Source organism: Xyrauchen texanus, chromosome 20 (assembly GCF_025860055.1).
Source record: "Xyrauchen texanus isolate HMW12.3.18 chromosome 20, RBS_HiC_50CHRs, whole genome shotgun sequence".
In the NCBI taxonomy this organism is placed as follows: Eukaryota; Metazoa; Chordata; class Actinopteri; order Cypriniformes; family Catostomidae; genus Xyrauchen; species Xyrauchen texanus.
In genome coordinates this window covers 42,490,489-42,975,389 of record NC_068295.1, presented here as the reverse complement: position 1 = coordinate 42,975,389, position 484,901 = coordinate 42,490,489, and the positions used below count along the sequence as shown (strand labels likewise).

General features: G+C 41.5%; 5 protein-coding genes and 1 long non-coding RNA gene across 15 annotated transcripts; 3 read left to right on the top strand and 3 right to left on the bottom strand.

The window, feature by feature from the left end:
• The first annotated feature begins 33,803 nt into the window (after positions 1-33,803).
• LOC127660419 (uncharacterized) lies at positions 33,804-34,412 on the top strand. The gene is made up of 3 exons (XR_007972639.1): positions 33,804-33,941; positions 34,119-34,139; positions 34,300-34,412. It is a non-coding gene; the product is annotated as an uncharacterized LOC127660419 (long non-coding RNA).
• A 20,946-nt stretch (positions 34,413-55,358) lies between these two features.
• LOC127660858 (slit homolog 1 protein-like) lies at positions 55,359-265,175 on the top strand. 2 transcript variants are annotated; one of them, XM_052151304.1, is made up of 37 exons: positions 55,359-55,814; positions 67,976-68,047; positions 93,238-93,309; positions 99,111-99,170; positions 157,215-157,286; positions 157,380-157,451; positions 158,389-158,460; positions 162,038-162,201; positions 164,723-164,870; positions 167,750-167,821; positions 168,561-168,632; positions 171,415-171,486; positions 172,068-172,211; positions 172,748-172,911; positions 206,583-206,606; positions 208,049-208,193; positions 208,310-208,384; positions 208,462-208,605; positions 208,710-208,853; positions 221,799-221,965; positions 222,510-222,642; positions 232,851-232,919; positions 233,048-233,119; positions 233,208-233,279; positions 234,440-234,511; positions 238,126-238,289; positions 239,205-239,329; positions 239,408-239,505; positions 242,755-242,894; positions 243,058-243,151; positions 243,414-243,551; positions 247,427-247,655; positions 248,264-248,394; positions 248,479-248,633; positions 249,377-249,665; positions 249,771-249,982; positions 263,293-265,175. In XM_052151304.1, the coding sequence occupies exons 1-37, from the start codon at positions 55,618-55,620 to the stop codon at positions 263,529-263,531; spliced, it is 4,584 nt and encodes a 1,527-aa protein (XP_052007264.1). In that variant the 5' UTR covers positions 55,359-55,617; the 3' UTR covers positions 263,532-265,175. The 2 variants fall into 2 exon arrangements, with proteins under 2 accessions (XP_052007264.1, XP_052007263.1); XM_052151303.1 differs by having other exon boundaries at positions 99,099-99,170.
• A 2,757-nt stretch (positions 265,176-267,932) lies between these two features.
• Positions 267,933-289,732, bottom strand: LOC127660944 (uncharacterized). 3 transcript variants are annotated; one of them, XM_052151439.1, is made up of 7 exons: positions 289,619-289,726; positions 284,815-284,880; positions 274,962-275,041; positions 274,520-274,652; positions 273,454-273,765; positions 273,035-273,140; positions 267,933-272,863 (listed from the first exon to the last, which is right to left on the bottom strand). In XM_052151439.1, exons 1-7 carry the CDS (start codon positions 289,698-289,700, stop codon positions 268,471-268,473), a joined length of 5,172 nt encoding a protein of 1,723 aa, XP_052007399.1. In that variant the 5' UTR covers positions 289,701-289,726; the 3' UTR covers positions 267,933-268,470. The 3 variants fall into 3 exon arrangements, with proteins under 3 accessions (XP_052007399.1, XP_052007400.1, XP_052007401.1); XM_052151440.1 differs by lacking the exon at positions 284,815-284,880 and having other exon boundaries at positions 289,619-289,732; XM_052151441.1 differs by lacking the exons at positions 284,815-284,880; positions 289,619-289,726 and having other exon boundaries at positions 273,454-273,544.
• Positions 289,733-302,735: 13,003 nt separating this feature from the next.
• LOC127660465 (nuclear valosin-containing protein-like) lies at positions 302,736-337,826 on the top strand. Of its 5 annotated transcripts, none has more exons than XM_052150722.1 (23): positions 302,736-302,902; positions 303,524-303,594; positions 303,680-303,732; positions 304,032-304,119; positions 304,298-304,358; positions 304,465-304,632; positions 304,723-304,855; positions 312,994-313,070; positions 313,169-313,303; positions 313,381-313,482; positions 313,634-313,751; positions 313,884-314,028; positions 316,311-316,494; positions 318,499-318,720; positions 319,105-319,209; positions 319,325-319,387; positions 322,944-323,063; positions 323,981-324,080; positions 327,227-327,333; positions 327,415-327,491; positions 327,905-327,993; positions 328,665-328,744; positions 337,705-337,826. In XM_052150722.1, exons 1-23 carry the CDS (start codon positions 302,843-302,845, stop codon positions 337,747-337,749), a joined length of 2,403 nt encoding a protein of 800 aa, XP_052006682.1. In that variant the 5' UTR covers positions 302,736-302,842; the 3' UTR covers positions 337,750-337,826. The 5 variants fall into 5 exon arrangements, with proteins under 5 accessions (XP_052006682.1, XP_052006680.1, XP_052006681.1 ...); XM_052150720.1 differs by having other exon boundaries at positions 318,496-318,720; XM_052150721.1 differs by having other exon boundaries at positions 304,462-304,632; positions 304,726-304,855; positions 318,496-318,720.
• Positions 336,296-396,389, bottom strand: LOC127660475 (sphingolipid delta(4)-desaturase DES1-like). Of its 3 annotated transcripts, none has more exons than XM_052150737.1 (4): positions 396,132-396,389; positions 394,773-394,858; positions 353,871-354,613; positions 336,297-338,850 (listed from the first exon to the last, which is right to left on the bottom strand). In XM_052150737.1, the coding sequence occupies exons 3-4, from the start codon at positions 354,585-354,587 to the stop codon at positions 338,704-338,706; spliced, it is 864 nt and encodes a 287-aa protein (XP_052006697.1). In that variant the 5' UTR covers positions 354,588-354,613; positions 394,773-394,858; positions 396,132-396,389; the 3' UTR covers positions 336,297-338,703. The 3 variants fall into 3 exon arrangements, with proteins under 3 accessions (XP_052006700.1, XP_052006697.1, XP_052006699.1); XM_052150739.1 differs by lacking the exon at positions 394,773-394,858 and adding an exon at positions 374,882-375,054; XM_052150740.1 differs by lacking the exon at positions 394,773-394,858 and having other exon boundaries at positions 336,296-338,850; positions 396,132-396,219.
• A 55,776-nt stretch (positions 396,390-452,165) lies between these two features.
• LOC127660473 (F-box only protein 28-like) lies at positions 452,166-483,202 on the bottom strand. The gene is made up of 5 exons (XM_052150734.1): positions 483,016-483,202; positions 482,327-482,436; positions 468,811-468,949; positions 455,321-455,516; positions 452,166-454,754 (listed from the first exon to the last, which is right to left on the bottom strand). Exons 1-5 carry the CDS (start codon positions 483,196-483,198, stop codon positions 454,297-454,299), a joined length of 1,086 nt encoding a protein of 361 aa, XP_052006694.1. The 5' UTR covers positions 483,199-483,202; the 3' UTR covers positions 452,166-454,296.
• Between the last annotated feature and the right edge of the window lie 1,699 nt (positions 483,203-484,901).

The following is a 484,901-nucleotide window of genomic DNA, read 5'->3' as shown; positions in this document are numbered from 1 at the left end:
CGTCGAAGGCTTGAGTGGCTCGAGAGGTGGAGCCGTAGGAGGCTCTGGGGGCAGAGCCGCAGGAGGCCCCGGAGGCGGAGCCGCAGGAGGCTCGAGAGGCGGAGCCGCAGGAGGCTCGAGAGGCTCTGGGGGCGGAGCCGTAGGAGGCTCAAGAGGCTCTGGGGGCGGAGCCCTGGGTGGCTCGAGAGGCCTGGAAGGCGGAGCCCTGGAAGGCTCGAGAGGTTCGAGAGGTGGAGCCCTGGGAGGCTCGAGAGGCTTGAGAGGCGGAGCCCTGGGAGGCTCGAGAGGCTTGAGGGGTGGAGCCCTGGGAGGCTCGAGAGGCTTGAGAGGTGGAGCCCTGGAAGGCTCGAGAGGCTTGAGAGGTGGAGCTCTGGGAAAATCGGAGGGCGGAGCTCTGGAAAGCTCGGGAGGCTTGAGAGACGGAGCCCTGGAAGACTCGAGAGACTTGAGAGGCGGAGCCCTGGGAGGCTCGAGAGGCTTGAGGGGCGGAGCCCTGGTAGGCTCGAGAGGCTTGAGAGGCGGAGCCCTGGAAGGCTCGAGAGGCTTGAGAGGTGGAGCTCTGGGAAGCTCGGAGGGCGGAGCTCTGGAAAGCTCAGGAAGCTCGGAAGGCGGGGCTCTGGAAAGCTCAGAAGGCGGAGCTCTGGAAAGCTCAGAAGGCGGAGCTCTGGAAAGCTCAGAAGGCGGAGCTCTGGAAAGCTCGGGAAACTCGGAAGGCGGAGCTCTGGAAAGCTCGGGAGGAGGAGCCCTGGAAGACTCGAGAGACTTGAGATACTTGGGAGGCGGAGCCCTGGAAGGCTCGGGAGGCGGAGCCCTGGAAGGCTCGGGAGGCGGAGCCCTGGAAGGCTCGGGAGGCGCTGGCTCTAGGACGGGCATGACCACTGGCGCTGGCTCTTGGACGGTCCTGGCTACAGGCGCTGGCTCAGGGACGGTCGAGGCTACAGGCGCTGGCTCAGGGACGGTCGAGGCTACAGGCGCTGGCTCAGGGACATCTGAGGCGACAGGCACTAGCACACTGACGTTTGAGGCTATCGGCACTGGCTCACTGACGTCTGAGGCTACAGGCTCTGGCTGGGTTACCGTGGTATGTGCCGGCTTGGGTTCGCCGGGCGCTGAGGGCAGAGCCAAGGGGGGTTTAGGGCATGGGGCTGCGGCAGGCGGAGGCTGGAGTGCAGAGACCTCTCCCTTTCCCCTCTTCCTCCGGGCTGATGCGACTGGCGAAGCTGGGATGCTGTTCCTGGACAGCGTGGCTTCAGGCTCGCTGGCCGTGGTTGACGAGGGCTCAGGCTCGCTGACCGTGGTTGACGAGGGCTCAGGCTCGCTGACGGTAGAGGCCGTAGGCGCTGGTTCGCTTACTGTGACATGCGTGGCTGCTGGCTCGCTCACTGTGACATGGGTGGCCGCTGGCTCGCTCACTGTGACAAGCGTGGCCGCTGGCTCGCTCACTGTGACAAGCGTGGCCGCTGGCTCGCTCACTGTGACATGCGTGGCCGCTGGCTCGCTCACTGTGACATGCGTGGCCTCTGGCTCGCAGACCGGGGCAGGCGTGGGCTCTGGCTCGCAGACCGGGGCAGGCGTGGGCCGGGAGGCGGAAGCCTGTCTTTTCCTGCTCCTCCGGGCGGACTGTGCAGGTTCAAGGGAAGCCACTGGCGTGGGGGGTTGCTCGCTGACAGGTGAGGCTGGTGTGACAGGGAGCGGTGAGCTGCACGCTAGTAGGGTCGTCTCCAGGTAGTCGCGGAGAGTGCAGCCGGGCGTTGCCTGTGGCACCCGCTCCCTCAGAGAGGGATTTAAGCTGTCCTTAAAAAAAAAACACCAATGCAGAGTCCGAGAAGTACGTAAAGGTCGCCAGGAGGAGAAAGTAGAGAGCGTGGTCTACCAAAGGCTGGTCTTCTTGCCGCAAGTTGAGCAGCCGGCATTTGGCCCGTATAGCTGCTGGATCCATGTGTGGTCTATCGTTCTGTAACGCTTGAGTAACGAGGCAGACGAGGAGATGCGGATCCAAACGCAGTTTAAACTTTATTTAATTAACAAACAGGTAAACACAAAGGAACAACCCACAATGGGGAAATCAAACATAAAAACTGTTAACTAAACACGATGTAAACAAACAGAGGACTCGGGAAGGAAACACACACCAGGCTAACATCAAACAACGATAGACAAGGACTGAACAAAGAAACAGGGTAAAAATACATAAACATGGGAAAAAGGGGCCAATGAACGAACAGAACTCAAACAAGATAACAAGGTGATTAACAGAAGCAAAAGGCAAACTAATGAGGACAGGTGAAAACAATGACAGAAAACAGGAACGCTAACAAAGAGACTATGGAGTTACATAAGGGACTAAAGTGAAAACTAAGAAATGCAAAAGTGACAAAAATGGCAAACAAAAGGGCAACAGTGAAACAAGACAGGGTATACATAACACAGACCAATGAACCAAACAACATCTCCATGAACATACCTGATCGATCTTTTGCATGTCAGCACTTCACAGTAACTGATCATAAAAATGTATATGTAGCTTATATAGAAGTGTGATGTTGTGCCCAGCAGCAGGGTTAAGTTAAGTATTTGCACTGGTTTCCTTTATATTGTTTGGTATTGATACAGTGACAGGTGAGCATGCATGTTATCAGCTAGTGTAAGACCATTTTCCATTGCCTAGGATTTTCTGCTGTGGTGCTGCAAAATCAGGATTAGAATGGAATGACTGAGCAAGTGACCAATCGTTTAGCTAACCATGTTGAAAATTCTGAGCCAGGAACAGTTTGTAACTGAACTGCAAGGGATCGTGCGCAAGTGAAAATGCGAAAGTACCATGGTGTTTTGTTTGTTTTAGGACAGTGTTAGTGATTTTTTTAGAATTCCGGACAGTAAATAATATGGTATATTATTATGAATATGGTAATCATTCAGTGCCTTGGTATATATCAAAGTGCAGTCATTGTACTATGGTATTGCCACAGTACTTTTTTGTAAAGGTCAATGGAAAGTCGTAGGATGATAAAGGAGTCGTCAACAACGGCCCAAAATGTGAGCAGTATTCTTGATGTTCAGGGAGGTTTTGAAACATAATTAAAGGGCTAAAAGTTATAAGATGTAGTGTCTACTTATTATACTTACTATATACCCTAAAACAAGCATACTTTATATTATAAAACACATATGCTGCATTCACATCATGTTGGAATTACCGTTATTATGAGTTTCTGAAAAGTGTTCACATCTTTGTTGAACCTGTAATTCTGAAAGTTACAGTTACCAGGGCACCAACTTACCCTAGGGGGGCCACCAGAAACTCCACAGGCTTTCCTTCCTTGCACTTGCGGAACACAGACGATCGCCTCGCAACACGCCAGATTATCCCTTTTATTCTATTACCACCATTTATAAAAGCAGTAAGCCACTTGTGACTGTATGTTAAAGTGATTTAACCCAGAGGTGTTTCTGGGCATCATAATTCGTTTTTTCTGTGGTAAAATAACTGAACTTCACACACCTGCTCATTGCAGATTACTTTAAAATATCCATATAGGCTTATTTATGAATACAACCACTCAGACTGAAGATTACTAATGCATACTTTTAGACCTTATAAGATACATCTCTACCGTTGTGCTGAACTTTTTTTTTCACATTGTCGGAAATACAACCCAGGAAAGATCCTTTTGTGGACTAACTGGTTTTCTGTGGCAACCAGATTATAAATATAGACTCGCTGCACTTTAGCTTCCTGAGATCATTGGCCCATGTTATTGACAATCTCCTCCACAGACACTCCCTCACTTCACTTCTTTTGTTACACATTTCATCTGTCATTTTTCTCATCATTCCTTATTTATTCTGTGTCCTTCAACCTTAATTCTAAAATACTTTGTTTTTCTCAAACTCCATTTACAAAACAAATGCCATGATGGAATGCCATGGGATTGAATGAGGTAATCACACAGTACCATGTTATTAGAATCTTTGCTGCACTGCATGTATCCTTTGTGGAGAAGGCAATCCCAGAAAGCATCTAAAAAAAAATCTATCTAAGATGGGTGTGAAGAATGTTGATTATAAATAGAGCAATATTTTTTCTAAACTTACTCTTAAAGGGATAGTTCACCCAAAATTCTAATTATCTCATCATTTACTCACCCTCTTGCCATCCCAGAAGTGCATGACAAATTAAGATTTTAAAGAATATTTCGGCTCTGTAGGTCCATACAATGCAAGTGAATGGTGCCAAAATTTTGATGCTCCAAAAAGCACATAAAGGCAGCATAGCAGTACTCCATAAGACTCCAGTGGTTAAATGCATATCTTCAGAGGTGATATGATAGGTGTGGGTGAGAAACTATATATTTATAACAATATTTAAGTCCATTTATGATATAAATTCTTCACCCTGCCCAGTATGCATAAAGAATGTGAATCACCAAAAACACAAGAAGAATGTGAAAGTTAAAATGGAGACTGAGCAGGGAGGAGAATTTATAGTAAAAATTGACAAAAATATCGATCTGTTTCTCACCCACCTATCATATCGTTTCTGAAGACATTGATTTAATTACTGGAGTCATATGGATTACTTTTATGCTGACCTATGTGATTTTTGGAGTTTCAAAATATTGTCACCTGTTTATTTAAATTGTATGGACCTTTACATAATTGCATGAAGCGTTAGTCATGCATCGAAGTGGCACTAAGGGGACAATCGTGTCTGACATACATGGGGGTGGGGCCTCGCAGCTCCTGGTTCCAGTCCAACCCGACACTCGTGGCGGCCCGGGCAAGCATGGTGGTCAGCTCTGCTTCAGCCTCAGACTGGGCGGGCAGACCCGAAGGTGGCAGCCCAGTCGAGTCATCGGAGTATGGCATCGCCAGCACGCTCTCCGATGCAGCGATCTGGCCATGAGGTGAGCTGGTCTCATCTCAGTGTTCGACAGGGGCAAACGTGCTGGGGAACGAGAGGTCTGTGGGGGTTTACCCGGCAAGACCGCGCCCATTGAAATCCACAAATCGCCTCCAGCACCAGCAGAGTACCCATAGGTAGAAGGCACGGTACGGGGGGTTTGAGGGGGCGGCTGGAGCGGCTTTCCCGCAGAAGAAGGAAAGCCATGACCGCAACGATGCCATGGTCATGTTCTCGTAATGAGAACGGGTGAATGGGATTCAGCTAACTGACACAACCGCTCGGCTCCGAAGAAAAAATCTGAATGAGTGGCCGCATTCCAGCTCCTTTTATACCCGTATGTCTGGGGGAGTGGCATGCAAATTCCACTCACCAATTCTCATTGGCTTTTTCTCAAAGATTGGAGGTATTTGGGGCTCCCAAGTGCGACCTCTAGTGTCACTACATCGAAAAAACTTTGCGTGAGTGACAAAAGGGGAATAAGGTTTCATGATTGTTTCAGCAGTTGTGTTTTTCACATCACATTTGCTGCTTATGATATAATCGGTTAGGTTTAGGTTTGAGGTTAAGGGAAGGGAGGTAGCTTTTGTTGAATTAAATCTCAATAGAGCATTAACCTTAAAAACCTAATTTGTTTGGGAAAAAACTGAATTTGCTTTTACACAATATAGTGTTAAGTAAAGGAAACTTTCAGAATATTGTGCAATTATTGTGTTCTACTACAGGTCAAATAATCAGCAACACCTCAAAAGCAATATCCTACAATTTAATAAAATGTGTGTAAAAAACAGTGCATTTTAACTACAATAAAATCAATATTAAATCTGATTGGCTCACTAAAATAATCCATACGACTCCAGTGGTTAAATCCTTATCGTCAGAAGCGATATGATAGGTGTGGTTGGAAATCAATATTTAATTCCCTTTTTACTGTCAATCTCCACTTTCACTTTCACATTCTTCCTTTGTTTGAAATTTGTATTCTTCATGCATATTATCACCTACTGGGCAGGAGAAGAATTTATGGGAAAACTGACTAGAATATTTATCTGTCTCTCACCCACAAATATCATATTTGCTTCTGAAGATAAAGATGTAACCACAGGAGTCTTATGGATTACTTTTATGGTACATTTATGTGCATTTTGGAGCTTAAAATTTTTGGTACCCATTCATTTGCATTGTGTTCATCAGCAGAAAGAAACTCAGACACATCTGGGATGGCATGATCATGAATAAATTATGAGAGTTTTATTCTATTCTCAGTGCAAAATCTAAACTCAGTCCATGCATTCTCAGTTTTGGGAGTCTATTGATCACTTGAAATACTAGCCATGATTTGTGTGTCATATGTAAGGAGCTTGTCACTGTCATAAAAAATATCCCTGACATTCAACAAGGACGTATTAAAAGCGCAAAAGAAAATAAGACAAAAATAGTCCATATTTCTATTTTTCTAATGCATAGTTTATAGCCCATTTACACTATGAAATTCTTATGAATGGGCTGTTTTCATTTATATCACCGTTGCTTGACAAGGACAGGAATACAATATAAGCACACTATACATAAGAACATAAGAATTAAATAGCATTTGACCAAACCCATTCTCGCTTAGCGCACACTATATTGCCAACCCACTAACACCATGACCAAAACTTCTTGGCCATACCCACTGACTTTGCACGTGTGACATACCGCATTGCGCTGTGCTTAAGACATTTTTATTTAAAATGCGATATCACAAATTCCCAAGATGAAATCTGCACGCCATTTGCTGAATTCAGCATGCAAACCTAATGAGGTTATGTGACAACAATGTCTACTACTGTTGATAACTGGACGCCACTCGCTGAATTCAACATGCAAACATAATGCGTTCATGTGACAACAATGTCAAAGTACCTTCTGTTCTCTTAAAAATATTTTCTGAAGGCTAATGATTCCTCACCATGAACCTCTACCGTTCTGAGGTGAAATGTCCACTGTGTGGCACAAAAAGCTAAATTTTCTCCAAAACAGATGATTTTTTAAGGTTAACGCTCTATCGAGTTTTTTTTACCCTGAATCTTAAACCTAAACTGAGAGCAGTTGCTGAAGCAACCATGCCATGCACTATAGTAAAAGTGTTTAGATGTCATAATATTGCATTGTTTGAGAAACAGTGAGAAAATGACTTGTTTTTGAACTGATAATCTGCAGTTTTACTTGTGATTTGTGTGACAGTGAATAAAAGTCATAGTGCCTCTAGTGTTCATTTTACTAGGGACTTTCACCACTGATACGTACAACGATTTTTCAAAAACATATGTATAGTAATGTGATTCTATGAGGTCGTAAACTACACATTATGTAATTATAAACATTTCAAACAGTAGTGTTCCAAAATACGTACATTGGGCCTCATTCATGAAACGTGAGCAGAACACATTTTTGTGTAAATCGTTCAGAAAGCCATTCTGACTTAAATTCTCGGATTCATGAAAGCATTTGTATTTTCTAAATGTTATTTGGTACCACCAAAATATACACCTGCTCCTGACCATGTGTAAGCCATGAAATAAAGTGAAATGATTAAGTAATTAAAAAATATAAATGAGTAGAATTAACTTGAACAAATAACATAAATTAGTAAAAAGTAGGCTGTTGTGTTTTATTTTTTTAAAACATAGGCTATAATGTAATTAAAAATGTTAAAAGATGCTTGCATTTACTTCTTTAAAACCTTGATGAACAAATATTTGAAAAAAAAAATGATGAAGCTAAATTGGGAACAAATTATTAGTGTATAGTTTATTTCCAACTGTTCTTCATAAAGTTTATCTTGTTTTTTTCGAACAGAAGTACTATGTATGACATGTCATGTTCATATTTTGTTCTTAAAACAATCAATACCTTCTAATATTTCTAGTTCTTAATTTGATACGAGCTGTACAATTTAGGTTTCACTAATCAATAAACCGCCTTCAGTTGGTAACACATGGTCTATGCTACTGCTGTTAAACCTAAATAAACATGTCGCAAGCAAGTGCACACACAAAATAATGAATTTTTCCATCCATCCATCCATCCATCGTCAACCGCTTATCCTGTGTACAGGGTCGCGGGGGGCTGGAGCCTATCCCAGCTAACATTGATCAGCATAATGAATTTTTTATTTTATAAAATTATATTTATTGAAACTTTCGTAGCTTGCAAATAAATTAGGTTGAAACGTTTAGCTTAAGACCTTCTTCAGGCATTCGATTCTTATCTCTGAAGATTCTTCCTGTTGAAATTGATGTATATCACTGTTACCATCAAGATTTAAGAACGTTCTCCAATGATTCTGGGTATGCTCTCAACTGAACCAAATAAGGTTAATGGTGGTGGACCTCCTCCTGTTGGCGTGAACATGGTGCATTTGTTCACTAGAGCTTCATGTCAAACAATTTTTATTGACCTCTTGGACTGTTTGAGTCACAAAAGATCCCCCAATGACTGCAAAAACATGTGAAGATAACAGTTACCTCACTTTCTTTGAGACAGAACACACGTGTTTGGTAAATAAAAATGTTACGATGTGCATGTACTTATTCATAAAAAAACTTGTGTTACTGTTACGCATAGATGTTAAAGCTTCCTATTCGTATGTATTAGTAAGTCTGATGCCTTCCTTACATGTCTTTTCATGGATGTAGATTATGGTAATTGTGAATGAGCAGGCATGTACGCTCTATTTACGAATGTTTGGAATTCACTAACATAAACACGTTTAACTAACAAATATGGATTATATGCAGCATTGGTGAATTTGGAGGAAAGTTTTCAGAAAGGTCCATTTTACACCAAATTACTAATATATTTATGTTATTTTCTTTTCATGTTTAACTTATTGAGTGGCATCCAGTTATCATCTTTATTTATCTAAGTTATTTAGCATTTTTTGAATCCACATTTGTGTAAACTCCTGACAGTCTGATCAAATGCTGATTAAATTGTAGCATATATTACATCTGTCACGATTCACTGTTGTCCGCCCTGTGTTTTGCCTGTCATCTGTTCCCCATGGACTACACTTCCCATAATTCCCTGCTCTCATCACTGCCAGCTGTCTTTCATTGTCTTCACCTGTGTTTCATTAAGTCATTACGCACTGTGTATATAATGCTCTGTTGTATGCTTGTTCTTGGTTAGTTGTTCTGTAATGCAGGGAAGAAGTCAAGAAAGTTGGATCTAGGTGCTGCGAATTATTTTAATGAAAAATAACAAAAACAAACGACTGGTAAACACAGGAACAAAGAAAACATCCACGATGGGCACAGGCAAAACACGGTAGATCTGGGTACACACATTTAAATTCAAGACAGCTGGCACTGATGAGAGCAGGAAGTTATGGGAAGTGTAGACCATGGGGAACAGATGACAGAGGCAAAACACAGGGCAGACAACAGGGAATCGTGACAACATCTAGTTTAAATGGAAATGAAGTTGTAAACTTTGCGGATCTCTGCATATTTTGACAAATTATGTAATCTGGTGATTTCCTGCATACAGAAAATTCACATACTATGCACAGTTTACACATTTAATACTGCATTAATAGTAAGTGTAGTATGATATTCCACACATAGCAAGCAATTCACTGGTGAATGTGAAACTCAAAACATCTGTTTCATCCAGTATTCAAATGAATTGTGAATATGACTACACCCACGCATTGTAATTCCCTCAACATCTGCTGAAGCAATTATCATGTCAAAAGTGTTTCATTAGCTTTAATTAAAACATTTCAATATCTTTTCATACTGGTTGGCCAGAGCTTATTTGTGTTTTCTGTTTAAGGATGTTGTCTAATAGTATCACAGGATAAAAAGGACATGGTACTAAGACCTTGTGAAAGCAATCTGTTTAAGACAGCTGATCATATTTTGTTTGTTTCAACCGAATTTTCTCTTGTTGGATGTATTTTTGGAAACTGCACACAATATCTAAAGGTTGTTTCACTGTGTGTTCATTAACACCGATAGCAACGCAAAAATGTGTTTTTCTTTTTCTAGTTGGCATACCAGATTTCCGTACAGTTTTTTAGAAAACAATTGTGGCATCAACAATGCCAGATAGGAATTTAATGAATGTAGTATTAACGGCTATAATGAGTGATGATTCCCTTTCTGGTGCTAAACAAGTTTTACCCTACCTGTACTGTGTTCCATAAAAAAAAAGAAATTGTGCTTTGGAATGTATCTCTTTTACTTAATGTTTTCCTTAAATGTTGGGATTTGTAACACATAAAACTCCACTGTTATTGAAAATGGCATGCCAGTTCCACTTGTGAAAATAAACTTTATATGGAGAAGCATGCCTTGCCTCAAAAGCAGTTTTGAAATGTATTTTGATGATTATACTTATGTGTTCAAATAACAAGTAATTGTAGAGTAATAAACAAAGAGAATAAAATGTTAATGTTTTTACTTTCAAGACAATATCTTGAAAAGAGGACCAGTGTGATTTTCAATTTGTTGTCTGAGATGATTAATGCATTGGGTCTCTTTCGGTGTGTTTAAGGTTGCATTTGTTTTTTTGACACCGAAGGGCCCACAGCAGCTTTAGTGTGTTTCATAGAGCAGTCTGAGTTTGTTTTATCTGTTCTCGCTGAAGGTGTTTGTTGTAATGCATTGCACTTGTTAGGATAGTTTTCGATAAAAGATGGCATACTGCAGATTGTGTTGCTATTTGTTATAAAGTATAATGTTGACACACATGAAAGCATAAAACGTCTCAGTTACTAATGTAACCATGGTTCCCTGAAAGGAGGGAATAGACACTACGTTAGTAGCTGATGCAATGGGAACTCAGGAGTAGCATTTCGTTCCCTCCTTTCAGGCAACTAAGGTTACAGTGGTAACTGAGACGTTCCCTTTCAAGTCAGTCAGTAGCTGACGCTATATGAACCGTATACCACAGTGCCATGCTACTGATTTACATCGACAAGGCAATACCTACAAGCCAAAAGAATAGTTGAAAGTCATAAACCTAGTTTCCCCTTCATACTGAAAAATAAGAAGGAAAAGGAAAAACTACAATAACCAAGTATGGTTAGGAAATAAAACGTCATGGATACTGTTGTAACCTCCCTTCCCTGATGGAGGGAAAGAGACGTTGTGTCGAATTTAGTGACACAAGGGGTCTTTCTTGAGAGCCTTGTGTACCTCTCGATTTGAGAAATGCCAATGAGAAATTGGCAGACAGAATTTGCATGTCCCGCCCCCGGACATACGGGTATAAAGGGAAGCAGATGTGCATCTGTCAGTCAGGTTTTTCACTGAGAAGCTGAGAGTAAGGTTCGGCTGTTTACAGTGGTAGGTCTAGTGTCGTGGCAAGGGGGACACAAGTTCTCGTTCCCTCCATCAGGGAACGGAGGTTACAACAATAACCATGACATTCCCCTTCTGTCACTCATTCGACATTGTGTCGAATGTAGTGACACAAGGGGTCCCATTTAAAAACGGCATGCACTAGGCAGAGTTACGTGAACTGCTGACACAGGTGCAAGAAAGCTACTGCGTGCTCGAAGCAGCTGTATCGGCCACACGTAACCCTCCCCAACGCCCCCAGAAAAAGGTGTCATATACAGACCTTAGGTTCCCGGCACTCCTAAGGGGAGAACAGGTGGCATGACTATGATGGGAGCAAGCTGACCAGCCACTGACTTTTCTCTCTCTTTGTTTCTCATCATAGAGCATAAAGCGGCTGGGTCTTAACACTTATGAAATGTGTTGGGAAAGGCAATCTTTTCCATTCCTATTCTTTCAGGGGGAAAAGACCCTGAGGAGGTAACATGTAGCCAATACGTCACATGGGTTGTCAAGCCACACATGGAAGTGGCGCAGTGGTAGGTCCTACCTGGTGAGGGAGGAGCTCTACAAACACCGCAACCGGGGGCAGAGGGACTGCCCAAGAGAGATGCTGGTCTGCCGGCAGGGGGACCATACCGTGGAAAATACATCACAGGGAGTTGCCTGAAGAGAGAATTAGGCCTGTGGAGCCCTACCCCAGTACAGAACACTCGTGGCTCATAGTGGGTTTGGTCGCAAATTCCTCTGCTGAATTCGCAGGCCAGAAGGCTAGGATCCAGGAAGCGAGAGCTTAGTGGCTAACCTGGGAGAGAGAGCGCACTGGATCACTTTGGTGAAGGGCGTTAGGTGCAAGCGGAACACCCGGTCGGCTGTTCCGTATTAACGAGTTCTACTGGCTCGGACCTGACAAAAGAAGGGACGAGACCGACTCAACCCTGAGATTGTACAATGATAGAGGATTCAGCCTCTGGGTGCCTCTAAGGAACCTGATAATCAAGTCGTGTGTGCCCAAGGACTTGCTGTCCACTGCGTCGTGGTGGGCCACGATAGCGCCTACATACACCTTCAAGGTGGAGGGGGACAGCCTCCCCTCCAACCTCTCTTCCAGAAATGAAAGCACTGACCGAACTGCGCATCTCTGCGGGCCTTCAGACCGGGAAGAACACCAATTTACGAACAACTGCCACTTTAGGGCATAAAGCTGCCTGGTAGAGGGAGCTCTGGCTTGGTTGACCTGGGGGTGGAGCCTCCACTCTCTGCCGAGCGAGACCTGTTGCGACATTACATCCGCTGTCATGTTGAGGTTGCCCAGGATATGAATTGTGTGCAGCGACCTGAGTTGCTGCTGACTCCAGAGGAGCAGATGGCTGGCGAGTTGTGACATATGACGAAACCGTACACTGCCTTGGTGATTTATGTACGCTACCATCGCGGTATGGGAATTGGCGAGTGGTATTTGCATGCCACTCCCCCGCACATATGGGTATAAAGGAGCTGGCATGTGAACCGCTCATTCAGATTCTCTTCAGAGCCGAGCGGTCACTATTTAATTGAGAAATAAGGGAGCTGAATTCCCAAGGCTTCCATTCACCTCTGCTGGATTCTGACAGCGCATTACAGCAGCTTCTCCCCCTCTCTGCACTGGTGCACTGCTGGGTGCTTCAGCAGAACAAACTAAATAATTCCTAAAAGAGTATATTCTAAAAGAGCGGCACACAGGGAAACGTCTTTTTAAAGATTCCTTTCCGTCTGTGTGTTATTCCTGGTTGCGCTCATTATCTCTCACCTTCTGACGGCAACGATAACTGTCTTCCGTGCATGGCCGCTGCCCAAGTGGAGAACACACCTTCGTAAGAAAGCAAGCCACCCCAGCGGCTCCCTGCCTCAGTCCTTCTACCTATGGGTTTGAGACCAGCGCGGCTAGCACTGGGGCCAATTTGGGGACCTCAATGGGACCACCTATGCCGGGTAAATACCCACAGACCTCCCATTCCCCAGCACGCTCGTTTGCCCCGATCAGGCTTCTGGAGCGAGTTCGACCTCTTGTCCCGGGCCCACGAAGGTGATGAGCTCTCGAGCGCAGCATCGGAGAGCAGGTTCTTCCTGTTGCACTCAAAAGCCTCGACTGGGTTTCCTCCATGGGGTAAGGTTGCCCAGTCACACGCCGATGCGGTAATGACGGACATGCTTTCCCGGGCAGCCGCGAGCGTTGGGCTAGAATGGAACCCTCTGATCTCCCCTGAACCCTCGCGGCTCAATGATTGGTTCCTGGGCCATTCGCAGCCACAACCCGCCCCGTACGTTTTTCCCGGAAGTGCATGAAGAGGTGACAAGATCATGGACGGCACCTTTAACTACCCGGTCACAAATTTTCAGCTTCCCCACCCTCACTACCCTCAATGGTGGGGACTACTCGCCGATGCCCCCAGTGGATAAGGCGCTGCTCGCGGTGCACCTATGCCCGCAGAGCGCCACCACCTGGCGCAGGCACCCGAAGCTCGCGTCTAGCACCTGTAGGTTTACGTCGTCCCTGGCGGCCAAAGCCTATGGTGACTCTGGACAAGCCGCCTCCGCCATGCACACCATGGCTCTCCTGCAAGTCCACCAAGCCAAGGTGCTGAAAGAGCTGCACAAGGGTAGTTCCGGCCCTGGGATTGATGCATAATAATGGAGAAAGCCGCTGAAGTGCACCGTAAATACAACAGCAGACAAGCATCAGAGGAAACAGGAACAGGTGTGTGACTCGCAGCTGACTGCAACATGACCATCGGCTCCGGGAAAATTTCTGAATGAACTCGACGTATTTGCCCGCTTTTATACCCGTATGTCCGGGGCGGGGTATGCATATACTGTCTGCCTAATTCCCATTGGCCTTTTATCATAGATAAGAGGCATATTCGGTGCTCAAGAGAGACCCCTAGTGTCGCTTCTTCGACACAACGTCGAGAGAGCAACAGACAGGGAACTATAGTTCATACAGTATACAAATTATTTTGTCTATGGAGAGTCCTCACAAAGATAGCCGTACCAACTTGTGCCTGTATATAGGTGGGGTAACTACCCACACACCCCCAAAAACCTACCCCCACCCACTCACAAACACACATGCGTGCACAACACATAAATTACTACATTCTACATTTATGTACTACATTCTACTACATAAATATGGTATATTCTAGTATTTAGTTTTTATAAAAGTACATTTAACAGTAAAAGTACATTTGCCAACTGCATCGTAGTGGGTTTGTCTCAAATATCATGCAAATGATTGTAACACACTCAACAGTTTTTTAAATTTCCAATTAAGGTTCAAAACACTGTAAAAAAATAAAAGCTTCTATTATATTATGTTTACTATGCATTATAAGCTGACAATTAATGAATTATAAAAGAACTCGCTGCACACCTTTATAAAAGGTGTCAAATTTAACTGCTTTTAGTCACTTGAATATTCTTTACCCTGTGTCAGAATTGGATGTGTGCGATGTACAGTACCACACATACTTGCCTAAATTATCAAATGTATCCTTTATCTTTCAGAAAAAGCAATCAGAAACTCTACATTTGTTCTCTAAATACTCTTAGCCCACCTCCAAATGACCCTCAGTGACCTTGACTGCAGCAGTTCATCTGTTTCATTTAATGACTACAATTAAGAGGTGAAATCATGACATGGCATTGATGAGCAGGATGAGGCGTGGCTCCTCCTCTGGGAGACCAAAGTTGGCAGTGCATGCTCTGGGACGGACAAGGCTGGAAACGCTGGCTCTGGGATGGACGAGATTGATAACCCTGGCCCTGGGACAGAGGAAGCTTTCAGCTCGTTGGCCATGGCATGCTTGGGCATTGACTCGTTGGCTGTGGCAGGCATGAGCATTAGCTCGTCGACAATGATGTGGGCCACTGGCTCGTCAACCATGACATGGGACGCTGGCTCGTCGACCATGACGTGGGACGCTGGCTCAGCATCCACCTCCCCACAGTGAACGTAGAACCAGTGATCTGCAGGGCTAGGTCGATTTACTGAGCTCATTCAGCCTCAAACAGTCTTTGAGGGCCACCTCATTAAAGTCCACCTCGCTTGCCAGAGATCAGAAGTCCCCCACATATTCCTCCAGGGATCAATTCCCCTGACATAGGCACAGGAGTCAGACTGCTGGGTTCATGGTTGGTGGTCAAGTATTATGTAAATTCTTGCTGGTGCTGACATTGACGAAGACTAATAACCTTAAACCAATGACAAGAGAGGCAAAACATACAGATACCTTTTAAAATGTACTCTTTATTTATATTAATACAGAATTTTTCGATTAAGCTGTATTTGCACCCATTCTCTAGCACTGTACATTGTTTACTAAATAATAGGTGATATTATTTTAACTCAGGAGACAGCACACAGCGGAAATTATAATTCTGTGGATGATTTAAGTATTCAGTTATAACATGTTGGAAATAGTGAATGAATGAACTATTTCGGACACAGCCACTCTTCTCCATATGATCGCCTCAAGCCTGCACATTTCTCACTTGCACGCCCTGCGCACCTCACACATGCTGCCTGTTCGCACTCTAGTTGTGAATTATACGAACAGCAAAGCAAAAGGCATATTTACACTAAACTTGGATGTTCACATGGATTTATACAGTTAATCTGTCCAAAGTAGCTGTGATAGTTGCCAATATCCCTGCGAGGGTACGAGGTAATGAGTATATACTGCTCAAGACATGCAGGATGCGGGGCAACACACTGATCGCTGCACTGATTTAAAAATTTACACTTAAAAACTGATGTCTCAAGAGCCCGTATTTACAGAAGCACCCTGAAAATGACCATCACCATGTCACAGAAATGACCACGTTATCCATTAGTCACAATTTACCTTATTTTAATCTTGAAATATCCGCCTGTCTTGGTGTTAAATGAAGGCATTGCATGACGAAACTATACCGTTTTCACTCTGCGGAGCGAAGAAAGTGTTTAACTGTGAAGATCATGATGCTGCAGCAGTGATGGACTTTGGACTGAATGACAGTCTGTGACAGCATGCGCAGCTTTGTGAACTTCCACTGTCGTAAAAGTCCCATTCAATAATCTCTCAATAAATTGCATATTAATTCAAATTAATCCCAGTAATGTAACTACAGGAACGCTACCCTTTGTATCGAAGTAAAAGTTAATTTTTTTCATAAAACATTTACTTGAGTGAGAGTAAAAAGTGCCCACTTTTAAACCTACTCTAAAAGTACTTTTTTATCCAAAAAGTTACTCAATAAATATAACTGTACACCAACTGACTTAAATTAGTAATGAGTTCACTCTCAGTGTCCCACCACAGTTTCATAATGAACCAAAAATATTTGTACACTACTTATAATAACATTCTCTAATGTTCTCTAATGTTGTGTTTTGTGTTGTTGCTTCGGCAAAGCATCTCTCACTCCCTGTCAGTCAGCTTTTTAAAACTACTTTTGAAAGTTACTTGTTAGAATATTGCATTACACCTTAAAAAGTAACATAAGTTATAAAGCGTTACATTTCTTTTACGTTACTTTTTCTCACTGCCCCTTTCCCTTCAGATATGCTATGCATTCCATACAAATAAGCCATGGATTGCATACAAGAGACATTACAGGTCATGCTAGCTACTGTACAACACTCATAGTACAGTACAACATAGTAAACAAACAGATATTTAGAAAGAAGGTCTTCACTTCATATTCATAATCAGCAGTCAATAACATGAATATGGACATAAGTGACTGACGCCGTACGAGGCATAGACGTGTGAACGGCGAGCTTTGTGCACTTTGCTAATTTTTAACACTATTAATGTCATAAACCGGTGAATTCTGTTTCATAACTGTTCTAAGAGGACAATATGTCAAAGAATTGAAAATCCTTGGGCTCTGGAGACATTAAAATCCCAGAGCCCGGGAGTCGTTTTGGTGAAGATATTAGGGAAATTCTGCGAGAAATGTTGAGCATGTCATCAGTGCTGATGAAGGTTGTTGCTGACTTGGAGGATCTTGCTGTAATATGTTGATCGATCACTGCCATGGAGACGAAATTCACTGAGTGTGGATGTCGAGAATCAGATCGATTATTTGGAGTCATTGGAGAGGGAATTATCTGCTAATCCGCTAGCGACTAATGTGGAATTGGAGCGTGTCTGGGAGAAGTTGGAGGACTTGGAGAACCGTAGCCGGCGGAATAATATCTGTATTGTTGGAATTCCTAAGGCCGAATAGGGTCAGGATATGGTGAAATTCCTGGACATGCTTTTTCCGAGTCTGCTAAACATAACAGGTCATAAGCTGGAAATCAAACAAGCTCACAAGGTTCCGGCTCGGAGATTCGCTGAGGAAGACAAATTTGGCCAAATTTCAGACAAATGGCCATATTTCTGAGAGCATACAATAAAGATCTTTTGTTACACGAGGCAAGGAGTAAAGGAAGGCTTTCTTGGATGAACCACAGCATTTTCTTGTTCCCAGACTTCGACAACAGAGAAACTTGATCAATTCAAGGAATAAGAAATGCTTATATGGAAGGTTGCTTTTGTATTGATGTTCCCGGCCAAATTGAGAATGGATGCTAAGGATGGCTGTAAACTATTCACATGTCCCCAGCAAGTGATGTCCTTCATAAAGTAAATGGAGGTGGTACTCATGTTGCAGTTGAGTAGACCGACTCACTGAACATTCACTTGACTGTCCAAGGAAACTGAGCGCCTTTTTCGTTGCTTTTTGTGCTGGTTGGCTGGAGTTTGTTTTGTGGAATAACACTTCTTCGGAACAGTTTTGAGGATGAATCTGCACATTCTTTGTGCTTATGTCTCCTATTGGCTCGAGTTTGTGTTGTGGAGTATTTCTTGCAAGTCATTGGCGTGATTAGGTCATTTGCTGCACTCATGTAGCAGCCGAATGGGCTTGCTCACTGAATATTAATTTGACTGTCCGAGGAAACTGAGCACCATTTTATTTTTTTGTGCTGGATCCGCCTAGCGGCTGGAGTTTGTTTTGTGGAGGAACACACCTTTTGGACAGTTATGTGGTTGAATCTTCAAGTTCTTTGTGTTTATTCTGCCTATTGGCTGGAGTTTGTTTTATAGATTATCTTTTGTTGTGTAATTGTAACTCACAACATTGTTATCTAAAAACCGGACTTGAGCAATCTGACAGCAAAGTTGTCACAGGGGCTCTCTTAGGCGTACATGGACTGTTTGAGTTTAGAGGGATGGATGCTAGTTGGCGCTTTCGTGAACAGGGTTAATGTGCACCTTTTTCTTTTTTCTGTTTGTTTGGTTGGGGGGGGTTGTGGTTTGATTGTTGCACTCATGTTGGAATGTATTCTTTATAATTTTGTTTTTGATACACAAAAATGGCAAATGTTAATATGACTGGATAGTCTCTCTCCACATGAAATGTGAATGGGCTGGGGCACCCCATAAAAAGAAAGAAGGTTATTTATCTTCTAAAGTGTAAGAAATATTATATAGTGTTTCTTCAAGAAACACATCTTTCCCCAATGGAGCTGAAAAATTTGGGAAGGTATGGGGTGGGCATATTTTCTTTACTGCTGGCTCAAGTAAGAGAAGGGGAGTCATTACACTGATAAGTAAGCATCTAAAATTCAGATTAAAGATAAATTCATTATTGTTTTAGCAGAAATTCAGGGGCAAAGTCTTATTTTGGCTAATATTTATGCACCTAACGCTGAAGGGATGTTGCAAGCTGCTGGCACCCCTCATGTTATTATTTTGGGAGGAGATTTTAATCTTTTAATGGACTCAGTCCTTGATCATAGTGAATCAAAAGTGTGTAAGCCCCCTAGAGCAACATTGACGCTTCACAGGATGTGTAAATATCGTCATGGTTACTGTTGTACCCTCCGTTCCTCGATGGAAGGGACAAGACGTTATGTCGATTGAGTTACACAAGGTGCCTCTTCCGAGAGCCTCACATATCTCTGAACTTGAGAAAAGGCCAATGTCAAATTGGCAGACAGAAATTGCATGTCCCGCCCACGGACATACAGGTATAAAGGTGAGCAGGCGAGCGACTGTCAGACAGGTTTTCACTGAGGAGCCGAGAGTAAGGTTACGGCACATTACAGTAGTAGTGATAGTGACGTGGCAAGGGGAACACAACATCTCATACCTTCCATCAAGGAACAGAGGTTACAACAGTAACCATGACGTTCCCCTTCTGTCACTCACTCGACGTTGTGTCGATTGTAGTGACACAAGGGGTCCCACTTCAAAACGCCATGCATTACCCGTGTTATGTGACTGCCGAGCCTGGTGCAAGCAAGGTAGTGCTTAAAAAGCAGCCTGGGCTATCTTAACACTATAGATGCATCGGGGAAGGCGTCCTTCCCCGCAAGCACCTGGTCCCTGTGGGCGCATAGTATCTCAAGAGTGTGCTAGGATATGCCAGTCATCAAGGTAATTGAGTATGCAGATGCCCACTTCCCGCAAGGTGACAGGGACAGGCCGAAGGGGATGGCCATCGAACGCGAACCGTAAGAAGTTCGGTGTCGAGGCAGAATGGAGACGTGGAAGTACCTTCAGGTCTACCGTCACAAACCAATCTTGATGCCAAACACAGGTTCAAATTTGCCTCTGCGTGAGCATTTTGAACGGGAGTCTGTGTAAAGTCCGGTTGAGAACTCGCAAATCCAAGATTGGCCGCAACCCACCACCTTTTTTGGGTACAATGATGTAAGGGCTGTAGAAACCCTTCTTCATCTCGGCTTGAGGGACAGGCCCTATTGCGTCCTTGAGTAGCAGAATGGCAATCTCTGCTTGTAAAGTGCTGGCGTTTTCGCCGCGCATTGGGGTGGAGCGAATACCGCTGAAATGAGTCGGGAGTCTGGCGAATTGAACCGCATAGTTGTGTTGGATGGTCCTGGCCAGCCATCATGACGGGCTGGGAAGCACAAGCCATGCGTCTAAACTCTGTGCAAGCAGGACTAACTGGTCGGTCGTTTTGCACGTACCGGGTGGGGCCTCATGGCGTGGGGAGCTCTGCGCACCTGGCAGGGGGTGGGCTATGGACAGAGGAAGAGGTCCTGTAGGAATGTCTTCGAGACTCATCAGCGCTGGCCTTCGCGTCTGGGCAGTCATGGGTCCAGAGGCTTGATGGCCGTGTCTGGGGAAAGTTTTGGTGCCGGGGTGCTGTGAGAACGGTGCATCGGCCTGATGACACAGGAAGTGAGGACATTTTTATTTTATTGACAATTTGGGTACCGCAGCCCAAAGGGGGTGTGGTGAAAGAAAAAGGGAGAACTGAGGATTCTCCTGCCAGCCCTCCACCGGGGACGGAGTGGTCTTGCTACCAGCTCCGGAGCAAACGTCTGGCTTCCTGGGTGCACTGTCTCAGGAGCATTTAGGGGTTTTACAGGCCCTAGAAGAGGGCTGAGAGCTGGGCCCAGTTTGAGGCGGAGCTGGCGGTGGTTTCTTTGCAAGGGGACGCCCACAGCGAGCAGACAGGGGACAGCCTGCGCTGTGACGGCACGGAATTATGTGAGAGATGGCCTCCGTCTTACTTCACTGCCGAAAACTGCAGGGCGAAGTTGTCGACGGTGTCACCATAGACACCGAACTGGGAGACGGAGGGAGTTGAGAAACCGGGCTTTGTCAACGTTGCGCATCTCAACCATGTTCAGCCAATGGTGGTGTTCCTGGTCCACGAGGGTGGCCATCGCCCGCCGGAGTGCTTGCGCTGTGACCTTCGTAGCTCTGAGAGCGAGGTAGATGGCAGAGCGAGGTAGGTGCCACTGGACAGGCCGCCTCCACCTTGCATGCCATGGCTCTCCTGCAGGTACACCAAGCCAGGGCACTCAAAGATCTGCACCAGAATAGTCCTGATCTCGAAGCTCCTGCAGCACATCAGGATCAGGACTACCCTGGTGCAGATCTTGAGATCATACAGTATGCCTCATTCATCAAAAAATCCAAAGCACAAGAACTTGTGGAGTTGGAAGGGAACATTAAAAAGTGCAGAGGCAGTTCTGAAGCGCCGAATGTTGTATGATGGCCTCAGAGAATTGACCCGATTTAAATACAGATATAATACCATTTTGTCGCTGAAGGTGGAATTTTGGCTATTCAGGGCAATACTTTGAGTTGGGGACAATGCAAAGAAGCTTTTGTTGATATATAAAGCAGAGAGAGTCTTTTTCTACCATTCCCACAGTGAAATCTGGTGGTGGTGAAAGGTTTTCCTCAGCCATTGATATTAATAATGCTTTTAAAGAATTGTATCTTGATCTCTATAGTTACACGTCTTTGTCTACTGATGAAGATATTAGAAACTTTGTGGAACCATTAGAACTTCCTAAACTGATGACTGAGCAAAATAATTCTCTTGATTCTGAGATAACATAGGCGGAGCTTGGCAAGGTAATTAACGCCTTGCCTACAGATGGCTTTGCCGCTGAATTTTTTTAGGTCTTGTGCTACAGAAATGGCTCCACATTTGCTAGAAGTTTATTTGGAATCATTTAAGAATGGAAAGCTCCTGCTAAACATGACACAAGCCCTGATCAGCCTGATCATCTCTTATACATATAGATCAGGTGGGGTTTATTTGGGGCCACAGCTCTTCTGATAACATTAGGCATTTCATCTATCATTTGGTCAGTGGTGAATGATCAGACTCCGGTCACTGCCATCTCAGTTGATGCCGAAAAGGCATTTGATTTGGTAGAATGGGATTATCTTTTTCAGATTTTGGAAATATATGGGTTCGGGAATACTTTTATTGGATGGATTAAGTTACTTTATAGACACACGGTAGCAGCGCTACAAACAAATTGATTATTTTCAGATTATTTTACTCTGGATAGGGGCACCCAGCAGGCTTGCCCTCTTTCCCCATGATTGTTCTGTCTTGCCCTGGAACCATTAGCAGCCAAAATAAGAAGGGAAGATGAATTTCCAGGGTTGTTGGCGGGAGGTATGGCGCATAAGCTTTTGCTTTACACTGATGATATTTTTTTATCTGTCTCTGACCCTACTGGATCTATGCCTTACCTCCACTGAATTATGAATTCCTTTTCTATGTTCTCAGGATACAGAGTCAATTGGTCTAAATCTGAAGCTTTGTCTCTGACAGCATACTGCCCAGTAACGGCTTTTCAGCCAGGTGCTTTTCAGTGGCCTAAACAAGGCATTAAGTATTTGGGCATTTTATTACCAGCAAATTTGTCTGATTTAATTAGAGTTAAGATTGACCCCTTAATAAAATGTTTTTCAAGCAATGTGGGCAGGTGGGCTTAATTACATTTATCTATTTATCTTAATGTTATTAAAATGAATTGTATTCCAAAACATTTTCCAAAAACAAACTTGTTACAATCTCTTCCTGTAGATGTCCCCCTCTCTTATTTCAAGCTATTTGATAGCATAGCGAAGCCCTTCAATTGGAATGGTAAGCGTCCCAGATACATTTCAATAAGTTACATAGGCCAATTGACAAAGGTGGGCTAAGATAAGATATTGTTTTATTATTATGCATTTGGCCTCACACATTTGGCTCATTGATATCTTCCACCTGAGAGAGTCTCTCCCTGGTTTTGTATTGAACAGGAAGTTCTTGCCCCTATTTCGCCATTGCAAAACCAAATCAAAATTAAGTTACAGCCCGTTGTCTCCCTTGGTGTGGACAAAAGTGTCAAGAGTGTTTAATGCAGATATAAATAATGATTCTGATTGTATATGTTTTGCTTTTTTTTTGTTTAATAGATGAATCAATAAAACATTTTAATCACAAAAAAATATGGTAAAAAATACAAATAAAAACAGTACACTTGTACAAATGTTTTTATTCTTGTTGGCAGTTTTTAGCAGCATTAATATCTTAAGGAAAATTATGAAAATATATATTATTAATGTATATGACAACATATATTAATGGGCTAAACATAATAAGCAGAATGAAGATTTATATTATATACCATTATATAAGAATTAAAAGTATTATAATAGTTGTAATTATTAATATTATTATCCTACATGTAAGATAAAAGAACAAATTTGACGAAGTTGTTTCTGCATCATCTCCAGTGCTCTCCGATGCTCCGTATATACGTCTGCATCCTAATTCACTCACCCATTCCGTTCACTGCTTGCTTGATATAGGGCACTCACAGTGTTATGTTTACCTTGTCTTGTTTCACTGTTGCCCTTTTTGTTTACCATTTTTGTCACTTTTGCACTCCATAGGTTGTTAAAAGAATTACACTTCCCAGTATCCACCTGTCATCATCACTGCCATTTTGTTCATTGTTCTCACCTGTGTCCCATTTAGTCATCACTCCCTGTGTATTTAAGCCCTGCTTCTTGTTCTCTCCTTGTCTGTCGTTGAGTGTTGTTAGCCTGGTGTGTTTTCCCTGCCCGAGTTCTCTGTATTTAAGTTTCCTGTCTCCCCATTGTGGGTTTTTCTTTTGTGTTTATTTGTTTATTTGATCTTTCAATATAGTCAACTGCGTTTGGATCCGCACCTCCTCGTCTGCCTCGCTGCTCATTCATTACAGAACGACAGACCACTATGGATCCAGCGGTTCAACGAGCGAACTACGACCTGCTCTGCTTGAAACAAGAAGACCGCCCTATAGAGGACCACATCCGCGACTTCCTTAAGCTGGCGAGTATTTCGGATATCCCGGACTCCTCTCTGGTGGTCTTCTTCAGGGGCAATCTGCACCCCGCACTGAAGGAGCGGCTGCCACAGGCGACGCGTGGCTGGACCCTCCGTGACTTCCTGGTGGCGACCCTACTGGTGTGCAACTCACCGCTCACGGTGGGCGTTGCTGAGAAGGACCCTTCCTCACCGTCCACAGTGGTGTCTCTTCAGCCACCCCCGGCACCCCCTGTAACACCAACTCCACCTGTCAATGAGGTCACCTTCACGTCTGTCGTCTTCCACGAGCCAGCGCGGCCCTCTTTGTCTGCCCGGAGGAGGGAGAGAAGACGGGCTTCCGCCTTCCGGCCCACGCCTGCCCCGGTCTTCGAGCCAGAGAACACGCCTGCCCCGGTCTTCGAGCCAGCGCCCACGCCTTCCACGGTGAGCGAGCCAGCGCCCACGCCTTCCACGGTGAGCGAGCCAGCGCCCACGCCTTCCACGGTGAGCGAGCCAGCGCCCACGCATGTCACTGTGAGCGAGCCAGCGCCTACGCATGTCACTGTGAGCGAGCCTGCGCCAACGCATGTCACTGTGAGCGAGCCTGTCGCCTCAGAAGTCAGTGAGCCAGTGCCTGTCGCTTCAGAGGTCAGTGAGCCAGCGCCTGTCGCCTCGACTGTCCCTGAGCCAGCGCCTGTAGCCTCGACCATCCCTGAGCCAGCGCCTGTAGCCTCGACCGTCCAAGAGCCAGCACCAGTAGCCATGACCGGCCAAGAGCCAGTGTCAGTAGCTATGACCGTCCAAAGGCCAGCGCCAGTGGTTGCACCCATCCAAGAGTCAGCTCCGCCTTCCGAGCTTCCCAGAGCTCCGCCTTCCGAGCTTCCCAGAGCTCCGCCTTCCAAGCTTCCTAGTACTCTGCCTTCTGAGCTTTCCAGAGCTCCGCCTTCCGAGCTTCCTAGAGCTCTGTCCTCCGAGCTTCCTGAGTTTTCCAGAGCTCCGCCCCCCGAGCCTCCCAGGGCTCCGTCTCTCAAGTCTCTGGAGTCTTCCAGGGCTCCTCCTCCCGAGCCTCCCAGGGCTCTGCCTCTCAAGTCTCTCGAGCCTCTCGAGCCTTCCAGTGCTCCGCCTCTCAAGTCTCTCGAGCCTTCCAGGGCTCCGCCTCTCAAGCCTCTCGAGCCTTCCAGGGCTCCGCCTCCCAAGTCTCTCGAGTCTTCCAGGGCTCCGTCTCTCAAGTCTCCCGAGCTTTCCAGAGCTCCTCCTCCCGAGCCTCCTGGGACTCCGCCTCTCAAGCCCCTCGAGCCTTCCAGTGCTCCGCCTCTCAAGTCTCTCGAGCCTCTCGAGCCTTCCAGGGCTCCGCCTCTCAAGCCTTCTAGGGCTCCGCCTCCTACGGCTCCGCCTCCTGCGGCTCCGCCTCCCGAGCATCCTACGGCTCCGCCTCCTGCAGCTCCGCCTCCCGAGCCTCCTACGGCTCCGCCACCCGAGCCTCCCACGGCTCTGCCTCTCGAGCCACCTACGGCTCAACCTTCCTCGGCTCCACCTCTAAAGCCCTCCAGCTCACCGCCTGAAGAACCTCCTACGGCGCCACCTCCCTCGGCCCCGCCGCAAGAACCACCCTCGGCTCCGCCTCCGGAGCCTCCCTCAGCCTCGCCTCCGGCGCCCCTCCCGGCTCCGCCTCCAAAGCCTCCCTCAGCCTCGCCACCGACGCCTCCTAGTTCCTTCCCGGCTCCGCCTCTCCCGGCTCGGCCTCCTGGGCCTCCCTCGGCACCGCCTCCTAGGCCTCCCTCGGCTCCGCCTCCTGGGCCTCCCTCGGCTCCGCCTCCTAAGCCCCCCACGGTCCTGCCTACACCTCCTTCGGCGCCGTCTCCCAAGTCTTCTACGGCTCCGCCTCCAAAGTCCTCCTTGGCTCCGCCGGTCCCTATCCGGCAGCCACCACCCAGGTCCCCCAAGCCTACCCACATCCCGTGGTCAACCCCCAGGCCTCCTGAACCTATCCTTGCCCTGTGGCCAGCTCCCAGGCCTCCTGAGCCCATCCTTGCCCTGAGGTCAGCTCCCAGACCTCCTGCACCTGTCCTTGCCCTGCGGCCAGGTCCCAAGCCTCCTGAACCTATCCTTGCCCTGTGGCCAGCTCCCAGACCTCCTGAACCGGTCCTTGCCCTATGGCCATCTCCTAGGCCACCAAAACCGGCCTCTGTCCTGTGGCCTCCTCCTAGGCCCCCTGAGCTGGCCCTTGCCTTATGGCCAGCCCCCGGGCCATCCAAACCTGTCCCTGCCCGGTCGATACCTCCCTGGCCCTCTCAACCTGTCCCTTTGTGCCCCCAGGGACTGCCTAATTGTGCCCTCGTGGACCGTCTCATTGCCCCTCGTTGCCCCCTTGAACTGCCTGTCTACCCCTTGTTGCCCCCTTGGACTTCCTGCCTGCCCTCTGTGCCCCTTGGACTGCCTTCTTGTTCTTGTACCCCCCCCTCCCGGTCTGCCTGTCTGCCCCTTGTGCCCTCATTTTGTTTTTTTGTGGGTTTTCCGTCCTTGGTTTTTTTGTTCTTTAGGATCGTCTGGAATCCGATCCTTTGAGGGGGGGCTCTGTTATGTTTACCTTGTCTTGTTTCACTGTTGCCCTTTTTGTTTACCATTTTTGTCACTTTTGCACTCCATAGGTTCACTTTTGTCCCTTGTTTAGCTCCACTAGTCTGTTGTTAAAAGAACTACACTTCCCAGTATCCACCTGTCATCATCACTGCCATTTTGTTCATTGTTCTCACCTGTGTCCCATTTAGTCATCACTCCCTGTGTATTTAAGCCCTGCTTCTTGTTCTCTCCTTGTCTGTCATTGAGTGTTGTTAGCCTACAGATACAGTACTGATAAAATGGAAACTAAGTCACTTTGAATAATTTGCCAAATAAAGCGCTGTCAAGATAGCATTGAGCTGCTTTGAATAAAGGTACATAGTGATCTCTTAAAAGGCATTTGTGATTAACAAATGTAAATAACAGCAGGTTGGACCATAGTAAAACATTTAAGCAGACAGAATGTGTCCTATGCACGTTCATGGCTGAAGTCTCTGCAATAATATATGCAAGGCCCTTTGTCCCAATCCCCTCAGATCCTGATTCACCTCTCTTACTGACACCTGCAATGCTTCTGACTAAGAAGGTCGGTGCATCTCCACCTCCTGGAAACTTCTCAGGTGGAGACCTGTTTAGAAAACAGTGGAAACAGGTGCAGAGGCTTGCTGATAACCTTTGGTATCGTAGGAGATGTGAATATCTCTCAACTCTGCATAGTCGTCGCAAATGGAATAGTTCTCAATTAAGTGCCCTTAATACAGGTGTATTATATCTTTTGAAATGTATTCCACTACATATTACATAATACATTCTGTAAAATGTAATTTGGAACATATTCCATTAGATTACTCAAGGTCAGTAAAATATTCTAAATACTCTGGATTACTTCTTCAGCACTGGTAGATTTTTTTCATTTGTTTTGACTATAAAAACTATGCCAGTTAAAAATACATTCACTGAAAAAACGAAATATTTTATGTTGTGTTCTTTCTAAAACAAGATCAATCAAACCGATCTTTTTTAAGGATTTTTGGATATTTTTACAGGAAAACAATACAAAAATGATTGGGGTTTAAGGGTTGTCGAATGCGACTAATTCCATTATACGTTTCATTACTAATAATGTACAATAAGGACAGATTAATTTAGTTCATAGCTCACATATTTTTAGACCCTAAATTCCCTTACATATAATGGTGTGAGAATGAGGGCACTTTAAATTTCCCTTCTAAATGTCACATACCAAATATCTTACAACATTGTGATAGAGGGTAAACCGGCCAACAGAGTCTTGTCCTGTCTTGACATGGCTTGTACCTAGAGCTCTGCAATATATACAGACATGAAGGGTCTAATTCTCCTGATGTTGTAAATGTGTACCTGCAAGACAGGGCAGTTGACTAGATGTCCCTGCTGAAAAATCCAGCTAAAACCAGCCTAAGCTGGTTGGCTGGTCTTAGCTGGTTTAAGCTGGAAGTAGCTGGTTTTAGTTGGTCTCCCAGCCTGGCTTAGCTGGTTTTAGCTGGTCTCCAGCCTGGCTTAGCTGGTCAAGCTGGTCTCCCATCCTGGACAAGTTGGTGGGCAGCTGGTCTCCCAGCCTGGTTTAGCTGGTTTTAGCTGGTCTCCCAGCCTGGCTTAGCTGGTCAAGCTGGTCTCCCAGCCTGGCTTAGCGGTTTTAGCTGGTCTCCCAGCCTGGCTTAGCTGGTCAAGCTGGTCTCCCAGCCTGGCTTAGCTGGTCAAGCTGGTCTCCCAGCCTGGCTTAGCTGGTTTTAGCTGCTCTCCCAGCCTGGCTTAGCTGGTCAAACTGGTCTCCCAGCCTGGCTTAGCTGGTCAAGCTGGTCTCCCAGCCTGGCTTAGCTGGTTTTAGCTGGTCTCCCAGCCTGGCTTAGCTGGTCAAGCTGGTCTCCCAGCTAAAACCAACACTGACCAGCTAAGACCAGCCTGACCAGCTAAAACCAGCTAAGACCAGCCTGGCCAGCTAAGACCAGCCTGACCAACTAAGACCAGCTAAGACAGTACCAGTTACGTAATTTTTCTGTACTTTTTGGTAATTTCATGACTTACTAACTAGTAGCGTAACTACTAACGTCGCGAGGCCCGTAATTTCATTACCATTAAATTACCAATTCACAACGTTGTCATTACGGGCTCCTAATGTTGCAAGATAACCAAGAACGTTTCAGTTACGTAATATATTCGTAATTTTGTGTGCAATTGTATGACTTACTGGCAATGAGACTGCAATGTCCCAGGCCCGTAATTTTACCACCTTTCACGTAATAACTCATGACAAATTGCATTTGTTTGTTTGTTTTTGTTGCTGTAGCATAACACCAAGTGTTGTACATCTGGAAGACAGTTACATTTTGCAAAAAGGGGTCATATGAAGTAAAATGTTAATAGTAATGTATTTCATGCATTCTTTGTTTTGTATCCGTTTGCTTTACAGTCTCAGACGATTAATTATTTGGACATTACATTTTTTAATCCTCTGCAACAGAATACAAACCACAATTTGGGATCCTGACATGTCAAATTCCTATGCTATGTGGAGGTCCTCTGGATAAAGACAACACACATTCAACTTTATGAAGGCACTTTATTTAGACCAGGATACACAATTTCTGTATCAAACAGGCTTCTTAAAGGTTGCAATATATTTATCACTTGATATGAGCCACATATTAATTTGATACAGGTGTGTAATCCTTTGTAGTAACTTGTAAAAAAATGGCCAACTTAACCCCCTATTGTCTGACCTAAATTTAGGCAATGTATAGGATCTTCACACGTAAGAATGCCCACTGACATTTTTTCCATTCCCCCACACATTAACTTTGACATTAACTGTCAAGGATACAGTAGCACATTTAATGATAACAAGGCAGTAAGTATACTGTATGATATGACATTTTGAAAAGGAACCACGATGCACAAAATTGCTATGTACACAAATTTTACTTAAAGGGATACACTTTAATGATTGCAGGATCCGTACCTTAATGCGCGCACGCAGCACAGTCTGCGCATGCGCATTGTCTTGTGATGTTAGAAACATAATTAGATTTAAAAAATAAAATGCTTATAGAATCCAAAAAAAAAAAATAAAAATAAAATAATGTAATGCAAAGGAAAACAAAATATCAAAATTTCCGTTCATAAAAAAAGTAGCTTGATTACGTCGTTTAACTTCTTTTTTTTTTTTTTTTTTTTTTTTTAAATAACCGTTGCCTGAGGCGCGAATTCCGACAGTGACCACACGCTGGAAGACACAAGGCGATTATGTTCGCGTTCATTAAATGGGTGGAGGATGAAAAATTAGCAATTCTGCCCACTGAACATATTAGAAAATTTTATGAGGATGAATACACAGCGGGAATGGACGAAAATTACGTTTACTTGGTGGAGTTGCGCCAAGGCGTCAAAGAGCCGAAAGGGGGGTGGGTGGCCGGCCTATGAGGCCTCCATCATCAAGATAGCAGGTGCCTATTTTTATTATGCTATTTCCAATATAATACTCTTATATTATCATCTATTATTCTGTATACCGTTTGTAGATTTATAACAAAACGTCAGTAAACTATTAATTTTTTTATTTTTTATTTTAGATAACATCAATTAATAGGTAGTAGGCCTATGTAGCGTTATTCTACCTCCTCAGAAAGGGAAAGAACTTTACAAATGAAACTTAAGGAAATTGAAGAACAGCTACCCAAGTCAGACACTGAAGAGAAAGAGTAAACCTTCAATGAATCTCATAGAGGCCGCAGAGATGAGAGCAGAACCAGCAGCCAAGAAAAAGGTTAGTGTTGGTCAGAACGTGTGTGTGTGTGTGTGTATATATATATATATATATATATATATATATATATATATATATTTACATAATTATAATTACATATAATTGTACTTGTTTACAGTCAATGATGTATGTTTAAGGTACACCTCACAGACCTACCAAATGATCTAAAGGTATGGAATGAAAGAAAAATTCTTCTACAGCGTGTGATAAATCAGCCGAGAGAAGAGAACACGAATCTAAATAAAGAGAATGAGAGGCTGAAAAATGAAATGCTTGAACGTAAGTACTGTACTATATATATATATATATATATATATATATATATATATATATATGTATATAGTATTAGTACAGTGTATATATATATATATATATATATATATATATATATATATATATGTGTGTGTGTGTGTGTGTGCTTACACTAACCACAGTTTGGTCTTTCAACTGTTTTTTGTTTTGTTTGGTTTGTTTTTAAATTTTTTTCAAAATATATTCACATTTAATTGTACTTTCACAGAAATCCCAACTCTCCTTCTGGCTATAGACCACTTAGGGAGGTTAGAATTGTTTACATAATATAAAGCACAGACTAATGACAATGTTCCACATTTCCTTGCCTTTTTAAACTTAAGACCTTTAGAGTTTTTTGGTTGCTCAGTAGTAATATTTCTGCCTATTTATTTCAGCCCATGAAATCAAATGCAGATGTCCCTGAAATAAGATTTAAATCTAATTCATTAATTTGTTTGTCATTATCATTGTTGTTGTTGTTGTTGTTGTTGTTGTTGTTGTTGTTGTTGTTGTTGTTGGTGGTGGTGCAGTTTACAATAGCTTGTGGAGTCTGTTGCAGATGTTCATGATGTACATTTTACATGTTGTTCATATCTATGAACATATGTTATAGATAAAAAACAAAACAAACTTGTGCATTGTACTCAGGACCACGATCACGAACGGATGGATGGGGCGGGGCCCTTGCACTGGGCCCCGCACCATGCTTGTGACGTCCCTGATTGTTCTTGCATCTGAACAAGGAATAGTCTGCTTTCTAAAGTTTTTTCTGATGTACAGTATTAAGTGACTTGTTTCTAATATATGAATTTCTCTCTTACAAATGTCAAAGATTCCATCTCATGTTCCCATCTCACATGCTCATAAAGTAAGTATTTGCTGCTTTTTATGTAATGTCTGTGCCACATGCTATTATGTCACATACTGAAGCATAACTATTAAAATAATGACTGTTTTCTTGAGATCATTAGATAAACTTATATTGTAACAACAATTGTCCAGTACTATTGCTAACATATATCCATTTACTGTATTAATTTTAGCCTTTGGAATCAAATGAAGATTTCCTTGATGTAAGTTATGCATTTTTAACTATTGTTTTTATTATAAATATACTTGTACAAGTTAGGAACATTATTCATAGCATCCTAGTGATTTGAACATGACTGTGGTAGATAAAGATTAGTTCACCTAAAATAGATACTCTCATCATTTACTCACCCTTGTGTTGTTTCAAGTTTGTATGACTTTTTTTCTTCAGCATAACAGCAAGATATTTTCTGATGGAGATATGGTGAGTATATGCATATACAGTGCATCTGGAAAGTATTCACAGCTTCACTTATTCCACATTTTGTTATGTTACAGCCTTATTCAGAAATTGATTAAATTAATAATTTTCCTCAAAATTCTACAAACAATACCCCATAGTGACAACGTGATAGAAGTCTGTATGAAATCTTTGCAAATTTACTAAAAATTAAAAATAACAAAATCACATGTACATAAGTATTCACAGCCTTTGCTCAATACTTTGTTGAAGCACCTTTGGCACCAATTACAGCCTCAAGTCTTTTTGAGTATGATACTACAAGCTTGGCACACCTATTTTTAGGCAGTTTCTCCCATTCTTCTTTGCAGGACCTCTGAAGCTCCATCAGGTTGGATGGGGAGCGTCGGTGCACAACCATTTTCAGATCTCTCCAGAGATGTTCAATCGGGATCAAGTCTGGGCTCTGGCTGGGCCACTCAAGGACATTCACAGAGTTGTCCTGTACCCACTCCTTTGTTATCTTGGCTATGTGCTTAGCGTTGTTGTCCTGTTGGAAGATGAACCTTCGCCCCAGTCTGAGGTCCAGAGCACTCTGCATCAAGGATGTATCTGTACATTGCGGCATTCATCTTTCCCTTGATCCTGACTAGTCTCCCAGTTCCTGTCACTGAAAACATCCCCACAGCATGATGCTGCCACCACCATGCTTCACTGTAGGGATGGTATTGGCCAGGTGATGAGCGGTGCCTGGTTTCCTCCAGACATGACCTTTGACATTCAGGCCAAAGTGTTCAATCTTTGTTTCATCAGACCAGAGAATTTTGTTTGTCATGATCTGAGAGTCTTTCAGGTGCCTTTTGGCAAACTCCAGGTGGGCTGTCATGTGCCTTTTTCAGAGGATTGGCTTCTGTCTGGCCACTCTACCATACAGGCCTGATTGGTGGAGTGCTGCAGAAATGGTTGTTCTTCTGGAAGGTTCTCCTCTCTCAACAGAGAAACGCTGGAGCTCTGTCAGAGTGACCATCGGGTTCTTGGTCACCTCCCTGACTAAAGCCCTTCTCCCCTGAACGCTCAGTTTGGCGGGCGGCCATCTCTAGGAAGAGTCCTGGTGGTTCCAAACTTCCATTTACAGATGACGGAGGCCACTGTGCTCATTGGGACCTTCAATGCTGCAGAGATTTTCTGTACCCTTCCCCAGATCTGTGCCTCGATACAATCCTGTCTCGGATGTCTACAGGCCATTCCTTGGACTTCATGGCTTGGTTTGTGCTCTCACATGCACTGTTAACTGTGGGACCTTATATAGACAGGTGTGTGCCTTTCCAAATCATGTCCAATCAACTGAATTCACCACAGGTGGACTCCAATCAAGTTGTAGAAACATCTCAAGGATGATCAGTGGAAACAGGATGCACCTGAGCTTTTGAGTGTCATGGCAAAGGCTGTGAATACTTATGTACATGTGATTTTTTTTTTTTTCCTTCTTTTTTTCTTTTTAGTAAATTTGCAAAGATTTCAAACAACCTTCTTTCATGTTGTCATTATGGGGTATTGTTTGCAGATTTTTTAGGAAAATAATGAATTTAATCCATTTTGTAATAAGGTTGTAACATAACATAAAATGTGGAAAAGTGAAGCGCTGTGAATACTTTCCGGATGCACTGTAGACATACAGTCCTAGTGCTTAACACATGCACAGAGCACTAGGTAGAACCAGGAAGTTATTTAATTAATCATGATCATTAAGTTGATTGCTGATGTCAAGATTTACAGTAGAGGTATATTTTGGAGGAATGTTTTGGTCTGTTCTCACCCAAAATCATAAAGACATTTGCTTCAGAACACATTTATTAAACTACTGGAGTCTTATGGTTACAATTAAGCTTTTTGTCTTTTTCAGAACATGAAGCTCCTATTCACTTGCATTTTATGGGTGTATTCACATCATACATCCATCAAAATATAAGTCACATGACTTAAAAGCAGTAATGTTTAGATAGTTGGGCAAAGTTCTGATATTCTGATACTTCTACAAAGATTTTATGATGCTCAGTGTTATGTGTATTGTTTTTAATCTATCAATATTTTGCTTCACAGGTGCCAAAGGCTCCATCCAAGTCTTCTCTGTCTGGTTCTGCCAAAGTAAGTATTTTGTTTTCACCTTGCAAAAATACATTGTGCAGTTACATCAGTGTCATTGCTTTGTTAATTCTTAATAAAGTGTGTAAATGTTTGTAGGTAAGCTCTTCCTGTCTGTAAACTGTCCGTCTGTAATAACATTTAATTTTATTATTTTTTTGTCATTTTTACTTTTATTAGTGTTGCAGTGATGCTAATTATGTAAGTACTTTTTGCTGAGGATTTAGGTCTGTACATACAGATTTGTTATGCATTTCTGTGATGGATGAAATGGCTGAATAAAAACTTAAGTTGAGTTTTAAATAATTTATTTGAAAATAATGTATATTGTAAATCTCTTTTTATGTGATCACAACCACAGGTGGAGTTAGCACATGGCACAGGTATAACCATTCTAAAGCATCAATGGACTTCTGCCGTGCAGACCCAAACAGCCACTTCAATGGTACATGTTCTTTTAATGGCCTCCTTCCCATTGGAGATTCTGATCCACAGCAATTTGAAAGGTAAACAGTTTCGAAGGCCAGGTCATAGTTTAAAAGTTGCTAAATCTAGCAACAAAATTGTGAAGTTTGCATCAATGCTTAAGCCTGCTCTACGCAGCTGCTTGTTAGGTTCGCACACAAATTATGTCATTGCAGCGTTGCTGGGTAAAAACTACAGAGTAGTTTAAAAAAAGGCTAATTCTACCTCTCCTTCATTATTTTCTTTACTGTCCAAAACATCCATCAAATCCTATACTATCCCATACTATAGTTATTTTTCTTCAGTTCCACTGTTAAGGTGAACAAAAATATTTGGAAATTTAAAACTAGTTTGAAGACAATGGTGCATGCCCTCTGTACCCTATACAAATGTTCATGTATCGTGTATTGTCTTTTGTAGGAGGAATGAGTAAAACTGAATGAGTAAAACTGACTGTGGTGCAGAGAGAAGGAATGCCCTTGACAAGGACACCATGGCAGCAATATATGGCAAGTCAATAGTTGCTGTGCGTCATACTGTTTGAGTAGGTACTACATTTGTATTTGAATTTACTTCACAACCATTAAAAATGTATGTTCTATATGAATTAAATTTTGACTTTTTATTTATTTATTTTTTTAAATACTATGAATTCGGACATACTACCATGTTGGCATACTTTTTTTCGAATACTGTATAGTAGATAAGTATTTGATTTTGGATACAGAGTTGGTGAAAGGAAAATTTACTAGAAAAATTCAGTTAAAGGATTAATTCAACCAAAAAATTTAAACAATTTCAGAATTTACCCTCATGTTGTTCCAAACCTGTAAGACTTTAGTTCATCTTCAAAAACACAAATGAAGATTTTTTTTATTTTTTATGAATTAACTTTTTGAAGCGTTAAATTGGTAGTTAAATTGGCGTGGACTGTCAATGGAGGGACAGAAATCTCTCAAATTTCATTAAAATATCTTAATTTGTGTTTTGAAGATGAACGAAAGTTTTATGGGTTTGGAATAACACGAGGACGAGTAATTAATGACAGAATTTTCATTTTTGGGTGAACCATCCCTTTAAAATATAGCTGTGATTTTTGTCTCTTACAGTGGCAGTGAAGAAGTTTCCCAATGTGTCCAGAGGAGCTTTGGGGTTTGCAGTGAATTCTAAGATGGGGAACTGAGATGGCTTGAAAAAAGTTAATTTTTAGAAATTTAAAGTATGTTCGTTGCTTGATTTTTATTCAAATGTGTTACATACATGTTCACATTTTAGACATCATATAAAGATTTTCTTCAAATCTTACATGTGTGTATTTTCTTGTATTGAAATATATGGAGGGCAAAATATATTTTTAAATGCCTTTAAAATATATTTAAAATATATTTTCAAAAATGCCCAAAAAAGTATTTGTAGATGTATTAAGACAAATATTTTAGCAAATATTTTTTTGTATATTTTGAAAAGACTCATTTGCCCAAAAGATAGTTTTGGGCAAATGAGGACAGAAATTAGATTGGTACTGCAAGTCCGCCCATATAATATTAATTAAGATTAAAATTACCAACTGGTTACCAACACACAACTATTGATTCACGACGTTGCCACAACGTTGCTACGACAAACAGGCATCGTCACAAAGTTACGTTGTGGCGACGAATCCAGGAATTTCACTTTTCCGGTTGTCACGACGTAACTACTTACGTTGCCACGACGAAAGATTCGTAATGTGATTACGTTGCCGTTACGTAATGGTCACGTAATTTGGCTAGCTGAGAAAGCCAACACTGACCAGCTAAAACCAGCCTGACCAGCTAAGACTAGCCTGACCAGCTAAAACCAACACTGACCAGCTAAGACCAGCCTGACCAGCTAAGACCAGCCTGACCAACTAAGACCAGCTAAACCCAACACTGACCAGCTAAAACCAGCCTGACCAGCTAATTTGGTCTAATTTGGGAGACCAGCCTGACCATCTTAGGCTGGTTTAAGCTGGATTTTTCAGCAGGGGTGGCGGTAAGGTTTAGATGGTCATCAAATACCATTCTGGTTGGCGTTAGTATTGTTGAACCAAAATTATTTTTGAGGTTGTAGACGAGATGAGGTGGCAGGGATCACACTGTCTTGGCAATGTTGAGCTGAAGGTGGTGTTCCTACCTCCAGGCCAAAATATGTTAAAGGCAGGCTGAGAAACAGGTGAAGCTGCATTTCATCTTTGTAGCAGTGATAGGAGAAGCCATGCATCTTCATGAGGGGTCGGAGTGATGTAGTGTAGATCGTGGGGGTCCAAGCACTGATCCCTGAGGAGCACCAGTTGTTGGCACAAAGATTAGAAATTATGCAGAAGTTTAGAATGCAAAGAGGATTTAGTGTGAATGTCACACATGATTCCAGATTGTTCTTCACCCAGTAAATTTTTTTTTTTTTTCCTTTTTGCTCTAGTAAGGTAAGGCTCCATCGGGCCTTGTTAAAACTGTGTTTATTACATTTACTTTTATCCAAAGCGATTTACAGTGCACTTATTACAGGGACAATCCCCCCGGAGCAACCTGGATTAAGTGTCTTGCTAAGGACACAATGGTGGTGGCTGTGGAGATCGAACCAGTGACCTTCTGTTTATCAGTTATGTGCTTTAGTCCACTAAAGCTGTTGTTAACTGTTACTATACTGTTGTAAATTTTTCCTACAATACTTAAATATGCAGCCTATCGCAACAAATTTACTTGCATGGGAAAGAAATGATAAAGTGAGTGAGTGACTTCGCAATCATTTTATTTCCAAAACATTGAAATGTCTTGGTGATTACAATCTATTGAACAGTAACGTATATGAGGAAGGAACATAAATGGCACCTGTTTAGTAGAGTGACCCAGTTCTTTTGAAAACTCTCTCTATCTCGCTCTCTCTCTCTCTCTCTCCATGATTCTCAGTGTTGCTAAGTTTTTTAAAGCACATTTCAGGAAAACAATTTGCGTGACTGATGGTTCAGCTGCAAGCACTCATACTCTGAATCTAGGCTGACCGTGGGAGCCTAGCATTAGCCAGAAGCACAGACACACACACACACACACATACTGAAACTCAAATGCATCGTCACCCATTTTTCCTTGTTTTTCTATAACCAGTACCCAATCCACACCAATTTTCACCTGTTTTTACTATTTAATTTACATACAGCCAGTTACATACATATAGAGACAGGCCATTTTGAATATGCAAAATAGACACTTATAAAGGAGTTGCTCACCCCAAAATAAAATTCCTGTCATTACTTGCACTCATGACATTACAAACCCATATGCTATTATTGTCTCTGTGAAAGGGGAAGTTTTGAAGAGTCTTTACACAGCTCGAGAGGTCATTTGACTATGTCTGTCATGCTGCATAAAGGGCACCCTAAGTGTATCATAAAATATTTCTGTGCTACATTTCAAGTCTTCTGAAATAGTTAGAAAGCTCTGTGTGAAGAGCAAACCAAACTTTTAATCGTTATTCACTGATATTTTTCTCTCTGCACCCCACAAATCTCATTCCCTACTGGGCAACACTTTATAATAACTTTCATTAATAAATCATTAACAAACATTATATGATGCTTAACAGATCATTGATTAATATATATTCAAATAGTTAGAACAATTTTGTAATGTGCTTCTTTACCAATTAATTTAACTAAAACTGAATAATGTTTTCCTGATCATTAGTTGATGTAAATTAAAATACTTATTATTAAACTTGCAATCATATATTGTCTTGCACTTTTCATTTACAATCTTAACATCCACAAATAATTTGAACAAATGTTCAATAATGAATAACAGATAAGTTGTTAATGTATATTTAAATGCTTACAGCCGTGGCTAAAAGTATTGGCAGTGACATACATTTTGTGTTTTGCAAAGTTTGCTGCTTCAGTATTTGTAGATTATTTTTTCACATGTTTCTATGGTATACTGTAAAACAATGATAATCATTTCATAAGTTTTAAAGGCTTTTATTGGCAAAAACATTAAATATATGCAAAGAGTCAATATTTACAGTGTTGGCCCTTGTTCTTCATAATCTCTGCAATTCGCTCTGGCATACTGGATATCAGCTTCTGGGCCAAAACCTGACTGATGGTGATCCATTCTTGCATTATTAGTGCTTGGAGTTGATCACAATTTGTGGGCTTCTGCTTGTCCACTCGTCTTTTGAGGATTGACCACAGGTTCTCTATAGGATTACAATCCGGGGAGTTGCCTGGCCACGGATCCAGAAATTAAATGTAATGATCTCCGTGCCACTTCATTATCACTCTTGCCTTGTGACATGGTGCTCCATCATGCTGGAAAATGCATGGATCATCACTGTGAGAAATAGGCCTCAGATGGAACAATGTGACCTTGATCCTTGCTTATCTGCTTTTTATGTTTTTGGTTCTGTCTTGAGCAAAAAATTTACTTGATAATAATGCAATTCTGTAAGCGAGAGGAAACAACCCCATATATGGAGGATTGAGAAAGTTCGAGGTGGGGGTTGTAACCAGCCTTGTGTGACAAGAACCTTATAAACCCCTTGTTGCTTTTAATAAATCGAAGAACTGCTTGTGACATTCTGTGTCCATGTATTTCTTCCCACCGGTGAATTCATCTCCTGATCGAAGAGTGACTGCGAGGAAGGCAGAATAAAGCATCCAAATCGTATTTTACTAACAATCACCAAATTGCTCCTGGATCTTTGGGATAAGTTGCTCTTGCAGGACGTTTTGATACCATTCTTTATTCATGGCAGTGTTTTTAGGCAGAATTGTGAGAGCCCACTCCCTTGGATGAAAAGGAACCCCACACATGGATGGTCTCAGGATGCTTCACTGTTGGCAGGACACAGGACTCATGGTAGCATTCACCTTTTCTATTTCCAGATGTCCCAATTAGTCTGAAGGGGGCTTTATCAGTGAAAATAACTTTGCACCAGTCTTCTGCTGTCCAATCCTTGTACTTCCTGCAGAATTTCAGTTTGTCCTTGATGTTTTTCTTGGAGAGAATTGGCTTCTTTGCTGCCCTTCTTGACACCAGGCCATTGTCCAAAAAAGCCTTCGCCACACTGTGCATGCAGATGCACTCACACCAATCTGCTGCCAATATTGAGCAAGCTCTGCACTGGTGGTGACACGATTCCATAGCTGACTCCTCTGGAGGAGATGGTCCTGGTGCTTGCTGGACACTCTAGGACATTCTGAAGCCTTCTTCACTGCAGTTGAACCTCACTCCTTGAAGTTCTTGATGATCTGGTAAATGATTCTTTCAGGTGCAATATTCTTTGCAGCAATTTCCTTGCATGTGAGGCCATTTTGATGCCAAGCGATGATGGCTGCATGTCTTTCTTTAGAGGTAACCATTGCTAACAAGAACACAATGATCGGAAGCACCTTTTATATCAATCAGTCTCGGACTGCACGTAGCCTCCCCAGATTCCCTAAAATGTCATGTAATTCACATCACATCCGTTCCTATTCTTTCAGGGGGAAAAGACCCCATGGGGGCCACACCTTGCCCTGAAGGGGAGGGTAAAAAAGTGGTGAATAAATCATATGGGCCTGAGGGTGCACATGGAAGAGGCATGGTGGTAGGTCCTGCCCTTCATAAGGGAGGAGCTCTACAAACGCAGCGACCGGGGCAGAGAGGAATCTGCCAAGAGAGACGCGGGTCTACCAAAGAAAAAGAAAGGGAGATTGTAATGCGGAAGATACATCACAGGAGATTACCGGGGTGGAGCACTTACCCCAGTACAGGGCACATTAGCACACATACTGGGTCCGACTACAAATTCCTCTGAATTCGTGAGCCAGAGGGCAAGGAGGAAGGACATCCAGGTTCACAGATCGGGAACACGCATGGGAGAGAAGAGCGCACGGCTTTACCTTCGTGGAAGGGAATGGCGCAATACACAAGCAGTACACCCGGCCAGCTGCCCCACATAATGAAACTTACCTGTTGTACCTGAAAGAACTCAGGACGAAACTGGCTCAACTTGGAGATTATAAGATCTTGCAAGGTATTGGGTGTTTGCCCAGCCCGTTGCTCTACAGATGTCTGCTAGAGAGGTGCCATTGCCCAGTGACCATGAGGTTGCCACACTCCTTGTAGAGTGTGCTCGAAACCGCAAGGGGGACTTTCGCTGACAGAGAACACTCGCAGGTCCCTGACATGGAGATTCCAGAGGTCTGGGTGTGGGTGCCGGATGGTGCCCCATCCCTGAGAAAGAAGATCCTTCCTCAGGGAAATCTGCCAGGGAGGTGCTGTCGCGAGGAGCGTGAGGTCCGAGAGCCAAGTCTGGGTGAGCCAATACAAGCAACAAGAATGACTTGTTCCACATCCTCTCTGACCTTGCACAGAACCTGTTCAAGTGGGCTCACTTGGGGAAATGTGTATTTGCACGTCTGTACCGAGGGGAGCTCCCGTCAGCGCATACCAGAGCGGGTAATGGGAGGATTCCCGGGAGGCGAACAGGTCTACCTGTGCCGAATCGACTCCATATCAGCTGAACCACCTGGGGGTTGAGTCTCCACTCTCCTCCGAGCGTCACCTGCCATGACAGAGCATCTGCTGTGATGTTGAGTCACCGCTGACTCCAAAGGAGTTGGTTACGGGCGAGTTGCGACATACGACGCAAGTGTAAACCACCTTGCCGATTTATATAAGCCACTGTCAACGTGTTGTTCATCCGGACCAACATGTGCTTGCCCTGAATCAATGGCAATAGCCTCCGTAGGGCGAGTAGTACTGCCAGCAACTCGAGGCATTTGATGTGCCAACGCAGGTGAGGTCCTGTCCAGGTCGAATGTGAGGCGTGCTATCATTGACACCGAGTCTAACTCCATGCCGAGAAATGAGATGCTCTAAACCGGGGAGAGCTTGCTCTTTTCCCAGTTGACCTGAAGCCCTAAACGGCTGAGGTGCGCGAGCACCAGGTCCCTGTGTGCAAACAGTAAGTCACGAGAGTGTGCTAGAATCAACCAGTCATCGAGGTAATAGAGTATGCAAATGCCCACTTCCCTTAGCGAGGCAAGGGCTGCCTCTGTGATCTTCGTGAAGATGCGAGGGGACTGGGACAAGCCGAAGGGGAGGACCTTGTACTGATGCGCACGACCATCGAACACAAACCGTAGGAAGGGTCTGTGTTGAGGTAATATCGTGATGTGAAATTACGCATCCTTGATGTCTACCGCTGCTAACCAATCTTAATGCTGTATGCACGTCAGAATGTGCTTTTACATCAGCCTCTTGAACAGGAGTCTATGCAAGGCCCGGTTCAAGACTCTCAGGTCCAAGATTGGCCACAACCCACTGCCCTTATTCGGAATGATGAAATAAGTGCTGTAAAAATCCCTGTCTCACTTCAGCTGGAGGGACCATGAACCCGGCGTAAGACGGTGACTGAGGAGAAGGATCTCTGGGGGTGTGGTTTGTGTGATGCAGCTGGGAACGTGACTGCATTCGTGAGGCTCAGGCTGCAGATGCTCAGTGACCGTGAGCACCGGCGGTGTAACCCGAGAAGAGAGGAAACTGCTCTTTTTTTTGTGACAATGTGGGTGCCGCAGCCCACCTGGGATATCACGGCATAACCCTCATCCGCTCCGTCGTCGAAGGGTAGTGAGAGTGGATGAGCTAAAGGATCGTGTTTGGGCAGTGAAAGGTGGCCCCGATTACCTTGTCAGCTTGTCGTGCACCTCCGGTAACAAGGGGACTGTGGAGGGGAGTAGCGTGCCGAACCCATGAACCAGCCGTCAAGCCGTGAGTGTTCAGGGGCGGGTGGAAGGTTCCACTCAAGCCCAACACTTGCGGTGGCTCGGGCTAGCATGGCGGTCAGCTCCGCGTCAGGCTCAGCACACCCAATGGCGCCCGCCCAATCGAGTCCTCTGTGTCCGACATCACCAAGACGCTCTCCAATGCAGCGATCGACATTGTGACAAGAAGTGTGGCACTTGTAGCAATGACAGCTTTGCAGATCCTTGACATTCTAGCTGTCAGTTTGCCTAGATACTCAGGTGACATTTCACCCCACACTTCCTGTAGCACTTGCCATAGATGTGGCTGTCTTGTCGGGCACTTCTCATGCACCTTACAGTCTAGCTGATCCCACAAATGCTCAATGGGTTTAAGTTCCATAACACTCTTTTCCAATTATCTGTTGTCCAATGTTTGTGTTTCTTTGCCCACTCTAACCTATTCTTTTTGTTTTTCTGTTTCAAAAGTGGCTTTTTCTATGCAATTCTTCCCATAAGGCCTGCACACCTGAGTCTTCTCTTTACTGTTGTACATGAAACTGGAGTTGAGCCTGTAGAATTCAATGAAGCTGTCAGCTGAGGACATTTGAGGTGTCTATTTCTCAAACTAGAGACTCTGGTGTACTTATCCTCTTGTTTAGTTGTACATCTGGTCTTCCACATCTCTTTCTGTCCTTGTTTGAGCCAGTTGTCCTTTGTCTTTGAAGACTGCAGTATACACCTTTGTATAAAATCTTCTGTTTTTTGGGAATTTCAAGCATTGTATAGCCTTCATTCCTCAAAACAATGATTGACTGATGAGTTTCTAGAGAAAGCTGTTTCTTTTTTCCAGTTTGGACCTAATATTTATCTTAAGACATGCCAGTCTATTGCATACTGTGGCAACTCAAAAGCAAACACAAAGACAATGTTAAACTTCATTTAACGAACCAAATAGCTTTCAGCAGTGTTTGATATAATGGCAAGTGATTTTCTAGTATCGAATTAGCAATTTAGCATTACTCAAGAATAAAGCGTTGGAGTGATGTCTGCTGTCTACATTTGATCAAAAATGACTTATTTAAAATAGTGATGGTGCTGTTTTAAACATCAGTAATGTCCTGACTATACATTGTGATCAGTTGAATGCCACTTTGGTGAATTAAAGTACCAATTTCCATTCAAAACAGCAAAATCTCTACATTATTCCAAACTTTTGGCTGCCAGTGTGTGTGTATATATATATATATATATATATATATATATATATATATATATATATTACACATTTTATGAATTATTTATCAAAAAGGTTTATGACATTTTTAAGCATTCAAATGTACTTAAACAAATGTTCTGTTAATCATTATGTCACATTTGTTAATATAATTTGTTGATGTTACAAATTGGAAGAAAGTGCAAGATATGCGTGAAAGTATAAAAAGTATTGGAAGTATTGAAATTTACATTAACAAATAATAATCTGTTAAGCGTGGTCAAATTTATTTGTAAACTGTGACAGGGTGGAGGGCCTGATAAGGGACCGGGTGTGTATAATCACGACCCGGCCCCACCCTCCACCCTGTCACATAAACATTGACATAATAACATAATAGGTGCATTATCTCATATTTCTAACTATTTGAATATACTGTACATTGATTAATGATCTGTTAAGCATTATATAATATCTGTAAATTATTTATTAATGAAAGTTATTATGCATTGTTACTACTGTTTAAATATCATTGTTAATCAAAGTGGTAACATTATAGGATTTAAACAGATTAGCTTGTCAAATGTTTTTAAGTGTTTTGCAAAAACCTTGAAGGTGTAAGTGGAGTACTTACACCTGAGTGCAAGCGGTACACCCGTCAGTTGTTCCACGTTACCGAGTTCTACCGGCTGGGACCTGATAAAACACGGGACGAGACCGACTCAACCCTAAGATTATAGAATCTCACAAAGGTATTGGGTGTTGGCCAGCCAGCTATCTGCTATGGAGGTGCTGTTGGACAGTGCCCACGAGGATGCCACACTTCTGGTCGAGTGTACTCGAACCCGCAAGGGGGCGGGCACAGCCTGGGTCTGGTAGGACAAGGAGATGGTGTTGACGACCCAGTGGGCTAACCTCTGTTTGGAGACAGCGTTCCCTTTCCGCCAAAGCAGACAAAGAGCTGCTCAGAACACCTAAAGCTCTGCATGCGGTCCAGATAGATAAGCAAAGCACTCCCGCAAACAGCAACAAAAAGGCTGGTTCTACCTCCTCCCATGAAAGCGCTTGCAGGTTCATAACATGATCCCTGAAGGGGGTCGTAGGAACCTTGGGCACGTAGCCCGGTCACGGTTTTAGGATGACATGAGTATCTGCCGGATCGAAATCCAGGCAAGTGTCGCTGAGAGAACGCTTGCAGGTCCCCAACCCTCTTGATGGAAGCTAGTGCTATCAGAAGGGGCCGTCTTCAAGGAGAGGGCCTTGAGGTCTACTGAGTCAAGCGGCTCGAAGGGGATTCTCTGAAGGCCCGAGAGGACCACTGAGAGATCCCAGGAGGGGAACAGGCTTGGCCGGGGAGGATTCAGTCTCCGGGCACCTCTAAGGAACCTGATAATCAGGTGTGCTTACCCAAGGACTTACTGTCCACTGCATCGTGGTGGGCCAAAATAGCAGCTGCATACACCTTCAAGGTGGAGGGGGACAGCCTCCCCTCCAACCTCTCTTGCAGGAATGAAAGCACTGACCAAACTGTGTATCTCTGCAGGTCTTCAGTCCGGGAAAAATACCAATTTGTGAATAAGCGCCACTTTAGGGCATAAAGCTGCCTGGTATAGGCATGGTTGGCTTGGTTGATCGTGTCTACAACTGCCGATGTTAGGTCACTCAGATCTTCCGCATCCCGTCCAGGGGAATTCCCCAGGGAGGTGCTGTCGCAAGGAGCGTGCGATCTGAGAACCAAGTCTGAGTGGGCCAGTAAGGGGCCACTAAAGTGACTTGTTCCCTGTCCTCCCTGACCTTGCACAGCACCAGTGCAAGAAGGCTCACTGGGGGAAATGCGTACTTTCGCAGCCCCCGGGGCCAGCTGTGTGCCAGCGCTTCTGTCCTCAGAAGGGCCTCCATTAGTACCAGACCGGGCAGAGGGAATTGTCTTGGGAGGCAAAGAGGTCTACCTGTGCCTTGTCGAACCAGTCCCAAATCAGCTGGACCACCTGGGGGTTGTGCCTCCACTCTCCGCTGAGCAAGACATGTCGCGACAGCATGTCCAGTGCCGTGTTGAGGTTACCCGGGATATGGGTTGCGTGCAGAGTCGCTGCTGACTCCAAAGGAGGAGATGGGGGGCAAGTTGTGGCATATGACGAGAGTGCTATCATTGTGGTGCTGTCTGAACAGATCAAGACGTGCTTGTCCCGAATCAGCTGGAGAAACCTCCGCAGGGCAAGGAATATAGCCAGAAACTCTAGGCAGTTGATGTGCCAACGCATAGGTGACCCTCTCCAGGAGCCAGCAGCTGCGTACCCGTTACATACGGTGCCCCAACCCAGTTGAGAGGCATCTGTGGTGAAATAGGTACGTTTTCATAATTCGTAAGTTTCTTTTTCTTACCTACACGATTAAAATGTTCTCCTGTTACATCTCTGATAATTGGGGCCTCCAAGTGTCTTTGAGTGTATAAGGGTATCTTTTTAGACCAAGGTTACCAAGGTTATTTTTCTCCATTAATCTACATCTTATGTAGTTTTGTGTTCCTTGCCACAGTCGCCTACAGCTTGCTCACTGGGGTTATTAATACAATTATCATTAAATTATTTTTAAACACTATTAAAAATCGTATTTTATCTAAATTACACAATGATGATTAATCGACTTTATAGACATTACAGTTTTATCGTCTGTTAATGCTGATATTCTGTAAAGCTGCTTTGAAACGATGTGTGTTGTGAAAGGCGCTATACAAATAAAATTGACTTGACTTTAAAAAAAAAGTGTGTTCCACTTCAAATTATATGCCCTTCCCTCGCTAACTGTCCTCTGTCTCGTAGACTTGGATCTACGTCCAGGCTTACCTTGCGAGAGTGCTCACTATTGGCGGAAACCATGCAATGGGTTTAACTGAAACACCCTAAGCCCTTGATCACCTGCTGCTTGCTGAGGGCTGATGTAAACTTGTGGAATTATTTAGTGATTTTTGCACCTGAGAAGACAGCATTTTGAAGCAATCACAGATTTAGGTAAAGTTTAGTTGTAATTTCAGAGTCTTATGTATAAATCTGTTCTTTTAAGAAGTATATTATTTATTTATTGGAATGCATTTTTAGAAAGGATTATTCATGTTTTATAAAAACAAAATGGTAACATCACAAGGAACACATAAGCTATGGCTGTATAACAAACAGTCAGTTTAAGGTTGCTACAAGTTTTATAAGGTTAAATCTCAATATAACTTTTCTGAACTGCTTAACTGACCTAACTTCACTTTCATGATACATAAGATTTGTGTGGGTTGGGGTATTTTCAGTGCGATCTGTGCTGTGATATCACAATCGAGTTGCATTGTCATGAAGCATACATCAGAGTTGTCTCATCCCCTCAGTCAAAATCGAGGAGTTGAGATTCTGTCAACAGAAATTTCTCTCATGCTTAGGGAACTTAGCAAGTGGATGTTTAAAGTAAATTGGAACGCAGTCTTATTCGGTGGCTTCAGTGTTCTGACGGAAGTTCTAAAACAACTTACAGCATCTTTAAATTGCCCATCAGTGGAATGCTGCAGATTGCGTAAAACCTTGTGAAAAACTTGTTTAAAAAAAAAAAAAAAACCTGTATCTGTTCAAAACTGCCAAAGCTCTCTGTACTACCCACAAAGATGTAAAACTTGTGCAATTTAATCTAATCTTAAATGGAATTGAATCCCCAGACAGCTGGTATAACAGGACATGCATGGAAGACCTATGTTAATGAGTTTCTTTTGACATGCTGTGCTATCCCCATGTAGTAACAAATGTGTCATCTGCTGAACTCTTGGATGGCTGGTCATTTCACAAAGGTTAACATTCAAGTCCTTCCTACATCAACCAAAGGCAGTGGTGATATCAGATACATGTTCTGAAGCACCAGACAAAAGCAAACATAGATAAACATCAAAGTGCTCAAGAACCATCCTGTCATCCTTTCCAAAACTATACAACATATAGGCTCATAAAAACGATATAGAAAATATTTATAGAAAAAAAGAGAAGTAAAGATATATGTTGTTGTTTTATGTAGTTGCTGCTTGTATAAAATTGCTTATTATTTTTATAAGGGTGGAGGTTAACACGTTGTAACTGTTTAAAAAAAAAAACATTCTAATGATTATTGGCTGCTGTATGTATTGTTCCAAGAAAGTCTTATTCATTTTGAAAAAAGGTAAGATGTGGTAATTGCAGTGCTGTGCCACCAGGTGGGAGAAGAGGATTGCCTTGTTACGGTATGTAGGTCAAGAGAATAGAGCAGATAGTTAAAAGGCATACAAGAGGTAAATTATTGAATTATACATACATGTGCTATTTCCTACATGTGTCTTTATTCCTACTTTATTCTTCCTAAGAACAAAATACTCAACAATAGTGACTTGTAGCGGTAACATAAACCTGATTGTCATCAAATGTATACATTCAAGTAACATTTTTATCGATTCATAGATATCTCAAAGAAAAAAACACAACATATATATGTTGAATCGCATTTAACATTTAACCCCTACTATTACCCCTCCCCCTCACAATCACCAACCTTACCCTGACACACAAAAAAACTAAAAAGAAAAGAAAAGAATCATGTGTAATTCAAACTAAACTACTCTCTCCATCACACTTCCCCGAGAGTCTCCCAAAAACACTAAGCAGTTGCCACACTTCCTATCAAACAAATTCTGAACCCCCATCTTTCTGCTTGACCCCTCTTCGAAAGCAGCCACCCTCCCCATCTCCTCACACCACTCCAGGAATGAGAGTGCTCCATCCGACTTCCATCCCCTTAAAATAGCCTGCCAACCAATCATAACACTGGTTAGAACCCAATTTTGTACGTGTTAATACCCCAAATTTATGACCACCCCATCTCCCAAAATAAAGAGTCTGGGGCAAAATGAAATTTTGAGTGCCCAAAACGTCACACACAAAACTCTGGACCTTCAACCAGAATTTTACCACATCTTCTGATTGGCATCGCCAGCAGGTGGGTGTGTCTTTAAGACCAAGTGTATACAATCTAGAGTGGGTCCAATTGAATCTATGTAAAATCTTGAATTGCATAAGGCACACCCTTGCATCTCAAGCCCACACTCTCTCCTCCAATACCAAGTTTAAATAGTTTTCCCATAATCTCTTGACAGAAGTTAAAGCTCCACCCCCCAGACTCTGAATTAGCAAGGATACACTGATGCCTCACGACCTTTTCCAAAAGCAGTAATCACCTCTCACGGAGTATCTGCCACTTTAGGGTTATGTGTGCTACTTCCAAAAACAATACAGTGCTGGTGGCACAGCTGTAAATACCTATAGAACTGATATCTAGGAATCCCAAAACGTTGAACCAAATTTTCTAAGGATCTCAACACTCCTCTCTCATATAGGTCACCGAGCGTAACTCCCCTCACAATCCACTCTAACCTGCAGAAAGGGGTCCTATTAATATATAATTTATGGTTCAGCCATATGATTGAGTCTAAATTTAAATAAATGTCCGAATTAAACACTCTGGACACTTTGTCCATACCGAGTGCAAATGCGAGATAATAGAGTGTAACTTCTCCGATTAGTTTGATAGAAAGGCTTTGCAATGGCAAAATAGGGGCAAGAACTTCCTGTTCAATACAATACCAGGGAGAGGCTCTCTCAGGTGGAAGTGATCAATGAGCCAAATGTGTGAGACCGAATGCATAATAATAAAACAATCTTGGGTAGGTCTAGGCACCATTGTCAATCGGCCTATGTATATTATTAAAATGTAATCTAGGACACTTACCATTCCAAATGAAGGACTTCGCTATGCTATCATATTGCTTGAAATAAGAGAGGGGGACATCTACAGGGAATTTCATTTAATTAATTTCGGAATACAATTCATTTTAATAACATTAACCTTCCCAATCATAGATAAATGTAATGAAGCCCACCTGCCCACATCGCTCAAACCTTTTTGTTAAGAGGTCAAAATTAACTAACTAAATCAGACAAATTTGCTGGGAATAAAATGCCCAAATACTTAATGCCCTGTTTGGGCCACTGGAAGGTGCCTGGCTGGAAAGCTGTTACTAGGCTGTTACACTGTCAGAGACAAAGCTTCAGATTTAGACCAATTGACTCTGTATCCTGAGCACTTTGAAAAGGAATTAATAATTCTATGGAGGCAACACATAGATCTAATGGGGTTGGAGACAAGTAATAAAATATCATCTTCATAAAGCAAAAGTTTATGCGCCAAATCATCTTCCCTTCTAATCACGGCTGCTAATGGTTACAGGACAAGACATGCCGGGTGCCCCTATCCAGAGTAAAATAATCTGAAATTAATTAAATAATAGTTTGTACCGCCACTACTGGGTGTCTATAAAGTAACTTCATCCAATAAAAGTATTCCCGAACCTGTATATTCCCAAAATCTTAAAAAGATTATCCCATCCTACCATAACAAACACTATTTCAGCTTCAAGTGAGATGGCCGTGACTGGAGTCTGATCATTTACCACTAACCACATAATATTGATGAGATGCCAAATGTTATCAGAAGAGCTATGGCCCTGAATAAACCCCACCTGATCTATATGTATAGATGGCATAACTAAATCGGTTAGCCAGAATTTTTTACAAAATATTTACGTCTAGCTGGATTAGGGAAATTGGACGATAACTCTTACACTCACTTGGATCGTTGTCCTTTTTAAGAATCAGACTAATCCGGGCTTGTGTCATGGTTGGCGGAAGATTTTCATTCTTTAATGATTCCGTATAAACTTCTAACAAAAGTGGAGCCAGTTCTGTAGAAGACTGGCATGCCCTGAATAGCCAAAACTCCACCTTCCGTGACAAAATATTATTATATATGTATTTGAATCAGGTTAATTCTTTGAGGACATCAGACGACATTCGGCACTTCAGCTCTGCCTCTGCACTTTTAACATTCCCTTCCAACTCCACGAGTTCTCGTGCTTTGGATTTCTTGATGAATGAGCCATACTGTATGATCTGGCCCCTAAGAACCGCATTAAGTGCCTCCTAAGCCATGTCCAAAAAGGATACTGAGGACCAGTTGGTCTCCACATAGACATTAATTTCAGCCTTTAGCATTTGTTGGAATTCAGGATTTTGAAAAATGGATGGAACGGCAACTATATGATTTCTTTTTCTTTGTATGTGGCAACACCACCAATCTCATCAGGCGTGACCTGAGACTAAAATGTTTCCCTTTGAACAATCAGCAACAGATGAGATGAGGGAATGAATAGTCGCTAACAGATGGGTTCAAAAGTCTCCAAATATCTGTAAGACCAAGCTTTCAACCCAATAACATAATATTTGTAAAAAATAAATTGTTGCACTGTTACGTCCCTATTTAATCTAGGGTTGAAGGAACGTGTAACAGAATAAAATCAAAGAAATAAATGATGTAATGTGTGGAGGCAGCAAAGTTCATCTCCCAACCCCAATACTTTAACAAGGATAACCCAAGACAAACTCAAAAGCAAACAAGGGGTTTTATTCTTATGAGTGATGGAGGATTTCAAGGCTTCAAGAGGGGGAAAAGGAAAAATAACAAACATAAACCCTCTAACTATTAAGGGGGAAAACTAACTAGGCTACACAAGAAAAGAAAAGGAAAACTACAATAAATACTCTAACTCCCTGACTAACTTAACCAGGAGAAAACAAGATACAATAAAAAAAAACACCCACCTCTCTACCAATCCTTTCTCCAAAGACTTAACATAGTAATACTAATAATAAAGACTTTAACACAGATAAATATTAGTAAATAATAACTTACAACATAACAAGAAACTCTTGTTGTAGGCACCAATTACCACAAGAGTGTTCAACAAGATGACACTGAAAAGGATCAATCAACTAAATATAATTAAAAAGAACATTTCAATAGAACTTCGGGGTTGAGATTTGGAACCACACGATGCAGCCTCCACACACACACACAGGTCTATGGAATCATGCTGCTTAAATCCCCACAGCTTCCTCTCCTCCTCCTCCAATCACATCAGGTTACCAATCATTGGAGTCAGGTGGCAGCCATTACTTCCTGCTTATGATACAGAGAGGGAGAGAGAGAGAGAAACGGGAAGAAAGAAAAGAAAAAGAAACAACAAACCCAATGCGTCTTTGGACGTAACATGCACTTTAATCTGTTTTGAATACTATTCTGATGCTAGTGAAACTTTGTATTATGGCATTTTTCGTGCCACTGTCTCCTTAAGATGATTTGCTTATGTTTTCCTCTTTTCTGAGTACATGTTTTATGAGTAAGTGATTGAAATATTTGCCAACTACTGTATAGACTATAGATAGACAGACAGACAAGTAAGCTTGTAAAGGTATAAGGATGGGCAAGGAGGAGGTGGGAACCAGCTGAACAGTCAACATAAACTTTTAATGGTAAAACTCAACTTAAAACAACATAAAATATAAGACAAACAGACACACACAACGAGTATCGGGCTAGAGTTTAACCCTCCGCCCCCGTGCCTTTCTTCCCGGAAGTGCATGAGGAGCTGACGAGTTTGTGGGAGGCACCTTTCTCTGCCCGGTCCCAATATCTCAGTTTCCCTGCCCTCACTACCCTTGATGGCATAGCTGCTAGGGGTTACTCGGCGATGCCCCCAGTTGATAAGGTGCTCGCGGTGCACCTGTGCCAACGTAGCGCCTCCACCTGGAGAACAAAAGAGCAGTTTCTTCAGTCCCTGGGTCACATAACAGGTGTGTTCGGCCGTCACCCCGACCACTGGCTTATCTCTCTCTCTGGCGGCTGCCTGTTCTAGGGGGCAGCTCCCCCACCCCAGCGCACCAAGCACCAGACGGTTTCAATGGACTGCGGGGACGAAACACCACCTCCCCCCTCCTCGACCGATCCGCCGGTTAGCACCAGAAGTCAGGTAAGTGCTTTGATGTCTTTCGACTCAGCACCGCCACAGGGCTCAAACCTCATCAATGTGGCCTCCCTGGCTCCGCCCCGCCGCTCCGCCCCACCCACCGGTACATCCAACTAAATTATTCCCCTGGTCCCCTCGTCCGGAGTCTGGACGCATGGCTCACACTTTCCAATCTGTCACGATGGCTGAGGGACACAGGGACCTGGTGCTCGCGCACCTCAGCCGGCTTGGGCTTTGGGCTTCCTCCCGGTTCAGAGCATCTCTTTTCTCGGTTTGGAGTTGGACTCAGTCTCGATGATGGCACGTCTCACAAACAAGCGCACCCAGCCGGTGCTGACCTGTCTGAAGGTGTTCAGACAGAAGACCGTGGTTCCACTGAAACTATTTCAGAGGCTCCTGGGGCATATGGAATCCTTGGCGATGGCAACACCACCCTGGTTGATGCATATGAGACCGCTTCAGCACTGGCTCAGGACTCGAGTCCTGAGATGGGCATGGCGCCACAGCACACATCGTGTGGCCATCACGCCGATCTGTCGCCACCTCTTCAGCCCTTGGAATGACCTCGCATTTCTACGGGTAGGGGTTCCCCTAGAACATGTCTTTTTGTAGGTGACCCCTAGTGTCACTACATCAACACAACGTTGAGTGAGTGACAGATAGGGAACGTCCTGGTTACTTTTGTAACCTCCGTTCCCTGATGGAGGGAATGAGACGTTGTGTCCCTCCTGCCACAACGCTGAACTACCCGCTGAAATGGTCAGGACCTTATTCTCGGCTCCTCAGCACAAAACCTAATGAGTGGTATTTTATACCTGTATGTATTATTTGTATGCAATAAATGCAAATCACTTCGTAGAGGTTAACAGCAGAGGTCTGACATAAAAGTATATCTATATGAAGATAATGATTTCGGTGATGTCAATTAAAAGAATTACATAATGGAAGTTGACTACCCTGTTATTAAAACTCTTATGTCTATTACTCCAATATGTAATACACGTCATGCATGTATTACAGAATAATTATTATTTGTATTAACACCTTGTGTACATGTGTCGTGTGGCTAAGACATCCTTTATGCATTTTTTACAGGAAGCTTGACAGATTTGGTTAAATCTACACAGCGTAATGTAACTATTCAACCGAATCTAATGCAAATTCGTACATTTTTAACAAGTTGGCAATTTCGTATGATTTCCTTTGTATGAATTTGTAGGATTTAATTGAGTGCAAATGCTCAGTTTGTAATGCGGAAGCGTGAGTTACAAGCGCTAGGTGTCAAGGACATGCTTATTAATATTATCCCCTTAACCAAACCCTTTATCTAAACCTAACCAATCAGTAGAGTGTGTAAACATGATAGGAAGATGTTGTGTGTGACAGAAGCAAGAAATTGTCACGTATTATATGGTGACTCATAGCAGTAACATTAGATGCCCAGAGACATCATTGGTTGTTGCGATAGCCGTACGAATTCAAACAAATTCATATGTGTGCATGACTTGAAATAGTTCTAAGAAGGTAAAAAAAATTGCAATTGATTTTTGCAAATAATTTATACTGCCTGTTAAAAAGGACATACTTGCTTCTGTTGTGTTGTGACTTGAGACTTTAGAACCTGCAAAGAGAACGTTACAATTTTACCTTGTGACAGTTGGTGGTTTAGAGCATTTTGGAAAAGAGATTAACTGATGTGTATTAAGTGGTCAAGAGTTTTGAATAAAGTGTACTTAGTATTTAACTTTGTTTTGTCAAAATTGCTATTTTACATTTAGCCACAAGGAAAAACAGTGGAGGAATTTGTCTTGGCAGTAAAGTAAATGAGATCGTTTGGAGAGGTCTGCCTTTAGTCTGCATATCCTTTTGTCCATTCAGATGGAAAAAAAACTAAACAAAACAATTATACATATATTTATTTATTTATGTATTTGTGAACAGTGAAACTTAACTTGAACAAGTGGAACAAGACAGAATAGTGTGCCATAATGTATTTTCATCATGTTTTGTTTTTGACGTTAAAAAAAGAAAACCAGAAAAGCCTATTCTGAAATATATACAGTATTCAGAGTGGTTGGACAGCATTATTAAATTGCATGCTGAAATCTTTGTATTTATTGTTATTTTTAGCTTTTGTTTGCAAATATTGTACTAATTTTCTTCTAGAAAGAATGTCTTTGATTTTGGAAAGCGTAGTTTTATTGGGGGTGCTATTTTACTCCGTATTCACTGTGATGGATTGAAAAGTATGGTGCTGTATGTCTAAGCAACAATTAGACCTTTTGCTAGTGTGAGTACGGCTGTAAAGTGTTTTACAGTATGTTGACAATAGCTTTTGCAATCCAAGTCTTACTGTCATTCCAGGGGTTGTAGTAGCATTTTTCTTTTGTTTTTTCTTTTGTTTTATTAAATATTACAAACTATGGATTACTATTCCAAAACGGCTAGCCATTGAATTTACTTTTATTTAGTGTCATGTTTAAGTTTCAGCCATGTGGAAAAAAAAGTACCAACTTCATAACAAATATCCCAGACACAGATGAAAAACTTAAATTTACATTTAAAAGTATAACGCTAAGACAATTTACTCATATAAAGATCACTTCAAAACTTTGGTCAAGGTTTGATTTTCAGTAAAGAAGTCAAGCAAAAAAAATTCTCCTCTGTTCTTCCCACAAAGGCTGTCATTTTTCTCTCTGCGTTTCCAACCTTCCCCCATCTCAAAACATGATTATACACTGCTCTTTTGGGGAGGGGAGTGATGGTAGGGGGTATGGGCACCCTGTCCTTCCCCAATGGACCCTCTCCCCTGGCCACTCTCTTTAAAGGGGCCGTCGCTTGAGGCTTGGCTGCACGGGGAGTTGATTGCTGTGCTGTGTGTAGGGGCTCCTGTGAGCCTGAAAGAGGGAAGAGAGGGGAGTTTAAGTTTCTCAGAGGGGTGGGGGAGAGCGGGCTCTCTCTTGGTGAGGGTTTGATAGGAGGGGTGTTAGAGAGGGTAGGGGGGTGGGAGGAGTCCTAGAACTGCTATTTGTAGATCCTTGTGATGGATTACTGCTGTGTGTGTGTGTAAGGGAGAAGGAGAGAGATTTTTTGTTCTTTTGCTCTTCCATATTCCCTTTCTTCAGGCAGTAAGACAGCAAGCAGAGCTCCCGGAATCAAAACAGCACAGTGAGCACGTTATACAGAAGGAGCAGAGCAACTCCACCAAGAGAGAAAGGAGAGTTTGTGCAGAAAGTGAATCGTGAGAGCAGGGCAGGAGCAGATTTTTTTTTCTCCTCACATTCTGGAAACAGGAGAATACTAGCCTGAAAGCCCACGTCTGAAGCGGTGCAAGATCATGCCTGCAAGACGAAGATACTCTGGAGGCAGCCTGGCAGAGGCATGCATCCGAATACTGCTCCTGTGCGAGGCTGCCTTCAGCAGTTATGCCATGGCATGCCCTGCGCTTTGCACTTGCAGTGGTACCACAGTGGACTGCCATGGGCTGGGGCTCAAAACCATGCCCAGGAATGTACCCCGAAACACAGAGAGACTGTGAGTAGACACTTTGTCCATCTTTATGTTCGCATGTGGGTGGGTGGGTGGTTGTTAGGGGTGTTGTCTGCATCCGTACGAAGAGGAATTGAATGAGAACAATAGCTCAATGAGGCACTGGTGTCCTGGACAGGTACAAACAGACACACAGTGCAGATGTGAGCAGGACACACTGGAGGTGCTAAACTTTGTCATCAGTATCAGGAAGATAGCAGGAAGTCCTCCAGCTGTTGAGAACAGAGTTTTCATAATCACTCTTTCTTAGAGTCATAAGAGAACTCTGTAGTGAGTTTCAAACATTCAGATGAGATCATGCCAATATCAAATGATAGCCACATTAAATTATGTAGAAAATGAAGGTAAGCATGAGCTTATGTTTGATGTGCTATCTGAAGGAGGCAAGGAGCTGTTCTATCTTGGGCTGTGTCATTCTTTTAAATGTTACTCTTATAACAGTTCTAAGGAAATAGAAGATCTCTTATGAATTATACATGTCAGAGAGGCACAGTGCGTCAATAGTGCCTCCTTTAGTGGAAAAGAATATAATAAGTTTAGGAAATTCACATTTGAAATTGTACTGTATGCATTTCAAGACCCAAGGAACCTGTCATTCAGCAGATCTAGTCCGCTCGGATACTTAAAGCCAGCTTTAAATATACAGTGAACTAGATCAGTTAGGAATGAGACTTTGGTCCGATTTCAGCTGTTCATCATCAACTGTTTAAGGTCACTTAATAATAATAAATATATATATATATATATATATATATATATACCAGTGTCGGGCCATGCATTAAAAGTCTAGGCCTTCAGTGTGATTCATGCCATTAAGAAAACACAGTTTCACAATGAATAAGACACCCTATGGCTTTGGGCATCATTCATTATGTAGCAGCTAACTTGTAATACCAATACAATAAAAACACGTCCATGCACAAAAACCAGAACTTCAAATGACATTTAATGCTCAAGCAAGCCTAATTTTAACTGCAGCATGACTGTTTTGTGGAATTAACGTCTCCCGAACAGACATTCAAAAATCATAATTTTTCATATGCATTTTTGCACTACCTGGAAAAATCTATCTAATAATATGTGCTTGCAATAAATTTCCTTTTGTCTGGGTACACGGTTATGCTGCATTCCATGCAAGTTGGATCTGGGATATTCCTACTTGATATCTCTGACCATAAATGCATTTAATTCCCCGATATTCAGAACTGCAATGCTCCCGTTAGTTTAGCAGGGGTTTGATTCTCATTAGAGATGTCTCCTAGCAACCCAACTGATAAACAATGCTGTAGCACTAACATTTGTGCTTCAGGTGTACAATTATTAAGAGATTATAATGTTTTATACACCTGTTTCTGCAAGAGTTTGTTAAACAAACTTTAATATAATTTAATATCACATCGATATTACTTAGTAAATGTAATATTTATCACTTTGTATATCTCCCTGAGTGTCGACATCTTTGTGTGACATCATGCCTGCATCTTTGAGAATTTCTGCACGAGCCTACAAGTTGTAATTCTGACTTAAAAATGCATTCCAAAGCACTTTTCCTTGTAGGAAGTAGTAAGATCTGACTTTCCGAGTTGAATGGAATGTAGCGCTTACGTACTTTTCAAAACTTGATCCGACACTGAATGCTCAAGCAGCCTAATTAACACTTAGAAAACTCCTGATATTGCTATAACAATGCAAAAAAGCACTTAAGTAAAAATCAGTCCTCCTTTCTTGTTTAATAAATGAAGCAATCACAAGGTCATGAAGAACATCTTGTGTTTTTAAATCCATAAGGATCTCTTAATCAACGGCAATAGTGGCAGTAATGACAGACGACACGTCAGCAAGATCTCGCGCTCTTCGCTTTCAAATTACGTCACAAGTGTGATTGTGTTTCGCAAGCGAAAATGCCACGACCGGGAAATATCCTAAAGATCACACCCACCAAGAACAAATAAATCAAACTAATTGGCTGATGAATCTGACAATCTGACTATAGTTGCTCATTCACTTGCACTGTAGAGGGATTCTGTGGAAATTCTGAAGGCCTGACGGGGTGGAGCTCAGACTCTCGCGCTGCTTCGACTAATGAGCTCGGCTTTGTACATGTGATTTTTGAAACAGCTGTCACACTTCTCTTGTAAGCATCAAGAAATAAATTCTGATTGGATAAACTTTTTTGTTTTTCTCTATTTGTTTGTAGATTAATTAAGAGTGGAAATTGAATAAAAAGGTCAATGAGAATGAAAGGATGAAAACATTTATTTATTTGGCATGTTAGGCCAGCAGAGAAGGCTTTCCTGGCCCTGAGAATTCACCACTGATATATATATATATATATATATATATATATATATATACACACTTAGCACTTTATTAGAAACACCTGTACACTTTTTCATGCAATTATCTAATCAGCCAATCATGTGGCAGCAGTGCAAAGTATAAAATCATGCAGATACGGGTCAGGAGCTTCAGTTAATATTCACATCAACCATCAGAATTGGGGAAAAATATGATCTCAGTGATTTTGACTGTTGGTGCCAGACGGGCTAGTTTTAGTATTTCTGTAACTGCTGATCTCCTGGGATTTTTATTCACAAAAGTCAAGTGTTGCCAAAACCAAAAAACATCAAGTGAGTGGTAGATCTGTGGTCGGAAATGCCTTGTTGATGAGAGAGGTCAACAGAGAATGGCCAGACTGGTTCGAGCTGACAGAAAGGCTACGGTAACTCAGATAACCACTCTGTACAATTGTAGTGAACAGAACAGCATCATAGAATGCACAACATGTCAAACCTTGAGGCAGATGTGCTACAACAGTAGAAAACCATGTCAGTCACTTTATTAGGACCATAGTGTTCCTAATAAAGTGCTTAGTGAGTGTATATATACAGTGCATTCAGAAAATATTCAGACCCTTTCTTTTTTTTTTTTTTTACATTTTCTTATGTTACAGCCTTATGCTAACATGCTTTAAATTATTTATTTTTCAACATACACTCCATACCCTATAATGACAAAGCAAAAAACAAATTTTTGATAAATTTGAATAAGAAAAATCCACTCTTGGAACGTTTCTAGTCCAATCAGATTCATGGACCACAACTAACTGGTGTGTGTGTGTGTGTGTGTGTGTGTGTGTGTGTGTGTGTGTGTGTGTGTGTGTGTGTGTGTGTGTGTGTGTGTGTGTGTGTGAGCGTGTATTTATCACTTTGTGGGGACCAAATGTCCCCATAAGGATAGTAAAACCCGAAATTTTTGACCTTGTGGGGACATTTTGTTGGTCCCCATGAGGAAAACAGCTTATAAATCATACTAAATTATGTTTTTTGAAAATGTAAAAATGCAGAAAGTTTTCTGTGAGGGTTAGGTTTAGGGGTAGGGTTAGGTTTAGGGGATAGAATATAAAGTTTGTACAGTATAAAAACCATTATGTCTATGGAAAGTCCCCATAAAACATGGAAACACAACTGTGTGTGTGTGTGTGTGTGTGTGTGTGTGTGTGTGTGTGTGTGTGTGTGTGTGTGTGTGTGTGTGTGTGTGTGTGTGTGTGTGTGTGTGTGTGTGTGTGTGTGGGTGTGTGGGTGTGGGTGTGGGGGTGTGGGTGTGGGGGTGTGGGTGTGTGGAGCGGTAGTGTAGCGGTTAGCGCGCCACGCTACGAACCTGGCGACCCGAGTTCGATTCCCGCTCATGGCCAACACCAGTGATGATTATCTGAACTGGCCCAAGTACTTTTACAAGGCAAGAACAGCCCTCATTTGAGAACTCAACATGGTTGAGGCTTTGTAAACTTAATCCAATCTTACACTACATGACTGACAGTCCTGTTTTTTGTTGTGCTGGTACCTGACAGAGGCCATGTGTTCACTGGTATTAAGATGCATTTTGGGTGATCTGATCACAAACGTAAAAGCAAGACATCAATGTTACACCTGGTCGTTTCTTTTGACCGCACATGTTCAGATTTTGAGAACGAGTCTCTAATTTCATGAGGACATACATCGATCATTACATCTGTGTTTTACTAAATGATAATAAAGCGCAAAAAAGTAAAAGACAGCACTAGTGCAGTACCTGTAATTAAGCTTATAATGTTGTTAATTTTTGTTCATGAATTCTCTTTTTTAAATTCACATCATATGTTTTTTTCCCTTAAATCCACACACAACCGGTGAAAAAACGGCCATTATAGCTGCCTTTAGCGTCATCCTATTTCTAAAGGAGTGCCCAAAAGGCATCTTAAAATTAATATAATGTCTTTCACTCGTCAAGACAATGTGCACACCTGAAGACATCTAGATATAAAGCAGTTTGGAAAACTGTAGCATCTAGGACTCATCTCAGCCTGCCGCAGGAGTGCACACGCAACAAGACATGAGATTCGAGACTTCTCGTCACAGACCAGTCGCCGACTTAAAACATCAAAGGAGACGAGATTGAGTCATGTAGTGTACACTAGGCTTAACTTGTTTGATTTGGACAGACTATTTGTTGGGGGTGGGAGAGCAGCACAATTCTATTTGCACTTGTTGTTCTATCAAAACCAACCTTTTGGATGTCTTTGATGGATTCAGTTATAGCTCTGTATTCAGTGATGGGAAGTGTGAAAATCACACTTCCCCCTTTTTATTCCACCCCCAAAGGTTTCCCCATTGTCCTGCAGTTCTGGTCTCAAACAACACATGCTCACAAAAAATGACTTTCTGCACTCATTCATTCTTTCTCATTAGACAAATTGTGCAAAAAAATTTTAGATAAAAAATAGAGCAGTGATAGGCAGGCATTATGAATCGTGTAAAGTAAACTGTTTTTCTATCAGGCTCTCTGTGCTTGAGATGAGTATTTTTCTATGTCTTGGCCTATCTTTCCCCCCACATGAGCTCTAAAGCAAATGTCCAGAGATTTAGCCCTGCCTGTTTTTTCTATGCTAATGAATTTATTTATATACACTCTGAAGCTGCAACGCTTGAGATCAAGCAGCACTGATGTGTCAATAGTGAGTAATGTGATTGAGAATTCTTTTTAAACCAGAGCGATCGCTCCGAGTATTGGGCCGCTTACGCTGAGAACTCCAGTACTGATGTACTCAAGAATTCTCTATGCTGGCCAAATGTCCTTGTGCGCTTCCCACTGATTGCTTATTGATTGTCTTGAAAGTGGACGCAGCTAAGGGAGCGAGAAACACAATAGGCTTTTTTTCTGGATCTCGGTGAGAAATCTCATAACCAAGATGAGATTAGCTTGTCAATATAAAGCTTTTATGGTGTGAGTGGTCTTTGTGTTTGTCTGAACAGTACAGAAATACTGTTTCAGATGGGTGGTGCTTCCTGAAAGTCCATTGTATTTCATAAACAAATTTAAAAGCATCAGCATGGGATTTTGTGATGTTGAAAGAATCAAATGGCATGATAAAATCTTTTGGTTTACATGTTCTGATAATTTAACTAAGAAAAGTCGAAATGGGTGAACAGTCCACAATGGAAGAGATTGTTGACAATAACCTTATTTTTAAAATAAAGGTTGGAATGTTGGGCATAAGTGACTGTTATAGGTGGGAGAAAACCTACATAACATACCATTAAGAATTAGGCTATTGGATCCAGACCCATTAATACCCAATAATTGGCCCAGCAAGCCCTGTGTTAGAACATCAAAGGCGTTCCATAAAACGTGCTGCTTTATTTTTATTTGTTTGCTGGATAATGAGGGGTTGCCTTTATTCTCCCAACTCAACTGTGTTATGACAAAATGGTTATAGCACTTTGAAAGTAGTAGTTTTTGCTCTTTAAGCTCCATCACAGTGAAGTTTTTAGTGATATGAATGAGCTGTAATGAGCACGCTTTGTTTTACTCATATCAGACTATATATGGGGACTGTGTTTGTTAAAACATAATTAGATATGCTTGATAACTTGTATTCATTGTAGAATACCTAAGCAAAGTACAAGAACAAACCAGAACAAAGCTTGAATAAAAGATGTTAATGCTAACTACATAAGTTGAACAATTTAAGCTGCACCTCTTCAGATCCTAAACCCATCATGGGTTAAATAGATTCAGTTTATGAGCACTTCCCTGTGATAAATCTATATATTTTTGTATCCCACACATTTGTATGTTTGACATTGTGAATGTGACTATAGCTGTGAGTAACTTTGCCTACCCACACGTGGTCCAGATAATCTAATGACTTTTACACATTTGGCAGACACTTTTATCCAAAGCAACTTACAGAGCACTTATTACAGGGACAATCCCCCTGGAGTTAAGTGCCTTGCTCAAGGACACAATGGTGGTGGCTGTGGGGCTCGAACCAGCATCCTTCTGATTACCAGTTATGTGCTTAGACCACTACACCACCACCATGTTTCAAGATGTTGAACAATGACGCACTTCCTTCCTCCTTCTCCATGTGACGCGTGACCTTACCAACAATCTTACGTCATCAGTCTCATGAGCGCGCGTCACAGAGATGTACGGAAGTGAACATTTGTAGTTAAAAAGTATATAAGTATTGTTTTGTTTCTAAAAATAATCAGTTGTTTGGGTTCAGAGGAACTTTATTTGTCGACTGGAGTCGTGTGGATTATTTTGATGCACCCTAAATATGCATTTTGGACCGTCAAAAAATGGAGTACATTAATTTGCATTGTTTAAAGGAGGAGGCCTGAAATGAAATCCAAAAAATCTTAAATTCTGTTTTGATGAAGAAAGAAACTGAGGGTGATTAAATTATCAGCAAATTTTCATTTTTGGGTGAACCAATCCTTTAAGAGTTCAAATGCTGATGCCCCTAACAGGGCTTTGTGATAGACACTGTTGATGTAAAAACTACATCAGGTCTAATAAGCAAAAAAATAACAGGTCCCATTACATTTGTAATTACAATCAGACAGACAGACAGGCAAATAGATAAGGCCCTTTCCCACCTACAGTCCCAGTACTCTTACGAGGAACCGTGGAGACCTTTCCTCTTTTGTGTTCCGACTCATATTGACGTCATCTATCAAGCATTTTTCTTGTGATGATATTTGCACGCGTGATTCAATAGCAACAAAACCGAAATCAACAACACTGACAGAGGATGCCAGGATCGGAGTTACACATTTGTTAGAGCTGTTTTACACAAGCTTTGGCTGCATCCGAAAACGTAGGCAGCTGCCTAATCAGTTAAAAATGACAGCGTTTTTGAATGAATGGAACTCTGAAGGAAACTGGTCTCAGAGTTTAAAAAGCACCTTATTTCATCCTACCTCCATATACAGCCCCCTGAAGGCAGAATTTCCCAGTTTTCTGTCACAGTATGTGTCTTCATGTTACAGTTTAAACTGGGCACAGAGCTGAGCGCATGGAGCACTGTGCTGCTTGAGCCGCAGTGAGAGGCGGTCAGACTACCACGCAGCACATGTTGAAATCAGCAGACAACATGTTGAAGCACAATAAACCTATTTATCAACACAATCTTTAATAATAAAGGCTTTTATGACTCAACATAAATTACTGTACTGAAATAATCACTCATTGCTGGCTTAAAAAATATGTCTTGATGCAGGTTACCACAGTAAAAATATTAAAGGGACAGCTTACAAAATGTTTTATTTTGTCATCATTTACTCAGTCATGTTGTTCCAGTTTCTTAAAGTGACAGCAACACTCTTATAAATATGTTCTTCAATGTTTTTGAAGCACCTAAGGAACAGCAAAGAGTCCTCTTTTATATCAAGAACCATGTTTCCATCTATAGGTTTTTTGCATTGTCTGTATTATTCTTTGGAGATAAAAAAAACGTCTAGGTTACGGATGTAACCTCCGTTCCCTGATGGAGGGAACGAGAAGTTGTGTCGAAGAAGTGACACTAGGGGTCTCTCTTGAGAGCCTTTTGCATCTCTGATCTATGAGAAAAGGCCAATGCGAAATTGGCAGACAGAATTTGCATGTCCCGCCCACAGACATACGGGTATAAAGGGAAGAAAATGCGTCTGTTTCATTCAAGAGTTTTCTGAGGGGCCGAAAATGAGGTTCGGCCGCAACAGTGGCTCGGTTCAGAGACGTGGCCGGGAGGACACAACGTCTCGTTCCCTCCATCAGGGAACGGAGGTTACATCCGTAACCTAGACATTCCCCGTCTGTCACTCACTTCGACGTTGTGTTGAAGAAGTGACACTAGGGGTCCAATTTAAATCACGCCATGCTCTGAGCCGTGTACGTGTACTGCTGACACAGGAGCGGGCAGGTATTTTACGTGCCAAAGCGACAAGCTGTGCCAGGCTGCATGTACCCTTCCCCAACGCCCCATAAAATCGTCAAAGCCTTCTGGTTCTTTACCCCCGACAGGGGGGAACAAGGCGACGTGCCAAGCATGGCAGCAGGCCACGCCAGCCGCGCCTTTTCTCTCTCTATGTTTCTCGCATAGAGTTAAAGCGGCTGGGGCCATCTTAACGCTATCATATGCATCGGGGAAGGCGATCTTTCCCAGTTTTCCTATTCTTTCAGAGGGAAAGACCCTGCGGAGACCACACCTGCCCAGACTGGGGGAGGTAAAGAGTGGTGAAATACATCACATGGGCTTTTAGGTCACATGGGGAGAATGGCGCGGTGGTAGATCCTACCTCATTGGGAGGGAGGAGTTGCTACAAACACGGCGACTGGGGGTCAGTGAGGATTGCCCAAGGGAGACGCGGGTCCGCTCGCAAGGGGACCGTACCACGGAAAATACACACAGGGGGAAAGTCCACATCCTGTGGAGCACCTATTCCAGTACAAGATAAATTGAGTACCCGCATTTGTCTTGGTCGGCGAATTCCTCCGCTGAATTCGCGGACCAGAGGGAGGAGTCATCCAGGGAGCCGAGTTCTTGGGATCTCCTGGGGTAAAAGCGCACGGTATTACCTGAGTGGAGAGAAAGGGCGCTAGGTGCAAGCGGTCCACCCAGTCAGTTTGTCAGCGTGTACCGAGTTCTACCGGCTCAGACCTGAGAAAACACGGGACGAAACTGACTCAACCCTGAGATAGTAAAATCTTGCAAAGGTCTGTGTTGCCCAACCCACTGCTCTGCATATGTTTGCTAGGGAGGTGCCCCTGGCCAGTGCCCATGAGGATGCAACACTTCTTGTTGAGTGTGCTCAGACCCGCAAGGGGGGGACACGGCTTGTGTGCGATAGGCCAACGTAATGGCGTCTTCTACCCAGTGGGAAAGCCTCTGTTTTGAGACAGCGTTCCCTTTCCGCTGTCCACCAAAGCAGACAAAGAGCTGCTCAGAACATCTAAAGCTCTGCGTGCGGTCCAAGTAGATATGCAAAGCACGTACCGGACACAGCAACGAAGGGGCTGGGCCTGCCTCCTCCCAGGACAGCACTTGCAAGACTGTGTCGTGGTGGGCCACGATAGCAGCTACATACACCTTTAAGGTGGAGGGGGACAGCCTCCCCTCCAACCTCTCCTGCAGGAATGAAAGCACTGACCTAACTGCGCATCTCTGTGGGTCTTCAGCCTGGGAAGAACACCAATTTGCGAATAAGCACCACTTCAGGGCGTAAAGTTGCCTGGTAGAGGGGGGCTTGGGCTTGGTTGATCATGTCTACGACAGCAGGGGGTAGATCAGTTAGATCTTCCGCATCCCATTCAGGGGCCAGATGTGGAGGTTCCAGAGGTCTGGGTGTGGATGCCAGAGCGTGCCCCGTCCCTGAGAAAGAAGGTCCTTCCTTAGGTGGATTTGCCAGGAAGGGGCTGTCGCGAGGAGCACGAGATCCGAGAACCAATTCTGAATGGGCCAGTAGGGAGCCACTAGAATGACACGAGAATGACCATCACTTGCCCGAGTGACCGCGCTGTGACCTTTGTGGCCCTGAGGGCGAGATTGATCGCTGAGCTCAGTTCCTGCAGCACGTCGGGATCAGGACTACCCAAGTGCAGATTTTTAATAGCCTTGGCCTGGTGGACTTGCAGGAGGGCCATGGCGGAAGCAGCCTGTCCGGTGGCGCTGTAGGCTTTGGAGGTCAGTTAAGACGTCATCCTACAGACCTTGGAGGGGAGCACAGGGAGACCCCGCCAGGTGGCGGCGTTCTCAGGGCACAGGTGGATCGCAACCGCTCTGTCTACCTGGGGGACCGCCGTGTACCCGTGGGCTGGTCCGCTGTCGAGGGTAGTGAGAGCGGATGAGTGAGAGGCACGGTGACAGGTGGAGTAGGGTGTCCTCCACGAACTCGTCAGCTCATAATGCACTTCTGGGAAGAAAGGAACTGGGGGGGCGCGGCTGTTGGCGGCACACAGACCCGAGGAACCAATCATCCAGCCACGAAGGCTGTGGGGAGGGCAAGCATGTCGGACATCTGGGCGTCAGCTTCATACTGGGCGGGCTGGCCCGAAGGCGGCAGCCCAGTCGAGTCATCCGCGTCTGACGCCGGACCACTCTCCGATGCAGCGGCGAGCTCATCCAACTCGGGGGGCTCAAGAGGATAGGCAGGCTGGCCGTGAGGCGAGCCGCTGTTGCCTCGAGCCCGGACGAAAGTCAACGATTGTGTCAGGGAGCGGGTGGTTCGTGGGGACGTACCCGGCGAAACCGAGCCCGCTGCCATCCACAAATCGCCTCCATCGCCAGCCGGGTTGTCCCTTGGGAAGGAGGAGCGACGCGGGGGCCAGCTGGAGTGGAAGGAGGAAGGAAAGCCGCAATTGCAACGTTGCAATGGTCATGTTCTCGCAGTGAGAACATGAGCCATCCACAAACGCTGCCTTTGTGTGATCGCTGCCCAGACACAAAAGACGTGTCCTGAAAAGTAACGTGTATATTGCTCTTTTAGAGAAAATAACTCTTTTAGAGAAATAAACTCTTTTACTGAGCTGTCGAAGCGCCCAGTGGCAAAATCCAGTGCAACAGTTTCCCCATCTGAGTATTACAACACAAGAAGTTCTTCTCAATAACGACTCCTGATTTTTACATACAGTCAATGTAGTGAAAGATAAATTAGGATGGGATTTGTTTAGTGAGGGTTCCAATCTGAATATATGTGTACTGTATGTTGGGCCATGTTTTGGAGGTGATTTCTAGATTGTGTCTTCAATAGAAAACCTCTCTTGAGTAAACTCTCTGACTTGTGCTGTAGTAACTTTGCTTTGGCTGTCACAGGTAGTGTTTATTTTAAGAAATCTGGTTGGCTGGTATCTGGTGGTCTCCCAGCCTTGTCAGGATGGTCATTTTGATGGTTTTAGGTATTTTTAAGTTGGTCAGGTTGGGAGACCAAACTGTTTAAAGTGTGTGTGTGTGTGTGTGTGTATATGTTTGAGCGTGTATTTATCACTTTGTGGGGACCAAATGTCCCCATAAGGATAGTAAAACCTGAAATTTTTGACCTTGTGGGGACATTTTGTCGGTCCCCAAGAGGAAAACAGCTTATAAATCATGCTAAATTATGTTTTTTGTAAAACTGTAAAATGCAAAATGCAGAAAGTTTTCTGTGAGGGTTAGGTTTAGGGGATAGAATATATAGTTTGTACAGTATAAAAACCATTATGTCTATGGAAAGTTCCCATAAAACATGTAAACACAACATTCAGTTGTCAGTAGATGAGCTCCTGAAGACCATCAGTAAGGCTGAACTACACACCAATAATAAACAAAAAATGTACAGTTTATATCAGGAGATCAGGCCATGGATAATGAATAGCAGCCCATTATTTATATTTCTCTGGCTGTGCACCTGTGTATACATCTGTCTACAATCTCTCACTGTCTCTGCTGTGATCCCAGGAGTGGTCATTAGAACCAATAGAAAGTACATGACTATGGATCCAGGAATCATAGGAGATTTGAGTGAGTGTGTTTCTTTCAGTGATTGGGAAAGAGCTTTACAACAAAAAAGAAACACATGTTCAGTCCCTAATAATGAGCAGACATTTGCTAAGATCCCACGCAGAGTTTTTTGAGCAGCCATGCTGTAGTGTAGTATATGATGATATGTAAAGGGTCACCAACTTCTCTTGGTCTGTATATCCCCTGAAACCTAAATGTGTTGATAATGATTTTAAAACGTAGGTACCTCAGAACCTTTTATGCCTGCTTTATGACACTTGTTGAGCAAACTAAGCCGTTACGCCAGTGTTATAGCTATACCTGAAATGAGTAAATGTACTCATATCTGATGTTTCATTTACAGAGAACTGAATGGAAACAACCTCACACGAATCAACAGAAATGACTTTTCTGGACTGAAGTACCTGCGAGTTTTGTAAGTTGTTCTACTCTGCACATACATGGTTAAAAAAGTATTCTTATTTTCTTAATTCAAAATGTTGCATTCTGTGAGGCCAGGAGCAGCTCACTGTGACGTGCCTAGTTGTATGGTGATAAGCTGTTATTTGTAAAGCATTATGGAAAAATGAACCTTAAAAATCATGATTCCATCTTGGTGAAATCTAGGGACATTTTGAACCATAAAATTCCCCAAACATTTAAGAGCTGTGGCACATTGTTTGTATTCATGCTGTTGACACATAAGAATCAATGTATCTCTTCCCAATTATCTCCCATCAGCCTTTAGTTGTCTGTCTAATAAAAAGTACAATTAAAAAAGCACACTTTCAGCATAATGCAGCCTGTGGAGCAAAGTATATTCAATATAAAATAAACAATAAAATAAATATACAAATACATTATTCTGTTAATTATCAGGATTGCGCTGCATTGAACACTGTAAAAAATTGCTGTAAGTTTTACAGTAACCTTTTACAATAATATCCTGTATTCTACACTGTTAAAATCTTCTGTAAAATTACTGTGAAGTTACTGCAAGTTTGGGATCTTACAATGATATTATACCTATGAGGAATTGCACTTGAATAATGTACAGTAAATATGTATACTTGAGCAATGTATTGGAGCTTTATTGGGGCATACACCAAAGTTTTGTATTAAGAATAAATATAGGTCTCTTCTCTATATAGTGTTGTTTTGTTCTAAATTGTTGTATTTTATTTGAAGATTCCATTATTGCGATTAGTGCTACCTTGGGCTGGGACCTTGGAACTTACTTATTATTATGTATTTTTCCTCCAGCCAGTATAATTGTGTTTCAGTTAAACACAATTTGATGCCCTGTCCTATTTGGAAGAGATAAGCTAACCTTAAAATAAACTATAAGTCTGATCATAGCTTGCAATTTCTACTATATGTGTTTTCAACCAGGCACATACAAATCTCAAAGCTAAGAATACAAAACTCAACAATGGTGACAATCAACAAATATACTTTCAGATAAATGTCAACTCTGAACATTACAAACAGGGCTGGGAGGGTTACTTTTAAAATGTATTCCACTACAGATTACAGAATACATGATGTAAAATGTTATTTGTAACGTATTCCTTTAGTAATACTTTGAATTACTACTTCAGTACTGGTAGATTTTTTTTTCATTGTTTTAACTATAAACTATTATACGAGTGAAAAAACTACCAGTACAGTAGACAATATGCACATGATAGAAATACATTCTCTGAAAAAAGCTTATATATCTTATGCAGACTTGCTTCTAAAACAAGATAAAGCAAATTGGTCTTGTTTTAAGGATTTTTTTATATTTTTACAGAAAAACTAAAAATTCTCATCAAGAATATGATTTTTGCCCTAATATCAAAGGTCTTACTAGAGAGAAAAAAAGATCTAAAGCTAATTCATAAATCTAAATCATTATTTTGGAAAACCCATTGACATCACAATTTTTTTTTAAATATAAAAATACAGTTACAATAACAACTCACGAAAAAGCATTACAAGGAGTATTATGTACAAAACCTTAAATTATAATGAATTTGCAATATAATAAAGAAAAAGAAAAAACATACATAGTTGCAAAAACAGATTTTAACTAAAACTTGTCTCGTTAAAATAATGTAATAAAGAGCTCCATGATTTAGTAAACAGGTTGGGCTTCTTTCTGATTTCAAATGTATTCTTTTCAAGCTTAAGAACAGACAGTAAGTCCAAACCCCATTGATGATAGGATGGCAGAGATGTTAGCTTCCAATTAATAAGTACAAGTCGTCCGGCCAACAGTGTAGAAAGTACTATATTATCCATCTTTAATTCTCTAATGCTAGTTTAAGGGTCTGGAATAACATAGAATAGAGCTGGCAAGGGGTTGGGTCTATTACCGTAGCAAAAATGTCTGAAAAGCAGCAACATTTTCCCCCCAAAACATTAATACTATGGGTCAGGACCAAAATGAATGAAACAAAGAGGAACTATGTATTCTTTCTAAGATAGAGTCCCAGGTGTCACTGTCCAGTGTCATCTTTAAATCATGCTTCCAAAGAGACATTAATGGCCCCATTTAATGTGGGGGGGGGCTTGCTTTCTATTTATTATACTGTTAGGTTCTAGAAATGGCACCCCTTTTACATTTATGCTGATCTAAAATGCACTCAAGAATGCTGTTGGGTGAAATAAAGGGATTATGAAATCAGTGAAATATTTACGAATTATAATCCAGACTTGAAAATATCGGAATAAGTGTGCATTAGGTCAGTTCAATATTTCTTTAAGTTGGTCAAATGAAGCAAAATTGTCAATAAACAACTGACCAATGGTAACTAAGCCTTGTGCTCTCCAGATATTAAAGGCCCCATCAAAAAGAGAGGGTGAAAAAAATACATTGCCAGAGATGAGTGCAGCTGGAGAGAGACCCTTGAGTCCTTTTGCTCAGCGAAACTGGGACCAGATCCTCAAACAATGCTTAACCGATGGGTTCTTAATCAAAATACAGTAAGTGGGAGGAATAGAGTAAAGAAAAGATGTTTGTGGTGCTGGGGTAAAAAATATAGCTTCCATTTGCACCCAGAAAGGCTTACACTGCTTTAGGTCATATTGTACCCAGTACAATACATTTCTGAAATTGGCTGCCCAATAATAGGTTTGAAAGTTCGACAAAGTTAAGCCACCCAGCTCTTTCAGCTTAATAAGGTGTTTCTTGTTTATTTGCCTCAACTTATTAGTCCAAATAAAAGTTCCGCCCCCTCGAGCTCGCACGCTCTTTTTGCTCGCTCGAGCCCTCACGCCCACTTTGCTCCTACTCGCTCACATGCTCGTAGGCAATCTCCCTTCCTCCAGTTTCTCACGCGTTTCCAATCCCCCAGAACATTATGACCACCTGCACTCGCGTCATCTGCACTCCTGCACATTAGTTTCACCTGCACTCGTCTCATCACCTGTCATGGTTTACACCTGCACTTGCCCCTATATATATCACTACCCTTTCGTCTCACGGTGGTTGGTTAATGTATTTAGTTTCCCGTGTCTTTGCCCCCGCTAGTCTCGTCTAGTTTTGACCTCCTCTCGTTCACCTCTTAGCTTGCCAGCTCCCCTTGTTCCCCTGTCTTTTGCTCCCACTTGTTATTCTTATTCTGATTACCCCGGCTTTGACCCCCTATGCTCTCGTTGACCACTCTCTCCTGGATTTGCCCCTTTACCCTATCTTGATTCCCCGGCTTCGATTTAACGCTCACCCTGACCATTCTTCACTGGATTTGCCCTGTTGTTGTACTGTTGCCTGCTTTGTTGGAATAAAGCAATTTTCTCCGACATTGTGACTGTCTCGTCTTGTGTTTGTGTGTGCGGGTTACAAAATAACCAACCTCACCGAAGACAGTCACAATGCGTCGTGCTGAGGATTCGCACAGCTCACTAGAGCGGAGGAACACGTCACATTCAGCTTGAGGAGCTACGGTGTGGAAACTTGACCAAGCGCTCGCGGCCCAGGGGCAGCAGGTATGTTCTATGTCTGAAATTTTTCACCCTGTTTCACCTGTGTCTGCCCCTGAGCCCGTTGATGCTTTCCACGCATCCGCGAGCGCCGTATGCTCTCCATCCCCTGAGAGGTTTTATGGCTCATCGGACGCGAACCAAGGGTTTTCCGTGCAAGGCAGTGGTTATGTAACTCATAACCCCGTCCTTGACATTATGGAGCCAGCGGCCCAACTCTTGGGTTTGCGCCAGGGGAGCCAACCCTTGGAGGCTTATATTATGGATTTTTGTGCCCTGGCGTACCAGGTGAATTTTGATGAGGTGGCTCTGAAAGACATTTTTCAATTTGGACTGAATGAGCCAGCATCATCATTCATGCCTGGTGGTCGCTGCTCTCTCAACCTGGCTCAGTTTATTGACCTTGCCCTACTGTACGCTGGTTCCTTGTTTACTGTGGGGGAGGCAGAAACTGAACCAGCGTTCCATACCACGGCCCCCGTCTTGAAGCCTACCACTGTCACGGCCCTAGTCCCGAAGCCTGTCGTGGCCCTAGTCCCGAAGCCTGACATGGCCCTAGCCCCGAAGCCTGACACGGCCCTAGCCCCGAAGCCTTACACGGCCCTAGCCCCGAAGCCTTACACGGCCCTAGTCCCGAAGCCTGTCACGGCCCCAGTCCCGAAGCCTGTCATGGCCCCAGTCTCGAAGCCTGGCACGGCCAGAGAGTCAGCGCCCATGCCCGCCACGGCCAACGAGCCAGCGCCCATGCCCGCCACGGCCAACGAGCCAGCGCCCATGCCCGCCACGGCCAACGAGCCAGCGCCCATGCCCGCCACGGTCGGCGAGCCAGCGCCTGTAGCCTCGACCGTCCCCATGGCCACGTCCCCTGTTGGCCGAGGACGCAAGAGAAGGAAGAGGGTCCCTTCTCCCCAGTCTCGTCTTGTGCTCAAGACCGCAGAGGTTCCCTCAGAGTCTTCTACAGCTCTACTGACCTCTGCTCCGCCCTCAGAGTCTTCCACGGCTCTTCTGGGTTCTGCTCCGCCCCCAGAGTCTTCCACGGCTGTGCCGGGTTCTGCTCCGCCCCCAGAGTCTTCCACGGCTCTGCCGGGTTCTGCTCCGCCTCCAGAGTCTTCCACGGCTCTGCCGGGTTCTGCTCCGCCCCCAGAGTCTTCCACGGCTCTGCCAGCCTCTGCTCCGCTCTCAGAGTCTTCCACGGCTCTGCCAGCCTCTGCTCGCCCGTCAGAGCCCTCGCGGCCTCCGCCTCTCGAGTCTCCCAAGGCTCCTCTCAAGCCTCCCAGGGCTCTTCCTCTCGAGCCTCCTAAGGCTCCTCCTCTCGAGCCTCCCAGAGCTCTACCTCCCAAGCCCCCCAGGGTTCTGCCTTTCAAGTCTCTCGAGCCTCCCAGAGCACCGCCTCTCAGGGCTTCTCCTCCCGAGTCTTTCAAGGCTCCTCCTCCCAAGCCTCCCAGGGCTCCTCTTCTCGAGCCTTCCAAGGCTCCTCCTCCCAAGCCTCCCAGGGCTTCGTCTCTTAAGTCTTCCAGGGCCCCACCTCCAGAGCCTTTCAGGCCTTCGCCCCTAAAGCCTCCTTCAGCTCCACCTCTAGAGCCTTCCAGAACCCCACCTCCAGAGCCGCCTACAGTGCCGCCTCTGATGGCACCGCCTTCCCCGGCTCAGCCTGGACTTCCTGACGCTCCGCCCCCTCGAGCTTCCACGCTCGTTCCGCCCCCTCGAGCTCGCACGCTCTTTTTGCTCGCTCGAGCCCTCACGCCCACTTTGCTCCTACTCGCTCACATGCTCGTAGGCAATCTCCCTTCCTCCAGTTTCTCACGCGTTTCCAATCCCCCAGAACATTATGACCACCTGCACTCGCGTCATCTGCACTCCTGCACATTAGTTTCACCTGCACTCGTCTCATCACCTGTCATGGTTTACACCTGCACTTGCCCCTATATATATCACTACCCTTTCGTCTCACGGTGGTTGGTTAATGTATTTAGTTTCCCGTGTCTTTGCCCCTGCTAGTCTCGTCTAGTTTTGACCTCCTTTCGTTCACCTCTTAGCTTGCCAGCTCCCCTTGTTCCCCTGTCTTTTGCTTCCATTTGTTATTTTTATTCTGATTACCCCGGCTTTGACCCCTTACGCTCTCGTTGACCACTCTCTCCTGGATTTGCCCCTTTACCCTATCTTGATTTCCCGGCTTCGATTTAACGCTCACCCTGACCATTCTTCACTGGATTTGCCCTGTTGTTGTACTGTTGCCTGCTTTGTTGGAATAAAGCAGTTTTCTCCGACATTGTGACTGTCTTGTCTTGTGTTTGTGTGTGCGGGTTACAATAACACGCACCCTACATTCCAGGTAGGGGAAATGTAAATAAAATAATAAAAGAAAAGAAAAAAAAATTATAATAAATATTAGTAATAATAAATAAGTGAAAAATAATATTAATAACAAATTTCTCTCTCCAATACGAATCTTTACTCTTATCTATTAGTTGTTACCAGGATTTAATTATAATGCCTCCCCATTAGCATAAGGAGAACAGGGTAAATCTTAATATAGTCTAAGAAAGGTTTCCAAGACTTTTGAAAAGATTTGAGGGATCCAGAAAGTGAACATCTTAACTTCTCGAATCTTATACAGCAAAAAATGTCTTGGATCCACCTATCGTATGTTGGGGAGGCAACATGTTTCCATTTAAGAAGAATGGTTCGTCTGGCTGGGAGGAGGCCTCGGGGAAGACCCAGGACTAGGTGGAGAGATTACATCTCCACACTGGCCTGGGAACGCCTTGGGGTCCCCCAGTCAGAGCTGGTTAATGTGGCTCGGGATAGGGAAGTTTGGGGCCCCCTGCTGGAGCAGCTGACTAAAACTGTAGTAAAAGCAATAACCCGGCGAGATGAGGCAGTTAAGTCAGGTCTCAAGGAAATGCTGAAAGGGCTGTCAATGGGTTGGGATCCAGGTCTATGTTAAGAGCATTTTTAAGCGTATCAAAAACATTGGACCAAATGTCTGCTAGCCGGGGGCAGCTCCAAAACATATGAAGGTGATCAGCAGGAGACTGCTTACAGCAGTTACAGGCATCACTCTTATCTGGAAACAATTTGGCCAATCGGGCATTAGTAAGATGGGCTCTGTGGAGCACCTTACATTGCAGTAGACCATGCCTGGAACATATTGATGAGTAGTGAACAAGTTCAAAATGCCACTACATTGTTCATCAGTAAAAACTCCTAAGTCCTGCTCCCAAGACACTTTAAGGGAAACAGTAGGGTCAACGTTAAGAGTACTTATTAGGTTATAAATAACTGAAATAAAATGTTTCTGGCCTGCATTTAAGGTGAGAAATTGATCAAGGAGGCATTCAGGAGGGCGATTGGGGAAGTGGGGAAACAACTTTTGAACAAAGTGTCTAACCTGACAAAAACGAAACAAATGACTACTGGGCAGATTGTATTTAGTAGACAAAAGTGAGAAAGATGTAAAGACTCCATCTACATACAGTTCCTTAAGCGTAATAAGGCCATTGACTGCCCAAGTGCGGAATGCAGGGTCAGAGCAAGATGGGCAAAAAAGGTAACTATTTAAAATGGGTGTATAGATAGAAGCTCTATGCAAATCGAAATGTTTCCTGAATTGGACCCAGATTTTAATAGAGCTAGTGACAACTGGATTAGTTGAGATTTTGGTAAAGGCTAAAGGAAGCTGAGAGCAAATAACAGAATATAAAGTTCCTTTTGATAATGCAACCTCTATGTGGGCCCAAGAAGGGCAGGTTTCAGCGTGGATAGGGCTATTCCAGTAGAGAATCTGGTTGATAATACAAGCCCAGTAATAATGTTGGAAGTTAGGAAGTGCCAGGCCTCCTTTAAACTTAGGAAGTTGAAGAATTGATATTTTGAGACGCGCCGGTTTGTTTTCCCATAAAAAGGAACGCAAAGTGCCATCAAATTTAGTAAAAAAATACTTATTAATGCAAATTGGAATATGTTGAAAAATTAAAGGAATTTGGGCAAAATAACCATTTTAACAAGATTAATGCGACCGACAAGAGATAAAGAATGCAAGGTCCATCTAGACAGGTCTAAATTGTTTTATCCACAAGTGGTTGAAAATTCTTAACAAATAAATTATTATAAGAATTAGTGAAAAAAATCCCAAGATATTGGAATCCACCTAGTGCAATCTTGAAGGGAAAAAGAGTGTATGAGAGCTTCCTGGCCTGAGCATTAACAAAAAAAAGTTAGCTTTTTTGCAAATTTTTTCTTGTAACCAGATAAGTGTTTTCCAACACTAAAATTTCCAAAATAATAGGCAAGGAACAGGCATGATTAGAAACGTACAATAAAAGATTGTCAGCATAAAGAGAAAGTTTATGAACTAGACCGTAATGGGAAATTCCCTCAAAACCATTGTGGCTACGAAGCCAGATAGCAAAAGGCTCTATAGCAAGATTAAAAAGTAAAGGGGAAAGAGGGCAACCCTGACGTGTCCCACGGTGAAGAGAAAAGAGAGGTGACCGCAAGCCATTAGTGCGCACAGAGGCGACAAATACAAGAGATAAAATTGGAATCAAATCCAAATTTCTCCCAAACAAAAAAAAGATAAACCCATTCTACCCTATCAAAGGCTTTTTCAGCATCTAAAGAGAGGATGATTTCCGGTGAATCCGATTACCCGTGACCACAACGAAATGGCCATTGGGGTCAGATATGGTATTGGCCAGCTCAAACATGACATTCTTATGAATAATAATAGTAGACCCACAAGATCTTTGGGAGAATTTAGAATGATGGGCCGATGGTCTAAGGGCCATCCAAGCCCTCTTGATTCAGAGCATGTCAGCAGTTCGCAGGTGTGTTTCTTGCAGAAACATAATATCGGCCTAAAGATGTTGCAAATGCAATAGAACTTTACCAACCTTAATACTGTTATTCATTCCCTTGACATTCCAAGTGATTAGCCACAGTCTGTGGCCTGTCATTGAAGGAATATTAGCTATTCTATGGAATTAGTAAAGTTGTGATATCGATCTGATAGAATACACTCTGGCTCCAAAGAAAGGAAAAAGAGTAAAGAGGAAGCACAAAGGAAGATGGAAGAAAGCAGAGAGAGCGAGAGAGAGAGAGAAAAAAAAAGAGGACCCCCCCCCCAATAACTGAATTAACTTGACTGAGCACTCAGACTCAACATCTACTAACACTTCAATCTTACATTGTCTTGCTCCCCTAGTTAACAATAGGTGAGCCCCAGAAAAGTAAAAAACAAAAAAAAGGTAAAAAAAAAAAAAAAACATTCACCAATGAGTCAACAGGTTGTCTTATACCTTGATGATTAGTGACTGAGGAGGGCGCTCGTGCAAAAAAGGCGCAAAAAGGACAAATAGTCCTTTAATGGAAAAAATAGTAAACATAACAAGGAACCATGCAATGCTAAACAAACAAGCCTTTATATCAACTGAACATGTGAACAGTCACTAAATATAAAGAAACGATGGTATTACCAAAATAGAGGTCCATCGCGGTAAATGACCAGCTGTCAAACTTCTAACCAAAACGTTCGAGGCATTCCGTTAGCGTTTGAAACAGTATATAAATGCCGGTGTCCGTAGGGCATCGCGGTGGATACGATAAAAATAAACAAACCATATTTACGAGCAGCTGGCTACTTATCAGATAGTTTGGGTGAATGATACAAAAGCGGAGATACGCCGATGAGCCAACCCGAATATTCGCCTCTGCCACCGAGGAAAACTACCTCCTGTCCCCATCTTTGGTCCTGATGTTTGGTCTAAGTCCCAAGTTGTAGAGGTCCGTCATCACACTCCGATATTTAGATCGTTGTATTATCACTTCAGGTGCGTAGTCCTCATATATGGTAGCTACCCTGGAACATGAGCTTACCTCTTTTAGCTCGAGCCTCGCGAACAACCAACTCTTTCTGCTGATAACGGTGAAGCCGAATGATGACAGGCCTCGGCTTTCCTCCAGCTGCAGGTTTACTGATGAGAGCCCTATGGGCCCGGTCGATCTCCAGCGGTGAGGAAAGAATATCCTTCCCCATGACGTCCAACAGGAGTTGTGAAAAGAAGGCCGATGGACGAGGGCCCTTAATCGATTCTGGTAAGCCAACTATTCGAATGTTGTTGCGGCGGCTACGGGACTCAAGATCAGTAACCTTTTGCTAGCAACTTAGCATTACTATCAGATAGAGCGGCACACGATGCTTCCAGTGCAAGCATGCGTTCATCCAAGACATTAGCGTTAGATTCCAGTGCATCAATCTTGTGGGTATGGTCGGAAACCGAAGTTTGAACACTATCTATCTTTGACTCGAGTGAAGAAATACTCAACTTGAATTTTGCTGATAGAGCATGCCGGTGTTGATCTAAAAGCTTAGCAATCGCCAATACTAAGCTCGTTGGTAGCGAGGTCTGTTTTAAGGTCTTTCCTGCTTTGCTTAGTCAATTTGGTGGTCATACTGAAACTAAGTTATACAAGTTTCCTAAGTACGATCAGATTAAAATGAAAATAAACGCATGAAGGGGCTCAAATGGTCAAGAAAAACACAAAGTGTGGGGAAAGACACAAACATCTGACTATCCCCGAAGCCTCCGACTATTGACAACTTTGAATTGGAAAGCTGAATATGAGATTTTCAATGCAGCAAGGTTCACTGGAATTAATTCACTCTTAGAGAGATATAGTTTATACCCTACACAGGTGCAAAATGATTCCAATATTGAAAGCACTCTGGAATTGATTCAAGGGGATTGGATAAAAATAAGAGGTCATCATCTGCGAATAAGGAAATCTTTTGTTCTAGATTAGCACGGGAGATACATTGTAACTCTGTATCAGCACGCAGTGCAATTGCTAGGGGTTCAATGGCAATTGTAAATAAAAGCAGAGAAAGGGGACACCCCTCCCTTGTGACCCGACACAGAGAAAGAGGTAATGTTATTGTGTGTGTATAGATGCTTTAGGAGCAGCATAAATCTTCTTTATCCACAAAATACATTTGGGACCCACTCCGAATCTTTCCAAAACATTAATAAGATAGTCCCACTCGAACGCAGGACTCTACATTTAGGAGCGGATTTGGTTATTATCAATCAATAATCAATACAATGGAGTCAATAAACTTCTGACTTACAACTACAAACTAAACAGTTAAATGATTAGATATAGTAACCAAAAATAAACATATAACACATGAGGAAGGTATGTGTGTGTGTGTGTGTGTGTGTGTGTGTGTGTGTGTGTGTGTGTGTGTGTGTGTGTGTGTGTGTGTGTGTGTGTGTGTGTGTCATGCAAGATTTCCGGCCAGAGAGTATAGCTGCGAATGTGGGCGGATAGAAGCCGGTTAATGGCGTCTGCCCGTTTACTGCGTGTCTCTGCTTGTACGATAACTTGGGGACAAAGCTGAGTTACAAAGTTATCTACTAGTCAAATGTTTGTCAGGGTTCGCGCATGTGTGTGCGGTTAGTACGACAGAGAGAGAGAATAAAGTGGTGGCGCCGAAGCCAGTTTCGCGATCATGGGATAGAAGGCAACTGTTCACTCAGAGACGCGGTGAACGCCTCCTAACCCGTCCCGCGGTCTTTGGTCCTTTAATGGATAAACACAGTGTGTCGTGTCATACGCGATGGTGTAAATACGCAAAAGTCCAACGTGGTTGGATTACAACACAGCAAATCTCATTTGTGATAACAGTATGTTACAGTAATACCTTAAGTATTATTAACAGCTATGAGCAATGACTCAGGGGTCCGTATACTGTACAAGCAATAACCTTGATACACAAGAATAACACACTTTAATATTCTATCTCTGCCCAGACGTAACCTCTTACTTGAACCGCGTGAGGACGTAGGTTGAATGTGTGTTCATCCGTCGTTTGACTCAGACTCGGTTCCTCGAGGCTCAGGTGATGACAGGAGGCCGTTTCCTTGCTCTGTCGGCAGGCGATACAGCTGCTGATTCTCGACAGGCTGGTGGAGAAATCAGCAACGTCGACTCGATTGAAGATGGAAGAGAAATCTTCTTTCTTCACATCTGCTGGCAAATGGATGAAGATGTGGATTGCTCGGCTGTCTCCTTCGAATCCGTTAGTGTTCGGTGGAGCACAGAGTATTCTCAACTCATCCAGGCAAGATGGAGATTGTATGGCCACAGTTTCAAGTCATACATTACTTCCTTGTGCAACGAGGCTACACCTGAGAGCAGCGATGAGCTGTGTCTACGTATGGCATGCAAAGTCACTGGAAGCAATGCTCAGAAGGACCTCAGAGGTATTTCTATTTACATCTGTATTAGGCCTGCCTTTGTCTTGTATCTGAATACATGAGGCCCAACACAGTCAAACGCATTCTCCTGTATCAATTGAGACCACAACTTCGGCATCATTACAATGGGGAAATATAAAAAATTAAAATGGCACCTGATATTGAAAAATATTGAAAATCATGATCCATGGAGAGTCACGTGATGCCATGCAAGGAGAGGATGTTTAAATGTCGAGGTCTGCATACTTTCCTAGTTTTAATTATTTTTATATTTAAATCTGGATGAGATTCGATATACCCTGATACATACCTGTGCTTTGAAGACAACATGGCAAAGAAATCCTCAGGCTCTGGAGATATTAAAAGACACTTACGTGCTCAAGCTGAAACCTCTGACAGGCCCGCAGACCAGGGACTCGGTTTGGATGGTGCGGTGGGAGAAATCCAGCGTCAACTGGTGAGCATGTCTGTGATACTGACGAAAGTTGTTGCTGACTTGGGGATCTTGCTGAAATGTGTCAATCGATTGCGGTGATGGAAATGAAATTTCCTGAGTTGGTTAAAATATTGTCGGAGGCTGAGAGAAGGGTTGATTATCTGAAGTCGTTGGAGAGAGAAATTTATTATCCTTTATTTTACCAGGATAGTCCCATTGAGATAAAAATCTCTTCTTCCAGGGAGTCCTGGCCAAAATGGCAGCACAAAAAGTTTCACATATACAATACAAACAAAAAATCGTACATAGAATGTAACCCAGCACTCATAAAATAGCAACAAAAGTTACTTTACAAAACATGCACACGTTTCCTTTAAATTGGTCAATAAAAGATTTTTAAAACCGTTTAAAGAGGGGAGAGTTTGTATCATTATTATACTCTGCAGCTCATTCCATAACCAGGGGCATAGGAAGAAAAGGCAGTTTTACCAAGCTCTGAACGTACTCTAGGAACCTTTAAAAGCAGTTTTGCACTAGATCTAGTGCTATAATTACAAATACAATAAGATAATAGACGACAGATATAAATTGGTAATTTGCCTAACAATGCCTTAGCAATAAACATCAACATGTGTATTTTTCTCCTTTGAAACAAAGAAGTCCAACCCACCAATTCATATAAAGTACAATGATGAGTGCGTGAGGAGGCACTCGTCACAAAGCGTAAGGCAGCATGGTAAACACAATCCAATCTTTTTAGTGACGATGAACCTGCATGCATATAAATCACATCACCGTAATCCAATACTGATAGGAAACAGCTTTGAATAATTCTCTTTCTTGCTTCAAAAGGAAAACATTTCTTTAAACGAAAGAGGAAACCCAGTTTTGGTCTAAGCTTTTTCAAGAGATTTTCAATATGTACATTAAAACCTAATTTTTCATCCAACCATATGCCTAAGTATTTATAACAATTTACTCTTTCTATACAGTCCCCTGTAAACTTAAAATCGAGCGATCTGTGTTGATGGAACAACGGGTGAAAAGCATATAATTAGTTTTTTTCGTGTTTAAAACCAGTTTCAAACTTGACAATGACAGTTGCAAAGACCGAAAAGAATCTTGCAGAAGCTCTATGGCTTGATTCAGAGAGTGTGCTACTGTATAAATGATTGTGTCATCAGCATATAGATGAATTCTAGCTGGAGTTATCCCATAACCTAGGTCATTGATATAAATAGAAAATAAATTTGGTGCTAAAACAGAGCCCTGTGGGACACCTTTTTTAATTGTTTGTTCTGCTGAAGTAACATTTTCAACTGAGACACACTGAGTTCTTTCTGATAAGTAGTTTTTAAACCAATTTAGAGCTGTTTCACTAAAACCCACACAACTAAGTCTCTGCAACAAAAGTTTATGATCTACAGAATCAAATGCTTTGGAGAGATCTACAAATAAGGCTGCACAATGCTGTTTACTATCCAAACATTCAATAATATCATTTGTAACCAGCATGGCTGCTGTTATAGTACTGTGACCTGATCTAAAGCCTGATTGGAATTCATTCAAAATTTTATTTTCAGTTAAAAACTGCTTTACTTAAAATATATGTGTAACGACCCTTACGGGAAGGAGGACATGAAACGAGTCTTCAACCAAAGGTAAGGCTTTAATTGCCGTCTTTCTTATTACAATACACTACAACACAATACAATATAATATAATACAAGTGCACTGAGTTGGCTTGTCGGGGCTCTCCCCTACTGGAGGCTCTGTGTCTGTTTTTATGCCGCTCTCCTCGTGCTCAATGGAATTAGAGACAGGTGTTAGGCATAATTTAGCTCAGGTGTAAGCGCCCTTACCGCTTTCCTCTCCCGGACGGGCGCTTGACCACGCCCCCGCTGCCACATACCCCCACCGCCCGACTCAGGCCGGGGCGCCATCCGGCCTGTCTACCACTCCTCCCCCATTTCTGGAGAGAAAGTCGGTGACAGCCATCTGCACCCCCGGTCTGTGGACCACCTTGAACTTAAAGGGCTGGAGAGCCAGGTACCAACGGGTGATCCGGGCGTTAGTATCTTTCATGCGGTGGAGCCACTGGAGTGGGGCGTGATCCGAGCAGAGGGTGAAGGCCCGCCCCAGCAGGTAATACCGGAGGGTGAGGACCGCCCACTTGATGGCCAAACACTCCTTCTCCACGGTGCTGTATTTAGTCTCCCTCAAAGAGAGCTTCCGGCTAATGTACAGCACTGGGCGCTCCTCCCCCTCCACCACCTGCGAGAGTACGGCCCCCAGCCCTCTGTATGAAGCGTCCGTCTGCAAAATAAAAGGGAGAGAGAAGTCAGGTGCATGAAGAAGCGGCCCCCCCCACAAAGTGCGGCTTTAATCCGCATAAATGCCTGTTGGCACTGCTCCGACCATTGAACCGGATCTGGAGCCCCCTTTTTAGTGAGGTCAGTCAGCGGGCTGGTGACGTCCGAATAATTAGGCACAAACCTTCTATAATAGCCAGCCAGCCCCAGGAACTGCCTCACCCCCTTTTTGGTCTTAGGTCTAGGGCAAGTCGCAACCACCACGGTCTTATCAATTTGAGGACGCACCTGGCCATGACCCAAGTGGAACCCCAGATACCGTACCTCCACACGCCCAATCGTGCACTTCTTAGGGTTTGCTGTGAGCCCTGCCTGCCGCAGCGATCTCAGGACGGCCCTCAGATGTTGCATGTGCCGCTGCCAGTCATTGCTATAAATGATAATATCATCTAAATAGGCAGCGGCGTAAGCGGTGTGAGGTCTGAGGATCCGATCCATGAGTCGCTGAAACGTGGCTGGTGCCCCAAACAAACCGAAAGGAAGCGTCACAAATTGGTGTAATCCAAACAGCGTCGTGAAGGCTGTTTTCTCACGGGACATTGGTGTCAAGGGGATCTGCCAATAACCCTTTGATAGATCCAAGGTCGAATAAAATCGAGCAGTACCTAACCGATCGAGCAGTTCATCAACACGGGGCATTGGGTACGCGTCAAATTTAGACACCGCGTTGACTTTTCTGTAATCCACACAGAATCGAACAGATTCCCATCACTCTTAGGAACAAGAACAACCGGGCTGGACCAATCACTGTGGGATTCCTCTATTACGCCCATATCAAGCATTGCATCTAATTCCTCCCGAACTATTTTCTTTTTATGTTCGGGTAAACGATAGGGGCGGCAACGCACCACCACGCCCGGCTCGGTCTCGATGTGGTGCTGTATGATGTTTGTACGCCCCGGTAGAGGGGAAAACACATCTGCAAATTCCTTTTGTAAATCGGAAACCTCTGTGAGTTGACGCGGTGAGAGGTGGTCTCCACAAGCAACCGGGGTATTGAGATTGCGGGCTTTGTTTACCTCCGGTCCGAGCTCCGCCCTCTCCGGAACTACCGTGTCCAACGTCACAGAGGCCGCCTCTTCTCTCCACAATTTCAGGAGGTTGAGGTGATAAATTTGGCGTGCGCCCCCTCTATCGGTACGTTTAACTTCATAATCGAGATCCCCTACTCGTCGTGTGACCTCAAGGGTCCTTGCCACTTGGCGAGTAATTTAGAGCTCGATGTCGGGAGTAATACGAGTACCTTATCTCCCAGTGCAAATTCCCGTAGCCGAGCACCCCTGTCATACAGCCGGCGTTGGCGTTCTTGAGCCTGGAGCAAATTCTCCTGTGTTAGTCGCCCCAGAGTGTGGAGTTTTGCTCTAAGATCGAGAACGAACTGAATTTCATTTTTGCTATTAGAAGGTCCCTCCTCCCAAGCTTCGCGGATGACGTCAAGGACCCCGCGTGGGCGTCGCCCGTACAGCAGCTCAAACGGGGAGAACCCTGTGGAGGCTTGCGGGACCTCTCGTACTGCGAACAACAGGGGGTCTAACCACTTATCCCAATTTCTAGCGTCATCGTGTACGAATTTACGAATCATGTTCTTGAGCGTTTTATTAAATCGTTCCACTAGGCCATCTGTCTGGGGATGGTAAACGCTAGTGCGAATCGACTTCATGCCCAAGAGCTCGTAAAGTTCGCGGAGTGTTCGTGACATGAAAGTCGTGCCTTGATCGGTGAGGATTTCTTTCGGAATCCCCACCCGGGAGATTATCTTGAAGAGTGCCCCTGCAACACTACGTGCGAAGATGTTGCTCAGAGGCACTGCTTCCGGATATCGCGTTGCATAATCCACTAGGACTAACACGAAGCGATGTCCGCGTGCTGACCGTTCTAATGGCCCGACGAGGTCCATACCAATTCTTTCGAAGGGGACCTCGATCAATGGTAGAGGGCGCAATGGCGCTTTTGGGGTGGCCGGTGGGTTTACCAGCTGACATTCACGGCACGCCGCACACCACCTGCGGACGTCACCGCCAATGCCCGGCCAATAGAAACGGGCTATTAGACGGAGAAGTGTTTTTCGTTCCCCTAGGTGACCGGCCATAGGATTATAGTGAGCCGCCTGGAAAACCATTTCCCGGCGGCTCTGTGGAATCAATAATTGTGTCACTTCCTCCTTTGTTTGAGCGTCCTGCGTCACTCTATATAGCCGATCTTTAATCATGGCAAAATACGGGTATGAAATGGCGATGCCCGGCCGGAGCTGTTGACCATCGATTACTCTCACTTGGTCAAGAGCATGTTTAAGGGTTTCAGTCCCGCGACTGCTCTAGAGGGAAGTCCCCCCCAGGGAATTCCCTGAGAGGAGGGGTGGCCACCTCGCCCCTTCCCTCATCATTCAGAGCAACCGAGGACGGCCCCGGCTCCGCCTCCCCTGCCAAAGCATCGCACACCGCACACCTCTTTATGCAGGACTCATCCGCGCAAATACCCTCCAAAATGTCTCTAAAATTAGGCCAATCAGTACCCAAGATTAGCGGATGAGTGAGGCGGAACTAACCGCTGCCTCCACACTATGGTTTCTTCCCTGAATTTTATCGCCAAAGTCACCATGGGATACTTGTGAACATCCCCATGCACACACCTCACCCTCACCAGTTTAGCTAAACCCAAAGCCCCGGGCTGAACCAAGCGTTGGTGGATGGTGGTCTGATTGCAGCCGGTATCCAGCAAAGCTTGGTAAATACCCCCCCTGATCCTTACCGGAATCCGGTATGCTCCAGCCCGATCGGGGGCAGCCTGTGGGACGTCGGAGACCCGCACCACCGTCCCCACCTCCATCAGCGGACATTGATCCCGGAAGTAGTCCGGGTCCCCGCACCTCCAACAGGCCGGCCCAGGCGTTACACCCGCACTTGTGCTGGCGGACACCCCCACCTGAGGAGGAGAGCGGCTGAAGGACGGGGAAGGAACATTCTCCCAAGGCCGGGAAGCTGGTCACACATACACTCCACGCCTGCGCGGGGCAGGAACGGGCCCTGGGGAGAGAACAGAGCGAGATAACACAGGGGAGGGGGAGGAGGGGGATGCAGACACAGGGGAAGGGGAGAGAGAAGAAGAGGGCTCGTCTGCCCTCAGGATCACCGCCAAATGGTCCTCCGCCAGACGAACAGCCTCCTCCAGCGACGCCGGGTGGTGGCACTGGACCCACTCCGCCGTCTTCCGGGGCAGCCGTTGGACGAATTGCTCCAGTACCACCTGGTCGATCACTCCCTCGATGTCGCGGTCCCCCGCGAGCAGCCACCTCCGACAGGTGTCCCGGAGCCGTTGCGCAAACGCAAACGGGCGATCAGACATTTCTATCTTCATGCCGCGGAAGAGCTGGCGATTCTTTTCCGGGCTCCGACCGACCCGTTGCCGTATGGCTTTCTTCAGATCTGGATAGGCCAGGAGGTTCTTCGCCGGCAGTTGTTGTGCCGCAAGTTGAGCTTCCCCGTACAGGAGGGGGATTAGGCGGGCTGCCCACTGTTCGAGCGGCCAGCCCCAGATTTCTGCCGTGCGCTCGAACAAATCGAGGAAGGCCTCAGGATCATCTGCTGCCCCCATCTTCTGTAACGTGGGCGGGGGCAGCGTAGCGCGGGTGTCCGGGGTCGCGGTTGTGGCCGACGTGGTCTCCTGGCTGAGGAGGCTCCGGATGGCGTGCCGGTCCTCTGCCTGAGCCCGCATGACTTCAAAAAAATGGCGATCTTGGTCCTGCCGGAGCTCAAGCAGGGATTGCTGGTGGCTTTGATGTAGCGTCGCGAGGGACTGGAGGACCTCCGCCAGCTGGGAGGACTCTATGGAGCGACCTTTCTCCATGCTTGGAATTTTTTATTTTTTTTTAATTCCTGGGTTTCGGCACCAGTGTAACGACCCTTACGGGAAGGAGGACATGAAACGAGTCTTCAACCATAGGTAAGGCTTTAATTGCCGTCTTTCTTATTACAATACACTACAACACAATACAATATAATATAATACAAGTGCACTGAGTTGGCTTGTCGGGGCTCTCCCCCACTGGAGGCTCTGTGTCTGTTTTTATGCCGCTCTCCTCGTGCTCACTGGAATTAGAGACAGGTGTTAGGCATAATTGAGCTCAGGTGTAAGCGCCCTTACCGCTTTCCTCTCCCGGACGGGCGCTTGACCACGCCCCCGCTGCCACAATATGCTAATCCACTAGTGACCAAGATAGACATGGAATGTATTTTGCAACATTTGGAAGACCTTGAGAATCTGAGCCGGCGAAATAACATCCAAATTATTGGAATTCCTGAGCATGAAGAAGGCCGAGATATGCTGAAATTCCTAGACTAGCTCTTCCCGAGTCTGCTCGACATAACAGGCCATAAGCTGGATATCGAGCTAGCTCACAGAATTCAACAAGAGAGAAACGTGATCGATTCAAGGAATGGTGGTAAAATTGTTACCTTGTTCATTGATATGAATAATGCTTTTAAAGAACTCTGTCTTGATCTCTGTAGCTCCATGTGTTCGTCTACTGATAAAGATATTAGAAATTTTGTGGAACCATTAGAACTACCTAAACCAGGGGTGGGCAACTATTTTGGTAAAGGGGTCACATCGGGCTTTAAGTAGTGCATGGGGGGCCACATTGTATTCCTTTTGAGATACAATGTTCTGCATTGATTTGGTTTTTGTAACTTTTAAGCCCAGAAATAGTTGTGTACACAATTTTCTGAAGTGTATCTGTGACTATTGGGACTATTCTGCAATTGCCTAAAGTATTGTATTGCTCTACAAAGGTAGATACTTTTCTATCAGGCAATAAAAAACAGAATAAAGGCTGAGCTTATAAATGTATTTTACCATCTCTACTTCCCTGTTAATTTATTATTCAATTTAACAATCTATATACATCAGGGGTCTGTTTTAATAAAAAATAAAAATAAAAAAACATTTATAGAACTTTTAATGTTTGGGCAAAGCAGGCGAGTTTACTTGCTAAAAGGGTTATGATGCGGGTCTCCTCGATGGATTGAATTTCAGCACACAACTGAATTAAAACAGGCTGCATGACTATGATAAATGATTACTCCAAGAGTTAGATTAACATATGACTAGTTAATTAGTCTAAATCCGAAGCTTTGGCTCTGACAGCGTACTGCCCAATAACGGCTTTTAAGCCGGGTGCCTTCCATTGGCCCAAACAGGGCATTAAGTATTTGGGCATCTTATTCCCAGCAAATTTGTGTGATTTAGTTATTTAATTTTGACCCCTTAATAAAAAGGTTTCAAGTGATGTGGGCAGGTGGGCCTCATTACATTTATCTATGATTGGGAAGGTTAATGTTATTAAAATGTATTGTATTCCAAAATTCAACTACCTGCTACAGTCTCCCCCTGTAGATATCCCCCACTCTTATTTCAAACAATTTGATAGTATAGCAAAGTCCTTCATTTGGAATGGTAAGCATCCCAGATTACATTTCAATAAGTTGCACTGGTCGACTGACAATGATGGGCTAGGCCTACACAAGATTACGTTTTATTACTATGCATTTGGTCTTAGACATTTGTCTCATTGGTTGCTTCCACCTGAGCGAGCTCCTTCCTGGTTTTGTATCGAACAGGAAGTTCTTGCCCCAATTTTGCCATTGCAAAGCCTTTCTATTAAACTAACCGAAGAAGTTAAGTTACACCCTGTTATCTCGCATTTGCACTCGGTATGGACAAAAGTGCCCATAGTGTTTAATTCGGACATTAATTTTATTGTTGCCTTGAGCATAAATCCACTTTCTATATTAATAAGTCCACTTTCTGCTGGTCAGAGTGGATTGTGAGGGAGGTTAATATGCTTGATGACCTATATGAGAGTGGAGTGTTGAGATCTTTTGAAATTATGGTTGAACATTTTAGGATTCCCAGATCTCAGTTCTTTGCCACCTGCTCTGTACTTTTTTTGGGAGTAGCATACCCCCCCTAAAGTGGCAGATACCCTGGAAGTGGTGATTACTGCTTCAGAGTTTGGGGGACAGAGCTTCAAATTGTCTCGTGTGATTATAGGAGAAAGATTTAAACTTGGTATTGAAGGAGGAAGTGTGGGCTAGGATTTTAAAAAATGTCAAGTCTGCATCTAGAGATGCAAGGGTGCATCTGATGCAATTTAAGGTGTATTTTGTATTGATTCTATTGGACCCTCTCTAGATTGTATAGGCTTGGTCTTTAAGACACACCCATCTGCTTGCGATGCCAATCAGAAGACGTGGACACAACCCATGTTTTTTGGGAATGTGTTATGATCCAAGAATTTTTGTTGAGGGTTCAGAACTTTATGGGTGACGTAGCGGACACTCAGTTTTTATTTTGCCCCAGACTCTGTATTTTGGGTGATGGAGTGGTCCTGAATAAGGGTGATGGATATATGGAGATTTTGGTCCTGACCGGCATGATAATTGGCAGGCGGGTAATCCTCAGGGGATGGATGTCGACTGGTGTGCCCTCATTTCTTGAGTGGTATGACGAGTTGGGCAGGGTGGCGGTGTTTGAGGAGATGGCATGTAGAAGGCTAGGCAACCTGGATTTGTACATCAGGAAATGGGGCAGCTATTTAGCCTTTTTAGAGGGCTCTCTGGGAGGGGCAGCATAGAGAGACTAGGGATATCATGTGGTTTGATTTCGCATTTTCTGTTGTATCTATTTGTTTGCTGCATGGAATCAATAAAAAAAATGTATAACAAAAAAAAAGGATGCAATTGCTTCAGCTATTTCCTCAATTTGTATATCCTCATCTATGAGATCACTAATTGTCAATAGTAAGGAAACTTATTTTATCAGAAAAGTTATTCAAATTAACAATTAACAATTCGGATATAAATTAACATAGAGTTGTTGAAATTGAGAGTTTATCTCTATATAATCAACAGTAGTAGCTCCTAAAGATAATCAGTTGGGTTATCAGACGTGACATCTCAGATTTATGAATTTGATGGGCTAATAGCTTACCCATCTTATGGACTCTAGGACCCTATGTTAAGCACGTAATAGCAAATTCTCAACCTCATCAGTCGATAATAAGTCATATTCTGTCATAAAAAAAAATATATATATATATAAATTATGTTAAAAACGTATTTATTTAAATTTGTTTCATTATTTGTCTTTATCTTATTTATGTATACATTTTGGATGGTTTATACATATTTTTTCATTTTTATTTATTTTATTTGTTTCTTTTTCTCCTTTACCTGTACTTGTCTTTTTGATTGTATTCATACATTGTTTGAACTTATTGAACATTTATATAGCAAAAACTCTTCTTTCCTGCAATCCTACATTCAAAATAGTATAAAAATGACACTGCTAAATAAACATGTGCGGACATGCCCTGTGCAATGCTGTTCTGAGAAATGTAGCCCTGGAAACAAAATAATCAGGAGTTTAAATTGCAGAATATTAAACAACCAGCAGGGGGAGCAAAAAATGCTACAACAATTAACCTGGCAGGGCCAGAACACTTCCTATCTGATATTTTAAAGAGGTAATTTACACTAACTGATATTGGACTAAACAGTTTGGTCTTTTGAAAGGAGCTCTTATTAACTTGACACAGTGTCTAAAAATGTGCCTGTCCTGCTTGAGACACTTAAGAAACCGCGAGACGTGGTGCAGCAGTCAAGGACATTTATCCAGTGCGTGTTTACACAGTAAAACAATTAAAAACAGAGCAGATGCATGCAAGAACACGTTCAATGTGAACGGCCCCTAACTCATCTTTTCACACGTATCTGTGAGTGAAAGTGCGTTGGCGAAAGAAGTTCGGATGGCCTAAAACCCGAAACCAACTTGAAAAACTGACCCATCCCGACCCAGCTGCTTCTAACGTGAACCATGCGCGTGTACCCAGAACAACTTGTCACAGCTCAAGCAGTTTTTGCTGAGCTTTCCTACCGTGGCGGAGGCCCCCCAACTTCTGGGGGCCCATGCAATTATGCGGTTTGCGTGGTGGTTAAAACCGCTACTGGCGGTGTGTCCTGACAATTTCAGGAGGAAAATCAGAGAAGACGAAAACAGATTTGTCCTTGAATTTGAGCTGTTTGCCCTGGCTCACCTTTTGCAGAATATCCTCTTTAACATCATAACGATGAAAACAAATTGCGAACTTCATTGGTTGTGGGCCTTCCAGACCCTCTGGGATTCCTACCAGATGGAGGCTGCGTCTTCGGGAATGGCACTCTAATTCGATGCATTTAGTTTGTAAAGCAGCTATCTCCTTCTGGAGAGAAACAACATTGGCTCGAGTGAGTGTAGACTGGTTGTCCAATCCAAGGTAGCAGTCTCCAGACAAGTTATAAGCTTTCAAGGATGAGAGTGCATTATACATTTCTTCTCGAATAGAGGACATTTCACCTCTAATTGCGGCGGCGTGTGCATCAAGCTTTTCATACACTCTCCAGTATTTTAATTGCAGCCATAATCGCAACGCTCTCAGGTGAGGACAGCTCATCACATTTAGCTGATTCCGGCGATGAGTCAAATCAGATAAAGGCAAAAAGATCAGGTACAGTTGTTGTAGGATTGTTGTAAAATGCAAAAGCATTGTATACCGTATTGAGGCAACTTTTAAAAAGTGGTTTGCAGAGCTCTCAACTTTGTGACCTCCCATGGCAGACGCTAAACCGGAACTGCCTAATGCTGATTTTCTTGATAAAAAAATATAATAGTGCCTGGTACAGGTGTATTTAAGGGCTAGAAATAGCATTTTAGCTTAGCATAAAGCTAAAAGTTCACATGACAATTTACACATTTCTGTTTTATTTCTATTTTTGCTGTACCAAACAAACTTACAGTACGACAGAGAAGTACTACTAATATTTTGTATTTTAAATACATAATGTCAAGAATGATAGAAAGAGGGACCAAATGCTGGAGGCAAAATACTGGGTTTTATTAAAATAAAAACAGAATACAAACAATCCTTTGACAATGGAGGGAAAAAATAAAGACAAGAACCATGTACTTATTATGTACATGTTTTTGCATTTTAATAAAATTGAAAGTACTTGCATTTAATTACATTTGTAGTTACACTGTTAACTTAACCCCTAACCCAACTCTTACTCCTAAACCTACCTGTACCTCAGCTTCAGTAGCAGCAAATGTGGGAATTTCGCAAAATAACATGTAGTAAATGCATAGTCTTGTATGTATTTAATGTTAGGAAACACGTGGGAAGGAGGAAAACAAAAGCACATGGACAACCTGAGAGAGAGTTGGAAGAAATGTTCACAATCCCGCCAAATAACAAATAAAACCTGACAAAAATGACACGAAATTCCATTACATATATTCCGTTACTGCCAAACACTGACTACAAAACAAGTAACTACTGTAAGTGTGACAAAAAAAAGCTAAATAAACCAGCAAATAGTAAAGAACATGCATCTGCTGAATGTATTCAAGCATTCTCGCAGTGCATGCTGGGAACACAAGCCAACACACTGTTGTTCCATGAACACCACACTATTACAATTAAAGCGTAAATATAGTAAGAGATTACTGTACTAAAATGCAGTTATGAGTTTAATATGCAAAGGCTTTGTGCAGCTGTACTAATTCAATATCATACTGAAATGCACTGCTGCCAGTAACATACTGTACAATCCTTCTGCCAGAACTGTACTGTAATTACTTTGAATAACAGTAGCCAATATTTGATGAATACAATAAAAACTACATTTGAGCTTTCCATTAAGTCTGCTGTATATTTGTTATAAATTGTTGGTGAAATTGCTGCCAGTACTTTACTGTAAATCTAGCAGGTTTTTTTTTTTTTTACAGTGTACTACACATGATTTATATATAATGATCATCTTCAGGCCAGATAAATCCCATGATTTCTGTTGTTTAAAAGCTGGTGGCCAAAGACTTCAATCTTTGATGAATTTGCCCCATTTTTTTGATTGCTTGTGACATATATTTATTTATTAAATTTGTATTTATTTTAAGTTTAATTTTATTTATTATAATTTTTTAATTTTTTAGGTATACTATCTGTTTGACTTCCTTGAAATCTCAAGAGCAGACAAATATCTCGATATTGCTTTTTATAAATGTTCACAGAGGAAATAAGAACTAGTCAATGAAACCAACTCTAACCTACATTTCTGAGGTTCTCTCTAAGGGTTTTTCTATTCTCAGAGGTATGAAAAAAAGAGTCTTCAAAAATGTGACCTAAAAAAATCCCTGTGGCAGTTCTGGATGAATCTACTACAGTGACCATAAAGAACCTTCTGTTTTAATATCAGAATTGCAGTATTTAGTATCCCTGATTATATTGAGGGTCAATGGTCCAACTCGCCATTTTTCACGGTTCACACAGCAGTGTCTTTTTTATTCTAGAGCACAAGTTCCACAGTCACAGGCTCTTTTCCTGGCTCCATTCCTTCCAAAACTCCCTTTTGCCAAGATTCCATCATCTCCATGAGACCTCAATGCATCTGTATTAGTCCACAAGCCTGTGTGTCCACTAGCCCACCAGCAACCAAGCTTTCATATCTCACCTGCTGGAGTTTTAATTTGTTTCCTGTGTCTTCACTTCTTTAAACAGGCAGCTCATGGAGAACCAGATCGGAACTGTGGAGCGTGGCGTGTTTGATGACATGAGAGAGCTGGAGAGACTGTGAGTGTTGTGGGGATCAACATTAACTCAGTATTAGGATAAATTATAACATTTACCTCATTACAGAGGGCAAATCCAGAAACAAAATAAAAAACAACAACTCTCCTGGACTTAAATGTTAGTTAAAGCTGAAGTGTGTAATTTTTTAGTTGTTAAAATATTTTTTAAATAACAGACTACAAGTACGCCAATTGTAGTAGTGGTGCAATACAAATTGCTCTGTTTGTTTTGAGTGGCTGTCCAGCCCAACACAGCAACATTGGCTTGACTAATGGCATGAGTTTGGGGCGGGACTATCTGATGTTTGATAATAAAAGAGAGACTGGGGAGTGTTTGAAAACAATATTTATTTTTGCATTCTTTTTAGTGAAGCTAGTGGCACAGAAATTACACACTTAAGCATTATTGCCATCAGTCTTTTAAGATGGTTTTAGAAATCCATCAGGATCTTCCTGTGACTTTATAATGAGTGTTTCTCTGGTGTGTTAGTAACATCTGGTTCCAGATGTCTTCTTGAGCAAGACACAGAGCGCTCTCTATACTCCAGGGCAGTTGAATGTAACTTGATTACAAAGTAATCTAATTTCTGAAATGAAATTACTCTCAAAACCAGTGTAAGGGAATACTTTTTCTTTTTTTTTAAATCAGATTACATTTACTGACTTTGTAACATTGCAGTTATATTACTTGGGTTACACGTTTTAAAATATAATTATTTATATGGTACAGTACACATTTAAAACATGATTTACATTTATATATTTGTTTGTATTTCTCAGACAGCAGATGGGTGAAAGCCCCTAACGACTGATTGTAAATTAGAAACCCTATGCCTTGTATTCAAGAGGAAATACAGACATCACTTTGATAATATTTAGTCATTTTCAAAAAAAAATCTATCTATTACAGCCAGTTTGTTGTTTAGTAGATGCTTTTATCAAATGAATTTTGCAGTACACCTAAAGTAGGTTCCCCTTCTGTCACTCACTTGATGTTGTGTCGAATGAAGTGACACAAGGGGTCTTTCTTGAGCACCTCGTGTACCTCTGAACTTGAGAAAAGGCCAATGAGAAATTGGCAGACAGAATTTGCATGTCCCACCCCCAGACATACGGGTATAAAGGGAAGCGGTCGTGCGTCTGTCAGTCAGATTTTTTCTTCGGAGCGAGCGGTTGTGCAGCAGCAAGCTGAAGTTCACTACTGTTCCAGCTCTGTTGGCAAATCACTACTGTTGGATCTATGGCGCATTACCAGTTGCTTTCTCTTTCTCTGCACGCTGTGCAGTCCACTTCTGTCTGAAAGAGTGTTCTCTCCTAAAAGTGTATTTTCCCTCTAAAAGAATTTGTTTTCACTCTCAAAAAGAGCATTACATAGCAGGCGTTGAAAGTCCTTTTCAGGACGTGTCTTTTTAAAGATGCCTATCCGCCTCTGTGTAGTTCCTGGATGCGGTCGATATCTCTCCAAGACTGATGGTCATAGACAATGCCTTGTGTGCCTGGTTAGCGATCACACTTAGGCAGCATTTGTGGATAGTTCATGTACTCACTGCGAGAACATGACCATGGCAGCGTTGCGGTCGCAGCTTTCATTTCTCAAAATGAATGCCACTTCAGACGCCCCCTGCATTGCTCCTTCTTCCCACAGGATTGAGGACAACCTTGCTTGCAATGGAGGAGATTTGGGGATGGCAGCGAGCACGGCGAGCCCGCGTTCTCCCTTGAGCCCCCGGAATTGGATGATGACGTCAGCGCTGCATCGGAGAGCAATCAGGCGTCTGATGCAGAGGACTTGACTAGGCTGCCACCTTCGGGTCAGCCCGCCCAGTCTGAGGCCGACGCGCAGATGGCCGACATGTTTGCCTGGGCTGCATTGAGCGTGGGCTTGGACTGGAACCCTCCATCCTCCCCACAGTCTTCACGGCTTGATGACTGGTACCTCAGGTCAGGGCACACTTACGGGCAGAGATTACAACTCTGCTACTCAAGAACGCGATAGAGCCCATCCCTCCAGCCGAGATGAAGAAGGGTTTCTACAGCCCTTACTTCATTGTACCCAAAAAAGGTGTTGGGTTGCGGCCAATCTTGGACTTGGATTTCTCAACCGGGCTTTACAAAAACTCCTTTTCAAAATGCTTATGCAGAAACAGATTTTAACCTGCGTTCGGCATCAAGATTGGTTTGCAGCGGTAGACCTGAAGGACGTGTACTTCCATGTCTCCATCTTGCCTTGACACCGACCCTTCGTACGGGCCGCATTCGACAGCCAGGCGTATCAGTACAAGGTCCTCCCCTTCGGCTTGTCCCTGTCCTCTCGCATCTTCACGAAAGTCGCAGAGGCAGCCCTTGCCCTGCTACGGGAAGTGGGCATCCACATACTCAACTACCTCAATGACTGGCTAATTTTATCTCGCTTTCGAGAGTTACTATGCGCTCACAGGGACCAGATGCTCAGGCACCTCAGCCGTCTAGGGCTTCAGGTCAACTGGGAAGAGAGCAAGCTCACTGCGGTCCAGAGCATCTCTTTTCTCGGCATGGAGTTGAAGACTCAGTCTCAATGACAGCATGCCTCACGATCGAGCGCACACAGTCGGTGCTCAAATGCCTCGCTCTCTTCGAGCCTGGTACAGTGGTTCCTCTGAAACAGTTCCAGAGGCTCCTGGGGCATATGGTTTCCTTGGCCGTGGTCACGCCACTGGGGTTGATGCATATGAGACAGCTTCAGCACTGGCTTCAGACTCGAGTCCCGAGATGGGCATGATGCCACGGCTCATACCGTGTGTTAATCACCCCTTCCTGCTGTCAGATTTTCAACCCTTGGACAGACCACCATTTTCTGCGCACTGGGACTGAGTCCCCCAGACGAGTTGCTGGCTGTATTCTTTGCCCTATGGAGGTTTCTCCTGCTGATCTGGGGTAAGCACGTCTTGATCCATTCAGACAGCACTGTCACGGCGTGCGCTCTCATCATATGTCACGGGGCACCCTCTGGCATCCGCACCCAGACCTCTGGAACCTCCAAGTCTGGCCCCTGGAAGGGACACAGAACCAAACAGAGGTTAGCTCACTGGGTCGTTGACACTATCTCCCTGGCCTACCAGACCCAGGCCGTGCCCGCCCCTTTGCAGGTTCGAGCACACTCGAGGAGAAGTGTGGTATCCTCATGGGCACTGGCGAACGGCATCTCCCTAGCAGACACCTGCAGAGCAATACCTTTGCGAGATTCTACAATCTCAGGGTTGAGTCAGTCTCGTCCCGTGTTTTGTCAGGTCTGAGCCGGTAGAACTCGGTAATACGGAACAGCTGACCAGGTGTTCCACTTGCACCTAGCGCCCTTCACCAAACTGATCCAGATGTCCTCCACTCTCTCTCCCGAGTTAGCCACTAAGCTCTCGCTTCCTGGATGTTCTTCCTCCCTAGCCTTCTGGCCTGCGAATTCAGTGGAGGAATTTGCGACCAGAACCACTACGAGCCACAAGTGCTCTGTACTGGGTAGGGCTCCATAGGCCTAATTCCCTCTTCAGGCAACTCCACGATACGCTCCCCCTGTCGGAGGACCCGCATCTCCCTTGGGCAGTCCCTCTGCCCCCAGTTGCTGTGTTTGTAGAGCTCCTCCCTCATCAGGTAGGACCTACTGTACCACCGCGCCACTCCCACATGTGGCTTGACAACCCATGTGGCGTATTGGCCACATGTCACCTCCCCCTAGCCTGGGCAGTATGTGGTCTCTGCAGGGTATTTTCCTTCTGAAAGAACAGGAACGGGAAAGATCACCTTCCCCAACGTTTTTCATAGCGTTAAGATAGCCTCAGCCGCTTTATGCTCTATGACAAGAAACATAGAGAGAGAAAAGTCCGTGGCTGGCCAGCTTGCTCCCATGAGAGTCATGTTGCCTGTTCCCCCCTTAGGGTTGCTGGGAACCTAAGGTCTGTATATGATACCTTTTCTAGGGGTGTTGGGGAAGGTTACGTGCGGCCGATACAGTTGCTTCTATCACGCAGTAGCATGCTTGCACCTATGTCAGCTGTTCACATAACACGGTCTAGTGCATGGAACTTTTAAACGGGACCCCTTGTGTCAATACATTCGACATAACGTTGAGTGAGTTACAGAAGGGGAACGTCATGGTTACTGTTGTAACCTCCGTTCCCTGATGAAGGGAACGAGACATTGAGTCCCCCTTGCCACAACACTAGACCTACCACTGTAAACGGCCTTACCTTATTCTCAGCTCCTCAGGGCAAAAACGTGACTGACAGGCGCACGCCCCTTCCCTTTATACCCGTATGTCTGGGGGCAGGACATGCAAATTCTGTCTGCTAATTTCTCATTGGCCTTTTCTCATGATCAGAGGGACAAGATGCTCTCAAGAAAGACCCCTTGTGTCACTACATTCGACACAACGTCTCATTCCCTCCATCAGGGAACGGAGGTTACAAAAGTAACCATGACGTTCAGTTCACCTCTACTGAGAATGAGACTAAAGACTGATTTATGCTTCTGCATCGAATTTACGGCGTAGGCTCCGCGTAGTGGATTTTTGCAATAATATTTCTACATCGGTGTCTGCATCGTTCTGCGATCACACAGCCAAAATGCTAATTATACAGTCATAAATAAAGTAATATAATTTGTGGATTCAAAAGTATTTTTTAAAATTTAGCATTAAAAACTAATTCAACGTATGTGAACATGCTGAAATTTAGATACGCTACATATTATTTATTATACATGTTGTCTGGATTGCAGGGAACAAATAAAGGAGAAAAATACTGTATGCTTTCCCTTGAGTTTTAAATAATAATAAATAAATATTTTGGCATACTTTTGATGTACCGTGCTGAAAAAGGAATCATTAAATTAATTAATAACTATACCTTGCTTGGCGAACAATAAATGGGCATCGTTTTAAAGACTTTACAATGCATATAGGCAATATAACCAACTTTTACCAGGTGCTATTTAATTTGATGACAAATAAGAAGATCTATTTCCAAAACGCATGAAATATAATTATTTACTGTACACAATACTGTCAAACATACAGTCAAATCATCGTGCAGATTGGAAAATTCACGAGTAGAATACAACATATATTATTTCACATATCAAATTAATATCAAGTAAAAGCCCTGAGAAAAAAAGCTTTTAGAGTTTATATGCTGTAAACCTATATCGTTTGTCGTGTTTCGCTTGTAACTTCATGTAACACAAAAAGAACAAAAACAGCTGATGCTCCCAATTGAGACAATGACTTTAATGGTCACGAGTCCAAATACAATGTGATTTGATTCATAGATATTGAAATAATCTAGGTAAAATGCTACCTCAGATATTGTTGCCATCATTCTGGGGTGCGGCGGCCTCTGGAGACAAAGTGCACCAATCTCAGACATTGTGGTCTGCGTCGACGTGACGCGCAGTTACGCAGAGGTGCCCTTCAGGCTACGGCATATGCTAAAGCATAGGTTTGATGCAGAAGTATAAATCAGCCTTAAGTGTCTTGATCAAGGATACAATGATGATGGGTTGCTTCTTGCAGGGCTCTAACCACCAACCTTCTGGTGAGCAGCCCTGAGCTTCAGCCCCTATTCTGACTTTTTGAGGCATTTACTGAGATCTTTTTGCAAAACAATCCTTCGATCATAAATATGAGTTTGCTAACCTCAGTCAGTTACACACTAGTTGCTCAGTCTGTGTGTGTGTGTGTGTGTGTGTGTGTGTGTGTGTGTGTGTGTGTGTGTGTGTGTGTGTGTGTGTGTGTGTGTGTGTGTGTGTATCTTCTTTTCTAAGCCGCCTGAACAGGAACCAAATTCACCAGCTTCCAGAGCTTCTGTTTCAGAAGAATGCGGCTCTGTCGAGACTGTAAGTCCCTTTTTCTACATTTTGTGGCTTGGTTTTCAGGTCACTGGGATGATCTGCTGATTGTTTCAGTTCATGTCATAGATTTATTATACACAGTTATAAAAATCACATTCTAGAGTGAAAGACTGTCAGTTTAAGCTTTTAGGGCTCTTCTTGGAAAGAGACACACTGTTGTGTGCCGTTGGGAATATGCAGACTGACTGATTTTTCCTTCCTTTGTAAATTGGCACAAGGAGATTTCATAAGCTGTTGCTTTTGTACACAGTAAAATGTACATAGTGAGAGCAACATAGAAACCATAAAACCATCTGAAGGAAGTGGATATTTAAAAAACTCTGAAATATTCAGAACGAGTGGGGCATGGAATTCAATGACATTGAGGGAGACAGTGGGATAGATGAAAAGAGGTCAAAACACAGAGTTCTCCATGTACAGTATGTACAACAGATTCTAAATTTCGCTTGTAATATTCAGGAACAGGATTCACTGTGAAATATTAAAAATGCAGAGGCTTTGACTGAGCGGGCAGCAGGAGTGACAATTTTTCAGAGAAGGAAAAACAGCCCCATTCCTCTGGACTGAAATAATGAGCAACTGTCTCTACTCATAATAACCTGCTCTGTTAAACACGCTTGTTTTGAGAAATTATGGATGGATATGACATGCATAAGTCATTACACAATTGTCTGGTTCTATAAAAATGTACATGATCAAGGAATGTGCGAGCTGTGAAGAAATCGTGGGTTTATTATTGAGACATGAGAAACTGCAGACTGCTCGGTTTCTGCTTTTCTTCTCCACCAGCCAATCACAAAAACTTAGTGCCAACATTTTTATATATTCTAGATGTAATGAGCTCTGAAAACCCCTTTATAGAGCTCATACCCAAAACATGTTTTATTTTATTGCTTGATGTCATCGAGCATACCGGATTACATGGGAAGTGCCAATAAAACAGTTTGACAATGGCCTACAGCATTTTCACATGCCTATGACCTATCTGGATTACACATGCAGCAGGAAGATGAGTTACCTGGTCTCTTGTTAGGGTGCATTCTTAGCAACAATCCTCTCCCAAAAAAACATTACTTTTTCCAAGGTCCGAAGGAATCAGCACTCTTATTGTACAGGCATTGGAACTACAAATGTAGGCCTCTGTATCACACACAATTGCTTGCATGACTCATTAGAGTCTTAATCAAACCGCATATCCTTCCAATTTCAAAGTGTTCCGTTTTCAGACTGATCTCCTGCAAATTCTTGCAAAATGACATTACGTATGGTGGCAATTCCAAGGAGAAATGTCCTCTGTGCTAACTAAAATCGGGTAAAATGTTCACCCATACAGATGAGGTTTTTACGGTTAATGCTCTATCGAATTGTAATTCAACAACACCTACTTCCCTTCACTAAACCTAGACCTAATCAGTAGTGTCATAAAAGGCAAATGTGAGATGAAAAATGCTGTTACTGAAACAATCATATCATTGTATAGTATTTCTTTGACACTTTTGACTCACATTCTGACTTGCGTGTTTTTCAGTACTGGTATCCCTGTGCTCTATCATTTGAGCTACTGCTTGAGTTGATTGCATTTGAATAGGCTTGTAAATGAAGTTGTTTATGTACTGCAAAGAATAAATGTATCGCCTTACAAGTCACACACTATAGTAAAAGTGTTTAGATGTCATAAATTAGCATTGTGTGAGGAACAGAGTGAAAAGTGTTTATGAACTGATAATCTAATACTTGTGATTTGGGGGAAAGTGAATAAAAGCTGTAGTTGTTGTACAAGTCTAGTGTTTATTTCACCAGGAGATTGCCACAATATATATATAAATGATAATTACATGGATGGGTCTAGCTAAGCCCCACTAGCTAAGCAACTGCCACTGAGATGAAAGAAAAAGCTAATAGTTAGCTGTCTTCAGGACCTTTTTAGTGTTTACCGCTCTTGCTGCCCCAGATATAAAGTCACTATGTACAGTGCTGATGCGTGTTGCCAGTTAGACTGCAAGGTTCTGCCCAACAATGCCACTGAAACAAGTCACAAAATTAAAAATATCACACCATGTTTGCTTGATTGCGAGTCACTTTGATCGGTGTTACATGTTTTGAAATGGGAAAAAAACATTGTAAATCACGCATTTAACATTTTTCCGTAATAGATCATTGCTGTCCTTCTCTAGTGTGTAGAGTGTTTGGGTGAAGTGTCTCTGTAATTTCTTGCAGTAAGAGGTCTTCTCCCATGCAGCATTCATATTCTGTTCATTACCATCTGAGCTCTCATCTACTGTATGTCTTTGTGAGGAGGATGTGGGAGGCTGGCAGTAACTACAGGTGAACCCTGCAGGGACACAGCGTTCTGGCTACTGGAATAACTACGTCCTTGTTCTTGGCCCAGTTAGACAGGAAAGTGGTGCCTTTGACTTAGTGCTGTGCTTTGCCTTTCATGCCAAGTAGATGCTGAAGTGTATGAAGAATAAATGCTATTCCTTCCAAACAGACAAACTTTGTTTTGTAATTATTTTGAGCATATTTGCTTTGTTATTCGTGACATATGGTATCTGAACATACTGAAGAACATCCTGCGTGGCTGTGAAATAATAATGCTACAGTTGGTAAATAGCTTTTCTCTCAGCGAGTGTTTGATCTGACAGTGTGCACTGAGGTTGAGAGATGTGATTTTCAAACTCAGTTGCCATGACTGTACAAGCCTCTTCATATATACCTGGAATGAATCCAGGAAAAATGTTCCTTGCTAGCTCACTCTCAGAAATCTCTAAATGTAAGACACTTGCAAGTTGTTCATAGTGCTTTTGCTTTGGTTTTCTTGGTGGAGACTTGATGGGAGAAATACGTTTTGAGTCCTGGATGAAATTGTGTCAGGATTCAAATAATTCAAATCATCCAAGTGGCACATGTCCACATCTCTGTTTTGTACAATATCAGGTAGAATTGTACAAGAAGCATTCTTGTGTATGCAGTCGAACTGTGGTGTTAGTGGAGGTTATGAGCAGGGATGGAAAAAGTAAGGAATTTAAATTAATAGTTCACCCAAGTCATAATTTACTCAACCTCATGTTGTTACAAACCTGTATGACTTTCTTCTGCAGAACACAAAAGAGACATTTGAATGAATATCTCCGCCCATCATTTCAATGGTATTGGATGGTCATAGATTTTAAGTCATTTTTCAGAAAGATTTTGACTTCTGTTGTTCATTCATGAGAGACACAGTGAATGAACGTTTCCCAAGAATTGACAATGTTTGAAGAACAATTTTTATTGCATTCACTACTCTCTGAAACCTGTTGTCAAATTAAGAGATAATTTCAGTTTTCTACAAAACAATAATGTCAAAACAGAAATACATTGTATTCTTTGGGGAAAAAAACAACAACTACAACAGTAGTTCACTCGTTCACATTTAGTGCAACTTTGTTGTCTCTGTTAAACGCATGCTTTAGATTTAGATTCTTTTTGAGGCACGTAATTTAGACAACATCTGCAGAGCCACATGTATATTGAGTTATGCACACAATCAACAAGATGCTTATGTTGCATATTTTATCATGGTCCGTCCACACTGGTGGGAGAATGCACATTTTCCAGAAACGTTAATTCATTGGTGTCCAAATTAAGGCATGCTAAGAATTTGACCCGCTATTCAAATATCATATGACAATCACACTCAAGACTGGGTGTTACTATCACAAATAACCAAATCTCACAGCTGACCACCTCAACTAGTGCATTCTCTTCGCAGTCTCCCCATCTTCATACACGGCCTAAGTTCAAAAGAGTTTGGTTACGTATGTTACTTCGGTTCCCAGTTAGAAGGGAACAAGATGCTGCTTCAGTAGCTGATGCTATGGGAACTCCTCCCATGAGTGGCAATCTCTAAAGCCCGTATGGAATCATACCAACATATTGGCAAATAGCGCTTGATGTTCTGCATGCGCATGTCATTATAGAAATATATAACGTGCAATTTCGTCAGGATTTTTCGACAGAGCAATCTCTGAGTCCCTAAACATAAAAAAATCTGCAGTGCGACATAGCTATGCAGCGTCTTGTTCCCTCCCTCATATATTACCGAGACTGACTTAAATTCCCTTTTAAGTCAGTCTCTCGATGCTACGTCAGTTCCTGATGCTTTGGGAATCTTATACAACAGTGCTGTGCTACTGTTTCACATGCACTAGAACAATCCTAACTAGCCGACAGGGAAGTGAAAAACACTGAAAACTCCTTTTCACATTGAAAAAAGAAGTTGTCAAACCTGGTAAAAACTTTTCCAGCAATGCCAGCCAGGGAAATGAAACATTAACAAATTAACCCTTGTTTGCAGTCAGGACTTGGGAAGGTTTTAGGGGAAGCCCAGCCTGCTTCTATAGACCGATGCACTCCCATGACACCCCTTTCGCCCAAGTCATGCTCCTGTTAGAACTTTTTACATGAACTGGGCACTATTTGCATTCTGAATCATAAGCGAGCACAATTGCCTCAACTGTCCAGTGTGAAAATCTATGCTTTGAGGCAGTCAAACCTATTGTGCAGCCTGAATTGAGTTGTACCGTCAATGCCCTCACTGGACATAGCATGTACAGCCTCTTAGCCTTGTACAACCCAAACAAAGTACAAGAAAGCCTGCAGGGTGACTACCAGAGCCCTGAAGGTTGTGGCCAAAAACTTTGGGGAAATATTCTTCTCTAGATTTAAGGACTGCTTTCGACAAGCTTGCTTCAAACTCTAAGTAAGAGCCTTTGACCGACAGGACCTATAGGTCCAACGGCTAAAACGGGGGCCCTATAATTGCTTCAACACCAGCGCTAAATCCCAGATAGACTGGGGGTTTTTGCGTAGCGAACACCCACCCTGAAGGTCATGTCCCGCTTCTACAGCAGCGACAAAGACAATGAGCATGGATGGAGGAAGCCCTGCATACAAAAGCTCCTGTAAGTAGTATAGCACCATTTGCACAGAGTATTGCACTAGGTACTTGACCTGGGAGGAAAACCAGGCAACAAAAAGGGGCCATTTCAAAGCGTAGATCTGCTTCTTCAGTGCAACCATCATCCTTGTCTTCTGGAACCTTGCACAACACTTGATGTAGCAAGTGAACAGGAGGGATTGCCTACCTTCATTTTGCTGGCCATTTTCTGAAAAAGGGCATCCACTTTGGTTTCCCCAAATACTTCCCAAATCATTTGAACCATTTGAGGATGAAGTCTCCATTCCGTGGGTCTGACTTCCTGTGGAAAGAGCAGGTCTGCTCCGCAATTCAGGTGACTGGGAACGTGCACTGCATGTAGAGAGATAAGATGTTTCTTGCTTCAGAGGAGAATATGATGTGTCAGAGACAATACTGGGCACAAACAATTGGCAATTGTTACAGCCGTGGTAATGTCCATAGAGATTAGAGCATTAAAGCCAATACACTCTTTGCCCAATTGACTTTGAAGCCCAAGTGTTCCAAATGCATATGAGACAGATCCCTGTGCTCACACACTAGTAGCAAATTGTCAAGGTAGTTCAAGACGTGGATTTTTGGCTGCATTTTGGATGGAAGCAGATGACATGTTGCATCATTTGAATGTTAATTTAAATAACTTTATAAGTTTACTAATGAGTGGAGCTTTTATGTTGTTAACCTCCTCTGGCATTCATACAGATACATACAGTCATTCACACTCACCTGGGCTACCATGCATGAATGAGTAATAAAACAAAAAAACATATTTTTACATTCAAGGCATCTGAGTTGTGCATGTTAGTTGGTAAATGTATTAAAATAATTGTTATTTTTATGACTTTTGTTGTTACATTGATTTTTAATAAAGCTTTAGGAAGCTTAGCCTCCCTTGCTGCCTCTGATGGACCATTACCCACTATAAGCTTTGTACAAGACAAAACTCTCTGTCATCTCATATGGTATCTAATAACTTTTATTAATTTTGTTTCAGAACTAGTTTATTTATCCATATCTGGAATGTTCTTAATTTTCTTAATTTCCCTGACATGCAGTGTATGAAGAAATTGATATGAAAATGAGATGGTTTGAGGTGTTCCCTGTTTGTTAAATTCCAGTTGTACTTGAAACAAACTTAAATGTAACTTTATATTTGCATCAATTTTTCAGACAAAAGTTAAGCATTTGGGAGCTTGGAGGCTCAGTCATTAGAAGTGGCATACCAAATGTGTTTTCATTTTCAGTATAATATATTTCTATTGTGGTAACTAAATTGCAAGTAGTAGATGTATAACATGTCCATTTAACTTTTTTTATTATTAACATCAAGATTTTCAAGAGAAATTAATTATTATAATTTTTTTTATAATTTCTTGCTTTACCATTTTTAGTCATGTTTTTGCTCTCATTATTTCAATTTTAGTGGCCATGCAGTGTTACAAATACATTTGTAAAGAGAAAACAGGAGCTTTTTTTCTCTCCAGAAGATCCATGTTTATTGGTTATGTTTAACTACCTTCATTAGCCTGTTTTCTCAGTGTTTGTAAATCAGTGCTATGCCACCTCTTGTCTAAGTAAAAGAAACTAGCGACATGTGCTTTCCCAGGCTGCCATTGTTCTCGGTCTCTAAGCGATTGTGGGGCCCTGCAATGTCGCCAAGGAGATGGAGGACCTGCATGTTTGATTTTGGGTCAGGCGTGATAAAGAAAGGCACAATAGGGCCTGACATATCCTGAAACTCCTCTGCCATTTAGTAGACCATTATTCACCCTCTTGCATCCTTCAAGGCCCCCATTACGATGACTAGCAAAGAGCTGTCAAACTGAGCGTGTAAGCAGAAGGTCAATTAGACCACCACATTCATGCTTACACATGCAATGTGCCGTGCACCCCTAGGTCTCAAAAACAATTTTCTCATAGCTCCATTGGCTTGCTGATCATAAAAATCTGGTCAATCAAAGTTTGAGCCCACAGGAGGGGACAGAGTCTGTGATTGTGTACTCATAAAGCAAAGCTCGACACTTTGGGACTCTTGCATACGCCCTTTTTCACTGAAATGGTGCTGGTGCCGGAGATTATGTAGTTTAAGTAGTTTAAGCTATTTAAGTCTGAGGGGGAAATTCAATAAGAATGGATAAAATCAGATAAAAGCACTGGTTATTTGCACATGCTGTCTGTGCTGGTTTAGCACCCGATTCACTAAAGGAATTATGCAGATAACGCAACTGCAAAAGCGGCCACAAAAGCAATTCTGACTGTGAGGGTCGGTACTGTGGAGGATGCAGCAGCACAAAACATCACTCCACTACTTTAACATGCTAAAAGTGTGCTTGACCACTCCACGCATCCGGATATACAGTATTCCAGTTTATTATGCCTTTTAACATCATTAGATCTATAATGAACCTAATTTATATAGAAAGGTGGGGTGTTTGCATAGAATACCCTATCCCTCGCCTTCGCCTCTTTGTACCCCCAGTCTGACAGGCGGGTCTGTGACCAGCGCCGAACATGGCTGCAGGTCCGGATGGCTGCTTGCCTGTGCTGGGCCACCTCCACCCCCCAATCCCTCCCCTGTTGCAAGTCTTGTTCATGTTGTAGAGTGTACTGATTATGTGCTAATGTTGCTGAGGTGTTTTTTCCCTGTTCCCACACTGTACTTCTTAAGGAGCATAGTCTGGGGGCTGCCTTTTTTTTTTTTCTCCTCTCCTCTCCTCATGTCATGCTGTATTTCTTCTAATTCCCTGTCTTCCTGTCCTGTCTATCCCCTTGTCATATGTATGTTTGTATGGACAGGTCGATGGCCAATTTCACTGGTTTACTATGTGACAATAAAGGACTACTACTACTACTACTACTAGATCATTATTTGATGAATTACTGGTGCAGTGTTCACTAGAAAATATACAAACACATCTCTTCAGTTTACCACCTGCTTTCGTCGGGTGGTTATAGCACAATGTAAATTGCAACCAAATTGAATGGGATTTTGTGAATGGCACGCAATCTATAATGAACCTAATTTATATAGAAAGGTGGGGTGTTTGCATAGAAAGGAATGACAATGATTTAATTTAAATATTCAAGATGCAGTGCTATTTTAGCTCTAATTGCACCTTCTTAAACTGGATTGCAATTGGTTAGTGAATACACGTGATTTCACACTGAAATACCTGCGCAAAGTGGAGATTTTAAGCCATCACAAGCTGGGTTTGATGCAAAGGTCAGAAGTTATATAATTTTTTACAACCAGTAAATATCGGAGCATTAAATTCACATGATATTTGTAAATTAATAGATTTTCTTTTTTTTGATGGATGGGAAAAAAAAAGTGACCCACCTCCCTGTTCTTTTGGTGGAAATATGTGGGAGGATTCCAGAGTTATATATATATATTATTTTAAAAACAAATGTCAGACTTCAAAGATGTGTGTTGGGTGAAACATCAGGAAGAAAATTGAAGGCCAACAATTCCAAACATATAAGTGAATTTGTTTACAGCAGTTTATGACACGTGGATTTTTGGTGTACTGCTTATCAATAAAAGCTCAGGAACAGCTTTTGATACTGCATGCCATATGTGGAGATTCAGTGTGGAGTGTCTGTGAACAGCTGCTCCATTTGTTACAAAAATGTTGTATGTAGTATAGTAGATGTGTCTGTCTTCACTCTGCGTTGTGTGAATGAATGAGTGTTTCCGGACACCACAAATGCTGATTTAATTAAATAATGTTTTATCAAAAAACTCTGATGTTTTACATTTTTATATTGAATTACATAATGTATGCTCAAATAATTTACACATAACATATACTGTTTTATCCAGAATGAAAATTTTAAGGGAGCCCAAAACAATAATAGAAATGTGGGTGGGGAAACGTACTTTCTCCTAGTATTCGTGTCAACCGGCCAACAAAGAGAATTAATTCATCCACATGAGCTTCTAACCACTTTTCATGAAAACTCTCATAAATGACACGAAGTTCACACACTCTTCAACATAAAATCAAATTTTCAATAAACAAAATACACGTTTTTGCAATAAAAACAAATTTTTACAATTTTAATCAGAGCTGCAGCTAAACTCACCTCTTGTCTGCAGTCACAGACTGAAACAGAAAATGACTTTCTTCTTGCCATCTGGAGCCATTCAATAATTTTTCAAATCTCAGGTACCACCTACTGTACAATGTTCACATTCCATGCAAAAAAACTCCACAAGAATAAATTGTTTATTAACAATAATATATTGTTATTTACACAGACGTCAGTACTCATATTGATTATTATTTAAGCGAAGGTTAGAGCACACATATATAATTGATATGTTTTGATATTGATATGCACTACTGCAAAGTTGAATAATAAGTAATAAGCGGTCACGAACCCTGCTCCCTCGCTCCGCCCCCTTGAGCTCGTACGCTCTTTTTCCTCCCTCGGGCTTCCACGCCCGTTTTGCTCGTTCGAGATTGCACACTCGTTTTGCTATTACGAGCTCCCATGCTCATTAGCAGGTCTCCTTCCTCGCTCGCTTCCCGCTCCCAATCCCCAGAACATTATGACCACCTGCACTCGCGTCATCTGCACTCCTGCACATTAGTTTCACCTGCACTCGTCTCATCACCTTTCATTGTTTACACCTGCACCTTCCCCTATAAATACCACAGCACATTCGTTTCACGGGTGTTGGTTATTGTATTTAGATTCCCGTGTCTTTGCCCCCCGCTAGTCTCGTCTAGTTTTGACCCCCCTGTGATTCGATACCCCCTTAGCTTGCCAGCTCTCTTGTTCCCCTAGCTCCCCTGTTTAGTCCTTCCCGCTACTCTATTCTGATTACCCTGGCTTTGACCCTCGCTTCCCTCGACCATTCTCATTGGATTTGCCCCTTGTTTATACTTTGATTCCCCGGCTTTTGACCCTACGCTTCCCTCGACGATTCTCCCTCTGGATTTACCCTGTTATGTACTTTTGCCTGCTTTATTTTTATTAAAGCAGTTTTTCCTCCGACATTGTGACTGTCTCGTCTTGTGTGTGTGTGTGCGGGTTACAGAATAACCAACCTCACCATTGACAGTCACAATGCCCCGCGCTAAGGATTCGCGCAGCTCACTAGAGCGGAGAAGCACATCACATTCGGCGCCTAGAGCTACAGTGTGGAGAGATGACCACGCACTCACGGCCCAGGGGCAGCAGGTATGCGCTATTTCTGATTTGTTTCACCCTATTTCACCTGTGTCTGCCCCTGAGTCCGTTTATGCCTCCAGTGCATTTCTGAGCGCCGTGCACTCTCCACCCCCGGAGAGGTTTTATGGCTCTTCGGACGCTGACCAAGGGGTTTTCATGCGAGGCAGCGGTTGTGTAACTCATGACCCCGCCCTCGACATTAAGGAGCCAGCGGCCCGACTCTTGGGGTTGCGTCAGGGGAGTCAACCCTTGGAGGTTTATGTTATTGATTTTTGTGCCCTGGCCAACCAGGTGAATTTTGATGAGGTGGTTCTGAAAGACATTTTTCAATATGGACTGAATGAGCCAGCCTCATCATACATGCCTGGTGGTCGCTGCTCTCTCAACCTGGCTCAGTTTATTGACCTCGCCCTGCTGTGCGTTGGTTCCTCGTTTACTGTGGGGGAGGCAGATACTGAACCAGCGCTCCACACCATGGCCGCAGTCCCGAGGCCTGTCACGGCCCCAGTCCCGAGGCCTGTCACGGCCCCAGTCCCGAAGCCAGACACGGCCCCAGTCCCGAAGCCTGTCACGGCCCCAGCCTCGAAGCCTGGCACGGCCAGCGAGTCAATGCCCATGCCTGCCACGGCCAACGAGCCAGCGCCCACGGCCCACGAGCCAGCGCCCATGCCCGCCACGGCCCACGAGCCAGCGCCCATGCCCGCCACGGCCAACGAGCCAGCGCCCATGCTGGCCACGGTCAGCCAGCCAGCGCCTGTAGCCTCGACCGTCCCCATGGCCACATCCCCTGTTGGCCGAAGACGTCAGAGAAGGAAGAGGGCCCCTTCTCCCCAGTCTCGTCTTGTACTCAAGACCGCAGAGGTTCCCTCAGAGTCTTCCATGGCTCTGCCGGGCTCTGCCCCGCCCTCAGAGTCTTCCACGGCTCTGCCGGGCTCTGCTCCACCCTCAGAGTCTTCCACGGCTCTGCCAGCCTCTGCTCGCCCCTCTGAGCCCTCGCGGGCTCCTCCTCCCGAGCCTCCCAGAGCTCCGCCTCTCAAGCCTCCCAGGGCTCCCCCTCCTTCCAAGCCTCTCAGGGCTTCTCCTCTAGAGTCTTTCATGACTCCACCCCTCAAGCCTCTCACGGCTTCGCGTCTCGAGTCTCTCAGGGCTCCTCCCCCTCTCAAGCCTCTCAGGGCTTCCCCTCTCGAGTCTTTCAGGGCTCCTCCTCCCCTCGAGCCTCTCAGGGCTCCGTCCCTCGAGTCTTTCATGGCTCCACCCCTCAAGCCTCCCAGGGCTTCTCCTCACGAGTCTTTCATGGCTCCACCCCTCAGGCCTCTCACGGCTTCGCCTCTCGAGTCCCTCAGGGCTCCTCCCCCTCTCAAGCCTTTCAGGGCTCCTCCTCCCCTCGAGCCTCTCAGGGCTCCTCCTCCCCTCGAGCCTCTCAGGGCTCCACCCCTCGAGTCTTTCATGGCTCCACCCCTCAAGCCTCTCACGGCTTCGTCTCTCGAGTCTCTTAGGGCTCCTCCTCCTCTCGAGCCTCTCAGGGCTCCATCCCCCAAGCCTCTCGAGCCTTCCAGGACTCTGCCTCTACAGCCTCCTACGGCTCCGCCTCTCGGGCCTCCTACAGCTCCCCCTCCAGAGCCTCCCACGGCTCCACCTCCCGAGCCTCTCACGGCTCTGCTCCCAAAGACTCCAGAGCTTCCTAGGGCTCCGCCTCCCGGGCCTCCTACGGCTCCCCCTCCAGAGCCTCCCACGGCTCCACCTCCCGAGCCTCCTACGGCTCCGCCTCCCGGGCCTGCTACGGCTCCCCCTCCAGAGCCTCCCACGGCTCCACCTCCCGAGCCTCTCACGGCTATGCTCCCAAAGACTCCAGAGCTTTCTACGGCTCCGCCTCTCGGGCCTCCTACGGCTCCCCCTCCAGAGCCTCCCACGGCTCCACCTCCCGAGCCTCTCATGGCTCTGATCCCAAAGACTCCAGAGCTTTCTAGAGCTCCGCCCCTCGAGCCTGCTACGGCTCTAACCCCCGAGACTACAGAGCCTGCCAGGTCGTCGCCTCGGGGACCTCCCACGGCACCACCTCCCTTGGCTCCACCTCCAGAGCCTTCCAGGCCTACCTCGCTAGAGCCTCCCATGGCGTCACCGTCATCGGCTCCACCTCCTGAGCCTTCCAGGCCTTCGCCCCTAAAGCCTCTCAGGGCTCCTCCTCCCCTCGAGCCTCTCAGGGCTCCACCCCTCGAGTCTTTCATGGCTCCACCCCTCAAGCCTCTCACGGCTTCGTCTCTCGAGTCTCTTAGGGCTCCTCCTCCTCTCGAGCCTCTCAGGGCTCCGTCCCCCAAGCCTCTCGAGCCTTCCAGGACTCTGCCTCTACAGCCTCCTACGGCTCCGCCTCTCGGGCCTCCTACAGCTCCCCCTCCAGAGCCTCCCACGGCTCCACCTCCCGAGCCTCCTACGGCTCCGCCTCCCGGGCCTGCTACGGCTCCCCCTCCAGAGCCTCCCACGGCTCCACCTCCCGAGCCTCTCACGGCTATGCTCCCAAAGACTCCAGAGCTTTCTACGGCTCCGCCTCTCGGGCCTCCTACGGCTCCCCCTCCAGAGCCTCCCACGGCTCCACCTCCCGAGCCTCTCATGGCTCTGATCCCAAAGACTCCAGAGCTTTCTAGAGCTCCGCCCCTCGAGCCTGCTACGGCTCTAACCCCCGAGACTACAGAGCCTGCCAGGTCGTCGCCTCGGGGACCTCCCACGGCGCCACCTCCCTTGGCTCCACCTCCAGAGCCTTCCAGGCCTACCTCGCTAGAGCCTCCCATGGCGTCACCGTCATCGGCTCCACCTCCTGAGCCTTCCAGGCCTTCGCCCCTAAAGCCTCCTTCGGCTCCACCTCCAGAGCCTTCCAGGCCTACCTCGCTGGAGCCGCCCACGGCACCACCGTCATTGGCTCCGCCTCCTGATCCTTCCAGGCCTTCGCCCCTAAAGCCTCCTTCGGCTCCACCTCCAGAGCCTTCCAGGCCTCCGCCTCTAGAGCCTCCTGCGGCACCACCTCCCTCTGCCCTGTCTCTTGGGCTCCCCATGGCGCCGCCTCCTCAGCCTCTCAGTACCCCGCCTGCCGAGTCTCTCACGGCTCCGTCTTCCAAGGCTCCGTCTCCCAAGTCCTCCACGGCTCTGCCTTTCACGGCTCTTCCCTGGCCCCCTGACCCTGTCCGGTGGCCCCCTGACACTCTCCCTGTCCTGTGGCCTCTTCCCTGGCCTCCTGACCCTGTTCCTGTCTGGTGGTCAACTTCCAGACCCCCAGACCCAGTCCCTGTCCTCCAGTCGCCTTCCAGACCCCCTGACCCAGTCTCTGCCTTAAGGCTGCCCCCTAGATCTCCCGACCACCCGCCTGTCCGCTATGTTCCCCTTGACCTTGCCTTGAAACTGCCCATTGACCCCATGGACTGTCTCATTTCCCTCTGTGCCCCTTGGACTGCCCTCAATTTTTGTTTGTGTGTTTTGTGGGTTGTCTGTTCAGGGTTTTTTTTTGTTTGTTGGGTTCGTTCGTCCAGCACCACTTCCCAGAGGTTGCGCTCCTCGCAACCGAGCGCGGCTGTCAGGAGCCGTCCGTTTCAGAGGGGGGAGTACTGTCACGAACCCCGCTCCCTCGCTCCGCCCCCTTGAGCTCGTACACTCTTTTTCCTCCCTCGGGCTTCCACGCCCGTTTTGCTCGTTCGAGATTGCACACTCGTTTTGCTATTACGAGCTCCCATGCTCATTAGCAGGTCTCCCTCCTCGCTCGCTTCCCGCTCCCAATCCCCAGAACATTATGACCACCTGCACTCGCCGTCATCTGCACTCCTGCACATTAGTTTCACCTGCACTCGTCTCATCACCTTTCATTGTTTACACCTGCACCTTCCCCATAAATACCACAGCACATCCGTTTCACGGGTGTTGGTTATTGTATTTAGATTCCCGTGTCTTTGCCCCCCGCTAGTCTTGTCTAGTTTTGACCCCCCTGTGATTCGTTACCCCCTTAGCTTGCCAGCTCTCTTGTTCCCCTAGCTCCCCTGTTTAGTCCTTCCCGCTACTCTATTCTGATTACCCCGGCTTTGACCCTCACTTCCCTCGACCATTCTAATTGGATTTGCCCCTTGTTTATACTTTGATTCCCCGGCTTTTGACCCTACGCTTCCTTCGACGATTCTCCCTCTGGATTTACCCTGTTATGTACTTTTGCCTGCTTTATTTTTATTAAAGCAGTTTTTCCTCTGACATTGAGACTGTCTCGTCTTGTGTGTGTGTGTGTGCGGGTTACATAAGCACTGTCCTGCATATGCCATAATCAAACGCAGTCCCACCAACATGAATTTGTCTTGAAGCTATGACTTGAAAAGTTAAGATAAAATCTAGTAGAGACTTATTCACAATTTAAAATAATTATTTTCACCAGATAATTTTTTTGGGGGGTGGGGGGCTTATTGATTTAGTCATAAATATTAAATATAAAAGTAAAAATTAATTACCTCTTTTTTTTAACCAGAAGTTTTCTTTAAATAGTTTTTACTCCAAGAGTTACACTATTTCAGAAATGAATACATTCTAACAGCCACTGATCTAGAGTCAGCATCTTACTAGTAATAAAAATTTGGACTTGTTTTGGGAAAACTGATACTAGACCAGCAGTTACGAGCAGCATGATCCCTGAGCAACCAACAGAATTCCCTCTGGATAACTGTATTGTATTAATATACACATCATGCTCATGGCCAGCCTTCCCTAGCATTTTACATGTTCCACCTATGAACATATGAAATATGAAATATTTTTTTTAGTATAACTGTGTTTAAAAGTATAAATGTATAATAAATAAATGGAAGGAAATAATATTAATATACCTAGAAGAATAATTTAAAAATATTATACAAAATAATACAAATAAATGTACCACCAAAGAAAATTAGATTGGGGGGGGGGGATTTTACAAGATAACCAAACATCTGTTACATAGAGATCCAGAGGAACATCTTGCAATCAAAGTATACAGTCAAGATGTTTTAAATTCTCCACTCCTTTATGAGAGATGCAGAGAATGTGCTTTTCGATTTTGAGTTACTCTCTAGATGAAGTTAAGCAGTTCTACAGATGTTACTTATGTGCGCAGTCCAGGTCAGAATAAATTATTATATGTTTAATGGTCTTACAGAGTTACACAGTTACTAAGAAAATGTCAGAGTGTATCAGTCTGCTGATTTTCATTGTTTTGTTACTCTTTGGAAACAATCAAAGCTGATGTTTAATTTTCCATAATCTGTAAAGCAGTGTAGTCTAATACCATAATGTTCCTTGGTGGTGTCAAGTACAGTAAAACAGTAGTAGCCCTTGGACAGAACCTTGAGGGATACAATACTTGACCCTTTTACACCCAGATAGTTAATTATTTATGTTATGAGATTTCAATTTGTGTCAGTTTCCAAGCCTCAGTGTAGGTCATTGATCCAAGAAATGCTCCATCATGGCCATTCATACAAGGATTGCCAGGGTTAATATTTATCACTGTCAGCCATGTTTCAGTCAGGAAAATACATTTTAATCTATGATCTCTTTATAATAGGCACTTTTTCAAAGACAAATCCATTATTAAAGGTTTAGATCACGTTTTAGACACATTCATACAGAAATACAAGTAACTGCAAAGCATTAACAAACTTTTCATAAATGCGGTTACAGTCTTCATGGTCCCTAGTCGAGCACAAGCAAGACTTTTTATGTTTTCCATGTTGCCTTAATCTTTCCTTTAGGTTCTTTGATTGTCCCACTATTTTTGTTCACAAAATTATAAATATGCTTGTGGGGAAACGCTTATGATGCTTAAATAGTCTGCTAAAAGTCTCTTAGTAGATTTGTAGGCACGCAAATAAACTCAGCAAAAAACCATCCCTTTTTCAGGACAAATATAATTTTTTAAAAATCCAAATAATTTTACAGATCTTTATTATAAAGGGTTTAAACAATGTTTTCCATGCTTGTTCAATGAATCATAAACAATTAATGAATACGCGCCAGTGGAACGGTCATTAAGATGCTAACAGCTTACAGACGGTAGGCAATTAAGGTCATAGTTATAATAACTTAGGACACTAAAGAGACCTTCATACTGATTCTGAAAAACACCCTACTCTGCGTGAATGTGCCTTAGGCATGCTTTATGGAGTCGTGAGGAAGGACAGCTGATCGTCCTCACAGTGGTAGACCACATGTAACAACACCTGCACGTTATCGGTATATCCAAATATTACACCTGCGGGACAGATACAGGATAGCAACAACAACTGCCCGAGTTACACCAGGAATGCACAATCCCTCCATTAGTGCTCAGACTGTCTGCAATAGGCTGAGAGAGGCTGGACTGAGGACTTGTAGGCCTGTTGTAAGGCAGGTACTTACCAGACAACATCGGCAACAACGTCACCTATGGACACAAATCCACCTTCACTGGACCAGACAGGACTGGCAAAAAGTGCTCTTCACTGATGAGTCATGGTTTTGTCTCACCACGGTTGATGGTCGGACTCACGTTTATCATCGAAGGAATGAGCCTTACACCGAGGCCTGTACTCTGGAGCAGGATCGATTTGGAGGTGGAGGGTCCGTCATGGTCTGGTACAGTGTGTCACAGCATCATCGGACTGAGCATGTAGTCATTGCAGGCAATCTCAGCGCTGTGCATTACAGGGAAGACATCCTCCTCCCTCATGTGGTACCCTTCCTGCAGGCTCATCCTGACATGACCCTTCAGCATGACAATGCCACCAGCCATACTGCTCGTTCTGTGAGTAATTTTCTGCAAGACAGGAATGTCAGTGTTCTGCCATGGCCAGCGAAGAGCCCGGATCTCATTGAGCACATCTGAGACCTGTTTGATCGAAGGGTGAGGCCTAGGGACATTCCCCCCCGGAAATGTGGTTGATCATTTGTTTTTCCACTGAGAGTTGGTTAAAGTCTCTTTTAGTAAACAAACTGTTTTCAGAAATATATAAAATATAAAAGAAGTCTGCACTCTGAAATCTCTTCATAAGAGTTCATTATTCTTTTACGTCATAGGAATTCAAACAAACGTTTTGGCCAAAAGCCTTTCTCAGTGTGTCAACTCAGTTCTCATTTGATCTTCTTATAGATGGCCTATAGGTGTTATCATGTCCATAATTGGCTAATCAGCCAATCGATAATGTCCAAATCAACCCAATTTACACAATCAATGATATACCACCAATAGGACTAATATGACACAGGCAAGAAATGCCATTCATTAATCAATATTGTCAAGTCAAGTCATTTTTATTTGTATAGCCCCTTTCACAACATACATAATTTCAAAGCAGCTTTACAGAAAAAAAATGAATAAACAGAAAAAGAAACCGTAATATGTATAATGTCTTATAGTGATCATTTAGTTTGATTAAATATGATTGTAAATTGTGAACAAAAATAAATAATTGTATTTAGAACCCCAGTGAGCAAGATGTGCAAGTCAAGTAAGTGTAAAGGCCCAGTGTTTAAACAAAGATTTTGTATGAACTGTAAGATTAATGACTAATGTCTTTGAAGTTCATTCTGGATTAACTGCAGATGTTCATATAGATGCATTGTTCTTTGTTAGTTGTCTGATGAAAGGTTTTGTTGGCAATTAATTGATAGTCTATGTATTCCATTATAAGAGTGTAGTCCATCATTAGACCAAGGTGAATTATTGTCACCTAGAAAAACAAACTTTTCATAACTTCAATATTTTTAACAGCAGAAAACTACAAAAAAGTTGAAAGATCAAAATCTTCATTTAAACCATCAGGAGACATGGTCTGTAAACGAAACATGCAAAATGCCTCTCTGTAGTAATTTTGTGTCATTATCTCCACCTCGGCGAGACTTCATAACTTTCTCAGTCCAATACATTTCAATTGTTCAATGTTGTGGTTGATTCAATGAAATGTCTGGCAATGGGTGAAGTGATATCTTGTCTAAAGATGGTCGATTTGTGCCCACTAATTCAAATATTTAGTGCTGCTGATGTTATCCCAAAATACCTTTGAGGACATGGGCACTGAAGTAAATCACGTTATTTGTGGAGTTTGCAAGTTATGCAAGATTTAATCTGATACACCTTTTTTGTAAATCCTTTGCAATATTGAAGAATGTTATGTGCAATTTCTACATGTAAAACCATCTTTTATATGTTTTTTTGTCATCACGCGCCATACTGGCCAAATTGCGAAATCTTTTATAGGTGAACATGGGAGGATATTTAAAAATGTCTTTTAGGAGGGGATCTGAAGCTACAATGAACCAATATTTATTAATAATAAATTTGATCTAAACTTTTCTCAGTGTAAGTAAGATCATAATTTATGGAAAATTGGTGTATTGTTTAATAATTGAGCTCTAACTTTTTTTTTGCCCTATCAGATACAGACTGAAACCATGCTTGTGGATGACTTCTAGAACAAAAACGGTTGCAAAGAATTTCTGATTGTTTGTCAAATCCTCTGAATCACAAATTCGTCTTAGTCGGTAAAGTTGGCTTTAACGTAAACCTTTTTTCAGAGAGAGTGGTTGATGACTATCTGCAGAGAGTAATGTATTTTTATCTGTTGGTTTACAAAAGACTATAGTTGAGGCAACATTTTTGTCCTTAGATATTAACAAATTTAGGAAATTAATGGATGAAAGGTCTTTTTCTACAGAAAAGTTTAGAGTTCAAAAACATAACATATTCATTTAAATCCACTTAATTTCCCTTCCTAATTAGAACACAGTCATCGATGTATCTAGCACGGTATTTAATGCATTGCCCAAAGAGACTATTATTATAAATAAAGTCCAGTTCAAATTTCCCCATGAAATTTGATAACATAGAAAAGATAGCATAGCTGTCACAATCCCCTGTTGTCTGCCCCGTGTTTCACTCTTCACCTGTCATAAACTACAATTCCCATAATTCCCGGCCCTCATCACTGCCAGCACTCAGTCATTGTTCTCACCTGTTTGTCGTTTAGTCCTCATTACCCCTGTGTATTTAAACCCTGCTGTTCCTCCATTCCTGTTCGATCGTTGTTTGTGGATGTTTGGAAGTAGATGCCTTGCCTTGTTCACCCAGTTCGTGTACCTTGATGTTTTCATGTTTTGGTTTCATTTTCCCATCGTGGACGTTTCCTTTGTTCCAGTCTGTTTTGTTTTCACTTTGTTCAATAAAAACCCGCATTTAGACCCTCACCCCTCGTCTGCCTCCTCCTGCTAACGTTACAGAACGATCGACCGAAAATGGATCTAGCAGCGTTCCTCAAAGAGCTAACACAGGCGGACTTATCAGTTCGGGTGTTCACCCAGTATGTGAGTATCGTCGTGAAGGAACTCGCTGCCGGGGAACCACCTCTCTCGATCCCGGCTCCCGCCTCTGGGCTCCCCACGCATTCCTTGGCCAACGAGCCAGCACTGCCAGCTTCTTCTGCCAGGAGGAGGAAGAGGAGGAGGAGAGGAAAGGCTTCCGCTCCCCAGTTCACGCCTGCCACGGTCAGCGAGCCAGAGCCCACACCTTTAAGTTGTCACAGAGAGGATAAGGAAAAGATGAGAGTTTCCTCCTGCTTCCTGATGGTCCACTTCCACTTCGCCAAAAGTCTTAACCTTGAGCAAACATGATTTAAAACAGCCAACATACTCTAATGTTATTAATTTCACAGATAGGGAAGTCTTTAAATATTTAGAGACGAGATCAGCCCTCTGTTTGGAATATTAATGTTGAGGAATTCCAGCGAGATGACAAAATACATTTGTGAATGTTGCTGTCATCACTGGGTTGATCCATGTCTCACTTACACGCAGTAAAATGGATCCAATAGAGCTCAGAATGGAGCAAGAGAAACCGTTAAAGTCTTCATAAAGGCCTTAATGGTGTATATCTTGTGACGGTCTGTCTGAAGCTATCCATATGCTCACCTTTGCCCAGTAGGAAGGAGCTAGGAGGTCTGTTCGTATGAGGAGTTGCATTACAGAGAATACATTTTAGGTTAATAGAGTTTAAATACTAATGGTGACTTCTCACTTCTCTCAGTAGTCAGTGTAGTGGTTTTTGGTATGTTAACCTGTATGCCTTTATATGGACATGTCAGTGCAGGAATGTGTCACCCAGGATGACACATACATTCTAAAAAATGCCACCATGTCTGCCCTCCAACTATTCCATTTCTACTGGCCTATGATGCTTGGTAACCCTTTGGCTTTGCAAACATTGAATGCTAAAGAGGAAAAACCTAAATCCATGTGCAAATATTACCCAAGCAAGACAAAGGAATTCCAGACTGGCTTGTTGCACTTTCACTTCCTGACTCATCCTTAACCCCTCTGAACAACTCCTTTCCTCTGCAGTCTCTTATTCATAAACGGCTCTTTCTTTGTTTCTTGCATTTATAGTTTGGTTTCCTTATTTTAACCCTTGCCGCCAAAACATCTGTGAAATCATCTTAAAGCACTGCGTTCTATTTTAAGTGTCTTATTTGTGCATATGGGTAATTCACATTAGATATGTCCAGCAGTGTGACATCCTGTACTCCATCTAAAATGTTTTTAACAGGAACAGAAACTTTTTTTATTAATTCCTTTAGAATGAATACACATGCATCTTTTATGGCCATATGTTCATTAAGAGACCACATTATATATTTTAATTAGTAACCTACCATGCAATATTATGCTAATAAACTTAAATGAAGATCATCCATTTATGTGTGGATAACGTTTATAAACTATATTTCTATACGTGAGACTTTTTGTAGTTTAGTACAGTATAATAACATGTATGCTTTGTGTATGATCTGTTCTTCATTTCCATGATGCTGAAATTAATGTGTTTGACACGATTTGGGATGTCTTTACACCCTCTTCTCTTCATGTTTTTTTTTTTAAACAGCAGCTGGGATCTTATTATTCCAATTATTTCAATCGGAATCCTTACCTGTCATAAAAATTTGGCCTTATCATTATCCTTCCCAAGTCAGTGTTGGATCCAGGCATAGGTGCCATAACTGACCCCGCAATGCAACTGTCTGTCACTTGTCCGTGGCATGCTCTCTCTTCCTGTGATATCACAAAATAAACTGCAACTAAATGCATCCCTGTTAATAATATGCATTTACTGACAAACAATAGCAATTTGAATTGGTTAAAGATGAATTCAGTCATTTAGGGCTAAGTTTTACTCATGGACGATTATTTTTGTGAAGAGTTATCTGAATGGTGTACACACTAATAGGAGATGAAGACTGTACTCACAATAGTTTTCTATAAAAAAGTGTTTTTATTATACATGGTGTGGGTCACCCCTTCAATGTGTTTTGCCATGTTGAAATGACATGACCCGTTGTGTTTCATTAATGTCGAAGAAGAGAATCCTCACGCTAATTGGCTGCCACCTATGTAGATACACTTGGCTATGCTTAGCGCAGTGTTGTTTGATGATGCAAAGAGCAAAAATAACTTAATGGAACATACTTATTATTGTGCTTTAGAAGGGGAGACAAGGGGGGATTCAGTATCTGTACTGCCGAAGTGGTGAAAATGTTCTGAAGCACGAAGTCAGAAAGATCAGCAAAGGCAAAAAAAATGTAGTAAACACTGATATGATGTACACAAGGTGGAAAGATTTGATGATGGAGGAAAAAGTGATTAGTAGTGATGCTTCTTCTTTGTTGGACAGGTTAGATAGACTGCTCTAAAATAGTATCAGAGGAATTTTCAGAAATCTCATACAAGGTTTCAAATTACATGTGTTGTCATCATATGTTAGGAATGGCCCATTTTCAGCTGCGTTTACAAACACAACTAGTAAGCAACCTATAATTTCCTTTTCTTTGTTTTCACAGCTATGGGGGGGGGTCTACCTCCACCTCTATGAAATGGCACACATCTTCATTAGTTTAGTGCAACGTAGCATGGCACAGTGATTGTTGTGGATTTTGTGTAAACCCTGACTTTGGTTGCTTGGAAACAAAACAAGTTTGCCAAATACATTGTTCATGGACATGCTAAATTGATCATTAAAAACAATTCTAATCTTACCTTTACCATGACATTCTGTATCGCTAGATAATTGAGGTTAATTTTATTCTCTAATAAAGGTAATAAAAGTCTTTTGAAATAACGTGAAACATAGAGTCTCCAAAGATTTTTATATGAGGGACAATAATAATCTGTCCTTAAATGTAGACGTCTGTTCACTTGAATTTTGACATTTTTTTTTAGTCAGAACAATTATATTATTGTAGTAATAAATAACTTAATATTAAATTAACTCAAACTTCGACATTTTCCAGATGCAAATTATATTCCAGAGCTGGAGGGGGCAACAGAGTTGATCAATGAGATCCACGTCGAGTACAGCGTCTAACACCACTGTCATATAGGTACTTAAATTACATGAAGAAAAGAAATGCTAACGCTAGTTAGAGAACTACTGAATGCCCCTCAAAATTATGAACCCGCAACCACTCGCACATAAAGCAGAAAACATTACTTGTGAACATCTTTTATTCAGCTCAACCCTAAATTATCATGAGGAAATTACTTTAGAATGTGTGATACACTAATGATGGCTGTCACCACTGTAAAATCTCTGCAAAACACATTTGTTAGTGGACAAGCCGTGAAGGAGCTTGCCCCTATTCTATCCGTTAATATTATTTTTATTCTGGCTGGAAGTCTGCGGCAGCCCATAGAACCATACATAGAATAATGATGAAATTTGGCACACTGAATTTGGGGTCTCTAGGTTAAACTCTATAGTGCCACCACAGTGTCAAAAGTATTCACAGCTCTTCACGTTTTCCACATTTTGTTATGTTACAGCCTTATTCCAAAATAGATTAAATTTTTATTGATTGATTCATTATTTTTCTCAAAATTCTACAAACAATACCCCATAATGACAACATGAAAGAATTTTTTTTTTAAATCTTTGCAAATTTATTAAAAATAAAAAATGAAACAAATCACATGTACATAAGTATTCACAGCCTTTGCTCAATACTTTGTTGAAGCACCTTTGGCACCAATTATAGCCTCAAGTCTTTTTGTGTATGATGCTATAAGCTTGGCACACCTATTTTTGGGCAGTTTCTCCCATTCTTCTTTGCAGGACCTCTCAAGCTCCATTAGGTTGTATGAGGGGCGTCGGTGCACAGCCATTTTCAGATCTCTCCAGAGATGTTCAATCGGGTTCAAGTCTAGGCTCTGGTCATGTGCCTTTTACTGAGGAGTGGCTTCCGTCTGGTCACTCTACTATAAATGCCTAATTGGTGGAGTGCTGCAGAGATGGTTCTTCTTCTGGAAGCTTCTCCTCTCTCCACAGAGAAACGCTAGAGCTTTGTCAGAGTTACCATCGGGTTCTTGTTCACCTCCCTGACTAAGGCCCTTCTCCCCCGATCACTCAGTTTGGCCGAGTGCCCAGCTCTAGGAAGAGTCCTGTTGGTTCCAAATTTCCATTTACGGATGATGGAGGTCACTGTGCTCATTGGGACCTTCAATTGTGCAGACATTTTTCTGTACCCTTCCCCAGATCTGTGCCTCAATACAATCCTGTCTCGGAGGTCTACAGACAATTCCTTTCACTTCATGGCTTGGTTTGTGCTCTGACATGCACTGTTAACTGTGGGACCTTATATAGGCAGGTGTGGGCCTTTCCAAGTCATGTCCAATCAACTGAATTTACCACAGGTGGACTCCAATCAAGTTGTAGAAGCATCCCAAGGATGATAAGTGGAAACGTCTCGGGTTACATGTGTAACCCTTGTTCCCTTTACAAAAAGCTTCACTACGATGTTGCGCTGCTAAGCGCTACGGGGAACAGCTTTAGCTGTGAGCCGAGCTGAATAATGTGTGGAACACGTCAATGAACATTGACCGGAATTTATAGCCTCGGCTGATGTAATCATTAGATGCACCTGAGGCCAGGCTATAAATGGATACGTCACCAGGTGTCGTCAGATACTCTTTTTGAAGAGCAGTCCTGGGACGTCCCAGTGCGGCAAAGCAGCGCAACATCTCGTTCCGCTTTTTTCAGGGAACAAGGGTTACACATGTAACCCGAGACGTTCCCTTTACAAAAAGCTTCACTACGATGTTGCGCTGCTAAGCGCTACGGGAACGCAATACCCATGCCGCCGCACTTGGGGCTGTCCGGACCCCTACGGTTGTGCAGTGTACTCACAAAAACACGAGAGGTCTCAGACATGAGCTTCAGATGTCGACTCAAGTGCATAAGAGCCCGGAGTAGCATAAACTTCTAAACCATTCAATCTTGATGAATGTGTGCAGAGAGGACCAGCCTGCCGCATCACAAACTTGTTCAGGCTTGAGCTGAGATGTCGACTCAAGGGCATAAGAGCCCGGAGTAGCAAAGCATCTAACCCATAAAGTTCGATGAATGTGTGCGAAGAGAACCCTATCGCAACATAAACTTGTCATAAAAACTGATGAATGTGAGTGGAGAGGACCAGCCTGCCGCATCACAAACTTGTTCAGGTATGAGCTGAGATGTCGACTCAAGGGCATAAGAGCCCGGAGTGCAGAACATCCAAACTAAAAAGTCCAATGAATGTGTGCGGAGAGGACAACCTGCCGCATCACAAACTTGTTTAGGCATGGGCTGAGATGTCGACTCAAGGACATAAGAGTCCGGAGTAGCAAAGCATCTAGCCCATAAAGTTCGATGAATGTGTGCGAAGAGAACCCTATCGCAACACAAACTTGTCATAAAAACTGATGAATGTGAGCGGAGAGGACCAGCCTGCCACATCACAAACTTGTCCAGGCATGAGCTTGAGATGTCGAGTGGCAAAACATCCAAACTATAAAAATCTAATGAATGTGTGCGGAGAGGACAACCTGCCACATCACAAACTTGCTGCAGAGGGAGACCTCTAGCCAAGGTTTTAGGAGAGGAGAGCCCTCTGGTAGAGTGCGCCCTGAAACCTACTGGCGAAGCTTGACCGTGCGCCTCGTAGGCCCGGGCAATAATGAGGATGCCTCTTTGAGGGCACCCCGCCCACCAAGCCGTGGCAAACCGCAGTGGCCACATAGAACCTGGCAGTGGCGAGGCAAGTGCCCGCTGACAGTTCTTTCTTCAGAAAATCCAGAACTGAAGCAAACTGGCAGTTAGCTGGTTCTGTAATAAGAACTTTAGTAGAAGGAAACGCATGTAGGCGCATTTGCGCTACTACGTTCAGCCCCTCCCGAGGGGGAGGGGGGGGACTGGGCGACTCGGGGAGAAGTAGAGGAGACATTGCGCTATCAACAGAGGCGAAGAGGTCCTCTTCTGCCCTGTAAAATCTACCCAGATCAGTTCCAAGTGGAGGGAGCCCTAGCACTAGAAATGGTCTCGATAACCCCAAGAGAAAACCCCGTGAACCCCATTGGTACCCTTAGGGGCCAGAATGAAAGGTTTCACAATTCGGGCCAAGGATGAGAAGGTCCTCCCTGTTCGGAATCGCCCAAGGCGAGCCGCCGAGGAGAGGAATTAGCTCAGAGAAACATATCCTGTTCGGCCAGCGCAGCCATTAATACTGAGGCAAGACCCTTGCTGGTGAACATCGCCAAGACTCCCGGGAGCAGAGAAACTGGGGAAAGAAATGCATACAGACACATTCTGGGTCATGTATGTGTCTTAACGCCCAGACCCAAGGGGCTGGGTGATTTCAGGGAGAAGTAGAGGAGACATTGCGCTATCCATAGAGGCTGAAGAGGTCCTCTTCTGCCCCAAGATCTCACCCAAACTTGTTCCAAGTGGAAAAAGCCTGGCATTTAAAAAGGTCTCGATAACCTCAGGAGAAAGCCCTGTGTCCCTCAGTTGGTACCCTTAGGGGCCAAACATGAAAGATTCCAAAATTCGGGGCAGGGATGAAATATTGCCCTGTGCCTGAGATAGAAGATCCTTCCTGTTCGGAATCGCCCAAGGCGAGTCGTTGAGGGAAGAGATTAGCTCCGAGAACCAAGCCCTGTTCGGCCAGCTGGTGCTATCAGTAAGAGGCAAAAACCCTTGCTGGCGTAACTCTGGGCAACTACTACCTTAGGGTGGAGTTCTTAACTCCCCGCTGGTATTTCCTGTCTGGACCATAAATCTGCTCTCGTGATATGGGCATCCAGGGATATAACTGACCTGAGTGACAGGAGCTTACCCTGGGCCCTAAGGAGAATCCGACGTGTCAGAAATACAGCTGACAAGAACGTGGGTCTCCTTGAAGATTTATGTAAGAGGCTACCGCTGTATTGTCCACCAAGCACCAAGACATGGCAGCCTCAGGAGGAGGTATTTCAGGGCCAGAAATACAGCCATCAACCTGAGACAGTGACTGTGACAACCGAGCTGACGACCCTCCTATCCCCTTAAGCTGGATCGACCACTTAAGGCCGCTACCCGCCCGTCAGGGAGGCGTCTGTCGTTAGCAGTCTGCGACAACAAGACGCACCTAGAGTGGGACCCAAGGCAGAAAACCGGGGTCTGAACCACATAGAAAGGGAACGAAGCCTGAGGCGCGTAACCCTATTTAGCCCAGGGGTTTTGGCCCTTGGAAGAAATCCCTTGGCTTTTCGCCACAACAAAAACGGTCTCATGAGCAAAGGTCCAGAGGGATCACCGTGGACGCATTCGCCCTGAGACCTGGAAATCGTTGATACTGATAACAGTGCAAACTTGACCTAGCCTGACTTTTCTCAGGGTGATCTGAATGGACTCAATCCTAGCGGGAGACAGTTGTGCCCGCATTGTGATTGAACTCCATACGATGCCCCGATAGACAGTGTTCTGAGTGGGAGAGAGGATGCTTTTCTTGGTGTTGAGCCTCAACCCCAGAGAAACAGATGAGCTAAGACGATGTCCCTGTGCTGAACTGCCAGTTCCTGGAACTGCGCTAGGATCAGCCAGTCGTCTACGTAATTCAGAATGCAGATTCCCCGGAGTCGCAAGGAGCCAGCGCTACATCATGCATTGTGAATGTGCGGGTAAAAAGGGCTAGGCTGAGTGAAAGAACCTGACCCTGGAAGTGAACCTCAGGAACTTTCCATGTTGTGGCAGAACTTCTAAATGAAGTATAGAAGTGCGTCATAAGATCGATGGTGACCAGCCAAACGAGTTGTAGGGCTTGAGACACGACCGTCTTGACAGGCATCATCTTGGACTTGAACACCCACGGGTAGTTCAAGCTTTAAGATCTAAGCCAGACGCCACCCCTCACCCTCCATGGGAAACGGGAAGTATTTAGTGTAATAACCTAACTCTCTCTCTGGAAGGGGAACACATACCATGGCCCCTTTAACCAGGAGATTGAGTTGTTTTTTTTTTTTTTACAAAAAAAAGAAATCCGGTTTACGGTAGTGAGAACACGCCGTTGAAACACGGAAAAACGGCAAGAGAATTAAATCCTGAAGCCCTTATAAGACCCACAGAATAGAATATATCTGGCAGAAGTTTCCACGCTGCCAGGATCTCTGAGATGGGTATTATTTTTAACACGTCCCGTTGAGGGGTTGTCGGGTGTTTCGCGTCCTGAATAAAATGCAGGAACAGCGAAAACACCCAATTTTGACGGAAGCCTCTGCAACCCGAAACACCAAGAGGTGGCAGGAATGGAGGGGCTTCGAGGGGGTACCGGGAGGGGTGAAGTGAAGCACGCGCCCCGTCCCGAGGGGAGCTACCCCCTAATCTAGGCGCAAGACCATCAGGGTTTTCTCTTACTAGAATTTATAGTCCTGAGTTCTTGCTTCGGGGGCTGGAGAGGGCGGCGAGACTGTCCCCAATCCTTGGGAGGAGGAGCACGACTCGCCACGCTTTGCTTTTGAGCCTCCCTTCAGTCAGGACCAAGGTGGGTCTGAGGCTTGCTCGTCAAGCGCAGAACCCACACTCAGGTCGTCCAGGAGGTCAGCCTGGTACGCCTGAAAAACAGCATAGTGTGCAGAGCAGCACCAGCCTGACCTGCTGCTTGATAAGCCCTTCCCACTAAAGTGGAGGTTGTCCTACAAGGCTTTGAGGAGAGAGGGCTTCTTAAGTGACGATGCCGAGCCCGGCGAGAGATAGCCCATAGCGCCTCTTCGACCGGCGGCATCACTGAATACCCCGTGCCTCAGCACCCACGATAGTCGAATATAATGACGTCGAGGGTATGTGAACATGGGAAGAAAATATATATATATATATATATATATTTATTTATTTATTTATTTATTTATTTATTTTTTTTTTTTGGGGGTTCTCCATGAGCGAAAAAGCTCTTCATGGAGGTTATCAAAGAAAGGGAAGGGACCCATGAGGTGTTTCCTTTCTTAGACTGGAAGATAAAATCTATCCCCCAATTTGGAGCGTTTGGGGGTCTCTTTTTCGCGTGGCCAGTCCAATCTGGCAACCGCCCGAGTAACAACGTCGAGCAATTCCTCCATAGATTTTTTATCGCGAACGGAAAGCTCGGAGGCGGGAAGAGAATCGCGATCCACCTCATGATCCGAAGAAGCGTCGGAATGAGCTTCGAGATCATGTGAAGGATCAGCTGGGTTTGGGGAGAGAGTGAGAGAAAGGGGTCAACCCGTCTCTTGCTCCTCAGCCAAATCCATGCACGAGCCCCACGAATGATCTTTTCGTGAGTGCTGACTCCCGGAAGCAAGCGAGGCGAGCACGACGCACTCTGCCTGTTAAAGCAAATCGCAGTGCTCGCGACCGCCCTGCTGCAACGCGAGAGCAGCGTGCTCTTACCCCCAAACAAACAGCAAAAACTGATGTGTGCCGTCTTCAGCTATAGAGCGAGAAGAGGGGAACACGCACCGCTTATGGCTTTCAGTCATTCTCTCTTTTTTCTTTCTTTTTTAGAAATATATATATATATATAATATTTTCTAAACAGAAGAGAAAAATAGAACAACGTTCACTGCACACTGCCTAACTGATTCTATCTCCTAACAGAGGAAAGAAAGTTTTGACAGGGTGTGTGAAACACACAGAAACAGAATCGCTCTGAAAAAGAGTTTCTGACTGACACCTGGTGACGTATCCATTTATAGCCTGGCCTCAGGTGCATCTAATGATTACATCAGCCGAGGCTATAAATTCCGATCAATGTTCATTGACGTGTTCCACACATTATTCAGCTCGGCTCACAGCGAAAGCTGTTCCCCGTAGCGCTTAGCAGCGCAACATCGTAGTGAAGCTTTTTGTAAAGGGAACAGGATGCACCTGAGCTCAATTTTGAGTGTCATGGCAAAGGCTGTGAATACTTCAAACAAAGATTTCAAACAAACTTCTTTCATAGTGTCATTAAGGGGTATTGTTTGTAGAATTTTGAGGAAAATAATGAATTTAATCCATTTTGGATTAAGGCTGTAAAATAACAAAACGTGGGGAAAGTGAAGTGCTGTGAATACTTTCCGGATGCACTGTATTTTGAACCTATTGTCCTAGAAACATAATTATTTTTGCATTTGATTACTCTCCGTCCCATTACAGTGGCTGCCATCTTGGATTATGACTTTTACAGTTTAAACTTTTCAAATACTTCAAACTTTCTCTGATTTGCCAAAACAATAGCATAAAATAATCTGCAAACTGAGTCGCAAAGAACTAACCAGAAACTATTTTAATTTGTGCTACCGTTCAGAAATTATGTCAACACGACGTTAACAAGTTCGATGTAAAACAGGAAGTGAGACCATATCCTAACGAATTCCTTGGGTCATGAGAATTTCAACGATACCAATTTTTCCAACATCGACCAAATAACCTCTCCATCATTTTGAATTTTATGAAAAGGTAATGTATGTTTTAAACGTTTCGTCAGATTTGAATGAAAATTGTCACATTTTGACCACATAGTGGTCAAAATGCTTAGTAAATTTCAACAACATTTTTAATGTATCATTGCTTCCTTATTCTAAGTCTTCCACAAATGGCAGAGAGAAATTTCTAAATGCATTTATTATTAAAATATATTAAAATATTTTTTTTTATTATTTATTTCAAACCTGCTGACTCTCAGCTTGGTATGTATTGTAGCACCAGTAAAATTTGTTGCTGTGTACTGTTGCCTAGTGGTCATTTTGCTATACCAGAAAGCCGTAGGGTGCTGTTTCGAGCCCAGCTCTGGGCAGCTTGTAAAATACAAAGAAGTTGCAATGAACATCATATCTGGACTGTTCTTTCTTTCAGTTTTGTTTGATATCAGCCATATCGGCTTTCTGCCATTTAGAATCTTTTTATAAAGTAATGTATCTTTTGAATGCTTTGTCAGATTTCATAGAGAATTGGTATGCGTCTTCAACATCATGTCCTAAGGGTACCTGAGCCATTTGGAGAAAGTGTCACATAGTGGTCAAAAGTGTAGTCAATTTAATCAAAACGTTTTATGTATCATTGCTTCTTATTCTAATTCTTCAGAAAATGGCAGAGATATTTTTTTCTTCTTTTTTTTTTTAATTAAAAACCTGTTGCCTTCAGTTTGGATTGTCTCTTTGGCACTTTTGAACTGTGTCACATGAATACAGGGCAGAAGGTTGTGAGTTTGAGTCCTGGAAAGATCAGTTTTAAAATGTTTACTTCTTTTGATCTCGGAGTCATCATATTGTGCTTATTACAATGCAGACTGTAAAATGGCTTTTGGGCTTGGCCTCTATCATTGCTGCTTGCAGCTATATTTTTTGTATTGTTTTTCTTTACTTCTTTTTGGCAGTAGGACCATTTAAAAATATAGCCGCAAACAGCAATTATGAGGCCAAGCTGCATCAGATCAGTTAAATAAACTTAATAAGACATACGAAGATGATTTTATTTAGGAAAAGCAGTTTACATACTTATAACATAATACAATTACTCATAACTAGGTGATGCTGTCATCATATTGATGTAGTATTGTTGGTTAAAATTACAATGTGACAGGGCGGAGGGCGGGGCCGGGTCGTGATTCTACACACCCGTCCATTATCAGGCTAATCAAGCCTCCGAGACGGATAAAGCCCAACTGCAGATGGGGGTGCGACAGAGAGGGAGTGTTTATGTGCAGCTTCCCCGTGTGTGTTTGTGTGTGTCTTTTTATTTCATTAAATGTTGTTTATATAGTCAAGCCGTTTCTCTCCTCCTGCTTTCCATTAATCCCTTTACATACACATTTAAAGTTTAATGTCAATACAACAAAGTGCTGCCGAGATAAAGCTTTAGATATGCTTTGGCTCCTTGCCAACAAATTCAGTGATGTGTTACAATCAGAGGGTGATGATCTGACCCCAATTTGGGCAAGATCTGATGAACGTTATAGGATTAGTTAAAAAAAAAGAAGGTTTTCAGTGGAATAAATGTTCTATGGGCTGCAATTGGCTACAAAAACAAAAGGGACTACACCCCAATGGTTTTTGGCCCCTAATAAGAAAACTAACAGATACAATAGGTGCCTACATATGTGCCTTCGGTGGTTGGCCCCTAATCAAAAATAGTGAATGTGATTAAAATTGAAAATGATGATTAAAAATTATGATCAGTCACAGCATCTTAATATACACTTTTCCTTACACATTTATATGAATTTTATCCTAAAATCTTAAAGTGTATGTACATCCTAAAAGCAGCAAATGTTCTGAAATGTTCATCAGAACGTTTGGGGGGAAAGTTTTAGCAATGTATTGCAGATGAACTAGTGCTCTTCTAAAACAAACACACACATTGAATGGAATAGATGCTTCATACATGTGCTATTGGGAAGACTGAATTTACCTATAACACAAATATATACAGATTTTAAAATATATGTTTTGAATAAATCTCAAATCTATGCTAAAACCACTGAAGTACTGCTGCCATTGCGCATTGGATGTTCCCTGAACAAACCCACAAATGGCTAAGAGGCCAGTCTTCTTTATTCCAGCCTTTCACCCTTGGCCTCAGGTTAAAATGCTATTCCCATCACTGTCACAGGCTCAAGATGGATTGGTCAGGCTGGGCCCCCCTGGAGCTGTGTTTGCCTGAAGAAGTCTTGAGGTGGAGAGGTCAGCGTGGGGGGCACAGCTTATGTCCAGTGCTTGCCGTCTATTCACACACCAGCACTGACATTTCAAAGAGTAAAGGTTGTTAAAATAATAAACCAATCCCGTCCCTGACAGTTAGAGCTAGTTTGAAACCAAATGTTGGATTGTAGTTATTGATAAAATTAGATTTCCTATAAAGTCAAGACTTTGTGGTTAACACTTCTATATTTGTTTTACATTAGTTAATGCATTAGGTATCATGAACTAATCATTGACAATATTTTATTACAGCATTTATTAATCTAGGTTAATTATATTTTATGAAAATACATTTGTTCATTGGTAGTTCATGTTAGTACATAATGCATTCACTAACATCCACATACAAAACTTTTCAATGTAATAATGTATTAGTATAAGTTAACATTAACCAAGATTAATATGCACCGTATATTGTTAATTGTTAGTTCATGTAAACTACTGTAGTTAACTAATGTTAACCAATACAACCTTATTGTAAAGTATTTCCAACATTTTATATTAGTTTTAATTTGAGTAATCATTTGTGTTGCAGTAACTTTAACAAATAAAACGGTTGAATGGTTGAGCTTCACAAATGCAGTCAACACTGAAAGTTTTGTAAAAAGGTAGAAAGCGAAATAAGATTATTTACTTACCTTCCTGCCATGCTCTAGAAAATGTGCAGTGATGTCATTTCCTGGATTGAAACACTGAGATTTGATAGATAGATAGATAGATAGATAGATAGATAGATAGATAGATAGATAGATAGATAGATAGATAGATAGATAGATAGATAGATAGATAGATAGATAGATAGATAGATAGATAGATAGATAGATAGATAGATAGATAGATAGATAGATAGATAGATAGATAGATAGATAGCTGTTTAAAGCTTTCATATGTTAAAGCCTCTGGGTGGTTTTAAAAATCATGAGGAGAAATATGGGAGAGGATGACCTTGCTCAAAGAAGAAAGATAGGGAGATGTGGCATTCCGGAGGGTATTGTGGGAGTTTAGAAAGATAAATGGTGAAAATTCACTGTCAGGAGTCAGTAAAGAGTAGAGATGAGATGTCGAAACTCTAACAGAATATGCCATGAGATCCTGCAATACTGACTCTGTCTGTTCCTGTGCCATTGTTCCTCAACTCAAACACACACACACACTCACACACACACACACAAAGAGAGAGAGAGAGTTCCAGCTGGGTACCTTGGTCTCCTAGCAACCTTCACCTCAGTCATTTAAATGTCGGCACCTATGGTGAGGAATCATTGTTTCACAAAGCCTCAGGACATTTATATTACACCCGCAGAAATAGAAGAATAGAAGAGACCTTTAGATTTCTGTAGGCCATGAATATATCACGGCTGTATTTCAGTCTAACATCACATGATTTGTTTGGCTTTATGTCACAACAAGTGAAGATAATAATGAAATATTCTTTCCTCTATTTCTGAATCAATTCATGTCAAGAAATCAGATGTCATAGCAAAAATGTGATACTTTATATTTTAATAATAGCCAATTAATGATGAACTTTGAGCATTGAGATATTCAATATCAATAAATCTTTATATTGTAATTTTAATACAGTAAACAGCATCATGTAACATACAGTGTGCAAAGTGTAACGTGTACAATAATAAAGAGAAAACAATCAGAAAACAGGCAAAAAAAAAACATCCCTTGTTTTCCTTTTGAATCAAGTTTTTTTTTCTTAGCGCATTGGTAAATGTTTTTTTTTTTCTCCTTGTTTCTTATAATTAAGCATAAACGTTACAAAATTAACTCAGAAGATCGAGGAAAATAAAAACCCTTTACATTAATTATTATTAGGGAATGTAATACAAATAATGATGGTGCAGCAATGTTTTTTTATTACCTTATTTTTGGTTTCTAATGATCTGTATTGAAATTTATTGGAGCATTGATTGTCAAATTTATGGCATTTACATGGTAAAGGAAATTAAAATATTTTGTGTGGGGGGTGGGAGATTCTGGGTTGTAAAACTGCTTGGTGGTCGAAAATCCACAGTGGCCAGTGAGCCAAATGTCAAGCCCTGATTTCACATAACATGAACAGTTGGGAAACACAAACCTTCTTGTGTAAGACATCAGTCCTGTTGCTATGCTGATGCACAGCAAAAAGAAATGATCGATTGTGTAAAGTCTGGCCACTGTGATCCAAACAGCCCCTGGCAAAGTATCTTCAACTGTCTAATGAAGCTTTATGACCCAATGAAAAGCCCAATCACTGCCCTCTGACCACAATGCGTGCGTGCGTGCGTGCGTGCGTGTGTCTGTGTGATACATGGGTACAAAGAACAAACCATGTGCTTGTGCTAGTGTCCCATACCAACGTTCATGGCTCACTAAACAGAAATGATAATCTTGCTCTCCAGACTGCAAGGTGAATACACCTGAGGATTTACCAAACATTCATTTTCATGTTTTGCATATTGAAAGAAGAAAGGAAAAACGTAAGAAATGTAAGAAGAGATGATAGAATTCAGTCTAAGCCTGCTAAATTGAGACTGACATTGAATAGAACAGCAAAGAAAAAATAGAAAAGTGTTTATTTGGGAATTATACACTTGTCCCGGGCATTAATGGTCAATTCGCTCCTTTATAATCCAAGTGCATTTTTATTTGTTGTTCAGTCCAAGGCACTTTTGGCTAACCACGGGTAACCTTAACCTAAAATCCACGATCCCGGTTCCGGGATTTAAAATTACGTCAGTAATAATGTACTTCCAATTTTAAATGTATGCGGAGGAGTTATGAGCTCATATCTGGTACCATTTGAAAGCTTAGAATGTCTACTTTCTTGAGATATGCATCACTTTGGCATTTGTTTTACACTAAGTAACTTATTTACAATAAATTACATAGTTCTACCCATCAAAAGTCGTGTCATAATTATGTGTGCTTTTGAATACATATGTCTCATATCGCTCAAATATGACGCACATGTACAAACCATGTATCAAATGAAAGCTCTCATTGCCAGTAAGAAGTTCCAATAAGTCTTTTTATTGAGGTATAATCACATATCTAATACACTTCGAATGAATCATGAAGTATACAATCATACAAGTGAAATTATTGAATATTTGCCGTGCTACTCGCACTAGACAGCACAGTTAGCCACAAATGCTACATAATCTTTTACCTTAGGTTATTCTCTGCAAAATGAGCCGTTTTTCAGTGTTTTCTGTGGTTGTGTGCCCAAGTAATCCCTCGATATGTCACACGAGTGCAGAAACACCACAAAGTAATGTTATATGATATTCAACAATCCAGGAAAATATGTAAACATCCGATCCGGATAAAGCATATATTGCCGTAAAGCTTAGACCCTCTGCTTTCCGGCAATGTCTCTCAAGATCAAATACACCAATCAGGGGCTGTGATATTGCATCCAGACTGTGAAGTGATCACTGGGTAGGTTACGTGCCCAAAACACACAGACGCGTCTCACCAGACACCAGAGCGCATATTTACCACTTTCAACAGTGTTTTATGTAATGACAAAGGGTTTTCTGTAAAATTACACTGGGATTTTGCATTTATAGCACTGTATATGGGTATGGGAGACTTTAGATTTGGGTAGGAAAGTACACCAAAAAATGTAATATTCCTCCCTTCAAATAAATTGAAATAGATATTAAATAAAACATGATACAGACAAAATTCCTTTTTCAGGTATTTGGTGACATCTAGTGGAAACAGCCAAAACTGTCTGCTTGCTGCTAGGGTTTACAGCGCTTGAGTTATATACTTTCAAAAATGAATTTATATAAAAAAAATCAAAAAGCGCCTCTTTTTTTAGGAGGGTTATTACTGTTCAGACAACATATATTTAATTTTTTTTAATTTTTAGCAGTGTTTTATGCAACTTCAAAGGGTTTCCTGTAAAATGACACCAAAACTGTGTATTTAGGCCAAAGTATGTGGGAATGGGAAGCTTTTTAATTTGGGTAGGCCAAATCCAGGCGGAAAACCCCAAAAATGGCAAGGAATGAGAATTCATTATAATGTTTTTTGTTAATTGTACTGTAAATGGTAGGCCTATAACTTGGGAACTTTAATGCAACAGGCACAGCATGCTTTTCTTTTTATTATATCATAATACGTGACTTAAATCTGACCATTGTTGGTAATTTCTGGTTCATTCATCATTGTCATTTGTATTATTTATTGAAAGGTCATGTCAAGTGTATTGCATGGTGGGTTTTGTGTTCAGATTGTACATTGTACATTTTGTAAACTTGTATGGTGTTATTCAGTTTTGAAACATGCGCTTCCCTTATTGTATACCAGGAAGTTAATATAACTGTAGTTCAGATGTTCACAGAAGACCATTTCACTACTAAAAACATTTCGGTTTCTGTCGTAACCTCCATTCCTTGATGGAGGGAACGAGTGGATGTGTCGAATAGTAACACTAGGGGTCGCACTTGGGAGCCCGATTCACCTTCACATCTTTGAGAAAAGGCCGATGCGAAATTGGCGAGTTCAATTTGCATGCCACTCCCCCAACATTACATTTACATTTATGCATTTGGCAGACGCTTTTATCCAAAGCGACATACAGTGCACTTATTACAGGGACAATCCCCCCAGAGCAACCTGGAGTTAAGTGCCTTTGTGTCAAGGACACAATGGTGGTGGCTGTGGGGATCGAACCAGCGACCTTCTGATTACCAGTTATGTGCTTTAGTCCACTACGCCACCACCACTCCATACAACATGCGGGTATAAAGGTGACATCGGAAATCAGGTTCATTCAGGTTCCCTATCTGTCACTCACTCGATGTTGTGACGATCAGTTGACACTAGGGGTCACCCTTGGGACCACCCTCGGGTACGAGGTATGAGGCGGGGTCAGTTAGCACTGGGGTGACATGGGGACATCAATGGGACCCTCTCTGCCGGGTATTCCCCCTCAGACCTCCCATTCCCCATCACTCTCGTATGCTCTGACCGAGCTCTGGAGCGTGGTTGCCAGTCTGTCTTATGCCAGACCTGCGATCTCGTTCGGGGCTCGTAACGAAGATGAGTTATCGATCGCCGGCCACCGGCTCTCCTTGGCAGGTACTTTCACGTGCCCAGCCGTGGCACAAACCCACCCCCGGTGTGATGGTCTCCACGGGTTTTGAGGATGAAGATCTTCCTACCATGTCCCAGGCTGTTCCAGCGGTCACAAGGAGACAGGTAAGTGCTTTGATGTCTCTAGACTCAGCACCTCAGGCTCTGCCCCGTCACGAGGTACGTCCGACACAGTAGTCCCTTTGGTCCCTCTGGCACAGAGCTTGGGGGCATGGCTCACGCATGTCCGCATCCTCAACTATCTCTACGAATGTCTAATCCTAGCTCACTCACAGGACATGTTGTGTGCCTCAGCCATTTGGGGCTTCGGGTCAACTGGGAAAAGAGCAAGCTCACTCCGGTTCCGAGCATCTCTTTTCTCGGTATGGAGTTAGACTCTGTCTCGATTACAGGGCGCCTCACCAACGAGCGTGCGCAGTCGGTGCTGCACTGTCTGCATGTGTTCAGGCAGAATACGCTGGTCCCACTGAAATCCTTTCAGAGGCTCCTGGGGCATATGGCATCCTCAGCGACGGTCACGTCGTTTGGGTTGATGCATATGAGACCACTTCAGCACTGGCTACAGACCCGAGTCGAGAGACGAGCATGGCGCCACAGCACATACCGTTTTCTCATCACGCAGGCTTGTCCCGTCTATGAAGCCCCTGGTCAGACCTAGCGTTCCTACGGGCAGGAGTTCCCCTAGGCCAGGTAAACAGGCACGTTGAGGTTGTGACAGATACCTCAATTCCGCCGTGTTTAACAGGGACTCGGTCGTCGGCCCTTGGACCGGCCCACTACTGTCTTGGCACATCAACTGCCTCGAGTTACTGGTGGTACTACTTGCCCTGTGGAGGCTATTGCCGTTGATCCGGGGCAAACATGTGTTGGTCCGGATGGAAAACACATAGATGATTGCATACATCAACCGCCAAGGTGGTTTACACTCTTGTCTAATGTCACAACTCGCCCGTTGTCTCCTCCTCTGGAGTCAGCAGTGCCTCAAGTCGCTGCATGCCACTCACATCCCAGCACAGCGGACGCGCTGTCATGACAGGTCACGCTCAGGGGAGAGTGGAGACTCCACCCTCAGGCAGTCCAGCTGATCTGGAGTCAATTCCAAGCATAGGTAGAATTGTTTGCTATACCTGAATCCTCCCACTGCCCGCTTTGGTACTCTCTGGCCGAGGCTTCCCATGGCACAGATGCCTTGGCACACAGCTGGCTCCTGGGGCTACAAAATATGCATTCACCCAGTGAGCCTACTAGCACAGACATTGTGCAAGGTCAGGGAGGATGAGGAGCAGATCCTCTTAGTGGCCCCTTACTGGCCCTCTCGGACTTGGTTCTCGGACCTCATGCTCCTCGCAATAGAAAGGCAAAAAAAAAAAATCAAAAGCAAATTCACCAAAAACCAATGATCACAGAAAAAAAATCTAATAATAACAAAAGAAAAACACTCAAACCTGAGGATATCCACTTCAATGGTTAGTGGCACCACAGCAAGGAGTTTAATCCCCTGGTGTACCAGAAACCCAGTCTAACCAAAAAGCAAGTAGTAGCAGCCAACAAAATAAATAAAAACATAAACAATTAAGCTCGAAAGCCAGTGAAACAAAACAAAACCAATGAAACAAAACAGTAAAACAAAACAATGAAACAAAATAATGAAACAAAACAGCAGCGTCGGCGCTTCAAGTCATGCAGCGACAGAGTAGGAAGAGATGCACTATGCTGTGAGAATTTTGTATAAAAGCACTTAATTTGATAAACAGTGCACTGTTATGTTAAAACATTTAAATAATTAAAATAATGATATTTTAGTTTGATTAAAGTTTTAATGTATACAATTGTGTAGACACCTTTTTTATATTAAATATAATTAAAATGTTGAATATGAAATTCTGATGAAAAAAAATAACCATCCAATATCTACAATAATCATCATGACCACTCGTGTAAATTGTAGAAATATTACACCCGTTGGGCACATAAATTGTCCTGGAAAATTGTGCCTCGAAAAGAATGAGAACCCTGCCTCTGCTAAATGTTCATTTTTAGAAGCAATAGAATTGATTCCTTGTCAAATTAGAATGATATCTTAGTTTTACTGGCAGTATAATCTGTAATCAGAATTTCCAAAGCTACTATAGCCAGACATGCGGTCCACCAATAACATTAAAATGGAAGCAATAGGAATGCCCACCAGTGCCACAGATTGAAGAGTCTAGCGATAATGTTGTTTGCATTCTGAACTGGGCTTAATTGAGTATGTAGAGGAGGATGCAGCAGGCCACCACAAATTTACACATTGTGCTGGGGCTGTACAGTATCACTCCACTACTGTGATAAGGACACCTGAATCATCTCTTTAACATGACTGAAAATGTCTACAGTACTCATGACATTGTGTAATTTTAGTGCAGCTCAATTTTTGCATTTGCCTTAATTAGATTGCGGTTGGTTAGTGAATAAGACGTGCTGAAATACCATGTTGCAATTGTTTAGTGAGTTCTCCCCTGTGACTTTTGACTTCAGACTTTGGTATTTTTAAAAGACATAAGTAAAAGGCTCCATTTGCTTAGTCTCAATACTCTTTGGGAGAAAAAAGAGATAATAAAGATATTATTTGCAATTTTACTTTCACTCATCCCAGCCATAGTCTGTGAGATTAGAATTATGCAGCAGATAGAAATTGCTGTAGGGAAATGAGGACATGGGTAGAAGTGGTGCACCCCTGAAGAGATGTTTATTTAATAACTATACAATGCTTAGCTTTAAATAATTATACGGTAAGACTGATTACTTTTTGAGCAGCCAAATATCAGTCTGAAAGGAGCAGTTTATGAGATAATCATCTACCACAGAGATGCTAAAATTAGTCACTTACAGAGTGAGATGGATCTGCATTTGCTCTGCAGGGCTTTGGCTAATGGGAAGTTCTCCTGAAAGTGATGTCTAGTTCCTTCTTTGTGAGCATATCTGTACTTCCATACCACAAAGATTTAGATGGAGATCAACATGTTCCCTATAGTTTCAATGAATGATCTGGACAGAATAATGGGCATTCTGAAAGTAAGAGTTATTTTATTTTAAAAGATCAAAGAAAATTTGAGCTTAGTTACTCATTGTAAAGTGAGAACCGGCGTTTCAATATAAATAATGGTTTAATATAAAACTTAAACAGAAGACAAACACACACATGACGGACATGTCCGTAAACTATCTCTCTCTCGTCGCACCACCGTCTGTCATTGGCCTTTATCCCTCTCTGAGGCTTAATTTGCCTGATAAGGGACCGGGTGTGTATGATCACGACCTGGCCCCACCCTCCACCCTGCCACATTCCTCCCTCGTTCTCTCAGGCTGGGGAGCCCCCGGCCTGACGTACACCCCCCCCTTTCCCTGGGGGAGGGCATGCTTTAAGCCTAGTCTGCTGGCAGGTCATCCCCATCTACCTGGACGAGGGAGGGGACAAGGGGAGGGAAACAGAAATAATTAAAATGGGGGGGGGTTCTTCCTGTAACAGTGTAGTACCCCCCAAAAAAAACCTAACATTTAAACGAGAGGGAAAAGACCTACTTGCCTGTTCTTCGAGACACCGTCGCATGGTCCTCGATCACTCCTCCACCCTCTTAGGCGGATGGCAGCCGCTTCTCCCCGGGTGGACCGGAGTCAGACTCACGACCCCCGGCGGTCAGAACGCCCCTCCGCGTTCTCGGCGACTCGAAGGGGCACTCCTCCGCCCTTGGCAGCGGCCCTACCTCTCCAGGCTGTCGGGGAACACTTCCCTCCTCCCCTCACGGACGGCGGTCTTCCCCTCTGCATTTCTGGGAGATGGCAGGGCTCTCCTCCGCCCCTGGCAGCGACTCCATCGCTCCAGGCGGTTGGGGAGTCCAGTCCCCACTCGCCTCGCAGACGTCGGCCGTTCACCGCGTCCGGGCGGTCGGTCTACTCCCTCCCCCGGTGGATGGCAGCGGCACTCCCCTGGGTGGACGGCAGTGTCGAGGACTCCGCGACGGGCATCCCTCCTCCTTTAATTATCCTGATAAGGGACCGGGTGTGTATAATCACAATAAATGGGTCACAAAAGGATTGGTAGTATCAAAAGTAGTTTTCTTTGTGTAAACAGCACTAATGTCACATTTGGAAGTTAGAATCTTTCCTGCTTGGGCATCATTGGTACAGGCTAAGAAACTAATGTGGAGACTTATGTTGCTCTTGTACTACTCTAGCACCCTACTCTTGATTGTAGTCTAGTGTTAAAAAGGAGTTTACGGTAGACTTAAACGGGTAAATACAAGTCCATTCTATCTACCTGTCTATCGTTTGTGTAGGGATTATTGCACTACCACTGGTTGCATTCATAAACTAGGGTGTGTGTTTATCGTGGTCGTCAGTAAGTTCTTCTTTGTATGTGTGTGTGTGACACAGAGGGAAAGGGAATTTGGAACACCTAACCACTATGTAACGGGCCAGCTCAGTTTGTGGATGTTCAGAAAGGGGGTTTAAAAAGGTACAAACAGTCAAGAAATTAAAACAATGGCTTGACACGCAGTTAGACTTTTTATGTGCATGTCCATTCAATGCTAGTCAATCACTCTCTTGATGCAACCAGCTTGTGGCAGAGCAGAACTGCGCGCTGCCCCTTTAAGGATCCACAACCAACTAAAATGGCTGCTTGTTAGTGTACCAGGTGTCAACAATAAAGGCAACTATGAAAGTAACCAGGAAGATGGTTGTTGATGTAAAAAAAAAAAAAGAATCCAGGATGACGTCCATGAAAAAGAAGAGCGATTTGAGACTGGAGAGAGGTGAAGTTAAGGTGTGCAAGCGGAGTGGAGAAAGAAAGTTTGTTTTTGTGTACAGCGATGTGGATTAGGAACGCGATCGGAGAAGAGAGGCCGGAACAACAAAGGGACTAATTTGACAAGTGCTCATCACCTCTTCACCAGAGAGTGAGGCATGTTTTTTTCATCACCGTTGCTTGCACTTCTTGTGGGAACGTGGAGTGGCATGAGTTCATCTTCAAGCACCGAAGAGCTCCATGGTCAAGGTGTGACGTGAACATTTAAGGTCTAAAGAGGAAGCTTCTGACCTACCTTTATTCCCATTTGTTGGACTCTCACTCTGCGTCCTGCAGTATTGCCCACAGTCATCGTTCAGGTACATTAGGCCTAAACTAGAGGTCGACCGATATTGTTTTTTTCAGGCCGATGCCAATGCCGATCTTTTGAAATCCGGGTCGGCCGGTGGCCGATTAATGCTGCCGATTTATTTTGGCCGATATGTGCTTGTTTTTAACCTATTATTTGAACCTTTTATTTGAAAGATAAAATGTAACACAAATAATTACTTAAGATAGACAAAATTTCTCAACAAATACATTTATTGAACACTTGACCCATCTGCACTTGTACACTTAAATTAAAAATGTATAATGTAAAAGCATATTGTATAAATAATGTATAACAAATATATTAAATAAACAAAGCAGGTGTTATGAACTGCTTGACACTGACACGAAGTTTGAGATCCAAATGCAGCTTTAATTAAGGGGCCCTCTCAAATATAAGACACACAAACAGAACAAATAAAAGTCTCAGATTCACTGTCTGTAATTGCAAAATTCTTGCTTACTTATTGTGACATGATAGCAACCCCTCTGCTGTGATAATGCAACTTCAACTACGCTATCAATATCCAAAGTAGCCGAACGTCGCGTTTTTTTTGAAGTTGGCAGTAACATATCAAAAGTCTTTTAATGAAAAATAAAGAAGTTATACAAATTTAATCCTTACTGTTTTCTCCAAGGAACTTAGCTCCTTCCTGAGGATGAGGTCTGCTCACTCTGCTGGATAATGACTCTAGGGGCAGCGTGCGTCGAACACGTGTTCCACAACAACACTAGGCTGCCCACAGATGCGCCTGCCTAATAATCGGCTTGATATACTTGGATATTGGCCGATGCCGATTATGTTAAAAAATTCAAAAGAAATCAGCCGATTAATCGGTCAACCTCTAGCCTAAACTCTCTGTCCTACACACACACACACACACACACACACACACACACACACACACACACATGTTGGTCTACCTATCATTATGAGGACTTTCCATAGACATAATGATTTTTATTCTGTACAAACTATAGATTCTATACCCTAACCCTAACCCTACCCCTAAACCTAACCCTCACAAAAAACTTTCTGCATTTTTACGTTTTCAATAAAAAATTGTTTAATATGATTTTTAAGCGATTTAAATTATGGGGACACTAGAAATGTCCTCATAAATCACATTTATAGCATAATACCCTTGTAATTACTAATTTGTAACTTACAAAATTGTCCTCGTAAATCACAAAAACACACACACACACACCTGAAGAATTATTGTTGGGTTATATTTGTATTGTTATATGTGTTCTGTTGGGTTTTATGTATTTGACTATTGCTGGTATTTTGTTTGAGTCTTTGACTCCTTGCCTTTGTTTACTGTTTTCTTTATTTAAATACACGTATGCTTTGATACACTGTTTTTGTTTTATTGTGTGTAATTGGTGGCTTTTAGAGCTTATCTGTGGCAACATATTGTATTTTGACAGGCTTACTCCTGTCTGGTACCCGAAAAACTTTATTTAGATCAAATTATTGATTTAAATTGTGTTTCCTGGGAGCTGCCACCGTTACAAGCTCTTTCGATCCCACCAGCCTCTGACCTCTTGCAGTAATGAAATATCACTGATACACAAAATGAAAAGAAGTTGCTGTTTATGATGTTTATTCATCAATAACAACAACAAAACCAGGCCATGTGAGCCATAAAACATGCAATTAGAACATGTTAAAATAGTGGGAATGGAACAGTTTATTAAATAAAATTAAAATAATTAAGAATGTGGTATTAGTGGTAGAAAAGAGATTTCACATTCTAAAGGTTTTAGAAGGCTGCTAGTGTGATGGCTTACTAGATATTACATTTTGCCAGCATGTCCAATTACATGTACATATGGTATTCAGTTATTTTATTAAAACAAATGACTAAAATTCATCAAGATGTTATTTTTATATTCTAAAGGCTTATAGTCTACAACCCAATTCTGAAAAAGTTAATAATGAAAATAAAGAAAATGCTAATATAAACAAAGGTGTGATTTGTAAATTATATTCACCCTTTGCTATCATATAAACTACACATTATATGATGTAATTCCTTGTGAATTTTCTTGTTTTTTGAAAATGTAGTCATTTTAAATCAGATACATTTGTTCATTTGGCAGATGCTTTTATCCAAAGTGACTTACAAAAGAGGAAAACGTAAGTGAATTATCTTAAGGAGACAGTGGTACAAAAAGTGCCATACTACAAAGTTTCACTGGCATCAGAATAGCATTAAAAACAGATTAAATTAGAATAATTATTTTTTTCTAAAAACATTTTTTGTGACTGGTTAAGTGCTCATGGAAAATATGTGTTTTAAGTTGTTTTTTGAAGACCGAGAGTGAGCTTCACGGATGGAGTTGGGAAGGTCGTTCCACCAAAGTGGTATGATGAAACTGAAAGTCCAGGAAAGTGTTTTGGTGCCTCTTTGTGTTGGTACGACAAGGCAACGTTCCTTAGCCGACCGCAGGCTTCTGGTGGGCGTGTAGTTCTGCAGAAATTATTTTAGGTATGCTGGAGCAGACCCAGTGACTGTTTTGTATGCCAGCATCAGAGCCTTGAATTTAATACGTGTGTCAACAGGCAACCAGTGGAGAGAGACAAAGAGTGGTGTAACATTTGCTCTCTTTGGTTCATTAAAAACCAGACGTGCTGCTGCATTCTGGATCATTTGCAAAGGTCTAATTGCACATGCAGTTATGTCTAGTTATGACAAGTGACTGAGCAAGCAGCTGTGTGGAATGTTCAGAGAGGAAGGGTCTTATCTTCCTGATATTGTAGAGTGTAAATCTACATGATCTTGCAGTCTTTGAGATGTGGTCTGTGAAATTTAGCTTGTTATCGATGGTTACCCCTAGATTTCTGATGTTTTGGAAGGTGATACTGTAGTTGTACCCAGCTGCATGGTGATGTTGTGTTCAACAGCAGGGTTGGCTGGAAAGACAAGGAGTTCATTCTTGACTGGGTTGAGTTGCAGGTGGTGTTCCTTCATCCAGGCCGATGTCTGCCAGGCAGGCAGCGATTCGAGCAGTCACTGTGGTGTCGTTGGTCTGGAAGGACAAGTAGATTTGCGTGTCATCAGCGTAGCAGTGGTAAGAGAAATCATGAGACTGAATGATGGGTCCCAGTGATGTTGTGTATATATAGAGAAGAGTAATGGTCCAAGCACTGATCACTGAGGTACTCCGGTATGTAATGTATGTGGCTTGAATACCTCACCTCTCCAGGCTACCTTAAGGATCTACCTGAGAGATAGGAGTTAAACCAGTCAAGTCAAGTGGTTTTTATTGTCGTTTCAACCATATACAATTAGTACAGTACACCGCGAAACGAGACAACGGTCCTCCAGGACCATGGTGCTACATAAAACAACATAGGACAAACCCAGAACCACATGAGAATACACAGACTAAAAAACATACCTATATAAAGTGCACGTGCAAACGTGTGCAAAAAGTACATTTCTAACAATGAACAGGACAAAAGACACAGTAAGGGACAGTGCAGTGCCGACCAGTACACAGTAGTGCAAAGATGACACATACTATGAGATAGTGTTCTATGCACATAGCAGTTATTGAGGTAGCAGCCAGTTATAAAGTGACAAAATGAAAGTGCCACTCAGGACGTGTGTGTGTGTGTGTGTGTGTGTGTGTGTGTGTGTGTGTGTGTGTGTGTGTGTGTGTGTGAGCGTGTATTTATCACTTTGTGGGGCCAAATTTCCCCATAAGGATAGTAAAACCCGAAATTTTTGACCTTGTGGGGACATTTTGTCAGTCCCCATGAGGAAAACAGCTTATAAATCATACTAAATTATGTTTTTTGAAAATGTAAAAATGCAGAAAGTTTTCTGTGAGGGTTAGGTTTAGGGATAGAATATAAAGTTTGTACAGTATAAAAACCATTATGTCTATGGAAAGTCCCCATAAAACATGGAAACCAAACAAGTGTGTGTGTGTGTGTGTGTGTGTGTGTGTGTGAGCGTGTATTTATCACTTTGTAGGGACCAAATGTGACCGATCACGGAAAGTAGGGACACAAGTCGGTTTTGGGGCATTTTGAGTTATTCACAGATTCTGAAAGTGTAGTCTCCAAGCTTTCCAACGATTTGTAACACATGGAAATCTGACAATATTTGGAGAAGTTGTGGCCATTTGAAGGTAGGCACTCAAAAAAGCTAAAAGGGGAGAAAACGGCCTCAAAAGATTGTGCAGTTCTCACCTCTCTCTGCTGCTGGGAGTGACAATAGGGCTCATTTACATCTCATTTAGATAAGCCATACCCCCTGTAAAGCTCCCCCCTGTAAACATGGACTAAACATGAGATAACGTGTACGTGTTCTTAGAATGAACAAAAAACGACAAACTTTGATGTTTATGGAAACTCACCCCATAAGAAACAGAAAAGTATTCTTGCAGATCTCGTTGCCTCCAATGAAATAAGTCGTTCGGGCACACTTTCTCTTTGTCGGGGTCTTCTTTGTGGATGTAACCATCTCCGAAGTTTGCACTGTGCGTCTGTTTGCCTCTAAATGTCCAATAATTCGCATGACGCCAGTCCGATACATTCTTCCTCGTCTTCATCTTCGCTCAGTTGTAGATTAGGGATATTATTCAGTCTTATCATGCCACTTTCATCGTCGCTCAGATCGTCTTCAGAATCAGTGAACGCTTGTTCATAAGCATCCGGCTTGTCGAAGAAGTACTTCAAAACATTTTCGTTGTAACGGCCACGGTTCAGCTCGTCTGCGACATTCTTTGCGGCGTCCATCTTCATTGAATTTTGATATCAGATAGAGCCGGCTAGAGCGCTGCATAATAAGTAGCCACGCTGTTAGGGGGGCGGGGGCAAAAGCGCCGGCGGCTATTCAGTACGGAAATACACACAGACAATGACACGCTCCTACTGCATGCTAGAATCTCCGAAAAACAAGCCGATTTCAACCTCAAAATGTACGCTTTTAAATATACCAATACTGTTATCTCAAACATGGAGAGGCTTCTTCATGATCTCAACTAACAGATTCTGCAAAAAAGCGGAAATCACCAATTTTGGAAAAAAACACTTGTTTCTCATTTTGCTCACAAGTTGTGCTGCCGACTTGTGTCACTGGTTTCCGTGACAGGTCACAAATGTCCCCAGAAGGATAGTAAAACCCGAAATTTTTGACCTTGTGGGGACATTTTGTTGGTCCCCATGAGGAAAACAGCTTATAAATCATATTAAATTATGTTTTTTGAAAATGTAAAAATGCAGAAAGTTTTCTTTGAGGTTTAGGTTTAGGGGTAGGGTTAGGTTTAGGGGATAGAATATAAAGTTTGTACAGTATAAAAACAATTATGTCTATGGAAAGTCCCCATAAAACATGGAAACACTACTGTGTGTGTGTGTGTGTGTGTGTGTGTGTGTGTGTGTGTGTGTGTGTGTGTGTGTGTGTGTGTGTGTGTGTGTGTTAAACCAGTCTCTGAATATTGAGGAGTCTGATGGCTTGGGGGAAGAAACTGTTACACAGTCTGGCCGTGAGGGCCCGAATGCTTCGGTACCTCTTATCAGACGGCAGGAGGGTGAAGAGTTCGTGTGTGGGGTTGTCCTCGATGCTGGTTGCTTTGCGGATGCAGTGTTTTTTGTAAATGTCTTTGATGGAGGGAAGAGAGACACCAATGATCTTCTCAGCTGTCCTCACTATCCTCTGCAGGGCTTTGTGGTCCGAAACGGTACAAGTCCCAAACCAGGCAGTGATGCAGCTGCTCAGGATGCTCTCAATAGTCCCTCTATAGAATGTAGTGAGGATGGGGGGTGGGAGATGTGCTTTCCTCAGCCTTCGAAGAAAGTAGAGACCCTGCTGGGCTTTCTTGGTGATAGAGCTGGTGTTGAGGGACCAGGTGAGGTTCTCCGCCAGGTGAACACCAAGGCATTTGGTGTTCTTGATGATCTCCACAGAGGAGCCATCGATGTTCAGTGGAGAGTTCTCTGTGCTCTTCTAATGTCAACAACCATCTATTTTGTTTTGTCGACATTCAGAGACAGGTTGTTGGCTCTACACCAGTCCGTTAGCAAAGCACCTCCTCTCTTTATGCTGAAGCACAGTTCATGTGATGCCCAGAGTAGAGAGGGTGGAGAGTACGACCTGATGGTTGACGGTGTCAAAGGCTGAAGAAAGGTCCAGCAGAATCAGAATGGATGATCTAGATTCAGCTTTCGCCTGTCTCAGTGACTCAGTGACAGACAGCAGGGCTGTTTCGTGGAGTGTCCACTTTTGAAGCCTGACTGATTGTCATCCAGCAGATTGTTCTGTGAGAGATGGGCAGATATTTGATTGAAAACTGCCATTTCAAGTGTTTTTGCCATGAATGGGATGAGAGAGACTGGTCTGTAGTGTTCTATCTGTGTGGGGTTAAGTGCTGGTTTTTTCAGCAGCGGGGTTACTCGAGCCTGCTTAATTGTAGTGGGAAAAGAGCCTGTAAGTAAAGACGTGTTAATTATGTGTGTGAGTCCATGTAAGGATGGATGGAGAAATGGCCTGGAGAAGGTGAGAAGGAATGGGGTCAAGGGAACAAGTGGTGGAGGAGTTTAGAGACCTCCGTGTCAGTCAGAGGAGAGAACATAGAGAAAGAAGGGTTGCATACAGGAGTCAGGTGTTTGATAGGATGTGGTGCTGTGAATGTATTGCTGATGGTTGTAACCTTATTAGTAAAAAATGTGGTGAAGATATCTGCTGTCAGTAATGTGTCAGGTGGTGGAGGGGGAGGGCAGAGAAGTGTGTTAAATGTTCTAAACAAGCTACGAGTATCTGTGGTGCTGTTGATCTTTGTCTGGTAATGGGAGATTTTTGCAGCTTTAACGTTATCGTAGAAAGTTGCAAGCAGAAGCTGATATTTACCTAGATCTGCTGGATCTTTAGATTTCCGCCATCTCCCCTCAGCTGCTGTGAGGTCAGTCCGATGTTCACGAAGGACGTCAGATGGCCAGGGGCTGGGTGTTGTGGTACGTGTTGGTCTAGAGGAGAGAGGACAGATGTTGTCTAGACAGGTTGTTAAAGTAGAGCTAAGTGTGTCTGTGGCAGTGTTTAAATCAAGCGTGGAAAATACATTATTGAGGGAAGAGAGGAAGAGACATCAGTGGAAAGGCGAGCGGGTGAAAGGGAAGGGAGGTTACGGCGAAAAGAAACCAAAGGTGGAGTCTGTTGTAATGGAGTTGGGAGAGTCAAATTGAATTGAACAAAGTTGTGATCAGAGACATGTAAAGGTGTAACAAGAATATTTGAGGTGGTACAGTTACATGTAAAAATGAGGTCCAGCTGGTTGCCCGATCTGTGAGTTACATTTACATTTACATTTATGCATTTGGCAGACGCTTTTATCCAAAGTGACTTACAGTGCAATTATTACAGGGACAATCCACCTGGAACAACCTGGAGTTAAGTGCCTTTCTCGAGGACACAATGTTGGTGGCCATGGGGTTAGAACCTGTGACCTTCTGATTAACAGCCCTGTGCTTTAGCCAGTGGTGTTAATCTTTCCAAGTCAAATGAGGCCAGAAGAGTATTAAGTTCAGTGGCCTGGGGCTTGCCTTGGTGTATGTTGAAATCGCCAAAAACCACAAGTGGCCTGCCATCCTCTGGCAAGGAGGACAGCAGGACATCCAACTCCTCAAGAAAGTTTGTCAGCTGACCTGGAGGGCGATAGATGACAACAACATGTATTTTTGTGGGTTGCATTGTAGTAATGGCATGGAATTCAAAATATGTATTGTTGCATAGTGAAGCCTGTAGTGAAAAAGTCCAGTTTTTATGAATGCGCAAACCTGTTCCCCCACCCCTACCAGTATGTCGAGGGGTGTGAGAGAAGTAGAAGTTGTTGGAAAGAAGTAGAAGTAGTTGGAGAGAGCAGCAGGTGTTTCTGCATCCTCTGTGTGTATCTATGTCTCCGTCAGTGCCAGGATGCTGAGGGTGTACTGTGTGGCAAAGGCTGGAATGAAGTCAGCTTTGTTCACAGCAGTTCCAGTGTCCCACTGAGAAGGAGAGCAGAGCAGGTGCTGAAGTGCAAAGTGGCCGTAGGTTGTGCGGGTTGCATTTGGTCTTGATCTTGTAAACGGTCAATAACAGATAACAGGGATATGCTTGAAGGCATGTGTTATTCGTGAAATAGACATGTTAGTATGTTGAAGAAAATAAGTGACGATATAAAATTAAAAGATACTTAAGTGCTATGATGAGTGGCGCCTTGTCGGTGTCCTCGGTGGACTCGCACAGGAAAACTCACTGGTCTTCACACGAGGGCTTCCATTTCCGCTGCCACTTCAGCATTCAGTCAACTATATACGTGATTTTAATAAGTCGTTCAATGGAAAAAAAGCAGGCCACGCCTTAATGCTACTTAGCACAACAAAGTTAGTCACGTGATCAACCGAAAATAAGGGTCATGCGAGGTGCCAAGCGCGGGAACAAACGCAACTTCTGTACACCGCAAATAAATTATGTTGCACTTTAGCAATAAATAATACTCGAAGACAAGTGAAGCACTGTTTACAGACACTAAAACAATGACAGTTTTGCGCACACTGGATAATCAACTCTAAATCTAGCAACGAAGACTATGGGACAAGTCAAAACAATATAGCACACACGCACACGTTTAAGCGACGCAAGTTCAATACAGTAAACAAACAGCACCGATCTAGCAATGAATTCCAATCTGTAACAACATTAAAACAATGAAATAAACACACTTACATACAACTGCAGACTCCTGTAGATAGATCGCTTCTCCTGATGATTGCAACCCGCTCCAAAAAAGTTGGGACAGTCGAGTGTTTACCACTGTGAAACATCACTTATTAAGCATTTGGACACTGAAGACATTCAGAAGACTCTGAAATGGAATTTATAGCATTCATCCATTATGTATATCTTTAGCTGCACAATTGTACGGGGTCTTCATTGCCATATTGTGAGCTTCATAATGCACCACAAATTCTCAATTGGAGACAGGTCAGGACTGCAGGCAGGCCAATCTACCGCCCGTACTCTTTGCTTACACAGCCATGCACTTGAAATCCAGGCAGTATGTGGTTTGAAGTTGTTCTGCTGGAAAATGTAGGGACGTCCCTGGAAAAGACGGTGCTGGGTGGCAGTATATGTTGCTCCAAAATGTGTACATATCTGTCTGAATTCACAGATGTGCGATTTATCCATGCCATGGGCACTGACACACCCCTGGCCCATACAGACACTGGCTTTTGGACTGGATACAGCCTTGATGGCCCTTTTCCTCTTTGGCCTGGATAAATTCTATTCTACTTTCCATCTAAGATGAGATCGAGCCCAGAGAAGTCAGCAGCACTTCTGGACAGTGTTGATGTAGAGATCTGCTTTGCATAGTAAAGTTTTAACTTGCATCTGTGGACGCATTGATGAGTGGTGTTGACTAACAAAGGTTACTTAAGTTATCCCAAGCCCATGTTCATGATATCCATTACAGATAAATGATGTTTTTTAAGACAGCTGAGGGATCAGCGATCACGCACATTCAGAAATAGTTTTCATCTTGCCCTTTACACACCAAGATTTGATCAGATTCCTTGAATCTTTTAATTATATTGTGTACTGTAGAGGGTGAAATGTCCAAAGTCCTTCCAATTTTTCTTTGGGGAACATTGTACTCAAAGTGCTCAATTATTTGCTGAAGCATCTGTTGGCAAATTGACAAGTCTTGAACGATCTTTGCTCTTGAAGGACTAGGCTGTTTTTGGAGGCTCTTTATATTTGGTACAATTGCCTCACCTGTTTAACATCTCCTGTTTCACATCGCTTTGTTATTTCAACTTGTCAAATTGTTATTATATAACTTTTATATGTTATATAACTTTTTTGGAGCATGTTGCAATCATCTGATTTTAAATTACTGTACATTTTAAAAATGGTAAAACATCATATTATGTGTAGTTGTAGTGCTTTCAATATAGCAAAGGGTGAATATAATTTACAAATCACTCCTTTTTATTAGCATTTTTCATTCTGTCCCAAATTTGTCTGAATTGGGGTTGTAATTAAGGGATCTGAATGTCAAAACCTTTGGTTCTACATGTATTAAACACCCTTAATAAAATAATTTTTGGAGATGTCATATTGCCATAGATGTCAAAAGAACAGTGATGCTCCAAGTGTCATCTCAACATCTGAAATAAACCTATTCCTCTGTCTATTGCTAAACTCTCTTTTCATCCTCTCTATGTTGACAGCTGGTTGTGTAAGAAAACCACCCTCATGAATATGTACTACGCTGTCTGAACAGATAGACCCGATTTCATCACACAATTTCACCAAAAAATTTTTGAAAAATAACATACATATATAATTGTTGCTACTGAGCCATTCCAAAAGGTTGCAGCTGACATACTTGAGCTCCCCATCACGAGTCGTGGCAACAGGTGTATGTTAACCTCTATGCTATTCCAGACCAGCGTTCCATAACAGTTGCGAAATGTCTGTTTGAAAACTTCATCTGTGAACATGGCATTCCGGAAATGCTTCACACTGATCAGGGACGTCAGTTTGAGTCTGACCTGGTAAAACATCTGTGTGACCTGCTGGGCATGCAGAAAACACGAACCAGCCCATATCATCCTCAGTGTGATGGCATGATTGAGAGGTTCAACAGGACACTTATTGATCAGTTAGCCAAGACACTTCTTCAGCAGCCTGGTGAATGGGATGATTGCCTCAACCAAGTTGCTTTGGCTTACAATACTAACCCACACTCTACAACAGGTTTCACACCATTCTTTCTCATGCATGGTCATGAAGCCAGGATGCCGGCCAACATGCTGTTACCTAACAACACACCATCTTCGTCGATTACGGGTTCTCCTGCTGACTATGTTGCACAATTGACACAGAAACTTCAGTCTGCTTTCAGTTCTGCTGCATGGAACAGAGATTGGGCCCACAATCAGCAGAAACGACAGTATGACAAGAGTGTTAAGCACACTCCCTATGTTCCTGGAGACCTTGTCTGGTTAAATGACCCCACCAAAGCAAAACAAAAACTCGCTCCTCACTGGAAAGGCCCCTTTGAAATATTAGAGTGCCTTGGATCTGATGTGGATTCTCCTGGAGTGACATACAGGATTCACTACTTCCTGGATCGGTCTGATAAGTCCCAGATTGTCCACTACAACCGTCTCAGACCCTACCATGCTCCTGTGCCAGATCGTGGACATGAGACACCTACATGTGACTCTTTGCAGTCTCAGCTTCCTTGTTTGACTGCATTGTCAGGTGCTTTGCCCTTTACGCCTTCAAAGTTGGCAGCCACAAAGAGCTACACTGTATCTGGCCACCGCAGTACTCCCTCATTAGTCCCTCCTACTGGCCATCCACAACCCCGAACACAGCCCCAATCCCGCTCTCCCCTGACTCAGTCTGGGTCTGCCCCCCCCTTTGGCTCGGTACACCAGTTTGACACTGTCCCCTCTTCTACTCCTCAAGCTCTTGGTTCTTTGCTACGCCCTGGGAAACGTCCAGTTCGACCTCCCAGATTCCTTAAGGACTATGTCCTGGAGTGACACTGTTGCTTTCTTGTTGTTGTTTAAATTTACGTGGTTAGTTGATGGGAAACGGGGACGTTTCTTTTGTGGGAGGGGGAGGAAATGTAAGATTTAGAAGTTCATATTTCATATTTGGAAGTTGTAATGCTCAGAATTTAATATAATTTATATTTGAGTAATTTACTAGGAATGTATTTGCAATGTTTAGTCAGTTAATTATTTACGTGTTTACATATTTAACACGGTCAGGACAGTCTGCTGAATCTGCCTCTCTGATTCTCTCATGTTTACCTCAGTCTAAGTTCTCGCTTCTGATTGGTTAGTTCAGTCACGTGGAATGTCTGAACAAGGAAGTGTTGTAGTTGTGATCGGTGTTCAGTAAAGTACTACTTTGGAAAGTCCTCCGTCTCCATTCTGTTGTTTATTATCATAAGGAGTGATCCACCACCACATACAGAACCCTCACGTTACATATATATATATATATATATATATATATATATATATATATATATATATAAAAAGTATTGTGCAGTGTGACAAACCTATGTGCATTTTTTTGTGGCTGATATTATTACTGGTTTGGGTGAACTTTAAATTATATTTCTAACAAGTTCTAATGAAAGTGTAGAAATTGTTTTCCTGATATCAGAAACAATGGAAAAAACAACTATATCTAGCCTCACAATCCTCCGGACCATGAAAATGGGTGGTTTTGGTGCCCTGATGAGGTCAGTGGGGCAGAGTGCTGCTCTCTATAATGAGGGCCTGAAAACCTGTGTGCCCCCCCATTTGGCACATCTTTTAGAGCCCAGCACTCTAACCAACACAGCTACCCACAATAATTAGTTCTGCCTACTTTAAATCCACTTACAATCTCTAATCTTGAGACATTTCTGGCAGGATTGCAATATTTGGACACAGGCACAAACCTTTAAACCGAGAATGAGCATATTTCAATACAAATGAAACAAGAAATAAAATCCCTCCCATTTGTCTGTGCTGGTCTTTAAATAAATATATTTGTATACTAACCAGTAAATCTACAGAAGAAAGCTCCATTAAAGTGACATTTTAAAGACTCCAATTCAGTAGTTCGTAGTTAATATAATCCTGTATTAAGGATAGTATAAACGTGTGACTCACTGTCAGGGGCCAAGGGCTCGAGGCTCAACACTTGAGCAGAGCTCAAATTCTCCTCCGGACTGGATTAATATTGATGGAATAGATAGGAGGAGATGGGGAGGTGGTGGGATGATGGAAACTCTAAATGCTACATATAGGTAAGCAGCTGTTTATATAATCCTGCTCTGGCTGTGTGATTGGTCAGATTAAATTAAAACGGCTCTTCCCGAACCTTGTAAAAAAACTACATTTAAAGACTCCCAATTACAATAATTACTGTATTGTGTTTGAAAAGTGAAAAGAGAAAGAGAAAAGAAGATACTCTTTGTTTTCTTTCCAGCCCTCTCATTAGTGTGTTCAGAGATATGTAATTAGCCTCTTAAACACAAGCGTGTTATCCACTCAGATTACCCCAAGAGCTTTGTGCTTGGGCCAAGAGATGATTGCTTTAAAGCATGCTAACAGGATTTAGGATGCTGATTTTTAACTGCCTTTTCCCGCTTTTTCGTGTCCATCTCCATAAATTTCGATTTTTTTGATAATCTCCTAGTTAAATTTTTACAGCAGCTCTTTTTTTTATTACACAGTGTCATATTTTAGATGAAGAAAGATGAATAGAAAAAGACTGATTTAACATCTTAGAGCTGTAATACATAAGCCTTGTTCGATATGCCACAACTTTCTTCATATGCTTGTGTAACAGTTAAAAGGACGGGCAAGGAAGAGGCGGGAACCAGCTGAACAGTAAACATAAAGTGTAATAAGAAACAAACACAGACACACATGCAACGCTGCCGAGTGCATCTCTCTCTCCTGAACTGGTGCCTCCGGCTCCCCTTTATCTCGCTCTCCTGCTAATCAGATGATTAGCGGCCACACCCTCCTCCTTGTGACAGCGTGTTTGCACTAAATGTTTGTTTTTTTCCAGATCTGTAGGGAAGAGAATGGAAAATATAGTGCTATATAAAAAACATAAAATTAAGAAAAAGTGAACGTCTAGGTTACGAATGTAACCTCCGTTCCCGGATGGAGGGAACGAGATGTTGTGTCGGAGAAGCGACACTAGGGGTCCAATTTAAATCACGCCATGCGCTGAGCCGTGTACGTGTTCTGCTGACATAGGAGCGGGCAGGTATTTATTACGTGCCAAATGACCGGCTGTATCAGACTGCACGTACCCTTCCCCAATGCCCAAAAAAGTCGTTGGAATCCTTCTGGTTACCCTAGACAGGGGAACAAGGCAACGCTTGCCAATCTGGGAATGGGCCAAGCCTGGCCGGGCCTCTTTTCTCTCTATGTGTCTCGCATAGAGCAATAGACGGCCGGGGCCCTTACATGCATCAAGGGAAGGGGGTCTTACCCAATTTCCTATTCTTTCAGGGAAAAGACCCTGCGAAGACCACACCTACCCGGCAGGGAGGTAAAGTGGTGAATGCATCACATGTGTTTTTAGGCGACACGTGGGAGTGGCGCAGTGGTAGATCCAGCCTCAGCGAGGGGGAGTTGCTACAGCGAGGGGGAGTTGCTACAACGCGGCGACCGGAGGGCAGCCGAAACTTATCCAAGGAAAACGCAGGTCCGCTCGTAAGGGGACCATATCGCCCCTCCAGCCTCTCTTGCAGGAATAAGAGCACTGACTTAACTGCGCACCTCTGTGGGTCTTCAGCCCGGGAAGAACACCAATCTGCGAACAAGCGCCACTTCAGGGCGTAGAGCTGCCTGGTAGAAGGGGCTCTGGCTTGGTTGATCGTGTCTACAATGGTAGGTGGTAGACCAGCTAGATATTTCGCGTCCCGTCCAGGGACCAGACGTGAAGTTTCCTGAGGTCTGGATGCGGATGCCAGAGCGTGCCCTGCCCCTGAGAAAGAAGGGGGAATTTGCCAGGGAGGGTCTGTCGCAAGGAGTACGAGGTCCGAGAACCAGGCCCGGGTGGGCCAATAAGGAGCCACTAGTGTGACTTGTTCCTCGTCCTCCGTGACCAAGGCTCACTGGGGGGAATGCATACTTGCGTAGCCCCGCGGGCCAGCTGTGTGCCAGTGCGTCTGCCCCAAGGGGAGCCTCTGTTCGGGCGTACCAGAGCGGGCAATGGGAGGTCTCTCGGGAGGCAAACAGGTCTACCTGGGCTCTGCCGATTCGTTCCCAAATCAGCTGGACCGACTGGGGGTGAAGCCTCCACTCTCCGCTAGGCAAGCGTTGTTGTGACAGTGCGTCCGCTATCACATTGAGTTTACCGGGGATGTGAGTGGCACGCAGCGACCTGAGACGCTCCTGGCTCCAAAGGAGGAGACGACGGGCGAGTCGTGACATGTGGCGGGAGCGTACACCGCCTTGGTGATTTATGTACGCTACAGCAGTGGTGCTGTCTGGCCTGATTAGGACATGTTTGAGAATCTTCCGCAGGGCAAAGAAAACAGTCATCAACTCTAGGCAATTGTTATGCCAGTGCAGCGGGGCCCCTCTCCAAAGGCCTGCAGCTGTGTGCCCTTTGAACACGGCACCCCAACCCAATCTGGATGCGTCAGGACACCTGCTGCAGGGGCATGCCTGCCCGTTGAAAGCAGAGCACTGTCCAGGGTTTTAGTGTTTTGCGGCAGGCGGGGGTGATTGTCACACAGTGCTTGCCGTGACGCCATGCTCGTCTCTGGACTCGAGTCTGAAGCCAGTGCTGAAGCAGTCTCATATGCATCAACCCCATGGGACCGGGGTGGGGCGCGGCCTTTTTTTATAATCCTAAAATGAATTCTTTAGAAGCCTCCCATGGAAATTTGTGTATTCAGGAACAAATAACTCAAAAATAATATTAGAGTTTTTTATTATGATTTTAATGGATGATGTGTGCACCTGTAATACTGTATAAATGATGTTATTTATGTCAATTCCAAATTACATACATTAAATAAGGAAATGTCATCCACCTTAATATCCTATGATTCTATGTTTTTGCAGAGACTTGAGTGAGAACTTCATCCAGGCGATTCCTCGAAAGGCCTTCCGTGGAGCAACAGACATCAAGAACCTGTAAACAAACCTTAAACTATACTACTGTAAAAGAGACAACACTAACTGAACAATGCATTTTTTGAACAGTTGTTTCACTGTTTATTTTAACAGTCAGTTGGACAAGAATCACATCAGTTGCATTGAGGACGGCGCTTTTCGTGCATTACGTGGACTGGAAGTTCTGTAAGTATCTCACAGACACATGCACACATAACGTAATTAACCCAAAGGGGGAAAACCAGGTACTGGATGGTGATGACAAAAGCAGGCTGGACTGGATAACGGGGCAAAACACAGGACCGAACAGACCGACAGGAACTGGGAAGAACAAAACACTGAAATGGACACCAAACTGGCACTGGTCAGCACACGAGGAGACTAAAGCAGGGAAGGAAATCAAACAGGTTAACAAGCAGGGCAAGTGAGAAAAGTAATGGGCAAACAAGGACATGGGGTATGACGCAAGACTGAGAGAAAGCGGCAATACAAAAACATAAACAAAGCCATGTGCTCTCACAAAACACAAACACCTGAATGGCATGAGCGTACATCGGCAAGACAATAAGGCAATATACACTCATGCCAGCTGACATACAAGACGAGAGAATGTGTAGCAACGCCGAACAATGCAATGCCATACATTCCCACAGTAGACAGAGCCTGACCATACATCGCACAGGCAACAAAAAATGGCAGGACATCTCTGCGATAGATCGGCTACACAAAAACCGAACCTCAGCATAACGTGAACGATTGACGTGAGTGCATGCTGCCAAGATTATATAATTGCAATGCACTCATGCCAACAGACAGAACATGGAGCATGAATGTCTGAATCCAGACACCAACCGAAAACGAACCAGACAGGGAAGTTAGGATCCAGACACCATGCTCTGAACATGAAACATGAGACCAACCGAGGAGTGCAATGCAGGGCATTAACAATTGAAGTTGTGCGCTCCCACAAAGACACAGAAAAATTATGCCACGACCCTGTCACACAAAAAGCCAGGAGTGCCACAAATGCATGTAAACCTTATCCCTGAAAAACATGTTTGCCAAAAATTATGATCAGCATGATTGGTTGTTAATCTTGTCTTTTCTTCTTGATATTTTGCAGAACACTGAACAACAACAACATCAGCAGCATTCCAGTGTCGAGTTTCAACCACATGCCCAAGCTCAGGACCTTGTGAGTAACATAAATAACACGCACACATAAATAACACACACAATTATGTATAGACACACCACCCAAGTCAATCTCAAACATATTGTGTTCAGATTCAGAAATGATAGTTAGATTACATGATATAGAAAATATTATTTTTCTTTTCTTTTTGTAATTTTACTTATTTATTTTGAACAAATTTTTCAGTCTAATTAGACTCATCCCAATCAATTTCAATCACAATACCACAGCTTTGATTCAGGGACTTACTTGACTAGTATCTGCTGTGTTTTATATATATATATATACACTCACCTAAAGGATTATTAGGAACACCTGTTCAATTTCCCATTAATGCAATTATCTAATCAACCAATCACATGGCAGTTGCTTCAATGCATTTAGGGGTGTGGTCCTGGTCAAGACAATCTCCTGAACTCCAAACTGAATGTCAGAATGGGAAAGAAAGGTGATTTAAGCAATTTTGAGCGTGGCATGGTTGTTGGTGCCAGACGGGCCGGTCTGAGTATTTCACAATCTGCTCAGTTACTGGGATTTTCACAGACAACCATTTCTAGGGTTTACAAAGAATGGTGTGAAAAGGAAAAACATCCAGTATGCGGCAGTCCTGTGGGCAAAAATGCCTTGTTGATGCTAGAGGTCAGAGGAGAATGGGCCGACTGATTCAAGCTGATAGAAGAGCAACTTTGCCTGAAATAACCACTCGCTACAACCGAGGTATGCAGCAAAGCATTTGTGAAGCCACAACACGCACAACCTTGAGGTGGATGGGCTACAACAGCAGAAGACCCCACCGGGTACCACTCATCTCCACTACAAATAGGAAAAAGAGGCTACAATTTGCAAGAGCTCACCAAAATTGGACAGTTGAAGACTGGAAAAATGTTGCCTGGTCTGAGTCTCGATTTCTGTTGAGACATTCAGATGGTAGAGTCAGAATTTGGCGTAAACAGAATGAGAACATGGATCCATCATGCCTTGTTACCACTGTGCAGGCTGGTGGTGGTGGTGTAATGGTGTGGGTGATATTTTCTTGGCACACTTTAGGCCCATTAGTGCCAATTGGGCATCGTTTAAATGCCACAGCCTACCTGAGCATTGTTTCTGACCATGTCCATCCCTTTATGGCCACCATGTACCCATCCTCTGATGGCTACTTCCAGCAGGATAATGCACCATGTCACAAAGCTCGAATCATTTCAAATTGGTTTCTTGAACATGACAATGAGTTCACTGTACTAAAATGGCCCCCACAGTCACCAGATCTCAACCCAATAGAGCATTTTTGGGATGTGGTGGAACGGGAGCTTCGTGCCCTGGATGTGCATCCCACAAATCTCCATCAACTGCAAGATGCTATCCTATCAATATGGGCCAACATGTCTAAAGAATGCTTTCAGCACCTTGTTGAATCAATGCCACGTAGAATTAAGGCAGTCCTGAAGGCGAAAGGGGGTCAAACACCATATTAGTATGGTGTTCCTAATAATCCTTTAGGTGAGTGTGTATATATATATATATATATATATATATATATATATATATATATATATATATATATATACACACTGGTGAAACGCGAAAAATTAGAATATCGTGGAAAAGTTCATTAATTTCAGTAATTCAACTTAATAGGTGAAACTAATATATTATATAGACTCATTACAAGCAAAGTAAGATATTTCAAGCCTTTATTTGATATAATTTTTATGATTATGGCTTACAGCTTATGAAAACCCCAAATTCAGAATCTCAGAAAATTTGAATATTACATGAAATCAATAATAAAAAAGGATTTTAAATACAGAAATGTCGGCCCTCTGAAAAGTATAATCATGCATATGTACTCAGTACTTGGTTTGGGCCCCTTTGCATTAATTACTGCCTCAATGCGGCGTGGCATGGATGCTATCAGCCTGTGGCACTGCTGAGGTGTTATGGAAGACCAAGATGCTTCAATAGCGGCCTTCAGCTCTTCTGCATTGTTTGGTCTCATGTCTCTCATCTTTCTCTTGGCAATGCCCCATAGATTCTCTGTGGGGTTCAGGTCAGGCGAGTTTGCTGGCCAATCAAGCACAGTAATACCATGGTCATTGAACCATGTTTTGGTACTTTTGGAAGTGTGGGCAGGTGCCAAGTCCTGCTGGAAAATGAAGTCAGCATCTCCATAAAGCTTGTCTGCTGAAGGAAGCATGAAGTGCTCTAAAATGTCCCAGTAGACGGCTGCGTTGACTCTGGACTTAATAAAGCACAGTGGACCAACACCAGCCGATGACATGGCTCCCCAAACCAACACAGACTGTGGAAACTTCACACTGGACTTCAAGCATCTTGGATTGTGTGCCTCTCCATTCTTCCTCCAGACTCTGGGACTTTGGTTTCCAAATGAGATGCAAAATTTGCTCTCATCAGAAAAGAGGACTTTGGACCACTGAGCAACAGACCAGTTCTTTTTTTCTTTAGCCCAGGTAAGACGTTTGACATTTGAAGCCCATGTCCTGGACCCGTCTGTGTGTGGTGGCTCTTGATGCAGTAACTCCAGCCTCAGTCCACTCCTTGTGAAGCTCCCCCACACATTTGAATGGCCTTTTCCTGACAATCCTCTCCAGGCTACGGTCATCCCTGCTGCTTGTGCACCTTTTTCTTCCACACATTTCCCTTCCACTTAATGTGCTTTGATACAGCACTTTGAGAACATCCAACTTCTTTTGCAATTACCTTTTGAGGCTTTCCCTCCTTGTGGAGGGTGTCAATGATGGTTTTCTGCACAACTGTCAGGTCAGCAGTCTTCCCCATGATTGTGAATTCAACTGAACCAGACTGAGAGACCATTTAAAGGCTCAGGAAACCTTTGCAGGTGCTTTGGATTAATTAGCTGATTAGAGTGTGACACTTTGAGCCTACAATACTGAACCTTTTCACAATATTCTAATTTTCTGAGATTCTGAATTTGGAGTTTTCATAAGCTGTAAGCCATAATCATAAAAATAATATCAAATAAAGGCTTGAAATATCTTACTTTGCTTGTAATGAGTCTATATAATATATTAGTTTCACCTTTTAAGTTGAATTACTGAAATTAATGAACTTTTGCATGATATTCTAATTTTTCGAGTTTCACCTGTGTATATATATATATATATATATATATATATATATATATATATATATAGTATATGATCTTTTATATGGCAACTGTACAGTGGTTAGAGCGACCCATTTTAACTGGCAGTCTTGTACAGATAAACAGCAGAAAACACACACAGGCTCATTCCTTACAGTCTTGGTGGGATGCCATGGGCCACATCAAGCCTGCAGCTTTGCCAGAAACCACTGTCAGTTCACACATACTGCAAATCACCTCAGAAATAAACACATATTGTCTGTGTATATATATACTTGCAGAATGTATTTATGAAATATGTAGAAATTCAGTTTGTGAACCATTTTACCACATGCAATTTCATTCGTATTCTGGTTTATGCTTATCCCTGCAATAAGTGTACTGTAAGTCACTTTCTATAAAAGCATCTGCTAAACAAGATCTTCCTTAGAGTTTTCACTTTTCCATCTTCAGCCGTTTGCATTCCAATAACCTGAACTGTGACTGTCACCTTGCCTGGCTGTCCCAGTGGCTGCGGGAGCGGCCAACCATTGGTCTATTCACCCAATGCATCTCTCCAGCTCCACTTCGAGGACTCAATGTGGCCGAGGTCCAGAAACATGAATTCTCCTGTACAGGTAACTTTAAATCTAAACCTTCAAAACAAATGCCATTGCTATTCTGACTTAAGGGGGGTTACACACCAGACATGACACTCTGGGGGCTGATAAAAATTCTTCTGTGCCACTAAGCATGACTCCCGACTCACGATTTTCCATTAAATTTGAAACCTATTTATTTATTTATTATTAATTTTTTTTAATCGTTGTCAAGGGACATACACTATTGAAATTAACCTAGGCTAAAAAAACACATTTGCTGCTTTTCCACTATCGAGCCACTGAGGGTTTGCTAGTTCTTGCCAGGGCCAATTGTGTTCCCACTGTCACTTCCAGGGCTTCATCATTCCGCCTCAGGGATTTCACAGGGCCAACGATCAATGGTCTTTAGCCCGCTGATTACCCTTGGGCCAAAATAGGGCAACTGGGGGAGTGAGGCGGGGCAAGTCAAAGGTGGAGTTTCGCCAAATTTGCCAAGTTGTTTATCCATTGCACAATAGTACAGGTTTGGGGAAAAAAAATTAATTGCAGTTACAGGACAAAGCGTTGCCCAAAGAAAGAACTTTTCATGGTTAGAAATCATGGATGGTGTGCTGAGATATTGTCCCGCTGTTTTGTGGAGAGACCATTCGGGACACTATGGCAGTTACAGTTGGTGAGTTGTCAATGCTAACTTTTCTTGCTAGCAAGCTAATGTTTACACATGATGTAAACTCGATATTCTGTATAACTAGATAACATGATACCTCAGCTTGAGTTTCCCTCTTGCTTGTGAAATTGGTGGTATGTGTGACATTGGCACAAGGGCGGTGTGTTGAGGGCAGGTTTTAGGGCAATCCTGCAGAGCTATTGACCCAATGGTGGAAACGGAGATCGATTTGGTCTCGCGACTTGAGGTCCGAGGGTATTGGCCCTGGCTGGCCAGTTGATAGCCCTGGCTCACATTGGCCAGATAGTGGAAAGCAGCTATTGTGTATAGGCAATGTTTTAGTAGCAAGTTTACTTTTTTGTAGTTTAAAGGCTTGAATAAAATAGAGAAATTATAGAATAAAGGCTGTCCTTACTAATCTTTTAGTTTGCATAGTTGCACAGTTTTTTCACATACCAAGTATTGTTAGTGTTGTTAAACCCAGCTGCACGTGGAGTGGTGGTGGTGTAGTGGTCCAAGCACATAACTGGTAATCTGGTAATCAGAAGGACGCTGGTACGAGCCCCACAGCCACCACCATTGTGTCCTTGAGCAAGGCACTTAACTCCAGGTTGTTCCAGGGGGATTGTCCCTGTAATAAGTCCCTGTAATAAGGGCTCTGTAAGTCGCTCTGGATAAAAGCGTCTGCCAAAATGCATAAACACCTGCACAGTGATATTGTTGTCAACTGAAAAGATGACTGGGATGACAAGGAGTTCATAAAGGTTGAGCTGAAGGTGGTGATCTTTCATCTAGAAGGAGATATTTTAAAGGCAGGCAAAAATTCGAACTGAGATCATGATGTTTTCAAGCTGGAATAACAGGTACTGAAGAGCTGTGTCACCTGTACAGCAGTGCCAGCAGAAACTGCATGCCTTTCTTATTGAGGCCTGTGAGGTTGTGTATATCAAGAAGTTGAAAGGGTGAAGCTCTAAACCGTGAGGAACGCCACTGATTAGTTGATGTAACTTAGACACTCCTCCCACCTAGTGAAGCATGAAAGATCTGCCTGTGAGGTAAGATTCAACCAGCGAAGTGCAGTTCCAATGATGTCATGTTCAGAGAGAGCGGATTATCGAAGGCAGCATACAGATATAGTAAGATGAGGATAGATGATTTGTAGCAGTAGTTGGCTTGTTGGCACTGGCAAGAATGCAAGGTACTGTAAATGACAAATCGTCAACCGTAAAGACAAGGTTCTTTGCTGTCTGTGTAGCAGAGAGGATTGAGTTGTATGTAAGCCATCTGCATTTGCTACATCTTCTCTACAAATCACACCCTCATTGCAGTGAACGATAAACTCCTTATACTTCAAGGGCAGCTAGACTTTCATCTGTTCTCATTTTGCTTGATCTCTAAGCAGTGTTTTGAACAGGTAAAAACAACCAAGTACTCCTTTGCACACTTTGTGTACTGAGCAACACAGATTCTCACTCACATAGTTCACATCTAGTCTACACAACCAAACCTATCAGATATCAACTGGGCCATTGGCATTCCACTGGGGTCAGCACCTGGGCCACGTCTGTTCTCCTTCTGCAATAAATCACTCAGTAAAGCCATTACATCTCACTGCTTATCCTACCCCTCTTATGCAGATGACTCCCTGCTATTTCTTTCTTTTCAGAATCTCACACTCTGGTTTTTCTGCACATCGCACCACTGCTTACTTAGTCTGTATGACAACCCATCATATAATGGTTAAAAGAGTAGAAACCATCCAGCTGCTCATACCAGTCAAGAACCATCTTCACACTGATCTGGCTGAAGAAAATATTATGTTTTCTTAATAGTTTCATGCATTTCAACTTTTTTATTGATTTATAGACCAAATGTATCTCTTCACTGCAGGTCAGTCTGGAAATCCTGCTGTTCAGTCATGTAGTTTTGCTGCTGGCTCGTGTCCGGCTGTCTGCACCTGCAGTAATAATATCGTAGACTGCAGAGGAAAAGGACTGACTGTGATCCCTGCGAACCTGCCCGATAGCATGGCAGAGATGTGAGTTTGAGCTTTTCAGGTCTCGAATTGACAATATTACACATTTTGTCAAAATAATACTTTTATGATTGTGACGAGGAGGAGGGCGAGACTGTGCACGTTCGGCCCCCAATCAGGCTAATGGGCCCAGGAGAGGGATAAATGCAGCTGAATGCGAGAGAGCCTCACGCAACTGCCCTGTGTGTTATGTTTGTGTCTCTTTGTTTTAGTTCTTTATTAAAAAATATTTTGATAAAATATTTATAAAAATATCACTTTTACTGTTCAGCATTTCCCACCTCCTCCTTGCCCATTTTAAACCCTGTTACCTTGGTGTGGAGGAGTTGCTGCTGGCCGCCTGGATACGGAGGTACGACTTCTCCATGTGGATGGCAGTGGCGAGGACTCCACGACAGTGCATCCCTCCTCATTCCCGGGCTATGGCATCAATGTAACAGGGTTTAAAATGGGCAAGGAGGAGGCAGGAAGCGGCTGAACAGTCAAAGTAATATTTGAATAAGAACTTAAAACAAAAAAAACACAAAACATAAATGCACACACAGCAGCTGCGTGAGGCTCTCTCTCTCTCGAACTGCCGCATCCCGCTGCACTTATCCCTCCTCGGCTGATTAGCCCGATTGGGGCCAGCTGTGCATTAATTCCTAATATAATTCCTAAGATAACCGTGTCTGTAATTCTCATCTTCTTTCCTTTGGGGCAATATTTTTATTGGCCTCATCCACAGACCTTATTGTTAATAATGTTAACACACACACACACACACACACACACACACACACACACACACACACACACACACACACACACACACACACACACACACACACAAAGGATGCACTACTCCCAGACATTTGAGAAGGAACTGAGACCACTTGTGATATCTTGATTATTGTCACATCTATATTCGATTTATTTGAACACATATAAATAGACAGAACTGAACAGTACAGAAGACAAACGCCACAGGAATGTGGTGTCTGGAATCACTGCAATCCAAAGAATGTAAATTGTGTTTCTATATGTCTAGTGTAGCAGTGTACTGCTTTTGAACAAAAATGTAATTCTTTAAGTGTTTAAGTCAAACAATTGCTGGCCTCAGCTTGAAATGCACTAAATGACCCCGACAAATGACTTTCCTGTTTTAAATGAGACTGAACACAACACAGTATTGTAGACTAAACCCGCAGGGTGTGTGTAACACAGTTGAAGGATGGGCAAGGAGGAGGCGAGAACCGGCTTGTCAACATAAATTATATTTTAATGAGAAACTCAAAAACACATAAACAAACACACATGACGGACATGTCCGTAATTCTCTCTCTCTCGAACAATCGTCACCGGCCGCCTTTATCCCTCGCGCGCCTCATCAGGCTGATTGGGGACCGGGCGCGCGATATTCCGACCGGCCCCGCCCCCCTCCGCTCCACAGTGTGCCATTAAACCAGACCCTTGAAAACACAACCAGTCCCACGCAGAAGCTAATGACATTCAAAGGCTCACAGAAAGACTTATTTCAACCTGCCTTTATCAGTTCAACTGAAGTTCTTGAAATTTGTGCCACTACATAATGATTGTATGGAAATACTGATGTCTGCCAGATAATTCCAGCCAGGCCACAAAAGTAATCACACACATGGAAATTAAACTATTGTAGTAAGAATTACTATAATATATATAGTAGTAGTATATACAGTATGTAGTTACACATTGTATATACACTAATAATTACCATATTCAGTCATTTAAAATGGCAAACACTTTAATCAATGTGTTGTATTTGCCTGTTAATTGCCTCTTTACCTTAAACAATCTACAAATATACGGCATATGCCATATACATTATTTTCTTCGAATAATACAAAAATAATGTTTAAAACAAAAGTGTTTCACCACATCTACACTAATCGAAACACTCGTTTTTGGTAGAGGAAAACACTGTTCTCCTGTGAATGAGAGGCATAAACGTAGCTAAATTAATGCATTTTCAAATGAAAACATATTAGTGTGGAAATGGCCTACACCTGTAAACTCTGTAAACTTACACATTGTTTCAACAGAAATTAGCAAACAGTAATTTCTTGACCATGATGTTATTGTGGCTTCAGAAGTCATAATTCTCCTTCCTTTTTCTTGAAAATAAAATCCCATCTGCTGAGATTTCTTAATATATTATGCTTTATTCATGCATCATTCCAGTGAGTAGACCTTGCTTTTTTAATTTTCAATTCATTTAATTACATACTCAATACATGAATTATGATAAATAGCAACTATGAATAATAGGATAATATGAGTCACCAATAATTCAAATTACACCCTACTGTTGTACTGATACAGTAGTTTCTATATCTAAGTTGGAGCTAATGACTTTGTAGTCTCAAGCACTAAAATAGATTGAAAGGGAAGTGGAACCAGAGAAATGTTAACTATTGGCAAATACAAGATTTAATCCAGACACCAATCACTACAGCATTAATTACTTCCTTTAGTTGCTGATCAATCAGTCAGCCATTCCTGAGTGCATAACTGTAGATCATTTTGAATACTACAGTCCATGAGAATTAAAGTCTTCTGTAACAATCTAAACTAACAAGAAAGACTTACAATCACAATTGGTAACTGTTAAACATAAAACAGTTCAAATTCCTGTTAGAAAATTCTAGGTACAGGCATCACACAAGAATAGGGGACCTATAGTAAGAACACACTCAGACACATGCAATACTATGCAAAGGCGTGTTTGATTACAAGTGTTATGAAACAGCTGTTCATGTGACTTTAAAACATAGATAGGACAACAGTTAGAGTAGCAAAATGTTAATGTTAGCATTTGATGTTGTGTGTTTCTTTATTTAACTTTTTCCCGTTTTTCTTTGCAGACGACTGGAACAGAATGGAATCAAGTCAGTCCCTCCTGGAACGTTCTCTCCTTACAAGAAGCTACGTAGAATGTAAGCACGCTCCCACAACTGGTTGTTACAACTTGTTAGAATATGTTTTCAGAATCCAGTTTACTTCTAACCAATTATGCAAGACTATAGCATCGTTAAAATAATGGAACAGTGCAATGGCTGGAAGATTCTGGAATCCACCTGACTGACCTGTCTGCTGTTGGTCTAGATGGCCAAGGTCGATATGGTACACCCAATTGGTCAAGATGGTTACTGCTGGTAGACCACCTTGGACCAGGAAAAAGACAAGCTAACAAATCAGCCTGACCACATTCAGTCAGTGTGACCTGTTCCCAGAGGTCAGGGTAAAATTTGAGCAGCATTAGCCACATTCACTAAACCAGCTGTAAAAACACAGATCTAAACCAGTGTACAAATTCATATTACATTGCCATCTCGTTGGGAAGTATTTTCTCCCTGCCTGGTTTACAGTGCTGTACCATGTGTGGTTTTATGGGTACACCACAGTCTTATTAAAGGCTATAATTCCTGTCGTTTACTAATAGTGTTCACCACAGCAAGGCTTGAGGTTCAAACCTACCCAACTACATACCTACAGCCACATGAGCCAAAAACAGCCCGGACTCTGGATTTCAGATCCTCATGGCTGTTGTCAGAAAGTGCATTTACTGACACTTCTTGAATTTGGTGAAGTGAAGGAAACAGCACTCTGTTAAAGTGTCTCTGGGTTCTCTCTCTCACTCTCTCTCTCTCTCTCTCTCTCTCTCTCTCTCTACAGAGACCTGAGCAACAACCAGATTTCTGAGATTGCTCCTGATGCCTTCCTGGGCCTACGCTCCCTCAATTCACTGTGAGTGTTTCTGTGTGTGGGTTGGAGTGTGGTGGAGTAGGTGTTCGACAGTATTCAGTGGTGCCTAAATGTTTGTGATGTCTTTACATGACTATGACGTATGAATATTAATAAGGTGGATGCCCATTATTTAAAAATATTAATATTCTTGAGACAAGGTAAATATTCCTCATGTGTAGAGTTTTAAAAGATAGGCCTTTGCTGACACACCACGCTGACTTGGTACTGACATGTAATATCAGACCAATCTAGCTTTACGTTTGCTCAAATATTTTTACATAACCCACTGTTTTAATTAATATTTGTGAGTACACCTGTGAGAAACCTAACTTGTCTTCAAGATGTAGCCTATTGATCTGGGGGGTGTATATTTAGACATTATCAAACTATTATTTGTCAAAGTTTAGCATTTTAAAATTGATTTGAAATGTCAGTTTTTGCAGTTAATGTCATAATGCTTGCATTCAAACCTGACCATCGTGTTACAAAGAGAAGACACAAAATTCATATTTTTCTAACATAAACATTTAATAACTCAAAGTAAATGCATAATAATTTCAAGAAAATTAACATCAAGAAACAGAAATGAACTCATTCTGAAATTCTGAAAATTCAATTAGAGTATAAAACAGGAGAATAAGAGTAAACATATTGTAATTTCAAACATTCTATAGTAAAAATGTATTTTGCAAACGATGTGTGTGTGTGTGTTCTGCATTGTGAGTTTGTTATTGTCTCACCTCCTCATTTCTGTATGTGTTTAGCACTGTGACTGATGTATTGTTTTTTTTTTGACAATTGTTTTTAAAAAAGCTCTGCGTTATAGTCTCAACAGTGTGTTTGTGTGAGTGGGTGTATATGTTTTACACTGAGGATGTTATAGTGTCTCACCATGTAATTTCAGTCTGGTTTTTTTCTGCATTGTGGCTGATTTATTGATTGTATTTGACAGATAAAAGAAAATTGCCTTGTTTTTGGTCTTTGCCATTAATTTTCAATTGTCGGCCAATTTTGACTTTGCTTTTTTTGACGACCTCTTAGACTTATTGGGGGGAAAAAAAATATTTGAATGTTCAGATAGCAAATAGAGGAAAAGTCACCAAGGCTTGTATTGCTGAGGTAAAGAAAACCATTTTCATTAAATGAGGAAAATTTAATTCGGTCATAAATTACCAAATACCATAGGTGGGTTAAGTCCTAGCTGGAGTTCTGGCGCACTTGAGCATATACGCACATGTGTTCTCTTCAAAAACCTGTATGTCACTTATAAGTTTACACATTGTCACGATTCCTTGTTGTCTGCCCCGTGTTTCCGTTTCACCCTTCACTGATCACATTCCATGTCATGTTTTCCTTGTTGTCCGCCCCGAGTCTCACTGTCCTTGTAGAAAACTACAATTCCCACAATTCCCGGCCTCCCTCACTGCCTGCACTCATCATTGTTCTCACCTGTGTCTCGTTTAGTCTTTATTGTGTCCTTGTGTATTTAAACCCTGTTTGTTCCTCCATTTCCTTGTCGGTCATTGTGTGCACTGCACATGAATGTTGTTGAAGGTTTATTTTCAATGTTGATGTTCCTATGTTTGCTCCGTTGCCCATCTTGCCGTGTTTCCTAGTTCCGTGTTCCTCCATTGTGTTCGTGTTTCATTTCAGTTTTGTCCCCCCGTGGATCTTTTCATTTGTTCCTGCTTGTTTTGTGTTTGCTCATTTGTTGTCAATAAAAGAACCGCGTTTGGATCCGCACTTCCCGTCTGCCTCTTCCTCACATCATAACACACATATGGACACATAAGCTTACTCTCAATCCCTTAATTGCCACAAGAAAAAAACGGCATTCAACTTTAAGTGACATTTCAGAACACTGCTATCTGCAAACCCCACGAAATAAACAGTTTTTTCTGAATTGCATGTAAAAGGAATCAAAATTCTTGACAGAATGAAATATATATATATATATATATATATATATATATATATATATATATATATATATATATGTAATAAAAGATAAAGAAGCCACAGTGAATTTAAATTATGTTGACACCACAAACTAGCAAGAAACTATGCTTCTAACCACAAGTGGAGAGCTGTGGTTCCAACCGTATAACTCTGCGGTGCTGTTTGGGAATGTATGTTGAAACTCTGATTTCAGGAAACAACCAAATCATTGAACTATGTTGGTATGATGAAACTTGTGACCATAGTTGGCTAATGATGCTTTTTGGAAACGCACCCCTGATCTTCACATTTAGAAATGATTAGCGGTAAAATGTGCAAAATCTTTCATACAATGAAGATTGTCAATAGGAGATTGATTGGCTGTACACTGTAATGTAATGAGTGCTTTGTTCTGTTATTTGTGACTGAAGATAAATACTTTAGCTCATCCAGCACTCTGTTTATACATCTAAATACAAGATTGTTTTTCAGATCTTCTAGCTTTATGATTACCAGCAGGGTTCTAATGTTCACGGAAAACCTGGAAATATAAAAATATAAAAATTATTATTATTTTTAATAATGGAAATTCATGAAATCTTAAAAAGTAATGCAATGCAATAGTCGTAAATAAAAAAAAATTCTAGGTATGCTCAGCATTAAAATATTTCATCATCTATATTTATAATAATTGTTCTTAGATAGTGAAATCTCAAAAAACCCTCATCCTTAATCACAAGCGACTGGAACAATCATGGAAATACATTGGTCAGAATGTTTGGGAACTGGTATGAGGAACATTACGCATGTGTTATTATATTTAATGTGTTTCTGTGATGTTTAGGGTTTTGTACGGGAACAAGATCACTGATCTTCCCAGAGGAGTTTTTGATGGACTCTACGCCCTACAGCTGCTGTAAGTGTGCGAAACATTTCATTGGTCAGATATTGCTCTTTCATAGCTCAGGAGACTTAATTTCTCATTCATGTTTCTTTGAAGTATCGATTCAGATGTTTCTCTTAAAATGCCTTAAGACCATTGTTAAAATATATTTAGTGCACTTATATAAAGTAGCTATACAATTGATGTGAATTTTGGAAGAATGTGATGAGACCTATTTGTTTTCATATTTTGATCTCTGACTTCTGATTACAGATGGTGTCTTGTCAAATCTGAGTACAGTTTAAGACATTTTTGAGACCTCTTTTACAACTCTAGAACAAACATGTGTGAGATTATTGGGACAGAAAAATCTCAGATTTTTTTCTCCATTTCAAATCTCAGTTTGTCCTCCATTTAATCTAATTGGAGTCTAGGAGAAACAAATGAGATGTTAAAGGGTATCATATATAATTTTTCTTTCCGATGGGATGGGAAGTACTTGGCATTACACGCACAACAGGTTCTCATAGTAAAGTGCTAAACGTTGTTTTCAATGTTGTTGTATCCAATGTTGTTGTTTCATTGGTATCACTCTATTTTTCATATGTTTCCAGCCTTTTAAATGCAAACAAGATCCACTGTCTTCGTGCCAACACATTTCAGGACCTGCAGAACCTCTCGCTGCTTTCTTTATATGACAACAAAATCCAAACGTTAGCCAAAGGCACCTTCACCTCATTGCGTGCAATCCAGACACTGTGGGTTCACACACACACACACACACACACACACACACACACACACACACACACACACACACACACACACACACACACACACACACACGTTAGCTATGTAATTGCAAACATAACATAGTCTTCTTTTGTTTTTAAATATAGATCATTATAATTATTCTTTAATAATGTCTGGAAAACATTTAGTAGTTTTAGAATAGAAACATTTTATTTACTGTTAAGAATGGTTTTGTCAGATTTAGCTCACTTCTGGTTCATAAGTTTTAATAATCATGGTGAAATTGACTTATAAAATGTGCTGAAGCTGTCATGTAGCAGACATATGGCATTATCAAATCATTTATTCAGTCATTACACAAGTAATGTTATATATGAAAAATTGTATGAGTTGTAACAAAACTACACCAGCATGGTCAGCAAGATGAAAAATAAGCCTGTCACTCAGATGTGCATGCATGTGTTTAAAGGTGAACACAGTACGAATCTTCAAATGTGATGTCATGAAAAACAGTGTTTTTTGTTGTTTTATATCTCTGCAGTCATTTGGCCCAGAATCCGTTCATCTGTGATTGTAATCTCAAGTGGTTGGCTGATTACCTGCGCTCCAACCCCATAGAGACCAGCGGCGCCCGATGCACGAGTCCGCGCCGCCTCGCCAACAAACGCATCGGCCAGATCAAGAGCAAGAAGTTCCGCTGCTCTGGTAAGCTCTCTCACACATCTAACAGATGCTGGCATCTTAAACTAATTTTAGAATATAACATCAGATTACATACAGTATAACTTCGACGATGAGTTTGATCATAGCAGTGAAGATGCTACCAGTTGCACTTGTTATTTTTAGCACATTAACAAACAGTGTTTCAAATACAAAAGACAGACAGCACATCGCACACATGGTAGCTGGTTTTACGTGGTTTCCACTAGGGTTGTCATGATACCATAATCATATTTTACGATACTATACCAAGCTTAAGTGTCACAATACGTCTCGGGTTACTTAAATGTAACCCCTGTTCCCTGATAAAAGTGGAACGAGATGCTGCGCTGATTTAGCACTTTGGGAACATCTTTAGGAGTGACCTTTTATCAGGGAACAGGGGTTACATTTAAGTAACCCAAGACGTTCCCTATCAAATAGTTACACTTGGATGCTGCGCTGATTTAGCGCTTTGGGAATGAGAATACCCACACCGCCGCACTGTGGGTGTCTGGACCCCTTACGGTTGTGTAGTTGTGCTCACAAGAGCGCGAGAGGTCTCAGACATGAGCTTGTGATGTTGACTCAAGGACGTGAGAGCCCAGAGTGGCATGAGCATCCAAACTATAGAATCTTATGAATGTATGCGAGAGGACCAGCCCGCCACATTACAAACATGTTGCAGAGGGACAAACATGTAAACGGAGGGGAGCAGAAGGCTTCGAGAGTGACCAGATGTACGATCGAGAAAGGAACCTTAGGCAGGTAGTAAGGATGAGGGTGCAAAATTGCTTTAGCCATTCCTGGGGCAAAATCTAAGCAGGCTGGCAAGACAGACAGAGCCTGTAGATCCCCAATTCTTTTTAGAGAACTAATTGCCACAAGAAAAACCATCTTCAGAGTCAGAAGTTTATCAGACGCTGACTCTAGAGGTTCAAAGGGGGTCTCAACCAGACCCTCAAGGACTATTGCTAAGTCCCATGAAGGGATCCTGGTCCTAGAAGGAGGTCTCAACTGCATGGCTCCACGAATGCAGAGGATGTCTCCCCAATGGCATCCCATCAATCAGGGCATGGCAAGCTGATAGAGCAGCCACGTAAACCCTGAGTGTGGCGGGGCATGTGCTTGCTGATAATTTTTCCTGCAGAAAGTCCAGAACTGAAGCAATCTGGCAGTTAACTGGATCTGCATTATGTGCACTGCAACATCTTTCAAAAACACCCCATTTATTGGTGTAACTTCTTCTAGTAGAGGGAGCCCTAGCACATAGAGTGGTCTCGATAACTCCAGGTGAAAGCCCAGTGTCCCTCAGTTGGTACCCTTCAGGGGCCAAACATGAAGGTTTCACAGCTCGGGCCGGGGATGAAATATTGTCCCCTGCACCGGGGACAGAAGGTCCCTGCTGTCCGGAATCGCCCAAGGCGAGCCGTCAAGGAGAGACATTATTTCCGAGAACCATACCCTGTCTGGCCAACGCGGCCACTCTTGCTGTCGAACTCTGGCCAAGGCTCCCGGGAGCAGAGAAACCGGAGGAAACGCATACAGGCGCATTCTGGGCCATGTATGTGCCATCACGTCCAGACCCAGGGGGGCTGGGTGACTCAGAGAGAAGTAGAGGAGACATCGCGCGGGGACATCTGTTGGGAGGTGAAGAGGTCCACTTCCGCTCTGTAAAATTACACCAAGATTTGTTCCACTACCTCGGGGTGGAGTTTCCACTCCCCTGTTGGTATTTTCTGTCTGGTCAGTAAATCTGCTCCCACATTCAGGCATCCAGGGATACAAACTGCTTTGATTGACAAGAGCTTGCCCTGGGCCCAAAGAAAAATCTGCCGTTCCAGTCTGTTGAGCTGGCGTGAACATAGACCTCCTTGACTGTTTATGTAGACTACTGCTGTGTTGTCCACCCGCACCAGGACATGGCAGTCTCTCAAATACTGGAAGAAGTATTTCAGAGCCAGAAATACTGCCATCAACTCAAGGCAGTTGATGTGCCAATCGAGCTGATGACCCTCCTTTTCCCCTTGAGCTGGATGACCACTTGAACACACCCCAGTCCATCAGGGAGGCGTCTGTCTTTAGCAATTTGCAACAGCAAGACGCACCTAGAGTGGGACCCAAAGTGAGGAACTGGGGTCTGAACCACATAGATAGGGTACGAAGCAAGCGGCGCGTAACCCTTATCTGCCTTAGGGGACTGGCCTTTGGATGAAATCCCTTGGCTTTGAGCCACAACTGAAATGGTCTCATGTGCAGAAGGCCCTAAGGGGGATGCAGATGCCATGAGACCTAGTATTCGTTGATACTGACGAACAGTGCAACCATGGCCTAGCCTGACTTTGCTCAGGGTTGTCTGAATGGACACGTTTCGAGCATGAGACAATTGTGCCCACATCATGATCAAATTCTATATCACGCCCAGATAGGTAATTTCCTGAGTGGGGGAGGGAACACTCTTTTTTTTTATTATTATTATTATTACGTTTTCTGCAGGCATATAAAGGGTGTTACAACAGATGTAAAATGAAACTAGGTGTCTGAAAGAAAATCAAGAAAAATCAACAGAACAGTTCCACACATCAATATAGACCCCTACCAATCAAAATAACTCGCTTTTTTGAAAGTTTAACTTGTACCCTGATAGGCAGCCAAACTGTTCTAGAACAGATAGTATAGGGGGGAAAGAAGCTATGGGGTCGGAGACGTACAATAACAAATCGTCTGCATAGAGGGAAAGTTTATGGTCCAAACCATGGCGTGTGATGCCTTTAAATGCATCATGACTTCGAAGCCAGATGGTCAAGGGCTCAATAGCTATATTAAATAACAAAGGTGAAAGCGGGCAGCCTTGACGTGTCCCCCGCTGGAGCAAAAAGGGTGGCGATCGAACACCGTTGGTATATACCGATGCAGACGGGGAAGCGTGCAAAAGCCGTATCCAAGAAATTAGTTTGGGGTCAAACCCGAATTTTCCTAACACAAAGAACAGGTAATCCCACTCGACCCTATCGAAAGCTTTCTCAGCATCCAATGAAACTATGACTTCAGGGGTATTAGATGAGGGAGAGAAAATAATGTCAAGTAATCTCCGAGTATTGAAGAAAGAATGCCTATCCAATGTAAAGCCTGTTTGATCTAATGAAATTATGGATGGCATTACATTTTGGAGGCGGAGAGACAGAATTTTGGCTAGTATCTTGCAGTCTACATTTAACAGAGAAATCGGTCTGTAGTTACCGCAGGAAGTGAGATCCCTGTCTTTCTTCAAAAGCAAGGATATAGAAGCCAAATACAGCGTCGGTGGGAGTTGGCCTTCTTGAAATTAATTATTGTACATCCTCACTAAAATTGGAACTAATAAAGTGGAATATGCCTTGTAGAATTCAACTGTAAACCCAGCAGGGCCTGGGGATTTCTTATTTTGCATTGAGTTAATCGCTACTTTGACTTCTTGGGGGGAAATGGGGCTACCCAATTCCTTAGCCGAATCTTCATCAATTCTAGGAAATATTAAAGAATCTAAGGGATTGGGGAACATTATCAAAGCTGCTCAGTGGTATAGAGGTTAATGTAAAAGTCTAAAAAAACTCTGTTGATTTCAGCTGGGTCTGCAGTAAGATTACCACTAGGGGACATAACTCTTGGAATTAATCTAGAGGCACTGGCCGCACGGGCCTGTTGGGCAAGAAGTCTACCCGCCTTATCGCCATGTTCGAAAAAATGTTGCTTGGATTGCTGCAGTTGTCTCTCTACAATATGAGTCATCAAGCAATCATATTCTGATTGTAGCACAAGTCGTTTTTTGTAAAGGGCAGGTGAGGGAGAGATGGCGTGAGTTTCATCAAGTTTGAGGAGTTTGTCTAAGATATCCTGCCTTTTAGTCCTTTCAGCCTTACGCATGTACGAAGTGAAGGAAATAATCTGACCTCAAACAAAGGTTTAAGGGCTTCCCATAAGAATCCACTGTTGACCTCAGGGGTATCATTGAATTCAATGTAATTACTAATTTGAGTGGCCACAAAGTTCTCAAACTCATGATGCGCTAATAAATGGGAACTAAATTTCCAGAGTGATGGGGAGATAACACTAAGAGGAAGATTAATATCAAGCGAGGTGGGGGCATGGTCTGAAACAACTATGGGGTGATAGCCTCTAGCGATAACCAGATGCAACAATTTATTGTCAATCAGGAAAAAGTCAATCCGGGAAAAGGTTTGGTGTGGCGGAGAAAAAAAAGAGAAAACTTTACTATGGGGGTTTTTAAACCTCCAGGGGTCCGAAATTCCTAGATGAGATGAGCAATTAAAAACTACTTTAGCAGAATTTGATAGATTAATTTGCTTGGAAGACGACCTGTCGAGAATTGTGTCTTGCACTAGGTTAAAGTCACCTCCTATCAGTATATGATGATTGTCGCTATTTGGGATTTTAGCAAAGAGGTTAATGAAGAATTGCTCATCGTCCCAGTTGGGAGCATAGATAGAGACTAGGACTACTGAAAGGTTCTGTAACAAGCCCGATACTATGACATAACGGCCATTGACATCCTCAATAATATGTGCTGGCTCAAACAATATATTCTTGGTAATAATAATAGCAGCTCCTCTAGCTTTGGCCGAGAATTTCAAATGAAACACATGACTCATCCAAGGCTTTTTGATTCGTTGGATATTTGAGGTTTTAAGATGCGTTTCCTGTAGAAATATAATATCCCCTTTCAAATGTTGCAGCTGCGTCATTACCTTACCAATCTTAATGGCCTTATTCATTCCTTTGGTATTCTATGAAATCAGGCACACACCTTTACTCATCCTTGACGTATCAATAGCCATCTAGAACCATGCATAATGTTGTAACTGGAACTGCATGGCCTTCTGCAACGGGGAGAGAGAGGAAGAGGAGACAGAGAAAGGAGAAAAAAAAGAAGAAGAAAAAAAAAAAGAAAAAAACATTTTGTGGCCTCAAAACATTCCCCCAAAATACGAACCTTGTCTGAGCAACACGGCTCAACGCTTTACGGCTCAGCGATACAAGACTTCCAACGTCTCTCTCCCACCACCTTTGAACGTCAACCCCCTTTTGTAATGAAAATTTCAAGTGAACAATGACGAATGGATCATAGTCTAACCCAGTCCTAAGAAAAAAAAGAAAAGAAAAAGAAAAAGACGACAAATGTAAACCATATACAAACAAAAATATATACCATACACACACACATATCTACATATAATATATAATATAAGCAAACAACAAAAATTAAGTTGTGATCATATACAATGTACATTCGCCAAGAGAGGAAAAACGAAAATATTTGAATACTCTTTATAACCATTTTCATATATATTTGAATGGGCACATACTATAAGCGCCACTACTATAAGCATCACTGCAAATTCTTATGAGCAAAGAATAGGCGTGGTGCGTGGTGCAAAACACAAATCCATTTAGGTTAACACTTATAAGAACCAAACAAAATGAATACAAAGAAAACAAGTGTAATAACCAAGTACTGCCTGTCATACAATGTGCATCACACACAAACTGTAGACATTACAGCTGTAAAACTAGTCTCTCAGGCACTTGAATGTGTAAGTTAGTGGCTTAAAAAAAAAAAAATAATAATAATAATAATAATAATTTGGTACGCCTGTAAATGTACATTGATCTAAATTAAATAAATCACTGAAACTAAATCACTGAACTAAGTGGACTCAAGGGTGTAATGTTATACAAAAACAATGCCTCCATAATGCTAAATAAAAGACATCTATAGATCTAGAATTACCACTTTCATATGCAACAACCAAACATTATAATATGCATATCTAAGTCAATATGGAAATCCAAGCATTTAACGAATACCGCTTCTTGAGTCAGTCGATCCAGTCCTGAGTAACTCCACAAGTCACTTCGAGTTTAGACCTCAGCAGGACGAATAGATGCAATGTAGTCCTTGGCTTCAGTGACGGATGCAAATCTTCTCCTATCACCATCCTTCGTTACGATAGTAAGCCTGGCCGGAAACAACAGCGCTGGTTTTAGGCCGAGATTTTACAGTTCAGATAGCACCTCTCTGTACTTGGAGCCTTGTTCCATCACCTCTGGCGCGTAGACTTCGTAAATAGAAATAGGTGTGCCGCGGTAGTGAAGCTTTCCCCTCCTCGCTCTGGCCTCACGGATGATCTTTTCCTTTTGTTGGAATTTATGTAGCCGGATGATAACAGGTCTGGGCCTCTGCCCCGGCCTCAGTTTATCAGACAGCGACCGATGAGCTCTATCACATTCCGGCGGAGATTCCAGTACTCCGTCCCCAAATACTTCCGCAAGTAGTTTTTGAAAAGAAGATAGATGGTTGGGGCCCTTCAATGGATTCAGGTAGTCCAATAATTCTTATGATATTACGCCGGCTACGTGACTCGAGATCCACGACTTTGGCTAGCAATTTAGCGCTGCTCTCTGTTAGGATACCACAAGTCGTTTCCAAGGCTTGCACGCGCTCATCCTGTGCATTAGCGTGTGTCTCGAGCGAGGCAATCTTCGAAGCGTGGTCCGTCATGGCAGCTTGAATTTGGTCTAGCTTTACCTCGAGTGTTGAAACGGCAGTATTAAGGTCTGCAGAAAGAACGACCCGGTGTTCAAGAAGAAGGCTAGCGATGGCTGCCATGTTAACCTCTTTGCCGTCGTCTCCACTCGCCTCGGCTTTCTGATCCTTTTTGCTTTATTTTGTTGTTTTAGCTGCCATAATTTGATGCCAATATGTATGCAACAAAGATATTGCCCACTTGGTAGTGAAGTAGAAGAAATAGTAGGGGTTTAAAATGATTATAGACAACAACAAAAAAAGTGGGAGCGAGACTTAACGCGTCTACGCCATCTCACCAAACCGGAAGTCCGAGAACACTCTTTTTGACGTTGAGTCTCAGACCCAGAGAAACCAGATGAGCTAAGACGATATCCCTGTGCTGAACTGCCAATTCTTGTGACTGTGCTAGTATCACCCAGTCGTCTATGTAATTCAGAATGCGGATGCCCCGGAGCCACAAAGGAGAAATGCATGGATTCACAAACTCTATGCATTTCGTGAATGTGCGGGGTGATAGGGCTAGGCCGAATGGAAGAACCCGATATTGGAAAGCTTCGTACCCGAAAGCGAACCTCAGGAACTTCCTGTGTTGTGGCAGAATTTCTATATGAAAATATGAGATCGATCGAGACCAACCAATCGTGATGTTGAATTTGAGACCCGACCGTCTTGACAGTTAGCATCTTGAACTTGAACTCCATGATTTAGCGATTCAAACCTTGATGGTCTAAAATCAGACGCAACCCCCCAGCTTTCTTGGGAACCAGGAAGTATCTGCTGTAGTAACCTGACTCTTTCTCTGGAAGGGGAACATGTTCTATGGCCCCTTTGACCAAAAGATTTTGCATTTCTTTCCACAGTAGACATGCTTGTTCCGGTTTCATGGTAGTGGAGACCACGCCGCTGAAACGTGAAGGACGGCGATCAAATTTAATTCTGTAGCCTTTTTCTACTGTTCTTAGAACCCACATAGAAACACCTGGCAGTAGCTTCCATGCCAGGTTCTCTGAGATGGGTATAAATTTTGACACTTCCTGTTGAGGGGATGTCAAGTATTCCGCATCCTGGACTAAGGCAGGAAGCAACAGAACACCCAACATTTAGCTGGAAACCTCTAACTCCCGAAACATCAGAGGCAGTGGGAATGGAGAGGTTTCGTGGGTGTATCGGGAAGGTACAGGTGAATGCTTCACGCTCCCTGACTTGAGAGGGGCTACCTCTACAAGGCTGGCTGCAAGACCATCAGGGTTTTTTCTTCTTAGAAATGACTGCCCCAAGGTCTTGCTTTGGGGGCTGCTGAGGGCGACGAGCTGGCTCCCAGGCTCTACGAGGGGGAGCACGACTCGCCACACTTTCCTTTTTTGAGCCTCCCTTCTAGAAGGACTGGGGTGGGGCTGGGTGGCCGACGGCCCGTCCCCCTGAGTGCGGTGAGGAAGGAATTGCCTGAAGGCTTCCTCGTGACTCTTTGCCTCCTGGAACCTGGTGATAATTACATTCATAGCGTCACCAAATAAGCCAGAACGCGAAACCGGGGCATTGAGAAGGAAAACTTTGTCCTTGTCACTGATGCCCGACAGGTCTCTCCGTGCTGACTAAAGCAGACATAGACCAGCCAATGGGGTGAGCTGTCTGCTTGGTCACGCGGAGAGACAAATCCGTGGCTCGAGGAAGCTCAGAGAAACCCTCTTCGTCGACCGTGGTGCCCACACTCAGGTCCTTCAACAGATCATCCTGGTACGCCTGTAACACTGCCATAGTGTGCAGGGCAGCACCAGCCTGACCTGCTGCCTGATAAGTCTCCCCCACAAGCATTGAGGTGGTCCTGCACAGCTTTGTAGGGAGACTGAATCTCTTTAGTGATGAGATGCAGAGCCAGGCGAGAGATAACCCTCAAGTGTCTCTTCTACCAGCGGCATCACTGAATACCCCCTTGCCTCGGCACCCACGATAGTCAAATATGTCGACGTCAAGGGCACGAAGACACGGGAAGTATAAGGTTTCCTTCATGAATGAGAGAGCTCGTCATGGAGGTCATCAAAGAAAGGAAGGGACTGATATAGCTTTCCCTTCCTTTTTTTTGGCCACCAGACAGAAATCTGTCTTCTAGTTTGGAGCGTTTGGGAGTCTCTTGTTCGTGTGGCCAGTATAACTGTAGTCTTGCCACAGCCCGAGTAACCACCTCGAGTAATTCCTCAGCCGCTTTATTATTGTGCATGGAATGTTCAGAGGTTCAACGTCCCCCTCGTGAACTGAAGAGGTGCCGAAGCGCGCTTCAGTCTTACGAGAAGGATCAGCTGTATCTGGGGAGAGAGTTGATAGGGACGGACCCATCTCTCGCTCCTCAGCCAGATCTATGCAAGAGCTCCACGATGAAAGAGTGGGCACTGGCTCTTTGAAGTAAGCGAGACAAGTGCAAAGCGTTTTGACTGTAAACAGATAGCAATGCTCGCACCCGCTCCGCCCCAACGCAAGAGCAGCATGCTCTTCACCCAAACACACAAAACAAAACTGGTGTGTGTCCGTTTCAGCCATAGAGCGTAAACATGGGAACAAACACCGCTTGATTTATTTATCAGTCATTATTTTTCTTCCTTTTTTTTTTAAAGAAAAGAGAAAGAGAAAGGTTTCTGCGCACTGCCTAACAATTCTAACTCCTAACAGAGGAAAGTAGAAAGTTCTGACAGTCAAGAAGCACAACACACACAGAATGATCTGAAGACAAAAGATCTGATGATGTACCTGTGGCGCATCTATTTATAGCCCTGCTACAGGTGCATCCAATGAGTCTATAAATTCTAGTCAATTTCATTGACGTGTTGCACACATATTCACAGCTGGTCACTCCTAAAGACGTTCCCAAAGTGCTAAATCAGCGCAGCATCAAAGTGTAGTTTTTTGATAGGGAACTAAGAAGTATCACGATATCACACGATATACGTTCATTCTTAACATAGTTTGTCATGGCAAAGCTGGTTCTTAGAAATTCCACTTGTAGCTCCGGAAGTGGTAAAAATAACTGATGGATGAACAGGGAGAAGGCTCAAATGGATTAACTTGTTACCTAATACATTCTTAGTTTGATGTAAAAGCCAGTTCTCGCTATGTGAATTGTATTGTTTAAAAAGATTCTCACTCTCCGAAGTTTTACTTAAATCCATATTATCCATTAGGAAACACGACCACCAAATTAACACACTGGGATTCATATGTGTGTGTTTGAAGCATGGGAAAATCATACATTGAAAAATAAACAATACCATTTAAGGGGCAAAATCTAAACAGCATTTTGTGCTCTTAAAAGGCACTACGTGAAGAGGACTATATTTTTTATATTATTACTGACATAGGTCTGATTTAAATGAAGGTTTTTAGTGAAAATAATATATATAACTTATGGTATTACCGTACTAACATTACTACCATTTAAAAAAATACAGTGACACTGCTAGTATTTTGATGATATAGTATCACGATACTTTCGTAGCACTGGTCTACCCTGCAATCCTAGTTTCCACAAAGTTGAAACTGGCCATTTATTGTCATTAGCTGGCCCAAACTGGTGTTTACTTATGGTATTAGTATGGATTTTGGATGATCCTATCACAAGGAGAGAGTTGAGACAATTCACCATTTACACCTGGTCATAAGTGGTGTTTTTTTGACCACTTTTGTTCAGATTTCATGGGGAGGCTCTCTAATTTCATGACGACACACATGCAAATACTCAAAATACATAAGAGAGGAGAAGAAAAAACAAGTTTTGTGTGTGTGCTGTTAGTACAAGTGTCAGAGAACAGAGTAAAAGCACCAAAGCCAGTTTTAGCGATCGTGTGAGAGAAGGCAATCATTAGTTTTATCACTCAGAGACATGGTGAACAGCTCGTAATCCATCCACCGCGGTCGTTGGTTCTTTAATGGATAAACTCAGTGTGCTGGTCTGACCCACAATGGTGGAAATGCACAAACAGCTCTACGTGGTTGTACGACAACACAGTAAATCTAATTTGTGGTAATGATAAGTTACATTAATACCTTGAGTATTTCTTAACAGCAATGAGTGCACTTGGTGGTCCGTAAACTGTACAAGCAATAATCTTGATACACAAGTCAAGTAATTTTGATTTGTATAGCACCTTTCGTAACACACATCATTTCAAAGCAGCTTTACAGAAGATCAGGCATTAATAGAAGATAAAACTGTATTATCTATAATGTATTGGAGTCATCATTGTGTAGTTTGATAAAATACAATTGTGAATTGTGTTTAAAAATAAGTAATTCAATAATAATTGTATTTATAAGCTGAGCGAGCAAGCTGAAGGTGACTGTGGCAAGGAACACAAATGTTGGTTAATGGAGAAAAATAACCTTGGGAGAAACCATACTCACACTGGGGGCCAGTTCCTCTGGCTAACATCATGAATATAATGCCAATATTACTTATGTATAGTGCAAGTCATGGTTTAAAATTATTAAACTAAGTAAGTGTTAAATCTTTGTTTAAACAAAGATTTGTTTAAACAAAGATTTTGTATGAACTGTAAGATTAATGATTAATGTCTTTTAAGTCCATTCTGGTTTATCTGCAGATGTACACATAGATGCAATTGTCCTTGTTTGTTGGCTGATGACGGGTTTTAATGTCAATTAATTGATAGTCTATGTATTCCATTTCAAGAGTTTAGTCCATCATTAGACCAAGGTGATACAGGCAGAGATCAGTTAGGTGCATCGCAGTTCAACCTGGCTGGTAATTTCTGTGTGGTCTATCCTAAATCCAAGGTTCAGGCAATGGCATATGAAGTATCCAATGTTTTATGGTTGGAGTTGGCAACAGTTCATCCTCTGAAGTCCATCGTAATAGACTGAAGTGATGTTTGGCTGGCACCGGCAGCTATTAGTCATCATCACACACCAACACGTAGCAGTGGAGTCCAACATGAAGGAGTAATGGAGCTGGAACCAGCTGGTTCTGGCAAGAATAACACACTATTATAATCTAATTCTTCTCAGATGTAAACCTCTTACTTGAGTCGCGTGAGGACACAGGTAGAATGTGTCATTTCCTCGAAGCTCAGGTGATGATGGGAGGCCATTTCCTCGCTCTGTTGGCGGGCGGTACCATGGCTGATTCTTGGCGGTTTGGTGGAGAGATCAGCGAAGTCGACTCGGTTGAAGAAGGAAGAGAAATCGTCTTTCTTCACTTCTTCATGCGGATAAAATGCAATGAGGCTACACCTGGGAGCAGCAGGGTTGCAACTAAATGTGGCTCATATTGTTTCTGGAAGCAAATTTTTGGAGTTTTATACTCTCTATGAGATGGTAAATGGTCTGTACTTTATATAGCGCCTTTTTAACCTTAGCGGTATTCAAAGTGCTTTACACTGCGTCTCATTCACCCATTCATACACCAATGACAGCAAAGCAACTTGGGGTTCAGTGTCTTGCCCAAGGACACTTTGGCATGTTGAGTCATGTGGGCCGGCAATCGAACCAACCCTGCGATTTGTGGCCAACCCGCTCTACCACCTGAGCCACAGCTGCCCCACTGTGCCACAGCCTCCCCACATCATGGTTTGGATGCATTCTGTTGTGCGTTTCATTCAGTAGGAGTTTAGAGTTAGATCCTTCAGAATTTCACACGTGTTTAAAGTGAGCAAGGCTTGATGGCATCTGTAGTCTGTATTGGACTCCCTTTGTTTGATTTTGCCGCCATTTGTTATAAGGTTTTGAGTGTTCCTAAAGGCCGCAGCCAAGCTTTATTATGTATGTAGGCCTGCCTTTGTCTCCTATCTGGGTTAGTCGCCTTTCTAACAAAGGGGTTGCTTGGACAAATATAATGAATGTCCTTTGTCTTGGTACACATGTTTAGGTTAGGGTTAAGGTAGAGCAAGGGGTCCTCACCATGGTAGGCGAGTGTTGGTGGTGTTTTGAGGTGAATGTGTGTTTTACCTCTCTGAAAACCAACATTCAATATAGACATTAATCTGTATATATTCTGCCTTTCTATGGGTAGATTGAGGATGAATCCTACTCTGATGTTCTGAGGATTTACATAGATTGGAATTGCACTGCCAAGACTATATGCCAGGTGTATCTGTGAAAGTGGCACAATGGAGGTAGTTGCAGATGTAAGGATTAGTTCGACAAGGTCTAGGGAGACTAGGTAAGCTGGAATTCTTCCACCACTAGTGGTGCTAGGAGTTAGAGCTTGCCGACAGGATGGGTTGAGATATGCAGCTATCCTTATAGTTCTACTGTGGTGCGTCTTCTCCCCTTTGGAGAAACTGCTTGAAGAGCTGCGGTTGGCATGTTCGACCTGTCCAGATGACTGGGGATGTGGATGTTGACTTTTACACCCATGATTTTGTACATGGTAGTCATGACGCTTGAGGTGAAATGGGTGCCTCGATCCCAATCAACAGAGAGGGGTAGCCCCCAATGGCTGAACACAGCAAGACTGCGGTTGTTGTAGCTGTATAGTTAGGGTCAGGGAGGCATTCCAGCCACTTGGTGACAGCGCAGGTAACCGTGAGGAGGTACTTTTTACCTTGTGAGGGACTGGTTCAATCCAATCCACCTGGAGATGGGACCATGGGAACATGACCCCTCTGTTCTGAAGTGGGGCCTGATCCAGAGGTCTGGACGGCTGAAAGTGTCTACAGACCAGACATCCTTTGACATAGGAATGGGTGTTGTGGGCCATTGACTTGCTGGAGGGTCTTGAGGGAGGCCTTGTAACCTAAGTGGCCCCTGACAGGGCAGTCGTGAGCATGGGCTAGTAACACCCCCCTATGATCGATTTGGACAACCCAGCGAGCTGGTCCCTGGTCAGTTTGGGTATAGACCAACAAATCTTTTTCCATTTTAAGATATGGCTGATCACGAAAGAGAGCATGTAGCTCCTCCGACTTACATGGTGGGGTTTGAGAGGCCCCTTGTGTTGCAGGGTTTGTTAGAACAGCCGTTCTCTCAGAACAGATCATCAGTTGCTCAACAGTCAACTAGGTGGCTTGCTGGAGCATGATGAGCATTGCTGCAATCTCCACATACTGGCTTGTCTTGTTGCCCAAACCGGTTGCGGTTGAACCAAAAAAATACTGACTCCTACTCAAGTCTAACTTTCACAGCAGGATGAACAGCCATCCACGTAGACCCTTGGGAGGTCTGTGCAGGTATGCTGATCATAGTAATGATGATTTGACGGGAGCAGCAGAGCTGTGACAAGTAAGGATTCTGGGCTCGTTTGCCCTTCACAATCACAGTGTTGGCATTCAGCCAGGCCCTGGCCCAAGGCCATTTTATGGTTCTGAGTGTACTTTACCTCAATGTCATAGCCTTGCATCCAAGTGGCACTGAGGCTGTTGGATACCCACCCCTCCCTCAGCCGTTGGCTGTTCAGGAAGGTGACAGGTTGGTGACAAGTCTCAATTACTGTCTTCTGACCCCCAATGTAGCTACAGAAATGTTCCACAGCCCATACCATCAGATAACTTAATCTCAACAACACTAAGAGGTCGGCTTGCTTAGGCGACGACACGCTTGTCTGTGTTTTGTTTATGTGTCAGGACGGCATGAGACAGTGGGATGAAAAGCTTGCCTTGAGGTGGAATCTGGTGGAAAGACTGTTCCTGGGGCTCTCCCAGATATGCCAAATAGGTGATTTGTAGTTGTATTCCGAATTATTTGCTTTTGAAAAAGTTTGTCGAGGATCCCTTGGATCGACTCATAGGCAGCCAGGAGGATTTTGTACTTGCGTAAAAATGTGGGTGGCGCATTTGGATCAGTAGAAATTTGAACGGTGTGGAGGCCACTGATCCCACGGTCATGGGAGTCTCTCGTGAAGATCGGCTGGAAATTATGAGAGCAGAATTCTCTGATCGTCTGTTGTTAAAGCATTTGCTTTGCCAAGCTGTTCATTGACCTCGGCTTCAAAGCCAAGGTAGAGCTGCAGATTGGTTTGCCTTGTAGCACTTTGTGGCAGACCACTGTAGGGTATCCAGGTCAGGTTTGGGGAAGAGGTAAGAGAGATGAAATGTTCAGCAGAAGAGATGTAAGGTGAAGTGGGGGCAGCAAAAGAGAAGAAGTGTAAGAGAGCGAAGGGCCGGTGTGGATGCAATTTATAACCTTAGAAAACGTGTCCCACCCCTCATTGGCTCGACCAATAAGAAGGGTGGAAGTTCCAGGTGGGAATTTGGTTAATTGCTCTTTGTTCTAAGGTGCTCATTGCGTGTGCACCCTGGAGGGGTGGTAGCCGTAACACTAATATGTTGTTGTTATCGACATATCATGTACACAGTCATTTCGATCTTCAAAATACTAAGTTATAGAGACCAAATGTGCCACACATATGATTTCGGTTAACCATAGTATGCAAAGTCTGAAACATTAACCCATTAGAGTTTGCAAGGAAACATAAACAAACAGCATAAAGGAAAATCATGAGATGGAACATTAGATACATGTCAATACATTTATCACATAGATATATATATATAGAATATATAGGATTAAAAAGGGTTCATTTCTCCTTCTCAGTAAGAATTAAGTGAGAGTCAGCACTCTCTGAACATTCCTTTGGAGGTCGTAAAAGTCTCCTTTATTTTGGGCGCGAGGTGGTTCCTTTGTCCCGTCAAGGCTCATTTGCAAAATTTATGACTCGGGGTCAGGACTTTGGTTTGACTCACTCAAAAGGCAGTAAAAACATAGCAGACAACAATTTACAGTAACCTTATCTTTATATTCAGCTAGGACAAGCCGTAAGGTTTAATTTGATACCAAGAAACGTGTATTTGGTACACTTAAAAGTGGATATACACTCTTAGGCTATTAAATATAAGGCCTCAGAGTTTAAACTACACAATGAAACAATTCTAACTAGTTTTGATCTAACATCAGAAATACACAAGTATATTAAACATATAATTTTTTTAAACATATTTCCTTAGAAATAAGCCCTTCTAGGCTTTAAATGAAAGACACACACTTTTCCCAACTTTTCACGTGCCTTTCTCACATGGTAAAGCACGCGGCCCCTCTGTCAATAGCGCATTGTACTCAACAGACTAGCGGGCGCCATTTCAGTGATCTTACAGGGGTTCTTTGTCTCCAAAATCGATGAGTTAATGATTCCCATTCATATGCTATAGTCCCCTTTTGTCAGATGAAGTCCCTGTTGGAGACATCATCGGACGACAATCATCACAATGGCGGATGGCAGGCGAATCATGAGGGATTTGTAGCAAGTGGTTATTCGGACTGAGGGCTCAATTCGATAAGGTTCAAAGTGGTCTCTGGCGTGGTCCCCTCTTTCCGGGGGTTCCGTCGGAAACCTACAGACATGGCTTTCGTGAGCTTGGCTGTGGATGTTTGCATCTCGTTGAGCCTCAGGATGAAGGCCAGGCCTAGTGTCAGGAGGTGGCTGATTCCCATAGAGATACACAGCGCAGTGTCAGCTGCGGTCCAGTCTCGGACAACAGGTGAGGTGGTCAAGATGGGCATTCGAGACAAGGCTTGGAGGGCTGTGTCGATAGGACCAATGTCAATTAACTGGGAGCCCCCCCTTTCGATCCACAGTTCCAGTTCTGGATCTAGGGTGAGGTTTTGATTCTGGAAAAAAGATGGGATTTCCAGTTCTGTTTCGTACTCTTCGCCTGGGAGATGGTATAGTGCCAGGTCATCGAGGTGGAGGATGGCACCTTTCGGGACTTGAATCCACATGCTCTGGTTGGGCAAGGTGAGACGGGTGGCAGGGTCATGCTGGTCGTAGGTGAGTGTAGCTGTGCGCAAAGGAGTGTTAACAAGCCACCTGTCGCCTACGATCTCTGCTTGTGTCTCGGTGACTTGAGTGCGAGGCTTGGCATCGGCGGGGCAGCGGGTATCGCTGCCCAGGTGTTGCAGCCCGCAGATTCCGTCAGTGTTGTCTCTGAGGAAGGGTTTACTGGGGCAGAGGCAGTGAATGTCTTTGGTCAACTTGCACATGTGCAGATTTGGGGCCAGGTACAGCCGTGGGTCGCTGTCGTGGTAGGCCACCACAACTGGGGTGTGGATCTTGATGTGCGTGTTACTTTTCCAAAACCCGATATTGACGATGTCCTTGAGCCGGTAGATTTGGCTTGACTCTATTATGGGTAGGTTCAGGAGAAAACCCACTTCCCTCTGCTCGGGGTCGACGTAGAGTGGGATGACGCTACCCAGAGAGTAGGCAAGGTGTAGTTGTAACGGGTCAGTTGTGGTGGTGATGGCGGAAGCCAGCACGGTTTGCACCAGGCTTAAGGGCATCAGGTACGGTGGAATTCTACCCATGGCTAGGCTGTCAATGGAGGAGCTCACCTCCCGCAGCATGTCTGTCATCAGGGCTGTGACCAGCTGCGTTTGAGCAAAGTTGTTCTGGAAGACAGTAAACAGCTGTTTCACGGAGTTCACTGTCTGGTTCAGTAGAACGCTGTGAGTGTTGAGGATTACCACAGTTCCTCTCAAGGTCTTGCCGATGGTCTGCAGGGATGCACTTTGTGTGGTGAGTTGCTCTTTTAGCTGTTGTTGGGCAAAAGCAAATGTTGCTTTCAGGTGCCGGTGTAGCTCGTCGAGGTATTGGTGAGTGGTGCAGGCTGTGACGAGGCTGGAGTCTCCTGGCTGATACAGCAGATGCAGTGGCAGTGTCATCTGCCACCCAGTCATTAGTTCGAAGGGAGACACGCGAGTCAAGTCCTGCGGGGTGGCTCTGAGAGCCATTAGCACCAGCGGGAGTTTTACATCCCAGTCCTTCTGATTGGCAGACACGTACTTTTTCAACATACTGACCACGGTTCGATTCGATCGTTCCACTTGGCCAGATGAGATTGGATGATGACTGACGTGTAGTTGAACTTGGACTCCCAGGAGTCTCCAGGTCTGTTGCATAATCTCGGCCGTGAAGTGAGTGCCTCTGTCTGAGTTGACTCAGGGGTAGTCCGAACCTGGAAAAGATGTGGTTCATCAGGAGGTATGCCGTGGTCTGGGCAGTGTCGTTGGGTGCCGCAAGACACTCTACCCACTTTGTGAACTGGCACACGACTGTGAGGAAGTATTTGTTGCCCCTCGTCGACCTGGGCAGAGGTCCTACCCAGTCGATTTGGAGGTCTGACCATGGGAGTGTGACTCTCCTGTGTTGCAGTGGAGCTATGTGGTTTGGGTTTGCCGGTTGAAACTGGCAGCAAACCAGGCATTCTCTGACATATTCTGTCACATGTTCCTGCATGCGGGGCTAGTATGCCACTTGCTTCAGTGTCTTATAAGTGGCTCTGGCGCCGTGGTGTCCGGCACATGGTGCGTCGTGGGCATAACTTAGCATGACCCCCCTTAGGCACTGTGGCACCACAAGCCTTGGCGCCGTGATGTCATCAGGTGCATACCACAAAATGTTGTGTATCACACGCAGCATGTGCTTTATGTCATGCAGTCATCTGAGGCACGGGTTGTCAGTGAGGTCAGACGGTGCTAGAGGGTGGTTGGTGGGGTCAGAGAGGTGGTTCAGGAAAGTCTTTATGGATGTGTCAGAGGCTTGCATGTCCGCTATGTCGTTGTTTGACATCTGCGGAGCCAGCGTTATAGGCTGTGAGGGTGGCACTGTTGCAGGAAAAGTTCTTTTGCTGCGGGTTATCACTGCAACGTTCAAGGTGGGTGGGAGGGTTGGAGGTGACCATAGAGTACCGTGCAGTGCGCCAGTCTTGGCAAGTGCATCGGTTTGGTCATTCAAGTCTTTGTCAAGGCCTGGTTGCCTTGAGTGTCCTTTCACCTTCTTCCAGTAGACAATCATGTTGTGATTTCTTGTGATGTCATCACATTCTTGGAACAGGTGTTGGTGAGTAATAGGCTTGCCGTTCGAAGTTTTAAAGCCATTTTGTTTCCAGTTTGGAAGGTGGTATGTGAAACTGAGTCTGGCGTAGTTGGAGTCTGTGTAGATCAGGAGTTCTCTGATGTTATTGGTCGATGCGATTTGCAGAGTTATGAGAATGGCTGCAACCTCCGCATACTGTGATGACTGCGGGCCCAGCTTGAAGTGTTGTGGTGGGCACGGCAGGTCATTTACCCATAATACACCTGCTCCTGCTTGACGAATGCCCTCTTGGTTGTAGGAACATCCATCGACGTAGGCTGTGGGCATACCTTGGCATGCATTTTCTACAAAGTACCTGTGACAGGTTAGTTGTTGTTGTTGGGGTTCTTCCACATCCATCGTTGCAGCTGGTGTGTTATCAGAGCAGTTCTGGCAGGCAGCCAGGCCGTTGCCTAGCATCGGCTTGTGATTCTGCGCATATCGTGCCTCAACATTGCGCCCCTGGAGGGCCATTAAACACGTGGCTATGCGTGAATTGGTGACCACGCCATCTCGGATACGCTGGCTGTTGAGGAACATGACAGGCTGGTGGCAAGTCTCTATGATAACTTTCTGGGCTCCAATGTAGTTGGAGAATCTCTGGATGGCCCATACAGTGCAGAGCAGAGCTTTTTCACAGTCTGAGAATTTACTCTCGGGTGGACGAAGTGTCTTGCTGGCATATGCGATTACTCTTTTGTCTTGGTCATGCCGTTGGTACAGGCCAGCACTGAGACAGTGGCTGGAGAATCCAGCTTCTAAGTAGAACTCTTTTTGTGGGTCCGGGTAGGCCAGGCACGGAGCGGTGCATAGGTGTCGTTTCAGCTCATCCATGGCATGTTCTTGGACCTCTGTCCATACAAATGGGCAGTCTTTTTTCAGAAGGGCAGTTAGAGGTTTTGCAGTGTCTGAGTAGCTCTCGATGAACTGCCGTGAGTAATTGCACACCCCTAGAAAACTTCGCAGCTCTGAGATGTTGGTGGGTGGCTTGATGTTTTGAACGGCTTGAATACGGCTGGACTGTGGTTCGATGCCCTGTGATCCTATGAGTAGGCCCACATAGTTGACCTTGGTTTGGCACCACTGTCCTTTGTGGAGGGCGATCTTGGTGCCGGCAGTGGACAATTGGCTCAAAACATAGTCTATTTCTTTCATGTGGTCAGCCACTGTTGTGCTTTTCATAAGAATATCGTCTACGTAGATAAGATTGCCTCTTGTTCTGGCATCTGGGCATGCTTTGTTCAGGAAAATGTTGAACTCATCAGGTGAGTTGGCATAGCCGAACGGGCACCTGTTGAAAGTGAATTGTCTGTTGCCGAACGTGAAAGCTAGCTTGTGCTGATCTTCTGGATGCACTGGTATGGTCCAGAATCCAGAGGCCACATCGAGTGTAGAGAAGATGGTGGCTCCTCTGATTCTGGGTATTTCCTGCTCCAGCTGAGTCATGGGCCATCGTGACAGTGGCACCTGTTGATTCAGTTTCCTGTAGTCAATGGTGGGTCACCACTTGCCGTTTGGTTTGAGGACGGGCCAGATGGGGGCAGAATAGGTGCTGTTGCATGGACGGATGACACCTTTTTCAAGCATGGATTCGATGATCTCTTGCACCGGTTCGTGTGACGCGATGGGGATCTTGTACTGCCTGACAAATGTGGGAGGAGCATTAGGGTGCGTTGGGATGCGCACGGTGTGGAGCTAGGTGAGACCACAATCTAAAGAGTCTTTGGCAGATGATGCTTTGAACTTGTAAAGGCCTCGTCTGAGTTCTTGTCGATCTGCATCATTATTAATTGCGTCAGCGTCTTTTAGAATTTGCTGAACTTGAGACTCAAACCCTGGATACGGCTCCTCCGTCGGTGTGTCGTCTGTCGTGTTGGCAGGCAGAGGTGCGGCAGTGTCATCAATCTCGCAGGTAGGCTGTTTGGAGACTGTGTATACTGCAAGGTGTTGTTCCTTTGTCAGTTCTGTTCTGCATACCTGGTCTTTGTCCACTAGCATGACTGAAGTTATGGAGATGATCTTGAAGGGGGTTGTGAACACTGTGTTGTCTGTGTACCCTTCAGGTATCATTGAAGCTGGGATGGGCCCAATGATTGGTAATGTGAGTTCAAAGTAATGAAAGTCGTGGCTCACTAGCCATCCTGCCCGGTAGGCTTTTGGAATTGTGATGTCCATTGCCATGCAGTTGTTGAAGAGGATGTAAACAGCACGGGATGACACTTCAGTGAGGGGCGTGGCTTCCAGCATGAGTCCAAGTTCAACGCATTCGGGTGAAGGTTGAAAGAAACCCAGCGTGTGGTTTAGGGTTTGACCACAGCGCATGTTGAGCCGAACAGCGACCCCTTTGGTGTAGGCTGGTACTACAGTTTCCTGTTCGTTGACCAAGGTGCAGACCTCTGGAATGGTCTGGCCTGACCGGAGGTTCGCAGTGTTGGTTGGAATCACAGGAGGCTGTAAAGTCAGTGGGGCCCACACAACCTCATTAATAATGTCTACATGAGTGTTGAGGCGAATCAGAATGTCTGCTCCAATGTAGACATCATGGGGCAGTTCTGGAAGGACCAGGAAGTAGTGGGTCAGACATCGGTAGTTCCACTTCAAGTTCAAAGCGCAGATCCATTTGGCAGTCACCATTGTTGATGGGCATGATTTCAATGGAAAACGGGTGCGCTTGCTGGCAGATGGAAGGTCCGGTGTGTCTTCAATGAGAGCATTGTATAGTGAGAGACTGATGGCGGAGTTGTCTGCCCATAGTGCAAGTATGATGTCAGTGGTAGTTACACCATTCAAGTGCAGGTCAGCTGTGACCTTGGGGCAGAAGGAATCAAAGTCTTGGGTGAGCTGAAATGTGCAGAGTAGCGAACTTGAATCTCGCTCTGGTGCTGATGCTGTGTCACTGTGGCTGGCTGCGAGAGTTCCCGTGACCTCTGTGACCTGACAGTCTGGTTCAGGTGTTCGGGGTGGCTGAAGGGGGAGAGGTTCTCGCACTTGAGCTCAAATCTTCAGCTGTCTGAAGTCCAGCAGGGGCTCGAAGCGGTCTAGGAGATCTTTGCCTATGAGGAGGGGATATGTGTCCAGTGGTGAGATGTACACAGGGTGTACCAGGCTCATGGGACCAATTGTTAGGTGAATGGGAGCTACCTGTTCAAGCCGGACGTCATTTTGGCTGTATGACTGGATATTTAGCACGCAATTCTGAGATTTTAGAGTTCGATTTTGTCTCTTAGCTTCAAATTTGATTCTTTCAAAAAGTTAAGCTGATATCAAAGTGAGGTCTGCTCCAGTGTCTACCAGGGCTTCGAGTCTCAACTCATGTTCCACAGTGATGGCGAGATAGAGTTTTCGTGCTACCCCCTTTTCGATCAGATTCCCCAGGAGTTTTGGTGTTGGGGCTTGTGTGGTGATCGATAAGCAGTTAGGGTCGGTCTCGGGTGACTCGGTGCAGAGACACACAACCAAAACAGCACTTTCTGGTATCTTAGGGGCTTGGTCACTGGTGTGACAGATTGGGTTGTCCGCTGCAGGATGTGTGGTCAACTGCAGTGAGTGGGTGTCGCTGTCACTTGGTGATGTGATAGCTGGTTCGGTAGTCTGTGTCTGAAGAGCGGTGCTCTGGGTGCTTGGTTCAGTAGGAGGGCAGTCAGGAAGGGTGTTGGTTTCATGCCTTACGCTTAGTCATGAGGAGTCTGACCTGTCCTCTTTGTCTTCCTTGTGAGGTTTCTTATGGAGAAGCTCTTTCAGGATTTTCAAGAGCTCTGCGGTCTCTGACGTGGCCTCACTGTTTTTCTTTGAGGGAGGCTCAGACTTGGACTTGGCTGGGGCATGCCGGAAGGGTTTCCGCTGCGGGCTGTCTGGGCTGGACGTTCTAGTCGATGGGGTTCGGCTCTGTCTGGGCCGTCGGTTGGCTTCCCATGTGGCTCCACCCTTTTGGTCGTGGGATGGCCGTGGGATGGCCGTGGGCTATCGTAGACTCTTTCAAAGCGCCCGCTCTGGTGCTTAGGACGAGCACCATCACGGTTGCGCTGCCCTCTTCTGTCATGGAACGGTCTTGACTCGTGGTAAAAAGGTCTGTTACTGTGGTGCTGGTGGGCGCCCTCTAGTGCCAGCTCTGAGCGCTGATCAGTGACAGGGCAAATTGGGATTTTTCACAGTCTTTTCAGAAGCAATCTTCTGCTTGGTGAAATCTTTATGGGCTAAGTCTCGCAGCTGTTGGGTAGTCATGCTACGAGGGCAGGCCAGGACCCCTAAGTGATGGCTCACCGTGGGATGCAGGTTTCGGAGAAAAAGAGTTTTGGAGTTGAAATCTTCTTCCATACCAGGTTCGTTCCGTGCTCCGAAGTAGACTCGTCGGATGCGGCTGTAGTAGGCCTGTGGAGTTTCCAGTTGGGCCTGTTTGAGGTCCATAGCGGCGATGAGTCCTTGCTCTGACTCTGGATCAGAGAATTCTCTGATGAAGGCCTGCCGTAGCTGTAGGTAGTCTGATTTGACAGTCTCTGGTTGCCGATCCAGGAAGCTGCGCACGTCGCAACTAGACATAATTCTTAGCAGGTACACTCTGTCCCGCATGGTCACGTTGGGAACAGTGTGCAAGTGAAAGTCTATGTCTTGCAGGTAGGCGTGCACGTCGTGGCCTCCAGCAGGATTTGGGGTGAAAGTAGGGATGTTTCTGGCCAGCTTGTCAAGTAATTTGGGAGCCATGCCGTGGTTAGTGACCAGGTTTTTGTGGGCGGGCTCCCACCCTTTTGTTACTGACGGGGGTTCTTGGAGGCTGGCTGGTGACATGTTGAACAGTGGGCTTTCACCCCCCTTTTCAGCTCTGAGCTTTTGGCTGAAAAGCTTGGGCCCACTGGTCAGGGGAAACTGTGGTGTGCGTTTCCCCTTTCTGTTCATTTTTCAGTCTATAAGAATGTTTCAGTTCTCTGTGAACAGTGTCAAGTTCATATTTTAGATGGTCTCTGTGCTGAATAAGTTCATGGATTTCAGCTCTGACCATGTTCAGGTGCTTTTCACAGGCTTTGGCTTTACCATCTCTGTCTTTTAGTGCAGTCTCTGCTCTTGCAAGGAGAGACTCAGCTTGTTGCAACTTTTCGTCGAGTTCCTCTCTGGCTTTTCTCTCCGACTGTTCTCTTCGGTCTGTATCTAGGAGAAGATTTTCCAGGGCATTTCGAAGTCTCTCTACTTCCTTTTTCTGTTCTGGTCCGTTTCATCCTCTTCCTTTCGCTGTTCCTCGGTCTCGAGGCGTAGCTGGTCTAGACGACTCTGAGTTTTGGCTTGGTTCCTACGGGCCTCCTCAGCTTGGAGTTTTAGCGCTGCGGCCTCCTGCTCCAGGTCGAGGTTGTTTTTCTCACTTATCCTTGCCTGGGCGACGAGATTGTGGGCAAGACTTCCGATGATCTTGGTCCATTCTTTGTGGCTGTAGCTCTGTGTTGGATCGTGGGCCATCAGGCTGTCCAATTCGGCATCCAGTTGCTCTCGACCTAGGGGCTGTAGGTCCCTGTCGTCCTTGGGTAGGACGGTGTCTGTCATTGCACTCAGCCAGGTCTCGAGGTGATCCCAGTGGGCTGCGGGACTGGACGAACGGGACATACTGGCTTACTGTAGGCGAGAGAAAAGAACAGCACACACAAATAGGCCAATGCAAGTACGCGTAAGGTTAGCGAGCTACAATGAGGTGGCTATTATAAGCCGTAATTTTGACTAACTGGGGTAGACAGTTAGACAGTTAGGTGGGCCGAATTTCGCGGGTCAGTGCAGGTCTAAATAAAGGATTTGACAAGGCGGCAGCCCACAAGGGTCATCTGATGATGCGGGCTGCCTGTTTGTCTCTTTATTCAGTTTTCCTTGATGGCTCTTGTAGGCTCTGTCTTAATGTGAACTGGAAGTACACACTACGACAGAACAGAACAGCAGAATAAAGTAGAACACAATTAATGTTAGGAATAGATAGGCAGGAGAAAAAGGGCCTAAGTGTACCACCACTGCTAGGGTTTATGATAGGACCAACAGGGTGGGGCGCTATCGAGGTATAAACCCTAGGAAGATGGTGTGGCTTAGGGGAGAGAAAGAAAGGAAATGGGCCAAATGCTTAAATGACCGGGGGAATGTCTACTATTATGTGGCCTATACTGGTGGATGGATTTTATCTTCTTTTAGTTTGCCTGGGGTGAATCGATGTCACTCTGCTGGGGACCAGCGAGTGGTCAATCTTTCCAACGGTTCCAAACACTTGACCGCAGTGTCCCCGGGCCCTCTGCTACTATCACGGTGCGCCCTCTCAAACAACTTGACTTTAAACACAACCGGCAACACCAAGGTGTCAACTGTCAGGCGGCACAACAAGATTGGATTTTCCCTAGAACCCTCATAAGAGTGGCCCCTCTTCAGGCCCTGGTTTAGGTAATTATTCCAAACTTGCCCTGCGTGTCGACTGACTAGGTTGACGCTCCTTTGGAGTGCCAAATTGCTGATGTCGTTGCGTGCCGCACCAATGAAAAGAGACAGAAGAGTCCGAGATTCACATACGGCCACATACGGCCAGCGTCGGAAAGGCCGGTCGGATCAACCAGCTTGCTGGGAACCAACCAGAGATGACTGTCGAATCAACACAGCACACTAGGGAATTCTACCTATAAATACAGAACAGGATTTAGCAAGTGAAAGTCTTAAAATGAATTAAGGCTTTCTTGTTTAAACCAAATTGAGTAATTATGTGTGTAGAAATAACAGGCAAAAGCTTTACCAAATAATGATAAATAAAGAGGAAGTTTGATAATGATGTTAATTATCAAAACAATCCAACCACAAGAAAAGACAGAAGTAAACAAGGCAGGATGAACAGACAAACTTAATTTAAATTAAATTTAAACTTGTTAAATAACAGAATAAAATCTGATAGTAGTAAGAACAAAGGAGTAATAACAAGTATTAATCACAAGAAAGGAAGATAATTAAAAGGAAAAACAAATAGGAATAGGTGGTAAACAATTCCAAAATGAAATAAAAGGAGGGAAAAAGAGATAAGCCGACTTAGCAGGGAATGCCACAAAGGCGTGCTCCCCCCAAGTGGGATATCAGCAGTTGTACTGAGACTAATGATGTAATGATTTTTTTTTTTCAACCAAAATTCAACTAAGTGTATTCAGTCAGAGGCAGGAAACTTTGGCTAAAACCAAATACTTGTAGTAACAAATTCAACGAATGAAAATGTTTATAACAGTAAACAAAACAAAAACCATAGCCAACAGAGGGAATGAAAGTAGCTGTTCAGATAATTTAGCAAAGGAAAATAAATGGAGACCTATTTCGAGAATGTCCACACGATGGCGTACTTGTGCTCGCGCAAGATGACGTCATGGGGTGGGAGTAACTTGAGAACTAATCAGGCACTTACAGGCTGCCCTCTAGTGTTTGTCTGCGGAATAACGTTCCGTGTGATTTCTAATCCGAGAGAGAGTTCTCACGCTTGGATTTTCTGCAAAATCACAATTATTCAATTGAAACCTTGGCGGGTCTGTTTTTGTTTTTTTCTTTTGGTGCTATACTTCACACAAACGGCGTGGTAGATTTTTTTCTGCACTACGAGTAAATGTGGACAACAGGAATTGTACGTCTGTTATTCGGCTCCCATAGACATCAGAAATATAGCACTTATTCAAAATGTATTAGGTTTTCGATTGATTAGCTACGTCAATGTAAACCAGGAGTTAATTTTATAACGATTATAATCTCAGGCCTTACTAAGATGAGAAAAGGAGCATCGCTTAACCCATCTTTTTATCACCCTGAAAGAAGAGCGTCGTTCTGAACAGGGGATTTTGTAATATTAAAATATAGCGCGTCTACACAGAAGCAATTTTAATATTATGAACTGCAGTTTACTTTATCACTCAACAGTGGCAACAAATGTTTAGACATTATTTAGCAACTTGTTCATCGTGCTGAACTGGGACGGGCTTTTTGTGCCTTTACAGTTCCGGCGCGCTCGCGTACAGAATTAACAACCAAAATACACAAAATTTACAATGCATTCGTTCACAAAACAAAGCTTAAAATGTGCCCGCATTAATCTCCACCATTATGTAGGCTATCCAGGTCAGTTTTGGGGAAGAGGTAAGAGAGATGAAATGTTCAGCAGAAGAGATGTAAGGTGAAGTGGGGGCAGCAAAAGAGAAGAAGTGTAAGAGAGCGAAGGGCCGGTGTGGATGCAATTTATAACCTTAGAAAACGTGTCCCACCCCTCATTGGCTCGACCAATAAGAAGGGTGGAAGTTCCAGGCGGGAATTTGGTTTATTGCTCTTTGTTCTAAGGGTGCTCATTGTGTGTGCACCCTGGAGGGGTGGTAGCCGATGAAGAAACTAAGAAATATTCTTGTAACACTAATATGTTGTTGTTATCGACATATCATGTACACAGTCATTTCGATCTTCAAAATACCAAGTTATAGAGACCAAATGTGCCACACATATGATTTCGGTTAACCATAGTATGCAAAGTCTGAAACATTAACCCATTAGAGTTTGCAAGGAAACATAAACCAAACAACATAAAGGAAAATCATGAGATGGAACATTAGATACATGTCAATACATTTATCACATGGATATATATATAGAATATATAGGATTAAAAAGGGTTCATTTCTCCTTCTCAGTAAGAATTAAGTGAGAGTCAGCACTCTCTGAACATTCCTTTGGAGGTCGTAAAAGTCTCCTTTATTTTGGGCGCGAGCTGGTTCCTTTGTCCCGTCAAGGCTCATTTGCAAAATTTATGACTCTGGGTCAGGACTTTGGTTTGACTCACTCAAAAGGCAGTAAAAACATAGCAGACAACAATTTACAGTAACCTTATCTTTATATTCAGCTAGGACAAGCCGTAAGGTTTAATTTGATACCAAGAAACGTGTATTTGGTACACTTAAAAGTGGATATACACTCTTAGGCTATTAAATATAAGGCCTCAGAGTTTAAACTACACAACGAAACAATTCTAACTAGTTTTGATCTAACATCAGAAATACACAAGTATACTCTTAAGATCCTTGCCATTTTTGGGGATTTCCGCCTGGATTTGGCCTACCCAAATTAAAAAGCTTCCCATTCCCACATACTTTGGCCTAAATACACAGTTTTGGTGTCATTTTACAGGAAACCCTTTGAAGTTGCATAAAACACTGCTAAAAATTAAAAACAATTAAATATATGTTGTCTGAACAGTAATAACCCTCCTAAAAAAAGAGGCGCTTTTTGATTTTTTTTATATAAATTCATTTTTGAAAGTGTATAACTCAAGCCCTGTAAACCCTAGCAGCAAGCAGACAGTTTTGGCTGTTTCCACTAGATGTCAGCAAATACCTGAAAAAGGAATTTTGTCTGTATCATGTTTTATTTAATATCTATTTCAATTTATTTGAAGGGAGGAATATTACCTTTTTTGGTGTACTTTCCGCCTACCCAAATCTAAAGTCTCCCCATACCCATATACAGTGCTATAAATGCAAAATCCCAGTGTAATTTTACAGAAAACCCTTTGTCATTACATAAAACACTGTTGAAAGTGGTAAATATGCGCTCTGGTGTCTGGTGAGATGCGTCTGTGTGTTTTGGGCACGTAACCTACCCAGTGATCACTTCACAGTCTGGATGCAATATCACAGCCCCTGATTGGTCTATTTGATCTTGAGAGACATTGCCGGAAAGCGGAGGGTCTAAGCTTTACGGCAATATATGCTTTATCCGGATCGGATGTTTACATATTTTCCTGGATTGTTGAATATCATATAACATTACTTTGTGGTGTTTCTGCACTCGTGTGACATATCAAGGGATTACTTGGGCACACAACCACAGAAAACACTGAAAAACGGCTCATTTTGCAGAGAATAACCTAAGGTAAAAGATTATGTAGCATTTGTGGCTAACTGTGCTGTCTAGTGCGAGTAGCACGGCAAATATTCAATAATTTCACTTGTATGATTGTATACTTCATGATTCATTCGAAGTGTATTAGATATGTGATTATACCTCAATAAAAAGACTTATTGGAACTTCTTACTGGCAATGAGAGCTTTCATTTGATACATGGTTTGTACATGTGCGTCATATTTGAGCGATATGAGACATATGTATTCAAAAACGCATCATAATTATGACCACGACTTTTGATGGGTGGAACTATGTAATTTATTGTAAATAAGTTACTTAGTGTAAAACAAATGCCAAAGTGATGCATATCTCAAGAAAGTAGACATTCTAAGCTTTCAAATGGTGATATGAGCTCATAACTCCTCCGCATACATTTAAAATTGGAAGTACATTATTACTGACGTAATTTTAAATCCCGGAACCGGGATCGTGGATTTTAAGATGTTAAACATATAATTTTTTTAAACATATTTCCTTAGAAATAAGCCCTTCTAGGCTTTAAATGAAAGACACACACTTTTCCCAACTTTTCACGTGCCTTTCTCACATGGTAAAGCACGCGGTCCCTCTGTCAATAGCACATTGTACTCAACAGACTAGCGGGCGCCATTTCAGTGATCTTACAGGGGTTCTTTGTCTCCAAAATCGATGAGTTAATGATTCCCATTCATACGCTACACCACCATGATCATTTTGGTCAGGAAAGTGTACAGGACACAGTCCAGGTTGTTGTTCCTAGCTAGTGATGGAGGTAATTCTCCTATCACTGGCAGTGTCAGATCGAAATCATGAAACGAGTTATTTACCATCATCCCTAGTGGTCACCACGCTGTCACCTGAATCGGGATGTGCGTCAGGTTCTGAACCAGCAAGTAGGTTGAACGGTGGCTCAATTCAAGCAGGGGCATGCCACTGACATTCAGATTGAGTTCCCAGAAGTGGGGCAAGGGTTAGAAATCCACCTGTGGGTCAGGTATCTTCTGTCCTTTAGAGATCAACAGGTAGATGGGAAAACTTGCTGTTTGTGCAGGAATAATCATATCCACCTCGATAGCAACCTTGCAGACCTGGGGAATGGGTTGGCTGGATTACATGTGTTCTACCTCAATGGCCAGAGGATGCCTTCTGGCCCAGGCTTGGGACCACAGGACCTGGTTGACTGTGTCCAACTGAGCGCCTAGTCTGAAACAGAAGGTCCACCCCCACGAAGAACGGGGGTTGAAGTTGAGGGACTACACTCATGAAATGCATGACCTGTCTTTTCCCAATCTGTACGGAGAGGGCGCATACCCCAGTTGATTTGAGGAGACTTTGTGGTGACCCTGTCAAAAGGATGTGGGGACTTTGCGGTGTGAAGAAGGGAGGAGGACTGTGTCGACACAAGTTGTCGTATAGGTCCTAGCTCATAGTGGTCTCACCATCAGAGAACTTAACCTCAACAACACTAAGAGGTCGGCTTGCTTAGGCGACGACACGCTTGTCTGTGTTTTGTTTATGTGTCAGGATGGCATGAGACAGTGGGATGAAAAGCTTGCCTTGAGGTGGAACTCTTTATCCTTATCTGGGTAGGCCAGACAGGGCACAGAGCTGAGCTTGTCCTTCATCTGGTGGAAAGACTGTTCCTGGGGCATCTTAATTATTTCTGTTTCCCTCTCCTTGTCCCCTCCCTCATCCAGATAGATGGGGATTATCTGCTGGCAGAGCAGGCTTAAAGCATGCCCTCCCCCAGGGAAAGAGTGGAGCGGATGTACATCAGGCCGGGGGCTCCCCAGCCTGAGAGAACGAGGGAGGAATGTGGCAGGGCAGAGGGCAGAAGGCAGGGCCGGGTTGTGATTATACACACCCGGTCCCTTATCAGGCTAATTAAGCATCCGAGAGGGATAAAGGCCGATTTCAGACGGTGGTGCGAGGAGAGAGAGATCGTTAACGGACATGTCCGTCATGTGTGTGTTTGTGTCTTTTTAAGTTTATCATTAAAACTATTATTTATATTGTATATTATTTTATATTTAACGGTTCTCGCCTCCTCCTTCCCATTGAACTCCTTTACAGATATTTTCGGAGTAACAGTTTTGGGGAGCATCTTGGCCTCCCCTGTTCCCCTTTCCCAACGTACAAAGTAAAGTTTGGTGTTAACAGGAGGTGATACTAGTCATGGGGGTCAGCAGCGTGTTCCTTTGAGGAGTTCGGCAGACCTGGTGAACTATGGAACACGTTAAGCTGTGTAGGGTATTTGGTATGCTACATTTAGAAGGGAACCGTTAAAGGGCCCTCATTCTCACACCTAAGGGAATTTAGGTTCTTGAAATATGTGAGCTATGAGCTAAATTAAACTGTCCTTATTCTACATTATTATGTAATGAAAGGTAAAATGGAATTAGTTACATTCGACAACCATTATAAATTAGGTAAATGACAAATAACTAGATAAATTGTATGAATACAATTCTCCACCATTAAAATCATAATACAATGTCTCGTTGTATCCGCTCACAATTTCTACTGTAAGGAATTAGCTTTAATAAGGGAATTATGATTCCCTTATTAATCTCTTATTGGATTAATACTATACTCATGGCTTATTGAAAATAATATCACACGTATTTAGGTATAGCATTGAAGTGAAATCTTTTAGAAACAGGGATGAGATTATTTATCAAAATATATCACAGTCAAATCATCTTTGAATACTGACAAACTTTATTGCTATTCTAATCATAAATCTAATCTAACACATATATACTTGAGACAGGTTGGTGAGAAGAGTGACAGAATGTGAAATAAATTATCAATACAGTAAAAATGAACTTTATGAACTTAAGAACCATTTATCCTTATTTGAGTCTACATTGATTTGCTATCGGATTACCCAAAGTATTTAACTAATACACCAGCACTTTGAGCACAATACTGGAGATGTACTTGCATGTCGTGGTGTTTCCTTGAATTCTTTGTGTTGCTTGGTTCTTGGCTCTAGATTCAAATCATGTTCCTGCAATGCTTCAGCATTATAATACTACAGTTGCATTACTGCCTCCATCAGGCATCTCATGATTATACCCTCCATTTCCTGTCTCAAACCTCGTCCTCTGGGGGGGTTTGAAACCTTGTCTTTCCACTCACCTTCTTGTTTGGGTTTCCGTTTGAACCATAACTTTCCTTTTGGCCCGGCATGACCCTGGGGGGCCGTCTGGTCACTACCCCCCTGGTTCTGTTGCCCACCCTGTTGGCAAGGTGGTCAGCGCCTCTGGGGTCCTGTTCTAACGTTCACTTTAACGCGAGGCATCTCGTTACCTTCAAGCGCTAGGTTGGTGTTTTCTGAGGCTTGGATCCCCAGTACTCTCGCGTTGCCTTCATGTCCTTGAGCAGGGCACATGCGCATCTCCCATGCCAGCTCATGCTCATTATAACAATAACCTGGTGGAATAGATTAATTTAAATGAATATATTCATCCGGTTAAAGCCAGGTTTCAGTCAAACAGAGCGCATCCAAATTATGATCTGTAATTATTAAATTTACAGTTACTGCGTTGGTAGAGAGATTAATAATTGTTAATTATTTTAATAATTTAATTGTTTTTGTTTTGTTAAGTTGACCTTAATACAAATTTTCTAAATTATTTAGTGAGCGTTATGTGTTTGGTACACAGGGAAAAGACAAAGTCTTTATGTGATATCTAGTTGATAAATTCTCTATGTGTTGTAGTTTATGTGACTTGTGTGATGTCTAAAGGCAGCTAGCAGATGATCAGATTAACCAGTTAGTCTGCTTCCTGACCTGGGCCCCAGTTAGTCAAATACCATCATTAATGAGACTATGAGCCAAATTACTAGAGAGGAGAGCGGCACCGTCCCTGGAGGGATGGAGTCCGTCTCTCTTTAGCAGGTCAGGTCTACCCCAAAAACTCTTCCAATTGTCTATATATCCTATGCAATTCTCCAGAGAATGTGGCTGTGAATGTTGGCGGAGAGACTGGTTAATGATGTCTGCCCCTTTAACAATTGTCTCCTCTGATACGATAACTTATGGACAAAGCTAGGCTCTATCGCCAAGTTATCTGCTCGCCAAATGTGTGTGCGGGTATGTTTAGGAGGGGTCGTATGTGTATGCGGTTAGTACGAGAGAGAGAGAGAACAGAGTGACGGCACTGAAGCCGGTTTTAGTGATTGTAGGAGAGAAGGCACAGTTCGTTTTATCACTCTAAGACAATGTGAACAGCTCATAATCTGTCTGCCATGATCGTTGGTTCTTTAATGGAAAAACTCCTTAGTAAATACCTTTAGTATTATTAGCAGCAATGAGTGGGACTATGTGGTCCATAACCTATACAAGCAATAACCTTGATACACAAGAATAACACACTATAATAATCTATCTCTGCCCAGACGTAAACCTTTTAGTTGAGTCGGGTGAGGATGCAAGTCGAATGTGTGTTCGTCCATCTTTTGACTCCAACTCGGTTTCATGAAGCTGGGGTGATGATGGGAAGCAGTTTCCTTTGTCAGCGGGCGGTACGGCGGCTGATTCTCAGCGGGTTGGCGGAGATAACAGTGAAGTTGACTCAGTTGAAGAAGGAAGAGAAATCTTCTTTCTTCACTTCAGCAGGCAAAAGGGTGAGAAGTGGATTGCTCAACGGTCTCCTTCAGATCCGTTAGCGTGCTCGTGGAACACAGAGAAATCTCGGCTCGTCCAGCGAGATGGAGATTGTATGGCCAAAGTTCAGGTATGTACGTTGCTTCCTTGGGCAATGAGGCTACACCTGTGAGCAGCAGGGCTGCAACTAGACGTGGCTCATACTGTCTCTGGAAGCAAAGCTTGGGAAGAATCTCCAGGGTTTTATAATCTCGATGACATCATGGTTGAGGGACACATTCTGTCATGCATTTCATCCAGTAGGAGTTGATAGTTCAATCCTTCAGAATTTCACACATGTGTGTAAAGTGAGCAAGGCTTGAACAGATCTGTAGTCTGTTTTGGACTCCCTTTGTTCGATTTTGCCGCTGTTTGCTTTATCAGGATTTGAGTGTTCCTACAGGAGCAGTCAGGTTTTATGACTGTATGTAGGCCTGTCTTTGTCTCCTATTTGAGCATATTAAGCCCAACATTATCTTGAAAATTTTAAGCTGTTGTTTCTAGCGCATATGATTTAGCACTGTTCTCTCCTCTAATGCTTGAAATACAGATCATTTATTTGTGTAATCTTTAGATGTTACATACTAATGTTCTTCAACTGTATGAAAAACATAATATTAACAATCCTGGAACTATACTGCCTCATAAGCTGTCATTTATTTCTGCTTGTGTCTCCATCACAGCCAAAGAGCAGTACGTTATCCCAGGTGAGTACCATATGTTTAACATGAAACCTTTTCTGTTTTCTGAAATATAAACTGAAACTAAGAATTTTTTGTTTGAGCAAAAACAAAAGCCAAAAGATAAATAAATAGATGAAGAGAGGAAAAGAGATATGCATATTCTCTAGAGAATGAAGAATGTCATGAAAAGGGAGAGTGTCTTTTAGTCTTGTCCTTGAGTTCAGTGTTTTATTCAATGAATAATAGAAATGGCACAGGCCTATAAAAAAAACCCAGACCATAAAATCCTTCTACTGCTCTATCTGTCTTTGTCTGTCTGAGTCTCCCACTCACAGCACATATCTCTAAGATAAGAAGTCTTGAAAACTGCAAGAGTTTATGTTACAGATTTACATCAATTTGTTAGAGATGTCTGAAGTCTTGAAAACTGGAATATTCAGATGGTGAGGAGAATTCCAGGATCTGACCTATTTGAATCTATTGTAAATATACATCAGAGTTCTAGCAACTTCTACAAAGTAAAAATAAAATAAAAATAAGAGGAACTTTTTACTGGAGTTAGAAAGGGATAATTTTAATCCACTAAATTAAATATTTTCCCAGTGCAATAAATTTTAGGCAACAATGTTGATGGCTTTGGGGAAATACTTCTTCTTAAAAGGCTGACATTATGTTTTGAAATTATGGATGAAACACTAAGATGCAAATAAAGTTTCCAAAATGTGCATAAAAACATATACTCATGCTTGAGATGGATAATTTTTTCATTTGAGAGGAAGATGTGCAATATATTCCTATAAAATTAATATTGAAATATACACAGTAGATGCATATTAAAAAGTAATTTGCTTAGAGAATATCATCAATATGCATAGCATTTCAAATGTTGCCATAGTTATTCTGAAATGCCAAAGCCTGTCATCAAAATTATTGGTTGCTTTATCCTCCAAGAACTGTGTAACCCACACTTAAGGCATCTGCCACTTAACGCTAGCAAACATGAAGTTCATCTAAGCCTTTTGCCTGCACTCTCTTAATAGCAAGCAGTTCATTAAATGTAACAAATTATTGTTAATATAATAGTAATAAAATAATAGTGGCTTCATTTTCTAATTGTATTTCTATTTTACACCAATTTTCCCAGAAGTGACAATTTAGTTTTCTTGAACACATGGGATGGAAATGCTGCTTTTTTTTTAATTAATTTCGCAACATGGATGGGAAATATGAGCTGAGAGCACTTTGACCAGTTTTGAAAACACTCCCTGGCTTCTCGTTAACTGTAAATGTGTTTTAATTATTCAACACTCATTCAATAAATGCCTGCTGCCATTGTCTATTTTTTAAGATATTTGCCATTTTCCTAATCATGTCCCGTCACTCCAGGCTTCTGTTTGAATGGATCTTGATCCATGAATATGTTCCTGTTGATCTTCATTGACTGTCATTTAATTGTTTTCCTGTAGGAACTCAGGACAACAGCCTAAATAATGACTGTAATAATGACCCAGTCTGCCCAGCAAAATGCCGCTGTGAGTCTAACGTGGTGGACTGTTCGAACCTGCGAATGAGTCGAATCCCTGAGCACATCCCAGGGTCCACCACCGAACTGTAAGGCAACCAATCTACATCACACACTGTCATGTGTCCAGATACAACCTCTATCTGCTCAAATAATATATTGTAGTGTTCTTTCCTCTCATTCTGCTGTTTCACTTTATTTTTAGTCGTCTCAACAATAACGAGATCACAAGTATAGAAGCCACAGGTGTATTCAAGACGCTTTCACACCTTAAGAAAATGTAAGTGCTGTTGTCAGGTTTGTGTGAGCTTATGTGCTGGTTATGATACTCTACTGAAGCTGTCATGTAACCTATAGAAACCTCAGCAACAATAAGATCTCTGAAATAGAAGACGGTGCATTTGAGGGGGCTTCTTCTGTCAACGAACTGCACCTGACGGCTAACCAGCTGGACTCCGTACAGAGTGCCATGTTCAGAGGTCTGGATGGCCTGCGGATGCTGTGAGATTAATTTCAGTCTAATACAAACTTTCAGCTATCATTGTGAAATACAAATGATCTGAATTCAACTTTGCATCTTCACAGACCTTTTGTCTCTTTTCTAGAATGCTGCGAAACAATCGAATCAGCTGCATTCACAACAACAGTTTCACTGGATTGCACAATGTCCGTCTGCTGTCCCTCTTCGACAACACATTGACGACCATCACTCCCGGAGCCTTCGACACACTCCAGAGCCTCTCAACCCTGTATGAGCCAATATGCTGAATTTTCTGACCATACATTGGCCAAAATCCTAATAAAGTGTTTAGCATGTGGTGTTAGAGCCCCGGTCCTGTTACTCTGTCAGTCTGGGTTTTTGTATGACAGGGCTATGGCATCATTATCCCATATCTGTCTCGTGTTTTGTTGTCTGTCTATGTGTGAGCGAACGTTTTCGGTTGAATTCCCTGCCGTGCGCTCTTTGGTCTGTCTTGTTTCATGTCGGGAGCACACTGTCTGGATCCTGACTTCCTGTCTGGTTTGGTTTCGGTCTGTGTTGGAATCCGGACACTCGTGCTCCATGTCTGTCTGTTATTGATGTCGGTGCATCAACAATAAACAATGTTCTCAAAACAACAGATTGCAAACTTAATAACTCAAATCACTCTTTCCCTTCAAAATGTAAGTCTTTTCAGCCAAATGAATCATATGTTCAAAATTCGCTGAATTGATTCAGTTAGTATCAGTTCAGAGTCAAATGACTCAGATCAAAAGAGTTGTTGACTCTTTAGAATCGTTCAGTTCAGAATCGATGTCTCTCCGTTCAATGCTCGAGGAAAAATATGCAAAAACAAAGTTTCAGTCCCATTTGTCCAGAAACAAAAAGGAAAAGGTTTCTCATACCAGTTTCGATGAGTTCAAGATCAAAGTTCAATCAAATGGTCTCCGTGGGTGGCTCGACTTTTACATACGCTCATATGCGTTGCACGTATCCAGGATGGTGATCACAATTTCTCAGAAGAAACACACATACAACAAAAAAACCCAGCCTTGCAAAAACACAAGACAGAACAATAATTAATCTTCCATTCATACACTTTCATCAACAAATATCATGTATACACTTCAAACAGCGTATTAACTCAATATCTTGACACTTACACACAACATTATCACTCTTCATTGACTCGTTTGCATCTTCACATGTGATTAACTTTAGCCCAACGTGCAAAATAGCACTAGCATAAGCGGCCTATATGAACTCTAATGTCACACTACTGATTTGCCGCTGAGTCTGCAACAGTTTTCTTGTAAAATGTCAAGTCAATATACAAAAACAACTCACCAAGGCAAGAATTTCACATCTTATTTTACAAGAAGATAATTTGCGGTGCTTTTTGGCGCTCCGTGTATCTACATCGGTTTTTATTCTCGATTCTCTGCCTCGTCTTCTTCTCACTTCGGCGTCAGCTCTTCAGAGTTATCACTTTCACTCAGAAATGTAATCTTTTGATTGCATTCAAATTTCTTTTCCTCAATATCTACTTTTTAATGCCCAGTATCTGAAGATCACTCAGGGTGCATCTGCTTCGTCTGACTCGCTCGCTCTCTCTATGTTTTTGACAGCAGCAGTGTGGCCCGCGCAGTCTCAGGGCGCTGCTACCATTGGCTCATTGGAGTGTCAATCAATGCAGCAAGATCCATTATTGGACGAAACACTTTTTCTTCTAAAGCACTCGTTTTTCTCTCTTATTCTCTTTTTCTTAATTTTCCCATCTTTTTACATATCTCTCAACTCAACTACTGGTAGCCTGGATCATCCGGGTTACACTCTCCCCGCTTTGAGGATATGCAGGTCCCGCTGCATCCTTTAGGCTGCAAAGTCACTGCAGTAGGATTCCCATTACATATTTTCTGAGGGTTATCTCCAAGACAATAGGGCTCCCCTGATGACACCGTGAAAGCTGCACTGAGCCCCTGCAGTAATGACTGCACAACCAGAGATAGGGGATTACCCAACGTGGAGTACTGTAGCCTTCTTGGCGGTTCACAATGCCTTTGTGAGTGTCTAGGAATATCTGCCAAGCTCTGGCCGATCTCCACCAAGCTGTCTCGAGGATGCCTCAATTTAACAGGTTCGTTATGTGTCAAGCCATCATTCCTTTCATCCTCTCCATTGATTGTCCCAGATGGGGGTTTATCAGACTCTTGATCCTGCTGTCCATTCTGCACAGGCATGTCACTTAAGACATCTGAACCTGTAGGGTCTTTCAACTGCAATCTCCCCTCCTCAGGTCCATCATGCAGACATCCATCTTCATCATCAGATAGGTCAGGTAAGTTCCCTTGTGACTCCACTGAGGCAGAAAGCCTGACATCTGTACTAATTGCAGTTCTCATCTCAGGAGAAACTTCTGACTTAACTCCAGTTTTTGACTGACCTCAGGTCTATGGTTGGAAAGAATTCTGCTCTCAATGCTTGGTAAGTAACCAGGTACGTAACTTGCAAAGTCATCCTCAGATTCAGAATCCTGGGTTTCACTCTCAGATTCTCTTAACACAGGGTTTGCTCGAGTTCTAGGCCTGCGATGATTATTTGAAACTATAGGTTCCTCAAGCTTATCTTTCTTTTGCAGAAACCCACAGGGTAATAGCAGGTCATGGTGCAACGTGCGTAGCGGCCCATCCTTGCCCTCAGGTTGAACAGTATAGACTGGTAAGTCGCCAGCTTTCTTGATCACGACATAAACTTCTTTTTCCCACTTATCTGCCAACTTATTCTTTCCTCTTAGTCTGACATTCCTCACCAGAACACGGTCGCCAACCTCAAGGAATGAAACGACCACTCGCTCATCAAACCTCCGCTTATTGCGCACAGCTACGTTTGCAGCATTCTCTCCTTCAGTCGATCCTTCAAATTCCTCACATAACTCGAGTGAGACTGGGATGACTTATCAGCAGGTAGTCCAAAGGCCAGATCGACTGGTAGTCGGGGTTGCCTCCCGAACATTAACTCGTATGGTGAGATCCCAGTTGAGTTATTACGAGTACAGTTATACGCGTGGACCAACGGCTTCACAAAACTCTTCCAGCAGGCCTTTCCCTTATCATCCAGGGTCCCCAACATCTGAAGCAGTGTCCTGTTGAAACGCTCCACGGGGTTGCCACGAGGGTGATAAGGTGTCGTTCTCACTTTACGTATCCCTACTATAGTGCACAGCTCCTTAATCAGTTTTGACTCGAAGTCGGGTCCTTGATCACTATGGAGTTTCTCCGGGAATCCGTAATGGACTAGGAAGTTATCCCACAGGCATTTGGCCACGGTTTCAGCTTTCTGGTTACTGGTGGGTATCGCTACGGCGTACCTGGTGAAATGATCGGTGATCACTAGGATATCTTTTGTACCACTCCGATCAGGTTCAAGTGACAGAAAATCCATACAGACTAGTTCAAGAGGTCTGTTTGTCACTATATTCACCAGGGGTGCAGCTCGCTCAGGAGGAGTCTTCCGCCTCACACAGCACTCACAGGTCTTTATTTTCTCTTCCACAGTTGTCACCATCCTTGGCCAGTAGAATCGGGATCTAGCGAGGTCCAGGGTTCTCTCGATCTCTAGATGGCCCATGTCGTTGTGCAAGCTCGTTAGCACCATCTCTCGGAGATCCTCGGGTAGCGCCAACTGATATAGCACACTTCCTCGGTCCTGCCTCCTTCTAAATAACATTCCGTTCTTGATCTCGAATCTGCTCCACTCTCTTAGCTCTACTTCCGCAGATTCTACTTTCCCAACTGGTTTCTTACCAGACTCAAGACATTTGATAACTTCTTTAAGTCCTGGATCAGTTCTTTGGTGTTCCTTCAACTCCTCTTCAGACATTCGGGGAAGAATTGGAAGACCATGGGCGTCCTCTTGTTGGAACTCTCAGGGTATTACACCAACGCTGAGAGACAGCGAATCGAATATGGTTGGTTGGGAGTACAACATGTCAGGATCAGTACAGCTCTGATAAACTTGGTGTCTTTCGCAGAGAGCTTTCACCGCTGCTGGCAGTATCGTTGGTTGGTTTGATTCTGCTAAATGGTGAAGGGTGAATTGCTTGATCCAGAGGCCTGTCATGAGGACGTCTCGAGAGCGCATCTGCATCCAGGTTTCGCTTGCCTGCACGATATTGAATCTTGAAGTTAAATGTCGACAGACTGGACAGCCACCTATAGCTGGTTGCGTCGAGCTTCGCAGATGTCAGAATATAGGTGAGCGGGTTGCTGTCCGTTATCACAGTGAACTCTCCTCCATACAGATAATCACTCAATTTGGTCGTAACTGCCCACTTGATCGCGAGGAACTCTAATTTATGCGCTGGATATTTTGTTTCACTTTTGGTTAAGCCTCTGCTGGTGAAGGCAATTACTCTCATTCGACCTTCTTGTTCTTGATAAAGGGCAGCCCCAAGTCCAGTGGTGCTCGCATCCGTAGTCAGCACATAGGGAAGGTTGGGATCTGCAAATCCGAGGACTGGGGCTGAAGTCAACTTCTCCATGATAGTGTCGAAGGCCCTTTGGCATTCCTGAGTCCATCGATCTCCAAACTGCTCTTTAGGATCTCGGTACTGTGTACTTTCCTTTGGGCTTCGTCTCTGGTTTTTCTGCAGAGGGGGGTAACCAACAGTAAGGTCGTTGAGAGGTCTTGTTATCTTGGAGATGTCTTGGACGAACCTTCTGTAGTATCCTGCGAACCCGAAAAAGGACTTGAGCTCTTTACGGTTTCTAGGCCTTGGCCAGGTCTTGAGGGCTTCAATTTTGGATGGATCTGTTTCGACACCATTCTCAGACACAATATGGCCCAGATATCGGACTGACGTTTGGAAAAACTTACACTTTTTAGGAGAAAGCTTCATTCCGTAATCTCTCAGCCATTCTAGAACTTGAAAGAGTCTGGTCTCATGTTCTTCAAGAGTCTTAGAAAAGACTATAAGATCATCAATGAAAACTAGCACTTCTCTCCTGTTAAGATCACCCATGCACTGCTCCATTAGTCTTTGAAAGGTGCTCGGTGCATTTGTGATCCCTTGGGGCATTCGGTTGAACTCCCAGAACCCCAATGGACATACGAACGCTGTCTTCTGTTTGTCAGCCTCTTCCATCTCAATTTGGTAGAAACCAGATTTCAAATCAAGAACTGAAAACCACTTGGATCCAGTTAAAACAGAAAAGGCTTCTTCCAGATTCGGCAGAGCATACGCATCCTTTATGGTTTGGGAATTCAACTTTCTGAAGTCGATACACAAGCGCACATCATTGTTCTTCTTCCTCACGACTACTATCGGGGAAGCATATGGGGATTCAGATTGTCTTATGACACCGGCATCGAGGAGCTCCTTGAGGTGTCTTCTTACTGCATCCACATCTTGTGGGTGGATAGGTCTAGCACGGTGCTTGAAGGGTGTCTTGTCATTAAGATTGATACGGTGTTTCACCTTATCAGTGTGGCCATAATCTAACTCGTGCAGTGCAAAAACATCTGGCATGGAGTTCACTAGACCCGTTATCCGCTCCTTCCATTCACATGACAAGGGAGAGTCACCGAAGTCAGGAACAACTTTGACTTGCGAAGGATTCGCAGCTTTGCACTCAGGGATGTTCATTGGGTGTCTTCCTTCAATCACATGCTGGACGGCATGTACTTCGGCTAGTACTGCTCTTGGAGGGATTATTAAATCAGTCTGCGTTTCGTTCTTCAGCACTACTGATATCTGGACATTGCGCTTCGGAGGTAAGGAGTGCAGACTATTAGCCACTAGCAGCCCGCCAGACAAGGCAGATGATGTTGACGGTTCCACTGCCACCCAAGTCTCCGTAAGCGGCCCAATGATGTTGACACAGCCGTCGAGAACTACGGTACTTCCGGCTGCTACAAGTTCAGGCGTACCTCCCTTCACTTTTACTTGGCCCAAAACACTCGCACTAGCTCGTCGTCTTGCTTCGAGGACTCTTATCACGGCTCGATACCCATGGTAATATGACTTAACTTGGGGAATGGTCACATGTGCATGGTCAGCATACAGGACGTCCAATGTGTTGGTGCCTATGAGGATTTGGGGTGTATATGTCAGATCTGGGACCACTAGGGCCAATGTTGGAACTTCAGCTTCCATTCCTAGGAATTCCTGAGGAAATTTCAGAGTCAATTCAACATATCCTAGATAGGGAACGGCCTGTCCATTTGCCCCTTCAACCTCTAACAAGTGGTTCAACAGTTTCAGGGGATGCTGCGACAGGTGACTGTGGTAGAAAGACAGGGGGATTGTCGTTACCTGAGATCCTGTGTCCAACAAGCAGTTCACTTTCTTCCCTTCGACTTTAATTTGTGCAGTGCATTTCATTCCTACCAGTCCAGCTGGTAACTTCAAGGGGCTTCTGGTTTCGACCTGCTTGTCAAACACTCGTTGATGCTTAGGGCATTGTTTGTTTTTCTCAGTCTCCATCAGCCCTGCGACAGAGACTGACTTTAATTTAAAGACTCTGTGGCAAGTCCTTGTTGGAGGTCCCACTCAGCCTGCCTTTCTCTCAGCTTTCTTCTCTTTTCTTCAACTCTAGATGGATTTGGGGGATTTTCACAGTTCATGGCTAGGTGGCCGTCATCCCCACAGCGGAAACAATACCATGGCCGAGGCCGATTGATCTTAATCTCAGTGTGCTTTGGTCTTGCATGTCTGTCTTTGCTGTCTTCCTCAGTGCCAAGTCTACTCAGGTTCCTTCTCTGACTGAGGGATCTTTCAGACTGATATCTCTGCGCTCCAGAAGCAGCGACTTGGACTTTAAGCCCCGCTATTTGTTCTTTCAGTTCCTGAAGGTCACTCATCCCTGCTTGCTCTGTTACTTCTTGATGAGTAGCTGTTTTAATGGCTGCAACTTGGCTTTGGAGAGTTGCAATCTCTTTCTTCAGAATGCCTACTTCAACCATTTCAGGGAGTTGCACTTTACTCTTCTGCTTAGAGGCTTTCGGCTTGGGATCAGCAAGAGCTGGGGAATCAGTGTCTCCCTCCGATGTGTGGCAATAAACAGACTGTTGGTGTGCTGCTGTATGCAGTTTAAGGGGAACTGATGGGTGCTTACTCGTACCCAGATGTTTCCTCATTCTCTCCTCTTTTGATGTTTGCTTATCTTCTGCTGTACGGATGAGTATGGCTAATTCAGCAAAAAGAGGTGGGTCTGCTTTTCTCTTTTCGAGCTGCAGATCAGCTATCAAGGCATTGTCCCAGCAGCCACGGCAGAACTGCCTCAACAGACAACGGTCTCGTTCACTCTCTGCAACTCCGCTCCGTCTGATGGCAGCACTCAGAATTACATGCAATCTGTGAAGGTAGGCGGACGACCTCTCACCAGGATTCTGCAGGGTGCTTATAAACCTGGCTAATAATTTGTCTCCATCCTCCACTGACCCATAGACAGACTCCAGCAGCCTAAGACACTCTGACGATGGATTGTTTGGGTTCACATGCTTGATTATGTCTGAAGCAGGCGGTAACAAACTGTCCAGAATTTTCTGCGTCTTGTGTGACTCAAGAAGGGATGGATCATTCAGTAAGTAGTCAACACTTGCCCTCCAGGTGTCGAAGTCAGGCTCGTTGTTTGGACGAGGGCTCCTCCCAGAGAAAGCTTTCAGGTGAAACGAAACACTGTGTGGAGACATGGGATCACTCGTCCTCACAATGTGTTCCATCACTATTCTCTGGATGCCTGAAGGGCTCATAGCAGACATGGGAAGCTTCACTGATATTGTCTCAGCAGAGTTGGCATCTGCATCATTCGAAAAGTGAGGCGACGCTGCGCCTATATTCAACTTGACTGGGTTTTCAGGCTCTATTCTCAGTTCAGAGGGTGACTTGAATCCTTGCATCCGCAAAGGAGTGCTAGTCGCACTTGTCAAGGGGCTTGTTTCTAGAGGGCCTCGGTCTTGCCCAGGTCCTGCTCTACGTGACACATCAACTTGAGCTTTCACTCCACTAACCTTCATCAATTCTCGTTGGAGAACATCGCGTAGGGTTTCCCCATTGGTGCTTGCTATTGCTTGTAGTTTCTCCAAGCACTCAGCGGTGGCGCTACTAGTGGTGGGGGAGTAAACTGTAACCAGAGCGCGCACATGGAACACAGTGTCTTCATCAGTAGGGCTCACTAAGGTTAGAGGCAGCTGGGGCTCGAGATCGCACATGGCTGAACTGTGCATGAACTCCACAACTGCATTACGATGAAACTCAGATTGTGGATCATCAATCAGTAGATTGCGTCGTATGGAGCCAAATCTCAAGAGGCATGTCTCTAGTGCTTGATCCAATTCAGTCAGTGTTATGCCACTAATGATTACTGCATTTTGCACATTAACGCCTTCCCGTTCTACAACATCCATTTTTGTCAGATTCTCTGTACACACTTGTATAGATGATTATTTACCTCAGTCACTGCTGTGCCCTCTCTCCTGGCTGGCTCGCCAAAGTTGTAATGAGGCACACGTGCCAGATCTTATGTATTACAATTGTATAAGGTTCAATATGGTTCGATATGGGCCAACTGATCAGAAGATAAGGAGCGGCTACTGGAGAAAGGGAAACAACACAGCAGGTAGGTGAAAACCAAGAGCTTTGTTTACTGGTAGAAGTCTCTGCAGTATTGGTTGAATTCAATTCTTAATTTGTCTGGAGCATGTAAATCTCAATACTGTAATTTGACAACATACAATGTATGATAATGCTAATAATCAACTCTCTTCAGGAAGTTGGACTCATTGACTCAAACAAATCAACTCAATTGACAACAATTGTCATATACTTTGTATGAAAATGAAATAATAAAATAAAACTTCTTGGAAACTCAGGCTCAGTTTGGTTATGACCCAATAAAATGTAAAGAAAACAATAAACAATGTTCTCAAAACAACAGATTGCAAACTTAATAACTCAAATCACTCTTTCCCTTCAAAATGTAACAGTCTTTTCAGCCAAATGAATCATATGTTCAAAATTCGCTGAATTGATTCAGTTAGTATCAGTTCAGAGTCAAATGACTCAGATCAAAAGAGTTGTTGACTCTTTAGAATCGTTCAGTTCAGAATCGATGTCTCTCCGTTCAAGGCTCGAGGAAAAATATGCAAAAACAAAGTTTCAGTCCCATTTGTCCAGAAACAAAAAGGAAAAGGTTTCTCATACCAGTTTCGATGAGTTCAAGATCAAAGTTCAATCAAATGGTCTCCGTGGGTGGCTCGCCTTTTACATACGCTCATATGCGTTGCACGTATCCAGGATGGTGATCACAATTTCTCAGAAGAAACACACATACAACAAAAAAACCCAGCCTTGCAAAAACACAAGGCAGAACAATAATTAATCTTCCATTCAAACACTTTCATCAACAAATATCATGTATACACTTCAAACAGCGTATTAACTCAATATCTTGACACTTACACACAACATTATCACTCTTCATTGACTCGTTTGCATCTTCACATGTGATTAACTTTAGCCCAACGTGCAAAATAGCACTAGCTCACACACGATGCATAAGCGGCCTATATGAACGCTAATGTCACACTACTGATTTGCCGCTGAGTCTGCAACAATTTTCTTGTAAAATGTCAAGTCAATATACAAAAACAACTCACCAAGGCAAGAATTTCACATCTTATTTTACAAGAAGATAATTTGCGGTGCTTTTTGGCGCTCCGTGTATCTACATCGGTTTTTATTCTCGATTCTCTGCCTTGTCTTCTTCTCACTTCGGCGTCAGCTCTTCAAAGTTATCACTTTCGCTCAGAAATGTAATCTTTTGATTGCATTCAAATTTCTTTTCCTCAATATCTACTTTTTAATGCGGAGTATCTGAAGCTCACTCAGGGTGCATCTGCTTCGTCTGACTCGCTCGCTCTCTCTATGTTTTTGACAGCAGCAGTGTGGCCCGCGCAGTCTCAGGGCGCTGCTACCATTGGCTCATTGGAGTGTCAATCAATGCAGCAAGATCCATTATTGGACGAAACACTTTTTCTTCTAAAGCACTCGTTTTTCTCTCTTATTCTCTTTTTCTTCATTTTCCCATCTTTTTACATATCTCTCAACTCATCTACTGGTAGCCTGGATCATCCGGGTTACACTGAGGTTCGGTCATTTCGGTCTAAGTTGACAGGCGTGTGTGGCCGAACTCTCGCACAGGTGTCCTGTCTTGTTTTTGTTGCTGTTGCGTGCTACAAGTTTGCCTCACGATGTATGCTCAGGTTTCGTTTAGTGTGTGAATGCCTGTTGTTGCTTTGTTTGGCGTTGCTACGCATTCTCTCGTGTTTGCCAGTTTGCATGGGCTTATATTTCCTTATTGCCAGTGAGCTAGTGCCCATGCCTGCCATGGCCAATGAGCTAGTGCCCACACCTGCCACGGCCTATGAGCCCACACCTGCCATGGCCTATGAGCCCACACCTGCCACTGCCAACGAGCTACCGCCCACACCTGCCACGATCAATGAGCCAGATCCTGAACCCTCATCCATCCCAGAGCCAGCATCTAAAGTCTTGTCTGTCCCAGAGCCTGCACCTGAAGCCTCGGCCATCCCAGTGCCAGCGTATTCATTCATAATGACTACTTCCACAGCAGTTCTCCCAGCCACCTAGAAGAGGAGGAGGAGAAGGGCTCCTGTTCCCCAGTGACTGCCAGCACTACCGGCCATGGAGGCCGTTCCCCAGTTGCTGCCAGTGATCCCGGTCACTGGCACATTCCAGTTTTTCTTCACATTCCTTGTCGGTCCTGTTACCATACCTTGTTCTTGTTCGGTCAGTCCTGTGCACTGTTTCTCTTCTTCCCCAGCCTGGATTACTTCCTTTGTTGGTTTTTACCTACAGGGTTGTTTGTTTGTTTGTTTTCGTCCCTTGTGGGAGTTATGGTTTGATTTTTGCCATTTTTGTTTGTATAAATAAATGTATTTATTTTAACTCTGCGTTTGGGTGCTGAGCCTCTCTTATATTTGACAGTTAGAGACTGATGTTACCTGTAAGAGCTGGGCAATTCTTAGGAATTCAATATTCTCTATTGCTACATTTGAAAAGGTTATTGGTGAACCAATCAATATTAAGATTAGTCATACATAAAACCCTAAAAATGGTTATGTTTTTTGAAGGCTGATTCTTAAATGATTTCCCTAGTCCTAAATATTTGGTTACAGAATTTCAGAGTGTCAATAGTTATTTTATTGTTACTAAACCTTATTTCAACCCTGACACAGCAGGTTATGGAATTTGAATAGATAACTACATAAATTCTAGTAGGATCACTCAGTTTTGCTATTCCTTGAAATAAATCACACAATCTAATAGAGCGCAATCTAATGTCAGCCTTCTTGTTTCCAGAATTACTTTTCACATAATTTTTTTGTATAGGAATATAAAATCCCATGAAGCCAGTTGCTTTCACACATATAGTCTTTTCCAGAAAATGACCTGCAATTTTCAGATTAAAGGACACGTATTTAGAACATGCCCCATTTGAAAATGCTGGTAAAATTCACACTGGCGATATCCCTGAACGAAAAAATTTAAAAATTACCTGAAAGTTCAGTTTTGATGCGATGTCGTAAGATTAATGGTTTGAATACATACAAGGTTAGGATGCGCTGATGTAAGACGAAGAGGATTCAGTTGCACTTTATTCAAACAATGCCATCAAATTGGACAGACAGTAAAATTATTTGATTTAGTCAGAGGGTGTAAAATATTTTATATTTTTGAGCGTATTGTTAATTTCATAGTGCATGATGAGTCACGCCTCAAATATGAAGTCATACGGTGAGCAGGCAATGGAAATCAAATGCACGAGGCCACAACACAACACTCAACCACGAAGAAATGGAGATTGCAAAGATTGCGGAGAAATTTTTAACACTGGAGTACCACCCACATCAACAGCAACACTCCCGTACTTCAGTGTTTGTTTATATTTGTCATGTGTCTCCTTGAACGGGGGCATATGATTTCACAGACTATTATCGGATCGACTTGACAGCAGGAGTGATCCACAGTCTTTTAGTGAGTGTTGCACAATTTTTGTCTGTATCCATACCTAAGTGTATGGTACCTAGTGTTTTTAGATTCTGTACAGATTTTACAGAAATGGTGTAGTGTAATCCAGTCTTTAAATGCAAAGAAATTTGTCAACTGATAAAATAACTAATTACATTAGTGTTTAATGCCATTTTGGTGCTGATGTCAGCACAATGAAAAATAAAGACAGAAATGTGTAAATAGCAGATGTGGTACATTTACCAGTAAAGGCAATCAAAAAATGTATTATAGTTTAACATGTAGTATTTGTGAAAGGGGCTATTTTGGATTATATAATCTCATTTAAAATGACAGTAAAGTAAAAAACTATAGATTCAATGCTGTTAATTATAAGTATAGAAACAATGCATTTAAGTTTGTTGCAAAATATTCAGATATTTGCAAAAATATAAGTAGTTTGAGAGTGTAGGGAGACTGACACAAATGCATTATTCATGGTGCGCCATGCGAGTGTGTGGTCTCTGCAGAGCTCCTTCCGCATGCTTTGTTTGCTGTGATTCCCTGATTGGTGGATCCCAATCATTTTTATTTTCCGGAAATGGACTGTTCTCTATTGAAAATGAACCTGTTGTTGGGCCAATCCTGTTCCATTAAAAATATTTGAATGTTACAGGAGTGAAGATCAGTGCAAAAAATGGCAAATAACACTTTCCACTAGCATATATCATCTCATCACACCACTTCACTAGTATTCACAGTCACTATTCTTGTACTTTGTGCAAAAAAAACTGTAAAAAAACTGAACTGAATTCCCATACTGCAGTTGAAATATTGTGCATGACAAGGCTAATATAAATGTTAGTATAATAGAATGAATTACTGTAAAGACTGGAGGAGAAACTTCTTTTCGAACCATTATGTTAGTAGTAAGTCATGTAGACAGACATGGCGCGCAAATATTACCCTTTCGTGAGAAGAACCAGCTTTAAGCAATGTAATACACCTAAAGTATTAACATCCAAATCACAGAATGTACTACATGAAAAGCACACACAGTTCCTTGTTCTTTCAAAGGAAAACTAGATATTTCTTTAGATGTTCCGTGGACATTTTTATTTGCTGTTTAGGATGAATTAAACATGGCTGGAGCTCATTCAAATCTTTTTTTGTGTTTGGCAGAAACCTTCTTGCCAACCCCTTTAACTGTAACTGTCATCTGGCATGGCTGAGCAACTGGCTGAGGAACCGCAAAATCGTCACAGGAAACCCACGTTGCCAGCGACCAGCATTTCTCAAGGAGATTCCCCTGCAGGATGTGGCATTACCGGATTTCCGCTGTGAAGAAAGTAAATGATTTTTATCAGTCACTGTGAATTAAAGAGAGTTTATTCAGATTCTAGTGTAAGTTATTTGACTCACAAAGATAATTTTTACCAAACCCGATTTCACAAGAATTTGTCACTATAGTATGAGGTGGCGATTTCCTTTATTTGTACGATATAATAAGAGTTATACACCCACCAATAAGAGACACTTCCCTTATGTCCTTGTAGTTCTCGATGTGGCGATCAACGGTTAGTCTTGGCTGAGTCTCTGCATTTTTCTCTCTACCTTTTACCTGTTTTACTTATCTAAACACACTTCAGTCTGTTCATCCTTGTATTCACTACACCATCCCCATAATTACATCTGAATTTGGACCTTTTTGATCTTAGAGGCAAACCAGCCACAGCCCATTATAGATTATATGAATCATCTTACATTTTCTTACATTTTTTACATCATCTTAGCACTTACATTTTCTTATGATTTCTCTCGCTGTAACTTTCATTAACATTCCTACAGATTTGTTCTCTTTGTCAGTACTCTGTTTGTCTTTCCTGTGGGCAGGTCATGAGGAAGCGAGCTGTACGCCACCTGTACAGTGTCCCAGCGAGTGTACCTGTCTGGAGACGGTGGTGCGCTGTAGCAACAAACATCTTCAGGTCTTACCCAAAGGCATTCCTCGCAACGTCACGGAGCTGTGAGTCCAAACCATAACACAAATTATTTAATGTTCAGTCATGAAACTCTAAATGGCACAAGCTGGTAGGACCTTTGACAAATAATCTGTTAAGCCAATCAGCACGCATGGTGTAAATGGATAGGTGCAATCTGTTAGTCAATCAACTTGTGTACTCTCTCTTTTTCAAATATTCTAATTGCTCAGTTGTTTGCACATTAGTGGTTTTTCTCTGAAAGCCTCCTCCTCCCCAGCATCACCTGTCTAGATATGCTTCAAGGGAATGTTTGCATGTCAAATTGTGCGGCAGTATGTCTTACATGCTCAATACAGAGTGTCTGTGTATATTATAGTAGTAGCAAGTCTTCCTACTACTACAGCAGCAGCAGCAGCTTCGCAGATCTAGTGCGCCAAAAGCCTACATTTATTCAGATCATTTTTTGACTAATATATTCAAACTTGCCCTAACCAGGTGTGACATGAAGTTTTCAGTTTCAAGTAATTTCTGAAAACAAAAATACATCACGAAAAAAATCACAGTGTCACGGATCCCTGCCTCCGTGAGTTTCACCGTGACAGAAGTACAGACCACCAAAATGGACTCCGTGGGGGTTTCCAATATTCCACCAACACCGACGAGCACAAACATTTGGAACATGGCGCTGACTGGTTTATTTCTGGAGCTGTTCAGACAAGATCTTCCTTTTCTGGAATACACAACAAAGTTTTGTACCCTCGCTACCCCAACCACAATATCTGACTCCTGCCTCAGATCCATTTATGGAATGGGACTGAACTTCCACCGACGTACAGCTCTTCCAGAGGTGGAGAACCTTTCTTTTGTGGAATATGTCCGAGCCATGCTGGCCATACATTACCCCTCACCATTATCGACTCGCTGGACAGAGGAGGTCACTCCCATCACCATGACCCCCAAGGTAACTCCTCTCCCAACATTCCCCCTAAATAATTTTTTTGGTTTCGCTTTCCATGGCTTCGCCCCTCAAGCCTTCCACAGCTCCGCCATTTGAGCCTCCCATGGCTCCGCATTCCCTGGCTCCACCCCTCAAGCCTTCCACGGCTCTGCATTCCTTGGCTTCGCCCCTTGAACCTCTCATGGCTTTGCCTTCCTTAGCTGCACCCCTCAAGTCTTCCATGGTTCCGCCTTCCCTGGCTCTGCCTCTCGGGCCTCCCATGTCTCCGCCTTCCTTGGATCCGCCTTCCTTGGCTCCACCCATAGAACCGCCTTCCTTAGCTCTGCCCCTCGAGCCTTCCATGGCTACACCTCCCATGGTTCTGCCCCTTGGGCATCTCCTGGATCTGCCTTCCTTGGCTCCGCCTCCTGGCTCCACTTGCCTTCGTCTCCACCCTTAACCCCAGATACTCCACCTCCTACGACTGTTGCTCTGCTTCTGGATCTGCCTATAGCCTTTCCTCCTCCACTGATTCAGTCCAGCCCAATGGCACTTCCTCCTCCGCTGGTTCCATCCAGCACGATGGCCCTTCCTCCTCCACTGGTTCTGACCAGCATGATGGCCCTTTCTCCTCCACTGACTCCACCCAGGACATTAGCTCCTCCTCCTGATCAGCCGGTTCCCCAAAAGTTACCAGCTCTAACATCACCCCCTGTGACATCTCAGATAAGGGGAATTTCTGACTCTGTTCTTTCCCTGTGGCCACCTCCCAGGCCTCCTGACCCTGTACCTGCCCTGTGGCCACCTCCCAGGCCTCCCGACACTATTCCTGCCCTGTGGTCCACAAATTCCTGCTGATCATCCTCCTGGATCCTTCCCTGTCATCGGGTTCCTTCTGCCCTCCTCATCCATCTTTGGGTGTCAGGAGTCGCCCTTTAGGTGGGGGGGGTTCTGTCACTTTTTCTGTTCTTGTCAAGGTTTGCTTAGAAATGACGGACTTCCTAGTATTGTCTAACTTACCTGTTAGTACTTACCTGGTGTTATATTCTGTGGATATTTTCCTCATTGTTGTTCTCCTCATCTGGGTTTGTGTGTTGGTTCCTCCTCTGGTTATTGTCCAGTGTTGTGACTCTCCTGCTTCTTCAAAGGTACCTGCAAGGATCTAACGACTGTTTTGAGTTATCTATTCGTCTGTACATCATATTATTTCTTACCTGCTGTTTGGTACACTACTCTATTTACTCTAGATTTACTCACCTGTTGTTTACATCGCTCACCTGTTCAATAAAACCCTGCTCCGTGAGTTTCTCAGTGACACAAAGTCAATCAGGGCATATTTGATGTTAATATACATTCATGTGTCGCAGGATTATAGACTAATGAGATTTCACTGTGGGTGATGCTACCCAATGAGATGTGACAGTAACAAAAACCAAGCTACAGACAAATTGTTGTGTGTGTTAGTGTAGGTCATGCTAGAGATGTATTTCTGACGGTGCTACGGTGCTGTAAAATTTAGACTCAATTTTAGGTGTCACCACTCTACTACTACAACAACGCCGACCGACACACATGTATGCACACGTGCACACATAACCTACGCAATCACATATATGACAATAAACAATCACTTAATATTGGTGAGGCAGGCACAATAAATATATTGTCAATCTACAGCTTGTCAATGAAACCACACCAACAGGCTACTTGCTCAATGCAAACAAACAGAAATGTACTTTATCATCATTATATAATGTACGTTTGTAAGGAATCAACAAAATAATTTAACTTATAACAGGCAACTCTGCAACAGAGGGTAAATCTCCCACTTACCATTAGACAACTTCATAACAGCACAATGCATCTGTTGTTGTGGTTAACAGCAAAAGCATTAATGATTTTGTCGCTGTCCAGGGTCCTTGTTCTCTGAGGGTTTATCGCCAGTAGTGCCAGGTTGCTGGTTCGACAGTCCCCACTGCTATTCCTCATGTAGTTTTTTTTAAAGACGCAGGCAAGAAAAACTGCGCTCAAAACTCACTGATGTGACGGAAAGTGTCAGAGATATGGATATCAGTTTGTACAAGTCTATAAATGCATCTTTGTACGGCCTCATAAGCGAAAGGAACTCATTAGTGCTGGAGATGGTATATCCCTGTTCTTCTTTTCTTTGGAGTAGCCGGCGACCCTGGAGGAGCTCAGCAGACCAATTTTCCTCACTGATTTCATAATGACAGCCATGGGCAGTATGCATTTTTTGTCGAGAAATTATATGTGTTTGGGACTAAGGGCTGGCACACTGCTCAGTACATCGTTTGTTTCTGCTGAAAAGCACTGCTGCATCTCCATTATCAACCTGTCTAAGACAGGATAGAAAGATTGCCCTTTCAGATCATCCATACTGTTTACAGTATGTGTGATCTTTCTATTGGGGCCTCCACAACAAATCCCTCCAGATGTTTGGCTACTTGGGTGTCTTTTCTCACGCAGTCAAGTCCTCAAAAAGAATAAGATGCAAAACAAACTTCTCATCAATGACTGCACTGATTGCTCTTGCCTATGTCCTCCAATGCCAATGATGTGATGGAGGGTAGCCACGATGGCTGGGAGAGCTTTCTTGATAGCCCAGATTGAATTATATTGGCATGTCCAGCGAGTGTCACATGAGTTCAGTGTGTTTCTTGAGTTCAGTATGTTGCGCCATTGGCTGAAGTTCCTTCTGTTTTTTCATGAAAATATCGTGCACCATCGACCCCGAAAAAACCTGTAAAGCATTTGCAGTGTTTCAAAAAACTGTGTATGACAGTGTATGTATATTGCCTGTGACACCTCCTTCCTGAATTCCATTGTTATGTCCCGACATGACAGAGGCACTGGCCAATGCAATAATTAATATTACACTGGCTGAGCGTCCCCTTGATGCTGGCAAGTAGTGAGTCTGCATCTAGCCCATCTGCAGGGGTGAAATGCAAAAACTCCTTTTGTATTTTGTCTGACTCTGGCTGCAAATCACGGAAATTTGCTCCTTTTTGCTAACATCTTTACTTTCATCCACTAAAATAGCAAAATGTTCTGAGTCCTTTACCTCATCACTTATTTATTTTCAAATAATTTCAGCCATTACACCAAATATCTCATTCTGTATATCATGGTGAAAGTATTTGGCATTTGAGGGATTACTGGCTAACTTTTTTCCAACTGTTGCATCAAACATCCTAATAAGATGCAGCAGCTCACGAAAATTACCCCTATTGGATAAGTCCTCGCCCTCACTGTGTCCTCACTGTGCACTCCCCTGACAAGCAGTGTAGCGTAAGGATTCCACAACAGCCTTCATGTACTTTCGGTTCTCCAGAGCCAACGCTGAATGTCCCTTGTCCAGCATGTTGGGGATTTTTGAGTCGCTAGCCTGTTTTTGTTTGAACTCACTCCATGATTCCTTCGCAAATTGGTGCCCCGCACTTTCATGATGGCTCTTCAATGATGCTGTTGCTTTTTGCCAGTTACTGAACCCATTGTTGGTGAATGCTGGCTCCTGATGAAATCCATGCCCTCCTTTTAAAAAATGCCAACAAGCAAAGCAAAACGCTGCTTCTTTACACACACTATGTTCCAGCCATGCATACTGATCAAACAAGCTTTTGCTAAAACTTCTCTGTTGGGCTACAAACAGGCATGTTGGGAATTTTTGAAGATTCCCGCTAATATTATGCTAGCATTAGCATCCTCAACAGCAGTGGCGGTTTGCTCTCCTTCAGACACATTCTTCATATTTTGTTGGAATATGGTCTTTATATTCACCTTCACTCTCTGTTCTATCAGAATCCATCCATGGACATTTAGGCCTATTCCTATGCAGTAAAAACCGATCCATTTTCTTTTTCCAAAAAGTAATCATGTTCCAACTTATCTCTGGCTCTTTCAGAGGATGTGAACATGAGGTCAAAGGTTCAATGCATTCATTGCTCATTGGCTGAAACTAAACACTTCTATCTTTTTAACAAGCATTACAATTATTTGTTAGGTTTATTAATTAATGTTAATTAATGTATTATTTTCTTGATGTATTACAGCATTCAATAATTAGTTTTGTTTTTATTAAACCACTGATTACGGGGGTGCTATGGCTATTCCATGGGTAGCTATAGCACCCCCTAGCACTCCCCTGGCACCGCCCATGCTGGTTAGGACATGATTATAATCTCAGCATTTTCTTCATTTTTCAGCATCTCATACAACTGTATTTAAAAATAATTTGGTAAAAATCCAAATAACTTTAGAGATCTTCATTATAAAGGGTTTAAACAATGTTTTCCATGCTTGTTCAATGAACCATAAACAATTAATGAACATGCACCTGAGGAATGGTCATTAAGACACTAACAGCTTACAGACGGTAGGCAATTAAGGTCACAGTTAAAAAAACGTAGGACACTAAAGAAACTTTTCTACTGACTCTGAAAAACACTAAAAGAAAGATGTCCAGGGTCCCTGCTCATCTACGTGAACATGCCTTAGGCATACTGCATGGAGCCATGAGGACTGATGTGGCCAGGGCAATAAATTGCCATGTCCATACTGTGAGACAGTGCTACAGGGAGACAGGAAGGACAGCTGATTGTCCTCACAGTGGCAGACCACGTGTAACAACACCTGCACAGGATCTGTACATCCGAATATCTGGCAGAAAGTGCTCTTCACTGACGAGTTGCGGTTTTGTCTCACTAGGGGTGATGGTCAGTCTTGCGTTTATCATCAAAGGAATGAGCATTATACTGAGGCCTTTACTCTGGAGCAGGATTGTTTTTGAGGTGGTGCGTCAATCATGGTCTGGGGCGGTGTGTCACAGCATTATCAGACTGAACTTGCTTACAATGACAACAATCTCAATGCTGTGCGTTACAGGGAAGACATTGTCCTCCCTCATGTAATACCCTTCCTGTAGGCTCATCCTGACATGACCCTCCAGCATGACAATGCCATCAGCCATACTGCTCGTTCTGTGAGTAATTTTCTGCAAGACAGGAATGTCAGTGTTCTGCCATGGCCAGCGAAGAGCCCGGATCTCAATCCCATTTAGTATGTCCGGGGTGACTGAGAGCTGAAGGTGAGAGATTCACTAAACTGTGAATGTAGCCAACTACGCCACCTAGGGACTCTCACCCAAGGATTTAAACTTAAACAGACACTCCAATGGTCACAGGTTCAGTATACCCAGTGAGGACTGAGACGGTTTAGAAAATCAACAATATACATTTATTTTTATATAAAAGAAACAAAAATCAACATAAAACATCAGGAGTCACTGATAAAACACTCAAAACTTTCCAATACCTTTTAATTACCTGCAAACAATTACACAGAATAAAATACATGGCTTTGGAGCTGAGAGAGAGCTGTGGCCAACCCCCAGAAAGGTCCCCAGACCAACCCAAAGAAAGGGAGGACCATGCCCACTCACACTTGTGCCCCACGCTACACAACCAAATACACTTGTATTCAAAGTAGAATCTCACAGCACACCATGAAAGGGGAGGGGGACAAAATACCCTCTAATAAGCCTGCCTGGGGGCAGACCCACAGCACTCCCTAAAAAGAGATGGATATTAAAAGTTATTGATTAAGAACCTCACTCCAAAAACAAGCAAACAACAAAAATAATAATAAAATAATATTCACATTACCACCATTGGTGACTCCACAAACCAAACTGCTCTGTCAAAGCAGCAGAAAATTGAGCACTGTTTGGGCTGACAAACAAATAACATTAGAAAAATAACATATTATGCAAAAACAATTCCATAATACAAAATTAATTAACTTTATACAACCAAATTCAAAACAAACTTCATAAGACCACACAAATGGAAGAAAAATCCAACAAGGACGAAACAGCAATGCGGCCTGGATCCGCGTTCCCTCCAAGGCTGAAGATGAACAGAGAAACATGCCCCTCCAACCCCACCCCCCCCACACACACACACACACACACACACACACACACACACTCACACACACCTGTCGCAACCACATATAAACATTAAACCATCTCACACTTCCAGCTACGGAAAACAGGCTCACAGTTTCGGACACAGAGATTTTACAAATATAGAGCGCATTCCCACTGCACATATACAGTACATACCTCAATTCACTTAAAGAAACGAAGGAAACAGGTGTCCCAAACTGCATGATTCTAAAAGAACCAAGCACGAGGAGAAAGCCAGCAATGCCCAGATATCAAACACATCATGGCATGTTTGCACGGTCTGTTTTTATTGTCTGTGCAATCAACTTAATTACAGACCAGCCGGTAACTGCAATGTTTGGGCATATGGGGCAAACCATCCATGCTATCTGCCTAGGGAGGAGGAGGTATGTTAACACTTAAGTTTGGCTACATCATGATTAGTGAAGGGGGGAAGTGGTGTAATGTGTTTTCGGTAACACTTCATTTTAGTGATCAGAAATTAGACAGTAATTAATGAGTAATAATTGCACTTGTATATGACAAGTTATTGACTTGTTTGACATTATAAAACATTTATTATGCCTGTACTGGCTGAATTCTTATTCTTGCCTTATAGCCTCTTTACATTATTAGGTTATTAGGTTAAAACACAGCTAGTATTGTTCAAATTTCATATTTTATAGGCTCAGTATACTGTGTGAAAATAAATATGGAATGCATATTTCAACAAAGGCATTTAAAAGAGCTGAAAAGCAAACTCAGCTTCAACACAACACAAAAGTGGAGACAGTAGTTATTCTAGATGTTAAGTCCTTATATACAGTATGGATCAATAATATAAACAAATTATTCATTCTAACAATTATTTGTTGGTGTACAGCACCATTTATAAAGACTAAACATCTAGAATAACTACTGTCTTCAGTTTTGTATAAAAGCACTGTGCCTTCCAGCTTATTTGAATGACTTTATTGAAATGCACATTCTATATTTCCATTCATCCATCCATCCATCGTCAACCGCTTATCCTGTGTACAGGGTCGCGGGGGGCTGGAGCCTATCCCAGCTAACATTGGGCGAAAGGCGGGGGACACCCTGGACAGGTCGCCAGTCATTCTATATTTAGATATCTATATTTTTTTTACCTATAAGCTGCACATTCACACAGTGTACTGAGAACCTATAGAAGATGTAATTTGCACAATACTAGCTACTAGTAACCAAAGTTTTAACCTAATAATTTTTTGTTTACTTGCCATTGGTATATTTTGTTTTTAGCTAATATGTTCATTTACAAACAAATGGGCTTTAACGTTATAAGAAATCAGCCTACAAATGCCTCATAAATGCCTTAAAATGCCCAACTAGTTACAAGTGAAATTATTTGTCATTAATTATTGTCTAATTTCTGATCCTTAAAATAAAGTGTTACCATGTTGTCTTTGTATGTACTGCAGCGAGGCTGTAATGAGTGTCATTTTAAGTGGGAGTGACAATTCTGTCTTTCTCACACACACACACATGCACGCACACACACACACACAAATGTTTGCTCAGGACATAAATGGGGACATACCATAGATTTTTGTTGTTTCTATATAAAGCTGCCTATAGCTACTATAAACTAACCCTAACACACACCCTAAACCTACCCCTAATAGAAAACCTTTTGCGTTATTAGAATTTTAAAAATCTTAATTTACATATGAATGGATTGTTTTTCCTAATGAGGACATCCCAAAATGTCAAATTTGGCGTACACACAGACACACTCACCAGATGCCTGTAGTGTGTGAAAACCTGTCATTTGGCCAGTGCTCACTGATTTCTAGAGCTATTTCCAGGTGTGCTCTGATCTCACCCTGTCATTATCCCAAACAGCCCCCTTGACCAGGTGCTGAGGAGGGCTTTGTCATATTTGTCAAATGGCCGGCAGTATTTCACATATACTGTGTACTCGGTAAGTCAATGACAGACAAAGAGAGGGACAGAAGACACAACCTTCCTGTGCAGCAAAGTGAAACACACACACACACACACACACACACACACACACAAGAACACACACACCACTTACAGGCAATTCTTGCACATACTCTCTGTATTCAGTAAGACCAGACATCCCACATTCCTCCTGGCACATACAATTGTTGGCCAAATATTAAAGGAATAGATCACCCAAAAATGTATTTCTGTTAACATTTACCTCATGTTATCTATGATTTTTGGGTCTCTTTCTTCTGTGGAGAACAAAAGTAGAACTTCTTTGTTGATCACAAAATTTTGTTCCCTCTGTTGTGGCCATTAGCATTTATGTTAGCATATGTGGAGACAAGTCTTGTCAGGTTTGGAAAATGCCAAGTCTTGTCAATGATGGAAAATGCCATTTGTTTCATACATGTCTTATAACCGATCACACAGGAAGTTACCATTTTGCTACCGAATGGACCAGTCAAATTCTGCTGATTTACTGACAAGTGCCATCTCCCGTCATACAATTTTGCATTTGTTCAAAAAAGATTAATTTTTCATGTTGTGCTACTGATAGCGTGGTGCACAAGCAACCACCAAGACCCTGGTCCTTACCTCACAGAAACCAGGAAGTAATTGCTTTCACATAATGATGAGAGTGTTTTTGAGGTTCCATTTGACCTCAAACACCATGTCTTAACTAGATGCAATGCCACAACATGTTTAATCAGAGTTTTTGTCATAACTAGCCACAACAGCAAAGTGATGAGTGACAGGCCATTCTATGTTTGGTAATTGGTACTCACAGTGTCACTTCGCGTCTAGTGTATACATACAGATTGCTTGTCACTGGTATATTATTGCATCACGTCTGGTTTGCACAAGGTGTTAGATTTCCAGCTTCGGCCACTTTGGGCAGTGGTTTGAATTTCAGTAAGAACAGATCGATTTAAGCTGAAGAAGTTTCAACCTACTGTTGCCGAATTCACAGTGGGATCAGTCTGGATCACGATGTCCAAATTTTGAATTTTGGTCTGTTTGTAGTTTTGGTGTATTCTGTGCCAAAGCTTCAGAAGACTTATTTCATGAAGAATAAACTGTAATGCTCATGTCGTACTGATTACTTTTATGATAATTTTATTATGCTATTTTGCAATTTTTTGGAGTTGGACAACCTATGGACACTATACACCAGTGGCAGGTTTGGAACGACATAAGGGTGGATACATTATTATATAATATTCTCTTATGGGTGAAACTATTCCTTTCATACACAAAAGAGGATCCAGCAAGCATAATCTATTGTACAGATGAGATGACACAATGTGGTTTGGTATACAATAATATCATAAAGTAATGTGAGTTCCTGTCTGCAGGTACTTGGATGGAAATCAGTTCAGCATCGTGCCGAAAGAGCTCTCCACCTACAAAAATCTGCAGCTGGTGTATGTCTCTCTTCATTCTTTGAGAATTTTCTCTTGCTTTTCTTCTTACTCTCTTAAGTTATTGTCTTTTTTGAATGACATTTGTTTTCAGCCATTGGTGAACTGATCTCCATGTGTTTTTGTTTCAGAGATCTGAGTAACAATAAAATCAGCACCTTGACCAATTCATCGTTTGCCAACATGAGTCAACTTACTACCTTGTATGACTTGAACAACAGTAATTTTGTAAACTGTTACCCAAATGAAGCTGTGAAAATAAGTCTCATTTATACTGTTTTTGTGCTGCAGGATTCTGAGCTATAATGCTCTTCGTTGTATCCCGACTCTTCCCTTCTGGGGTCTTCGATCTCTCCGCTTGTTGTACGTATAATTTTGTCTGTATATTATCTATGCCACACTGTCTGGAAAAAAAAAAACTTTAATATGTAATACTGAGGACTAACCTTCCCATGACGTGCTGGCTCTTACGTCACAAAAAGGCAAAGCAAATTAATATTAATTGTACACAGATAATTAATACAAAGTATACATGATGAATCCAGAAATTAGGTCTACAGTAGAGGATTTGCTCATTTTCAAGTCAAAACTTAAATGTAAACAACAAAATCATTGAAATGTTATTGTTGCTGACCACAAGTGACCCATTAAACATTGGACAGTTTATTTGTAACTACATCCTTACATTTTCCATTGTCAGTTCCGGGCTTTCGTAAGTTAGTGGATAGATACATGGATCTGCAATATTTGTGTACACTTTGACTTTGGTCTAATGGTAACACTTTCACTTTGATTATGAGGGTGTCCCAGATTATAATCTACCCTAATATAATGTTTCATTTATAATTTGTTTGCATTTTGCTTCTTAATTTCACTGAAAAGGAGCAGCACACCAGAGTGTGTAGAGTGCACAAAACAGTCGTTGGGTGTTTCTTAATTGTTAGTAAAAACAATTTTAGCTGACTTGCCACCTAATCTTAAACAACAAGCAGTCTGTTGTATGAGATGTCCAACAAGACATTACATTTTGTCATATACAAAAAATGCTTCTATTTTGTATTCTACATTTTAATCTATCTATCTACACTGTTAAAATAATATTGCATTCAATTTACAGTAAAATACTGGCAGCTGTGGTTGACAGAAATTGACAAAAAATACAGTGACCATGTTTTAGACCTTTGAGGATATAATTGTGATTACTTTTTCTGTATCAGACTCATTGTCTACTCAGTAGTGATCACCTCTGGAAGCATCCATCCATCCATCCATACATCCATCTATATTCTAAATAAAAAAAATGTGATTATTATATATGGAATTATCTTTGTTTGGGGCCTTTCTGAGCAAATATTGATGTATGCGATCAATTGCAATTACAGTCATTAATCTGCATCTCATGTAAATAATTTGATTTTTTTTTTTTATTACACTACAGTGTCTTTATAATTTGCTGGCCATGTTAGACTGGTGATGTTTTCTTGGATTTAGTTGATGGATTGTCACTGTTGTGTCGTTCTAAGGTCTCTGCATGGTAATGACATCTCAGAGCTGCCTGACGGGATCTTCAATGATGCTGCATCACTGTCACATCTGTGAGTAATCTTACACTGTCCATACAGATACACAGAAAAACAAACATTCACATACAAAACTACATATATGAACCTACTTCTCAAGATACTTTGTTTGGTACCAACTGACAAATTTGAGGAGCACACATAAATAGAGACACAGCCTTAGAGTCAGAGTGAACACAACTCAGTCTGTCATGTCTGCTTTACCTTTAAGCTACAGTTGTAGAGCCAGACAGCGGTAAACACATATAACTACAAACACATTGTTCAAGTGTCTTTCCGGTTCATGCACTGGGTGGTCTGTCCTCAGACCTGTTTTACATGTCACGTCTTGTTATTTGTGGCTGTTCTGTGAGAGCTTTAGAGAGTGCATACATACATATATACATACAAATATGTCTGTGTGCCTTACTATAAAATTTGAATTTACAACAACAGATAGTCTGTCTCTAAAATATGATTAAATGTGCACTCGACACATTACATAATATGGCATTTTTGTAATGACCTTATTTTGATTTTTAAATCACTCTGTAATTATTGCTGTTGGCAATGCAGTATTACAGTTTTTACAATAATTTTCACACAATTCTCAATACTGAGAACACTTTTTCAAAACTCTTCATACAGTCAGCACAACAGCAATCTTTGTGGACTAAATGTCTAGGTTACGGATGTAACCTCCGTTCCCTGATGGAGGGAACGAGACATTGTGTCGAAGAAGTGACACTAGGGGTCTCTCTTGAGCGCCGAATATGCCTCTGATCTATGAAAAAAGGCCAATGGGAATTAGGCAGACAGTATTTGCATACCCCGCCCCCGGACATACGGGTATAAAAGCGGGAAAATACGTCAAGTTCAGGGCCTGGGTGTGATAGGCCAATGAAATGGCGTCCACCACCCAGTGGGAAAGCCTCTGTTTAGAGACAGCATTCCCTTTCTGCTGTCCAAAGCAGACAAAGAGCTGCTCAGAACGCTTAAAGCTCTGCGTGCGGTCCAAGTGGGTACGCAAAGTACGTACCGGACACAGCAACAAAGGGGCTGGGTCTGCCTCCTCCGCCTGGGCAGCGCTTGCAGGTTCACTACCTGGTCTCTGAAGGGCCTGGTTGGAACCTTGGGTACGTAGCCCAGTTGCGGTCTTAGGATCACACGTGTGTCTTCCAGAGCACTGACCTAACTGCGCACCTCTGTGGGTCTTCAGCCCGGGAAGAACACCAATTCGCGAACAAGCGCCAAAAGTGGGGCGTAAAGTTGCCTGGTAGAGGGGGTGGCTTGGCTGATCGTGTCTACGATGGCAGGTGGTAGACCAGCTAGATCTTCCTCGTCCCGTCCAGAGGCCAGATGTGGAGGTTCCAGAGGACTGGGTGCGGATGCCAGAGCATGCCCCGTACCTGAGAAAGAAGGTCTTCATCAGCATCAGACGCCGCTGTAACACCCTTCGAGGCAGGGCGATGTTGTCATCCAATTCTGGGAGCCCAAGGGACTGGCCGGCCGGCCGTAAAGCAGGCCGCACACATCCCGAGCTTGGACGGAAGCAAGCAAGCATGCCGGGGAGGCGGGTGGTTCAAGGGGATTTACCCGGCGGAGCCCGTCATTATCCTTTATCACCCGCGGCGCCTGACTCAATCCCGTAGGAAGGAGGCGAGGCGCGGGGGGCGGCTGAAGTGGCTTTCTCTCATGACAAAAGAAAGCCACGACCGCAATGCTGCCACAAATATGTTCTCGCACTGAGAACATGAATCATTGGAGAGAAATCACTCATCCCGAGCTCGTACGGAAGCAAGCAAGCGTGCCGGGGAGGCGGGTGGTTCGAGGGGATTTACCCGGCGAACGGAGCCCGTCATCGTCCCCAAATCGCCTTCATCGCCCGGCTGAAGTGGCTTTCTCTCATGACAAAAGAAAGCCGCGACCGAAATGCTGCCATGGCTATGTTCTCGCACTGAGAACATAAACCAATCATAAAACGATGCCTGCGTATAATTGCAGCCCAAGCACGCAAGGCAGCTTTTAGGACCGTCAGAGGTGGGGAGAAATCAACCGCATCCAGAAAATACACAGAGGCGGAAAGACATCTTTAAAAAGACGTTCAACGGCAGCTGTGTAATTGCTCTTTTAGAGAAACTAACACTTTTAACTGCACTGTTGAAGCGCCCAGGGGCAAACTGCACTGCCGTGCAGAGAAGGAGAAAGCTACTGAAGTGCGCCATAGATCCAACAGCAGACAGCGTCAGAGGAACAGGAACGGGTGTGTAACTCGCAGCTGACTGCATACACGACCATCGGCTCCGAAAAAAAATTCTGAATGAACTCGACGTATTTGCCCGCTTTTATACCCATATGTCCGGGGGCGGGGTATGCAAATACTGTCTGCCTAATTCCCATTGGCCTTTTTTCATAGATCAGAGGCATATTCGGCGCACAAGAGAGACCCCTAGTGTCGCTTCTTCGACACAACGTCAAAGTGAGCGACATACGGGGAACTGTGGATCACTTTTCTTTGTTTTAATGCCAAATCCATTCAGTGACATCATCTAACAAAATTCATGAAACCTTTAATCACTCATGCACTTATTGGCATACTGTTTTCAATACTGTTAAACTTCACACAAAACTACATTAAACAGAATTTGCTATATTTATCTATCAGTAAGATTGTATCTATATTGAAAATCTAGATAGATTAATAAATAATAATTCCCATTTACCCTGAAGACCTATCCAGCAGTTTTGCTTTTTCAATTTCATTTCCATCTATTCATAAGAGACCATCTGTGTAATGTCATGTACTGTAAACATGTCTAATATGGATGGATCAGGCTTGCCACGAGATTCTTCTCAGGTGGATCTTCTCTAGAGAGGACATACAGTGTGATATAGAGGAGAATTATAACCAAATAAAGTGAAGTTTCCATATCTGTGCCAATCTATATGTTTAAAGATTATCTTTTTAGTTGTTGGAGTTAGCGTTTGCAAAAAGACTAATAAGGCACACTGAAACAGTTTTACAGTTTTTGTGTGTGTGTGTGTGTGTGTGTGTGTGTATGTGTGAGCGTGTATTTATCACTTTGTGGGGACCAAATGTCCCCATAAGGATAGTAAAACCCGAAATTTTTGACCTTGTGGGGACATTTTGTCGGTCCCCATGAGGAAAAACAGCTTATAAATCATACTAAATTATGTTTTTGAAAATGTAAAAATGCAGAAAGTTTTCTGTGAGGGTTAGGTTTAGGGATAGAATATAAAGTTTGTACAGTATAAAACCATTATGTCTATGGAAAGTCCCCATAAAACATGGAAACACAACAGTGTGTGTGTGTGTGTGTGTGTGTGTGTGTGTGTGTGTGTGTGTGTGTGTGTGTGTGTGTGTGTGTGTGTGTGTGTGTGAAGTTTTGAGAGAATTGACTAGTTTGGAGAAATGTCTAAAATTGATTGAGAAAAACTCTATTACGCAAACAAAAATCACTAACACACTGGAAGGTCTAGAGCTCCATCTAGCTGTAATCATGGAGTAATGCATGACACACAGAAGGGGCTTGTTCATGAGCCAAATTCAAATAAAACTCATTTTGATGAAGAATTCAAGTCAGTAGTGGTTAAGCCTGGTTACCTAGAACATGTTTGATTGTTGTCAGGGCGATTGGGGCAAACCCTTTATACTGTGATTGCCGACTGCGTTGGCTCTCTGACTGGGTGAAAACTGGTTATAAGGAGCCTGGCATTGCGCGCTGTGTCGGCCCACATGGCATGGAGGGCAAATTACTGCTAACCACCCCTGCCAAGAGGTTTGAATGTCAAGGTAAGATGTGTTTTATGTGCTAAATGCTTTGTTTAAAGACACAGATCATGAGGTGATAAAAACTTAAAAGATGCCACCACACCACTGCTAACTGAAAAAGGTTTTCTTTTGATCTTTAATGTAATCCGCCCTACACTTTTAACAGTTTTTTTTATAGGAACAGTCCACCCAAAAATTAATTCTGTTTTCACCCAAAAATGAAGTCATTATTTGCTCATCCTCATGCATTTTTAAACCCATATGACTTTCTTATGCGGAACACAAACAGAGATATTTTAAAGGATGTTCATTTGCTTATGTATATTTTAGCAGTTGATAGCAACTTTAAAGCTTAGAAAAGCAGCCAAAGTTGTCATTAATGTAGTCCATGGGACTCGTGCATCATATTCCAAGCCTTCTGAAGGCAAATAATTGATCATCTCCTGTAAACAAAGAACAAATCAAATATGGCGACAGGTCAGCATCACCTTTCGGTTCCTTCATGTCTCGTGATCCGACGTCATGACATCATGAGTGATTGTATGCTTTCAGGAGACTTGGAATATAACATTTATGACACTTTTGGGGCTTTTTTCAGCTTTAAAGTGAGTCAATATCAACTGCTATTGCAGCAAACGGAGCATTCTTTAAAGCATCTCCGTGTTCTGCAGAATTAAAGAAAGTCATGTGTGTTATGAACAACATGAGGTTGAGTAAATAATGGCAGAATTTGAATTTCTTGGGTAAACTATTTCTTTAAGCATTCCCCATGTAATGATCAGCATGGTAGTTAAATGACAAATACATTTTTAAGATATTTGTTCTTGTATTTTTGACAAAGAGTATCTGAGGGACTTTGATTCGGCATCATCCCACCAAGATTCTGGAGAACTGGAGATGTTCTTGATGGCTTAAGGGTTGTGTTTGTGTTTGCAGGTGAGGTGGACACTGCCATACTAGCAAAGTGTAACCCGTGCATGTCTAGTCCCTGTCTGAACCACGGCACCTGCGAGACACTTCAGGCAGAAGGCTACAGCTGCAGCTGTTTAGAGGGTTATAAGGTGAGCGCACGCACATGTGATCAGTGTGAACACTGACAGATGGACAGTAAACATGTATGCCTTTGCTGTTACGTGCAGGGCAAGAACTGTGAAACAGTGCTGAACACTTGTGTCAGTGAGCCCTGTAAGAATGGAGGAACATGTCACATGTCTGGAGAAGAGTATGGAGGTTATAGGTGAGTGTGGTTCAGTAATACAATGAATTTACATTTTCCTTGTCATCTGAAGTACAAAATAATATGAAATTAAAGACATGAGGTGACAGTTCATACATACAGTACATACTTGATTCATATATTGATGAATTTAACTCAAGAAATGTCTGGGTCAAATTCAAAAGACAAAAATAAAAATTACTTTTTGCTTATTTTAGGACAATAAGATTTGTGACACTACTCCATTATATAAATTGTTTAGCATTTGCTGTACTGAATTAATTTGTGCTTAATTTTATTTATTTATTTATATCATTGTGTCAGGACTGGAGGACTTTCATAGCTTTTATTACAGTACTGAATTTCATTTTGAAAATGTGCTTGATTTTCATGAAAATATTATCACAATGCGCAGGGGCGGACTGGGCCTAAATAGTGGCCCTGGGCTTTCTGGCCCAGAGCGGCCCACCAAACCCGGCCCGCAATACACCACACCATAACACACCACCTCATTGATTTCATTTTACAGCTTAATATCACATTTTTGTGATATGTGGATTTTTTTTAGAGAAAGCACTTTATAGTTCAGACAAATAACATGTCTGAAACTTTTTTCCCAATATACAGATGTTAGGTTAAAATCTCCTAAGGGAAAGTGTGCATTTTAGGTGCAGTGACAAGTCAGCATTTCTCCGAAGATTTTAAAGATCTTAATCGCCTTTTTTCTACAAGTGCAAATAAACTATTGTCTTTGTAAATATGAGCTTGTGGAAACAACAAGTATAATAATAACATATTATATATGTATAGATATACAATATCATAAAATGTTGTTTAAAATAGTTAGATGAAGAAAGTGTCACACAGCAGGACACTGATGACAATACCATTTACCCACATAACTATGGGTAAATGCTTATCTAAATAAATAAATGAAAACAAATATATATAAATAAATATAAACAAATATAAATGTATGTAGAAAAAAAAATCATACCTCTTAAAGATTTCTGCAGATGAATTGCTCAAATGTTCACTCTATATGAGTTTGTTTCATCTTTATATCTGCAGTGTTTCTGGTTCTTACATTTACATTTATGCATTTGGCAGACGCTTTTATCCAAAGCGACTTACAGTGCACTTATTACAGGGACAATCCCCCTGGAGCAACCTGGAGTTAAGTGCCTTGCTCAAGGACACAATGGTGGTGGCTGTGGAGCTCAAACCAGCATCCTTCTGATCACCAGATTACCAGTTATGTGCTTAGACCACTACACCACCACCACTCCATACCTCCATTTACTGATTCTTGAGAATAAGTAAAAATTCCAATGCTTTGACAAGTGCTGTTTCTGCTGTCCTTTAAACAAACTCAAATAGCTACAAAATAATTTTTTCATGAGTTAGGTCTATTGTCTGCATTTTTATCAGGCGGGGGCATTATTCAGCAAGCCGCACTTCTGCTCCCTGAGGAGAGAATAAATTATACAAACGACTGTGTAATGCTCATAGCTTTACTGTTTGCCGATTTTATATATGCTGAAGTTATTGTATTTGTTGTAACTTACAGTTATTTGTCATTTTGGGATTATTCAGAGGTCATCTTATATTTAATATGTTGTCTTTGGTTGTCATCATTATTTGTTTGTCAAAAAATGTGCACCAGGCATGGTACCAAATCATTGTGCACATAAGGCAAAGCACCAAGAAACTAAGTAATTTCAAAATAAAAGTAATTTCAGTTTTCCAAAATAAAATCCATTATATTGGCTTTAACAAGTTTTTTTAATATGCAATCTGTAATGGAGTCCTAGTGAGCATGTTGGAGCCCAGGGCTGCTGATTCTATTGCCTGTAGGACTGGCCAGTACGCAGCAACCGGCTGGCCCAAATTATCCAGCGGCACACTGGAATTCCCGGTGCTCCTGACAGCCAGTCCACCCCTGACAATGAATAACATCTTAATTATCCTAAAAACAGGTTTAATTTTCCTTATGCAATATATAATTTCTTATGTTCTGTCTATAAATTTTGCAGTTGACCTTGACATTTCTTTGTGAGATTTACCCACCGATGAGCCAAAACATTATGACCACCCACAGGTGAAGTGGTCATCTCCTAACAAGGCCACATGTCAAGGTCTAGGTAAATCAAATGATAAACGATTGATCAGTTCTCGTAGTCAGTGTGTTGAATGCAGGAGAAATGGGCCTTTGACCACTTTGACCACTTTCGGTAGGTACTCACCACTGATGACCAGGAGCACCCCACAAGCCTTGCGGTTTCAGAGATGCTCTGACAATAACAATTTGACCCTTGTCAGAGGAGGGACAAAACACAAAACAAAACACAAACCGGCAACAGGCTCATTGATGCGCGAGGGCAACGAAGGCTATTCCATCTGGTCTTAACCGACAGAAGGTCTACTGTGGCACAAGACAGTTTTAATGATGTTCACTGGAGGAATGTGTCACAACACACAATGCATCGCACCCTGCTGCCCATGGAGCTGCGTAGCCGCAGACCACTCATGACTCCTGTCCTCCGATGAAAGCCCCTACAATGGGCAAGCATGCGTCTGAACTGGACCTTGTCGCAGTGGAAAAAGGTTGCCTGGTCTGATAAGTCCTGTTTTCTTTTACATCACATGGACGGCTGTGTATGTGTGCACCGTTTACCTAGGGAAGTGATGGCACCAGGATGCACTGTGGGAAGACGACAAGCCAGTGGAGGGCGTGTGATGTTTAGGCAGTGTTCTGCTGGGAAACCCTGGGCCTGCCATTCATGTGAATGTCAATTTGACATGTGCCACCTAACTAAACATCGTTGCAGGCCAGGTACACCCCTTCATGGCAGTGGTATTCCCTGATGGCAGTGGCCTCTTTCAGCAGGATAATGTGCCCTGCCACACTGCACACATTGTTTGGGAATGGTTTGAGGAACATGATGAAGAGTTCAAGGTATTGCCCTGGCCTCCAAATTCCCCAGATCTCAATCCAATTGAGCATCTCTGGGATGTGCTGGACCAACAAATACAGGCTCCACCTCACAACTTACAGGACTTGAAGGATCTGCTGCTAATATCTTGGTGCCAGATACCACAGGACACCAGGGGTCTTGTAGAGTCCATGCCTCGGTGGGTCGGTGCTTTTTTGGCGGCATGCGGAGGGCCAACAGCATATTAGGCAGGTGGTCATAATGTTTTGGCTCATCCATGTAATAGTTATAAGACTTGATCACCATTTAAAACTATAAATGTGTGTTTTGTCAGCTGTTGGTGTGCTGCAGGCTTTGAAGGTCCCACGTGTGAGACAGACATTGACGAGTGTAAAGATAATGTCTGTCAGAATGGAGCGACCTGCATAGATGGCCTCAATAATTACACCTGCTTATGTACCACTTTTTACACAGGTACTTCTGGAACTACTACCTGGACATATTTGTTTGCTCTTTTATTAAAGATGTTTGATATGTCTCTCATCTTAGACACTTATAGAAACTTGTATTGCTATTAAACCCGGGTGCTGTGTCACTGTTTGTGTGTGTGTGTGTGTGTGTGTGTGTGTGTGTATAGGGGAGATGTGTGATGAGATGGAGGACATGTGTGCTCCTGGCCGCAGTCCCTGCAAACATCAGTCCACCTGCTTCATCACAGTCACTGGCCCAAAGTAACTACATCACCTTTAACCTAGTTTTAGTTAATAACTAAAACATCACATCTTTGACTCTGGATCAACTTTTTAATGAGCTCCATAATGATTGCATACAGTAGTTTCTTTATAATTGTATGCTTGATGCGCCAGAGCTGTAGCGCAATTGCTCATGACATATACCAGCTGATTGCACATGGGCACCCAGGTTCGAGTCCAACCTGGTTTATGTCCCAATCCAATTCAATATATAATGATAAAAAATGTGTGCCTGATGTAGGTGTATATGTGCACTTGGTTATGTGGGTGACGACTGCAGCATGAACTACGATGACTGTAAGGAACATAGGTGCCAGAACGGGGCAGAGTGTGTGGACAAGGTTAATGGATATTCCTGCATTTGCCCAAAGGGCTACAGGTCAGTTCTACCCAAAATACAACATTATCTCTTGACATTTTATTTACATTATAATATCTTTGGAATAAGCCCCACATCATCAATTGCACTCAATTCATTTAACAACAACATTTTCAAGCAGAGTTCATTTGTTTGCAGCTGGACTGTATTTAAATTATAACATGTTTTTTCCAAATAATTAAGTGACTAGTGTTGTGTATTATAACAATTACAATGTGTCATCAATTACATTAGTAAGTGTGTTATAGCATATGAATCAATCTGTTCTTGGGGCAGTCAGCCACATGCACGCTTTTCCTGGTCTGGGCAGTGTGGGTGGTGGCTTTCTTCAGGGGCTCCAGGCGGGGAACTCTGATCATGATGAGTGCTCATGGAAAGAGAAAGGTGCCTCTAGAGCCACGATCTACATTTAAAGGAATGTTGCTGGTTCAATACAAGTTAAGCTCAATCGACAGCATTTGTGGCATAATATTGATTACCACAAAAATGTATTTTGACGTGTCCCTCCTTTTCTTTAAAATAAAAGCAAAAATCTAGGTTCAAGTGAGACACTTATTATGGAAGTAAATGGGGCCAATTTTTGAACTTTAAAATACTCACGTTTTCAAAAGTATAGCCACAAGACATAAAGGATATGTGTATAAACATGATTTAAGTTTGATAAAATCACTAAATAATTTTCTGTGTAAAGTTATAGCCAATTTTACAACTTTGTTACAATGATGTCAACAAACCCTAAAACAACTGTAAAAAAAAAAATTCAATAAACATTTCATATTGATTTGTAGATATGTAACAAAGAAAAACACAACATATAAATATTGAATCAACAATTAACATTTAACCCCACTATTACCCCTTCCCAATCACCAACCCCACCCTGACCCTCAACAAACACCCCTGTGGTCACATATAAGAATATTCACACACACACAAAACAAAAAGAAAATATAACAATCATATATAAAATATAATATAATACATTATTAAACTATACTTCTCTCTCCACAGCCCTTCCCTGAGAGTCCCCCAAAAATGCGAAATAACTGCCCCATTTCCTATCAAACAAATTCCAATACCACAGCCTTCTACAGACACCTCCTGAAAGCTACCACCCTCCCCATCTCCGGACACCACTCCAGAAATAATGGCGCTCCATCTGACTTCCATCCCCTTACAATAATCTGCCTGCCAATCATATCACTGGTCAGAACCCAATTTTTTATGTGCTTATCCCCCATATTGATGATCGCCCAAAATACAGAGTCTGGGGCAGAATAAAATTTGAGTGCCCAATACATCACAAATAAAACTCTGAACCTTCAACCAAAATTCTTGGATCTTAACACCACCAAAAAACATGGGTTGTGTCTCCAGCTTCTGATCATCACCAGCAGGTGGGTGTATCTTTACAACCAAGCCTATACAATCTAGAGGGGGTCTAATAGAATCTATGTAAAATCTTGAATTGCATTAGGTTCACCCTTGTATCTATAGATGCAGACTTGAAATTTTTTAGAATCCTAGCCCACACTCCTTCCTCCAATACCAAGTTTAATTCTTTCTCCCATTATCTCTTGATAGAAGTTAAGGCTCCATCCCCCAGACTCTGAATTAGCAGGGTCAATACACAATAATAATACACATGACAAAACACGGGACGAGACCGACTCAACCCTGAGATTGTAAAATCTGGTGAAGGTATTGGGTGTTGCCCAGCCCGCTGCTCTGCAGATGTCTGCTAGCCTGGTCGCGGCCTCAGGATAACGTGAGAATGTGCTGGACCGAACTCCAGGCAGGTGTTACGGCTGACTCCAAAGGAGGAGTTGGCGGGCGAGTTGTGACATATGACGAGAGCTGTCTGAACGCATCAAGACGTGCTTGCCCTGAATTAGTGGTAGAAACCTTCTGAAGGGCAAGAGATACAGCAGGCAACTCTAGGCAGTTGATGTGCCAATGCAGCCGGGGTCCTGTCCAGGATCCAGCGGCAGCGTGCCCATTGTACACGGTGCCCGAACCTTGTTGAGAGGCATCTGTGGTGACCACGACACGTCTGGACACCTGCTGCAGGGGGACTCCGTTCCGCAGGAAGCAGAGGTCTGAACGTGAACCGTAGGAAGGGTCGGTGTCGAGGCAAGATGGAGACATGGAAGTACGCATCCTTCAGGTCTACCGCCGCAAACCAATTAAGCTGTTGAACGCAGGTAAGAAGTTGTTTCTGAGTGAGCATTTTGAATGAGAGCAATACCCAGTTGAGAACTCGCAGGTACAAGATTGGTCGTAACCTGCCACTTTTCTTGGGTACAATGAAGTAAGGGCTGTAGAAACTCTTCTTCATCTCGGCTGAAGGGGCGGGCTCGAGCGAATGCTGCCGAAACGAGGTGAGCCAAGCGAACTGAATCGCGTAGCTGAGTTGGATGGTCTTGGCCAGCCAGCGCAACGGGTTGGGCAGCGAAAGCCAAGCATCCAAACACCGGGTGGGGCTACGTGGCGGGTGGGAGCAAGTAATAGTGCGTCGGGAGGCAAAAGAGCGTCCCGAGGCTTGGGTGCTGATAAAGGACTCAAAGCACTTACCCTGCTCCGCACAACCGGCAGGGGGCGGCTTAGAGACAGAGGAAGAGGTCCTGGAGAAGCGTCTTCAGAATGGCTCCGGAGGCGAGAGAGCTGCGTCCTGGGAGCCGGGACTGTAGAGTTTTGGGGCTGGAGTGCCGTGAGAACGGCACACGCCAGCTGTATGACCCAGGGAGTGAGGAAATCGCTATTTTATTGAGAATGTGGGTACCGCAGCCCGAAGCCAGTGTGGCAAATGAAAGTAACGGAAACAAGGATTCTCCTGCCGGAACTCCACCGTGGGACGGTTTGGTCTTGGTACCAGCTCCGGGGCGAACATCTGACTCCCTGGGTTGCCCGTCTCAGGAGCGCTACGGTGCTTTTCTGGTCCGCCTGTGAGGTGCTCGATGCTAGGGCTGAGAGCTGGGCCCATATTGAGACGGAGCTGCCTGTTGTTTGGTCGCAGGGGGACGTCCTCCGCGAGCAGGCGTGGCACGGCTGGGCGGCGCCGCAGCATTATGTGAGAAATTGTCTCAGTCTGCTTTTTCACCGCCGAGAACTGCTGGGTGAAGTCGTCAACGGTGTCGCCAAAGAGGCAGAGCTGGGAGACAGGGGCGTTGAGAAACCATGATTTGTCAACTGCACGCATCTCGACCATGTTCAGACAGAGGTGGCGCTGCTGGACCACGAGGGTGCCTGCGCTGTAACCTTCGTGGCTCTGAGAGCGAGGTCGATGGCTGCGAGTAGTGCCCGGAACCGAGGTAGCCACGAAAGCTGTGGGGAGGACGGAGGGTTCCAGTCCAAGCCCACACTCAGGGCAGCCCAGGCAAGCATGTTGGCCATCTGTGCATCTGCCTCAGACGGGGCTGGCTGTCAGTCAGAATAATTCTTCGGAGCCAAACAGTTGTGCAGCAGCAAGCTGAGTTCACTACTGTTTCACTCACCTCTATAGAAGCACTGCTGTTGGATCTACGGCACGTTTCCAGCTGGCATTCTCTCTCTCTTTAAGCTGTCCAGAATTTCTTCCTACATCCACTTTTGGGGCTTCTTCATAGATTCTCATCTATGTTACTTGACAGTCAGTGAGTCTGCCTTTATCTACAACTGTGATTCAAGCTGTATGGAAGGAAAGTTTCATAACAATTTGCAATGCAATTTGTGACGTTGCCTTGCCTCAAATTTTGGTCATTAACAAATACCAATTTCTTACAGTTTCTCATAAAGGCAAACACTTCAGCAAAGGAACATGCATGACCAAAACATTTATTAATAATAATAATTTGATATGATCAAAGTTTGCCTTACCTTGAATATTCTGTGTGTAGTGGAAAGCTTTGTGAAGTGCCATCTACTCCGCTGTCTACTTGTGACCTGGCTGACTGTCAGAACAGTGCACCTTGTGTGGAGCGGGGTGGCCATCCACTGTGTCAGTGCCTGGCAGGATTTGGTGGGCCACGTTGTGAAAAGTTGGTCAGTGTCAATTTTGTGGACAGAGATTCATACCTGCTCCTCAGTGACCTGAAGAACTGGCCTCAGGCCAACATCACTCTACAGGTATTCACTAAAGCCCAAATAATTTATTTAAATTGTTATTATTGTTCAATTGTATTTATACATAGCTCCCAGTTTCCATAACTAGTGTGCCGAGATTAAAACAGCCAATGGGGATTTAAGAATATGTCTGGCTAAACATACTACTCCAGACAAAGAAAAACAAAGAGTGTGTTCTGAGCCCTGAATGTTGCTAGGAAGGCAAAGCCATGTAAGAAAAATGCTAGAAAAGGCTACTCCAAAGCCATGTCAGAAAATGTTTTAATCCATCCTCTAGTGTATTTAACTATTCTTGGACCTATCAGAAGACAAGTATTTGAGTATTTAGGACATTATTAGACATGAGGATTCTTTATAAGAGGTTTAATAAATACCTGATTGAACATTCTAGGGGCCTGCCCTAAACACACAGAGGAGTACCTCTTTCAATAGTTTGGAGTGAATAGGATCAAGCATACAAGAAGAATGCTTCATTAAATTTTATGGGTTCACCTTGGCCTATCATGATTGTGCAAACTACTCTTGTAATAAAAGTATCCCGGTCCTGTTAACATTAAAGGGTGAATGCAGGTTTGTTCTGATGAGGGTTTCTTTTTTGGTTCTGTCCTCAGGTGTCCACCGCAGAAGACAATGGCATTCTTTTGTACAATGGAGACAATGACCACATTGCTGTGGAGCTTCATGAAGGTCATGTTAAAGTCAGCTATGATGCTGGAAGCCAACCAGGTCATGCAATCTACAGGTGAGATTAAGTGTTTTGTGTTCTTGCAGGGACTGAAATATTTGTGTTTTTATAGTCATTTATTTTTGTTTGTTCCCCACACAGTACTGAGACCATCAATGATGGGCAGTTCCACACAGTAGAACTGGTGACCTTAGACCAGATGGTGAACCTTTCCATAGATGGTGGCATACCAACAACCATGGACAGCTTTGGCCAAGCGCAACCCTTGAGGGGGGAAGCTCCACTATATGTGGGGGGTAAGGGAACACAATAGATATCTGGAGCCTGGTTTGTTTTCTCCCTTAATTCGGTTATTTATGCATGTACAAATCCAAACCAAAAACAATATCCTTATGATAACCATGAGCATACCTGATGTATATTTGGAGAGGAAATCTGTATCTCTTCATATACAGCTGAATGATGAATAATGTTTATTTGTAGTGCAACCACTGATTGGAATACACATTGCATAACCAAGATACAGTAAAAAGTTTTTACTGGCTGACAGTTAGATTAATGCATGAGCTAAATCCCAGAGGAGCACAAACATTCTGAACAATGAGGGTACAATTAACTCAGATATGACTTTTATTAACACAATTTTGGTCCGCCATGAACCCACCTGGCCCAGTTTCTCATGCTATGGTTGTTGGAATTACTATACCCAGTGTTAAATTTCCATATTCAAAATATTTACATGTACTTTAATTCACTTGTTTTAGCCTCCATAAAGTAGAACCAGTGTTCTGTAGTGCAGATTTTGCATCAATGTTGGTTCCCAAATTTTGTTTATATTATTATTCTTAAAAAAAAATGTGTCCCACATTACTCAATCTTTTTGTCATCAAATGAATTACAAGCAGCATACATGGATTAGTATGAATAGCATCTGAATTAAATTTGTTAATGAAGTTTTAACTTTGCATGCTATAGTCATCCTGTTTTTTTGCCACTGGCCTCTTCCCAACCCTGCTCTGATATTTTTTCTCTGAACCAGGTATGCCGGTCGATGTCCACCCCACAGCCCCTCGTGTCTGGCAGATCCAAAACGGCTCCAGCTTCCATGGCTGTATTCAGAATCTTTACATTAATAATGAGCTACAAGACTTTACCAAAACCCAGATGAAACCCGGTGTGGTGCCCGGGTGTGAGCCCTGCCGAAAGATATATTGCCTACATGGCATCTGCCAACCCAATGGCCCAACCGGCCCCATTTGCCACTGCCAGCCTGGATGGAGTGGGCAACACTGTGACCAGCCAGCTGCAAACCCCTGCCTGGGCAGCAAGTGAGTAGGCTAACTGATTTGTTCAGTATCGACTTGTAATATTATGTATCTCCCCTACCTCTTTGATTAATATGATACCATAGAGTAACTGTTATTTTTCCACAGGTGTGTCCACGGAAAGTGTATTCCAATGGATATGCAGTCGTACCACTGCGAATGTCAGGAGGGTTTTCATGGTGCCCTGTGCAACCAACAGGAAGAACTCTTCAACCCATGCAGAAAGCTCCAATGCAAACATGGTCACTGTCAGATATCTGATTCAGAAAATGCCTATTGTCATTGTGAGGTCGACTACAGTGGAGAGTTATGTGACAAGGGTAAGAAAGCAAATTGAAAAGCCTTTGCCACAGGCGAGCTGCTCTCAACACCCTGTTGAAAAGAGTCCACATTAGTTGAGTCAGAGTCTTTAACCAAAGAGTGTCCAAAGAGTGCAGAGTCGGACTCAAGACCGAGTCCAAAACAAGCCAAGTCCAAATGTGAATCTGAATTAAAATTTTAACTGTAAACTCAACCCTGAGCCATTACATGAATATTTTAAACTAGTTTTTTTTATTTATTTATTTATTTTTTTGACCAGTGAGCCAAATGTCTGAGACTGAATGCATAATAATAAAACAAAATCTTGGGTAGACCTAGCCCACTTTTGTCAACCGATCTATGTAACTTATTGAAATGTAATCTGGGATGCTTACCATTCCAAATGAAGGACTTTGCTATGCTTGGATCGCTTGGACCTTTGTTCATATTAAGAATCTGACTGATCCAGGCTTGCGTCATGGTTGGTGGAAGCTTTCCATTCTTTAATGATTCTGTATAAACTTCTAGCAAAAGTGGAGCCAGTTCTGTAGCATAAGATCTATAAAATTCAGCGGCAAAGCCATCTGGCCCTGGAGCCTTGCCTGTAGGTAGAAAATGGTAGAAAAATACTTTCTCCGCTTAATATATCTAGCCAAAAGCTTCCCTGCTTTGTCCCCCAACTCAAATGTGACTGTCTTGCCCTGAGTAGCCAAAACTCCACCTTGCGTGACAAAATAGTTTTATATCTGTATTTCAATTGGGTCAATTCTCTGAGGCCATCAGACGACATTCGGCACTTCAACTCTCCCTTGGCACTTTTAATATTCCCTTCCAACTCCAAGAGTTCTTGTGCTTTGGATTTTTTGGTGAATGAGGCAAAACTGTCTTGATTCCATTCAGTTTTGCCTAATCCGGGCAGTAGCATTGCAATTTCGCGGTCTGTTCTCAGAAGTCCTTGGAAGGCACGTATGCGCAAACCATTCATCCATCTTCAACCACTTATCCGAAGTCGGCTAACGGGAGCAGCAGCTCCAGCAGGGGGCCCCAAACTTCCCTATCCTGAGCCACATTAACCAGCTCTGACTGGGGGACCCCGAGGCGTTCCCAGGCCAGTGTGGAGATGTAATCTCTCCACCTAGTCCTGGGTCTTCCCCGAGGCCTCCTCCCAGCTGGACTTGCCTGAAACACCTCACTAGGGAGGCACCCAGGGGGCATCTTTACCAGATGCCCAAACCACTTCAACTGGCTCCTTTCGATACGAAGGAGCAGCAGCTCCTAGCTCCTCACGGATGACTGAGCTCCTCACCCTATCTCTAAGGGAGAAGCCCGCCACCTTTCTGAGGAAACCCATTTTGGCCGCTTGTACTCGCGACCTAGATCTTTCGGTCATGACCCAGCCTTCATGACCATAGGTGAGGGTAGGAACTAAAACTGACCGGTAGATAAAGAGCTTTGCCTTCCGGCTCAGCTCTCTTTTCATGACAACGGTGCAATAGAGCAAGTGCAATACCGCTCCCGCTCCCCCGATTCTCCGGCCAACCTCCCGCTCCATTGTCTATATATATATATATATATACGACTTGTGGTACGACTTGTCTGCATGACAAGGACGCGGTGTGTGCCGTGGCGCCATGCTCGTCTCTCGACTCGTGTCTGCAGCCAGTGCTGGAGTGGTCTCATATGCATCAAACCAAGCGGTGTAACCATGGCTGATGATGCCATATGCCCCAGGAGCCTCTGAAAGGATTTCAGTGGGACCAACGTGTTCTGTCTGAACGTACGCAGACAGCTCAGCACTGACTGTGCGCGCTCGCTGGTGAGACGCGCCAACATTGAGACCGAGTCCAACTCCATACCGAGAAAAGAGATGCTCTGAACCGGGACGAGCTTGCTCCAAGTCCCTGTGAGCACACAACATGTCTCGCGAGTGAGCTAAGATTAGCCAGTCGTCGAGATAGTTGAGGATGCGGACGCCCGCTTCCCTCAGTGGGGCAAGGGCTGCCTCTGCGACCTTCGTGAAGGCGCGAGGGGACAGGGACAGGCCGAAGGGGAGGACTTTGTACTGATATGTGTTACGAACCCTTTTGTTAAAAGTGGCTACGTAAGATTTCACAACATAAAGAAGGACACGTGAGACTCGAGTACGCTGTGATGACATTTATTACTCACAAACATCCAAGAACTCAAAAAACACGTATCACAAATAAAGAGAAATAACGAACTTCAAATAAGATGACGGTAACAAATATTAACATGACGACCAAAAAGTAATTTAAATAAAAGAAACGAAAAAACTAAAAAAAAAGGCTTGTTTGCTGGTTCTCTCTCCTCTGCCATACTCCGCTTCAGCGTCCTTATTATAGTGGATCAGAAACGACTCCAACGAGGCGCAGGTGTATAATGATACACAGGTGCAGACCCATCAGTAAACTCAGACACACAAAAAGAAACACAGAGTCATGACGTCATCACAAGTAGAGGAGAACACAAGACGCAAACCGTAACACTTCCCCACTTAAAGAAAGAACCAGTCTTCTTTTTAGACAGGTTCTGGACGAAGCGACCAGTAGAAGCAAACAAGAACACCATAATAAAAGTAACATTACACATAGGCTACATATAAATTAAATTATACATTTACCTAGCCCCGAGAAAGGGCATCTGCCACGACGTTGTCAGTTCCTTTCTTGTGGTGGATCTCAAGGTTATAACATTGAGCCATTAGCTTCAGCGCATCAACCGTTGGTCATGATTGTACATTCTATTTAAAAAACCAAGGGATTATGGTCCGTGTAGACGATGACGGGAGTAGAGCTGTATCCAACATACACATCGAAGTGCTGCAAAGCAAGCAACATAGCTAGAGTCTCTTTTTCGATAGTAGAATAATTCAACTGATGACAATTAAATTTAGCTGAGAAATAAGAGACTGGATGGGATATGCCATCAGCACCACTCTGAAGCAGGACAGCTCCAACTCCGATCGCGCTGGCGTCTACCTCGAGCTTGAACGGACGAGCCAGGTCAGGAGCAGACAACACCGGAGCACTGCAAAGGAGAGACTTTGCACACAAAAATGCACTTTGACATTCCACAGTCCAAGTAAAAACAACTTTAGAGCTACACATCTTCGTTAAAGGAGCAATTACAGTCGAGAAATTTTTACAAAAACACCTGTAATAGCCAGCCATGCCTAAAAATCGTCGCAACTCTCTCCTAGTAGTGGGCACAGGGTATGCAAGAATAGCAGTCACTTTTGTATCAACCGGACGTACTTGAACGTTTCCAACCAGTTTCCCCAAGTATGTAACGGAGGCTTTCGCAAAATCGCATTTAGTCAGATTTAAAGTTAAAGAGGCGACGGCTAATTGGCTAAAAACATTGTGCAAAGTAGAGATGTGATCTGTCCACGTAGAAGAAAAAATAACGACATTATCAAGATAAATATTACAGTTCGGAACATCACCTAAAACTGCAGACATTAACCTTTGAAAGGTAGCAGGCGCGTTTAGAAGACCGAACGCCATACGCGTATATTGAAAGAAAGAATCGGGATTCACAAATGCGGAGACCTCAGAAGCACGTTCAGTTAATGGCACCTGCCAATAGCCTTTTAAAAGATCTAATTTCGTAATGTACCGAGCAGTGCCAAGATTGTCAATACAATCCTCTACTCGAGGCAACGGAAATGCATCCGGCACAGTAACAGAATTCACCTTGCGAAAATCAGTACAAAAGCGGAAGGAACCGTCAACTTTAGGTACTAAAATGCAGGGTGAACTCCACGGGCTATTACTCTTTTGGCAAAACCATGTTGAACCAGATAGTTCACTTCACATTTCATGATCTCCGTTTACCCACTGGACAACGATACGCATGCTGTTTTATTGGAACTACATTACCCACCTCGATATCATGCTGGATGACAGAGGTACCAATCGGAACATCACTAAACAAGTTAGGATAATCTTCTACTAAATCAATCACATCCTGACGCTGTTCGCTAGATAAATAGGACAAACGAGATAGTAAAACTCTTAAAATCTCTGAATTCTTTAGATGACCACCACTGAACATCTCCGTGGACATTTTCAATCCATCATCTACATCTTCAGCACCCATGGTACTGGACAGCAAAGATACTCGTTCTACATTTCACACCGACTGTGCCTCACTCTGGGACAACCCATTCACCTCATCAGTCTTCTCAATTCGAGCTACATATTGCTTCAGCATATTTACATGACACAAACGTGTCTTCCGTCGTCTTTCTGGTGTATTGATTATATAATCAGTATCACTCAGCTTGATCTTAATTACATACGGACCAGCAAATCGCGCAGCTAAAGCAGAACTGGGCAAAGGAAGCAACACTAAAACTTTTTCGCCAGGCGTAAAATTACGCACAACCGCGCGTTTGTCAAAACAACGCTTCATTTTTCCCTGCGAAAGAGAAAGAGCTTCTTTTGCAACAGCACAAGCATTTCGCAAACGTTCGTACGATAAAACGAAATAAAGCACATTATGTTTCTCAGATGTACCAGTAGAGAGAAACTCATCTTTTAGTACTTTTAAAAGTCCCCGTACATTATGTCCAAAAAACAATTCCAACGGACTAAACCCAAGTGACTCTTGTCGCGCTTCACGCAATGCAAATAAAACCAAAGGGACTCCCTCATCCCACTCATTCCCTGCCTCCAGGCAATATTTCCGCAAACTGGATTTCAACGTCTGGTGCCACCTCTCCAGTGCCCCCTGCGATTCAGGATGGTAAGCACTGGATGTGACGTGACACACTCAAACCTTTCAACACATTTCGGAATATTTTAGACAAGAAATTAGTACCTTGATCTGTTTGAACAGTTCTCGGCAATCCGAATGTTGTGAAGAACTTTATTAGAGCTTTAGTGACGATTTTGGCAGTTATATTCCGTAACAGAATTGGTTCTGGAAACCGTGTGACCGCACACATAATTGTTAAAATATACTGCGAACCAGATTTAGTTTGTGGCAACCGCCCAACGCAATCTACCAAGACGCGTTCAAACGGATCTCCTACAGCCGGAATAGGGTGGAGTGGAACAGGTGGCACAATCTGATTGGGCTTTCCCACCACTTGACACGTATGACAAGACTTACAATACCGAGATACATCAGCTTTCAACCCAGGCCAGAAGAAATGCTTGAGCACCCGATGGTAAGTTTTATTTATACCAAGATGCCCAGACCAAGGATGATCATGTGCCAAGCTTAAAATATGCTGTCGAAATTTCGAGGGCACCACAATCTGATGAACCACGTTCCAGTCATCCAAATTTTCATCATTTGATAAAGGAACATTCCAGCTACGCATCAACACAGTGTTGTTCCAATAGAACTGATGATTGTACGAAGGTGACCCTTTACTGTCAGCACTTAAACAACATTTTTCTAATGTATGATCACTTTTCTGCGCCGCAGTAAGAACATCGCGCAAAATAGGCAAAAATACGTCAGGATCAGGACAAACAGATTCTTGGATCGAATTAACATCCATATGCTCTGTCAAGACATTTTTCTCAAACATCTCTGAAAAAATAGACTCACCTAAATTCACTTCATTTTCTTTAGCGAGACTTTTCACCTGAGCGCGCGTCGTAACTGCACTAGAAGCAAAAACATTTGGAAAATGTTGGGCGAGTACATCTGGTTGTTGATCAGTAACTGGCATATTAGTAACATGTACAACTGGCATTACTTTCCCTCCAGCCAGATCATTTCCCATAATAAAATTAATACCTTTCACAGGTAGGGAAGAACGAGCCGCTACATTAAAACATCCAGAAACTAATTCAGACGTCACCCAGACGCGATGAAGAGGTACAGTGATGAAACCCATTTCTATACCCTGCACGATAGTGCTAGTATCACATTCGGAGCCTGCACAGAAAGGCAAAGTGTCAGACAGTATAAAAGACTGAGATCCTCCCGTATCACGTAAAATCTTCACAGCCTTCTGGTCCTCAACACGACCTGTCAATGAAACATAACCGTCGAACACGAAAGGCTGAAAACACTCATCAGGAGCTACTGAAATCATGGTCTGTGGAGACACAGTTTTCACCAAAACTGAACCGCGAGGTTGACCTGAAAAATCCTGACGTTCATGGTTTCATTTTAAAATTCGACACTCAGCAATGACGTGTCCAACCTTGTGACAATAGCCACACTCTTTACGCATTTTTGGACTGGATGGACCAGGCCTGACTTTAGAGTCAGAAAAATTTATTTCATTCTCTCTTTGCGGAATGTAACCTGAATCACTCGCACGCTTTAAAAACACAGGTTTATGAATGAGTGCATACTCGTCTGCTAAGACAGCCGCTTGCTGCACAGTAGTAACCTTTTGTTCGTTTAAATATAAGCAGTACGCTCAGGAACACAATTTTTAAACTCCTCAATAAGCAAGAGTTCACATAAAGATTGGAAGTCTGCGACTTTACACGCCTTTGTCCATCGATCAAAAAGTATACCCTTCTCACGGGCAAATTCGACATATGTCTGAGAAGCAGATTTTTTTGTTGAGCGAAAACGTTGCTGGTAATGTTCAGGTACTAACTCATAAGCACGGAGAATCACATTTTTTACTGTCTCATATTGAACACTTTCCTCTAACGGAAGAGATGCACAAACTTGCGCTTTCCCTGTTAACTTACATTGTAACATTAATGACCAAACCTCTGTTGGCCACCTCAAAGCAGATGCTATTCTTTCAAATGCCTGAAAATAAGCTTCAACCTCTTTCTCCCGAAACGGTGGAACAATTACAATGTTTGTCGCTACATTAAATGAAGTTGAATGATCAAGAGAATCCATTACCACAGGTAGAGAGTTAACTGTAGGTATCACAGGAATATTTGACACTAATGCAGCAGCTTCAACCTCCGAACTAGGTCTATCTTCAAATGCCAATTTTTTAGATCTTTTTGAATCATCTCAAACAGACGGTAACTCTAACTGGCGCATTTTAACTTTCATCTCCGCATACGGTGCAATTCAAGCTGATGCTCCAACTCATCCTTTCGTGCTTGAGCTCTATCTTGCGTCTCAAGTTGCAAGCGAGCTAACCGTACTTTTAACCGCAAACCTCCCTGATGTACAGGTGATTCTTCGGAAGAGAGGGATAAAGGCTCAAATTTAGGCAAAGAAAAAGGTTGAGGTCCTACCTTCGCCCCACAACCGGCACCCGGCGTAACTGGATTGCCAGCGAGAGAACACAGTGAGGTCGAAGAATGCAGTGGGAGTTGTTCCTCATCCATACCAGCTGCAACTGCTTCTGGAACATCCACCAACGAAGACAACACCCCAACATTAATTAAACCAGTTAACAAACAAGCTTTCACGTCTTTCTTAAGCCACGTTTTAGAAACAGGTATTTCAAAGTGTCGAGCAATAAGGAACAAATCGTCCTTTCTACATGTTTCTAAAACTGCAACGCTAGGTTGACTTATAAACTGCCCCAAATGAAACGTCGCCATAATAAATTGATGAGCAAAAACACAAACATAATAAATTAGTAGGCTCCGAACGACTCCGGACCTAAACCTGCCTAACCGAAACTAACTAAAACCTCTCTAGTCTTCAGAGGGTACCAGTTGAGAGGCAAGCCTCTCCCCCGGAGTACCTCCAAACACAACAAACTAAAATAATAAAGAAAACAATAAATAGTAAACCGTAGTGAGAACCGGCACAAAGCACGGCCCCCCTGGTTTACTCTACCTACCCGGAGATCGCCCAGCACCACTATCTTTACCTGCTCATCAAACAAAATTAAAGTAATCCGAAATCCCGGACAAGCCCCCAATTTATTTTACGAACCCTTTTGTTAAAAGTGGCTACGTAAGGGTTTCACAACATAAAGAAGGACACGTGAGACTCGAGTACGCTGCGATGACATTTATTACTCACAAACATCCAAGAACTCAAAAAGCACGTATCACAAATAAAGAGAAATAACGAACTTCAAATAAGATGACGGTAACAAATATTAACATGACGACCAAAAAGTAATTTAAATAAAAGAAACGAAAAAACTAAAAAAAAGGCTTGTTTGCTGGTTCTCTCTCCTCTGCCATACTCCGCTTCAGCGTCCTTATTATAGTGGATCAGAAACGACTCCAACGAGGTGCAGGTGTATAATGATACACAGGTGCAGACCCATCAGTAAACTCAGACACACAAAAAGAAACACAGAGTCATGACGTCATCACAAGTAGAGGAAAACACAATACGCGAACCGTAACATATGCCTGACCCTCGAAGGCAAACCGGAGAAAGGGTCTGTGCCGAGGAAGGATCGAGACATGAAAGTACGCCTCCTTCAGGTCTACCGCAGCAAACCAATCCAGATGCCGGATGCTCGCTAGAATGCGTCTGTGTAAGCATCTTGAATGGGAGTCTGTGCAGAGCCCGGTTCAGAACTCGCAGGTCGAGGATTGGCCGCAACCCGCCGCCCTTTTTGGGTACGATGAAGTAGGGGCTGTAAAACCCCTTCTTCATCTCGGCTGGAGGGACAGGCTCTATCGCGCCCTTCTGTAGAAGGGAGGCGATTTCCGCACGCAAGGCAGCGGCGTTCTCGCCTCTCACTGTGGTGGGGCGGACGCCGTTGAACCTGGGCGGGCGCCTGGTGAACTGAATTGCATAGCCGAGTCGGAATGTCCTGATCAACCAATGCGACGGGTTGGGAAGCGTGAGCCACGGCCCCAAACTCCGAGCGAGAGGGACCAAGGGGACTATAGCGTCGGACGTACCGGCAGGCGGGGCCTCGCGATGGGGCGGAGCCCGGGGTGCTGAGTCTAGGGACATCGAGGCACTTACCTGGCTCCTTGTGACCGCTCCCGGAACAGCCTGGGACGGGGGAGGAAGAATTTGGTCCTCGTGGCCCGCGGAGACCGTCGGCTCGGGGGCGGGGTTGTGCCACGGCTGGACGCGTGGAAGCGGAAGACCCGGTTCCAGGGTGCTGTACCTGCCAAAGAGAACCGGTGGCCGGCAGTCGTGATAATGACGGCCGGGGAGACCGGAAGTGGAGCCCGGGGGCTGAGGAATCTGCTCTTTTTTGAAAATGTGGGTACCGCAGCCCGTTGGGCGTGCGGTGAAATAAATTTCAAAAGGAAATAAGGATTCTCCACCCGCCCCGGCGGGGAGGGAGTGGTCTGCTTACCAGCTCCCGAAGTGCAGTTCCCTGAGTCCCAGGGCTGCCCGTCTCAGGGGCGCTTCGAAGCCTTCTTAGGGTTCTTGGCGGCCGGCCGTGAGGCGGGGGGCGTCGGCGTCCTACGGGTAGCTCCGCCCCGGGGCTGGCCCTGAGGGGCGGGCTGTGGCAGGGCTGGTGTTGGTACCGCAGGGGGACGCGCTGGTCGATGAGCAGACGGGGTGCGGGGCCTGTAGCTCCGCCTGGGCAGGATGTGCTGTATAGCCTCCGTCTGCCTCCTTACCGTTGTGAACTGCCGGGAGAAGTCTCCAACAGTGTCGCCAAACAGCCCAACCTGGGAGATGGGGGCATCAAGGAAACTTACCTTGTCAGCCTCTCGCGACTTGACCAGGTTGAGCCATAGGTGGCCCGCGCCGTGACCTTCGTTAAGTCGGACGCCGAACGCAGCTCCTGCATTAGACCCGGGTCAGGACTACCCTCATGTAGTTCTCTAAGTACCTTGTGCGGGCAGTGAAAGGCGCGCGCCACGAGCGCATAAGCTCCTCATGCACCTCTGGCAAGAAAGGAACGGGGGCGGAGCATGGCCATAAGCGGCGCACCGGCCCCAGGAACCAATCGTCGAGATGTGAGGGTCGAGATGGGAGGATTCCACTCCAACCCGACACTCGCGGCTATCTTGAAACAGACGCTTCACCATTTGTGCCACTCTTTTAATGATTTTTTTTTATATATATATATATATATATATATATATATATATATATATGTATAGGAGAGTATAAATGTATGTATAAACGAAGTTATTCACTCTGTAACTTTTTTATCAGCTGCTGAAGCCTCAGGGTGTATGCTCAGCACAACGTAGTATGCGAGGGGAGGACCGCTGGAAAGCGCTGTAAAGCCAACAGCTTGCAGAGATGACTGGAACAGCAGAGGAATTCAGCTCTATGACTGCTCTCTCGGCTCCGAAAAAGATATCTGATGTGTATTTGCAGCGTCACTCCTTTTATACCCGTATGTCCAGGGGAGTGGCATGCAAATTCCACACGGCAATTCTCATTGGCCTTTTCTCAAAATCAGAGATGGCCGTGCTCCGCAGGAGCGACTCCTAGTGTCAACTCAGCGACACAACATCGACTGAGTGACAGACAGGGAACTGCTGCTGTCACCTCTATTATTAAGAAGCATGGCTTGGATCCTTCTGAAAAAGATTGTCAAAATGTCAAGCATTTATAATCTACACTCACCTAAAGGATTATTAGGAACACCATACTAATACTGTGTTTGACCCCCTTTCGCCTTCAGAACTGCCTTAATTCTACGTGGCATTGATTCAACAAGGTGCTGAAAGCATTCTTTAGAAATGTTGGCCCATATTGATAGGATAGCATCTTGCATTTGATGGAGATTTGTGGGATGCACATCCAGGGCACGAAGCTCCCGTTCCACCACATCCCAAAGATGCTCTATTGGGTTGAGATCTGGTGACTGTGGGGGCCATTTTAGTACAGTAAACTCATTGTCATGTTCAAGAAACCAATTTGAAATGATTCGAGCTTTGTGACATGGTGCATTATCCTGCTGGAAGTAGCCATCAGAGGATGGGTACATGGTGGCCATAAAGCGATGGACATGGTCAGAAACAATGCTCAGGTAGGCCGAGGCATTTAAACGATGCCCAGTTGGCACTAAGGGGCCTAAAGTGTGCCAAGAAAACAACCCCCACACCATTACACCACCACCACCAGCCTGCACAGTGGTAACAAGGCATGATGGATCCATGTTCTCATTCTGTTTATGCCAAATTCTGACTCTACCATCTGAATGTCTCAACAGAAATCGAGACTCATCAGACCAGGCAACATTTTTCCAGTCTTCAACTGTCCAATTTTGGTGAGCTCTTGCAAATTGTAGCCTCTTTTTCCTATTTGTAGTGGAGATGAGTGGTACCCGGTGGGGTCTTCTGCTGTTGTAGTCCATCCGCCTCAAGGTTGTGCGTGTTGTGGCTTCACAAATGCTTTGCTGCATACCTCGGTTGTAACGAGTGGTTATTTCAGGCAAAGTTGCTCTTCTATCAGCTTGAATCAGTCGGCCCATTCTCCTCTGACCTCTAGCATCAACAAGGCATTTTCGCCCACAGGACTGCCGCATACTGGATGTTTTTCCCTTTTCACACCATTCTTTGTAAACCCTAGAAATGGTTGTGCGTGAAAATCCCAGTAACTGAGCAGATTGTGAAATACTCAGACCGGCCCGTCTGGCACCAACAATCATGCCATGCTCAAAATTGCTTAAATCACCTTTCTTTCCCATTCTGACATTCAGTTTGGAGTTCAGGAGATTGTCTTGACCAGGACCACACCCCTAAATGCATTGAAGCAACTGCCATGTGATTGGTTGATTAGATAATTGCATTAATGAGAAATTGAACAGATGTTCCTAATAATCCTTTAGGTGAGTGTATAATGTCAAAATACTGGAAACTTTTCTCTTAATGCCTGTATAAATTATATCAAGATCTGGTTGCACTCAAATTGTCTCAAATTAAACATGGACAAAATTGAGGTAATGTGCCATAGTGTTATGTTCATTTTAAACCCTCTCAAACCATTTGTAATCTAGGTGTCATTCTTGACCAATCCTTAACAGTTCCCTTATGTGAGCTTAAAATGTTAAGACTGTGTCATTTCACATTCATAACTCCATCCACTGTTAAGCCAGAAAGACAGTGAAGATGCATTTATATCATCTTGTCTTGATTATTACAATTTTTTCTTGATTGGCTTACCCGCTAAAATCACTGCCAGATTACAGTATGTTTAAAATTCTGCAGCAAGAGTAGTAACCCACACCAAACGATCTGCCCACATTTCTCCCATTCTGTGTGATTTACATCCGTGGCCTGTCTCTTCTTGCATCTTCTTGAAATACCCAAGATCCTTTCTCTAATGTTTAAATGCCTTTATGGCCTTACACACCTGTGCACACTCTCAGTTCTTCGATATTCATCTTCTTGCTGTCCCTACAGTAGATTCCGTATTTCTTTCCTGGGTGGCAGCTCCTTTCGTGCCATTGCACCGAAACTATGGTACTCACTCCCTTTGAATATCCGTAGCATTCCCTCCATTTTAATTTCAACCCCCAATTAAAAACAAATCTATTTTCACAGTGTCTTTTCCCTTCCTCTTGTTTATTTTTCTATTTACTTTTGCAATTAGCTCATTATAGCTCTTTTCAAAGTTGTCACTCTGTTATGTTTCTTTTAGTTGTTTGGTTTTCATTCAATTGTAAAGCAACCTTGAGCTGTGGGAAATGCGCTTGATAAATAAAACAAATTATTATTATTATGTTGCTAAAAGATGGCTTCAAAATTCACATTTGAGGTTTGACTGTGTGGAATTTATTTTTTAGATGAAAACATCCAAGCATCTTCAAGTAATGTTAACTCAGACCTGATTTTACTCATAAATCCAAAACTCAGATTTATTTTTAAAAATGTGTATGTGTATGTGTGTTTGTGCCCAACATGGTAAAACAAACTCTGGCTATGACATTAGGGTGTGCTACAGCTGCGTGCAGAAGGAGATTCTTTTTGGGTTTTTTCAATGTCTAAAATGCCATTGATTTTAAGAGTCCTAAAACCTCAAGTCCAAGTAAAAGAGTCCGTGACAAGTCCAAGACCATTAGAAGTTGGATTCGAGACCGGACTCGAGACTGAGTGTCAACACGAGTACCTCAACTCTAAAGACTAACATATGTTGTTTTGGATGCTGGTATCCCCACCCCTCTTCTTAACTAGAAAGTATTTTAGCAGAAAGACCATGCTGGTTGACCGATGGTTCGGCTCATCCACCAGACAGACTTCCACCAAAACCAGCAGCAACCAGCATAAACCAGTGAGGAAATGGTGTTCCTGTAGCTCAAGTTGTAGAGCATGCTGCTGGTGACACAACGGTCATGGGTTCAATATACCCAGGAAACACTCTGATAAAAGCTTGAATGCACTTTTTCGCTTTGAATAACAGCGTCTCTCAAATGCCGAAATGGAAATTCATGCTAAATAGCTCACTCATTTTACTTTTAATTAGTTCAGAAAAATACTGTGAAGATGCCTTTACATTTGATTCTGTTATTCTATTTCAGAGTCCGAGTGCCATGGGGAGCCAGTGAGGGACTTCTACCAGGTGCAACGTGGCTATGCCATCTGTCAAACCACACGCATGGTGTCATGGGTGGAGTGCAGCGGTGCCTGCGACACGGGCTCATGCTGCGCTAGCCAAAGGATGAAACGCAGGAAATACACGTTTGAGTGTAGTGATGGAACGTCCTTCAGTGAGGAGGTTGAAAAGACCATCAAGTGTGGCTGTGTGGGGTGCATGTAGAACACAAACACTAGCATCACTACCCCATAACAGTCTGACAGAACTGCAGAAAGAGCCATCACAAATAAGAGAGTCAACAGAAATAAATCATAAATATCTTTCATTTGGTTTGCAGAGACACCCCCAACCCCATACTTCCAATAATAGCCTGACATTTTAACCAATTTTTTCCATTCATATGGTCTCAGAAAGATAAAATAACATCCACTCTGCTGACAGGAAGGTGAGGAAGATGGCCTCTGGCTAGTTTTAGCCTTTTAAGGACAGTAATGAACTATTAGAGGAAAATGATGGTCTTTTTGCCCTCTCTGCGGTGCAGGTCTATTTGTGCAGATAAGGCGGATGGTGATGAAAGAAACATCAATGTTTCCACCATGCCAGAAAAATGTGATATATATGTGGAAGAATACTGTCACTGTCAGAACATGTAAAACCAGTAAAGCAAGAAGCATGGAATGACATGCTGTCTTACCAGATATTTATTAAAAATCTAATTAAGACTAAAAGCAGAGTGTTATGGGGGTTATAAGGGACCTCTGCATGTATCACTGCTCCAGTTCCACTGCAAATATGGCATCATTTATGAACTGTTTGGGGTCAGAAATACCCCATAAAGGGAGGTTCTTTATGATATTTAGACTTTCAGTAGATATAGATAGTTCAAATAAAGTCAAACAAAAGGATTCTTTTATTTGATTGTCACTGATCTATTCCATCTGGTGTTTAGCATTCCATTACCTCAAATAGAGAACTTTATAGTATGTAATAGAGAGCTGAAATCCAAGTGGTAGACAGATCTCATCAAACAATAATTTGCTAAGATGCGTGCTCATTGTCATGTCTGGATTGTGGTTTATATTAGCACTGTTGCACAGAAAATAGAATGGCCCTTATCAAAACACAAACACACACCACTGCTATTTTCAGTGTTGAAACTTTATTAGGGGTAAACTATATCTATGGGTTATGATCACAACACTGTATACGCCTCTTAGAAGTACAAGATTTCCCTTCCATTGACATTTTCACGCTGTAAGAACCCAGAATATGAAGTTGTCTTGTCAATACCTACAATAGCATTACCTCTGAAAATTACTGCATTAACGAAAGGTTTGCAAATTGACGTGCATCCTTCTAGAATTGTTGAATAAGTCAAAAACAGTGCAGTTTGGATTTCATATTTTTGGTGCGTGTTTGTTTTTTCATTGATTTCATTTTCCTAACCCCCTAGACCTTCACTTTATACAGAAATGCTTAACAGATTCTAATATATATTTGTATTTCATTTTGGTATAGTATTTTTATATGTTAAAGAATACATTTGTGTTTCCAGGATTTTACTATCAAACAGCAGCGTGACTTGGTGTTTTATTCGGTCATTTAATTCACTCGCTTCTACAGGCTACAGTGTTTTGTAACTGGCCAAATGCATAGATAATTATTAGCCTTATTTTAATAGGAGCCAGTCAATTGTTTTGGAAGGTTTTTTAATATTTAAAATGTTGTCTTACATGAGTTGTTAAATGTTGTCATTACATTCCTTTGAAATATCTGTGATTTTGAAATTATTTATTTGAATTCCTTTCCAGATATAAAGCTGAATTGTCTTTTATGAATTTGCTAATTTTGAGTCACTGAGTTAAGTCATTGGGATGGGGGGCATGGCTCTTACAATTCAAATAATTGGCCCCAACATTCAATCATTGTAGTGCTTAAGCACTGAACTTTTTTGCCCAGTACCTTAAGCTACAAAGTTCTTATCGCCACTTAAGATGTGATTGTTGCATTGCTGATACACCATTAGAAAAGGTCTCCAGGCTTTTTCTGAAGATGTCATGGTCTCAGCCAATTTGTACCTGATTCACAACAGTCATCACTCATGAACATTTATTGTCAAAGATCCATTCTCTGTTCCATTTGGAACATACAAGAAATTTTACTGTTTGTCTTCAGATGTTACGTTCTGTATTACATCAGGATTTATAGTTACATTGACTAACTGCACCACCAAAATGTTTACTGAACCTCCGTTTTCATTCATTAAAATGTGTGATTATATGAGTGTAATATTGTCTATGCCTGGTTTATCACAAATATGAAAACGCAAAAATGTTAATTTATTTCAATCAAATTTGTCAATTCCGTCTTCACTATGACCTCTACATGTGACTAATTATGGTGAAAAATTTAGTTTTGTAGCTCCTCTAAAACAATCCCGAATAGACCCGCTAAAAGCTGTTCTGGGCGGTTTCCCCCAAAAGTATCATAAGCCAAAGTAGATTGTTGAAAAAAGATTGTTTGTGCAAATCTTGGAATTACAGCCTGCTTCCCAAAAGCTGATGGGTGTTATTAATCAAGTGACATTTCAGCATTATACAGTGACCCTTATGTAGCATGTGAAGCGCATCCTGGTGCGTTCCTGTTAAGAGCATTTTTTTTTAAACCCATAGAAAAGGAATGAACGTTTGTTACATCACACATGGAAAATGCCCTTCAGAGCTATGATCCATCATTATTGGGAAATGAAGCTCAAAGCAAAAGACACTTTCAGATATTTAATTCAATATAAATCTAAACAATTTATCAACAATTGGCAAGAAAAATGCATAAAGCTTAGAAAGGTCAATTACATTTGTATCATTTACTCAAACCAAAACCCATAAATATCATTGGGGTAAATCCATAAAGTCTGGTATATGGCGAGAAAAACTACATTTTAGTTTGGTTAAAAATCAAAATATATGAAAATAATGCAATTATGAAACATTCATTAAACAGAAAAAGGAAAAAATTGTAATAACATTCCAGCTTTATGGTTATCGCTGAAGTTAATTACATTAAATTGTATAATACTTGAAACAAATTCTCTGGTCTCATTTAGTTTATCCACAAAACAATCAGGAACTCATTAGCCCCTCATTAATGCTTAATTGATCTCACTGCTCGGAGCACATTACACTTGCGTAGTCTTCCAAGTTTGTGAAATTACAGTGATTTCAGATTTAAACTAAAGTTAATGTTTTAGTATTCGGCCGTTTTTGCATGTTTGAACCCATAATCCTTAAATTACTGTTCCCCACTGTCACCCTGTTGAGAAATAAGTGATATAAACAAAGTTTCCATGCATCCATTTCTACCAACTGAAAGGAATAAACAAAATGCGACCACACCAAAATATAAACAATTACAATTAAACTTCCAGTGCTCTAAGTGTAAATGAGTAGAAAATAGAAATTGGGAATTCATTAGAGGGAAAATAACACACACACGGACAAAATATGTACACTGCTAATAATTTAGAAATGAAAATTAAGGAGCACTGAGATACAGTATAAGCACGTAGCCCCCCAGCCCCCCCCCCCCACCGACCGCTATGTGCAAAAGTAGTGAGTTTATTTTTATTTGCGGCAACCTCAATTACTTGATAATAAAATTACTACTAATAAAAAGGCACATTATTCAGGTTCCAAAGCCATTTTAATTAGCTAAAACTATTAACTGTTCATAGAATATTGGAACATTCTTTACATAATCTATATCTGGTCCAATATTACAAGTTGTAAAAAAGAGCTGTTTAATTTGCAGTTGTAAAACTTTGGAAACGAATTAACATTTTTCAAGCCATGGGTTTCTCAGTCATTTACGCTGAGCTTAAAAAAAAAAAAACAGCAGTTTTGTGTTAGTAACACATTTTGAAAGCATAAAATGGTTTCGAAATTTACATTTGAGGCATAACATGTATAATTATAAGTTGTAGAATGACAATGTGTTGGCCAAGAAATTTTACATCATGACTGAACAGTTCCAAGCAGTGGTGGTACAGAGTCCCTTCAAAGGGGTGACATAATGGACATGGAAAAGCAATGCAATTTAACAGTGATTTTTTTTTTAATTATTTACATGGAAGTTACTTTGTTTTTAAATAAAGGTGTGGACAGTTGGGGAGTGTTGGTTGTGACATCATGACACTCATGAATATGAATTAGTTTATGCATAGATCATTTCAAATATTATTTTAAAGTTTTGATAAATAGTCATTCTTGAGGACCACTTCAAGCGCTTGAATAATTATTTCACATAATTAATCTGACAACTTTTTTCCATTATCTGCAACTGTTGGTCCTGGAATTGTGTTAGTCTGTGGATAAATGCATGGATCAAGTATATGCTCAATATGGTGACTTCCTGGTTCTAATCTGCCCTAGTACAACTTTTATTTTAATAAACCAAGATTACACAGGTACGTGTATCATGAATCGGAACAAAGGTTGTTTGCATTTTGCTTTGCGATTTAACTAGACAAGAATAGAACACAGTGAAGCGATTCTGTGTGCCAGAAAGAACACTGCCGCTGTCACCGGTCACTCAATGTCATTTATAACAGCCATAACAAGCACTCAAAACACTCAAAATATTTAATTGCCGGATCGCCACTTATAACACACACAAACAAAATGGGAACTCCTGCTTAAGAACTGGCAATGTTTCTGCTGCATTACCTGAAGAAAGCTCAAAAAGTGGTAGGGACAAGTCCCACACATAAATGACTCCTATGGTTACTTATAACCCAAGTTTAGACCCCATCAATGGGAATCCGAACCATTTTTTTTTACTAAATATGTTTTTACATGAATGGCTTTATCAAGAAACAAAGAATCACAACTAGATCATTTTAGAGCATATTTGAAAAGTTTGACATTGAAAAGAGGACTAACAGAAATTTGTTTAGACAAAACTAAGATGAATCTCTCTGATCTGATAATATATTCAAAGCTCTGAAAATGCTTGGGCTTAAAAAATGATAAAATCTTCAAAAATAATTTGTGCCTCAAAAGTAACAGTTTTGAAAAGCATCATCACACACTGTTGTTCTCTTATAGATCTTAGGGAATCATTTCCACTTAAGTGTCAAGATAAATCTAGTACTTCTGCACATTTTTCATAATTTTGAAGTCTTTGTTCGTTTTACTGGAGTGACCAATGGTTCCAAGCATCGCTTTGTGGGGGATTTTTTTTTGGACCCAGTGTGTGAAGGTGTGGCTTCCAACTTTCTTTGAGACCTAGTTAACACTTGGTCTTCCAATGACAGAGGCTTCATGTTCACACCTAGAGATTGTCGTTCCAAATTATTAGGGCCCTTGTTGAGCACTGATTTCTTTACGTCAACCTTAGTCCCACTTGCTTTTGTTTGCTGTAGCTTATGAGTTCCATTTTTTATCAATGCCTCTTTTTTACTTAATGCATTTGTCGAGGCATGTTCCTTCTTGCCTTTTGTCATTTTTGTGAGTGCCTGCAACCTTTTTGGTGAGATCCCATCTTTGTGACCTTGGTTTCTTTTTAGAGATTGTTTTTTATGGGTAGAGGAGTTTGTTTTTGCCTTTTTGGTCAAGGACTTGAAACTCTGGACAATCGCACACTTTGCTCCTTTACGTGTCGGTAATTTATGTTTGGCGGCTTTCTTTGGAATGATAGATGTTTTCAAACGAGTACCTTTGAATGTTTTTTCCTTGCATTTTTTGCTTTGCTGTACCTGAAGCTTCTCACGTATGTTAGAATATTTTCTAAGAATTCTAGCACTTGCTGGATTTTTCACATTGCCCGTGATCGTGCTAAGGCTCTCAGGAGCCTGTGCTGCAATCACTCCAGCAAGACTCTGTGCCTTTGTTGAGATCCGTGTGGCAGTAGTTGGTTCATGTTTTTCTTTACTCCTCATGACAGAGATATCCCGACCTAAAGCTTTTGATATTAGCCTTTGATTCTTGGGGTTATTTTTCACAGGTGATGCAATGGCAAACTTTTTCAGATGTTTTTTTAACCGTTCAGCCTGCTGACTCGGAAATATCCCATTAGAGGATCCTGTTCCAGCAGTCTGAAAACACAGCTGTGTTTCAGAAGGTAGTCTAGTGTTCACCTTCTTAACAATGACAAGTGATTTTGTTTCAGTTGATTCCAAGAACCACCTGCATATACTGGGCAAGTCAAAGGGCTTCATGAATAGCATTTGCACATGAGAGAATTTCTGTTGCTCTAATGGTCTTGACTTTCGTATTCTGCGTTTGCTTTTCCAGATTTCTTTAAGTCTGTCTGCCTTGTTTTTGTGTTTCGGTGCAGGATGGCCCTCTTTGTCCATTTGAATCCAAGATTTGTGCATTTTATCAAACTTTGTATTTAAATTGGAAATCAACTGCTGGTGTTCTTCTCCCCTTATAGCTTCCAAAAACTTAGGGGGACTACAAACAACAGGTTTGGTCTGCGGAAGACTAGCTAAGCAGACTGATTCATCTGGAAAATTTAAAGAGTCTTTTATTTGTACCTCCATATTCTTCTGGGGTTGGATTTTTAGTTTTGAACTCAATGTGCTCTCTGCCAAAACGGTTTGCTGTCTTGGAGAACGTTTATTTGTGCAAGATGGTGTTGCAGATCCACAAGGCTTTTCAGTAAAAGATGCATTCCCTCTCCTCAACATGCGAACAGGGCTTTCCAAAGCTTCTTCAATAGCAGATTTCCTGTTAGGGGGGATTTCTGCAGTTGAATTGGTACCACTTCTTAAGGGCATGTGACTTATGACCTCTGTATTTTTACAGGTAGTATTTGAGTGAGAACAGATAGGTTGTTCACTGAAGACACTTGAATGGGATGACGTTACTGAATTGGAACCTTTCATAGAACTTTTAACAGGGGAATCTCTGTTAACAGTCTGTTTAATTGTGCTGCTTGTCCTGTTTCTTAAAGGCATACGCATCACACTCTCAGTATCCCCTTTATGAGATGTGCACAAATCTCTGTTGGTTGCCTGTTGACTAGTACATCTATTCTTTCTTAAAGGCATCTGCCCTAGGTTCTCTGGATGACCTACTGGGGTCAGACTGCTTGATTCGCTACTACAAGGTGGTTCAATATCAATTCTACTTCTCAACAGCATATTTTCAGAGCTTAGTGGAAACTTTTTGATGGGAGAAGAGTTCTCTCTACTAATGGAAAGTTCATTATGACTACTTCTAAGTGCCATTTTTTCAGAGCTTTCAGAGCCTTGTCCAGTCTTGATAGTGGAGGTGATGCTCACAGTCTCCAGAACATCAGGTGACATAATTGTTACTTTGTCATCATTGTCAGTTTTGATGTTTGGACTCTGATGCTCGTCTTTCTCAACAGCTGATTTAGATTTTTGTTTTTGTCTCATTTCAACTGTATGATCCAAAACTAGTCTCTTATTAGATTTGGCTCCTCTTTCACGATTTTCTGAAGTTTTCAAATTGTGCTCACCCTCAGAATGCACATTTGTTTCAATAGAATTCAGAGGCTGTTTAACACAAGGAATCTTTGTGCTTTCATCATTGGAATGTGTCATCTTTGAGTTAACAAGTTCTGATGCATCACACTTGGTGCCTTTTACTACATCAATACTACCTTTTGAACCTCTACTACGTAAGCATCTGTCAGAGAACACAGCCTGCTTCGCTAGCACCATTTTTGCATCCAAATCTTTTTGAGTATGCAAAGACATATCCTTCTCATTACATTTTAAAAGTGGCTGTCCAGCAATGACTTCCATCAGGCTGGACACCTCTGAATCCCCTCGACTCTCCATTGGTAGTTTGGAAGTATTTGCCATTTTCACATTCATTTCAACATCATGCAAATCTTGCTCTTGAGCACCTTGATCCTCCTCAGTATTTGCCTTTATTTCAACCACCTCTGATTGTTCCTTGGGATCAGCTGAAATCTTGACTTTTGAGAGGTTTTGATTTGAGTCATTTCTTGATTCCACACTGAATTCACGAGTAGAATCATCTTCGGCTATGTTAGGTGATACTGAGCACCTCAGTGATGGCTCAGTGGATTTATCTTGACACTTACTTCCTAAACCACAAACCACATCTTTCAACAATGGTCCTTTTTTAGAATCACTCCCTTCGATCTGTACAATGTGTTCTGTTGTTTCAGTGGATTCTATGACTTCTACCATGTCCTTATGTTTTTCATGCACAATTGTATTAGGAACACAACAGAGAGCATTTGTGATCAAATCTTGTTGCATGGTTAATTCACTCCGTTTACATGCAAGTTCATGGGAAATTTGATAATTGTTTTCAGTTTTACAAGTCTGAGTGGTTTCCAGCATCAGGCCTTGATTGGTAACATTTACAACATCTCCTGGCATTTCATTCTTCAGTATCTGCTCTGATGGTAGTTTCTGAATAACATTTTCCATGCAATCCCCTGTAAACGGTGCGTTCATGAGCGGAACACTGTCAGGCTTGGAAAGGGACTGTTTTGGAGTGACTGAAGTATGCACATCTGGCAGATGAGCTGGACAATTCCCACTGGCATCACTTACAAACTTACGAGCTAACGTACGAACAGTTTTTAGTTCCAAGAACTCCTCAATGTACTTATGACCCCTTGTGCTCTTCCGGGCATTTTGTCGTGGATGCAGCCGATTACGTGATTGAGGCTGACATTCAGTTATTGATTTTCGAATGAACACCAAGTCGCAATCAGGCTCATTTAGGATATAATTTGAAGCACAATTCCTTTGCGTCACACAAGAACCTTTTCTGCTTTTCCTGGCTGTTCTTGGAGATATTGGTAATGCTACAGTAGATGTCATTTGAATGGTGGGGTGCGTTACACTTTCATCTTTGTTTTTTACTATAGAGCACTTCTGTGCGCATTTAAAAGAGAGCTCGGCATTATCAGACTCTGCAGAACATGTTGGTAAACATCTTTCAGCATTGCATAGGCACTTCTTTACAGTGTTTGTACCAACACGTTGAATGCTTGAGCCTAACAACTCTTTTGGTTCCAGATGATCAAACTTTGTCTTATTCATGATAAAAAGGCTTGGAGATTTAGGAGTAATTACATTTCCACACTCAACACCTGTTCTACAAGAGGAAGAACACAAAAATCCAACACCCAAGTTGTGAATGTCTACTGGCATTTCAGTCATTACAGGTGCAATACTGGAGACATCAGCATTTAAAGCCTCTTCAGTATCCTCTTCACTTGACCTGACAAAAGATGATTCTTGAGTTCTAGTAATGCTTACTGCAGCATCCACAGAGCATGTTCTCTCAGACCACTGAATCTCAGACCTTGCTTCAAATGATAAATGATTACAACTGGTTGTTCTTTGCTTCTCTGACAAAGTTGGAGCAGGTGCTTGAAAACTGCTGGAAGGGGCCACAGTCTTGACTTCAGTCTGCAAGAACCCCAATGCATCAACTATTTGATGCTGGTGATGCAAACACAGATTAGACATGAACTGTTCCAAAGTGGAGGCCGAGTGTAGATCTCTTACTTGGGCAAGACTCACATCACCATGGTCCCTAAAACAACAATTACACAAATATAGACACCATCTTTCCACAACATTTTTATATATTTTTTTCAAACAATAGTAAAATGCACATCTAAAAAACCTAAACTGGAAAATAGCTAATATTAAAAGTACGTATAAACCTGGTTTGACAGAGAATAGATATATTGGTTTATTTTACCTTTTGACCAAAGGTGCAGCCGGACTGACATGGCCATGAGAATTCCTGAAAGATGATGCATGCCCTTTGTTGAAATCCTTCTTGGTTGAAAGGTCAAGAACTCCATCTAAACAGACAAATTATTCAACACTTAAATCTAGAGCTGCAACTAACAATTATTTTGATTATTGATTCTGTCATTTATTTGTTCAGTTAATCAGATAAAAGGCTAATTCTATTTCCTGTATTTGATTTAAAAACAATGTTTTTTAATTACAACAAATATATATTACCTGTGTACCGATGTGCACAGTGCACACATCCAACTAATGGCTAATGAAAACAGTTGACAACAAATATAATTATCCATGATTTGTTGCAGCCCTGATTTCGTCTGAGCGAGCTGCACTTTATAGACATTTCATAATTCTGTACTGCACCTTGTTCCAAGTTCTCTACTTTAATCTTCTTCAGCGAAAGGTCCAGCGGGGCATCCTGGTCCGCCATGATGAACTCGTTAATGACAAGGTTCTGAGAAGAAGCAGCAGCAGCAGCAGCTGTATTGACAACACTAGATGATGTGACACAGCTAGATTTCAAAAGGCTTTGGTCCTTTTTTCCATTGTTTTGAAGGAAGTCCTGGGAGCAGTTGTTTTTTGAGGTATAATATTTGGCTAACTGATTAATCATTTGTTGCACAATTTCACAAGCAACCACAGGGATGTGTGGATCTGGAATCCTTGGTGTGTATTCTGTTGACAGTTCAGTTATACATATACATTGTCAGAAATAGAATCAAAAAAAAAAAAAAAAAAAAAAAAAAAAAAAAAAGCAAAGCTATTGCAGTGATTCAAAGCCAACCCTTTGAATTATGCACTATTTGAAAGCACATGTTTCAGCAGTGTAGAATTTTGCATTCATTTTAAAATCATGTTTTGCCAAACATTTGTGGCCACAAATTAAATCTTTGTATGCTAACACCTGTACTACTGCTTCTGTTTGCACATGCTAAAACTAGAAATAGACTGATACTGGCCAGGCTGATTAATCAACCAAAATTTGGCCATTTTGAGATGCCTGCTTGGCCGATTAACAGAAGTGGTCTTTCTCTGATGTGTCAGTTACACAATCTACATCTAAAAAATTTAAAATGCGTTTAGTTTCACAAATGTGGTTTGTGTTCCCATCTTGTATCATACTGTTCATCAGAAGTATCACCATTAACCCTTAAAAAGCCCATACTGGCCACCACTATCAAAACCCGATTAGGTTTATAATTAAGTGTTAGACAGGGTTTTTATTCTTTATTTCTTTGATCTATAATTCCTTGACCTACAGCATATTACAAAAAGAGTACATGTGACTGTGCTTTCACATATTACTTCAAACAAATGCATAAGTGGAACCCTTTTAATAGATTCTATATTCAGTTAATGCTCACTTCAAGGAGAGTCATTTCTACCACAACAATGCACCATGTCAGAACACTATCTGCACTATACTCACCTTTCCTGTGTAACACCGCATGCAGGAACTCCTCTGATTGCCACTCGAGTCTGTTGATATTAGAAGGATCTTTACCAAGTAAAGGTTTACCTCCACTTTCCACAATTTGTTTGTTGAGTGCAACTACATGTTTCTGTTGATGGGAAAGAAAGAAAAAAAAATGAGAATAAGGGGTCAACAAGGACACTTCTAAATCACACAAATGCAACAATAATTGTATTTCAATGTGTTGACATACCATGTCAAATGAAATTACAGTTTAAAATGCTACAAATGAAAGCACTGTGTCCTTTAAACACATTACTTAAATAACTGACCATGAAAAAGCTAGTGCTAGAAAAACAGATACCCTAAGAGGGAAAACAATTTTTTTTTCAAAATGCTTCTTCCGTGGTGTCTTGACAGCAGAAAGGGGAAAATGTTAAGAAAAAAACATGACTACCTTTACGTTTTCTCGTCTTAAGCAGCAGAAAAGACAACTTTCATCAAATGACCAATTTGACACACTTGCAGGCTTACAATCTGTGGATCCAAAAGAAGAGGCAAAATTCAACTGTGTGTGCAGGGAATGGAATAATTATATTGTTACCTCAAGAACTAGCAGATTTACAGACAAGCTAGCTTTTCATTGTGGGTCAATCAAATAAAAATTAGTATTTCACTTGTTATCTTAATCACAATTATTAATGTTGATTAATAGAATTGAAATAACAATAGCTACCTTTTTAGCTTAGGGTAACAGAATGCCTTGAGGCATACATAAATATATGTGCTTCTATTATAAATGTGCATTAATATAAAAAAAACGGACACAGGTGTATTATGTGCTTTACTCGTTTCACGGCACGCACAATAAAAACACAGAATTCAATGCAAATACAGAGCTATTCTAGTCTTGCATTAAAACAAAAATGACCCATTTATAAATGCTTGTTACAGATCATTTAGGGAACGATTTATTCATCCATTTTTTATTTTATTAAAATTTTTATTTGAACTCATAATATTTAATCAAAATGCCATAACTTGCTCTTCCGGTAATAGGACTGACCTTCTCTGCTGACATCCGCAAAAGTGCGCTGCAATTAAGCCAGGTTTTTAATCTGTTTTCACCCGCCCCTTCAAGAACCTGTCATGTAAATAAACCTGGAATCAAAGCAGCTAATGCAGAGATGAAGGTTTATTTTCCACTGTTTCCCTCTCAAAACCTTGTTCCCTACCCCAAACTACATTAGTTACAGGCCAGCTGACTTGAATTTAAATTTGGAAGGAGTAATAACATTGAATTTGCAGTTGTGTTAGATATATTTTACACCTGAATGCTTCCAGAGGTGATCACTACTGAGTGGACAACGAATTGGATGCTGAAAAAGTGGCTGGAGTTTAATCATATTTTTTAATCCAGGCATCTTTTGGATAATGTTGATTACCAACAAAACATTTATTTAGACTCATTCCTCCATTTCGTTAAAAAAGAAAAAATGTGACAAAAAGTCAGAAATGTGAAGCTTATAATTTTAGAAAGACACTTATATAAATTATTTAGTTAAAAATTTATTTGAGAACATTATTTGAGCTTTAAAGTTTAAATTGTCATTTTTACAGTTGTTCTAGGGTTTGTTGACATTACATCATCATGATAACGAAGTTGTAAAATTGGCTATAACTTTACCATAAAAGTTTAGTAAGTGACTTTATCATAGTTAAATCATGTTCATACACATATCTTATGTCTTGTGTCTATACTTGTGAAAACTTCCTTTGTAAGTGCCTCACTGGAACCTTTGACAAGTCAAAAGTTTATTTTTGTGGTAATCAACATGATGCCACAAATGCTGTCGATTGAGCTTAACTTGTATTGAACCCGCAATACTCCTTTAATTGAGACGCCTCTTCTCAAAGAGCATTTTTGCGTGATGATAGCTTGCTGGACTTTACAGTAAAACCTTCTGTAATCTCTTCAGATGTTTAAGGTTTACGCTTTTCATGCACTGCTGCTGTTACAGCCATCAAAGTGCTGCATCAACAATATATTTCATGACAATTACTGTCTGATGTTAAATCCTCTGCTGTAAATAATGCTCCCCTATTTATGAGGTGTTCTGGAGAGATCTTTTGATTGTCCTATCTGACACTGCTTAGATAAACAGTTGCAGTAAAAAAGGATTAAACTGCTGGATGATGTAAACTAGATGTTGTGTACCCGCAATCTTACTGTTCTGTGCTTTTGAATGCAGAGCAAAGATCGCCCTAAAGTACTCCAGTTACACTGAAGTGGATCATTCTGCATTCCGGATGCTAAAAATACATGAGGCTAATGATACAGTGTTCAGAGCGGTTCTTTGCGCGATGCACATTAAATAAATTTCATATTGTGCTCTATTTGTGTGTTATATACAAAACAGATGTGCTCCAAGTTCAGTTTGGTTCATGTGTGTCGCTAACGTGCTAAATGCATTGTTTTTAAAGCGCTCCAGAATTACTTCAGTTTCACATTGGCCATTACAAGCGTCTAAACAAATCTAAAGTAATCTCATGACTTTGGGCTTGTGTCGAAAGAGGAAATGAGATCATTTAACCGTGTATGAAAGGAGGAGCACAGATGGTTTCTGTTGTCAACAGAAACCATATTCCTTCATTCTGGCAAAATAAAGGGTTGATATAGCAATATGCAATGTATCTATGTCGTATAGCACTGCCGGATGCTAAATTACTACAGAAATACAGATATTTATCTTTATTAAAATAGAGAAATGAGAAATAGTCTAGTATTTTATAGCAGTCATAGGGCACGTGTCAACCGCCTGTGTATGCACATGCAGTCAAATTAAGTATACTTTGGTTTTGACACGAACGCTTAGTCGAACACTCTGGCTTTCAAACTATACTTTGGGCTTTACAATTACTTATGAGGTGTTATCTCTTCAGCTCTCACAGAAACACAGACATATATATTAACATAAGTTCAGTTTTAAATGTGTTCTACAAAAATACAATTTTAGAAATGTGCACCCAAGTTATGTACTTTAAAGTAATTAACTTAAAGACAGTGAATGTAATCGGAAAATAATTTGTAATGTGTTAAAAATACTTTTTTGTACTGCAAAGTAATTGCATGTATAATCTGACTACTTTTGTAGTCAGATTATACCCAACACTGGTGACATGTTTGCCTTTGTATCACTTTTTAATAAACAACTTTCCAGATATTTTACGTGACTTTTAACCAAATATATTAATACGATTGCTGCGACTTACTAGTGCACATGTTGAGCAAATCAACAACAAACTCTTCATCGCTGCTGCAGTCTTGTCTTTATACAGCGAGTCCATGGTTTAGCAAACTTTAAGTAATCATCTCATCATGATTTCAAGCTTGATTACACATCCTAGTGCCATCTAGCACTCAGCGAATGTGTGTAATCGAGCTTCAAACTTAAATATATTTGTATACAAGTTGTATTTATATTATATTTCTCGTTTTATTTTGGTATGTTCTCACCCAGAAACCACTTCAGAAGACATGGGTTAAACCACTGGAGTGGTTTTTTGTAGCTTCAAAGATTTGGTCACCATTCACTTGCATTGTATGGACCAACAGAGCTGAACTATTCTTCTAAAAATCTTCATTTGTGTTCTGCTGTAGAAAGAAAGTCATGCACATCTGGGATGCCTTTGCCACGTCACGTGAGAAACGGCATTCACACAAGCTTTTCATATTGGCTATTTCTCTGCATTATTCTACTGTGCTGATGATGTAAAGTCAAAGGTGGATCATCGCATAATCAACCCTCATAGAAGGGCACTCTGTTTTTCTCGCTCCACATCACTGTGATGTCATGCTCCAGCTGTAAATTCTGTGACTGTCTGTCCCGCCAATTAAAAAAAAAAACGTTTCCATTTATTAACACTATGGCTCCCTGTGCTATACTTCCCTGCTCATCAGCTCATATGCCGCTGCTATCTGTCTGAAAAGCCAACTCACCTGCTAGAGGCCAAATGTGCAGAAGTGATGCTGCTAGAGGCCAAATGTGCAGATGTGATGGATGTTATTTGAATGAATTAATGAAAGAGCATTATATTTATATAGCGCTTTTCTGACACTACACTCAAAGCGCTTTACAAACAGAACTGGTGACTCTCCTTACCTATGAAATATAATTTAACTAAATACTAAAATTTTCTTAATAGTAAATGTAAATTAATCTGAATGTTAAATAACCCCAATTAAAAAAAAAAAACTTTAATAATACACTTACACAGAACTTAACCATTTTTTGTGTTAAGAATATATCTGACTAAACACTGTGTGAATTAGCATGAGGATTTTGTTTAATAAGCTCCTCGTTCCAAATCTGGAGAAATACTGTCATCCCCTCTGTGTCATTTTATTACATTAGAGTTCTCTGTTTACTTAATAGCCAAAATATTTGGAAATATGTGAATGAGAAAAACACAGAAAGTGTTTCAGTCACAATGCACATTATGCGGAGTAGAGATCAGGCAATTTAATTATTAAAACATTAGTCATCTCTGAGGTTAGACATGCTGAATCTTTTAGTATTTTTAAATCTTATCTTAAAACTCACTTTTTTTAGGGTTGATTTCTGTGATTATTATGTGATTTATTATTGTATTATTTTTAAAAAATTTGTAATGGCATGTTTTCTTGTATTAATGTATTTCCATTTTTCTCTTGTAAAGTGCTTTGAGATGCAACTTTTAAAAGGCGCTATATAAAACAAAGTTTTATTATTATTATTACATTGAAGTATTTGACATAAATGATATTGGGTTAGGAAAATAAATGCCCTTACAAAAGGAAAAAAGGTCCCTGGAAATCATGGAAAGCAAAACCCAGCATACTGTTCCTATTCTAGAAACTCACAATACACAATGCAAACAAAAATTTTAGAGGTTTCATGTTTTTTAACGGACATGGGATGCACTGATCCGATACCTGGATCAGCTCTGATACTGAAGCTTTTAGATGGATCGGGTATCAGTCCGACAAGCCCGATCCAAATCCGACACTGTGTGTGTCATGTTCGTTATATAAGCTAAAAAACAATTACATAAAAGAACATAAAAAGAATGTTTACACTCAAACTCTTGCAACAATTTTTAGCCTTCACGCGTTTCATATGCATTTAGAACAGCACCGGAGGTGCATTTTACCAGAATTTGAATAAGAAGCGAATTAAACTACTGTGAACTTGCCTACAGACACATACAGGACTTCCTGGAGAGTTCAGAATGTCAAAATAAAAGTGTGAGGGTTTAAAAACTGCATGATTTATTTATATTACTGTTTTATTTAAAATTCAAATTAAAAGTAAATAATAAAAATATTAAAATCTGTTTTTTTATTATTATTATTTATAATAATGATTATTTAGTCATCATTAGTATTTAAAAGTGAGCTGATATCTTACAACTAAATTAAACAAAAAAGAGATCTGAATCCTTTAAAGTCCAGATACAAGTTGAAACTTTTATAAAAAAGAAATAAATCAAATAAAACTGGTTTCTTTTCTACTGATGACTTATACTGGAATTACTGTTAATTTTGCTGCTACATTATCCAGTATATTGTTAATAATAAAGTGTTTCTTAATAAGCTATACATTTATATTGAAATAATGTGTAGTGAGAGGTTTCTTTATATATTAAAGAGCACACCCAATTAGTTCCACAAAAATTTTTACAAATATTCTAAACTGATTATGCAAAAAACATCTCAGGTATCAGCCGATAATGAGATTTCCCATATCGGAATCAGATCTAAAGAGAAAAAGAGGGATCGGTGCATCCCTACAATGGAGTCTGCAGCTCTGTCAGCCTAATACACAAAATTCCTCCATTGGCTGCCAATATTTTTGGAGCAGCTATTATGCACCTATGCAAAGACAATGATCACACATTCTCAAGAAAAATATGGGGGAGGAACACAGACGATACTACAAAGAAATAGAAGTGGTACTCTATTAGTTTCAAATTAAAAAAAAAAAAGAATTAAATACAACATGCTATAAATTGCATTCCCAAGCAACACCACTAAACCAATACATTTTTGTGTTTTGCGAACCTCTAAAGTCTAAACTAAACCATTATTTCTATTGCTAGGCACCACAAAAGAGATCTTTAAATAATGGTTCCATTTAAAAAATATTGCAGCAGATCACAATTGAGGTACCTTTTGCAGACTTTGATTTTTCTACTGTTATTGGGAATTAAATGTAAAATTTTGGTGATGAATTCAATATAGAGAAGAAGACGAGATAAAAATTATTGGCATAAATTGTCTTTTTATTCTTATCTTTTATTTTGTTATCATTTCCATTTAAAATGTATATGTAATATGCTAAATAAATACACTTGCCTAATCAAGGAACAACAAATCAACAAATTCCAACTTCCATTGATTACAGTAGTTATTTAATACTGAATATACTGAAACACATTTGAGTAGATTTGTCTTACCTCTTAACCAGTAGGAAAACTATGGCTGGGTATCGATTAGATATTGGTTTTTATTTTTTAGATATTGGATTCAATATTGGTTTTTTCAGGCCGATGCCGATCTTTTGAAATCCGGGTCGGCCGATGGCCAATTAATGCTGCCGATTTATTTTGGCCGATATTTGCTTGTTTTTAACCTATTATTTGAACCCTTTATTTGAAAGACAAAATGTAACACAAATAATTACTTAAGATTGACAAAATTTCTCAACAAATACATTTATTGAACACTTGACCAATCTGCACTTGTACATGTAAATTAAAAATGTATAATGTAAAAACATATTGTATAAATAATGTATAACAAATATATTAAATAAACAAAGCAGGTGTTACGAACTGCTCCGAGACACGAAGTTTGAGATCCAAATGCATCTTTAATTAAGGGGCAATCCAGACACCTAATCCAATATTCAGAGCATCCAAGAGAAGCACAGGTATAACTAGGGATGGGTATCGTTAAGGTTTTAATGGTATTACTCTTACCGATACTGCTTATCGATCCGGTACTTTAACGGTATTCTTAACGGTTCTTTTTGTTATATATATATATTACACAAAGATAAACATTATATAGGCACAGTGGTTTAATTTCAGGAAGGTCTACTAACATTACTGTTCAGGTGTGGTCTAAAAAGAAATCTAATAAAGTAATCAATTGTAAAATAACACTGCATAGTTTATCATAATGCAGAAGGTGTTCATTCAAGAGCTGTAAGTGATTTTCTCTTTGCCTTTTGTTGTTTGATTCGCAGTAATGGCTCAATCGGCAGCATGTTTATTAGACAGCTTCCCTTTTAAGACCGAGTCTAATAGACTCCTGATGCAGCATATTTTCTTCCAACTATTTCCATAAACTGTAACTAAGACATAAACTGTGTTTAAGTGAATCTCCAAGCCGGTCGTTTTGACATTTTTGTGTATAGTTGATCGTTTAGACGCGCACATGAAACCCAAAGTAGCCTATACTTTGCTTGTCTCTTTGCGGTCTGTTTCGGAGCGCGTGCCGCCTTGGGAACTGTATCTCTTGAACTCTTTTTATTATTAAACGCGTCCCGCAATTTAGCAACAGTAGCATTTTACAACAATCACCGATCGTGCTGATTCTGACGTCAAGTTTGAGTTTTAGACAGAAAGAATGCTTCCCTGAGGAACTCCAATTTCTTGTTTGTGAATATCCGACAAGGTGTTTCCTACTTGGACTTTGAAATATCTGCTGGTCAAAAAATTGGAAATAAAGATGGGTAATCGTCCTCTAAAACCCATGTGGTAAAGATCTTTCAAAATCCCATACCTCCATGTTGTATCATATGCTTTTTCCAAGTCAAAAAAGACGGCAACAACATGTTCTTTTCTAATGAAACCATCTCTAATATAAGTTTCCAGTCGGATTAATTGATCCAAGGTGCACTTTCCACGTCTAAAGCCACATTGATAGTCACTTATTTGTTTCTTCGACTCCAGAGTCCAAACAAGCCGATTATTTACCATTCACTCCATCGTTTTACAGAGGCAACTGGTAAGAGCGATTGGTCGGTAGTTATTTGGATCTGAATGGTCTTTTCCTGGTTTAGGTATAGGAATTACGGTTGCTTCTTTCCAGGAGGGTGGTATTTGTCCAGAAGACCAGACAGAGTTAAAATTATCTAAAAGAAGAGATAATATGCTTTGGGGTAAGTGCTTTAAGAATTGATAGTGAATTTGGTCTGGCCCTACAGCAGTGTCATGGGAACATTTTAAAGAGTGTATTAATTCATCCATCTTGAAAGGTTGATTATATACTTCTTTGTTATCAGAACAGAAAAAGGAAACAATTCCGTGATATGTCGTCTTTGCAAAATGGAGATGGCCTTCCATTCTAGCACCACGGCAATGCACCAGCATCTGAAGAGGCGGCACCCGGTTGCAGCTGCAGATGACAGAGCACCGTAAGTTTTTTTTTCAACTCCCCACTTTGCACTCGATGTTGGAGTAGGCTATAATACGTTGTCGACACGTATTAAGTTTTCGCTTATAGCTATTAATAATGCGCTTATAGCTATGAATGTCGTGAAAAATACATAGAGGACACTGACAACACGCTGACAGACAGGACCAAGCAGGTAACATTTAATAAAGTCTCAACTTTCAAATTTGGTCATTCAAAGAAAATTAAACCATAAATAGGCCTACTATTTTGTGGCGCTTTAATGTGTCGTGACAGATTGCCTCAGTTAAAGCTGCTCGTGAACCGATCATCTTTTCCTTGGTTACTTTATAGCATCAAATAGGCTAAACATGAATGTAGCCTACATCAGAAGGACTGCTGTTTTAACCGCGGAAAGATGTCAGTACAGTAGCCTACAATCCATTATTCAAATTAAAATCCATCGACGTTAATCTTCTCTCTCCTGACTACTTTGTCAGACAAAAATTGCGTATTATGATTGATTGATCAGATCGCCAGTCAATCAAACTCCCGGCAAATGTTTTTTTTTTTTTACATTTTATACACCCCCACCCCCGATGAAACCGGTATTACCGGTGTTGTCACAAGTCGATTAATCGAAATCGAATCGGACTGGAAAAATGAATCGTTAGATTAATCGATGCATCGAAAAAATAAATCGCTAGATGAATCGTTTAAAAAATAATCGTTTATCCCAGCCCTAGTTTGAATGTTTAGTTCTGTCACTCATTAAGCAGGGCTCATGCTGTGCTCGCTGTAGCACCGCGTGATATCTCTCTCTCACTGCGAATAGCTAAATTGCATCACAGACAATGGTTTCATATTATTATACATAGAAATGGCTGGCGAGATAAAATAACACACTCTTTATAGCAATAATAAATGTATTTTCGTAATTTCTCCAGTACCGACAGCAGAACAGATAACGTCCGAGCTTACCAAAGCCAGTCCTTCAATAGCCTATAGTGCGTTGGTATCTTTTTTATTACTTATTTCTCTGCATTGAGTGACAACCCTCTCAAATATAAGACACACAAACAGAACAAATAAAAGTCTCAGATTCACTGTCTGTAATTGCAAAATTCTTGCTTACTTATTGTGACATGATAGCAACCCTTCTGCTGTGATAATGCAACTTCAACTACGCTATCAATATCCAAAGTAGCCGAACGTCGCGTTTTTTCTTGAAGTTGGCAGTAACATATCAAATGTCTTTTAATGAAATATAAAGAAGTTATACAAATTTAATCCTTACTGTTTTCTCCAAGGAACTTAGCTCCTTCCTTAGGCACTGGATGAGGTCTGCTCACTCTGCTGGAAAATGACTCTAGGGGAAGCGTGCGTCGAACACGTGTTCCACAACAACACTAGGCTGCCCACAGATGCGCCTGCCTAATAATCGGCTTGATATACTTGGATATTGGCCGATGCCGATTATGTAAAAAAATTCTAAAGAAATCAGCCGATTAATCAGTCGACCTCTAGTATCGATACAGATTTCTTGATTCCATTCCAATTCACAAGCTCCACAAATTCTCTCTCAGCTAATGCTGTTAACAGGGCCCCAAACTATGCAGTTCAATTACTTTTTATTTAAAAGATAGATCTTGTGATTTTAAGAATCAATATCAGTATTCTTCAAATAAGGATCAGGATTCAATCGGAAATTCTATATTTTTACCCAGGCCAACTGAAAACATTTAAGTTCTCACAATAACAGCCCCTCTGAAAAGCACAAACACTCATGTATTTAGCACAGTCAGTCCTACCAACAGTAAAGTCTTTTTGTATAATCAATAAATACCATTAACTCAGAAAAACATACCTTTTAAAAGCCTGAGATCCTCCAGAATGTGTGTCCCAAAAAACACTTTTAAGATACTTTCAAAACCTATTCAGAAAAAAATAAAAATAAAAATGAAGTCAATGTTCTTGACTATGAACGGATTGAACATACAAAGGTTTAACTGGCAAACTCGATCCAAAAACATTTTAACTAATTGGTTTTACTGATTCATGAATTGGCCTGAATCGCTCTCTCGAGTTATCTCTGAATCAGCTGGAGAACGCATATTAAGGAAATCAGTCGACAACTCATTGTGGAACAACGGTTTCCAGCTCATTTTGCATCAGAGGTGACCTCGTGCAATGCGCGAGTCAGTTGGGACTCAATTAGGGATGAAAAGATTAATCAGCGATATCGACAACATTGGCAATAAAACAAATCGCCGACAAAAATGTTCGTTGTTGAATAGTCGTTTGATCAAATTTAATGGAAATTGATTCCATTGAATCAATGAGAGAATGTTGAATATAATATCAAAAATACAAATATTTAAAATGATCTAAAAATCCTTAAAAAAAAAAAAAAGATGCATTCACCTGAGAAGCAGCATATAAGATATTTATTTATATTTGCTTTTAGAGAATAGATCTTGACTATAGATCTTGAGAATAGACACAAGCTGAATAATCATTTAAGAGCTAATGATTCATTATTGCAATAATCGCCAAATAATCGTTCTATAATCATTAGATTAATCGATTATCAAAATAATCGTTAGTTGCAGTACTATTTGACATTACTATTTTCTGCATTTCCTGAAACTATATAATCATTTCCTTTTCTGTTATACGATGCCGCGCATGTAGATTTGTATAATAGCATGTAACTGTTACTAATGTGTTGAATTGCGCGAAAGCTCGAAACTGCATTACTTTGATTTCACAATGCACGTGAACCGATCCCAGACCACAGTCATGCACTTGCACACAGATCAGCACGTCACCGGTTTATTCTGAATCACACACAGACCATGTTTATCTGTCTTTAAATCACAGCCTTCTGTGGATTAATAATCACATATGACCAACTCGCCATTTGTATATAATTTTGTTTAATTGTGCAGCCCTGAAGAAATGAGTCTACTGATGCGCTATTTATGAAACAATGGCTAAATGAAAGCACATTAAAATCATCACGATATTCACAATATTGGTCAATTTTACATCACTAGCAAAATTATCTCGATTATATAATTAATATTCAAAATATTGCTCTTTTTTTTTAATCAAATTAGCAAATTTATTCAAATTTATTATCAAATTGATATAAGTATTCAGACCCTTAACTCAGTACTTAGTTGAAGCACCTTTGGCAGCGATTACAGCCTCAAGTCTTTATGGGTATGATGCGACAAGCTTTACACACCTGGATTTGGGGATTTTCTGCCACTGAAAAACACTCCTACAGCATGATACTACCACCACGCTTCACTGTTGGAATAGTATTGCGCAGGTGATGAGCAGTGCCTGGTTTCCTGATGACACTTGGAATTGAGGTCAAACAGTTCAATCTTCATTTCATCAGACCAGAGAACCTTGTTTCTCACAGTCTGAGAGACCTTTAGGTGCTGTTTCATGTGTCTTGCACTGAGGAAAAGCTTCCGTCTGGCCACTCTGCCAAGCCCAGATCGGTCAAGTGTTGCAGTGATGGTTGTCCTTCTGCAAGTCTCTCCCATCTGGGGTGGCTGTGGCTCAGGTGGTAGAGCGGGTTGTCCACTAATCGCAGTGTTGATGGTTCGATTCCCGGCCCACACGACTCCACATGCCAAAGTGTCCTAGGCAAGACGCTGAACCCCAAGTTGCTCTCAATGGCAGGCCTTGCATTCATTGGTGTGTGAATGTGTGTGTGAATGGGTGAAAGAGACGCAGTGTAAATTGCTTTAAATACCGCTAAGGACAAAAAGCTGCTAAATAAGTGCAGACCATTTACCAATGCCCTTCTCACCCGATTGCTCAGTTTGGCCTAGAGGCCAGCTCTAGGAAAAGTCCTGGTTGTTCCAAACTTCTTCCATTTAAGAATTATGGAGGCTCTTGGGAACCTTCAACGCAGCTGAAATTTTTTTGTAGCCTTTGCCATATCTGTGCCTCAACACAATCCTGAGGAGAGGCTTCCGTCTGGCCACTCTGCCAAGCCCAGATCGGTGGAGTGTTGCAGTGATGGTTGTCCTTATCTAGGACTCCCAAGACTCTCCCATCTGGGGCAGGAGCAGGCAGTTCCTTTGACCTAATGGCTTGGTTTTTGCTCTGATATGCATTTTCAGCCGTGAGACCTTATATAGACAGGTTTGTTTTTCCAAATCATGTCCAATCAATTGAATTTGCCACCGGTGGACTCCAATCAATGTGTTGAAACATCTCAAAGATGATATGAATATTAAAAGATAATTTGTACGTTTTGAAGCATAATGACAGCATAACATTTTTATATTCAAATTATTATTATATCCTTACATTCAGATACGCAAGTATGCGGGCACAGAAGACTTTGTGACTGTGGAATGATACTGTGTTCAGGGGTACCCCTGACAGAAAATTTAGAAAATGTAAAAGTCTGAATGGACCATATTTAAATTTTCATTAAAGTGAGAAAGACTAGGCTACAAACTAGTAATTGTATTGAATTTCCTTGTCATCCATGCCAGAGATGATGACATCTGATTAATTTCACAAAACTAGAACAGAAATGTATTTGTTTATTATTAAAGGCTCGTAACATGCTGACTAATAAAGCTAAATATAGAGGGAAAAAATTGTATGGTCTAAAGGCGCTCTGGAACCATGATAAATTATGCAGCGCCTTATGTCTACTCACATGTGAGGAATAGATGCAACGCGTGCAGAGCAGGACAGCATGTTAAAATAAAGTATGTTCAGTGGTAGAGAAAAATATTCAAGACTACAGAACAGAAACATCAGATCTGGTGTACACAGCACTGTTTTTTTTTTTTGTCATACTGCTCACTAGAGACGATGAAGCCATCGTAATGTTGCCTTGCAGTCCGGATGGAATTAATCTGGAGTCCGGACCCTGAAACCACTTTTAATTTTTTATTTTTACAGTGAATGTGTCATAAGGAGACACTGCAGTTACCAAAACCAGTGCAACTGGTGATGCTAAATCACAGAAAGCGGTTTCGACCACCGACATTAAATGCTGAAGTAACTCAAGGAAGAAATTATGAACAGGCAGTGAGGATCTTTCTGATTTTACGTGGATTGTAGGGCTGCACAATTAATCGAAAAACTAAATTGCGTTTATGGCTACATGCCATTATGTGAAAATTGATGATTACAGCGTTCAGTTTAAGTCTGCTCCTGTTACGTCAATGGTTTCTATTTACGTGTTTTTGCAGCGGTTGAGTATTCCAACCAATCGCTAACATGTCTGTTGAGCAATGAAATGGCAATGGCCAATCAGAGCTGCTTAGATTAGTCCTCTGTCCTATCGGTATTGACAACTGATACTAATGCACACGTTTTAAACTGTCTGAATGGCCAGATGCTTGCTTTATGTTCTTGCTCTGTTCGCACGGCACACAAAATTTTATACTGAAGAAACATCACCTGACACTCAAAAATAAGCTGTAGATGAGCGCAGATGTTAAATACACTGCAATGAAAAATGTTTGGTTATGTCATGTTAATAAGTAGGCCAATGTGAATTCGAGTTGTACAAAATAGCAATAACGTAATTTGGCTGAAATGTTCCAAGAGTGTTTTGGAAGTGTAGCCAACATAAAGAATATGGCATGAATAGCATATGTCAGGAATCACCGTCATTGTTATCGTATCTGCTTTAATAAGACCCAGTTTCCACGCAACTGGTATTGGTAGATTTAACAATTTCACAAATCTCACAAACTCAGATAGCAAATTACTGTTTTTAATTGCCAAAGTGCAACCACTGAGGCTAAAAATTATCTAACGATGATCTTACATGAACAAGATCACCATTGAAGATCTAACGGAATGAAGGGTCCCCTGCCTCTCCATGAAAGGGCTTACTGGACAGCGTAACTTGGTCGATTTAAATCGGCTGTTAATAAGTTTGAATATGCCATATTATTTACTGTACATGAACTATTAATTTAAGCAGTAATTTAATCCATACCATAGATATCCATTTAAAATTACCTTAACAAACATTATTACAATATAAAATACTATATAATGCTTAAAAGAATCCAGTCATTGACACTGGGCCACAGTACTTGTAAAGTGAATGCAATATGTGCGTTTGCTCAAATATCCACAAGAAAAGTGTGAATATTTGGATAGTGGTGGAAATGTCTGTTAAAATTATCAGACTTTTTAACACATTTCTGTCTGTTCATCACAAAACCATAGGATGACTCCAGAAGACTTTGGTGAAGTCACATGACTCGTCTGAAGCGCACTTCTTCAACAACAGCATATGCAAACAAGTCACACTAATCTAGATGTCCATGACCATTGTGTCAATCACTCACTCTAGATGTTAGATTAGTCGAGAGAAAAACAAATATCCTCTCAGATGATGTACGTGAGCGCGCACATCGCGAATAACTCCAAATTAATGACAATCCGCTCATATCTTAACGAGGAATAAAAGAAACGCATCACAGGCAAACGTAGGAGCAGATAATTCCGTGTTTAATATGTAGGCCTACTGATGTTCACACATTTCAAAGGTTTGACCTAATCCTGGCGGTTAGCGTATTAGCATGCTAACTCCGGAATTAGAGCGCATATCTGTATATATCTGACGCTGAAGAAACATTTTAAACAGACCTTAATGATCTTACCCACACATTGAATGAGTTTCGACCGCAAGCAATCCGCGTCCTGCTGAATAATAAAGCTTTCGCTAGTGCACCAACTCGCCATTGTCTACTGTTGTCGTACACGGGGACGCGCACATTCAGCGAGTGTGCGAGCCCGCACAATGTCAGCCTGTGACGTCATGGCGTACTCGTATTCGCAAGATAGATTTATTTTTTTCACAATATCATTTTAGAGCATTTATGATTGGATTTGAAGTTTTAACATCTATTTAGATTTTAGAGACACTATTTTACACAAGCTCGATTTTGCCAAAAACGAATGATGGAGAAGTTTTTTTTTTTTAGTCTTTTTTTTAAATATTTTATTTTTTTTTTTTTTATTGCTTGAACAACAGTTACAAAACTTGAACAAATAAAATTAAATAAATAATAATAATAATAAAATAAAAAGGCCAGGGTCAAGTATACAAAAATATATAAGATACAAAAAACGGTATAATAAACCAAACAGACGTTAAAAGGCTTTGACAATTCACAAAATCATAAATGTATTCAATAAATGAATGGTTTTAACAGCTTTTTTGTTTGTAATGTCCTTAATAGAAACCATATAATGTTCTAATTCTTTCAATACCACAGAAAAAAGAGGTTTCTGATTGCTAAATTTACACCGATGAATATGGAACTTAACAAATATAATCACCAAATTAATAATATACGCTTCATTTTCCATACTTTTTTCATATTTGACAAAACCAATTATTACATGTTCATATAACAAAAGGAAGTTGCAATCCAATTTGTCATTAATACATTTAGAAACTTCCCACCATAACCTCTTTGTATACTGACAATGGCAAAAAATATGAGGTACAGTTTCTGGTTGCAAAAAACAAAATGAACAATTTACATCTATATCTTTGTTAAATTTGGATAGAAAATGCTTAGCGGGGTAAAATTTGTGCAATATCTTAAATGAAATTTCCTTGACCTTATTTGTAATGATATATTTATTAGGCAACAGCCATATCTTACTCCAATTCCTAGTTCCAATAAACCTTGACCAATAGGAAATGGCATGTGGTTTACTAACTAGTTCTTTCTGAAAAAGTGAACGTATAACCTTATTGTTTTTGCTTGTTGAAAAAAAAACTTTACCACAAAACGTATCAGCTAGATGCAGTACAGGCACACTTTTAGAGTATGTAATACCTCTACATAAAGAGACAACACCTGGAGAAATAGCACCAATTACAGAGGCAAATTCTTTAGGTGAAACAGGGAAATTGAAGTATGAAAGGAATTCATCATAAGTCATCAAATACCCTTGACAATTCAACAACTGTCCCACCAAAAGGATACCCCTGTCAAACCAAGTTTTCAAAAATATGCTCTTATGTTTGTACAAAATATTACAATTATTCCATATGTAATAATGATGTGGTGAAAAATTATGCTTGTAAATTATCTTCCAAGCCAAAAGTGCTTGCCTGTGAAAAGCTGACAGCTTAACTGGGAGTTTTCCAGTTTTATAATCACACATAAGCAAAAACGGAAGGCCACCAAGTTTGTCAAAAACCGAATTAGAAATCATATTCCACATAGAATTAGTGTTATTTAGAAAATATTTCAACCAGTTAATTTTAAGTGTGTTATTTAAGATAGAAAAATCCAAATAATCAAGTCTCCCATTTTTATAAGAATTAACAATTACAGATTTTCTAATATAATGTATACGGTTTTTCCACAAAAAGTTCAGTATAATTTGATCAATTATCTTAGTTAATTTATTATCCGTATGTATCGAGGTAGCTACATAAGTAAGCCTAGAAATACCTTCCGCTTTAGCCAATAAAACACGACCTTTGAGTGACAAGTCTCTCTGTAACCAAATATTAAATCTGTTCTTTACTTTTTTAATCACTGGATCAAAATTTTGTGAGATTCTCTCCTTCTCATTTTTAATAATAACCATACCCAAATAAGTTGGAGCATCCTTAACAGGAATATTACAAGTTGTTCTGTCTTGGCAGCTTTTTAAGGCAAACAGTTCACATTTATGTAGATTAAGGCATAGACCTGAGGCACTGGAAAAAATTCCAATGAGCTCGACAGCTGACTGGATTTGATCAACATTTTTCAGGAAAAGAGCTGTGTCGTCAGCCAACTGACTTATCAGGACATTTCTCTCTTCAACTTGAATTCCTTTTATCTGACTTGATTTAATGAAGTGACAAAACGCCTGAGCAACAACGAGAAAGAGGTAAACAGAAACTGGGCAACCTTGCCTAACTCCTCTTTCCAGATTACATCTTTGTGTAGTGCCATTATTCAATTTCACAGAACTATTTCCACCTGCATAAAGAGTTTTCATGGCATTACAGAAATAAGCCCCAAAACCAAAGTGTTCTAAACAATAAAACATAAAAGGATGCTCAACAGAATCAAAGGCTTTGAAAAAGTCTAAAAAAAGTATAAAGCTATCATCTTTTACAAAGTCAGAATAATCAATAAGATCAAAAATAAGTCTGATATTATTAAATATATGTCTATTTCTCATAAACCCAGATTGATTTTCGTCAATAATGGAATCTAAAACTAATTTGAACCTTTGGGCAAAAACATGAGCAAATATTTTATAGTCATTATTCAACAGACTAATGGGTCTCCAATTATCAATAAGCAACAAATCTTTCTTTGGCTTAGGAATCAAACAAATTATACCTTGCGTCATAGTTGTAGGAAGTTGTGAGCACTTTAAGCTTTCAGAGTATACTTCAAAAAGAAATGGGGCAAGAATCTCAGAAAACTGCTTATAGAACTCAGTGGTAATTCCATCATTACCGGGTGATTTATTACATTTTAAACGTTCAATAGCTTGCTTAATTTCCGTAATCGTTACTGGGACATCACATAACTTTTGGTCCTCTTCAGTAATTGTTTTAACATTCTCAAAATGTTACAAAAAGACGTCATATTATGCTCACTGAATTTAGAAGTGTATAAATTAGAGTAATAATTATAGCAAAAGTTAGAAATTGTGTCAAAATTATCTGTAATCAATCCATTAACATTTATTTTAGAAACAGAATTTAATTTAGCCCTCGACTTTTCAAGTTTAAAAAAAAAAGCAGACATCTGCTCTCCGTGCTCTAACCATTTTTGCCTTGATCGAATAAAGGCACCTTGTGCTCGCATTCTGTACATAATATCAAGCTCATTTTGGAGCTCTGATAGACGCAATCTCTGTCCTTCTAACAGGTCCACAGTGGGAATGTTGGAAATGGCTAAGATTTCACTAGCAACTTTCTCTTCCATAAGACGTTGTGATTTAACTAATGTGCTACTAAATTTCCTCAAATATTTTCCAATTTAAAATTTTAATAATTCCCAATTATGACTGAACAACCCATCCTTTTTGGCTTTAATCCAGTAATGATTAATGAGTTTTTCCAATTCCTGTTTAACTGCATTCAATTTAAGCAAAGAACTATTCTTTTTTCATTTTCCAGTATGAATTATACTTGTTACAATTGATGTTTGGAGAAATATTAATTTTAATTAATATGGCCTTATGGTCAGTTAATGGTGTTGCCATAACATTAACACAAATATTGTTCCCATCAAAATGGTTAGAGACAAGCCAAAAATCAATCCTAGAACGTCTGGAGCCATCCTTGTTACACCAAGTATACACAATATCATCTAAATTTCTCTCTCTCCATATATCAATCAGACCAAATCTGCCCATAAACAACTTTAAGTTAGCATTTAAATTTGAAGGTGGTCTTGGTGGCCATTCATTTAAAACAACATTAAAATCACCCCCTATTATTAAATAGGAATACGGGAATTTGGATAACCAATGTTTAAGCCTTTCCTCCAACAAACATAATAACCGGTCATTGTCAGATTTACATTTATATCCATAGATATTAACTACTAAAAAAAATTACACTAAAACATTTTAAAATTAAGCATATAAAGTGGCCGTTTTCATCACAGTCCGAATGCAAAACCTCCCTCTATAATTATTTTTCAGACAAGAAACCCCTGCTGAGTGTTCGGTTCCATGAGACAGCCAAATATCACTACCCCATTGTGATCTCCAAAAATTAACATCAGAGGCAATAGAGTGTGATTCTTGAAAAAATACAAAGTCATTATTAAACCGCTTAGTAAACAAAAACAAAGCCTTACGCTTAACGCTTTCTCTTAAACCCCTGGCATTCAAAGAAATAATAGAAAATGACATAAACAACTAACTCTGAAACAACTAAACAAAACAACAACAACAACAAAAAAAACTTTTAACCTCTTATAAACAGTCAGTTATATAAGGTTTAGGTTGGCAAAAAGGTCAACCACATAATAGCACCATATTTTTTGTAATTTGTGCAAATAAGCGCCTCTAAAATAAAAAATAAAATAAACTTCCTTTAACTACTTTAAAAGCTCACTGTCCAAAAGTAGGCCTACAGATCTGTATATAAGATCATGCAAAAACACTTCTTGTTACTTCAACTCCATTCGAAAGTCAAAACAATACAGGCTCATAAAAAAAACAATACAAATCAGTCAATATTAGTTTCCAGCTCAGTTGACAGTGAGGATAATTTCACCTTGCCCTTGCACAAAGGCTCTGCCTCCAACAAAATAAGCAGTTTTCCCAGCCGCTCGAGCTTTTTGAACTTCCGGCCACAACTTCACCCTTCTTTCGCGATCTCCTTTGGAAAAGTCCTCCCTGAACTGCAAGCCCCTGTCCCGCAGATACGAAGAACTTTTGGCAGCCTTCCAAACTGCATCTCTGTAGAAGTGCGTGGAAAACGTATCGGTTACCTAACGTAACCTCGGTTCTCTCTAGATGAGGGAACGAGTATTGCGTAAGCTAGCTTACACTATGGGAAAGATTCATCTTTTCTGAGATATTGAAGCCAAAAAATTATCCTTAATTTTTGTATCCATTGTCAACGCAGTGCGGCAGCTGCAGACCTTGAGCGGGCTAGCTAGCGAGCTCATAGGTTGCTCTGCGGCAACTGCTGCAGCCTATAGACGAGCTTGGGCTGAACTCGCGATCCAATGAGAGGCGTCTGCGCGCTCACTGCATCAAAGCCCGCCAAAATGGGCGTGACTTGAGTGCATATAAGCGTAGTTCGTAGGCTGGAACCCTGGTTTTCATTGACTGAAGCGAAAAGTCGCCGTGGCGCTGAAGCACGCCGGCTACTCAATACTGTTCCTCATCTAGAGAGAACCGAGGTTACGTTAGGTAACCGATACGTTCTCTTACGAGAGGTTCTCTCAGATATGCGTAAGCTAGCTTATGCTACGGGAACCCATTGTCAACGCCGCGCGCCAAGCATCCACTGTATGAGCCCCAGGGAATTAAGGGGGACCCGGGGAGCCCTTATGAGTGGGGAAATAATATTTGGCCGGCAAGAATGCGGGTCATTGATTGTGTAATACATAAGCACATAGTGGGAAGGGAACGACAGAGCGGCGGTGCCGGTCTGTGTGGAATGTGTCCCATCAGTGCAGCTCACCAGGGGAGCTGTAGCGTATTAAACCGCTAGTAGTTTTGCCTGCAGAGCGGGCACTTCAATATTGTAAAATCTGACAAAGCTGGAGGGGGAAGTCCATCCCGCTGCCACACATATGTCGTGAATGGAAATCCCGCTGGACCATGCCCACGAGGATGCCATGCCTCTAGTGGAGTGAGCCCTAATGCCCAACGGGCATGGCAGGTCTTTTGACGCATATGCAGCAGCAATAGCGTCCACTATCCATCTAGATTGTGTCTGTTTCGAGGCGCGAGACCTTTGGTGCGCCCTCGAACGAAACGAAAAGCTGCTCAGAGCGTCTGAAAGCGGCGGAGCGCGCAGTATACAATATCAGTGCTCTGACCGGGCAAAGGAGATTGGCGTCGCGATTCAGCTATCGGATGCTGGCAGCGCCGATAGGGAAATGACCTGTGCTCTGAAAAGAGTACCGATCACCTTGGGAACATAGCCGTGTCTAGGCTTTAAAATGACCTTGGAGTCACTTGGTCCAAACTCAAGACACGCAGCGCTGACAGACAGCGCGTGAAGGTCTCCCACACGTTTGACTGATGACAGGGCAGTCAGAAAACGGTTTTGAGTGAAAGGTATTTCAAATCCACGGATTGAAGTGGTTCGAAAGGGGGGCTTTCATAGTTTCGAGAACTATAGAAAGATCCCAGATAGGAAACGATGGGGGCGCGGGGTTCATCCTTCTAGCTCCCCTGAGGAAGCCGGATGACCAGCTCGTTTTACCCCATGACTGGCCGTGCAGGGGTTCAGCGAACACCGCAACGGCCGCCACATACACTTTGAGCGTGGATGGGGATCTGCCCTTATCCAGCAGCTCTTGTAGAAATACGAGCAGCGACGACACCCCACATGTCCGCGGGTCCAGGTCTCTGTCGGTGCACCATTTTGAGAACACAGACCATTTTGATGCATAGAGTCTTCTCGTGGAAGGGGCTCTAGCGTGTATGATGGTGTTTATTACTCCTGGCAGAGCGACGGGTAGTCGTTGATCACCCACGCATGCAGCCCAGCTCTGGGTGGGGATGCCAGATTGTGCCGCGAGCTTGAGAGAGGAGATCTGCTCTCACTGGGATGGGCCACGGCGCTGTCAGTGACAGCTGCGTAAGCTCCAGGAACCATGTCTGATTCTCCCAACGCGGGCTATGAGGAGCACCGAGTGACGCGTTTCCCTGATCCTCTGCATTACCTGTGGCAATAGCGAGACGGGAGGGAAGGCGTAAAGCGGGCGTCTGGGCCAGTCCTGGGCCAGCGTGTCCTCGCTTCGAGAAAAATATTGGGCAGTGAGAGTTCTCTTTGGAGGCAAAGAGGTCTATCTCTGCTCTGCCGAATAGGTGCCATAACGTCTGGACTGTTTGAGCGTGCAGGGACCATTCCCCTGGGGAATATTGTCTCTGGACAGTCTGTCCGGCCGTCGTTCAGGTGGCCTGGCACGCGCGTCGCCCTCAGCGAGCGCAGGTGGCACTGGGACCAACTCAGTATGCGTTTCGTCAGATGGAATAGGTTCCTGGATCTGACACCGCCCTGACGGTTTAGGTAGGATACCACAGATCTGTTGTCCGAACGGACCAGGACGTGGTGACCCTGAATGACCGGGAGAAAGCGCACGAGTCGCGTGCTTGACCGCTATCATTTCCAGACAATTTATGTGAAGGAGCTTTTCCTGAACTGACCATAGGCCAAAACCGGAGAGCCCTCGCGAGACCGCGCCCCAACCCGTGTTGGACGCCGTCTGTCGAGATGACTTTTCGGCAAGATACAGCTCCATTGTCACTCCCCGCTGATACCATTCGGCCACTGTCCAGGGCTGCAGAGCTGAAATACAGGTCTGAGTCACCTTGATGGGCTGGCGGCCTGTGGACCAAGCCCGGCGAGACGCTGGTGTTTAGCCAATGCTGAAGCGGGCGCATGTGCAGTAAACCCAGCTGAAGTACTGCTGCGGCTGAGGCCATGTAACCTAGCACTCTCTGGATTTTCTTCAGAGGCGTGAGGCTGTTCATCTGAAAAGATGCGGCTAGTCGCTGAACACGGCGCGCGCTGTGTAGATAAGCGAGCCGTCATTGCCACGGAGTCTAGTTCTATTCCAAGGAAATTGTCTGACTGGGCTGTAGTGAGCTCTTGGTCCAATTGACTGCAAGACCCAAACTGTTCAGATGGCTGAAGAGAACTGCTCTGTGAGACAGAAGCTCCATATGTGACTGTGCCATAATCAGCCAGTCGTCCAAATAGTTAAAAATTCACAAACCCTGACTCCGCAGGGGTGCGAGCGCCGCATCCATGCACTTCGTGAAAGTACGGGGTGCTAAGGACAGGCCGAACGGAAGGACGGTGTATTGATAAACCTGGCCGTCGAGGCTAATCTCAAGAATGGCCTGTGACGGGATTTATCTGAATCTGAAAATATGCATCTTTCAGATCGAGAGAAATAAACCAGTCCCCCTGGCGCACATGCGCGAGGAGTTTCCTGATTGTAAGCATTTTGAACGGTCTTTTTGCGAGCACCTTGTTCAAAACCCTGAGATCTAATATGGGTCTCAGGCCGCCATCTTTCTTGTGAACAAGAAAATAACGGCTGTAAAGCCCCGACTCGCTCAGAGAGGGTGGCACTTTCTCTATGGCCCTTTTGCACAGAAGGCTTGCTATTTCTGAACGAAGAATGCACGCTGCTTCCGTGTTCACAGTGGTTTCGAGCCGCGCTCTGAAGCGAGGAGGGCGGCGATCGAACTGTAGCACATAGCCCTGTTGTATTGTGCTTAACACCCACTTGGATATCCCTGGAATAGCTTCCCACGCTTTGAAGCGTAACGCTAGAGGGTGAATGGCCAATTCGCTCTGATTGTCGCACACAGAGCTGAACAAAATGTGTGAGCGCGTTTAGTGTGTTTATGCATGATTGCTCGCAGACAGCATAAACAGGCTGTTTTGTGAGTGACTTCCGATTGGAATGAATGGGGAAAGAGTCACATCTGTTACGTGATGCGCAAGCATAGTCATGGGCACGGACTTACACACAGAGGAATGTTTGCTGGCCGTGTAACAGAGCGGGCAGAGAATGGGCGCACGACGTATTCGTGGGCGCATTTATTGACTCTAGCGCTCGAGCGGTTCAGTAATCGCTTTATGTGAGCGTGCTCTGGTGGGGACACGAGACATGCAGTCCTTGTGTGTAGAGGTGAACACTGGATTGTGGGCACATTTTCTACACATAGGGCTGGTCGTGGTGACAGAGCTGCCAGAGAATGGGCGCCACAGACGCATTTGTGGGCCTTCATTGACTCTGACGCTCGAGCGGTTTGTAACCGCTTTATGAGAGCGTGCTCTGATAGGGGCACAGGATGTGTTATGCTTGTGTGTAGGGGTGAACACTGGGTTGTGGGCACATTTTCTACACATAAGACATGTTTGCTCTTTACAAGATTTATTTGGGTCACCCCAAGCGGGCAGTGTCACCGGCTTGTTGGCTGCTAAATTCACCACTGCAGTAGCCTGAGAGAAGGGGACTGACAGGGGGCGAAGCTTTGACGGTGGTCCGGCCGTGGCGGGACTGAGCCGTCGTTTGTTCAACACAGTTAGGAAGACTTCGGCTGCTCGGGTTTCAGCGTTACCTTAGATCGAGGCCCGCGGGGGGGCGGCAGTCTGTGGCGGCTGTCTGAACGTGATCGAGGGCGGCCGCCCTATCGACGCTGAGAAGTCTGAGTTTGTTGAACTGGGCGCTGTGAAGAGGCTCGTGCAGGAGGCTGATCACGTGAGCGGCCTGCAGAGGAGCTAGCGCGACGCGGCAGGAAGAGGTTCATGGCTTGGGTGGCTTTCTGGACTTCTGAGAAGGGGTCAACAATGCCACTCACCGCGGAGCCGAAGAGACCGGTCGGAGAGAGCGGTGCGTTGAGGAACGTGGAGCGCTCTGCTTCTCCCATGTCGGCTAGTGTTAGCCGCAAGTGTCTCTCGGTCACAGTCAGCGAGACCATGCACTTCCCTAGAGCTTGGGCTGCAGCTTTGGTAGCCGAAGGGCGAGGTCTGTCGCGACTCGTGAGATCAGTAACAGCTTCTGGGTGCCTGCCTTTCTCATCCCACTCACGAAGAAGGTCTGCTTGTAGGATCTGTAAAACGGCCATTGAGTGCAGAGCAGATGCGGCTTGGCCGGGCGGGGAATAGGCGCGCCAACATAGGCGGAAGTCGCTCTGCAGGTCTTAGACGGGAGCACAGGCTTGGAACGCCATCCCGCGGAGGGCGGACAAAGGTGTGCTGCTACCGAGTCCTCGACCGGGGATGGAGGAGTAGCCTCTCTCAGTGGCGCCGCCCACCGACGTGAGAGAGGTGGAGACGTGGGAACGGGACCTGGCTGAAAAGGAGCGTTCCACGACTTTGCAAGCTCCGTGTGTAATTCCGGCAGGAAGGGAGCGGCCCGGGCCGCGGGTGTAGAGCGGCGATGGCTTTGAAGAAAGCAGCCGCCGAGTCTGTTGGGTGTCTGCTCAGGGGCGGTGACCACTCGAGCCCGAGGCGGTCGACGGCCTGTGTGAGGAGGCGTGTTAACTCCCCTTTGACTCGGCGCGGTCCTGCTGGATTCCTGGGCCCAGGAGGAGGCTTGGGAGCCTGACCACTCCTGCTGTCCGAAGCCATGATGGAACAGCTGCCCTTATCCTCCGCCTCGTCATCCGAGATGGCAGCAGTGCGGCCGCCGGCGGCAACTGCGTGTCCCAGGGGGCCGGGAGGGTGAAAGCGATGCTCGAGGGAGAGGCTCCGGCGAGGCAGTCGCTTCAACCACAGTTTCCGGCAGCCTTTGTGGGCGGCGCTTCTTCCTGCGCTGCTGAAGGTAAGGCGGCGGCGGTTTCTGCTTTGAGCGCCGAGTCGAGCCCGCAGGGGTCGACATCGGTAGCTCCTCGCGAGAATCGCATCCGCCCTCAATGAGGGCGAGCTCTGCGTGCCCCAGTCCCAGGCAGAGAGCGCAGATGATGTGGCGGTCTCCTGTGCTGAGAAGGGCGCGACATGAGGCGCAAGTGGAGCGAGGCATCTTGAAAAAGACGCTCGTACTCTTTTGTGAATAGTTCATGAGAACTAGCTTGCTGAATAAAAGGATACGTCGTCGGATGGCGTAGCTCGCAGGATGGCTGAAGGTGGCTGAGACGGCCGGCTTCTTCTAGCGCTGTCCACGCTTGCTTGATGCCCCTCGAACAGCGATGCGGCTTCCAGGTCAGCGATGCGAAGAGCTTCGCTGAAGAGATGAAAATCAGGGTTCCAACCTACGAACTATGCTTATATGCACTCAAGTCACGCCCATTTTGGGCTTCTTTCAGAGCACAGGTCATTTCCCTATCGGCGCTGCCAGCACCCGATAGCGAATGCGACGCCAATCTCCTTTGCCCGGTCAGAGCACTGATATTGTATACTGCGCGCTCCGCCGCTTTCAGACGCTCTGAGCAGCTTTTCGTTTCGTTCGGAGGGCGCACCAAAGGTCTCGCGCCTCGAAACAGACACAATCTAGATGGATAGTGGACGCTATTGCTGCTGCATACGCGTCAAAAGACCTGCCATGCCCGTTGGGCATTAGGGCTCACTCCACTAGAGGCATGGCATCCTCGTGGGCATGGTCCAGCGGGATTTCCATTCACGACATATGTGTGGCAGCGGGATGGACTTCCCCCTCCAGCTTTGTCAGATTTTACAATATTGAAGTGCCCGCTCTGCAGGCAAAACTACTAGCGGTTTAATACGCTACAGCTCCCCTGGTGAGCTGCACTGATGGGACACATTCCACACAGACCGGCACCGCCGCTCTGTCGCTCCCTTCCCACTATGTGCTTATGTATTACACAATCAATGACCCGCATTCTTGCCGGCCAAATATTATTTCCCCACTCATAAGGGCTCCCCGGGTCCCCCTTAATTCCCTGGGGCTCATACAGTGGATGCTTGAGCACGACGGCGCTGACAATGGGTTCCCGTAGCATAAGCTAGCTTACGCAATACGAGAGAACCTCTCGTGAAGAGAACGTATCGGTTACCTAACGTAACCTCGGTTCTCTCTAGATGAGGGAACGAGTATTGAGTAGCCGGCGTGCTCGCGCCACGAGCGACTTTTCGCTTCAGTCAATGAAAACCAGGGTTCCAGCCTACTGAACTACGCTTATATGCACTCAAGTCACGCCCATTTTGGCGGGCTTTGATGCAGTGAGCGCGCAGACGCCTCTCATTGGATGCGAGTTCGCCCAAGCTCGTCTATAGGCTGCAGCAGTTGCCGCAGAGCAACCTATGAGCTCGCTAGCTAGCCCGCTCAAGGTCTGCAGCTGCCGCACTGCGTTGACAATGGATACAAAAATTAAGGATAATTTTTTGGCTTCAATATCTCAGAAAAGATGAATCTTTCCCGTAGCGTAAGCTAGCTTACGCAATACGAGAGAACCTCTTGTAAGAGAACTGCAGTATGGTTGCTCTAGGCCTACCGCCGCTCTGTTGCGCACTCCCGAGACGGTGAACAACATCAATGGCACCTGGAAGCTTATCGCTTTCGCTGGGAAGAACAGCTCGACATCTTGATAACTTCTAGATGAATATTTTCATCCGCTGCTTCTGGAATGCCTATGATCTTCAAATTGCGACGTCTCATGTAGGTTTCTAGATCATCCATTCTTCTTTCCAATTTGCTGATCGGCTGTTCAATTTGATCCACGCGCCGCTCCAAGCACACCACCTTTGCTGTAACAGTCTTTAAATCAGACGACACAGCATCCACATTTTCTTTCAAGTCGGATATCTTTCTTTCTATTGCGTCAGAGCGACTGTTGATCAGCTGGGTTATGTTTGCCAGCTGAGAAGAAATATCAACACTTGTATTATCACTGGCCTTTTTCTTAGCAGCTGGTGGCTTGCTTGGAGTAGCAGGTAGAGCTGGGAACTCCTCTTCTGCCAGGCTAAACGCATCCTCTTTGCTCATGTTGACAACATAATCATGCCCGCTGCTAACCACTGAGACCGTGCTAATGATGGAGAAGTTGATGGGATAAATCCACCAAGTAGCACTGTTTATCCATAGAAATCAGCTAAGTCAGGTCATTTTTATTTGTATGGCGCTTTTCACAATACATATTTTTTTCAAAGAGATTTATAGAAAATCATAAAGTAGGCTAATGTTTTAAATGTCTGAAAGCCCACAGTTAAATCTTTATAGAAAAGCATGCCTTAACGTTTTAAATCAAATAAGCACTTATAATGGCAATTCATCAGACTTCTATGCAAATGGTGTGGCCTTAATTTTGTTTTGATGTGCCAGTGTTGGGTGTCAAAAAGTTGTGTAAAACGTACATTTTGATTTATTTTAATCGTATGACAGTTATGACATAAATAGTTTATTAACTACTTAATTACATTAAATTTGGTCTACATTACTTGGATTTCACAATAGGCAATTGTTTATGTAGAATACATATTCAAATGTACGTCGGTTTGGGTTTCTGCGACAGCTGAAGAGTCGTTACATGGCAATCCTTGATATTAATAAGTTTTATCGTTTCTTTTCGTCAGTGATGTTCTCCCGTCCGACACGTGTCGCTGTTGAGTCTAGTTAACAGCAGCACATTCTCCACATGGACAGATGAAAGTGGGAAGTGTTTTTATGTTCAGCGTTTTTATGTTCAGTGTTTGACATTTCTACGGGAATAAACCGCTGCCGTGAACTCATGTGGGATAAATGATGAAGAACCGCAGTGGATTTAATATGGATCAAAGACTCAAACACAGAGTCCAGCAGGTAAATAGACATCAGTGTGCATGTGTTATAATGTAACAAACACGTGTGTCTGAATCTGAGTGAAATACCCTAAACTTAAAGTGAACAAATCACACTGATATTTTACTTTTATTGATGCCACTTACAAAAAGTACCATGGTATTAAGATATGTACTTTTGGATCTCTACGGTTAACTCACTCTTAGAGCAGAAAAAGAAAATCAGTACAAATACAATTAGGTTTCAATATCTTTGGTGGTTGGGCCCCTAATGATTCATTCTAGAGCTTTGCATGTACAATTCTAAAATCCAAAACCTTTCAAGAACAGTGTATTTTTTGACTTTCGAAAAACGACGATCTGATATTATTGTATTTATTTGAATACATGAAGGAACATTTGTCATTTCAGCATCGTTTGTACCTTTGGTTGGTTAAAGAAAAAAAAACGATTTGATCATTATTTATGTATTTTTTCACTATAAATTAAAACATACCAAAAACATTATTTATAGTACGTTTACTCTATTGCAATAAATTAATGCTAAACTGTGTAATTTCCCTGCCACTAAACGGATTTGCTAATATAATTGTTTTCAAAATGGCTTTCTGAATATGCCTATATAATGAGATTCATGTTTCAGTATCTGAAAGCACATAATGATGATTATGTGGACATCTCATCAATGGCCTCTGACCTTCAGCAGCAGTTTAGGTAAATTTAGGTACAAAAAAAGGATTCTCTATCAGTGTATGAGTTAAACCCTGACAGAGCTGAGCCTATAATGTATTTTGAGCAGGATGGAGTATGGCCGGAGGAACAGGACAGCTTTCAGGATTCAAGTGGAAAAAGGTAGAAACTCCTCAGAGGTGTTCACGTAAATGCATATTTTATAAATCAGAAAGTTCTGGTCTTTTATAGTGTTAAAATTCATACTATTGTAGAGGCTAATATTTCAAACACCTGTTTATTGAATCACTGCACTGCACCCATAAGGAGGACAGTTCATGTATTACTATTGCATTATTAAACAATTGTCAGCTTTTTGTTTTAATTTTCAAACTATGCTATCATCACTTTGGTGATAACTTACTGAAGCTTCAAGTTTGAGATGATATTGTTGAAAAACGATGAAATATTATTCTATGTAGTTCATGCAGCTATATGCAGTGAGTCTGAAATCACTACACTGGAAAATAAACATTTGGCCAAAAGAGCGAGACACAGTCAAGTGGATGGGTATGACACAACTCTCTCTGCATTCATGAGTACTGACAATATTATTCCCATTTATGTAATTCTTGCATATATACAAATGATGAATAATCATTTTGATTCTTTCAAATCTGGCTGCTTAAAACTATATTGATTTTAACAGTGATTATTATTGCTAATATGATCTGATATTGTGTCTCAGGGGCGACAGTCACATCACAGGAGACAGCACAGACAGTGAGGACGATATTTCTGAACATGAAGTAATGGATTTTTTCCTCTCTGACTGAATGCAGAACCTAGAAATGTCAGTTCCTAAGATGTAACTTATGTCAGTGTGTTTTACATTTTATCTGGGTGTTTCAGCAGCACACAAATCACAAGGACAGCTCGCTGGTGTCGCTCTATCAGAGAGGAAACACAAGCACCTTGACGGTGAAGAGCGGCGGTGATGGCTGGATCATTGATAAAACTGGAGACAGAGAACAGGAGAACATCTTCATAGATCTGTGTGAGGAGGCGGCCACCAGCACTTCGGTACACAGCAGCACTTTGTGTTTGTGCTAATAGCAGTTTAATATATGTGATGATGTGATTTGGTCATGTCAGACTTCATCATGTTTTCAGAAGCATAGAGATTCAACAAAGCTGAAAGAGAAGAAATCAAAACATGAAAAGTTGAAGCGAAGGAAACACAGAAAACAAGGAGAAATGAATGACGTGGATGCAGAAATCAATGCAGAAATACTGGCCAAAAAGAGTGAGTGAAAGTGATTTTGCACATATCAAACATCACTTCATATTTATTAAAATCATTAAAAGGATGAATCTCACGAAATCTGTCAAGAACATGTCTCGCTCATATTTCACCCCAAAATCTATAGAAAACGAAGCCTATATTGAGGACTGTAAAGATTTTTTCATGGTAACATTTTAATGTCAGTTAAAGGAATGTTCTGGGTTTAATATAATTTAAGCTCAACCGTCAGTATTTGTGGCATAATGTTGATTACGATCCTTACCTGTCAGGTTCCTGTCACACTGTCAGTCGTGTTTATAGTGGTGACAGGATCCTGACACTCATGTTCTGTGTTGGGAGTGTGATGTCTGGGTCCTAACTCAGCCTAGTTCGGTTTCTTTTCTGGGTCGAGATTCGGACACTCCATGTCTCGTCTTTTGTGAAGCTTCGGTTTCGGTCCTCTTTCCATGTGCTCTTCTCTCAGTCTTGTGTGTTGTGTGAGTGCACATGGTTGGGTTTCGTCCTTCATAGCCATGTGCACTCATCTCTGTTGTCTTGTGTGTTAGCCCATGGCTTTGTGTTTGTCTGCCATATGCTTCCCTGACCTCGCCTCCTTGTTACCCTCATCACTCTCCCTGTTTAGTCCTTGTTATGTTAATTGACTTCATCTGTTCCATATGTGCCTTACCTGTATATATTGTGCTCTCTTTCCTCTTGTGTTTGTAGGATTTCAGATTGTTTTGCTTTTAAGTTTTCTCCCTTGTGAGAGTTTGTTTGTTCCCTGTTTTTATGGTTTTATTTAAAAAAATCTTTCATTTTATTAATTCCTGCAATTGGGTCCTTCTACCTGATTACGCTCCGTGACATAATGATCTGACCAGCATTGACCCAGCGAGAATGAGAATTTCTTTTTGTTCACCACTGACCATGCGATGCAGAGTCAAGCAGGCCATGAAGCTTCTTAGACTCCAGCAGGAGGAGAAGTCTGTGAGGGGGTATGCATTGGAGTTTTTGGTGCTGTCCTCAGGTCTGGGTCACAATCAGGTCAGCCTTATGCAATTGTTTAGGGTTGGTCTGAATGATCCCATCAGATCTTGTTTCCCAGAGATTGGTGAAGGGGAAAGTCTTGCCACTATGATCAAGTTTGCACTGAAATGTGCCGAGTTTATTTCAGCCTGTGCCTCGGAAGACCTTCTTCCTTCATCCCAGCCCGTGGTCGACGATACTCCCTCACCGGCAGTGGATGCGGCTGACCACCAGGAGGTGGCGGCCACTCCTACTGCACTGTTTCCGACTTCCGGAGGAGAAGGATGCTGAATAAGGTGCCTGTTCCCCAGCCGCTGCCAGTGCTTCTGTCACAGAGGCTGTTCCCCTGTCGCTGCCAGTGCTTCCATCCACAGAGGCATTTCCCCTGTCACTGCCAGCGCTTCTGTTCACAGAGGCTGTTCCTCTGCCATTGCCTGTGTTCCCGGCCATGGAGGCAGTTCCCCTGCTGTTCCCATCAATGCCATTGCTTCCAGCCAAGTTCCCTGAGGCTGTTGACGAGCCTGCCCTGTTCCCTGAGGCTGTTGACGAGCCTGCCCTGTTCCCTGAGGCTGTTGACGAGTCTGTCCAGTCTCCTGTGACTGTCGACGATTCTGCCCAGCCTCTTGCAGCCGCCAAAGACCAGCTTGCCATGTACACTGCAGACCGCCAAGAGGTGGAGGAGCCTGCTTCAGCTGCTGTCCTATCTGATCCCTGTCCAGTGGTCGCCCACATCCAGTCAGTCCAACTCCCTGCTGCTGCCACCACCCAGTCTGTCCAGCCCTTTGGGGTCCCTACCTGGTCTGACCTCTCCTGTACCGCCACTGACCTCACCCACTGCCCAGCAGTCTCTGCTAGTTCTTCTGACCTCTACCCAGAAGCTGGCACTGACCCCATCTGCCCAGTGGTCAAAGACTGTCTGGCACAAACCCTGCAGCTCAGATCTTGCCTTGGGCTCCAGGCTCTTCTCTGGCTCCACACTGGCCTTCTTTGTCACCTAGGTTCACTGGTTTTGCCATGCCTTGACATTTTTGCTTTTTTCAGTTGCTTAAAAATACATTAATGGCTACAGTCTGATAACACTGTATTCAGCACAAACTTTGCTACAATAATATTTGAGCAACATGTGTGTACATGTTTGTACTTTTTAGAAAATAATGTTTATGTATGGTTTTGAAGAAACTACATTTTTAAGTCATTGAAATAAGGCTATATAACACATACTGAACATTTGTCCACAAGCCTTTTGAGAACTGGATCTTTTAGCCTAGAGTTTTTGCTACAAAATGTTGTGAAAACCATCCTGATCACTCATTCATACAAAACAATATGGTAATTTAACTTTTGTAAGACACTTTTATTGTTAGAAAGTTCATATGCGAGGAGGCGTGAACTTTCATGAATCTAGATTGTAATTCAAACCTGAGGAGACAAAGACCCCTCCCCTAGGCCTATCACTAAAGAATGTGACAGAAAGACTTAATGATCAAAATCAAGTTTTAAGTTAAAATAAGTAATATGACTATGCATTTTCTTTACATAAAGACTTTACTTAATTTTAGACCTACACTACCATTTAAAAGAAGTCTTTCTTCTCACCAAGACTGCATTTATTTGATCCAAAATACAGTAAAATCAGTGATATTGTGAACTAATTTTTACAATTTAAAAGAACAGTTTTCTATATGAATATTTTAATGCCATTTAAAATGCCATTTGTGATCAAAGCTGAATTTTCAGCATTATTACTGCAGTCTTCAGTGTCACATGATACTTCAGAAATCATTATAATATGCTGATAAAATATGGGCATATTTAAAGTGCATTTTACTAATTTAACCTGAACACATATTTGCAAGCACAAGCTTTGTTGATGATAACGAGGCAGCTTAAACACTAGTTAAAATATAATCTAAACATTCATATTATTTTTATATCATATTACATATCATATTTGTATCATACAGCATACATTTTAAATGCCTGCTTTAGCCGAAACGGCATTTAAATGTAACAAAAACTTGCCTATTAGGACATATTTTAATACTCTGAATCCTGTCTGGCAAGTCTGGAAACAGTCCCACTAGTAATGTACATGGTTATATAAAATAGCATGTCAACAAATGAAAACTAAATTACTTACTCGTCCGAAATTGTATCCTCTGCTGGATCAAGTCTCTCTTCAAATTACAAACGTTCATCAGAGTCCAGAAAAGTGAATGAACTTTGTTTTTATGGCACAGTCGGGAGCGTTTACCATTTGCATCAGCACATTATGAATAGCACGCTCTGCTAGTGGGTGTGATCACATTAGAGATACTTAGTTGAGCCAGGAGAAACTGTACATCGCTTTGTTTCATACCAGTTACATTGCAGGAGAATATTTGTTTTAAATTTGAATTATTTCATTTAAAAGTAGACATTTTAAGCATTCTTTAGACATGTTTCATGTTTGTGTGATAAGTATTCGCTGAGTTTCAGTTCATTTTTGTGACTTGTTTCATATGCTCGCGAACCCAGAGACTGGCTCACCCTTTTTGTTTTATTTATTTTACAAAAGCAGCATTTACAAAAAGTAGGGCCGGGACAACGCGTCGACGTCATCGATAACGTCGACGCAAAAAATACGTCGACGCAAAATATGCGCGTCGATTCGTCTGACCCAAAACAAAGATGGCGGCGCCGGAGCGTAGTAGCAACACGAGTGGCTCCTCAGACTATCAGAAGTGCAAGGCGGCATGCACTCGTTCCTCTAAAGAATGGGAATTCTTTAATTTAAAAGGAAACAATTCCGTGATATGTCGTCTTTGCAAAATGGAGATGGCCTTCCATTCTAGCACCACGGCAATGCACCAGCATCTGAAGAGGCGCCACCCGGTTGCAGCTGCAGATGACAGAGCACCGTAAGTTTTTTTTTCAACTCCCCACTTTGCACTCGATGTTGGAGTAGGCTATAATACGTTGTCGACACCTAAAGTTTTCGCTTATAGCTATTAATAATGCGCTTATAGCTATGAATGTCGTGAAAAATACATAGAGGACACTGACAATGCGCTGACAGACAGGACCAAGCAGGTAACATTTAATAAAGTCTCAACTTTCAAATTTGGTCATTCAAAGAAAATTAAACCATAAATAGGCCTACTATTTTGTGGCTCTTTAATGTGTCGTGACAGATTGCCTCAGTTAAAGCTGCTCGTGAACCGATCATCTTTTCCTTTAATTTATTAATAGCATCAATAGGTTAATTTATAGCATCAAATAGGCTAAACATGAATGTAGCCTACATCAGAAGGACTGTTGTTTTAACCACGGAAAGATGTCAGTACAGTAGCCTACAATCCATTATTCAAATTCAAATCCACCGACGTTAATCTTCTCTCTCCTGACTACTTTGTCGGACAAAAATGGCGTATTATGATTGATTGATCAGATGCCAGTCAATCAAACTCCCGGCAAATGTTTTTTTTTTTAACATTTTATACACCCCCACCCCCGATGAAACCGGTATTACCGGTGTTGTCACAAGTCGATTAATCGAATCGAAATCGAATCGGACTGAAAAAAACAAATCGTTAGATTAATCGATGCATCGAAAAAATAATCGCTAGATTAATCGTTTAAAAAATAATCGTTTATCCCAGCCCTAACAAAAAGGTTTTGTTGTTATTGTGAGTGTACACAAATAAAAGTAGACCATTTATCGTCTCTAATGATGTCTTACACTTATCTGTGTGCCCCAAAATGGAGATTTACTCCAGCAGGATGCACCGGCGCGTCAGTCGACCCGAGAGGGTTAAAATGGTCTAAAAATCCTTGCTTTTAGGGAAATGATCTTGAATATAAGTATATTTTGTCTTTACTGCACTCGCAGAAGTATAACCAAGTGAAAATAATACACTTATATACAAAATACATTTTGTATATAAGTGTATTTTTTTCACTTGGCGATGAATATTGTTTTTGATATTTGTATTGGAAAACAAGCCAAAATCAAATCAAAAATGTATTTTGTTTCAGTGTATAATGGGGCAAAGACGACCTTCTCTCACCTTTCTGTTCACATCAATCCATCTTTAACTCACAAAAAAACAAACTCTCTCTTATTAATAAAGCAGCATACTGCCAATTTTCTTAATGATAAGAAAAGCACAGTGACATTGTTATGATTTAATAAGTCGCAAGCCATCACATTATAATTTAGCTGCAGCAAGCCTGTGCGCTCGAGGGATGAGCATCCCCGTGACAGAGTGTGCATCAGCTGGGTGCAGTTTCAATCCCTCCCCCTTAGATCTGGACATTCACGCAACTCATAGGCACTGACTGCAAAGAGAAATGCCATTTTCGGAGTTTGTAGTTGTTTACATGACCTGCTTCCTTATTATTTTAACTTTATTAAAGCTTTATTAAACGCGTTAAATATAACTGCATCAAAGATGTAATGCTGGGGCGTTTCCTTTAAAATACGCTCAACACGCAAGTTTTGCTTCAGCTCCACTTATTCCACAACGAGAGTGCTTCTGTATTTACTTATTTTGTATTTTTGCATTATAATTCCCTCATACTTTGCGATCTAAATCACCTGAAACTGTTTGTAAAGTTTAGAGTGCATCTGGACCAATCCTGCCCCTTACTTGGAGCAATCTCCCTGGTTTCCCCCCACTCTCCCTCCCTTGATTGGACCCTCTTGTTCCTCTGGTCCTGCCCTGGTCTGTGCTTCCTGTCCCACCTGGTCTGTACCTCTAGTCCCGCCCTGTTTTGTTTTCTGTTTGATGTTCCCCTTTTTGGGATGCCATGTGGCATTTCAGTTTTCTCCCTGTTTGTATTGTTTTGTTTCATTTGTTTAAATATTGATTCAGGTCTTAGTAAAGGTGATAGTAAATATAGAGGACACAGGATCATAGTGAGTGTGTTATGAGCAGTTCTGTTCACTTACATTTAATGTCATCAGGTGTGTAATCGCCCGTAAATTATGTTTTTCTCTTTTCAAGTGACCGTGATAATCTTTTGCCTCAAAGTAAACCACAAAAGCTGTTATTTAAATTAATAAATATATTGTCTGTACGTGCCTCTCGCTACAAATTGAATTTGCGCGCCGTTCACTTTCATCTGCTACAATCAGAGTGCTCTATGCTCATGTCTGTGTTATCCCTGTATGAGCCAAGGAGAAGCTTTAACCAGTATGTGCAGCTGGCGTCAGCACCACACTGTCTCCACACGTTCACAAGTACTGACTTTTGCAGCATGCCGCTCATGCAAAGTATAGATTTTATCAATAAATCACAGCTTTTGTGGTAAAATAATCTCACTAGGACATAACGTGATTTTAAATTGTGCACTGAATGTTTATGTAATGACATTCGTCAGACGCTATTGGTTTATAGCATTTATAAGTACTTCAGCGTGCTATCGGACCCGATTCCGATACCAGTATTCATATCGGGACATAACCAAAATAACTGTACAATTCAACCTTTTCTTTTACAAAAAAAAAATTATAAATAAGCTTTACAATGTCACTCTTCATTCTGCCCACGTAAGAATGTAATCAATTTCGTTTACGAGAATATTTTATTAAAAACCACGCCCGTTCATGGCAATCTCCCATTCATTCCTATGGGAAGTTTTGTAAAGGCTTGTTAAGAGCGAGCAACTGTAACCAAGGGGGCGGAGCTTAGCAAAAGGTTAATTGTAGGCTGACTTGTAAACATGTAATCAAACCCATGACAGCTGACCACAACAACATCACAATCAAATTTCAGTATTTAGAATATTTAGTTGTCATACGCAAATTGTGTTCACACCATATTCCAAAATCTTGGTATCACCTGTCCAAATGCATCACGGAATGTTTTTTTTAAAAACCTGAATTTTAAGTGACCTAAAATGGCTTAAACGTATGGATAGGAGGTAAAAAAGATGAGAAAACTCTCTCTAAGAAAAATGACAATTACAAAAATTTAAATCTACTTGCAGGCACATTGCAGTCATTTTTCATTATGGTAATGAGAATTGAGCAGTAATGAGAAAATCTTTATAGTCCTAATATTACAAAATTCTGATTTGAATTTGAACAAATAACTATTGGGTGATGCTGATACCGATGTTTTGATCTTATTTTGATATCAGATCACTGTTTTGCTCAGGAATTGTTTTTTAAAAACATACAAAGAAGTGTAAAAGATTTTGTTCAAACAGTTAGTAATTCCACTGAACATGGATTGGATCTGTTGAACACGACAGCCAAAATTTTAAAGTCAGACACAATGATAAATGGAAGATAAAAAGTAAATATAGAAAAAAATATATAGAAAAATAACTAAATGTCATAGCTTGATGTAAAAAAAAAAAAAAGGGTTATTGTATACTTCTAAAACATGTTTGCACTTTTTGGCTTTTGCAGTTCAAAACAACAGAACTCACAATTTACATATTTGTACTGTATAAAATAGAACATAAAAATTCATATTATGCAAACATATTATGTTTGGCAATTCCACAGAAATGTCAACCACATGTCCAGAACAGTATAGGAAGCCTCTTGCTTACACAATGCTGACTGAAGCACTAACTGAAGAGCTGATTGCAGTCTATTTTTAAACGCAGCATTTCAAGCTTTTGTAATTGCGTAAGACCTTCGTTCGATTTCAAACTTAATAAATCGTGCAATTGATAATATACCAGTGTCTTGGATGTCAAAGTTTGCTGTTTTAAAGCGTTTTGAAGGTTTTACCTCCTCATGAGCCACTTTCACAAGTGTCATGTAACAATGGTTTTCCTCAATGTGAGAATTAAATATTACATGTTCTTTGGAGTGCCAACTCTTTTACATTCTGTGGCTATCTTTATTTCTGGATTGTGCATTTTAATTCAAAGACTTTTTACAAAGTGAGATGATAATTCTGAATGAATTCTAGTTTTTCATATTGCCGTTTTCATGCTTAATCTGATTTGCAGATGGTTTTAATTTGGTTTTTGCTTGGCCGATAAATATCGGTGGCCAATACATTGGTGCATCCCTAATTGAAATATGACCCAGATGTGTTCTTGCCAGATTTCGTGAGATTCACCCAAAAAGAAAAGGCTTTTAATCAGGTGTTCTGTATTAAATGTATTATTTATCATTTGAATTGAAGGGAAGAACAAAGCCCCTGAACTTCAGTACTCAACTGTGAAGTTTGAGGATTTTGGAGGCAGTGATGACACGCTAGCGGTGCGCTTCAGTCATAATAAACTCTATACATTTATCAATATCTGAACTTCCTACATATGAATATCTAACTGCTGTCTGCATCTGCCTCTCTTCTTTAGGAGATGTGTAAATTGCTGATCCATATGAGGCATCCAGAAGTGTACCAGCAGCTGGGAATTGTACCCCCACGGGGATTCCTGCTTCATGGGCCGCCTGGATGCGGGAAAACTCTGTTAGCTCAGGCCGTGGCCGGAGTGAGTCATTTCATTCATATGGATATCTGTATGAACAACACGAGCGAGTGTGTTATTTTGTGTGTGTTTGCATGTAGGAGACGGGTCTACCATTGTTGAAGGTCTCTGCTCCAGAGCTGGTGTCAGGAATCTCTGGAGAATCAGAGCAGAAAATGCGTGAACTGTTTGAGCAAGCCAAAGTAAGATTCACATTTGCTGTATTTAGTGCTTATTACCAGAGATGGATTGTCAGGTGTAAATTGGGCATTGTCTGGCAAAAACTTCTCCTCTATCTGTGCAAGAGTGGCTCATACTTGTTTAAAATGTAAATCCCCTGTGTTGTTTCAATAGAACAGTGCTCCCTGTATCCTTTTCATTGATGAGATTGATGCCATCACACCAAAAAGGGAGGTGGCCTCTAAAGACATGGAGAGGAGGATTGTTGCTCAGTTACTCACCTGCATGGACGGTGCGTCGTACTGAATGAAACTGGTCCACTTGTTAACCACTTTACTCATGTGCCTTCAATGTGGTGTAGTTAATTTGTATCGCTCTAAAGACACATAATACATTTCATATTTGTGTTCCTTGTTTACTTTAGATCTAAATTCGATATCAGAACCAGCTCAGGTGTTGGTTATTGGAGCCACTAACCGTCCGGACTCGTTGGATCCAGCCCTGCGTAGAGCAGGCAGGTTTGACCGAGAGATCTGTCTGGGGATTCCTGACGAGGGTGCACGGCTGAAGTATGTTTCTCTTATTTACAAAATAACAACAAACTACTGTAGGAAAAAATTAACTAACATATAGACCATTAGAGTCAATTGTAGCTGGGTAATATTATATAATAATACCCTACTAATGTTTAAGTATACACATTCACGAGAGGGCGGAATTCACACAGTCTTTCGTGTGACGTATTTGCGTTGGCATGTTCAGACGTAATCTCACGTTTTTCTCTCGGTTAAGACATCCAGGATGAGCACAGAAATGCACCATTGTGAGTAAACATACAGATACAAATAAAGCTCGTCCCTCGTCCACCTGTCCATAATTCTAGACACTATTTTGTAAAAAGCAAACAAACATTTCAGAGGTACCGGGCACTGGCCGATTGCCGGGAACTAACTTCTTTTGTACCATGCAAATGCACTTTGGTGCATGCTTTAGAATAGCACCTGTCATAGATGCTAAATCCACATCTTCTCATGAATGATTATGAGGAGGTGCAAATCATACATCACTTCATCATATCAAGAGACATTCTCTCATTACCCATTTCAAAGCTGGATGATAAAATATCTAATCCCTACTACTAATTGCTTAAATAAATTTACATTTCAGAAGTACTCTACTCGGCACTGAATGCAAATACAGTTATGGGCTTCACTGTAGTTTAATTTTGAGTCGAGATAGTTGCGTTGAGGCTTAAGGTATAGCATACTTACAAAATCGAAGAATGAATGGGTCTGATGTCATTTCAAACAAAATCTGACCAAAAAAGGGTGTTTTTGAGTTTGTTGTGATGGTTAGAAAACACACACACACACACACACACACACACACACACACATTCCATTCAGATCCTTTGTTCAAGAACAACAAATCTACATGGACTTAAAGGTTACAGTTCTGTAATGCAATAAGGAGAGCTGATGATAGCACATTAAAAGTTGAAGGTCTTGACAGTAGCCTGTTTCCACTATCGGGCAAAATGAGGATGTGCCTAGCGTGTGCCAGGGCCAGGTGCATTCCCACTGTCACTTCCTGGGCTTTATCATACTGCCTTTTTTCTGCCTCTGATTACCATTTGGCCAAACAAGGCCAACTGGTAATTTAGGCAGGGTCAATTTCGAAGGCAGAGATTAGCTGAGTCAGGTCAGAGGGTCAGCACCAAGACACTCATTCCCAATTTTTCATATCTAGCTACTACCAGCTAACCTTAACAGATCAAAGGAGAATGGAGAATCGTCAGTACTGGACAGTAGGCGAAACCAGGGCTCTTCAGAATATTTGGGCTGATGAAAACGTTTAACGTCAGATTGATGGCATGATTACGTAGATATATTGCCGCCAAACTTGCCAAGTTGTGTATCCAGTGCACAGTGGTACAGGTACAGAAAAAAATTACATAAATTGCAGGCACCCTACAAATCTGTTAAGAGACACAATGGTCAAAGTGGTGCCCAAAGGAAGAACTTTCCATGGTTTGAGATCATGGAAGGTGTGCTGGGACATCATCCTGCTATTATTGGAGAGACCACTCAGGACACCGTGGTAGTTATAGTTGGTGAGTTGTCACTGTTAACTTATATTCTAGCTAATGTTTACCTAAGATATAAACTCCATATTCTAAATAACTAGATAACTTGATACCTCAGCTTGAGCTTCCCTCTTGCTTGTGTAATGGTATGCGACATTGGCACCAGGGTGGCATATTAAAGGAATAGGTCACCCAAAAATAAAAATTCTCTCATCATTTACTCACCCTCATGCCTTCCCAGATGTGTATGACTGTCTTTCTTCAGCAGAACACAAATAAAGATTTTTAGAAGAAGACAGAGCTCTGACAGGTCCTTATATTGCAAGTATTGATCGACTGGAGTTGTGTGGATTACTTTTATGCTGTCTAAATATGACTTTTAGACTGTCAAAGTGCTGGCACCCATGTACTTGCAATATTAGGACCAAACAGAGCTATATCTTCTAAAAATGTTAATATGTGTTCTGCTGAAGAAAAACAGTCATACACATGTGGGATGGCATCAGGGTAAGTGAATAATGAGAGAATTGACATTTTCTTTTATGGGTGGGTTTTAGCGCAACGCTGTGGGGCTATTGGCCTGATGGTGGGAACGCACATCGATTTTGGTCTGGTGGCTCAAGGTCCGAGACTATTAGCCCCGGCTGGGCAGTTAATAGCCCTGCCTTGCACTGGCCCAATGGTGGAAAAGTGGCTAATAAAGATGTGAAGTGAAGGTCTTGACAATCATTCCCCTTTAATTCTCCTTAATTATTCCCATCCCAGGATTCTGAAGACACTTTGTCGGAAAATCAAGCTGCCAGAGGATTTTGACTACAGGCAGTTGGCACGTCTCACACCAGGTTACGTGGGGGCCGATTTAATGGCACTGTGTCGAGAGGCGGCTATGACCGCTGTCAACAGAGTTCTGCTGGAGGAGACCACTGAAGACGTCACGTCACTGGCACCGGTATAGCAGTCATGAGTCATGACCACACAACAAATAGCCAACACATGAATGTCTCTAACAAAATATGGGACAAGAGTAATCTGTTATCTTTTTATGTTTCCAGCCCATATCCTGAGACTCAAAAAAAGTGACAAAAATAAAATCCAATATTGAATCCGATTTGCTGTATTCCCACTTGACCAGTAACTAATAATGCAATGTAGGAATGTCTAGGGCTGCACAATTAATGGAAATAAAATGGAAATCACAGTCTCCATGTGCTAAGCGCTTCAAATTGAAGATATGGCACTGTATTCTTTCACATACTCAAAGCACATTTTAAACCCATATTCAAACTGCACATCTAGGGGGTCATGCATGCTTTCAAGGTGAGGAGAGCCACCCTGCTATTGTCACCATCACTGGGGGTCTGGAGGAACCGCTCCTCCTGAAAACATTGACTTTTTCAATTTCTGCTCATTCATCCGGGCCCCTTGGACTCTGCTTCAAGCCGAGAGGTGCCACCCACCTCGGCTTCACTCACTTTTCGTGAGATCATGGAGCTCACCTGCTCCTGATAGGATAAATCCCCAAACCCCCTGTTCAAACTGCATATCCGGGAGTCTGGGTCACGTTGTCAAGCCAAGGGGAGCCACCCTCCTCAGTGGGTGTACTAAATATGAAATATTAGTAATTAAAATAATAATTGAAATTATTAATATAATACTGAATAACGACAAAATTTGACTGGGTTCAAAAACAACGATGTGAATATAAAGTGGACTGAGACTGTATTGGTCCTTTTTAGAGTATACCCAAGTCAGAACATCCTTAAAGAGGGTTACAACACTTATTGTTAATGTTGGCAAAACATGACATAATTGTGCATGGCCAAATTGTGCAGCCCTAATGACCAGTGCCGGTATCAATGTGGTATTTCCTGTTGGGTCATGGCGAGTCCTGGTGAGTGATATGCCAGATATATTGCCATCACTCACAAGTGTTGAAGTGGCAAAACGTCTTCAAACAGCAAAAAATAAGACCATATGTAAAACTGGGATTTCTTATGACCGTTTGTCTTCAATTCGGCTAAAATATTTTTCTGTCTGAAAGGGCTTCTCTTCTGCAGTTTCCGCCCAGCGCTCTGGGCTTATCTACAGCTTGCATTTCATGCTTTCTTACATCATTTGCAAGCAATCAGCTGCTCTTCTACTGCATGCTGGTTTGCTCTTGTTAAGAAATTTGCCAACTTTGCCTAATCAACAAAGGCTAAAAAGTCAGCTACAGAGCAGGGCAAGGTGGAACGTGTGGAACTGATCTGAGAGAACAGTGCCGCTCTAGGTGAAGTAAACCATGAACCTGGCTAGAAAGAAGCATAATGTTTAATACACTTTAAAGAATCTTTAAAGGTATAGGAGCATGTTCACTAAATGGAGACGGAATGGATCAAACAAAAACTGGACTGGAGCGTACAGAAAATGGAATGGAGTGACAAACAAAACTTCCCAGCCCAATTTTAACTCCTGTTTGTTATTGAGGAGAATAAATATTTCCTTTCTCCCAGAACCGATGCAGGGCTTTATGGACAGAATGAAGCAGTTAAGGTCTGTTATGGGTGCACTAGAGTTACACCGTGTCAGAGAACACTGCAAATCCATGGGATTCAGTATATGGCTTATATGAGATTGTGGCCATAGCAAAATCTCCCAAGAGCCAGTGTTCATTGTAATTGACCTTGGAAAATCTGAAGTGACCAAACCACTGACCCACCCCTGTATCTAGATTGTTTTTGCACATTGTGTGATTCTTGTTCTATGCCTTCAACTCTGACTCTTTAGAGTGTGGCTTTACATATATAAACTTTGTCAACATAGCTGTAGAATGTAAGAAGAACACAGTGTGGAGTAATATGAGCTTAACTTCTGCAAGACTTTTTAAATGGTTGCCTTGTGCCATGTATTTAAGTTTTATTTATTTCCTGCCATCATGTTTTGTTGACATTAATGCAGTCCATCTTCTCAGCAGAAGGTGGAGCTGGTGCAACTGTTGTCTTTGTTAAAGAAGAACGAGTCTCTGACTGAAGAGCAGCTAGCTGGACTCTGTGTCGTCATGTCAGACTTCAAGACGTCGCTGTCCAGAGTTCAGCCTTCTGCTAAACGGGAAGGCTTTGCCACTGTACCAGACGTCACATGGGAAGACGTTGGTGCACTGCATGACATCCGAGAGGAGCTCAACATGGCCATCATGGTAAACATAGAGAGTTAAAAATGGAAACCCCTCTGTGAAGCTTATAATTTGGTCCAGTTATAGGGTAGACAGAATTGACTTCCCCACTTATGTTGTAAGCTGGTAGTCCAGTACAATATTGCACAGAATTGGTTTATTAATTAAATGTGTCTTGATCACCCTTTCTCTTTTTTTTTTCAAATGTATGATGCAGTCAGTGGAATATTAATCATATAAACAAGAACTTGTTCATTAATATTGTAGTTTTGTACAAAGTCCCTAGTTAAAAATGTACAATATAAATTTTTAATTACTTTGTTTAAAAAATATAATTTCAGGTTCTCAGATTCACAATTAATCCTGTGTATTTCATAATATTTAATGGTTGTGTTTGCACATTCCCAGGCCCCCATTCATAATCCGGAGCATTTCAGGGCTCTGGGTCTAAACGCTCCCTCTGGAGTGCTGCTTGCTGGACCACCCGGATGTGGAAAGACCCTATTAGCCAAAGTTTGTTTTATGTCTATTGCCACAAATTCTTTCATTTCTCTTGTAATACCATTTACTGCTAACATTTGCTGCTTCTTTGGCCTGTGTATCTGAAATGAGTTCTGTCACTTTACAGGCTGTTGCCAATGAGTCTGGCTTAAATTTCATCTCTGTCAAGGGTCCAGAGTTACTCAATATGGTGAGCTATTAATTGTCATGAAAATAATGTAATAATAGTGGTAATTGTGGCTAGGATTCTGCTTTAAAAAAAAAAAAGTATTCCATGGAAGAAAGAAAATCATACTGTTTTGGCACAACATGAGATTGAGTAAATGATGACAACACTTTCACACTTATGTAATTTCAAATCTGTATGACTATGCAGAGGTGGGTAGAGTACCAAAATCTTTACTCAAGTAAAAGTACAATTACTTAAAAATATTACTCAAGTAGAAGAAAGTATTCATGTAAAAAACTACTCTAGTAAGAGTAAGAAAGTGTCCAATTAAAAGAATACTCAAGTAGCAAGTAACTTGTTACTTCCAAATAAAACAAAATGGACAATTATGGCCCAGTATTTCATTACCTAATACATATTTAACATGTATTACAAAATAATAATAGTTATACTAATAATAAAAAATATTGTTATTAATGGAAATTGTCATCATACACCCTCATGTTGTTTCAAACCACATGACTTCAATGCAACACAATTAAAGTGATGTCAGACAGATTGTTAGCTTATAATCACCATTTACTGTCACTTTGTTTTTTTTTCCCCTCCATATTTTAAAAGGAAATTGTGACTAATACTTTCAGTCTCTAACATTATGGCTAATATCTTTTTTGGGTTACACAAAATACACAGTCACACAGGATTGGAACAACATGAGGGTGGGAAATTATGACAGAACATTAATTGATATGTTATCAATGGTTGAACTCAGTTTAAGGACGCTTGTCAGATTTGGACAAATCTATCAATTAAAAGAGTTTGGAAACCAGTTTCTAGTAATTATTATGGTGAAAAATTTGAACAATGTCCCACAGGCCCAATTATATGTAATGCTGAATAAAACGAATCGTGCTTTATTAACGCCAACTGTCACGATTTCAAAGTCCTGTTGCTTTTTAAAGTCCTGTATGGATTCTCAGATCAGTATAGTTTCAGTATTTTCAGTGTTGAAATAATTTAGATAATTAGTTCTGTACACTAAGGGTAAACTGCAACTTATCTGTATTTGGAAGAGTGTTGAGCTTATTTAAATTCAGAGCTTGTTTTTTGTTGTCCATGAGAAAAACGTGGCATATCTGTCAAACGCAGAAATTCTGTGCAAGTGCAGACATGCTGTCAGCTCGCGGTCCAGAAGTCAAGCATGCGATCCATAAAGTATAAGACATTTACACTTAACACCGATATTAACATGGATTTAGGAACTGATATTGCAACACTGATATAAAAATGTATACTTATAAACTGAGGTCATAAGATCCCATAGATACAGATTCACCCTAAAAATGACAATGACTAAGACAATCTACGTTATCATAATCACTAAAACTTACCGCACTGCAGTTTTAATCTTGAAATATCCACTTGTCTTGGTGTAAAATGACGGCACTGCATGCCTACTTTTTTCATGGTGTTGAGCAAAGAAAGTGTTTATTTGGCTTGCTTGGACTCGACTCAAAAGTCCCTTTCAAAAATCTCTCAATAAATTACGCATTTATTTACACTTATTAAATTAAAACCAGGAACGTCGCCCATTGTAACAAAGTAAAAGTATTTTTTTTTTTTTAATTAGAAATTTATTTGTGAAAGTTTTAAATGTACTCAAAGTATTTTTTTTTCCAAAAACGTTTTCTCAAGTAAATGTAATTGTGTAAATGTTGCATGTTACTGCCCACCTCTGACTGTATGCAAAAACAAAAGATGTTTAAGGAAGATAACCCTCTGTCTTCTCAGATTAACATTTTTATTGGTTGCTTTTCAACATGACATAACAGAGCAAAAATTAATATACAGAGTCAACCATTAAACCTCATTTTTTCCCTTCCCCGACCCCCAACAAACATCCCTGTAGCCAGAGTACACACACAGAAAAAAAAAAAAAAAATATATATATATATATATATATATATATATATATATATATATATATATATATATATATATATATATATATATAATAATAATTAAGAAATAAAAAATATATATTTTAACAGATATTTACTTTCAACGTAATGACTCACCTGCTCTTGCTTGCGCCAGCACTAAAGAAAACATGTCTTCCCATATTTTTCAGCTTCCTGCAGGGAAAGATGCACTTCTTGAAGAACCACATGATCATATTTCTTTTGTTTTAGAAAAGGAATAACCTTCCTTCTTTTTAAGGGGCGCTCCAACCCATTCACATTCCAAGTGGAGAGAGACAATCCACTCATATTAACGTTTGAAAAATAGATTGTGTGTCAAAACTAAAATTATAAAGACCACACTCCAACAATTAATTCATAATTAATCCCAGAACAAAACAAACAGAAAAAAGAAAATTATGAGCATAACCCAATGTACGACAGCGCCAACCGGCATCCATCCCTCTAAACTCAAACAGTTCATGTACACCTACGAGAGCCCCCGCAACAACTTTGCCTCCAATTTCTCAAGTCTGGTGCTTCAATACAAAAGTACCCAAAATGAGCAAATTCATCCACAAGCTGTAACATGAGACCCTTATCGTATGATCTCAGGAATTTGGAATCAGGGCCTGTATCCCTCAGCCGATCTCCGAGCTGGGAAACTATGAGCTCGTTCGATTTCTAGCTTATGGCCTGTTATGTCGAGCAGACTCTGGAAGAGCTCATCTAGGAATTTCACCATATCTCGGCCTTCCTCATGCTCAGGAATTCCAACAATTCGGATGATGTTTCATTGATTACGATTCTCCAAATCCTCCAGTTTTTCCCAAACGTGTTGCAAGTCTGACTTTGTCACTAGCAGATTAGCAGCTCATTCCCTTTCGGATGACTCCAGATAATCGATCCGCCTCTCGACGTCTGACAAGCTTGTAACCAACTCTCCATGGAAGTGATCGATCAACGTATTACAGCCAAATCCTCCAAGTCTGCAACAACCTTCGTCAGCATTGCCGACACGTTCATCGGTTCACAATGGTTTTCTTTGTTCACCGTCCGAATTGAGTCTGGGGCTTCCGGCTTGCCGCCGCGGGGAGTCAGCTTGAGGACATAAGTGTCTTTTAATATCTCCAGGATTTTGAATTTTTTGACATTGTCTTCCTAGAACAGTCAAGGATCAGGGTGTATCGATTCTCACATGACACAAATAGCATTAAAACTAGTAAAGTGCGCAGAGCTCGCCACTCACACATCCGTTGCTCGCACGGCGCCACGCGACTTTACCCTCTGTCTTTTCAATACAACGGCAGTTGAGAGTGCCTCACTTTAAAATGTAAAACCCCAAAGTGTCATAAAAGTAGTCTATGTGACTGCCCAGTATTTAAGTCACTATGAACGAGCAATGGATGTCTAAATTTTTACTGAAAATAATAATTGAATTCAGATTTTTTTTCTCATTTACAATGGTGTAAAAAATAGGATTAATTTTAAGTGAACATTTGTTTGCGGGGGGACAACACGGACAGTTTACCAATAAATGACATGTATTTGACCATTTTCTTGAGATTCACTTGTTCTAACAGGCTGTCTGCATGAATGTCATTGATTTGTTGTAGTATGTGGGTGAGAGCGAGCGAGCTGTCCGTCAGGTGTTTCAGAGAGGTCGTAACTCCGCCCCCTGTGTCATCTTTTTTGATGAGATTGATGCACTTTGTCCTCGCCGCTCAGAACATGAGGTAAGAGCAAATTCAGATTAATTCATGAAATTATTTACATTTTATACTAGTATGATTATTATACTTCAGAAAGTTCAGAAGGGCCTTTTTTTTTTTTTTTTTTTTTACCTCCGTTATGTGCAGGGATATGTCTTATCCAATTTTCAGGCAGTATGCTACTGGGTGTGGGTGGGAGTGTTCACACAAACAGTGTGTGTACGCTAAATAATATATTTGAGGTAAATTTAAGTGCCACAGTTACTGTGTAAAATAATTTAAGACACAAATGGTCTATATTTCCATTATATAAAAATGTATGACATGCATTTACACTAGCTACCAGCTTCTTATAAATGGGCTGCCTTCGTTTATTGCTTGTGATGTGCACTCATGGTTTCTGCCAACCTACTCACACCTAGACTTTGCTTGTGTGAAAATGCTAGAGCATCATGGCCATGTCTTCTGACTTTACTTGCATGGGATATTGCATAGCACTGCGCTTAAAGCCAATGTGTGAAGTAATTTGCAATGTTAACGTTCTTATATGGTATAAGTAAAGAGTTTGTAGGTTGATTTTACAGTTTAAAACTGTGGCTCTGTGATGCTATCAAAACATTGCTATGTTTGTTTGAGAGGTCATCTAGTCTGACATTGGCTGAGCCAGAGTTCCTATGGCGTGAGTTTGGGGCAGGACTATCTGTTTGTACTGTACAACCAATGGAAAATGGGAAGAGTGAAATCTGTTTGAAACATTATTTTTGCTATTCCGTTTGGTGACAGTAGTGGCGCACATTACACACTTCAGCTTTTCAAATGTAGCGGTCTTAAAATAGAGACCATTATCTAGTTTATAAACCCATTTTTTGAATTGTAATAACTTAATGACAGTCTCTGAGGAGGTGTAATGGTTATGTGTATGTATGTGTATGTGTTGTCAGTCAGGGTCTAGTGTCCGTGTCGTGAATCAGCTTCTCACAGAGATGGATGGCATCGAGAATCGTCAACAGGTTTTCATCATGGCTGCCACTAATAGACCAGGTAATAACTCTTGAAGAGATAATATCTGAACCAGGGATGTCAATTTTCAGGAATTACATAATGGATTGTCATCACAATTAATGATTGATTAATTTTTAAGTGTTAATACCGCAAAAGGGGTTTAAAGTCTGGACTTATGAATTCTGGACAAATTGACTTAAATCATTAGTCCTGTATCCTGGTAAACTCATATCATCCAAACAAATGCATGTATTTACTGTCTCCAGTTACCTTGATTACCTTTTGTGATATTTTTGGTTATAATTATTTGCAATTTTCCATTTAGAGGTCCTGTTTAAACCTGTTGGAAAATGCTGGTAAATTAGCTCTGGCAATTTACTTCCTGATAAGTTCAAAGTTTTAATGCTTTAAATTGAGAAAAAAGTCATAAGATTAATGTAAAAGTTCAGGACACGCTGACCTCTGCTTTAGATCCGATTCCTGGATTTGCTCCGATAATGAAGCTTTTAGACATGTCTGGTATCAGTCCGACGAGCCCGATCCAAATCCGATACTGTGTGTGTCATAAAAACACAATTAAAGTAGTTCATATGACTCGTGCACTTTATTCAAAGCCACTTGAAGACGTGTGATAGATGTGAATCACAAAAGGCTGTGTTTAATAAGTAAATATATCAAATGCATGTGCAGCTCCAGCGGATTATTGAATGGCGCTGCTCTGTTTACAGACACACACTCACGGCTATTTTTAGCCTTCACGCATTGCGCAATATTTGAGCTTTACTCATGAACAACATCTCAGATGTTAATGCTCAATAGTTCGTTTCACTTATAATATGTATTTAGAACAGCACCGGAGGTGCATTTTACCAGAATTTAAATAAGAAGCGAATTAAACTACTGTGAACTTGCCTACAGACACATACAGGACTTCCTGGAGAGTTCAGAATGTCAAAATAAAAGTGTGAGGGTTTAAAAACTGCATGATTTAATTATATTACTGTTTTATTTAAAATTCGAATTAAAAGTAAATAATACAAATATTAAAATCAGTTTTTTTTATTATTATTATTTATAATAATGATTATTTAGTTGTAACACTCTCCAATATATTAAAGAGGAGTTTACACTAATATTGGGATCTACCGTACTGTTTCTATTGATAAGTGTAAAAGAATGGAACAAATAAATATCAACACAGATGTAAATACCAATAAACCCAAGTGTATTACAAAATCAAGAATAATATTTACAACAATAACAACACAAGGTGTATGTACATGTAGTAGTGAAGTCCAGAGTGCGCAGAGTTATTTACAGTGATCGGATCAGTCTCACCGGGTGTTTGTAGGGTCCTTGGGATCGATCTAGTGATGGAGTGATGAATTTGATGACAAACCAATGTCCTCTGATAAAAAGGTAATCTTGGCAACGAGCCAAACGAATTACCTCTGGGAGGAACGGCGTCCCAGCGCTTCCAGGTAGGTCACCAAAGTAATCCAACGTGAATGAGTTTTGTACGTGTGTGTGTACTCGCAAATGAGCCCCGTTTATCGGCATAGCGGTTCTTTAAATAGAAACCGAAAGTAACTTCCTGAATACGTGGCAGGAGAACACGTAAGACGAATGCACGCGAAGATCTCGCGTGAACAGAGATCGGGGAACAACACACAACAGCTGAGGGGAATGACAGAAAACAGGGGAAAGCAATATAACTAATAAATATAAATGACACACATTTAAAGTTATAAACCTTATATAAAACGCCCCTTATGTGGCCACGCTACATAGTCATCATTAGTATTTAAAAGTGAGCTGATATCTTACAACTAAATTAAACAAAAAAGAGATTTGAATCCTTTAAAGTCCAGATACAAGTTGAAACTTTTATAAAAAAGAAATAAATAAAAAAAAACTGGTTTCTTTTCTACTGATGACTTATACTGGAATTACTGTTAATTTAGCTTCTATATTGTTAATAATAAAGTGTTTCTTAATAAGCTATACATTTATATTGATATAATGTGAAGTGAGAGGTTTGTGTTTCTTTACGTATTAAAGAGCACACCCAAATATTTCCACACAACAATGTAAAGATATTCTAAAGTGATTATGCAAAAAACCAACACTGGTATCGGCCGATAATTTATTTCCCATATCTGAATCGGAAGAGAAAAAGTGGTATCGGTGCATCCCTAGTCTGCTTTGGTCTAAACACAAAGTTCTGACCGAGATGATGCAATGACTTGACGTCACCAACAAACAATCCTTGAAATGGTCTATAGGCAATGCACATCTTATACAAACAAAGAACAAACCACACTTGACAGCAGACAACACAAGATAAGAACACATTCTTGCATACAAACACACCTTGATGGAGCGCAAATCCGAACGTTTATGATGCAATGCTACCGAAACTCTCCAAGAGCATCTGTCAGGAGCACCAATGTACAGGTGTACATTGACACATCTTTAAACAAGCCCTTATAATAAATCTAGGACTGCTGCAATGATTGGCTTATGTTCAATAATATGGAAATAAACAATATATTGACTTCTAATGCAAATTTTTGTATTTTTTTTTTTAAGGCTTCACTTATGTTTCAAAATAATGCATTTTATTTATAACTATTTATAATTATTTAATCATATAGTAAATTATTGTTATTTTGGGGGCTTTCTAAGCAAATAGTTACGTATGAAATTAATCCTATTAATTAATCTGCATGCCAAGTAATAAATTTGATTAAAAATGTCATCAATTGACATCCGTTTTTAATCGATTCATAGCCTTTAGTGTTTAATCAACATTATGCAACATGCTGTCGGTTGAGTTTAATGTCTATTGAACACCAAACATTTATTAAATGAAACTCATATTAAACATTTAGTCAAATGTGTTAAATCTGAACATGTATATATTTCAATTTACCATTCATTTATTACAGTTAAGAATAGAAAATGGAAAACTGTTGCAAAGAAAATAGACAACTCTTACAACAGATGTGACCCATTACATCAGCAGTGTCTGCGCCATTTGCTTGAATTATTACTGCATCCATTTTAGCTGAAGTTGATGCTTAAAATTATTAACAATGTTATGATCATCAGTTATGAACATCCCAAGTTCGTACATATTTTGATGCTTTAGATAACTGACTGTTTTTATAAATGGTTTATAGATATTATTGATCCTGCTGTGCTCCGACCAGGACGCTTGGACAAAACTCTTTATGTGGGTTTACCCCCTCCTGCAGACAGACACGCTATATTAGTCACTATTACTAAGGTAAACATAATTAAGACTAACAAAACATTTTAATGTTATGAATTTATAAATGATTGATTAACTGTAATTCTTTTGTCTCAGAATGGCAGTAAACCCCGTCTAGATTCAGATGTCAATCTTGAGGAAATCGCACATGATATACGCTGTGACAGTTTTACGTAAGTTTTTAGATTGTTGGTAGGTTGGTCTGGTTAATAAACAAAAAGGTTACGGTTACAAAATGATCCCACTTTTAGAAGTTTCATAATAGTGGAGTTTTTTCATTTTGCTCACTTTACAATAAGGTTCAACTAATTTACATTAGTTGTGTAAGGTTTCATGAATTAACAATGAAAATCACTTTGGTTAATGTTAATTTATAAATATACAGTTGTGCATGTTAGTTCATAATGCATTAATATAAACATATACGACTACATTTGAAGCTTTAAAAGTTGTATATGTAGAAATTAACAAGATTAACAAACACTTTTAAAGTGTGTTCCTTTTCTAGTTCATGTTTACTATATCATTAACTAATGTTAACACATTGTGAAGGGTGACCGGGTCATTGTTGGGTTGTGTGTTTTAGAGGTGCAGATCTTTCAGCGCTGGTGCGAGAGGCATGTGTGAATGCTCTGAGAGTTCACCTGAACACACGACCTTCACAAACACACACAGGTAACACTCACGTGTCACACATGGCACAGGATTGCACACCATGATCCAGTCTGAAAAGCATAAAAGACCCCATTTACTTGGTATTAAGATGTGATCGGATCAATCGAGACACACGTGGTCAGGTGACACACGTCGCTGTTTACACCTGGTATACATCATCAAGGGTTTCATGTTTTATTGCATGATAATAAACAGCAAACAAGTCAGAAAAGACAAGGAAAGTGTGAACAAAACTGGCACGCTGTTTCTACCAGATGCAGTTCAAATGTATCTAATCTAATTTCTCCTCCCTCCCGGGTTTCGGCACCAATGTAAAGAGGTTAAGATGGGCAAGGAGGAGGTGAGAACCGGCTTGACAACATAAATAATAGTTTAATGATAAACTTAAACAAAAACACACTAACATAAATGCATACAGGGCAGCTGCCCATAGTTCTCTCTCTCTCGAACCGCCATCTCCAGTCGCCTTCATCCCTCGCTTGCCCCATCAGGCTGATTTTTGTCCGGGAGTGCGTCATTCCGACCCGGCCCCGCCCTCCTCCGCACTACACCCCATATGTGGTTTTTGTGATCTGATCACAAAATGTTGACCACTTGTGATCGGATTACCCAAAACGCATCTTAAAAACAGTTGTAAATGGGGTCAGTGAAATGCATCTCTTGTGTCACAGGGCCAGTGGAAGAGATTAGGGTGAGAAGAGTTCACTTTGAAGATGCCTTTAAGAAGGTGCGGCCATCTGTGTCCAAGAAGGTGAGTGATAAAGCAAAGTATCTGAAGGGGCTTAAATTTGGCATTAATTTGAATGTTTATATATGATTTTATCCTTAATCACTGAAAGTGAAAAAACAAAATGGCCAATGGCTTCAAAAAGATGATTTGAAGTTATTTTTACTACTTTTGTTAAGTTCAGTGGTCAACCAATATATCGCAAAGGCCGATATTTGTTTTTTTTAAATTTCAGCATTGGCTGACAACTTATTCAGTTTGGCTGTTTAGTTTCGTAATGCATACATTATTGTATTTATTGCATTTAGTATCTTTAAACTCCTTTCCACGCTGGGCAGCATTTCAAGGTGCAAAGATGAGACAACCATGGATGCATAGCACTCTCATTCGACCGTAAAACATCACTGAAGTTATCATAACCTACATGTGATAACCAAATATTTGAATCATCCACAAAATTATCATTTCTACTGTGCAGTCTCCTGAGAATAAAACTCGTCTTTATAATTTTATCTGTATAAATAAATCATACATTTTAAAATGTATTTGAATCAAGTAATGATTAGTCAAAAAGTAAAACAATAAAAACCGTATGAAATCAAACATTGAAGGAAGCTGTAAGCTGGCATCGCTCGCACTTGCTCTCTCTTCCAGCTCATCATTCCTCCCCCCGATAGATTATAGGCAATAAAGCGTCTGTGTTTCTAAATGGAATGTACACTCAAAATCAGAGTGCATTGTGGGTAAGAATAAGTGAATAAAAGTAGTGAACAAGTTGTTCACTCAGAATCAGACACTACTACAAAATGGCCGACACCTGAAGTAGTGTAGTGGACCATTTCGGACACGGTGCTTGTCCCTCTGTATTATTGTAAACTTTCCATAACCACTGTACTGACGTTAACACTAAGTGCCTAACAATGGGTCAGACTGAATTTATTTGATTGCTTGAATTTTGCAAGTTCTTGGAGCTTTTAGATGTAGGGTTTTGAGCGAATGTATAAGTGTACATAAGGTATACAATCAGTATTGTTCCAATTAACATTTGTTATTACGATTATGTGCATTAGTTCATGTGCATTACGCAGTCATTTTAAATCCTCAGACTGTGTATACATGATTTGTCCAGCAGTGTGAAAGTGTCTTGAATGTTTTCTTCCCCTTTGAGCAAATCAGCAACACACTCATCGTGACTGCTGCAGCTTGCAGAGAGATTAGTTATTTTTCGATCAGCTCGCTAGAGAATTCGATTGCTTGTCATTCGTATCGTGATTCCATGGTTGTTTACTTATCATTCGTGATGGGCAAATGGCAGACCAGCTGAAAGGTGCTTTGTGCCACCTACTGTACCGGGCTAAAATTGCTTGTCGATTAGCACCACCTATTGTAAATGCGTGAATGTGATAACAGCGTATCGATAATTCACCTGGCTTCAGTGTGAAAAGCCCAGTTCACACCATCAGTGACAAGGTGACAGGATGCCATTCATTTTCAATGAGTTCACAGCAACTTCTGGTGACATAAGCGACAGAGACACAGGGTCCTATGACATACTGGTGTTGGTACAGGCAAGACAGAGAAGTTATAATGTTGTGAGAGATTACAGTGTGCAGTATCACTTGTCTGTAACCTCATTGATCGATGCATGGAAAACCTTGTCCGTAACGGTTGGCATTCTGAGTGAGTTTGATTCAAAGAATGATAGGTAGTTCAGCCTTGTCAATGATATTTATTTATGCATTTGGCATACGCTTTTATCCAAAGCGACTTACGGTGCACTTATTACAGGGACAATCCCCCCCGGAGCAACCTGGAGTTAAGTGCCTTGCTCAAGGACACAATGGTGGTGGCTGTGGGGCTCGAACCAGCATCCTTCTGATTACCAGATTACCAGTTATGTGCTTAGACCACTACACCACCATGATATGATGCATTGAGCACTACTGCATGCTGATTAAACAGAAACACTTTCCACACCAGAATGTACGTTTTATAGGCCAGAGAACTGATTCCTTGTCAAACTAGAACCATGTCTTAGGGTGCTTTCTCACTTGGTTCGATTGCTTGGACCAAACATGATTTGCATTGCAAGAGATGTGAAGAATGTGAGCTGCTGCATGAGAAATAGATTATAACACAATAATTATGATCACAGGCCTACAAAAATGCAAATTGTACATCATCACAAGTGGTTCACTTCTGCGATTTGGTACGATTGCATTCATATCAGCGGCGAAACTATATTAGAGTTCAGAAATCCGCGTTCAAATTTTTCCAAACGAACCGAATTTGACATAATTCGACCCCCAGTGCACACCAAAAGTGCTAGTGTGAAAGTTTCCTTAGTTTTACCAGCAGTACAATACCTTGTGATCCGATTTTCTAAAGCTATGGCCAGTCATGCAGTCCACCAGTAACATTAAAGCAAAAGAGTTAGGAACACACACTAGCGACTTCACAGTACAGATAATAGCAAGATGTGAACGGGCTAAAGGGCCTTTCATTGGTGATTTTGTTTCACATAATCCTGATGTGTTTGGTCTAAATAGTCCTTAACCCTTTAAGCTTGAATTGGCCTGCGAGAGAAAAGTAATTGCCAAAATATCAATGATTACATTTTTCTCTTCTGTGCATAAATCTTACTCGAGAATTGATTTTTTTTTTTATTGATTCCAAATTAATATCTATGGCAACCGCCTCAAAATATCATAATGTGTTAATATCAGACCATTCCCCACATTCATTGGATTTTAATTTAAGCGTAGTTAAAGGAGAATATACATGGCAAATGAATAACAGTCTATTAAAGGACAAGCGGTTCAGTGATTATCTCAGGGAGAAAATAGAATTCTTCATATCTACAAATAATAAAGGAGACATTCCCGATTCAACTCTTTGGGAATCTATGAAAGCTGTTTTAAGAGGAAATATAATAGCATATGAGGCTGCAGAAAGAAAACAGGAAAAAGAAAAATTGAAAGAAATTGAGGACATGCTAATGCAGTTGGAGACAGAATATAGAGCCACTCAGGCTGCTGAAACGTTGAATAAAATTATTAAATTAAAATATGAATATAATGTGTCCATGTCTAAAAATGTATTAAAAATACTCAACCAAGTTAAGCAGCAATACTTTGAACTAGGAGATAAACCGCAAAAACTACTTGCTTGGCATTGAGACACGCCCAAGCATCTCGATTCAATAAAATCGGATAGTGGCAAACTCTTAAATAATCCGGTTGATATAAATAGTTGTTTTGCAAAATTTTATATGTATATCGGTCCCAGGAAAATACAACTTCAAACACCGCAACTAGCCAATTTGAATCTTCCCAAATTAAATGAAGATGCAGTAAAACATTTAGATGCAGATATAAGCCTTAAAGAGATTAATAAAGCAATTTTTTCTTTTCCAAATAATAAATCCCCTGGACCAGGTGGGTTTACCATTTAATTTTTCAAGAAATTTTGTGATATAATTTCCCCCTTTCTTGTGCGTATGTAATAAACATAGTGGCAATGCCTCTGAGCTGCCTCCTACTTTATATACAGCCAATATAACTCTGATTCCCAAACCAGAATTTAACTATCCCTTATTCGTCTCATCTTATCGTCCTATTTCGCTGATCCCAATAGAAACAAAACTTATTGGGAAAATACTGGCAAATCGTCTGAGAAGCCACATTTGCACTGTCATTCATCCTGACCAAACTGGCTTTATGCCTGGCAGACACATGTTTTTTAATTTGCGTCGTCTTTTTAATATTTTATATGCCAAACATTATACAGACACAGCTATCATTTCGGATTTGGGCCTGTCTTTAAGGGCTGGATTGAAACTATCTATGCTCTCCCTGTTGCGTCTGTAATAACAAACCAGAATGTGTCTCCTCCCTTTAAGATATACAGCACGGCTGCCCCCTCTCACCTTTTTTGTTTGCGATTCTTATTGAGCCCCTGGCTGTGAGTATAAGGCAGCATCAAGATATTAGTCCTATAAATGTTAAAGGTCTCCCCTACCATCTCTCGTTATATGCAGATGACATTTTATTATATATCTCCGACCCTCAGAGGTCTGACCCTTCAGTTTTGTCTTTGATCAAAACATTTAGAACCTTTTCCGGCTTTACAATTAACTGGGAGAAGAGCGAATTTATGCCCATCACAACAATCGACCCACAATTCTTGAATTCCACCCCTTTTGAAAAAGCACACAATTCTTTTGTGTATCTCGGGGTTACAGTTACTAAACAGCCTAAAGATCTACTTAGAATAAACTGGCAGCGAATATTAGATCAGTTAAAGCGAAATATTGAATTTTGAAGGATGTTGCCCATGTCAATTGCTGGTAGGATTAACTCGATCAAGATGGTGGTACTCCCACGATTTCTTACATTTTTCAGGCAATTCCCTGTTTTATCCCACAAAGTTTTTTTTAAACAGTTAGATGCTATAATTGTCCCTTATTTGTGGGATTATAAGAGTGTGTGAATATCTAAGAAGCATCTATTTAAAGCTAAGAAGGATGGAGGGTTTAGCCTACCACAGTTCAAATATTATTACTGGGCAGCTAATCTAAGCATTATTTCCTGGTGGAAAAAACAGCCCATTCATGTACATGGAGATCCTTCCTGGCTTAGGATGGAGCAAGCATTTTGGAATAAGACATCTCTTGCTGATCTTCTCAATAGTCCTACTAAAATTGATAAAGTCTTATATGATAATCACTTTGTTATAAATAATGCTCTAAAAATATGGAAGCAAATTAAAACTTATATAAAAGCTCCTGACATGTATCTAGATAGCCCTATACACTCACCTAAAGGATTATTAGGAACACCTGTTCAATTTCTCATTAATGCAATTATCTAATCAACCAATCACATGGCAGTTGCTTCAATGCATTTAGGGGTGTGGTCCTGGTCAAGACAATCTCCTGAACTCCAAACTGAATGTCAGAATGGGAAAGAAAGGTGATTTAAGCAATTTTGAGCATGGCATGGTTGTTGGTGCCAGACGGGCCGGTCTGAGTATTTCACAATCTGCTCAGTTACTGGGATTTTCACGCACAACCATTTCTAGGGTTTACAAAGAATGGTGTGAAAAGGGAAAAACATCCAGTATGCGGCAGTCCTGTGGGTGAAAATGCCTTGTTGATGCAAGAGGTCAGAGGAGAATGGGCCGACTGATTCAAGCTGATAGAAGAGCAACTTTGCCTGAAATAAGCACTCGTTACAACCGAGGTATGCAGCAAAGCATTTGTGAAGCCACAACACGCACAACCTTGAGGCGGATGGGCTGCAACAGCAGAAGACCCCACCGGGTACCACTCATCTCCACGAATAGAAAAAAGAGGCTACAATTTGCAAGAGCTCACCAAAATTGGACAGTTGAAGACTGGAAAAATGTTGCCTGGTCTGATGAGTCTCGATTTCTGTTGAGACATTCAGATGGTAGAGTCAGAATTTGGCATAAACAGAATGAGAACATGGATCCATCATGCCTTGTTACCACTGTGCAGGCTGGTGGTGGTGTAATGGTGTGGGGGATGTTTTCTTGGCACACTTTAGGCCCCTTAGTGCCAATTGGGCATCGTTTAAATGCTACGGCCTACCTGAGCATTGTTTCTGACCATGTCCATCCCTTTATGGCCACCATGTACCCATCTTCTGATGGCTACTTCCAGCAGGATAATGCACCATGTCACAAAGCTCGAATCATTTCAAATTGGTTTCTTGAACATGACAATGACTTCACTGTACTAAAATGGCCCCCACAGTCACCAGATCTCAACCCAATAGAGCATCTTTGGGATGTGGGGGAACGGGAGCTTCGTGCCCTGGATGTGCATCCCACAAATCTCCATCAACGGCAAGATGCTATCCTATCAATATGGGCCAACATTTCTAAAGAATGCATTCAGCACATTGTTGAATCAATGCCACGTAGAATTAAGGCAGTTCTGAAGGTGAAAGGGGGTCAAACACAGTATTAGTATGGTGTTCCTAATAATCCTTTAGGTGAGTGTATGTCACAACCATGCTTTTCCTCCTGGTTTGCTTGACTTAGGTTTTACACAATGGGAGAAGGACGGCACTGAAAACATAAAGGATCTGTATATAGATGGGAAATTTGTCTCATTTGAGCAATTAAGAAGGGCCTTTAATATCAATAACTCTAATTTATTTAGGTACTTGCAAGTTAGAGATTTTGTGAAGAAACAGCTTTCAAATTTTAGTGTGATAAATCAGCATGACACACTTGAAGAAATTAATAACTTCAATCCTTTACATCGGGGAGTAGTGTAATTTTTTTACAGGATTATGTTAAAGCAAGATGTCACAAATACAACTGTAGCTAAACAGGCCTGGGAAACAGAACTGGGTTTAGATATCAATTCAGATAGTTGAAAAGAATGCCTTGGGAACATTCAATTAATGTAAGGCATAATTTGATTCAGTTCAAAACTTATCTAAATTTATCTAAAGTGAAGCTACATAGTTTATTCCCAAAGGTTTCTCCACTCTGCAACAGATGTAAGGTAGCAAAGGGATCTCTGACTCGCACACTATGGCTGTGCCCTAAACTACAGGAATATTGGGAGAGTGTATTTGACTGTTTTTCTAAACCATTTCAAAAGTATATTGAACCTTCTCCACTTATAGCTATTCTTGGTATGTCTAGTATTCTAAAGATGATAGACATACAGGAAAGACAAGCTATATTATTTGGAATGATAATTGCTAAGAGGTTGATTTTGCAAATGTGGAAAACTGATTTGCGCCTAAGTTTGAAATGTGGGCTAAAGATCTTGTAAATATGCTTGCATTGGAAAGGTTGAGATACATTAATAATGACAGACTTAAAGAATTTGACAAAATGTGGGGACAGGTTTTGGATCATCTTAAGATAAATAAAGCAATGCTTTCTTAGCCTACTGACCCGTTACTTATTAGTAATTGATGACTGTAATCACTGATAATATAATAAACACTGTGCCTAAAGTATTAGATGGCTGACTATATTCAGGATAATGCGCTTGTTTATTTTATTTAATTTATTTATTATTACTATTTTGTTTTTTATACTTCTTTGAATGAATGATCCAAACATTTACAAGCTTGCATTTTGTAGCATTATCTGTCCAATGATAATGTATTTTTTGTTGTAGTAGTTCTTAGTTTTCTGTTTGTTTGTTCTGTGAAAAAGCAAAAATACCAAAATATATATGGAAAAAAAATATATATATATATATCAATCATTGCAGTCTTGAAGAACACAAAATATGTATTGTTTGAAAGCTTATAAACTTTTTAAGCATGCATGCATTATGACCCAAACTGAAGAATGCTTTGAAATTTGAAGACAAATCAGAAGTGATCCATTTTGATCAATTATTTAAATAAATTGCACTGATGTTTTTACTGATTACAATAATATGTACAAACTCATCAAAAAAACATATGTTTTGAGTGCAACATATGAGTGTCATATGTTGTTGGAAATAGTAGAATACAACCAGCAGTTTATATTCAGAGCCACCTTATTTACATCCAGAGATATGATGTCATATAAGAAAAAAAGAACATTATTGACTCAATGTTGATAGTTAAATGATTTTTCAGCAGTTTCATTAAACATTAAAGAATTTGAAAAGTTTCTTTATATTACACACTTGACCATCCTTGTTGGTTTTGGGTTATTTTTTGTCAAGTTATAAGCCTTTAATTTTGGGTTTGCCACTGAAACCGGAAATATTTAAAAACACCTGAAGGATTTCTGACTGTTCTACATCCACTCTCTCATTTCTTTAGTCATTTTAGCATAGGAGAGCCCCAGAATAAAGCTCACTGGTCACTTGACGAGACCACAAGTGTCTGCCCCGACACTTAACTATTATTTCTCTAATGGTTCCAGCTTGGAAAGCACATTAAACACAAAAGTTCCTCAATGACATAATTTCCAAAACTTTTCACTCGTAACAGTGTGAAAGCACCCTGTCTGATCTTCATAAGAAAGTGTTTCACCAATGTTCAACACACCTCAGATTGCATCATTTATTCTAAACATGCATTTTACTGTCATTTGTTTAAATTAAAATCTCTTGATATATAGCTTTTCAGTAATCAAAATACTTTTGAAATGTTGCTGTATACTGATTTGTGTAATAGTTACTAATATCTAGTATTTTAAAAAATTAATTCCATTACATGTATTCCGTTACTCCCCAACACTGTATTTATAGGTTCCTGAATTTAAATCAGATATAACACTTGTTCATATGATATCATGTGATGATATTGAATTTTGAAAAATTTATTTAAACTTTGATTTTAATGCATTATTTTTTTAAACATGTAATAATCATTATAAAAACATTACAAACATTAAATCTATATGGCGCTTAGTTCAATGTGGCCCGCAACCTAAAATGAGTTTGACACCCCTGATTTAAATGGTTTTCTTATTTTGTTTATCTGTCAAAAGAAAGGACATCATTTGTCGCCTACAGCTTGCTCACTGGGGTTATTAATACAATTACTATTTAATTACTTATTTTTAAACATTATTGTATTTTATCTAAATTGCACAATGATGATTCATCGACTTTATAGACATTACAGTTTTATCGTCTGTTAATGCTGATCTTCTGTAAAGCTGCTTTGAAACGATGTGTGTTGTGAAAGGCGCTATACAAATAAAATTGACTTGACATTTGGAATTATCTGTCAATGTTTTAAAAATGTGATAAACTGTAGAAGTTTCCCACGTTACAGTGTAAAATAAACACCAGAGTGATTCCCATCTGGAATGTTGACCAGCATAACATTTTTAGTAAAAACTGGTTTAGTTTAGTATGATGCCCTCCTTTATAGAATTAGGATTTTCATAAATAGACACAGCAGAGTAAAGAAGTTTATCACATAGCCAGTGAGATGTAGTTTGTATATTTTATTTGTGGTTCCTTTTTGTCATCCTTGCAGGACCGAGTGATGTATGAAAAACTGAAAGACTCCCTCACAAGATAACATCGCTGATGACAATCAGAAATATAGGTTTTTGGATATCAACTTCTGTTAAAATATTTTCTTAATAAATGTGAAGATAAATAAGTGTTATGTCTTTTTCTTTTAACACACATTTCAAGTAACCTCAGTATCACTGTGCTGCTGTATCTTCATGTGTATTGTGCAATGTGGAAAAATTGTAGCTCATCAGATAAATGTCAACACTTTTTTTTTTTCATGATCAAAGATGTAATATATATATATATATATATATATATATACACACTTTATTGTATATATATAAAAGGACGTTGCAGAAGGTGTGCTTTATCAAAATCACACACTGTCCTTATGGGCAACGAGAGTGCTACTTACATAATTTATTTTAACCCCAAGGCAAATGACTCTGATTAAACAAATGACGTTGAGTCAACGTGCACATTGTTAAAAATATCTCAGATTGTGCCACTAAGCATGGTGTCTAACCTTATTCAACAAGTTTTTTGATTTAATGGTGGAAATGACAATATATTATACCCCTGTGAGCTCTCTCTACATACAGCAGCTCCTTATTCACGTGTTAATCGCACAGTATTGACACACTGTTAGTGATTGTAACAGTATATGAAGTTACACAATGAATGTGACATTTAATGAAATGATTTTCAAATTTCGCATTTATGTTTGTCATATTAAAAGCTCATAAGTGGGGAAAATATCATAGTCTATAAAAATGTAGAAGCATTCAAATGCAAAACATGAAAACAGCCCAGACTTCAGACCATGTGCAAAAGATCTGTTCAGCATTTTGGTTTAGAATGAAAATTTAATAAAACAAAACAGCACACCAACTACAAACAAACGATAATTTTGCCATTTTGTTTCTGATATATGTGATGTATTCAAACAGTATACGGTTTTGTTCGGGTGAGCAGAATTGTGTTCCAGTTGTTGTGCTCAATGATAGTTCAGGTGTTACTCCTGTTTTATGTCCCCTGTAAGTCTTCTCTTCACACGCGAGTACGGGCTCAATTCATCATCCATGATAAAGTCATACAGAACCATCACCCATGACGTGTAACAAGGGAGATCTTTGTAGTATTCTTCTGCTATTTTCTTCACCTACAAGGAAAAAAAAGGGCCATGTCATTTTTTTTTTTGTTACCAAATTAAATATCCAACATTAACAACTGGAAAATGGGAGAAAGGAGGCAAGTGCAATCTCTACTCGCTCCAACGAGTTTGTCTTCAGCAGAATACATTCTAAATATCTCAAACTACATGAACAAATTTTGTTCATGTAAAACATGAGCAAGTTTTCATGAAACCCTGTGGGATTGCAAATTTAAGTGTCACTATAAGATCAGGTGGTCCATTGACTTTCACATAACATCACATGAAAAACTAGTGATGCACGTGGTATTTGGCATTCAAGGTATTTGGTATCATCATTCTGTGAGGTTGTCTAACAACGGCAGCATCCTGTTTGTCCACTTGACCAAGAGTGTATGTGAATGAAGACACGTTTTTCATGCTAACTAGGTGCCTGTGATGGTTCATGATGGCTCAGTCCCATTGTTTGATTGGTTGCCATTGTTTAGTGTGAATGCAATGCCTAGGTGTGAACCTCTCAAACCATTTGGATTATGCTGTTATGTAAATTGGATTAGGGCTAGTAGAATTCACAGTCTTCACTTATTGGATGTTTTGGTTTAACCTGAATGCTTTCACAAAAGGAGTGCTGTAATACAATCAGCATACCAGTATGAGGAAATAACTTTAAAGTATGAGTAGCTTGTAGTTTAGCAAGATACACTTTCAAAGGTGATGTAATCTCTCATATGCCAACCTAATATTGCAGAGGCACTGCAATATTAAAGGGATAGGTTACCCAAAATGACCCCAGATGTGCATGACTTTCTTCATCAAATCACAAATGAAGATTTTTAAAGAATACTTCAGCTCTGTTGGTCCTTTCAATGCAAGTGAATGAAATTGCTTAAATTGTGATATGTTACTTAACACCCATCATATCAATTCTGCAGACATTGATTAAAACGCTGGAGTCTTATGGATTAATTTTATTCTGATTTGAAGGTAAATAATTGTTTTTTTTTTTAAAGCTATTTATAATATGTAACAAATACTAAAGTGCATATCAATGACAATGATTAAATCTCATTCTCCCTTGTGTTAATTTACTGCAAAACCATTGGGAAACATAACTTTTTTTATTTTTAAAAAGCAAAGAGGCACTGAGTTTGAAGGTACACCTCCAATTCAGTACACCACCTATCAGAAGCTTATTGGCTAAAAGCTTGACATCATTTTCTGGAATTTTCCAAGTTTCTTAAAGGCACAGTTTACTTATTGTATATAAACTTCTGACCCACTGGACTTGTGATAGTCAATTAAGTGAATGAATTAGGGCTGGGACAACGCCAAAAAATAGGTCGACACAAAATATGCGCGTCGATTCTTCGGACCCAAAACAAAGATGGCGGCGCCGGCAAGTAGTAGCAACACGAGTGGCTCCTCAGACTATCAGAAGTGCAAGGCGGCATGCACTCGTTCCTCTAAAGTATGGGAATTCTTTAATTTAAAAGAAATCAATTCCGTGATATGTCGCCTTTGCAAAATGGAGATGGCCTTCCATTCTAGCACCACGGCAATGCACGAGCACATGAAGAGGCGCCACCCGGGAGCAGCTGCAGATGACAGAGCACCGTAAGTTTTTTGCACTCGATGTTGGAGTAGGCTATATATAATACATTGTCGACACCTAAAGTTTTCGCTTATAGCTATTAATAATGCGCTTATAGCAATGAATGTCGTGAAAAATACATAGAGGACACTGACAACACGCTGAGAGTCAGGACTAAGCAGGTAACATTTAATAAAGTCTCAACTTTCAAATTTGGTCATTCAAAGAAAATTAAACCATAACTAGGCCTACTATTTTGTGGCTCTTTAATGTGTTGTGACAGATTGCCTCAGTTAAAGCTGCTCGTGAACCGATCATCTTTTCCTTTAATTTATTAATAGCATCAATAGGTTAATTTATAGCATCAAGTAGGCTAAACATGAATGTAGCCTACATCAGAAGGACTGTTGTTTTAACCGCGGAAAGATGTCAGTACAGTAGCCTACAATCCATTATTCAAATTCAAATCCACCGACGTTAATCTTCTCTCTCCTGACTACTTTGTCGGACAAAAATGGCGTATTATGATTGATTGATCAGATCGCCAGTCAATCAAACTCCCGGCAAATGTTTTTTTTTTTTTTTTTTTACATTTTATACACCCCCACCCCCAATGAAACCGGTATTACCGGTGTTGTCACAAGTCGATTAATCGAATCGGACTGAAAAAACGAATCGTTAGATTAATCGATGCATTGAAAAAATAATCGCTAGATTAATCGTTTAAAAAATAATCGTTTATCCCAGCCCTAGAATCAATCAATGTCTGTAAACAAGTGTTGGAAAAATTTCTCATATCATGCACAAAAGTAGATGTCCTAAATGACTTGCCAAAACTATAGTTTGCTAATACGAAATCTGAAGAGTTGTTAAAAAAATTAGTTAATGACTTTGACATAAGTGAATGTAAACTTCTGACTTCAACCGTAGATAGATCGATAGATCATGATGCATTTACTAATGTTAACAAATAACCTCAACAACCTTATTGTAAAGTGTACCCTGTATGTGATACACTTGATCAGAAGCTACTCATGTTCAAAATACCATGAAAGTTAAAAGTATACATGTCAAATTCACAGCATACTGCAGCACTTGCTGACATGAATAATGTGCTCTAGATGTTCCATTGTCGATACATTCAGCCGTAACAACACAGACATCTCCTCAGCATTTACTGCATCAGCAGCATGGACTGGAAACACAAAAAGGTCCGGTGTCAAACGGCCCATACCAGAGAACAACTAGTCACTTAGTTCATTAAATTAAATATATTCAGAAGTTTTGTTTGAGGCTCTAATTTATGATTCCGAGATGAACAAAGACATATAACTTTTTGCATTTTGGTTTATTTCTAGATCCAGAGCCCCGCCCCCAGATTTACGTGCCTCTAATCATCACTTATGCAGGCGAACTGTGATTGGTTGTTTTCACATATCATTCAGACGGCCACCAGTTCTTTTTGAGGAAAACACAAGAGAAATCAGACCATCCAACAATGATTGAAGAACAAAAACTAAAGTAATTTTCTTCATGATTCTATTTAGTTTGTTCATTTTGTAGTGCACATTTATAGTATTGGTTTAGTTTTTTGAAAACTCTATTAAAAAAAAATATTTATTTTTCCAAGGCTGGTTTTCATCTTAGTACTCATAGTTGTTAGCGATAATAACCTTGGTCCAGTCAGTTGGAAATACTTCAACACACCAAAGAAAACTGCGCTTGTCAATGCAGTTCACAGGAACTTTAAGTGTCTTTCTCTAGGTCACAATATACATATCATCAAAGGATTTTTTGAGGGAAATGTTTTAGCACATCAAAATAAAGCTGATGGAAATGCACATTATCGCTAAAATGTCATAAATGTCTACAGAGTTTATGTGCTCGAGTTAAATAGAAACATATTATGTCGACATTTTATTTTTTTGTTTAACTCAAACGCATAAACTATGTCAATACATCAAATGTCGTGAAAACATTTTTGGAAACACTTTGTCGATAGAATTGGCATCAATGCAAAAACGTAGTGTTGACAGAGTTTGCCCCAATCGTTAGCCTGTGTTAATCATGACAACAGTATTGAAAGCCAATATATTGTAAGTGATTATGGATTGATCTTTACGGCATATAGATCTGATCTGCAAACGTGACACTTCCAGGAGTGCCAACACAAATATCTTGTGCACGTTGAACGAATGAATGGCCACTGTTTGCGATTAATAAATAAACGGACGGATACTGCGATTAAATTAAAGTTGTTTTTCCATACCATTCAAAATAATAGACGGCACTCACGGAATTAGCCCACAGTACAAAAAACATATCATTTCTGTGCATAAAAGATGTTTTAAATTAAGATTAAATACACAATACTAGGTGAAAATCTTCAGCGTGCCAACAATTACAGCCCAATTCTATGAAATTATTGTTTACTTTACATTTGAAAAAAAATGCTGGCAAAATCCCCTGTATTAAATTAAATAAATTACCAAATGAAAAAAAGCATTCAATTGAAAAAAAAAAAAAAATACCAAACAAAAGAAAAGCATTAAATTAAAATTACCAAATGATTTTTTTTAAACCTATATATGCCTTTTCTTTTCTCAAACTTAATTTAGCCTTACTGTAGATTAAAAAAGTCGGCTGAATTACATTCTCAGAATGTTCTGCACTTTTTTCAAGACAAATAGATCAGATCAATTTGTCCAATGCTCAGTTCACTTTCAGAAAACGAGCTTTTGAACATTTTAAAACGGTTAAATATTTTAAATCTAACCCTCTTTAACTCTAATTGCATTTACTGCTTCTTCAGAAAATATACATTTGCATTTTGAAGCTAAAATACATTTTAAATGACAGTCAAGTTCAGTTGATCGTTAAAAATTGCTGGAGAAATATGCGTGCCATAATGCAGTTGTGATGGCGATGCTTTTGATTAGATGATTGTTCAAAATATTTAAATATCAGGAATGTATCATTTGTAAACCCTGATAATACACCACATAATTTTTTTTCCTTAATAGTTGTGCACACAGCATATATAATCGATTGATGGTCTTTATACTGGGAAAGAAAGTTTCCCCCACTATTTGGTGCAGGTTACCAGCTTGAACAGGACCATGACGATACGCTTTCGGATCGGAACCGGTGCCAACCTGCTATATGCGCAACATCAGGACCAATATTAAAGTCCTATCAGAAGGGCAACTGTTCCCTTTTGATTGCAATTCCTCTTCTTCTGATTGCTTTTATTTGTGAAATTAAAATTATAGTAAATTGGCTAATTTTAATTAATTTAAAAGAGAATTAGGGACATCTGGGAGGCGAATTAGCGATAAACACACATTTCTGAATGGAAACTGCTTCAGGGCAGATTTCATTTGAGCTAAACCAAAACTTGTGCGACACAGTGTTTTTTTTAGGCATGACGTCATCACGCACACCCTTTTTATCGATAAAAGGCCAATGGAAATGGAAATGGGCAGAAGGCGGCAAATGTTGCAATTTTACTTTGTCGATAACAAAATAGAGTAAAAGTGGATGAAACTAGGCTAATGGTGATTGCTTTTGCATTGAATATTAAAATTAAAACATTTAGTTCCCAGCCCAATAGTCAGTTAACTAGGCCTACTACCCTAAAGTTTCAATTGTACTTAATCTTCTCCAAAGATTTAATTTAATTGTTGATGTGTGGGTCAATAAATGGCCCAAATATGAAAATAATATCCATAAAGTAGCCTATTATACATAGTTTTTTTTTTTTTAAATGAAGTGTGTTGATTTGAATTGAATTATTAAACAGCTGTTTTAAATATATTACAAATACATTAAAAAAAATTGCACAAATATCCCTGTCTTGGTGAGGTATGAACACAGAGTGATTTCTAAAGTGAATGTAAACATCGGAGAAAAAAAAAGGTGATTTGTATTAAAATATTGGAAGTGTAAATATAAGCTAATAGACCTGGTGCTGTCTAGTGTGTCATTATAATAATCAAACAACAAGACAACCACTCACTGCTCTTGACTGGGTAACTTTAGTAGCTTTAAAAAGTATTCATGTATTATAATAATACATTGAAGAACAGTAGTACATTTATGCTGCATTTCATTCTGAATGTTTACTTGAATTCTTTATAGCCTACTGCTGTTAAATTATTTTAAAGCTGTTAAAAAGCACCAAATTTTCATAATTTGTATTAGTTCTATTATTTTTCTTTTACTGTATTAGTGTTATTATTTGTTGTGACTACCGGACCAACTACTGAAAATTTTGGTACTGTGATAATGTATAGCCTTTATTGTACATGGTAGATCTTGCTGCAATAACATGATGGAAAAGTAGATCTCATTCCATAGAACTATGAGCATCCCTGCTGTTAATGATGGTGATGGAGGCTTTTCTTTATTTTACTACCATAAGTAACATCAAATAATTATCATATGACAACAATCTCCACCACTACCCAGTTGAGTTAACATTTCAAGTTCAAGGAAATCCACTGTTAAAAAGAATGTGTTTTAATAAAAGTTCATTAATTCCATGATGTTTCTAAAGACAATGAGTAATCACATTGAATAATCATGATCTCAATATTGACCAAAATTATCGTGATTATGATTTTGCCATAATCAAGAGGCCCTAAGAGTTGACATGCCAAGGAAGCAAAACACAAAAACTACTGTTAATTTAAAGTACCATGTTTATTGATAGTCATGTTATGCAAGGTTCGGATGTGTGAACAACGAGCTCTGCGCACTTTGCTAATTTTAATACATTTTATGCCATAAACTAGTGAGACTCGATACACCCTGATCCTTAACTGTTCTAGAAGACAATATGTCAAAGAACTCAAAATCAATTAGGGCCGATTTGGCCCTGTCTTTTATCAAAACCATTGGGTGTTTTTCATGCAAGTGGGCTGGTCTCGCTGTACTGACTCTGGCTTTCGGAGGATGTTGGGTTCCATTTTTGTTTCTTTTTCCGTTGGCTTTGTTTTGTGGATAACACTTTTCTTTTAAGAAACTTTTGCATTGATGAAAAATCACTTTTACACTGAAGTTCCTGGCCAGATTGAGAATAGACACTGCGGATGATCGCAAACATCTACATGCTCACACAAAGGATGTCTTTTATAAAGCTGACCGACTGAATATGTCATGGTATATGCTTTAATGCAGCCTCCGAGTGAATTGACTTGACCATGCCTGTTTAATTTCTTTTTGTGTTGATACTGCCTAGTGGCTGGAGCTTGTTTTGGTTAACACTCATTCGAATCTGAATTCTGAAATGAATCTGTCAGTTCCACATGCTTATGCCTCCAGTGGGCTTTGTTTTGTGGAGTGTTTTTACAGGACATAAGAATCATTAAGTCATCTGCTACGCTCATGGTCAACTGGCTCACTGATCATTCGTCTGCCTGTCTGTCCGAGGAAACCGAACGGTTTTATATGGAATTTGTTTTGTGAAGGATCACACCTTTGAGACAGTTCTGTGAATGAATCTACACGTTTTTAGTGTTCATTCTGCCTACTGGCTGGGGTTTATGTAATTTTTGAATATTCAAAATTGAACAATCCGATGGCAAAGGTGTTGCGGGGGCTCGTGGGCGTTCATTGACCTTTTGATTTTGGAGGGATTGACAGCGGTTGGCGCTGTCGTGCATGGGGTTAATGCGTACTTTTTTCTGTTTGTTTTGTTTGGGAGGAAGTTCGGGGTTTGATGGTTTCATTAATGGGGAATGTGGTCTTTATAATTTTGTTTCTGACACAATACATTTTTTCTACTATATCAAAATGTCAAAAGTTAATATGAGTGGACTTTCTCTCTCCACATGGAATCTGAATGGGTTGGGGCACCCTATAAATAGAACGAAGGTTATTACTGTTCTTAAACATAAGAAACATGATATTGTGTTTCTGCAAGAAACTCATCTTTACCTGCAGGAAGCTGAAAATTTGGGAAGATATGGGGCGGAAATGTTTTCTTTAATGTTGCTCAAGTAAGAGAGTCATTTTATTGGTAAATAAACATCTACAATTCAAATGTATCAAACAGTTTAAAGATAAATCAGGGAGAGTAATTTTTGTTTTAGCAGAAATTCAGGGGCAAAGGTTGATGTTGGCTAATATTTACGCACCTAACGCTGATGATCAGGGCTTTTTTTATAGATCATGAAGGGATGTTGCAAGCTGCTGGCACCCCTCATGATATAATATTGGGAGGAGACTTTAATCTTTTGATGGTCCTAGATCATAGTGAAGCAAAAGTGTGTAAGCCCCCTAGAGCAACATTGACGCTTCACAGGATGTGTGAAAATCTTGGTCTTACAGATATTTGGCGACTCTTGAACCCATCTGGTAGGGACTATACTTTTTTTCCATCAATCCATAAGATTAATTCTAGAATATATATATATATATTTTTATATCCAAATACCTAATTTCATCTGTTGTTGATTGCTCAATTGGAAACATCTTAGTCTCAGATCACGCCCTGGTGAGTTTAGAGCTGTTGCCACATTCAGAGAAAAATCATACAGCTGGCTCATTAATGCATCCCTTTTGCAAAATCCTGAATTCCAACAAATGTTAAAGACTGAAATCAGTGTATATATGGAGACCAACTGAACTGCAGTATAATCTGTGGGCATGGCTTGGGAAGCACTTAAGGCGGTTTTTAGGGGTCCAATCATACAGAATGCCTAACTCACAAAAAAAATCCAAAAGCACGATAACTCGTGGAGTTGGAAGGTAATATTAAAAGTACCAAGACAGAACTGAAACACTGAATGTCATCTGATGGCCTCAGAGAACTGACCCAATAGAAATCGCGGAAGGTGGAGTTTTGGCTATTCAGGGCAAGAGTCATACTTTGCGTCAGGGGATAAAGCAGGGGAGCTTTTGGCTAGAGTGTGTCTTTTTCTACCATTCCCTCGGCCATTAATATTAATAATGCTTTTAAAGAATTCTCTCTCAATATTTTATCTCTATAATTCTTTCTCTATAGCTCCACTTCTTCATCTACTGATGAAGATATTAGAAACATTGTGGAACCATTAGAACTCCCTTAACTGATGACTGAAAAAAGTCAGCCATCCCGAAACCTGGCAAAGACCCAATCCTCATAGCCAGCTACCGCCCAATATCCTTGCTATCCGTGTTTTTCAAGCTACTCGAACGCTTGATCCTTCACCGAATCAGCCCAGTCTTGGAGAAAACCATCAAAGAAGAAACCATGCAGCACATTGTCAATGAGTGTCCGCTAACTTATTTCAATGGTGGACTCGAGGCTCTATACCTGGCTGAACAAGATGCTGTTCTGTGGCTGGGCACGCAATGGAAACGCTAAAAAGAAGAACTGATGACTGAGCAAATAAGTTCTCTTGATTCTAAGATAACCTTGGCAAGGTAATCAAGGCCAGGTGGCTTTGCCGCTGAATTTTTTAGATCTTGTGCTACAGAACTGGCACCACTTTTGTTAGAAGTTTATATGAAATTACTGAAGAATTGAAAGCTTCAACACAAGCCCAGATTAGTCTGATTCTTAAAAAGGACAAAGATCTAAGCAAGTGTAAGAGTTATGGTCCCATTTCCCTGATCCAGCTAGATGTAAAAATATTGTAAATTTTTGGCTAATCGATTAAGTTATGACATCTTTTATACATTTAGATCAGGTGGGGTTTATTCAGGGCCGCAGCTCTTCTGATAACATTAGGCATCATGTGGTCAGTGGTGAATGATCAGGCTCTGGTCACTGCCATCACACTTGACGCCGAAAAGGCATTTGATATGATTATTTTATAGACACACCTTTTAGGATTTAGGCCTCATCACAGTACAGAGATTGCACTTATCAGAGTTACAAATGACTTGCTCTTATCATCTGATCGCGGCTGCATTTCTCTTCTAGTGCTTTTAGATCTTAGTGCTGCATTCGACACGATAGATCACAACATTCTCTTGAATAGGCTGGAGAATTATGTTGGAATTTGTGGAGTGGCATTAGCATGGTTTACGTCATATTTAGCAGACCGCTACCACTTTGTCTATGTAAATGAGGAATTGTCAAACCAAACAAAAGTAAAATATGGAGTGCCACAGGGATCAGTTTTAGGGCCTCTGCTTTTCTCCATGTATATGCTTCCCCTGGGAGATATTATCAGGAATCGTGGAATAAGTTTCCACTGCTATGCTGACGATACACAACTTTATATTTCTTCAAAACCTGATGAGATTTCACAATTCTCAAAATTAGCAGAGTGTATCAATGAAATAAAAGATTGGATGGCCAGAAATTTCCTTCTACTCAATTCTGTTCAAAACAGAGTGTCTAATTATTGGACCAAAAAACTCTAAAAATAAGCCACTAAAATATAATTTGACTCTAGATGGATGTAGTGTTACATCATCTTCAACAGCGAAGAACTTAGGTGTTATATTTGATACCAATCTGTCCTTTGAAAATCAAATTACAAATGTTTGTAGAACAGCATTCTTCCACCTCAGAAATATTGCTAAATTAAGGCATATACTCTCGGTTGCTGATGCCGAAAAACTAATTCATGCGTTCATGACCTCAAGACTAGATTATTGTAATGCATTACTGGGAGGATGTCCAGCAAGATCAATAAATAAACTTCAATTGGTTCAAAATGCAGCAGCAAGAGTGCTGACGAGAACCAAGAAATATGATCATATTAGCCCCATTTTATCATCGTTACATTGGCTACCTGTTAAATTCCGTATTGACTTAAAAATTCTGTTAACTACGTACAAAGCTTTGAATGGTCTAGCTCCGCAGTACTTAAGTGATCTTCTACCACGCTATACCAACACGTTCATTAAGATCGCAAAATTCTGGCCTATTAATAGTTCCTAGAATATCAAAATCCACTAAAGGAGGAAGATCCTTTTCATATTTGGCTCCTAAACTATGGAATAGTCTCCCAAACAATGTTCGAGATGCAGACACACTCTCTCAGTTTAAGTCTAGACTAAAGACTCATCTATTTAGCCAGGCATACACCGAATTTATCCTCCAACCCACAATTAGGCTGCTTTAGTTGGGTCTGCCGGAACCAGAAACATTGAGCATGATCACTAACTCTGCAATAAATTAAACGGCATCTACGCTTACATCTTTTTATTTGTTTCCCTGTCTCAACCTCGGGACTCCTATCCTGAGGTCACCAGAACCGGCTGGATCAGCACCATTCCTGCTTCATGTTGGACTCCACTGCTACATGTCGCAGAATGATGATGACTAAATGCAGCCGGTGCCAGCCAAACATCACTTCAATCTATTATGACGGACTTCAGAGGATGAAATGATGCCAACTACAACCTGCATCACCTCGGTCTATTTATGGACTACGATCTTGAAATGAAATGCATAGACTAACTATTGCCAACAAAAGCCTTCATCAGCCAATTAACAAGGACAATTGCACCTATGTGAACTTCTGCAATTAATCTAGATGGACTTCAAAGCCTGTGGTCATTAATCTTACAGTTCAAACACAATCGATGTTTAATCACTGACCCTTAACACTTAGTTTAATAATTTTAAACCATGATTTTAGCTATACATAATTAATATTTACATTACATTCATAATGTTAGCCAGAGGGGAACTGGCCCCCACAGTGAGTCTGGGTTCTCCCAAGGTTATTTTTCTCCATTAATCTACATCTTATGGAGTTTTGTGTTCCTTGCCACAGTCGCCTACAGCTTGCTCACTGGGGTTATTAATACAATTATCATTTAATTATTTTTAAACACTATTGAAAATTGTATTTTATCCAAATTACACAATGATGATTAATCGACTTTATAGACATTACAGTTTTATCGTCTGTTAATGCTGATATTCTGTAAAGCTGCTTTGAAACGATGTGTGTTGTGAAAGGCGCTATACAAATAAAATTGACTTGACCCGGTAGCGGCAGTATAAATCAAATGGATACATTTTAGATTATTTTACTCTGGATAGGGGCACCTGGCAGGGTTGCTCTCTTGCCCCAATATTGTTCTGTCTTGCCCTGGATACATTAGCAGCCACGATAAAGGAAGATGATTTTCCAGGGGTGATGGCAGGAGGTATTGCGCCTAAGCTTTTGCTTTACGTATACCGGTATTATATTTTTTTATTATTAGTCTCCGACCTCATCTATGCCTTGCCTCCACAGAATTATTAATTAATTTTCTAAGCTCTCATGATACAGAGTCAATTGGTCTAAATCCAAGCTTCAGCTCTGACAGCATACTGCCAGGTAACGGCCTTTCAGCCAGGCTCCTTCCAGTGGCCTAAACAGGGCATTAAGTGTTTGGGCATTATATTCCTAGCAAATTTGACCCCTTAATAAAAAGATTTTCAAGAGATGTGGGCAGATGGGCTTCATTACATTTATCTACAAGTATGATTGGGAAGATTAATGATATTCAAATTAATTGCATTTCAAAATTCAACTACCTGCTACAATCTCTCCCTATAGATGTCTCCCTCTCTTATTTCAAGCAATTTGATAGCATAGCAAAGTCCTTCATATGGAATGGTAAGAATCCCAGATTACATTTCAATAAATTACATGGGCCAATTGACATAGCTGGGCTAGGCCAACCCAAGATTTTATTATTATACATCCGGTCTCACACATTTGGTTCATTGGTTGTATCCACCTGAGAGAGCCCCTCCCCGGGTTTGTATTGATAATAAGTTCTTGCCCCTATTTTGCCATTGCAAAGCTTTTCTATTAAACTAACAAGAGAAGTTACACCTTGTTATCTCGCATATGTATGAAACGAATGAAGCGAATTGAACACGCAAAATCACACATATCTTCCTATTTTAAGTTTTTCTTTTATCTGTCCATCATCCATATTGTTGCGAGTCGGGAAAAATAAACTGATTTTATCTGTGACGGTGTCACTCACTGGTCCAGTTTAAGAATTTGCAAGACCGCAAGTGGGGGATGCAAAGCGGGTACAATTGGATTCGTGTTTGACACTGTGGCTCTGCTCAAACAGTAGGTAGGGATATTTTACCATTATATGTGATTGTGGCTCAGCCTCTGAATACACACAGAAAGACACTCTTTATTAATCCCCTGATATTCAAGAGAGCGATCGCTTCATTATTCTTGGGAAAGAAGACTTTAGGCAACTAGGTAAGGCAAACGCCAACAGAATGTTTGCATTTTAAATTACACCACAGTGTGCTTTCATAATCTCCTTTCGAGTGTTTTGTGCTGTTACAATCGTTCATGTGGACACACACATACACACATCACAATCAATATATATTTAAACATTAGCTGCAGTTTACATCTTTTCACATAAAACGCTGCATTTTCTTGATGTCAATGTGTCTGTTACTTGATTTTAAAGTAACCGTTTTTGTTCAGATTTTGATCTCTTTTGGACGAAATCAGAAATGAGCATTTTAGGCTGCCGAAATGTTGTGTTTAAGTGTTATGTGTATGTGTATGTGTTTTTGACTCATTTCAGAGTGAATTGCTTGTGATAGTCACAATATGATTCAAGCTTTGCAAAGAAATGTATTGAAAGATGGGGCAGTTAAAACACTATTGTACCGGATCATAAGTAACCAGTTTCATTTATGAATGTTTCATATGTTATGACTGTTTGACATTTATACTTTATGGTGCTGCTGGGCTTAAGTTAACAGTTTGATACATTCGGATGAAATGTTTTGGATGTGCAACCCTGTACAATTGACCTTCAAATGTATGGCTTTTGAGGGGCTGCACAATGTTAGCCAATCATAACAGTGGGCATTTACATTCAAGTCTTAAAGAGGAACATTTCAGAAAACTGAAGTGTTTCCATCAGAAGGCACAGAGGCAGGGTGGAAAAGGATTATATTTTACTAAATTATGACTGTTTTTGATGCACAAAAAAAACTTTACTAACATTATAAGTGGAGTATGTTATAACCCCTTTAAGTCTGAGTCCTAACCCAAAATGCATTTCAGATTCATATCCATGCATTTGAATCTGTAATCCATTTGTGGTAAACTGAAAACTAGACTTTTCCTCTTATGTTGATGACAATACAAATGCTGAAACTGTATGCATTTGCATTTGTATGGTCAGGGTTTGAAATTAACACCGCCAAGCACAAAATGCAGGTACATTTTCGATTTGGCCAGTGAATTTCAGAGTGGCGGGTGCTTTCTCCTTTCTATCATTGTCTTGTGTCAGCTATAAAATGTTACGCATTCCAATTTTGTCCTCAAAGGGGCTCTGTAGGCCTACAGTCAGCAAGGTCTCTGTGTTTAGACAGAACAGCCCATTGATAGTTTAACCATCGCTCATCAATGGTCTCAGTTAGCAGTATATCTAGGAGCAAGATAAAGACAATTTTCAGGACCGTTCATGCCATTTGAAAGAAGGGAAGACCACTCAAGTGGATGTGCGAGTAAGTTTTGATAACCCACCACCACACACACACACACACACACACACACACACACACACACACACACACACACAAATTATCCAGTGGTGATAATAGCATTAAACAGTGATTTTCATGACGTTTAGTTTATTAACAGTTCTTGAACGTGCAGCCTTCTGGCGATGAGGACAGAAAGCCAGACTAAAATACTGCAACACCGCTACTAACTACAGCACGGGACATAAACTGCGAGAGGTATAGTCAGATTTCAAAAGAAATTACTCTTTTGAGACGATTCTTTTGAATCTACAGCGCAAGAGATAATGCGCAACCAGTGCAATCCGATTCCCAATCAAATTACTCTTGAGTTGGCTCTTTTTATTGAATCGACATGACGTAGGCATAAGTAGGAGCTGACTGAATGAATCTGACAGAATTGACTCATTCTAAAAAAAAACAAGAACTGTTACTGTATTATTAACTGTTACTGTGTTTTTAAGGCTCATGAGACTCTTTTCCTTACTGGTTGTTAATTTAAAATACACATGTAGTTTCGTTTTAACAAGTGAATAATCTGACAAAAAAAAATAAAAAAAGTATAAAAATGTACTTTCAGGAAAAATAACATTCTTTAAAAATGCAGTTCACATTTAAATATGCATACAGTATTTTTTTTTCCTCCCCAATTTGTCCACTTGTAAAATGCAAGAAAAGAAATGGCAAGTAAGAAATCTTACTGGCTAAAAAGTTAATTCCAGTGTGAACTTGGAAAAACCCTGTATATGGTGTATATATATAATGAGTAATTAAGATTAATGCTATAAATTGTCAGATCAGATGTGACATGGTCAAAAGTCCTGAAACCATTCATGGGTCAGTAAAAGTAGTGACAAATCTAAAAATACAAATGAATGTGTACTGTGCTGGAAATTATTGTTCAATAGGAATATAAAATATAGTAGCTGAAGCTGAATGTGAATGACTCTGTAAATATATGTGCAAAACAAAACATCTTACCATGGGTAGTCTGCGTCCTGGTATGCTGGGGAAGTCATGGTGCTCGTTGTGGTACCCAACATTGAAGGTGAGCAGGTTGAGCGATCCATAGTAAGAGAAGGTTTCGTGGCCTTTGAGAAACATGTAATGCTCAGCGATGAAGTGTCCTGAAATGGGATGGAGACCCATCCCTAACATCGACCCCATCATCATGTAGACCAAGGGCTTGGCACCCCACATCCAGTAGAGCAATGCATTAAACATGAACTGTACGGCCACATTAATGAGCTCTAATTGACTGATGGGCTTGCGGTTGATGCAGAGGGGACGGATAGCGTAAAACAGTGGCTGAAACATGATCCAGATTAGCTTACGTATGCGGGTGCAGAAGAACCAGCCCTCGAAATCAGTGGGGATGTCAACATCCACACCGTCTCCACCCAAGTACCGATGATGGTCTAAGTGGTAGCGTTTAAATGATGCAGAGTAAGGCAGCCCAATGGGAAGATTGGCAAAAATGGCAAACCAGCGGTTCCATTTTGCACGGTTGTTACCAAAAGCGGTGTTGTGAGAAATCTCATGAATAGCTAGTGTCATTGAATGGTTTATGCAACTCCCAAACACATATGTCCAGAAGAAGACCCATTTCCAGGGCAGGTCCTTCAACAGGTAGAATGCCAAAAACTGGACCCCAACCATCATACAGACGATCCACTTAAGTCTAGTGTCAGGTCCCATCAGAGACTTGATCTCTGGATATTTATCTGTCAAAGTACAAGTGGAAAAACATATTTAATTATCAGACGCAACTTCAGCATACTTTAGGATTTCAGAATTTCTAATGCAGAGTAATGAGAGGGAGATTATATTCAAATAATGGGCATTTCCATGACAAATCAATGAAAATTCACACCAATGACAGTGATCTGGAAAATGATCTAATATGATCTCTGGAGACCAATGCTGCCATCTCTTCTTGATACTAAAAGGAATGTTTCAGTACAATATAAGTTAAAGGTGCACTCAGTAATTTTTTCCTCATTAAAAAAATGTAACTTCTTAAGACATGAATTGTAATTTTGCAATATTAACAGGAAATAATGAGCACTCTTATTAAAATGAAGACTCCAGTCATATCAGTAACCTTATAAAAGCTATTTTATTCTACATGGAGAGGGTCCGCACATGGGGAATCATGTTAGAATCACATGACTAGCCAAACACTACTCTCTTAATTTCTTTTTTTGTAATTATGGCTGACTGTGAATACTACATTTCTAATATGTCATCTGAAACTGAAATCTATTGATTTTAAATGATGATGCATCCAAACCGCTAGGTGTCAGTAGGGATGCACCGATCCGATACCTTGATCTGGTATCGGTCCGACGAGCCCGTTCCAAATCCGATATTGTGTGTTAAACAAAATGACATAAAAGAACCATAAAAACTAGGGCTGCACGATTTGGACAAAAAGACATATTGCAATTATTTTTGAAAAATATAGCGATTGCGATTTGAACTGTGATTATGATGGTAATGTTTTCCACATGTTCAACTGCAAAAAGGCTACTGGGGTTTTCAAACTTGAACCCTCTTAAAAAGAACCAACGTGAGATGGTTTTACTGTTGGTAAAACCATAGTTGTTGTCTAGTTTTGCTGTCAAAAATAATGTTGGTTGATTGAATAATTCAGTATACACAAAATATAATTTTAAAATATAAATGTTACTCTTTATTCTAGGCTTTAAAAACTAGTAGGCTTATACAAACTATTATTTGCGGTTTATAAGATAGCCCTAAAGAATGAGGCTTAATGTCAAACTGAAGTTGAACTGATAACCCATTGGTGTAATTCAATTTAAAGTGAAAATATTGGTTTGTCACCATTTCATTTAATTATTTGTATTCATTATTTAGCAATGCATTATATTATAGTAACTAAATATTTGATGTAGTTTTATTATATGTATGTTCCTTCCTTTTCATTTTGTTGGATGTTGGTAATATTAGTTCCGCTGTCACTTGTTTCCGCGGGGAGTGTAATAATTGGAAACAAACGACGGGAGTTGAGATGTTTCTGGACTGCAGGTGTAACTGTTAATACTGTTTGCTCAGCGATCATTTACATTTACATTTATGCATTTGGCAGACGCTTTTATCCAAAGCGACTTACAGTGCACTTATTACAGGGACAATCCCCCCGGAACAACCTGGAGTTAAGTGCCTTGCTCAAGGACACAATGGTGGTGGCCATGGGGTTAGAACCTGTGACCTTCTGATTAACAGCCCTGTGCTTTTAGCCACTACGCCACCACCACTCATTAAATAAAGATGTTTGATGTCTGCATTATTATTATGATACCTGTGCCTTGGGGAGACTGAGATGCTGCTACCGCAAATAATAATAAAAAAACGCTTCACGCAGGACGCGCCAGTTTAGTGTAAATAAAGTATTTAGCACACATAAGCAAATGGAATGGAACTCGGAGCACTTCCGTTACTCTAAGCATGAGAGGGAGTTGTGGAGCACTGAACCGTTCTGAAAACACTGTAACAATGCTCTAAACTTAATATAGACTCTAACTTAAAATAAACTTTGAAGGGAGCAGACCATTTATTTAATTAATTACTTTGCAGCCCTTTGCTATTTAATAAATAGCACAAGGTCATATCGCGGTTTCGATTTAATTTCGATTAATTGTGCAGCCCTAATAAAAACTCAAAGTATTCATTTATTCAAAAGGCACTTAAAGACGTGTGATAGCTCTGTGAATCACAAAAGGCTGTGTTTAATAAGTAAATATATCAAATGCACACACAGCTCAAGCGTCTCCTATTTTTAGCCTTCACACAGTGTGCAATATTTGAGTGTTTGATATGAACAACATCTCAGAAGTAGATACTCAATAGTTCGGTTCACTTATAATATGCATTTAGAACAGCACTGGAGGCACTTTTTAAATTTACATATTACATATAATAAATGTGACTTTTCTGCCAAAGATCTCTCATTGTCATTCATATGTACCTTGTAATTTAAACTTTAAATTGTAAATCCTGTAGGTCAATTAAAAGTACACAGTGTTTGAGAAAATTAAACCAATTACATAATTAAACATTATTTACCAGCCCTAAGAGTCTTAACCAGACAGATTTCACATAGGCTAAATCAAACATATTAATAAACACCAGCACATGACAAATACTTAATAAATGCGTTTTCGTCAATATAGTAAGACTGGCTATCTTCTGCACTCAACAGGAGTCAGAGAGATATGCATTTTAAATCGCGGCTGGCATGACTGCAGTGACCAGCGTGCATATATAAACTATATCTCTGAACAGTGCCTGCCTGCTGCCTCTACAGATGCACAAATCACTTTTGCATATTTTACACAGACATGTGGTGCAAAAGGGAGAGCGCACGAAAAGCACTGTTTGAGACTTGTAGCAACAGATTCAAGCAGTTGTAGTTTTGTACTTTTTGTGCAAGAAAAATATCAAAAGAAAAAAAATATTTGTGAGAAAATATTCTACAAGTGTGCAAATCTCGTTGGATGAATTCACAAACTGATTAGCGGAGCAAAATTTGTCCGTGACTTCAAACTTTTTGATGTGGGTGTGTGAATGTGTTTTGCACCATATTTACTGCAAAACTGTAGCAAAAATGTGAGCATATGAGTTTCTTAATTTGTGATTCATAGAAAAGGATTTGTGCAACTGCAATGAAGAATTTGAGAAGGTGTAACCTGTTGTGTTGTGTTTGTGGGAGACAAATAAAATCTACAAGCTTGCAACTCTTAAAATACATTTCTGTGACTTTAAATTTATTGATAAACGTGTGGCTAATCTCTACAACTACAAATAACACTTGTCACAGGTGCTCATTTGATTTGCACCAAAATTAGTCATAAGAAATAAACCCCGCTTGAACGCTATTTTTCCACTGAGAAAGCTGACCTTCAGAACGCTGACAGCATATCTGCTTGGGAGTGGCAACAGGCGATCACACATGCTTCAGTCTCTCTCGAACACACACCCATCAATCATCCTTGTTTATCCAATAACTAGAAACAGCACAAGCCGTGATACTACTTCTGAAGTGAACTATTTGACTTACTAATGCAGCAACGGCAGATTCTGATCCGTAGCGTAATGAAGTAGTTCCATGCACAAATGCGTTTTTATGACCTTACTCGGTTTTTCCTATTTTTTTTATTTTATTTAATTGTTCATTGAACTGTCGTATATAAGCAATATCACACTCACAATCGTGCTATATGGCCCTACATCAGTGCTGCTGTAATTACCTACGGCACTCGGCCTGTGGCTGAATCAGAGCAGTGCTGATGTAGGGCCATATATTACTTTAATAACACACTGGCGGCCAAAAGTTTGCAATAATGTACAGATTTTGCGGTTTCAGATGGAAATTGGTACTTTAATTCACCAACGTGGAATTCAACTGATCACAAAGTATAGTCAGGACACTACTGATGTAAAAAAAAAAAAAAAACAGCACCATCACTATTTGAAAAAAGTAGGCCCCATTTCCAGCAGCCATCACTCAAACACCTTATCCTTGAGTAATCAAGCTAAATTGATCATTTGATACTAGACAATCACCTGCCATTATATCACAGTTGAAAGCTATTTGATTCGTTAAATGAAGCTTAACTAAACAAGAGGATAAGTACATCGGAATCTCTAGCTTGAGAAATAGATACCTCGCATGTCCTCAGCTGACAGCTTCATTGAATTCTACCCGCTCAATACCAGTTTCATGTACAACAGTAAAGAGAATACTCAGGGGTACAGGCCTTATGGGAAGAATTGCACACAAAAAAAAACTTGCCACTTTTAAAACAGAAAAACAAAAAGAAAAAGGTTAGAGTGGGCAAAGAAACACAGACATTGGACAACAGATAATTGGAAAAGAGTGTTATGGATCTTAATCCCATTGAGCTTTTGAGGAATCAGCTAGGCTGTAAGTTTTTTTTTTTTTTTAGGGCCAGTGAAAATTTTGGGAGGGCAAGTAAAAGTCTAAAGCACTGGCCCGACCAGGCCAGTAGAAAAAATCCTTAGAGTTGAGCCCTGACATAGCTTGCAATCTTCTACAGCATTGAGATATTATAACGCCAGATATATTTTATAGTATTTGTTGAGTTCAAGAAAAGAGTCTTTACATTTATTGACTCCAAATGTGCATATTACAATAAGTGAAAGTTTTTCTTTTATAGAATGACTAATGCCAATCTATGTGTTCATATTGTAGGAAATGCAGAGGATTTTTGTATAGTGTGTTCAATGATAGAAGTTGATCCTGATAAATATGACTCAAATGGTAAGAAATGGTGAAATGTTTTTCACTTGCACAGTATTTGTTTTAAATGGCATTAAATAAACTTTATTTTATTTTTTTAGATATATGCACAATTTTTATTTTGATGCCTTCAACACCATAGCTGAAGAAGTTGGGAGAGGACAATGTAAACATGAGAATCTTGAGATTGGCCTCAGGTGATGCTTGCACCTTTGATGATTAGAAATGGCATTGAAAACTGAACCCCCTGGTTCTTTAAGAGCAAGTTTTCTAAATGTGTGATTTCAAGGAATCTAGGCATTTCACGATCTACAGCACATTATCTTAATCTTGTGTCTAAAATAATGCCAAAAAGCTATATTTAATCTCTGATCTTAAAAGCACCACTACCTTAAAAATGGAGATGCTTCTGTAAAAAGTATAACCTCAAATACTTCAGTAACTTCTACAAAAACTCAATTGCTATAAAAACTCAATTGCTACAAAAGAGAGTACATTTGACTGCATCGAAGATTCCTGACATACCACAGCACACTTTGCATCAGTCTATCTCAGATAAACAAGGATTTCTGTTCAGTATACTTTTCAATGTTGGGGATTTGGGGTTGTATGTACTTGTGTAGCGAATCAGCTCTATGAAATATTAATAATCAATCATAACTAGTTATAATCGATTATGAATATTTGGATCAGTTAATCGGGTTAACTTGATGTAGCTACATTAACATTACAACCAAATACTCGGTTCATCCCGTGAACACTCAACATTGGTTATTAATTAATTAATTAATAGAAAGGTACATTTCCGGGGCATGGGAAATGTCTTTCTTACTAAGTATTAAGAGGAAGTAGTCAAAATCTATGATTAGTGACTTTAGATATGAGCTTGAGACACAGACAACTTTACATGTGACATGAACAAGACTTTATTAACTAGACTAAACATTTAAACTACTCTAACATACATATACATACATGCATACAGTTTACCAAGGGAAAGAGGGTTGAAGCAGAATACAGGAAGGCAAGAAGTTATAGTATTGTTTGAAATTCAGCAGATCAACAGCCTGAGCAAACCATCATATTAGTTCTGACACGCCCTTTTTAGAAAGGGGTTAAGGATACTTAATGTATCAAATAATGAGACTAAGTTTGATACTTGCATGTCCCATTTGAATTAAACTGTCCTGATGCAATTTGTTGATGGCTTGAGTTGATCTTTGATGATGTTGTCTTGATGAGAGAGAGAACCAGTGGGAGTCAGAGACAAGGCCGTAGCCTGGCGCACGCTTGGGAGTCCTTGGGGCCTGCTAGTTCAGCATCATTCAGCAAGAGAGTGAGAGAGCACAAGGCTCAGAGGACCACAAAACAGGAGAGGCAGGAAGCAAGAGCAAGAGAGCTAAGAGAGCGAAGAGATAAGAGGACGAAGGAAGTGGGCGCAGTAGTTTTATACCCTTAGAAAACATGTCCCACCTCTCATTGGCTCGACCAATGAGAAGGGTCTGGGTTCCAGGCGGGAATTTGGTTTATTGCTCTTTGTTCTCACATTTCTCATTGCATGTGCAAGAAAGAAAACTAGGAAATATACTTGTAATACTAATATGTTGTTGTTATCGACATATCACGTACACAGTCATTTCAATCTTCGAAATACCAAGTTATAGAGACCAAATATGCCACACATATGATTTCGGGTAACCATGGTATGCAAAGTCTGAAACATTAACCCATTAGTTTGCAAGAAAACATAGATCAAGCACATTTAAGGGAAAATGTGAGATGGCACATTAGATACATGTCAATATTTATCACATGGATATATAGAATATATATATAGGATTAACAGGGTTCATTTCTCTTTCTCCGTAAGAGAATGAAGTGAGGGTCAGCACTTCTCTGAACATTCCTTTGGAGGTCGTAAAAGTCTCCTTTACTCTGGGCATGAGAGAGTTCCTTTGTCAAGGCTCATTTGCATGTTTATGACAGTAAGAGATTTTGGGCTGAATGACTCAAAAGATAGTAAAACATCGCGTAATATCATTCTACAGAGATCTTATATTCGAATTCAGCTCGGACAAATCGTAAGGTTTAATTTGATACCAAGAAACGTGTGTTTAGTACACTTAAAAAGGGAATATACACTGAGGCTATTAAATATGAGGCCTCAGAGTTTAAAACACACAACGAAACAGTTCTAACGAGTTTGATATACCTCAGAAATACACAACATACAGGGATTACACGTATTTCATTAGCAATATGCAGTTCTGTGTTTAACTGAAAAACACACACACACACACACACACACACATTTTTATGTTCAAAGTTTCCCCCTTCCTGTCCACACGATAAGCACGTGGTGAGCATGCGGATGTCACATGCGGTTCTCTGTCAATAGTTCATTGTCTCTTTGTCAATACATTTATTGTGCTTGTGGAGACTAGTTGGCTTATTTCAGTAATTAGGGAGTTTCAACAGTAAGTTCTTGTTTGTTCGAACCTGCCGAAGTTAATGATTCCTTCATTGATTCCCCCAGTCGCTACAGTCCCCCTTTTCGCCAGGTGATGTCCCTGTTGGAGACATCATCGGGCGACAATCATCACAATGGCGGATGGCAGGTGAATCATGAGGGTTTTGTAGAAGGTGGTTGTTCCACGGTGGGTGATGTAGACAGTAGCCACATCCAGGTCTCTGCAGCAGGTGCAGAGGCAGCAGGTGCAGAGGCAGCAGGTGCAGAGGCAGCAGGTGCCTTGACAGTGTGTCACCTGTCATTATGAAGTCAGTTCGTTTGAGGCAGGTGCTTGTTTGTGGCTGCAGGGAGTGGTTATGGGCATTGTGTAGGGTGGAGAGAGTTCCAGACTGACCTAGTACTGGTAGCAAAAGGGCAGCAGGTGGCCGATCGCCCTTGGTTCGGCACCCAGTCACCAGGTGTCTGAAGTCTGCAGTGTTACTCTGCTCTGGCAGCAGTGCTGACTTGAGCTTGCCTGAGTGGTGTTGGGCAAGAGTCAGAGGTTTGTTCTTCCCAGTACTCCTCAGGGGAGTTCTGTTCCAGGAGCTCTTTTGCTAGTGCTAGCAGCTCTTGTAACTCAGAAACAGGCGTTTCTAGCTGTCTTTGTGCAGCCTCTGTTTGGCACCTGTTTGAAAGGTGTACAGGAGGATGTTGCTGTAGACTGCTGTGGGACGTCCTGTGGTGTTTGCTGGGTGAGGCCTTGTGTTTGTTAAAGGCCTTCTGTGTCAGGTCACGCAGTTGTTGGATAGGCATTGTGTGGGGGCAGGCCATAATGCCTAAATGGTGACTTACCATAGGATGGAGGTTTCGGAGGAAAAGGCTCTTGAAGCTGGTGTCCTCCTCCATCCCAGGTTTGTTGCGAGCTCGAGTAAGCTCGTCTGAGTCTGTGGTAGTAAACATAGGGAGTTTCATGCCGACCCTGTTTGGTGTCTAGGGCAGCGATCAGTCCATTGTTAGACTCTGAGAATTCCCTTATGATGGCTTGTTTCAGCTGCTGGTAGTTAGACTGGATGTTTTCTGGCTGTCGAGCCAGAAAGCATCGCAACTCTGGGCTGGACGTGATCCAGATCAGATGGAGTCTATCTTGATGGTTCACACTCATCAAAGACTGCAGGTGAAAGTCAATGTCTCGCAGGTAAGCGTGGACGTCATGGTCTCCTGCAAGCTCTGGTGTAAATGCAGGGATATGTCTGGCCATTCGGTTGAGGTCTTTGAGTGTCGCTACACGTGTCGTTTCAAGATTCGTCTGAATCAATCCTTTTCCTTCCGCGGCTGCAGAAGCTTTAAGGAAACTGTCCGATGACGTGTTAAGCATAGGGGTTTGTCTCCCCCTTTGTAAATCTGTGCTTGGCTGGGGAGGTTTCTCTGCTGATTGCAAGTGGGGGAGTGAGATGTCTCTCCTGCTGTGGTTCCTTTTGCAGCAGGTAAGAGTGTCTCAGTTCTCGTTGGACCATGTCAAGTTCATCTTTGGTGTTGTCCAGCTGCTGAGTCAGCACTTTAACTCCAGCTCTGGACACATTCAGTTGACCTTCACAGGCCATGATTCTGGCATCTTTGTCCAAGAGTTCAGAATTTGCTGTTTTTAACAGTGAATCTTTGTGAAAAAGTACCTTTTCCAGGTGCTCTCTGGCTGTCTTTTCCAACTGCTCTTGTTGTTTAGCAGCTGTCAGAGCCGTTTGAAGTCTGTGGATTACCTCCTGTGACTCCCTTCTGCCAGGGTCCTTGTGTCTGTCCTGAGCCTCCATCTCTAGCTGGTCTATGCGGTTTTTAGCATGTGTCAGCTCCGTTTGGGACTCAGTGATCTGGCGTTGGAGGTTGTTTACCTCCTGTTTCAAACCTGTGAGGTTGTGGGCCAGGACGATAACCTCAGTCAGATATTTGTGCTCATACCTCTGGTTTGAGTCGTCTGTCATTAGTTCTTTTCCCTCGTTTTCCAGTTGCTTTTTGTTCTGTTGCTGAAGGTCAGTCAGCAGCCATGGATAAAAGGGTGTTCCTCAAAACACCTAGCCAGTCCTTTTGGCCTGCCATCTGGGCAGTTAGGCTAAGCATCTGCAACATTTTGGCACACTTCTGGTGAGAGTAAGGGCAAGAGACTAATGCAAGATCAAACAGAATTTGGAGCTAAAGGCAAAGTGAGACAGCAAGGTGTATAATGTACAGCTAGGTTTTGCTAAGTGTGGTTAACAATTGAAATGTGTTCCTGATTATTACTATCTTAGCTGCAAATAGCAGGGTGCTCAGATTTGTGTGGATCTGAGTGGCTTTGCTAAAAGAGCGTAAGCCTAGATTTAATAAATGACTTAAGATGTTTCTTTGGGTCAAATTATTTATCAGCACTTACTGATAGCATACAACAGGCTTGATCTTTGAACACATGAAGAGGAGAAAGAAAGAGGAAGAAAAGAGCTTTCCTATTAGATTGTGTCTATTAGTGGTGCTCAAAATTATGCCATAGAAATCGTCTAGATTACTAGTGTAGCTGGCTCATAAAATTTAAGCAACTTGTTGCAAATAAACACAAAATCGAGAAGAAAAGTATGTCTAGTTACTTTTGCAGTTTTATGGGGAAATAAACTACACTAGACCAAGAGGGTTAAATGGTAAAATGAATAGCTGACTTCTATTATTAGTAAAAATAATAAAAAGACTTGAAGAAGTGATTAAAATAGCAGAATAACCTTGTATTGGGAATAATCAATAGCACTTATGATCAACAATTAGATTTGCTTTGGGCATCATTCTATAGTTGGTCACAGCTGTTGCGTGTTCAAGACAATGTGTTTGTCCCTCTATAAAGTTTAGTCAACGTGCCACTGAAAGTTCCCAATAACTATAAAAATTATTCTCTATCTAAACAGTTTACATGTAATTAAGTTTTTAGATTTAATTAACAAAGTAACTGCAAATTTAGCTGAACAGCGTTCAGTATGGGATGCACCTGAAAGGTGCAGGTGAAGTTAGATGAGAAGAATTAAAGTTAAGGAAAGAGAAAGTGAGAATTCAGAAACCAGAAATGGGGTTAAAGGAAAATGGTTTAGATCACTTCACTCTGCATGCACACAAGCTGTAGATAAAGGCTTCATGTAAATTATGCTAGCAGCTAACTGTTGAAGCTATTAGTTAGCTTAGCCTAAGCTAAGGGGCTGCTAAGTTGGGTTAGCTTAGCCACCTAGGCTGGTTTGTTTACAAAATGGCGTCGGAAGGAAACACATGTGCTATCTGGAGTGAGCACTTCCTGTGACAAGTCGTTGTCATGGGAACCCATGCACTTCAGAGTTTCAGTGAGTGAAACACAGTTTTGATCACCAGGAAGCTAAGCCTTTTAGATGCACAGATAAAGTTTAGATGAAGGACATCAATCTAACTATAATTTGTAAGGCCTTTATACTGTGAAAAGGGAGCATCGCCCAAATCTACATTTATATAACACTGTACTGAGATTTCTTCATCAGAAACAGGTTAAGCAATCAATTCTGGTACAGTTTACATGCCGCTGAGCTGAGATTCCTTCATCAAAACAGACTTACACTTTAATACTGAAATTAGGGTTTCTCCGCTAAAATCATATTACTCGTACACTGATGCCTTTTGAAAATATGCTTAAATGTGTTAAGACTCTTTCAATTACAGTAGAGATGTCAATTCAAGCCATCACTTTATCCGCACCCAAACAAGCCAGCAACTAGTGAAGCAAATGCCGTTTCGCATGTCATGTCCAATTCTGACCGGAATTATTCAATGCACACTTTTAGGTTGACAGTGGTTCAAGCTCATAACCTTTGTTTAATCATGCCCGCATCATTCTCCACCATTATGTAGCGAATCAGCTCTATGAAATATTAATAATCAATCATAACTAGTTATAATCGATTATGAATATTTGGATCAGTTAATCGGGTTAACTTGATGTAGCTACATTAACATTACAACCAAATACTCGGTTCATCCCGTGAACACTCAACATTGGTTATTAATTAATTAATTAATTAATAGAAAGGTACATTTCCGGGGCATGGGAAATGTCTTTCTTACTAAGTATTAAGAGCAAGTAGTCAAAATCTATGATTAGTGACTTTAGATATGAGCTTGAGACACAGACAACTTTACATGTGACATGAACAAGACTTTTTAACTAGACTAAACATTTAAACTACTCTAACATACATATACATACATGCATACAGTTTACCAAGGGAAAGAGGGTTGAAGCAGAATACAGGAAGGCAAGAAGTTATAGTATTGTTTGAAATTCAGCAGATCAACAGCCTGAGCAAACCATCATATTAGTTCTGACACGCCCTTTTAGAAAGGGGTTAAGGATACTTAATGTATCAAATAATGAGACTAAGTTTGATACTTGCATGTCCCATTTGAATTAAACTGTCCTGATGCAATTTGTTGATGGCTTGAGTTGATCTTTGATGATGTTGTCTTGATGAGAGAGAGAACCAGTGGGAGTCAGAGACAAGGCCGTAGCCTGGCTGACGCTTGGGAGTCCTTGGGGCCTGCTAGTTCAGCATCATTCAGCAAGAGAGTGAGAGAGCACAAGGCTCAGAGGACCAGAAAACAGGAGAGGCAGGAAGCAAGAGCGAGAGAGCTAAGAGAGGGCTAAGAGAGCGAAGAGATAAGAGGACGAAGGAAGTGGGCGCAGTAGTTTTATACCCTTAGAAAACATGTCCCACCTCTCATTGGCTCGACCAATGAGAAGGGTTTGGGTTCCAGGCGGGAATTTGGTTTATTGCTCTTTGTTCTCACATTTCTCATTGCATGTGCAAGAAAGAAAACTAGGAAATATACTTGTAATACTAATATGTTGTTGTTATCGACATATCATGTACACAGTCATTTCAATCTTCGAAATACCAAGTTATAGAGACCAAATATGCCACACATATGATTTCGGGTAACCATGGTATGCAAAGTCTGAAACATTAACCCATTAGTTTGCAAGAAAACATAGATCAAGCACATTTAAGGGAAAATGTGAGATGGCACATTAGATACATGTCAATATTTATCACCTGGATATATAGAATATATATATAGGATTAACAGGGTTCATTTCTCTTTCTCCGTAAGAGAATGAAGTGAGGGTCAGCACTTCTCTGAACATTCCTTTGGAGGTCGTAAAAGTCTCCTTTACTCTGGGCATGAGAGAGTTCCTTTGTCAAGGCTCATTTGCATGTTTATGACAGTAAGAGATTTTGGGCTGAATGACTCAAAAGATAGTAAAACATCGCGTAATATCATTCTACAGAGATCTTATATTCGAATTCAGCTCGGACAAATCGTAAGGTTTAATTTGATACCAAGAAACGTGTGTTTAGTACACTTAAAAAGGGAATATACACTGAGGCTATTAAATATGAGGCCTCAGATTTTAAAACACACAACGAAACAGTTCTAACGAGTTTGATATACCTCAGAAATACACAACATACAGGGATTACACGTATTTCATTAGCAATATGCAGTTCTGTGTTTAACTGAAAAACACACACACACACACACATTTTTACGTTCAAAGTTTCCCCTTCCTGTCCACCACGATAAGCACGTGGTGAGCATGCGGATGTCACATGCGGTTCTCTGTCAATAGTTCATTGTCTCTTTGTCAATACATTTATTGTGCTTGTGGAGACTAGTTGGCTTATTTCAGTAATTAGGGGAGTTTCAACAGTAAGTTCTTGTTTGTTCGGAACCTGCCGAGTTAATGATTCCTTCATTGATTCCCCCAGTCGCTACACTTGATAAGGTTATCAGACTAGCAATAATAGTTAATATTTCATTTATTTTATGTATTTTCACTTTTATTCAAGTATAGCCAAATCATTCCAATTTACGTGAAAAGTTTTGGTAAATCTACAATCCTGATATCAAGTAAGATCATTCTGAAAACATACAGTTTTGGCTCAGGTTTTCTAAAAATAGTTAACTTTACCAGGCATAATTGACACTAGGATGTTTTGACGAGGTGTTCTGGCCTATGAAATGGTGCTACCCAAGCCTACACTACAGGTAGGATGTTTTGACAAGGTATTTTGGCCTGCAACATTGTGCTACCCAATACTACAGCCGTGGCCAAAAGTATTGGCAGTGACATCAATTTTGTGTTTTGCAAAGTTTGTTGCTTCGGTATTTGTAGATATTTTTTCACACATTTCTATGGCATACTGGAAAACAATAAGCATTTCATAAATTTTTAAAACATTCAAAATATGCAAAGAGTCAATATTTACAGTGTTGACCCTTGTTCTTCATAACCTTTGCAATTTGCTCTGGCATGCTGGATATCAGCTTCTGGGCCAAATCCTGACTGATGGTGATCCATTCTTGCCTTATTAGTGCTCGGAGTTGATCACAATTTGTGGGCTTCTGCTTGTCCACTCGCCTTTTGAGGATTGACCACAGGTTCTCTATGGGATCCAAGGAGTTGCCTGGCCACGGATCCAAAATTTAAACGTAATGATCTCCGAGCCACTTCATTATTATTCTTGCCTTGTGACATGGTGCTCCATGCTGGAAAATGCACGGATCATCACCAAATTGCTCCTGGGTCATTGGGAGAAGTTGCTCTTGCAGGACCTTTTGATACCATTCTTTATTCATAGAAGTGTTTTTAGGCACAATTGTGAGAGAACCCACTCCTTTGCATGAGCAACCCCACACATGGATGGTCTCAGGGTGCTTCACTGTTGGCACGACACAGGACTCATGGTAGCATTCACCTTTTCTACTCTGGATATTGATTTTCCAGATATCCCAAACAGTCAGAAGGGGGCTTCATCAGAGACCGTTTTATGCGGTCCAATCCTTGTACTTCCTGCAGAACTTCAGACGGTCCTTGATGTTTTTCTTGGAGGGAAGTGGATTCTTTGCTGCCCTTCTTGAAACCATGCCATTGTCCAAAAGTCTTTGCCTCACTGTGCATGCAGATGCACTCACACCAACCTGCTGCCAGGTGGTGACACGATTCCGTAGCCGACTCCTCAGGAAGAGACAGCCCTGGAACCTACTGGACACTCTGGGACATCCTGAAGCATTCTTCACTGCAGTTGAACCTCTCTTCTTGAAGTTCTTGATGATTTGGTAAATGGTTCTTTCAAGTGCAATATTCTTTGCAGCAATTTCCTTGCATGCAAGGCCATTTTGATGCAAAGTGATGTATGCACGTTGGGTTGGGCGATGTCCCCTAAATTGGCAGTTGACGATGTTGACAGTAAAACATCCCCAACCGACGATATCATCGTCCATCGCGATGTTTTACTGTCAACATCGTTTATATAATTTCATATAATTTTCAAAAATTATATGAAAAATTATAATTTCGTTATTTTACCAACCCAACTAATGACTCGTCGGCGCTTTATCAGTAGGTTGCACGACACGTGAAGCATTTTTTTTTAGCTTTCACTTAAGAGTTGTGCACTATTTATTTTAATATATCTCTTTACATAAATACTATTTTCCACTTAAAAAATATAATTTCGTTATTTTACTCACTGATGAGCAAAAGGTCGAGGCAGAAATGACCATGTACCTGCAGGAAATGGCCATTGATGGGGAAGAGGACCCGCTGACTTGGTGGAAAACGAACGACAAAAGGTTTCCGTTCATGGCAAGATTAGCACGGAAATATCTGTGCATATGTGCTACCAGTACTCCATCAGAGCGGGTCTTCAGCACAGCGGGTAGTGTAGTTACTCCAATCCGCAGCTTATTAAAACCAGATAAAGTGAATATGTTGGTATTTCTGGCCAGAAACATCGAAATTTAAACATGGTCTATGGTGAAAGATATTAGACTTCTTTACGCATTTTTCGCCATCCGTTGCGGAACTATTCGATTTTGCATATTATTTTTTAAACGTTTTTTCATTTGTGTAGTTCATATGACCGCTTTACAATATTTCAATAACATAATTTATTTTGTAGCCTGTGCTGACGTTAATTGTGCTGCTAATTATAAGTGAAATGTTAATGCTGAGTTTCGGTCTGAGTGTTGTTCCATTTTCTTGTTCTTTATTTGTTGTTCTTCTATGTTTTAATAAATGTGTGTTATTCATATTCACCTTCATATTCATTTGATTTGACATTATGGATTTATGGCCAAGGAAATTTTTCTTTAAAAGTATTAACCAGACAAAAAGTTATTTGACGTTCGCTGGTCTGGGTTTATCTTAAACTGCCGCTTCAGTGTACACAAGAGCTATGTGACAATGAGCAAGATTTTCTGAGACACTACAACTACTAATAATTAATTAATAAAGGCTATTTTCTTGCCTACAACATAAAATATTTTAATCTAAATGTACAGTGTAAGACTTGTAAAAAAAAGACAAGAAGCTAACAATGTCAAGATCAATATTTGTGTAGCCTGCCTGACACGGTATTTTCACAGACTAACACGTCACGTCTCAGGCATATACCACAGTATTTAAAATAGCATATATTCATTAGTTATATTCTCAATTTAATTTACTGAGCAAACCCTGAAAGGGTTTTAGGTTAACTATAGAAGAGACTTGGATTAGTGAGTCACACTAGCAAGACTCGCAAAAGGGGGCGTGGCATCACGATGGTGGCTCTACATCGTGATGTTGGTCAGCCATCACGATGGACGATGATATCGTCCATCGGCACAACCCTAATGCACGTCTTTTTTTAGAGGTAACCATTGCTAACAAGAACACACTGATTGGAAGCACTTCTTCTCTCCTTTTATAGCAATCAGTCTGCTCTTATAATCCAATCAGAATGATGGTGATTTTTGACTAGTACTCATTCACACTTTCCCAGGTGCTGCTGATATGATTAGTGAAATGATGTTAGATGGTCATTTTGTGCCAGGGCCAAACAGTGAAATTTGGGTTTTTGTGAGAAGTAAATTTTTTTGGCCAATGAAGCTTTTAACAATGATTTAAAATGCATCTGATCACTCTAATCTAGAAACAATGTGAATCAACACCACAAAAACTGAAGCTGAAAACTTTGCAAAACACAACATTTATGTCACTGCCAATACCTTTGGTGACGGCTGTATACTGCAGGTAATATGTTTTTTTTTGTAGCAAATTGGTAGGATGTTTTGACAAGGTTTAATTTAACCATTAAATGATAATACAATGCATTATTATACCATTAACCGCCACTAAATTCCGGCATAATGATTACTGTTGGCTCTCGATAAAAAAAAAAAATGGCAAAGGCTCCGTGCGGTCGTATTTTTCGACAAGGTAGCACAGATCGATAGAGAAAACTGTCGGTTTATGCTATGGTAGGATAATCTGATGAAGTAGGACAGCACAACAGAACACCGGCCTTGCGCTCTCATGGCCCGCCCTTCTCCTTGTCGTCACACCAATCATTTTTCACCTACTAAGGCCTTGTTCAGACTGCCTCTAAAAATCAGATTTTTTTTGCATATCCAGATTGTATTCAGGTGAGATTTAATAATCTGGACAGCAAAAAAAAACACATGTAATCGGATTTTTCCAAACCACACCGGGAGGTGGTTTCAAATGCGATTTAAATCTGATTATTTATTTCAGATGCGTCTCAGTCCGGATGCTCTGGCTGCTGAAATCGGATTTCAAATGGTCCGAGTCACTCTTAATGTGACACAATGATGACGTCAAAAATCGGTGACCACAGCACAGAACATCACAATATTTTTTTTTTTTTTTTTTTTTTATAATTCAACAAATTTTACATAGCACAACATATGATTAGTACAACACAACCTCAATTGTAACAATTGCCAGGGGGGACAAAAGCATACATTGATCATTTACAAATGTGGTAAGATACCAACAGAAGCACAGTTCGGTTTGCTTTGGGATGGTTAGAATATAATATGGTACTATAATATTGTTGTAAATCATTTAAAAACAAAAGAAGAAATGCAGGGTTTTGAACTACTAAACTTGCACTTATGTATATGATACTTTGCTAACAAAAACAACAGGTTTATTACATAATACCCATTACAGTCTTTCCTTTCATAGTTATGGAAACAAAATAGCACATGCTAATAAGTAAAATCAAAGTCAGATTGTATGCTGGTCTTAATAAAATTACAAAGATCATACGAAAGTCTCTGATGAACAGCACTGAGTGTCTATGTCATATATGATTCTTTGAATAGCACATTTAGCAGGATAGAATTTGAGTAACAATTTGGGTAAGGTCCATACCTTTTTCCAAGGGATACTATCAACAACTCAATTCCAAGAAGAAATTACATATGGGACTGTAATAACCTCCTCTTGAAATAAAGCTTGAATTGCTCTAATATTTTTCAAAGGAATGGTTGTGAAGCACAATTTCCCTATGGAAGTATTTAAGGGGTCTATCTTGGATAAAGTTAGTCAAATTAAAATGTTGACCTCTTAAAAGCATTACAGCACCTGAAGGTATGACGCACCTGCATCAAGGACTATTGAGAATTATTTTTGTGTGATAGGTATTTTAAAATTTAATCAGAAATTCCTTGTAAGATAAAATAACTCCTTCAGGATTCAAAAGTTGACCTACCAATAAGATATAATTTTTTACCCAGTTTTCCAAAAATATTGATTTATTTTTATACAAGACATTTCTGTTATTCCATATAACATATCTATTAGGGGAAAAATTGTGTTTGTAAATTAAGGACCAGGCTAGTAGCATCCGTTTATGGAAATTTGATAACTTAAATGGTGATTTTACTAATATTATAATTACTATAAATTAGTTTTATTGGGACATGTCATCAAATTTACACAGCATCTGAAAGTACAATCACGTCCAGTTTTATATTGGTTTAAACATACACAAAAACACATATGAACAAAAGACAGATATTGAAAGAACCCCCCCCCCACACTTTTACAGGATGGATTAATATTTTATAGCATATATAGCTGGCTTACATAATCAAACATGTTCAATGTCTTAGAGGACTCAAATACCAGGTAACACTACAGCAGTACTGTTGGGTAAAGTGATGTGAAAGTACACTTTTAAACAATGGGAACTGTAGATACTTTATCAAAAAGTGAGAGGATATGTTGCCAAGTAGTGTAAAATGTCTTAGTCGACCCTCTAAGAGCAAATTTTATTCTCTCCAGTTTAAGAAATTACATTAAATCAGTCTGCCAGGGGCATTCTGCTGTAGGCTTGGGTGATTTCCAATGTAGAAGGATGCGCCTACAGGCGAAAAGGGAGCCAAAAGACAGGACATTTAATTTAATTTTAGTAAACGCAGTATAATTAAGGGGGACTCCAAAAATGGCAATGAATGGATAAGGTGCAATATTGGTACCTAGGGCATCCGAGATGATTTTGTAAAAGTTTTTCCAAAAACCTGTTAATTTGGAACATGACAATGGGCTAAATTAAGTATGGGCTAGATGAGAGGGGGTAGAAGTACATCTATTACAGGCCTCACTAGTGGCAGGAAAGAATTTAGCTAATTTAGCTTTGCTAAAATGCATTCTATGGAGCACTTTAAATTGTATGAGTTTAAGACCGGCATAAGAGGAGGAATAATTCACCTGTAATTTAGCTTTTCCCCACCAAGGTTCCGGAAACCGAACTCCTAGTTCAGCCTCTCACTCACATTTGATTCTGGCAAGTGGCGGGGGTCAAGTCATGAATCCTTCCAAGTATAATCAGTGAAATTTACCAAATATTCATTCAGTATGTGAAAACAGCTGTACGTATCGATATAACAATAAACACATGACATTTATATCAAAAAGTGTGACCAGTATATAACCCATCCATACCCCACCCCAAAAACCAATTTTTTTTTTATAACAAGCCTAACAGCATTAAAAAAAAAATCTGCTAAAACTTCAAAATCCAACGCTCGTCCTTCCTTAGAAGCGATCAGCAGGTCTCCTTCACAGTCGCACTTCCAATGCACAACGCAGTAGGCTACCTGTGTTTAACTAACTAAAATTAACCAAATAAGCAGCAGGAATACTTCCGCTTATTAAACCACACTCATTGTAAACAAGTGCACCTTTTATCAGAGCAGAAAGTCAAATTTTAACTGTACTGAAGTTTGCGTAATCAAGTAATGGCAATTAAATGCCGAATTCTGTATTAACATTCTGAACGAGTCTTTAAGACATATGGTAGGCTAAGCTAGGTGGCTTTGCTAGAAATCACGGTTCGGTGGTTAACCACCACAGGACACTCGATCATGAAATGGGATAATCAGATGTGGGTGTAGCGCTACATTCCGTGCTTAGCCATTATGCAGATAGTATATTCAGGCCTTCAAACACATATTTTTCAACATCAAAAGCCACCTTTCCGGCGAGTGTTAAATAACGTACCATTTAGCCACCTGCACTAGGTAGCATTAACCACAGATTTTTCTGTTATCGGTTTGTAATATGTTTCTGCTGCAACAGGGGTGTCGCAGTGGTGTTTGTCATCGTCAATAGTGATGCAAAGTCGAGCTGTGTGGCGTAGGGCGAAGGTGATGCCAGCCTTGTGGAGTTTGGCCTTGATATCTTTGAACGTTCCCCGCTGCTTGGCCAAGCTTGCACTCATGTCGGGGAAAAACAGGATCCTACTACCGTTGAACTGAATGTCCTCTAGGTGTATCCTGGCCCAACGAAGCACACGCTCCTTAACCTTGAAAGCGGTGGAATCTTGTGATGATGGCCCGAGGACATTGGTCTTGGGTAGGCTTTGGCGCTGAAGTTCTATGTTTTCTGTCCAATTCCAGTGGTTTCGGGAAAATTTCACTGCCGACAACTTTTTGGATGAGGTGTCAGATGAATTCTGACGGCGAACCTCCTTCAATCCCCTCCGGTAAGCCAACAATTCTCAGATTCTGTCGCCTGGATCAATTTTCTAGATCGACTACTTAGGAATCCAGTACAGTAAATACATAGTAACATATGAAAAATGCAAGTATTTTGTGAAAAATGCGGGAGCTATCCCTCAGCGTGGCTGTCTCCTATACTGCCCAACCAGAAGTCCGAGTATATTAAAATTAAGAACATTCATACCTCCACAAGCATTGGCATTTGTCATGACAGATTTCTCCACATAATGATTTCTCTTCCTCCATATAAAATTGTATAAATGTCTTATACATTTTTTTAATCGTAATGTTATCAATGTGTAAAGACAGAGCTGCATATATCAACCTAGATGTGCCTTCTGCCTTTGATAGTAAAATTCGTCCTCTTACCGTGCGTTCAGACCAGAGGCGTCGAGAGCGTCAAATCGACCTGAAGTCATTCAATTTCTATGACAGCCAGCGTCTCTCGGCGGCGAGAAGCGGTGCGGCGAGTCTTGGACGGTGTGGGCGTCAGAGTGCCGCCAACATTATGGTAATGAGCTTTGACGTGGTTGGGCTGCAACCTATTGGAATTTTATATATAAGTGAATATTATAGTTTATATAATATTATATAATAATATATATAAATATTTCATAAGGATATACGCTACTTGTGATATGACATCAAAAGGATACCGGTCGACATGTCTGGATGTTTTGTGGCCCCTTTAAAAATAGTTCACAAAACCAAGCACTCAACGAACGTTGCCGCCCATTTCAAATACGTCAGAGCATCCACGAATTTTCAATATCGTTGTTGGCAGGGCAGCCAGATCGAATTTTGACACTTTCGCCACCTCTGGACTGAACGCATAAGTTAGATATAGGTCTCTCTGTAACAAAGATTTTTTTGTTTGTTTGTTTTTTCAATAATTGGATTACGATTTAAATAACATCTGGCATTTTCATCTTTAACTATTTTTATACCTAAATATATAACTTCACAGTTTACAGGAATTTGACATATATTGATCGCAGCATTGTTGTTGTTTTTACAGCCATCAGCTGACATTTATTTATATTTAGGTAAAGCCCTGACACTTTGAGACACACAATTTTTTATGAATCTTTAAGACGGTAGTGTCATCTGCCAATTGACTTGTTAAAATATGTTGAATCACAACCAATATACCCTCTAATTTACTCTCCAATAAAAAAGCAGCAAGAAGTTGGGTAGCAATCAAGAAAAGATAGGGGGAGATTGGACAGCCTTGTCATCTTCCATGACATAAATCAAATCTTGAAGTATTTAAGTTTGACACAGCTACTTCCATTTTTATATAAAGTCTTGATAGCACTGCAAAAGTATTTTCCTAGACCAAATTTTTGCCTTACCTTAAACATAAATGCATGCTCCAAGGAATCAAAAGCCTTGTAAAAATCTAAAAACAATATGTAGGCATCACTGTCTATAATTTCATTATAATCCAACACATCTAGCGCCAAACGGATATTATTGGAAATATGTCGCTTTCTCATAAAACCATTTTGCATTTCATCAATAATGAAATGTAAAACGTCTCGGGTTACATGTGTATCCCTTGTTCCCTGAAAAAAGCGGAACGAGATCCTGTGCTGCTAAGCGCTATGGGGAACAATCCTAGTTGTGACCAGCTGTGAATAATGTGTGTAACACGTCAACGAACATTGACCGGAATTTATAGCCTCGGCTGATGTAATCATTAGATGCACCCGAGGCCAGGCTATAAATGGATGCGTCACCAGGTGTCGTCAGATACTTTTTTGAAGAGCAGTCCTGGGACGTCCCAGTGCGGCAAAGAAGCGCAGCATCTCGTTCCGCTTTTTTTCAGGGAACAAGAGTTACACATATAACCAGAGACATTCCCTTTACAAAAAGCTTCACTATGATGCTGCGCTGCTAAGCGCTATGGGGAACGCAATACCCACGCCGCCGCACTGGGGGCTGTCCGGACCCCTACGGTTGTGCAGTGTACTCACAAAAACGCGAGAGGTCTCAGATATGAGCTTGAGATGTCGACTCAAGGACGTAAGAGCCCGGAGTAGCATAAACATCTAACCCATAAAGTTCGATGAATGTGTGCGAAGAGAACCCGATCGCAACACAAACTTGTCATAAAAACTGATGAATGTGAGCAGAGAGGACCAGCCTGCCGCATCACAAACTTGTTTAGGCATGGGCTGTGATGTCGACTCAAGGACATAAGAGCCTGGAGTGGCAGAACATCCAAACTATAAAAATCTAATGAATGTGTGCAGAGGGGACAACCTGCCGCATCACAAACTTGCTGCAGAGGGAGATCTCTAGCCAAGGTTTTAGAGGTGGAGAGCCCTCTGGTAGAGTGTGCCCTAAAACCTACTGGCGAAGCTTGACCGCACGTCTCGTAGGCCCGGGCAATAATGAGGATGCCTCTTAGAGGGCACCCCACCCACCAAGCCGTGGCAAACCGCAGTGGCCACATAGAACCTGGCAGTGGCGAGGCAAGTGCCCGCTGACAGTTCTTTCTACAGAAAATCCAGAACTGAAGCAAACTGGCAGTTAGCCAGTAAACCGGGGAAAGAAACGCATACAGACACATTCTGGGTCATGTATGTGTCTTAACGTCCAGACCCAAGGGGCTGGGTGATTTCAGGGAGAACTAGGAGACATTGCGCTATTCATAAAGGCCGAAGAGGTCCTCTTCTGCCCTAAGATCTCACCCAAACTTGTTCCAAGTGGAAAAAGCCCGGCATTTAAAAAGGTCTCGATAACCTCAGGAGAAAGCCCTGTGTCCCTCAGTTGGTACCCTTAGGGGCCAAACATGAAAGATTCCACAATTCGGGGCAGGGATGAAATATTGCCCTGTGCCTGAGATAGAAGATCCTTCCTGTTCGGAATCGCCCAAGGCGAGCTGTCGAGGGAAGAGATTATCTACCAGAATCAAGCCCTGTTCGGCCAGTGCAGTACTATCAGTAAGAGGCAAAAACCTTTGCTGGCAAACTCTGGGCAACTACTACCTTAGGGTGGAGTTCTTAACTCCCCCATTGGTATTTTCTGTCTGGACAGTAAATCTGCTCCCACATACAGGCATCCAGGGATATAACTGACCTGAGTGACAGGAGCTTGCCCTGGGCCCTAAGGAGAATCCGATATGTCAGAAATACAGCTGACAAGAACGTGGGTCTCCTTGATGATTTATGTAAGAGGCTACTGCTTCTACTTGTCCACCCGCACAAAGACATGGCAGCCTCAGGAGGAGGTATTTCAGGGCCAGAAATACAGCCATCAACCCGAGACAGTGACTGTGACAACCGAGACGACGACCCTCCTATCCCCTTAAGCTGGACGACCACTTAAGGCCGCTACCCCGCCCGTCAGGGAGGCGTCTGTTGTTAGCAGCCTACGACAATAAGACGCACATAGAGTGGGACCCAAGGCAGAAAACCGGGGTCTGAACCACATAAAAAGGAAACGAAGCCTGAGGCGCATAACCCTTATTAGCCTAGGTGTTTTGGCCCTTGGAAGAAATCCCCTGGCTTTGCGCCACAACAAAAATGGTCTCATGAGCAGAAGGTCCAGAGGGATCACAGAGGACGTGGTCGCCCTGAGACCTGGAAATCGTTGATACTGATAACAGTGCCCTAGCCTGACTTTGCTCAGGGTGATCTAAATGGACTCAATCCTAGCGAGAGACAGTTGTGCCCGCATTGTGATTGAACTCCAAAATATGCCTCGATAGACAGTGTTCTGAGTGGGAGAGAGGACGGTTTTCGAACTGTTTTAGAAACAGATGAGCTAAGATGATATCCCTGTGCTGAACTGCCAGTTCCTGGAACTGCACTAGGATCAGCCAGTTGTCTACATAATTCAGAATGCAGATGCCCCGGAGTCGGAAGGAGCCAGCGCTACATCATGCATTGTGAATGTGCGGGTAAAAAGGGCTAGACTGAGTGAAAGAACCTGACACTGGAAGACTTCGCCCCCGGAAGCGAACATCAGGAACTTTCCATGTTGTGGCAGAACTTCTAAATGATGCATAGAAGTGCGTCATAAGATCGATGGTGACCAGCCAAACGAGTTGTAGGGCTTGAGATACAACCGTCTTGATAGGCATCATCTAGGACTTGAACACCCATGGGCAATTCAGCCAGACGCCACCCCTCACCCTCCATGGGAAACGGGAAGTATTTAGTGTAATAACCTAACTCTCTCTCTGGAAGGGGAACACATACCAAGGCCCCTTTAACCAGGAGATTTCAGTTTTTTTTTACATAAAGAAATCCGGTTTACGGTAGTGAGAACACGCCGTTGAAACACGGAAAAGCGGCGAGTGAATTAAATCCTGACGCCCTTATGAGACCCACAGAAAATAATATATCTGGCAGAAGTTTCCACGCTCCCAGGATCTCTGAGATGGGTATTCGATTTTAACACTTCCTGTTGAGGGGTTGTCGAGTGTTTCACGTCCTGAATAAAATGCAGGAACAGCGAAAACACCCAATTTTGATGGAAGCCTCTGCAACCCGAAACACCAAGAGGTGGCGGGAATGGAGGGGCTTCGAGGGGGTACCGGGAGGGGTGAAGTGAAGCACGCGCCCCGTCCCGAGGGGAGCTACCCCCTAATCTAGGCGCAAGACCGTCAGGGTTTTCTCTTACTACAAATTATAGTCCTGAGGTCTTGCTTCGGGGCTGGCGAGGGCAGTGAGACGGTCCCCAATCCCTGGGAGGAGGAGCACGACTCGCCACGCTTTGCTTTTGAGCCTCTCTTCAGACAGGACTGAGGCGGGTCTGAGGCTTGCTCGTCAAGCGCAGAACCCACACTCAGGTCGTCCAGGAGGTCAGCCTGGTACGCCTGTAAAACAGCATAGTGTGCAGAGCAGCACCAGCCTGACCTGCTGCTTGATAAGCCCTTCCCACTAAAGTGGAGGTTGTCCTACAAGGCTTTGAGGGGAGAGAGGGCTTCTTATGTGACAATGCCGAGCCCGGCGAGAGATAGCCCGCAAACGTTTCTCCGACCGGCGGCATCACTGAATACCCCCGTGCCGCAGCACCCACGATAGTCTGATATGATTACATCGAGGGTATGTGAACACGGGAAGAAATCGTATTATTTTTTTATTTATCGTTTTTTTGTAAAAAATGTAGGGCTTCCTCCATGAGCGAGAAAGCTCTTCATGGAGGTTTTCAAAGAAGGGAAGGGACTTATGAGGCGTTCCCTTTCTTAGACTGGAAGATAAAATCTATCCCCTAATTTGGAGGGTTGGGGGGTCTCTTTTTCGTGTGGCCAGTCCAACTAGAGTCTGGCAACCGCACGAGTAACAACATCGATCAATTCCTCCGTAGATTTTTTTAGCGCGGACGGAAAGCTCGGAGGCGGGAAGAGAATCGCGATCCTCCTCATTATCCGAAGAAGCGTCGGAACGCACTTCGAGATCAAGTAAAGAACCAGCTGGGTTTGGGGAGAGAGCGAGAGAAAGGGATAAACCCGTCTCTTGCTCCTCAGCCAAATCCATGGCCCATGAACGATCTCTTTTTTTTTTCCGTGAGTGCTGACTTATATATATATATATATATTTTTTTTTTTCTAAACAGAAGAGAAAACTGCCTAACAAATTCTAAGTTTTGACAGGGGTTGTGAGATACACAGCCACAGAATCGCTCTGAAAAGAGAGTTTCTGACGACACCTGGGGACACATCCATTTAAAGCCTGGCCTCAGGTGCATCTAATGATTACATCAGCCGAGGCTATAAATTCCGGTCAATGTTTATTGACGTGTTACACACATTATTTACAGCTCGGTCACAACTAGGATTGTTCCCTATAGCGCTTAGCAGGGCAGCATCATAGTGAAGCTTTTTGTAAAGGGAACTTGTTTTAATTGATTTGCAAATATGGATGCAAAAATGTTATAATCAGTATCAAGTAGACTTATCGGTCGCCAATTCTCTAACATAGACACATTTTTATTAGGTTTTGGTAATAACGTTATGATGCCCTGTGTCATAGTTGAAGGAAGGACCTCATGTTTAGACACTCTAAACCTGGAGCAGAAAGGTGCTAGTTGTTCTGAATTCTATAAACAGTTTTCCGATGAAATTTAATCACTTCCAGGCGACTTGTTATTTTTTAGTTTGGATTTACATTTTGTGACTTCCTCTAAAGAAATGATAGAATCACAAATTTTCGGATCAACCTCTGGGATACGTTACACTGCACTGAGTCCAAGAAAAAAAGATGTTGCCTCCTCTGAATATCTAGATTTATAAATATTGCAATAGAATTCAGTACAGAACAAAGATAATTTTGAGGACTTGCTGTCTCTATACCAACAATATTCAGAAGTTCAATAGTAGATTTCAATTTCAAAACACTTTATTTGTCCCCAAGGGGCAATTAATAAGGCCACATAGAGTAACGTAAACATTATACATTATAACATCCTACATTAAATAAATAACACAGTGTACATGAAATACATATTAATGAATACCTAATATATATATATATATATATATATATATATATATATATATATAAAAAATAATTAAATCAAGACATAATAAACAAGAGGGCTAGAGACGGTTGAGAATTTAAAAGCTGCACCGATTTGGGAACAAAGGTTGCCTTCCTCCTTTGTGTCCTACAACATGGACAACAAGCCGTCGCCTTGAAGGAAGCCACTCAAAAACAAAGAACATTACATGTGATGTGTCTCGTAAGATCCTTCCAGCCAACCTCAGCGTTTGCTGTTCACTTATAATAGAAAGAGCCCTAATAGGGAGTCCAATAATTTTTGAGCAGACTTTAACTGTGCGCTCCAGACTATTTCTATTTTGGAGGCTTATAGAATGAAACCAGCAGACGATGGAAAATGTAATGACACTTTCAATGTAGGAGTAGTAGAACATAGTGAGCAAGTTCTTACTAACTCCAAAGGAATTGAGCTTCCTTAAAAGATACTGCCGCTGCTGGCATTTCTTCAGTATCTCCTCTGTATTGGAAGTAAATTTGAACAGATTGTCAAAAATTGTCCCAAGGTACTTGTACTCCTTGACAATCTCTATAGGCTTCCCGTGCATAACAGTAGATGCTGCCATAGCCACCTGCCTCTGCTTATTAGAAAAGGTTACTACCATCTCTTTAGTCTTATTCAAGTTAAGCTCCAAACAGGAAATGTCACACCACTCAACAAATTCCTGAAGGGCTGGGCCATGATGCTGTGAAGGGCCTGAAAGCAGAGACAGTAAAACGGTATCATCGGCAAACTTAATCAGATGACAATTAGGTTGAGTAGATCTACATTCGTCGGTATACATAATGAAGAGCAGAGGTGAAAGGACACATCCCTGGGGAGAGCCAGTTGAAGTATATAGGAGGTCAGAAAAGATATTATTGACCAGCACTCTCTGAGACCTATTGGTTAAAAAAATCAATTACCCAGAAAATCATTTTGTCCTCCAGATGAAAATGACTAATAAGTTTCTCAGCAAGAATATGTGGCTGTAGGGTATTAAAAGCCGAAGAAAAATCAGCAAACAAAAATCTGGCTGTGGTATTAGGAGACTCAAGATGCTTATGAACAATGTCTGTGATAAACACCTTTGCATCATCAACCCCTCTACCTGTGCGATAGGCAAACTGAAGTGGATCCAACTGTGAAACAGTTACTTTAGTGATATAGTTTTTAATAATCCTCTCCATTGCCTTTATCACAAGAGAGGTGAGTGCAACAGGTCTCAGATCGTTTAAGGATTTTATGGAACTCTTTTTTTGGTATCGGAATAACAGTGGAATGTTTCCACAGTTGAGGAACTACACCAATAGCCATAGATTTCTGAAATAAAGTCTGAAACACCCCCCAACTGCTCCGCACAGTATTTTAAGGTTCGGCCACAGATAGTATCCGGCCAAGGTGCAGATTTAACTTTGGTCTTTTTAAGAGCTTGCACCACCTCCTCCATACTTATAGTAAAGGCAGAGTCACCAGATTTAAAAGTAGAAATTATTGTTTCCACTTGAGTGGTATTGTCCGTCTCAAATCTGGTGTAGAAAGAACTGAGATCGTTAGGAAGAGATGTTAAACTACTTCCTACAACCTGAATGTGCCTACGAGCACTGGGAGCAATATTAACTGCTGCCATATTCTTAAGACCCTGCCAGACTGTATGGAGGTTTCCTTGAGTAAATGTTTGCTCAATCTTGTTCTTATATTTCAGTTTAGCAGATTTAATAGCACGCTTGACCTCTCTGTTAACCTCCTTTTTTTCATACTCAGTGCCGGTGTAGAAAACTCTCTTTTTCTTATTTAGAATTTCCTTGAGTTCCTTCGTTACCCAGGGCTTATTGTTCGGAAAGATGGTAACCTTCTTAGTAGGAGTGATGTAATCCACACAGAAGGAGATATACGATGTTACTATATCCGCTTGCTCGTGAGCACATCGTAGAGCACGTGGCATTTCTTTTCTCTAACTTAAAATATGACGAATTTTGCTCCCCCTCTTCCATCCACTTCCCCCTGGATCTGATAAAAGCACCTTTAGCTTTAAAAAGCTAAAAATCATCTAATTAAACTTGCAATTTAATATAGTCTCTCCTTTTGTCATCTGATAGATCGTTTTTATTAGCAAGATGAGAAAGACTGAATACTACATTATCTCCCTTCTCTCTTCTTTTCTTAACAAGATCACTACCAGTTTTTCTAAAATATTTACCAATTTCATACTTGAGAAATTCCCAATTTGGCAAAAAAGATTTTTCTTCTTTCGCTGTAATCCAATACAATTTTATTAAGTTAGAAACATCCTGTTTAACTGGATCTAGTTCGATGAGAGAATTATTCATCTTCCATATTAATGATTTTTTTAAATCTACTCCCATTAGAAAGACAGACTCCAATATGTATAGCTCTATGATCTGTTAATTGTGTACAATGCACAAAAATGGAAATATTATGATTTAAAATACACTTGGACACCAACCAGTAGTCAATGCGGGATTGTCTATAATTGTGTTCATGCGACGAACAACCGTATAAGTCCAAAAAATAAAAGAAATTTAGATAACCATGTGACTTGAATGTATGTGTTCGCGCGACCAAAACTCTGTATTTTACATTTTAAAATAGTCTCACGTGGAAAAACCGTTTATGTCCACTAACGAAAAATGGAGACGCTGGTTGCTTTCATGTCCGCTGCGGACATTAAAAGGCAAAACCTCGCCAAAAAAAGAAGAGCGAACATGAATGAATGGAAGGACAGAGCAAGGAAGTCTTTGAGGGATGCTGGGAAACCATATGTGAACCGGAGAGGAGAGCAAAAACGAGGAAAAAGTCCACCGAAAGAGGTGAGTGAAAGAACCGTATACAAAGTATCTACCTAACGTTAGCGGTTACAGTCAGAGAGGCGTGTAGGCTACTGGGCGTCGTCTACTACAGTTTATTCATATAGCTCACTCTGTTTAACGGATCAATTCATGAATGGGTCGAAATGAATGCTGTAGGCTACTCCTTATAACCACGGATAAATTAATCGAAACATTTTAGCTGCGTTTGATGTCCCTAATGTTAGCTAGTGGGATAATGTTAGCTGGCTAGCCAGTTACTTTGTAACGTAGCTGGTTACAGTCAGGGGGCATATTACTGGGAGTCTAACGTTACTAATGTTCATACAGCTCGGACTGTTTAGCGAAACAAGTCATGAATGGGTCGAAATGAAAGCTGAGAAAATTAGACTTTGATTGCTTTATGTCTTCACTAAAAGTGGTAAAAAAAAAAAAAGTAATTGACGTTTAAAATATTTTGATATATTTTTTTGGATCCCCTGTTACCATTTAATGCAACAATTTGTTTTGTAATATTGTATGCTATGCTATGTTTGTTACTCATTATTTAATAAATACAATAAATAAATAAAAGGTAATAATAAAAAAAATGCATTGATTTTGTAAGCTGTTATATTCTAGCTAGTAACCTTAATAGCTCTAGTGTTCTATAGCTAAAAAAAAAAAAAAAAACAGCTACTGTGACTGTTTTTGTTAAGGGCAAGGTGTGCAATGAGACGTGTCCCAGGCAGTGTTCAAGCCTAACAGAACAAAGAAAACTCCAGCTCGTCACAGAGTTTTATGCTGTCTCTTATGAGAGGCAGCAGGCTATCATTCTCTCTGGTTTGGGGCAGGTAGGCTAACTTAAGCAATTCATGACCATATCATGTCAACAGTATGCAATGCATCACAATGTAGGCCCATGAAATAACCAGTGAATTGAATACTACTGTATGCCTTCAATTCACTAAGACTGCACATGTGCCTGATCACTGTAAATGTTAAATTTTGTGAGGATGGATGAAGGATGATCGGCATCAAGTAGGCCACCAAGTGCATTACAGACCACAGCGCTTTGGTGCCCTAAAAGGCATACACATGGCTTATTCATTCTCCTAACCAAAGCCTACTCACGTACTTAATGCCCGTAACTTGACAGCTCTACACTATGGCTAGCCTGCTACGCTATGGTAAATGTCTTTTTACTTCTAGCACAAGGTGAGTCGCAGACGACCACGTGGGCCTGACACTGAGATTACTAAGAGGAAGTACACCTTCAAGTACCATGTGCAACAAGGAGGCCAAAGATTTGCTGTTTGTAAGCTCACATTTATGTCAGTCTTTCAGCTGACCAACAGTCGCCTACAGGCAAGTTTTATATAGCCTAGCGTTTTCCGTTTGTTAACTTTTTATTACATGCATGATTAGCATGTAATAAAAAGGTTATTCAAGAAAAGGTTAACTAAGGTTATTCAAGAAAAGTTAGGCAGTCAGTCTGAGGGAACAGAGCAGGTAGATAAAGTCAGGTCTCCAATAGAGGACTTCAGAGGAAAACATAAGAACAGGTAAGTAAAAAAAAGAAAAATCTTGAAAGACCTCATGCTCTCGTCCTGTTAGTTTTTAAAGCTGCACCATTGTCAGCATCCGTTGCCCTACAAAATTCCCTGGTCTAATGGTGCACTGGACGCTGGCATTATAGGGCATCGGGTGCCTTGCCACCCTATAACGCCAGCGTGCACATACCGTAATGGTTAGGATTCAGCTCACTGTTGTTGCCCAGTCAGGAAACATATTTTTGCACTTTGAGATCGATATCAGAGATAAAGTGCTATGCAAATGTAATGTATGATTATTCTTTGTATCATTACAACATGTGGATCTTAAAGGGATACTTCAGCTCTGGAAAGATTAATTTAAAATGGGTCATTTATGTAGTAGAAATGTGAAATTATTTTTGAATTTGGAGCCTTCTAGACTGAGAAAAGCCAGAAAATGTATTTTTGATTTATGGGGATGAAAGACAACAACTCCCAGATTGCAATGCTAAAACACACACATCAATCGATCACATGTTTAGCATTCATGTAAACACTACATTCAGATTCACAAATCTGAATAAATTCAGTTAGATTGAAACAAAATGTGTGCATGTAAACAATGACGATTTTTGCGTCATCTGAGGATTTTTTCCAGACAAAAAAATACATAAATCGGGGGATATGAGGGAGGAAAGCATGGTAATTCGAAAATACTAAAAAGAATTCGTTTTTCTAATGATACAAAGCTTAATGCTAAATCCTGAAGTATCCCTTTAATGACTGTATGTGAAAAACAAAATCCTATAGTTTAGAGGAAGGTTTAGAATTATACATTTATGGTCACAGAAACAATGCAATTGTGCAAAACAGACCAGCATAGTTTATTATATTTCCCTTGTTCATGAGTTGTTGTTTATTTTTTAGGCCTCATAGCATTCATCCTGCAGCGAGAGAGGGGATAAGAGAGCATATCTTGAGCTTCCCACGCCAACCGAACCACTACTCACGGATGAAGGGAGATGTGGAGAGGGAGTACCTGAGCCCTGATTTAAACCTGCTCCGCATGTTCCGCCTGTACAAGGAAAACAATCCAACATCCACTGCAAAGTTCTGGCTCTATAGGGACCTCTTCAAGCAGCAGAAACTCAGTTTTCGGCAGCCAAGAAGTGACACTTGTGCGAAATGTGACGCCCTGTTCTCAAAATTAACAGCCGCTACAACAGATGGAGAAAGGTTGAAGATCGCAGCCGAGAGTGAGCTTCACCACCGGAAAGCTGAAAAAGTGTACACCCAGTTGCAGGCTGACACAGCGAGGGCCAAAGCCAATGATGACTGCCATGTCATTTGTATCGACATGCAGGGGGTAGTGTTCACGTCAAACCTGACACACTCCAACGTGTACCATCAACAACAGCTGGCCAACTACAACCTCTGTATCCAGGAGATGGGCACTGACGATCCTCCTACAATGTGCCTCTGGCATGAGGGCATCACTCACAGAGGTTCCATCGAGGTGTGCAAGCTGTCTTTTGAAGTTGGCAGAAACATCTTTCGCTCCCCTAGTCCAGGCAAAAGGAACGGAAGCTCGTCATCTATAGTGGCCGATGCTGTGGGCAGAACACTAGAGGGTACTTCGTATCTAGAGGGTACTTCAGTCAGATAAAGCAGAAGTTCATGGTGTCTGGTCACTCCTTCCTTCCCTGTGACTGTTCCTTTGCCACGCTGGACAAGAGGCGTAAGGTGTCCACACTCCACACCCCCAGCGATGTCGCAGAGATGATCCGTGGAGCAAGGCAGCAGCATCCATTCAAAGTCATTGAGATGAAATGTTCGGACTTCAGGCAGCTCCCTGATGCAACATTAAAGCGTCCACCTGGCTTGCTAATCACATCCATGATGTGGTTGAAAGTGACAGGTACAAAACTAAAGAGTTGGTTTTCTGAGATTAACAGTGTTGGGGATATGTGCCTGAAAGAAGAATCGTTATTGAATTTCTTATTGAATCATGATTTCAGCTGCTGATCCATGGTGTGTCCACACAAAAGGGAGCCACAGCCTCTACGGGGGATGGAAGACCTGGCTGATCACCAAACAGAGGAAGAATCAACCACCTCCAGCTCCCTTGTTCTCCACAACGTATGCTCGTGCTTACGAGGACCCTCTGCCCGTCAAGAAGGAGAAGCACCGGGATCTTATGAAAATGCTAGCCTACATGCCAGCGGAGGCCCAAGCATTTTATTGGACATTAGAATGTGAAGAGTAGCCTGGTATGTGTAGGTCATGTGCAGGGTAAGGTGGGGTATATTGTGTAAAATTAACCATAATAGTAGTTGTAGCTTATCTTGTATGCCTTATCTTATGTTGTATAATAGGAATATATAGTTATTTATTTAGTAAATGAATGAATGGGGTGATTTATGAAAATGTATTATAAAATGGTAAACTAGCATATGGAACCATAGCATGGAATGATGATGATGTACACTCACCTAAAGGTTTATTAGGAACACCTGTTCAATTTCTCATTAATGCAATTATCTAATCAACCAATCACATGGCAGTTGCTTCAATGCATTTAGGGGTGTGGTCAAGACAATCTCCTGAACTCCAAACTGAATGTCAGAATGGGAAAGAAAGGTGATTTAAGCAATTTTGAGCGTGGCATGGTTGTTGGTGCCAGACGGGACGGTCTGAGTATTTCACAATCTGCTCAGTTACTGGGATTTTCACGCACAACCATTTCTAGGGTTTACAAAGAATGGTGTGAAAAGTGAAAAACATCCAGTATCGCGGCAGTCCTGTGGTGAAAATGCCTTGTTGATGCTAGAGGTCAGAGGAGAATGGGCCGACTGATTCAAGCTGATAGAAGAGCAACTTTGCCTGAAATAACCACTCGTTACAACCGAGGTATGCAGCAAAGCATTTGTGAAGCCACAACATGCACAACCTTGAGGCGGATGGGCTACAACAGCAGAAGACCCCACCGGGTACCACTCATCTCCACTACAAATAGGAAAAAGAGGCTACAATTTGCAAGAGCTCACCAAAATTGGACCGTTGAAGACTGGAAAAATGTTGCCTGGTCTGATGAGTCTCGATTTCTGCTGAGACATTCAGATGGTAGAGTCAGAATTTGGCGTAAACAGAATGAGAACATGGCTCCATCATGCCTTGTTACCACTGTGCAGGCTGGTGGTGGTGGTGTAATGGTGTGGGGGATGTTTTCTTGCCACACTTTAGGCCCCTTAGTGCCAATTGGGCATAGTTTAAATGCCACGGCCTACCTGAGCATTGTTTCTGACCATGTCCATCCCTTTATGGCCACCATGTACCCATCCTCTGATGGCTACTTCCAGCAGGATGATGCACCATGTCACAAAGCTTGAATCATTTCAAATTGGTTTCTTGAACATGACAATGAGTTCACTGTACTAAAATGGCCCCCACAGTCACCAGATCTCAACCCAATAGAGCATCTTTGGGATGTGGTGGAATGGGAGCTTCGTGCCCTGGATGTGCATCCCACAAATCTCCATCAACTGCAAGATGCTAGCCTATCAATATGGGCCAACATTTCTAAAGAATGCTTTCAGCACCTTGTTGAATAAATGCTACGTAGAATTAAGGCAGTTCTGAAGGCGAAAGGGGGTCAAACACAGTATTAGTATGGTGTTCCTAATAATCCTTTAGGTGAGTGTATGTCTGTGTATTGTATTGGGAGTGTATTCTTGTGTGCAGTTCCGAGCAACATAGCAGTCATGACAGTCATGTAAAATGTACACAAACTTACACAACACGATAATTATATACAATACACACAATATAGAATACACAATATACAATACAATAAGTAAGGAGTATATGAAATATATATATATATATGTAGTAGTATATTGAGGAGAATATGTTGACAGTCCAGTGTGATATTATAGATTAATAAAGTGCAGTGCTAATTATTGATCCTGATAGATCAAGTGTTCAACAGTCTGATTGCTTGGGGGAAAAAGCTATCATGTAGTCGGCTGGTGCGGGTCCTGATGCTGCGATACCGCCTGCCTGATGGTAGCAGTGAGAACAGACCATGACTCGGGTGGCTGGAGTCTCTGATGATCCTCCGAGCTTTTTTCACACACCGCCTAGTGTATATGTCCTGGAGGGAGGGAAGCTCACCTCCGATGATGTTCCTGGCAGTTCGCACCACCCTTTGCAGGGCTTTGCAGTTGTGCGCTGTGCTATTGCCGTACCAGGCGGTGATGCAGCCAGTCAGGATGCTCTCTACAGTGCTGGTGTAGAACCGTGTGAGGATGTGGTGGTTTATTCAAAACTTCCTCAGCCGTCTCAGAAAGAAGAGGCGCTGGTGAGCCTTCTTCACAACGGCCTCAGTGTGGATGGACCATGTGAGTTCCTCAGTAATGTGGACACCGAGGAACTTGAAACTGCTGACTCTCGCCACCGGTGCTCCATTGATGGTGATGGGGCTGTGTTCTCCGTCTTTCTTCCTGAAGTCCACAACAAGCTCCTTGGTTTTACTGACGTTGAGGGAGAGGTTGTGCTCTTGACACCAGCGTGTCAGAGTGTGCACCTCCTCTCTGTAGGCTCTTTCATCATTGTCAGTGATCAGACATACCACCGTCGTATCGTCAGCAAACTTAATGATGGTATTGGAGCTATGTGTTGCCACACAGTCATGTGTGTACAGGGAATACAGGAGTGGGCTGAGAACACAGCCCTGCGGGGCTCCAGTGTTGAGGGTCAATGATGAGGTGTTGCTGCCCATTCTAACCACCTGACGTCTGCCTGACAGGAAATCCAGGATCCAGCTGCACATCGAGCTGTTTAAGCCCAGAGCCCGGAGTTTCTCATCAAGCTTGGAGGGCACTATGGTGTTGAATGCTCAGCTGTAGTCTACAAACAGCATTCTCACATATGTGTTCCTTTTTTCCAGATGGGAGAGAGCAGTGTGGATTTTAGATGCAATGGCATCATCGGTGGAGCGGTTGTTGCGGTAGGCAAACTGCAATGGGTCCAAAGAGGGGGGCAGAACAGAGCAGATGTAATCTCTGATTAACCTCTCGAAGCATTTTCTGATGATGGGGGTCAGAGCAACAGGACGCCAGTCAATTAAGCAAGTGATTATAGCTTGCTTCGGAACAGGCACAATGGTTGATGTTTTGAAGTATGTGGGGACTACAGACAGGGAGAGGGACAGATTGAAAATGTCCGTAAAAACACCAGCCAGTTGATTCGCGCACGCTCTGATGACGCGGCCCGGAATGCCGTCTGAACCCGCGGCTTTACGGATGTTCACCCGTCGGAAGGATCGGGTTACATCCACAACAGAGACGGAGAGTGAACCAACCTCTGTAGCGTCAGCCGCGAATACTCTCTCCACGAGGGCGGTGTTATTGTCCTCAAAACGAGCATAAAATGTATTAAGTTCGTCCGGGAGAGATGCAGCGGTGTTCATGGCGGAAACTTTATTCCGTTTGTAGTCCGTGATTGTGTTAATTCCCTGCCACATACTTCTAGAGTCAGTGGTGTTGAACTGACCTTCAAGCTTGTGCCTGTACCGGCGTTTGGCTGTACTGATGTTACGGAGGGCATAACTGGCTTGTTTACGCTCCTCCGTGTTAGAAGAATTAAAAGCGGAGGTCCGCGCAGTGAGTGCCGTGCGAACATCGCCGTTACCCATGGTTTCTGGTTGGGGTATACCCGTATAGTTTTGGTCCGAACAACGTCCTCTACGCACTTCCTGATGAAACACGTTACGCTGTCAGCGTAAACCTCGATGTCGTCATCAGAGGCAGACCGGAACATCTCCCAGTCCGCGCGATCAAAACAGTCTTGTAGCGCAGAGTCTGATTGGTCCGACCAGCACTGGATCGTTCTGAGGGTGGGTGCTTCCCATTTTAGTTTCTGCCTGTAAGCAGGTAGAAGTAGAACGGAAGAATGGTCCGATTTGCCAAATGGGGGGCGGGGGAGGGATTTGTAGCCTTCCCGGAAAGGAGAGTAACAATGATCTAAAACCCGGTCCCCTTGTGTGTTGAACCCGGTCCCCTTGTGTGTTGGTGGTATTTTGGAGCGATTGTTTTGAAGTTGGCTTTGTTAAAGTCCCCGGCAACAATGAACGCAGCCTCAGGGTGCGCGGTTTCCTGCTCACTTAAAGTGACAATAAAGTGATTTGAGATTTGAGTTTGAGTCTGTATTGTAAATATGTATTGTTTACAGTTATTACTGTTGTTTATTGTTTGTATGTATTGTTGATTGTATGTACGGTTTATTGTTTGTACTGACATTTATTTTCTGCACTATAAGTAGGCCTATGTATTGTTCATTGTTCGTACTGTATTGTCCGTGTTTTTGTTCTGTGATTTACGTTGGCAAAAAATAAAAGAAATTGAAAGAAATGCTTAATATTTTCTTTAAGGTCCTGTTACTGTATTAAAACTAAGATAAAGGAATCAAATCTCCAGTGGTTTAAAGTGATATGATGAATTGGACTTGTACTGTTATTCCACATTAACTGGACATATACTGTTCTTCCACATTCCATAAATGTAAATTACTCAAGATTTTTTTGTATCAATCTTAAAAATAAAAAGTTAATCTCATTAGAATTGTGAAGCTTTTGTTGTCTATCTTCAAGTCAAAAAAAGTATAATAATATAATATTCAGAGTCCAAATTAAAAAAATGTTATTATTCAAAATTTGAAAATATGGACTTATATGGTTCTTCGTCTTAAGCCCTCAATTATCCTGTGATAATTGAGTAAGAAGTGTAAATTATGTCACAAGGAAAATTTTCACCAGATGTCAATCATGTCAAATTTGTTCATGAACATTTTCAAACTGGAATTGGAGGATGAAGCTTGTCATGGAGGAAATCTGTCAATTGAGTTGTCTAAGGTTATATTAAAATCCCCACCGATAATTATTAGGGCATTTGGATATTTACCTAAACAATGTAATATTTTTTCCTCTAAAGCATCAAGCAAAAACTCATTATCATGTGACAAGTAATAAAAATATATTTTAACTAAAAGGATTATATGTCAATTCAAACTAATGATCATAATGCAAATGTGACTTAAAGAGTCTATATCTGTATGCAAAATATCCCCAGTGAAATTATTTTTAAAGATACCTACTCCAGCTTAATGTTCAGAACCATGTGTTAGCCATACATCATTACCCCCTATGACTTCCTGAAAGAACTGTCGTTTTTAATCTAATGGCATTCTTGAAAAAACAGAAATCAGTTTTGTGCTTCTTGGCATAAGAAATAAAGCTTTGCGTTTTACATCGTTCCGTAACCCCCTGGCATTAAGAGATAGAATAGATAACGACATAAAGAACAATAAAGTGCAAACAAAGTAAACCTAATAAGTAAACGCAAAATATCAGGATTAGGAGAAACAGATGTAACTTAACAAAACTCAACACTGACTTCCAATAATAATAATAATAATAATAATAATAATAATAACAATAATAATAACGCAGCATTGCATTATCTTTGTTCTACCCAACAATGTTTAGTTACGAATACCCTGCACAATACCTCTGAAGACAACTGAACTCGGGCCAAGTCTATGGGAAATGTCAATGGTTTCGGCAACTGATCAGCTATGTCTGGAACCAACTTTTCAGAAAGTTCAACAATGATTTGTTTCACATCCCCCCCCACCTCGTTCCGTGATTCCAGCGTCGTTTGAATTCCATTACATCATGCAACTTTGCAATGGAAACCGTGTTGCTTTGTACAATTTTTACAGCTTTGTACAAACAGACTGAAGCTTATTCACCTTTTCTATGGCAGCAAGAAGATCAACATTTGATACTTGGGGACTGTCACTTGGTCTATATTTCTTGGCAGGGCGTCGGCCATCAGGTGAAATAAGAGCGGTCTCCGCCACAGATTCCAATTCGGCTTCCAGAGATTTTTTTGCATAGGCCTAACTATGCATGGCTTGACGAATATCTGTATCGGTCTCCATTTTGGTTTCTTTTGACGTAGGCATGTCAGTGTCTTCACAGATTTTAAACTGTTAATTAACTAGTTCTTCCACATTCATTCTGAAATTTCGTTAAATTGATATAAATCAGTTAATCCAGCATGGCGAACGAAAAACTATTGTTAAGTGACTAAGTGAAGGAAAATGTTTTTCGACAATAATGTATTGTGACTGAAAACATAATGAGGACAGTATTGATACTTTTATTGAATAAATAAAATAGGCAACTTACTAATACTGAGAAAAAAATCTGAATATGTGTGTGTGACTAATAATAAAAACAACAACAACAATAATAATAATAATAATAATAATAATAATAATAATAGCAGCACAAAAAAAAATTAATTCCCGTTCTTCGTTCGCTGGATTACTGATGTAAAGGCTTAATTTCGTTCTAATTAATCCATATTGCGCAAAAGGTGCGCCGAATCAGTGGCTTATGATATGATTGGTTAAGCTTGCATATGATTGGCTAAAGAGTACGACAGACCCAGAGCCATATAGAGAGAGAGTTGCGACAACGGAAGTTCTAAATGCTTGATTTCACGTGATTCACGTAGACTTCAGAGAGTTCCAGGAAGTGCTTTGGCGGGCATTTCAAACTGTTAGAGTAGAGTGACAGAACTGCGATTTCTGGTAATTAGTAGTCAATAAATGCATTTATTTTATATATTTATGTAACACACCGACATACTTATGTAGCATGAGTATGTTGTTACAGCGATGTTGTTTTTTTTAAAGCTCAAATCAGCCAATATTTGAGGATTAGTGTTCGCTTACCGTTATTTGCCTCAACTTATTTCAGGCTAGGGTTTCTGTTGCCTTTTTATGTTACCTCATGTTCATTGTTTTCACTAATCTCATGGTAACTAATGTCATATTTATGACTTTTCAGATAGTACAGAGACAGGCTGGTGACAGGTGATTTCCAGCTCGCACCGCACAATGGGTCAATGAACTATTAACTATTAGCAGCAGTTACGTAAATGTAAAATTTAGTGAAATGAAGCTTATTGTTTACAATTCTTACAATTCTATATATAGTAATATAATTATTTATGTATTATAAATATTATATATCTAATGTATAATTCTTACAATACTTATTCATATACACAATATATTCAGCTTTAAAACAACTTAAGCATACTCGTATATAAACTGCCATTCAAAAGTAATGAGGCTGAAAATTCAGCTTGACATCACAGGAGTAAATTACATTTTAAAATACAATACTTTATCCAGCTCCAATCCTTGCCTAATCTGTTAGTTATCCGATAACATCCCTTATCTCCTAATTTAATGAGTAATACTCAACTATAAGGTTTTAATTTACAAGTTATTTTTATTTAGATGTACTGATAATATACAGAATAAGATAATATTATTCTTTAAACGTCTCACCTTTTAAAAGTGCGTCGCAAACGGTTTGTTCTGCTGCATATCTGCTACTTCCGGGAACTATTGTGAGGCTCCACAGGCCGCCATTGCTGTAAAAAAAACGTTCCATTGGAGTCAATGGAGTTGTCGCAACTCTCTCTCTCTACGGCTCTGGACAGACCCAAGTGGGAAGAGAGCTCTGCCAGGAAAGTCTCAAAAACACACACACACAAATCCGAGGGGATTCACACGTGAATGATTTGCACATTCAGATTCATGGATACACTCGTACATTTTAAACATTCTAAACTTTTTGCGACTAGTTGTATATCTATGAAGTAGGTTTTGCGTTTGAAAAATGTATTTTACGTATGCATACTTTTTGTGAATATATCTTTTTTTTTCACGCACGTGATTTTTTTTTTTTTTGGTGTACGTGAATTAGGTTTCATGCATGTGAAATTGTCTACACATGTGTGAATCATTTTTTTGTGCGTGAATTATTAATGAGATTGATTTGGCTGCATATCTGAACGCGCAAATCTGATTTGATAACTTGCAATTAATAGTGCGGACAGTCTGCCTTAAAAGATCTGATTTGAGAAAAAAAATCAGATTAGCCTGCAGTCTGAACATAGCCTAAAACACTAACATTTCATAATAATAGCATTTAGTCAATGTCTGGGTACATTATTCAACACATGGCTTTTAACTTACACAATGTCCTGGATTCCTTTACTGAATCACGTTTGGATTTTTCTAGGTCAACAATATTCACCAGGCCAGCATATAAAAAGGGAAAGTATGAGAATTCAGAATTAATGAATCCTCACACTTTGTAATCCATGTGAATACTGAGAGTATTAAAGGGGTCACATAATGCCATTTTTGTACAAGTTAATATGAATCTTTAGGGTCTAAATGAAAACTTTGTAATATACTTTTATTAAAAATTCTCATTAGTATTTTAAGAAAACACTAAAGTTACCTGCTCAAAACAGCTCTGTTTTCAGCACGCCGTTTCAGTGCATATGACTTTAAATGATAATGAGCTTTGGTCACCCCGCCCCTTCTTGGCAAAACCAGCTTTATACTAACCCTCGTTTATAAAGCAGTCTGGTGAAAAATGATTCGCGCAAACATGAACGCATTGTACACTGAAAACACGCGAAAAGATATAAACGCGGAGCTCATTTTTTACTTCCTTAAGGGATATTATTTTACATAACAGAATCAGCTATTGGGTTTGCTGCTAACAAAAACACATAAACATGCGCAACAACATGACGCTCATATCTACAGGAGACGTTATATACTCGCGTGTTTTTTCATCGATCAGACTGTATAAAAGAGAAAGTGAGAGAGAGTTGAAAAATGACTCACCCAAAATGTCTTTTCTCCGGTACGCGTGAGGCTGATCTGTATAAACCCACTCAAAATCTTCGCGAACTACACGATTCCCCATTTTGCACGAAAGTTCGGTGGAAGGTTTTGAGTTTTAAGTTTCTCAGGGTGTGGATGTCGGAACAGCGCCAGTTTTTTCACTCTCATCTGTAAGGGCAGGCTCAAATCGCGGCAGCGGCACTCCTTCCCTTTCTCTTAAGCGCTCTCCAAATCTGAAGAGCTCGAACGAAAACTGACGACGACGTGGGCGGAGCCTTCTGCTGACGTAACTCCACCTCTTCCCCCAGAAGCAAACGTCAGCCATTTAAGATAAATGAATGCATTTTCATTTACATGCCATCGACCATGTGGAGTCTTTAATTGCAAAATACACTGACATTGATGACATTTGTACTTTTTGCAGTGATGAGAAATAATCTTTGACACATTAGTTTTTTGACTAAGTTTGCAAATTATATATTTAGCAAAGTGAATGTTAATTATTATTTTACATTGAAAGACATTTTATTTTATGAAAATAAAGATAAAGGTCTTGATTTTATGGTTAACCTTTTTATTTTGTTAGCTAAATCTCATATTCATAAGCAAAAATGTGCACACTTATCCCCAACTGTCCGGATTTTCATTGTAGGATTTTAAAATTATTTGCAAAATTTAAGGCTGTTAAATAACAAAAGTGCAACGTTTGTGTAAAGCACTATAATGATTTGTTCACAAATTCCTGTCAAATGATGTAATCTTTATGACTCTAATGTTATAAAGATTTTCTTGTGCTATTGTGTACCTTTGTAAAAAATAAAATAAAAAAAACAATTGCAAAAGAAACAGCTTTGACCAAAATTTCATTTAGCAAGACTATGAAATATTTCAATATTTGTGTAACTTAGTTAGTTTTGTATATTGAGTCTCTTAAATAAATAACCATATATAAATACATAAACTAATAAGAAATCAAAAACCACTATCCTATATTCTAGAGTTAATATAATTAAATATGATTTTTGGTGTGTTGGCAGCTTGCTACCATCTTTGGAATGCTGCCCAGAAGTACTAGACCGATATATTGGTAGAACCAAATATTAGCCTTTCACCGATATATCGGTATCATTGTATATGTTAACCCTTTTTTTCAGAACATATTATGCAGAAAACAGTGCTTTAGAATTTGTGTTATAATGTAGTTTGTCCAGTAGAGTGCACTTCGACTCCATTGTTTACAGAGCTAAACTGATGGCTCTGCAGTCAGAGCAGAGTTCAGCAGCGTCTTAGTAGGCTATAACTAATATAACCCTGTCCCTGACAACCACGTCACTCATGTTTATCACACCTGTTTGCTATGTTAGCCAGCTATAGTTTGTCAGTGCAGTCAGTAATGTAGCTGATTGAAAGGTAAACATCAGAGCATCTTTTGCTGCTCAGTAGACCACAATGCAGTGGCGGATTGTGTCTGTTGTGTGTTGATTTCACGCTACGCTGTTACCTAGTTGGTGAGATGCAATGCTGGAAAGTAAATGAAGTTAATCTTTTGCTCTCCGTGGCAACAAGCTTATAGTTAACTAGCTAACCACGTAGCTACTTTCATACCTTGTCAGCGAGTAAACATGTAATCACCAAACTGTTTTGTTCAGGATTCACAGTTTGGTACACCCTTGATCCGAACATTTCCAGTCATTGCATTTATAAAATGTAATATTTAAAAGTCTGATTTTCCAGACATTAATATAAGATTTAATGAATAGTATATTTGCCCTGTGTAAATAATAATATATAGGAAATGTATCTAAAATAAATAAGGGATGATAAATAAATACTAATACAACAGGCTGTTGAAACTTGACAGCGGGCGACGCACCCTGGAAACTCCACCGTTCCCCGTCTGTCACTCAGTCGACGTTGTGTCGCTGAGTTGACACTAGGGGTCGCTCCTGCGGAGCACGGCCATCTCTGATTTTGAGAAAAGGCCAATGAGAATTGGCGTGTGGAATTTGCATGCCACGCCCCTGGACATACGGGTATAAATGGAGTGACGCTGCAACCACACATCAGATAGCTTCTTCGGAGTCGAGAGAGCAGTCGTAGAGCTGAATTCCTCTGCTGTGTCATTCATCTCTGCAAGCTGTTGGTTTTACGGAGCTTTCCAGCGCTTTCCAGCGGTCCTCCCCCTCGCATACTACGTTGTGCTGAGCATACACCCCTGGGCGCTTCAGCAGCTGATAAAAGAGTTTACGGAGTGAATAACTTCGTTTATATATATATTTATATTCTTATATATATAAAAAAAACCATTAAAAGAGTTTATTTCTCTAATAGAGTGGCACAAAAGGTGAAGCGATGTCTTTCCGTTGGTGTGTGTTTCCTGGTTGCGGTCGTTCTCTCTCCCCGTCTGATGGCCACGATTGCTGCCTCTTGTGTCTGGGTGCTAACGCAGAGTCAGCGTTCGTGGATGGCATGCTCTCACTGCAAGAGCATGCCCATGGCTACGTTGCGATCGCACTCGTAAGATCGCGAGGCACCCCAGCCGCTCCCCAACTCGGTCCTTCTACCTACGGGTCTGAGGCGGTGTCGGCTAGCGCTGGGGGCGATATGGGGACCTCAGTGGGAGCCTCTCCGCCGGGTACAACCCCACGGACCTCCCACTCCCCGCCACGCTCGTATGCTCCAACCGAGCGCTGGGGCGCGGTTGCCGGTTCGCTTCATAGCGGACCCGCGATCACGTTCGGAGCGCCTGACGACAATGAGATCTCGATCGCGGCATCGGAGAGCGAGTTTGTCATGTCTGACGCTGAAGACTCGGCTGAGCTACCACCCTCGGGTGCGGCGGCTCAGTCGCAGGCTGACGCGGAGCTGACAGCCATGCTTGCCCGGGCAGCCGCGAGTGTCTGGCTGGAGTGGAACCCTCCCCCCAAACCCTCGGGGCTCGACGATTGGTTCCTGGGTCCGGAGCGCCGCTTACGGCCACGCTCCGCCCCCGTTCCTTTCTTCCCGGAGGTGCATGAGGAGCTTACGCGCTAGTGGCGGGTGGTAAGCTCCTCCGCTCTCACTACCCTTGACGGCGGGGCGGCAAGGGGCTACACGGCGATTCCCCAGGTGGACCAAGCAGTCGCGGTGCACTTATGCCCGCAAAACTCCTCCACCTGGCGGAACCGCCCGAGGCTTCCGTCCAAGGCCTGTAGGCTGCTTATTTATTTTAATTATCAGCATTTGACTGATTCTAAACAGTAATGATGTTTATTTAGCTGTTTATTTTATTTAAATGTATCCTTTATTTTAATGGTCAGAAATTGACTTATACTAAACATACATTACTTATGTTTATTAAGCTATTTATTTTATTTGAATTTATCCTTTATTTTAATAGTCAGCATTTGACTGATTCTAAACAGTAATGATGTTTAATTAGCTATTTATTTTATTTTTATTTATTATTTATTTTAATAGTCAGCATTTGACTAATTCTAAACAGTCATCATGTTCATTTAGGTATTTATTTTATTTGAATTTATCCTTTATTTTAATGGTCAGCAATTGACTTGTACTAAACATACAGTACTTATGTTTATTAAGCTATTTATTTTATTTTAATTTATTCTTTATTTTAATAGTCAGCATTTGACTGATTCTAAACAGCAATGATGTTTATTTAGCTATTTATTTTATTTTAATTTATTCTTTATTTTAATAGTCAGCATTTGACTGATTCTAAACAGTAATGATGTTTATTTAGCTATTTATTTTAGTTAAATCTATTCTTTATTTTAATGGTCAGCAATTGACTTATACTATACAAAAATAAAATGCTAAATAAACATCATTACTGTATAGAATCAGTCAAATGCTGACTATTAAAATAAAGGAAAAATTAAAATAGCTAAATAAAAATCATTACTGTTTATTAAGCTATTTATTTTTATTTATTTTAAGGGTCAGCATTTGACTGATTCATAACAGTAATGTTTATTTAGCTATTTATTATATTTGAATGTATCTTTTATTTTAATGGTCAGCATTTGACTGATTCTAAACAGTAATGATGTTTATTTAGCTATTTATTTTATTTGAATTCATCCTTTATTTTAATGGTCAGCAATTGACTTATACTAAACATACATTACTTAGCTTAATAAACATATTTATTTTATTTTACAGTAATGATGTTTATTTAGCTATTTATTTTAGTTTTACTTATTCTTTATTTTAATGGTCAGCATTTCACTGATTCTAAACAGTAATTATTAAGCTATTTATTTTATTATTATTCATTCGTTATTTTAATAGTCAGCATTTGACTGATTCTAAACAGTAATGATGATTATTTAGCTGTTTATTTTATTTGAATTTATCCTTTATTTTAATGGTCAGCATTTGACTGATTCTAAACAGTAATAATGTTTATTTTGTTATTTATTATATTTGAATTTATCCTTTATTTTAATAGTCAGCATTTGACTGATTCTAAACAGTAATGATGTTTATTTAGCTATTTATTTTATTTTAATTTATTCTTTATTTTAATGGTTAGCATTTGACTGATTCTAAACAGTAATTATGTTTATTTAGCTATATATTTTATTTGAATTTATCCTTTATTTTAATGGTCAGCAATTGAGTTACACTAAACAGTAATGATGTTTATTTAGCTGTTTATTTTGTTTTTATTTATTCTTTATTTGAATGGTCAGCAATTGACTTATACTAAAAATACATATGTTTATTAAGCTATTTATTTGATTTGTATTTATTCTTTATTTTAATGGTCAGCAATTGACTTATACTAAACAAACATTACTTATGTTTATTAAGCTATTTATTTTATTTGAATGTATCCTTTATTTTAATGGTCAGCATTTGACTAATTCTAAACTGTTTAGCTATTTATTTAATATTTATTTATTCTTTATTTTAATGGTCAGATATTGACTTATACTAAACATACATTGCTTATGTTTATTAAGCTATTTATTTTATTTTTATTTATTCTTTATTTTAATAGTCAGCATCTGACTAATTCTAAACAGTAATGATGTTCATTTTGGTATTTATTTTATTTGAATTTATTCTTTATTTTAATGGTCAGCAATTGACTTATACTAAACTAAAATAAAATGCTAAATAAACATCATTACTGTTTAGAATCAGTCAAATGCTGACTATTAAAATAAAGAATAAAAAAAATATATATATAATAAATAGCTAAATAAACATCATTACTGTTTATTAAGCTATTTATTTTTATTTATTCTTTATTTTAAGGGTCATCATTTGACTGATTCATAACAGTAATGTTTATTTAGCTATTTATTATATTTGAATGTATCTTTTATTTTAAAGGGGTCATGACATGAGAAACCAAATTTGCCTTGATCTTTTGGTATATAAGAGGTCTTTGTATCATTAAAACGTCCTGCAAGTTTAATATTTTAAGACGTCCTCCCCATTCTAAACGAATCATTTATTTAATCAAGCTCAAAATACAGCTCGTTCTGGATTCATGGTTAGAAGTGACGTGTCGGTTAGAAGTGACGTAACAGCGTTTGCATATGACCGCCTCCAGCACAACATAACTACGCTATAAGCGCAAGACAACTACGCTCATTTCGTATCGCCGTGCGCCTCACAAGTGTTCAGTCGATGGACAGCGAGCTCTGACAGAGACTACTTGTGCACAGGAAAATTACGATGCCACACAGATGTGCTGTTCCTGGCTGTGGTCAAACAAAACCTCTGAATAAGCTGCCGAAAGATCCAGACGTCAGGGAAAAATGGATGCAGTTTATTTTTTGCGGACGACCCAGTCACGGCAGTGTTAACTTAAGCGTTTGTTCTGTACATTTTAAGGATGACTGTTTTGAGAACAAATCTCAATATGATGCTGGCTTTGCCAGAAATCTGTTGCTCAAAGATAAGTCCGTGCCGACTATTCTGGGAACAACAACAACGCAAACTGTAAGTAATCTATTTTAAACTTTAAACTACTTTTTAAAGCGCAATTTCATTCATTATGAATAATCACAGTGTTTTTACTTAGTTTACTTGCATATTGTTCTGGCTGGGGGCGTCAATAATTGATACATAGGCACTGACGTTAGCCAATCATAACAGTGGGCGTTAACACTGAAGTCTTAAATGGAAAACGCCCCCAAAACAGACTGTTTGAATCAGAGGATGAGAAACAGGGTGGGAAAAGGTCATAAATCACTAGATTTTAAAAGTTTTTCTTAAAAAAAAAATATATTAATACTATAATTGCACCTAAGGGACCATAATAATACAATAAAAAAAAACCATGTCATGACCCCTTTAATGGTCAGCATTTGACTGATTCTAAACAGTAATGATGTTTATTTAGCTATTTATTTTATTTGAATTCATCCTTTATTTTAATGGTCAGCAATTGACTTATACTAAACATACATTACTTATGTTTATTAAGCTATTTATTTTATTTTATGGTAATGATATTTATTTTATTTGTATTTATTGTTTATTTTAATTGTCAGCATTTGACTGATTCTAAACAGTAATGATGTTTATTTAGCTATTTATTATATTTGAATTTATCCTTTATTTTAATGGTCAGCAATTGACTTATACTAAACATACATTACTTAGCTTAATAAACATATTTATTTTATTTTACAGTAATGATGTTTATTTAGCTATTTATTTTAGTTTTACTTATTCTTTATTTTAATGGTCAGCATTTCACTGATTCTAAACAGTAATTATTAAGCTATTTATTTTATTCTTATTTATTCGTTATTTTAATAGTCAGCATTTGACTGATTCTAAACAGTACTGATGATTATTTAGCTGTTTATTTTATTTGAATTTATCCTTTATTTTAATAGTCAGCATTTGACTGATTCTAAACAGTACTGATGATTATTTAGCTGTTTATTTTATTTGAATTTATCCTTTATTTTAATAGTCAGCATTTGACTGATTCTAAACAGTAATGATGTGTAACGGTTACCCTGTCTTGTCTCACTGTTGCCCTTTGTTTGTAATTTTGTCACTTTTGTTATTCCTTAGTTTTCACTTTTGTCACCCTTGTACCTCCATAGTCTTGTTTTCCCTTGTGTTCACTGTTCATTGTTTTCACCTGCCCTTGTTAATTTGCCTTTGGTTTCTGTTAATCACCTTGTCACCTAGTTTGTGTTCTGTTTGTTCATTGGCCCCTTTTTCCCATGTTTTTGTATTTATATCCTGGTTTTTGGTTTAGTCCTTGTCAGTCATTGAATGTTGTTGCACGTGAATGTTATGGTTGTTTCTCCTGCCTGTGGATGTTTTTCATGTTCATGTTGTTTTCCCCTCGTGGATATTTCTTTGTTCCTGTTTGTTTGCCCTCACTTTGATTTATAATAAAGAACCTGCTTTTGGATCCGCACCTCCTCGTCTGCCTTCACTCCTGCATTCGTTACAGAACGACAGACCACACTATGGATCCAGCGGTTCAGCAAGCGAACTACCAGCTGCTTTGCCTAAAGCAAGAGGACCGACCGATGGAGGACCACATCCGTGACTTCCTTGAGCTGGCAAACATCTCCGACTTCCCGGACTCGGCCTTGGTGGTTTTCTTCTGGGGTAACCTGAACCCCTCACTGAAGGAGCGGTTGCCACCGGCGACACGCGGCTGGACGCTCTGTGATTTTGTGGCGGAGACGCTGCTGGTATGCGGCTCGCCACTTACTGTGGATGTTGTGGATGAGGATCCTGCCTCCCCTCCCACGGCTGTGACTCTCCAGTCGTCCCTAGCTCTCCCTGTCACGCCAGCCCCTACGGTCAGTGTGCAAACCTCCACGCCTGTTGCCGTCATCGAGCCTGCACGGTCCACTTCGTCTGCCCGGAGGAGGGAGAGAAGACGGGCTTCTGCCTCCCGGCCCGCGCCAGCCGCGGTCTGCGAGCCAGAGCCCACGCATGTCACGGTGAGCGAGCCTGAGTCCTCGTCAGCCACGGTGAGCGAGCTAGAGCCCACGCATGTCACTGTGAGCGAGCCTGAGCCCTCGACCGTCCCCGAGCCAGTGCCTGTAGCCTCAGACGTCAGTGAGCCAGTGCCGATAGCCTCAAACGTCAATGAGCCAGTGCCGTTGGCCTCAAACGTCAATGAGCCAGCGCCTGTAGCCTCGACCGTCCCTGAGCCAGCGCCTGTAGCCTCGACCGTCCCTGAGCCAGCGCCTGTAGCCTCGACCGTCCCTGAGCCAGCGCCTGTAGCCTCGACCGTCCAAGAGCCAGCGCCAGTGGCCGTGACCGTCCAAGAGCCAGCGCCAGTAGCCAGGTCCGTCCAAGAGCCAGCGTCAGTGGTCGTGCCCATCCTAGAGCCAGCACCTCTCGAGTCTTCTGGGGCTCCTCCTCCCGAGCTTTCCAGAGCTCCGCCTTCCGAGTTTCCCGAGCTTTCCAGAGCTCCACCTTCCGAGTTTCCCGAGCTTTCCAGAGCTCTGCCTTCCGAGCTCCGCCTCCTGGGCTTTCCAGAGCTCCGCCCTCCGAGCTTTCCAGAGCTCCGCCCTCCGAGCTTTCCAGGGCCCCGCCCCTCGAGCCTTCCAGGGCCCCGCCCCTCGAGCCTTCCAGGGCCCCGCCCCTCAAGCCTCTCGAGCCTACCATGGCTCCGCCCCTCAAGCCTTTCGAGCCCACCAGGGCTCCGCCTCTCGAGCCTTCCAGGGCACCGCCCCTCAAGCCTCTTGGGCCTTCCAGGGCTCCGCCTCCAGAGCCTCCTACGGCTCTGCCTCTTGAGCCACCCGAGCCTTCGACGGCTCCGCCCTCAGAGCTTCCCGAGCCTCCTGCGGCTCCGCCTCCAGAGCCTCCTGCGGCTCCGCCTCCAGAGCCTTCCTCGGCTCCGTCCCCGGAGCCTTCCAGGCCTCCGCCTCTAGAACTGCCTACGGCGCCACCGCCCTCGGCTCCACCTCCTGAGCCATCCTCGGCTCCACCTCCTAGGCCTTCCTCTGCTCCGTCTCCTGAGCCTTCCCCTGAGCCTCCAGAGCCTCCCTCAGCTCCGCCTCCAGAGCCTCCCTCAGCTCCGCCTCCAGAGCCTCCCTCAGCTCCGCCTCCAGAGCCTCCCTCAGCTCCGCCTCCAGAGCCTCCCTCAGCTCCGCCTCCAGAGCCCCCAGAGCCTCCCTCAGCTCCGCCTCCTGAGCTCCCAGAGCCTCCCCCAGCTCTGCCTCCTGCTCCTCCAGAGCTTTCCATGGGTCCGCCTCCCTTGGATCCGCCTCCTGGGCCTCCAGAACCTCCCACAGCTTCATCTCCAGAGCCCCTCTCAGCTCCGCCTCCGGGACCTGCCCCTGTCCTGAGGTTGCCTCCCAGGCCTCCTGGACCTGTCCCTGTCCGATGGCCACCTCCCAGGCCCCCCGAACCGGCCCCTGCTCTGCGGCCATCTCCCAGTCCACCTAAACCCGCCCCTATCCGATGGAAGCTTCCCAGGCCACCCGACCTGGTTCCCAGCATACACCCCCAGAGACTGCTAATCTGCCCTCTCGCCCTCATTTGTCTGTCTCCGTGTCCCTTGTGCCCCCCTTGGCCTGCCTGCCTGCCCCTCGTTGCTCCTTGGACTGCCTGCCTGCCCCTCGTCGCCCCCCCGGACTGCCGGTCTGCCTCTCGTTGCCCCCTGGACTGCCTGTCTGCCCTTTGTGCCCCCTGTCATTTGTCAGTTGTTCTTCCTGTTTTTTGTTTTGTTGATCGTCTGGTATCCGATCCTTGGGGGGCTATGTAACGGTTACCCTGTCTTGTCTCACTGTTGCCCTTTGTTTGTAATTTTGTCACTTTTGTTATTCCTTAGTTTTCACTTTTGTCACCCTTGTACCTCCATAGTCTTGTTTTCCCTCGTGTTCACTGTTCATTGTTTTCACCTGCCCTTGTTAATTTGCCTTTGGTTTCTGTTAATCACCTTGTCACCTAGTTTGTGTTCTGTTTGTTCATTGGCCCCTTTTTCCCATGATTTTGTATTTATATCCTGGTTTTTGGTTTAGTCCTTGTCTGTCGTTGAATGTTGTTGCACGTGAATGTTATGGTTGTTTCTCCTGCCTGTGGATGTTTTTCATGTTCATGTTGTTTTCCCCTCATGGATATTTCTTTGTTCCTGTTTGTTTGCCCTCACTTTGATTTATAATAAAGAACCTGCTTTTGGATCCGCACCTCCTCGTCTGCCTTCACTCCTGCATTCGTTACATGATGTTTATTTAGCTATTTATTTTATTTTAATTTATTCTTTATTTTAATGGTTAGCATTTGACTGATTCTAAACTGTAATTATGTTTATTTAGCTATTTATTTTATTTGAATTTATCCTTTATTTTAATGGTCAGCAATTGACTTATACTAAACTATTTATTTTATTTGAATTTATCCTTTATTTTAATGGTCAGCAATTGACTTATACTAAAAATACATATGTTTATTAAGCTATTTATTTGATTTGTATTTATTCTTTATTTTAATTGTCAGCAATTGACTTATACTAAACAAACATTACTTATGTTTATTAAGCTATTTATTTTATTTGTATTTATTCTTTATTTTAATGGTCAGCATTTGACTGATTCTAAACAGTAATGATGTTTATTTAGCTATTTATTTTAGTTGAATTTATCCTTTATTTTAATGGTCAGCATTTGACTAATTCTAAAATGTTTAGCTATTTATTTTATTTTGATTTATTCTTTATTTTAATAGTCAGCATTTGACTAATTCTAAACAGTAATGATGTTTATTTTGGTATTTATTTTATTTGAATTTATTCTTTATTTTAATGGTCAGCAATTGACTTATACTAAACTAAACTAAAATGCTAAATAAACATCATTACTGTTTAGAATCAGTCAAATGCTGATTAAAATAAAGGAAAAATTAAAATAGCTAAATAAACATCATTACTGTTTATTAAGCTATTTATTTTTATTTATTCTTTATTTTAAGGGTCAGCATTTGACAGATTCTTAACAGTAATGATGTTTATTTAGCTATTTATTATATTTGAATGTATCCTGTATTTTAATAGTCAACATTTGACTGATTCTAAACAGTAATGATATTTATTTAGCTATTCATTTTATTTTTATTTATTCTTTATTTTAATAGTCAGCATTTGACTAATTCTAAACAGTAATGATGTTCATTTAGGTATTTATTTTAGTTTTATTTATTATTTATTTTAAGGGTCAGCATTTGACTAATTCTAAACAGTAATGATGTTCATTTAGCTATTTATTAGGGCCCAAGCACAAAGTGCGTAGGACCCTATTGTTTTCGTTAGGATTATTAGGGCCCAAGCACAAAGTGCGTAGGACCCTATTGTTTTCGTTAGGATTATTAGGGCCCAAGCCTTGAAAAGGCAAGGCCCTATTGTTTTCGTTAGGATTATTATTATTATTTTTTTTTTTTTACGACTATTGGGGCACTTTTGGGGCTCTTAACGTGCTCTAAAACTCTTGAAACTTTGGCCATTAGGGCCGGGCTGAAGCTGGTACCCGGGCGTGGCAGGGGGGCTCGACAGCGCCCCCTGGAACAGGGTCCGAAAACTTGGTCCATAAATCAAACACGCTTGCATGTAATAATATGAAACTCGGTACACATATAGATCTCATCGTTTCATATATCCTTCATACTTTTACTTTTTACCTCAGCCCAACAGGAAATTGTCTATTTAGGGTTTTTTGGAAAACGCATGCAATGGAATGTGAAATACTCCTCCTAGAGAATTCCACCAATCGCCACGAAACTCGGTCAGCATGAAGTCAAGACATTGAGGATGAAAAGTTGACAGCAGATTTTTGATATCTCGAACGGTTTGGCCATGGTGAGGAAACGAAATGATGGCGCGAAAAGAGAAACAGGAAGTGTGTTATAACTTCTGCATACATTAATTGATCTCGATGAAACTTCAGCAGTGTGTTCGCGGTAAGAGGCCGATCGCATGGATGTGACTATTGTGAGTCAAAGTTATAGCGCCACCAACTGGCAGAAGGAAGTGTGTCACTTTCAAAATGCTTTGAAATCACCCTCTTATTTTTACCCGATTTACTTAAAACTTTTGGTGTGTAATGTAAACACACGGCAGATGTAGACATGTGAAAGGATTATTGATATCTTGGATACTGTTGCAGCGGCAATGCTTCAAACTCGAATATTCTTTTTGATGCTTTTAGACTCTTAGCATACTTGAAATTGCATGAAACTCGACAGACACATCACATTTATTAGCCAGTAGACATGTGCAAAGTTTCAGAAACGGGCGTGGTGCAGGGGCTCAGTAGCGCCACCTTTTGACAAAAGTGAGGGGTTGGTTTTATACTTTAACCCACAGTCACAAAACTCAGTAATTATATTGTTCTCATCGAGCCGGACAACTTTCTAATTTACAGTCATTAGCTCAGACCAACAGAAAGTCAGATATTTTGGTTTGAATGTGGACTTTTTGGAGAATTTTCTCTGCCTCTCCCACTGACCCTACATCTCTCTGTGTCTGGGGGGAGGGGGCTGATTTTGCTGATGAGTGAAATGCTTATATTTTTGTTTTTCAAGGTTTTGGGGCCCTTAACGTGCTCAAAAACTCTTGAAACTTTGCACACGGGTCAGAACCCGCGGCCATCGGGGCCGGGCTGAAGCTGGTACCCGGGCGTGGCAGGGGGGCTCGACAGCGCCCCCCTTGAACGGGGTCTGAAAACTTGGTCCATATATCAAACATGCTTGCATGTAATAATATGAAACTTGGAACACTTCTAGATCTCATCGGGCCGAACAACTTTCGTGCTCTAAGTTTTCCGCCAGCCCAACAGGAAGTCGGCTATTATAGGTTGTTTGGAAACACATGCTCTGGAATTATATAGATTCCTCCTAGAGAATTAATCCAATCGCCACCAAACTCGGTCAGCATGAAGTCAAGACATTGAGGATGCTACATTGCGGATGGATTTTTGATATCTCCAACGTTTTGGCCGTGGCGAGGAAGTTAATTTATGAATAAAAAAGGACAGCATAATAATGGGAGCATAAAAGCAATCCATACGACTCCATTGGTATAATTCATAATTCCCACAGTGTACTTGCTTGTTATATTAGCTACTACAAAATATATAAATACATTTACTATCTTAACTTTAATGATCTACTTAACATAATGATAAATAATCGTAAAATATGATATCGTATGCTATGTATTGTGAATACACCCATGTTAAACATAAAAATGTACTTCCATTGCATATCATAGGAACACATAAGCGTAAATTATAATTACATTAATAAACCTGTACAAAGACCTCCAGATAAATACTGGCCTTCTGGATTAACACATTTAAGTGCTGCAAAAGATATTGGCCTATGACATCCTATGACATTAAAAATTATTCTACATTTGAATTACCTCATAGATGTGACTATTGTGGTTCACGGTCATAGGCCCTGTCCCAAATGGCACACTTCATATGAATTTTCAGTCTTGTGTACTTATTTCATGTGTCCATTAACTCCATGAGACCGTAGGGTGTCTCATTTTTCATTTTAGGTATCAGAAGGGTGCTCACGCATACTTTGTGGTTGATATGTGCCCTCGATGCGCACTTTTGCAGAGCCCACACTGATGCAAGGTCTACAGCACACATCTTCTCGACAGTCAAATCGAGGTTACGTTATTGCCCATCGTGCACAGCAACCCTAAAGGCACGGGGGTGGCGGTGCCACCGGCTTGGGCCCGCCATCGCTGCTTGCAGCTATATTTAGGGCCCAAGCACAAAGTGCGTAGGACCCTATTGTTTTCGTTAGGATTATTATTATTATTATTTTTTTTTTTTACGACTATTGGGGCACTTTTGGGGCTCTTAACGTGCTCAAAAACTCTTGAAACTTTGCACACGGGTCAGAACCCGCGGCTGTCAGGGCCGGGCTGAAGCTGGTACCCGGGCGTGGCAGGGGGGCTCGACAGCGCCCCCTGGAACAGGGTCCGAAAACTTGGTCTATAACTCAAACACGCTTGCATGTAATAATATGAAACTCGGTGCACGTATAGATCTCATCGTTTCATATATCCTTCATACTTTTACTTTTTACCCCAGACCAACAGGGAACCGTCTATTTAGGGTTGTTTGAAAACGCACGCAATGGAATTTGGAATACTCCTCCCAGAGAATTCCACCAATCGCCACCAAACTCGGTCAGCATGATGTCAACACATTGAGCATGAAAAATTGCCGGCAGATTTTTGATATCTCTAACGGTTTGGCCGTGGCGAGGAAACGAAATGATGGCGCGAAAAGAGAAACAGGAAGTGTGTTATAACTTCTGCATACATTAATTGATCTCCATGAAACCGCAGCAGCGTGATCGCTGGAAGAAGCCGATCGCATGGATGTGACTATTTTCAGTCAAAGTTATAGCGCCACCAACTGGCAGAAGGAAGTGTGTCACTTTCAAAATGCTTTGAAATCACCCACTTATTTTTACCCGATTTACTTAAAACTTTAGGTGTATAATGTAAACACACGGCAGATGTAGACATGTGAAAGGATTATTGATATCTTCGATACTGTCGCCGCGGCAACGCTTCAAACTCGAATATTCTTTTTGATGCTTTTGAGACTCTTAGCATACTTGAAATTGCATGAAACTCGACAGACACATCACATTTATTAGCCAGTACACATGTGCAAAGTTTCAGAAACGGGCGTGGTGCAGGGGCTCAGTAGCGCCACCTTTTGACAAAAGTGGGGGTTGCTTTACACTTTGACCCACAGTCACAAAACTCAGGAATTATATTGTTCTCATCGAGCCGGACAACTTTCTAATTTACAGTCATTAGCTCAGACCAACAGAAAGTCAGATATTGTGGTTTGAATGTGGATGTTTTGGAGAATTTTCTCTCCCTCTCTCACTGACCCTACGTCTCTCTGTGTCTGGGGGAGGGTGCTGATTTTGCTGAGGAGTGAAAATGCTTTTATTTTTGTTTTTCAAGGTTTTGGGGCCCTTAACGTGCTCGAAAACTCTTGAAACTTTGCACACGGGTCGGAACCCGCGGCCATCAGGGTCGGACCGAAGATGGTACCGGGCGTGGCAGGGGGCTCGACAGCGCCCCTGGAATGGGATTCGAACACTTGTCCATATATCAAACATGCTTGCATGTAATGATATGAAACTCGGTACACTTGTAGGTCTCGTCGGGCCGAACAACTTTCGTGCTCTAAGTTTTACGCCAGCCCAACAGGAAGTCGGCTATTATGGGTTGTTTGGAAACACGTGCTCTGGAATTATATATTTTCCGCCTAGAGAATGAATCCAATCGCCACCAAACTCGGTCGGCATGAAGTCAAGACATTGAGGATGCTACATTCGGACGGATTTTTGATATCTCGAACGGTTTGGCCGTGGCGAGGAAATTGATTTATGACTAAAAAGGACACATGAAGTGTGTTATAACTTAGTTAGTTCTATCTACAGTTACAAAACTCGGCGTGTATATTGTTCTCGTCGAGCCGAACAACTTTCTAATTTACAGTCATTAGCTCCGACCAACAGAAAGTCAGATATTGTGGTTTGAATGTGGATTTCTTAAAATTTTTCTCTTTCTGAGTGACCAATCCTCCTCCCTTTCTGTGTTTTTTCTCTCAGTGTCTCTCTGTCTGACAGACAGAATGGGCCTGCCAAATTTTTTTGTGTGTGTGTGTGTGTGTGTGGGGAGGGAGGGGGGTTCTCTGTTGGGTTTAGATTTGCTTTTTGATTGTTTGATTGTTTTTCAAGGTTTCTGGGACTTTTGGGGCCCTTAACATGCTCGAAAACTCTTGAAACTTTGCACACAGGCCAGAACCCGCGGCCATCAGGGCCGGGCTGAATCTGGTACCCGGGCGTGGCAGGGGGCTCGACAGCGACACCTGGAATGGGATTCAAACACTTGTCCATATATCAAACATGCTTGCATGTAATAATATGAAACTTCGGAACACTTCTAGATCTCGTCGGGCCGAACAACTTTCTAATTTACAGTCATTAGCTCAGACCAACAGAAAGTCAGATATTTTGGTTTGAATGTGGAACACATTTCAAATTAACTTTGAAGCTCCAAAAAGCACATCAAAAGTAACATAAAAGAAGGGAGTGTGTTATAACTTCTGCATACATTAACTGATCTCGATGAAACTTCAGCAGTGTGTTTATGGGAAGAGGCCGGTCGCATGGATGTGACTACTGTGAGTCAAAGTTATAGCGCCACCAACTGGCAGAAGGAAGTGTGTCACTTTCAAAATGCTTTGAAATCACCCTCTTATGTCTCAAGTGAACAAACAGACCAACAGAAAATCAGATATTTTGGTTTGAATGTGGAACACATTGCAAATGAACTTTGAAGCTCCAAAAGCACATAAAGGCAGCATAAAAGCAAGGAAGTGTGTTATAACTTCTGCATACATTAACTGATCTCGATGAAACTTCAGCAGTGCGTAAATTATAATTACATTAATAAACCTGAACAGAGACCTCCGGATAAATACTGGCCTTCTGGATTAACACGTTTAAGTGCTGCAAAAGATATTGACCTATGACATCAAAAATTATTCTACATTTGAATTACCTCATAGATGTGACTATTGTGGTTCACGGTCCTAGGCACTGTCCCTGTCTCAAATGGCACACTTCATATGAATTTTCAGTCTTGTGTACTTATTTCGTGTGTCCATTAACTCCATGAGACCGTAGGGTGTCTCATTTTTCATTTTAGGTATCGGAAGGGTGCTCACGCATACTTTGTGGTTGATATGTGCCCTCCATGCGAACTTTTGCAGAGCCCACGCTAATGCGAGCTCTACAGCACACATCTTCTCGACGGTCAAAGCGAGGTTACGTTATTGCCCATCGTGCACAGCGACCCTAAAGGCACGGGGGTGGCGGTGCCACCGGCTTGGGCCCGCCATCGCTGCTCGCAGCTATATTTATTATTATTTTTTTTACGACTTACGGGGCACTTTTGGGGCTCTTAACTTGCTCAAAAACTCTTGAAACTTTGCACACGGGTCAGAACCTGCGGTCATTAGGGCCGGGCTGAAGCTGGTACCCGGGCGTGGCAGGGGTCTCGACAGCGCCCCTGGAACAGGGTCCGAAAACTTGGTCTATAACTCAAACACGCTTGCATGTAATAATATGAAACTCGGTACACATATAGATCTCATCGTTTCATATATCCTTCATACTTTTACTTTTTACCCCAGACCAACAGGAAACCGTCTATTTAGGGTTGTTTGAAAACGCACGCAATGGAATGTGAAATACTCCTCCCAGAGAATTCCACCAATCGCCACCAAACTCGGTCAGCATGATGTCAAGACATTGAGCATGAAAAATTGCCGGCAGATTTTTGATATCTCTAACGGTTTGGCCGTGGCGAGGAAACGAAATGATGGCGAGAAACGAGAAACAGTCAGAGTGTTATAACTTCTGCATACATTAATTGATCTCGATGAAACTTCAGCGGTGTGTTCGCTGTAAGAGGCCGATCGCATGGATGTGACTATTGTGAGTCAAAGTTATAGCGCCACCAACTGGCAGAAGGAAGTGTGTCACTTTCAAAATGCTTTAAAATCACCCACTTATTTTTACACGATTTACTTCAAACTTTATGTGTATAATGTAAACACCGGCAGATGTAGACGTGTGAAAGGATTATTGATATCTTAAATACTGTTGTCGTGGCAGCTCTTCAAACTTGAATTTTCTTATTTGATGCCTGGTGCAGGGGCTCAGTAGCGCCACCTTCAGACAAAAGTGGGGTATTGGTTTCATACTTTGACCTACAGTCAGATATTTTGGTTTGAATGTGGAACACATTGCACAAGAACTTTGAAGCTCAAAAAAAAGCACATAAATGCAGCTTAAACAGCAAGGAAGTGTGTTATAACTTCTGCATACATTACTTGATCTCGATGAAACTTCAGCAGTTTCTTCACTGGAAGAGGCCGGTCGCGTGGATGTGACTATTGTGAGTCAAAGTTATAGCGCCACCAACTGGCAGAAGGAAGTGTGTCACTTTCAAAATGCTTTGAAATCACCCCTTATGTCTCAATTGAACAAACAGTTGATAAAGAAATCGGTATCAATATATTGAATTATGAATTATTGCAGTGATCAACTGTGATGTCCGGTTAAGATGAAAATAAACTATTACTCTGTCTAAGCGATTATCTTTCTGAAACACGTCACAAAAACTTACAGAAACGGATAACACAAACATGATGTTGGAAATATACACTTATCAGAATAGTTATATTAAACTTGGCTATTTCAGTTAAAGCCATTTCAGTTATAAAGCTGTCTCATATGTAATTTCTCCTTTAATTCTATAATATAACCACTAGGTGGAGGTCTAAGCACATTTTCTGTATTCTCGTTGTTTTAACGTAAGAAGAAGACTTGTACGTGCTGACTGTTGAGAACGGTGTTTGGAGTTTTTAAAAGACGCGGACCAGACGGAAAAACAAGACATACTGCATCATTGCGTTCAATATTTTAACGAGGGCCACTCGTGACGCTGTACACGGTGTAAACATCAGCTTGAGGACTCTTAAAAATGTATATACGTCTCAGTTCTGGATGGAGTTATTTGCAGACCTTAGAGATGCTGGATACTTCAACGGGAGTCGTGAGCGTCATTGCTTTGGTGATTTCACTCAGAACAGGGTTTCCAGGGTCTTAAAAGTCTTAAAAGTCTTAAATTTCAAAATCACAATTTAAGGCCTTAAAAAGTCTTAAATTTGCTGAAGTATTGTGTTCTAGGTCTTAAATAATTTTTAACAGGTCTTAATTTTCCTACGTCCATGTAAATCTCATTTAAATGCTCCCTAGCGCTTTGGAATGTTTTTTTTTTAATTCCGTGGTGTTGTAGTTTCTTTTTCAGCTAGTCCAAATATAATTCGCTGTATTATGACTACAAAATAGACCAACATGCAACAGCCAATCAGCTTTGAGCTTCCGTGTTATTGGCTGAAGTCTCTTGGATACCACAGAAAGACGTTAAACGGATTTTATTCAGCTATGAGGAAGTGCAAGTTTAGCGATACTTGGCTTGAAAAATCTGAATTTCGTGCTTGGTTAAAGCCAGTTGCAAATAACGCATTTGAAGCCTACTGCTTATGCAAGAAAGCTATTAAATTGGGAATGTTGGGTGTACGGGGCTGGAGTCTCATTCAAAAAGTGAAAAACATCTAACTGCTGTGAAGGGTCTCCAGCAAACGACAGCCATCAGCCATTACGCGCTTTGGAATAGCGGATGATGACTAATTTCCAAAATCACGGGACCGTTCGTGCTGATGTTCGACGAAAGTCTTAATCGCACCACCAAAACGAAACAGCTGGACCTGCACGCACGTATTTGGGAGGGCGGGCAGGTGCAGTCAAGATACCTGGGATCCCAGTTCATGGGTCATGCAACTGCCGAGGACTTAATGAAACATGTGAAAGTAAGTAAATGTTTTATTTTAGCAAATAAATAAATTTGAGCTAAAATTATTTTAGCTGTTACGACTTTGTTTATAGATTATTATTTTTTCATTAGCAAAAGGGTGATTAGAGTGATATTTTCTGTTGAGAACTCTGTTGCACCCTATTGACTTAAATGGGGCGCGTTCTCTTGAATTGCTTAGTTACCAATGATCGCTGCGTTAACTCGACAATCGACTACTGTGGACTTCGACCGAAAACAGGAAGGCCCTGTCCCAATATGCACACTATGCCCTAAGGCCTTCCTCGAAGTGGACACTTGTTGAAAGTGCACTTAGCGGAGTAAGTCGCTAAGGGCCCGGCTGTGAAAAGCAGAATTGGGACAGTTTTGCACACGTCACTATCTACGTCACTTCTGTTGTCATCAGGAGAGCAAACATAACGTGCAGGGTAGTCCGATAGACTTCTATATATCTCTGAACCGGAGCCTGTAGCGTTGAAATTTGACGTCTTGGGTAAGCTCACTGCAATGGTCTGCTGCTAATGGGTCGAGACTGCAATAAATAAAAATAAAAAGGAATAGGCTACAATAAATAATCTATGGCAGGGCTAGTATAATGGTGGCCCCCAGATCATCTTTATCTGGCCCTCCAACAGTTTTTTTATGTTTAAAAACCCTCACAATCTGATATCAAAGTGCCCTCTCAGCAAAGGTTTAGCGCGTTCATAGGCAACCGCATTCATCGGTGAGTTTAACAACGCTCATTGTGGTGTACAACCCCATTCATCGGTGAGTTTAACAACGCTCAACTGCAGGTAAAGCGGCATTCAGAGGTCAGTTTAACCAAAACAACGCTAAACTGCATGTGGCTAATGTTTACACTCAGGGTACATTACGGCATGTTTTCCATAACGCTACGACGTTCTCAATATAATTCATAATCCCACGTTTATAATGAACAACGCGTTATGGTTATTGTGTTATTAAAAACTGTGTACGCAGGTGTTACAGTTAACATGGTAACACTAAGTTACACCTGGTATACTTGTATGTTACTGATTAAGAAGTAATGTCAAAAAACAGTTATAACTGCATGAAGATGAATGGTAACACAATACTGGCAAAATACTGTTTACATCTTGCAAATGCATATGATTCAAGACTAGAATTCCCCAGAACGGAGGGAGGGGCAGGGTGACCAAACCTCATTATCATTTAAAGTCATATGCACTGAAACGGCGTGCTGAAAACGGAGCTGTTTTTGAGCAGTTAAAATTAGTGTTTTCTTAAAATACTAATGAGAATTTTTAATAAAAGTATATTACAAAGTTTTCATTTAGACCCTAAAGATTCATATTAACTTGTACAAAAATGGCATTATATGACCCCTTTAAGGTTACAAATACACACACACACACACACACACTCCATCATTGCAATCTTGACATTGCAGCCTGTTCATTATAGCCATAATAAAATATAATAATAAAATAGTAAACCTACCATATAAAAATTACTCTGTTTAAATAGTCAGTAGTACAATTCAGTATCATTCACAGTAAGCACCGCCCACTGTGATGTTTCCAAGCATATTTTTGAGCATGTAAAGAGGATGATTTTCTACGTCGGTATTGGAGCGTGAGTAAAGTACAAAGCCTATAATAACTGGCAGAAGGCAGTAAGACAAACAGGAAGTCTGTTATAACTTCTGCATACATTAATTGATCTCGACTGAAACTTCAGCAGTGTGTTCGCTGTAAGAGGCCGATCGCATGGATGTTGCTATTGTGAGTCAGTTATAGCGCCACCAACTGGCAGAAGGAAGTGTGTCACTTTCAAAATGCTTTTAAATCACCCCCTTATGTCTCAAGTGAACAAACAGACCAACAGAAAGTCAGATATTTTGGTTTGAATGTGGATTTCTTGGAATTTGCACACATCTTCTCGACGGTCGAGCGAGCTTACGTTATTGCCCGTCGTGGCGCGGCGACCCTAAAGGCCCAGGGTGGCGGTGCCACCGGCTTGGGCTCGCCATCGCTGCTCGCAGCTTTAATTATTATTATTATTATTTTTTTTTACGACTTACGGGGCACTTTTGGGGCTCTTAACATGCTCAAAAACTCTTGAAACTTTGCACACGGGTCAGAACCTGCGGTCATTAGGGCCGGGCTGAAGCTGGTACCCGGGCGTGGCAGGGGCTCGACAGCTCCCTGGAACAGGGTCCGAAAACTTGGTCTATAACTCAAACACGCTTGCATGTAATAATATGAAACTGGGTACACATATAGATCTCATCGTTTCATATATCCTTCATACTTTTACTTTTTACCCCAGACCAACAGGAAACCGTCTATTTAGGGTTGTTTGAAAACGCACGCAATGGAATTTGGAATACTCCTCCCAGAGAATTCCACCAATCGCCACCAAACTCGGTCAGCATGATGTCAAGACATTGAGCATGAAAAATTGCCGGCAGATTTTTGATATCTCTAACGGTTTGGCCGTGGCGAGGAAACGAAATGATGGCGAGAAACGAGAAACAGTCAGAGTGTTATAACTTCTGCATACATTAATTGATCTCGATGAAACTTCAGCGGTGTGTTCGCTGTAAGAGGCCGATCGCATGGATGTGACTATTGTGAGTCAAAGTTATAGCGCCACCAACTGGCAGAAGGAAGTGTGTCACTTTCAAAATGCTTTAAAATCACCCACTTATTGTTACACGATTTACTTCAAACTTTATGTGTATAATGTAAACACCGGCAGATGTAGACGTGTGAAAGGATTATTGATATCTTAAATACTGTTGTTGTGGCAGCTCTTCAAACTTGAATTTTCTTTTTTGATGCCTGGTGCAGGGGCTCAGTAGCGCCACCTTCAGACAAAAGTGGGGTATTGGTTTCATACTTTGACCTAGAGTCAGATATTTTGGTTTGAATGTGGAACACATTGCAAATGAACTTTGAAGCTCCAAAAGCACACAAAGGAAGCATAAAAGCAAGGAAGTGTGTTATAACTTTTGCATATATTAACTGATCTCGATGAAACTTCAGCAGTGTGTCACATGGATGTGACTACTGTGAGTCAAAGTTATAGCGCCACCAACTGGCAGAAGGAAGTGTGTCACTTTCAAAATGCTTTGAAATCACCCCCTTATGTCTCAATTGAACAAACAGTTGATAAAGAAATCGGGTATCAATATATTGAATTATGAATTATTGCAGTGATCAACTTTAATGTCCGGTTAAGATGAAAATAAACTATTGCTCTGTCTAAGCCATTATCTTTCTGAAACACGTCACAAAAACTTACAGAAACTGATAACACAAACATGATGTTGGAAATATACACTTATCAGAATAGTTATATTAAACTTTAGTCTATTTCAGTTAAAGCCATTTCAGTTATAAAGCTGTCTCATGTAATTTCTCCTTTAATTCTATAATATAACCACTAGGTGGAGTTCTAAGCCTATTTTCTGTATTCTCGTTGTTTTAACGTATGAAGAAGACTTGTACATGTTGTTGAGAACGCAGTAAAGTGTGACGCATATTTCGTTCTGTGAGTTTTATGAGTACTCCGAGTCTTTATTAAAACCAACACATGAAACATATGTCTAAAGAAAGTAGGGATGGGCTGATCGATCCGAACGTATCAAAACGTCCGAGAATGATGATCAAATTTCAAAATGCTTTGAAATCACACTCTTATTTTTATTGTAAACCTGTGATAAAACATATATGCTTGTGTTTTACATTTTTAAGAAAACAAAAAAAATGGCAGCAAACAACCACTTTTATAATTATTGTTTTGCGATCTTTGCGATTGATTTTCTTTCTGATTAATTTTCTGATAAATCTACCATTTGTTGTTGAAATGACGTAGTTCCAACGGGAGTGCGAAGTGGAGGGCGGGTCCACCTTCTTCATGTAGCCAATCAGATGAGCTAATCGCTAACTCTCGATTTACTCTTATCTGATTGGTTTAAAACACGCCAGTCACCAGAACACATCTTTAACATAATTTGGCTCAGACCCGTTCTCGTTGCTGCAATGGTACTTTTAATAATGCACACATGCATGTTAAATAATAAATAAATAAAAGAACAAATGAATAAATAAATGAATAAATAAACCATGATTACTTAAGGTTACAAATACACACACACACACACTCCATCATTGCAATCTTGACATCGCAGCCTGTTCATTATATCCGCAATAAAATATAATAATAAAATAGTAAACCTAACATATAAAAATTACTCTGTTTAAATTAGGGCTGGGCGATAAAACGATCTCGATATGGCATCGCGATAATATTTATTTAGACTACGATGATAAACTTTTGACATGTTTACTCGATATGGATAGACCTAACAGCCTATTACAAAGCAGAAATAAACGGACAACAGCCAGTCAGAACGCAGATTTTGGCTTGTGCGTCTAAGTACACGCCCATTTGCTAGCAGAGCACTGTTTGAGCTACCGGCAGTGAAGAAAGTGAGTGTAAAGAAAAAATGAGTGGAAACGACGAACTCGAACTATCTTCCAAAGCTGAGGAAATTGTTGACAAAAAAGGTAACAAGACGTCAATTATATGGAAGTGGTTTGGATATCTGAAAAGCGACGACGCGCAAATAAAGACGGTCTGCGAAATATGCCGTCGGTCGGTGATAACCAAGACGGAAACACAACAAATAAAACCTTTTCGGTCACCTGAAAAGGTACCATCCCAGCGACCACACCGAGAGTATGAAAATGCGGGCCCATGTTAATGTTACTCCGTCCAAAAGTTTTGCAGACTAGTCTTTCTGGCAAAAAACCTATAATAGGGTAATTAGGGTTACATGAGCACTACCTAAAAGGTGTAGCATAGTGACTGGTTTACAATGTTTACATTTTGCACTTTTTACTCAGATTGCTACCTCTAAAACATTTGAGATATTTAAAACCAGTACACAATTAATATTTTATTTATCTGACAGTTAAGTACTTAAATCTGCCAGGGACTTTGTGGTTCACTTGTTTACATTTGTTGTCTTGGTTGTACCTCTGCAAACATTTTGAAATGTTTGCTGCCCTGCCAAAGAAATTTGATGTGATAGTACTGTAGTCACAGCTTTTAGTTTGATATTTTATAATCAGTTACAAGGCAAGCTAACTTGCATTGTTTTGTCAAGGCAGATAAAGCATGTTTGCTAAAAGTAAAATGTTAACATTTAGATTTAAAGTTTATCAATATTCTTTTATAACAAAATATATTCTCAACCAATCCATGTTTGCACAGTTAAATGTTTGCATTGTTATTTATTTATGTTAATAAACTATATAGTTCAACTATTGAACCTTCTGGTTTCTTCAGGCATCATTATCAGTATACTTTTCAAACGGGCAGCATTATTAAATTATATATCGTAACAAATATCGATATCGATCAATATGGAAAAAATATCGTGATAATATATTTTGCCATATCGCCCAGCCCTAGTTTAAATAGTCAGTAGTACAATTCAGTATCATTCACAGTAAGCACCGCTCCACTGTGATGTTTCCAAGCATATTTTTAGCATGTAAAGCGGATGATTTTCTACGTCGGTATTGGAGCGTGAGTAAAGTACAAAGCCTATAATAAAGAATAGTTTAGCATCCAAATACATCGCAAATGTAAAAACATTTTGATTGTAAAGAGAGCGTTTTTTTATTACGTGTTCTGTTCTGAATATCATTCAATTTCAAGGATTTGTTGTGGAATGTTTTGAGAGTATCATCAAATAAGAATAATTCTCTCGTTTTAGTGATTCCCTAGTTATTTTTTTTATAATTCTAATCAGGTAAGGCAAGTAATATTCTCTGTGTCTTTATATAAATAAACCAAAACAAAAAGTTTGAGCAACCGCTGCTTTATGGCACGTTTTGGATTGTGGTCAGCACAGAAAACAGCGCACGATTCTTAAATGGTTTGAAAGTTATATTGAAATGCTTACAAAGGAATGGATAAGAGGAATCGACATTTTTATTTAAAAACAAGTCATCTGAAACCTGACATCAAGTAAGGTGAGGAACAACGAATTTCACACACTTGGAAAATGCTTTTTATTTTAATGAGTGAATGTGGCTCTTAAAAGAGCCATTGTTGCTGCCCTTAAAAGGACATTTGTTGCTTCATCTTCTGAGTTCCACCTGCAGAGCTTCTCGGAGGTTGCTCGGCAGAAGCTGGTTTCCCTCTGGTCTCAGGTGGACTCCGTCTCTGCACAGATGGAACAAGCCGATGTTTCTGTGGTGAATGCAGCGCATCTGCCTCTCTGCCAAGAAGCCAGACATGGAGCCGTTGATCCACCGCCGGCTTCGTTCAATGCCATAGCCAGTCCTGCCAGTCTGTCCTCTCCAATTTAGACGGGGTAAAATGCCAGAAAACACCAGCCTGGTTCTGGGAAACATTTGTAAGACTTCGGTCAGGTCACTCTTTATTTCCGAAGAAAATCGAGGCGGTTGCGGCCCACCCGACACAAACTGTTCCCTCCCAGGTGAATAATGAGAATATCTGGAGCTGTAGCTTTGGCCCTGAGAGAGCGCAGAGCTGGAAACAGCTGCTCCCAGAGTCTGCCTCCTCTGCCGTCCCAGGTGATCTCACACTGAAGACCGAGGTTTCCGTCCAGGCGCTGCTCACAGAAGCGAGTATGCAGTGTGCGGATGATGGAACTGCCGACGATCCAAACACGTGAAGCCATCTCAAAGACGAGTGAGGGAATGTGATTTACAACCGGTATTTATGAGTGTTGCACGTTTGGTTCCTAAAGGTGTTACAGGCCCCACCCATTTCCAGATTCAATAATCGGCTCGTTCTTACATAGTAGAGCACGTTCGCACATGCGCAGTCTTCAAAAACGGTGCTTTATTTATTTATGTACCGTACAAAAACGGTACATAAATAACATTTGTATGTGTTCTAAACAAAAGACACAGGTTGTACTGAATGTCAGCTTGTTTATTTGGCTCAAGATAAGGATTTATTAAGTCCACATGTCATGCAAACAAGAAATGCTTCTAACTAGGTCGAGAGCTGTCGTTGCGAATGTTCGTTGGAGCTCTACAGCACACATCTTCTTCTCGACAGTCAAAGCGAGGTTACGTTATTGCCCATCGTGCACAGCAACCCTAAAGGCACGGGGGTGGCGGTGCCACCGGCTTGGGCCCGTCATCGCTGCTCGCAGCTTTAATTAGGGCCCAAGCCTTGAAAAGGCAAGGCCCTATTGTTTTCGTTAGGATTATTAGGGCCCAAGCACAAAGTGCGTAGGACCCTATTGTTTTCGTTAGGATTATTATTATTATTATTATTATTATTTTTACGACTTACGGGGCACTTTTGGGGCTCTTAACATGCTCAAAAACTCTTGAAACTTTGCACACGGGTCAGAACCTGCGGTCATTAGGGCCGGGCTGAAGCTGGTACCCGGGCGTGGCAGGGGGGCTCGACAGCGCCCCCTGGAACAGGGTCCGAAAACTTGGTCTATAACTCAAACATGCTTGCATGTAATAATATGAAACTCGGTACACATATAGATCTCATCGTTTCATATATCCTTCATACTTTTACTTTTTACCCCAGACCAACAGGAAACCGTCTATTTAGGGTTGTTTGAAAAACTCACGCAATGGAATTTGGAATAATCCTCCCAGAGAATTCCACCAATCGCCACCAAACTCGGTCAGCATGATGTCAAGACATTGAGCATGAAAAATTGCCGGCAGATTTTTGATATCTCTAACGGTTTGGCCGTGGCGAGGAAACGAAATGATGGCGAGAAACGAGAAACAGTCAGAGTGTTACAACTTCTGCATACATTAATTGATCTCGATGAAACTTCAGCGGTGTGTTCGCTGTAAGAGGCCGATCGCATGGATGTGACTATTGTGAGTCAAAGTTATAGCGCCACCAACTGGCAGAAGGAAGTGTGTCACTTTCAAAATGCTTTAACTTATTGTTACACTATTTACTTCAGACTTTATGTGTATAATGTAAACACCCGGCAGATGTAGACGTGTGAAAGGATTACTGATATCTTAAATACTGTTGTCGTGGCAGCTCTTCAAACTTGAATTTTCTTTTTGATGCCTGGTGCAGGGGCTCAGTAGCGCCACCTTCAGACAAATGTGGGGTATTGGTTTCATACTTTGACCTACAGTCAGATATTTTGGTTTGAATGTGGAACACATTGCACAAGAACTTTGAAGCTCAAAAAAGCACATAAATGCAGCTTAAACAGCAAGGAAGTGTGTTATAACTTCTGCATACATTACTTGATCTCGATGAAACTTCAGCAGTTTCTTCACTGGAAGAGGCCGGTCAGCGAGGATGTGACTATTGTGAGTCAAAGTTATAGCGCCACCAACTGGCAGAAGTAAGTGTGTCACTTTCAAAATGCTTTGAAATCACCCCTTATGTCTCAATTGAACAAACAGTTGATAAAGAAATCGGTATCAATATATTGAATTATGAATTATTGCAGTGATCAACTGTGATGTCCGGTTAAGATGAAAATAAACTATTACTCTGTCTAAGCGATTATCTTTCTGAAACACGTCACAAAAACTTACAGAAACGGATAACACAAACATGATGTTGGAAATATACACTTATCAGAATAGTTATATTAAACTTGTCTATTTCAGTTAAAGCCATTTCAGTTATAAAGCTGTCTCATATGTAATTTCTCCTTTAATTCTATAATATAACCACTAGGTGGAGGTCTAAGCACATTTTCTGTATTCTCGTTGTTTTAACGTAAGAAGAAGACTTGTACGTGTTGACTGTTGAGAACGGTGTTTGGAGTTTTTAAAAGACGCGGACCAGACGGAAAAACAAGACATACTGCATCATTGCGTTCAATATTTTAACGAGGGCCACTCGTACGCTGTACACGGTGTAAACATCAGCTTGAGGACTCTTAAAAATGTATATACGTCTCAGTTCTGGATGGAGTTATTTGCAGACCTTAGAGATGCTGGATACTTCAACGGGAGTCGTGGCGTCATTGCTTTGGTGATTTTACTCAGAACAGGGTTTCCACGGGGTCTTAAAAAGTCTTAAAAAGTCTAAAATTTCAAAATCACAATTTAAGGCCTTAAAAAGTCTTAAATTTGCTGAAGTATTGTGTTCTAGGTCTTAAATAATTTTTAACAGGTCTTACTTTTCCTACGTCCATGTAAATCTCATTTAAATGCTCCCTAGCGCTTTGGAATGTTTTTTTTTAATTCCGTGGTGTTGTAGTTTCTTTTTCAGCTAGTCCAAATATAATTCAGCTGTATTATGACTACCAAATAGACCAACATGCAACAGCCAATCAGCTTTGAGCTTCCGTGTTATTGGCGCGAGTCTCTCGGATACCACAGAAAGGCGTTAAGCGGATTTTATTCAGCTATGAGGAAGTGCAAGTTTAGCGATACTTGGCTTGAAAAATCTGAATTTACGTGCTTGGTTAAAGCCAGTTGCAAATAACGCATTTGAAGCCAACTGCTTATGCAAGAAAGCTATTAAATTGGGAATGTTGGGTGTACGGGCGCTGGAGTCTCATTCAAAAAGTGAAAAACATCTAACTGCTGTGAAGGGTCTCCAGCAAACGACAGCCATCAGCCATTACGCGCTTTGGAATAGCGGATGATGACTAATTTCCAAAATCACGGGACCGTTACGTGCTGATGTTCGACGAAAGTCTTAATCGCACCACCAAAAGCGAAACAGCTGGACCTGCACGTACGTTTTTGGGAGGGCGGGCAGGTGCAGTCAAGATACCTGGGATCCCAGTTCATGGGTCATGCAACTGCCGAGGACTTAATGAAACATGTGAAAGTAAATGTTTTATTTTAGCAAATAAATAAATTTGAGCTAAAATTATTTTAGCTGTTACGACTTTGTTTATACATTATTATTTTTTTCATTAGCAAAAGGGTGATTAGAGTGATATTTTCTGTTGAGAACTCTGTTGCACCCTATTGACTTAAATGGGGCACGTTCTCTTGAATTGCTTAGTTACCAATGATCGCGCGCGTTAACTCGACAATCGACTACTGTGGACTTCGACCGAAAACAGGAAGGCCCTGTCCCAATATGCACACTATGCCCTAAGGCCTTCCTCGAAGTGGACACTTGTTGAAAGTGCACTTAGCGGAGTAAGTCGCTAAGGGCCCAGCTGTGAAAAGCAGAATTGGGACAGTTTTGCACACGTCACTATCTACGTCACTTCTGTTGTGATCAGGAGAGCAAACATAACGTGCAGGGTAGTCCGATAGACTTCTATATATCTCTGAACCGGAGCCTGTAGCGTTGAAATTTGACGTCTTGGGTAAGCTCACTGCAATGGTCTGCTGCGAATGGGTCGAGACTGCAATAAATAAAAATAAAAAGGAATAGGCTACAATGAATGATCTATGGCAGGGCTAGTATAATGGTGGCCCCCAGATCATCTTTATCTGACCCTCCAACAGTTTTTTTTATTTTTAAAAACCCTCACAATCTGATATCAAAGTGCCCTCTCAGCAAAGGTTTAGTGCGTTCATAGGCAACCGCATTCATCGGTGAGTTTAACAACGCTCATTGTGGCGTACAACACCATTCATCGGTGAGTTTAACAATGCTCAACTGCAGGTAAAGCAGCACTCAGAGGTGAGTTCAACCAAAACAACGCTAAACTGCATGTGGCTAATGTTTACACTCAGGGTACATTACGGCATGTTTTCCATAACGTTACGACGTTCTCAATATAATTCATAATCACACGTTTATAATGAACAACGCGTTATGGTTATTGTGTTATTAAAAACTGTGTACGCAGGTGTTACAGTTAACATGGTAACACTAAGTTACACCTGGTTTACTTGTATGTTACTGATTAAGAAGTAATGTAAAAAAAACAGTTATAACTGCATGAAGATGAATGGTAACACAATACTGGCAAAATACTGTTTACATCTTGCAAATGCATATGATTCAAGACTACAATTCCCCCAGAACGGAGGGAGGGGCGGGGTGACCAAACCTCATTATCATTTAAAGTCATATGCACTGAAACGGCGTGCTGAAAACGGAGCTGTTTTTGAGCAGTTAAAATTTGTGTTTTCTTAAAACACTAATGAGAATTTTTAATAAAAGTATATTACAAAGTTTTCATTTAGACCCTAAAGATTCATATTAACTTGTACAAAAATGGCATTATATGACCCCTTTAAGGTTACAAATACACACACACACACACACTCCATCATTGCAATCTTGACATTGCAGCCTGTTCATTATAGCCGCAATAAAATATAATAATAAAATAGTAAACCTACCATATAAAAATTACTCTGTTTAAATAGTCAGTAGTACAATTCAGTATCATTCACAGTAAGCACCGCTCCACTGTGATGTTTCCAAGCATATTTTTAGCATGCAAAGAGGATGATTTTCTACGTCGGTATTGGAGCATGAGTAAAGTACAAAGCCTATAATAACTGGCAGAAGGCAGTAAGAGAAACAGGAAGTCTGTTATAACTTCTGCATACATTAATTGATCTCGACGAAACTTCAGCAGTGTGTTAGCTGTAAGAGGCCGATCGCATGGATGTTGCTATTGTGAGTCAGTTATAGCGCCACCAACTGGCAGAAGGAAGTGTGTCACTTTCAAAATGCTTTTAAATCACCCCTTATGTCTCAAGTGAACAAACAGACCAACAGAAAGTCAGATATTTTGGTTTGAATGTGGATTTCTTGGAATTTGCACACATCTTCTCGACGGTCGAAGCGAGCTTACGTTATTGCCCGTCATGCGCGGCGACCCTAAAGGCCCAGGGGTGGCGGTGCCACCGGCTTGGGCCCGTCATCGCTGCTCGCAGCTTTAATTATTATTATTATTATTTTTTTTTTTTAACGACTTACGGGGCACTTTTGGGGCTCTTAACATGCTCAAAAACTCTTGAAACTTTGCACATGGGTCAGAACCTGCGGTCATTAGGGCCGGGCTGAAGCTGGTACCCGGGCGTGGCAGGGGGGCTCGACAGCGCCCCCTGGAACAGGGTCCGAAAACTTGGTCTATAACTCAAACACGCTTGCATGTAATAATATGAAACTGGGTACACATATAGATCTCATCGTTTCATATATCCTTCATACTTTTACTTTTTACCCCAGACCAACAGGAAACCGTCTATTTAGGGTTGTTTGAAAAACGCACGCAATGGAATTTGGAATACTCCTCCCAGAGAATTCCACCAATCGCCACCAAACTCGGTCAGCATGATGTCAAGACATTGAGCATGAAAAATTGCCGGCAGATTTTTGATATCTCTAACGGTTTGGCCGTGGCGAGGAAACGAAATGATGGCGAGAAACGAGAAACAGTCAGAGTGTTATAACTTCTGCATACATTAATTGATCTCGATGAAACCGCAGCAGTGTGATCGCTGGAAGAGGCCGATCGCATGGATGTGACTATTGTGAGTCAAAGTTATAACGCCACCAACTGGCAGAAGGAAGTGTGTCACTTTCAAAATGCTTTGAAATCACACTCTTATTTTTACACGATTTACTTAAAACTTTATGTGTATAATGTAAACACACGGCAGTTGTAGACGTGTGAAATGATTATTGATATCTTAAATACTGTGGTCGTGGCAGCGCTTCAAAGTTGAACATTCTTTTTTGATGCGTGGTGCAGGGGCTCAGTAGCGCCACCTGTTGACAAAAGTGGGGTATTGGTTTTATACTTCGACCTAGAGTCACAAAACTCAGGAATTATATTGATCTCATCGAGCCGGACAACTTTCTAATTTACAGTCATTAGCTCAGACCAACAGAAAGTCAGATATTTTTGTTTGTATGTGGAACACATTGCAAAGGAAACTTTGAAACTCCAAAAACCCCATAAAGGTAGCATATAATGGGAGCAAATAGCAAGGAAGTGTGTTATAACTTCTGCATACATTAACTGATCTCGATGAAACTTCAGTAGTGTATCACATGGATGTGACTATTGTGAGTCAAAGTTATAGCGCCACCAACTGGCAGAAGGAAGTGTGTCACTTTCAAAATGCTTTGAAATCACCCTCTTATGTCTCAAGTGAACAAACAGAGCAACAGAAAGTCAGATATTTTGGTTTGAATGTGGAACACATTGCAAATGAACTTTGAAGCTCCAAAAAGCACACAAAGGAAGCATAAAAGCAAGGAAGTGCGTTATAACTTTTGCATACATTAACTGATCTCGATGAAACTTCAGCAGTGTGTCACATGGATGTGACTACTGTGAGTCAAAGTTATAGCGCCACCAACTGGCAGAAGGAAGTGTGTCACTTTCAAAATGCTTTGAAATCACCCCCTTATGTCTCAATTGAACATCAACAGTTGATAAAGAAATCGGGTATCAATATATTGAATTATGAATTATTGCAGTGATCAACTTTGATGTCCGGTTAAGATGAAAATAAACTATTGCTCTAAGCGATTATCTTTCTGAAACACGTCACAAAAACTTACAGAAACTGATAACACAAACATGATGTTGGAAATATACACTTATCAGAATAGTTATATTAAACTTGTCTATTTCAGTTAAAGCCATTTCAGTTATAAAGCTGTCTCATGTAATTTCTCCTTTAATTCTATAATATAACCACTAGGTGGAGTTCTAAGCTTATTTTCTGTATTCTCGTTGTTTTAACGTATGAAGAAGACTTACATGTTGTTGAGAACGCAGTAAAGTGTGACGCATATTTCGTTCTGTGAGTTTTATGAGTACTCCGAGTCTTTATTAAAACCAACACATGAAACATATGTCTAAAGAAAGTAGGGATGGGCTGATCGATCCGAACGTATCAAAACGTCCGAGAATGATGATCAAATTTCAAAATGCTTTGAAATCACACTCTTGTTTTTATTGTAAACCTGTGATAAAACATCGATGCTTGTGTTTTACATTTTTAAGAAAACAAAAAAAAAATGGCAGCAAACAACCACTTTTATAATTATTGTTTTGCGATCTTTGCGATTGATTTTCTTTCTGATTAATTTTCTGATAAATCTACCATTTGTTGTTGAAATGACGTAGTTCCAACGGGAGCGCGAAGTGGAGGGCGGGTCCACCTTCTTCATGTAGCCAATCAGATGAGCTAATCGCTAACTCTCGATTTACTCTTATCTGATTGGTTAAAAACACGCCAGTCACCAGAACACATCTTTAACATAATTTGGCTCAGACCCGTTCTCGCTGCTGCAATGGTACTTTTAATAATGCACACATGCATGTTAAATAATAAATAAATAAAAGAACAAATGAATAAATAAATGAATAAATAAACCATGATTACTTAAGGTTACAAATACACACACACACACACACTCCATCATTGCAATCTTGACATCGCAGCCTGTTCATTATAGCCGCAATAAAATATAATAATAAAATAGTAAACCTAACATATAAAAATTACTCTGTTTAAATTAGGGCTGGGCGATAAAACGATCTCGATATGGCATCGCGATAATATTTATTTAGACTACGATGATAAACTTTTGACATGTTTACTCGATATGGATAGACCTAACAGCCTATTACAAAGCAGAAATAAACGGACAACAGCCAGTCAGAACGCAGATTTTGGCTTGTAGCGTCTAAGTACACGCCCATTTGCTAGCGGAGCACTGTTTGAGCTACCGGCAGTGAAGAAAGTGAGTGTAAAGAAAAATGAGTGGAAACGACGAACTCGAACTATCTTCCAAAGCTGAGGAAATTGTTGACAAAAAAGGTAACAAGACGTCAATTATATGGAAGTGGTTTGGATATCTGAAAAGCGACGATGCGCAAATAAAGACGGTCTGCGAAATATGCCGTCGGTCGGTGATAACCAAGACGGGAAACACAACAAATAAAACCTTTTCGGTCACCTGAAAAGGTACCATCCCAGCGACCACACCGAGAGTATGAAAATGCGGGCCCATGTTAATGTTACTCCGTCCAAAAGTTTTGCAGACTAGTCTTTCTGGCAAAAAACCTATAATAGGGTAATTAGGGTTACATAGGATGAGCACTACCTAAAAGGTGTAGCATAGTGACTGGTTTACAATGTTTACATTTTGCACTTTTTACTCAGATTGCTACCTCTAAAACATTTGAGATGTTTAAAACCAGTACACAATTAATATTTTATTTATCTGACAGTTAAGTACTTAAATCTGCCAGGGACTTTGTGGTTCACTTGTTTACATTTGTTGTCTTGGTTGTACCTCTGCAAACATTTTGAAATGTTTGCTGCCCTGCCAAAGAAATTTGATGTGATAGTACTGTAGTCACAGCTTTTAGTTTGATATTTTATAATCAGTTACAAGGCAAGCTAACTTGCATTGTTTTGTCAAGGCAGATAAAGCATGTTTGCTAAAAGTAAAATGTTAACATTTAGATTTAAAGTTTATCAATATTCTTTTATAACAAAATATATTCTCAACCAATCCATGTTTGCACAGTTAAATGTTTGCATTGTTATTTATTTATGTTAATAAACTATATAGTTCAACTATTGTACCTTCTGGTTTCTTCAGGCATCATTATCAGTATACTTTTCAAACGGGCAGCATTATTAAATTATATATCGTAACAAATATCGATATCGATCAATATGGAAAAAAATATCGTGATAATATATTTTGCCATATCGCCCAGCCCTAGTTTAAATAGTCAGTAGTACAATTCAGTATCATTCACAGTAAGCACCGCTCCACTGTAATGTTTCCAAGCATATTTTTACGCATGTAAAGCGGATGATTTTCTACGTCGGTATTGGAGCGTGAGTAAAGTACAAAGCTTATAATAAAGAATAGTTTAGCATCCAAATACATCGCAAATGTAAAAACATTTTGATTGTAAAGAGAGCGTTTTTTTATTCGTGTTCTGTTCTGAATATCATTCAATTTCAAGGATTTGTTGTGGAATGTTTTGAGAGTATCATCAAATAAGAATAATTCTCTCGTTTTAGTGATTCCCTAGTTATTTTTTTTATAATTCTAATCAGGTAAGGCAAGTAATATTCTCTGTGTCTTTATATAAATAAACCAAAACAAAAAAGTTTGAGCACCGCTGCTTTATGGCACGTTTTGGATTGTGGTCAGCACAGAAAACAGCGCACGATTCTTAAATGGTTTGAAAGTTATATTGAAATGCTTACAAAGGAATGGATAAGAGGAATCGACATTTTTATTTAAAAACAAGTCATCTGAAACCTGACATCAAGTAAGGTGAGGAACAACGAATTTCACACACTTGGAAAATGCTTTTTATTTGAATGAGTGAATGTGGCTCTTAAAAGAGCCATTGTTGCTGCCCTTAAAAGGACATTTGTTGCTTCATCTTCTGAGTTCCACCTGCAGAGCTTCTCGGAGGTTGCTCGGCAGAAGCTGGTTTCCCTCTGGTCTCAGGTGGACTCCGTCTCTGCACAGATGGAACAAGCCGATGTTTCTGTGGTGAATGCAGCGCATCTGCCTCTCTGCCAAGAAGCCAGACATGGCGCCGTTGATCCACCGCCGGCTTCGTTCAATGCCATAGCCAGTCCTGCCAGTCTGTCCTCTCCAATTTAGACGGGGTAAAATGCCAGAAAACACCAGCCTGGTTCTGGGAAACATTTGTAAGACTTCAGTCAGGTCACTCTTTATTTCCCGAAGAAAATCGAGGCGGTTGCGGCCCACCCGACACAAACTGTTCCCTCCCAGGTGAATAATGAGAATATCTGGAGCTGTAGCTTTGGCCCTGAGAGAGCGCAGAGCTGGAAACAGCTGCTCCCAGAGTCTGCCTCCTCTGCCGTCCCAGGTGATCTCACACTGAAGACCGAGGTTTCCGTCCAGGCGCTGCTCACAGAAGCGAGTATGCAGTGTGCGGATGATGGAACTGCCGACGATCCAAACACGTGAAGCCATCTCAAAGACGAGTGAGGGAATGTGATTTACAACCGGTATTTATGAGTGTTGCACGTTTGGTTCCTAAAGGTGTTACAGGCCCCACCCATTTCCAGATTCAATAATTGGCTCGTTCTTACATAGTAGAGCACGTTACGCACATGCGCAGTCTTCAAAAACGGTGCTTTAAATCTCTTGACAAACTAAAAAACATAAATAACATTTGTATGTGTTCTAAACAAAAGACACAGGTTGTACTGAATGTCAGCTTGTTTATTTGGCTCAAGATAAGGATTTATTAAGTCCACATGTCATGCAAACAAGAAATGCTTCTAACTAGGTCGAGAGCTGTCGTTGCGAATGTTCGTTGGAGCTCTACAGCACACATCTTCTCGACAGTCAAAGCGAGGTTACATTATTGCCCATCGTGCACAGCAACCCTAAAGGCACAGGGGTGGCGGTGCCACCGGCTTGGGCCCGCCATCGCTGCTTGCAGCTATATTTTTATTTGAATTTATTCTTTATTTTAATAGTCAGCATTTGACTGATTCTAAACAGTAATGATGTTTAATTAGCTATTTATTTTATTTTTATTTATTCTTTATTTTAATAGTCAGCTTCAGCAGTGTGTCACATGGATGTGACTATTGTGAGTCAAAGTTATAGCGCCACCAACTGGCAGAAGGAAGTGTGTCACTTTCAAAATGCTTTGAAATCACCCTCTTATGTCTCAAGTGAACAAACAGACCAACAGAGAGTCAGATATTTTGGTTTGAATGTGGAACACATTGCAAATGAACTTTGAAGCTCCAAAAAGCACATAAAGGGAGCTTAAAAGCAAGGTAGTCTGTCAAAATCTTTCAGACTTCTGCATACATTAACTGATCTCGATGAAACTTCAGCAGTGCATTTAATTATAATTACATTAATAAACCTGTACAAAGACCTCCAGATAAATACTGGCCTTCTGGATTACCACATTTAAGTGCTGCAAAAGATATTGACCACTGCAGGCCAACTGGAAATCGTCTATTTAGGGTTTTTTGGAAAACGCATGCAATGGAATGTGAAATACTCCTCCTAGAGAATTCCACCAATCGCCACGAAACTCGGTCAGCATGAAGTCAAGACATTTAGGATGAAAAATTGACAGCGGATTTTTGATATCTCGAACGGTTTGGCCGTGGCGAGGAAACGAAATGATGGTGCGAAAAAAGAAACAGGAAGTGTGTTATAACTTCTGCATACATTAATTGATCTCGATGAAACTTCAGCAGTGTGTTCGCTGTAAGAGGCCGATCGCATGGATGTGAGTATTGTGAGTCAAAGTTATAGCGCCACCGACTGGCAGAAGGAAGTGTGTCACTTTCAAAATGCTTTGAAATCACCCTCTTATTTTTACCCGATTTACTTAAAACTTTAGGTGTATAATGTAAACACACGGCAGATGTAGACATGTGAAAGGATTATTGATATCTTCGATACTGTCGCCGCGGCAACGCTTCAAACTCGAATATTCTTTTTTGATGCTTTTGAGACTCTTAGCATACTTGAAATTGCATGAAACTCGACAGACACATCACATTTATTAGCCAGTAGACATGTGCAAAGTTTCAGAAACGGGCGCGGTGCAGGGGCTCAGTAGCGCCACCTTTTGACAAAAGTGGGGGGGTTGCTTTACACTTTGACCCACAGTCACAAAACTCAGCGTGTATATTGTTCTCATCGAGCCGAACAACTTTCTAATTTACAGTCATTAGCTCCGACCAACAGAAAGTCAGATATTGTGGTTTGAATGTGAATTTCTTGGAATTTTTCTCTCTCTGACAGACAGAGTGGCCCCTCCCGTTCTGTGTTTTTCTCTATCTCTGTCTCTCTCTGACAAAGTGCCCCCTGCCAATTCTGTGTGTGTGTGTGGTTGTGGGGAGGGGAGCGGGAGGGAGCCGGACAACTTTCCAAATTTACAGTCATTAGTCCAACAGAAAGTCTGATATTTTGGTTTGAATGTGGAACACATTGCAATTGAAACTTTGAAGCTCCAAAAACCTCATAAAGGTAGCATATAAAGGGAGCAAATAGCAAGGAAGTGTGTTATAACTTCTGCATACATTAACTGATCTCGATGAAACTTCAGCAGTGTGTCACATGGATGTGACTATTGTGAGTCAAAGTTATAGCGCCACCAACTGGCAGAAGGAAGTGTGTCACTTTCAAAATGCTTTGAAATCACCCTCTTATGTCTCAAGTGAACAAACAGACCAACAGAAAGTCAGATATTTTGGTTTGAATGTGGAACACATTGCAAATGAACTTTGAAGCTCCAAAAAGCACATAAAGGGAGCTTAAAAGCAAGGTAGTCTGTCAAAATCTGTCAGACTTCTGCATACATTAAATGATCTCGATGAAACTTCAGCAGTGCATTTAATTATAATTACATTAATAAACCTGTACAATGTGGTTGATATGTGCCCTCGATGTGCACTTTTGCAGAGCCCACACTGAGGCAAGCGCTACAGCACACATCTTCTCGACAGTCAAAGCGAGGTTACGTTATTGCCCATCGTGCACAGCAACCCTAAAGGCACGGGGGTGGTGGTGCCACCGGCTTGGGCCCGCCATCGGTGCTTGCAGCTATATTTTAAAGTTTTTTTTATTTCTCTCTTACGTTGTAAAATGCCACGTTTTTGATTGGCATGTAAAATGTAAAAATAATCACTCAATCTCCATTTTTTTCTCTGATCTGTTGCTATTTTAATGAATTAAAAATCAAAGCACTGACCATTTAAAGTGTGAGCTTGTACATTTTGAAATTTATAAACAGTCACAGCAATGCAGTGATATGTGCCTAAATAGTCTTTCAAATAAAATTAGTTTACGCCAAAAAGATATTTCTCTCATCATTTACTCACCCTCAGGCACGTGCACACATAGACATCAAAGGGGGCTTGAGCACCTGCCCTTTTTCTTCCTCGAGAGAAAGTGCCCATTTTCTGGGGTGTTTTTTATTTTTATAAATAAATTAATATATATATTCCTGTTTGCGCACAGCTTCCCTGTCAAAAAAAAATATATTTATTAAATTAAAAATCAAAACATCAGGTCGGTAGATGAGATTTTGTCTATGCCCGCCCTCCCTCCCTCCCTCCGCGTCGTGTACAGTGCCTCGACTATACAGCTAATTAGCCAAAAGCAAATATAGTTAACTTGTGTCTTGCTAACATTCATGACTCATGAGCTACTAGCTAGTGTAATAGGTTAGCTAAAGTCTAGCTGAGGCAATATATCATGGCCATACAGGCCAATATATACTGTACTTATTGGAGACATTACAGGTAGGCGGCTGCTGCATATATGAAAAAAAACACCTAACCCTAAAATAATCCTAACAAAAGGTTTCTCATCTGTTTTTTGTTGTATTAGGTGTCTTAAATAACATACTAAAAGTTTACCAAAGTTTGACCACTAGAGAGGTGTAATTTTCAAGATGGCGTCCAAGATGGGCAGAGAATGCCCTTAAAATATCCTAACTCCTTCATTATTTGACCTAGCCAAGTAATATTGGTGTCTAACCCCATGTTTTCTGGGTCTATGAATCCACTGGACTTGTCTAAATTGCATTGACATGATTAAAAACTTATGGAATACATGATTTTGTGAGATTACTGTAAGGTTTTATCTTTGTTTGGGGTGAACCAGAGATGTAAACGATTTAGTCTGTCATGTAACTCCTACTCAGTACGTGTTTTTGGACACATACCCTTTTTTTGCTAAAACACAGACTTGGCATTCAATGTAAAAGTTATTGAACCTAAAAGTAACTTAAATTGGATTTGTATAACTCTGATCATAAAAAACTCAGAATTAGCTCGAACAGAGGCATGTGTGTGAACCCCCTAAAATGGTCACTCATTTCAATTTGAATAAGGTAATACGTATGTAATGCATCCTCTATAGATGTTTTTGAGTATAAAGGGGGCATTATACTAAACCCAACAGAACAAAATTCACAATTTTCAGCAATTGACATTGTTGAATTAGCTTGAGGAAAAAGTACACTCCAAATGCAATTTTTACCATGAGTCATGTTGTTGTAAACCAAGAAACTTGCCCCATTTGCTGTAAAAACTTAAGAGATGGCTCTGATGTGGTTGAGGTTCATCAGAAGGGAGCTGATGGAATCAACAATGCAAGTGTACAAAGAGGCGACGACGTACACATTTCCGCTGGTGAAATAGTACACTCAAAATCCAACAAGAGAATAAAGCTGAGCCACCAAAGAGAAGTGCCAGAGTAGCAACTGGTCCTTTCAACAGCCAAACCGATTGTCTTTTCTGTGGGACTAAGATAACACATGGAAGTAAAGACACAAGTAGTGTTAAGACTGATATGCTCGCAGAGTCCATTCTTGAGTGTTGTGACAATCGTGCAGATCAATGGGCTTTCACTGTGAAAGGCAGGATCGAGTATTATGGCCGGGATCTACATGCTGCAGACTGTGTTTACCACCACTTATGCAGTAGTAGTTTTCGTAACGGATATAACATACCGATACAGTTCCAGAATAACCCAGAGGCAAAGCGCAGAATGTCTGGCTGGCCCAAAAATGAAGATCAGGAGCAGGCATTCATGAAAGTTTGCTCTTACCTCGAGAGTAATGATGAGGAACAGTTGACAATTACATATCTTCGAGACATAGTGAAGGAATCTCTGACAAACCCAGATTCTGAACCATATGGAAATCAATACCTCAAGAGAAAATTGAGGGAACAGTACCAGGACAATGTACATTTCACTGAAGGGGAAGGCCTCCATGACATAATGACAATAAGAGAGAAGACATCACAAATACTACGATCTTATTTCAGCGAACAAGAAAAGGATGAGGAATCCCAGAAACAAGCGATCATTCAAACAGCTGCGCGATTGATCAGAAGTGATATCAAGTCCAATGTCCCATCCGTTACGGATCAGTATCTGAGCACAAAGTCACTTGAGCTTAACTCTGCCCTTTCTTTGTTCCTGAGACTCTTCGTACACTTTTGAATTGTCTATTTGTGGGTAAGGAGACAAGCCGAAAGGTTGCAGGAATTGGACAGGCAATTGTCCAGGCAGCACGACCACGTGCTGTGGTAGCTCCATTACAACTTCGCCTTGCAGTGCAGGCACATCATATGTATCGGTCACAATTCCTGGTGGATACCCTTCATCATACAAGGAAGATTTGTGTTTTGAAAAGAATGCAGCAGATTCAGTTGCCCCAGATATGTTAGCGGATGACATAGATGTGCTGGACATGGCACTTCTTTTTGCTGGGGACAGTGTTGACCACAACATCCTTACTATTGATGGTAAGGGGACCTCGAAAAAAGGATTGTATCATTCCAAGGAGACACATTACCAACCTAGATTTTGCAGTGCAAAGTAAAATCCCAGTCATCGAATATCGCTTTGCGAAATATGTGCGCCAAACCATTGTGTTCAACGACCTCCCAGCACTGATCAACTGTGACAGAACAGTTGATGTCCTGTGGGAGCTCTCACTGAACTTCATACAACAAACCCCAGGGTGGCAGGGAATGATGCATATCATTCATCAAAGACTAGAACATCCAGGCCAATCATCAGTTGTGTTCCTGCCAATGATTGACCTGTACTCTGGAGACAAAACGTGTATTTTGTCCACCTTGGATTTTGTTTGTGGCCTGGCTATCAAACACAATGCTCCATCCATTATTACGTTTGATCAGCCACTGTACTGGAAAGCAGCAGAGATGATCATGGATGCACCACAGAGTAGTCCCCTGAAAAGCATAGTCTTAATGCTTGGAGGTTTTCATACTTTTATGAACCTACTTGGTGCAATAGGCACACTGATGGAAGGCACAGGACTCAGGAACATTATGGAAGTTGTCTATGGATCAAATGCCGTCCAGCACATGATGACTGGAAAGTCAGTGCAAAGAGCTTTTCGTGGACATTTGCTGGTGGACAGATGTCTCAATCACCTGGTTGTGTCAGAGCTGCAGGAGGATGACTCACAGTTTGAGTCATTGGTGAACCAAGCTGGAGAGATGTACTCATCCATGGTAACGAAAGAAACAAATTTGGAGAGTGCTGCAGCATCAGATATGCTGAACCAAATCAAGGAAAAGGTGGACACGAAGAGGGCAGACCTTAGCACAAGGTCAAAAACCAGCCGGCTGTGCGTAAACTATCAGAAGATGCTGCAGACAGCTCGAGCTCTGATCAAAGCAGATCGTACAGGATCTTGGATGATGCACTTGCACGCAATGTTGGACTGTCTGCAAATATTTGCTGCTGCTGGGCACTACAACTACCTGAAATCGGCATAATTCTACCTCCAAGAAATGTGCCAACTAGAGACCAGACACCCTGATGTACATGAGAAGTTTTCCAGGGGTTTCCATGTGATCCGCCGCAGCAACCAGTACTGGGCAGGCCTTAGCTCTGACCTTGTCATCGAGCAGACATTGATGCGATCCTTGAAAACCAGTGGAGGCTTGACCCATGGAAGTGGAATGACTGAAGAAATGCGAGTATTGTGGACCATGTCTACACCCATCACATCTGAATACATCAACGCCATGCAGGAATTCAATGACCTCACCTACATGACCAGCGAGCAGCACAAAGAATCCTCAGAAGCAAGAATGAAAAGAGATCACTCTGATCTAGAAAAGATCAAGGAAAAGCTTAGCATTTACACACCATTCTCTCCAGACCCATCTCTGAGAAACATTGTAACTGGTGTTGTTGCCAAAGAGGAGGTGAATGTGCATGAGTTTGAAACTGTTGTAAAAAATATTAAAAAAATATAAAAAAATAAAACACAAAAAAATTAAAGGGGTTAGCGGTACTGAGCCTTCACGTGGCAGCCCTGTTTTGACTAATTTTACAGTGCCACACAGTTCTAATGAATTTATTCATTATTGGAATCAAAAGAATGGTTATGAACCACAGGAACCCCAGGAACCACCAACACTAGGCAAAACGATATGAGAAAGGAGAAATATGCAATTACTTAAGGGAAATTGTACTTATTTTTCACATAAATTTGCTTGTAACCAATTGTTTTAATATATAATTATACTTGAAGTCACTTATCTACCATGCAAATATGCTAATTATAATATTACATGGCCAAAACATGTATCAGGCACCAGTATTCCTGGTCTAGGAGGAATACAAAGGAGTAATGGTCATTTTAAGGACCTGACGGCCGCCATTTTGAAAATGGGGCCTTTCTTGGAGTCAAACTTTGGTAAACTTTTAGTATGTTTTTAAGTACATCTGATATCACTGTGAACCACTGATAAACCTTTTGTTAGAATTTTTTTGGGGTCAAGACATATTTGCAGCTGACTAAGGTGAATACAGTCAAATTTGTGTGATGTACTTAACATAATGATAAATAATCTTAAGATATTATATCGTATGCTATGTATTGTGAATACACCCATGTTAAACATAAAAATGTACTTCCATTGCATATCATAGGAACACATAAGTGTAAATTATAATCCTGTACAAAGACCTCCAGATAAATACTGGCCTTCTGGATTAACCTGGATTATTGACCTATGACATCCTATGACATTAAAATTATTTTACATTTGAATTACCTCATAGATGTGACTATTGTGGTTCACGGTCATAGGCCCTGTCCCAAATGGCACACTTCATATGAATTTTCAGTCTTGTGTACTTATTTCATGTGTCCGTTAACTCCATGAGACCATAGGGTGTCTCATTTTTCATTTTAGGTATCGGAAGGGTGCTCACGCATACTTTGTGGTCGATATGTGCCCTCAATGCGCACTTTTGCAGTGCAAGCTCTACAGCACACATCTTCTCGACAGTCAAAGTGAGGTTACGTTATTGCCCATCGTGCACAGCAACCCTAAAGGCACAGGGGGTGGCGGTGCCACCGGCTTGGGCCCGCCATCGCTGCTCACAGCTATATTTATTATTATTATTATATTTGGCAGTAGCACCAGACTTTTAATGTGAGCTTGCAGGCATTACTATTATTATGAGTAGTAGTAGGCCTATCATCATTACTAGGCTATTGCTATATAATTATATGAGGTTACATGCTTTATTGTTGTTATTATTATTATCATCATCATCAGTAGGCCAATCATCAGTACTAGGCTATTGCTATATAATTATATGAGGTTACATGCTTTATTGTTGTTATTATTATTATTATTATTATTATTATTATTATTGGCAGTAGCACCAGACTTCTAATGTGAGCTTGCAGGCATTATTATTATTATTATTATTATTATTATTATTATTATGAGTAGTAGTAGGCCTATCATCATTACTAGGCTATTGCTATATAATTATATGAGGTTACATGCTTTATTGTTGTTATTATTATTATTATCATCATCATCAGTAGGCCTATTATCATTACTAGGCTATTGCTATAATTGGGAATTGGCACCAGACCTCTGATATTAATTTATGCTTTATTATTGTTATTATTACTAGGCCTAATAGTAGGCATCATCTGCATTTTTTTACAGAAGCTTGCTGGTAGGTGATGTTAATGTGAGCCCTGAGCCTGCTTTGCCTTGCAAAGATCCTCAATTCTTGGCTCAGTGTTTGATAAACATAGCCTCAAATCATCCTCGATTTGTACACGATTGCGGTATTTCGTTTTGAGTGCAGTCATTTTTGAGAATCCTGCCTCACACAAATATGTCGACGCGAAAGGAGAATCTTCAAGGCGACGTCACAGTGTTCTGGGTATTCCTGCATCAATGCTGCCCAGAATGACGAAAGAGGGCAGGAGCTAAAGAGTTCCTTCAGTCTACTGTCACTCTTCAGCTCAATAAGCTGTTCCTGCATATCAATTGATAGCTCGTTTGCTGTGCACACAAACGGATCTCGAACCCACGCAAAAGAGCGATAATCCTCTTTAAAGTACGTCGCAAATTGTTTTCTCATTGCTGACAGGTGCTCAGACGCTGATTGAAATAGGGAGGAGAAATCATGTGACGTGCCCGCATCAGTGATAAAGTCTGCAAGGCTGGGGAACATGTCGCAGTTCCCTCGACTGATGCGGCCATGCCAGAGGTCTAGTTTTTGTGTGAAGGCGTGCACTTTGTCTGCAAGGAGCAAAATATGAGTTTCGCGGCCTTGCAAAGACAGGTTGAAATCTATGAGCGCAGCACACACAAATAAACTAAATTGACATACTGCAGTTAAATTTCAAAATGTGGTGTTTTTATATTTATAACATTTGAATACAGTTCAGCAACATACATCACACGACCTGATGACCAAGAGAGCTGACAATTGACAATCACTTAATTTACCATCACCTCACGATTGAAAATGTGACACTGATTTCATATGACAGTTCAACAAACAAGTTAATAATATTAAGTCACTTACATTTTAGACGAAATAATGACTGTTTTGTTTTGGTCCAAACAAAGATCACAGCATAGCCATAGCGCATCTCACAGCAATATTCAATCGTGTTTTGAATGATTCAGTGTTGTGAACAAATCGGTTGAGTCAAAGATTCAATGACCCATTCACAAACATCTGTCTCATTCTTGATGAATCGTCCGTTTGAACGAATCGTTTGAATGAACGACTCAATGACTCGCTTAATGAAACCGCTGATGCTTATCACCTGCATTTGCGCTCACTATCGACAAACCAATCAAATTTGTTCTAAACTTTTTTTTTTAATCAGTCCAAACACATTAACATTTTTATTCAGGAGTTATGTATATACAAAACTATAACTTTTTATGACAGTAGTTTAGTGCTAAAAAAAATGTGCCCCAAAAATTTTTTTTTTCCACTTCCATTGTAGCCTACTCGCCCCGGGAGAGTGTCCGGGGCGCGCCCCACCGGTTGAGAACCACTGGTTTAAGTCTTTATATGATGACATCATAATTGTGAGCCTAGTTTTAGCAGCAGCGATGAAGAACATTCGGTCATGGCTAATATTGCTCCTTGATTTATGTTGATCTGAAGGCACTTTCGGTATGTAGATATTGCTACATTATTTCTTCTATGCATATTTACTTTAAGATGTTATATCTTATATGCCAAATGTTAATTTATTTTCTGTATTTCATGAATTGCACGATTGTTTATAATTTAGTTGATGCTAACTATATGCGATGTAAAAAGCCTTTTTGTGCTTATGTAAAAATTTTATTTACTCCGTACACTTAGAACTGTATTTGTATTTATTACAGTTTTACGTTATTCCTTGGACAGCAGTAAAGCTTGAAAACAATTCCTGTGTCTGTTGTCTTTGGGAGACGTTATCTGACTGCAGACTCAAACAAGGTGTTTGGGATAAAGGGCAGAACAGTAAAATGAAAACTTTGGTGACCAACTTCTAGTTGTCTAACTCCACGGCGGGGAGCAATTCAGCTCATAAAGTGATCTTCCTTCTACAATGTCTAAGTCAAGCTCCAAGTCCGGATCACTGAGGCGAACATCTAAGCTATCATGTTCGTCGCGCCACTCGCGCTGCTCAATGGTTGCAACCACAGCCGCTGCAATGGCTAGAGCAGACGCTGAAGCGGCTAAAGCGGAAATAGCTTTTACTAAGAAGGAAAGCGAACTGAAAATACAACAAGCACAGCTTGAGGCATAATTAGAGACTATAAAGCTGGAAAAGAAAGTTGCGGCCATGCAAGCGAAGGTGGACGCCTTAACAGCTGCAGAGCTAGAAAGTAGAGGCTGTTCAAGTGTAATAGAGTTACCAACAGAGGACGCAACAGTACCCACACAGGCTTACTTATCAGAACAGGCAGATAATGTTGTGGATCCCCAAATACCAGTACTAGATGGGCCGTTTAATGGCATAAACGATTCAGAAGTGCAACAAAGACAGACTACTGAACCCTACTTGCAGCAGAAGGGTCAGTGTAGTTTTTATGCCACAACACCCAAGTCTCAGCTTGTCAATATAGAGAGTTCACAGTATCCTACCATTTCGCAATCCGCTGATATACACTTTTCACGCCCAGTTCAGCATGAGGCATACTCCAGGTCACCGCGAGATGTACATCACCCACAAATTACAGCATTTCAAGGCAGCGAGGAAAGGAGCGGAGACAGGCGGGTGATGTTTGACTATTCTCAGACTCAGTCAGTTACAGCGTTACAAACTGGATTAAATCAAGGTAATCTGTATGCACAGAACCAAAAGTCTGACGTTGTCAAGTTTATTGCAAGACGAGAATTAGTGTCCACCGGTCATATGCAGTTTAACGATCGTCCAGAGACTTTCAGAGCATGGAGGGCATCCTTCATAAACGCCACTAAAGACCTTAGCCTCTCACCCAGCGAAGAGATGGACTTGCTAGTAAAATGGCTGGGGTGTGAGTCAGCTGAGCATGCAAAACGGATCAGAGCTGTGCACATTAACCATCCGATACAAGGGCTCAATCTAATTTGGGAAAGACTTTACGAGACATATGGTTCGCCGGACATGGTAGAGAGTGCTCTATTCGGGAAACTGGAGAGCTTCCCAAAAATATCTAACAGAGACAATCACAGACTGCAAGAGCTGGGAGATTTGCTCTTGGAAATCCAATCAGCTAAGCAGGATGGTGATCTAACGGGTCTTTCCTATCTAGACACACCACGTGGTGTAAATCCAATAATACAGAAATTGCCGTTCAGTTTACAAGGAAAGTGGCTCACATTGGGATCAAAGTACAAAGAGGACTACAGGGTTTCCTTCCCACCCTTCAAGTTCCTAGTAAATTTTGTATGTCAGCAAGCTAAAATGCACAACGATCCAAGTTTCTTTCTCACAACCGTGCAGGAAGAATCTCGTAAACCAAACAGACCATTAAACAAACCTGTTTTTTCCAGACCGGTTGTCATACACAAAACTCAGGTCTCCTCTGAAAATTAATCTGCTGCCAGCGAACTTAAAAATAAGGTAAACCCAGCCAAACAGTGCTTTCTACACCCTCTGTCCAGATGTAGAGGATTCAGGACAAAACCGATGGAAGAGAGAAAATCATTGCTCAAACAACAAGGCATATGCTTCAAAATGTTGCAGCTCCATAGCACACATGGCAAAAAACTTTGATCAGATTGTTAAGTGTTCAGATTGTGGCAGTGTTACCCACATGGCTGCACTCCATCCAGACCCAGCACCATGGACCAGAGTGCCAAAATCTCCTACATCGGAAGAGCACAATGTAAGTGAAGATGTATCTATAGAGTCTGAGGTTTCCTCAGCTTGTACAGAGGTATGTGGAGACAGTCAATTCCCATGATCTTGTTCCAAGGTATGTCTTGTGAAAGTATTTCCTGAAGGCCACTCCGAGAAAGCAGTCAAAACGTATGCAATACTAGACAATCAAATCAACAGATCACTCGCAAGATCAGAATTCTTCGATCTGTTTGGCATTACAGAGTGTAACATAGCCTATACTCTCAAGACATGCGCAGGCACAGTCGAAACAGATGGCAGACAAGCACGAGGCTTTCAAGTGGAATCCTTTGATGGAAGCTTAGTCTTACCCTTACCAGTGCTACTGGAGTGTAACGAAATTCCAGACAATCGTTCAGAAATTCCCACTCCAGAAGTGGTTCATAACCACAGGCACCTAAAGCATCTCGCAACATACATTCCAGAGCCCAATCGCCATGCACCTATTCTTCTCTTGTTAGGCAGAGATATAAGATTCCACAAAGCCCATAAGCAAATAAATGGGCCACCAAATGCTCCCTTTGCGCAAAAGTTGGACTTATGATGGGTAATCATTGGAGATGTGTGCCTCGGGAAAGTTCATAAACCTACTTTTGTCCAAAATTAGCACACCAACATTCTGGAGAACGGTCAGTCTACATACTTCCACCCATGTCTTAACAATTTCACTGTAAAGAATAGAATCCAAACCCTCTCACTCACCAAGTCCCTTATCCAGGAGGGAACTCAGAGACTAACAGAATGGGACGTGTTTCAGAGAACGAAAGACGATGAGAAAACAGCTCCGTCTATTGAGGACAGACTATTTCTGCAGATCATGGACCGAGAAGTCTATAAAGATGAGGAAAATTAATGGGTTGCGCCACTCCCGTTCAAGCAGCCAAGACAATATCTGCCAAACAATCGTCCACAAGCTGTGGAACGCTTCAGTTCACTTCAACGATCTTTCAGGAGGAAGACTGAGATGAAAAAATACTTTGTATCCTTTATGGAGAGACTATTTCAAAATGATCACGCGGAAATAGCTCCTTCAATTAGTTCTAACGAACAGTCTTGGTATTTACCTTCTTTCGGCATATACCATCCAAAAAAGCCATCCCAAATCCGAGTGGTCTTGGACTCAAGTGCTCAATGCAAAGGTGTGTCGCTAAACAAGATTCTCTTGACCGGGTCCTGATCTCAACAACAGTCTCCTCGGAGTCCTCATGCGTTTTCAAAAAGAGCCTGTCCCCTTTACAGTAGACATACAACAAATGTTCCACTGCTTCAAAGTTCGACCTGCAGACAGGAACCATCTCAGGTTATCTGGTTTCATGACAATAAGCCAGAGGAGGCAGTCACAGAATACCGTATGAAAGTACATGTATTTGGCAACAGTCCCTCTCCAGCAGTAGCCATTTACTTTCTTCGTCATGCAGCTCAAGAAGGAGAAGAGGAATTCGGTCAAGACACCGACAGTTCGTGGAGCAAGACTTTTATATGGACGATGGATTGAAATCCTTACCATCCCCAGAAATGTCAATCGATCTGTTAAAAAGGACACAGGACATGCTGGCTGGATCAAATTTGAGGTTGCATAAATTGGCTTCAAACAGCAAGGAAGTCATGAGAGCTTTCCCATCAGATGATTATGCCAACTCACTGAAAGAAATGGAGTTAGGTGTTGGCGCACTTCCAATGCAACGCAGTCTTGGCTTGTTTTGGAATCTGGACACAGACTGCTTCAACTTTCACATCCAAAATAATGAAAGACCTTACACTAGACGTGGACTGTTATCAGTAATAAACAGTTTGTACGATCCACTAGGATTTGTTGCTCCTATCACAGTTCAAGGTAAAGTACTACTGAGGGAGCTGACTAACAATGCTGCTGACTGGGATGCACCATTACCTGTGAACAAGCAAAAGGTGTGGGAGGAATGGAGAGATTCTTTACAAGAATTGCAACATGTAAAGGTCCCAAGGAGCTATGGGCTCACATCGTTGTCAGACGCCAAGTTCAAAGAGCTCTGTGTGTTTTCTGATGCTTCAGAGAAAGTTGTCACAGCAGTTGCTTACCTCAAAACAGTAGCTCCAGATGGTAACTGTACTAGGGGGTTCATCACAGGCAAAGCAAGACTAGCACCACAACCAGATCCCACTATACCTCGTCTGGAACTCTGTGCTGCCGTCTTAGCTGTAAACATGATGGAAATCATCACTACAGAGATTGCTGTGAAATTCGACGAGATTACCTTCTTCACGGACAGTCGAGTGGTCCTTGGTTATATCTACAACGAGAAACGTAGATTTCATGTCTACGTAAGCAACCGCATACAGAGAATCCGGAGAAGCACAAATCCAGAACAATGGCATTACGTGAGCTCAGAGCATAATCCAGCTGATGTTGTAACACGACCAATAGCTCCAACTAAATTGCAGGACACCATCTGGTTCAGTGGACCAGCATTCTTGCATCATCCCAAACCGGAGACATTTCATAAAGAATGTTTTGAACTTTTAGATCCTGACCGAGATTCAGAACTTCGTCCACAAGTGACAGTGCTCCATACCACTGTCTCAAAACGCTTTGAACGGTTTTCGGTATGGTGCCGTCAGCTGATCAGAGCCGTTGGCAAGCTGATTCATATTGCACGCTCATATAAGCAGAGCCAAAATGACACCCCTCAGACACGCAAAGGATGGCACTGTTGCAAACTACCTCCAAGCGCTGACAAACTACTTCAGAGCACAGAAGTTATCATACGAGCAGTACAACAGGAAACTTATGCTGATGAGTTGCAGTGCCTCGAACGGAATGAACCACTTTCCAAAACTAGCACCCTTCGTACCCTAGATCCCTTCATCGATCAAAGCGGATTGTTGAGGGTTGGAGGTCGTCTGGTCAAAGCAGATCTAAATTTGGATGAGAAAAGACCCCTCATCATACCTGGTAGGAACCATATAGCGTTACTTCTAACACAACACTTTCATGAGCAAACACATCATCAGGGTTGCCATTTCACAGAGGGAGCGATCAGATCTGCTGGATATTGGATCATAGGCGGCAAAAGACTTGTGAACAAACTCATCCATTCTTGTGTTGTATGTCGCAGACTCAGGAGGGGCTGCAAGACTCAAAAGGTGGCAGATCTGCCCGTTGACAGGCTCAGTGCTGAGCCTCCCTTTACAAATGTGGGATTGGATGTGTTTGGCCCCTGGTCAGTATCTGCTCGTAGGACAAGAGGTGGTTATGCAGAAAACAAAAGATGGGCAGTGCTATTCACATGTCTAAGTATCAGAGCCATTCATATAGAAGTGATTGAGTCACTGGATACCTCCAGTTTCATTAACGCTTTAAGGAAGTTTCTAGCTATCCGGGGTCCAGTGAAACAGATTTGCTCCGATAGAGGGACCAATTTCATTGGAGCTTGTACAGACTTGCAAATCCCTTCCAATGCAAATGAGAAGGCAGTGAAACAATTCCTGTCAAACCACGGCTGCATGTGGACATTCAACCCTCCACATTCGTCGCACGTGTGGCGCTTGGGAAAGGATGATTGGCATTGCTCGCAGGATCTTAGATTCAATGCTTCTTCAAATAGCATCTTCAAAACTCACGTATGAGATGCTCTCCAACTTTATGGCTGAGGTTACCGCCATTATAAACAACAGACCACTGATACCGGTGTCAACTGATCAGACAGATCCTTTCGTCCTAACACCTGCCACTTTACTTACCCAAAAGACTGGTCCTAATTCAATTCCACCTGGAAACTTCAGAAAACCTGACCTGTACAAACAACAGTGGCGCACGGTACAAAGCCTCGCAAATACTTTCTGGGACAGATGGCATAAACAGTACCTTTCTACCCTACAGCATAGACGGAAATGGCAATACCAACAACCCAACATTTCCAAAGGATCCGTTGTTCTGCTCAAGGACTCTCAGTCTCAACGGAACAATTGGCCCCTGGGCACTATAACAGAAACTTACCCCAGTCAAGATGGGCGAGTCCGAAAAGTACAAGTAAGAATTATTGGGAAAGATGGACCCAAACAGTTTCTGAGACCTATAAACGAGATAGTGCTCCTACTTCATGAAGATTCTGAATAAACTATTCAGATTTAAACTCAAGAAAGTTTGGTATTCCCTAAATACCAGATGGGGAGTGTGCTGTTCTCTATGAACATTCTGCATTTAGTCTATTAACAAGTGTAGTAAAGTGACCCCTTCTGTTCAAAGTTAGCTATTGCATATAGTATTGTTTAAGTCTTTATATGATGACATCATAATTGTGAGCCTAGTTTTAGCAGCAGCGATATTGCTCCTTGATTTAAGTTGATTTGAAGGCACTTTCGGTATGTAGATATTGCTACATTATTCCTTATATGCATATTTACTTTAAGATGTTAATTTATTTTCTATATTTCGTGAATTGCATGATTGTTTATAATTTAGTTGATGCTAACTATATGCGATGTAAAAAGCCTTTTTGTGCTTATGTAAAAATGTTATTGACTCCGTACACTTAGAACTGTATTTGTATTTATTACAGTTTTAAGTAATTCCTTGGACAGCAGTAAAGCTTGAAAACAATTCCTGTGTCTGTTGTCTTGGGAGACGTTATCTGACTGCAGACTCAAACAAGGTGTTTGGGATAAAGGGCAGAACAATTATTTCAATGTAAACGTGCGCTAGATAGACATCTTTGATGGCTTGTTCGTGTTTTTAGATGCCATGTCAAGTTAAAAAGAACTTAAACTGTTAAATGTCATGAGTCAAGACACATACGTTTTGCTCTTTTGTGGTGGTGCGTGTAATTTTTGTGCAAAAACAAATGCATTCAAGCATGTGAACGGCAAGAGACATGATTTCAAACACTGCGCTGAAATAAAAAAAAAAACAATAATTTGAATATTAGCTAATATATATGGCTGTTCACTTGCGAAAAAAGGAATAATGGAATAATTTCACAGCTCCCAAAAGCTGTCTTGTTAAATAGGCCTACAAAGAAATTAATACATTTGACACTGTACGTCAGTATGGGTGTTACACTTTAAAAATAAATGCAATAAAAGATGCAGGGAGAGGAGAGTAGCGGAAACACAGACACATTTATTGTGACGTCATCGTGACGTATTTCCAGTGGTGAACGCAAAGCATTTTGGGAATCCGCGGCACAAACAGAAGGCGCCAGAATTGATTGCATGGAGGGAAGAACGCAGTGTTCAAGATGCCGTCTACATGCTGTGTTATAAACTGCAATAGTCGTTCTCACGATAGAAGTGGCATAAAGCTTAAGAACGGAAAATCCTTTTATCGTTTTCCAGCATGGAAAAATAATAGTACAAGCCATGTTTCAGAGGTGACAAAAAGGCGACAAATGGCATGGATAGCAGCAGTAAATGAAAACCAATGCGATATGATTAATGTCCAAAAGATGGAACCCACAGACTGTTTTGAAATGGGGTTGGATAAATATGTTTTGGTTTTAAATCTGTGTGTGTGTTTGGTGGGTGACAGTTTGACAAGAGTTTAGAGTGTGACAAAAGCACAATGTTGTGTTTTATTGTGAGTGTACACAAATATAAGTAAACACTTTGCAGTTTGTATGATGTCCTCTATGAACAAAATGACGGAGTATGTTTTTATGTTTCCACTGTTCGATCGCGCCTCTCTCTCTCTCTCTCTCTCTCACACACACACTCCAGCATTGCAATCTTGACATGAATTCTGACTGCATGCGGATAGATGAGAGAGAGCGAGGAGTGTGGTGCTTAAAACATTAGCATACCGTTGAACGGACGACAGTTTTCTGCCCCACTTTTACAATCTCCTGGACCCATCCATCAGTAAAAAAGAACTGGGCCTGTTGCAGCGACTTGAAGTTACTGAAAACTTTGTGTGTGTATGCACTAACACTTAATATCATGTAGTTGTATATATATGGGTGCTGGAAGTTGGGCAACAGGTTGACGTCCCCTGACCAGTCACTATGCTCGTAAGGATCCAGTCCTTTGATTACCTTTATTTTCTCGTCATATCTCGTCTTTGTATTAGGATTTAGTTTTAGGCGGTATGGTCCGACAATGTTTTCTTTAGCCCGCTGCATTTTGTAGGATTATATTCGCTATTTTTTTTATTATTTTATAAAAAAAATACAAAATTTGCCGTGACCTCTGAAACTCAGACGGTGACGACCACAAACTCTCCGCTTCAGCAGCGGGAATTTGCACCAGAACATCGGTGATCAAGATGGCACAGCTCACGAACACGCATCGTACAACCCAGCAATGAAACACTCTGTTTATATAGTAAGAGAGAGAGAAAGACAATGAGGGACATATTTTTTATTTTCTATCTCCCAATTCAAGATCTCGAGATGTACAACACATGAAATGAGAAATATAATTAACTGAAGAACGTAGTTACACATACTTCATATGACGTAAAAAAGAGAGATCCCTTGTAGACAGGACACCAAAAATCTCCTGTTATTTTGGGAATCATTCATGGAGCTTGGATGCCCTCTATTGGACGCTTCTTGTAATTGCCACTTATTACATATACACATTATGAAATAGTTTTATATTGTTTTTACATTTTAGTTTATATTTTATTTATATAAAAATTGAGAAATTATTTTTAACTATAAACTTTAAAAACAAAGCTTGCCAAATACCTCAAAACATGTGAATTTGCACAAAAAGGAATGATGACATTTAATGCATTGCCATGGCAACAGTATTTAAGATATCAAGAATCCCTTCAGAATTTTAAATCTGCACTGTCTTGACATTATTTAAAATGTAAAAATTCAGGTTAACATAAGGGATATATTTCAAAGTCTGTTAAAAGTGACACACTTCCTTCCACCAGTTGGTGGCACTACGACCGTGACCTACAAAAGTCATATCAATGTGATCAGCCTGCAAGGACAAACATTTGGCTCAATTTTGAGATGAGACATTTCCTTATTGAATTTTTTTATGTTATTTTATAGAGTTCGATATATAAAAATCCCATCGTAATTTAGCATTGTCAATGTCTTGGCATGATGTCGCCCACATTTGGTACCTGTAACATGAAGTCCCTGGGAGAAGTATATCAAATTCCTCAGCATTCCTTTTGGGCAGAGCTTATGACTGTCAGCACGAAAGTTGTCCGGCTTGATAAGATCTATATGTATACAAAGTTGACTGTAGCTTAAAAGGGATGTGATACATAGCCCCCCAAACATGCCCATGTTCTAGGTGGTGCCACAGAGCTCCGACCGCACCCCCCACCCCTGTAAGTACGCCACGCCCTAATGGCCAGTGACTCTGATGTGACCTCTTGGTTTGGTTTTTGCTCTGATATGCATTTCAGCTGTGAGACCTTATATAGACAGGTGTGTGCCCTCCAAATCATGTCCAATCAACTGTATGTATGTATAATATATATATATATATATATATATATATATATATATATATATATATATATATATATATATATATATATAAATAAATGATGTGATTCAGTGTAGTTCGAGAAGTTGAGGGGTCCAAGCACTGATAAAAATAACCTCTAAGAATAAGCAGCTAAAATATAATTTGACTCGCAATGGATGTAATATTACGTCATCTACAGCGAAGAACTATTATAGAAGTGTTATATTTGAAAGCAATCTGCCTTTTGAAAATCCCATTTCCAGTATTTATAGCATTTGCATTCTTCCACTTCAAAAGTTACGGCACATGCTCTCTGTTTCTGATGCGTTAATGACCTCAAAACTAGATAATTGTAATGCATTACTGGGAGGATGTCCTGCAGGTTCAGTAAATAAACACCAGTTAGTTCAAAATGAAGGAGCTAGAGTACTGACTAGAACCAAGAAATATGATCAGATCAGCCCCATTTTAACATCGCCACATTAGCTTCCTATTAAATTTCATATTCATTTTTAAATTCCGTTAATTACTTACAAAGCTTTGAATGGTCTAGCTCCACAATTCTTAAGTGACCTTCTATCATATTTTATTCCATCATGTTCACTACCATCACAAAAGTCTGGCCTGTTAATAATACCTAGAAAATCTAAATCCAAAAGAGGAGGTAGATCATTTTCCTATGTGGCTCCTAAACTATGGAATAGTCTTCCTAGCATTGTTCGGGACTACAATGCTAGGAAGAGGCATACACTCAGTTTAAGTCTAGACTAAAGATCTAGCAAATGTTTGGGGGCAGTGGTGGCTCAGTGGTTGAGGCTCAGGGTTACTGAGGTCAGGGGTTCAAGCCCCAGCACCACCAAGATGCCACTGTTGGGCCCTTGAGCAAGGCACTTAACTCCAGGTTGCTCCAGGGGGATTGTCCCTGTAATAAGTGCACTTAAGTCGCTTTGGATAAAAGCGTCTGCCAAATGCATAATGTAATGTAAATGTTTGCATGGCCAGGTGTTCAAAATACAGTAAATTATACTGTCTTTTTATAATTGTATACCTATACGACATATAGTATTGCAGCATCGTTTATCAATTTGGTTGCTATGAGACATCTCTGGTGACAATCATAAACAGAAGCATAGCAGTTTTATTTGCTCATCTTCCGCGCATCGGGCAACTGATTTGAAAGTCCCTCCAATTTAATTTCTCAAACTGTTTTCACCATTTAATTCATTATGCTCTGAATTACTACCTCATGATTTTTTTTAAAGTTGCATAATTGCTGTAGTGCTGTAAAACAAAACAAAAAAAAAACGATAAAAATAAATAAACAATTTCAAGGCATAAATGAAGTGTAACATCAATATTTTTTTCCCTAGGAACAAGGATTTCCACAATATTTATTGCACTGACACAAATCTATTTGCAGTAAATTATACACCTACAAACAGTGGCAGGTACAACATGGCATTGACACCTAGAAGACCTCAGTGACGGATGTTCTTTTAGACACAATATTATCATGTATGCTACAGCTGCAGACCATTCATTTGCTCATACTGTCAAGGCACATCTCCAAAGAAATATTTGACTCTTAGAACATATAACAAAACTTATATTTACCGTTAATATTATATAACTTAGTAGTCAGGTGTCAGACACTTTGTGTTCTCCATTTCAAGAGGGAATCTAATTCTTACTTTTCAAATGAACAGAATTAAGGTTACAACTTCTGCCGAGCGCCAAAGCTGCTACATGTCTGTATTGCAGTCTTCAGTGCCATCAGTATGCAGAGTTCTTGCGAACTTTCTTGTGGTTGATTGACTAAAGCTTGTTAATCTGAAAAGGAAAGCTTTTGTACATTCAATGACCTTTGACATGTTAACAGCTCACTGGCATGACAGTTCGGTAAGCATAAAAGGCAAATGTTGCTCAAGGCAGATGCAAAACCTTTTGAAATCTAAGTCAAGCAATGGGGCTCAAGGATATTAGTGTAATAATACATGTCTGATATGAGGGAAACCAAGAACTGATAAAACAACAACAGATACCCCTCTTGTTTACAATTTCTCATGTATTTTTCATCCTCATGTGATACTCGTGTCATCATTGGACAGGTGAAAAAAAAAAAGATATAGCTTGAATAAAGCAAAACCATAAAATGTATATATTGAAATGTCCTATTTTTTGCTACGCAGGCGTTTGGAGTGACGTAGGATGTCCGAGCGCTTGCGTTTGGCAGACGGGTCGCTCTCACCTTCAGGGCCGCTGGCCATGGAGGGGGGTGGGGCAACAGCAGAGGTGGTGGCCGCAGGGGTGGAGGAGCCAGAGGCAACGGCAGGAGCTCCGGCGCCAACTGCACTGTCCATCAGTTCTCTGAGCTTGTGCTCGAGTTCGGCAAGCCGTGCGTTCTGCTCTCCAATCACCTGTGACTGCTCCAGCAGCTTCTGCTCCTGGTCCTGCAGCTGCTTCTGCTGCTCCAGCTGCTTCACGCGTACCTCCTGAATCTCACGCCGCAATACCGTCATGGACGCGCCGTTTACCTTCACCTGCTGCTGCACCTTCGTTATCTCTGAGCGTGACGGAGTGTTTTTGGCCAACAGAGACATGGTGGTTAGAGAGGTGGAGGGACCAGCAACTGTGACATGAGATAAAGCAATTAGATTTAAAATGACTACACACATGCAATAAAATTATATAAACTTGCATCTCCTAAAGGAAGCTATGGTCTGGATTATTAGCCAAGAAGGTGCCTGACAAATGGAAAACAAAATATGGTCATCTCATGTCAGCATTTATTTTGCGCTGCAACTATGCCATTTAATAAAATTGCAATCAATTCAAATTAAGATAAGTGTCTGTAAAACCAAGATATCGCTCTAATTTACATTTACATTTATGCATTTGGCAGACGCTTTTATCCAAAGCGACTTACAGTGCACTTATTACAGGGACAATCCAACCGGAGCAACCTGGAGTTAAGTGCCTTGCTCAAGGACACAATGGTGGTGGCCATGGGGATCGAACCAGCAACCTTCTGATTAACAGTTATGTGCTGTAGCCCACTACACCACCACCACTGCAGTAAATTAAAACAAAAAATAAATCGGTTTTCTTGCCACTAATAATTCTGTACATTAAGCAGAAAATATATTTTAAACATTATAACTCACGGTTTAATTCAAAGAAATCCCCTGGTCTTACCCGGAGCAGATCCTATCAGACGACCCGAGAGATCTGCACCTGGAAGCCTCTTCTTCAGGACAGGGACGATCTTTTCATCAAAGTACTCCATGGCCATGGAAGATATGTCTCGCAGCTCTTGAAGCACCTCATGAGCTCTCTGCGGTGCACGTGTGGAGTTGACATACCGCAAAACACGGTAAATCTCATCAATTACCTACAGGAGACAGACGGGAGAGGAAAACAACATGAAATTATGTGGATCTCGAAAAGTTACAAATTATTTACTTCCGAAAAAATTGTTCAAAGTGATTTGAACATTTGTGGGGCGGCTGTGGCTCAGGTGGTAGAGCGGGTCGGCCGCTAATCGCAGGGTTGGTTTGAATCCCGGCCCACATGACTCCACATGCCGAAGTGTCCTTGGGCAAGACACTGAACCCAAAGTAGCTCCCAATGGCAGGCAAGAGCCTTGCATGGCATCTCTGTCACCATTGGTGTGTGAGTGGGAGTGTGAATGGGACACAGTGTAAAAAGCTTTGGTAACCTCTAAGGTTAAAAAAGGTGCTATATAAGTGCAGACCATTTACCATTTATCTCTGCAATTTTTTAAGTGTAAATAAATCTTGCCAATTCTTCCCATAAGGTCTTCTTTTTACTGTTGTACATGAAACTGGTGTTGAGTGGGTAGAATTCGATGAAGCTGTCAGCTGAGGACATGCGAGGAGTCTATTTTTGATGTCCTTATCCTCTTGTTTAGTTGTACATCTGGCCTTCCACATCTCTTTCTGTCATTATTAGAGCCAGTTGTCCTTTGTCTTTGAAGACTGTAGAGTACACATGCATGAAATTGCCAAAAAACAGAATATTTCATAGAAATGAAATTAAACTTCATTTAATTTAATTTAATTTAATTTAATTTAATTTAATTAATTTAATTTGACCAATTGTCACACATTATACATACATTTCTGCATATACATGGTGAAATTATTTATTTTTCACATATCCCAGCTAAGCTGGGGTCAGAGTGCAGGGTCAGCCATGATACTGCGCCCCTGGAGCAGATAGGTTCAAGGGCCTTGCTCAAGGGCCCAACAGTGGTGTCTTGGTGGTGTTGGGGCTTGAACCCACGACCTTCTGATCAGTAACCCAGAGCCTTAACCGCTGAGCCACCACTGCCCTCTGCCCCATTTAATGAACCAAATAGCTTTAAACTGTGTTTGATATAATGGCAAGTAATTTTATAGTATCAAATTATAGATTTAGCATGAGTACTCAAGGATAAGGTGAAAAAACTTCTGCAGGCAACTCGGCTTTATGGTCTGATAATAAAGTCTATTCTTCTAAAATCAAAAACTTTCTTTGAGAGTGAGTTTTTCACAAATTGGGCAGAAACCACTGCACTAGCGACTTACAGTATAGGTACTAGTGCCAGCAAACGATAATGTCTCTGATGGTGTGAATGGGGCTTAAGGTAGCTTAGTTTATGGCTATAAAACAGATTAATTAAGTTGTATGAAGGTTTTGCATTGGTCTTTTTGCCACCACTTCAATTTGTGACATAAGCTATGATTCTAACAAAATATTAGTTATGCTTATACATTAAAATGCATAAGTGTCTCTCCTTTATCTCTGCCTGCAGTGCTTCCCATCAATTCTGCCACATGTTTTCTTGATCCAAATACTTGTGATTTGCATTCACTACTTCAGGGCTTTGTGCACTCCAGGCTTAATGGAATTTTGCATAATCTCTTGTGCTTTTGCATATCCACAAGAATGGCTTCTTTGCTGTGACATGCATTTTAAAAAAGACTTTAATTATTACAATATTGTTGTATAGAGAGTCGACCTAAGATATCTTTTTTAATCATCCTAGTGGAGAGTCTCTGGTTGAAAAGTGGACCGATCACAACAGCTGCTGTGGTCTGTGTTTTTAAAGAGGTGCACATGAGGCAATGGTGTAGACTGCATTCAGTTAAGAATTAACATTTGATATGCATATTCAAAAGTGAAGGATGACACTGGGGATGGGTATTGATTAGGGTTGTCACAATACCAAAATGTTAGTAGTCGGTACCAATATTAGTAAAATTTCATGATTTTCAATACAAATTTCGATACCACAACAAAAATGGATATGCCATTGAACAGACTTTTCTTGAAAAATAATATATTTTTCTGATTACCATTTTTTATTGGTTCAAAGATTTAACAAAGAAAAGCAAAGCATATATTCACAGAATCTAAATTGAATCCCCGCTATTACCCCTCCACATCCCCAACCCCACCCTGACCCTCAACAAACATCCCTGTTGTCAAATATGAGTATACACACCCATAATAACAAACATAATTATAACTATACTTCACTCTCCAATGCCCCTCCCAGAGAGCCCTCCAAGAACGGCAAATAAATCCCCCATTTCCTATCAAATGAATCAAAGTTCCCCAGCCTTCTACATGACATTTCCTCGAATGCCACTGTCAGATTCATTCAGTCAGCTCCTACTTATGCATACATCTTGTCGATTTAATAAAAGGAGCTGGCTCATGAGTCATTTGTTTGGGAATCGGATTACACTGGTTGCGCATTATCTCTTGTGCTGTAAATTCAAAAGAATCGGCTCAACAGAGTAATTCATTTTGAAATCTGACTATACCTCTCGCAGTTATTGTTCTGCGCTCTAGTTAGTAGCGGTGTTGCGGAGTTGAAAAACAATGAGTATTTTAGTTCAGCTTCCTGTCCTCATCGCCAGAAGGCTGCACGTTCAAGAACTGTTAATGAACTAAACGTCATGAAAATCACTGTTTAATGCTATTATCACCACAGAAGAATTTGTGTGTGTGTGTGTGTGGGTATGGTGGTGGGTTATCAAAACTTACTTACACATCCAATTTAAATCCGCGAGTGGTCTTCCCTTCTTTCAAATGGCATGAACGGTCCTGAAAATTGCCTTTATCTTGCTCCTAGATATACTGCTAACTGAGACCATTGATGAGCAGTTGTTAAACTATCAATGGGCTGTTCTGTCTAAACACAGAGACCTTGCTGACTGTAGGCCTACAGAACCCCCTTGAGGACAAAATTGGAATGTGTTACATAATAGCTGACACAAGACATTGTTAGAAAGGAGAAAGCACCTACCACTCTCAAATTCACTGGCCAAATCGAAAATGTACCTGCATTTGGTGCTTGGCGGTGTTAATTTCGAACCCTGACCATACAATACAAATGCATACAGTTTCAGCCAATCTACTAGTCATCAACATAAGAGGAAAAGTCTAGTTACCCTTCTGTCGCTCTCTCCACGTTGTGTCGGAGAAGCGACACTAGGGGTCTCTCTTGAGCCACCGAATATACCTCTGATCTATGAAAAAAAGCCAATGAGAAGTTGGCAGTCAGTATTTGCATACCCCGCCCCCGGACATACAGGTATAAAGGCGAGGCAAATACTAGAGTTCATTCAGAAATTTTCTTCAGAGCCGATGGTCGTGTATGCAGTCTGCTGCGAGTTACACACACCAAGTTTTCAGTGTATTCCTCTGATGATCTGCATGCTGTTGGATTTGATGGCGCATAACAGCGGCTTTCTCCTGTCCTGTGCACGGCTGTGCATTGTTGCCCATGGGCGCTTCGACAGCGCAGATAAAAACTCGAAAGAGTTTCTTAAGAGTGATTTTATTTAAGAGAGTAATTTCCTCTAAAAGAGCAAACACAGCGAGCATTGAACGTCCTTTTCAGGACGCGTCTTTATAAAGATGCCGTTCCGCCGCTGTGTAGTTCCTGGATGCGGTAGAGTGCTCTCTGTTTCAGACGGCCACAGGTGTTGTCTCGTGTGTCTGGACCCAGAGCCCAAGACGTTAACTCCGGAGATGGTAAGACTGCTCCGTCCCCTGGTGGAGGGCCGGGAGGAGAATTTTGTTTTGAATGCATTTCATTTGCCGCTCCCCTTAACCGGGGCAGCGGTACCCAAATTCTCAATAAAAGAGCTATTTCCTTTGCCTCTGGGTCGTCTGGCCCACAAATGCCGTTCTCACGGCCCCCAGATCTCAACAGTCCCGGCATGCTGGACGCGGCCACAGGTCCGCCTTCAGCCCCACGACTGACCCCCGGCCGCCCGGTTCTGACGAGTCCAGAGGACGCCACCATAAGACCTCCTCAGTCCCTAACCCGCCCCTGCCGGGTGCGCGGAGCAAGGTAAGTGCTTTGAGTCTTTTCTCAGCACCAAAGCCTCGGGACGCACCCTCGCCTTCCGACGGCACATTACCTGCTCCGCCCCGCCGGTACGTCGAAAATACTCGTCCCCTTGGCGCCCCTAGCATGGAGATTGGATGCGTGGTTTTCACTTCCCAACCCGTCACGCTGGCTGGCCCGGACCATCCGACTCAGTTATGCAATTCAGTTTGCCAGGCCCCCGCCCCCCTTCGCGGGCGTCTGCTTTACCACAGTGCACGGCGAACATGCCCAATCCCTGCACGCGGAGATCGCTACTCTTCTACTCAAAGACGCGATAGAGCCTGTCCCTCCAACCGAAATGAAGGTTTATACAGCCCTTCATTGTACCCAAGAAAGGCGGCGGCTTACGACCAATCTTGGACCTGCGAGTTTTGAACCGAGCACTGCTCAAACTCCCGTTCAAAATGCTCACGCTAAAGTGTATCTTAACATGCATCCGGCACCTAGATTGGTTTGCAGCGTTAGACCTGAAGGACGCGTACTTCCACGTCTCAATTCTGCCGCGACACAGACCCTTCCTACGGTTCGCGTTCGACGGCCAGGCGTTCCAGTACAAAGTCCTCCCCTTTGGCATGTCGCTAGAATCAGTTGGACTCAGGGCCCTCTCTCTTAAGACTGCCCTGCTGATCGCGCTCGCATCCATCAAGAGGGTCGGGGACCTGCAAGCGTTCTCTGTCAGCGACACTTGCCTGGGAGTTCCGTCCGGCAGACACTCATGTGATCCTAAGACCACGACCGGGCTACATGCCCAAGGTTCCTACCACGCCCTTCAGAGACCAGGTAGTGGACCTGTAAGTGCTGCCCCGGGAGGAGGCAGACCCAGTCCCATCGTTGCTGTGTCCGGTACGTGCTTTGCGTACCTATCTGGACCGCACGCAGAGCTTTAGACACTCTGAGCAGCTCTTTGTATGCTTTGGGGGACCGCTGTCTCCAAACAGAGGCTTTCCCACTGGGTAGTAGATGCCATTTCATTGGCTTATCACACTCAGGCCGTGCCCCCGCGGGTCCGAGCTCACTCAACAAGGAGTGTTGCGTCCTCGTGGGCACTGGCCAGGGGTACCTCCCTGGCAGACATTTGTAGAGCAGCTGGTTGGGCGACACCCAACATCTTTACGAGATACTATAATCTCAGGGTTGAGTCAGTTTCATCCCGTGTTTTCTCAGGTCCGAGTCAGTAGAACTCGGTAACACGCTGATGGGCTGGCCGGGTGAATCGCTTGGATATAGCGCCCTTTCCTTTGCTTGAGGTAAAACTGTGCGTCTTTTTCCCCAGGAGATTCCACTCAACCCGTATCCCTGGTCGATTCCTCCCTAGCCCTCATGGGTCCCCAGTTCGGCGGAGGAACTTGCCGACCCAATCTGCTGCGGGTACTCAAATCTACCCTGTACTGGAATAGGTGAGGGGGAGACTCCTATGCAGACTCCCCCTGTGTGTATTTTCTTCGATACGGTCCCCTTGCAAGCAGACCCGCGTTTTCCTTGGGTACGTTTCGTGTGTAGCAACTCCCCCTCGCTGAGGCGGGATCTACCACCGCGCCACTTCCACGTGTTGCCTAAAAACACATGTGACTTCCCTCAGTGCGTGTAAGGGCCCCGGCTGTCTATTGCTCTATGCGAGAAACATAGAGAGAAAAGAGGCCCAGCCAGGCTTGGCTCATTCCCAGGTTGGCAAGTGTCGCCTTGTTCCCCTGTCAGGGTAACCAAAAGGATTCCGACGACTTTTGTGGGGCATTGGGGAAGGGTACGTGTAGTCTTATACAGCTGGTCATCTGGCACGTAAAAAACACCTGCCTGCTCCTGTGTCGGACCATGTACACGGCTCAGCGCATGGCGTAATTTAAATTGAACGTGGAGAGAGCGACAGAAGGGGAACGTCTAGGTTACGAATGTAACCTCCGTTCCCCGATGGAGGGAACGAGACGTTGTGTCCTTCCCGGCCACGTCGCTGAGCCGAGCCGCTGTAGTGGCCGGACCATTTCCGGCTCCTCAGAAAAATCCTGAATGAACTGTAGTATTTGCCTCGCCTTTATACCCGTATGTCCGGGGGCGGGGTATGCAAATACTGACTGCCAACTTCTCATTGGCTTTTTTTCATAGATCAGAGGTATATTCGGCGGCTCAAGAGAGACCCCTAGTGTCGCTTCTCCGACACAACGTCTTGTTCCCTCCATCGGGGAACGGAGGTTACATTTGTAACCTAGACGTTTTCAGTTTACCAGAAATGGGATTTCAGATTCAAATTAGGGATGCACAAATCCGATACCTGGATCGGTATCGGCTCCGATACTGAGGCATTTAGACGATCGGGTATCGGTCTGACGAGTCTGATCCAAATCAGTTACCATGTGTGTTAGTCATGTTCGTTCCTGTCAAGCTCAAAAAATTCCATAAAAGAACCATTAAAAACACAATTAAAGTAGTTCATATGACTCATGCATTTTATTCAAAGCCACTTGAAAATATCAGTGTAAAGCAAAAGCTTATATGTCACACCTCCCACCACCACCCCTGGAAAATCATCCTCCATTCTTATAGCAGCATCGAATTGTTCCAGATCAAGACAGAACAATAATGGGGAAAGAGGGCACCCGCCTATCCAGAGTAAAATTATCTGAAATTAATCCATTCGCTTGTACTGCCGCTACCGGTTGTCTATAAAGTAACTTAATCCAACCAATAAAAGTATTCCCAAACCTGTTCATTTCCAAAACCTTTTAAAGATAATCCCATTCTACCATATCAAATGCCTTTTTCTGTGTCAAGTGAGATGGCAGCGTCCGGAGTCTGATCATTCTACAATGACCACATGATATTAATGAAACGTCTAATACAATCAGAAGAGTTACGGCCCCGAACAAACACCACCTGATCTATATGTCTAAGAGATGTCATAACTTAATCGGTTAGCAAAATATTGTCCAAAGTTTTGAACGTCTAGCTGGATCAGTGAAATTGGACGGTAACACTTACACTTGTTGGATCCTTGTCCTTTTTAAGAATCCGGGCTTGCGTCATGGTTGGCGGAAGCTTTCCATTCTTTAATGATTCTGTATTAACTTCTAGCAAAAGTAGAGCCAATTCTGTAGCATAAGATCTAAAAAATTCTGGCCCCGGAACCTTGCCTATAGGCATGGCCTTAATTACCTTCCCAAGCTCCTCCAAGGTTATCTCAGAATCAAGATAATTGTTTTGCTCAGCCGTCAGTTTAGGAAGTGAGCAATACTGTATGATCCAGCACTTGAGAAGCCCCTTATGTCTCCTCCCAAACCACGCCCACAGAGAATACCGATGACCAGCTGGTCTCCATTTAAACATTGATTTAAACCTTTAACATTTGTTTAAATTCAGGATTTTGCAAAAGGGATATATTAAAGTGCCATCTATATGATTTTTAACACCTCTAAATTTACCAGGGCATGATAGGAAACTAAAATGTTTACAATTGGGCAAATCAACAACAGATTAAATAAGAGACTTAGATATAAAATTATCTATTCTAGAATACATTTTATGGACTGATGAAACAAATTTATAGTCCCTACCAGATGGGTTCAAAAGTATCCAAATATGATATCATGAGGGGTGCCAGCGGTTTGCAACATCCCTTCAAGATCTATAAAAAACCCCCTGATCATCAAAGTTAGGTGCATAAATATTAGCCAAAATAAGACTTTGCTCCTGAATTTCTGCTAAAACTATAATGATTCTTTAATCTTTTTCAGACATTTGAATTGTAGATGCTTTTTTATCAATGTAATGACTCCCCTGCTCTTACTTGAGCCAGCACTAAAGAAAACTTGTCCACCCCATATCTTCCCAAATTTTTCAGATTAGTGTAGGGAAGATGCATTTCTCGAAAAAACACTATATCATATTTCTTATGTTTAAGAAGAGAAATAACCTTCCTTTTTAAGGGGTGCCCCAACCCATTCACAATCGACGTGGAGAGAGACAATCCACTCATATTACCATTTGACATTTTGACATATGGTAAAAAGACCAAATTCCAACATTAGTGCAACAATAAAATCCTGAACCCAGAACCAAACAAACAGAAAAAAAATGTGCATTAACCCCGCGCATGCCAGCGCCAACTGGCATCCATCCCTTTAAACTCAAACAGTCCATGTACGCCTACGAGAGCCCCCGCGACAACTTTGCTGACAAATTTCTCAAGTCCAGTGTTTCTACACAAATTGTACAATTCCCTTAACAGAAATAATGTATCCAAAGAGGATCACCTGTTTCACATGTATGTGTGTGCGTTTGTAACTTTATCGTGAGACATGTTTGAGTTTTCATCGCATCTGTACTGTTTGTACTGTGTAACTACAGAAACTAGTGATTTCTGGATTACTACATAGATGCTTATCGAGAGTGAGCAACTGAACTCTACTGTACACTCACAATCTTTGTTAGGAGTGGTGGTGGCGTAGTGGGCTAAAGCACATAACTGTTCAGAAGGTTGCAGATTCGATCCCCATGGCCACCACCATTGTGTCCTTGAGCAAGGTACTTTACTCCAGGTTGCTCCGGGGGGATTGTCCCTGAAAAAAATGCACTGTAAGTCGCTTTGGATAAAAGCCAGTGCTCTATGCTAACTTTTTTCCCCAAGTAGTACAAGCACTCCTAAATGAAAAAATTTAGGAGCACAGTGAAAAATTGAATACAGACATTATTAACAAACAATTTATTACATACATATTTATATTGCGTGTGTGAGTGTGTGCATGTACTAAGGGACACATCTGTGGAACAGCACATACCACCAAAATCACACAATTTGTTCCGCAACTAATGGCGGCCGGTGGACTTTCTGGAGCCCCCTAGGGAGTTGGTGCCCTAAGCAAACTGCGTAGCTTGATGTAGGTACTAGCGTTGGTACTAAATAAATAACAATTTGCAAAACCTCAGCATCCCACAAATTGAAATAAATGTAAAAAAGAAAAATACCATTTCACATGTGCATTTAAAGTTTAACTTTTTCTTGTATATAAACAAAGTGCAATTAAATGTAATAATTAAAAATTAACACAATCTTAACAACATAAGTTGGTTCCGCCCTCCCTCACACATCTTTGGTTCATTGGTTGACACTGCGTATCTGATTGCTGTTAGTCTGAGCAGACAGTCAGAATGAATGTGTGTGAGCTTGAGCATTTAGGCCTACATTATTTGTATTTTTTTTTTCTCTTACAGCGACTCGTTTGTGAACGACCCATCACTATTTCAGATGCGGGTTTCCTGACACTAAGGATGAGTTGCCCGCCAGTTTCTGCCCTTTACAGTATTTGCAGAACATGACGTTGTTTTTGAACTCTAGCCATGGGAACATTTTGAGCCAATTCGCATTGAATCTATATGTTCACCCTCCACCGGCTACAGTTGACGTTGAAGTGACGTTGTTCCCAGCATCCCTATGTTAGCCGCCATGTCAACGTCAGCCACCTCAGGTAAACCTTGTGAAGAGGCTTCATCATTAGTTGACCCTTGCGAATCCCCCTAGTCGGATTCCTCTTTCTCCTCAACTCTTTTTCACTTAAAATAAAATGTGATGTCTGCACGTTAACTTATAGCCTGTACAGATACTTTTTTCCATTGAGACCCTCATTTCAGGAGTGATTCACAGAGATGTGTATGCTGATGTCACTGTACTTCTTGTTGCTGACGGCACGCTGCACGAGAGTTTGTTGTAGCCTGCTTAGCATTGCTTATTCTTATTCTCAAACGTACATCGTTATATCCTGTCATTTTACAGCGTTTCAGGTTTTTCCGCTTTTCTACTGTTTCATCTGCGTGTATTTTACCTGTTGCTGCTGGCACCTAGCTAGAGTCTGTTTGTAGCCTGCTATTGTTTTTTTAGCATCGCTTATATATCTGTTTTCAGCCTTTAATCCTTAACATCTGCCATTTTTAAGCGTGCATCGTGTTTCCCTCGTATTATTCTCTTATCTTGATTCAACTGCGTGCATTTTTCTGCGCACACCCGTTTTTTCTCCTCTGAGGTACACAGATTATTGCATTGATCTCAAAGCACCACTTATCAAGAACAACAACAAACAATTTTGTGAGTGATTCACATCAATCTCAAACCCTCACCGCTCAGGAACAACCAACAACAAACAATTTGCTGTAAGTCATGGCATTTTCTCATGTTATTTCTTCCTGCATTGCATGTCACAAGTTTACAATAGGCTCCCCCATCAGCAGTGAGGGATTCACATGTGATAAATGTAAGGAATTAGTCAGGCTGACGGAGAAGATTAATGAGTTAGAGACTCGCATCCGAACGCTAGTGAAGGTCAGTGAGAAAAAGAAGCCGGTAGATACTGTTTCAGATGAGAGTAGTACAAAGAGCAACATATACACTTTGGTTCCGGCTGTAGAGCCCCTGCAGCAGGGCATTTGGGTGATGTCTCAGCGGCATACTCGCTCAGCAAAGAGACACCACTCTCCCATTCCTGTTAGGGTTTCCAATCGATTCTCCCCACTCAGTGATACACCCACTGAGAATCATGTTATAAGAGCCCTTGTTAGTGGCGATTCTATTGTAAGGAATGTGGAAATAGAGACTACAGCCACTATTGTTAATTGCATTTCGGGGGCCAGAACCAAAATCTAATTTACAAGTGCTGGCTAATTCTAAATGTAGATTTTCTAAAATTGATATCCATGTCGGCACTAACGATGTCCGGCTTCGCCAGTCGGAGATCACTAAAGATAATGTTAAAGAGGTGTGCGAATTTGCAAAAACTATGTCAGACATTGTAATATGCTCTGGTCCCCTCCCTGCTCGTCGTGGTGAAGAGGTTTATAGTAGATTAGTGTCACTGAATGGCTGGATGTCTGAGTGGTGTCTGAAGAATAAAATAGGATTTATAGACAATTGGAAGAGTTTTTGGGGTTGACCTGACCTGCTAAAGTGAGACAGACTCCATCCCTCCAGGGAAGAAGCCGGTCTCATCTCTAGTAATTTGGCTCATAGTCTTAATAATGATAGTATTTGACTAACTGGGGCCCAGGTCAGGAAGCAGACAAACTGCTTAATCCAAACATCTGCTAGCTGCCTTGAGATGTCACACAGGTCACATAAACTACAACACACTGTATCACCTAGATATCTCATAGAGACCGTGTCTGTTTCCCGAACTACCAAACACAATACCCTCACTAAATAATTTAGAAAAAAATGTAATTAAGGTCAAACTCGAACAAAACAAATAAAAAATACACATCATATAAAAACAGGGCTACTAAACATTAGATCTCTTTCTACCAAAGCACTAATTGTTCATGAAATGATTACAGATCATAGGTTGGATGCGCTCTGTTTGACTGGCTTAAACCGGATGAAAATATTAGTTTAAATGAATCTACTCCCCCAGGTTATTGTTAGAATCATGAGCCTCGTCTGAAGGGTCGAGGAGGTGGTGTTGCTACAATTTACAGTGAAGTTTTTGGTGTTACTCAGAGGACAGGATATAAATGTAAGTCTCTTGAACTAATTAACTTAATGTGACACTGTCAGATATAAATTTAAAAAATCTGTCGTATTTTGTCCTTGCTACAATGTATAGATCACCCGGGCATTATTCTGATTTCCTTGGTGAATTTTTTATCAGATCTTGTAGTTACTGTAGATAGAGCTTTAATTGTTGGTGACTTCAACATTCACATAGATAATGAAAATGATACATTGGGATTAGCATTTATCGATATTCTCAACTCTCTTTGAGTCAGACAAAATGTAACAGGACCAACTCATCGTCATAATCAATCGCTAGATTTAATTCTGTCATATGGAGTTGATGTTGATAAAATAGAAATTCTGCAGCAGAGCGATGACATCTCAGACCATTACCTCATCTCTTGTATGCTGCAATCAGCTAATGTTACTCAATCTACACCACGCTATCGTTCAGGTAGAACTATTCTTTCCACAACTAAAGATAGCTTCACTAATAATCTTCCAGATCTCATACACTCAATAAACCCCAAAGCCCAGAAGAACTTGATGAAATAACAAAAAATATAAATGCAGTCTTCTCTAGCACTCTTGATATTGTTGCCACACTTCAATTAAAGAAAATTAAAGAAATAAGCCCTGCACCATGGTACAATGATCACACATGCTCTCAAGAGAGCAGCTTGGAAAAAATTGAGTGCATGTGGAAAAATACAAAATTAGAAGTATTTCGTGGTGCATGGAAGGATAGTGTCTGTAGATACAGACAGGCACTAAAAGCTGCCAGGTCAGCATATTTTAGTAAACTCATAGAAAATAACCACAACAATCCTAGATGTTTAATTCAGTACTGTGGCTAAACTGGTTAGGAATAAAGCCTCAACAGAACCAGATATTATGTCGCAGCACAAGAGTAATGACTTCATGAATTTCTTTACATATAAAATTGAAATAATCAGAAATAAAATAGGAATTATGCAATCATCTGTCACAGCACCTCAGAAAACAGTGTCTAATAATGTTCCTCATCGAAACATCAAAAGCCACAACATGTGTGCTAGACCCTATACCAACTAAGCTCTTAAAAGGGGTATCTCCTTTAATTCCAGAACCTCTTCTTAATATTATTAACTCCTCACAATGCTTAGGACATGTCCCAAGAAACTTTAAAATGGCAGTTATCAAACCGCTAATTAAGAAGCCATAACTTGATCCTGGAGAACTGGCTAATTATGGACCGATTTCAAATCTCCCGTTTATGTCAAAAATACTAGAAAAGGTAGTATCCTCCCAAATATGTTCATTTCTACATATAAATAGTATATACAAAGAATTTCAGTCAGGATTTAGGCCTCATCACAGTACAGAGTCTGCACTTATCAGAGTTACAAATGACTTGCTCTTATCATCTGATCGCGGCTGCATTTCTCTTCTAGTGCTTTTAGATCTTAGTGCTGCATTCGACACGATAGATCACATCATTCTCTTGAATAGGCTGGAGAATTATGTTGTCCAATTATCACAATAATTACACTTCAAAATGTATTTGTTTCTTTTGATGTTGTAATGAAGGGAAATGATAAGTTATTTTTGGCTTCCAGGTCTATAAACTTATAAAAAGTACCATAGTAAATATTTGAATATTTTGCATGATATGCTTCAAATAAATTCAGTGTGGAACAGTTTTTAATAGGGTTTCTTTCAAATTTAGCATTTTCCTGCATATAAATAATTACTACGTTTTATTGTATTTAATAGAAAAAACCTTAAGGAAGTCTTCTCAGAGTTGACTGAGATATGAAAATGTACCTTTCCAGGAATGAAGCAGCACAGATTTGAATCCACATATTTCATGAAGGTCATGTTTAACAGGGACAGACGTGTTTCCACAGCAGCCAGTATGTCCGCGTGACGTGCTAGCGAATGGTTCCTCCGCTCGGATTCCCTCCTGACACAGAAATGATAAATTGATGACAAGCATAATTTGATGATGTTTGAAAGTTTACAAGTTTAATTTTGTAATGTACACCAGTGGACAATGAAGTTAGACAAAAATTTCACTAGAAACTTATGCTCAGAATTCAATGTTGTTGTTCTACTGGTACATGAAAATTACTTCTCCAAATGGTACACTAAAACCCTTGATGATTGTTGTGGTTTGGATCTGAAAGCTACCTGAGTGTTCAGTTAATCTAATATTGGATAACTTGTTGCTATGAGAGGATAAAACATTGTATGAAAGAGTAAAGAAGACAAAATATTCAATAGACGTCCAAGTGAAACAAGACATTTAATGAGAAAAACAATTAAGGTGGGACTTCAGAGTCAGAGTAATTTGTTGCATTTTGATGAACGATTAAGAAGAGAAACTTATTTTGGAATACAGTACAACAATAAATTGTGCACAATAACTAGAATCAGAATGAGCTTTATTGCCCAGCATGCTTACGCAAGGAATTTGTCATGGTTACAGAAGCTTCCAGTGCAAGAGAATGCAACATATATACATACAAACATCTACATTTAAACATATATACATATAGTGACAAACAAATATTTAAAAAAAAATAAGATAACAGATAAAAAAAAAAGATAAATATACAATAGGGCATTTATGTTGTTAGAATATTTTATATACCGTAATTTCCGGACTATTGAGCGCACCTGAATATAAGCCGCACCCACTGATTTTTAAATAAAATATTATTTTGAACATAAATAAGCCGCACCTGTCTATAAGCCGCAGGTGCCTACCGGTACATTGAAACAAATGAACTTTACTCAGGCTTTAACGAAACACGGTGTGGCAGCGGGGGCGTGGTCAAGCGCCCGTCCGGGAGAGAAAAGCGGTAAGGGCGCTTACAATTGAGCTAAATTATGTCTAACACCTGTGTCTAATTTCAGTAAGCATGGGGAGAGCGGCATTAAAAGGCAGCAGCCACAGAGCTGAGAAAGTGACACAGGTCAGTCTAGTGTTGGTGCATAGAAGAATTGAGAAACTTTATAAAATTGATTGTAAACATTGCTGTGGCCATTAAAAGCCTTACCTGGAACGTCAAGTGCCCTGCTGAAAACTGTCACACTGTTGCCCGTGAAATGGCACTTGAAATTAGACACCGGTGTTAGACATAATTTAGCGCAGGTGTAAGCGCCCTTTCAGCTTTTCTCTCCCGGACGGGCGCTTGACCACGCCCCCGCTGCCACACACGGCTTGTAATAAAACATTTGCAGTAAACAGTAGCCTACCAATAAAGTCATTGGTCACTATCTTCCTCGTCCTGTGCACTGAATCCACTGAAGTCATCTCCTTCGGTGTCGGAGTTGAATAGCCTCAGATTTAGTTGTCTTTTTGCACTGAGTCAATTCCTCAATGTGCTGTTTCCAACGTCTTACCATCGACTCATTAAGACCAAGTTCCCGTGCAGCAGCTCTATTTCCTTTTCCAACAGCCAGATCAATCGCCTTCAACATGAAAGCAGCATCATATGCGTTTCTCCATGTCTTTGCCATGGTGAGGGTGACAAAATGACTACCGTAATCAGAATGATGGGAAGTTTGAGCGCGCTCGATTTAATCTAAACAGTAAACAAAAAAAGTTGTTTTGACCTTAACCCGTAACGCAATTTCATTGGTCTAATGAAAGCTTCACGCCGCCAAAAAACTGAGCACGTCACAGAATGTTTTTTTTTTATTTATTTTTTTTTAATAAAATTTGAAAGCGGGAAAAATCCATATATTAGCCGCGTCATTGTATAAGCCGCGAGGTTCAAAGCATGGGAAAAAAGTTGCGGCTTATAGTCCGGAAATTATGGTACAGATTTATATACAGTTATGTGCAGGTGATGTAATGCATTGAAATGGTAGGCTATGTTATAGAATATAAATTACATATGGATATTAGTAGGAATATATGGACTGGATATTGCACATGGTTGATTTGACCAAAGGAAAGTATTTGGAGGCAGTTTTAACTGTTCATGAGGTGGCATGCTGGGTGAATGGGGGTCAAGAGTGATTTTACCAGCCCTTTTCATCACTCTGGATGCATTCAGTTCTAGCAGGGTGGGTAGGGGAGCGCCAATAATCATCTCAGCAGTCTGAACTATCCTTTGAAGTCTTCTGATGTCTGATTGACTTTGTAGCAGAACCAAACCAGACAGTAATAGAAGTGCAGAGGACAGACTCAAAGACTGCTAAGTAGAACTATATCAGCAGCGCCTGTGGTAGGTTGAACTTCCTCAACTGGCGAAATACAACCTCTGCTGGGCCTTTTCAATATTGAGTCTATGTGAGTCTCCAACTTCAGGTCCCATGAGATGGTAGTGCCCATGTACCTGAATGACTCCACTGCTGCCACAGTGCTGTTCAGAATGGTGAGTGGGGTTAAGGTCGGGGTGTTCCTCCTCAGGTCCACTATCATCTCCACTGTTTTAAGCATGTTCAGCTCATCGAGGGCCAAACTGTCCCGGGCCATCAGAGAGGCAAAGCGTGCACACACACAGAGAATCCACAGTCACTTCCAGGACAGCTGTGACATGCGGCGCATGTGGCAGGGCATCCAGGCCATCACCAACTACAGGACAACATCAGTTGCCTGTGACAAAGATGCCTCCCTTCCAGATTCGCTGAACGACTTCTATGCTCTGTTTTAGGTGCAGAACGACGTGGTGGCGAGGAAGCCCACCCCTCCTCCCAACGACCAGGTGCTCTGTCTTACCGTGGCCGATGTTAGAAAAATTCTACATAGTCAATCCATGGAAGGCTGCTGGACTAGACAACATTCCTGGCAGAGTGCTTTGAGGATTGTGCAGACCATCTGGCACATAAAGTAATCAATTGTAAAATAACACTGCATAGTTTATCATAGATAGATTAATGCAGAAGTTATTCATTCAAGAGCTGTAAGTGATTTTCTCTTTGCCTTTTGTTGTTTGATTCGCAGTAATGGCTCAATCGTCAGCATGTTTATTAGACTGCTTCCCCTTTAAGACAGAGTTCAGATCTAATAGGCTCCTGATGCACCATATTTTCTCCCAACTATTTCCATAACTACGTCTATTTAAGACATAAACTGTGTTTAAGTGAATCTCCAAGCCGGACGTTTTGAAATTTTATAGTTGATTGTTTAGACGCGCACATGAAACCCAAAGTAGCCTATACTTTGCTTGTCTCGTTGCGGTCCGTTTCGGAGCACGCGCCGCCTTGGGAACGGTATCTCTTGCGCTCTTTTTATTATTAAACGCGTCCCGCAATTTAGCAACAGTAGCTAGACTGCATTTTACAACAATCACCGATCGTGCTGATTCTGACGTTAAGTTTGAGTTTTGAGTTGTGAAGGGAAGGAAGTTGTGCTAGACAGAATTCCGCTTATGTATAAATATAATTTTTATAATCTTTGGAAGGCGAAATCTAAAATAAAATCAGACTAATATCACAGATCTAAACCAGGCTACGTTTGAATGTTTAGTTCTGTCCTCTGTCGTCACTCAGTAAGCAGGGCTTGTGTTGTGCTTGCTGTGGCACCGCGTGAGAGATCTCACTCTCTCTCTCTCTCTCTCTCTGACTGCGAATAGCTAAATTGCATCAGACAAATGGTTTAATATTATTATACATAGAAATGGCTGGCGAGATAAAATAACACACTCTTTATAGCAATAATAAATGTATTTTCTCAATTTCTCCAGTACCGACGGCAGAACCGATAATGTCCGAGCTTACCAAAGCCTTCAATAGCCTATAATGCATTGGTATCTTTTTTATTACTTATTTCTCTGCATTGAGTGACAACCCTCTCAAATATAAGACACACAAACAGAACAAATAAAAGTCTCAGATTCACTGTCTGTAATTGCAAAATGATTGCTTACTTATTGTGACATGATAGCAACCCTTCTGCTGTGATAATGCAACTTCAACTACGCTATCAATATCCAAAGTAGCCGAACGTCATGTTTGTCACATTTTTTCTTGAAGTTGGCAGTAACATATCAAAAGACTTTTAATGAAATATAAAGGAGTTATACAAATTAAATCCTTACCGTTTTCTCCAAGGAACTTAGCTCCTTCCTTAGGCACTGGATGAGGTCTGCTCACTCTGCTGGAAAATGACTCTAGGGGCAGCGTGCGTCGAACACGTGTTCCACAACAACACTAGGTTGCCCACAGATGCGCCTGCCTAATAATCGGCTTGATATACTTGGATATTGGCCGATGCCGATTATGTTAAAAAATGCAAAAAAATCGGCCGATTAATCGGTCGACCTCTAATGTCAATGATAACTCCTCCATGTGTCAATAATGCCGAGATCTACTTTTATCACTGAGAAGGTTTACCTGCAAAATTAGTAGCATCAAAAATCACAAGCAGCCTCAAGAATGAACACAGAGTAGCCGTATAACACTTTTCCTAGAGCAGAATATTGCACTACAAATCGCTAAGTTTGATCAAAGGGGAAAGCCAGATATAAATAGCGCACTTGCCTGCATGGTTGCCAGATTGCACAAAATAAGTATTACATTAGGTGGAATATATTTCCAATTTGCGCAAGTATAAATCTCAAACTGGGGTGTTTCGTCACGTTATGTCCCAATGCAAGTTAACTGAAATATCCAATGAAAAATAAAAACGCTTTTACAATAAATGCCCATGTCTGCTTTAGCTGTTTGCGAGATTATCAATAAATCTGCCTCAGCAGTCTTAAATAGTCTATCACTCTGGCGGCCGCCGAAATATCTTCAATGGGAGAACCATGGCATTGTTCTTTCCCTGCTGTCCGCGACCCAGTCCGAATAAACCAGTTGAGAAACACTGCTTTAACTCACACACACACTCATGTCAGTACGCCTCGGCTCGCTTCTCTCTTACATTTTCTCCGCTGCATTTGTGTGTGTATCGCAATTTGACGAGTCTGACAGGCAGACGAGGAGGAGAGGAGATGTGCATGCACATGTGAGATTCTCCGTCCGGTTGCATTTTTTACTCAATACCGTAGATAAGCAAATGTACATGGTATGATAACAGTCAATTTTGAAACCGTGGTATACCATGAAACTGGTATACCGCTGCAACCCTAGTCGGCATACACAGAGGAGGTGCAGTGGCTAACGGACTGGTGTAGAGCCAACAATCTACCTCTGAATGTGGACAAAACAAAAGAGATGGTTGTTGACTTCAGGAGAGCACATAGTGAACACTCTCCACTGAACATCGACAGCTCTTCTGTAGAGATCGTCAAGAGCAACAAATTCCTTGGTGTTCACCTGGCCTCTCAACACCAGCTCTATTACCAAGAAAGTCCTCTACTTTCTTCGAAGGCTGAGAAAAGCACATCTCCCACCCCCCATCCTCACTACATTCTATAGAGGGACAATTGATAGCATCCTGAGCAGCTGCATCACTGCCTGGTTTGGGACTTGCACCGTTTCAGACCGCAAAGCCCTGGAGAGGATAGTGAGGACAGCTGAGAAGATCATCAGGGTCTCTCTTTCCTCTATCAAAGACATTTACATAAAACGCTGCATCCGCAATGCAACCAGAATTGTGGATGACCCCACACACCCCTCATACACACTCTTCACCCTCCTACCGTCTGGCAAGAGGTACCGAAGCATTCGGGCCCTCACGGCCAGACTGTGTAACAGCCTCTTCCCCCAAACCATCAGACTCCTCAATACTCAGGGACACACACACACACACACCAACTTTTGCACATGTCCAGAGTTGCACTTTAATTCATAGTCACTTATACCTGGCTGATACCTCAATAACGGCTATGTCCATAGAACACTATTTCATAGTATGTTATGTTTATATTTAGCATTTAAGAAAGGGTCATCTTTTTGCACTACCCGATTACAAATGTGCACTGGTCGGTGCTGCACTGTCTCTTAATGTGCCTATTGTCCTGTTCCTCTTAGTAATTTATTGTACTGTCCCGTACTGTTTGCACGTGCACTTTATGTAGAAATGTTATTTAGTCTGTGTAGTCTCATGTGGTTCTGTGTTTGTCCTATGTTGATTTATGTAGCACTATGGTCCTGGAGGAACGTTGTTTTGTTTCGCTGTGTACTGAACGACAATAAAAACCAATTGCCTTGACATGACCAGGAATATGTTTAGATAAAACGTTATTACAGCCAATTTCGATTTCACATCCAATTTGCGAAACATCAGCAGTCAAACCACATCTCAGTAATAACTTTCCAAGAGTAATTCCTATCTAGTGCGATCATTCTGATCTGTGAACAATGTGAGCTGGTTTAATATCGGTGTTAAAGAATACTACTAAGCCTAAGGCTTTACACATATTCCACACAAGGAACAGGGTTCAATTTCAAACCTCTGTTTGAAAATAGGACAAGAGAACAAGAGCAATCACTTGGTACAGCATAAGACACTTGTTTCCAAAACAATAAGGTCTAAAGATTGATCTCAAGATTGATCTCAAGAGTTGAGTGTGAGGTCTAGAGCTGAACCTGATGATTAACTCAATAGGTAAAGAGTGGTTAACATAATAAATAACCATATTGTTATGCCTATTTTTGGAAAACCTAGTCAGTGAAATAAATACTTCTAAATGAAAATTCCTCTTATAATTATATATTTATTTAGAACTTGACAAAGTTAAAAATAAAATACAATCCGTTTTAAATCCACCTTTCAAATTTCACATTATGCCACATTTCAGTATGATAAGTTGTTGATCAGATTTATTATAACATTTCCTCAAGAAACTGAAGATATTTTCAAAGCAAAAAATATTATATAATTTTAGTACAAAATACACAACAAAAATAACACGTCCTGCAGAAAATAAATGTAAACTACATTTATAACAATTTCTTGAAAAAAGAAAAAGATTGGAAAAAATATTAAATTAATGAGGAGCGCATCTTTTGGCTTTCATAATTTTCTTTAGCGTGCTTCATTTTAAGGTGTTAAAACAGATTGTTTGTATTACCAAAGTGATTATCGCCACGCGACAGTTTGCAGAATAATATATTTTTTTTTTTTCTAATCTGTGTCATCTTTTGTGACCCAAAAGTTACACTTGTTTTAATAACATGTTCCCCTTCATTTTCTTAACTTTTCTTTTGATCACATCAGCAAAAATGGATGGAGATGTACAGATGTGTTAGTGTGTGAGGTCAGATGATGAGTGACAACGCGAAAAAAAAAAAAAAACAGAGACGGATGATGGACGCTACGACAGAGACGGAAGGCACTCCTGCCAAAAAAACAAAACCCTCATGTAAATACCGCGATCAATGGGACAGCGAATTTACTTTTCTGAAGAGGAGCAGGGTGGGGGACAGTCACGCGTTTTGTAACTGCGACTTTAGCGGAGTAGTAAAGCAAACCTCGGCATGTTAAGTGATGGATTACAGTGATGCTGTCCCGGCAAAGTGTGTCAGTCAGATCACGGTGAACGTCTGCCTCCTCTGCTGTAGAGCGCTCAGAACACCGGCCCGCAACCAGAATTGCTAATAAACAGCCACGGGTTTGTGGGAGCGTTTTCGCCGTTGCCTGATCTGCATAATTTCTTTAGTGAATCTGGCATTAAACCAGCTCGCGCAAAAAAAAAAAAAAAAAAAGGCGAATTCATCCTCCACTCAAGCCTGGTTTCAGTTTCACATGAAGCATGCACACTGCTTCATGTGAAAAGTAAATATATTGCGATAAGTAAATATCCATGGCTCGAACATGGATATTTACTTATCGCAATATACACGATATAGCAAATTCTCTGTCGACTGACACTTTATATCGTCGCCACGACATATATCGGCATACAGCCCAGCCTGCATACCTAAAGAATGTACTTTTTTTACCAGCCGAGAAATATACGTTGTTGATCAAATCAGTACATACTTTGACAGTAAAGCTCAAAGTATAGTCCTTCAGATGTGAAAGCTAAGTGTTTGCATATGAGACACATGACGCAAATTTTGTCATTAGCTGAGTGGTTGAGCACCGAAAACGTGCGGCTCGATTTTGTTAAGAACGCGTAATATGCTCATGGAATTATTTACACTAACTTGTGGGTCCACAAGGTGGCAATTCTCACAATTGTGCAGTTTAGTATTGTCACGGTACCAACATTTCAGTATTGAAATTTCACGTATCTTGATACCAATTTTTGGTACCACAGCAAAGATATGCTAATATTATAATGTGCTATTTGAACACGCCAGTTTATTTATTTTAATAATTATAATGTAATTATTATTTTCCAGAACATTTTTGAAGTTTAATTTCATTTCATCATCAAAATGGTGCAAACAATTAATTCATAAAACTTTTATCAAGTGAAAATAGAACTTTTCAACATGTCATTGCATTATTTTTAATTCTACAGCTGTCTTGCTTGTGATATATTCCTTAATTTGTATTATTGTTATATCATTACATTTTACTATACAGTTGTAATATATTTTTATTAAATTTCAGGCATCTAGCTTATATACTGAAACATGCTTTTATTATGGCATGTATTGTTTTTCCTGAATCTTCACTTTCCGGATAAACAGTTCGTGTCGAGGCCCAGTGTGATCATTGAAGACTTTTAAAGTCACATCTGAAATTTAATCTCTTTACATTGGCCTTTGACAAATTAAATGTAGGACACAGATTCAAATCAAATCCCTTTTTTTGTCACTCAACTATATACACGAGTGCAACAGTGGGTGAAAGTCTTTGGTGCAGTTTCAAGCAACATAGCAGTTATGACAGTGATGAGACTTACCGATCTACAATAAACATCAGATTTACAAAACACAATTTACATATCTGATATACACATAATTACACGCAACACAATATACAAATAATAATCTACAATGTATACAATACACACAATATAGAATACACAGTATACAATAAAAATTGTATATATAAAATATACAGAAGGTTGTATTGTGCTGTATTGACATTCAGGGTGTCGGTTGATAGTCAGTTGCCAGTGTCTTTTAAGAGAGAATATAATTTATGACAGTCCAGTGTAAGATTAAGAATAATAAAGTGCAGCGCTGATGTATTTTGATCGTGAGAGATCAAGAGTTCAAAAGTTTGATTGCTTGGGGGAAGAAGCTGTAATGGAGTTGGCTGGTGCGGGTCCTGATGCTGTGAAACCGCCTGCCTGATGCTAGTAGTGAGAGCAGCCTATGGCTTGGGTGGCTGGAGTCTCTGATGATTCTCTGAGATTTTTTCCAAACACCACCTGGTATAGGTGTCCTGGAGGGAATGATGCTCACCTCTGATGTGTCTGGCAGTTCGCACCACCCTTTGCAGGTCTTTGCATTGAGGGCAGTGCTGTTGCCATACCAGGCAGTGGTGCAGCCAGTCAGGATGCTCTCTACAGTGCTGGTGTGGAACCGTGTGAGGATGTGGTGGTTCATTCCAAACTTCCTCAGCCATCTCAGGAAGAAGAGGAGCTGGTGAGCCTTCTTCACAATGGCCTCAGTGTGGACGGATCATGCGAGTTCCTTTGTGATGTGGATACCGAGGAACTTGAAGCTGCTGACTCTCTCCACTGGTGCTCCATTGATGGTGATGGAGCGGTGTTCTCCGTCTTTACTCCTGAAGTCCACCACAAGCTCCTTGGTCTTGTTGACGTTGAGGGAGAAGTTTTGCTCCTGACACCAGCGTGTCAGTGTGTGCACCTCCTCTCTGTAGGCTGTTTCATCATTGTCAGTGATCAGACCTACCACTGTCGTATCATCAGCAAACTTAATGTTGCCACACAGTCATGTGTTTACAGGGAAAACAGGAGTGGGCTGAGAACACAGCCCTGCGGGGGGTCCAGTGTTGAGGGTCAGTGATGAGATGTTGCTGCCCATTCTTACCACCTGGCGTCTGCTTGACAGGAAGTCCATGATCCAGCTGCACAGCAAGTTGTTTAAGCCCAGAGCACAGAGTTTCCCCATCAAGCTTGGAGGGCACTAAGGTGTTGAATGCTGAGCTGTAGTATACAAACAGCTTTCACAAATATGTTTTCCTTTTTGTCCAGGTGGGAGAGAGCAGTGTGTAGTGTAGATGAAATCATCAGTGGAGCAATTGCTGCGATTTTCAAACTGCAGTGAGGTGGGCAGCACAGTTAAAGTCCCCGGTCACAATGGTCCAAAACCCGGTCCCCTCGTGTGTTGAAACTGATGTGTTGGTAGTAGTGTTGTAAAAAATACAGGTACTCCGGTACCAAGTCAGTACTGAAACAAAAAAATGTTTACGATACCAGAATTTCTGAAGGTACCGGAGTACCGAGTACCGGGTCTAACCGGTACCCATGCAGAGTCAGGAACTTTTGAACTCTCACAACAAGCAAAAGATGGCAACAAGCAAAGATACTGAGAGAGAGATCCCAAAGTATTACGGAATTATATAAAAAAAAAAAAGTATATTCAGAAGCAGTCTCGTTTTGGAATAAGCGGAGCCGGAGCTCTTTAAAGGAAACATCCCGGCGTTACAAATGCAGTTATATTTAATGTGTTATAGCTTTATTAAAGTTCAAATAATACAGAAGCAGGTCATGTTAATAACTTTAAACTCAGAAACTGGCATTTCTCTGTGTGGCAAGCGCCTCTTCAATGAGTTGCGCGAACGTACCGATCTAAGGGGGAGAGATTGAAACCGCACCCGGCTGAGAGAGACTCTGCCTCGGGGACGCTCATCCCTCGAGCGCGGACGCTTAATGCAGCTAGATTAGAACTTATTTAATCATAATATATGTCACTGTGCATTCCTTATCATGATGAAAAATGGCAATATGCAGCTTTATTAATACGAGAGCACTTTGCACATTAGTTAGGAAATTGTTTTTTTTAAATCATTCTATTGTATGATTGTTTATTTAGTTTTTTTTTAGTACTTGGTAAAAACTTAAAGTAAAAGTTGCAAAAGTTGAAGCAAATCTTATATAAGTGTTCAAAAATACTTTAAGCATACATTGTACAGTTTTTTTATAATTCAAAAATAATATATATAAATTAAAGTGTTGCTCAATGGCATATTTCTGTTCTTAGCTCTGCTGCTAATGTTTTGGTAACTTTGTTAATAAAAGAGTGTTGTTTGGTAACCTGTTTTTGCTTTGGTACCGAAAATGGTATCGAGTACTGTGAAATTTCAATGGTATTGGTACCGACTACTGAAATTTTGGTACTGGGACAACACTAGTTGGTAGTATTTTGGTGCTATTGAAGTTGGCTTTGTTAAAGTCCCCGGTAACAATGAAAGTGGCTTCAACCTGTGTGGTTTCCTGCTTGCTTATACTCTCATACAGTTCCTTGAGTGCTCAGTCTGTGTTGGGTTGTGCGGGGGGTGTACACAGCTATGACAATGACATCATAAAACATACACCCAACCACCTCTGCTTTTACCTGAGAGGTCTTTCGGTCTATACGCTCTGCATGGAGAACCCCGCGGGTTCTGGAATCTCCACAAACATCCAAGTTTCTGTAAGGCAGATAATGCAGCAATCTCTCGGCGGAAAGATATACACGCTCTCAGCTCACAGAGCTTGTTGTCGAGAGACTGAACATTTGACAGTAGAATACGGAGTAGCGGGGCATGACGTCTTAGTCTGATGAGAATGCCGGCTCTCCTTCCCCTTTTCCGGCTGCGTTTCTAAACGTGTTTGTAAACAGCAGGTCGGCATTGAGGTATTTAAAAGTCCGGTTCAATGTAAAATTAGTAAAAGAGCACGCATTCAAAATAAGCCTGGGAGCATTTTAAAGCTGTCGTGTCAGTCATACTGCATGCTGGTACCAGATTGCGTCGGTGCTCTGTACTACCGGTACTGCAGAAACACTGGTATTGTTACTAGGGATGTGCACGAGCAGTCCATTATTCGAATATTCATTCTGAAATAATTATTCAAATAGTAAAAAATACTATTTGAATTTTGCAAAGTTTTGTTTTGCTGGCCATATATACAGTTAGATGCATGTTAAGTCCTGAACACACAAACTAAAACTGGCAGTTATAACAGAATGCACTGGGTGGCACTGTTGAGTGTGGACACAAGTTGATCACGTTTGTTGAGCAAACGGTTCTATCACTCAGTACGTTCAGATGGACACCAGAAAAGCGGGTTATTGCGAGAATGTGGCTTAATGCGTGAAAGCTGTGTTCCTGTTTAAATGTACTGGATAAGCGGTGTACACTTTACTCCCGTACATGTGCAGCTCGTCAGGAAGCAGCGTCCATTTAGCAATGTAATCCCTGCGATGCTTCTGTAAACAACAAACGTGGCATCCGAGAAAGACTTAGCTAGCTGAGGTAAAAGACTGTAACACAGTTAAGGATGGGCAAGGAGGCGGCGAGAACCGGCTTGTCAACATAAGTCATAATTTAATGCAAACTTAAACCAAACACATAAACAAACACACACATGACGGACATGCCCGTAATTCTCTCTCTCTCTCTCGAACCATCGTCACCGGCCGCCTTTATCCCTCGCCTCATCAGGCCGATTGGGGATCGGGCGTGCGATATTCCGACCCGGCCCCACCCCCCTCCGCTCCACAAAGACATTCCATCGTTTAAACTGGTGTGTATACTTTACGGAGCTTTATGTTGATATGCTTGTTTTTCTCAACAAAAACATGGTATGAGATACAATATAAACATGGTAACTAGCTTAAATGCTTTCTATTCTTTTTTTGTTTTCACACATTGCTTGTTTAAATATATATAAAAAAAACAGGACATGATACAAACTTGTTTTGATTATAATTAGAAGCTTGTTTTTTAACCTTTATGACTAAACAAAATATTTTAAAACATCTCTTTCTCATTAATTACCTTCATTTAAAAAAATTGAATATTTGTTTTTTATGAGCTTAAATATTTGAATAAAAATGATTGATGAATGCCCATCCCTACTTGTTACATCTTTTTTATTTTGGTATCAACTTGGTACTGAAGTACTGGTACTTTTAGCAGTAGAGCCATTGTTTCTAAGTGCAAGACGATGTAATTCCCTGCTAAACAACAGGAGTCTAATGTGGAAACTACAACAGTGGAAGTGCACGCCAAGAGCATGTGTGGATGAGGAGGTCAGGAGATGACCTGTATTTGTATGACTCAAGTCTGATGGAATATAAAGGCATCTTTACACATCTAAACTTTTGAAGATAAATAGTCCAGTATCTCATAGTAGTTGTACCACGCATGTGCCAACCACAGAGTATGCGTGCACAGTCGAATTAAGTATACTTTGAAAGTCTAGCAATTGACTGCACACACAGATGCTTAACATTCAAGTCAAAAGCGAATTATACTGTGGGCTAAAGTGAGTGAGTTTTTTTCACAGTTACAGATGGGTCTCACCTAGGCAGCTGAGCTTTGACCTGTTTCTGGCACAAGCTGTGATAGCGCTCCACTTTCAGGAAGCCTTGATTGAGCATTCGCTGACAAATCATATCCATACGTTTACACACCTGAAAGAGATGACAATGTCTGAGAAAATCTATTTGCATTTTTATAGAATTTAGTGTTCAAGAGAATGCAACAGCAATGTTATTGAAAAAATTGCCATTGTTTCTAAATTGCATTCAAACATTTTTATAGTATCAAACCATTCAACACTCTGTTATCCTGAGAAACACAATCACTCGGGGAAAAGTTCACAGTATAATAATAATAATAATAATAAAAGAATCGTGTGTGTGTGTGTGCGTGAACTACGTAATATATAAATCTAAGGGGGAGAGGTGGCCATCGTAGTCTCAAAACCTAGTGAGCTGCCTACATTTTTAGGGCAACAAAGAGAAGTTTAAACGTTAGGAATTCACAGGAGCGGGCATAATTTTGGGCAATCACAGGAAACGCGCGTCACATATGATGCCCAAAACTGCTGTTTAAGCTCGCAATTCACGATGTTTTGAAACTTTCATGCACAAAAGCAGCTGATTTGGAGCGTGCTTAAGCTGCCCAAAACTGCTCATTGCATATAGTGCGCTGAGTGTTACTTTGAGACACAGTCCAGTTTGACTGCGGACTCGCATTGTTTTTCTCACCAGCCGCAGCAGACTAATCTCGTCGTATGACAGGAAGTTTAGGATCGAGTCAATCGCCACTATCGGGAGTCCCAGCAGCGCGTTATTCTGGTGCGGTTGGTCCGGTGATGGAGACGGTAACCGCGACGAGTCCGAATCCAGCGGTGCGACAACTCCATCAACAATCACTACAACAGCCGCCATCTTCTCCATTTCAACAGTGCAGTACAGGACGTGACGAAACATCATCTTGTCATGCGGAAGCGAGGAGAACAGCACATCGATGACGCGGACCTCGTCAAATTTGGTCAAAGTACATTCTCTGAAGCCATCTGCTGGTGTCTCAATCCTTGTGCATGGTTTCAAGGGGGATATTTTGGAAGTTGTGTCCTGTAGTGACGGAAGATGGATAACAATAATAGTCAAGCAGGACAATACAGTTTTCATAGTTTGCAATGTATATGGATTTAATTCACACTTTGACAACAAAAACTTATTTAATTCCATTACTGGCAAGCTAAGGGATTTAAAGGGAAAATACGTAAATGCTTTTATAATTCTTTCGGGGGATTTCAATGAATGTCCTGACGAAATAGAGGTTACCCTCCAAGCTGAGCGGCTCGCTGCTCCCAGGGAAGCGATTTAATCTCTTCTCTGTGCTCAGACCTATCCTTGACTGATGCTTGGCGTTTTTTTAACCCAGACATCCAAGATTTCACCTGGAGTAATAGAAGTCTGACTTTGAAGTCGAGAATTGATTTATTTTTAGTTTCTTCTTCTCTTCAGTTTATTAATGAGGTTAAACATGTTTATGCACCCCTTTCGGACCACAAATTAATTATTTTGAAACTAGGCTCCATTGACCCGCAATCGGGCTTGAGAGGTTATTGGAAGTTTAACAATACTCTTTTGAGTGACGACTCCTTTAATGATTCTGTTAAGCTTCTAGCGAAAGAGATCTTCGAGATTGACATTAATACATAAGAAAAAGTGGGAGTACTTCAAGTATAAAATTAGACAATTGGCTATAAAAAGATCTAAGGAAATAAAGAAAGAAAAATATAATTCAGAACATGTCTTGATGAATAAATTAACTCAATTAATGTCAAAAGGAAACATTAACCCAGAAGAAGAAATTGAGATAAAAGCCATCCAAATTCAGATAGACCAAATATATACAGAAATGGCAAAGGGGGCATTTATTAGATCAAGGGCTAAGTGGCTGGAAGAGGGCGAAAAGAACACCAATTATTTTTTTGCTTTAGAAAAAAGGAATGCTAAAAGAAATTCTGTAACTGAGCTTTACATTGATGGCACCCTTTCTAAGGATCTTACTTGCATTTCTAAATTTGTCAGCTCGTTTTATGGTAATTTATATCAGTCTAATTTTAACAGAGAAGAAAGTGTAAGTTTTCTTTGAATTTATTCAGCACAGTATCCCTATTATTAGTGAAGATTATAAAACTTCTTGTGACGCTGATCTCTCTTTAAATGAGGTTAAAAATGCTTTGTTTGCTATGAAGAAAGGAAAATCTCCCGGGATAGATGGGCTAGGAGCGGAGTTCTATATTAATTTCTGGGAGCTTATTCAACTCCCTTTAATGCACATGTATAGGGAGTGTATTGATCAAATGACCACAACAATGAAGCAAGGCATTATTTCCTTGATCCCGAAACCTGGTAAAGACCCTCACTTAATTGATAATTGGCGTCCAATCACATTAACTATAGATTATAAAATTCTGGCCTCTGTATATGCAAATAGATTAAAATCTGATTTAAATTCAATAATTGCAGAAACTCAAACGGGTTTCATGAAAAACCGCCACATTAGCAATAACATAAGACTCGTTTTAGACTTGCTTGACTATGCCACTGCGGTCAAGTGGGCCGCGCCTTGAAAATAC

Excerpts from the sequence above, each read along its gene's own strand:
- LOC127660473 (XM_052150734.1), bottom strand. The coding sequence starts at position 483,198 with ATGGCGGCTGTTGTAGTGATTGTTGATGGAGTTGTCGCACCGCTGGAT. Across the intron at positions 482,437-483,015 it reads AGATTAGTCTGCTGCGGCTG|GTGTGTAAACGTATGGATAT; the intron begins GTGAGAAAAACA and ends CATCTCTTTCAG. Across the intron at positions 455,517-468,810 it reads GCTGCTTCATTCCTGGAAAG|GTAATTGATGAGATTTACCG; the intron begins GTACATTTTCAT and ends TGTCTCCTGTAG.
- LOC127660465 (XM_052150718.1), top strand. The coding sequence starts at position 302,843 with ATGATGAAGAACCGCAGTGGATTTAATATGGATCAAAGACTCAAACAC. Across the intron at positions 304,633-304,722 it reads AGGCGGCCACCAGCACTTCG|AAGCATAGAGATTCAACAAA; the intron begins GTACACAGCAGC and ends TCATGTTTTCAG. Across the intron at positions 316,495-318,495 it reads ACGTCACGTCACTGGCACCG|CAGAAGGTGGAGCTGGTGCA; the intron begins GTATAGCAGTCA and ends CCATCTTCTCAG.
- LOC127660858 (XM_052151303.1), top strand. The coding sequence starts at position 55,618 with ATGCCTGCAAGACGAAGATACTCTGGAGGCAGCCTGGCAGAGGCATGC. Across the intron at positions 93,310-99,098 it reads ATGAGAGAGCTGGAGAGACT|CCGCCTGAACAGGAACCAAA; the intron begins GTGAGTGTTGTG and ends TTCTTTTCTAAG. Across the intron at positions 167,822-168,560 it reads TACAAGAAGCTACGTAGAAT|AGACCTGAGCAACAACCAGA; the intron begins GTAAGCACGCTC and ends CTCTCTCTACAG.
- LOC127660944 (XM_052151439.1), bottom strand. The coding sequence starts at position 289,700 with ATGGCGAGTTGGTGCACTAGCGAAAGCTTTATTATTCAGCAGGACGCG. Across the intron at positions 274,653-274,961 it reads TAAGACGAGAAAACGTAAAG|AAACATGTAGTTGCACTCAA; the intron begins GTAGTCATGTTT and ends TCCCATCAACAG. Across the intron at positions 273,766-274,519 it reads TGCGGTGTTACACAGGAAAG|AATACACACCAAGGATTCCA; the intron begins GTGAGTATAGTG and ends AACTGTCAACAG.
- LOC127660475 (XM_052150740.1), bottom strand. The coding sequence starts at position 396,213 with ATGGGGAATCGTGTAGTTCGCGAAGATTTTGAGTGGGTTTATACAGAT. Across the intron at positions 354,614-396,131 it reads CCGGAGAAAAGACATTTTGG|ATAAATATCCAGAGATCAAG; the intron begins GTGAGTCATTTT and ends GTACTTTGACAG. Across the intron at positions 338,851-353,870 it reads CAGGACGCAGACTACCCATG|GTGAAGAAAATAGCAGAAGA; the intron begins GTAAGATGTTTT and ends TTTTCCTTGTAG.